The sequence below is a fragment of the Aulonocara sp. 'chitande type north' Nkhata Bay genome, linkage group LG8 (assembly GCF_057382095.1).
Source record: "Aulonocara sp. 'chitande type north' Nkhata Bay isolate Kocher_YH1m ecotype deep benthic linkage group LG8, A_spYH_male_GT1.1, whole genome shotgun sequence".
NCBI lineage: Eukaryota > Metazoa > Chordata > Actinopteri > Cichliformes > Cichlidae > Aulonocara > Aulonocara sp. 'chitande type north' Nkhata Bay.
Window position 1 is genome coordinate 8766723 of NC_141351.1, and position 560839 is coordinate 9327561.

The 560839-nt window shown below is 40.9% G+C and overlaps 50 protein-coding genes, 9 long non-coding RNA genes and 3 pseudogenes across 108 annotated transcripts in view; 30 read left to right on the forward strand and 32 right to left on the reverse strand.

Moving 5' to 3' along the window:
• Window positions 1–3447: 3447 nt before the first annotated feature.
• LOC147323087 (protein kinase C and casein kinase II substrate protein 3-like) lies at window positions 3448–27831 on the forward strand. 2 transcript variants are annotated; one of them, XM_086303237.1, is made up of 10 exons: window positions 3448–3641; window positions 5117–5187; window positions 5282–5438; window positions 5690–5925; window positions 8068–8223; window positions 8580–8755; window positions 8846–8966; window positions 25266–25333; window positions 26168–26247; window positions 27071–27830. In XM_086303237.1, the coding sequence occupies exons 2-10, from the start codon at window positions 5131–5133 to the stop codon at window positions 27181–27183; spliced, it is 1164 nt and encodes a 387-aa protein (XP_086159363.1). In that variant the 5' UTR covers window positions 3448–3641; window positions 5117–5130; the 3' UTR covers window positions 27184–27830. The 2 variants fall into 2 exon arrangements, with proteins under 2 accessions (XP_086159363.1, XP_086159365.1); XM_086303239.1 differs by lacking the exon at window positions 3448–3641 and adding an exon at window positions 3682–3968 and having other exon boundaries at window positions 27071–27831.
• Window positions 9021–24810, forward strand: LOC147323088 (uncharacterized). Its single transcript, XR_015130699.1, has 2 exons — window positions 9021–9745; window positions 9875–24810. It is a non-coding gene; the product is annotated as an uncharacterized LOC147323088 (long non-coding RNA).
• Window positions 27832–28859: 1028 nt separating the features above from the next.
• Window positions 28860–40654, forward strand: LOC147323089 (circularly permutated Ras protein 1-like). 3 transcript variants are annotated; one of them, XM_086303245.1, is made up of 21 exons: window positions 28860–28874; window positions 31155–31250; window positions 32208–32417; window positions 33038–33265; window positions 33359–33481; window positions 33569–33640; window positions 33779–33852; window positions 34037–34222; window positions 34315–34356; window positions 34516–34605; window positions 35046–35197; window positions 35299–35380; window positions 35767–35897; window positions 36416–36500; window positions 36592–36698; window positions 36803–36915; window positions 37828–37945; window positions 38434–38574; window positions 40122–40206; window positions 40292–40318; window positions 40414–40654. In XM_086303245.1, the coding sequence occupies exons 2-21, from the start codon at window positions 31166–31168 to the stop codon at window positions 40483–40485; spliced, it is 2223 nt and encodes a 740-aa protein (XP_086159371.1). In that variant the 5' UTR covers window positions 28860–28874; window positions 31155–31165; the 3' UTR covers window positions 40486–40654. The 3 variants fall into 3 exon arrangements, 2 of the variants coding, with proteins under 2 accessions (XP_086159371.1, XP_086159370.1); XM_086303244.1 differs by lacking the exon at window positions 28860–28874 and adding an exon at window positions 30845–30949; XR_015130700.1 differs by lacking the exons at window positions 28860–28874; window positions 40292–40318; window positions 40414–40654 and adding exons at window positions 30845–30949; window positions 39782–40030.
• Window positions 40655–40920: 266 nt separating this feature from the next.
• Window positions 40921–45919, reverse strand: gjz1 (gap junction protein zeta 1). Its single transcript, XM_086303250.1, has 2 exons — window positions 45852–45919; window positions 40921–41768 (listed from the first exon to the last, which is right to left on the reverse strand). Exon 2 carries the CDS (start codon window positions 41755–41757, stop codon window positions 41062–41064), a length of 696 nt encoding a protein of 231 aa, XP_086159376.1. The 5' UTR covers window positions 41758–41768; window positions 45852–45919; the 3' UTR covers window positions 40921–41061.
• znf668 (zinc finger protein 668) lies at window positions 42332–45929 on the reverse strand. Of its 3 annotated transcripts, XM_086303247.1 has the most exons (3): window positions 45852–45926; window positions 45422–45538; window positions 42332–44827 (listed from the first exon to the last, which is right to left on the reverse strand). In XM_086303247.1, exon 3 carries the CDS (start codon window positions 44817–44819, stop codon window positions 42858–42860), a length of 1962 nt encoding a protein of 653 aa, XP_086159373.1. In that variant the 5' UTR covers window positions 44820–44827; window positions 45422–45538; window positions 45852–45926; the 3' UTR covers window positions 42332–42857. The 3 variants fall into 3 exon arrangements, with proteins under 3 accessions (XP_086159373.1, XP_086159375.1, XP_086159374.1); XM_086303249.1 differs by lacking the exon at window positions 45422–45538 and having other exon boundaries at window positions 45852–45929; XM_086303248.1 differs by lacking the exon at window positions 45852–45926 and having other exon boundaries at window positions 45422–45710.
• Window positions 45151–57254, forward strand: znf646 (zinc finger protein 646). Of its 3 annotated transcripts, none has more exons than XM_086303243.1 (4): window positions 45151–45237; window positions 46626–49434; window positions 49663–50739; window positions 52500–57254. In XM_086303243.1, exons 2-4 carry the CDS (start codon window positions 46832–46834, stop codon window positions 53392–53394), a joined length of 4575 nt encoding a protein of 1524 aa, XP_086159369.1. In that variant the 5' UTR covers window positions 45151–45237; window positions 46626–46831; the 3' UTR covers window positions 53395–57254. The 3 variants fall into 3 exon arrangements, with proteins under 3 accessions (XP_086159369.1, XP_086159368.1, XP_086159367.1); XM_086303242.1 differs by lacking the exon at window positions 45151–45237 and adding an exon at window positions 45406–45555; XM_086303241.1 differs by lacking the exon at window positions 45151–45237 and adding an exon at window positions 45932–46087.
• A 469-nt stretch (window positions 57255–57723) lies between these two features.
• LOC147323093 (uncharacterized) lies at window positions 57724–65214 on the reverse strand. Its single transcript, XM_086303267.1, has 5 exons — window positions 65004–65214; window positions 60573–60671; window positions 58922–59065; window positions 58286–58334; window positions 57724–58063 (listed from the first exon to the last, which is right to left on the reverse strand). The coding sequence occupies exons 1-4, from the start codon at window positions 65083–65085 to the stop codon at window positions 58294–58296; spliced, it is 366 nt and encodes a 121-aa protein (XP_086159393.1). The 5' UTR covers window positions 65086–65214; the 3' UTR covers window positions 57724–58063; window positions 58286–58293.
• Window positions 65215–66718: 1504 nt separating this feature from the next.
• Window positions 66719–84910, reverse strand: rnf40 (ring finger protein 40). Its single transcript, XM_086303251.1, has 20 exons — window positions 84292–84910; window positions 83739–83886; window positions 83450–83617; window positions 82161–82455; window positions 79363–79563; window positions 77430–77551; window positions 77142–77288; window positions 76007–76081; window positions 75764–75883; window positions 75462–75641; window positions 74929–75064; window positions 74447–74568; window positions 74071–74342; window positions 73682–73799; window positions 73422–73571; window positions 69396–69608; window positions 69155–69280; window positions 68461–68601; window positions 68272–68373; window positions 66719–67966 (listed from the first exon to the last, which is right to left on the reverse strand). Exons 2-20 carry the CDS (start codon window positions 83874–83876, stop codon window positions 67790–67792), a joined length of 3003 nt encoding a protein of 1000 aa, XP_086159377.1. The 5' UTR covers window positions 83877–83886; window positions 84292–84910; the 3' UTR covers window positions 66719–67789.
• phkg2 (phosphorylase kinase, gamma 2 (testis)) lies at window positions 84447–90161 on the forward strand. Its single transcript, XM_086303256.1, has 10 exons — window positions 84447–84837; window positions 85080–85191; window positions 86333–86508; window positions 86608–86662; window positions 86771–86836; window positions 87726–87889; window positions 87972–88062; window positions 88149–88302; window positions 88447–88572; window positions 88667–90161. Exons 2-10 carry the CDS (start codon window positions 85097–85099, stop codon window positions 88910–88912), a joined length of 1173 nt encoding a protein of 390 aa, XP_086159382.1. The 5' UTR covers window positions 84447–84837; window positions 85080–85096; the 3' UTR covers window positions 88913–90161.
• Window positions 90151–94454, reverse strand: cfap119 (cilia and flagella associated protein 119). 6 transcript variants are annotated; one of them, XM_086303263.1, is made up of 9 exons: window positions 94135–94454; window positions 93426–93460; window positions 93252–93312; window positions 92999–93162; window positions 92602–92672; window positions 92374–92490; window positions 91593–91671; window positions 90488–90562; window positions 90151–90381 (listed from the first exon to the last, which is right to left on the reverse strand). In XM_086303263.1, exons 3-9 carry the CDS (start codon window positions 93293–93295, stop codon window positions 90227–90229), a joined length of 705 nt encoding a protein of 234 aa, XP_086159389.1. In that variant the 5' UTR covers window positions 93296–93312; window positions 93426–93460; window positions 94135–94454; the 3' UTR covers window positions 90151–90226. The 6 variants fall into 6 exon arrangements, with proteins under 6 accessions (XP_086159389.1, XP_086159386.1, XP_086159387.1 ...); XM_086303260.1 differs by having other exon boundaries at window positions 93252–93317; XM_086303261.1 differs by having other exon boundaries at window positions 94120–94454.
• Window positions 94455–94571: 117 nt separating this feature from the next.
• Window positions 94572–100284, forward strand: LOC147323097 (uncharacterized). Of its 3 annotated transcripts, none has more exons than XM_086303252.1 (14): window positions 94572–94676; window positions 94879–94947; window positions 95032–95130; window positions 95975–96134; window positions 96271–96501; window positions 96591–96719; window positions 96840–97013; window positions 97291–97451; window positions 97542–97703; window positions 97803–97915; window positions 99198–99312; window positions 99430–99528; window positions 99623–99794; window positions 99880–100284. In XM_086303252.1, exons 3-14 carry the CDS (start codon window positions 95089–95091, stop codon window positions 100011–100013), a joined length of 1692 nt encoding a protein of 563 aa, XP_086159378.1. In that variant the 5' UTR covers window positions 94572–94676; window positions 94879–94947; window positions 95032–95088; the 3' UTR covers window positions 100014–100284. The 3 variants fall into 3 exon arrangements, with proteins under 3 accessions (XP_086159378.1, XP_086159379.1, XP_086159380.1); XM_086303253.1 differs by having other exon boundaries at window positions 94879–94940; XM_086303254.1 differs by lacking the exon at window positions 94879–94947 and having other exon boundaries at window positions 94576–94676.
• A 141-nt stretch (window positions 100285–100425) lies between these two features.
• Window positions 100426–107573, forward strand: LOC147323098 (interleukin-21 receptor). Its single transcript, XM_086303255.1, has 8 exons — window positions 100426–102302; window positions 103218–103344; window positions 103431–103612; window positions 103699–103853; window positions 105640–105817; window positions 105930–106035; window positions 106128–106206; window positions 106292–107573. Exons 1-8 carry the CDS (start codon window positions 102203–102205, stop codon window positions 106709–106711), a joined length of 1347 nt encoding a protein of 448 aa, XP_086159381.1. The 5' UTR covers window positions 100426–102202; the 3' UTR covers window positions 106712–107573.
• Window positions 107225–114224, reverse strand: ube2ib (ubiquitin-conjugating enzyme E2Ib). Of its 3 annotated transcripts, none has more exons than XM_086303265.1 (7): window positions 114090–114224; window positions 112110–112188; window positions 111919–112002; window positions 111559–111631; window positions 110129–110238; window positions 109266–109345; window positions 107225–107996 (listed from the first exon to the last, which is right to left on the reverse strand). In XM_086303265.1, the coding sequence occupies exons 2-7, from the start codon at window positions 112173–112175 to the stop codon at window positions 107933–107935; spliced, it is 477 nt and encodes a 158-aa protein (XP_086159391.1). In that variant the 5' UTR covers window positions 112176–112188; window positions 114090–114224; the 3' UTR covers window positions 107225–107932. The 3 variants fall into 3 exon arrangements, with proteins under 3 accessions (XP_086159391.1, XP_086159390.1, XP_086159392.1); XM_086303264.1 differs by lacking the exon at window positions 114090–114224 and adding an exon at window positions 113542–113836; XM_086303266.1 differs by lacking the exon at window positions 114090–114224 and adding an exon at window positions 112439–112565.
• Window positions 114225–118252: 4028 nt separating this feature from the next.
• On the reverse strand, window positions 118253–135028 carry kctd5b (potassium channel tetramerization domain containing 5b). Of its 4 annotated transcripts, XM_086303268.1 has the most exons (8): window positions 134586–135028; window positions 125276–125384; window positions 124504–124595; window positions 124309–124404; window positions 123966–124070; window positions 121442–121567; window positions 120423–120490; window positions 118253–118605 (listed from the first exon to the last, which is right to left on the reverse strand). In XM_086303268.1, the coding sequence occupies exons 1-7, from the start codon at window positions 134907–134909 to the stop codon at window positions 120446–120448; spliced, it is 897 nt and encodes a 298-aa protein (XP_086159394.1). In that variant the 5' UTR covers window positions 134910–135028; the 3' UTR covers window positions 118253–118605; window positions 120423–120445. The 4 variants fall into 4 exon arrangements, with proteins under 4 accessions (XP_086159394.1, XP_086159395.1, XP_086159396.1 ...); XM_086303269.1 differs by lacking the exon at window positions 120423–120490 and having other exon boundaries at window positions 134586–135024; XM_086303270.1 differs by lacking the exon at window positions 123966–124070 and having other exon boundaries at window positions 134586–135022.
• A 207-nt stretch (window positions 135029–135235) lies between these two features.
• On the reverse strand, window positions 135236–143559 carry pdpk1b (3-phosphoinositide dependent protein kinase 1b). Of its 3 annotated transcripts, XR_015130701.1 has the most exons (15): window positions 143372–143559; window positions 140953–141243; window positions 140697–140739; window positions 140474–140611; window positions 140234–140378; window positions 140029–140126; window positions 139498–139573; window positions 139346–139414; window positions 139125–139221; window positions 138836–139009; window positions 138413–138630; window positions 138110–138167; window positions 137664–137816; window positions 136546–137550; window positions 135236–135329 (listed from the first exon to the last, which is right to left on the reverse strand). XR_015130701.1 is itself a non-coding variant. In XM_086303272.1 (14 exons), exons 1-14 carry the CDS (start codon window positions 143393–143395, stop codon window positions 137437–137439), a joined length of 1698 nt encoding a protein of 565 aa, XP_086159398.1. In that variant the 5' UTR covers window positions 143396–143559; the 3' UTR covers window positions 135357–137436. The 3 variants fall into 3 exon arrangements, 2 of the variants coding, with proteins under 2 accessions (XP_086159398.1, XP_086159400.1); XM_086303272.1 differs by lacking the exon at window positions 135236–135329 and having other exon boundaries at window positions 135357–137550; XM_086303274.1 differs by lacking the exons at window positions 135236–135329; window positions 143372–143559 and adding an exon at window positions 142688–142906 and having other exon boundaries at window positions 135357–137550.
• A 242-nt stretch (window positions 143560–143801) lies between these two features.
• On the reverse strand, window positions 143802–151335 carry tsr3 (TSR3 ribosome maturation factor). The gene is made up of 6 exons (XM_086303276.1): window positions 150917–151335; window positions 150518–150728; window positions 149212–149405; window positions 148936–149106; window positions 144471–144525; window positions 143802–144251 (listed from the first exon to the last, which is right to left on the reverse strand). The coding sequence occupies exons 1-6, from the start codon at window positions 151035–151037 to the stop codon at window positions 144113–144115; spliced, it is 891 nt and encodes a 296-aa protein (XP_086159402.1). The 5' UTR covers window positions 151038–151335; the 3' UTR covers window positions 143802–144112.
• Window positions 151336–151355: 20 nt separating this feature from the next.
• Window positions 151356–154809, forward strand: gnptg (N-acetylglucosamine-1-phosphate transferase subunit gamma). The gene is made up of 11 exons (XM_086303275.1): window positions 151356–151515; window positions 151604–151658; window positions 151738–151805; window positions 152278–152332; window positions 152467–152550; window positions 152648–152741; window positions 153159–153273; window positions 153345–153427; window positions 154103–154231; window positions 154326–154407; window positions 154484–154809. The coding sequence occupies exons 1-11, from the start codon at window positions 151449–151451 to the stop codon at window positions 154561–154563; spliced, it is 912 nt and encodes a 303-aa protein (XP_086159401.1). The 5' UTR covers window positions 151356–151448; the 3' UTR covers window positions 154564–154809.
• chlsn (cholesin) lies at window positions 154477–166200 on the reverse strand. 2 transcript variants are annotated; one of them, XM_086303277.1, is made up of 6 exons: window positions 166050–166200; window positions 165723–165859; window positions 165532–165645; window positions 158936–159147; window positions 156672–156753; window positions 154477–156305 (listed from the first exon to the last, which is right to left on the reverse strand). In XM_086303277.1, the coding sequence occupies exons 1-6, from the start codon at window positions 166183–166185 to the stop codon at window positions 156126–156128; spliced, it is 861 nt and encodes a 286-aa protein (XP_086159403.1). In that variant the 5' UTR covers window positions 166186–166200; the 3' UTR covers window positions 154477–156125. The 2 variants fall into 2 exon arrangements, with proteins under 2 accessions (XP_086159403.1, XP_086159404.1); XM_086303278.1 differs by having other exon boundaries at window positions 154482–156305; window positions 165532–165642.
• LOC147323105 (uncharacterized) lies at window positions 159712–161861 on the forward strand. The gene is made up of 2 exons (XM_086304754.1): window positions 159712–159910; window positions 160248–161861. The coding sequence occupies exons 1-2, from the start codon at window positions 159908–159910 to the stop codon at window positions 161325–161327; spliced, it is 1083 nt and encodes a 360-aa protein (XP_086160880.1). The 5' UTR covers window positions 159712–159907; the 3' UTR covers window positions 161328–161861.
• On the forward strand, window positions 164033–165127 carry LOC147323106 (G protein-coupled estrogen receptor 1 pseudogene; annotated as a pseudogene).
• Window positions 166201–166585: 385 nt separating the features above from the next.
• Window positions 166586–168429, forward strand: uqcc4 (ubiquinol-cytochrome c reductase complex assembly factor 4). Its single transcript, XM_086303280.1, has 2 exons — window positions 166586–166772; window positions 167662–168429. Exons 1-2 carry the CDS (start codon window positions 166687–166689, stop codon window positions 167984–167986), a joined length of 411 nt encoding a protein of 136 aa, XP_086159406.1. The 5' UTR covers window positions 166586–166686; the 3' UTR covers window positions 167987–168429.
• Window positions 168430–168596: 167 nt separating this feature from the next.
• Window positions 168597–170498, reverse strand: h3f3d (H3 histone, family 3D). The gene is made up of 4 exons (XM_086303279.1): window positions 170340–170498; window positions 169455–169597; window positions 169151–169304; window positions 168597–169059 (listed from the first exon to the last, which is right to left on the reverse strand). The coding sequence occupies exons 2-4, from the start codon at window positions 169580–169582 to the stop codon at window positions 168931–168933; spliced, it is 411 nt and encodes a 136-aa protein (XP_086159405.1). The 5' UTR covers window positions 169583–169597; window positions 170340–170498; the 3' UTR covers window positions 168597–168930.
• An 831-nt stretch (window positions 170499–171329) lies between these two features.
• lg8h8orf33 (linkage group 8 C8orf33 homolog) lies at window positions 171330–173536 on the forward strand. Of its 2 annotated transcripts, none has more exons than XM_086304755.1 (5): window positions 171330–171396; window positions 171807–172243; window positions 172329–172419; window positions 172613–172759; window positions 172841–173536. In XM_086304755.1, the coding sequence occupies exons 1-5, from the start codon at window positions 171330–171332 to the stop codon at window positions 173053–173055; spliced, it is 957 nt and encodes a 318-aa protein (XP_086160881.1). In that variant the 3' UTR covers window positions 173056–173536. The 2 variants fall into 2 exon arrangements, with proteins under 2 accessions (XP_086160881.1, XP_086160882.1); XM_086304756.1 differs by lacking the exon at window positions 171330–171396 and adding an exon at window positions 171403–171597.
• Window positions 173537–174357: 821 nt separating this feature from the next.
• Window positions 174358–184139, forward strand: anks3 (ankyrin repeat and sterile alpha motif domain containing 3). The gene is made up of 16 exons (XM_086303289.1): window positions 174358–174438; window positions 174793–174974; window positions 175055–175253; window positions 176113–176234; window positions 176331–176412; window positions 176615–176732; window positions 176859–177008; window positions 177751–177876; window positions 178462–178577; window positions 178659–178811; window positions 178898–179022; window positions 179450–179591; window positions 179685–179943; window positions 180013–180084; window positions 180173–180264; window positions 180355–184139. Exons 2-15 carry the CDS (start codon window positions 174808–174810, stop codon window positions 180253–180255), a joined length of 1914 nt encoding a protein of 637 aa, XP_086159415.1. The 5' UTR covers window positions 174358–174438; window positions 174793–174807; the 3' UTR covers window positions 180256–180264; window positions 180355–184139.
• wdr24 (WD repeat domain 24) lies at window positions 182635–192325 on the reverse strand. Of its 2 annotated transcripts, XM_086303288.1 has the most exons (10): window positions 192271–192325; window positions 190083–190567; window positions 189466–189643; window positions 188650–189322; window positions 187169–187281; window positions 186956–187080; window positions 186499–186603; window positions 186043–186380; window positions 185684–185868; window positions 182635–183253 (listed from the first exon to the last, which is right to left on the reverse strand). In XM_086303288.1, exons 2-10 carry the CDS (start codon window positions 190561–190563, stop codon window positions 183085–183087), a joined length of 2367 nt encoding a protein of 788 aa, XP_086159414.1. In that variant the 5' UTR covers window positions 190564–190567; window positions 192271–192325; the 3' UTR covers window positions 182635–183084. The 2 variants fall into 2 exon arrangements, with proteins under 2 accessions (XP_086159414.1, XP_086159413.1); XM_086303287.1 differs by lacking the exon at window positions 192271–192325 and having other exon boundaries at window positions 190083–192248.
• LOC147323112 (uncharacterized) lies at window positions 192293–195111 on the forward strand. Of its 2 annotated transcripts, none has more exons than XM_086303299.1 (6): window positions 192293–192409; window positions 192557–192706; window positions 192957–193050; window positions 194159–194318; window positions 194506–194658; window positions 194832–195110. In XM_086303299.1, exons 2-6 carry the CDS (start codon window positions 192582–192584, stop codon window positions 195011–195013), a joined length of 714 nt encoding a protein of 237 aa, XP_086159425.1. In that variant the 5' UTR covers window positions 192293–192409; window positions 192557–192581; the 3' UTR covers window positions 195014–195110. The 2 variants fall into 2 exon arrangements, with proteins under 2 accessions (XP_086159425.1, XP_086159426.1); XM_086303300.1 differs by having other exon boundaries at window positions 192344–192448; window positions 194832–195111.
• A 57-nt stretch (window positions 195112–195168) lies between these two features.
• rhbdl1 (rhomboid, veinlet-like 1 (Drosophila)) lies at window positions 195169–262939 on the reverse strand. Of its 7 annotated transcripts, XM_086303292.1 has the most exons (10): window positions 262730–262939; window positions 262544–262641; window positions 253803–253950; window positions 239823–239981; window positions 230953–231177; window positions 229847–229995; window positions 229614–229726; window positions 204908–205008; window positions 202030–202090; window positions 195169–200066 (listed from the first exon to the last, which is right to left on the reverse strand). In XM_086303292.1, exons 2-10 carry the CDS (start codon window positions 262561–262563, stop codon window positions 199795–199797), a joined length of 1248 nt encoding a protein of 415 aa, XP_086159418.1. In that variant the 5' UTR covers window positions 262564–262641; window positions 262730–262939; the 3' UTR covers window positions 195169–199794. The 7 variants fall into 7 exon arrangements, with proteins under 7 accessions (XP_086159418.1, XP_086159417.1, XP_086159424.1 ...); XM_086303291.1 differs by having other exon boundaries at window positions 262544–262939; XM_086303298.1 differs by lacking the exon at window positions 253803–253950 and having other exon boundaries at window positions 262730–262835.
• LOC147323114 (uncharacterized) lies at window positions 232802–282399 on the forward strand. The gene is made up of 3 exons (XR_015130702.1): window positions 232802–232938; window positions 279884–280057; window positions 281868–282399. It is a non-coding gene; the product is annotated as an uncharacterized LOC147323114 (long non-coding RNA).
• On the forward strand, window positions 260427–261860 carry h1-0 (H1.0 linker histone). Its single transcript, XM_086303281.1, has one exon. It carries the CDS (start codon window positions 260685–260687, stop codon window positions 261276–261278), a length of 594 nt encoding a protein of 197 aa, XP_086159407.1. The 5' UTR covers window positions 260427–260684; the 3' UTR covers window positions 261279–261860.
• On the reverse strand, window positions 263088–272991 carry rhot2 (ras homolog family member T2). Its single transcript, XM_086303290.1, has 19 exons — window positions 272786–272991; window positions 272057–272115; window positions 271081–271162; window positions 270904–270947; window positions 270533–270586; window positions 270393–270445; window positions 269958–270066; window positions 269679–269780; window positions 269437–269535; window positions 269238–269346; window positions 269001–269121; window positions 268699–268783; window positions 267875–268020; window positions 267668–267768; window positions 266214–266344; window positions 266009–266089; window positions 265796–265918; window positions 265077–265279; window positions 263088–264418 (listed from the first exon to the last, which is right to left on the reverse strand). The coding sequence occupies exons 1-19, from the start codon at window positions 272820–272822 to the stop codon at window positions 264301–264303; spliced, it is 1857 nt and encodes a 618-aa protein (XP_086159416.1). The 5' UTR covers window positions 272823–272991; the 3' UTR covers window positions 263088–264300.
• Window positions 273599–292939, reverse strand: wdr90 (WD repeat domain 90). Of its 4 annotated transcripts, none has more exons than XM_086303286.1 (43): window positions 292647–292939; window positions 292413–292504; window positions 292086–292262; window positions 291844–291982; window positions 291330–291500; window positions 290921–291047; window positions 290519–290586; window positions 290184–290257; window positions 289389–289589; window positions 289165–289227; window positions 289007–289075; window positions 288806–288916; window positions 288566–288711; window positions 288406–288463; window positions 288059–288177; window positions 287363–287524; window positions 287130–287260; window positions 286858–286974; window positions 286115–286350; window positions 285882–286018; window positions 285671–285801; window positions 285047–285177; window positions 284783–284944; window positions 284402–284530; window positions 283023–283156; window positions 282905–282939; window positions 282665–282814; window positions 282278–282412; window positions 282057–282139; window positions 281882–281984; window positions 281505–281626; window positions 280540–280693; window positions 280203–280393; window positions 279858–280026; window positions 279576–279699; window positions 278339–278510; window positions 277120–277242; window positions 276763–276931; window positions 276423–276553; window positions 275598–275741; window positions 274501–274617; window positions 274271–274355; window positions 273599–274128 (listed from the first exon to the last, which is right to left on the reverse strand). In XM_086303286.1, exons 1-43 carry the CDS (start codon window positions 292657–292659, stop codon window positions 273971–273973), a joined length of 5463 nt encoding a protein of 1820 aa, XP_086159412.1. In that variant the 5' UTR covers window positions 292660–292939; the 3' UTR covers window positions 273599–273970. The 4 variants fall into 4 exon arrangements, with proteins under 4 accessions (XP_086159412.1, XP_086159408.1, XP_086159410.1 ...); XM_086303284.1 differs by having other exon boundaries at window positions 273600–274128; window positions 282245–282412; window positions 282665–282781; XM_086303283.1 differs by having other exon boundaries at window positions 273600–274128; window positions 282245–282412.
• Window positions 292940–294494: 1555 nt separating this feature from the next.
• On the reverse strand, window positions 294495–303396 carry LOC147323118 (glucagon receptor-like). Its single transcript, XM_086304757.1, has 14 exons — window positions 303322–303396; window positions 300613–300696; window positions 300225–300327; window positions 299995–300105; window positions 299259–299380; window positions 297984–298090; window positions 297530–297686; window positions 297111–297270; window positions 296729–296789; window positions 296580–296649; window positions 296369–296460; window positions 296127–296265; window positions 295099–295140; window positions 294495–294748 (listed from the first exon to the last, which is right to left on the reverse strand). Exons 2-14 carry the CDS (start codon window positions 300670–300672, stop codon window positions 294677–294679), a joined length of 1296 nt encoding a protein of 431 aa, XP_086160883.1. The 5' UTR covers window positions 300673–300696; window positions 303322–303396; the 3' UTR covers window positions 294495–294676.
• An 8395-nt stretch (window positions 303397–311791) lies between these two features.
• On the reverse strand, window positions 311792–316562 carry LOC147323119 (uncharacterized; annotated as a pseudogene). Its single transcript, XR_015130849.1, has 8 exons — window positions 316351–316562; window positions 315968–316121; window positions 315696–315768; window positions 315107–315449; window positions 314528–314623; window positions 313685–313995; window positions 312377–312557; window positions 311792–311971 (listed from the first exon to the last, which is right to left on the reverse strand). The product of XR_015130849.1 is annotated as an uncharacterized LOC147323119 (transcript).
• A 393-nt stretch (window positions 316563–316955) lies between these two features.
• Window positions 316956–320873, forward strand: LOC147323120 (XK-related protein 8-like; annotated as a pseudogene). The gene is made up of 3 exons (XR_015130703.1): window positions 316956–317580; window positions 318563–318750; window positions 318835–320873. The product of XR_015130703.1 is annotated as an XK-related protein 8-like (transcript).
• Window positions 320874–321248: 375 nt separating this feature from the next.
• Window positions 321249–325870, forward strand: LOC147323121 (XK-related protein 8-like). The gene is made up of 3 exons (XM_086303301.1): window positions 321249–321683; window positions 322066–322256; window positions 323930–325870. The coding sequence occupies exons 1-3, from the start codon at window positions 321376–321378 to the stop codon at window positions 324652–324654; spliced, it is 1224 nt and encodes a 407-aa protein (XP_086159427.1). The 5' UTR covers window positions 321249–321375; the 3' UTR covers window positions 324655–325870.
• Window positions 325871–334145: 8275 nt separating this feature from the next.
• Window positions 334146–337430, reverse strand: LOC147323122 (uncharacterized). Its single transcript, XM_086303303.1, has one exon. The coding sequence runs from the start codon at window positions 336014–336016 to the stop codon at window positions 334493–334495; it is 1524 nt and encodes a 507-aa protein (XP_086159429.1). The 5' UTR covers window positions 336017–337430; the 3' UTR covers window positions 334146–334492.
• A 544-nt stretch (window positions 337431–337974) lies between these two features.
• On the reverse strand, window positions 337975–340458 carry LOC147323123 (uncharacterized). Its single transcript, XM_086303304.1, has one exon. It carries the CDS (start codon window positions 339824–339826, stop codon window positions 338303–338305), a length of 1524 nt encoding a protein of 507 aa, XP_086159430.1. The 5' UTR covers window positions 339827–340458; the 3' UTR covers window positions 337975–338302.
• A 1276-nt stretch (window positions 340459–341734) lies between these two features.
• LOC147323124 (uncharacterized) lies at window positions 341735–344231 on the reverse strand. The gene has a single exon (XM_086303305.1). It carries the CDS (start codon window positions 343615–343617, stop codon window positions 342094–342096), a length of 1524 nt encoding a protein of 507 aa, XP_086159431.1. The 5' UTR covers window positions 343618–344231; the 3' UTR covers window positions 341735–342093.
• A 1293-nt stretch (window positions 344232–345524) lies between these two features.
• LOC147323125 (uncharacterized) lies at window positions 345525–349169 on the reverse strand. Its single transcript, XM_086303307.1, has one exon. The coding sequence runs from the start codon at window positions 347406–347408 to the stop codon at window positions 345885–345887; it is 1524 nt and encodes a 507-aa protein (XP_086159433.1). The 5' UTR covers window positions 347409–349169; the 3' UTR covers window positions 345525–345884.
• Window positions 349170–349376: 207 nt separating this feature from the next.
• LOC147323126 (uncharacterized) lies at window positions 349377–352133 on the reverse strand. The gene has a single exon (XM_086303306.1). The coding sequence runs from the start codon at window positions 351198–351200 to the stop codon at window positions 349677–349679; it is 1524 nt and encodes a 507-aa protein (XP_086159432.1). The 5' UTR covers window positions 351201–352133; the 3' UTR covers window positions 349377–349676.
• A 992-nt stretch (window positions 352134–353125) lies between these two features.
• On the reverse strand, window positions 353126–355364 carry LOC147323127 (uncharacterized). Its single transcript, XM_086303308.1, has one exon. It carries the CDS (start codon window positions 354990–354992, stop codon window positions 353469–353471), a length of 1524 nt encoding a protein of 507 aa, XP_086159434.1. The 5' UTR covers window positions 354993–355364; the 3' UTR covers window positions 353126–353468.
• A 1544-nt stretch (window positions 355365–356908) lies between these two features.
• LOC147323128 (uncharacterized) lies at window positions 356909–359157 on the reverse strand. Its single transcript, XM_086303309.1, has one exon. It carries the CDS (start codon window positions 358782–358784, stop codon window positions 357261–357263), a length of 1524 nt encoding a protein of 507 aa, XP_086159435.1. The 5' UTR covers window positions 358785–359157; the 3' UTR covers window positions 356909–357260.
• Window positions 359158–360713: 1556 nt separating this feature from the next.
• LOC147323129 (uncharacterized) lies at window positions 360714–364458 on the reverse strand. The gene has a single exon (XM_086303310.1). The coding sequence runs from the start codon at window positions 362574–362576 to the stop codon at window positions 361053–361055; it is 1524 nt and encodes a 507-aa protein (XP_086159436.1). The 5' UTR covers window positions 362577–364458; the 3' UTR covers window positions 360714–361052.
• Window positions 364459–366576: 2118 nt separating this feature from the next.
• nlrc3 (NLR family, CARD domain containing 3) lies at window positions 366577–386352 on the reverse strand. Of its 2 annotated transcripts, XM_086303311.1 has the most exons (19): window positions 386104–386352; window positions 383745–383900; window positions 378940–379203; window positions 376557–378303; window positions 376399–376485; window positions 376074–376157; window positions 375140–375223; window positions 374957–375040; window positions 374801–374884; window positions 374444–374527; window positions 374210–374293; window positions 372719–372802; window positions 372249–372332; window positions 371620–371703; window positions 371303–371386; window positions 371134–371217; window positions 367723–367806; window positions 367289–367372; window positions 366577–367213 (listed from the first exon to the last, which is right to left on the reverse strand). In XM_086303311.1, the coding sequence occupies exons 2-19, from the start codon at window positions 383854–383856 to the stop codon at window positions 367123–367125; spliced, it is 3393 nt and encodes a 1130-aa protein (XP_086159437.1). In that variant the 5' UTR covers window positions 383857–383900; window positions 386104–386352; the 3' UTR covers window positions 366577–367122. The 2 variants fall into 2 exon arrangements, 1 of the variants encoding a protein (XP_086159437.1); XR_015130704.1 differs by lacking the exon at window positions 366577–367213 and having other exon boundaries at window positions 367323–367372; window positions 367723–368458.
• A 425-nt stretch (window positions 386353–386777) lies between these two features.
• Window positions 386778–406513, reverse strand: LOC147323131 (uncharacterized). Its single transcript, XM_086303313.1, has 12 exons — window positions 406071–406513; window positions 404522–405378; window positions 404206–404386; window positions 403437–403576; window positions 396035–396600; window positions 395637–395910; window positions 395330–395525; window positions 393940–394124; window positions 393446–393541; window positions 392953–393117; window positions 390824–390917; window positions 386778–389168 (listed from the first exon to the last, which is right to left on the reverse strand). The coding sequence occupies exons 2-12, from the start codon at window positions 405342–405344 to the stop codon at window positions 389105–389107; spliced, it is 2784 nt and encodes a 927-aa protein (XP_086159439.1). The 5' UTR covers window positions 405345–405378; window positions 406071–406513; the 3' UTR covers window positions 386778–389104.
• A 43879-nt stretch (window positions 406514–450392) lies between these two features.
• sbk1 (SH3 domain binding kinase 1) lies at window positions 450393–463734 on the reverse strand. The gene is made up of 4 exons (XM_086303314.1): window positions 463044–463734; window positions 456258–456499; window positions 455350–455552; window positions 450393–454922 (listed from the first exon to the last, which is right to left on the reverse strand). Exons 1-4 carry the CDS (start codon window positions 463079–463081, stop codon window positions 454098–454100), a joined length of 1308 nt encoding a protein of 435 aa, XP_086159440.1. The 5' UTR covers window positions 463082–463734; the 3' UTR covers window positions 450393–454097.
• Window positions 463735–468477: 4743 nt separating this feature from the next.
• Window positions 468478–473578, forward strand: LOC147323133 (retinol dehydrogenase 13-like). The gene is made up of 7 exons (XM_086303315.1): window positions 468478–468645; window positions 470103–470221; window positions 470341–470496; window positions 470570–470674; window positions 470777–470989; window positions 471118–471219; window positions 472958–473578. Exons 1-7 carry the CDS (start codon window positions 468581–468583, stop codon window positions 473278–473280), a joined length of 1083 nt encoding a protein of 360 aa, XP_086159441.1. The 5' UTR covers window positions 468478–468580; the 3' UTR covers window positions 473281–473578.
• Window positions 473579–475147: 1569 nt separating this feature from the next.
• Window positions 475148–479589, forward strand: decr2 (2,4-dienoyl CoA reductase 2, peroxisomal). Of its 2 annotated transcripts, none has more exons than XM_086303319.1 (10): window positions 475148–475331; window positions 475835–475944; window positions 476030–476098; window positions 477009–477060; window positions 477145–477280; window positions 477667–477791; window positions 477982–478075; window positions 478244–478348; window positions 478987–479248; window positions 479362–479589. In XM_086303319.1, exons 2-9 carry the CDS (start codon window positions 475844–475846, stop codon window positions 479205–479207), a joined length of 903 nt encoding a protein of 300 aa, XP_086159445.1. In that variant the 5' UTR covers window positions 475148–475331; window positions 475835–475843; the 3' UTR covers window positions 479208–479248; window positions 479362–479589. The 2 variants fall into 2 exon arrangements, with proteins under 2 accessions (XP_086159445.1, XP_086159444.1); XM_086303318.1 differs by having other exon boundaries at window positions 478987–479175.
• A 962-nt stretch (window positions 479590–480551) lies between these two features.
• On the forward strand, window positions 480552–508212 carry rab11fip3 (RAB11 family interacting protein 3 (class II)). 2 transcript variants are annotated; one of them, XM_086303316.1, is made up of 14 exons: window positions 480552–483452; window positions 489438–489531; window positions 491938–492014; window positions 495291–495463; window positions 498862–499062; window positions 500916–501053; window positions 501871–501906; window positions 502049–502142; window positions 502316–502560; window positions 502951–503032; window positions 503755–503892; window positions 504052–504207; window positions 504318–504458; window positions 504534–508212. In XM_086303316.1, the coding sequence occupies exons 1-14, from the start codon at window positions 481857–481859 to the stop codon at window positions 504645–504647; spliced, it is 3285 nt and encodes a 1094-aa protein (XP_086159442.1). In that variant the 5' UTR covers window positions 480552–481856; the 3' UTR covers window positions 504648–508212. The 2 variants fall into 2 exon arrangements, with proteins under 2 accessions (XP_086159442.1, XP_086159443.1); XM_086303317.1 differs by lacking the exon at window positions 500916–501053.
• Window positions 508213–509216: 1004 nt separating this feature from the next.
• telo2 (TEL2, telomere maintenance 2, homolog (S. cerevisiae)) lies at window positions 509217–516048 on the forward strand. Its single transcript, XM_086303320.1, has 20 exons — window positions 509217–509919; window positions 509998–510275; window positions 510378–510446; window positions 510868–511015; window positions 511121–511223; window positions 511299–511367; window positions 511485–511626; window positions 511973–512109; window positions 512223–512308; window positions 512516–512617; window positions 512741–512829; window positions 512924–513015; window positions 513121–513237; window positions 513323–513394; window positions 513488–513658; window positions 513738–513829; window positions 513910–514009; window positions 514086–514150; window positions 514250–514365; window positions 514718–516048. Exons 1-20 carry the CDS (start codon window positions 509579–509581, stop codon window positions 514837–514839), a joined length of 2511 nt encoding a protein of 836 aa, XP_086159446.1. The 5' UTR covers window positions 509217–509578; the 3' UTR covers window positions 514840–516048.
• Window positions 516049–519145: 3097 nt separating this feature from the next.
• LOC147323137 (uncharacterized) lies at window positions 519146–522672 on the forward strand. Of its 2 annotated transcripts, none has more exons than XM_086303323.1 (3): window positions 519146–519295; window positions 520511–520555; window positions 520648–522670. In XM_086303323.1, the coding sequence occupies exons 2-3, from the start codon at window positions 520516–520518 to the stop codon at window positions 521379–521381; spliced, it is 774 nt and encodes a 257-aa protein (XP_086159449.1). In that variant the 5' UTR covers window positions 519146–519295; window positions 520511–520515; the 3' UTR covers window positions 521382–522670. The 2 variants fall into 2 exon arrangements, with proteins under 2 accessions (XP_086159449.1, XP_086159451.1); XM_086303325.1 differs by lacking the exon at window positions 519146–519295 and adding an exon at window positions 520141–520410 and having other exon boundaries at window positions 520648–522672.
• A 1110-nt stretch (window positions 522673–523782) lies between these two features.
• On the reverse strand, window positions 523783–524521 carry LOC147323138 (uncharacterized). 2 transcript variants are annotated; one of them, XR_015130714.1, is made up of 3 exons: window positions 524339–524521; window positions 524022–524124; window positions 523783–523868 (listed from the first exon to the last, which is right to left on the reverse strand). It is a non-coding gene; the product is annotated as an uncharacterized LOC147323138 (long non-coding RNA). The 2 variants fall into 2 exon arrangements; XR_015130715.1 differs by having other exon boundaries at window positions 523792–523868; window positions 524003–524124.
• Window positions 524522–525241: 720 nt separating this feature from the next.
• On the forward strand, window positions 525242–526130 carry LOC147323139 (uncharacterized). Its single transcript, XR_015130706.1, has 3 exons — window positions 525242–525365; window positions 525449–525579; window positions 526074–526130. It is a non-coding gene; the product is annotated as an uncharacterized LOC147323139 (long non-coding RNA).
• Window positions 526131–527493: 1363 nt separating this feature from the next.
• On the reverse strand, window positions 527494–533498 carry LOC147323140 (uncharacterized). Of its 4 annotated transcripts, none has more exons than XR_015130708.1 (4): window positions 533067–533498; window positions 532822–532913; window positions 531421–531654; window positions 527494–531345 (listed from the first exon to the last, which is right to left on the reverse strand). It is a non-coding gene; the product is annotated as an uncharacterized LOC147323140 (long non-coding RNA). The 4 variants fall into 4 exon arrangements; XR_015130709.1 differs by having other exon boundaries at window positions 527494–531654; window positions 533067–533169; window positions 533384–533494; XR_015130707.1 differs by having other exon boundaries at window positions 527494–531654.
• LOC147323141 (uncharacterized) lies at window positions 528187–531715 on the forward strand. The gene is made up of 3 exons (XM_086303321.1): window positions 528187–528321; window positions 529535–529579; window positions 529672–531715. Exons 2-3 carry the CDS (start codon window positions 529540–529542, stop codon window positions 530424–530426), a joined length of 795 nt encoding a protein of 264 aa, XP_086159447.1. The 5' UTR covers window positions 528187–528321; window positions 529535–529539; the 3' UTR covers window positions 530427–531715.
• Window positions 533499–534286: 788 nt separating the features above from the next.
• On the forward strand, window positions 534287–535198 carry LOC147323142 (uncharacterized). Its single transcript, XR_015130705.1, has 3 exons — window positions 534287–534410; window positions 534494–534624; window positions 535119–535198. It is a non-coding gene; the product is annotated as an uncharacterized LOC147323142 (long non-coding RNA).
• Window positions 535199–537220: 2022 nt separating this feature from the next.
• LOC147323143 (uncharacterized) lies at window positions 537221–540738 on the forward strand. Its single transcript, XM_086303322.1, has 3 exons — window positions 537221–537355; window positions 538570–538614; window positions 538707–540738. Exons 2-3 carry the CDS (start codon window positions 538575–538577, stop codon window positions 539447–539449), a joined length of 783 nt encoding a protein of 260 aa, XP_086159448.1. The 5' UTR covers window positions 537221–537355; window positions 538570–538574; the 3' UTR covers window positions 539450–540738.
• On the reverse strand, window positions 540321–542517 carry LOC147323144 (uncharacterized). 3 transcript variants are annotated; one of them, XR_015130712.1, is made up of 5 exons: window positions 542407–542517; window positions 542090–542192; window positions 541845–541936; window positions 540444–540677; window positions 540339–540368 (listed from the first exon to the last, which is right to left on the reverse strand). It is a non-coding gene; the product is annotated as an uncharacterized LOC147323144 (long non-coding RNA). The 3 variants fall into 3 exon arrangements; XR_015130711.1 differs by having other exon boundaries at window positions 540321–540677; XR_015130713.1 differs by having other exon boundaries at window positions 540321–540677; window positions 542071–542192.
• Window positions 542518–543356: 839 nt separating this feature from the next.
• LOC147323145 (uncharacterized) lies at window positions 543357–544225 on the forward strand. Its single transcript, XR_015130832.1, has 3 exons — window positions 543357–543437; window positions 543521–543651; window positions 544146–544225. It is a non-coding gene; the product is annotated as an uncharacterized LOC147323145 (long non-coding RNA).
• A 2031-nt stretch (window positions 544226–546256) lies between these two features.
• Window positions 546257–549767, forward strand: LOC147323146 (uncharacterized). 2 transcript variants are annotated; one of them, XR_015130716.1, is made up of 4 exons: window positions 546257–546393; window positions 547609–547653; window positions 547746–549362; window positions 549561–549766. XR_015130716.1 is itself a non-coding variant. In XM_086303328.1 (3 exons), exons 2-3 carry the CDS (start codon window positions 547614–547616, stop codon window positions 548483–548485), a joined length of 780 nt encoding a protein of 259 aa, XP_086159454.1. In that variant the 5' UTR covers window positions 546257–546393; window positions 547609–547613; the 3' UTR covers window positions 548486–549767. The 2 variants fall into 2 exon arrangements, 1 of the variants encoding a protein (XP_086159454.1); XM_086303328.1 differs by having other exon boundaries at window positions 547746–549767.
• Window positions 548657–551627, reverse strand: LOC147323147 (uncharacterized). 3 transcript variants are annotated; one of them, XR_015130723.1, is made up of 5 exons: window positions 551445–551627; window positions 551128–551230; window positions 550883–550974; window positions 549482–549715; window positions 548657–549406 (listed from the first exon to the last, which is right to left on the reverse strand). It is a non-coding gene; the product is annotated as an uncharacterized LOC147323147 (long non-coding RNA). The 3 variants fall into 3 exon arrangements; XR_015130722.1 differs by having other exon boundaries at window positions 551128–551627; XR_015130724.1 differs by having other exon boundaries at window positions 551109–551627.
• Window positions 551628–554283: 2656 nt separating this feature from the next.
• LOC147323148 (uncharacterized) overlaps window positions 554284–560839 on the forward strand; it is an 11335-nt gene continuing 4779 nt past the window's right edge. The window contains exons 1-3 of the mRNA XM_086304876.1: window positions 554284–554433; window positions 555648–555692; window positions 555785–556528. Coding sequence (XP_086161002.1) covers window positions 555653–555692; window positions 555785–556528 — 784 coding nt within the window. The 5' untranslated portion in view covers window positions 554284–554433; window positions 555648–555652. The remainder of the gene's footprint in view (window positions 554434–555647; window positions 555693–555784; window positions 556529–560839) is intronic.

The window sequence follows — 560839 nt, forward strand, 5'->3', positions numbered from 1 at the left end:
GTAATCATGCTGATTTTTTCGTGCCGGTTTTCCCATTTATTTTCTTTTTTTGCATTTCTTTTTGTTGAGTTTTGCACACAATTAGGAAAACTACCAAGAATCGGTTTTCTTTGTGTCATAAAGCCACAACTGTTTTCTTCTCATGGGGATACTTTTAATCAAACTTATTCAATTTAATTTATTTTTTTACAGCACCAAAGACGCTCCAAAAATATAAAGCAAAGACCAATAATCAGACGACCCTCTTGAGCAAGAACATGGTGACAGTGGGAAAGAAAAACTCCCTTTTACAGGAAGAAATCTTCCATCAGAACCAGGCTCAGGGAGGCTCAGCAGGTCTTACCAACAGAAAAATTCAGGATATCCTCAACAACTCACCTCTGTTATCAGCTTCACTGATTCATCAACTCATACTGACTCCTTTTATAGCCTCCTCCAGAGTAAATTGCCATGGACACCCAGTATATTGACAGCTAAGGTAAACAGTGGACTGACACCGCATACTCACTACACATAAATGGTGGCCAGAGTCATTTATCCTGCAGTGGTCACCACAGTTGGATTTTGCACTTGAATTGAGAGAGTAAGTAAGAAGACAAAATTCAGTTGATTGCAATCTACTGACATCTAGTGGTGAGGTGTTACACACTGTTAGCATCGCGAGATCTGGGACTGGAGGGAAAACAACGAAAATGGCTATGTCCATCTTTTATATGCAGTCTTTGGTTTTCAGGTGTTTTTCATGGGAGGTCTTGCGGCTTTACAAACAGAGGAAACCAATTTTTAAAGGACTATATAAGTTATACTAATAAAAACTATTTTTGTACCAGGCTGTAAATATGCTTTATTCTAATGTAGATTTTAACATGGATACTTATTAAAACTGATTCAGTTTTAGAGACAGCTTCAAATAGCCCATCCAGGAATTACAGTTTCTGACAGGTCCTTGTTGGCTTCATGTTTCGGTCCCAGAGGCTACCACTTACTCACAACATGTGTAGTTTTAATAAGGGTTTTTCAAAGTTACTTTTCTTTACTGATATCTTCAAGTTCATTTTGCATAAGGACTGCATATCTGGTACAAATTAAAAGAGTAACCATCACATAACTGGGCAATCTGACTGGTGAAACAAGTCTTTAAACTTGTACTTAAAGCATGTAGAACACTGTTTCTGTTCTTCCTACAGATATTTTCTTCTTTACACTTGTTCTTTTTTTCACTTGAATAACAGGATTGTTTGTTGAATTTGTCACCAATCTCTATTTTAATTTAAACTCTGTTTCTCCAAGGTCTGAAAAGTAATAGTAAGTAGCATTCAGGTCTGTGATTTGGAAAATATATAATGGTCTTTAAATATTAAAATGTAATTTTCCATTGCTATGAGCACAATTACTATTCGCTTGGCTTGCATTGTCTCGAGGATGCAGCAGAAATCTTAGATGCTTACTCGGAAACCAGGACACACAAAGTCACAAACTCTATTACTAGAGACATCTACCAAGTGAGAAAACAAACGCTTTCACAGTTTGGACACATTGACCCCTAAATGTTACTTATATACCCTGGATTTTTTTCTCAAAAAGACTTTAATGGAAGTCTCGTTCTAACCATGTACACGTGCATATCTGTGCTTTCACCATGGATTTCAAACCTGTCCAGAAAGTCGCCATCCAATTCTGTGTCAGACTGACTTGTATGTCATGGGTGATGCTGATAACAGATGGGTCTCTGACTACAACCCAGAGACCAGACAGCAGTTATCAGTGTAAAAAGAAAGCACATGTGCATGCCTGAAGGAGGCAGATCAGGTCAGGAGCATGACCAGGAGTGTGCTCATTGTTTTTGTTTGTTTGCTTGCTTGCTTTTTGTTTTTCAACTGTCAACACTGTGTTCTACTGTAATGTCTTGCGATCTTCCAAGAAAAACCTCTGATGCAAAATGTGATACCTGCCATTGTGCATCAACTCAATTTACATGGAGAAGGCAGGAGGCTTTCGGCCATGTCTACACAGCTATCCCCCCCCCCCCCATACAAACTTGAATTCATACAGTGTTATCCTCTTCCCCAAAACAAAACTGAAGTGATGCTGTTTTGTTTGTTTGAAAAAATAGGATGCATCCCAAATGTGGAAATGCAAATGATAAAAACTGGAATTCCACAGAGCGATCCAAGTGTAGCAGGAGGCTTAGATATTTTCATTATACCTCATTAATCTCTGTCAGGACATACTGTGACTTTACTTGCTAGTTTAGTGAAGTTGTCAGAATTGAATAATTTTAGCAAAGACCCTTAAAGTTAAAAGAATGCTGTTATTTTCTTTCATCCATCTTCTTATCCTTATGGTCGGAGGGGGGTTGGAGCCCAGCACGGCTGTCATGGGGTGAGAAATGTGGTACACTCTGGACCGGTCAAAAGTTCTATCACAGGGCAAACACAAAAACAGACAAACCTTCACTACTGTGGTCAATGTGGAATCATGATTTACCCTAACATGTCTTTCGACTGTGCAGAGAACCCACGCATCTACATGGAGAACATGCAAGCATATGCACACAGAAAGGCTTAGATTCAAACCCCTCTTTGCAGCGCGACAACAGCTGCTATTGTTACAGTGGTTATTTCCATCTGCAGCAATTTATATTTGATGTCATGGATCTGTTCTGAGACCTCCTCCTGCCTTCCAATGTGCATCTCTTCTGCAGCAGCTTGAGAAAGACCCCAGCACAGAACAGAGCAGGCATCAGTGTACATAAGGCACAAAAGGCATCTTTTGTACAGTCCAATACCTGCTGTGCACCAAAAAGCATACAGGCAATATTAATGGCAAGGAGTTAAAGAGACAGAAATTTCCCAAACTGACCAAATAGAGCTAAAAAAAGAACAAAATGAGCACTGGAATAAGAATAACTGGACTACCATAGGCTCCAAATCAATCACAATATTGTTTTATAACTTATTTAAAACTGCCAAAACGTAGCTGTGTTTGAAAATGTAACATGCCAATGTTGTGTTCACAACAGTTTCCACTGTTTCCAGCAAGCCTCAGCAAATCAATGAGACCAGCTAGAGACAGCAGTGAATAGAGTGTAAGTCTGGATGACACTGGTGCTCTCCTTTCACTCCTGGCTCGCATCCAAAAGAGTGCAGGGCAGAATAAACAGTGAGTAGGTGAACATGCTGCATGCTGTACTCTCTTTCTAGGCCCGACCAGAGAGAAGGGCAGGTCACGGTGGAGCATAGGGCTAATGTGGCAGTTCACGGGAGCCCCCCTCTGCCTAGCCCCCCTCCTGCTGTCACACTCTCACTAATAGGCTCACATGACTGTGTGCCACACTGACATGATTCTGTGACCAGTGAACAGTCAAAATGAAGGTTCAGCATCTCATTAGCACCATATTGAGAGAGACAGAGGGAGGGCCAGGCAGGGCAGAAAGAAGGAGGGGAGTTTCTTCCAGCTGTTTTTCTAATAACAGAGTGGAAAGAAAGTGAGACGGGGATAGTCACAGAGGGGGAGAAGAGCTAAACAAGCTGAAAAAGGATGGGGCTAAAGTAAAGGATCAGAAGAAAAAGAGGAAGAATAGTTTGTCGTAGCATGACTGCAAACTAGAAGCACAGCTGACGGGTAGGAGAGCGAGAAAGGTAAGTTTCGTCCTCCTCATTTGTTTGCCCTGAAGCTGTTTAGCATAGAATCAGCTACCATGCAAATGTTCTGATTTGTTTAACATTATTTTTCTCTTCCTACTGGCTTCTCTGCGTTTCACACCCACTTTGCGATCAACAACGTGTATGTGTAACTTTAAATGCCAAGGGAAAATTGGGTCAGTGAGAGAGGGAGAGGAGCATGTGTTAGAGGAGGAGAGGCACACTGGGAGAGGGGGAGATAGTCATGGAGAGAAATCCTCAGCAGCCCTTGAACTACAGTAACAAGTGGTCACTTGAGTAATCACTGGTGATTCAGAGAGAAATGTAAGTGCTGGTTGCTCCCTGGCATGAGTGCTCTGCTGCCACTTTTAATGCTTTCTTGGCTTGCGAATGCGAGTTTTTAAGAGTTAAAATACTTGAATGCATATGTCTGACAAACTATTTAAAACTTGTTCACATTTGTTCGCTTGTTGCTTCTCTTCCTTTCCTCTGCATGAACAGTAGAGTCAAGATGAAGCAAGTCTAGGTTGCGCCTGGGGGGACTTTTTTTAACCTTGTAGGAGCTCATAGAAAGTGAGAAAAATTAAGTCTAAACAAGATAATACAAGTACGGATACCAGCTATCTATAGAAAAGAAGCTATGAGTCTGACTCTCAGTCATGCTGAGTCTTGTGATGAGGTGTGGTTAGTCACTTTCATATTACTCAGCCAGCCATGTGTCAACGCGCTACCCAGACAGACAGAAGCCAGATTGTGACAAATTTGTGGATACATCTGCCTTCTTCTGTTCAGTTTCTCTTCTTCTGTCTGCCCAATGGGTCATACATAACATGCGGTGCAAATATGGCTGCTATGTGGACACTTTATTTCATTAAAATCACACTTTTTGTTGCCAGATCAGAAATCTGCCTCTGCACTCTTGCAGACATGATCTCTGAACTGAATGGCAACAAGAGTCAGAGTGGGAGACTGTTGGTACTAACAGGGCCTGTATTAGTCAGAGCAAATGGGAAAGATGACCTTTCCGCACTGTTTATTTTGGGAAGGCAACAGGAAGAATGTTAGAGCAGCTGTTCTATTCCTGCTGGCAGATCCCCACCCCTGTGAATTCCAGTCTGCCACTGGAACGGCACTCCCCTTAATAGTGCAGGAAGACTCCAAGTAGGGGTTATCTGGGCATTGTACAGTATAAATTACACAAAACTGTACAAGTTGTGATGACAATGACATAAGCAAACACACAACTACAAAGCTTTGTCAGTTTTTGTTTCTGTCAGATGCACTTCCCATACAGGGGGAGCGGTTTTGTTTACTAGGAAACTGTACACATCACACAGTGCAGACGTCCAACCTGTTGCAATGATAATCAACGTCTTCTGCCTGCCAATAAAAACTCTCTTTCTCTGCCTGCTATGTATCCAAACCAGTCTAGCAACTATCTTCTATAACAAATCTTTTGCTTTATGAGACAGACGTGCTCCCAATAATGGCAAGCCTTCCCAAAGAGCCTCCCGAGGATGCCAGGAAACAGAGTTTCTGGATGGTGAGGATTATATTTATGGTTAAGAGTAGGTGTGCCTACTCGAAAAAATTGTTATTCTCACATATCATCAACATCTTTCCTGCTTTCCTACCAGCCAGGGAATTATGTACGCACAGTGCATCGAACTGAACGGTCCTTCCAGGCATGCAACGACATAGTGGCCTGCTTCATGGAGAGAGCAAAGGTAGAAAAACAGTACGCCCAGCAGCTCAGCCAGTGGAGCAGCAAGTGGAAGTCCATAGTGGATTCTCGTAAGTATAAGAAGCTATGTCATGGGAAGACATGTTGGCTTAAAAACAGACACTCCCAGGCCTTTTCTCACCATCTCTGTTCTCACAAAGTCAAAATTAGTACTGATTTTTATTTTATGAGCACATCTGTGCTTGCCTGAAATTTCAGTGTAAAAATTAAGGTCATTATTTCTTTATTAGTACCATGACTCATCACTGCACCCTGTGTTGTTTCATTCCTCATCCCCTCTATTTTTTTCCTGCTTCCTCAGGGCCACTTTATGGCTCCCTCATGAGAGCATGGCAGTGTTTCTTCACCTCCACTGAGCGTTTGTCCGCGCTCCATTCTTCCATTTCGCAGTCGCTAACTTCAGAGGAGGGAGTCCGGGTGAAGACCTGGCAAAAGGAGACCTTTCCAAAGAAAATCTTCTGCGGGTTCAGGGAGAGCTACGACACCAATACGAGTTTTTCACGTGCGCAGAAACCCTGGTCCAAGAAGCTTATGAAGGTGCAGCACACATACATCCACCACTGTGAACTTATAATGATGGTCTAGCAATACCAAACAGGCTGAATGTCCTCTTAGCTTTTGGCAATGTCATTTTCTTAATCAGCAAATGAAAGATATATCTAAGAAATAAACACAAGATATATCAGACACGCAGATGAAGACTGCCCAAGAAGACCTGAAATGTTTCTTTTTCCTAGCAGCCTGTTAGCTTCACTTAGCAGAAAAATAGAAAAAAAGAGATTTGGCTTCATTTTCAAGGTAGTAACCCAGCAAACATGCCAGTGTACGCCCTGTCCAGCAAACCCACACTTGTCCCACACAGGCCCCAAGGGACAATGTTTGCTGGGAAAATATTACAGCAAGAGGTTCTAGGTCCAAATCTGCCAGCCGGCTGCATCTTTTATGTTCTTGCTGTGCTTGCATGGGTTCTCTGCAGGTACTTTGGGTTCCTCCAAAAGTCCAAAGACAGGTTTATTGGTGATCCTAAATTGGCTGTAACCATACATTTAAGTATAAATGGTTGGCTAGCTCTCAGCTCCATGTGATGGACTGGAAGCCCATCCAGGCTACCCAGTAATAGTGAGGATAGGCTCCATGGCCCTCCCTCCTTGATAAGAAATAAAAGAAACACATTATACCACATTTGTTGATGATGTGGTTTTATGAGGAACTCCATATCAGATGTTAGACCAAAGCTGCTGACTAGCTGCTTGTTTTATTTAAAGAAATGAGAGGGCCGGTCGTAGATCGGCTCAGCTAGAGGGTTGCTCTGCTATGATTGGTTATTATGCTAATAACCATTTGAATAAACACTATGACAAATCATTTTAATATGTATTTAGTAAGTTTGATTGAAATTAACATTATAAGTAGCAATATACCACTTTGACTAGTTACATGACGTGATATCAGGATATCTATGATGTCGTTCTGACCAGTCTAAATAACAACTGTGTGCTAGGTTAGCATCTCAGGCTGAGATGGTATGCTGCAAGTAAATTACAGAGTCCTGGGTTTGAATTCGCCCTGAGCCCTTTGTCTCTGTCATCACTCAACTGCCCTGTTGTCCTGTACCCCCCTTGAAAAAACGGATTTTTACAGCTTTCTGATGATACTAGCTAAGTGTTGAAGAAATTATAACTGAAAAAGGCATGAAATAGATCGATCTTATCATCAGCTCATCAACAAATCTGTAGCTGTAGCTTTGTTGTAGTAGAATGTTAATATGTACTCGCTGACTCCCAGTCCTCAGAGGTTTTGGTCCACATTGACACGATAGCATCACACAGTGGCTGCAGATTTTTGGGCTACACATACATGATGCCCATTCAATCACATCACAAAGGTGCTCTATTGGACTGAAATTGGGTGACTGTGGAGGCCGTCTGAGTACAGTAAACACATTCTTATGTTCATGAAACCAGATGGCAATGTTGTGGTTATAAAGAGATGAACATAGTCACTAACAGTATATTCAGGTATGCTGCGGTGTTTGAACATCGCTCAAATGGCACGAGAGGCACAAAAAGAGATGAGAAAATATCCCCCTTCATCGTTACACCACCTGCAGCTTGAACGGTTGATAAGAGATGGATCCATGCTTTTATGTTATTGATGTTTTATGTTATTCAAATTCTGACCCTTGAATTTCACAGCAGAGAATTCAAATTTATAAGCAGCTCTGTCATATAAGGCAGGCAGGTACACAACAACAAAGCGCCTTGAGGCGACTTTTGTTGTGATTTGGCGCTATATAAATAAAATTGAATTGAATTGAATTGAAGAGTCACCGAAACCTTTTGGACACAGACTATTTCCTGGTGAAATCTGAGTATTGACTTATCTGACTTTCCTGTATATAAAAATGATGTAATGCAACTAACTAGCTATAGTGGATGGACCTTATTATTTACTTTTTAGCAGATCAACAGTAGTTAAGCTCAGTTTAGTTCCAGTACAAAGATAAACTAATCGTGGCAAAAGCTTTGTACTTAAATGATAGATGTAAGTGGCCTTAACCTTTTTAATCTAACTCTCAGCAAAAAATGAAGAAGAAAGAATCTGGCTAAAAACTGCATATTTACTAAATCTGTTTTCCATCAAATAAATAATATTTACATGCAAATGTATATTCAACAGCTGGAGAAGGTTCGAGTTGCATACCACAAGGTCTGTCAGAGGGAGCAAGCAGCTCTGGAGAAAGAAAAGCAAGCAAACGAAAACTCTGAGATGAGCCAAGAGAAAAAGCAGAAGATGACTGAGGCCAGAGAGAAGGCCACGGAGGAGAAGGAAATGGTGAGGAGAGATGTTTAATCATTGCAACATTTCACTCAGTCACGCATGTTTAATTAGGGATGCATTGATAGGACTTCTAATTTCACCATTTCTTATTCACGACTCATATCTGCTGATATTTACTCAGTTGAAAAATTCTAAACACGAGCCCCAGCCTTCAGTTTTTGTTCCAAGCAATTTCCTTCTATGGAGATGTGTTATTGTTACTCTGCTCAGTGTTTATGGAGCACAGCATGGGAACAGCAGAGAGCATCAGATGATTTATACGTATTAGATTCTCTGTTAAAGCCACACAGCGGAGGTTCTTCCTGGGGAGGATACTCAACTTTGCATCATGCAGCTGTTTCTGCCTGCAGGCTAGAGATAAATATGAGAAAATCCTGGAGGACGTGTCGACCTACACACCTCGATATATGGAGGAGATGGAAGCCATTTTTGAAGAGTCGCAGGAAGAGGAGAGGAAGAGGATCAGCTTTCTCAAGCAAGTCTTCCTGTCCATCCATAGACACTTGGATGTCACCAACAATGAAAGGTGAGCAACTTGAATCCTTGAATGCTTATGTGTACAAATTACTTATTAGCATAAGTGGTAGCGTTGACTGTCTTTTCATCTTTGTGCCAGTGTCAAGGCAGTTTACAGTGAGCTCCACCAAACTTTAATGGCCATTGATGAGCAAGATGATCTCAAATGGTGGAAGAACAATCACGGTCCAGGCATGCCCACCGACTGGCCAAAGATTGAGGTACACAGACATGTAAACAGCTGTATTATTCTATGTGTGACATAAACACTATATACTAATTGAGTCTATTGTGTTTATGTCGATATTTTGTATACATATACTATACATATAAACAAATTTCATAACCTTAAGTGTATCCACAATAAATATCCACTTATGAAACGTTTTGGCTGTTGCAGTTTTTTATATTAGAAAGGTCTTATATTTAGTTTAATAGCAAGAGTGCTAAGCTATCAGCTAATGCTACCTAGTTTAGCTGAATCACAGACACGGTATGTTAGCGCTAAAATACAAATAAAATAACTTTTACTCACCAGAACTTGAGGGCAAACCTGTTGTAGATGGCAGAGCAATACTATTTGTCAGATAATTAAATTAACGTGAAAACCCCACGAAAATAGCAGAGCAGTCTAGTTCATGAAGAAAATATAATCTGAACCAAACATTATTCAGCTTTAAATATTGTTCAGCTTTAAAGTTACTGTGCAACTGTGTAATAAAAATGTGTGCTCACGACTTTGGCCTTGAGAGCGATAAGAAGCGAAGAGACTAGAACACCCAAGGCCGCTTTCCTTTTATGGAGTTGTTTTTCTGCTAATGCAGCACTTTCCTCACAACCCCCTCCTGTAAGTTTTAGAGAATATATACCCATCCTCACAGCAAATATTTGGAATCTCTTGATGTGAGCTGTTTTTGAGAGGTTGTCTCTGTCTCAATAAAAGTTCACTGATTCCCCATCTGCAGCAGGTGTCCGGTTGTCTTCATTCTCCGCCAGCCTGGTTAAGTCTATTCCTCCTTAACATCTAAAAGAACCTATTTAATGAAGGAAGACGGGTTCACTTTGTGTTTAATATTATTCTATTGCTGTTGTTGTTTTTTTTATATCCTTCAATTGGCGTCACGAACAGGATCCGCTCCAGGTCAAACTGGAACGGGAGGGAGGACATCGGCCGTGGTCTGAGTGAACGGAGTTTGGACAAAAGCTGTGTACACACAAAAAACAAGGTAAGCAGACCTTTTATTTCTGCTATATTGAACATTATAAAAATACTTAGTGTCCAAACTCCTAGTAATTCATAACCAAAATTGTCTGGCTTACTTAAGGCTTGTTGAGAATCAGACAAGTGAATAAGAGATAAGTGAATAAGAAATAAGTGAATAAGTGAATAAAGATAAGAGTGAACTGAGGTCTGACCACGGTTGCAGCCGACGGGTTTGCTCTCCGGTGTCGGATACATACCTCAGCAGGTCTGGGACCTTGAAAGGGTTTATTAGTAACGCCTTTCTAAACAAATTAAAAGGTTAAAGGCCTTGAGAATATTTTTTAGTAATATTCTCTAAACTACAGAAGGGTTAGGAAGGCCCAGAGGACTTTATTAGAAAAGATCCTCTAAAACTTAAAAAAGAGAAGTACTGGTTGGAGTCCATAGGAGGGGTCCCTTTGATCAATAGGAGAAAACGGATCTCTTCTTAAAACCCCGATGATTTTAGTGTTTTAAATGTTTTGATGTTCTGTTTGATATTGGACACACATAAATACACGCTGAATGCTTGCTGTGGAACACTGGGCAGGACAGTTTGGTTCTCCGTTGTTCACAGATTACACAATTAAAGGAACTAGGTTCCTCTTTTGGTTAAAATAATACACCACACATAGAATTTTTTTACACATTTATTACATACATAAGGAGGGTAATGAGTGACTGCAGGTAATGTATGAAGTGTGAATGAGACGTGTGAACAAGGTGACAACCAACTAGCACCCCTATCAGGAAGCTCTAGGCAAGGTTACCCGCCAGACTCCGGTTTGGTAGAAGCTTGGTAACACCTGAAGGGATATTTCAGTGCTGACTCACCTTTAAAGCAGCGCCCCAGCTGATTAGTGCCTAACAGAGGCAGAAACCCAGCTGGCCCAAATTCTCCTTTAAAAGCAATAAAAGAACACTCCTCCATTGACAGTAAAATGGATGGAGAATTAGATCGAGAAACTAATGATGATGGTTGGGGTCCCGGTGTTATTCTTAGCACATTGGGAGAACAATTAACATGTGTTGAGACAGTCATCAACTCCACACACCAGCCTAAAGAAGCAAAAAAGCAGAAAGAGTCATTGAGGAAAACAGCTGAAAGATGCTTTTAAATTAGTCAAAAATTTAGCAACACCAGCAGAGAAATAGAGAAGTGAGATAAAGTTGTTCTGGCATATGGTGTTTTCTTAGGAATTCGAGTGCTATCGGGAGGGCGTTCCCGAGGTATGTATTGATCAGCAAGGCTAGGCCTGGGATATAGGTGCTTTTAAATTAGTCAAAAAGTTAGGGGTAACCTCTTCTGGCATATGTCTATGCGGGCCCGTGTGTAAATAGAACATAAATTACCGGTGTGTGTAAATAAAGTGTAAAATAGTGGTATAAACTGTCTGTTGAATTTCTCCTGAGTGTTGAAAAAAGGAAAAACTCTTTTCTGCTCTCTCTGAGAGAGGGGCTGTGTGTGTGAGACAGGAAGTGTGCATGCCCATAGAAGGAAAGAGATGAGGTAAACTCTGTGCAGATAGACCGAAGTAAAAAAAAAAAAAAAAGGAAAAGGGTCTCTCTCTGTCTCTGTGAGAGAAAAAAGGTGGGGGCCGAGTGAGCCCGCGGGGCCGAGCGGGTCCGCGGGAGCGAGCGTGTATGCTGTATGAGGAAGAAGGGAGTGAGAGGGAGCGAGTGGAAAGAGTAATCGAGTATTTGGTGATTTTTTTATTATTTCAGAGGCACTGGGTAAGAGTTTTGACTTTAGCTGTGAGAGTTGTGAAAAGAGCAGGTTTTTCTTTTGTTGTAGACTGTGAGTAATCGGTGTTTTTCTGCCTATTGTGCTGCGTGGAAGACACAGAAGTGTAGAAATGTTTGTGGTTTATCTTTGTTTGACGTTTTATATAGAGTTGGTTGATTCAGGGTGATTTCTCCCGTTTAAGGGAGGAGTTGCATTGTGGTTATGTTAAAGCTTTGCTGTAGGGGTATGTGTGTGATTTTGTGCTGGCTTCGCATGTTTAAATGGATGCATAGAAGTTTGTCAGTGAGAAATTGTTATGGTGGGGTTTTAAAGTTAGTAAAGAGTCAAACAACGCCCGCTGTTTTAAAAAGGCCCAAAACATCATAAAAGACACCTCACATCCTGGCCACTCCCTGTTCGAACTGTTGCCCTAAGGCAGACGGTACAGGGCAATCAGAGCAAGGACTAATAGACTCAAACACAGCTGTTATCCAACTGCAATAACACATCTGAATACTACAAAAATGTCCACCATGCCACTCTTGTGTTAATCTATGCACGGTCTGAAGCATGACGGTGGGAATACTTAGTATTTTAAGTATTCTATCTATTTTATTGATTGAATTTTATTGTTTTTTTATATTTGATATTACTAGGGATGATGCAATGATCGGGGACCATTCTTAATGTCGTCGGTCTCATGACAATGACAATAAAGTTTTTGATTTTGATTCTGATTCTGAAATACACCCTCCTCAAGAGTTCAATGATTTAGGCAGTTATGTTTATACAAATACTAAATGTATGTTTAGTGTCTTCATACAGGTGTTTTTTCTTAACCTGGAAGCCTGAGTACGGCAGCAGAAGACAGGCCAAGCTTTGGCTAAAATTCACGGCTGGACACCAGAGTTGTCCTCACCCCTCCCGGTAAAACAAAAAAGAGAGAATGTAGTTTGAGGCGGGTTTTTCTCGCTGAACTGCTCTGGGTGCTGTGTCCCTGAATCTCACCAGTGTTAACCTCTGGCGGAAGACATGGAGAAAAGGAAAAGATGTTCCTGGTAAATCACTGAAACAAATAAAACCACACACAACCAGAGAAAGATATGAGAAGGGTGAGGAACAGACACATGTGCGTGTTAGAGAAATGCCTCGTTTGAGAAAAAGTTAAAGTAACCCATATACAGACGCACCCATACATGCAATGAAGAAACAGCTTACATACATGTGCACGTACATGCAAGGTTAAAGTAGCGACACTTAACATACACCTGTTTTTAAATGATATAGTTTATACATTACTGACAATTAAACGCTTTGGGTTGCAGGACAACAACGTAACGTCAAAAGACAAAGACACTGGTCTGAGGATTAAGTGAGGACTGAAGAAAATATAATCTGAATCAAACATTATTCAGCTTTAAATATTGTTCAGCTTTAAAGTTACTGTGCAACTGTGTAATAAAAATGTGTGCTCACGACTTTGGCCTTGAGAGCGATAAGAAGCGAAGAGACTAGAACACCCAAGGCCGCTTTCCTTTTATGGAGTTGTTTTTCTGCTAATGCAGCACTTTCCTCACAACCCCCTCCTGTAAGTTTTAGAGAATATATACCCATCCTCACAGCAAATATTTGGAATCTCTTGATGTGAGCTGTTTTTGAGAGGTTGTCTCTGTCTCAATAAAAGTTCACTGATTCCCCATCTGCAGCAGGTGTCCGGTTGTCTTCATTCTCCGCCAGCCTGGTTAAGTCTATTCCTCCTTAACATCTAAAAGAACCTATTTAATGAAGGAAGACGGGTTCACTTTGTGTTTAATATTATTCTATTGCTGTTGTTGTTTTTTTTATATCCTTCAATTGGCGTCACGAACAGGATCCGCTCCAGGTCAAACTGGAACGGGAGGGAGGACATCGGCCGTGGTCTGAGTGAACGGAGTTTGGACAAAAGCTGTGTACACACAAAAAACAAGGTAAGCAGACCTTTTATTTCTGCTATATTGAACATTATAAAAATACTTAGTGTCCAAACTCCTAGTAATTCATAACCAAAATTGTCTGGCTTACTTAAGGCTTGTTGAGAATCAGACAAGTGAATAAGAGATAAGTGAATAAGAAATAAGTGAATAAGTGAATAAAGATAAGAGTGAACTGAGGTCTGACCACGGTTGCAGCCGACGGGTTTGCTCTCCGGTGTCGGATACATACCTCAGCAGGTCTGGGACCTTGAAAGGGTTTATTAGTAACGCCTTTCTAAACAAATTAAAAGGTTAAAGGCCTTGAGAATATTTTTTAGTAATATTCTCTAAACTACAGAAGGGTTAGGAAGGCCCAGAGGACTTTATTAGAAAAGATCCTCTAAAACTTAAAAAAGAGAAGTACTGGTTGGAGTCCATAGGAGGGGTCCCTTTGATCAATAGGAGAAAACGGATCTCTTCTTAAAACCCCGATGATTTTAGTGTTTTAAATGTTTTGATGTTCTGTTTGATATTGGACACACATAAATACACGCTGAATGCTTGCTGTGGAACACTGGGCAGGACAGTTTGGTTCTCCGTTGTTCACAGATTACACAATTAAAGGAACTAGGTTCCTCTTTTGGTTAAAATAATACACCACACATAGAATTTTTTTACACATTTATTACATACATAAGGAGGGTAATGAGTGACTGCAGGTAATGTATGAAGTGTGAATGAGACGTGTGAACAAGGTGACAACCAACTAGCACCCCTATCAGGAAGCTCTAGGCAAGGTTACCCGCCAGACTCCGGTTTGGTAGAAGCTTGGTAACACCTGAAGGGATATTTCAGTGCTGACTCACCTTTAAAGCAGCGCCCCAGCTGATTAGTGCCTAACAGAGGCAGAAACCCAGCTGGCCCAAATTCTCCTTTAAAAGCAATAAAAGAACACTCCTCCATTGACAGTAAAATGGATGGAGAATTAGATCGAGAAACTAATGATGATGGTTGGGGTCCCGGTGTTATTCTTAGCACATTGGGAGAACAATTAACATGTGTTGAGACAGTCATCAACTCCACACACCAGCCTAAAGAAGCAAAAAAGCAGAAAGAGTCATTGAGGAAAACAGCTGAAAGATGCTTTTAAATTAGTCAAAAATTTAGCAACACCAGCAGAGAAATAGAGAAGTGAGATAAAGTTGTTCTGGCATATGGTGTTTTCTTAGGAATTCGAGTGCTATCGGGAGGGCGTTCCCGAGGTATGTATTGATCAGCAAGGCTAGGCCTGGGATATAGGTGCTTTTAAATTAGTCAAAAAGTTAGGGGTAACCTCTTCTGGCATATGTCTATGCGGGCCCGTGTGTAAATAGAACATAAATTACCGGTGTGTGTAAATAAAGTGTAAAATAGTGGTATAAACTGTCTGTTGAATTTCTCCTGAGTGTTGAAAAAAGGAAAAACTCTTTTCTGCTCTCTCTGAGAGAGGGGCTGTGTGTGTGAGACAGGAAGTGTGCATGCCCATAGAAGGAAAGAGATGAGGTAAACTCTGTGCAGATAGACCGAAGTAAAAAAAAAAAAAAAAGGAAAAGGGTCTCTCTCTGTCTCTGTGAGAGAAAAAAGGTGGGGGCCGAGTGAGCCCGCGGGGCCGAGCGGGTCCGCGGGAGCGAGCGTGTATGCTGTATGAGGAAGAAGGGAGTGAGAGGGAGCGAGTGGAAAGAGTAATCGAGTATTTGGTGATTTTTTTATTATTTCAGAGGCACTGGGTAAGAGTTTTGACTTTAGCTGTGAGAGTTGTGAAAAGAGCAGGTTTTTCTTTTGTTGTAGACTGTGAGTAATCGGTGTTTTTCTGCCTATTGTGCTGCGTGGAAGACACAGAAGTGTAGAAATGTTTGTGGTTTATCTTTGTTTGACGTTTTATATAGAGTTGGTTGATTCAGGGTGATTTCTCCCGTTTAAGGGAGGAGTTGCATTGTGGTTATGTTAAAGCTTTGCTGTAGGGGTATGTGTGTGATTTTGTGCTGGCTTCGCATGTTTAAATGGATGCATAGAAGTTTGTCAGTGAGAAATTGTTATGGTGGGGTTTTAAAGTTAGTAAAGAGTCAAACAACGCCCGCTGTTTTAAAAAGGCCCAAAACATCATAAAAGACACCTCACATCCTGGCCACTCCCTGTTCGAACTGTTGCCCTAAGGCAGACGGTACAGGGCAATCAGAGCAAGGACTAATAGACTCAAACACAGCTGTTATCCAACTGCAATAACACATCTGAATACTACAAAAATGTCCACCATGCCACTCTTGTGTTAATCTATGCACGGTCTGAAGCATGACGGTGGGAATACTTAGTATTTTAAGTATTCTATCTATTTTATTGATTGAATTTTATTGTTTTTTTATATTTGATATTACTAGGGATGATGCAATGATCGGGGACCATTCTTAATGTCGTCGGTCTCATGACAATGACAATAAAGTTTTTGATTTTGATTCTGATTCTGAAATACACCCTCCTCAAGAGTTCAATGATTTAGGCAGTTATGTTTATACAAATACTAAATGTATGTTTAGTGTCTTCATACAGGTGTTTTTTCTTAACCTGGAAGCCTGAGTACGGCAGCAGAAGACAGGCCAAGCTTTGGCTAAAATTCACGGCTGGACACCAGAGTTGTCCTCACCCCTCCCGGTAAAACAAAAAAGAGAGAATGTAGTTTGAGGCGGGTTTTTCTCGCTGAACTGCTCTGGGTGCTGTGTCCCTGAATCTCACCAGTGTTAACCTCTGGCGGAAGACATGGAGAAAAGGAAAAGATGTTCCTGGTAAATCACTGAAACAAATAAAACCACACACAACCAGAGAAAGATATGAGAAGGGTGAGGAACAGACACATGTGCGTGTTAGAGAAATGCCTCGTTTGAGAAAAAGTTAAAGTAACCCATATACAGACGCACCCATACATGCAATGAAGAAACAGCTTACATACATGTGCACGTACATGCAAGGTTAAAGTAGCGACACTTAACATACACCTGTTTTTAAATGATATAGTTTATACATTACTGACAATTAAACGCTTTGGGTTGCAGGACAACAACGTAACGTCAAAAGACAAAGACACTGGTCTGAGGATTAAGTGAGGACACGACAAATTTAGTGGTTAAAAGGGTCGACTTGGGACATGTTTTTGTTGATTGTTTAAGACAAATGACTACTGAATGATAGGAAATTCCTTTTTAGGTTTCTAAACAGGATCTTAAGAATTTTAACACGTACCTGTGTTGTCCTGTCAACTTGAGGGGTTATGAGTTGATTATATGGTGAAAAAAAAAAAAAACAAAAACAAAAAAGGGGGGAGACGAGATCTCGTTGTTTCTCCCCTCTCGGGATAACACAGCCAACACAGCACAGCCAACACAACATCATTTTCCTGTTCGCCTGTTTTGTTTTGTTTTTGTTTTTTCTGAAAGCCGAAGCTGACCTGGACTCCTACCCTCCCCTCTACCATCGTTGCCCTCTCCGCGACCATCTTTGACCCTTTGACCCCTGAAGGCCACAGCAGCTGGACTCACAACAACAACTTGAGGATGTCAACAGTGCTGCAAAAGAGTGATCTCATGCAGCAGAGACGGAGAGCACTAAACCTAAAGCCCGTTTCATTACACGGGGGAAATTCCCAGGCTGCGTCAGCTGACAGAGCTGTGACGAGACGCGCATTAAGCCCGGAGGAAAAGGGACGGTGAGCAGAAGGATGCTGACCTCTGAGAAGAGCCGAACAGCAGAGCTGCAGAAGGCCGTGGAGCAAAGTAAGGACAACATAAACAGACCCAAAGAGGAGGGGAGGACCCTAGGCCATGCGTCAGGCCGCTGGTTTACCTAAACTACAGAACAGGAAGGTGATGAACACAAACATATACCAACACACGAACACACACTTCTGCATGCGCCTACTTAGAATGAAGGGAAACACACACATGAACACTTATGCACTTGTTGAGGGAGTAAAAACTGATACATACCCATGCACTAAAATCAAAATGTTGATTTAATTTACTAAGAAGTGACACACAATGCTCCAGCTGCTGCAATGAAGAATGCTTTACTGACAAAGGCTCAATGCTGCACACAACAAAGTCAAATACAGAATTTGCTATAATAATAAGCCCAGAGGGCATTTGTGTGGTCTGGGGAGCAGAGTCCGGAGCGGTTTGGTTATGAAAATGATGCCCGTGCGAGATATCTGGGGCTTAAGGCCTCGACTTAATTGTTTACTCTACACTAAAAAGAAAAGAAAACACTCTGAGCAGTGGTGCAGAGTGAAAACGAGGAATTAACAGTGTGAGTTTTATTTCAGAGCGCCACGTCATTGTGATGGAGATTTAATAAAGGAGGAACACACGGACAAAGAAGAAGAGAAGGGGGGGCAGCCCTTGAACGCGATTGCCTGAGGCATTAAAGTTCTGTGCTAAATTCTGGTTTCCAGTGTGAGAAAAGTCACGCAGTGCCAGTAGTAGAGCTAGGTTGAGTGATGATTCTAAATTACTGTAAGTAAATCATCGTACACCGTTCAAGTTTCATGAAAACGGGGATCTAGACTTTGTTGAACCCTAGGCAATTTGAACAGGTAAAAGTCGAGTGACCAAGTAGCAGTTGAATAAAAGTCATTGAATAAGTCTTGAAATAAACTGTCAGAATTAAGAGAATTAAAACATTTCAAGAGCTCAACTTACTTAATGGTTCAATTTTGTTTCACGAACGCAAAACATATAGGTTTATGAATATGAAAAGGTTGAGGTGGTGTTGATTTGACTCTGTGTAGGTTTAGGTTGGTATTTTTATTGATGGGAAGAATATTCAGTGACAAGTCCTAAGACCCGGGCGTCTGCATTTTGTTTTTGTTATTTTTCATTTTATTTTGTTTTATGTTTACTGATTTTTGTTTGTGAATCTTTTCTTTAAGCAGATCTGCACATCGGAAATTACAAGCATTACACGTCGGCGAGAAAATTGTTGTAAGTGAGTTTCTCCGCATTGAAATGGGTTCTGGAGGAAACACTTGTGGGGACAATTAGAAACGAGAGTCCCTGTTTAAAAAAGGATTCGGCGAGGTAATCCAAACTCAAGTTCTTGTTTCTTTTTGAGATGACGTCATTTTGCTGAGTGTGGAAACTAGATGCGACAACAGGTTTCACTATCAGCAAAGAACGGATGAATGGATGAAAGACTGGGAATAAAAACAAACGGACTGACTGGTAAAAGATGACAAGACTTGACCATGACTCAAGGTTAACCACCTCCACCTAGATAGGATAAAAGGGTGGATGAATTTATGTGGGTTTCTTTTACAGGAGTAGAAGGATGACAAAATATTCGAGGATGAGTGAACCTGTAAATGCCATTTTTGTGTCTTGTGTTGCTTACAGAGGTAACTGCGCAGCGTTACCATTTACATTTTCTTCCCTACAGGGTTACAGTTTTAATGTTTTTCTATTACAGGATTTCTGGGCGGATGTGTGAAGAAACGGTGTTTATGGGTTAGGAGTTGGGGATGCTATTACACTGTATTCTGGTGAGAGTGTTGGGGGAGACACACCCTGTCTTGAAAACTGTGATTCTTTTACAGGAAATGTTTTATAGCACCTATGGAATGAGGATGTCTGACTACGGTCAATGTGCTGCTAATGTTTGCTTTGCTTTGGTGAGAGGGGTGCAGTAGAAAACAGACAAGTGACATGACAACAAGTAATAATAACAGATAACAAATTTGGGGACAGTTTGACCTAGAGCCCACTAACTGGCCATTAGGGGCTCTCTCTCTCTCATTGCCCAAAGGGTGAATAAAGCAAATTGTGGCAATAATAGTGATTTAATGATTGGAGAAACCTGAACATGATACTTGTCTGTTGAGCTGAATCGTTTATTACTCTTATGATTTTCCGGTGGGACTATGAAGATTTTTTGGTACAGCTTGCAGGTTGTTGCTCTTTAACTCCTAGAACACGCCCTTGGCGAGGTGGGGGGAACTGGACCACCTTTCTGTGCCCCATCATCCTCTATTAGACGACATCCAAGCTAAGTAAACATGTCTTGGCCCTTTCCCCCTGAAATGACAGGCAGGCAAAGATGTTGCGTCTTTGTTTGCTTCCTGGCCCTGGGTCTCATTCCCATTGGCATAATCCTGATCTGTGAAGGGCCCCCGACACTTCTGACACCTTCAAGTTCAAAAGCTTCGCCCCCTTCTGACAGTCCCAATCTGACAAATGTAGCCCCTAGGGTCTTGCCCACCACTTCCTCTCCAGTTTTACCATATTCACTTTTGAATGTCCTTAGCAGTTACCGTTCTGAGTTTATTTTACGGTTGATTTATTCTTTCACATTTTCACGTTTATATCTCTCATTATTATAGTATACTCTGTACTCTCCACATTTTTATCATTACTTATGCTTTTTGGTTGCTGAGTTACAGGAACTGTTAATTTTGTGTCACTACCCTGGTTGCACTAACTCGTTGTACCCTTGTGTGCAGGACAGCTGTTACTGCTTTCATCGGGAACCGAGACTGCTTGCAGCCGACCCCTGGGCAGGGTGGTGCCTGGACTCTTTTCTCCTCATCTGCAATGACAGATAAAGACAAATGAAAAGACCCGAGGAGTTTTTCGAGCCAGGCTTCGACACGTCTCTGTGTTCCTTTGATTGTTACTTATTTTTGTGTGTTGACCCATTTAAGATGGGTCAAAAGGGGGATTTGAAGAAAATATAATCTGAATCAAACATTATTCAGCTTTAAATATTGTTCAGCTTTAAAGTTACTGTGCAACTGTGTAATAAAAATGTGTGCTCACGACTTTGGCCTTGAGAGCGATAAGAAGCGAAGAGACTAGAACACCCAAGGCCGCTTTCCTTTTATGGAGTTGTTTTTCTGCTAATGCAGCACTTTCCTCACAACCCCCTCCTGTAAGTTTTAGAGAATATATACCCATCCTCACAGCAAATATTTGGAATCTCTTGATGTGAGCTGTTTTTGAGAGGTTGTCTCTGTCTCAATAAAAGTTCACTGATTCCCCATCTGCAGCAGGTGTCCGGTTGTCTTCATTCTCCGCCAGCCTGGTTAAGTCTATTCCTCCTTAACATCTAAAAGAACCTATTTAATGAAGGAAGACGGGTTCACTTTGTGTTTAATATTATTCTATTGCTGTTGTTGTTTTTTTTATATCCTTCAGGACACGACAAATTTAGTGGTTAAAAGGGTCGACTTGGGACATGTTTTTGTTGATTGTTTAAGACAAATGACTACTGAATGATAGGAAATTCCTTTTTAGGTTTCTAAACAGGATCTTAAGAATTTTAACACGTACCTGTGTTGTCCTGTCAACTTGAGGGGTTATGAGTTGATTATATGGTGAAAAAAAAAAAAAACAAAAACAAAAAAGGGGGGAGACGAGATCTCGTTGTTTCTCCCCTCTCGGGATAACACAGCCAACACAGCACAGCCAACACAACATCATTTTCCTGTTCGCCTGTTTTGTTTTGTTTTTGTTTTTTCTGAAAGCCGAAGCTGACCTGGACTCCTACCCTCCCCTCTACCATCGTTGCCCTCTCCGCGACCATCTTTGACCCTTTGACCCCTGAAGGCCACAGCAGCTGGACTCACAACAACAACTTGAGGATGTCAACAGTGCTGCAAAAGAGTGATCTCATGCAGCAGAGACGGAGAGCACTAAACCTAAAGCCCGTTTCATTACACGGGGGAAATTCCCAGGCTGCGTCAGCTGACAGAGCTGTGACGAGACGCGCATTAAGCCCGGAGGAAAAGGGACGGTGAGCAGAAGGATGCTGACCTCTGAGAAGAGCCGAACAGCAGAGCTGCAGAAGGCCGTGGAGCAAAGTAAGGACAACATAAACAGACCCAAAGAGGAGGGGAGGACCCTAGGCCATGCGTCAGGCCGCTGGTTTACCTAAACTACAGAACAGGAAGGTGATGAACACAAACATATACCAACACACGAACACACACTTCTGCATGCGCCTACTTAGAATGAAGGGAAACACACACATGAACACTTATGCACTTGTTGAGGGAGTAAAAACTGATACATACCCATGCACTAAAATCAAAATGTTGATTTAATTTACTAAGAAGTGACACACAATGCTCCAGCTGCTGCAATGAAGAATGCTTTACTGACAAAGGCTCAATGCTGCACACAACAAAGTCAAATACAGAATTTGCTATAATAATAAGCCCAGAGGGCATTTGTGTGGTCTGGGGAGCAGAGTCCGGAGCGGTTTGGTTATGAAAATGATGCCCGTGCGAGATATCTGGGGCTTAAGGCCTCGACTTAATTGTTTACTCTACACTAAAAAGAAAAGAAAACACTCTGAGCAGTGGTGCAGAGTGAAAACGAGGAATTAACAGTGTGAGTTTTATTTCAGAGCGCCACGTCATTGTGATGGAGATTTAATAAAGGAGGAACACACGGACAAAGAAGAAGAGAAGGGGGGGCAGCCCTTGAACGCGATTGCCTGAGGCATTAAAGTTCTGTGCTAAATTCTGGTTTCCAGTGTGAGAAAAGTCACGCAGTGCCAGTAGTAGAGCTAGGTTGAGTGATGATTCTAAATTACTGTAAGTAAATCATCGTACACCGTTCAAGTTTCATGAAAACGGGGATCTAGACTTTGTTGAACCCTAGGCAATTTGAACAGGTAAAAGTCGAGTGACCAAGTAGCAGTTGAATAAAAGTCATTGAATAAGTCTTGAAATAAACTGTCAGAATTAAGAGAATTAAAACATTTCAAGAGCTCAACTTACTTAATGGTTCAATTTTGTTTCACGAACGCAAAACATATAGGTTTATGAATATGAAAAGGTTGAGGTGGTGTTGATTTGACTCTGTGTAGGTTTAGGTTGGTATTTTTATTGATGGGAAGAATATTCAGTGACAAGTCCTAAGACCCGGGCGTCTGCATTTTGTTTTTGTTATTTTTCATTTTATTTTGTTTTATGTTTACTGATTTTTGTTTGTGAATCTTTTCTTTAAGCAGATCTGCACATCGGAAATTACAAGCATTACACGTCGGCGAGAAAATTGTTGTAAGTGAGTTTCTCCGCATTGAAATGGGTTCTGGAGGAAACACTTGTGGGGACAATTAGAAACGAGAGTCCCTGTTTAAAAAAGGATTCGGCGAGGTAATCCAAACTCAAGTTCTTGTTTCTTTTTGAGATGACGTCATTTTGCTGAGTGTGGAAACTAGATGCGACAACAGGTTTCACTATCAGCAAAGAACGGATGAATGGATGAAAGACTGGGAATAAAAACAAACGGACTGACTGGTAAAAGATGACAAGACTTGACCATGACTCAAGGTTAACCACCTCCACCTAGATAGGATAAAAGGGTGGATGAATTTATGTGGGTTTCTTTTACAGGAGTAGAAGGATGACAAAATATTCGAGGATGAGTGAACCTGTAAATGCCATTTTTGTGTCTTGTGTTGCTTACAGAGGTAACTGCGCAGCGTTACCATTTACATTTTCTTCCCTACAGGGTTACAGTTTTAATGTTTTTCTATTACAGGATTTCTGGGCGGATGTGTGAAGAAACGGTGTTTATGGGTTAGGAGTTGGGGATGCTATTACACTGTATTCTGGTGAGAGTGTTGGGGGAGACACACCCTGTCTTGAAAACTGTGATTCTTTTACAGGAAATGTTTTATAGCACCTATGGAATGAGGATGTCTGACTACGGTCAATGTGCTGCTAATGTTTGCTTTGCTTTGGTGAGAGGGGTGCAGTAGAAAACAGACAAGTGACATGACAACAAGTAATAATAACAGATAACAAATTTGGGGACAGTTTGACCTAGAGCCCACTAACTGGCCATTAGGGGCTCTCTCTCTCTCATTGCCCAAAGGGTGAATAAAGCAAATTGTGGCAATAATAGTGATTTAATGATTGGAGAAACCTGAACATGATACTTGTCTGTTGAGCTGAATCGTTTATTACTCTTATGATTTTCCGGTGGGACTATGAAGATTTTTTGGTACAGCTTGCAGGTTGTTGCTCTTTAACTCCTAGAACACGCCCTTGGCGAGGTGGGGGGAACTGGACCACCTTTCTGTGCCCCATCATCCTCTAATAGACGACATCCAAGCTAAGTAAACATGTCTTGGCCCTTTCCCCCTGAAATGACAGGCAGGCAAAGATGTTGCGTCTTTGTTTGCTTCCTGGCCCTGGGTCTCATTCCCATTGGCATAATCCTGATCTGTGAAGGGCCCCCGACACTTCTGACACCTTCAAGTTCAAAAGCTTCGCCCCCTTCTGACAGTCCCAATCTGACAAATGTAGCCCCTAGGGTCTTGCCCACCACTTCCTCTCCAGTTTTACCATATTCACTTTTGAATGTCCTTAGCAGTTACCGTTCTGAGTTTATTTTACGGTTGATTTATTCTTTCACATTTTCACGTTTATATCTCTCATTATTATAGTATACTCTGTACTCTCCACATTTTTATCATTACTTATGCTTTTTGGTTGCTGAGTTACAGGAACTGTTAATTTTGTGTCACTACCCTGGTTGCACTAACTCGTTGTACCCTTGTGTGCAGGACAGCTGTTACTGCTTTCATCGGGAACCGAGACTGCTTGCAGCCGACCCCTGGGCAGGGTGGTGCCTGGACTCTTTTCTCCTCATCTGCAATGACAGATAAAGACAAATGAAAAGACCCGAGGAGTTTTTCGAGCCAGGCTTCGACACGTCTCTGTGTTCCTTTGATTGTTACTTATTTTTGTGTGTTGACCCATTTAAGATGGGTCAAAAGGGGGATTTGAAGAAAATATAATCTGAACCAAACATTATTCAGCTTTAAATATTGTTCAGCTTTAAAGTTACTGTGCAACTGTGTAATAAAAATGTGTGCTCACGACTTTGGCCTTGAGAGCGATAAGAAGCGAAGAGACTAGAACACCCAAGGCCGCTTTCCTTTTATGGAGTTGTTTTTCTGCTAATGCAGCACTTTCCTCACAACCCCCTCCTGTAAGTTTTAGAGAATATATACCCATCCTCACAGCAAATATTTGGAATCTCTTGATGTGAGCTGTTTTTGAGAGGTTGTCTCTGTCTCAATAAAAGTTCACTGATTCCCCATCTGCAGCAGGTGTCCGGTTGTCTTCATTCTCCGCCAGCCTGGTTAAGTCTATTCCTCCTTAACATCTAAAAGAACCTATTTAATGAAGGAAGACGGGTTCACTTTGTGTTTAATATTATTCTATTGCTGTTGTTGTTTTTTTTATATCCTTCATTCAGTGAGATGAAGCCTAGCAGACAGTTAGCTGCCTAGTTATCACCAACCGTCACTGCTAATAATGCGCAACTTTAAGCCTTCTTTTAAAAACATCATCTCGGCAATTATAATTAAAGGGGAAATTAGCTGATAAAAACAATAATACTAGGTGGTAAACATGTTAATTTCTACTGTAAATTTGGGAATTTTAATATGCAAGGTGTTTTGAATTCAGAGCCATGAATTGTGTTTTTGCAGCTCTTTTTTGCAGTTTTTGTCAGGGAGCTACATGTTAACCTATATATTCTTTTTCATGTTACATCAGGAATGGGTCCCACCAGTAAAAAAGCTCAAGCGAAAGAAGAGAGACCAAAAAGGAAAGGAAAGCCGACCGTAAGTTACCCCAAGTGGTGTGTGTGCTTTTATACAGTTCTGTAAAAAACTATCTACACCATCCATAGGAATTAAGAACATAATTAGCAGCCAAAAACCATCAAGTAACCAAATCAAGTAACCATTTGCTTAATTTTTCATCAGTAAGTTTATCACCTGCAAAAATCAAAAAGCTACAGGACTTAACGTGTTAAATGTTAAAGTTTATGACTGAACAATTGGAAAAGTATGGCTTGTTTGGAAGGATTGCCATCTCATATCAACTGTCACCGCTGGTGGAGGTGTGCTTTTTTGGGTTTGTTTTCAGCCAAAGGACCTGAACAGTTTGCAGACATTGAGTTGACCATGAACTAGAATACCAAAGTATTCTAGAGTAAAATGTAAGGACATCTGTCTGATAGCTGGATCAAGCAACAGGACAACGATCCTACGCACAGCAGTGAATCTACAACAATGGCGGAAAAGGAAAAGAATCAAAGGTGTTGCGATGGTCCAGTCAAAATCTGACTGAAACGTTGTGGCAGATCTTTACAGGAGCTGGATATAAATGAATACTCTCAAACCTCAATGAGATGAAGCAAGGTTGTAAAAAAGATTAAGTCAAAATTCCTCTGCAATAATGTGAGTCACACAGAAAATGATTACTTTGAGTTATTGCTGCTGAAGGTAATTCTACAAGTTGCTGAATCATAGGGTATAGTTAGTTATTCACGCTATGCAGTCCTGTGAAAACTTTCTTTTTCACGTCTGAATAAATAATAATGATCCAGAGGTGGACAATACATTTTTCCGCCTGATTCATATTCGTCGTTTTTACTTTTCCTCTCCTCCTAGTGTGATGATTGGGGGTGTGAAGGTGCGAGCTTTGTACGACTACGTGGGAGAGGAGGGTGATGAGCTGTCCTTTAAAGCAGGTGACACATACAGTGTGACGCAACAACGCCATTTTATTCTCGGTGTAAAGGCAAGATGTTTATGCCAAATTACAACCGCCACATCAACATAAATACGCGTAGGAGGACAGAATTGTAATCAGTCCTTCTAAAATGATGATAGACGGGCTGGTGAACACAAGTGTGCTGCGTGGAATTACTAATGTGATATTTTATGGTTTATGCTGCTGTAGTTTCATTTTAATAACTTGTAAATGGCCACGGGAAAAGTATGGAGTAAAATTAAGCTGAATTAATATGATTTGTGCATAAAAATGTAAACAAACAAGAGCTTGTTAATGCTTTTATGCTGATCATTATTTCACTAAATTCAACTTGGATCTTTTTTTATTATCTCTTGAATGATACACCAAAAAAGCATGCAATGTGGATCATGAAATTAATAGACTGTGTGCATGTGGCTTACCAGAAAAAGGTTAGGACCCACTGCCCTAGGGTGCCGAAATCAGAAAAACACAAGACAGCATTTGCAAGGTTGCCTGGAAACCCATATCTGAACCGCAGGATGACACATGGAGCAAAAAACAACTGTTACTGTCAGTTAAGCCAACATGAAACCTAAACAGATGTGTGTTTTTATTCCCTGCACACTTCCACGCTTGTTTATTTTAGTGCTGTGTAACAGCAAGATGTCCAAACTCTAATATTCTTTTATATATATGACTCCAATCTCCTTTTGAAATATGTCTTTACAACATCAGTTGAATTTTTTGCCTTAATTAACATTAATTTCACCGTGTTGTATGCCCATAACTGAACTGAGTTTTGTTCTGTTTGATGCCAGGTGAGGTATTCCTGAAGGTCGAGGAAGAGGACGATCAAGGCTGGTGCCGAGGAGCACTGAGCGGTGGGAAGGAGGGGTTCTACCCAGCTAATTATGTTGAAGTTGCAGAGTGATATTAACACTGTTCAACATATTATGCCCTGAACCTTTTTCTTACAAAGACTTGGTTTTTAAATTCTTTATAAATACCACTTATTTATCGTCTAAGATGTTGTCACACTGATGTTGAGCTTGTGTCATATAGTATCTGTTCTCAGACATTTTTTTAATGTTTAAGGCCTTAATATCGAAACCCACTTGATTAAAGTACATCTTCAATATGAATTAACTTATGAGAGAATAGAATGTACTGTTTCTGCTGGATGTGCATATGTGTGAGTGTGTTTGCATGTTAAGAGAAAACACAAGAAAATAAGAGAAGATATTTATTTACTGCCTCAGTAAATAAATATCTTCAGTCATTAGATCACTGTAATACAGATGAAGCTGATAGTGATTGTTGGGGTTTACACAAGTGCAAGTTTACAATGATGTGTGCATGCAATGTTAATGCCTATTTCAATATTAAGCGCAGAAAATTGCTTGATTGCAGGAGGAATTATCAAAATAAAAGTAATCTCTTCCTCTGTTCTATTTTGTTGCCGCCTACTTTTTGTTGCTTGTGGTTCTTACTTGACTGAGCAGAATAATCTCTGTGCAGATTTTGAAATACAGAAAATACAGTACCGGTATATATGGTAAAAACCAAGCCTATACCTCTAATTATCTTGAAAAAAAGCAATAATAATAAAGAAATAAATGTTTGTACAACTCTAACAAGCTCAAGGTCAATACTTGATGTGACTACCTTTATTCTTCAACATTGCCTAAACTCTCAGGAAAACCTTCGTGTTAAGTAGTCATCTGGAAGATTTCTCCAGGCTTCTTGAAGAACATTCAAATCTCTTCTTTGGATGTTTTTTCCTTTTGTTCCATTCTCTGTCAAGATGATCCCACACTGCTTCAATATTGTTGAGGGCTTAGTTCTAGGGAGATTCTGCTGTCTGTTTTCTACCCAGATATGCTTTCACCTGGGTGGCTGTAGCTAGGTAGGACAGGTCATCTACTAATCGTGAAGGCTGGTGGTTCAATCGCTGACTACTCTGCATGCCAAATATCCTAAACCCGAGTTGCTCTCTGATGCATCCATTGGAGCGTGAATTTTGGATAGAAAACACTTAAGTAGGAAAAAGTATAGAAAAAAGTGCTTGAGTGAATGAGGCATGTTGTGTAAAGTACTTTGAGTGCACAGGTAGTGTTTTTTATTGCACTGGCAGTGGGTTTGGGATCATTGCCAGATGGTATTGCATGGTGAAATAAAATCTGACTATACTTTTCTGCATTCATGATTTCAACAGTTTGACAAAACGACACTGGGGAGGCCGATCCATAACTAGATAGTCTTCCATTGTGTGTTTTTACAGGCTCGTACATATATAGCAGAGCTTCTGAGACCTATTAGCTGTCATATCATAATTAAGAAGAACGCCGACTCAAATGCAGGACTCTATGCTGGCAGTGGTTTACAGATTTTATTTACTGGTAATGTGGGAATAGAAATAATTAACTCCAGTAAGTGTAGCTCAATGGGAACGAGACAGGAGTTCAACTGCAATTTTAATTTGGGTGGAATAGAATTTAATTCTTACTTTCACAGATTGGTGACTACATGTGAAGGTTTACAGCCAGAAGAATCCAGGAGGAGATGGAGAACATTTTCGGGGAAATCTTTTCCAAACCAAGAATACCAGTCAGAGAGAAACAGGTAAGCGTGATGAATCAGGACCAGAGACGTCTTTTTGAATAATCCAGCTTCAGTTATAAAACTACAAAAAGAAATAATGAAAGGGCAAAAAAGTTGATCAAATTACTAATAACCAGCCAGTCCTTAAATAATGCACTGCCTGATTATGTGAATTGACTGAAGGTGTGAACCCCAGGAATCCCAGCACCATCCAAAGGGTGGGTCAGACAGAAAATCAAGTCCATCCCTCCAACTGAGTTTATAGAAACACACTGAGAAAGACAAAAAAAGAAAAAGAAAAGAAGAGAAAAACCCTCCTGGCCAGTTGGGACCATGACAGTTAGCCTGTCAGATAATCTGATTATAATCTGACACCATTATTTTAAAACCAGAGGTGATTATGCTTTTGAGGTTCTAGTACATAAACTCTGGAACACATTCAGGTACTTAAGGTCAGCTGAATCAGTGGTTTGTTTTAAATGGTCACTTTTTAGTTAACCATGTGATTGACCGTGTGTCTGTGTGCTGCAATATGTATTATTGTTTTGAATGTGTGGTTTTATTCAAACTGTGAAGCACTTTGTAACTGTTTGTCACTGTAAAACAAAAGTGCTATACAAATATAGTTATCATATCATTTCTTTTTCCAGATCTAGTGAATGCTTTTGTCATTGTCAAGCTGGAAAATGAAGCTGTTGCCAATCACTTACCAGATGGTATTGCATGGTGAATCAAAATCTGACAGCACTTTTCTGTGTTCGTAATTCTGTCAATTTTGACAAAATCTCCAACACCCATGGCTGAAATGCAATCCTAAACCATGACTGAGCCTCTACCATGTTTTACAGACACTCACTGCTGTACCTCTCGCCTGACCGCCTTTGTACAATCTGACAGTTTAAACCAAAAATGTAAATATTGGATTGTCACTTCATGAGATGAGTTGCCATTGATTTAAGTGCAGTTCTTCCGTAATTTGGTACATTTGAGCCTTTTCTCACAGTTTCCTTCCCTAAGAATGGCTTCTTTGCAGCCACCCTTCCACTGAGAGCATTTCTGATGAGGCTTCAGTGAACAGTAGATGGATCAACTGAAGACTCAGATGCCTCTGTCGGATCTTGTGTCAGATCTTTGCTGGATTTTTTCCCGTTTCTTAGCGCATGATGACAGAAAAAGATACTGTTCATCTGCTGTAGGTTTTTTAGTAGATCTGCCACTAGTTTTTTGGGGTTTTTTTAGAGCACATTGCACAACATGCTGATATAGTCCAGGTTTCTGGCCAGTAGCCAAATGGTTTGGCAATTGGCCATGATTTTGGAAACAAATCATCTGTTTTACAACAGGCTGCTAGTAACAAAGTGCCTAAAGATACAATTTACAACTGCTTTGTAAATTTCTTTTTCTGTAATTTTTTTGTTATTTATGTTTGTTATGTTTTAGTTATGTAGTTGGCACCTTTTTTATGTTTGAAAGATTCATAGGTCAGTGTTAGCTGGCTTAACAAACAAAACCCCTCCTCTAATAATGATCAGGTACAAGGACTGAAATGAAAATGGGTGTTTGTCCAGAGAGGATTGTGATATACTGAAGTAAGAAAAAAAGAAAATTTAAAAAACCCACAAAAAACTAAAAAATTCATAGTTGAATTTTGTGCCAACATTTTGGATGACAGCGTAAATGTTGTACCCCACTTCTCCACCTATGACAGCTGGAATAGGCTCCAGCCATCCCTCTGTGACCATGAATTAGATGGATGGATGGATGGATTGTTATGGTTGGAATAACCAGTAGGTGAAGTAGAAAATAAGTTTAAAACTGGAGGTTTAAAAAAGACACAAATGTTCCTGTTTCCCAGCACATTCATCCATTTTGCCAACACTCGGGATATTTTTTAAGCACAGTTGGGTAAACACCCTCACAGCAAACTATGAGTGAAGTCTCTTGAGGAAAGAAACCTGTTGGATGAGATGTCTGAGACATAACTCAATGAAAGACACGACGCAGAACAGCAACTGAAACATTTCTGAGACCAGACGGAGTTGAAAGTATATTTTTCGCTGTACTGTACGGATTGAATTCAAAGAACTTTCTATGTTGTAAGTACTTTTACTTACTTGTGTTTAAAGAATCCGTTCATGTCACCTAATTTTGTTTTCCTTTTTTTTTTTCTTTTTTTTTTACAGTAGTTGCAACTCAGGGACATCTGTGCTAACAGTTATTTAAATACTTTGGGTGGGACTGCGTCCTGATTTAAATGTCACTCATTGTCTTGTTTAATCGCGTCATTTCTGTCACTGGCAGGTAGAGTCACGATGGAATTTGCTTGTGGGTTTGTTTATGTGCCGCCATCATTGAGTCAGAAGGAGAGACGCTATCCAAACATCACTAAACGTTCAGGTATGATCTCAGTCAAACACCGGCATGCGTTACCACAGGGGAAATTTAAGTTATGGAAGTCATACTAATTTTTTAAAATTCAGATGTTACATTCCTGTGTCAACTTGTTTTTTGCTTCTGTCCCACTGGCTGCTAAATAGACACAGACACTTTACAGTTGGTCAACTCTGACAAAAGAAAGTATTTCAGCTATGCGTAACAAGAACAGGAAACATCAGATTCTGCAGTTGCAGGTTTAAATAGACACTGCTGATGGTGAAATCCTTCTAATAGACACAAAGCTGATACTTTCAGCTACATTTGTAACCTGTTTACCGTCTCTGCCAAAGGAAATGTTTGAAGTTGTTAGCTAGTATAAAACTATGAAAACAGATTAAAGAACATATAAGCACAAAATAACAACTTTCATATGAGTTCATTTTATTTTTTATTTCAAACATATACATTCACCATCATTACATAATATCATTGTTTGAAAAGGAGTAGGCAGAAGTATACACTTATTTGACCCTACCCCCTCAAATTTTACCTCTAATTCATTTAAATTTATTTTAGTCTTAAATTAAACAAACAAACAAATGAAACAAAAGCAAAGCAAAGCAAAACAAAAAAACATCATGATATAGTTTCTTTCATATAAATAAAAACAGACTATTTAAATTTGCAGACTTTAGATATTTGCTTTGAATATCACACGCTGATGATGCATAACTACGTAAAAGTATCTGTAGGGGGATTTTTCTTTCATCTGAGCTTTCTGGACGACTGTTTGGTCGTCCCATTATTCAAGCAGTTGCACACATCCTCTCCTGTGTGTATTAGAGTAGAGCTTACTTTTACGTAGTTTACTCAGTAAAAGCCACCTGAGTCACAGCACAAAGGTCAACACTGCACAGATTTTTCTTTTTATTCTATTCTATTAATTTGTATTTTCATTGTTTGTTTGTTTTTTATTAGCTCTTCTTCCTCCTAATCCTCGGCTTCGTCCTCAGTCTCCTCCTCCTCCGCCGCCTGTCCCACCAAGAAAGCACCTTGAGACAGAGTCAGAAAATAGCAAGGATGTGAAGAAAGTCCTGGAGAACTCTGTTTTCTATGAAAATACTATACTGGCAGCAGCTTCTTTGAACAGTGTAAAACCTGAGCAGCCAACACCACCTAAAAAGACAGGTACAGTGAATGTAGCACTGATATTGTCATTTGAATGTATTATTTTAAACTGCTCACACTACATTTAGCATCCAACCACACAGAAACCACACATAAAGGTTGGATGCTATTTTATCAGTTACTTAGACTAATGCAGCCATTTTTAAGAGTTCTTTTTGTGGTCATTGCTGTTGTGGTTGTTTAAAAAAAACAAACACACACACATATACACACACAACAGGGTTGCACTGTGGTGCAGTGGTTATTACTTGATCTCACAGCAAGAAGCTCCTGGGTTCAAACTCCTTGTAGGGTCGGAACTTTCTACATTTCCTGTTTTATTTTGTAGTTTTTTTTCATCCTTTGTGTCTTGTGTTTAGTTTTACTTCCTCTCTGTTCCCTGATTATGTCCAGCTGTGTGCCATCACCCTCCTGTTTCCCATTCCCCTGATTACCCTCCTTGTGTATAAATAAGCATGTCTCCTTCCTGCTATGTTGGCTTTGTTGTAATAAACCTTCATCTTTTGCGCCTTCATGTCAGCCTTTGAGTCTTAGGTTTGGGTTCTTACTGTGCCTCATTAGCACAATCTGCAGTTTAGTAGATTTATGATCAACACTCTGTTTCTGCTTGTTTTTACCAGCTCTTCTTCCACCTCCCCTGAAAACCAGATCAGAGCCATGTTCTTACGACCAGCCGCTCATTTGCCCTCAATCAAGTATCATCAACCAAGAACTTGCCTATGATGTCCCAAAATCTGAGCCGGATTTAAATGCACAACCCCAGGACCCAAACTACTCTAACAGTGTACCAGAAGGCACTGGTGGCGAAGTGAACCTGCCAGCTGATTCTGGCATTGTGTCATCACAAGGTAAAAGGCAACATTCTTTATCTTATTAACACAGTTTAATTTGATTGGACATCCTCATCCAGATCATCCTCCTTTCTTCTCCTCTCATCTTAGCCCGAGTCATCCCTCCAAGACCTGAATTCATGAATTTAGTCCCCGAGTACATAATGCCGTTACCTTCGTCCCACTCACTTCCTTCAACCTCTCCGAACACTCCTCTATCCCCTAGTGCTAAAGGTGATTACAGCAGTCCCTGCTGAGCCATTACAAAACTGATGTAGTATGAAATGCATATTTTTAATGCTTAATTTATTCCAAACCCAGAATCAGCAGATCTGCCAGGAAATCCTAATGTTGTTCTTGTAAGTTTAGGAAAATTACTCTCAGAGGAAAAAGGTAAGTAAACCTTTATCACCACATCAACATCATACCAATAAAAATTAATCTGATTGGCTGTGATTCTGTTTTTGAAAAAATCTAGTTTGATTTCAGTTCATACTTCATGGTGGCAATGACCTTTTTGTTCTTTTCCAGTTGACCCCATACAGGGAGTACACAGCCTCTGCTCCCAATGTGGCTCCGTGGTGGACACTTGCTATGACAATACGGTAATTGCATCGTATTAAACCTGAAAACCGATAACTATTAATTCACATTTCAGAGGCGCTGATCTCAGAAATGGATAACCTGAAAGAAGCGTGCACATTGTTGATCACATCATAAGGAAACATGGACAACTTGTCTGGTTTAAATGATCCTGAGTTTGTGTTCTCTTCTTTTGCTGCATTTCAGGTTGATGAGTGTTATTTCTGTAAATCCTCCAGTTTTTCCAACACGCCCAGTTTACTGCAGAGTCCTCTAAATGGTTACCAGGACGAACTCTTTTTACTCAATCCTAATGAAAAGCCTTTGTGCGATACGGATCCTCTGCTGCTCTTCTGCATTGATGTATCAGGCTCAATGAAAATCACCTCCGAGGTACAACAACACTACAGACACTTGGCATCACGAGGCTGTTTGTGACAGCAGGTGTTCATGAATACAACCTGTGGCGTCTCTACTGTTTTTAGGTGTCAGAGGGAGAGCATACTGTGAATAAATCCCGTCTCCAGGTGAGTTGTCTTTCTTTTTTTCTCCTTATTTTGAAGTTACCTTGAAGGACTCGGGATATTTGCCAGTTGAAATCTGTGGCTGAGAATTTTTGTGTGATATTATTTTTGACAATTATGTGAAGAGACGCTACAAATCAAAGATTGTTCTATTCTAACCAGTTTGTCCAAGAAGCTGTGTCACTGTGCGTTGAGAGATTAAACGATCAACAACCTGGCACAAGAGTGGGGCTCATCTCCTTCAACCATGAGGTACATACGTGACGCTGTTTGCATCTCCACTGCCTGCTCCTGAGCAGAGTCATGCTGACCTTACATTTTGTGTTAGGAGGAAGAAGAACAAGCACAAACTAGGCTAGCTGTTGTCACAAACTATGATCATAATACTATTTACTGCAAACTACCTGCTGTGACGAGGCTAATGGTCTCTGTCACTAGGCAGGTAACCTTCTGTACCTTGTTCTTCTCTCTGATAGGAGGAGTAGTGAGGTGAGGTGGAAGCTGTAAAATTATTATAAGTTTTCACTTCAGTGTACAAAACAGCTGCTTCACTGGAATTTTCCTTGTCTAAAATCATTAAATGCTGTTTTTTACGGTGGATTTTATTTGATTCTCCTCACTGTTTTCTTTATTATCTGGTATAAACTTATTTATTACTACTTTTTTTCATCTTTCGGTGTTTGCATCTTCAGGTGACAATGCACGGATATGAGAATTTCAAATCACGTTGTCTGAGTGGGGCTCAGTTGATTGAAAGCCTTTATTTGAAAGAGATTGCGGCCAGTTTTCCTAGTCCACCTCCACTTTCACAGACAAAGGAGTATTTAGAAAGACAAGTTGTGGGGTATGGAAAAAAAATTCTTTTTTTAAAAAATTAGATGTTTTGTTTTAATTAGATTATTGCATTATATGTATTGATCTTCCTATTGCTGATTTATTTTAAAGACTGTCTGCAAGTGGAGCCACCGCTCTGGGTCCAGCTGCTCTGCTTGCAATTGCAATTGCCTCCAGACAACCAGGCTCAAAGGTAAGTTTGGCCAACAAATCAGTTTTTATCCAGTTTATGCGTCCTGCTTACCTGCTTGAATCTTATGTCACAACACTAATGAGAATTTGGGCCTTTGGCTGATGGAGCTTCTTTAGGATTTTGTAATTTTACGGGTAAGTGAGCAGGATAAAGGCAGGCAGGAAACAAAGAGTGAGAGCAAGGTGGAAAATATGCAACAAATCTCTCCAGCTAGACTCAAACTGCTTTTTATTTTACCTACCAAAAGTGGATTGAACCATATAGTTAGCTGGGCTATATAAATATTTACTGCATGAAAATGTTTTAAGACCTCCTTGTGGTAATCAATTACAGTTCAGCTTTCTAAACAGTGCATTCCCGATTCTCTTTCCCTGTTGATCTTGAAGGTGATTATCTGTACAGACGGGAAAGCCAACACAGAGTTAGGAAATCTAGAAGTGGAAGACACCGATGCTCTTACTCCCGTCTCATCCACCATCTTCTACCAGGAGCTGGGAGAGTTTGCTGCTGATAACGGGTGAGCACATACCTCTAACTAAATTTTCCACGTCAGGCATGTCTAATTCACTTAAGTTTGAACTTGAGTGGGCCAGACATGATTGATTGATTGGTAATTTATTTCAACATGTGAACAATATACAAGTACATTTAGAAAAGAAAATGATAAATGTGTAAAATTACAGAAAATATCTTTACTCTGGACCCACTGAAAAAACATGAATTTAAATAATAGATCATGTAAAAACAGGAAATTTTCTGTCATTTAACAGTTTATCACATACTGCTGTAAAACTTGAATACAGTGAAAAGTCCCCCTTCATCCAGTGGGCCAGAGTGGAGTCTTTGGTGGGCCTGTTCTGGCTCCGCGAGCCCTATGTTTGACACCGCTGCTCTACGCTAACGTAAAAAGAGACAGTGAATGAACTTGTTGAGGCAGTTATGTATTTAAGTCTCTATTAAAAGCACTAGTACTCATATTACCCAATGAAAGGTCTTGATGCACTGTGATGATCCTCAGATTTCTTCTTTTTTTAGCGTCACAGTGTCTGTGCTGTCCATAGAGGGAACAGACTGTAGACTGGATGAGCTGGGGAAACTTGCTGATCGTACTAGAGGAAAGGTAAGGCGCACTGTAACCATGGCGAAGCATATGACTCATCAAATCATGCACAATCTCATGGTGTCAATCTGTGCTTTCCCTTTGAGTCTAGGTGGTAATAGCCAGTCCCAGCAGGCTGCATCCAGAGTTTGAGCAGATCATTCAAAACCGGACCATTGCCACACACTGTACTGTAATTATACTGCTGCCAAAATCAATGTGAGAGCTGCACTGCACATAATTACTTAAAATGAGCTCATTGAATTGGTCCTCTAGAGATTTAAATGACCCTAAGCACTGAGTCATGTTCTCCTTGGGTAAAGGTGCATGAAGGGAGAGAAGGAGGCAGGACACAAAGGGACCAGACAGGTGGGGAATGTGGACCCAGATACAGACATCACCTTCCAGTTTAGAGCAAATGAAAAGGTCTCAGAAGGTGAGGAAAATAAACACTCTTATAGACTGACGCCACTGGCTCGTTTATTTTCTCAGTTTCAGCTGCAGTTGTGCTGAATTTCTCAATATCGCAGCTGCCGCGTGTTGCCAGGTCTTTGAGGAAAGTGCGACATGTGGTGATTTCTGTTGTTGCCAACCATGAAAAACAGAAATTTCAGTTTGAGATCATTGCAACACTGCAAAGTGAGATGCAGCCAGAGTCACAGCATCTGAACATAAACTAACAAAGCAAACATAACAAAGTGGACCCAGACATGTTACACTGATAACTGGGACTTGGAAAAACAAGACAATAACAGCTAAGAAACAGGGGAAAAAATACAGCAGAGGAAAAAAAAGATTTCAGTAAATTAAGTCATGGTTCCCTGACTTCTACTCTGATCCCACCATGGCTGTGCATTTTCTTTAGTGTGTCCAGCTGTATTTTATAGAGACGAAATCCCTGTGGCAAAACACATTGGTAAAAGGCTCTTCCATCTAGTGTTGGTAAATTACCATCTGAATTTATTCAACATAAACAGATTCACTTACAGGCCAAATTCAACTCGGGATCACTGAACACTTGCCTTGAGGGATTTAGCCTGAATTCTGAGATATGTGCATCAGATGGGCGAAAAATGCTTCATTTGATCCAAACTGACCAGGGACTGATCATGCAGGCCAGAGCAACATTTAACTCATTTACCCACCACAGATAGTCTCAGCCGGGAGGGCAGGGAGAGAGAGTCAGGGGAATGACACGCAGGAAACAGTGTGGCGCAGATTCACACGCAGGGGTAATTGCAGATTTTACTCATACCTCTTGAGTTAAAATATTCATACAGCTCGTTTTGTTTTGTTTTTAAACTGTCAAATCACTCTTTTTTTTTCTTTTTTTTTTTCTTCTTTATAGTGCCGCCACCATCTCCTAATAGCCGTGTATCCATCCAGCTGCAGATCAAGTACAGGCAGAGGAATGGGCGGACCATGCTCAGACTGATAACTGCAGACCGGGAAGTTACTGATGACGGGTGATAATGCCAAATCTTTAATTACAATGCTTTATTTACTTTTTAGTTTTGAATTCTCCTCCACTTGCAGCTTTACTACACAGAGATATTTGCATGTCTATGGATGGCTTAAACAAGCCATTATCTTCTGACATCTTTAATCAGCGAGACGTTCTGCCCCTCAGGACAACAAGTGATTAGATGTATTATTTTATGGCAATTTCAGTGAACCTTTAGGCAAAGCAGGTTTCGATAATCCAAGGAGACTGACTGTTGCTGAGATACCAGAGCTTTCGTGCAGAAATAATGCCTCATCCATTCTAACATTTAGTTACACAGTAAATGAAGCGCTCAGCCCAGTCTTCACACGCTCAGTGAAGGTCATGCAATTCATCGTCTGAGCAGATCCAGAGAGGGGCCTGTGTGTTTTTCCACATTAACATAATGGCAATGCCGATGCAGTAAATGTTGAGAAGCACTCTTGTGAACACATTGTGCCCCCTCCCCAGCTCGGCAGTGCTGTCCTCACTGTGTCTGGCCATCATTCAGCTCAACTCGTCACAAGCCAGCGCCGCTCTGGCTGTCAGAGGTCGCTTGCTCTACGCCAGGAGGGAAGGAGACATGCAGAAGCAGCTTATTGAGAGAGCGATGTGAGTAGCAGCAGGGACCTCTGACTGAAGGCCATTGTTTTATGCTGAATTCTGACATTTAATAAGGCTGAATCGACAGACAAAATGACACAAGTATGAAAATAAGAAGGTGAAAAAATGAGTTTAAGCACATTTGGCATTATGTGGTATTTAGATGAGAAATATGACTGCGTTGAGAAGCAGAAGCTCAGGCGCTTCCTGTGCTTTTAAGACCATTATTATCCCAGACTTTCTGATTCAAAGGTTACCCTGCAGCTTGGTTTTTCACTTTTTCCTTTTAAATTGTATTAAAAGTTCTCATGTTGACTTTATTTACAGTGCTGTGCAAAAGTCTTGAGTCACCAAAAATGCTTTATTTGATGGAAATATAGTTTATCAAGCAAAAACAGTTTGTGCAATTTTAACAAGGTTGAATCACATATTTAATCATATCACATTAGTAATAGTAATATCACTTTCTCACTTAGTTGTATGCATGTGTGCTACAAATGGGCCTTATGGTCTCACACTGTAACAGATATTGAGGCTCCATCTGCTTAAATCACTTCAAAACGCTCACTGTGTGCGTTGCAGGTTATTGTTAAAGTTTCCACAACAAAGGTCGATATTTGGTGTGGAAACCTTTATTCTTAAACACAGCCTGAAGTCTCGTAGTTGAGCTTTCTTGTCATTTCTTTTAAGCAGTCCTCAGGAATAGTTCTCCAGGGTTCTTGAAGAACACTCAAAGTTCTTCTTTGGATGTTGGCTGTCTTTTGTTCTGTTTTCTGCCCACACTGGTTCAATAATGTTCATGTTGGGGCTCTGGGGAGGCCAATTCATGACTGATGGTGTTCCACTCTGTGCTTGGGATCATTGTCATACTGAAAAATAAAGCCACTGCCAATCAGATGCTTTCCAGATTGTAATGCATGGTGAAACAAAATCTCGCTGGTATATTTTGCATTCATATTTCCAGCAATTTTGACAAAATCTCCAACACCACTGCCTGAAATGCAACCCCAAACTTTGACAGAGCCGCCATCGTGTTTTACAGATGGCGTTAGACAATCACTGCTGTGTTCCTCTCGCCTGACCGCATCCATATATTTTGAGAATTCAACCTAAAAATGTAACATTTATGGGCTCATCGCTCCATAAAACCTGTTCAGTGCAGTTCTTGTGTAATTTGGCACACATCAGCCTTTTTCTCCTGTTTCTCTTCCTTAAGAATGGCTTCTTCATAGCCACCTTTCCACTGAGGCCATTTCTGATGAGGCTTCAGTGAACAGCAGATGCATCAACTGAAGGGTCAGATGCATCTCTCAGGTCCTGTGTCAGATCATTTCTAAAAATAAATGAATAAATAAATGAAAGAAGGAAAAGCAGCCAATGTCCAAAGGCATCAAGAAATCCAGAACCTATTGCTCAAGACCACTATGAAGAAATGAAGATTGGGTCAAGGCTTTTGCACAGAACTGTATGTCTTATATTCCTTATCTTGGTAATATCAAGATGATGTGTTGTGATTAATAGATAATGATTTATGCATAATGTTTGGCTGTTTTCAGAAAGCATAACCACAGTGCAGAGGCAGAACAAACATACAACGAATGGGTTAAAACCATGGAGCCGATTTACACCAACTGCACACAGGTGAGCTTTTACTGTGTGTTTTTATTATTAGATTGAATGCATCACATTAGACTTCTTTTACACTTAATTCCTTTCCCCTCCCCAGAAAAACACCGTCAGCTCAGACTCACAGGTAATTCATTCTCTTATACTGCTTCTCATTAGAATACTTACTATGCTGTCCAGATTCCTTTTTCTATAAATCCTCCTTTCTTCTCTTCCCGCCAGTCTATCACAGACGCTGCTGCAGCGCTGTTCTACACCATGAAGCAGAGAAACAAGAAATCTATCTCAGAATAAACACAAGCCCAGCCAACTGTCCTCCTTCCCCTTTTACCTCGTTGGAAAGCAACTCGAGTCTGAATGCCGAGGCCAAATGCTGCACTTAGACTTTGATTATTTGGCTGGATGGATATCCCTCAAATATTTCACATTGTAAATAATGCATTACAGTATATCTCACACCTCATTTCTCATGCTTGATTTTTTTTTTTTATGTTACACAAGAAAACTACTGATGCAGTTTTACAGTTAGAACTGCTTTTGTGTTTGACAGTGTTGCTTGCGCCTGAGTTTGTGCACTGACCAAGTAAAGACATGATTCAGAAACACCACCATGAAGCCAACACCCAGATCCTTTATGTCAGCAAAATAGATCTCATAGCACTTTTTTTTTAACAACTCTAAAACAAAAGTTAACATAACGAAATGCAACAAAGCAGTTTTTGAGATTTTTATTTCAGTAGTACTATACATGTATAATATTCCTAATTATAACCATAAAGCTCTGTTTATAGAAATATAAGACACAAAATTAACAGGATATGTATGTATGCACATTTCATACCCACGGAATATGTACATGGAGTCTGATATTTAAGCGTTGCAGAGGTAGTGGACAATAGAGTAAACGCAAAACAAAACTGAGCAAATAATGATTATGCCTGAGATAGAAGCTAAAGCATAAATAGACATGCGCTTCTCCGGGGCAGCCCTCAAAATGCAAACATATTTGCAGCCTTCTTTTGTACACGTGTGTTCATCACGGAGTGCGTGCAGGTTCCAATAAAGCAGCAAAAATAAAAAGCAGGCTTCAACCAGAATCCGCAGAGCTATGCTGAGCAGGTAGAAGCCTACGGTGCTCCTGTCTTTGTGGAGATCTATGATCATCTTGCCCCTGCCTACCACCGTCTGAGCTTCCTCTGCCCCCTGAGTCTCCGGCTTCTCATCCGCCTTCATCCTGAAGCTCCTCTTCTGCGCCATTGTGCGGAGGTGGGAGGTGAACAACTCCATGAGCAGGACAGAGATGACAACCACGACAAACATGAAGTTCCAAGCCACTATCATGGGCTTGTCGAATCGTTCATTAAAACAGAATTTCGTGCAGACATCGGGGGTGCTGCTATTGCAGGTGAAGTCAGCATCCAGTTTGCTGAAGGGCAGCTCAGCAAAGAAGAGGACCACAAGTCGGACACACAGCAGGCCGAACCACAGGGAGCGGCACTTGTAGGTGGCGGTGGTATCCACTGCTGTTCTCAGGATTGGGATGAGGCCCGTTACTATTGCTGCCATTGTCACTTTTCCTGGTAATATAAAAGAGGAAGCTGGTGAAACATATAAACAATTAGGTGACATATTAGGTCATGATGAGAGATCATTTTGCTTTTGTGCTAAATTATGGTAGTTAAGTTGTAGATCTCATCTCCAAAGTTGGGTTTTCCATCTTCAAATGTGCAAACACAGACAAAACCAACAAACTGCTACAACTGGACACAGATTATAGTGCATCAAACATTTTTTTTTTTTAAAAACACTAATTTTATACACATTTACAAATGTCACAGCAAATGCATACAGCTCTGTTTGTGTCTGAGCATCTTAGTGTATAATAGGAGTCAAGTAAAGCAGACAAGAGATATTACCTTGCAGGGTCACAGCGCACTAATAGAACACAATCACTGTGGCTTTGCCTTCAATCTTTTATGGGTTCAAGAAACGTCACGCTCATCAATATATGTGTTAGTTTCTCACCAAACGATCTGCTGACACTGTCTCAGTTTTTTCTGTACATCTTCATCCTCAACAGTAACAGAAACACTACACGGACTCACAAACCCCCCCCCCCCAAAAAACAGGACCACAACACAGTGAATCTCCGATTATTACTGATTGTTGCACACACGTTTTTATTGGCATAAAAATGTGATTCCTCTTGGCATTTCTGAATGCCAGCGACCTTTTGCAGCTTGACAAGTTGTTTTAGCGACACAGTGAAGCAGTTACAAATTGTTCAGACAAAAGAGATTCAAAAAAACATTTAAAAATGTTTTATAAAAACATGTCGGCCATAAAGCCAAGGATTTAATTGTTGGTTTCGTTTGTTTTCTTTATGGTGGATTTTTATGACGAGATTACAACAGATACGACAATTTTATAGTAAGGTACTTATAGTACAGTATACTGTATATTTTAATACATTAACATATAATACACATAACTGTTTTTAAAAATACTGCAGCAATACAAAACAAAGACCAAATGTCGACCGTTTACATAAGGATAATGCGTTTTTGATGTTTCTTAAGGAAGTTATTTTGAAAAGTCAGACCCATCTAAAAAACAGCTTTAAGGCCACGGGGTAAATATGTGTGGAATTAAAATGACAGAGAAGCTTAAATCCCCTCTTCTTTGACTAAGTACTCTCGAAGAGACTGGAAAGCGGTGACGGGGACAGTCACGGTCGGGACAGTCAGTGACATGGTGCCGGGCTCGACCGACGAGGGAGAAACCTCACTGGGGGTCGGAGGAGAAGGCAGGGGGTCTGTGTGAATGATGTTTATGTCGGCGAGCTGCGTGGCAACCGGTGCGGCGTCCGCGTGAGTCCGTAAGTGCTTGCGAAGGTACGCGGCGAACAGGAAGGCTTTGCCGCAGTGGGGACAGCTGTGGGGTTTGCTGTTGGAGTGGATCTTCTGGTGCTTGCGCAGTCCCGATTTGTTGAGGAAACCCTTGCCGCAGCTGTCGCAGACGTGCGGCCTCGGCTTGGGATGCTGCTTTTCGTGCTCCTGCAAGTCTGCAAGCTGTGCAAACTCCTCGTGGCAGGTTTTACAGATGTGCGAGCCCAGCGACACGATTTTGGCAACGGACTGGGTAGAGTCAATGGGGTGAAGGTTTTCATGGGTCTGAACTTCTTCCCAGGTACCAAATGTAGCATCACAGTGAGTACAAGAGAACTGAGGGAGAGTTGTGTGGGCAGTGAAGCCTGAGGGTGACCCAGCCTCTGTCTCCTGCTGCTGCTGCTGTTGCTCAGACTGCTCAGCGAGGTGAGTTCTTTCGTGTTTGCGCAGGCTTGAGGACACCACAAATGACTTCAAACACTCCTCGCATTTGAAAGGCCTCTCTCCAGAGTGCACACGCCGGTGCTTGTTGAGGCTGGAGCGCTCAGCAAATGACTTGTCGCACTCTGTGCACATAAATGGCTTCAGACCTGTGTGGACGAGCATGTGGCGCCGCAGATCCCAGGAAGCTACGAAGGCCTTGTCGCAGCTCTGGCATTTGTACGGGCGCTCTCCAGAGTGAACGCGCTCGTGTACGGCCAGGTCGGCCGGCTGCCGGAACCTCTTGGAGCATTTATCGCAGGGGTAGGGCTTGAATCCCATGTGGGCTCGCTGGTGCCGACGGAAGCTGGAGGGGTCTGAAAACATCTTGCCGCACTGTGGGCAGAGGAACGGCTTCTCACCAGAGTGAGTGCGGAGATGGGACTGATAGGAAGAAAGCTGGGTGAAGCCTTTAGTGCATTGCTCGCACTTATAGGGTTTATTCTGCGAGTGGATGCGCTGATGGCAGGCCAGGGAGGAGGAGCGGGAGAAGGCCTTGCCGCAGTCCGAACACAGGTAGGGTTTTTCCCCAGTGTGGGAACGCTCGTGGTTTTTGAGGTCCTTCAGCTCAGTGTATGTTTTGCCGCATTCGTCACAAGCATACGGTCGATGGCCCTGGTGGTTCCTTCTGTGCTTTCGGAACACTGAGGGGTCAGCAAAGCTCTTCCCACACTCGGCACACAAGTATGGCTTCTCTCCCGTGTGAGAGCGCATGTGCACCTTCAGTTTGGACAGGGTTGGGTAGCTCTTAGAGCACTGACGGCAGGAGTACGGGCGCTCTCCACTGTGCTGTGTCATATGGATCCTGAGGCATATCGCCTGCATGAAGGCCTTGCCACATTCTGTGCATACAAAAGGTTTCTCCCCAGTGTGAGAGCGGCTGTGGTTACGCAGCTCTGTGGGCGTCTTGTACGCTTTGTGACAGCTGGGACACTGGAAGGGGCGCTGGGCTGAGTGAGTGCGCTCGTGCTTTGAGAGCTGAGCCTTGCTCGAGAATGTTTTGGCACACTCGGGACATGGGTGCTGCTGCCGTTCCTTCACATGTGCCGACTGCTTGTGGCTCTGCAGAGCTGACAGACTCTTAAAGGCCTCTGTGCATGCAGTGCATTTGAAAAGGGGTTTGGCTTTCGGAGGCCTGCCTCTGCCACGTTTTTTTGCAGGCTGATCCCTCTCCACCTCTTCCTCTTGGCCCTCTTCATCCTGCACAGGAGGGGTGTACTCCGCAGCAAGAGGTGGACTTGCAGGCTGAGCAGAGGCCATCTTTACATCTACAAAAAAAGATGATGGCAAAAAAATGTACCGTTTAATAACAATGTAAAAAATAAAAACACACCATTGGCAGCTTGGGATAAAAATTCTTCCACAGACATGAGGGTGTTAAGTCCTATGACTTTTATGGATTTGAAGAGTACAACTTTAATGAAAGTGGGTTTTGAGGGATAAGAAATAATCAGTCAGATAATAAAAGAAATATGTGGGTGTGCAGTTAATAACAAAATGGCTGGCATTAGGACCTCAGGGACAATAAGCTAGCCGCTTTAATGCCAAAGGAAGTTGGCGAGGTAATGTCAGAGATCATAGTGCATGAAGATGAACAAGTGGCATGTGCACGACCAGAGAAAAACACCAGAGATCGCAGCTTAGGGTGATGGTACTACGAGCAGCCCGGGCGTGTTATGTACGTATACCCCTCCGCTAGCTTTAGCTTGCTAGATATTTTCACTAACTCAAAATGGCTGGCTTTAGGACCGGCTGTACCGATTCATTCCACAGTGCCATCATCATCATTACTGTACATGTACAGCATGTATTTAGCTAAGTTAGTTGCTTGCGTGTATTAGAAAAACAAAAGTCGATCTTACCGGAATCAGGGCATTAATCGCCGTTCGGTAAAGGGCTTCGTTTACTGTGAGACACGGTGGCTGCCGTTGACTGGCTGTGCGAGAGCGGACGGCTCTAGGACCATGATGACGACAGCTCTTGGAAAGCCAAGCGTGTAATACGTTTAATTATAAAATTTTATTTTATAACACACATCATAAATGTACAATAAGCCCTCTAGTAAGATACTACAGTCCCAATAAAGTTCGACAATTGTGTGTTAAAATGGAAAGATGCTTGCCCAACTGCTCAACTTAAATGCAAATCTAGCTATTTTAGCTAACCAGTATGTTTTGGGGCGGATTATGTAAGATATTTTGAGAATGAACTAAAAATGAACATTCACCTCCTGCTTTTTATTTGCTTAAAAACAACGTATTATATATATATATGTATAATTATTTTTTTTACCGGTTTATCGATTAGCTGCTGCATCTTGAGCTAGTAGAGTTACTTTTGAGAGGGAATTATTTCTCTGTTGCACATTTCCTGTTTCCTAGCAACAAGCGCAATGTGGAAATGGGGATGGAAGAAAAAAGACAATTGGAAAAAGGGGGGCTGCCCTTTACACAAAAGTGATTTTTTTTTTAAAAAAAAGCGAGTGAATATAGGTCTTTGGGGCTCGCTTGGAATAACTACTCCCGCAGGTATTAAACTCCGTGCAGTCGCTGGTCTTTGGAGTTTCGCGTTTAAAAACGCTTTCTGCTGCAGTAGGTGCAATGTTTGTTTAGCTAGCCAAGATGATGCTAGCTCACACTCCGCTAATGTTAGCTCACTGCATTTTGAAACCATTCATATTTAAGTTTCTTCCTCTTCCTAAAAACTCAACGACAGCGTGCATAATCCGCTCCGCTTTTGATCACGATGTGGAGAGTGATGCGGATTTACAGTGTCAGTACATTTGCATTGACAGGCGTTGTTTTCCTGGTGTATTGACATAGCTAGTTCAGTTAGCCTGTTGGTGCAGAGGTATAGCAAAACCTGTCAGACTGTTTACACTCCGCTATTACGTCTTCCCTCATGCATGTTGACTACTGGTGGTAACACATTAACTCTGTAATATAGTTATCTAAAAGTTTGTACTTTTCATTTGTATGAGTTTAATAGTAATGAGTTATCTGCGGCGTCCTAAAGTGTCTAATTTGACGTGCTTTATAAAACTAATACTGTTTCTGTTCTCCACAGCTCCATTTCTCTGGATTCTTCAAATTCAACTCACTTCAGTGATCTGATGGGACCTGTTTTTGACGTATTTCTGTGGCTATATCCCATAGAGAGTCCTTGCATCATATTATAAAGAACTGCCTTCTTTTTATATGGATAAGAAAGGCATCTAATGCATTTCCGCCCTATTTTGTGTCTGGCGCACTTAATTCAGTCCATATCTTGTGATGGCTTTGCAAGACCATGGCAGGACAACAGGTTTTCCTTGCAAACAGTGTGGTATGGTGTGTCCCAGTATGCCCAGTCTAGTCGAACATATGGAGTGCCATCAGGAGCGAGATGAAGAACGCAAGTTTAAATGTGATGAATGTGGACGTGGTTATAGGCATGCTGGTAGCCTAACTAACCACAAAAAGACTCACGAAGTAGGTTCTTTTCAGTGTAATATATGTGGAAAAGAAAACTCTAATGCCTCGGCCCTGAAGAGTCATCTCCGGAGCCACACTTCCCTTAAAAAGTATTCCTGTGCGGAATGTGGAAAAGCTTTTCGCCTGGCAACGCAGCTGGCTACACATCAGAGGGTTCATTTTGCCAGACAAGCAAAAGAGCAGTCATATCGGAAGGTGGACATGGAATATTCCTCATATAAAAACAGACATGAACTTGAAAACGATCACCCACATCATCTTAGTGAGCACTTGGCCAGCGTTGGGATTTCCACAGTAAATGGCCCATCTGAGGACAAGGCTGAGATTGTTTATAATGTGCAATCGGAGACCTCAGAGGATGCAGTAAATCGACCATTCAGGTGTGATTTATGTGACAAGTCATACATACACCATCGAAGCCTGACCAACCATAAAAAGACTCACCAAGTGGGAACATTTGAGTGCACAGTATGTTTCAAACTGTTCAGTAACATGGCTGCCCTTTACAGCCATCAGCGAACACACAAGGCGAGAGGCGGGACTGACCTCACTTCGACAGGTGGGTCATACGCAGGCACACTTCTTGACCAGTTTTCACCTCAGAGCCAAGATGCTCCAGTAAACTTTTGTCATTTATGTCAGGTACTTTTCCCAAACAATGAGGAGTTCCAGGAACACATCCAAATGCATAACTCTTCATCTCTGTCATTTGGTCTTCAAGATCCATTGTCAGAGAGCCACAGTGTATCATATGAAAACAGTATTGCTTCACCCGAGTCCAACTTTTATGCTTCTCCTATAAACAATATTCCTCCGGTGTCATCAATGGATAGTCATGGAGACTTTGATACACAAGAGAAGATTAGAAGTAACGCTCACATGTACTCTGACTGCTCCAGTAATCAAACCCCATCGTCCAATAGCACTCAGGGAGATCCCCCAATCATGGACACAAACACTCTCAGTCCTACCCTGATGCCCACACAAAATAATTGCAATGCACCTGACATTGAAGAGACTTCAACTGTAGATTCTGATGAGCGTCCCTTCAAGTGTCAGATCTGCGGTAAAAGCTACCGGCACTCTGGGAGCCTCATCAACCACAAAAGGTCACATCAGGTTGGGATTTACCAGTGTTCCATCTGCAGGAAGAATTACCCTCACCTGGCAGCCCTCAAAAGTCATCTTCGCCTCCACAAAGCTCAGCCGTCTTCTCTTAATCTCAGTGCTGAGGGAGACTGGCTCTCCTCAGAGCCTCTGACTTTGGATAACCAGCAGGGCTGCTTCTCCTCCCAGGATGAAGAAGAGAACAGTGCTCATCCTGTGCTTTGTATGGATCAGGAGAATGGAATTGATGGCAGGAATGGAGCACTGTACCACGAGCAGTTTAATCAGGACTTCTCCCAGGATATGACTGTGCATCTACCTCACAATGAACACCTGATGCAGAGGCACATGTGTGCAGACTGTGGTGAGACATTTGCAGATATTGCAGGGATTAAGTCTCACAGCTGCCCATTGCTGAATCAGCAACATAACACTACTAATGGTGACTATCACAACAGTTTAAACTTCCAGGTCAGTAATGGCCATTGTGAAGTTGGAAATCCAGGAATTAATGTTGAGTTCCAGGGTCTGAATGCTAGCCACAACCAAAGTCACTTTGAACAAAATTTCCAAGAAAATGTTGGAAGTGAACGGCTGAACAGTGGCCAAGAAGATGTTAACACAGATGAGGAAGATGATGGTGACCTTTATCAGTGCTCCATATGTGGCAACAGCTACACAACCATGAGGGCTCTCAGGAGCCATCTCCGAGGGCACACACAATCCCACGGCACTCCTACAAGCTCAGGTCCTTCTTCCACATCCTCTCATGAAGATTTGAAAGATGGGGAGTTAGGAGAAATGATGATCTGTAGTACATGTGGGGAAAGTTTTGCCAATCAGCAAGACTTGATTGCTCATCAGCTTGTGCACAATCAGGACCAGGTAGATAATGTTAAACCTTTCCACATTAATAATGATGTTTCTGAAAGCAAGGAGGAAGCGCAAAACATCATCTGTGGAAGCTGTGGCATCTTTTGCACCAGCTACCATCATCTTGAGAACCACAACTGCACAGCTGAGAGGAAACAGGAGTTAGTGGACAGCAAGGAGGAAGTGAAAGTAAACAAGGTTGCCCAGCACCAAGACACGGGTGCTGACAAAGACATGGTCAATACTGAGAAACGTCAATACAAGTGTGATCAGTGTGGCCGGTCATACAGGCACGCTGGCTCCCTCCTCAACCACAAAAAGTCACACAAAACGGGTGTCTTCAGATGTCTCGTCTGCCAGAAACGCTTCTACAACCTGCTGGCCCTTAAAAATCATCAGAGATCCCATTTTGATATTAAGAGGTTAGTTTGGCATGAATGCACACTATTAATACTATTAATTAATTTTATAGATGATCTGTGCTTGTTGGAAAGAAGGGATTAAAAACAAAGCTTTGCTTATAGGGTCGGATTTGTGTTTTTGTCTGTCACGGAGTCAAAGTGTTCTGTCATTGTGGCTTTACTTGTTGTGGAGATTGTGCCCAGTTTTTCAAACATAGAATTAACTATAACCCTTGTCTCCTTCCTTAGGCATACGTGTCACGAGTGTGGGAAAGCTTTCAAAATTCAGAAGCAGCTACTGAATCACCTGAGAAGGCACAAAGAGAACCAAGCCAAAATCCAGGAACTCAATAGCCAGATCCAGGCCCTTATGCAGATGAATGGGACCAGGTCAGATGGAGGAATGCAGCCCTTAGCTTCAGATGCCAATCAGGATTGTAATTCTGCTCTGCGCTGCAAGGAGCCAACTGAAGAAAGAGAAACGCAGACAAAGTCGGAGATGTCAGTGAAATCGGAGGATGCAGGTGACCGACGACCTTTTGCCTGTGACCAGTGTGGTCGCACGTATCGCCATGCAGGAAGTTTGGTTAACCATAGAAACTCTCATAAAACGGGTCAATATTCCTGTGCAGTTTGCAACAACACTTACACCAACCAGCTAGCAATGAAGAACCACTTACGCACCCACTTTGCATATAAAAGGCACTCTTGCCAAAACTGTGGAAAGGGCTTTAGAGGAAGGAAGCAGCTTTTAGCTCATGTCTGTGGAGACCTCAGAAAAGATAGGTCTGGAGTCAGAAGGGGTCTAAAATCTAAAGCCTTTAAGTGTAAGGAATGTAAACAGGCCTTTTTCTCTGCAGACCAGCTGGCAGCCCACACCTGTGATCAACCTTCGGGTAGCAGGGAAGCAGATTTAAATACGTTTCCAAATAAAGAGGAGCGACCTTTCAGGTGCAACATATGTAATCGCAGCTATCGCCATGCAGGCTCACTGTTGAATCACAAAAATACCCACAAGACGGGGCACTACTGTTGCAACTTCTGTTCTAAGCCCTTCACTAACCCCATGGCTTTGCGCAATCACACACGCATCCACACGCAAAAGAAGAAATACGTGTGTCTGACCTGCGGAAAGGCCTTCCGTCTCGCCAGCATTCTGCACAATCACCAGAGGGTCCACAATCGGGCGGTGAATCACTTTAGCTGCTCTTCATGTGGGAAAAGCTTCCAGGGCAGGTCTGGCTTGAAGAGGCATCGCTGCCGCAGAGGTCAGGAGAACGCAGGATCTGGAGTCCAGCAGTCAGAGAGAGGAGACAAGTGTTTCATGTAAGTATTTTCTATTAATTATTATTGGAGTGGTTTTCTAATTCTTTCACTTGTTGATTATTTTTTTGTGTGTGTGTGTCATTTTGATAAAGCCTGACTTTGGCCAGACTGATACGTTATCCCCTGCTAAACTGACGCAGACAAAGCTGGGATTTTTTTCATGCATATTAAGCAACTTGTGTTTGCATAAGAAACAATATCACTACAACAAATTTTGCTAGAGAGTACTGACAGCTTCATTTTTAAGTATGAGTGCTAACAGCAGCCATGGTTTAAAGCATTTTGTTTTAAAGTTGTGCATAAATTTAATTGTAAAACCTTCTATCCCATTCTTGTTAACCTGATATCATTTGAGTTTGAATGTGAGGATGAAGTGGTAATAATTTGGAGGTCAGATGTCATTGTGACCTTGTTTAGCTACAACTAGAGAATTCTTTCAATAATTATGATCAGAAATATACAAAAATGTTTAAAATGATAAATGTTCATATCCAAAAGGTCAATGGACAATCTCTTTTTTTTGGTTTGTTTGTTTGTTTGTTTGTTTTTTGAAAGCATCAGTGACCTTATTGTCACAACACTCCTCTCAAACACTCTTTGACCTATGGCTGTGAGTATCATTCACAGAGTTGGGGAATGGCTGCAATCACAGCGTTGCGAAATGGTGAAAGATGTACCCTTATGCCTCCTTGATTTAGAGATGGTCTTTCCTTTTTCACATAAATGGCCTCCTTGACTCCTCGCTCAAACCAGAGTTCCTCCCTGTCCAGGATGTGTACATCCCCATCATTGAAAGAGTGGCTACTGGCCTATAGGTGTTAATAGATGGCAGAGTGCTTGCCTGATGAGTTAGCTCTTCTGTGATGTGCCATCCAAGGTCAGAGGTTGTTTGGTTTCCCTGATGAGGAATGGATCACAGCAACCCTCCTGACACTTAACAGCATGCACTACATTATTCTGTGTGTGTCAGGGGACCCGATCCTTGAGATGGACCAGTTTTTGGCGCAGCGCGTTTTGGGGTTTAAAAGCCACAGAGACGCGGTGTTTTGAGAAAATGCATCTAAGCTGTTCAGATACTCCTGACACATAAGGGATCACTAAGGGTGTTTGTTTAGGCAGCAGCTGATCTCTCCTGGATCGCCTTGGAGAATACTTTAGGTGGCTTACCACATTTACTCAGGGCCTTCTTGATATGATGTTCTTCTGCTTCCCTGGCCGCTGTATCTGTGGGGGTGATTTCAGTCATTATGCAAATGTCTTGTTTAAAAAGGTTGGGGAAACCTGCAGTCAGCTGAGACTGAAGAAGCCACTTTGATGACTGACTAAAGATTTCTCACACTGAAAATGCTACGTCCAAATGAACAGAATCAACTTTTGGGGATTTCCTTACCTGGATGATTGAGTGTGCATCAAGGTTAAAGTTGATTTATGTGATGTTCGACAAGTTTTGGACTGAAAGTACGGTGAGACCAGTGGGAGAGGGGGGGAAAAGCTGAGCACTGAGAGCTTTTTTGCAACACTTTGCTTCATAGGATTTGTGTGAAAAATACAAAAACTGCTGCCTGTGGGCTTCGGCTATAACTTGTCTGGTTAATAAGGGTATGAGGTTATGAGACAGTAATTCTAGTTTGATTCTGCAATGTACCGAACATTAACTGTAATGTCACAAATAGTTTTATAAATCATTCACTGTTGGTTAACATATTTTGAGTTGCAGTGTCCTGTTGTTGTTTGTTAATTTTATTTATTTCTTGCCACAGGTGTGACTTGTGTGGGCGCTCCTATCGCCATGCGGGCTCCCTTCTCAATCATAAAAAGACACACTCCGAAAGCCTCCACCACTGCACCTTGTGTCTCCAAACATTTCCCGATCCCGTCACTCTGCAGATACATTCCCAGATGAGGCGTCAATGCTGCCCCGAGTGTGGCAAGACCTTCTGTCTGGTCACCCACCTACAGAGCCACATGGAGGTGCACTCAAAGGACCAGGTTGTGGTCTGCAGCTTGTGCCAGCAGAGCTTTCCCGACGCAGCCAGCTATCAGGAGCACCATAACATGCACCACGTGGCTCAGGACCACTACCAACAAGACCAGGATGACGCTATAGATAACAACCTCTGCTGGGACTCAGGAGTCAGTCAGTCCATGGGAATGGGAGGGATGCACAGTGAAGTTCCACCACCTTTGTCCCATATTCCAGGAAGCATTCCTAATTCAGAGAAGAACAACAACACTTCTGCGACAGAGGAGAAGAGCCACGTCTGCGAGCACTGTGGGCGTACTTACCGTCACGCCGGCTCCCTCCTCAACCACAAGAACAGCCACAAGACGGGCTCCTTCTTCTGCTCAGTGTGCCAGAAGGAGTTCACCAACCTGATGGCCCTGAAGAACCACCGACGGATTCACACAGAGCCCAAGCGCTACCAGTGCCTGGAGTGTGGGAAGGCGTTCCGGGTGTCCACTCAGCTCATATGTCACCGAAGGATACACACCAAAGAGAAGCCTTTTGCCTGCCTGCTGTGCGACAAGAGCTTTTCCAGCAAGTCCAACCTGCGGCACCATCAGAAGATGCACCAGAACACCCAGACCTTCGACTCCTCATTTAACATGGACGCTAATGCATTTATGGACCTTGACATGGGGTCTTTTCTTTAAAGAAGTACTAAATGGCATATAAAAGAAGAGGACATATGGTCCTCATATGCTTGTGTTATTTATCCCTCGATCAGTAATTGTAAAACAGTATTTATTTTTTTTCAGAAAGTGCTCCTTGGTTCTAACAGATGCTCCTTTGAAGATACGCACTTTTCATCACTGACTTCCAGTCTTACCTCCAAAAAAAAAAAAAAAAAAAAACAGATGGTGACATCAATGGGACATCTCCAGAGGGATTGTTAGTCAGCTTTTAATAAGGCCTGAATGTTTCCCATGGATACACTGGATCCCTTAAAACCGGGCAGGTGATGAAAAGATTAGTATTCACTCATCATTCCTCAATGATGAACCAGCCAACCAAAGTGAACAGAGAAGGTTCATGTAAGAACATAAAGCCGATGACACATTTTTGTACAACAGTACTGTTATAACTCTCGCTATGTATAATTGTGTTCAGTGCCTCTGTGAGTTCCCTGGGAAACTAAATATACAAACTGTATATAACTCTGAATCTTTTTGTTAGCTCTGCCATCAGTGTTGAGGGACTGCTCGCCTTCCTCATATCAGGCAGGCCGGTTAATTTTAAGTCAAATACCTCTGGGTGTGTTGAAAGGTCAAAGTGATTAACTGAAACCATATTACGAAATAAATAGTCGTACTGCTAATAATATTCAATATTGACATTCACGTCGAGTGACATCGTATGCTAAATTGGATGTATTTATTAATTTATTCTTATTTTTATTCGCATATTTTATTAGGAAAAACTTTCTGAATGTTGTAAAAGCTGTCTTCTAAAACTCATGTAGCCTTTGAGGGATTTCTCATCAGTCGATTGGTTACTCATTAATTTTCAGAATAGGCAGGACCGAGCGAGCCAAGGATGGTGTGTTATTGTTAGCACTCAGGGTTAACCTTTAAAAGGAACGTACCTGATGTGTAATACATTCTAGAAAATCTGTTCTCAAACTGAGCATAGTTGTTTTTGGGTTGTGTTTTGTTTTTTTTTCTTTCATCTTTGAAAAGCATCAGTCACATTTCAGTGCCAGTGCCTAAAACGTACATTGATTGTAGCAGTTTGATGTTAACAAACCTCATTTCTCTCTGAGCGTTATACTCTAAATGTTTTTTTCTTTTTCTAATGGTAAATTTAATTGTAAATTTGTTTAATGTATCGTTGGACCTGGATCTCCTCAGTTCTAGTTACACTTTCATTAAAACAGTCAACACTAGCATTGCACCCATGCTTATGGAAACAGGCAACAAATTAAAGGAGAAACCAACATGATTGCTCAAGGCCCTAAAGTGAGAGCCCTGACACCATCGTTTTTATCCTCATCAAACCATTCAGTGACCCCCACCCACCCACCCACCCCTCTTGGGGCAGTATAACGCGTCACCTCTAAAGGAACAAGAAGACCTAAACATACCAGAAACATTGCCCACCACTTTATATGAATGAGACTGGATCCCTCTGCTGCAGGGATATTTTATTTTTCCTTTTTTTCGCCTGTCTGTCCACGGCCATAATGCCTCATTTCTACTAAGCACAATTATTAAAATACAAACTTACCAGAGCTTTATTTATAGTGAAAACCGGTTTCATATTTACTGTTCATAAACCTGTTATTGTTGCAAGATGTGCAATTATTTTATTTTTTTTATTATTTTTGGTCAAGTTGTGTAATGTGCCTGTTTTATTTTTGTTGTTTTGTTTTGTTTTTTTCTTACACTTTAGGCGTCTATCAAAAGTAGACACGCAGGAATTGTTTTTCTAACGTTTTTTTTTTTTCTTTTTTGTTTGGCACTGGTCATAAAAGCATGAAATACCTCGAATGCCCTGCCTTCCTGACAGACTGCTACTTAAATGCCTCATACAGCTTATCAGTAGAGAATACACTGTAATCGCACGGATGAAGCATCAGACTTAGGGCTTTTAGTTTGTGCAGACAGTTTCCTCCTCACCGCGGTCGTCTGTTTGCAGTTTGTGGTTTTCAGATTTATATTTGCACATGTGTAGACGACACTTGTAGCCTAAGGAGGGCCGTGTTGACAAGCGACAAGTCGGCTGCTTGATGAATCACCTCAGCTAGTGTGCGGGTCGTAACGTTTTAAGCAATATGCTGAAAGTATTGTTTCAGTGCACGAGTCGAGTGCGTCTCATTTGTCTTAACCATTGTATGGAGTCGAGCGGGATCGGATTCAGTATACTGATTCTAATATCACAGCTTGCCTTGTGCCATGTTGTTACATTTTTTAAAGTCATTGTGTAACAATCGTAATAATTTAACTGACCTCACTGTCAGATTTAATTTTTAATTTTTTTATTTTTTGTATGCCACAGTAGCCTGTAAGATGTCAAACGATACATGCACACTTGAGTTAAACTGACTTGTTTTTGCACCGCATTCTCGGTCTCACCTCATTTGGCACTTAACCTTTCGCACTGATCTGTCATTGATCACTATCACAGTCTGCTGTTGTGGTTCGTGTTTAATTTCAGTGCGCTGTATATATTAGAACGAAGATGATGATTGGATCTCTGTAAATTTATTTAATGGTTTTTTGTTTTTTTGCATTTTCTTCAACAGAAGAAAACTGCTAGATTAGCTATTGTGTAATAAAAATACATATACCACATGTTCTCATTTATTGGATTTCAGTGTTAAAATATATATCTGCTTAGTATTTAATTAATATTTATATAACTATTTTGTCACTCTAAAGCGTAGATTTTTACTTCTTTGTTAGAACTTAGTTTAGAAAAAAATGAGAAAATTATTTAAATTTAGATGAAATAAATTAAAAGACTTGGGGAAAAATGTGTTTGTTGTCCAAGTTTTTACACTGCTGAAGGTTGAAGTATTTTTCCGATGGCCGCCCCTCCCTGAGCCTGGTTCTGCCAGGTTTCTTCCTGTTAAAAGGGAGTTTTTCCTCCCCACTGTTGCCAAAGTGCTTGCTCATAGGGGTTCATGAGATATAAAGCTCCTTTAGGCGGCCATTGTTGTGATTTGGCGCTATATAAATAAAGTTGAATTGAATTCAAAGAAAAACACTTGCAGCAGTGATGGAAATTGTCAGTTTTATTGTGAAAATACATTTGCTACACAAAAAGCAGTTTATAAAGATTGCATTAAGTAAAAGCCAGTGCATTTACATTATATACAAGAAGAACTAGAAGGCAACAGAAACAAGTAGAAAATGTTAAGATATTGTTCAGTAATAGCTGGCCTGGTGGACGTTTTGAAAAGATCTTCACTGGTGTCTCTTTAAAACTGTGCTTGTCTGTCACATTTGTTGCATTACAACAGCTCAACATACTAAAATAAATAATATAGACCTCTTTTAAAAAATAAGAAAAGAAATAAACAATAAAACAGACAATATAAATGGTTCCCCAATTTTGTTGCTAGAGGGTTCACCCACAAGCAGACAGATCCGTGACCTGAAACATTGTCGGTGTCGAATTATCGCAAGGAAAAAAAACTTTAAAAAAAAAAGCTGAAGACAACAACCCTGTCCGCTGTGGTTCGTGTTGGCTTCAGCGGCAACAAAATTACAGACCACTGCAGTTGCAACCATCCTTTCTTTTTTCTTTTTTGCCTTGCTGCAGATCTGAAAAGCGCTGTGATTGCTGAAGCTCTGTTTAAAACACTGTAGGTGTAGTTAGTTTTCCTCTCTGCAGTACATTCCTCACAACATTCTCACATGTTAGCAGTTTGGGGCTGTACGTCTAGTGTTTCAAGCATCCTGGGTTACACAGCGCTGCTGCAACAGTCATGTGAAGTCAGGGTTTGTTTTAGGCTAAAATGATATCTAAACTCTAAATGAAATAAAAGGAAAAAAACCAGACAAGACAATATTTTAGAGACCTGCAATAAATGGTCTGTGTTGGTCTCAGGAGACCCAGTAACAGTGCATGAGTACAGTTTGCTCCTTTACTCAACAGCGTTCTCACTGCGTCAGGCAACTACAAGAACAGGTACTGGCAGGAACAAAGGTTGGAGTACAATTCACCTAAAAAGATTTTTAAAAAGGTAGCTACATTCATATGGCCTTAATGTGCCAAACAGTATGTGTTACTCACATGTGATCTATCTTTCAGAGGCTGTTGTGGTAAATGACCAGCAGAGAGGCCCTGTGTTACCCCGCTGAACGGCAGGGGGGATCAAACTGTGGCCCAGCTGGCGGATGTAGCTGTGTTACATTCACTGGAGTCCTGCGGAAAACAGCACAACGCAATGCAGGCGTACAGACTCTAGTTTTACGGTTAATTCTCAGTCAAACCTGCCTAACCCCCCCCCCCCCCCCCCCCCCCCCCCCCCCCCCCAATGATCCAGATCAAAATCTCAACGGAGTGGAATATGAAGGCACACAAGTTCTAAAAGATGATACCACTAGTATAATGCTGTTAATATACCTACAGAGGTGTGAGATTTGCTCATGGCAAGTCCCGTCTTAACCACTGGACCTACACCAAGCATGAGAACTGAGCTTATCTCTTCACCAACCAGTCTAATAAATAAAAAAAAAATAAAAAGGGTCCATTTCTGGTCGAGGTATACCCTGCAGTCAGAGTACACGGTTCGTCGTTCAGAGGTTTCCTCCTCCCGGCTGGTAACCAGTGGCTCCTTGGTTCTGTTACATCAGTTTTCAGAGGACGATGAGGCTGTGGGGGCAGTGACAGCAGTTTAGTCCACCTCGCTTTACAGTCACATTTTCAAAGGTGGACCCATTATTATGGTTTCCCACTCTGTGATTTTTATTTTTCACATTAGCATTGAAGGAGTCGCAGTTCTTTGTGTACGCCGTCTGAAATAACACTTGTGCCTCTTTCTACCTTTCTTATGATTGGCTGCACCACACAGCGAGAGAGTCATGTGATACTTACTGAGTGGTTTAAGCTTGATAAAGTGGCCCCGCAGTTTCTTCGATAGGTTCTGTAATAAGTGAAGATTAAAAAAAATGAATGAGCATTTTAAAACAATGTTTTTGACGCTCCTCCAAAACAGCTGTGACAACACAAAGGGCATCAAGAATTTAGTTATCCTTTTCCTGCTGTTAGAAAGGCCCCGGTGAATCTGAATACAATAAAATACATCCTGAGCCTTTTGTGACTCAGCTGCAGAGTCTTCACACCAAAAAACAAAAAAACAAAACAGGAGCAGCACACACTGTTCTCGCGTTTACCAAGAACTGCTTTACACCAGAGACGCCAAACAATTTTTAAGAGGATTACCTAACCCCGTCCAAGAAATCATAATTGCATGCGCAAATGCTGCTCTTACCACTGATACTCAGTAGCTGACGGAAACTACGAAACTACGTTTAATTCATAATTACAAGATAATGCACAGCAGACTATTGGCCTTCCCTAAGCATCCTCCAGTTTTTCAGATTTCTCCAGGATCAAAATACAGTTGTTTTCCCACACAGCGGGAAAACAACTGTAAGCAGTGAACTTCATTTCCCTTCATTTTACACTAAAATAATGCATCAAAGGAAACACCTTTCTCCTGCGTCTTACCACGTAAAGGCCGTTTGTGCGACTTGCGTCGATGCACCATGACCCCGATGATCAGTGCAGCGCTGACCAGCACCACAGCCAGTACTGAGAAGCTGGTGATTGCTGCCAGTTTCCACACGTCAGGTGTCTCATCCACTGATTTGCCTATTTAAAAAAAAAAAAACACCATTAGAATTCCACTTTAACACCAACACTTTTGTGTTAAACACAGCTAAAAGAAGCCATTTGGGTTTTTTTATTGGCAATTAATGTCAAAACTCACCAATATAAATGACAAGAAACTGAAAATTTGGTTCACATCTTTTCTACGACAGATTGCTTTACTAACAGGCTGAAGAAGAGGGCATTCTTTGGGTAAGTGCAAACTAGTTTTTAATAATAATTTCACTTATTAAGGGGAAACCTCTCCAAACCTACATGGCTCCGTGTGAAAAGGTATTGACCTCCTAAACCTAATAACTGGTCCTGCCACCTTATCTGGCAATGAGTCTTCTCATCGCTGTGAAGGAATTTTGGCCCACTTTGTGGAATCATTTTAATTCACACTGGAGAGTTGTCCATTACCAACAGCCTGATTAAGGTCATGCCAAAGCATGTCGATCTAATTTAAGTCCTGACTTTGATGAGGCCACTCCAAAATGTTGCTGTCTCCGGGTCATTCGGAGGTGGACTTGAGCTTGAGTGTGCTTGAGCTTCAGGGTACAAGCTGATGGCTGCACATCCTCCTTCTGGATTTTCTGGCACAGAGCAGAATTCATGGTTCCATCAATTACAGCAGGTTGTCCTAAAGCAGCAAAGCAGCCCCAGACCACCATATAACCATCACCATGTTTGACTGTTGGTATGATGTTTTACACCAGCTGTAACGGGACTCAAACCTTCAGCTTTTGTGTCGTCAGTTCCACAGATTATTTTTCAAACGGCTTGAGGATCATCAAGATGTGCAGTCTCTTTCTTATTGTTGAATCGTGAACTCTGACCTTAACTGAGGCAAGTGAGCCCTGCAGTTCTTTAGATGTTGTTCTGGGGTCTCCTGGGTGAGTCATTGATGTGCTCTTGGGGTAATTTTGGTAGGTTCCATGTTTTCTCCATTTGTAGATAATAATGGCTCTCACTGTGGTGCACTGGAGTCCCAAAGCCTTAGAAAAGTCTTTGTAACTCTTTCAGTCTGATAGATGTCGGAGACTTTGTTTCTGAGCTGTTTCTTCAGATCCTGCAGGATGTGTTACTTTTTGAGATCTTTTAGCCTGCTTCACTTTGTCAGAAAGGTTCTGTTTAAGTAACTTCTTGATTCAGCAGGTCTGGCAGTAATCAGGTCTGTGTCTGGCTCATGAAATGGAGCAGAACCTTCCAAAAAATTGTTTAATCACAGTTAATTATTGATTTAACAAGACAGGGCAGTTAGTTTTTCACACAGGGGCAGGTTGGTTGCGATAGCTTTTTCCCCTTTAATAAATGAAACCTTCACCAAAATACTTCATTTTGTATTTTCTCAGCTCATCTTTGTCCAATATTAGAATGTGTTTGATGATCTGAAACATGTAAGTGTGACCAGAAATCAGGAAGGGGGCAAATAATTTTTCATGGTAGCTCTAACACTCGACAAGCAAGTTTTAACAGATGTTTTAACAGATGCGACTCAGTGGCTCACATGTGTTGCAGGACGGGGTTTTCGGGTACTGCTTGCATGATTCACAGGGCAAGCAACCATCATAGTCTGAGCTCCAAAACTCCGAGCTCCGACACGGACCTGCACACACAGAGAAGCAGGTTAGTCGTGACATTTCATTTCCGGTCATTATCTCAAACCTTACACTGTAATCCTAGAAGGTAACCAAATAAACCATAATCAGGTGGTTTGAAGGAGAAATTAGGTTTCCATCCACTTATTACAGTAAAAACATGTGACCTGAACAGGACATCAAATGATTTCTCTTCTCATAAAGTGAAACTGGGAAATTCCTTTGTGGAGAATCTGTCGGTGCATCTCATCTGCACGACAGACAAGTAGTCGGTTTGGCGTGCGTGAACATTCGGGCCATGTGTGTGAAGAGCAGGATGTGCTTTCACAGAGTGCTTCCGTCGAATTGTCTTATGCGCGTTTATGTGAGACTTCCAGAGAATAAATTTGCATCTGTGAGAAAAAGAAGTGGCAGTTTGGTTTAGCGAGACAGAAAACGTCTACCTCCGCAGCCACGATGGACAGCTTCGTTTCTTTTTCCTGGCAGCCAGCCAGGCGGACAATTAAAGCCATGCACTTCCTAGATGATAAGGAAAGGACAAGGCTAAAGATGTGAGACAGGCTGAGAGCAGAGGCCGTTTTATTGTTTTAAAAGTGTGCGGTTTTCTCTCCAGCTTTAACATCCTGCATTTGGTTAAGAAACACATATGCACTAATGCCCTGAAGACATGCATGAAGTACGATCTCTGCAAAAACAATATTACAACACAAAGTCAACCTAATGAGGTCAAACAATACCAGACATGACAGCATTACAGATAACAACAAGGAAACCACCCAGAGACACTTGATAAATGATGATAATCATTCCTCATCAAATGTGTAAGACACGCATTTGCATAGAATTAAAAAAAAACATATTTTATGCTCAACAATTTTAACAAGAAACTACCCGAGTCATGATTTGTGGTAACATTTCATAACTGCTGGCTTTAACCACCGCTGACAGCAATAGCAAAACTCACAGAGGTGAACCTGACGCATATCAAAGTAGGGAAATGAAGGCATAGGAAACTGCGGCAGTAACATGTAACAAATATATTGCTACACCGAGCTCAGGAGACGATGCACCGCCTCATCAGTGCTGGAGCAGACAAAGGGGAAAGTAGAAACTACAACAGATCAGGTAGGCTTGGAGAAAAACGAAACAAAGAAGTGATGAATACCAATATGAAGTAAATCTCTTTAGTACTGTGCTATGGCTGAAGTATTCAAATCCTTTACTCCTGATCACAAGACCTACTCTGTGGTTCAAAAGCCTGACTTAAAAAGTAACATAAAAGTATTATCAGCAAAGTGTGAAACAAAGTTGCAGCAAATGAAGTAAAATAGATCCCACATTTAATAATGTGTCAATTTAACGAGCATCAAGCAGTTTACATAATAAAGACTCTTGAAGTGATAATTCACTCTAGTTGAGGAGGAGTAATTAATAGGCTTTGAAACAAAAGCGTAGTATCTATGGTTCAGCCCTAATAATGTCACCGTGACATTATTAGGCTTATCTCGGCTTTGCCTCAGAGGTGTGTTTTTTTTTTTCTTTTTTCTTCATAAATATTTTACCAGAAGTCGTCATAGCAAACTGGAAGCGTGACATTAAAATATTCTTAGTATTTAGGATGCACTTCAGGTCAAACCAGAGCTTGCTACCTAAGAACTCGTCACATTACTGATGCTTGGTTTCAACATTTTTTCCAACATTCAGGGGTAGTGCTCCAGAGCAGCACCTTCTTGGCTGAAAAGATATTGAAAACAAAACAAAAAAAAAAGTCTGCATGAAGAGGCTGAAGCCGGCTGGAGGACTTCCACCCAGGAGACAGATCTTGCCCTCCATTCTGGGAATGCTATTTTTTGATGGGTGTTGTTGTTTTTTACTTTTGTCAGTTGCCGTGTGGTTGGGTTTACGCATCAAACCTACTTTGTTAGGCTTATGAAAAGGTCATGGTTTCAGTTAAAATACATTGTTTCACAATTCTAACCACAGGTTGGAAGACAAACTAGCTATGGTGACGAATCACTCAACAATGACGACACCAGCAGGGAACATTCGGGTTCAGTCTCTGGACATCTGTTTTCAGATGATGAGTTAATTCAGTTCAGTTCAACTTTATTTATATAGCTGCAAATCACAGCAACAGTTGCCTCAAGCTGCTTTATGTTGTAAAGTAACAATAAACATTAATACAGAAGCCTGTATGAGCAAACACTTAGCAACAGTGGGAAGGAAAAACTCCCTTTTAACAGGAATAAACTTCCAGCAGAACCAGGCTCAGGGAGAGGCAGCCGTCTCCATCATGGAGACAGGACAAAAGACAGAGGGACATCTGTTGAAGGCTATCAGAGCTTGCACATTGAAAATCTGTGCTTAAGGGGTAAAATGCAAGGGGCCCTGACCATAGCCTGTAGATAAAAGATGGCCACAGCCACTGCGACATCACTGATGGGGATTTATCTCTTGAAGTCTCAAATTTAGTATTTCAGACTCAACATCTTAATTTTTTTTTAAATAAAGATGCCATCATATGAATATTCAGACCATAGCAGCTTAAATTCATAAGCGAGCCGCACAGTGACGCATCCACGGCTTTGGTGTCGGTTTTATTTTTAATGGCAACCATAGTTTACAAAATGAACATCAGGTTGTATTACACATAAGTTGAAACTAGCAAATCGGACAATGAACACATCAGAAACATGGTGTTGAGGTATTAAAGAAAGTAAGAGGTATGGTCATTTTTACTGTTTTTCTGACCACACGAGTTGCCCCCTACTGGCCATTAGAAAAAATGAAGGTTACAGAAAGTATAAGAAGCTACCAAATGAGAATGAAGGAGGAACTCTGGGCTAAAAAGCTGTCACATCTATGCTGCTGATTAATGAAAGCTAAATATTAAAGAAGACAAATGTTTCTGTGTTGCGGGATGTGGAGAGCACTGGGCCAAATCCACCAGTCCAAACTGAACCTTACTTGGGAAACATTTTACATTCACTTCATTTGTCTCATCAGTCACAGCTTGAAGAAATCCAGAGTTAACTCTGAGACCTGCATGAGTATGCCGCTGTATGGTTTTTGAGTACAGGTCATTGTTAGACCATCTGTAGTCAAAAGCCACCTGCTCACACACTCATGTTTGAAACATTTTGACCTCCTTTGACTTTGACTCTCTGGTTATATTACAGCCACATGCTCAGGCCCTCAGAGACTCTCCATCCTCCACAGCCAGTCTCCCTCCAGGGTTTGACTGACTCATTTTATAGCTCTGGTCACAGTAAAAAAATGTGTCACAGTCCTTGTAAAGCATTTCTCCTCATGATTTCAGCACTACATCATGCAGCTGGACTTCAGCACAAGAGTTCAAAAGGTAACTGGAAGGAACTGAAGCCTGACTGCTGGGTGACCTCTGCAACCCGAAACTTGATGGGACTGATAACATTTCAAGCATTAAGCTAAAAGGTTAAGGAGCTGAATCATTCATCTCTACATCTCTTTAATACCACAGGTGTTTCTTGTGGTTAAGTTTTTCAAATCAGTGTGGAGTGGGAGAGAAAAACCAAAATGTTAGGTTTTTTTGTTTGTTTTGTTTTTTGACTAAGAGACCTTGGCAAGTCTCAACACCTAGTCTGACAAAGGGTGTTTTGGGTGTGGGGGTGTTGTATTTTGTCATGAACTGGAAGGGGTGGGTGGATCAACAGCTGATGTCCAGATGTAGAGAAGATTTCCCACAGATAGAATCAAGATTAAAGCACAGGGTTTGCTGTTAGTTCTTTGGAAACGCATTTGGCACTTTAATGCCTGAGGAAATGGCCCTAACCCATTTAATTATTCAGAGTTTTATGTTCTTGGTGCACTCTGCGCCTGGTGTTCTCCGGTGGGATTAAGACTTAAAACTTCAGAGCGCTGTGGAAACAAAGTTAAAAAGCTGGGTTTTCTGTTTTTTCGGGTTTTGTTTTTTTCGAGGCCCTATAAACGTGTCTTTGTCCAAAATGGACACAGGCGGTAGAGCATTTCCATGTGGCTTGTCCTTCTCACCGAGAGGCTCGGATGGATGAGGTGAAATAAGGCGATCGGAATGCGGAACCGGTGAGAAATGCAGCTGGTAAAGGAAGCGGCTCTGTAAGCAGACCCCACTATCTGACTCCATTATAAGCAGAGCAAACCACCAGACTCTGACCAGTGGTCACGCAAAAACACGCCAGCACTTATGAATTAAAATTTAGGAATAAGAATAAAAAATGGGAACATTTAACGCACACGAGGTATTCCCCTGCTCTTTCTTTCTTTTAGTAAAGATTGTTTTCCCAAAAAAAAGGTGAGGGAGGGGAAAAACGTATTTCACTTACTTTTCTGCGCGCTCACACCATGGAAAGTGGTCACCGCCGCAATAATAAGTCCGCAGAGCGCGCAAAGAGCGTTTAAAGCCATGATGTCTGCGGAGGGAAAGCTGCTCGCTGTCGGCCACACAATTCCCGAAAGTTCATCTGATTAACAGTCCGTGCTGGTTTTCAGCATGGAAAAGCGAGCATCAGAGTGAGTCATACGGAGGAGTCTGCGCCTTGTTTTAATAGCGCGCACACACCCACGCTAACAGCTCCACTCCTATGAGTCATTTCCTATGTACTGTACTGCTCGGATTCTCTGTGCGCACTCCCCGACTCACAGGAAACTCCAGTGCCATAAAGTGTGGTTGCATTTGTTTCAGTTCGAGTGAAAGTTTTTTACCACCTCAGGTATGAGTTTCAATACATAAATGTCATATTTTAAGGGCACACCCTACATTTTTTTCTCCCCTTCTCTCTCTTTCTCCGAGACCCCGCGTAGTCTGGACTTAATAGTGTTCTCATTGTTATTACCACGCCTGTCGACGTCACCCCGTCCTCCCTGCCAAAAAACACAACTCTCTGGCATGAGTCTGGGTCCCATACACAGAAAAAGGGGGGAAACAGCAACCGAGGCAAAAACAGATGACACTCAGATGTTTTTCTTTCTTCTACTATGTTTTTTTAAAGACATTTGGAAATTCTGCTTAAAATTCAAGTAAGATGAGGTTTATCTGTGTCCACTCTTCAGCCCTCTGCTAAAACACAACAGCTCTGTGATGGTCTGGAGACTGCGTTTGAATAGGAAGAGTCCCTGTTATTAATGCCTGGAGCTGGGTGTAGCCTGCTGCTGCTGCTGGAGCACAAATATGCAATAACAAAGCCAGTGGACGCACGCTCGGAGAGCCATCAGGCTGGCCTCCGTCACAGCATTATCTCATCATACATTAATAAAAACCACATCGGTTGAAGCACACGGACATACAAGTCTGCTGATTTATTCATGGCATCCATATGTATATACTCACATGAATTCAAACAGCCAGTGCCCAGGTATTCAAGTATCTAATTATTTTGGCGCACTTGGAGCCAATTCTCAGGGAAGGCTGGGATAACACTTCCCAAATGCCCTATAAAGCCTCTTTTTCACATATTCACTCTTCTTCTATGCAGCCTGGAAGTTTTTTTATGTGTTTGTAACATGGTGCAAACTGCCTTTCCCACACAAGCTAACGTCAAACAGACGCTAACCAACCTCCCACTAAATAGCTCACATCATCAGATCAGAGAGAGAGAGGAAAAAAAGTCGTTTTCATTGGCTCAATTATGTTCGAAGCATGTTGTTGCACAGATGTTTTTCTACTTGATTGTCACGGCTAACCTTTAGGAAAGCGGTCTAAAGAGGACCTGGAGCAGCAGAGCCCACTAAGGACACCCATATGAGCCGACTTTCCACTGCAGTGATTTCATCGGTAATGAGGCACTATAAGCTGCAGATGTTGTGTCAAACTCTCAGGCAGGAACCATGGCAACAGGATGAACACACACAGAGGGCCTTGCCCAAGGTGATCCAAACACTCCTGCATGTGCTGAGTGGGAGCCAAACTAGCTGATGTCTCTCAGGCATTGTTAATACTATAGCATAACTAAAGACGTAAGGCAGCTCTGGCTGTTTTACTTTATATATTAGAAACATATTTAGTTGTAACCATGCGAGCCTGGGGGATGTAAAGAACGACTTCTTTTAATTTGTGAGTTTAAACTTCAGCTTCAATGACTTTATGGGACCTCCAAAAAACCAGCAGGACTTAAACAATTCAAAGCAATATTTCAAGATGATCGAACACAGTTCACTGCAGTTCCAAGTTTTTAAAACGATACATTAAAAGATAAAAGAGAGAGAGAGACTGCAAAAGTGGGTCCGGTATGTGAAAAAGAGACCATTTTAACACAGTAAAGAACAGCAAAGACAGGAGAACAGTGCCGAGCAGCTCAACTTGTAAGAGAAAAATCACTGTGCACGAAAAAAAAACTGTTTATTAACTACAAAACAAACACTCAGTCCGATGTGTCACTAAAACCCTTTTCAGACATGCACTCATGAGCAGGCCTGCTTTCAGTCTGACTCAGCACCCTGATCACTTTTTCACAGCAGCAAACTCACTAATTTGGACCTAACAACCTTGATCACTCACTAAAGTCTTATGAATTTACATTGCAAGTTGCTCAGCTCACTGCAATGCTTTTGACACCAACAGCATGTGCTTAAGAACGTTTTTTTTCTTCCATTTAAAATAAGATTAAAAACACTCCTCCATGATGCTTTTTCCCCCCATTCCCAATTCAGAAGAGTGATTGCTCTCGGAGTGGGCGTGATAGGGGTGGGAGGATTTTGTTATCATTTGCTGCAGCGCGTGCTGACTCAGAAACCCTGCTCTGGGTGACAGCAGGTAAGACGACTAAACGTTAGGGAAGTGTGGAGCGTACAGTGGCTCTCTGCGTCACTGTAAAGCCGTTAGGAGCATTAACAATGACCCGTGTTTGACTGACAGGATGTCGTGCATTTAATGTCTGAAAAGGGCTTTTCTGTTTGGTCACCAACTTAATGAAAAAAAATAACCAAGATGGATTAAAACAAGTCCTTCCAAAGAGATTAAAAACAGGGGACACACTCATCTGTGATCCCAGAAATGTCTGCCTCTTTGAATAAATCTCCAGTTCCTTTATCACTTTTCTATTTATTTCTCTCCTTTGGTTCTGTCTACTATTTTCTGTAGTCACGCCTCGTTTTCTTCTTCTTCCAGAGTGACTTAAGTGATGTAGATGCGGTGGAAGTCGTTGGCTCCGAACGCACAGTTGCACTTGGGGCACTTCCTCTGTCGGGTGTCGTAACGCATCTTCAGACATTCGTAGCAGAAAACGTGGAAACACTTGGTGAGCACCGTCTCCTTGTCTCGGGTGTTACAACAGGGGCAACGCAGCTTGGCCTGAAAACAGACAAACACACATGTGTATGGGCCATATGTGAGCTCAGTCATTACCTAATTTTCCTGAGTAATATAACTACTACTCAAGGGTATAACAAACAAGTTTCATGTCCCTGAAGCGCAGACAAATCACTGAATGGCCCGTGCTCACAACTGAAACACAGCCAGTAAAGCAAATTCCAAAGCCGGAGCATTTGCATTAATTTTACTAGACAGTTATGTTTTATGTAGCTATCCAACTTCAGACTGTGCCTGGGAGCTATTGGTGTGTTTGTGTTCTCTGCACACAGCCTCCTCTTTCTCACCTTGTACTGATTGATCTCCTCCTGCAGAATCTCGTCTGCATCCGAGTACATCTCCACCTTCTTCTGTTTCTCCAGCTTCCTTCTGAGCCTGGACAGATCCTCCTGTAAGGACAGAATCCCCAAGATGTTAGACCTGCATCCTCCAATCAGAGCTTTAGATTTGGAGTGACACTCGCAGTGCATGCATACCTGTGCTCGCTTCAGGTTGCTGCTCTCCCTCTCCCGGGCAGTGCGGTTCTCAGCCACAGAGACTTGGATCTCCTTCAGCTTGGCCTGCGTGTGCTCCAGCTGCACCTTTAGGTCCTCTGCCAGCTGTGCGGCCTCCACTGCCTGCAGCGAGGGAGGAAACAGGCGCACTCAATAAAAACACCTAACGATGACAACTTTCAGATGTAATGTGGCGGTGGTATGGTGAGCATTATGAGTTTTTAGGCTATTCTTCAACTCTGTTTCGATTACGTAAGCAGTCCCTTTGTCGTGTTTTGGGACTCATTTTAATGTTATTGGTGACTGTTCTTATTTGTGGGCAAAAAAATAAAAAAAATAAATAAATAAATAAAAATCCTTATATGTGACAAGATGACCTCAATAACTTTGTCTCAGTGTCTGCAGTGTTTCCCATCAATTACCAGAAACATCGAAACCAAAACTACTTGAGAAAAAAAAAAGGCAAATGTGGCCACAGGGACAAATTCTGGGTCTAATATTTGAACTTTTTACATGCTTAAATGCTTAAATGACAATGAGAGCCTGTGCTTTTGGCCTGCAGCCCCAGTGTTAGTGTGGAGTGATTACACTGGCTTGTTTTGGGTCAACATAAACAGGGGTCTTCTAAAGTGGATTCTCTATATAAAACATCCTTCTGATTGATGGTCCTCCTCACCTTCCTCTTGTTCAGCTCTAGTGCTTGTGTTCTGACAGCCAGTTCCTTTTCCAGAGCTGCCAGGGTGCTCTGTAGGACTCCCTCTTTTTCTTCCAATTTCTGCACAACCAGCAGCTGGGCATCCACCTAAAAGAGGGAGCAAAAAGTAGCCAGCGAGTGCTTCACTGCCCTGACCCAATTTTTTATTTTTTATTTTTTAAACACACAAGTGCTGCCTTGTCAGGTTAAAGTTGTACCTCACCTGGGTTTTGAAAGCAAGAACTTGGTCAGCCAGCTCCTCCTTCTCCTCTTTCAGCAGCTTGTAGATCTGGTTAGATTTAATTCGCTCGCTCATTAGCTTAAAATTGGCATCGTCCTTCTCGCGCAACTGCTGCAACAGCCGGCTGTTCTGCTCCTGCATGTCTTCAAAGGCCTGGCCTGTTACATCCATCTCACTCAACAGGGCTTCCTCCTCCTGAAAAACACATGCGTCAGATATTAAAAACAGTGAAAAGAGTGACAGTCAGCTGTGCTGCTTCTGCCCTCCAGTTTATGAAACAGGCGGGGCTCGATTTCAACAGCAGTTTTCAGTCTTTAAGATAAGAATGTGACGAGGACACGCAGGTTTGACCTCCAAAAGTACCACTTCTAAATAACTGTAAAAGAATCACAAGGATTTAATTTTCCAAACTACTTTCTTACGACTCAAAGACATAAACAGAGACTCTTTTCTTTTTTCCCCCCAGTTCTGAAAACCTGTGCATCCTTGATCAATGTGCCATCAAGAATGAGCAACTTGCTGAGCTCTTTTCATTTGGGGATGCCATCCTATCTTACATTAAACTTATAGTCACCCATCACTAGTTCATGATATCAAACTAGCACCGAATTTGGACATCCAACTCATTTTACATGGCCTACCACACACAACCTGTTTTGATCTGAAGTCGAATGAATCAAACTCCACTTTCTGTCAGTGTAAAGACATTTACCTACACAGTTAACCCTTGAGATGTCTTAATATAAGAAAAAGTGCAATTTCTATAGATGGTGAAAAACAGAAACCTTTCTGTCTTTTAGCTGTTTATCTGTTACTACATTGCTACTGTATGAATGGCTGAGGGTAGGTCTTGATTAATAGGAAAAGCTGTAAAAAATTAAGAAAACCGTTAAAATTCCAAAAATGTATTTTCCAATACTTTCCAGGGGCTGGACTGGAGTCGTTGCCGGGCCGATTCTGGCCCCCGGGCCTCGTTTTTGACAGCCCCTGGTCTACAGCTCGGAAATGCTTCCCTTGTCGCCTTATTAATTTTCACTAAAAGCAGTTGTTAGGCTGTATTTTGATTTTATGATTGTATAATATACTCTAGAGAACAACTCATTTCATAAAGCTTTTACTAACATTATGACAAGCTCCAGCACTAAAACAAAGTTGTTTTTGGGATAAAGATGGCTTTTCCCCAGCATTAGCAGTGCTGCTCAACAGCTGTTCAACACTACTGACAAAAGAGAAGCATTTAGTTAAATGCATAAGTTATGCATCAAAAAATAAAGGGGGGAAAAGCCTTATACTTGTACACAATTATCTGCTTCTTCTCTTGAGACTATGTTGCACATTAAGATCAATTAGCTGAATTTTCATGTAGGTGGTGTTTGCAGCTCAGTGGGCAAAAAGCAGAAGTTTGACACAGTACACTGGACTAAGAGCCACGATTTTGTGCCACTCTCCCTCTCTTTTTAATGAGTCAGTCAGTTCTGAATTGAATCAAGATACTGCCAAAGATTCCCACCCTACTATTCAAGACTGCGGACGTCTCAATACAGACACACCTGGTTTGTTTTTAGGTAAAAAATTAGCTTTGCTTTATTTGTAAATTTTGGTTCAAGCTGTTTTTTTTTTATGAACCAGCTAGGGCCTATAAACAAAAGTCAGATGAACTCATAAGTAGCCTGTTTATTGGATAGTTTTGGCAGTTAAATTCTGGCAGCCGAGGACTGAGGGGAACAAATCAAACACATCTGACACCACTGGAGTTTTAGTTGCTGCGCTTTAACTTTATACCAGATATTAAGGCAAAAGTGAAAAGCTGAATAAATATTTCACTGCAGGCTGTGTTTTACCTCCTGTTAATTATGTTCTGCAAGACCTCCCAAGCATGAGGACATACAGACCATCAGAGCTCAACATCTGTTTTCTTAATGTTCAGTTATTTGCACCAGAATTCATCATTTCTTGGCTGACATAGGTGAAGATAGTGATTAACATTTATTCATAAACCTCTCCTACTCTCAGCAAAATTAATATCATGACAAGAAAAAGAAAAAAAGCATCCCATTATCTAATATGGGTGTAGCCACCATCTATGCAGAATAACAGTGACATGACTTGAACAGCGTTTAACCCAAGGCTGATAAAGATTTGAATGTCATGAGTATCTGCCCTCTTATTTTCTGCATTTTCTTACAAATGAAATTCCTTAAGTGTTTCAACATTTGCATGACAGCACAGCCAAGTGAGTGAGCTCAGAGTGCTTTGCATACTGAAGATATATCACATTGGATCAACCCAAAAAAAAAAATAATAATAATATGTCCCCACCCAAAATGAATTCTCACACTCTGGTCTAAAACTGTTCCCCTTAAACTGTCAGGATAATCGTGGCACAGTGTTGCTGCGAGACAAGAGGGTGAATATTTCTGCTAGATAGCATAAAGTTTAAGTTGCTTTTCAAAGTGACCAGAACATCAGTGGCATAGCAGCTCACCTGGCTCACAATTCACCGGTTAGTATAAAGTGTTGAGTACAAAAAGAAAGTGATAAGACTTTATTGCACAAACAGCCATATCCAGGACACAATAACCTTGCTCTATTAAAGCATTTAAGTTCAGGAGTCTGGTGACCACATGATCATTAGTAACCATAGCCACACAAAGCATGCACATGCACATGCCCAAGCGCTGACCATACTACTTATGTTAACACAATGGTGATAGGAAGGCACAAAACATCATGGGAGTCAGCCAGCAGGACCAAGGTCATGATCATCACCATACAACACAGGATATTGTATATTTAGTGATCTTTCAAGCTATTTCAGGAAATTCACTCTTTATCAATGTGTGCATGCAAAATGTATCAACATCGAGATTTTGTTCGGAAAACATTCGATTCAGTCAACATCCAGTGAGAATCTGATGAAGTTGTAAGCAGTGTGCCTGAAGGCTTTGCTAAAAACAACAATTATGACCCTGATCCTGATCATTAGTAAAATTAGAGTGAAGAGCAACCAACACTCTAAGAATAACAATTCTTGTGAAATATGGACAGACTAATCATGACATAAGCTTATGTTATGCAAAATGAACAACAAATTTAGACTGTATTGTGCAAGAAAACCTTTGCACATTTACGACGAAGAGGAAGAAAGAGAGAAATGACGGTGCTAAAAAAAAGAAAATCTGTTTATCTTTGTTTCATTAGAAACTTTTACCATTTGGGAACTTTAACCCGCCAGCTTTCTAGTACAAAATCTGTAGTTTACATCCCAGTGAAAACACTTTGTCCTATCTCCAGTGAACCAGGTCAAAACAGACAAATACAGACAATGTGCTGACATTTCAGCATTTCAGGTGTTAAGAGAGCTGTTGGTACTCCAGCAAAGACAAATGCTTTTAAGTGCCACTAGACACGTATCTCCTAACACTGAAATTGGGAGTGCCTACTAAAAAAGGGCAAAAAAATAAAAAAGTAAAAATTGCAAAAGAAATTCAAATTTGAGCGCATGGATTATCAAAGGGCTGGTGCCAGTAACAATAATCGTGACAGCTCAAAACATTACCAGCAGGTTAGCATTAGCATACTCAGCTGATCAGAGCCAGGCCACAGCGTAAGCTTTCAGTTCCTCTTTGGTCGTCTAAGATTAGTAGAACTCCTTCCTTAGGCAAATGCAATACTCACTGCACTACTTTCAATCTTAACACCGCTGATTGTTTATATTCAACGCCGGTGGAAACCCCAAAAGCTTAAATATGGCATTTTTATAAGGTTTATGGTTCAAATATTTTATTAGGTACAAAACTCGTCACATGGAAGACAAAGAGCTTAGGACGAGCTTCTTAGGCATCACGTTTTGCCGACATTAACTTTTTATAAACTGGAAAGTAAAAGAGAAATAACGAGGAGGTAAAAACACAGGTTAAGGTGAAGTGCTCTGAGAAGATTACCACTGCACTGCACTGCACTGCACTGCGCGCACACACACACACACACACACACACACACACACACCTGTTTAGTGGCAGCGAGTTTCTTCTGCAGGTGCTCAATGGTCTCTTCTGCCACTCGTATTTTCCTGAGGGCGTCTTCATCAGCCAGTTTTTTGCTCTCCTTCCTCTCCCTCTCCTCGAGCTCTCGCACTCGCATCCTCAGCTCATCCACCTGGACCATAAGAGACAGAGAGCTTACTTTGTTTTGTTAAATATCTAACCTACCAGTTGCTCTAAAAAGCAAGTGAAAGAGTACAAACGGAAAGGAAAAACAAAACAAACCTCAGCTTTAGATTTGCGTTCGGCCGCCATCAGCTGCACTTTATCTCTTTGCTCCTTTGGCGCTGACTTATACATGTCCAGCAGAAGTTTCATCTCTTTCTGGGACTCTTGGGCTTTCCTGATTGATTAGAGATTACATTAAAATAAACAGTCATGGCATTTTAATTAGCAGAGTGCTTCTAATTATGAAAACAAAACACTGGCAGACTTTGCAGTTCTTAGAGTAACACTATGACTAGACTTCCTACAATCTGCAAGATTTCCTATTTGTTTTATAATAAAGATAATTTGAAAATATTCATCATGAGAGTAACAACATTTTAGGAAATGTGTGTTTATCGCATTTAGTTACTACATATGAATGTGGAGTTAAATAGAGGGCAGTGTACTTGAGTTCTACTCTGAGCATCTTCAGTGTGTCTGAGTCTTTCCTCTTCAGCTCGTCGCTGCGCTGCCTCTCCCTCTCCCGCTCCCTCTCTCGTTCTCGCTCGGCCTCCCTCTCCCTCTCCCGCTCCCTCTCTCGGGCTCGCTGTCTCTCCAGCTCCCTCCTCCTCTCCTCTTCTTCCTCCTGGTCTTCATCCTCCTCCTTTTTCACGTCAATGCTGTCGCTCGTCGTCTCCTCCAAAATCAGAACTCCAGTGTCGCCACTCTGACAGCGTAACTGTTGATGGCACAACGGTTTTACTGAGAATCATCATCAGACAACTCAGAACAGACACCTCAATTAGATAATGTAAGCGCATGTTAGTAAATGACGTAACCTACCTTGTTGATCTCCAGCTGCGTTTCCCGCAATTTCCTCTTGTAGCGTTGCACGTCGCCTTTCAACTGCAGGTTGTGGTTCTGGAGGCTGCTGATCAAATGTCGCATCTCCCTGTTGATCGGTCCTGAGAAAAAGATGAAAGCCCGACAGTCAGTGGGTGTTTTTGAGTTTGACTCATTCAGCACTCTCAGCTAGCATCACCAAGCTGTAAATGATGAGTTTAATCACATAGTGCACAGAACTGACAGCTTGATACGGATGATATGCAATATTCTCTGCAGAGCTGAGAGAGGATTAGTTTGCTGACTGATATCTTCCTTAATATCCACTCGAGTACCACCCACAAAATATGGTACATTTCTTTCTTCTACTGAGCTTTGAAGCACATTAAAAAATATAACAAATACAATTTCATTCTCGACAGACGAATATACACGCAAAACAATGTCCCTGACTGAAGTGTGAGAGTGTTTTGAAAAGGTACCTGCTTGCTCGTTGGCTGCCAGGTTCTGCTCAAATTCAATACGCAGCATCTCATATTCTTTGCGCACCTGGGCCAGAGTATCTTCCAGCTGGATGACCTCAGTCCGCAGCTTCTTCTGAAGAGACAGCTCATCACTCTGAAAGGTTAAAAACAGTGAGACATTATTCTCCATGTTTCTGAGCGTTAACAACAACTAGTGCTGTCAGCGTTAATCTCGTCTAAGTGACGTTAACGCCATAACTGCATTAACACAGCAAATGTCTGTTAACGAGTCACCGCGGATCGACCCGCGGTGAGTTGACCACGCAACTCGTTAATGGAGATTTGCCGGATTAATGCGGTTATGGCGTTAACGTCATTTTAATGAGATTAACGCTGACAGCACTAATAACAACACATACAAGTTTAAACTGTAAAAAATATACTGCAATGCACTGCAAGCTTAGGCTGAAGGAGCTGCTCCGGAGTCTCATCTTTTCTCTGAATCATATTAATGTTGACACAAACACACAAAGAAATGCTCTGAGAGTCACCTCCATGTGCTCAATCTGTCGGAGATGGGCGTTCTTCGCCGTGAGCAGGAGAGCCCGTGCCTCATCCAGCTGGGTTTTCACTCCTAGAGACTCGTTGTACAGGAGGGAGAACTGAGACTGCAGACATTTGTACTCTAACGTTTCCTTCACAACCTCCTCTGGAATATTACGCAGGTCCATCTGAAAAGCCCAGATGTGGAGTGAGATGACATGCAGGGCTAAACCATGAAAATCATTCAAATAAAGAAGGAAAATGAAATTAGCCTCCCGTCTCACAGGTATGCAGATTCAAATACATTTACCTTGAGCTTCTCACTCTCCCTCACAGCCTCCTGGAGCTCCACCTGTAGTTTTTCTAATTCTGCCATGCGACTATTTGCCAGCTCCTGGTTGTGCTCCAGCTCTGCATTGAGACTCTCAAACTATTAAAAAAAGGGAAAAGAAGACCACATTGTAAAAGAAATGTGGACTTTTGGAGGCAAGTTGCATATAAAAACGTGTTACACAACACTAAGTAAAGATTTAAACATGTACTTTCGTCTAACCTTTTGAATGTTCAGTGTAATCTGGCCTCCAGCCAGCCCACCTGAGCTGCCAGTGCTGCTGTATCCTGACTTGAGCTGCAGACAGAAAACACAGAAAATGTGTCAGGAAGTAACAACATAAAGTAAATGATTGTTATTGTGTGCGTTTAAAAAAAAAGAAGAAAAAAGTGTCACATCTGCACATGCAGTTATGGACAAACAAGCTATTTTAACTAAAAACACTTGTGTGCATATCCACATAGTTTGCATCAAAGTCTTACAGTGTACATTTAAAAGGAAAAAAGAAAAAGACAAACAAATCTTGCCGACCCGGGCTAGAGATCAAATCCATGAAGCAAGATTGGAAGTTTGGGGTTAGAGCTACTTTAACTCACAAAGGGAGAAATATTTAGTTTGAAGAAACATCTGCTGAGGTGACTTCAGCAGGTCCCTGCACTTTCTAACTAAAACTGATGATTTGCATAGAGATGGAAATTCACAAATTAGACCTGCAATCAGCCTACAGAGAGAAAAAAAATCTGTGGTGTTAGATGATCCAGCAGGATACATTTGTCAAACTTCAAAGTAAAGCTTACTACAAAAAAGGGCAGTCTGCCTTTCAAAACAACCACTCTGAACTTAGATCTTAATCCAATCCACCTCAAGTGCACACCAGACTTTCTAAGAATATGCCAGACCTGAAGCAGCTCTGTAAGGAAGCATGGACTAACAACCAGCCAAAATAAACTAATTCCAATTTGCACTATGATGAAAATATGTAAGTAATGTGTTCAACAAAGACTCAAAAGAATACATTTGGCTTATTAGTTAAAGCAGATTGTGTTTGTCTGTACTTGTGAACAAAAGCATACAACTCTACTCTGTAATTCTTCTGACATCCAATTTTCATGATCAGAAAACTGCTGTGCTTCTACTGATGCACAGCCCACCTTTGAGCTGTGCACCAGTAGAAGCAGCTGTTTTGACATGCATTGATGCTTAGAGCCTTATCAATGTCAACTCATGTATTAGAGGGAAAACGACAGAGCCTACGCCTAGTGGAAAGATTTAAAAATAAATATGCACACTATAAAAAGAAAAAGAAAAAAAAAGGGGGCTGATGCAAAAGTTGCAAAGGGACATTAAACAAACACACCTGCTCCATGGCCTCTGCTAGGTGTTTGTTAAGCTTTTGTTCCCTATTGCGCAGTTTCTCAATGTCCCACTGCAGGTCCTCCACCGTTGTCTCCATCTCAGTCACCTTGGTCTCTGAGCTGGTCACCTTGTCCACGAGCTCATTATACTGCAGGAGAGTGGGACATGTGAATAGTTGCTGCATCACTAGTTTTCCTCATTCATTCACCCTGAAACACTCGAAATAACTACACTTGCAAACAGTCAACGTGTATGGTGAGTCACTTAAACAATACTAAGGACTTTGTACCTCCATGGACATCTTATGGTGTCTTCCCTGCAGGAGAGTGGCTAAGTCTCGCAGTCGAGTGTTCTCGTCCAGCAGAGTGCAGTTCAGATTGATGATGTCAGACTGGCTGTCATCTTCAAATCCTGCCAAACCAAACCAAAAAAAACCAAAACCCCCAATACTGTCATTCTAATTTGGCCAAACTAACAAGTATCAAAGGAAGCACTCCAACAACTCAGTTATGATGCATTAAACTCAAAAATCTAGTAATTAGTTTAATGTAAATGATGTAAGATACAGTGCTCAGAGGTTTACTTACACTCATGCACATGAATGTCAGGGTAATTTGGACTTGATTTATTTGAACTGTTCTTTTTTTCAGGATAGAGGGATTTTGAATTTATTTTTGATTTTTTCAAAACCACACAGGGTCAAACGTATCCATATCCAAACACACACACGCCCACTAATATTTGATCAAACATCCCTTAGCAAATTGCTCCCCAATCAAATGTTTTTCATATCCATCAACATGCTTCTTGCTGAATATTTTACCACTCCTCTTAGCAGAATTGTTACGTTTAAATTGGTTGGTTTCCAGGCACAGATTGGGCTTTTTAACATGGTCCACAAATTCTCAACTGGGGTAAGAGCGATGCTTTGGAAAGGCCATTCCAGCAGCTTAACATTAGCCTGCTTTATCCTTTTCAAAACCATTTTGGATGTGTTTGGCATCAGTGTCCCAATGGAACACCTGTGTCACACTGTCAAACTTTGTGTGTGATTTGAGATGAAATTTGAAGAATTTGGAGGTAGTCCTCTTCCGCCGTCATTATTCCATCCACTTTGTGCAATGTACAAGCACCACAGGCAGCAAAACAGCCCCAAAGCATGACCATGTTTGACAACTCAACTCTTAGATTTGAAAGCCTCATCTCTACTACTCCAAACATACCTCCTTTCATTGTGTCCAAACGGCTCAAAGAGGTTTCAACTCTCATCCGAGAAGCTTCTTCACTTCTAAGAGCAACTGGTGGAGAGTCCCAGATTTTTAAGCCCCATTTGTCACGCCTTCAAGAAACTTAAAGTCCAGACACTTTTCTTTCCAAGCTCCTTAGACTACAATGACCTGGATGACAGAGCCTTCTACAACACACTTTTCTCCTGAAGGTATTTGGCTTGTGAAATTTGGGCTGATCCAAATTTCATTTGAGCCTGAAGGTGTCAACTTCGGTTCAGAGACTTCCTTCTTGGTCGGCGCCCTCTCAGTCCATGGCGATGTGAAACTCCCTTCACTCTGGCCATTGATCCTGGTGTTTCAGCAGCTTCCAGTTCCTGGGATGTTCCTGAACATCCTAACCAACATCCTCTCATCTGAGAGTGAAAATTTGGGTCTTCTTACAATATTTTGCAAATTTGTGACACATCTGAATAATTTGTATTTATGCACATTTGTTTAAGTTCTTCACAAATAACTGCAGGAGACATTCCCAGCTTTTGTAAATACAGTTCTCCTTCACAGATCTTCACTGAGTTCTTTGGACTTTCCTATTTTTCTGAGTATTGGTAGTCCACAGAGTGCTGTCAAACAAATATTTTTTATGCTGACAGAGAGAAACCACTAGTTGTAGTCCATCATGATCACAAAGAGAAGTTAACAAACCTGAACCTTGTCAAGTTAAAAGAAACTGTAGAACCTTCAACATATTTACAGATTTAAATGAGTTCATGTATATATTTGATTCTGTATAAATTAATTTAACCCTGTGTAAATTAGAAAAAATCCAAATGAAATTCAAACTTGTGCACCTAATTTTTGACTTTTAAATGTCACTGAAGATTAAAAAAAAATGGAAAAAGAACAGTTCAAAGAAATCACTATGATGAACGTATGTAAACTTCTGACTATAACTGTACATTTAAGTGTCAATAACAAACATTTCTCCACAGTTACCTGCAGCTTGGACCACCTTGCACATGTCACTGATGTGACTGTGCAGCCTATCAAAGACGCAGACCAAGCAGGCGATGGCTTCTTTGCTGAATTGCATGCGGTCCTGGAGGTGCAGAGTTAGTTCCTCCTCACTGCTCTGCTCCAGAGTCGACAAGAAACCCTTGGCATTTTCACTCAGGGGAGGAGGTGGTGGTGATGTATCTGCACATATGTAAAAATGATAAAGTCAGCAAGTAACAATTTGATAGAATTCTTAAATATCAATTTAAAAAAAAATTACAATTAAAACAGTAATCTATTGCTGGCACAGTCCAATGTGGTAAAGTCTGGTATAAACAAGTATTTTCCGAGTAATTTGTTATTTAAATACAAAGCAAAGAAAAAAGAAATCTGCCAAATACAGACTGTGTAGATTGGGACTAAAGTCTTGATAATACTCTAGATTTCTGCAGTTTGTAGCCAGCAGTACATGCTAACAGATGGAAGAAATACTGCAACAGTTGCCTTCTTTAGCCCACTATCATTCCCTTTTGCCTCACTATAATTCAGGGGTCAGCAACCCTGGGCATGCTTGCAACAGCTGGCACGCGAAGGGTTAACTGATGGCACGACCATAGCTGGACTGGCCATCGGCCGTTGGTGATTTTTCGTTTTTATGGGCCGAAGATTTTTTTTTAATTTTCTTTTTTAGTAACGGTAATAAACAATGAGAGGTGGTGGACTGGTCAGGTGCTGGCCGATGTGTAAAAATAACTCCGTTGTTTGGTGGTGGCAATGGCGGAGATTCCACAGAGGCCAGCAGGTGGATGAGGGAAAGGGGAGGCAGGAGGAGAGACCCGAGGCGGGCGCCGAGTGTCAGGTGAACTGAACTTAAGGTAAGAAGTTATGACCTGCAGTCTATCTGGGTTAGATATAAACCAAGTTTAGGTGGAGTTTATTTTCGTTGTGCTGACTTTTTACAGTCAGTTACAATAACTCGTACGATGTTACTGATAGTGAACTTTATTTTTATTCATAAGGTACGTTAGTAGAGTTGCCAACCGTCCCGTAAAAAATGGAATCGTCCCACATTCAGAGAAAATATTACGCGTTTCGTATTGAGCCAAAAAGGAACACAGTTTGTCCCGTACTTCAGCTAGAATGAAACAAAGACACAAAGCTGGATTTATTCTGTCTTTATGCTGCACAGCTGCCTCTTCTCCTCTCATTCTCTCCCCCTCCCTCTCCTGTTGTTACTTCAATCATGAAACTGATCAATGATCAGCTGATCGGCTTTTCTCTCTTGTTTGTTTATCTCCTACTTTGCACCAGAAAGAAGAAACCAGCGGATGTCGCACTAAACAACAGCAGCACGTTTAAGCTTGATCAGCTGTTGTTTAAATTTATTTAATATTAATTTATTTGTAATTAATTTTTTGTCCCAGTCCAGCCCTGGGCAAGACACGTAGTGAATTAATCTGAGAAGGTGCATTAAAACATAAATAGCCAGGCCAGCAGTGCACATCGCAAATCAGCTCGCATAGACACATTAGTCGTGCCGCTTCTTAATGAGAGTATCTTAGCCAACAACCCCAACTACCAGATTCAACTTGTAATTGGCTAAAAATCACTTAGCCTACCGGTGAGAGGGATGTTGCTAGCTGGCAGTTTTTTCAAGCGATGTTGAAATTTCCACATTCCAACACTTCAAATGCTTCAGGAGCTTTCCGCTCAGCGCAGCATCAGCACCACGGAAATACACAGATACATCCGTAGGCTCGAGACAGAATTCACAATGTGTTTTTAGGACTTTCAGGTGTATGGACCAATGTTTTCTTTTCTGATCAAACCAGAAAGGTTTAATGAGCAGCTGGATTTGTCTCGCATTAACTGGCTGGACACAGAGGACATCAAAATGCAGCTGATTGAACTGAAAAGCTCGACTCTGTGGGGGGGTCAAAGTTTGCAGAACTACAAACGCAGTTGGAATCCATAGCTGTGCATGTTCATGGAGCTTGCATTTTCACCTGCTGGACATCACTACCTGACAATTTTAACTGTCTTCAGAACATTGCAGAGGCCTTATTGACAGTATTTGGCTCTACATGTCTGTGTGAGCAGATTTTCTCTCACATGAAGAGTGTCCTCAGGTAGCCGTCTGAATTCTGGACACTCGGAGACCTGTGTCTCTGAGTGGGAGACCAGAGATCACATTAACATGCGTATCTCTGTATTAACAAACATGCCACATTGGCCCAGTTTATTATTTCTTATCATTGTTGTGAGGAGACCATAAATAGCACTTGCGTTTTCTGTTGTACAGTTCATTTGCTGTTATGGAGTTTTTGTTATGGATAAAAAGTGTCTTTTTTTGTTTCAAAATAGCTGATAACTATTTACTGATAGCTGCCAACATCTGCAAACAAATACAATTGTATAAAGTTGTTCTATGTAGTGTGTAACTGTTCATATAGAGCGTTATTAAATTTATTGCTAATGCAATTATATGGCACACTGACTTCTGAGGAAACTAGATGGCACTCATCAGAAAGGTTGCCTACCCCTGCTATAATTTAATACGCATCTTGAATAATGGTCAACACACAATAAACAAGAATATCCTTAAATTACAAGGCCTGAAGTTCAGTCTTGTTGCATAAAATTAGCTATCAATATAAATAGTAGTGACTCAGACTGATGTAACTTCATGAGTAATGAAAGTCATAAAGATGCACTAAGTTAAATTGAGAATGAATGAATAAAGCAGATTACAATAGTCTATGACAGACGATTTGTCATAAAAAAAAAAAATTGCTAACCTGTTTTTGTATCCGATTGCGGCTCTGTTGGTGTCAGTAAATCGTCTCCAGTGGGAGGAGGGGGCTGCTGCTGCTCCTCTTCCTGACACTCCTCTTGTTGCTGCTCTGGCCGCTCACCCTCGTTCTGGGCCTCTGGCACAGGAGGGGGAGGCACGCCAGAAGGCAAAGCCAGGTTGACACCATCTTCCTCCATTGGTGTTTGATCGGGGATGGTTGCTGAGGGTGGGGCGGGGGTAGAAACAACTGGAGGATCTGGCTCAATACGTTTGCGCAGAATGCGCACGTTTTCTTCCAACTGCAAGTCAGATAGACATAGAAAAAGGTGTTAATTCTCTTTGCAAGTTATTACCATGAGTTTAAGCCTTAGTACAGCTAAGTATATGTATAGCGACACTGCTTTGTGATCCTTCGATGTAAGCTCTTCCTATCATTGTGACGCAGAATTCACCAAGCGTTGGATTGTTCACGTACCAATAGGGAACGTGAGCTGGGATTAGACCACCTGATGATGTGTTGTTGCAATAGTAATCCTGCTCAGTACAAGAGGAACCGCAGGTTCAGACATTTGGTGTCTAGTGCTTGGCTGAGGAGCCAAAGGTGCAAAGCTACCATCTGTGGGATTATGACTGAACAGCCCGCCGGTGTAGGAGAGCTGTTTGTGACTGAACTGGGGGACGGCCGAACAACAGTCGCCCCTCTCCAATTGTGCACCCATGTTTGTGGAGAACGTGTTGCTAAATAACTTCTAAACATCCTGATAACCAACCAATACCTGTCACTATGTGTACAATCAGGTTAAGGCAGACAGGTGGAAAACATGTACAGGATACATAGGACGTGGAGCCTGGACCTATGTATATAACAACTATCCTCCTAGACATGCTGATCAATCTGGATGAAACCTACTATATAACCTGCCTAAGGTACCATGATTATCTATAACACCTATATAGCTTTTGGGAGTTATTTTTATAACACTCAGATCCTTACAAATTACAAAAAGATGACAATCCATCAGATGGAAGAGCTGGGAAATGCTTTCTTAATTTATACATGCACATGTGCCTGCTATAATTGGTAACAGGAAAAAACATTAAGATCTGCAATTACCAGATATAAGCCAAATTGGTTTGCCTCACACAAATGCAAGCGTGCTAAAAAAACAGATTCATCTGACCGCTGCGTTTAAATGAGGTTTTTATAAAATGTGCCAGTTCTTAAATCAGGTTAGAGTGGAAACTAAAATTCAAGAATGGATTCTAACAATATAATGAAATGCACAGAATTACTTGTGACCAGTAGCGATTAACAATCAGCAAGGTAGTGTCATCAGTGGCTTGTCTCTTCTCCAGCTTCTCAATTTTCTCTCTCAGCTCATCCTCCATTGCCTGTCTCTGCTCCAAGCGTTCACATAGCTTCTTATTCTTGAACTGGAGAACCTTCATGTCCATTTCCTCCTGAATTAACAAACACATACAAACAGAGAAACAAAATAATGAGTGTTAGGGATTGTAGATGTTGTCTGGCAAAAATAGATGACAGATTGTGCCTTGAGAGTGTGAGGACCATATAACTCACCGTAGAGGAGACTCCAGCTATGCGTATTGGCTCAATTAGCGTGGTGGTGGTCTTCTCTTCTTTCTTGCTTTTCTTTTCAGGTGGGCCAGGGGGGCTGTCCCCGCCTGGGGGACGCTTTCCTCCCCCAGCACCTGACATCTTTCCTTCCCTGCATTACATCAAGCAAGGCATGAAGAATTATAATTCATTCATTTTGTGACAGCAAAGGGACGGCGTTAGCCTTAAATCAAAAATGCAATTTTAAATTTTAAAAGGTTCACTTTTCTGGTCCACTAGCATTTACATGCCGACTTATTACTGTATAAAAGGTATGCCTGCAGAATTACCAACCATCTTAATTCCATATTGCTACAAAGATTAAAGATCTTTTGCAAGCTTGCAGCTTGCTACTGCTAACCATGCTAATGCTACGCTAAGGCTAACGGACGGCGTTATTGGTTCAAGATTCCGAGGTGGTCGGGGTTTTTATTCATTATCCATCCCTACATACACAAAATGTTCTTAAACAGGCATATGTGTGTCTTTTCACAAGAGAAATGTTATCATTACAAACCTTAACAACCAGTAGCTGAAACGTAAGTCAGGACATCAGAGAAGCAACAGGAAATATGCAGCTAACGCTTCTTCTTCGTTGGTTTTAAATGTTCCTTACAATAACGGGAGAGCATTAGCGCCGCCTATTGCTTGCAATTCACATAATGTAAAGATTAAGTATTCCCGTTGGTAACAACAAGTAAAATTAAGAAAATCACTCAAAACACGGACTACTTCCTTGGGATACGGTGCTTTGAAGTGCAGCTACTCGAATTTATCTGGAGAGTGTATTCGAGACCTCAAAAATGCAAACCATGCTGTCACGTCCCCTCCGGCCTCTCGGGGGCGCTCCTGCGGCACACTGTAATAATAACTTCCAGGACTGTGACCAGAATGTAAACAGTGCTCAGGTGATAGCTAACTGCTGTTAACATTAACGGTAGCTAATTTCGTTACTGTAGCCGCTTAATCGCACACGTTATGGCTTCACTATAGATTCCTCGACCTGAGAGGGCTTCCTGATTCCTCGTTTCCCTCTCTGTCTTGTCGTTTGATTGCATAAATGGTGAGTAGCTTCCTGTTCGGTCAGTGAACCTGCTGCTGTATCAAGGCCATAGCAAAGACAGTTACCTAACCGTTTTGATGGACTTCTAAATAACAATAGGTCGAGGAGGAGATGTGTGTATACACGTTTGACCTGCTAACTAGATTTAAACTAAAGCTAAGGGCACAAGAGTTAGGTAACTAGTTCCTGTTTATTCAGAACCACTGGTACAAACTAAGACACGTGACTATTTTTTTTAACAGCTCCATAAGCTGTAAACATGACCAAAGACATCGTTGTTGGGGACGAACTACCAGACTGGGTGGGGGCCAAGGAGTTTTATCAGAAGTATGATCCTAAAGAGGTGATTGGCAGGTAAGTCAACCAAAATAGATATACAATGCTGTTAAAAAGCATCCATCGTGATTTGTTTGTTGCTGTCGTTGCTTTTCATATTTGTTACACTGTATGTTTCATATCATCAATAAATTTTAAATATTAGACAAAGATAACCCAAATAAATTCGAAAGGAGGAGAGAGGGAGGGGAGAGGGAGGGGAAACAGGAGGACAAAGGAGGGAACAACTAAGCTGTAGTGCCTCTTCACCTCACTGTACAATACCTTTTGTGCAATACTTTTGTAAATAGTCAACGGTGCAATAGACTCAATACTTGAAATGTGCAATTCACTTGTATTTTTATTTTTATTCCTATTTATTCTATTTATCCCCTTCGTATATTTTATTTATATTGTCTCTGTATTTATATATATGTGTGTGTGTATAACTCTGTAACTTCTGTCGGTGCTGTGCTTTTTTGGAAATCGAATTTCCCAGAGGAACCCACCCGAGGGATTAATAAAGTTCTATCTTATCTTATCTTATCTTATCTTAAATGCAGTTTTTGTTTATTAAAGGTGGAAAAAAAAGTTACTGACATCTATCAATCTTGAAAGAGTTACAAAAACAAGCCTTTGGAACTCCATGGAGAAATGGAGAAAACCTGAAAATGCGGTGAACCTTCCTAGGAGTGGCCGGCCTTAAAATGACTCCAAGATGCCACCGACAACATCCAGGACGTCACAAAAGAACCCAGAGCTACATCTAAAGAACTGTGGGCCTAACTTGCCCCAGGAGCTGCTTTACTGCCTCAGAACCTCAATAACTTGCTATAATTGATGAAACAATGAATTCTGCGCTCTACCAGAAGATCCAGAAGGAGAATGTACAGCAGTCTGTTAAGCCACTGACACTCAAGCCCACACGGGTTATGCAGCAGAACAATGATCCAAAACACACCAGCAAGTCCACATCTGAATTCTAAGAAGAGTGGAACAAAAGTGTGTTCAGGTTATCGTTGTCTAATATTAAAATGAGTATAATGATCTGAAACATGTAAGTGGAATGGGGCAAATACTGTGCACAAATACTGTACACAGAGCTACTGTGTACATTTTTAAAACCGTGTCATTTCTTTAATAATGTTGAAAATGCACTGTATTGTATGCTCATTGTCAGGGGTGTGAGCAGTGTGGTGCGCAGGTGTGTGCACAGACACACGGGCCAGGAGCTGGCGGTGAAGATTATCGAGATCACAGCTGAGAAGATGACAATCCAGCAGTTGGAGGAGGTGAAAATTTCCACGCTGAAAGAGATCCAAGTGCTCAACATGGTGAAGGGACACCCCTCCATCAGTACGTTGCTGTTCTCTCTCCTTTTGTTAAGGAATCATAAAATTTCTTTCCATAAAGTTTGGTAAGTGTTAAAGTTTTCTTCTGTTTCATTCCCTTTAGTCACCCTCATTGATTCCTATGAGTCTGCTACATTCATATTTTTGGTGTTTGATCTGTGAGTATGAGGACAAAAAACTATTAAACTAAATACTTTTTACACTCCCAACCTGAAATTCAATTTTTTTTCAACAACATTTGTCAATTTGCTGTCTTTTGTTGACAGCATGAGACGTGGAGAGCTGTTTGACTACCTCACAGAAAAAGTTACCTTAAGTGAGAAGGAAACCAGGTGAGCCGCAGCATGACTGCACTATATCTGTATTAATTAATACTAGCAGCATTTTGCATTGGGCACATCATAAAGTTCTGTTTCTGCAGACCATATTGCAAAATATGCCGCCTTTCAAGATTTTATTTAAAAGTTATCCAGCGAGCAGCTCTGCGTTAAAGAGCTGCTGAATATCTAAATATAATCACACGTTTGGTGTCGACTCCCACTTTTAATCTCGTGTCACGCAGCCCAACTTAATCTCACATCAAAAAAGCCGAAGCCTCAAAGCTGCAGCTTTAAAAAAGAAAAACACTCATGTTTTTGGGGTGGTTGTTGTAGTTTTGTAGTGTTTGTTATTAGCATTGTCCTGCTGAAAAATGCAAGGCCTTCCCAGAAAAAATGTCTGGATGGGAGCACATGTTGCTCTAAAACTTGTATATACATTTCATCACAGATGTTGCCTTTCCAGATGTGCAAGATCACAGTCGCAGTGCTGCTTTTTAGCTTTGTTGCTTGCGTACAGAGATTTCTCCAGATTCTCTGAGTTGAGGTTATGGGAGTTCATATTATGTATAGTAGATAATGAGGTATTCAAAGTCTTTGCAACTCATTGAGGAACATTATTCTAAAATTGCTTCACAATTTTTAGATGCAGGTTTTTGCAGATTGTTGACTCTCTACCCATCTTTATTTCTGAGAAGCTCTGATTCTCTAAGATTTTCATTTTATACCCAATCATTTTAATCACTTGGTGAAGCCAGCAATGTTGTGTATCCCATGAATAATCAAGCCAAAGATATGATTAAAATTACACAAACATATTACACAGTGTTTACTCTGAACCTTAGACACGCTCGGACGAAATCTATTTTACACGGATCAAATGTGTGTATTCGGTTCTTTACAGGAGCATGATGCGAGCTCTGCTGGAGGCCGTGCAATACCTTCATTCCCTCAACATCGTACACCGGGATCTGAAACCGGAGAACATTCTCCTGGACGATTATGGCCATATCAAACTCTCTGACTTTGGTTTTTCCGTGCAGCTACAACCTGGGGAGAAGCTTCGAGGTATGGCTGTGGATCATGAGCATATCCTGTGACAAGTGTTCATCCATTATTAGTTTAAAACAATCTTTTCTGTTATAATCAGAGCTCTGTGGGACACCTGGTTATTTGGCGCCCGAAATACTAAAGTGTTCCATGGATGAAATGCACCCAGGCTACGGCAAGGAGGTCGATCTGTGAGTCTGTCTTTGTTCGGCGGAGATTTACAAACGTGCTACTTCTCACTGCCGTTTCTAACATTTGCATGGTGTGTGTTTCTAAGCTGGGCCTGTGGAGTCATCCTCTTCACCTTACTAGCTGGCTCGCCTCCATTCTGGCACCGTAAGCAGATGCTGATGCTGAGGATGATAATGGAGGGTCGCTATCAGTTCAGCTCCCCAGAGTGGGACGACCGGTCTGACACTGTGAAGGATCTGGTAAGCTCATACAGTCAGCTTATTCTGTACTGCAGCAACCCTAATATTGACATTTTCAGTGCAAAGAATAAATCATATTGCAGTATTTGCATCTCTTAAATCATTCGTGTGTACTTCTGTAATCTTTGTGCTTGTGATACTCAGATATCCAGGCTGCTGGTGGTGGACCCAGCTAACCGTCTCACTGCTGAGCAAGCCTTGGCCCATTCCTTCTTCAGGCAGTACCAGCGGGAGGATGTGAGGCTCTTCAGCCCCAGAAAGACGTTTAGGGTGAGCCGCTGTGTTAGCCCAGCATTGTTATTGCCGCTGATTTAAACTGTCTGTGGAAAAAGGAAATAACTTCCACATGCTTCCATGCATCCAGGTTCTGATAGTGAGCGTGCTCGCCTGCATCAGGATGTACAGCCGCTACCGCAGGGTGCGGCCGCTAACCCGAGAGGTGCTGGCGAGGGATCCTTACTCCATCCGCGGCGTGCGCAAGCTCATCGACGGCTGCGCCTTCCGGATCTACGGGCACTGGGTCAAGAAAGGGGAGCAGCAGAACCGAGCAGCCCTCTTTCAGAACACTGCTAAGATCATGCTGCTAGAGCTGGAGGAGTTTGAAACATAAAAGGTCAACCTCGTCGCTCAAAAACGCTTTTATGTATCCGTTTGCATGTGCTGTCATTGCGGTGTTTGCTCCATCGAGTTACTGTTTCAAGATAAGGAATGCATGGACGGGGGATCTTTGTGTGCCTTAATGCGCATCGTGGCTCTGAAAGTTCAAGATAAGCATGCACCACTTAATATTCCTTATCTGTTGTTGTCTGAAACTCCCTGTCAGGTCATCCGGTTTGCAGTGCAATTTGCCGTTGAGGACACCTTGCACGATCTCTTTAGTAAAACTCATCATAATATATATTTAGGATTTTATGTGTTAATCGTCCGTTATAACTGAGTAGGCCAGTGGCGTCAAACTCATTTTAATTCATGGGCCACATGCAGCCCAATTTGATCGCAAGTAAAAGTGTTTCATAATAAAAATCTATTTTAAAAAAATCTTAAAAATGTTCCTTTTCTTTTAGCGGCGAGTACAATTATGTATTTAATAAATCCTACATTTACTAAACAGATGATGGTGAAATTAAGTGTCGCTCTTAACGACTTACAAGACGAGTGGCCCACAGTGTGTGTGTTTGACCCCTCTGATGTAGAGAAAGCACTGTGTAGGTTCAGTGGAAATCAAAGCACTGAGATTAGTTATTAGTTATATACCTAGTATGCTCATATTGACTCTACTTGAGTAGCTTTGCATGATTCACGGTTCATAAAAACACTTGTATGTCTTTTACTGCGCATTAGTGCAGACCTTCAGGCCACACGACCATTAAGCCAACTTTCTTCCTTATTACCTGAAACTTTAATATAACACGTAACATTGTAATACTACAAAAACAGCAGAAAATAAGGAAAAAGCATAATAAGTCTCCTTTATTAGACACATACAGGTACATAGAAGTGCTGCGTTAAAGCTCAGATTTACATATATGCCAGTATTACGAGTCAGCACTGGGGCACATGTGTGAAATATTCAAGTTAAATATTTGGAGTGTTTGTCGTGTTTCATGCATGCAAGCATTCCTCAACAGGAAACCCACTCAAGACTAACTGTGAACATCGTTTGCGACTGTAAAACTAACAAGCACCATTCCTAACTCAGTTCATTCTTTCATCTAGAGAGAATTACGTTCTTTTGATTTCCTGGAAGTGCCTGTTTGGGGAAAAAAACATGTAATTATATAAATGCAGGTATAAAGTATGTTGTGCTGTACATGGAGAAAAATGGTTTTATTGACAATAAAACAAATGTTTTAATCGTGCTGCTTTGTAGGAGTGCTTTATTTGAAATCTACCACCTATCTAGATGGGGTAAAAAAAAAGTGTGTTATTTTTTGGCTTTGTGGCTGTTCTGTGAGTAATCTAAAGCACTGTTTTGCTGAGATGCTTTTTCTTTAATCCGCTGATCTAGTTGCCCAGACACAAGCATCATCTGCTCTCTGACTTGTTGCTCTATCAGCGCCTTCAGCTCAGATGTGGCTCCTGAAAGAGAGGAAATGAAGCCGTTCCTTGCATGACTTTGCTTGGGCTGTGTTGGACTGTAAAAGTTATGCCTGCAGCATAACTGCTGCGCTGCCGTGATTTTTACCTGCTGGGGCCGCGATGGAGGCTTGCTGTGTTTCAGAAGACGTCCCATCTTCCGCCTCTGTCTCATTCTCAACACCTGGTCGGATAAAAGTAATAATAAATATAGCTCAGTACTTTTTTTTTTTTACTTTTTTTTTCTAAATATCCCATTTTTAATGCAACACATAACAAGGCAGGTGCTGGATTGGAGGAGTTTTTTTTTTTTTCTTTTAATATTCATTTCCACAGGAAGTGAAAAGGAGATTAAGAATGTTTTGCAAGAGTACATCTGATCCAATTTCACTCTAACCACAACTGTGCAAGATTGGATCACACATGTAGTCACTGCAAAGAGGTAGAAGACGATTTTTATACACTACATGAACTGAATTTCTGAGCCAGCTATACAAAGAAATCCATGCCATGAAGCACCCGGCATACTGTTTCTGTACTGGTGATAATTCCAGAGAAGGGTCGGAGCTCTGCAGTTAAGTGAGCCAGCAGAACATTGGCTGGGTTTCTACAGTTCCTAAAAGCGTCTACTTTGCAATAATCTCACTTACAGGTGATGGTAGAATATGTATGAGAGAAAAATTTTTACAAAATGAGTTGTTGCAATGGCGACATCCTATTACAGCGCCACGCTCAAATTCAGTGAGCTCTTTAGAGCGACCCATTCTTTCACAAATGTTTGTAAAGGCAGACTGCGTAGCTTGTTGCTTCATTTTATGCATCTGTGGCAATGCGACTGAAAACATCTGAATTTACTTTCTTTCTTATCTTAACACTGTATGATTTCAGATTGCTTTTCCTTTTTTTGTCTTCATTGTCTGACAGCTTTGTTTGTGCCAAACACGTTTGCTTTTCCAAGATGAACTCTGTAAATTCTCTATATGCTCTTCTTCGTGTGTTACTTTTATCTGTTTTTGTTTATTCATTTCTATTCGTGTTATTTCTGTTAATACAGTATATGTGTGATATGGCATTGTCTAAACTGACAGGCAGGAGGGTAAAAGAAAGAGGGAGAAAGAAAAAAGGGAACAGGGGAGAATAAAGGCGAGAATAAAATATAATTGCTCTCCCCCGCTATATGTAACTTTAATGCTACTAAAAACTTTGCTTTTTACCTGGCGCAGAAGAATCCTCCACGGTAGGGGATCCAATATCCGGCATCCCAGAGTATCTCAAAGACAGATCAAGATTCACCTGTTGGTGGAAAAAAAACTTACTTAAAATGTATTTGGTACACAGGGGGCACTACTGAGAACAGGAAAGCTGCACAGAGGGTAACTAACATGGCCCAAAAAAATCATTGGCTGCCCACTGCCACCCCTGGAGGCCATCACCAGATCCTCCTGTCTCAGGAAAAACCAGGGCCATCACAGGTGACCCCTGGTAGGCACCTCCAGACTCACTAACAGCTTCTTGCCCTGGGCCATTCAGACTGTTAACACTATCCCCCCACAACACACCCACCCACCTCTAGCCACTCAGAATCTATTCAGACCAAGTCTTTTCTTTGCACTATCTCCAAGCACTTTGCTCTCCATTGTGTGCCTTTCTATTGCTTTGTACATACATATATACATATTCCTCTAGTTTGTATATATCTCTTCTGTTCCTATATATTCCTGATGTCTTTACTATTTTTTTTTTTTTTACTCCTGCACAGCTGTCGTGGAGCACCCATAATTTCCTTGTATGACAATGACAATAAAGGGTTATTCTATTCTATTCTATTCTATTCTATTCTATTCTATATTTGTTTGTTTGTATATTTGTGATATAATTTATTATTTCACAAACAAGCATGTAGCACTAAATACAATCTATGTGCTTTAGAAATACATTTTACTTTACCTAATGACAAATACTGAAAACTCAAGTCAGTTAATTCATGACATTTACCTGTGTGGTAAAGATATATTTATATAGCTTGTAGTGTTTCATGTAGTTGTTGAGGATGTATGTTAAGACACGGTTAACCTCATCAGCATTGAAGAGGCTGATGCTGAACGGAGGCCGCTGTAGAGGGGAGACACACACGCACACACAAACACACTATGAATCAGCATTACAGTCGTGGATCTGTATGAGTTTGAAAATGAAACAGTGACTGCCAAATTTTGCACACACCCTGACTGAGTGGCATAACAGAAGCTCTCTGCAGTACTTGAAACACTGCTCCGAGTTATTGAGTGGAGTTTCTGCAAGAAAGGAGATTCAGACACATGTCATGTAAAGTTAAAGGATACTTTGGCATTTAATGGTGGTGATGCAAGTCACGTGACACTAGGTCAACAATCTTACTGAGTTAATCACTGACTCATAAGATTGTACAGTATTTCCTTCAATTGCCTAAATACTGTATTTTTTTTACAGACTTAACAGAAGAGTTGAGTCTGCGCTAAACAAATGTTGTGAGGAGAAGAGATCATTTGTACTGTTTTGATTTTAAACACATCATTTTCAAAGCCACATAGACCCCCGCCTTGCTGACTACACATAGTTAAGATAAAGCTACTTTGCTTACCCACGTTGGCTTCATGAATTGACTTGATAATGGACAAGAGAGTAGACGTTTGTTCTTTGTTGAAGCTGTGCTCTCTGCAGAAAAGCACCGTCTGAACGTACAGCTCCAGAAGAACTCCCTTTCTGGGTTCAGGGAGGTCAACTCGAAGCACACTGCACAGAGCACTGTCACAGAGGAGAACAAGTAACCCCCCCTAAATAACGTCTGTGCCCTATAATTGAGTGATTATTGTTTATAAATGAGTGACAGAAACCTCTCCAGATCGGGAATGGATTGCATTTTGTTGATCTCTTCCATATCATGGTAGCTTACATCTGTCCTGAGGGAAATAGATTCATGGATAAATATTACAATCAGGCAGGCAAAGTGTAAATAAAATGGAAGCTAACGAAAATGATCTGCACCGTGTGTGTGACCCAGCTCTCACCATAGCATCACTTTAGCTTTCAGGTCATGTGGTAGCTACAAAAGAAAACGATGCTTTTTATACATTGTAATCCATTACAAATAATAATAAAAGCTCTGTCAATTGTAAGATGTAACATGAATATTTATGCCAAAATTGTTTTTTTTTTTAATTAACAGAGGCTAAATGAGTAGGAAGTAAAGAGAACCGAACACAGAAGCAGCGAATAAAACTTGAAGAGCATACCTTAATTGTCCCATCCATTTTTAAAAGTTATTATTTCTTTAGGTGAAATAACTAGCTATAGTTAAAATGGACAGACTTCAAAACATGTTTTACAGTTTAAAGAAAATATATCAGAAATAAATCTGCCTGGAGTATGCTCCGTTTTGTTAGCCACCTGTATCCTAGCAACAGGCCACTTTTTTCTTTTTCCGGTTCAGTGTCCTACAAAATAAAACAACTAAATAAACATTTCTTTACTGTTTATCACATTATTATACATCATGTTATATAATTTAATAGATCTTATTTATGCAGCAATGCTCTTAAAGGTAACGGCATGAGCCGCACTGATTTGTTATTATCTTATAATTTAATGTAAAGTGAAGTGCCCCCCCCCCCCCCACACACACACACACACACACACACACACGCACACAACGAAACAAAACAAAAAGAAAACCAAAACAATAATAATGAATTAATTAAAAACCTCATCACTTGGTACATTTGCAAGTCCTCGGTTAAACCCATGATGATGAGATCAGCGCTCTGTGGGAGTCATCCATCTGCTGTTGGATTTCTTGTTCTTGTGGCTGAAAATAGGAGGCTAACGACCTTTGGCTGTATGTTTTCGGATCGTTATGCCAAACGTAGTGCCAACATAATGCAGGATGAAGAGTCGAAAGTTAAATCTAAAAATAAACAGAGAGAAAAAAAATTGCAGGCGAAAGATGTAATGAGCCAGGCTGTTGTGTGATAAATAAAAGAAAATTAAAGATGCTGGGTTTGGAACTCTTTTTAAGCTCTCCATCGCTGCGTGAAGCTGTAACCATGGCAACGCCATAAACCTGCCTGAGTTTTCTGTCAACAGCTGTGTGCTTTTGTTTTTTTGTTTTTTGTTTATGTTTATGTTTTGGGGTTTTTTTTGGGGGGGGGGGGGGGGGGGGTGTCATTAACTGAATCCAAAGCGATGCATAGCAAACCTAATAGCGAGAAGCTTTGGGGGCTATCTGTGCGACTGCTGTGGCTTCCGTGTTTGTTTACGGGGTAAGTGATGGAGGAGCTGGGAGTGGATGGGGGCACCACATTCCTGTTTCTCTTGCCTCACGTTTCTGCTGCAGGCCTTAACATCTTCATGAAGTAGTATGGAAAGCCTGTTCAACAGGCTGCTCGTCACCCTGACTGAGCTGCCGCTGCAGTTTAAGAACATTATCCCCATTTAATCTACTTTGCCTTCTGCTGCACGCAGGTGGACAGACTGGCAGATGGAGCTGGGCGGCACAATCAAACACCCGCTTTCCGTCCTTAATTGCACGTAGTGGGTTTTTCTCTGGACACAGTCGACATTTTTTAATTGTTCTCACCTTGAGCGTTGATGGTGGACTTCATCTTTTGTTTGCAGATACTCTGATTCATCTAGTGACTGCTTCATCAGTTAATAGGGAGGTTTTACCCGGACATGGAGGAGCCCGACATACGACAACAGAAGCTGGACAACCAGGTGAAGATACAATGATTATAATTTAAATATATCTTTTATATATTCTAGTTTCCACTGGTACAAGAATCGTAATTGCAAACATTACATAGGTTTTACCATTTTGTAAAAAGCATGCAAGACTGTCACAGTGAGACTGGAGCAAACACTAAAATTTTGTCAATTGTTGCTCACAAGTACTAACATTTAAGCATAGCTTTACAAAAATAGATACATTTAAAAAAAAATCTTTCTCCAGTTGGAAAAGGTCACAGTCTGTGTCAGAACCACCTGCTGTTTCCTGAGCTGCTAAACTTCAAGTCCCAGACACGTTTATGCTATACAGTATGCGGTTTTGATCTATTTAAGCTTTACATATATGCCCTATAGTAGTCACGTCAGCACGTAACCCATAGTAGTAAAGTACTAATCCTAAATTAAGAACTAGCAGTATTAGTGTAGTAAACTGTGAAAATGAAAATGCAGGTGCATGAGCAATCATTTAGGCTGTCCAGAATTAAAACCACTACAACTCACTATCTAACTTCCCAGAGCCCTTCCCTTAGCCTGGTTCTCCTGGAGCTTTCTTCCTGGTAAAGGGGAGTTTTTCCTTCCCACTGTTGCCAAGTGCTCGTCCTCTGACTGTTGGGTCTTTACCTTAAATATAAGCACTTTTAGGTGACTGTTGTTGTGATTTGGCAATACATAAATAAAATTGAATTCAACTGAATTCAGTTGCATGAGAGAGAAAGCAGAACATTGTTTTATTAATGACTCTCAAGAGCCCATTTGGACCATATCTATGTAAATATATTTCCATGTGTGAACACTGTGTAGAGACTGAGTTTGTCTGATGTGTGACCCACAGCGAACCCTTTTGATGAAGAAGCAGCAGAAGAAGAGAGCTGATTCTCAAATGGTGTTGACCAACCGGGACACTCGAGAGAAGAATCGAAAGCACAAAGCTGTCCACTCTGATGAGACGCCTCTGTTGATCAGCCAATCACTGAGTAGCACTTCTCTTAGTGGTTGGTGTTAGAATAATTAATTAGAATAAATCATTAAAAAAAAACTAAACATGTCTTTACAATGTGTGATTTAATTTTTTATTTTTTCATCATTTATAAATCTTTTTTGTTTGTTTGTTTTTTGCTTATTTTGAAGATCAAGTTGAGCATGCCCATGATAACCCACTGGATGTGATTACACTTGGTGAAGGTGACACAACAGCAAATGTGGAGTTAGATGAGATGCCTGCAGAGAAGCCAGTCGTTCCCAAGAAAATGAACTTGGAGATTGACAGAGAGCCTGAGGTGAAATACGAAGGGGCCAACGAAGCCCAAGCGGAAGGGAAAAAGACAAAGAAGAAAGATGTGAAAAAGGACAAAGCCAAACGTAAGCGGTCATGTAAGAAACTGTCCCGTGCTTTGATGAACGCTGTTCGTTACAGACGCCTATTGATCAGCAACTAACTGCTTTTTCAGAGGTGGAAGAGACAGAGGAAAAGAAGAAAGAAAAAGACACGGAGAAGAAGGAGAAAAAAACAAAGAAGAAGAGCAAAGACTCTGTCGACGCACCGAAGACAAATAAGACAACCAAACAAGAGCGCAAAAGTAATAAAACAAATTCACACTTCCACTCTAAGAGCTTTGCATCTAACAAGAAAAAACCCACTTCCATTAAATTAAAGGAGCTTCACATCAAGCTTTATGCAAATGTCTGCTCTTTTACAGAGAAGAACCTACAGGAGGCTTTAACGTCTGAAGCAGGGTCAGCAGAGGTAAGCCCAGAGAAGACTAAACAAGATCAAAGTGAAGCTGAACAAGAAGAAGAAGAAGAAGAAGAAGAAGATGGGCTTCAGAGGAATGCTTCTCAAACACCTAAAAGGAAAAAAGACCTGGACACATGTGAGAGAAAAATCTGTTCTGCATGATGTCTTGATGCATTCTCAATCATCCAGGAAAGTAAATCTCCAAAAGTTGATTCTGTTCATCTGGACATAGCGTTTTGTGGGAGAAATGTTTCGTCACTCATCCAAGTGACTTCTTCAGTCTCGACTGACGAAACGTTTCTCCCACAAAACGCCACGTCCAGATGAACAGAATCAACATCTGGAGGTATTCTGTATGATCCCCGGTTCTTTAAAGTTTTATAAAAGAACATTGTCATTGTTTATCTCCATAGCCAGATGCCAAATAAGTGACGAGAGCAAAGACGAGGAGGTCCAAGAGAAAGAGAAAAAAGAGAAAAAGTCACACAAAGCAGAGAAAACTACACGAAGTCTAGCGTCCCTGAACTCCAACTACAGGGAGAGTTCATCTACAGCCAGTGAATCTAATGAAAGAGTAAGACGTTACAGGCGCAAGAAGCAAAAACAAACAAAAAAACAAATGGAAAAGATCTCAAAAAATCATTTACATCCTTTTTCTTTTCAGCCAACTTCTCCAATATCAGTGGAAGATCTTGAGAAGTTTGCCTTACGTCCTGCTCCTAGAGATGTGACGATCCAGTGCAGGGTCACGAGGGACAGGAGAGGCATGGAGAAGGGCATTTACCCAACTTACTACCTCCACATGGAGAAAGAGGATGGAAAGAGGGTTGGTGCACTGATTTTAGCTACAGTAATTTCATTTTGCTGTCGTATTTGTGTCAAAGCATCATTCTCTCCCTCTGTTTAACCACTGTGCCACCTCTAGGTGTTTCTAATGGCGGGCCGAAAGAGAAAGAAGTGCAAAACATCCAACTATCTCATCTCTACTGACCCCACAAATCTATCCAGAGATACAAACTCCTACATAGGAAAACTAAGGTGATTTCACCATTTAAAATGAAAAAATGTAGTATGATCTGGTCTTTTGGTCTTGTGCCACAGCTCTGATCGGTTGTAACCTCGGTCATTTTCATCCCAAAATTCCTTGGAGATCTTTGGACAGCTGAACTCACTTTTTAAACCTTTTTATTTACATAGAAAATTCAGGTTTTTCATAAAAATTAATTCAGCGAGTTATAGTAAAAGTAAAGCAAAGTAAAAGTTGTGATTTTTACTTTGCTTTCTTTAAAGAATTGTCTTATCTGCAGCATTCACAGCCATGCCGACCTTTGCCACTCTCGCTGTACGTTTGTTAAGGTAATCTGGAGGCGTTTCACACCTCCAAAGCACCTCCAGTAAGATGGATTGGCACTTCTTACATGCCATATGGTCAAACTGTTCTCATGACAGCTGAACAGAGCAGGAAAGGGTCTGCTTTATTATACCAGCTGACTGCTTCTTTGAGAGGTATGAAATATCTGCGTGGTTTTAAAGTAAACTGGCTTCAGTCGAGCAGCGTCCGTCATATATCTTGCACAGATCTCCCACTTCACCACTACCAAAGTACACACTCCTTCACATTTCCTTTATGATACTCAGAACTCGTGTCAGGCACGTGCCCAGTTGCCTTATGTCTAACAACTGTTCCTTAGAACTGTTGGTCGCCCCATGATCGGAAGGTCGGCGGTTCGAATCCACTTAACGGCTACCCTGAGGTACCCCTGAGCAAGGTACCGTCCCTACACACTGCTCCCCGGGCGCCTGCTTAGTGGGCTGCCCACTGCTTCACTGAGTGAATGGGTCAAATGCAGAGAAAAACAAGTAATTTCCCCATGGGGATCAATAAAGTATCCATTATTATTATTATTATTAACACTTCAAATGCACAGTAACCTGTCTGGCTTAGCCAGAAATCATTTGCCCTGCAATAGAATCTATGACACATGGGAGGCTCCAGCTACAGACATAAAGAACTCAAGAAAAAGCACCATAAGATTAGTGTGAGAGCACCACGAATGTGTAAAAAAAAAAAAGCCACTGCACTCCATCTGTGATTGCTGATGTTCCAATCTGGACCAAAGTGAACTGACAGCCATCTGAAGAGTGAGCCCGGCTAATAGTTGGGGTTTAAAAGCACTTGTCACCACTCTGGCCTTTTCCCTAACAAAGATCTGCAATGCTGACTTACCGGAAAAAATAAGTGAGCATCAAAGCATCTGTGGTGTGTGTGCTAGCTCAAATTGTTTTAGATCATGATTGTGATAGGACTCATTTGTTTCAGGTCAAATGTGCTAGGTACAAAGTTCACAGTCTATGATGGAGGTGAAAACCCGGAGAAAAAACCTTTCATAAAAGAGTGTGAATCAGCGAGGCAAGAGCTAGCAGCAATTTGCTACGTAGGTACCACACACACACACACACACACACACACACACACACACACACACATGCATGCTATTTGCAGAACAGACAAAGCTTTCCAACATGCATCACAACCATTTATCACATTCCAGGAGACAAATGTGCTGGGTTTCAAGGGTCCAAGGAAGATGACGGTGCTCATCCCTGGCATGCTGGAGAATGATGAAAGAGTGGTCATCCGGCCCAAAAATGTATAAGTAAAACATAAAACTCATTCACAGTGTTATTAAACCTGTGATAGGAGTGAATTATTTCAGATCAACTTATCTTATCCTCTTATTCCAGGACCTGGAGACTCTGTTGACCCGCCATGCAAATGGCAACACGGACAAACTGGTCACCTTGGTGAACAAATCCCCAAGCTGGAACGAACAGACTCAGTCGTACGTGCTCAACTTTCACGGACGTGTCACCCAGGCCTCTGTCAAAAACTTCCAGATCATCCACCCTGACAATGGTAGGGCGACTTATTGTCCGTCTCTGAATAACCACTGGAGAAACGATTTGGCTCATTAACTTCAATGCCCTCCTGTTTTTTCCAGAGGACTACATCGTGATGCAGTTTGGCCGCGTAGCTGAGGACGTCTTCTCGATGGACTACAGTTTCCCTATGTGTGCCCTGCAAGCTTTTGCCATCACCCTCTCATCCTTTGATGGCAAGCTGGCCTGCGAGTGAGCGATGCTGGTGTGCCTCAAGTGCTTAAAGAGATCCCCACACAGGATCAGTTTTCATGTTCTGTATCCTGCCGGACTGTAACACTAACATATACATTTAATATGCCACAGACATCAGAGGAGACTTATTTTATAGGGCTGTTTACTATTTTATCACCACTGTTAAAATAAGGGTTTACTTTTCATATTTCTCAGATGTGCAAAGAACTTTTCAAATGTGAAAGATTACCATGTGAAAACTACCCATTAAATATTGATTAACAGCATTAACAGTATTAAAAGTGTGCGAAGAGTCATATTTAAAATATTTAATCGTTCTCTATATTTACTTAATGAATTTTATTATTTAAACATTACATTGCTGATATTTTCCGTGACAAAAAAAGCCCACAGTGTTATCAGCCTGTGGACTTTTCCATTAACTTGATTAGTACAACTTTTGCAGCTTCAATCAGCCTCTCAGATTTGTATCAGTGTGATTACATGTGACATCTCTAGCTATTTGCTATCATCTCAGAGTGTTTATCACGAAAAGGAAACTTTTTTTTTTATCAAAGTACTAAAAACAGAGGAAAAAAACTGTATCAGATGTAGAAGAACTGCAGCACGTTGCAGATTTCTCTTCTTGCACAATATAAAGATTCGAACACTAGTTCCATCCCAGGACCATCACCATTGCTGATCTCAAGCAAGTTTTAATGCTGCTTAACAGGAAAAAGGGGGGGACAGAAGTCATTTGGGTTTCAGTTAGTAAAAATAAGCCTCAGTTTCGTTCTGTGGTAAAGTAAGACGATCGGAGGTAAACAGGTATTTTTGAAACCTAACCTCTGCAATCGCATTTATACATTGCCATTCTGTGTTTATTCATTTCCTGTTGAAATGGTATTATAGCGCAAAAAAATGTTTGCGGGTATTCCCATCACAATATCTACTAATACTTGCTGCAGCATACTTCACAAGTAAAGCAGGCGATGCATTATGTAACTGGGCCCTCAGGCCGTAAAAAAAAAACACGAGTGCATGATGAACGAGACACATCCAGCTAAAGTGAGATTCAGTCTGCTAGAGTGTGTTTACACATTTGTAAATAAACAAAATCATGAACCCTAGAGGAAGCCGTGAAACTCACCATCAGCTCTTATCTTTTGTAACATCTTTCACCAAAGGCGTACACAACCCCAATTTCAGCTAATCTGCTCTCAGTGCATGTTGCACAACACCCTTGCAGGTTGCACAATAATTAGCATACTCTAATATCAGGTTACTTGTTAAATTGAAGTAATAATAATAATGATATAGAAAGTGCTGTGGTGGCTTAAAGGTAGATTAAGGCATGCAAACTTGGACTGCGTGGCTTTTTGCTGTCTAGATTCCACAGGAAGAGCACGTAAATGTACTGTTTTCTGTAAATATGAATAAAACAACTCAGGAATAAATAGCAAAGAAAACCTACTTTTAAAAAAATATTATATGAAAGTCAAAAGATGTTGATGTGCAGTATACAAAAGGTAAAAATCTTAATCCTGTTTAGACATTTACAGCCAATGTGCAGAAAATGTTAACACACAAATATGTGTTTAGAGGTGTGTTTTAAATCTGTGTCCCTAAAGCAGATGAATGTCTGACAGAAATGAGTGGATATCTTACGCTGTAGGTTTAGAGCTCAGTGAAAGGTGTTTATATAGTCATTTCTGTCACATGGCATCTCAGGCTTCATCGTTTTTGCAGCTTATCAGCTCATCAGTCATTCAAACTGAGTTTGGATGATAAGACGGCTGTGTCTTCCAGCTTTGTGCCCATTCAGAAAGTTACTACATGAAGTAACCTTAAAACTGTAGATGCACCTCAGCAGGTGGGCTGTGGAGCATCTCGGCCCAAAGCACTTCACCTTATGCTTCCTCTAAACAAGCTAAACGGGCTCTGGTAAAGATTTCATGACAATTGCAAACAAGTGCACAGTCAGACAGACTGTAATATGAAACACTGCTAGGTTAAACTCTTTTCACACGCTTTCATAAACAGCTGCTCTCTTTAAAAAGCACATCCTCTCCCACCAGTGACAATGATAGTGACAGCTATCTGTGTGAGAAGCCTGAGCGGTTACGCCTCTCAGTCTGCGTTTAAAACCCGCTTTACAAAAGAGTCAGGACAGTATGACTCAATCTTTGGGCTGAGCTGGCGTCTGGTGCGATGGATTGGCATCCACCCCTGAGGATGAAGGCGACGCTGCTGATTGTGTTCCTGCTCAAATCTACCAACATCGTCAGGCTACATGGAAGTCCATTAGCAGGTTATAATTCTTACTTTGTTTTTTTGTTTTTCCGTCAGATAAAAGACAATTGTACAGCTGTAAAATGTAAGTGTAAGAGCTTTAAAGCACTAGATGTAACAACACTAACGCAATAACGGCTAGATTAAATGGCTAAATGAGCTTAAGCTCTCAAATGAGGTTCTTCATTATACAATAAAGTGACAAACTATTTACTGTTTTTGTGCATTTCACCCTAGTTGCTAATCTACAACAACCATGATACATCAAAAGCAGCACTTAAATGATGTTTTGAGATGCCTGGATCTATGTCGTTGTACAGGTTGTCCATTATTTTGCTAAGTCCATCTCCTGGTGCTCATGTCAAATTGCCCTTGAGAAAGACACTGAACCCCAAAACGTTGATCAGCCAGCAGCTCAAGTCATGAATTGTGTGCACTCAAAAAGATAGAAAAGTATTATCAAAGTGCAAATCATCATGATTCAGTTGCTTCAAGCAATAGGGATTGTGTAAAAATGCTTTCTGAATAATTCTGAAACTTCCTGTTGGTTCTTCGCTTCTAATTGTTTGCTTTCTTGGCAGAGGCAGAGAAGGTAGCGCAAAGGGGGAAAAAATAGCACTAGTATTAATGCACGTTTGTAAGAGCTGCACTTGACTTGTTGATCTGATACTGACACCTGATCTATGGTTTTAGCTCTCTTTAGATTAGAACATTAATCACACTGCAGATCTCATTGTCTCTCATATAAACACAATTTCAGTGTATATATAGGCCAGTCATGAGTGTTTTAAGCTATTACAATATAATTCTATTCTGGACTGGCTAGCACATGCTTATTCACTAACAGTCTTGAGTTAAACATGGACTTGAAATGTTTCTACTTCATTTTGTTTTGCTCTGTAATCATAACTATCTTTTCTATGGGGTTTCCTAGGAGCGGACTACAATCTTCACTGTGTCAATGATTACCTAACCACCGTCTACTGCTCCCTGAACATCACTCCATCAGAAAACACCTCAAACAGCAACAGCTCCTACTGGCTCATTTTTACAGACTTCGAGTGAGACTCTTTTTACTAACGCATTTAAGAATGATGGGTCACCTTTAACGCCATGCACCTTATTGCTGCTTCTCTTTTTCTCACAGAACGTACAAGTGCATGCTGACACACACCAAAGAGAACTATTTCTGCACATTTACAACATCGCCCGATAATGACGATACGTTTGCAGATTTAGAAGTATACAAAATCTCACTTTGCCACGACCCAAATGAGGAGTCTGAAACCTGTGACGTGCTAGATGAACAGTACCTACCTGTGCACAACAGTAAGCAGCGTAATGATCATCTGTGTTGGCAGGACTCATAAATGTATGAATTATTGTTTTTTAACAGTCACACATCTTCTTATCAGTTAAACCAAACGCACCGTGCTGCCTCTCAGTCAGCCACAGCTCAAGTCACCACCACTTTGGTTGGAAAAGCACTTACGAGAATTATACCAGCTTCACTGCTCTGCCCAACAACCTGGAGTATCAGCTCCATTACTACAAGAGGGGAGAACATAAGGTATGCTTCAGCTAATCAGCAGGAATGACAAAGGGTAAAACTGAATGGTAAAAATCTACAAATGAAAACCTGTTTTTTATGTTGTGAGGTAAAAAAACCCCCCACAGTTTTCCAAATGTAATAATATAAATAAGAATAAAAAATTGAAATCTTCTATACTTTCTGGTAAATATCTAGTTCTAAACTGAGATGTCAAACAGCTGCAGTGTTTTTATCTGCTAGTGCTGTGGGTGTTAGCTCAGTGTGGCGACAGTTTGCGGCAGAAACTGTGAATTTATTCAAGCTGAAGGCATTTTACACCGCTTGTTGATCTGATTCTGTCTCTGTGAGCACAAAGATTCAGGTTATACCTGTTGGCAAGTAGAGGTTTGTATTAAATAGAGCATTGCACGAGTTTTCACACTTCCACAGTTCCTCTACATGCTGGGACTTGCTCGAGTAAAAACTCTAAAAGTGAATTAAAACAGGGCATTTAACCATCTGACACAATCAAACAGAGGTTTTACACATTTTATATGCAAACAGCTCCATCGAGTAGTGCAGTCATGTCAAACACATCTTACAACATTAGGCAGAGTAGTGAAATTCCCCTTTCTGTTGGTGTAAAGTTTAACTGTACGTTTCATCTCGGCGATATCTCAATGTAAGATAAAGAAGTGCAGTTTCAAGTGTTTGTCTCGGTTTTTCTACATGATAAAGAAATGCTGCTGGAGTAAGTGAAAAATCTGTCAGCACGACTACAGAAAAAGTTCTGGTAGTTCATTGCCCAAACTGTCCTGTAATTTTAATAGAACAATTTTGTTATTTCAAATGAAATAAGAAATAATTTAAAGAGAAAAAGAAATGAGAAAAGAAACAGTCGTCTTTATAGTAGTTAGCAGAAAAAACAGGAAAGTGAAGGAAAGTTTCTCTTATTTAATTGCTTATCTGTTACTAACAGCTATAATAATACAATTAAAAGTTCAAAAATTATCCCCTCCTTTACAAGTTCCAAAACCATCTACTGGGCCAGATTTGAGTTTTTGCCGACCGGACTCCAGCACGCAGGGTCTTTTTTTTTTTTTACACCCTATTTTTCACCCTCTCTTGCATATAAAAGATCTCTGGTTCAAATCTACATTCAGGGTGTTGCATGCTGATGTGCTCCAAATGATGGTCCCTAGGCCTGGATAAATGTGTGTCAGAGATAAATCTGGGAGACAGAAAGCAGCCAAAAATTTTGTCTTCAGTTTTTTTTTTCTTCTATTAAAGTAAAATGTGTCAAAATCTGCTATTAAAAAACTTACACCATTCAAGGCAGACCATAAGTACTGGGACACTTAAGTTTAGTAAATGAATGGGTAAACAGGTCCCTGAATGGGAGCATGTGTTACCAATTTTCGGCCTTTTTCTCTAAATTCTCGGAGTCTTCTTGTATTATGTTCTGTAGATGATCACATATTTAAAGGTTTTACGACTTCTTTTTATTAGGCCGAAATTGTTCCAAAATTTGGGGCATGAAATAATATAAAGGCTAATTTACACCATTGAGGCCTGCTCTCAAAAACTAAACTAGTGTTTAAAGTTAGTTTTGAGAACGTGCAGGGCCAGTAAGGAGCGTGACGTCATGTGGTTGGTAGGTTGCGGCTCGTAGACTTACATTAGTTTATCTAACTAGTGACAGAATCGATACTCTTGTGGAAAATGATGACACTAAACCTGCAAATAAGTTTATAAAGAAGAACAGAACAGGGCATTTCTGTCTTCTGAAAATTAATGGGATGCTTTTATGTTTTATTTCTTTCAGGTAAAAATTCGTGAAATTAGCACACAAAGTACGGGTATTTCTTTGGAAGATCAGAACTTCGAACCAGACACCGAGTATAGTGCTAGAGTACGGTCCATTCCCAATAAGGCTACGTACCAAGGCGAGTGGAGTCACTGGTCTGATGAGGCTCACTGGAGGACTAACCCTGCTGCGGATGGTGAGTCTCAATAAAAAAGAAAGCAGCTAGATTTAGATAAAACAATCATAAGCAGAAATTGATTTCTTGGATTTCTTCTGCTTCAGTATTTTCTATTGTGTTCCCCACACAGGTTTGTCAACGCGCATGTTCATTTCTGAAATGTGTAAGAAGGTGCTCATTCCCATCTGTGGGCTGGTGCTATTCGTCATACTGATCTGCTACGCTCCTGTTAAAAAGTAACGTTATATCATGTAAAGCCTCACTTCACAAAACATTAAGTTTCATATAAAGTCATTTTTGTACTATATTGCACTTTCTATGCTCACAGGTGGAAGCAAAATGTATTTATCCCAACTCCGGCTCCCTATTTCCACACCCTGTACAGTGACTGCCAGGGAGATTTCAAGGTAAGTTCAGCTTTTCATGTAAAAAACAGAAAAAAAAAGTCCCAAACTTAATGTCATTAGGATGTAACTGACCTTGTGATTGCAGAGCTGGGTGGTTACGCAAGAAAACACAGCAGACACGCTAGAAAAAGAGGAAACGCTTCAGATCGACACCTTGACAAAGTGTGCAGAAGTCCAGGAGGATGACTGTCGTCCACCCCACTTTGACCAGCACGTGATGGAGGGCAGCTCCTACAGCAACATAACTCCTTCGGTCTGTGATACCACTCTCCTGGGCGTCCCGTACGCTGTGAGCACCATGATTCCACTCTCAGCTCAGGGGAGCCCAATGAACAGCCTGGTTCTAGACTCCCAATTAGGGAGTCCTTCTGGAGACTCGGGCTGCTGGCTCTGCAGTGACACGTCCCTAGAAAGGGAGCCTCCCTGGTACTGCAATGAGTACTGCACCCTGAGTGCTTTCCAGCAGTCCAGTTCTATCCTGGCAGAGCACCATGGGAGCTTGTAAAAACAAGTCTTGCCCAACAGGGATCAACTCAAGAAAGCTTGAAAGTTGTCATGAAAAGGAACATTTTTCCACTGGACGGAGTAGTCCACGTTACGATTCAGTAGCTAATAGAACCTGTAGCAGAAATAACTCATTTTATCAGTCCTTCTCGTTGTGGGGTAATTTTGACATGCTCTTCTTTATAATGTTACTTCAGTTTGTTAATTCTGCGCATTAAGCTATAAATAGTCCTCTTGAGGGCCCACCACAGGATTTCAATCAGGCTGTGGTCTAAACTTCTGGGCCATTGCGGCACCTTGAATTTTTTTTTCCTTTTTTTACAGATTTTATGTAGCATTTAGTTACATGTTGTCCATGTACTACTTCACTGATGTTTTTATCTTTTATGCACAGTCCAAACCTGTCTGGAAACAGGGTGAAAGTCTTATTTTGTGACTCATCCGTTTTGTTTCTGCATCACTGAAATGCAAGATGAACTTCTGTGTATATTCTGCTCTTAATAAAGAAAATACATTATGTAGAAAGGTTTATTAAGCCAACACATACATGAACAAAGCACCATATAACCTTAAAGTCTGATACAGAAGTAAGCCTACCTGCCTCAGTCACTGTGGCCATTTTTATTTATAGCAAACACTCTGAATAACAAAAAGACAGCCAAGGCAGCAGAATCTATTGTATATTACAGCATGCTGAATAGAAAACCTGGGAAAGAGAATTAGACAGAGCCATCTAGAGACACTAGTGAGATACAACAGTATAAAAGTGCCATTCATTATACAGCAGTTGAAATACTGACAATGAAGTAAGCTAAATTTTACATTAAATTTATGGAAAATAAAGGAGGAAACAAAAAGAAAAAGACCCTGTGAAAGAGCAAAATAAAACAAAACGACATTTTCTTCCTTGAAATATTGATGACAGTCAGCTTGCATGGGAGTTGATGAAACCGGTACCAAGCTGTGTCCCTTGCACGACATAAGACAATTATTGTTTAAAAAGAAATTACCAGGGTGCTGACGCACCCATTCCCTCCCAGCATTATGCGCCAACCGGCAATTAAGAACAAAAAAAACTGATAGGTCAGAGGAGAACGGATGGCACAGAATGTGGAGTTTAAATAGAAGTCTTTAAGCAAGTCCCGATGTGAGAGGAGCACATTCATAGAGAGACTGAGCCGGGAGGTGATTCTTGTTAAACCCATTCCTTCCGTCTTCGCCCTTACGAGGGGGAGAATTTTTTGGCTTGTGCTCGAACTCTTTTTTCATATTCTACTCTGTTTTGGCTGAAAAGACATTAAAAACAAAACAAACAGAAACAACAGTTATTACGACTGCTTACTCAAAACAGGCACAGCATGCTGCTCAAAAAGTAAACATCTTTAATCAGTCAGTGGAAAACCCTAGAAGTTCATGTGTGATACAGGAGTTTTTGAGACCTCTACATCAATGAGATTTCTTTTTAAACCCTTAAACTCCTCTTATGTGTTTTAAATCGTCAGAGGGTTCAATAAAAACTCCTGCTTCAAAAACATTGAATTTTTAGGGTTCAGGTTTTACAGGGTTAAGATCTCATGTGTACTTTAAAATAGGTAGACGCTTCACAAGCTTAGTCCCCAGAGACACACCCAATAAATAAATGAATAAATAAATAGTTTCCTGTGCTAGTTATAAACTTAAAATAATATGAGGTGCAATCTGAAAATTCTTATTTAAATTTGGCCTTTGTCCACTCTGCATTCCTGTGTTGCTCTATACTGCTCAGACCGCTTTGACCCCACTGTGGAATTCCCCATTTTGACCACCTGCAGGTGCAAATCTATGACGTGTGCTGGATCATCTCCAGGACAACCTTTAAAAGTTCATTCTCATGAGAAAGTTGTTACAGTGCCAAATCTGGCAAGTGGTGCAGGTGGCTATGATTGTGTTGGCGTAGTTAAAAAACACAACTGACACACATATCAGACCGTGTGCACTAAATGTTCTCCCTCAGATGCCTCGAGACATTAAAGTAGAACTCCGTATTAAGAGTCTGACCCAAGGGGGCAAATTCACTGTGGATGTTGGGTGAAAAACGAGGGGAATGATGAAGCCAGAGAAAAAGTTGTCATCAAGTCTGAGGTTCACTGAGTGGATTTAAAAAAAAAAAAAAAAAAAGAAGTGAAACACCATATTATAAAAAGCCCTCCAGTGCACACAGAAAAAGTCTGATCCCTCTATATTTCTGCATGAAGATGTACATATTTAAAGATTTGTATGAATGCTATTTTTTTTTTTTAAGAACCCCGTCTTAGTTATCACTAATAATAATTCTGCTCTTGTGGGCATATAAATTAGTAAATAAACAGCCATGGTCTACATTGCTTTCCTTTCTAAAACCATGTTGGTTTCAAATTCAAGTAAATCTAATCAACAGTTATTTGGTTTAAATAATTATTCATTTATTGTAAAACAAGACCTCCAACTCCCACTTAATTAATAATTTGCCCTAAGATGTCAGTGGCCTTACATTTGTGAATAAATTGCTGGTTTCATGTGAATTAATCGTCACTCACCAGTAGATCGTGTAAGCCTCTGCTTGGGCTGGATCCTGGATATTTGGCTCATTTAGCAGTTCCTGGATACCTAATAAGATCTACAAGATAAAAATGAAACATTTCAGAAATTCACCAGGTTGGGATGCTTCTCTGAAGGCTCCTTAATATCAGTCAACTTAATACTGAGTGCACACACTTTATGCAACACTGCTCGCTCCACATAATAGTCATGATTGACTATTGCTAAACACTGAATACAAATTGTGATGCAAATATTTTAAGCTTATGGTTTGACTCTCGATTTAGCGTTGTGCTTCTCTGCCTCTCAGACACAATAGAAACAGGCGTACATCACACTTCACTGCCCATCGAGACTCGTCTGCTTTATAAGTGTGTTTGTTAATCTGGAGGACTGTCATGTCGCCAATTTACAGCTGAGCTTTTCTTCCCTTAAAAATTTTTTTAAAAAAAAACCAATTTGGTGACAAATGTAGCCACTTTGTGTACAATCCTTGGTTAGGAGATAGGCATTCAGTAGACAGGTGTGAGGAGTTACAAAACAAACTTACTGTGTGATTATTTTACATGTAAACGTGGCTTAAAATGACAGCACGGCCACCGTCTGTGCTTCATGACCAACATTATTAAAATATCACCCAGCCTGAAAGCTAAGCGAGGGATTCAAAAGCCTACGCGTCTCGTTTTCCTATCAGCATCAAAAAATTTGACTGATTACCTGATAAACTTAGATAAGGTTCCAGTTTAGAAATGTCATCTTAAAATCAGAAAACATCTGGAACTTTAAGAGACCATGTGAACACACTCACGCTCTTAGGCTTTAAGGTCATTACTGTAGATGAAATTCACTTTACAACACAAACCTGCTTTATTGTGATGGCTGGTCTCCAGTCCTTGTCCTCCTCTAGTATCGATAGGCAAACTGTGCCTGATGGATACACGTTTGGATGGAAGAGTGGAGGCTCAAATTTACCTGAAAGATGGCAAAATGTTAAGTGGGCTTTATGTTTCAGGTATATTATACATACCAAACAAAAGGGGTTAGACTACTAAAGTCACTGCGTGCCCAGACTGAACTGTTCCACTGAAGACAGCAGCGTCTGTTGTTTACACAAACAGTGCCTTTAGGTCATTTTAATTTGACATTCAGACAACGTGGAGCTCGTGCTGCAGGATTAGAGCCGGTGTAAGCCACGGTGCTCTGGCCTTGTGTGGCAGGTAAGTACGGTAGTGTTTTGAGACACACAACAGGAATCTGCTACTTGTTTGTAAGCAGTTTTTTACCATCAATTTACAACAATATCAGGTCTAAAAATCAATCAACTGGCAAAAATCTTGCACAACCCGTTTAAAAGGAACAGCAAATGACGCATGCATGAAAGCATCTATTGGCCGTGACCCTGAATTAACACCAAAATTGCAGCAACATTGTTATATCGCCAAGCTTCCTCAGCTCCAACATGCTTGCTGCACTACTTAAATGGCTTTAATAGCGCTGCCAAATTAAAATAATTAGAAGAGAAAGTCTGTATTTGCTCTGCTGCGTAAAGGTCAAGCAAAGGTTATTCTGGAGTTTTTCCTAAAGAGCAGAATTTTTCATGTAACCCAAAGAGATTAATCACAGCCACTGGAATAAAGACACTTTAACCAGTTTCCACTGCTGTTTATATAATAACAACAAAAACATGAAGCTGCTTAGATTTCTATCATTAAAGTTGAAAACTCAACATTTGTAATTATCCCACAAAGACCAGAAAACAGTCATGTATTCAACCAATCACAGCCGAGGTGTCGAACATCCCCAGCACTGCTAAGCTTCAGTTTGACAGCTTAAACACAGGTTTCCAAAGGATTACTGCACTAACCTTAAATTAAAACCTTTGGCTTTAAATCAGCCTCTTTCTCATTACCATAATAAACTAACATGTCTGAAGAGATTCATCATTCAGTGCTGCCAAATGTTGATGAGAGGAAGCCTTAATTAGCTTTTAAAGACAGTTTACAGATGTGCCGAGTAGGCTGGAGGATGCCCATGAGCCTGCACTTTTCTGTTCCATTTCAAACCATCAAAACTTAAAAAAATAAATAATTAACTTGATCTGACTGTAGATAAACATAACCAAGTTTGTACTGGCATACAAATTGTATCTGATAATGCTAAAGGCTCTTGAAAATATGGGAACTCTACTATGCTCCAGGTTTTACTTCCAAATAGATTTCCCAAAGCATCTGCAGGCCAAAATGATAGCTAGTGTATTTGTCATATTTACAGGCTGAATGCACAGCAACTCACATTTTGGAGGTGAAGACGGATAGTCGTCCTTGAACAACATGCGCAGCTTGAACAGGCCTCCTTCCCACGGAGTCTGAGGAGAGACGATCATTAGATCAATTTAGAAACAGAAGGCTACATCACTGACTCTTAAAAGTTACTACTACTACTACTACTACTACTGCCAGTCAAACTGTAAAATTATTTTTAAAACTTATCATGGTTCAATTTGTTTTGGGTTGTTTTTGCAGAGCAATTACTCATACAGTATGCTTTACATCCACTACAGTATTCTCATTGTCCTAGAAAGACCATTGAGTCTTTTTTAATTATGTAAAACAAATCTACTCGGCATGCAAACAAATCTATGAAACACATTACCCCCTTTTTGCCAGGAATAGCACATTCCCAATTCATGAGATTCATGGTTCCATCCGGGTTTTTTGTCGGTACCGCAACAAATCCCTGGGAAGAGTAAGAGTTGAAATTTGAAAGTTTGTTAGAAAGCAAACACTTTCTAACCAACACTCAGGCAGGCTTTCATCGCACGGATCTCGTGAGCCAATACTTACAAAAGGATGGTCCTTCCGCCATGCCTTGCGCTCCTGGGCAAGCCGGCTCAATGCAATGCCTGACATGATTTGTGGACTCCTGCAAAGAAAGAGGGTCAGGTTGATTAGAAACCCAAACATCTGGCTGTCCTGTCTTCTGAAACGAATAGCTCTTTAGCTTTCCTTTGTTTTAAAGATAATAACAATAATAAAAAAGAAACAATTTCCTTAGTATTCTAATTCGACATGTTTAAAGTTTTAGGCAGCTAGTCGAAACAATTTAACCTAAATCATACTCTAGAATGACCATTAGCTGCAGCCAAGTTTTGAAAAACTGAAAGTTTCCATACTGTAAAGAAACCAAGAGGGCATCCAGTGTTATTACAGAGCAGCATCAGTTCAGGTCCTTTTCCAACTGGTTTAAGTTATGAGCCCCCTCCCTACCCTACTCCAAAAAAACAAAGTATTGTGATATTAACATTTCTCGTGTGTGAAATCACACGGACACGACGTACAACATTCAACCTGTTTATGGCGCATATTAATTTTGGTACTTTTCTGACTTGCATCGAGTCACATACCCAACCGTGTTGCCAACTAGCGTCGGTGGCAATTAGGATGCTGCATAGGAATGTCTATAAACGCTAAACACTGAAGCTAATGACAACGAGGTAAAGCAACAAAACAATGCTAGTGATTAAAGACCACCGCAATTTATCAGTACGAGACAAACGGACTTCATCATAAACTGATGTTCTAGTATGCAAGCTAAACTGTTTTTATTGGCCTCGGGGCGTGTGTGTGTGTAAAAGTACAGCTTATTTCGACAAGTCTGCGACGCTAAAAGGCTAGCCAAGTTAGCCGGTGGAGATAACCGCTCCAGAGGAAGAAAAAAAAAATATTCTACCATTTTCTACCGTTTCCGCGACCAGGGTTTTAAAGCTAAAAAGGGGATCCATGAAGATCTTACTCATTATATGTTTGCTGAACTTCGGCGTGACGTTGCCGTCAACAGACACTTTGACAAACTGACAATCAAAGCTATTTGATTAGCACGCTAGCCGGTTAGCTTCACAAGCTAACTCATGTGCGCCAGAATGGAGCTACATCCCAACAGGCGCTGGCGCTGTTAGCGTCTGACACGGCCTGATGCAGCACAAAACTGCGCAATTGCACTTGATTTCGAAGACAATTTTTGGATGGGAGAAGAACGATCACTTGCTCTCTTCTAACGCATAATAATAGCAACTGCCTTGTAGAAACAGGGGTGTGAGATTTTCCACCGGGATGAACCACATCATTATCTTTTAAAGAATAGGGACAAAGAACGCCAGAGCTAAAATGCGCACATTTATGCATTACCAAACTAGCGAAAATGGCGCAAACTGAAGCGGGTAAAATGTAATAATACACGACAAAAATGAACGTTTCCGCGTTCAGGGTGTACTCCTACCTTTCAGTATGGCTGCACTGGCTCTAGTAATTAAGCGAAATGAATTAATCGTGCTCAAATCCCGTTAAACCTTGTAAAGTTTCCCTCCTGAAAAACCACCCGCTCCGTCTCGAGCCAGAGACAGTGATGCGAAACACTCATCCGTCCTTTACTTCCGTCTTTGCTTAAATACCTCTTGGAAAATCGGACTGCGCATTTCTCTTTCGGGGGTTTAATATTTTGAATGTATTTCTTCACCTGCCCTGGGTTTAGCCGAAAGAGTTTCCCGAACTAGTCGTTTATTAGCTTTCATTTAATTCGAGCAGCCTAGCTGCCGTTGTTAGAGCGCAGTGCGTTAGAAAAACTGTTATTTAAGTTTATGTCGATGGGGAAATTCTACCTTTGCGGTTCGTACTCTTCGTTCAAGCGCCGTTTATGTTATCAAAAAAAAAATGACAAAGGTTCAAGTGAAAATATGATACATTATTGCAAAGTATAGAAGATTACCTGGGATTTTTTTTAAACACTTTATAGAAAATACAAATCAAAAATCTTTTCTAATTTCATACCCAAGTAAGCCGCGTGGTCTTAAACCCAGACGGATTTCTCTCTTCTGTAATATATAATCTTTGGGTGCCTTAGACTAAAGCCCATTAAACCTACGACTGTCAACGAGATTAAAATATTTTATGCGCAGTTACCAAAGAGTTAAGATGAGCGATACGTCTAAAAGACCAATTTCGGATAATTTAATTTTAGGTATAAACGAAAACTTTTCCCCCCCGTCGTCTATATTTATACAGGCATATTTTTCGACTACTCAACGACAACTATTCCTTTCGTGACTCGACTCAAGAGGTCGCCATTATCACATATTACGATTTGTTGTCGCCACTTTATCCATTCATTGCTATAGTTTGCAAAAGTTTAAGAGCACGGTGCTTTTAAAAAAAAAAAATTTTTTTATATATATATATATATATATATATATATATTTTTTTTTTTTTTCTTCTTTTTATTTTTTCCTTTAAATTATAGTAACTTCGAAGAGCCAGAAGATAAATAATAAAAAAAGACAGATATGAATGACAACATTTTATTGGGTTTACCCTATGCAAGACCATATAGATCTATCCCCTTAACCGTCATACTCAGTTTGTATATTTTTAACATTGCATAAGATCATATAGAAGTGATCTATGTAGTGATATGAGAACCTTATTAATGTAACTGTTAAGATCGAGGAAAAATGACACATTCATTCCCTCTGATTACAAGTGTGATCATCATCATCAATCATGCATTACAGTGATTTGTGGTTTATGACTTGAATGCAAAACAAACTGGGCACTTAAAAGGATCAGGCTACACATTTGATAAGTTTGTCCATCACATAAAAGATTATCCCAGATTCTAAACCAGACAACCTGTCTGAAGGGCATTCAATGTAATGTAGCTGCTCAAGTAGAGGGGGCGTTGAACACTTCTGAACAGAGCATTTTAAATGAGATTACAACCAAACCAAGCAAATCAAACACAAAAACACTTAAAAAAAAAGGTCTCAAAAGAGACTTGTATAAACCTTAGCTCTTAGCCTACGCAGATACATTTCATCAAATTTAAGAAGAAAGGGGGCAAAAGCAAGATTGTCTGCAACGCTCAAGCACTGGCTGTTAAAAATGGATGGAGTATCTCAACATTTGTCAGCATGTCAGAGTGAATATTAGCTTATGGGGAGTGCTAGTTGCCATTGGTGCGGTCACACAAGTAGGTGTGTGAGGGAGTGCAAGACGGTAAATAATCGGAAGGCTTCAGAATACTATAGCAAATGTAAACATAGCCTAGCTCTGGCAGGAAATCCAGTCTACTCTGATTGAACCTCTTTGCAGATCTCAAATTTTGCACTTTAAAAGCCCTTGTGTGTGTGTGTGTGTGTATATATTTCTATATTTAAAAACATGCATCCATACTCGTTTCCTCCCGACAATATAAAAACGGTCTTAAGTCGAGTGTATACGTGTGAGTAAATGGAGGTTTGTGTGTCGTTAACAAGTCTATATGTACAAAGTGTGCCAGCATTAAGAAAAGTTACTCATCCCTGACACTAAGATCGATGTGTTCAATACACATAAGACATTGGATTTTGGTCACCGGGAGAAGAGGGGAAAAAAAGGCAACACTAAATGATAACATGTGAATGAAATATCCAACCTATCAAAACCACACATCAAAACCTGAAAACAACTTTCTATTTAAAAAAAAAAAGTGTTCTAAAAGGCAGTATTTACATTACCAGCATTACAGGCTGTAAGCAGTGTGCACAGTGTTTCCCACTGTAGTGCTTGTAATGCTGTGTATGAAAATCTACACAATTAAAAATAAAAATAACAGCTAAGAAATCTTATCACACTGCAAGAAAAAAAAAATACATTTTTGTTTTTGTTTTTCTGAAACGTAACAGTCAACTTCATAGCCAGCCAAGTATAGCTTTGTTATTGGTTATCAAAACATGTTCCAGGCATGTTGTCAGTGAAAGACGCCTTACAGAGTATCTTTTTTTTCCTTGTTTAGTTTTTTTAAACCCCAACTCCGAAATCTCTAGTCCTGTACAAACGATGCAAAAAACAGAAGCCAAGGTTTTCTCGTTTTTTTTGTTTTGTTTTTTTAAAGATCCAGTATAAACAACTTCCACCTGAAGCTGTGTTTTCTATACAGTGTACAAAACGTGCAGTTTTCCTAAGAGTTAAATATTAATATTGAATTTGGATTATTTACATGAAAACAAAATCTTGATATGAACAAAGTCCTTCACCGCTGCCTTCAAACAGTTCCAGTCCCCAAACGCCGCAAATACTTCCCCTCAAAAAAACAAACAAACCCAAAACAAAAAATGAAACAAAACCCAAAACCAAAAAAAAAAAAAAAAACAACCCTTAAAAAACGATCTCAAACGATGTTCCCTCAAACATATGAAATAAACGATCTAAGGATAACTCAGACAACAGCGGGGAAGGGGGAGTCACCATTGTCCTGAGGACTTTACCAGTTAACTTTAGATTTATGAACATGAGGTCTCAAATAGTTTAAAACTTCAGACATTTCTAAGAAAATTCTAATTAATGCAAACTTACGCTTAAGAGCCTTTCAAAGTCTTTATATTACTACAGGTCCACATTAACAGAAAACAGAGCAACTGTAATCACTCTTAATCTTTAAAAAGGCAAGAGGACTTCCTGAATGTATAATAACTTAAATAAAAAATAAATAAATAAAAACAAAAAAAGGGGGACAGTTCAGCTTAAAAATCAAATGATACATCCAAAACTGTTCCACAGTCTGAGATACATCAAGTCTGCAACCTCTTGAATATAATTATAACTAAATGGAACTCATGACGTGGTACTCAGAAATAGAAGTCAGCGTTAATGCGACTCGGGTATTAAAAAATTTAAAACTTTTTTTTTTTTAAAAATTACACAAACCATGTTTTTTGCAGGAACTATTTTCTTTGACTGAACTACATCCGCCAGCTGGAGGAAGTGTGTGCCTATCCATCATGTAAGGCTGTGACAGGACGTAAACAACTGTGTTTGCCTCTGCTCACCCATAATGTCAACTAGCCACATGATTTCTAAACCTTTCTAAACCTGCTCACAATTTCAGTGGATTTTTTGGAGCAATGATTTAAAAAAAAAAAAAAAAAAAAAAAAAAAAAAAGTTTTTGGGCACTGTGAGAACCAGAAGGCGACTAGCATCTAGAGCCCGACCAATAGTTAAAAAAACTAAATCAAAAAAATATATCAACATTTCAATTAATCAGACAATTTGTTTCCCCTTTCAGATCCATGAAACTTATGCAATCACTCTTACGCTCAAATCAGCTGGTTGCAGCTATGTTGCCTCCAGCGAAGTTGCAGTGCCCTCTGGTGGACAAAGTATGCAACATCAAAACTGCTAACATGGCTGAAGGGTGCTTCTCTGGTCTCTTCTTTAATTTTCAGGTATTAGTTGTCATAAATGCAGATATATCTGTCAGACTCACGCTACATATAGTTCTATTAAATTCATGGGAATATTTGGATTATTTTAAACTCCCTAGAAAAGCAAACTATATAAACTAAAAGCAGTAGAGGGTCAGAGTTCAAATATGAATAGTTGACTTTCAAGCAAAGAGTCAATTTGACCTAACAGCACAAAAAAAAAAAAAAAAAAAAAAAAAAAAAAAAAAAAGCACCTCAATCTAACTGGGTTACTAAAGATGGAAGCTACAGTACACTAGTAGTATACTTTTACCTGAAGTATATATTTTTATAAAGTACATTGCTTTGCAACATGTTTATTATAGGTCATTTCCTACCTCTGATTACCTAATGCCCCTTTATCTACAGTCAAGATTTCTTGTACTCTAAGGTGATCATTCCTTTTTTTTTTTTTAATTACTACTGGGAAATTTAAAAGAAAAAAAAAAGTGCATTTGAGGTCCTCATGATCACAAATCTCAGTGAAACTGAAGTCTTTGGGTAAACATTTTTAACCAGTTTGCTTTTGGGCTCAATTTTATGTTATTAGCCTGACTCACAGCCGTTGAGCAAATACGACAATTCCCTTCTTTAAAATCTCTGAAACAATGATTTTTGTGTTTGATACTCGGAGTTATAAAGACCATACTGATCCCTTACCAGACCCTTGAGTTGGAGGATATAAGAATTAACTCAACAGATGACCCTGAGTGAATCGTTGGCCTTATATGATGGCGGCCATTTGTTATAGCATAAAACATTTGTAGATTACAATTCTTTACTTTCAGTTAGAAACAAAAAAAACTTGCCGCTAATTTAATAAAAAGGTCCAGTTTAAATGTACAGGCACAAATTGTCAGTAAACAGACTTATTTACATCAAAAAACTTAAAAAAAAAGAAAAAAAAAAGAAAGAAATTGGAGGGAAAACAAAATAAATGCACACCCCACTTTAAATCTCCATTGTGCCACACGTTCTTCCACATAGATGATATGTTTGCATCATAACACCTGGAGCTCATAATACTGAGTCCTTCTCACATCCGGGAACCCCTTTCCTGAAGAATCTGCAAAGACAGAAACATTAGATAATCAGCAAAAATGCTCAACACTACACAATCTGCAGCAGTTCAGTCACTTTTAGTGTCCCCCAGCACCAATCTACCTCTTTATTAATGTCACAGTGTCTGTCACACTTAAAGCACAAGATGGTTGAAACAAACACACCGATTAGGGTGCAAAGAAAAAGGAAACGCTTGCACGAGTAAAAGTAGTAAAGAGTCTTTATCTTCTACTTTCAAGTCTTCTCACTCATTCTGGTTTTAAATTTTTTTGACATTAACCACTTCCATCCCCCTATTTCCCCCCTTTTTCTGTTAATGTAACAACCCCACAACACTAGAAAAGCAGCAGTTGCTCAAAATGTTAATTGTAAATGATAGGGTCGGCCTCAGAAAGACTTTGGGCTTCTGTAGAATAATGTCACTGTATCGAATGAAGCCACAGTTTTCCTTTCATACTGTGAGACTTTTCAGAGACCCTAAGAGATTTGTGATCTGTGACACATGCTCATACTTTGAGGATTTTAAGGATTTCTTCAAGACCTAAAGAACACATGTAAACACCCGTGTTTTTAAAACGAAGAATCTCTGACATTTCCTTCAGTGAATTTTGAGAAAATGGACTAAACATCGAGGGTACCTCATTTACTGTTGATGCAGTAATATCCTGTGATATTGATGCCCAAAGTTGGTCAGAGAAAAACTAATGCTGAGCAAAAATGAGATTTTGGCTTGAAACTGTGACACCATGAGTGGGAGTGAAGTTGATTTTTCAAGTTTTTTAAGAGCTTAAATGTGTTTCAGCTCTGATTTCACGCGGCTATCGACTGAGCTGTATTAGAAAGGTTACGAGGGCTCAAAAATACTGTGAAAATACAGGAAATTAAAAAGTGTAAAACGTCAACCTTCTTTTACATATTTTGAACTGTATTTTTTTTAACATTTTACAAAATTTTAAAAAAGGTTAAAAAAAAATGTACATCCTTTTTAAAATATATTAAAGTTTAAAAGAAGTGCTGATTTTGACAGGCAGGTGGGAACTTTTTCCCTCCTAATTTCAGAGGACAGATCAAACCTTTGAGTCATTTCTCCTGAGTTAAAATTTATGTAATTCAATGTGAGGCACATTAAGAAGAAAATACCTGCTGTTTAACTGGTTTCATTTCTTAAGTATTTTGGGAAGAAAATATATTTTGCAAGGACAAATCATTACTGGAATTATTTCCTTGTGAAATGTGATTTTTACTTTTCTTTTGATGCATAAAAATGTGCCAGTAATATCGAAATTCCCACCTTTAATTATTAAAAACCAGCATAGCACAGACACACGAGTGGTCTGACTTAAAAACAAATAAAACCATTGTAACCTACAGCTATTTATGACAAAGAAAGGGCAGAGGGTGCACACCAGCCCACCCATCTCTTTCAATGTCATTCTCAGGGAGAATGAGTCAAAATGCAGCAGTTGATGATTCAGCATTAACCAATGCTGTGAGCATGTCAATAATTACAGGGGTCTGAAACCAGATGGGAAGAGCTCCATTTGTTTCAAAGAGAGCTTCACCTGCAATAAAGTCTCCTGCCTCAGCAGGAGCAGTGAGGCTTTTGATCCAGCTTTGGCCTGCAGACTCCAATGTCCAAAGCTGATTTGTAACCTTGATTCTATCATTGGACTTTTGTCTCTTATAAGAGCTCAGCTCTCGCCGTCTTTGAAAACAAATGTGAAACATTTTGAGGAGCGTTAAAAAGGCATCTTGGAAAAAGGGAGGAAGGAAAAACTAAGGAGGTGTGCTGGGAAGGACTACGAGCAGTTGAGCGCTCACCAGTGAGTCATAAGTGCTCAACCCTAATCAGAGTCATTCATTTCATAATCCGTCTCTTCGTCCTCGCTCTGAGCAACATGCAGCATGCAGACAGCACAGAAGAAGACAAGAAAGGCATGTTGTAAAAGAAATGAAAATGAATGAAGGTGAAAAAGGAGAACAAGGTGAAAAGTAAAACTAACAACGGATCAAAGGGGATTATCATTAAATCAACAATGTGAAGTGCGTCAGAGTGACACAAAAACATAATCCAAGGACACCTTCCCAACCAAGGTCAGTTCCCTTGTTTTGGATGTTAAATCTAGATATTATGTCCCAAACAAAAAAATAGCTACATAACAAAATGGACTGAGAAATAATGAACAGAATATAAAACCAGTAATAAGATCTTGATTTGGATAGGATGCCCCTGGAGAGACTAAATGAATAGAGCACAGTAAAATCTCTACAGTCTACATTTGCTTCAAATATGCTCTGACAGCCTCTAATCAGTAAATACAGGCGTAACAATATTAGTCTTCATGTGCTGCTTCCTCTAAGGAGTGGGCCACTATTACCCCAATTAAAAATAATAATAATAATAAAAAAAGAAAATTTAAAAGACACTTTGCCAGTAGCAGCACAAACCTGTGCCATCTTAATGCCCAGAGCTGGATTACACAGTTTAGACTTCAGGTCAAATTTAACAGAAATTTCAACAGCAGGTTAAATTTAGTTTGTCTACGTGATGTGAAGACAAAGTTCTGCTTATGCCTCAACTGAAATAATTACTCTCTGTAATATTTTTCCATTATTAGTTCTTTTTCTACGGTTGCTTGTGGTTTTTCTGTTCGTCAATTTTCTGGTTAGTCAACAAAATAAAAAAAAAAGCAGCACAATGCATTCCTTTACAGGGAGTTTTCATCAAGAAAGTAGTAGATGTGCTCTCAGCTCCCTGGAGGAATGTACATGCATCCAGCACAGGCCATCTTTCACCGATGTTTGCTATGGACTCATAACAAGTCCTTTCACGCACTTACCTTAGCCTTCTCACTGGGCTCACTGTTTGTCCCGTATGATTGATTGTGCAACTCCTTGGAGACTACACACAGGAACTCAGCTTGGTCTTCGTTTCCGTAGTTGTAGGAGGAGCCGATGCTGACGAGCTAGAGAGATGAGAGCAGAGCAAAGACGAAGAATTAGAATTAGACTGATAAAAGGCAAAAATCTGGGTTACTCGTGGTGGGAAAACACAAGGAGGGATACCTTATACTAATGTAAAACAGGTGGAAAACCAAACAGGGAGCACAGAGAGTCCTTAAATTTAAGCTGCCTCAGTTCTTAGTAAAACCCTAAAGCCTAACCCGGAGTTAGTTACATCACATTTAGCGCCTTTACTAGGTAGACAGCAATGTAGGACAGGCTTGGGAGTGACACAACAGATCCGTGGTCAGATTTAATCTCAATATGGCAAAGCTGCACAATTATATGGTGCACTGAGGGCAACAGGGTGTGCCATTTCAAATGTTAAAGCTAGCCATTTTGAAAAAGGCTACACTGAAAATCTGAGAGTTGTTATAAAAAAATATTTAAAAAGAATTCGTGATCTCAGGACCTGCAGACATGCCAGCACTGATTTCAACATAAAACATGGGAAAGCTCAAAGGAAACTAAAGAAAATATAATCTGTGGTTCACAAATTAAGACTGTAGAAATAAAAAAAAAAAAACAAAGAAAAGGATGAACAGCAGATAGTTACTGACAGAATACGAGTGCAAGGGACGGATCACAGGAAGCAACATGCTGATTGAGGGTGAAAAAATGAATAAATAAATTTAAAATAAAAATCACTGGGGAATGGTGGACTGACAGGACCAGGCTTAGCATCTCCTACAAAGAGAAAACCGCAGACTCACTTCCATCCAACAATTCAGATCCATTTTAAAGCTCTTTGACACAAGATTTGACCCTTGCCCCATTGAGCGTTTCTATAATGCGAATGGCAAATGTTTGGAGTTTTCACTAATGCTGCAATCGTCACACTGTTGCTGTTGTTGGGCTGTACTCTCATTAAAGCAGACCTATTATGCTTTTCTTTTACTTCCATCTTAATAAACATATCAAGCTTCAACTACAAAGGCTCAAGCAAAGGCAACATTGTTAAAAGGGTCATATCAGGCTTAACCGAGCCCCATCAAAACCTTCAGTTTGTGAGAGGCAGCCAATCAGAAGAAAGCTGGCTTAAAGGGAGGGTATAAGCAAACATAATGGGTCCACTTTAATGGTTTGTTTTTTGGTCTTGTTTTGTCTCAAGGGCTTACTCAACACTTGATAGTTGAAGTAGGCCAGTACAATTTGAACCAAATGAAAACCTCAACGAAACCACAGCACCTTGGTTTAAGCAAAAGAGCCTACAAATAAAACCTTTCTACAGCAGTCTTAAAAAACATGGCAATAATTTCTGCTCTTTCCCAGTCACATCAGTCTAAACAAAAACCAAAAGGACACAAGGGGACAAATAAAGGAATGACCAAGTGAGATTTAAAAAAAACCAAATACATAAAAAATAAAATAAACAACAAAAAGAAGAAACAGCTACTTCTGGATTTGATTTCGTGTTCATCCGCTTTTGCTGTTGAACATTAAGAGTGTGTACTGCAGGCTGCATGTATACAGTCTGTACCCAGGTGTGCATGTTCAGACATGCATCGCCTCATTAGCCCTGCTGCCACAGACTTGTTGTTGTTAGCGAGCTCTCCAACATTATCACAGCAAAAAAAACAAAGCACCCCTCAAATAATCTCAACTAGTTATCTTGGATTCCACTTGGCACACAGCTCAGTGAACCATCAGTTAAACAACAAATTAGATTTATATAATTGGAGCGTGTCCTAGAAGACTCTCCTCGTCTGATGGTGGAGCTTTAAGCTTTGCATTGGGAGTGTTTGTTTTTTTGGAGTTTCCCCATCTGACGGGTATAAGGAGATTAGTGGGTTTTCAGCTCTGATGGGAGAGCCAATGATCCCACATTGCAGAGAGATTCAGTCACACATTACACGGACTCCAAACACCCAAACATGCGGTTTCTCTTTGAAGAAAAAAATAAAAAATTTCAATATTCCATCTGGATTCCCTTGTAATGCTCGACAAAATCAGTTACAAAGAAGATTACCTAAACGGCAGATAAAAGCAACACTGCACTTCTAAACAACCAGTACTAGATTCCAGCGCCCACCTCCCTCAGTTCCTCCAAAAGTGACTACATCAAAGCAAAACAGATAAAGCTGCTGACATACTGAATACAGAACGACAAAAACTAAAGTAAAGCAAAACTAAACAAAACAAGACAAGACAAGACAAAAAAGGACAAAAAACAAAAAGGTGTCAGGGTCTCTTAGCCTCACTGGTGAGCAAGCAGTATACATGAAAACGGAAAATTATCAACTGAAAAATTAACCGATGGCTACGTGTCTACTTGGGACAAACAATGGCCAACGGGGTGTGTACGGACAACATGGGGATCATGCAGTGACCAGCCCGTGGACAGAGATTCGTGGGACACACCTCTCCGCTGTTGTTTGGCAAAGCAGACTCCTCTCCCTTCACCTCCCTTGACACAATCAGCAGAAACTCTGACTGGTGGGCCCGCCCGTAACCTATACTGACAAGCTGCAACAACCAATCAGAGCACAGAAGGGATGCCCGGATCATGTATGCGGACATTGAGAAAGATGTGATTTGCTGTTTGGCTTTTTTCTTTTCTTTTTTTTTTAATCATTTATTTATTTATATATTTTTAAACCATTTCCAATGTGGACAATTGCCCTTTCTGGGTCAACGTGAGCATAGCGGGGTGGGTGAAGCACATGGAAGGACGATTGTCGCTGGGACACTGTGGGAGATTTACCTGTTCAAACTTCCAGCCGTCAGACATGGTGGACACCATTTGAGTGAGCTCCTCCTCCTGGCACTGCAGCACCCGGTAAACATGCTTTACTGGAACCTGAGAGCAAGGATGAGCACATAATGTATTCATTTTTTTAAAAAGGCGGGCATTACAATTATTGAGAAATCCATTGAAACGTCACATAAATCCATGTACCTGTGATGTTTTGCAATCGCGTTCCCTGATCTTGTCCTTGATGAGCTTTATTAATGATGTGATGTTGTAGAATTCGGCTTCTTCTAAAACTCCTAAAACAAGAAATAAGGCAAAGGATCTCAGACAGACATTCTACTGGACAACAAACACTCCAAAGCATCCTTTGAAGCAAACCAGCAAAGGAAAATGTTTGTGCCTTAGCTCTACAACCAGCACATCTCAAAAAGTGCAACTTTTACTTTGACAGCAAATATTCAGTTTCCACTTTACTTTTTCCAAGCTTCACAACTGCTTGGCGACAAGTTTGCCAGTGTTTGCAGACAAGTCAGCATCTTCCAAACTAGGAGCAGTCGAGGCAGTGTGCCATTATCTAAAGCAATCACAAGGTTTTCAGCATAGCACAAAATATTTATTTGCGATCAGCTACACCTAGTGAGTGCTGCAATGCAAAAACAAATATTTGGGAGACAAACAGGCAACGACTAATGAAGCTTTTGCAAGTTTACTAATTGAAACCTTATAAATCTTGTTATCCAAATGCTCTCTTTGGGTCATCTTCATGTGCTGAACATTGAGTGAGTTTGGGTTTTTACAAGAGGGGCAAAAGTGCACCACTGTAATCACTTTCTAAGGGAATTATTATCCCAAAATTAGCCTTACATATAGTAATTCCCATGGGGTGCTTAGCGTAATGATCATCACTATTGTTTAAAATATTTGGCACGAGTTTGATTAAATTGAAGCATTCCTTCATGTTCCACAGAGACATTACCTTCCTCTGCCAAGTCCCTGTTGAGCACCAGTTTGCCATGCCTTAAGTAGTTAAGCACTGGCCCGAAGTACGTGGGGTCTCTGTCTATGAGATAGGCACCAGTTTCATCCTGCAAAAAAATCAAAGAGACAAAAAGGTACAGTTATTAGAAAAAACAGAAACTGCAATCACTGTTTTGTATTTTTTTAAAAATCCAAACAAGCATTTTAGGTAAATTTAGGATTGTTTTAATACATTTAAAAACTCTCCCATAGATATGACACAACTTCATTAAATGACATTTGTCCATTGAAAGGATTTTTTGTTTTTCATGAGCCAGTGTGTACTTTCAAGTGAAACATAATCTGAGCACAAACAACACCCACTGCACATCAGTGAACAAAACTCATGGGATGAGATTGTAAACGCAGGAGTGTTTACAATCGCCACATTGGTTGAGAAGACATGCACACACAGAGCCACACATACAAGCACTCTGGGATATCACTGTGCTATTCCCACAGGCCTTGGGTTTGATCCCGATTCCTTCACAACTACTGGGTATTCCCCTATTTCTGTGATTAGACTGTCTTCGTCTCATGAGGGAAGAAGCGGCTAAAACAATTAGAGCAGAACAGAAAAAGATTTGGAACCGCAGGGCTAACCCACCACAGGGACCAGGAGAAAGCACCTTGGCTTAAAACCAGAAATTAGCCTAGTCTGGGCCGTTACACAGTTGGCCTCACACATAATATAAAAGACAGTCTGTACAGCTGTCCAATAGCCAGACTGAATCTACAAGCTGTTCAATACAATGCCATATTTAGTGAGTAAAATGTGCTGTAACATTCAATGAAATACTCAGCACAGAGGAAAGGCCTTGAGCATATTTTGAGCTCGTCTTCAAACGCTTCTGAGACACAGTTGCTCATGTGTCTTCAGGGGACAATCCGAGCAAATTACTGGTTTATGCTGCTTCTGACATTATTTGCCCAAGAACACACCGGCAATAAGTCATAAATTTCAGGACACTACATGAATCAGAGATAGTTCATCGTGCAGAGAGGAATTCATTTTGTAACCCATTAATATTTTCAATAATGAGAAAATGTCCCAGTGCAGTTTCTTTTGTAATGAATCTTTAAGCCCTCTTGGCTGGATGACCCCTTTTCCATGGCAAAAAATACTCCACCACAGCCCAGTGGAGCTCTATTCTGGTCTCAGTGCTCCGTGTCAGATTCTTACAAGTCCACAGTCACTGATTAAGCACGTATAGAGGTACGCCTTTATGGAGGACGCAACTCATCACAGCCATCCACATAACTCTGTACGCGATGGTTTGGCTTTCATAGTGAAGCTTAAGCTCCATCTATCTATTCAGTTGCACAAATGTCCCACTGCAGATCTTCATTGGAGTTTCATAGAAATAACAACGACAACAAAAAAAAAACATGTTTTTCCACTTTCTCCTTCAGATTATCATTGCTATTCTGCAAAAGGAAAAAAAGTGATAAAAACACCTTCAACCTGTTCTTTTAAGTTGTGCATCACTCAAGTTTGAAACGCAGTTTAAGATCAGTCAGAAATGACAGGAAAGTATAATGTCAGTCTTTGTCTAAACTACATGCAAACACCCCCAATTTGCCAAGAAAACCTTTTACTACAATGGTTCACTGTTAAATTTAAAAGGGGAAACTATGGTTCAGCGTGTGGGTGCGTGGGTAGCTACAGACGACCGCCTACCAGAGGCAGCGAGTTGGTTGTCAGATGGGGACAGTGACAAAAATATGTAGTACAACCGGTTTGTGAGCCAAACCGTGGAGAAGAGCAAAGTTATAGACATACACAAAGCTCCAGTGAAACCAAGTGTTTAAAAAAACAAAACAAAAAACACACAACAACAACAACAAAACCCAGCAGCCACTCTTTGTAACTTTCATACTTAAAATTTTTTTTATCTTTTCATTAAAATTATCTTTTGATTTCCCCACCGTTTTCTTCTCACTTCTTTCATTTCTGGTGAACTCCTTTCCTGTTGTGACCCACTCACCAATTAGCACTCAATGAAAGCACAGTATCTCGAGGTCTTGTTCGCGAGTGATGGGAGAAGGGAGCTGGAGATTGACAGACGGATTGGTGCTGCGGCCGCAGTGATGCAGACGCTGCACCGGTCCGTCGTGGTGAAGAGGGAGCTGAGTGTAAAAGCGAAGCTCTCAATTTACGGGTCGATCTACGTCCCTACCCTCACATATGGCCACGAGCTGTGGGTAGTGACTGAAAGAACGAGATCGCGGATACAAGCGGCGGAAATGAGCTGGCCTCTCCCTTAGAGATAGGGTGAGAAGCTAATCCATCCGGGAGGGGCTCAGAGTAGAGCCGCTGCTCCTCCACATATAAAGGAGCCAGCTGAGGTGGTTCGGGCATCTGACAAGGATGCCTCCTGGGCGCGGTGTTCCAGGCATGTCCCACGGTTAGGAGGAGGCCCCGGGGCAGGCCCAGGACACGCTGGAGAGATTATATCTCTCGGCTGGCCTGGGAACGCCTTGGTGTTCCCCCGGATAAGCTGGAGGTGGTGGCTGGGGAGAGGGAGGTCTGGGCTTCTCTGCTTAGGCTGCTGCCCCCGCGACCTGGCCCTGGATGAAGTGGAAGAAGATGGATGGATGGATGAAAGCACAGTATAACCCACATTGACCAACGTTCGGATTTTGCAGGAATGCAAAGGAGCATGTTTTCATTGGTTGAAAACCTCTCTCTGTAGGCTCTTCATAGGAAAATTAGCCCAGTTTCATATCACATTGTTCCCAATAATACTGGTATAAAGTTTTAGGGGATATAAAAACATCACTATGTCATTGTTATAGCAATGCCATGTATTTATGCTCACCAGTGCACGCAACAACAAGAAAAGCCTGGGTATGTCAGAGAACCGCAAGAGCTGCCATGTCAGCCTTCAAGCATGATTTAGTATATCATCCTATAAAGCAGAACACTCTGCAAAACGTGCATGAAAACTGTTCATGCTGAAGGCAGAAAAAACAAACTTGAGGCAAAAGACACACCGTTTAGTATAAATCAGGCTATGATAGAGGAGATGCTAGCAGGTGGTGATGCACAAACCCATGATACAAATTCCCAGGTAGAAAACATTGTTCAGTTTTATTGTGCAGCTCCCGAAGAGTTAAAATACTTTAGTTACTACTAAACGAAAAAATAAACTTGTTTGTTTGTTTGTACGGACATACTGCAACTCAATTTCCCATTACGGACAATAAAGTTACCATTGACATTGACCATTAAACGATATTTTAGGCAATTCTTTTATGCTTGTAGTTAAAATTTAGAGGCTCATTTTGTGCTTATATTTGATGTATGCTGCCACTGGATATAATGTGTCCAACAATGTTACATGATAATGCTGCTGCCACCTTAATTTAAATTAGGAAGCTGTCATCAATGACAGCAGCTGACTGGAGATGAAGGATGGAAAATACCCTACATTTACTTACACTTCTAAATGTTGCCGTCTGCAAATGTCTTCAGTTCCCCCCCCCCTTCTATTGTGACATAATATTGAGGCTATATCACCTGCATTCGAATGTGACACATTCGCAATACCATAAATAAAGTATAAGCTGCATCTATACAGGAAGTGTTTTACAGAAATGCAGTGACCAGAGACCAAAGAACATCAAAGATATTTAGCGACTTCAAGTGGCTACAGCAGTGACTAAAAGAAAAACAAGAAAAAAAATTATTGGTGACATGAAGCTGGCAGGTCCTAAAAAAAGACCGGAATGTCCGTTAGCGACTCATCGTTAGCTTTCAAGCAGTGAACGATGAGTGAACTGTTTCCTGTGTGGACGCACCTTTGTTAGAGCCACAAAAGTGTTTCAACATTTATGATTTAACTGAGCTGTTTTTTCCTTTTTCTTTCCCATCCACAATCATGCAATTTTTCATGTCAGATCTTTGCAAGCAACAAAACAACTATTCTTGCTTTTTGAACCACACCTGTGGGGTCATTATGTCACAGTAACTACTTTGACTTTTTGTAGTTGGAAAAACTACTGGTTTAACACAGTGACCGGTGCTTTGACCAGCTGCGTACCAGCAGAAAGTGTGCTACCGCTTGCTGAAGACAGAGGAGGAGGAGAGGGGGGGATGCACGTTTGAAGGGATTAAGAGTGAAGGTAGGAGTGCACAGAACACAGTGGAGACTTTAAATGATGGTTGGTGTGACAGAGAAGGGTTAGATGGAGGTAGATGATCCGCTGTGACAACCGCTAAAGGGAGGAGCTGAAAGAAGACAACTGCAACACTTACGGTCAACTACCATTTCAGTGATTACACCTGTGTTTGACTGGTCAACATGTCGGCACTGAGATGAGGTATATTCAACATTAGTTTCACTTTGACTGCAGTGACTCTATGACAACACATCTCAACAAGAATTTTGGAGAACTGTGTAGAAAATGGGTGAAGAGGGAGATTCACTGCTGCCTACCACAGCCAGGACACTTGCAAAAAAGGGTTATATAAAAAAACAAAACAAAAAAAATAGTCCAAAAGTTACGGTGTGTGTCATACCACCACCAACACCCACAGCAGGTTGTTTTTGTGAACGTTCACGTGTATGGTACAACTGAACTGAAGAGAGCTGAAAAGCATTATGAAACTACATGTGTGCAGCATCCCCCAGCCCACCCCCCATTCCTCAGATCATCATCACATTACCCAATAAACAAAAAGATGGCTTGGTTCCATTTAGCTGATTTGGTTTCAGGGTTCCTGGTATTGTGTAAATTGGCTCATTGAGTGACTTGAAAAACATGGCTATTGTTTGTGTTATTAGTAACACCTGTGCTCACCTACTATGAAAGTCAACATTATGTTGTATGCACTATACAAATAAGCCTGGTGTTGACACACATACCAAAAGTTATCAGCAGCTTTAACTGAAAAATTGCATACTCCTGAAACACGAGGGCACGAGCATACACTTCTGTAAACTTGCTGCATATTTGTAAGCTCCACTATGAGGCCGCATGAAACCCCTGAGCTCGGTGGGGTTGGCCCTGTGGGTATGCATACATTTATGGGGAGATTGGAGGTGGTCACAGTGACCCGCTTCGTATGGTTAAGGGGGTTCTGATATGAGCCTGTGTGCACAAAGAGGAGCGTGTTTTTAATTAAAAACAAAAGACTGTCTCCGGGGGCCCAGGCTGGGGAGCACTGGGCAACAAACAAAGGGGTGTGGACAGTGAGTGAAACAGAGGACGGCTGCTGCTAGGATGCACAGCAGACGGGCAGAAATGAGAAATCAAGAAGAAAGTTGAAAAAGACGCTGAAATTGCAGAATGAAAAAGTCAAACCTCAATTATACATTCTTGATGTTTCTTCAATTAAATGAAAATGCAAGACCAATAAGGAACCAATTAAACCACATTTAAGAAATATTGAAACCGCATACTTTTTTTTTCATTATTATTTTTGGTCTGACAATGACCTCAGACAAGTAAACATTTAGGTAAACAAAAGTCAATTAGAAGGGCGGGCTTCACAGAAGAGGGAAGTGTATTGTATGAACCTTATCATTCTTTCTACACACAGTACATATCCTTCAACAGGAAATACCACAGTGACCCAACCCTTCGTACACATGATGCCAAATAAGGTTTTCTGCAGACACATTAACACTGAAAATCAATCCTTCATTCAACTGAAAAAAAAATAAATAAATAAAAATTGCAAGTCGCTGCACGTTTGCTTCTGAGAAAAAAAATTAGGTGTGCGTGAAAACACTGCATCATCACTTCAGGAACAGCAGCGCATATTATACATAGTGGTAAATTTCATACAGACTTATGCTAGTGAACAGGAACGAACAAACACATAGGTGGGGGGGGGAGCAATTTCCACCTTCACCTGAGCCACTTTATATTGCAGACATAAAAATAAATAAATAGAGCTGCAAACAGTGTGCAGGCGCCACATCCATTGATCTGATCACTTTAAAAAGCACAAATGTAAACACTCATAGTAATAATGTGTTCATGTGTATTGCAGGGCCCCCACTGGCCAGACGACAATTTTTTCCTAATGAACTGTTGCAAAGTTAAAAACAAAAGAGTCATGAATAAAAGGACCAAGTCTGATTTTGTTAGACAGGGTCGTTACTATGATGCTGCCTTATTTTGCCACCAGTGTTAATTTGCTCTGATGGATTTAAAAAATTAAAAATGACATTTAGGCTGTTTTTATGTTTTGTTTTTTTGAATAGACCCTGGAGCTTGGGGTAAAAAAAGCAAGACTCCCCCCCCTCCATATAAATCACCATAGGTTGCTTCAGCTCTGTGTGATTTAATTTTTTTTTTCCAAATAATGAGTGGATAAATTTTACTATACTGTTCTATGGGCTGTCACAGATTCCAAGAATACATGTTGGACAGGTAGAAGCAGCGCAGGTGGTCAGGCAATTCTGAGGGAATGTAAAGACATCTCTGCCTGAATTAGAGTACAAACGCCTGGCAGAAACAGAGCTCAAATATGTTGCAGCAGATACCCAAGTCACATGACCATAGCTACTTAGCCAAGTGGAAGTCTGATCCTTGTAAAGTAAGAGTCAGGAATCCCTCTGGAGTACAAGCAGTAATGGCATAGTCAAATAGGCCTTCGTCTTTTAAATAATACACGCTTCGCATCACGGCTATATTATGCGAAACCATCTCATATTTCACATTATTTGATGCTGATAATCTGAACACGAGTAATAACCCTTTGCTAAGCATAGGAGAAATTTCACACCTTTTTACCATCTTCAAATCTGAAAGGCAGAACCAACTTATGACTGAGGAGTGCTTTTGGCATTAAATGAAAAGCTCCTTTTAGGCCACTAAAAGCTTTGCTGGTCCAGGGCACGCTAGGAAAACTAGGAAATCACTGCGACGTGGACTTTTTCCCCCCCCTCCTCCCGAATAGACAACCATGAAAGGTGCATCATAACTGAAGAAGAAGTGAAAAACTGACCATGCTGACCGATTTTGTTACAGAATCTTTAAACCCTCTGCAGTACAATGCAAAAAGTAATGGCGAGTTCCCGGATTACGTGCATTACTTCAGTGAAGGCGATGAAATCCGACTGGAGTCACACCTGAAATTGTCAATAGCACTCTGCAGCTTCCTGCTGAGCACTTACTGCAAGAAGACAGTGCGGGAGCAGACGATATCTCGCCGTTAAATATTTACATCGTCTCCCACAGTGTGCTCAGGCATGATACACAACCTGAATCCAGCCATATTTTTCTCTCTCACATGCTGCAGGGAGAATTTCTTAAGGCTGCAAATGGATATGAATATGAAAAGAATAAGACACTGAAAGAACAAGAATCCTTTGTGATGGGTGGCTTGAAAAATTGATGTGGTACTCAAAGCTGGGCCCTTACTCAAGAGGTTCAGAGCAGATTAAAAGAAGTTTGCCAGTGAGACAGTTGCCCACTAAAGTGCATCACTCAGCTTGTTGACTGGACAATTTTTACATGCCCGCTCATGACTGAGCAGCAAATCAAACAACCTAATATCTACATCACTCCAGCATGACAGCTAGGACTAAAATTACATAAAACAAGATTTAGAAATGCGTGATTGTCAGCTGTTGTGGCTGTACACATGACAGTACTTCCTTCACTTTCTCCCTGGTCCACCCCGCTGTGCAAAACAAGCTACAGTCAACAACATGAATAATGCAGTTCTCCTCAAGAGTCCTGCTGAAGCACGTCAGCCTGCGTGACTGAGAACTGAACCACTCATTTCCTTGGCTGGGAGAAACAACACTGCATTCGTCCAAAAACAGAGCTCTTCACTGCTCTGTCGCTTTGCCGAGCTCTCTCTCTATCTATCTATCTATCGATCTATCGATCGATAGATATAGCCACACACCCCTTTTCTGGGTCACTTGTAAATTAGTTGGCGGTGCCAAGTGAAGTAATACCTAGGTATAATCTGCCCTGCAGTGGGAGTTACCTTAAACTAGATAGTCTGCAAGGAGTGAGGTCCAGAGATGGCTCAAGAGTGCGATACACACTTAAGACAAGGGCTTGAGACAGACTGATTTGTTGCTCATGAAGGATAGAGACCAAAAAAGCAAGCTGATTATTCAGAGATTAAGATATTTGCATGAAAATACGAGATGAGCCATTGTCTCGTCTTAGCATAAAGGGGGCAGGGGCAAAGCTAAAAGTGTTCCAGTGGATGAAAACAGTGAACAATGGAGCTGTAAAATAGAGCACAATACACTATGTATGTGGACAGTAATACATTGTGGTTGACAGTGCTGGGGAGCCTTTAAACACACATGCACTACTGTTATAAGTGGGCAGATGGACCAACAGCCGCCTTCTGGAGCACTGGGGTCATTCAGGGAGATAAGTGACTTCATCCCAGTTGTCAGCAGCACTGCACCCCACCTGACAATGACTTATGTACTAATTAGGGGAGCTTCACCAAGTGTACAGAAGCAGACTACTGCAGAGCAAACAAAGCTGTGAAGCAGATAAACCTCAAGAGACGGAGAGGAAAAAGAAAAGAAAAAAATACAACAGTAGTTTTACAATCACTGAAAGGCTAGAAATGGGACACAGACAGAAATGGGACATTCAAAGCACGTCAATATATCATTAAAATAAATTTCGAATATTATATGAACATTAGACTACAGCCAATCAAACTTAAAACTTACTCCTGTAGTTACACTAATTTATATACAACCACAATAAAAGCATTTGTTTTCAGTACTGAAAACTGACTAGGAAATAAGAAGCTTGCTGTAAACTGTTACTGTTTGACATCTGACACCTCGCTGAGTGCAGCGCAATGCAACGGCCTCATATGGGGAAAAGTTTCCAACTACTGTGGCGACTTATTAGATTCACTGCGAAGCCTATGTATTTAAAAAAGAAAAAAAAACCCACTGCAGTGTCCCACACCTTCAACAGCATAGCGGTGTAACCGCTTTATCTGATAACTTATTGTGCTAAATGACACAACAAAGAGATACACGCAAGCTAGCAGCAAGATCGTATGTCATGGGTTGACTGTCGGAATCTAGCTAGCTTAGCTGGCTAATGCTAGCGAGCCACAAAAATTTGAGTTAACACCAAGAACCTAGATAAACACTGATTTTCACAATGCCGCAGATCCGAATAAACAAGATGATATATGCTGTAATTAATCATCCTAATGACGCTAGTAAATATAAGCATATTCAGTAGAAAATAACTTAAAGTTTGGAAACTGCTCTTAACTAGAGTGCTAGCACGGCTAGCTTAGCATTTACCTTGTCAGAGTCGAGCTCGGGGTCAGCTTGGCTCAGTCTGTACAGAAATGATTTTGGGTCTCGACACAGCGTCTGTCTCGTAGTTAAAAAATAGGTTCCCCCGACATTTAGTCGAATCCATTTTGAAGCCCCGACCCCAGCTGAAACGTTTCGCTCCGCCGAAGAATGGCCCAAACATCTCCGGTGAACGGAGCCGCTTGTCTCGGAGCTGTTCTCTGCCATTCCTCTCCTCGCCTCCTCCGCCCTCGGCTCGGCACGGCTCTGTCTGTGCGGCTCACAGGAAATATCGGAGGTGCAGCCACAAACTTCGAGTCCGCGATTCATGCAAAGCAAACTGCCAGCTCCTCAGTTCAGCCACTCCTACTAACCCACTCCACCAGCACTAACAGACACTTGCATAAATTATTCCAGAGAAAAGAGGCCCTCCCCGGCTTGATCTCTGACGCGTCAGCATGGAGAACAAAATCTCTTGATACGGAGAGCCTGTAAATATCATTGTGAGTGAAAATGCACATCTTTGGAACTGAGGTGGAAAAAATAAATCTTAGATTTCGTGTACTCCTATGGTTGTCACTGAATACTTAAAGTATTTACACAAGCTTGTCAAGTTAGCACTAAAGCGCGTTAAAGTAATTTTCAGGACACAAAAACAGTGATAATGAGCCGGTACTTTATTTACATGCTGCAAAATGTGAGATGCCATTGCCACTGAATGATGCGGTTTCTTGACTGTCATGACCCAGGCTGTTGACAGAAGACAGGACACATGGCTTTATTGGTATGCCTAAATCCCTACATGCTTTAATTACTGGACTACCAAGCATTAAGTGGAAAATTCATCATTCAACATCTACTGACCTAGCGCACAAATAATCAGAGAGAATGAACAGATTCATTAAATTATCAGAATATGATTAAATCACTGAGCAAATAGAAAATGTATGATATAGTAAGAAAAAAGCTGTAAAATATTATAGTTTACAATAATTATTCACATTCAAAGGCTTTACATCTCAATACATACACAACATGGCCCCTGAACATGACTTCAATCCAAATATGATTCATATATTAGAATTTAAATAACACAGAATGAACTATAGGCTAAACAATAGCCATCAAATAACCTTATACAAGAATAAAAATACAAAAACTGTATCCTAATATCATTGCATTACTTGCTTCAGATTTTAATAATACATCATCTGTACATCACAGTTCTAGTCAGTTACAAGCCAGGTAGAGCTTCTACATACAATGTAACCGACTGCCATCGACTTGATTCAAACAATTTTTCTAACTAGAAGGGAAAACACTTCTCGTGCTTCCTCAACTTTATAGACAGATACAGCAATTTCATCGGTTATTTGGATGAGATAGATATTCTTTGACTGACATCCAACCACATCTGGCCCTGGGCCAGAGGGTCCCCAGTCACACACTGCACATACAGACTCAGCTGAAGGAAGAGGACCTTTGGAAAGACCGTAAGGTACTATGACAAAAAAAATTAAAAGCATTATGATAATACATATTTCTAAAACAAGAGCACAAGTTAAATCAATCGGTTTAATTTCTATTGGGCCAAACATCAGAATGAAAAAAAAAAATTAAAAAAAAAAAAATTAAAAATAGGCCAATGAGCCCAATGAGGCAGTTTTGCCATATTGTCCAGGGACAACAGCTTTACTGTGATTGCTTCTGAAAATGATAGTATGTGTATGCATCTCTGTTGATGATGGTGGTTTTCTGTTCAGCATGGGGTGGTCAGCACATAAGATTTTGTTTTGAATAGGGCATACTGAAGATGAGTGAACTATTCCACCAAATAAAAAAACCCAAAGAAAAATAAAAAAATTAAGAACTCACACCACAAAAGAAATAGCCAGTGAATGGTACAGAACAACCAAATCATTCAACAATAGTCTCTATGGTTTCCAATGCAGTCAAAAATACCCACCTTTACTTGAATAAACTTTATCTCCAGTGCCCTAGGAGAGAAGCGGACAAGGCTGAGCTACAAAAACTGGCCATGCAGGAAAGATAAGCAAGTTATGATTAGGAAGTACAAGCTAGTGGCATGTTTACCCACCCCCCTGTTAGCAAAACATCCTCGGCTATGGAAGGCTCATACTTATACAGAGACTGGTTCAGACCCACGTCTCACTGCAGACCGGCACTCTGCATTATTATATAGAGACCTTAACTGCAATAAGCAAAGTACCGAGAGACTAAAAAAAAACAACTCAAATACCGAGGGAAATATTTGGGTTCTGACAAAAATAGAGAGGATCTGAGTTTGGTAAACGTGTGAGACTGAACCATTTTACAGTATCTATAGAGTATATGCACTAAAAGTGGGGCTTGACTACAGCTTGCACATACAATGTAGGATTAGGATATGGTTTAATAAAGATATCATGAGAGGCGCTGGTCCACAAAAGCAAGATTTTGTGTCATCATCGAAGCAGGAAACCAGTCCTTGCGTTTGAGATAGTCGCAGCGGTACCCAACTTGTCACTCTACAAGACAAAGCTTGTCCTCCTCCCCCCCTTGCCCACCCCCGCAGAATGTACAAAAAGCAGATGTGCATGGTGGAAGTCTTATCATCCATACATGGAAAAATGCAATAGAAGCCTCACAGAGAGCACAAAGAACAAGCAAAGCAACCCTAAATCCAAAGTTGTATTTTTCCCATGGTTCTACTCAGGAAAACAAACAAGGTCTAGATGCCAGCGTCTCTAAGAGTTTGTTTACATTGCGGTGATGAAGGGCACTAAAGAGGGTGTTACTCTGCTCAGTGATTGGCCTCAGAGCTAAAGAGGAGTGGGCACAGGGTGAACCTGTGCTCCTATAGGCCAGGGTTTTGGTGCCTTTGATAGATCTTTCTCCACACTTCCTGGATCTTCTTACACCATCTGTCTGCATTCCCGCTGGGGTCCATCAAATAGTATGTCCGGTTAGGCTGCAAACATCATAGGAAAAACATTTACATATTTTTTTAAATTTATTTTATATAAAACTGAAGGAAAATATTAAGATCTGTCAAAAAGGCATCACAAATCAATAATTGTGTACCGTGTGAACAAAGAAGGTTTTGAAGTTCTTGGCCTCGGGGCGTAACTCTAAGGACCAAGGAATCTCCCCCTTCAGGACCCTGTTGACAGGATCCACGTAGTACAGGTGTGGTCCTTCAGTGAGAAGCAGCTGTCTCCGTCGGGCGAACAGACCCTGCAAAGGAATGCAAACATCTCATTGCTTCACCAACAGAGGGGGCTACGAGGCCAGTGACACTTTTGCACAGTACAACAGGGAATTCCCCTTTACTTCCCATTTGACAGCAGTGAAAAGCAAAGGGAAGTGACTTCACTGATCTGTAGCCAACTCAAACTGGAAAACTCCACAGAGTCTAGCTGGCAGAATAGTGTAAAGTACTAAAATATGTCTTTTTTTAAATACTGAAACAATGCAATAAAGTAATATTAAGGATTCAAATATATGCTGTAGAATTCACACACACACACCTTTCGTTTATCCACTGGGCCCATTTTCAGGATTAGGTTATTCTCCACAAACTGGTGCCTGTGTTGATACACAAAAACGCAAATGGTAACTACACAATTTTTTAAAAACAAAGTAACATAACTAACTGTTAATCCACATTTCTAAATCATTCACCAAAAATCTCTTACGGTTTCCAGTGCAGTGAAAAATATTTCCAGGATACAAGAAAGACATTGATTCAAAATTGGTTTTGATATACATCCAACAAAGAACAGCACATGACACAGACATTTTAACAGGGATGGAGAGATGGAAGGGGTTACCAGGGGTTTCCAGTGGTCTGTTTATCCAGCAATAACTGCTTCTCTTCTTCAGTGAACTGCAGGTCCAGCTCAAAGGAGTTGTTGTCCAGGTCGTGGATATACTGCTCAATGTTGCTGCTGGACCTCTGCGGCGGCGTCGAGTCATGTGGCGACAGGGAGTGTGATGAGCTGGACGGGGCCACCTGCATGTTGCTGAACTGGCTCAGGAGGTCATCGTACTGAGAGTCATAAAGAGACAGTGTCTCGTTATGAAAGGTGCATTGATGTTATGCTGATAATTTATGACTTGTTTACAGTTTGGATGAATCTCTAAGCTTCAACAAGGTCTCAAACCTGATGCTCTCTTTGAATGAGCAAACAACAGACCAAAACAAACAAAAAAACATACCAAGACTGTTACCATAGTAAAGTAAAATATCTTACATTTCCATAGCAGTCCTCATCATCTTCAGACATTGCTGGCAGGTAGGGTGTGAGCTTGGGAGGTGTCTGTAGGTGAAGGTCACTCCAGGAGATGGTGTCAAAGAAGGGGTGCTGCTTCAGTGGTTCGTACCCTCCCATCTCTTCACAGCCAAGCCGCTTGGTTGGGTCCAATGACTGAAATTTAAATAAAACGTAAATAGCCAACTTCTAAACAGGTAACTGATTAACTTATTTCCAAATTATTACCAAAGGAGGTTGAAATGTGTTATTGTGATATGCAATGACATACCAAAAGCCGTTCAACAAGATCCTTAGCTTTGGGGAAGAATTTCTCTGGGAATTCATACTCCAGCTTTATTATTTTCTGGAATATCAGGTACTCATTTCTACAGCAATTAAAGAGAAAAGAAAAAGTGTAACTAGTGAACATTGGTGTGTTTGGTTCAGATTTTTTGCACTTGAAAAAAACAATTAAGAAAAATTGAGTTTTGTAAACACAGTAGTTCTTACCCAGCTCTGAATGGTGGTAAACCAGCCACCAGCTGATAGATAATACATCCCAAGGCCCACAGGTCAGAGCTAAAAATTAAAAAGTAAACAGTTATAAAATAGCAGGAATGATGCCCACCCTGAGCTGAAAAACCTAATAAAAATCTCATTACCTCTTGCAGGCTGATTTCTCTGTTAGTAGCTCTGGAGACACATACTGCGCTGTTCCAACAAACGAGTTTGCTCTCGCTGCCAAAAAACCCCCCCAAACAAACAAACAAACAAAAGGGTAAAAAGACAAGTTCTCCTTTCTTAAACATGTTCTATGCAGCATGTATTAAATGCTTTTCTACTGTGCAAAAAGATTGTAATCTAACATAGGTGACAAGCTTGCAAGTTACTTCACCAGCTACAAAGATTGCATTGCTTTCAGCCATAATCAAACCACAGAACAAAGCTGATGTGTAACCGTCAACTGCTTTCTACAGTCAAAGCAAAAGCAGGGGCAGTTACCCAAGTTAGCTATAAGTCTGTTAGTAGCATGAACAAGTGAACTTTGTCAATATATTGGATTCACTCAGTGATATTAATAACAGCAGATTTCTGAAACTTATGCTCAGTCCCTTGAGGTCAGTTAAGACTATATTTATGCTAGTCATACTTTGCCACAAGGAGCATAAAGAAAATCAGCACTGTGATTATACCTTGTTTACTGTCTGATGGTAACTGTTTTGCTGTTCCAAAATCTGTTATCTGAATGTGCATCTCTTCACTCAGAAGAATATTTTCTGGTTTCAGATCTCTGAAATTAAAACAATAAAAATTGTGAGCAAAAACAAACGCTTAACAGCAAGTGAAATTTTTATAGCAAAACTTGCAAAAAGGACAAAACAAAGGGTGTTGTCTTACCTGTGTATTATCCCCTTATTGTGTAGGTATTCTAGAGAACAAACTATTTCAGCTGAGTAGAATCTAGTGCAGGTCTCATCAAATGAACCAATTTTGCGAATGTATTTCAGGAGCTCGCCGTTCTTAGCATAACTAAGACCAAAATCTAAGACAGACTGGTTAAGGAAAACTTCTTAAACAAAACAGTAAAACACATGTTAGGAAATAGGCCTTGATAGACTGAATTTGTTAAAAGGATACACAGCTTCTCATCATCTTGAAATGTGAAGTAGAGTTTGACAAAGAACGGGTGATCAAGACTTGACATCAAATCCCTCTCTCGTTTCACATACTGGGTTTTGTTCTCCTTCACAATATGGCGTTTCTCTAAAATCTTAACTAAAGGAGAGAAAAGAGAATATTAGTAGACGTAAACCCAGCAACTTTTTCATTTTAGTCCAACTCATTATACGTTATTACTTACTTGCATATTCTTTCCCTGTTGCCTGCTCTCTTGCCAGGACAACCTAAGCATAAGAAACAACAGTGAGATGATATGGCATGTAACCAACCAGTCAGATGTTGAGAGAAAATAATAATATTTCCTTGGGCTTACTTGTCACTTCACCTAAAATTAACTCAGCATGACTCATCCAAGTACATTAATCAAAATAACGCTAGCATGTAGCAACATCTTCCTCGGCACATTTCAAAAGCTAAGTGGAATGTAAGTTACATACCGTTGAGAAGGAGCCCTCTCCCAGTATCTTGCCAAATTTAAAGTCCTCTGGCCTCTTTTTGCGTGGCTGAGAAGCCTGGACGGCTGGCTGTGTGCAGAGCTGTGGGGCCTGGCTGCTAGCAGATGCTCCTACAGCACAAGCCTGTGAGGCTGCGCCCTCCATGCTGGGGCCGTGGCTGCTGCTTGCGCCTGGGATTGCAATTGGCGAGCAGGAGTCAGGGTGGTTTCTTACCATTGATGGATGCGAGCAGGAACAGATGACAACGCTGGGCTGAATGGGCACAACATCATACTGTAAGAAAAAGAGAGACCATAAAGAATTTGTTATTAAGCAGGGTGACACAGGTAAATAACAATTCACATGTGGAAAGGCTCTTTACTTGAGAAAGCTAAGGGACTGTATATCCATCTGAACTATTACTGGATTGAACATAACAGTGACGACAAAAATATAAGGATAAAATAGTAACAATTTAACTTTTCAATAACGTTTTCAATAAAAATGAATGCATAAAGAAAATGTGTTTTGTTATTCAGCACTTTAAACTATCACTTAAATGAGGAATTTCAGGTTTTTCCATCAGTCTGCGATGGATTTAGTAATTGATGCGGTTATTAGTTGTCAAAATACAGATTAGATGGCCCAAAGAACACACGACAAAAGCAGCTAAACTTAATTACTGAAAAACATGAGCTTCCTAGAACATCACCGGCACCAGTGACAAAGGTGAGTTGAGATGTTTACATAGATGAAACTAAAAGAAGTTACCCACCACAACCACAGTCTTCTCACTCTACTGACACCTGAAAGTTCCCACTGGTGTAAACAACACTTTGAAGAATTTTCTTTCATATGCTTTGAAATCTCTGAACTTTCTCATTGCACTCCATCATGAAAATTAACTAAATTAATTAATTATTTTTTTAATGATAGCTATATCTACATTGCTATGCAGTTCTTTATTAGCATGAAGGAACTCCATGTAGAATTTTGTTGTGCAACCTTGCGTTGTGTTATGATAATAATTAATCCTGAATCTTAAATCTCTTTCACAAAGTATACATATGACACATGAAGAGAAAGCAATGTACTCACATATTACACGAAGCACTTTACAGGCTGCTGGCTTAAAATTATTGTTGCTTATAGTTCTGTAAATTACAATAACCTAAACATACTACTACAAGTGAGACCACTTGTAGACCAAAGTCTAACAGTGATAAGAAGGAACTGCTTAAGGAGCCACTTCTGAGCCTGGTGGTCCCACCCACCTGTGTTCAGGCTGTAAAAACTATGTCAAAGTTAATTTTTCATATGACAGTGATACTTGAGACAAACTGCGCTGAACTCACACCATCTATGTGTACATAATCAAACTGACATGGCAGATGAGGCACACAAACTGCCTGTTTAAAACTTAAAGATAGTGCTTCCTAAAAATTCCCGGTACCGGTGTCATTTATATAGAAACACATTGAATTACCCGAACAATGAGTGTGTAGTTTATCTGGCAGTTCAGTTTACGTTTAATTAGTTCAGTTGGCCTAGCTTTTTCTCATTCAAAACCAAGGTGTGGCCATTATTTTAGCTGCCTATTCCGGCCTATTTCAGCTAGCCATATAACTACCTACTGAGTCACTGCTATTGGTCAGGCATGTAATGGTTGGAGGAAAACGCCGAATAACGTTTTCCTAACTCTGGGAAGTCGTGAAACAACCGCCCTGTGCGAACTTACCTTGCTAACAAGCTAATGTTAGCTCCTGCTGGCTTGTCAAATAATGCCGGCCATCGCTGACAGTGAGTTACAAACTTAACGCCAACAGTCAATTAGCTAACGTTAGCAAATCAGGCAACACAAGCAACTTCAAAACCGTGTGGCATTTTCAAGAAACGTCACTTAATCGTGTTCAAAGTTAGTTTCCTGCCGTTTATATGAAGATTTGAAAGTTGACACTCGAATAGCACAACGCTTTCCTTCAAAATATATGCTAACCAATGGAAGAACGCAATAATGCTAATGCTAGCCTGCTAGCAAACGGGGATATCGAAAGCGCGAACCTGTTAAGCTATCAATAGCCAATAGTTACTGGTAGAGGAAAACGCTCATGTGTCCCGTGTAACTATTATCGTGTACTGGTAAGCGTTTCAAAAGGCCCAAATAAGTCGAGAAAGTGTGACTCATGAATACTGTGTGAGATTTGACGATCCAAATTAACAAGGCAAACACTGCGTGTTGCGATAGCCAACATTAGCAAACTAGCAAGCTGCTAGTGAGTCGTAAGGCTAAGCGATCTCCTGCAGCTAGCACTGCTCTTCAAATGAAGGCCCGACGTAACTATTTATCCCCACAAAGCCTCTACACTGACCATTTTGAGCACCGGCTTCGAGCTGGTATTCACGGCAAAGTTGTAACACTTACCACCTGACTTGTAGCTCTTGCCATGAGAGTTTTCAGCGAGTATTTATTTGGAATAAAATAATTAGAGAAGCTCCAGTAATGGCTGCCTCTGCGCCTTCATTTTCGAGCTGTGACGTCGTTCCACAACAATGTTACCGCAGGACAGCAGAGGAGAGTCCCGCTGTGTCCGCCCCCTCGCCACATTAACAACCTACTGAACTTCATCTTACTGATAGGGCCGGAGTCAGGCGGTAGCAGTTGTGGATATTCAAATACCGCAGTAGACGTGGCCTACAAACTCCCGTTTTAGACTAACTTTGAATATATGGCAGTAAGAAGGATCTACAGGTCTTTTTTTATTCAAGTGTAACTAAACTTAAGTGAAGAAGCACTCCTAAATACCCAAACTGACAAAAATGACCAATATCCATAAAACGCTTTGTGTGAAACTGAAACTGTGGCAACCAAGTATATTTCAACAAACAAGTTTAATCCAATAAATGTTTTGTCAATAAACCAAGAATATAATGTGTAAATGTCAGTAATAATAATAATAATAATAATAATAATAATAATAAACACCCTTATTTTATTTCTATTTAGTTGACATGCATCAAAGTTCATTAATTTACGTAGACATATAAGCAAACAAAACAAAACATAACCATTCATATGTGCCAAAATATTTTTTGAGCATTTTAAAACAGTCGTGTATTAAAAAGAACCCAAGGTTGAAATATAATTTAGTGTAAAGTCTTTGATTCAATCCTCCTCTTCATCATGGTCATGTGAGCTTGTTTTTGTCTCCTCATTGCTTTCCGTTTCTTCATCTTCTGCCTCATCTTCGTCATCTTCCTCTGTGGAGTCTGTGTCCTCACTGGAGTCATCTTCTACAGGTGCACTAAACACAAAAATGAACCCAGTAAACATAGGAAACAAATCGTTAAAGCCTATTTTAAGAGAATTCTTGCCATTTTTAAAATTATGCTGGTAATTTTTATGCCATATAAACATCACCACTAAGAGAACTAACTTATATAAAGTCAAATATAACCAAAGTTTTCTTGGTACATTTATTCAATTATTGTAATAGATACGTGAATGCTAGATGAATACTTACCACTGACGTCTGTTGAGATTCATGCATTCTACTCCAGAGTTAACATCAAATGGATCTATGAACAAAACAGATGTGTAGCTTTCATTACGAGGGCAGTTAATTCAGCACTACAGGTCACTCAGCAACAAAAATACACATCCAGATTCTAGACATTTCCAGACAATCAGCCTGGATACTGACTTCCTAATCACAGCCAGATGTGTTCAGAGATGCAAGCAAAATTAAATGAGTCAAAATCCAATAAGGAAAGGAAAAAGAAACAACAAGGCAGCCTGATTACAAGGCAAGGAAACAATGCAAGGAACAGTTATATCAATGTCCACAGAATAATCAATCAGATAAAACAGTTCGTAATGACATTTATTTCCCCTTGGAATATTCATTACTAAGTGTCTTTAAAGTCTTAAGAATAATACGAGTTTTATATCTTATAAACAAATATGAGAACACTGGTTTCCCCGTGACAATTTAGCAAATGTGAGTCACAACAAGAAACTATAAAAATTATTCTAATTATTCATTAGCAATTACTCAGATTAAGCCATTTCTAAAGTGAACCTTTCCAAAATAAAAATACATTTGAATCAAACAGTTGATTATGACCAACAATACTGTGCAAAAATCCCTAATTTCTTAATATTTGCTTCCAAAGTGGTTTCAAGCAATAGTTCTCCAGGCTCTCTGAACCTCTTTCAAAGTTTGTCTTTGGATAGTGGCTGCTTTTTCACTCATTTTCAATCCAGTCCAATACCTGACCACCAAGCCACTTAACACAGACTCGTGAATTAATCAAGCACACAAAGGGACCCAACTCAAGAGATGACCTTTGTTGTTTCTACACTGCAGAAAATTAAGCCAAGAACCAACTTTAATTTGTATCTTTAGGCACTTTCTTGTTACAAAAACACATCATTTGTTCTCATTTATTTTGTTGAATTTATGAAAATCCCAAAGATAACAGCTTAACAAGCATGAAATAGTATTTTTACACCAACAAGGTGATTCCCAAAGAGCTTTTAGCTAAAACCTTGGCACATCTCGAAATGGTCTTCATATGTCCTTAAAGAATTTGAAGAAACTAGACAAATGGAAGACAAGAGAAAGTGGCAGGCCTAAAGATACTACCTACAGTAAACAGAAACATCTGGAAGTCATGTTTTAAAGAAAGATCCTTCTACTGCTTCATCAGCAATGCTGTCAGATGAATGGAATCCATGTCAAGAATCCATTTTTAAAGAAGGAAAACAAGAAGTACTGGACTGAAAAAAATGGAGTATTAAAATATTTTACATTTTTGATTCAAATCATCATCATTATATACAGAGAAGTTCAGGAGGTGCTGGGAAAATGTATCTCGCCAAAATTTACACACTTAAGAATGTACATTCAAATTTTCATCCACTATCTGGTGATACCACCATGTGGAAAGCATCTAACTGGCAACGCCTTCAATTTTTCAGCAAACACACTGCCAATGCAGTAATAGCATAACTGGATAGAAAAACAGACAGTTGAACACTATCAGTCATGGATCGGCCTCCCCAGAGCCTGGGCCTCAACATTACTGAAGCAGTATGGGATCTTCTTGACAGAGAACAGAACTAAAGGCAGCCAACATCCAAGAATGAATGTCCTTCAAGAAGCCTGGAGAACCATTTATGAAGACTACTTAAAGAAAAGGACCAGAAATCTAGTCAGAAATAGTTCAGGCTGTGTTGATGAATAAATGTGGTCACATCAAATATTCAATTTCAACCTCATTAGAATAGTATTAGCCTTATACGCTATATTTCCATATTTGTTTGCATGTGTCTGAATAAATCACTGCACCTACGTTGCATTTTCTACGCAAAATATGAAACACTCATGAGTGGCTCAAGATTTTTGCACTCAGGAGGTCCTTCAAGAACTAATTACCTTCGAAGTCATTTTTTTTCTAGTTTGTATTTGTTATTAGGAAATCTAAAGTGATGCAACAGCTAGCCACTTCAACACAACTTCCTGCTTTAGTCTTATTTTCTTGTTTCAGCCTCTTTGTTTTCTTTCTTTTCTGCTTTGCTGCTGTGTGATTTCTGCGTTCTGTTTTAGTGTTTTAGGGTTAACACTAGGGGTGCAACGATACACAAAATTCACGGTTCGGTTCGATACTTTGGTGTCACGGTTTGATATTTTTTCGATACAAAAAAATGTTCATGCATTTTTAATTTGTCATTTATTAAAATTATAAATATATATTTTAACTCAAAAGTACAGTTTTTAAATTTAACCCTAACCCTTGTGCGTGTTTTTTATTTTGACAGCGAATGCGCACCTGCGGACCACTTATGTGCAGCCCTGGTTATTTAGCTCATCATATCGCAGCCACAGAAATTCTTTTGTCCATGAAACCATAAAGCTGCACTTTCTTTTTGCCTTATAGTCTGATTTGTCATAACTTCTCCGTTTTGTGGTAAGCTTTTCTTTGGCTGTCACTTCTTCACCCTGACCTGTCTTATTTGGCTCAGCAGAACTGAAATGCTTTTACACGCTCACTCACATAAGCTCAGCGATTCTCTGCGCGATCAACCTCTCACATGTTTAAGCTGCGGGAGATTTCACTTGTCATGTTTGCATAGTAAGCTAACGATTAATAAGACGATGTCAGAGGAATTGGTGCACAAATTATCATCACTCACAGATCAGTGCTGTCGCTCTCTATACACAGTTCGCACGATTGCAAAGTGAAAGCAAAAAAACAAGCGCAAATTCAAACGCGACTTCAATATGTCACATATTGACAGTGGCTCACCGATGCCAATGACATAATTACCCAGCTACATTTCTGAAAGAATGCAAAAGCATTGACATATATTTTTCCTACAATAGCCCGACGGGCAGGGAAGAGATAGATTTTGGTAGCCCGACTGAAAAAAATCGCTAGCTCCGGGACGTCGGGCTAGCGATATTGCGAGCCCTGTATCTGATTGAGGAATCACTCATCTTTGGAAAAGAGAGTTTATTACAGAGAAATGTCTCTTTCCAAAATAAAAGCTATACTATCCGCTTCTTCTGGGCTATATTCTCAGCAGCATAAGGAGAATCATGTGCTAACAGCTGTCTAAATGACTCGGCTAAAGTTAGTAGCATGCTTGCTTTTTTTTGTCTGCTTCCACTTGTCTTTGCACTAGGATGATGTCGGCGTAAATGTGCAGTCATATTCGTTGTGTTCCCACTAGTGCTTTCAGGTTAATCTCGTTGAAATGACCTTAACGCCACAACACGGCAAATCTCCGTTAACGAGCTACCGCCGATCACTCCGTGCATGGGGCTAGACGGCCAACACGTTAACGAGCTAACTGCGCTAACACACTAGTTCACACCAATGTAATTGAGCATTGCATGGCACATCCAACATACTGTTTTACTTTAGTCCATGACTCGCTTACCTTCAGGGTCATACGTCACATGAAAACCAAAATAATTCCAAACGCCAGATCTGAATGAGGTTCAATTTGCCTGTTGCAAGTAGAGCTTAACTTCTGTCTCGCTAGCTTGCCCTGCGCTCTTCCTTCTGACTATGCTGTCTGTGTGGAGCGCTCAGTGGATCTGCGCTCGACAGTGCAGCCTAGGCGGAGTAGTCGAACGCAGATTCACTGAGCGCTCAACACAGACAGCATCGTCAGAAGGAAAATTTATAAAAGAAATTACAAATGTTGTATTGTTCATACATATGCGTACCGAACCGAAAGCACTGTATCGAACGGTTCAATATCGATACGAATATCGTTGCACCCCTAGTTAACACAGCTAATGTTTTACCAGTAACCCCAAAAGCCAATCAAAAGTTTCTTTGCCAGAAAAAAATCACTACTTTGTAGTAGGAGCTAATGCAAACACTGATGATCCATGCCCACTTTTAACTGCACTACAGCAGGTCTCATTTTGCACTAAATCATTTACATATTTTTTCCAAATTGTTATATTGTTATTTATTGTTATATTGTTTATTAGTTTCAGGTTGGCCATTTTTGTATTTTGCTCGTTTGTGTTGTTGTGTTTGCACATCTCTGTTGCTTGTGGGGCTCGCACACAAGAATTTCACTCGCATGTGCTGTGCCAGTGTGCCTGCACATGTGATGTGACAATAAAAAGTGATTTGATTTGATTTGATTTGATTTGTTGCTATCGCAACACCCAGTGTTTGCCTTGTTATTGTATGTTTCATATGCTATATGTTTTTTTTTTATTGTTCTTGCAACAGTTACAAAGATACAAAAATGCGACTAAAACTTAACAGTTACTAAAACTGGAAACTGTCATCTGAAAGCTCTTAAAGTCCAATAAATGTGATTTATTTAAGAGCCACTACTTGTACGTGAAGCCAAACTACAGCTAAAATAAGAAAGAGGTTGAACCAAAACACAGTGACCCTCTACCTCCACTGCTACACAAACCCAGACACTGCGTAGAACCCCAGGTTATTTACCAAACTCCTCCTCTTCCTCTGGTTTAGAAGTGAGAAACTCTTTCTCTACACCAAGGAGCTCTTCTTCCGACTGACAAGCAGCGTAGCGGCCAAGCAGGACTTTATTGAGCTCCAGAAACGTTGTCCCCCATTTAAATTTCTTCAATAAGAGCAATGCCAGTTCCTCAAAACCTGCAATATCAGAAACAATATGTCACAGTTTAACTGCCATAACCAAAACAAGACACAAAAAGCAGTTGCTGCGGTATTCCTGAATAACTAAACCTAAACCCTTACCTACGATGCAGAACGTGGCAGCAAAAGCTTCAACGCAGGACAACTTGCAAGGCTTGCCATAATTTACAGGGTTCGCAGCTACGAGGTATGGCAGTAACCTGGGATGACTTCCAACCATCTTATTGAAGGGTGTCTCCTCCAGTTTGGCCCAGGAGCAATCAATCACTGCGAGCCCATTGTTGGCCACAATCTCTCTGTGCAGACAAAACATGGAGAGAAAAAAATCGCTTTGGATTGCATCACAACAGTGACACAAATTATAGAATTTATTTAATTTTCATAACCAACAAAACACTTTGATATAGTAACATTTGTTTTAATATAACAATGCATTGGAATGTCTCAAGTTTTTAATATGCCTTATCTTTAAGATCAAGCTCTACATGGAGTAAATAATCAAGTAATAAACCTAAAAGGAGGGCCTTTACACTCAGGGGACACTTTATTAAGTACACTTTGCTAGTCCTGGGTTGTACCCCTTTTGCCTTCCCAACTAGCTTAATTCTTCATGGAATAGATTCAACAAGGAGTTTGAAACCTTGTTCCTCAGAGATTTTGGTCCATATCGACATGACAGAATATAACAGTTGTTGTAGATATACATCCATGATTCAAAACTTCTGGATTGAGATCTGGCAATTGAAGCTGTCATTTTACTACAGTCAAGAAACCAGGCTTAGATGATGGAAGCAGCTACCATGAGATGGGTACACTGTGGCCATAAAGGGATGGAAATCATCAGAAACAAAACTCAAGTAGTCTGTGGTGCTAAAACACTACTCTGTTGGTACTCTAGGGTCCAAAGTGTGCCGACAAAATATTTCCACACATTTACACCAGCAGCAGCAGCTGGACTTGCTGATACAAGGCAGGATGGATCCATGTTTTTGTGTTGTTTACCATCCAAATGTGTCAGCAGAAATCGAGACTCATCAGAGCAGGCAACATTTTTCCAAAAACTTTTGTTCAGTTTTGATGAACTTGTGTGAATTGTTGCCTCAGTTTCCTGTTCTTAGCTGACCCAGTGTGGTCTTCTGCTGCCGTATCTAATTTACTTCAAGAGTCCACATTGTATTTTAATAGATGTTCTTTTGTATTTCATGGTCCTAACGCGTGTTTATTTCACCTACTGTTGTTACTCTGAACACTGGCATCAAAAAAACATTTTCACCCTGAGAACACTTGTTAATGAGTAACTAAACAGGTGTGCATCAAAATGTGTATATAAATAGTTATATGAGGTGGTCTATGGCTACAGATTCTTTGATTTCATTGGCTGAAGTACAGAGGAAACAGCTGAACAAACCTGTCTGCTGGCGTCACATACTTCGTGCCCATTGGACTCAGTATGAGCCCGTTGAATCTCTGATTGAGTCTCAGGTTGCGTACAAAGCCCTTCCTCACCAACTTTCTGCCAGTACAACGTTTGGGATCGCAGTGACCCAACTCCCACATGGCAAGTGGGCAAGGAAGCTTCACCTGAGGGGCCTCTGCTCCTTCCTCCCTGTGAAGACTTGCTGAGGAGAGAAAGTTCACAATCTCAGATCTCTCAAGAGTTTACACCATATCGAGTGTTATCAGTCCTGAGCAATGGGCACTTTTTCCTAGTGTAAACAGCATTTCATGATGCTGACGCTAATGTAAATAGCATGCCTTACAGCCAACATGTTAAACATTTTTGCATTAGAAATAATCAATACACTACCTTCCAAAGCAGTGTGCATTTCTTCTGTAAAGGCCTCTAAAGATTTCCCTTTCATTTTGTGACGTTTGTCTTTGCCCTTGTTGTCAGGACGGACAAACTTTCCCTGCTTTTTTCGTCCCATGCTGCTAGTTAGTTAACTGTCACTGTCAGACTGTCACTGCAATGAACTGACCAAGAAGTATGACTTAAGCTATCTGGCTATCCTGCTGACAACAGTTTCGTCTAACAAAGAGAACTGCCCAAAAAAAGAGACGCAAAAACTTCTTATTTGCAATAGGAATTAGACATAAGCAACTTTCAAGACTTTATCACAAACTAGTAGTAGTCTCCTTTCATCCGGAAACACTTTCATATGAAGTATAACCTAGCTTGATTGGCTTCGTATCGTGGTAAGCACGTCGCAGTCCCATATGAAAAACACGCATGCTCACGGCTTATTTTGATCACGTGGCGTGTCACCTGACCGGAACGAGCAAAAGAGGAAATGTAGACAGAAAAGTAACACTTTAACGCCTTCATAACGTAAATAATAATGCGTTGTTTCAGTTACCGAGTAGCTCATTTAATAAGTTTGTGTTTTGTCTGCGTGTATCTGTTCAGTAAGTACAGCTTTACTGCGCAGCTTCATTCAGAGATTTTAATCTAAACAGAGCTCGTGTGTCTGATCTCGGCTTGTTTTTAATGCAGTTAACTATGGATCCGCCGGTAAAATGAAGATAGTCGAAGAGCCAAACACATTTGGGTACGTGAAGCAAAATAAGTTCACATTGTGCAGTTTTGTTGACTTTGGCCTGCTGCTAATGGATCTACTTTGTGTCCAGGCTGAACAACCCTTTTGTGGCTCAGGGCAGCAGACTGCAACCTAAAGTGACCCCAGCTCCAGTGTCTGGTAAAACAAACTCATCATTTAAATATTTAAACATAAAGAGGAAAGGAGGCGTAGATTTCTGACTTATAAGTGTATTTCATGAGTTTTCCTCCATTCATACCATAGCAAAACCTTTGTCTTATAGTTGTAGTACACTCAAGGTGATGAACTACCAGAACTTTTTTCTGGCATTTCTGACATTTATTTCTCACAATTTAAGCCCAAAGAGTCACGCTGACAGATTTCTTTTGTTTGCTACAGCAGCATTTCTTTATCTTTGCACTTCTTTTTTCTTATATTGTGACATTTCAGGGATTAAATGTTTTATTAGATTTCTTTACACTGACAAAAGAGGGAGTTTCACTGCTTCAGCCCACTTAATCCTGATGTAAAGCCTCAATTCATTAAATTATATGTAAAATGTTCTAAATGTTGACTAAAGGGTCCTTTAGATTTTCTGTCTCATCATATGAGCAATGATTTCCTCCTTAAGGCCCAGTGCACCTTCATCAGCTTGCTGGAAAGTGCTTCAGTCTCACGGAGTCGACGTATGTATTTAACCTGTCACACAGTAGTATATTCCACCATATCTCCACAGTGCAGACCATTAGCTTATTACATGTTGGATCTGAGCGTCTGGAAAATACAAAACAAACAATAGCATGTTGTCCTCACTTTGCAGGTATAAATATGAATTCTGTCCATTTCACAACGTCACTCAGCATGAGCAAACATTTAGGTGGAATGCCTACAGTGGGATCTTGGGGTAAGAAGCTCCAGAAACAAAACACAAACTAGATGTAAATGTGTGAAGCAAGCTGTTGGCTTCTTGTGGGAGTCAGGTTTGTGTTTGGTCCTTGCAGGATCTGGCAAGAGTGGGAAATGGCAAACAACACTTTCACCAGCATGTGGATGAGAGACGGCGACACTTGTGGAAACAGAAACAGAGAAACAAAGGTATCTAAACCTTTAAAATCCTCCTGGTAATCCACTGACAAGATTTTGGGCCCCGTCTTGAATATGAGGCCAACACTTTGCAATGCTAATTACTGCTTGAATGTATTGTGCATGTAAACATAACAACTAGTGCCAAACCGAGTCAAAGACAACTAGCAAATCATCCCATCAGCCCTTAAAGTTATGCTTTTCCTTGTTTTCTGCCATATATTAACTTGCTGTTCAGACCTGCCTTTTACGGGGGTCAATCAATTGGAACAAAAGTGGCTTAGAGTGAGTGGGGGAAGGGAGCTGTTTCAGTCAGTGGAGATCTCGACTAGAGTCTAAGAATAAATATGTGGAACTGGGAATTACTTTCTTACTCAGCAACATGAATAAGAAATTGTGTTTTCTTTCTTTCTTGTCGTGGATCTGCAGGTGATTCTGGTCTGCAGCACAAGAAGCAAGCTCGCTCAAGTCTCAGAGCCCAGTACCTGTGTGTACTCACTAACCTTTGAGACCCCCCTTGTTTGCCATCCACATTCTCTTTTAGGTAAGTTAAGCAGGACTTACTTTCATGCCAATGGGGATAGGGTTACTTATAAATTCTGTGCTCTTTTAAAGTGTATCCAACTCTGAAAGAGGAGCTACAGAAGGAATGGGATGAAGCGGAGCAGGCTCGCTATGAAGGACTTATAACTGAACAGGTGAGGGCCAGTTTGGTAGGTAAACAAATACTGCAGAATGACTTGCTTCCTCTATGCTTTTCATCTATGTCAGTTTATGCCACCTGTGAGATGATGAAATGTAGATGCAGAAAATATAGTGGATATAAACAATAGACTTAGTGAAGCTAAAATTCAAGCGCTTTAAAGCTGCATTCTTTTTAATGGCCACCAGGGGGCGAGTCACCTGTTTGCAAAAAGACGTCCAGTTGTACAGACGTCTAGGAGAAAATAAGTCTACTGCTCACTTGATTTACATTATCAGTAAACACCTTCCAGATTAGTTCATCTTCTCAGCTGCTTAACACATACTGTACTCAAATTTTGTTGAGTACAGTATGTGTTAGCATGTCTATTAGAGTGAAAATGAACATAAAACAGCATACTTGTGATTCACAAGTGCACCCATATTATCATGCAGCATCCTTCAGTTTCCTCATTCATCACATGAGTTTTCAAAACGTCAAAAATATGACAACACCGAAAACGGTCTGTTTACAGCTTTGTGTCCATCTTTTATGTACAGTTATTGTAGCTGAAAATCAGACACCTCTGATTGAGCTCTGTTATGGTACACACATTTCAAGGTGTCCTTTGTTATGTACATTTTAATTATTCGTGGAATGGTTATGTTTACACTTTGTACATGTGCTCCAGGGATACAACAATCTCTTAAAGGATATTTTTGAGGACGCCGGACTGCTGAAGAGTCGGAAAGTAAAAGTCAAGGTTCAAGAGGCAGCAGCTGATTCAGCAAGGCAAAACTCTTTAGAGAAATGTAAAGCGGTATGTAACCTTTCAAAGTAGTATCTCTTCTAACATTACAACAAAATCACAATACAAGCTCAATAGTGTTTTTTTTGGTATATTTTTTCTACAGGACTACCAAAAACTGAGAGAAGAGACTGAGAGATTGCGAGCTCTTCTTACTCAACATAACATTCCTTTTACTTCTGAGACAAGTGAGTGAAGTCAGTCTTCACTCATTTAAGTCTCGTACAGTTTATATGAATGATTTTTTCCCCCTATATGTGACAGATGACGCAAAAGGTACAGTGAGCGTGACGGTTAAGGATCAACACTTAAGAGGAGACAACGGACTCATTGATGTTCAGTGAAGATTACCTGGAGCAAAAACGAGCCAAAGCACCTGAGCGGAGTTTGTTGATCAGCATCAGAGAGACGCATAAAGTAACCGGACAACACTGGTAGAGCTCAGGCTGTTGGTACTGCAGAATAAAATTTTGCAAGCGTAGCTGAGAGTGGGTAATTTCTTTTTTTTGTCGAGGATTCATCACTGAGCTCTCCAAGACTATGAAAAGGCACCATCGTGCATGAGAAATAAAATGAGCTTTGAAAATGTTTACAGTCCAGTTTTGTTTGTCTGTTAAGCCTAAAACAATAAATCGACAGCAGAACGTCATGTCCGTAAGACATGAGGGGAAAATATCCAGCCAACCTGACATAGAATCTAAGAAGCACCTACTGTTCACTGAAGCCTCAACAGAAATGGACAAAGGTAGAAGGGTGGCTGTCAGACAGCTACTTTTCAAAAAGGCAGTCTGGAGAACTATTCCTGAACACTACTTAACACACAGACTTAAGGAGTTCAGATTGTGTTGAAGAGTAAAGGTAGTCACACAAAATATTGATTTTCAAGCTCAGACTGTTTTTGCCTTTTACTCTGCATTTCCATGTTTGCATATTTCAATATCCTGACAAGATATAATAAAATGAGGAGTAAATTTTTTTGTTCATGCATATGCAAGTAACCGAAAAACATCGTCCATATATATATAAAGTGGCTGAAAAGCATTTATGTCTTTGTGTTGTATTTGAGTGCATTTGTATAGGAAATGAAGTCATCACAGCTAGGCTAGATATTGACTTTGTTTCCTTCCTCTGTGTTTGTGTCCTATATTAAGACTCAAACACATGTTCCTGTCATACTGCACTCAAAGAAGTAACAGCCGGTCATTTCCGACTTCACTTTTGCCCGATTGAGATACGCACAACACAGCTATATTAATAGTCTGTGAAAGATGCGGATAAAATTAATCACCCGCACACTTACTGAGTTAGTCACAAAAACCAGATGATAAGCAAATATAAAATGTATGTAGAGAACATAACCCAGCGGTCTGGTATGTGTTTGCTACTGTGATTACAAGGAGAGTGCAAAAGAAAAGTTATTCAGTTCAGTGGCTTCACTGATTATGGGCCTTGACGTGCACAAACATGTCTTAGCTACAAACATTCCTGAGATGTTACTCAAAAGGTCTTCCAGCTATCTGTTTGACTTTGAGGGATTCACATCTCTCCGAAGTGATCTGCCCATACTGGCAAAGTTGAACAGTAACCTCTGAGTTACTTGCTGGAGTTGAAAAAAAGATTTACAAACAGCTTCTGTACATTTGAATAAAACATTAATCTGCCTTCATAATGTATGACATGGCTTTCCTGACTGATAACTACCAACCAACATAACACACAAGTAATGTAAAGAAACAGAGGTGATAAAGTAACACTTTTAATTATTAAAACAGGTGAATAATACTGGCAACACAAACAGGGACCGTTTATTTAAAACCTCTTTAGCCCAAGCCTTAGATCAGGCCGATCCTTCAGTCCTGTGAACAGAGTTTAGTCTTTTTGCGAGTCTCTCTGTAATATTTGTGGCTCAGGATAATAGCTGGATAACTTCTCTGGCTCTGTGTGCCCTCTGCTGGATGACTGTGTCTTCTGGTGCTTTTCCAGATTCCTCCACCAGGGATAAGGCCTTCTGCACGGTTGTGTCCTTCCCACTTCCACGAAGCCCCTCCAGGTACTGAAGCAGCACCGAAAACGTGTCGTCTGGAATCTGAGAAGAACCTACTTTAATCTTGTTGATTCTCTGTATACATATTATACAGGGTGACAAATCATTACGATACTAGTGACGCTAATGCGGAGCATCTCCTGTCAGTGTTCTCTTCAGACAGATTCAAAAATGAGGATAACATGAATTACATGAAAATGTTTGTAAACATTTCAACTTCTTATAGCTTTACCATTTTTACTTATTCTCTTCTGCTTAAAAATGACAAATAGTTTTGGATTGAGAATAGAGAGTGTTATTTAATAACAGAAAGAGGAAGAAAGAGCGTAGCGGTTGACCAGTCTAAAACAAAGCTGAGAAAACCCCCTGTCACCCCCATCGTTCAGGAGGAATGTTGGGTAATTTTACCTTTTCAGAATCAAAGACGTGCTGCAGTAACCACGTCTGCCTCGTCTTCTGGAACTTCCACCGTGAACGGTTTTCAGCCCAGCTGCAAAGGCAAAAACCACTGTGGGCTGCAGTGTAACTATTGCAGAAAGTACATACTTCCACCCCCATGATTCACTACAACAACAACTTATCAAATGCTAGAATTATGAATCATTTCTGAGAAAGTCTTCCCGTGTATGTTATGTTAAGAGAATCCAGTGATCGAACTATTTATCTGCTGTGCTGGAAAGATTTGGGTTCGGTTCAAATTTCATCTCATGGATCAAGTACATATATTTGACTCCTGTTGCTTCAGTTTGTACTAATAGCCAGAAATCGAAACCATTCCAACTTAAACGAGGCACACGACAGGGTTGCACCCTTAGCCCGTTGATATTCAATCTAGCTATTGTCATGTCTCTGGTTATAAATTAAATATGTTCAATAGTGAACTTTGTCTGTTCAATGAAGAAGTGTTTCAAATAGATTTGTCTGGTTTCCCTTTTAAAGTGGTCAAAGAGCAGTTTACCTGTTTGGGTATTACAATTACAAGAAAGTATAAACAACTTCTCAAAGCCAACTTTTTTACGCTATTGAAGAATGTCAAACAAAGCCTTCAACAGTGGTCACCCCTGAACAAAACTCTAGTCGGTCGAATTAATTCGATTATAAAATGAATATTCCTCCTAAGTTTTTATATTTATTTCAATCTTTACCAGTCTTTATCCCTAAGTCCTTCTTTACAGACCTCAATTCTATAATTTCCTCCAACCTTTGGAAGGGTAAACGACCTCAAGTAGCTAAGGTGCATTTACAGAAGCCTAACCTTGAAGGGGGTCTGGCACTCCCCAACTTTCGCTTTCACTATTGGACTGCCAATATTTGCTCCCTGACCTACTAGTTAAAATCATGGCCAGCCAAGCGGGCCCTACCACTTGGCTGGCCATGGAGTTAGAATCAACTCAGGGTATTTCTCTTGCCTCCTTTCTCGGTTCTTCTCTCCCTTTATCCATTGACAACTTCAATGGCCAATGGACTTCACATATAATCCGATAATTCAGCACTCCCTCAGGGTGTGGGCTCAGTTCAGGTGACATTTAAATCTTAAAAATGTCTCACTTCAAAGCCCCATCTTATCAAATCACCTATTCCTCCCTCCCACTTTGGACAATTTGTTTCAGGTCTGGTTTCGAGCAGGTATTATTTACTTTAAAGGTCTCTTTATACACAATAGCTGTCAGCAAAATACACTCTTCCCAAAACTCACTTTTTTTTTTTAGATATTTACAACTCAGGCATTTTTTGCAATCCCACCTCTCAAATTTTCCAGAAGCTCCAGCTGCTAACTTACTGGACGAGCTCCTTAGTTTGCAACTCTCAGGCAAAGGTATAATCTCTCACATCTATAACAAACTGTGCAGTGTAACTTCAGCTCCCTTTGAACGCCTCAAACACACATGGGAGAAGGAGTTAGGTATATCTATGTCAGATGACGTTTGGGATTCAGTCCTCTGGTAAATTCCACATCACTCTGTGCACGCCCCTCCCTATTACAATTCAAAGTAGTTCATAGGGCCCACTTATCTAAATCCAGATGAGTTTTCTGCACCGTGAACAAGGCTGCCGGCCTGAAACTGGCTCTCAACCCCCTACTTGCTCTCTTTGGTACAGTGGGTAAGGATGATAAGTATATCACCGGGGCAAAACATCGGGTGCTGTCTTTTGGTTCCCTCCTGGCTAGACGTGCCATTTTGACGAGGTGGAAGGCTGCTGCCCCGCCCACCCATGTTCAGCGGCTTGCTCATCTCATGACGTGTCTCAGTCTTGAAAAGGTCCAGTGCTCCAGCCAGAATAAAAACTTCTCTAACCTTCAATTTAAGGATCTTCCTGCTGACTATCACATTTGCTTATTCCATAGAGGTCAGACGACCTACCATTCTGTATGTTTTACTGTGTTAATGGGAATGTGAAGCTCAGTTGTGTTGCAGCTAACTTCTGTGTGGTTTGCAAGGAAAGGTTTTGTTGGTATCAATCGCCCCTCTTTTTTGTTAACAGTATTCATAATTGTTCAATAAAAATATTTTGAGTAAAAAAGAGGATCCAGTAATCTAGTGGTGAGCTTTTACAACATAAAAAAAAGAATAATTATACGATATCCTGGGTTTTAATTCATAAATCAGCTGCTACACATCCCATAATGCATTTTGATTGCATCCTGGTAATCCTCTGGACCCTATTCTTACCACGTGAGGTAGTCTAAGGCCTGCTGTTGTGCACTGGGTCCAGATGGTTTTGTTTGCTCCAAAGTCACTCCCTCCGCTTTGAGCCTTTTCTTCTCCTCCTTTTTCCGAATCTTCTTCAGCTTCCTCTCCAGGACCCTCTTCTCATCGGGACTCAAGTCCTCGAGCCCCTCTGCCTCAGCTGTCCTGAGGGGACAGCTGGGTGGATCAAGAACCTGTCACAACAAAGCAAAGCAAACACACAAATAAGTCGCAGCGAAAATGAAATCATTTGATCGCAAACTGCTCCTTATGCACATGCCAATTTTAACTAAATGCAAACTAAATGTGACATTTTACTGTGTTTTTGCAGACAGATGAGTCAAAAGTCAAAAGCAGTTTTCAGGTTTAGATCACTTCCTCTTGCTCTGCAGCTCTGGGCAACGTTTCCTGTGCATACAGTATTACGAGTTCACCATAGCACGCTTTTTTTGTGCAGTACCCAGACAGTTTCAGCAGTGCGTTCGCAGAGCACACACCACTGTACATGCACTTGGATGGTTTATAAATAGCCAACAAAAAAAAAAAAAAAGACAATGAAACAATTCAGCTTCACAGAACTGCTGAAGAAGTTTTTAAATAATAATAATTTGAAAAACATTTCCTTGTTATAGGATGTAAACACAGCACAACTTAAAGACTTTTATGCCAGAGGAAGTTGAACAAGGGACACACTATGCTCTCCGATTTAGCCGACCTCTGGTGGTGATGAAAAGAAGAAAAAAAAAAGGGAGGGGAAGAAGAGATTTTGGTCACATGGCCAAAAAGTCATTCTGAAAGTATGCTGCCTGGGCATTGCCCACAGAAATAGAAAAGCCTTTTGTATGATGAGCACTTGTGTCCATGCGAACAGCATCGTTTTCGGAGCTTTGACTCAGGCGGTAGCAGCGTCGGGCCGGTGGATACAAAACAGACGAGCGGGTGACGGAAGCAAAAATGGTAAGTGGAAACATGTGTTTCTACTGAACGGGCAGGTCCTCAAAGGGAAGCAAACAAAGACTCAGAGAAAATCCTCACAGAAAACAAAACTACAACTTTTTACTTGATACGTCTTCATACACGGTGTATTTTTAAAGTTCTTTGCATACAGTTAAGATTTTAGCTCAACTTTGAGTTCATTTAGGAAGGAACTGTGTGTTGTAATTTCTGTGTTCCTGTGGAAAGTCTTCATAGTGATTCATGCACGTATATTCAAGTGTTTTCAAATCACTGGACTTCTGTTTTTGAGGAAATCTTCTGATTCTCATCAGTGGCTGTTTTTTGCTTTGATTTTCAGTCTGATTACAGCACAGGCTCGCCTTCCACGCCGACGAGCCCCACATCTCAATTTTCCATCTCTTCTGCCATCACACAGAGCAGCGTCAACATCACAGAGAGCAGCGTCAAGACCACGGACAACTCTGTTTTAGTCAAGATTGCAGCCAATGACTTAATCAGCAATGCAAACTACGTCTACAGTTTGCTTGCTACCTTCGGTCTCTTAGCAGGCTGCTTCCTGCTTTACAGTTTCATTCAGACTTATCGCGCCCACAAGAGGCTGGCTTGGCTCGGCTGCCTCCTCTGGGTGTTTTGTGGCTTCCAGCTGCTGCTCCTGCTCCTCTCTTTGCACACGGTGGCCCACAGACCTGCCTACCTAAACACCACAGCTTTAGGCTGTGCCGCACTCTCCTTTACCATCAACATAGCCTCTCTGTGTGGCCTGCTGGTCTTAGTGCTCATGGCATCCGTCGTCACCTTTGATCCTCCATCCAATCACCTGCTGAGAAAGTCTCGTGTCTGTGCGGCACTAGTGGGCATCACTTCTGTACTCATTTCTCTGGTGCTGGCTGGCATTCGTGGACCCAGAGGAGATTTGCAGAAAGAGGGCAACTGTTTGATGGATCCCACCACAGATGGTGTTTCATACGCAGTTGCTAGGCTGTGTTTGGTCTTCCTGATTCCCTACATCCTCCAAGTGGGACTTCTGATAGGTGGCTGTATCCGCCAGAGGGAGTCGAATGGACGTTTCCTCTCCGGCTCTGAGGAAGGCCCTGTGTTCCTGGCGGTCACCGGTTTTACGCTCATCTGCCAGCTCTTCTACAGCGTGGCGCTGCTTAGAGGGGCTCTGATTAATAGTGAAAGACAGCTGACGTTCCACCAGCAAGCATTTTTGAGTGTGTCTGAGTTTGTGCTGTTCTCAGGGAGCAGCGTGAGCCTGCTGCTCGTCCTGTTCATGCACAGGCCATGTCGGGAAAGCCTCTATGGAGTGATCAGGCGGCTGCGGGACTGCTGCCGACGTCCAGGGCCACAGCCCAACAGGAACATCATAGCACCGCACATTGAGATCACAGACACTCTGGAGGACATCGAGTCTTAAGAAATGTGTCTGTTTGCTAGGACAGAGCTCTTCCCATGCATCATATTTAATGTCTTACCTGTTATGGACCACCTCACTATCTATCCAGTCACTGAAAGCTTGCAGAACTCTCATCAAATGTATTTTTTTTAACATTTCATTTACAAAATGTACAAAAAGAGGAGAAAAAAAATGCTTTATATCTTGGTACTGTGCATCATCTTGCCATGTTATGTCAATTCAAATGATTTATTCCTTTAATCAGGGAATTAAAAAGGAGCTATTATTACATGAGATTCTGTATGAATTTTTAACCTGTTCCCAGGAAAATGTCTTTTCTTGGAAACTCTGTTTGCATAAGCCTGATTTACACAAAAGTCCATTAAGACAAATGCTTGGAAAAACCTCTGCAGCTCCCTGAAAGCCACATAGGAAAAATTAAGTCTAGGAAAACCAAAGTCAGAGTCTATATTTATGCCAACAGTGTCAACGAGCCCTCATGTAATTATGCTTGAATAAAAATTTTTTAAAAAAAGTTACTGAATCAGATGAACACTTTTCAAGAAATTCATGGGCACCAGTTCTAGGAATAAGCGATCCGCGTGGATAACGTTTTGCATCGGTGGCAACACGGAGCGACACAAACCCAGGAACCAGGAAAGTGAATGCAGGAGCAGAGTTCATTAAGAAGCTGGTCTTAACTTAACTGTCACAACAGTGATTGCTGAAATCGGGGCTCTTATGAATGCTACTTACAGTTTTAAAATCATCACATATAAAGTGATAAAAGATTCAGACACCACCCTACAAACCAGAACAAAGCGCACAGTTTGTGTTCCTGCACAAACCGTCTTTCTGGGGCTTTCAAGTAATGTGAAACAAGGAGACACTAAGTGAAATTATGCATGTCTGCATGTCCACCTTGTTTAGTGTAAATGTGCTGTCCAGAGACAGATCGACTCCCATGTTTACATATTTTAACATTACACAATCATGACCGTGTTTGCGTGCTTTCGTGCCAGTGTTGACAAGACGACCTCATGTCTCAAATTGATATAATCATAAGCAATAAAATTATACCCACACACTGATAAAAATAGGGGATGATCAAACTGCCAAGTGACAGTACTGCCAATAAAAAGTAGTAAAGGTTTAATTTTAAAAACACTTTTACACATTTGGCTCAACAGCTGCGATATGAAGAAGCGCCTGCATTGTGTGTTTGTGTTTCTTGTTGCAAGTGGTGGGTGGCTGTAAACATTTCTCCGCATTCATACTGAAACCACTTTTTACTGCCAGCGTTAACGGAGAGGGAGGACAATACACGCAGACCGAGAAATCACAGGTGAGTCCAAGCTCTTTTATATGACGCCTTAATTTGTTTATCACCAGTTTAGCTTTCCTTATAGTTTCCAAGTATCTCCTCAGCATGTTATGGCTTACCTGTTTGATATTAAACGCTTTGAACTAACATACAACGAATCCTACAGCCTGGAGGTGCTTCTGGTTGGGAGTTTAAATTTCTAAACGCTCGTAAGCATCTTTAAGATCTGATAAGTTAGATGAAGGATCTCGGAAAGTATTCTTTTTGACTGTATGAATATATTCAAAGCGGCTGCACTTCAAACAGATACACATCCACTTAAAAGTCGCATCAATAATGAATTTTTATGGGATATCTCTTCAAGGGTACGGTCAACTAGACAGTATGAGTGCTCGTTTCAGCTCTGCTAACATGACAAGTTAGCTTTGCTCATCTTACATGAGGCAACATAATGTGTCACTGCAGTACCTCTGCTTCTGTTTCCATTAAAAACGAATCAGTGATTAATGGTTTAATTAATCATTCTTTGTCATTTGTTAAAGGCGAGAAAATTCTGTGATGCTCCCAATGTTTGGGCAATAACTAGAGCTGAAGTAAAACACAGTGAACTATCACATAGTTTTGTAATTTGTCACATTAAAATGATGATTCAGACGGCTGCTATCTAGACAGCACGACCTGCCCGCCACAGCGAGCAAAACAATCTGTGTCACCTCTTAGAAGCAAGCCAGTGACAGCCAGTCACATTTCACTCAGTTTTATTTGGTTCAGTTCAATACAGCAATGCTCTCAGTGCACGTAACTTTCTTTTGAGCAAGCCCTTGGCAACAGTGGAGAGAAAAAACTGCATTGGAAAAAAACGGGGAATTAATGTATTTATTGATGTTGTGTACAGAATTATTACGTCCTGGACGTCTACTTTTCGGCGCCCAGTCCCCAACCGGTTGTGGCAGATGGCTGCCCCTCCTTTAGTCTTAAGGCTGCTTCCTGTTAAAAGGAAGTTTTTCCTTCTCCCTGTTCCCAAGGGCTTGCTCACACGGGTCGTCTGATTGTTGGGGTTTGCTCTCTAACATTGTAGAGTCTGTACCTTACAATATAAAGCCCTTTGAGCTGACTGTTCTTTGATTTTTTGCTATATAAATGCAACTGTATTGATGTGAATTGAAATTAATTGATGTTTTAAGAAAGTGAAACAGGCTGTTGACTTCATTTCGCTTCTTCTTTCTGTCTAGGGGAAACAGTGGCATCAGCACCTCACTCTATCCAAAAGCTACCGCTCACACAAAGAGGGAACTGATGGTACCGCAGGCTCCTCAGCAACTACTTAGTCTTCAAAAATCTAGGAACTATGGCAACTTAGTGTTTGGATGCTGCTAACAACAGCTAAAGACAAAAGGGGAACATGAACATGACCATAAATGTGGACTACAAAGTCATTGCTGACAATAACTTCAGTGCACATCCAAATGACACACAGGCAGTCGCCTCCGATTGTCCGGAGGCAGCTTCGGATGATTATTATTTTATCAGCCTCATCCTCTCCAGCCTCTACACCATATTCCTGTTTCCTGTCGGTCTTGTTGGGAATATCCTTATTATAGTGGTAAACCTTAACCACAGGGGCCGCATGACACCTCCAGATTGCTACTTCGTGAATTTGGCCATGGCTGACCTCTTTCTGGTAGCTGACTCTCTGATTGAGGTGTTCAATCTTAAGAAGGGCTACTACGACAAGGCCGGCCTCTGCACTTTCATGAACCTCTTCCAACAGGCCAACATGTACAGCAGCGTCTTCTTTCTGACCTGGATGAGCCTCGACCGCTTCGTCGCGCTGACCAACTCCATGGGTCGCAGCATACCACACGCACGGCTCACCTGCTGCCTCATCTGGACGTCTTCGTCCCTGCTCACCTTGCTGCCTTTCGCTGTAGCTCAAGTGCAACACGCCGGAGAGCTTCATTTCTGCTTCGCCAACGTGACTCAGATTCAGTGGCTGGAGGTGATGCTGGGATTCTTGCTGCCCTTCTGCATCCTGGGGGTGTGCTACTGGAGAATAGCACGGGTGCTCAAATGCAGCCTCTGGGAACTAACCAGCCCCCTGCAGAGGCCTCGCAGGCAGAAAGCCCTGCGACTCATCTCAGCCGCTGTGGTCGTCTTCTTCCTCTGCTGGCTGCCAGAGAACGTGTTTATAAGTGTGCACCTCGTGAGGGGCGACACGAACGGGGGCACGCTGTGGCAGGATTACCCCTTGACAGGTCACGCCGTCAGGCTGGCGGCTTTCTCCAACAGCTGCCTGAATCCTCTCATCTACGGCTTCCTCGGGGAGGCCTTTAGGGAAAAGTTGAGGCTTTTTTTCCAGGATAAAAGCCGATGGTCCAAGCTGAACAGGACCCCCTCGAGAAAACCCATCAACGAACCAGCAGCAAAGGACGACAGTATGAGCAACTCATCACATCCAAACTGTGACATCCTCCTGCCAACTGAGTACCCTCCTTGAATAAACTGTATATACATGGTTTCACCAAAACACATGAAAATCATCTGTGCTGTGGGGTAAAAGCGCCATTCAGTGCTAAATATCAAAACATGGATCCTAATTTTTGTACAGATCTGACTGTTTTTAATGTAAAATTGAGACACATCAGTGTTATTTAAATGAATCATGCAAGCATAAAAGTCTCTCTGAACTGAATGACAGCATGTCTCAGTGCCAAAAATTTAAATTTATTACCTGTCAGTTCATTATCTGTGTTATTACATGTTTGCCACGCTGCTCTATGCTTTACCATGATTATGTCACAAAAAAGATTTTTTCACGGTAAAACACTGTAAACTAGCTGACTACCTACAAAGAGCCAAATAAAGTCTTTAAGTCACATTTTCAGCAGTGAACATTCTCACCTCTGCTTGCTCTACGGTTTGGTTCACTTGTTCCTTTTTGCTCTTCTTGTTCTTTTTCCGTTTTTTATCATCTGCTGTGTTTGTTAGCTGAGACATGTGAGCAGGAGCCTCCTGCTTTAAAAACAAAGTGTTAATGATACTGTGACTGATTTCAGGTAGTGCTGTAAAATACCATTCTCTGTGCTACTCACATCTGCATCCATCTTTTTCCTCTTCGTATTTACTTCAGTGTCCATTATTTCTGTACGGTCATCAGATGGACCCAGATCCTTCCTCTTAAGAGGTTTTGATTTCAACGATTTGTCCTTGGCCATGAGATAAATTACTCCTGCAAACCAACACAAGCGTGTATATTACTGAAGACCAGCACACACGTTTACTGAATGAAGTACACGGACAGACAAGGTTTAAGGTCAAAAGAAACACATTATCCACTTTATGACATAACAACAAGCAGCAGGTATATGGGCTAAACACTACTTTGACCACGTTGTTTTTACTAAAAACCTTAAACCAACCTGAGCTGCGTTGCGTGCCGAACTCTGGAAAGCACACAGGCGCGTGGAAAGTCAACCAGGAAGCGGTGCCGCTCAAGTGAAGCCTGATTGGACGATTGGCTACCCGTGTTTTGTGATTGGTCGGTGGGTGTAACATGTTTAAAAACTCGAAGAACAAACTACTGAAAGAAATCTCAAAATATTAAATGAAGTGGGAACCTGGAGACTATTTAAAATCAATAAATAATAAATAAATACATAAACACAAACCATAATAAAACAAACAAAAAACAATTCACTAATAAAAAAGAAAGAATATTATAAATAAGACAATACGCTGTAGCTCAAAAGTACTTAAAATGCTCAAAAATAAAATAAAATGCAGACTGGTGGTACGGTGTAAAATCGAAGTAATTATACTTTCAAGCCTAAATGTGCCATTATCTTTAGATATAGTCATACTACTGCTAATAATAATAATAGAATAATAAATTATTCTATGGGTTAGAGACAGCCGGTCATAACCAGCGTCTCTCGCTGTTTCTGGCCGGAGAGAATTGAAGGTTGCACAATGGTGTGTTACATGACCTGACTGAAAAGGTTTTGCTGGGCAAACCTTCAGTTTCGTAGTGTTGAGTAAGATGACCGGTTGTCCATCATGTCTATAGCAGCAGTCTTTGCCCGTCTGACACGAGTGGCTTTGAGTCGAGGAACATTTATTCATAGCGGTGCAGCGACCGTGAGGTGAGTGTCAGTATGTGTTTCCCCGGCTCATGGAAAGCATGTATTCAATGTGTAATGGTGGTTCAATGACAGTGTAGTATCTTTAATTGTTGGTCAGCTTTTCTTAATTTTTCCTAGAAGACACACCTTGGTCCTTTGACGTTAATCTAGTTACTAGGCTTTGGATGGATAGCAGGAGTTTTCCTTTCATGAGGACGTATGACTAACTAAAGTACAGTCACCGTCCGTGTGTTGCCGTTGTGTCAGAGGTTAGATTTATCATTTTCAATAGAGCAGCTTCAGGAATTGTCTCTAGGTGGCATCATCACTGTGTTTTGAGCAACAATTTACAGATGGACACACTCCTCAAGTTTTTTAAAGGCTAATTCAAAGGTAAAATGTTATACATAAACTCATTTTTTGCATTGGAATAATTCAGAAATGTTTTTTTCTACTGCTTTATTTATTTATTATGTAAGGAGCTATCTACCTCCTGAACCTATGATCATCTGTATGGTTGATCTTGAACATCAGTTTCTATAAAACATCTATTGCATATTATGTGCGTCTATGGATATTTGACCTCTGGAAATGTATCATAAATCCAGTGTATAAATGAAAATGATGATCGGATTAATATTTTTAGTGCCCATTAAGGACTATAATCTCCAGCTGTGGATGTTTCAGCTTCTTAAAAACAAAACAGCAGTTTTAAAAAAGTGTTTTCAGTTTCATAAATATATTTCACTTCTAATCTTAAGCAGAAGTCCACAAGTATTAATATCCAAGTAAATATTGTAGTATACTATCTAAGGTGAAGTAGCGTTTAAGTGCACCAAGTGTACTTTCAAACCACTAAGTCTTTCAACCTAAACTAATTTCTTATCTTCTCTGTTTTTCTTGCTGGAAGACTCCACAGTGTGCGGTCTCTAGCTCTGAGCTCTCAGCTGTCGTCCAAGTCCAAACAATCTGCTGATGATGAGGAGGTGAAGAGCGAGCCCATTAAGTTCACAACCAGCAAAGCCAGCCACAGGACCTGGAGAGTCGACCGCTCAATGGGGAGCCAGTACGAGCGTCCTATGTGGAAAGTTGTGCCCATCAGCCTGCTTGCCACCGCCTTCCTGTTGTGGTGCGCTTTCAGGGATGAGACAGACATTGACGCAGCTTTGGAGAAGCAGCTGCATGAGCATGTACCCAGCGTGCTTTCAAATGAAGAGGATACAACTAAAAAATAAAGGCGCTTATTGGAATATGTGGACATATGTTGTATCAGGTTGTATTTATTGTGAATTGTACTGTGTGGACCTGGAACACAAAGTCAATGCTTTGTGTGGAAATAAGGCTGTCCATTGATACATGAATGTCATAAATATTCCAATAACTACAGGTTATTAGTTCAAACCTGGACTAAGAGGCCTCAGTTAAACTCATTCATCCTGGAGTCTAGTTTAACTGTTTTCATCAGGGTCTGGTTTACTCTACAGCTGTTGCAGGCTTTTCTATTTCACATTTGCAGACTGTATCGTTTCAAAATACTGTTCACATTTGGCTTTATTTACTTGTGATGCAGGTTATTACATGATGCTGTACGTCTTAAGTTTAAGAGGTAACATTAATTGGGAAATACTCCTTTTAGCCAGTCATGGCTTACAATGTCAATAAACTTGAACAACAGGCATTTGCCAGTCTGTTCTGAATCACTGTTTCAGAGTGCACATGATCACTTGATGAACATCCAACTTGTTAGATCGAAGTTATAGTGCAAAGAAGCCCTGGCATTGAGCCAATGGGTCTCTTAAATTTGTACTTGTACCCAAGGTTGTCTGCAGTAAACTTGAGTCAGGGTGAGGTAGCAGAAAGTTTATTTACAGCACAATGAGAAATCCTATGACATGCACACACAGGATTAAAAAGATACAGACCCTAAAATACATTTGCAGACCTGAGGAAGGAAGTGAGATATTCTGCTTTAGGAGTTACAGATATCAAGCACTACTCTACAGCAAACAGGACAGCTGAAGGAAGAGTGTGTGAAATGGAAATACAAAAAACATGCCTCAAACTACAAATCACTTAAGGTGGCACACATGCTGGTAAATAGTTCAAGATTTACAAAACAAACCCCAGTCAGTCCCCCACCCACCCCCAACCCAATAAAAAGATAAAAATCCAAAAGCATTTATGCTCTCTCCCCTCTAATTCGCCTGGCAAGCTGAATGTCCTTGGGCATGATGGTGACCCTCTTTGCGTGAATGGCACACAGGTTGGTGTCCTCAAACAGGCCGACCAAGTAGGCCTCGCTGGCTTCCTATAAGAAAGAGCAAAGAAAACATTAAATACTAGAACAAATTAGAACTTGAACTTGTTGTTCATATTTTAAAACAGATGCATTTTCTGACCTGGAGAGCACCAATGGCTGCACTCTGGAAACGAAGATCCGTCTTGAAGTCTTGAGCGATTTCCCTGACCAGACGCTGGAAAGGCAGCTTCCTGATGAGCAGCTCAGTGGACTTCTGGTACCGACGGATCTCACGCAGAGCAACAGTACCGGGCCTATGAAACAAGCCATATTCTGAATTAGTGCCCAGAAACAAAAACATTGTAGCAACTACACAGTTTTAGAAAACAAAAGTAAAGTTAGTTTCCACAGCCAGTGTAACCACTTATGCCTATAACAGCAATACAGAGGTATGATTGTTGTACCTGTATCTGTGGGGTTTCTTCACTCCACCAGTAGATGGCGCGCTTTTCCTGGCTGCTTTAGTGGCCAGCTGCTTCCTAGGAGCCTTTCCTCCTGTGGATTTACGAGCGGTCTGCTTTGTACGAGCCATTTCTCACCTGCAAGTCTGAAAAACAAATAAACGTGGATATTTAAACAAAGTGAATTAAAAAAACTTAACAAAAACCCGTTATTTACGTTATAAATCACCGAACGAGAGTCTGTTCCCTTTATGCGGCTCTACCTATGACATGACTCACGTCGTTTAAAAAAAAAAAAAAAAAAAAAGGTGGCGAAACAACCGTCCTACCTTTTACTTCTGTTTACAGTGAAAATAAACTACCATAAAGGGTGCCAACGCCTCATTCATCGGTGGTGTTACCATTATCAGTGACGACAAGTTACAGTTACCACTTTCATGGTTTTATTCAAATATCGTACACAAACCTCTAAGCACCGCCACCATTAAGCTAAAGGAGACACACACGTTTCTTTGCTTGCCTGTCGAGCATTTTTAAAGCTAGCATGGACGGTTGCAAAATGGCGCCAGCTAGTTACCGCGAACATTTACAATACAATTAACCATTTAATGTCACCAAAAACAACTTGGCACTCAGTCGTATAAGTGAACATTAAGATTAGTTTCTAATTATGTAGTCATACCTTAAGAGCAGTCAAATCGGCTAAATTTAAGCCATCAGCTAGCTCTTAGCTACAAAGCGCGCCGTTTTGTTGTCAGTTTTTCGATTAACGATAGTCCCACCGCTTTTCAAAGCTTCTCATCAACACCAAAATTCAAATAGATAATATATGTAATTCACATACTGATGATTTTAAATAAAACCAATAAACAAACATAACAGCCATACCTCGGATTACTTTCGTTGTTCAGGGAAATTCAATGCCTCCTCCTTGTTAGTCACTTCTCTATGTTGCCCCGAGGGCTGAGGAGGTGGTATTTATAGATTAAGCGGAGCAGCGCTCAAAGCCCTCCCCTGAACGTATCCAATTGGTCCAAACGGAAATCCCTAACGGAATATGATTAGTTCAGGAAAAAGGAGGCTGTCTGCCTCTGCGTGTGAAGTTAGAGCGGATCGTCAGATGTACCTTATTTTAAAAAGAAGCATGTCGTTAGGTTGATTTTAATTATTCACCCACAGCTTTTCTCTCTTACTCCACACAGTTATACATATAATTTTGTCTGTGTAATCATAGAACCTGGGAATTCCTTTCTGGAAATATGGTGGTCACTGAACGCCCCCGTCTTTTAACTAACTAAGACAAGCGGGAACAATGCTGCCATACTTTTGTTATAGCCTGCACTATGTGAAAAGGCAAATGAAGTACACAGAAGACGTGCTGAAAAAGCACATGTGTACCTCACAAATCGACATACACGCTCCATACATAAACCTCTTTATATATAAATGGGAAGCTTTAGTGTGATACATAATTCTGGAGCTGACAGAAACTCGTCCAACAGACCATTTCCTCCAACTCTTTGTGCCTGCTGTGAAAAAAAAACGGAGAAGCGGGAGCGGACCAAGTTATCCTCATCACCATCATAAACGAAAAAGGCTCGGTTATTTGTATTTGAAATAATCTAATAATGACGCACTCGAATAAAGCCCTATCAGCACAGTGATATGATTGTACACTATTTATTTACTTATTTAATTATATATATATAAAATAAGCCTTTTTGTTATCTCAGGTAAAAGTGGTTTTAAAAGCTTACATAAATAGACAGTGGTCTTATTTTAAGGATTTTTCCATGAAAATGTAAAATAAAATAAAATAAAATAAAATAAATAGACAAATAAGCGCGAGAGCACAGAACAAGCGCGAGAGCACAGAACATGCGCGGAACGAAGCGGGCGTTGAGGAAGTGTAAGTACACGGACCTCTTCTCGAGTAACACCGGTGGTAAGTGTCTGGTTTGGGGACTGGACATGTTTTTAAAGAGACCGAAGAGCTAAAGAAATTTAAAAAATGTTTACAAACGTATGCGGGGTTCACTGAATATGTTTGCATCGAGTTTAAAAAAAAAAACGGAAAATCGCGTTTCGACCTAAAAACTACAGCTCTGAAGACTCAGCATGGCCGACCAGAGGCTGTTGTACTTCGGTATATTATAACGATATAACACACATGCATGTGTTCGACCTGTTATTACTGGACTGAACGTGGGTTTTAAATCTTTTAAGTGAACTCATAAAAGCAACTGAAACGCACATGAGGGTTTTATGTCGGTGTTATCATTTCTCACAGTTAAAGTGTTGCTCTCAAAAGTGAGATAAACTAATGTTTTTGTGTCCTTTGTTTTCATTCAACAGATATCAAAGCTGAATCGAACAGCTCCACACCTGCTGCAGCCGAGGAGCCCCTCTGGTCTCGCAGCAATAACGTCTTCAGGTTTAACTTCTTCCCTGACAGTTCTCCAGCAGCTTCAGAGAAAGCACCTGCATCGGACAGGACTGAGCCAACAAGCCAGATTTCCTTCACTGAACAGGGCTCTGCTTTTGCCTTCAACTTTCAAATCCCTCCTGCAGAAGACATGGACACAACAGACACTCCAAATACTTCTCAAGGTGACCGACAGTGCGTCCCAGAGGAGAAGCCTCCCCTTTCGCAGGAGGTTGAGTCTCCACCTGAACAATCTGAGCAATCAAAAACAAAGAAGAAGAAAAAGAAGTCAGGGAAGAAAAACTCCTCGAGTATTGAGCCACTGCAGAAGCCAGCTGAGGAGAGTGAAGGTGCTGCAGAGGAGCTGGTCAGTGTGCAGTGCTTTAAAGTAATTACAGTGTGTTTGAGGTGAGCAGTTTGATTGGTTGATTTTATGTCTGAATGTGTTTTAGGGTCAAGAAGAGCAGCTGAAAAGGGAGCTGGACTGGTGCATCGAGCAGCTGGAGCTGGGCCTGAAGTGTCAGAAGGGCACACCGAAGCAGAGTTAGTGAGATTTGTACCTCAGTAGTACTATGATGTGGTTGGAAGGGACATACAGTGAATCCAAGTGTGAACGTAGCCTAGATTAAACTGATATTCAGGATTCTTTAATGTTTAATCTATGATCTAAACAAGGTCATACAAAAAAGTAAACTTCTAAGCATGGTGTCACCTATTGAATATGTTCTCCCTTCAGAGGACGAGGCCTCGCGTGCCCTAAAGACTCTGCGCAGCTCCAAAGCTCCTCTGCCCAAGAAGAGGCAGGTGATGAGAGCTGTAACTGGAGATTACAGAAAGAAGATGGAAGAGGAGAAGACCAAGCAATTCAAACTAATTCAGAGCGGTGAGTGAATTTTGTACCAGCGAATTCATTAAAATGGTTAAAAACTGCCACCGGCTAATGGGTTTCTCCGTGCCCCGACAGAAATCGCATCAGCCCAGGTCAAACTTGTGTCAGAGTCCCCAAAGAAGTCTGTTTTCCACCGGAGAGCTGAAGACAAAACTCAGACATCACTCGCTGAGGAGAAGCTGCAGCGCACTGAAGCTCACTGTGCAGAGCTGACGCCGCAGACTCAAGAGGCGACGCCGGTTTTTGTTCTTATCCCATCGAAGGAGGAGTTTCACTTCAATTTTCTCTGACTTGTCTGTCCTGATGCCAAATCCTTCACAATGCAGCATGCTGGAGATAAAGTGCTACGTAGGCTGGCAGAACGGCACCGTCAGAGATCTGTGGACAACCTTCTGGTGAACGCTGAAGATATGAGGAGAGAAGACGTCAAAATCTCTGTGTTTACAGACAAAACCTTTAACTAATACATTTTTACAAAGCGTGATGCATTCACTGAATTAATGTGATTGCTCAAATCTCAAGGGAAACGTATTCAAGTCCATTCAGGCTGACAGCATGGCGCCTCGAACCATGTTACCATAAATACTGGATTGCTGTCGATTACACCTGAGGTGCCAAAATATCTTGTATATTTAGAAAAACAGACAAATATGTTTTTGTTGGACTTCTAAGATAATAATCATGTTAATTCAGAAAAAATGGTTCAAAGCATTTGAGGTTTTTTGTTTTATATTGCTATATTGCTAAATAAATAAAAAAATTTGTATTTTTGCTTGTAGTGGCTTCATTAAATGCAATGATAAAATGAAATAAACATTTCTAAGTAAAATTGTACAGTTTACAGTTAATAATCCAAATCGATAAATAGATTTTTTTTTCTTCACTAAGGCTAACATATATCTAACATATATTCCACAAAGACTTTATACATTCATGTGAAAAACAAAATGCACCTCATGATTCAGTAACTTGTAGAACCACTTTTAGGTGCAACAACTTGAGCATTAATTGTTTCTTGGGATTAATGTCCTCTCCTGGGGAAGATTATAGCATTATTGCTACAGCAAACTGAAAACCTTCCTTTTCATGTGACTGTATGTACCGCTTTTTATTAAAATGGAAACTAGTTGAGTTGGCTCTGATTTAATCAAGGATATTGTGAAAGTTTAGTCACTAATCTCACTTTATGTTCAATCTTCACTTTATACAAATATTAAAATGTCATTGTTAATGACTGAGTTAAGGTTGATTCTTAAATTGTCCCTTTTTGTGACGTTTTTACAAAGCTACACTCACAAACACAGTTGAACTGTCTCTAAAATACAATACAATTAAAAAAAAACAAAAAAAATTACGATGAATGAAAATGTATACACAAATAAAACAGACAATAACACTGGATGTGTTGTAAGTGGTTCATAGACTTTTAAATTCAGCCTGTGTGTGTATAACAGAGAAGTTGACCTTGAGAGCAAACATGAATCAAGAGTTTGTGTAAAGAACATACATTCCTGTGTTTATTTCCCGTTTAAGGAAGCGTGAGTCCTCATATTTTCCCTTTAAAGTGTCTCTCAGACAGGATAGGGTGGTGCAAGGCTCAGCGCGGACACATTAGAGTGTGACACACATTTAGAAAAGTTTCGGCTGCTGAGAGAACAAACTACCTGCTGACTGTAAGTTTGAACTCGTTATGTTTTTCTGCACTCTGAAATACTCTTTTGCTTCTGTTTTCTTCTGTGCATTTAATTAGTTTAGCTCACTGTGTTGGTTTTATTATTGAGACCAAAAGTTTAGACGCTCACCTCGCTAAGCTAAATTAGCCAGAGGAGTGAGCCCTGTGAAATTACCGTTAGCTTTAAAGTAGCCGCTATTCGTGAGCTTGTATAAGTCAGCATTGTTTATATTTTCCATCATCTGAAGCTACAGCATTTAGGGCTGCTTGCAGGCTCGTAAGCCCCTGGTTTTAAAGTGTGAAACCAGGGCGTTGCGGTTTGTTTAGAGCAGTTTATGGTGTCTCTGTTTCCCAGGAGAAAAGAGTGAAGATGTCCGAGTTAAGCGATGACGCCAGTGAGTCAGAACAGCTGGGTGCCAGCCTCTCCCTGTGGCTGGGTGACTCCCTGCTGCGAGCTGAGGAGCTGGATGTCCCTCTGGACCTTCACACCGCCTGCTCCATCGGCCAGTACGACGTGGTGGCTGAGTGCATTAAAAAGTGAGGGCCTCTTAATACCAATATTTCCACACGGGCTAATATATTCCACAGCTTATTCACATAACTGTGTGTGCTTTCAGGCGTGAAGTGGACCTGGATGGCAAGAACATTGGAGGATGGACCCCACTTATGTATGCGTCCTACATTGGTCACGACAACATTGCAAATTTGCTGCTGGAGGCCCGTGTGAATGTAAATTCCACCACCGCCAAAGGACTCACACCCCTCATGTTGGCCGCAAGCTGTGGGAACGAAAGTATCGCATACTTTCTGCTTCAGGTACAGAATCACCCTGAATGGGGGGTGGGGGGGTGGTAAGGAGACAAAACAATGGCACAGAGATTTGTGATGATGAAACATCAGAATGACAAAAAGAGTTTGAAAAGAGACAGAGGGCCACAGGGGGTTATGTGTTCTCACAGCCTACCCACGTGTAACCTTTGTCTTAGAGGTTAAACTAACATACAGCAGCTTCTTTTTGCCACTGTGGATTTCCAGTGCATTTGATCCAAAGGCTTAAGACCTCTACAAATCAAGCACGTTGCAAAAAAACGACATGAAATTAAGAATTCAAATTCCGAATGTTGCCAAGTGAGGTGGTCTGATTGGTCAGATGTGTTAATTTGCAAATTTGCCCAGTGAAACTACAGTCTGTGTGAACGACTGCATTACGAAAAGATGAAAATATTTTTAAAGGACTAATTTTACACTGCCAGTGTGTAAAAGCTCTTTATTTTTACCCCTCAGCCATAAAAGGATGACAGGGCGTTGTCTTGGATGAGTTTGAATCTCAGTGACCTCAACCTCAAGGTCAAGGGTTAGAGGTCGAATTTTCTTGTGAATGCAATAACTCAAGGATGTCACTTGAAGCAGGAGGCTGAGGGGTAGCAATGTCAATGTTTTTTCTGTATGATATTGAAAATAACTGCCTGTGTTTTGAAGACGTGTTTTAAAAATCGGCTCTAAAACGAACCACACCTATCATCAATACTGCTCGTGTGTAATTTTGCCCGGTTTAGTAAATCTGGCCTTGGGTTTAGATTCAGCACTCTTTTTGAGCTTTAAATTTTATTGTGAACATTCAGCATTTTTTTTTTTCTTTTCTTCTTCTTTTTTTTCCATTTTAAAACCCAAAAAGCAAGGGGCCGATTTGGAGTTGAAGGACTCTGTAGGCTGGACCGCTCTGTTCCACTGCACAAGCACAGGCCACCAACAGATGGTCAAGTTCCTGCTAGATAACAATGCTGACGCCAATGTCAAGTGAGTGTCTTTATTTGCTCTAAAAAGACCATCAAAAAAAAAAACAACGATCTGTTCACACTTTTGAGATTTTCATGACTCTTCCCTCATACACAGGGAGCCAGGTTCTGGCTTCACGCCACTGATGGAGGCTGCTGCTTCTGGGCATGAAATCATTGTTCAGTACTTACTTGATCATGTGAGTAGGTTACTGTGCTGGAACATACTCGTGTGTGAGTGCAAGTGGTTATGAGCCAGACCATGTCATTCTCCTTTTTTTTTTTTGCCACATCTACATCTCCTGTACCTCTTCAACATCTAAAAAGATGGAGCCACATCACTGGAAAATGTAACTGACATGACTCGCACACTCACAATTTGGTAATCCTTTGAATTTTCAGAAAGTTAAAGTGGATGAACGCAACGCCAAAGGTGAGACAGCGCGTGCTCTGGCTATGATGTACGGCTATACCAAAATTGTCAGCCTCATTGACTCACGTTCTCCAAGAATGAAACCAGGTACTTGTTTAAATCTAAAATTTCTGTCTTTACTACGTCTTTCATTGTCTTTTAATTTCTAATGTTTTTTGGGGATATTTTTTTTTGGGTGGGGGGGGGGTTGGTACGTGTGTTCTGATTTGTCAGGACACTTTGAAGATCTGAGCTCCTCCGAGGACTCGGACAGCGCACCACCGAGGATACGGTCCAGCCGAAACCGAGCTAAAGGCATCAGCATCCACGATGGGCCTCAGGCCATCGCCAAGTTTCGAGTAGGAGGCACCAGCAAACTGTGTGGTACAGTGTCATGTAAAACATCCGGTCTTCAACCCGTATCTGTGCTGAGCCACACTTTAAACACCACATTTGTTCTAGTTATGAAGTTAAATTGCATTTAAAAAAAAAAAAAAAAAAAAAGCTGTTTCTAAGGGTTCCCACAGGTCCTTAGAAAGTCTAAAATTAAAGTATAAGAAATAAAGGTCTTAAAGTGCCTTACATTTCAGGTAAATCTGCTCTAGGTGGTTATTTTTAAGATTGGTAGAAAAAAATTAGATTCATTTTTATTACGTTTTTAAAAATTGCTGTGCTTTAATGTGATTTGTTTTGAGTTACAATCTCTTTATTATCACAGGTATTTACGCATACACATTTAAAATTGTAGCTACATGAATTCACCACTAGGGGTCACTTGCACTTACAGCAGATACAATGTAGATGTTTTACATTCAACTTTTCAAAATTGGTCTTTTAGGTCATTATATTTCATCTGACTCTTATTATGTTTATTACATTGGTAAACAAAAAAAACAGTGACAGCAGGTGTGACATCCTTCCAAAGTAATGAGGGCAAGCTTTAAGTGATCATGTGTTCCTGCATTACTGTGCTCAGCAAAATGCTTGCTGAAACCAAAAAGGTTAAAAATTAAAATTATAAATGTGAGGGTGGAAAGCATTTTTTCCCTGTAAAGTAGAGCACATTATTCATGCTTCCGTTTATAATAATAGCTGTGTGTCGTTAATGTCACATTTGCCCTCACAGATCCTCCTGCCGCCCTGCCAGGGTACATGATGTTTCGTGGCATTGGGGAACAGAGCGAGGGTCTCTGCTACCGTGATGTGACTTCGCCTATCAATGAACTGGATGGCCAGAGCAACAGCAGCAGAGGTGTGTCTGTGTGGGTGATTTAAAAAAAACAAAAACAAAAAAACAAACCCAAAAATAACCTCTGAGACTCTGATTTTTTACAAACCTGATGGGAGTTAGTTAAATCAACTCTGGATGCATGTGTGTGGGGGTCTGAGTCACCATGGCAACCGGTAAATACGGAGAAGAGCGTCTAGTTGACTGTGAAATATGAATGTGTGTCAAAGCAAACTTTCTTTAAAAAAACAAAACCAAAAAAAAAACCAGAAGAAGAAAAAGTAATTTCAGCAGCGTCCACACAGTCATTATGTATCCAACTTAATTTCAAATAATACAGGAATTCTACCAGAAATGTGAACTTGTGTTTTAGGTCTTATTTTTTTTTTCAGCTGTCACCTGAAAAAATACAACAAAAACTGTGTGGTTTGATACATCTGTATGAATAAGGAATATAATTGGAGCGTCAGACAGCTGTTTCAGATGCAGCAGGAGGGGGGAGGTCTGAGAGAACTTCTGTGTTTGTTGGAGAAAACTTACCAGTTTTCTCCCAAAAAATACGAAACTTGAGTGCAAACTTTGTTTGTGTTTTTCTCAACATGACTGAAGATGACAGTCCATTCTTTGACCATGACATGCCCACCATGAGGAGCAGCAGCAGCAGCAGCGAAGGCCTGCCTCATGTGATCGGCCTCAACTGGGAAGGCTCTGTTGAGAGTAACGAGGTGAACAGAAGAGCCTGCAGTTTGGACGCAAACTGTGTTCGTCAGTGTCTCGTGATAAATAGTTGCATCTTTCTCCATCAGGACTCTGACCAGTGTAAAAAGAGCAGCATTCGCAGAGTAAATAAGGGTCATCACTCAAAAGGCAAGACTCGCCACGGGAACAGCGATGGAGCTCACTCCAGCAGGACATCAAACTGTGGCGCTGGTCTTCCGCCTTCCTACACTGGCCCAAAGGCATGTTTGTGTTTGTTCAGGTTTCAGTACGTTTATTCAGATTTCCTTGAGTTCCTGGCAAGGACTAAAATCTCATCTTCATGTAGGATCTGGCAGAGTTCTTGGAGCAAATCGGCTTCTCGAAGTATCTTCCGTTACTTGAAGAGCAAGACATAGACCTGCGGATCTTTCTCACCCTGACAGAAAATGATCTCAAAGAAATAGGGATTACGTAAGATGCCGCTTCTTCCTCTTTGTGCTGTTCCCTATAGGGGTTGCCATAGCGGACCATCTGCCTCTGTCTCACCCTATCCCTAACATCATCTTCTGCCTTCTGTTTATTTTTTCCTCCTGCCTGGCAGCTTCGTCGTTTGCATCCTTTGTCAGTATATCCACTCAGGCTCCTCTGCTCATGTCCAAACCATATCAGCCTTTGTGTCCAAAACTCTCACTCTGACCTTTTCCTTTGATGTACTCTCTAATCCTGACCCTCACTCCCAATCATAATCTTAGCATCTTCAGCTCGGCCTCTTGTCTTATTGTCACCGTCTCCAAACCATACATCATAACACGTCTCAGTACCATCTTGTAAACCTTCCCTCATTTCAGATGATCCATGTTTGTGGTCTCATGTTTTGAAACTCTGTTCTGTCCTCCAGTCTGTTTGGACCCAAACGCAAAATGACTTCAGCCATTGCGAGGTGGCACAGCAACGCTCGACCACCCAGCGATGCTCTGGAACAGGCTTACGCCGACCAGCTCGAGGCTGAGATGCAAGAGATGGCCATTCAGCTACACAAGGTAAACATGAAACACTGCAAGTGTGAGATTTGTGACTTGGGTTGTTCTCACCTTGCTGAAAAGCTTTTGCATATGTTTTTCTCACCTTCGCAGCGCTGTGAGGAGGTTGAGAGCCTGCAGAGCCAGGTGTCTCAGGAGAAGGAGCTGCGCACAGTAATGGAGGGATGTCTAATGGAGGACAAAATGGCATGGAAGAAGGTCCATGCTGAGTTGGTGGAGAACCACAGGCTGGCTCAAAACATGAGTGCCATGCTGGGGAAGGAAAGGGCATGCCGCGGTGAACTGATCTCCTGTTTGAACACAGATGGGATCAGCAGCTCTGCCACTGCTGGGGAAGGAACAGGTGTTAAAGGTGAGTTGAGGTGGACTGTGCTAATTTTTGGGTTTACAAACGGTGACTTTTTTAATTTCTTTTTTGTAGCTGGGGAGGGAGCGACGTGTTCCAGTATTCAAGAGCTGATGAAGAAGATGGATTTGTATGAAGAAGAACTGGGTAAGAAGGTTTAATACTCAGTGATTTTAAGAGGTTTAGTGCAGTGACTCAAGTATAATGGCGTTGCCCGCGTGTTACATCATTACAGCTGGAAGTCTGCAAACGCTGCTTCAGAATCTGAGGCGACTGAGTGCCCCAGAAAAAGTCTCAGATAGCTGGGAACGACCCTAAGCTTTTCAGGTGACACAAGCTCGCATGCACAGAAGATTTGAGGAGCTTTTTAGCATCTGAAATAGCTGAACATAATTTGCTATTGTCATATTTTTAAAGGACCTTTTTGGAGCACTTGACGGAGGGTGATTCGCCACCCTGAACAATGTCACTGAAATGGGAGAAGGCCAAATACGAGGCCAGCCACGCCAGGGCCAGAGCGGCTCGGGGGAGCGAAGCCTCTCTGCGGATCATCTGGGATTGGCTGATGGGCCAGAGCTCGCCAGATGTGGACGAGGCTAACAAGGGTGGCGCAGCTGCTGCAGGAAAATGACAAGCAGGCACAAGGGTACCTGACCCTGACTTGCCTGTGCTGGTGTTTGTGGACTGCTGTAGATGGGCTGTGAAAATGCGGTGATGGAGGGGACAGAGGTGATGGAGGAAATTGTGGATCAGGGGTTGTAATACTGTGATATTTCTACGCAACTGTACTCAAAAGTATGAAATGTGGTTGAAGTGATGTTTATACCACCAGATGGAGAGTTAGATTATAAAAGCAGGTTAGTAGTCAAACTTAAAATGAGCTCTGCAGTTTATTTGAATGAAATCTTGTCATTTGTTATGTTTTTGAAAATAATGTCCTGCCGAATGCCTTTTAAAGAACAGAGAAGATATTAAAGTGGGTCTATTATGCACATTTCAAACTGCATATTTTGGTTATGCAGGAGTTGGAATAATTTTTGTATATACTGGACCGCTTTAGCCTATACTTTTGAGGACACCATCCAAGGTTTAAACATGAGGCGTGAGGCTGCTGTACTCACACGCAGGTCTTTGTATCAACAGAAAGACCCAAGACTGAAAGATGTGAGCACCCCCTGTGGTAATAGTATGATAGCACACACAAGGAAAAGCATTATAGGTCCTTCAGTGTTACAGCGACGCATTATTACTCTGCATATGTAGACACTGAGCTACGGAGACTGATAAATCCCCAAAACTAAAAAGAATTTCTGTATTTGAATATCAGTTAAAACCTGCCTACCTGTACAGATATTTTAGGATGTAATCATAAACCAAACTTGAAGGACTTTGTCCACAGCAGTTTTAATTATGTGATAAATTATTTGGCAAAAAAAAGTAAATTTGGAGTAAAGGTGCCCAAATTTAATTTTTATTTCATTCTAACACTCTTATTGGGATTTGCGGTGCTCGTTGGGAGTTTGTGTTCTGGGATGTATGCAAAGGTCTTCAGAGTCTTCCTCTTAAACCCTGAATCACTCTCGTCACTTCTGTATTTGATGTATGACTCACACACTCCAGGCTTTCTTACACTATAAAGTGCCTTGAGATGATTTATAAGTATAAGATTTGGTGCTAAAATGACATTTATGTGGTGGTTAAAACGAGTCTATTTGTGTGGTCAATATTTAATCTGTCAACACTACAGGGCGCTTCTGCACAGGCTGCGCCTCGGGGTCAGGGAATACCCGTCTGATTATCAAATGTCTCATCTGAAAATCCACTACTGTGCCTGAGGCCTTGGCGCTAGTTCAGGAATAGTGACACTTACTGCTTAGCTGCAATTCTGGCACATTGTGGATGTTGGCCGATTTTTAGCCTGCAGGTTTTTCAATAAGCACAGCCTTCACACATCACTGCTCTCCTCTCACAGCAGGACAGCTCCTGTTACTTCAGATGGAAAAATGTGACATAAGCAAACTTTAAACACCTGGCTAAAGTCCCAGTCTTAATTTTTTTTTTTTTGGCAGAACTGCCAGTCGAGTATCTACGTCACTATTAAAATGTGCATCTTAGCTGAGGTAAAACTATACTTTAAGTGTAGAAAAAGATGACGTTCAGGTATGTCTGATCTGAAATTATGTCGTATTCCCTGTTTAAACACTAATGTGTGAGGCTCCCTACATCACTAGTTTGTTTATTAAATGTACAGTAGACAAGATCAGTGAGCGGAGGACTATCATCTATAACACCTGAAGTCACAGGGGTGTCCAAAATGATGTACAGTTACTTAGGACTGGGCTGATAAAAATCTCTGAGATGTACATGAGCAAACAGCTGCCTTCGGGCTAAACCTTTAAAACTGACCCAAGAAAAAGCAGTTTTGTTGAGGTTCATCAGTGCAGAAGCAGTCTCTCTGCTGGCTCCAACTCTGATCCGTTTTCAATCTCACCAAATGTGAGGCACAAACGACATCATGCACTCCAGCGCACTGTGTGTTTAGCTGCTGGACTAGCGACTAGACATGCTGGCAGGCAGCCAGTTGGGATTTCTGGCCCCATGGGAGTAATGTGTGGTCAGGTTACCTCGAATGTGAGCTTATTCAGGCCGACTCGTTGAGATTGGATGTTCTATATAATGAGCACTTCAGAATCAACGTGTCAATTTAGTATTTATTGCTTTAACATACTGCTAGAACAGAGAGGTTTCCTCTCCAGTATAAATTAATGCACCAATATCTACAGTACTTCAAAATAAACATTATGTACAAAGAGGAAGAAGAGCAAACAATTCTTCCTGTGCAGTATTTCGGGTTAAAAACTGTAAAAAGCAGCATCCACGTATATAAACTTCTGCTCATACAAACAGAATCAAACGTCATTTGCGAACACGTGATTGTATTTGTTCTTGCGTAGCCGTCCAGGAGACACATGTAAACCTCTGATTCTTTCTGGTCTAAGCTCACTTCAAAGCCGTCCTCCTTTTTCCTGGTGAGCAAACACTCCAGGTCCACGTAGAAGGATAAAGACATCTTGTCTGGCTGTTTGTGTGTGTGTTTTCCCGCACTCCCACAGAGGACCAGCTGTGTTAACAGTAGTTGTGAGCAGCTCAGGTGTACTCGCACAGGTGACCGCAGCCGGCAGGGCAGTGAGCGCTGCTTTTGAGCCAGTTCATCATGTGCTCCAGATGTCCACCGTGGCTGCAGCCCTGACACCACACGAACAGTCCCTTCACCACATGGTGACACACGGCGCATACACTGGCACACTGGTGGCACCTGAAGGAGAGACACACGGCAGCTGTCAGAGCTCATTCCTGTCAGTCCGTGAGAAACCAACACTCACGCAGCACATACAAGCTGCAACTCTGGAACCCACCCAGTATACTCACTGGTCCATACTGCCCTATCACTTATAGGTGTTTGGGTTTTTTAGTGGTCTTTATTAAATCAGAATGATGATGATAATAACAGACTTAGGCCAAGCAGGTATTCTTCCTAACCAAAGGAGAAAAAAGAAGCAGTTTTGTTGCTTTAAGACAAGTTTGTAAAACCTTTATTTATACAGATAATATCACTGAAACTCAATGTCTCATTTAAAAGAAAGCCCTGTTCCAGACAAGCATAAGAAAATTACAATTTAAAATAATGAAAATGGTGTTCTTGTTTTTAATATAAATAATAACTTCCAAATTCAGAGGAGCTTGTAGACAAAGGCTTGATATTTACTCCCATTTCCACCTTAACCATTTGATCCCCCAAATATCATACAGGCTGCCTGGACTTATTTTGTAATCTGTAAAATTACAAAATAATTCATCTTTCATGAACCATTCAAATTTTCTCACAATTTGCTCTGCACACAGGGCAAAATCTAGGTGGATTTTTCTGTCTGTGTTCAGACAGTGATACATGGTGAATGTTTTATGTTACCACGATGCACCGAATACCCTGTAAATATCGTCTTTCTAAAACCATTTTCATTTTAATAAACGGTAAGGGAATTATGGTCACTTTAAGACTTCTCCAGGTTGGACACCCCCCGAACACTTATCTGGAAGCGTCCAGGAAGCATCCTTATTAGGTGCTCGAACTTTAAGTCACTCCTTTCAGTGTGGAGGAGTATCAGCTCAACATCCCCTTCTGACCCCACCTTTAAGGATCAAGCTCAGCCACCCTTTGGAGAAAACTGATTTACATCGCTTCTGTCCCCAATGTCATTCTTTCAGTCACCACGCTGAGCTTGTAGCCACAGGTTAAAGTAGCAACAGAGATCTAAAGCTTCACTCTTCACCACAACTGATGCAGCAGATGCGGCACTACACTTGGAAGTCGCTGCACCACTCTCCCCTCACTCATGAACAAGACACTGAGGTATTTAAACCGAGGCCTTAGACTTTGAAGCGCCAATTCTTATTCACACTAGGGCTGCCACGATTAGTCGACTAGTCACGATTACGTCGACTATCAAAATCGTCGACGACTGATTTAATAGTCGACGCGTCGTTTGAAGCTTTGTAAGATCCCAAAAGACGCAGGAATGAGTAGTAGGATTTAAGAGTGTAATAACGGACTGAAACAGAAGATGGCAGCACTGCATGTACAAGGATGCCAGCTGCCGTTAAACCCCGAAGAAGAAGAAGCTGTGTCCCAGAATTCATAGCGCAGCCCAGCTCAGTTTCCAACAATGGCGGCAGCTAGTTAGTTTTAATATTACTCTTATTATTCTTTCTGGGTCACAAAATAAACGGTTAACATATTTTCAGGCGAGAATGTAGCTGTGTAAACCTCAAATATCTGCTCAGTTTATCAAGACACCACATATTTTCAAAAGCGCGCCGACGTTTTCAGAGACGTTTGTTACCCACTAGCTCAATAGTGAGCCGGGGGCTAGGCTCACTAGCGCCGTGAGAACACCGGACTCCTGGCAAATCGTTTTCAAACCCACCGCTGTCTTTCGCTACTCAGGTTAAACATGATATATAAGTCACTTAGATAACTTAACAATGTTATTGTTTGGCTTTTTTTTTGTATTTTATTTGTTCCTGAGTAAATCGGTTTGGCTGAGATTAAAGTTATAGTTTTTACACAGCTGAATAAACGTCAAGCAGACAGCTGATTATCAGAAGTGTGAGATGCTCCAGAATTTACTCCGGTGTCCTGTTATATTTTAGATAGCAAGGAGTTTATTAAACTTCACCGAAACAATCTGCAAATTTCATTCAAATTTAATAAACTATCATCTTGTCTTTATTTTTAGTTAGCACAGACCTTAAACACTTAAAACTGTAAGCTAATGATAGTTATATTAGAGCAGATGCTGCTGGTGCAATAAGCTGTACTTTTACATCCAATGGATGATGATCTGATTAGTCGACTAATCGCAAAAATAATCGGTGACTAGTCGACTATCCAAATAATCGTTTGTGGCAGCCCTAATTCACACCGTTTCACATTTTTCTGCAAAGAGAGCTGGAGGTCATCGTCTGATAAAACCAGAAGAACCACATCATCTGCAAAAAGCAGAGATGGAGGCACCAAAGTGGACAGCAACTAAAAATTCTATTGATGAACTGAATCGGTAACCAGCCAGAGTCCAGTGCTCACTGGGAACAGGTCCAATTAATCCTGACCATACGAACCCAAAACACCATCCCAGAACTATTTCAGCACATACACCTTAATGAAACGGTGCCACAGTGTTCATACCTGTCACAAATCCAGCCCTTGTTGCTCATTGGTCGCTTGCAGTTGCTGCAGTTGATGTGAAGTGTAGTTGATGTCTGGTTCAGGCAAGTGATGGCGCTGCACGTGCTCAGTTTGATGACCTCATTGGACACGTTCCACAACTCGAATCGCTGCAGCAGGTCTATGTAGGACATGTACCAGTGCTCCTGAAACGGAAAAATAAAAGTAACTGCTCAGACTGAAATCCGTGCTGTCACTGTATCGCTAACCTTGGATGTTTTTTAAGCTACAAATACAATTTAAAGTCATATAAAAGGCCTAAATTTCACTTGTTTCTAACATTTAACAAAACAGAGTTGTTTTTTGTTTCACTAACTGACCTGGGTGAGGTCATCGATCTCTTTGCGAATCCGATCCCCCAGAACAATAAGCACCGACACGGCCATCTGCACATCGCCCTGCTCAGCGTAGTAACTCAGCATCTCCCGCACAATGGGGCAGAAGAAGCTGGCGGGCAGATGTGGACTGAAGAGCGGCTGGGAGATGGAGATGAGAGAGAAAGATTCGATGGGTGTCAAACAGGTGACTTCGGCCTCGTTGCCGCTGACGTGCGGGGAGTCGGCCTTGTCCTGCTGAAGGTGCTCCGGAGCGGATAGGTTATCCACGATCTCGTGGCGCAGCTGGAAGGCCTCCTGGGGCAGCGTGTACTCCTGCTCCTCTGTTGAAACGATAGAGGCGCAGATAAGAGACAAAAGGACGCCGAGCAGGAAGACTGTTATAAATAGCAGGCGCTGACATCGGCAACCCCTTACTGAGCAGGCGACGCTGTGACTGACCTGTTTGGTTGTCGTGCTCCATGGAATAGAGGTCATCGTCATCCAACTCGGCATCGCCGAACATATACTCAGGATGGCCCTCGCTGCCTTCCGTCTCCTCGTTTTCTGGAAGAAAATGGAATTGAATGTGATGAGTGTTGGTGTTTATAAGAACTACTAAGAAACCACTTGCCTACATCCTTTGGGTTTGGACCGTACTTCAGACGTGACAAGAATGCTTTGACAGATCATATAATGATGGTCAAAGTCAAACAATACAGAATAATCCTCACTAATAACCTTATTTTTTAATATTCTGTAAATACTGCACCATCATCGCTACAGTGATTTCTTTTGCGTGCCATCGCCACAGACGGCTGTTCAGTGACAAGTCCGGTTGACACAGACACATGCGAACATAACTTTGGTGCCAATTAAACCCACACAGATCTGCCTCTCAAGCGTTCTTAAAGCTCACCTTCATTATTGCTGATGTATGAGTTCCCAGGCTCCAGGTGGATGTTGTCCTGCCTGCTCTCACCTTTACTGCGCTCCAGTCTGCTCTCCGCACCCATCCCTGAACCCAGCTCCTTCAAACTGAAACTAAAATAAACAAAAAAGCAACAGACACAAACTTTACCTTTCAGTCTATAATCGTACGCATGAATGGAGCACAAAAAACTCTGTTTACCTGTTCATTAAAGGCAAGGTGCCGAGTTTACCGAGGTTGTGGTTGGGACCGGGTGTAGCGAGGTTTGCAGGGTCAGAGAACATTATTCTCAGCATTGTCCATGTAGTGGAAACCTTTGGTTTAAATACAAAAAAAAAGTGATTATTCACGGCAAATATACTACAAATGAGAGTTACTGCAGTAGTATTTCCTAAAGGGGAACACAGCAACAATTTCAGCGTTATGTTACAGATCCAACAGGTTCATTTGTGTTACTTACAGTGTGCTAATATGGCCTAACTTTAAATAATGCAGACAATATGTTCATAAAAGAATGAATGAAACACGACTCAATTACTCTAAGCCAGGAATCGCAAACTCATTTACAAGGCCAGTGAAACTCGCCTTTCCATCAGCATGAAGTTTAACTACATAGTTAAACTCTAAGATAGCTGAATATAAGAAAAGAGGAGAAATTTGTACAATATTTTTACATGACAAAAAAATTCTGCTGTGGTAAATGAAGGAAATGTTAGGATGATTTATAATTGGAAGATATAAATGTGTAAAATTACAGAAAAAGAAAAAAATTAGTTTCTTTTAAGAGAGAAAATATCCAGTTTTTTTGTTTTACTTTTTTTTTTTTTTTTTTTTTTTTTACTGCAGAAATTTTGCAGTAGATCATTAAAAAAAAAGAAAAAAATCATCTATTACTTAATTACTTTGGTAAAGCTGAGCTGAAAAGCGTATTAAAAGACAAGTCCAAAATTTATGCCTTCCTCCTTATTTTCCAAAGCTGTCCAGTGTACCGGATTGGAATCTTTCGCGGGTTGATTCTGGCCTCTGAGCCTTATGTTTGACACTCCTGCTCTAACCCCCGTTCTTAAATTATAATCTACTCTGTATTTAATGATGCAGTGAGTGACTGGAACAGTCAGTCTGATCTGAGCTCAAAGGATTAATCTTTAAAAGTCTCAGTGATTAACAACCTTTGGTTCCAGTTTTTTAGATGTAAAAATACAAACGTTTTCTGAATATTCTATGATATTATGAATATTTTTAACAGGAGACTGCTAATCCAATTGTTCAAAATTTAGCATAATCCGCTCTCTTCCAGAGTCATAGTGGGACTGGAGTGAGAGGTGGGGTTACCAGTCCATTGCAGGGTTAACACATGCACACCTATGGCCAACTGGGAACCTTGATGTAACCTCACCTGCATGTTTTCAGTCTGAAAGGGGAGAATATGCAAACTCCACACAGCCAGCTACTCTATCGCCCAATTTACTATGATCTAAAATATTATTTAAAAGGACCAAAGTCTTTTTCACAATGTCGTCCAATACAAGCCGAAGAAAAAAAATCTGTTTTTTCAACACTGATGTTGTTACTGAACAGAAAACATTCAATAGCTTAATATATAAATCTCTTGCATTACACGTCTCATATCACTAACAAACAGCAGTACATAACAGATTTGTTCCTGTGCCGATCGGTCTGACCTGAGGTCTTTTAAGCTCCTGGGCCACCTTGGCGTTGTGATCACATAACTCAGCAAACGGCTTCCCGCTCAGGAGGTAGAGTTGTGCCGTCTTGACAAACCAGTCCATGCGGTGACTGTCCAAGTCCGTCTCAAAGACGCTGAGAGCACTGGACACATGTGCAAACTGTTCTGTCGGGTCGGGTTTCTTGAAGAAAAACATGGGGTAGCGGCGGTCGCCTCCGGGGTACGGCTTTCTGTTGGCATCACTGGTGATTAGACTCTCCTTGGCTGCAAAAGCCAAGTCACCCAGCAGTCCAAAGCACAGGCCCTCTGGGTTAGCCTTGTCCACAGGACGTGTGGCATCCTTGAACATATGCTGGTAGAGCGTACTGTCTTTAGAGCCAGAGAGCAGAAAATGAGGGTCATGCTGGTGTCGCCACACAATTCCAGTAGTCACATCCTTATGTTCCTCAAAGGTAGCAAAGGGAATAAAAGGTCTGCGGATGTCCCACACATAGATGTTATGGTCCACCATCATGGAACAGGTGGCCAAATGAAACTTTCTCTCAGGTCGCCATTTAACTCGTGCCACTGAAGCAATCGTCTGGACGCAGTAGATCTCCTTGGCTCTGTTAGTGGTCATGTCCCAAACCTTCACCATCTTGTCCCTGCCCCCCGTTGCCAGCCAACCCCTAAAATGAAATGAGGTGAACGGCGACAACTGTGTTAATTCAGGCTTCAAAAAATGGGTCTACTGCTCTACAAGGTTACAAGAAACATGTTAGCAAGGAAAAGCTGAAAATTTTTATTTTGTGTCTCATATTTCTTTTCTTACCTGTCATCAGGATGCCAGTCACAGCAAAACACCGGACCGGTGTGAGCAGTGAACATTCTTTCATAGCGGTCCGGTCGTCTAATGTCCCACAGCTGCACGTTGCCATTTTCAAAGGATGCGGCAAATGTGAAATAATCCTTCATGCTGAACTGGACGTCCCTTACACTCTCTGACTGACCTAGAAGAAACAGGGGAAGTTAAGGGATGACATCATTACTTCTGATAAGTGAGAAAGACTTCATTACATTAGGTGAACCATAAAAGTGTTATTAGTTCAGTGTCATTAGTCTAAAACTGGAGTTAACTCCTTCTTCATTAAATCACTCTTTTCCTGTAAAGAAAAAAAAAAGTATTTCTTTAATTACATGATTTTATTTTCACCGTTTAGTGAGAAATTCTACATTTTGTATCTCTCTACCACAACTACAGCAATCCAACCCTTTACAGCTCTGAACCACAGACATCAAAGGTGTCAGTATAGAGGGAGTTCTGTAGTGTACGCATTGTAAAGTTCTCACTTCACATATTCTTAACATATTAAGAAGAAACAGCGCTACTGTTTCATGCAAAGACTTACGTTACATTACACATGAAAGAGTTGTTGCAAACTAAATTACCTGAGAAAGTGCTCACAGACTCCTTCTTGCGCAAGTCGAAGCACTTCATGAAGCCATCCTGTGAACCACTTAGCAGCATGTAAACCTCTGTTGGGTGGAAGCACACTTTGTTGACGGTGCGCTTGTGCTCAGTAAATAGCTGGTCCTGCTTGTTGCGAGAGGGTTTCCCCAGATTCCACGTCACCACCGCCCCGTTGGTGGCCGCCGTGGCCAGCAGGTTCTCCTCCATCTGATGCCACATGACATCGGCGCAGCTGAAGTTCAGCGACGGTTTGCGGCCGACGCGGAGATTCAGTTTTTCCACGAACTGCTCCTCCTCGAGTGCGTAGATCTTAAAAATGTTCCGTCCTGCTACAACCACCTGCGTGGCATCACGGCACACGCTGATCGCGTTAGCCGGTGCGTCCAAGTGGCAGAACATGGTTCTGCCACTGATCGCATTGCTGCCAAGAGCTGTGGTGACCCTTGACATTTTTTCCATGTTTCTGTTGCAAAAAATAATAACAATAATAGTAAAGACAATATACTTTGTCCCTGCTATCAGGTCAAACCCAGTTAATGTGACATGAGGCATTAGGTATAGAGCTACAAATACAAACTTACAATAAGGCTGTTAGACTCCACCAGCAGGTGGCACTCAAGCAAAATAATAAGTTAGAGTCATTCAGCACTTTCTAGACTGGGTGGCAGCATGTCACAAATCAATAATAACCTGTGTCATATGTATGTCATCTGTTAGTTAAACATGTGTAACAGCTTATTAATGCAAATATCTAATCAGCCAATGGCAGCAACTCAGTGAACTGAGGCATGTTGTTTTCTTGGAGATGACCAGCTGCAGTTCAAACGGAGCATGAGAATAGGACAGAAAGTGGATTTAAATGACTTTAAATGTGGCATTGTTGGTGGTGCCAGACAGGCTGGTCTGAGCATTTCTGAAACTGCTGACCAGCTGGGATTTTCTAGGGTTTAAAGAGAATGGTCTGAAAAAGAAAAACTACCAAGTGAGTGACTCTCTGGGTGAAAATTACTTGTTGATGTCAGAGGATAATAATCAGAGTGGTCTGAGCTCATAGGAAGGAAACAGTATATGAAATAACAGCCCAACACAACTAGACCATGCGGAAGAGCATCTCTGAATGTACAACACATCGAACCTTGAAGCAGCAGAAGACCACTAACTGTGAGTACCACTGCTGTCATAAAAGAACAGGAAACTGAGGATACAATTCAAATTCAACCAGGTTCACAAAATCAGTCTCAATTTCTGCTTTTACATTTAGATGGTAGGGTCAGAATTTGGCATGGATACACCCTGCCTTGTATCAAAGCTTTAGCCTGGTGATGGAGGTCTAATCGGCGTGGGGGATTTTTTTTGGCACACTTTGTCTCCACAGTCACCAAATCTCAGTGTACTAGAGCACCTGTTCAATCCGCAGTGACTCTGTGATGCTATCATGTCAATATGGACCAACATCTCTGAGAAATGTTTTCAGCACCTTCTGACTCTATGCCACTTTTAATTAAAGCACCTCTGAAGTAGAAACGGGTTCCAACCCGATAATAACAAGGTGCACCTAATAAAGTGGCCGGTGAATGTTTATAGAATGCAATGACATTCTGAAATGTTGCAGTGTAGTTACACTACCCGACACGTTATTGCTTTAAGTGCATGCAGTTTCTAAATACTCTTACGTATCCTGCTTTTAGTACAAGCTCACCCTGTGAGTTTGTTTGATCTACTCATCCTCTTACGACTTGTAGCCGCTTGGTGCTCACGTGATTTACTTCACCAAGTAACATAAACACACACTAGCTGGCAATGTGGCTAGTGTTTATGCATACTAACACTTTAACCGTTCACCTTCTTAATGCCACGTGTTGTTGGTGTTTATAGTTACTTCTAAACTTGTCTTTACACATCTATTTGTGACTAGTAATTGGCTTATAGTTTACGCGTCTCCTGCTAAGTTGGCCACAAGCTGCAGAACTCTCTGTACTTTGACCATAAACATGACTGGAATGACATGCTAGTGCTAGCTGGCTAGCACCAGTCGCCGAGCAGGTCTGTAAAGACAAAGCGCAAACGCTACAAGTATTTAAACAGTCTGACAGATAATTTAAAAAGCTATCAGATTAAGAAAATTCACGCGCATAAAGTAAAATACAACAACTTCTAAGAACAAACCTTGTGCTGTGAAGCTCGCCTTCTTGCAGCACCGGAAGTAGTATTTTGTTATCATCTCGCGGGATTTCCGTCTGAAATAACAGAAGCGACCATCACGCGGCAAAAACTTACTACTGAGCAGACGTTAGAAACGATCTGGGTGGGTTTGTTTTTGTGTCATGTGTACTTCAAAATAAAGGTGATATTTTCTGAATCACCGCAATACATTAGGGCGAAAGCAACATTTGTTAAGCTCAATGTTATTTATTTATTTGGCTGTGTGAAATAAATGCTTCTGTGTTTGCAGGTGATGGTGTGAGCTTTCTGCTGTCATGAGCGCTCTGTTTGCGTGTGAGGAGCCAGGCGCATGGAGGAAAGTGTATGAGAAATACTGGGATGTAGTGGAGGCCAAGGCCAAAGTCAAGAAACCTGGGAAGCTGCTGGACCTTGAGCGGTGGTAATCCCCTATTCCACCTTTTTATCCATGTCAGTTGCGATTTAAAGGTCTCCAGAAAGTTGCGAGCGGACCTGAAGTTGGGGTTGTATAGTGGATACCTTCTGACCTGGTTTTACCACCATTTCCTCTTGATGACTGTTAATTTAAAATTGAATGTGCTTTTTTAATTGAATTGAACTTGGATGAGTTGGCTTTGCTTTGACTGTAGGATGAAAGGTACACAGATCCTAATCAGTGTCTGTGTGATCAGGTACCAACAGGAGCTGCCCTCACTGATTTCAAGTCGGCCTGACAAACACGTCTCTCTATCAGAGCTAAAGAAACTGATGGAGTGGAAGCTCACTGTGAGTTATTATTTCTGGACTCCAAATCAAAAATGAAAACTTGACATTCAGGTGTGATTAGAGGTTTACGTCCCTTTATTGTGGGCTTGAATGTCATGGTGATTTGGGGCTTTTAATGATTTCTTTGGACTGTTCTTTTTTCCAGGGTGGAATGATTGCACATAGTACATCATCGTTTATTGACTTAAAAAAAAAAAGAACATTGTGTACAAGTTTGAAATTATTTTGGATTTTCACTTGCCCACACAGGGTCAGGGTTATACACACACCCCCACTAATATTTGGTTAAATGTCAACCTCAACAAGATGCTTCTGGCATAATTCTGGCTGAATATGTAATCACTCTTCGTGGCAGAATTGGTAGAGTTCATTTAAATTAGTTGGCTTCCTGGCACAGTCCCTGCTTTTTAATTCAGTTTTATTTATAGAGCGCCAAATCACAACAACATTCGCCTTAATGCACTTTATATTGTAAACTAAAGACTCTACAATAATACAAAGAAAACAGAGAGAGCCCCAACCATCATATGATGGTTGGGGCTCTCTCTCTCATCTCCCACTGTTGCATTTTGGCAACAGTGGGAAACAAAAAATTCCTTTTAACAGGAAGAAATCTCTAGCATAAGATAACCTCACCTTTACATACCTCTTGTGCTCTTGTCATTGTCATCAAATAGCTCAATCTTTGCCTTGACTGACCGTAAAACTTTTCTTTAAAAGGCATTTGGCTGGTCCATGTGGGTGGCTACAAATTTCAGTTGAGTTTGAAAGTGCTGACTTTGAGGCAGATCTTGTTTTTTAAAATCATTAAAGATGTATGCTGTACAATCATTATATCCTGGGAAAACAACAGTTCAAAGTAATCATTAAAAATCCAAAATCACCATGACATTTATGCCCATAGTGAGTGTGTGTAAAAGTCTGAGTAGTTCTGTATGTTTCCTTAGCACTTGCTTCCTTAACAAGTGCATCTGTTTCACACATTTCACCACATGCACCAGTAATTACTCCTTCAAACACGTAGTATAGCTTTGAAATAGCATGAAGAGTGTTAAAGCACTCTCTTCATCAGATGTGTCCTTGAGTGGCCCTGTGGGCTTGTCTGCAGAGAGGGAAGTTCAGGCCGAGGCTGCAGCAGCTGGTGGCTTCCAACAGCGAGGACGAAGTGGAGAAATGTTCCAGAAAGGCCTTCACCCTTCTGCCTGACGTGCAGGCCGCCATCGCAGAGCTCAGCTCCCTGAAAGGAGTCGGTCCAGCCACTGCTTCAGGTCGGCACACTATCTTTTCTGGGATATGAAGACAAACGTATGAAAATTTCTCTGTGATCCTCTCCAAGTTTACAGAACAGTGCTTGGATTGAGTAGGCTGTAACTCTCTGTACTCTGTGTAGAAAAGTATATGCACTCGATGGGTGCGTTCAGCGTAGCTTGAGGCTGACTGTCCATCTTGTTCCAGCTGTGTTAGCAGCGGGAGCTCCAGAACAGGCTGCGTTCATGTCTGATGAAGCCATGGAGAGCGTACCGGGACTGAAGCCCATCCAGTACACCGCCAAGCACTACACAGTGTACCTGGAAAAGATGACTGAGAGGACCGAAAAACTAAACAGAGGTAATGACACCAAGCTGGTTACGTCGTCATCTGCAGTATACACACTACTCATTAAAATACCACATTGGCCTGTGTTTAATGTGCCGTTTTAATGCCTTTATTATATATTTGAATGGTCGTGTTATGTAAAAGTGTTTTACCAAAAAGCTTTTGTATTGCCTCTCGCCCCTCAGTGGATCCGCTGCAGGACTGGACGCCCCACAGGCTGGAGCTGTGTTTGTGGGCGATGAGCATTGCCACACAGCTGCAGCTCCAACTTCTAAAGGACATCGATGTGAGGGGGAGCGCAGTGGGGAAGAAGTGCTCCGACAGTGAAGCTGACCAGAGACCAACAAAGAAACTCAAATCTGCATAAAACCGAACATTTTACATGAATGCCGATTTAAAATTTGTAGTTTTTTCCTTTTTCCAAAATGATAATAAAACCTTTTTGTGGTAAAGTGTTGCAGATCGACTAATCCATCACGTGTCTCGGTTAAATAACGTCAAAAGCAGTAGGATGTTGCCACAGTATTGTTCTTTATTTATATTGTTTCTAAATTAAAGCAAAGTACAATGAACAGTACAAAATAAAACAAAATATATTCATATATATACACAATAGAAAATGGTTCCGTTCAGAACATTTAAAAAGTACAATAGATTGTGAAATCATTAATGAGGACTTTGATATAAATTATCCATAGGTAAATTTAGCTGTCCTTCAATTTCCTCTTGACAGAGAGGAAAAAAAATAGCTTCTTCTTGCTTGTTCTTTTTGTAAACGCTGTGTTGGTACAACCTCTTGTCTGGGTCTGAGAGGCTGAACCTCGTAAGCTTGGCACCATTTTATAGATACGAGTAAGCAGCTCATGAGAAACTACCAGAGCAGCACAGGTACGACTTTTGTCATCCTAAACTGTGGGAGGGGTTCAACTCTTGCTTTATGAAATGACATGTTTGCATGATATCGTGTGGCTCAGCATTTGCGATCATACTAAAGCTAGAAAATGAGGTTTCAGCAGTGTTCCCTCCTCTCCACCTTTTGTTCCATCTGTACTCTAAGACAGACTTCACTAATGACTGTGTGGTTTGCAAGTGTATCTTAAATTTTAGCAGCTAGGTGGGCGCTGACTATCATTTTCTTTTGTATCAATATTGAGATTAATGTGAGAAATCCAAACTAAATATCTTCTGGGGCCCTTTAAGAACCTTTACTAAGTCTCCTAAAGGTTTAAATATAAATGTCCACTCACTCTTGTTTGTAGATCAGCTACAGTGCTATATCTAAGCAGAACTAAACACACAGAAAAGGCGACCTGGCCGGCCTGTTGTGGCACACAGCAGTTCAGAGGAGCTACTGGACACACGGATATTTGCACTGTGGTTTCCGTCTCTTATGGATTCTCTGCATCGTCGTGTAGATGGCTGTCGGCGAAGCAGCCTTTCTGCCTGGTGCTTTGCTTTGAGCTCATATATGTAACAAGGCATTGGGCGTACAGCACGATGGATTGGCATAAGAAGGTTAAAGGAAAAAAGCTTCAGAAGAATGATTATGTCAAATGAGACTATGGCACACAGCAACGTGTCAGTTAAGTACATTATAAGAAGTGCAAAAACAAGAAACAAAACACATGTGACAAAAACCAAGAAGTCAGAAACAGCCAGTGTCGAGTATGAAGCTATAAAGTTGCATTTTGAATGAGGCGAGTAGAAACTTTTAGCCTGATCTCATAACGCAGTCATCGTGACCATTTTGAGACAATTCGGGGGAGGACGTGGATCATCTGTAGTGATGGATTATTGGCTGCTCGCGCCATCCCTCACAGAGACTTCCTGTCGACTGTCAAAAACAACTACGTCACCTAACGACAGCAATTAAATTAACATCATGCCGCCTTGTCAGATCCACTTATTAAAGGAAGACATCCTGTTTAGGGTCTGGCTTTGGGCTCTCGTCGTCGTAGCAACCATGTATCAGCCCTACTCTGCACAGGGAGGGGGGTCAGGATGGGGGAAGCTTCAGGTGTCTCTCACAAACTGTCACATGCTGTCAGAGCTAGAGTGTCCTCTCCTTTAAGATGAGCTGGAGGATGTAAAGCAGGGGCATCTAAGGAGGCGAATCCAGGTGTGTTGTTGCTGCGGTTGGCTCAGGCTCAGGGGCCAGGAGAGTTGGCTTACAGGAAACTGGTAAATTAATCCTAAAAACTTCTCTCCTACTTGGTTTTTTCTTTTCCTGCCAATGCTATCGAACGCTTTGCTCTTAAAATAAATAAATTCAAACACTAGCCGTTTCACTTTGTACAGCCTTTCACTTTGTTCCTGCATCTAGTTCTGGGAGTGGTTATATTCACAGTTGACGTGTTCTACAAAAACATAGCCATTGACTAGCCCTTTTTACAACCCTTTCGGGTTCCTATGAATCTTAAGTTAAAGAGGCACATTAACCTCCTCTCAGGCATCCGCTTTATCTTCATTATAGGCTAACAGGGTATGTATGCATTATTCATCAACACATCTTTGCTATCTCAAGCAGTAATATTTCCTAGTCAACACAAGAGTTTCCATCAGGGATACATCGCTATCAACTACTGGCTGACCTTGTCTTGTTTAAATGTATCTGAAAATGGCTTATTATGGCTATTTAACACCCATTCCCTCATTTAACATGGAGTCCTCTGTCACTACTGACAGTTTCATGTGGAAGCAAACGCTGAGGACGGCAAGACTGGCAAATGCTAAAAAAAATTTTTTCCTCCCTCAGGCAGCCAGTGGACATCCAAATGAATTATTGATTGAAAGACTGAAAAATGGAACGTAGCATTGAGTAAATATAATTGCCATCCTCGCCTCCACTTTCCAAAAAGCCAGAATCACTCAGAAGATAAAATATATGACAGGAGCCCTGTCCATAATTTGTTATTTGCAGAAGAGGAACTACGGAGAAGCGTCCGCACGCCGCAGGGGGAAGAGAGTCTGGGAGATGTGGGCACTTGCAGAATTAAGCTGCATTGGCTGCAAACGAATTGGCGAACAAGTCATAAATAAAAAGGAAAAAGAAAATGAGTCTAGCTACATGAAAATATCTCAAACAGTCCAAGGTATCACAGGAGTGTCTTCTTTTCATTTCACCTGCTGAATATTCACAAAGAGGATATCATTTTTCATCACTCTCCCTCTCTCACACACACACACACACACACACACACACACACACACACACACACACACACACACACACACACACACGAAGTCTAAACAGAAGCTACCAGTCAGCGCATTTCAAACCAACAAATGTGTTTTTTTTCTCTCGTTTTTTTTCTTCCTCTACTTCTGCCGTCTCCTTTTAGTTCTTTCTATGGCTTATTTTGTAAAGCACTGAAGATTTATAAAACCAGGTGAGCTCGACTTGTTGGTGGTCGCCTAACAAACCCGGGGGATTCTGCCTCTCTGTGTTTCAGAGGATCAAAGCCATACAGGAGTCATCAGAAGGACAACAATCATAGCATTAGTTTTGTTTGCACCATTTTTCTCTTTTCCCCTTTAAAGAGGGGGGAAAATACAAATAAATATACTCTTGGTTATGAACATACAATATACACATCCACGATCAAATGAAAAACGGGGACAACTTATAACACTTTTTTTTCTTTATAGGTACATTCCTTTACAAATGTATACAGTCCCTAAGAATGAGAAACTGAGGTATCGACCGGGCCTGACATAGAGACCCCAATGCCCTCTGGGAAACAAAGGTCAGAGGTCAGGTGATGACACATTCGTGCCCTCCCCAGTTCAGTTTGTCAGCGAGAACAGGCCAGTGTGTGTGTTTGTGTTGTTTTTCTCCTCAGTTTGCCCACAATGACCTGCAGAATCAGGCCGCGGCTACTCTCAAAGACAAAGAGGAGAAGATTGTGTGTTTGTGTGTGTGTGTGTCTTTGTCTCGCTGAGCGCCACAGAGCATGACATGGCATATTTTACATGGTGCGTTTAGCAAGTTGGTGGCTGAAGTCCGAGTTCGCTCGCCGAAGTGATGACCATCCAGGAAACTTCAGCTCTCGTTTTCTCATCTTTTTCTTTCCCTTCCTGTCACGCGGTCACTTTAATCTCCCACCTCCACGTGTTGATGTCATTGTGTGTTTTTGTATCCACAGTGTAGGTATATTAGCAAGGAAATAATACAGAAATAGTGACGTCCGTCTTTGTTTTTAGGATTCCGTGAAGCGAAAAATGACAGAAATTTTTCTAACCTTGAAAATGACAGACGTTAGGTAAGAAATCATGAATCTAAAACCTCCTCCTTCCTTTTTTCTTTCTTCCTGTAACAAATTTCTTTCATCACTTTTAACTGGTTTCTTTTTGTCCTACATGGCAGCTCAGTTCGAGGGAAAAGCTCTGCTAGTTGTAACATTTCTCAGCTGAAAATGAAACGAAAACATTATCTTGACGCTTAGATTTAACTGCTTTTGTGGGCTTTTATTGCTGCCTTTAAAAAACAAAAGAAAAAACAAAACAAGCATTTCCTGAAATTTCTCCTAAAATCCTCTCTGGCGGGTCTGATTTGTGGCACAGATTGAGGCGTTTCTAAGCGAAAAACACCGACACCTTATTAGCTTAAAGCGTCACTGCTGCGGCTGATCCCGATCTCTCACCTCTCATCCTTTTTTAATTCATCTTCCTTTCCGCCCCAGGCACATGTCATGAGCTCAGATTCTTCTAATTTGGTTTTTACATGAATGAGAGATGCACTCAAAGAAATAAGTGACGAAAACTGCTTTTCAAAAAAAAAGCTTCTGATAGTAAAAGAGCACAATGGTTAAATGCTCATTGAAAGGTTAGTGCTGGTAATGTGGATGAGCTTTTTTTGTATATATATTTATATATATATATATATATATATAAAAATGATATTAGGCTCCTCAAAATGGATCTGAGGACCTTTCACCTGTACGTCTTGCTACTGTAATCCCTCTTTAATAAAAGAGACATATTTCTTTGATTTGCAAAGTATTTGTAAAAAGGATTCTTGGTCGATTTTTAGTTTAGATGATTTCATTTGGGTCGAACTTGAGAGGAAATGTAAAGTTAACTATGGTCGAAGGGGAACCTCTGAAGTCACCGTGTATATGACTGCAGGGGGGAGGGTGGGGCCCATCATCAGGGGGGAGGTGGTATCTGTACCCCCAGGAGCTCATACGCAAAGATGTTCCAAAAGATGGCGAAGAGAAGGAAGGTGATGAAGGAGAAGACGATGACCCACCAGGAGCACTGTTTCTGCAGACTCTCCTCGTAGCTGCGCAGGATCAGCAGGCCCATGCTGATGCCGACCACAGCCCCCGACAGGTGTGCCATAAAGCTGGGCTGCGGTCCGGAGGAGGGCAACGGCGGCGAGAAACGGAGCCAGACTGCACGACCCACCTCTGAACTCACTGCAGAGGGAAGAGGGGAGAAGACATATTTGTCACATTGGTGTCTGCTCATTACTGCAGCTGTGAGGAAATCATCTCCACATCAAAGTCCACATTTTGGGAAACATACTTGTGAAGGAGAGCGAGTTAGATGGGAAGACTGATACCAGTCTCTGATTGATCTGTTGATAAATATGCAAGGTGCAGGCAGCAGCTGATGAGCTTATCTAAGCAAAAAGACTGGAAACATGAGGGAAACAGCTGGCCTGGCTCTTTTCAAAGGTCACAAACTCCAGCTATCAGCAACACTGAATAACACATTATATCTAATTTATTCAATTCATAAAAGATGTTTAAAAAACAACAACAATTCAAAGTCAAAAAAGGAAGTCATTTAATGAGCATTTCTTAGGTGGGACCAGTAACATCCTGAGTTTGACATGATAGCATTTATATGACCGGGCATTCTACTAGTCTGCTAGGACTGGGTTGTACTTTCAGATCTGCTACAACACTTCATGGCATAGATTCAACAAGAGGTTGCAAACATTCCTCAGAAATTTTGGTCCACATTGATGTGACAGCATCACGGAGTCACTGCACATTTGCCAGCTGCACATCCATGATACCAGTCTCCTGCTGAAGTTGGCTGTGGCGTTAAAACAATACTCAGCAGGTACTAAGGGGGTCAAAGTCTACCATCCAAATGGTGCAGTAGAAATCAAGACTTGTCACACCACAATGTTTTTTTCAAATCATACAATTTTTTAGCTGACAGAAGCTCCACCTGCACTCCTTAGACGTTGGAGGCTGTTATTTGAGTTACTGTTATCTTACTATCAGTTTGAAGTTGTCCAACTAATGTGGCATCAACAAAGCATTGTGACCCAGAGCAGTGAGAGAAATGTCTAGTTTCTCTTTTTCAGACCTTTCTTGTAAATACTAGAGATGGCTGTGTGGGGAAAATCCCTGCAGATCAGCAGTTTCTGAAATACTCAGACCAGCCCGTCTGGCACCAACAACCACAGTCAAAGTCGCTTAAATCACCTTTTTATCCTCATTCTGATGCTCAGTTTGAACTGTGGCAGGTAGTGTTCACAAAGTGGTTGGTAAATATATGAAACTCTGAAAATTATTCATTATGTTTGAGTGTTTTAATGCCAAATCTTTCAGGGATCTGTAACTTTAAGTCTATTCAGATTTCCACACACAGATTCTGAAAGAAGAACTTTTTATTGTCCTTAAGCACAAGACGCCACGTGCATCACTCACTTTGCATCATATAAAGATCAGACGCTAGGTCTGAGCTGGGCTAATGTGACTGCTTAAAGATGATCTGTGTGGGGGATTGTGCTAAAGTGTTTTATCAAAGTCTGCTTCTGCAGACAAAGGTCTCGGGAGGATTTAAATGGAACTTTATTCGAAAAAATTGCTTTCAAAATATTATTCGCCTGTGGTCGTTGGGGCTATTCCAAAGTCTCTTTAGCTGAACAAACACTCAGCACTGATCCTATAAACACAGAGCAAATTATAATTTGGTTTTCACAGCTGCACACACAAATAACTTGTCGCGTTTTATTTTGAAATATCCGTCCCCTGTTTGGAAAACACTGAGGAGAAATATGAAATTCCAGCAGAGACTCGCCGCTCTCTCGGTTCGGGGGCGGCAGGCTTTGGACAGATGGAGGGAACATATTGCTCACTAATGAAAGTCAGAGTGTATCGGCCCTCGTGTGGAGAAAAGGGACAAGTAGTATGACTCAAATGCTACGAAAACAAAGCAGCATGTTCAACCAGGGAGCCTCTCGCTCTGAGCCACTATGGATGATAGCTTAAGCGGCACATATGTTGATCGGCCTTACGTGTTTTTAACCCCACTCAGAACATGTATGAGCTATACTGAAGTGTCAGCATGTCTGCTTACGTTAAACATATGCTGAAAAAGAGCAGAAATAGAAACGAGAGTAAAATCTAGAAAACTTACTGCAAACTAGCGCCAGGATCATGCGGAGCAGCTTGTATGGACAGCGCATCCCGGCCCAGTTCTGCAACACAGAAGTGTCCTGTCAGCACAAACAACCACGGAATATCTGACCATGTTATAACAGCCCGTCAGGGAACACCTCGCTTTCTCTCCTCAGGCCATATTTAGCCTATGAAGAAAGACAATCCACATCCACGACAGAGAGAAACGGCGGCGCTTACACGAGACAGAGGCGCGATTATGCACCTGGCTGCTCTCCACTTACTGGTTCCAATCCAGTTGCACTCTATTAATTAGGACGAAGATAATTTAAGGGAATGGCAGAATGGACCAATAAGTAGCCTTTGTAAATCCCTGCGGGGGGAAAGAACAATGGCATCCTGTCTTAAAATAACACATTTACTTTCCAGGATGAATAATTGCACCAGTCACATCCTTCCTCAGGTCCCCAGCTGTTGGGAATATGACCCAGCGCTTCTCTTTTTCTCTCACGGCACAAAAAGAAATGGAGAATACCATGTAAAATTCAGGAGGGGTGTATAAATAAAACCTGCTGTGACCGTAGGTTTAAAACAAGCCAAGAGCAGGAATGCAGGTAAAGTTAAAGCAGGTCTTTTTTAAAAATATAAATGATTAATGTCGAGGAGGGGAGAGGTCAGCACAGCAGAGCGGGAGAGGAGGTCTGAGCTGGGAGTGATGTGATGTTGCTTCTGTCTGATGGGACACATTTCGCTTTGATGCTTCCACTCTTGTAGGAGGTGAAGAGCAATCTGTAGCCGGAGCACGGCCACTGCATTTTGTCTGTTACAGGTCGTGTTATAATACTCAGGGGGCTGAAATGGAGAGAGACAAAACTTAAGAGTTGCTCACTAACTATAAGAAGAAAGTTTAATATGGCTCCAAGACGGATTGCAAAGATTTTATCCAGAGCTGTACGTCTTCTAGGCAGTGAGGTACAGAGCCTGAAACCTTTCTGAACCTGAAAATGTCTTGGTTTCTTGAAATTTAAGAAGTCAAGATCGTAAAAGGTTTCAGAATTTCTTAACCCCTCCCCACCAAACTAGACAAAAACTCATCAGTGCAGAACTAAGAGGCGCCTTAAAGGATTTCCCAACAACAAACCGGCATGAAGCGTAACAGACCAAACAAACTGTAAGCTGCTGTGAGCACACAGTTACAGTTACAGAGGCTTTGCTTTGGGCCCGTCAGCACGTTTTAATTTCCATTTCTGCTGGCGTCCTCGCTGCCCACAGTCAACAGCGATTAGTTAAAGCCAGTCGTCAGATGTAACACCGCCTTGAGTTTAGAGGAGCATGAAGAAGCCGCCTTGTGCCAAATACACATCATTGAATGCTGGGGAAAAGAAAGAAGGCTCTCAAAGCAGCATTGTGGGAATTCACTTCCTGTTTCTTCAGCGGACACAAATAAAAACAGTAAAATACTTGCTCACTTGAGAGTTAATAATACAGATGACAAAAAAGAAAAAAGGAAGGGTCTAGTGTCTGAAGTACACCAGCCTTATACAACCTAAAGAATTAACCTTATTTTGTTAATAAGATGATAACAGATAACGAATATTGTGTGCTCGTGTGTACACGTGGATCACGTGCAGCAGAAAAACTACTGGGTACACTTTACAACCAGTAGTTTTTCCTGATTAATGTCGTAATTTCCTTGTAAATACACGGGATTTCATCTTTTTTTTATTTAAAATGTAGATATGTTTACCTACAAATACTTAAAGGTGGGTACACTAGCAGGTAACAGGTCAGGTTTTACAGGAAACAACAAAGTAATTATACTGTAAGTAAATTTAACTAGTGTCTAATTAATTTTACATAGTCCATGAGTAATTTTAAGTATTGGATAATTTAGTGGAAAAACAAAGGATATTTCCTCATCTTAAGTTGTAACACTGTACATTTCGAGGCACAGGACATAATATAGAGTGGCTTAACTTTGCCTAACTTTCAAGGAATTTTACAGTATAGTTACTTACAATATCATTTATTTCTCTCTTCTTTCCAGTCTAAATGTGGTTTGCTAAATTCTTTACACACAACTTAAAATAAATAAAACTACATTTACCTACAAATACTTAGACACTACTTCAAATTACCTTTATACTTATTATTACTACTTATTTCCTTGTTTTCACTAAAACACAACTTGTTACTCACTTATTCTAGTGTACCTCTAACTTCTGGGTATTTTACAAGAAAGAAGAGAAATAATACTGTAAATAATTTTAAAAGCTGCACAAGTTTGTGATTTTAAGCATTTCTTAATGTTTCCACTTACAGGTATTTTACAGGAATGCAAACACAAATTATACTGTAAATAATTTGAAGCACATTGTGTCTCCTTTCCTGTAAAATATCTGGAAGTTAGGCAAGGTTGAGCCACTATATTAGAGAGCCCACTCCCTGAAAAGTACAACATAAGTTTGGGAAATATTGTTTGTCTTTCCAGTAAATTACCAGGAAATGATGCAGTACTGCAAATCACTTACAGAACAATTTGTGTCTCCATTCCTTAATTACGCACTACTTAAAATTCCTTACACGCGACTTAACTTTACAGTATAATTATTCCTTTGTTTCCTGTAAAAAACAGACTTGTTACCTCCTTATTCTAGTGTACCTACCTTTAAGTAAGTCAAGATAAATATGATTAGAATGTAATTTCAAGTAAAATACGTTGAAATTCCATTTAATTAGAGAAGAATCATACCCTTGTTCACGGGCTAGTAAAGTAAAAACAAACTAACAAAACAGTGAAGTCCACGCTGTTGGTCTGTTCTGACATTTTGTCCCTACCAAAAAACGTTTTCAGACATAACAATGGAAGCGACGATGATGATGATGATTGCAGTTACCATGACGACATTGGCCAGATGCGCTGAGCACAGAGCGTAGACCCCCCCGGAGCCCCCCACCACTGGAGCACGCATGTCGGTGATGGACACTGTCAGCGAGCCTGCACAGACAGAAAGAGAGAAGTATATTAGGAGTGTAGGTGTGAGAGAGCGCACACGATGCAGACAGAGAGTGCGTTTTGTGTGTTTTAGTGAAAGAGAAACAGACAGCATTTTAGAGCAGAGGGGAAAAAAAAAACCAAAGGCAGCGTCAGTTTGCTCATCACGCAGCAGCACAAGTCACCTTCCTCACAGCATTTTTCCAACAGTCTCAGTGTTAAAATCACAACGCTCACAGGGGCTGTGCTACATCAGCCGACCTTCACGTGCCCGTTTATATTAAATCCATGGCCCACTCCTAAATATGTACACACACACACTCAGGCAGGTTTGCGTGGAGTCTGCTAAAACTGATTACATAAAAACGTAGAGGGCTGAAAAGTAATGTTTCCTAATTGGACTTTCCTTCGGAGGCTGATGTCTGATCAAAGCAGGGCCTGAAGAACATAGCGAAACCTTGCCGAGGAGGATAATGTCCAGTTTGTGTGCTCTAAATGCTTTGTGTTAAATTCATGAGCGACGTCTAATCTGGGACGTGCAGATATGGAAAGAAGCCAAATGGGTCTAAAATGATAGTTTAAACATAAAAAAGAGTGGTAGTGACAGAGGGAAGAGCATAATGGCCCAACACCGAGTGACTGCACTCTTACGTAACGGTCACAGAATACGTTTTGACTTGTAACAGCAGGTGTAAATGATAAAATTAACAATGGCTGAGTGCCATTTGCTGGCTCACGGTCACGCTGCTGTGGCTTAGTGGGACAAAAACGGGATTATTTACACCTGCGCTTTTCCTACTATGACACGTCTAAACGCCTGCTATGAAGAGGCTCATTTACCAACAAGCCGGGATCCAGCAGCAGTTATTTGATGCCTTGTGATTTACTCCTTTGGAGTGGCGTGCTTAAAGCCACTGTGTGCACAGGTGTCTTCAATTACTGTGAACCTCGGGTCAGGTTTGGCAGAGCAGCGTTTAAAAAGATGTGATGTCGTCTGAGTGTATGGCCTTATAACAATTACGGTGATGTAACCTGTCCCATCCTTACAGGTGCATTTCAAGGAGCTGTCACTCATGCCCACCCCGGATCCATGTTTAGAAGAGGTCTGATCAGGCAACAGTGGGTGAGCTAGAGCTGTGTGGAAGCTTTAACCTTCACCCTGCCTCATGATCTGTTCAAGCGAGAGCATTTTTCTACAGTAATTAAATGGAAAAAAAGCGGCACTTACATAAAACACGACATGTTAAATTAAATTACATAATTCTCTTGGCCTCTCACTTGCCCTATGAAATAAGGATTTGCACCTACTGAGGCTTTATTTTGGTGCGCAACATGCAACAGTTAAAAAAAATGTAAAGAAATTTATAACGAGACCAAAGGGTCACTGAAATTACAAACATTTACATCAAGTGCGTGTCAGTCAATCAAGCAATTCTGAGATCAATCAACGTTTCTGTACATGAAAGATGAAGATATAGTCTGTAGCGAATTAGCAGACATATTCTGCACTAATAGAGGTTGTTCTGGCTCGCACCACAACTAGGGAACCTTGCAGCTGCTATTATTGTTACTTTTCAAGTATATGAGAAACTTTGAGTGTTTATGACGTACAATCACAGGCTAACTTATTAGAAACACCTGTTTAACTGCGCATTAACACACAGATATATACAATCAACCAATCACGTAGTAGCAGCTTGTTTAGGCATGTATTAAGGCATGTAGAAATGATACTGAACATGGCGCAGGATGGTCTGAGTATTTTGGAAACTCCTGATCTACTGGAACTTTCCCAGACAACCGTCTCCATAGTTTTCAGAGAATGGGTTGAAAAAGAGAAAATATCCATCGAGCAGCTGTACTCTGTGTTGTTATGCAGCCGAGCATCTTTGAAACTTGAAGCAGATGAGCTACAGCAGCAGGAGACCACAAAGGCTTGCTATTCCTGTCAGCTACGAACAGGAAACTGTGGCTGCCATTCAGATGCTAGAAGACTGGAAACATCATTGCTTGGTCTGATGATTCTGGACTTTTGCTGAAAGATCTTGTTTTCTGGGGTCAGAATTTGGAGCAAACAACATGGTCTGAAACACCCTGCCTTGCTTTGCATTGTAATGGTGTTTGGGAAGTAATTTCTTACCAATCTGAAGCAATTGTGTGATGCTTTAATGTCAATATGGAACAAAATCTGAGCAATGTTTCCAGCACCTTGTTGAATCTGTGCAAAGAAGAATTATGGCAGTTTTGAAGGCAAAAAGGGGGTCCAACATCATGCTAGCGAGTTGTACCTAACAAAAGGTCCAGTTAGTGTAAGTTAACAGTTATTCTATTAAATGTAGCACTGGCAGCTGGCATTTAAAAAACAAAGAAACAAACAATAATCTGTAAATACTGGCAAGGCATTAGTCATGTAAACACAGCTCCTAAAATTAGCCTTACAACAAGCAAAACCCAGAGAATCAAGTGACAGGAAATACGATGAAATAAATCCCACGGTTTGTGTTTAGTCCTGTTCCTTTGTCATCTGTCTCTTTCCTCCTCTCTTCTGTCATCTCTTTCCCCTCACCAGCCGGTGTTGGAAAATGGCTGCCCCTCACTGAGCCTGGCTCTAACAAAGGTCTGAAAACGGGATTCTTCCTACCCAAACATCGCCAAGTGTTTGATCAAAGGGGACCATCTTTTCATTGCTTTTCATCTGCTTCTAATATTGTAGGAGCTTCCCCTTAGAACATAAAATGCCTTGCTGACTGTTGCTCTGACAAGTGAGACACATTTCTCGACACCAGAAAAAGTTGAGCTCATTCTGCATCGCTATCCGAGCTCAAATGCTTGTGGGCTGCGTCGCATGTTCACACTGTCCCTAAGGATGCCGATTGAGAGCCGTGCCTTCAAACAATGTGACAGCGAACTTGACAGCGCAACATTTTGCTATACGAGTTGAATGTCGAGGCGAATAAATGTTTGTTCACAAAAAAAGTAAGAACAAAAGCAGCCAAAACACAACACAAAATCACATTTACAGTGTTACGGTGTTTAAAAGGTATAACCATGTAATTGTTGTGAGAAAAAAGGATTGCTGTGACGCTATGAAGTAGGACAGAATTCCAGGCTGGAGAAATCACTGTGGCGGTTTGCTCGCGAGGACGACGTTAGCCCTTGTTAATTATGCAAATGAGCTGATAAGGGAAGCGGAGAGGGCTGATAAAACAACACAGCTTCTTTTTAATCACAGCTGGGATTTGCTGGAGTTGTGATCTCAGATCTATAATGCATGTTGGAAGATTCACATTCTGTATGTGTGTGTATGCACGCACACTGGGACCGCACAGAGTAAACACGGTCTTAAAGAACGACTTGTCAGCCCGCGGTGCTGGTGATGATCGTGGAAAGACAGATGGTAATCAGAATGTGTTCCTGAGCCATTCATCTCTCTTCGCTCTGACACCTATGGGCTATTTCATGTGGATTTATGGTGCATATGAAGGTTGGTGCTTCAGAAAAAGATTTGAGAAGATTCACAGTGGCCCATTTTTTGTAGCTCCACCAAATTGCAATTACACAGTGTAGCATACAGTATGTGGTCTCTGATCTCTTCAAAGTAAAGAAAAAAAATTGATTTGGAGCAACTTCAGCAGCATCAACTTCTGAGTTCCCCTTTTCCGCTTCTTCTGGGACTTTCCTGCAGTTAATTTATTACTTCCATGCATTAGAGCCGGGTGATATATTGATATGAGAGATATCATCTGGGATTTTAGTTATGCTAATGCAATTGTTGTTAAATATAGTCTTTTATTGGCCTTTGAATTTCAGTTTAGTTAACAGTTTCTAATCCATTTCCATGCCTGCCTGCAATTATAGCTGGAAGCATTATATTTTCCAGTTGCTCCATTATCCATCCCATTTTTTAAGGAATTCTGAGGAAATGTTTTTTTTTGTTTGTTTTTTGTTTTTAAAACACATTTGTACCCAATGTCGACTATAGAGTGGGTTAAAATCGTTAACTAAAACTAACACAGAGGAAAAGTCAGAAAACCAACTCAAACTAAACTGAATTAAAAAGAAAACTTCAAAATTAAACAAAAATAAAATAGTGCTGGTCAGATCTTGTGCACCTGTCAAGCTTACTGCTCATCCTCAGCTAATTCTTTGCTAGCAATCTGGTTGACACGCTCTGTTCAACCGACTTTAATACAGGAAAAATCAAATATGCAGCGGCCAGAATTAGTATTCAGATTGTTGGTATCAGTGCACCTTACTCAAAGACCTTTTCCTCCACATAGTTGTCATTTATAAACTGCTTGCTACAAACCTTAGCATTGCAGCTAGCTAGTGGAATCTTCCTTTCAGTGCAGCTAGTTAGCGATGAAGAACCACTTGCTACTTAAGAGGGAGATTACGTGGATAGTGCACATGCCCTTTAGACTGTTCTTTAGTTTCAGTTTGGCTATTTTCCAACTACTGATATACTGTTACTAGTTAGCTAAATTGAACTAACGTATGATTATTGGGCAACCAAACAAACCATCATGTACTTGCACAAGATGGCACTACATATGCTCCAAAAAGTTGAAGTCTAAACACTCTTTTCTTAAATCCAGCTTCACAGACAGTGTTAAATCTGTGACAGTGTTATATAATGTATTTTCTAATGTCTTAAAGTGGTTGCTCAACTTTAAGTTGCATTGCTTTTGAGAAATCACTTTACCTTATAGAAAATATTGTTTACATATCCAACAGAAAATATGAATTTGGGTCATATTTCTGTCACCTAACAGATGTAAAGTACAATGTTCACTCTCTCTTACAGGGAACTATTGGCCCTTTAACATCTAAGTGCTTAGTTACTTTAGCCAAATATGACTGGTTGCAGTTTACTGCTAGGCTGATATCAGGCCGGTTAGCGTCAGCGCTTTTATGATTTGCATGCAGTAAAACCCAAAAGTTAAAAGTAATAAGTTACATCTCCTCATAGTTGTAGGGACTGCAGAGAGGGTATTCTCAGTGGGTTCATTACTATCAGTAAAGCCTAATATATGTGACCTCAAAGGATCCAAAATGAATGTCAAAATACAGCTGGGAACAGCTTTATGAGCAGAGAGGTTTGCTGACTTGCTGACTCCAGTACAGATCACCTCATTTGAGGAGACATTCAGGGATGTGACACCACCATCTGCAGGTGAGGAAGAGGAAACAACCTGGGACCTCCGGCTCGGAGGAAGAGCGGAGCCCCACAGGGAGGATACGAATTGCTATCTCCTCCTGCTCACCTGACTTTGGTGAGAGGCTTCTGAATACAGTATGAATACTGAACAAGCGCATCATGTGGGCTCTTCTGCCTCAGGGGATTTAAGATTTAGGATTCTCGCACTCAGCAGGAGCTGAGACGTGAGGAGTGCGATTACTTCAGCAGTGAGCCGACACTTTCCATCTCAAGCACATGATATTTATTGGCGCCGTCATCATCATCAACATCCTCAAATCTTTTTGTGAGCTTGCAACATCCTCAAGTCAACTGCAATGTAGACAGTAAAAATGATGCATTTTATAGAGTGTATAGGTCAACTACACACTCGGGGCTATACTCTGTCTGCTGCAGTAAAGTCAATGCTGCTCACAGAACTGAGCCTCTCTGTCAAACCACACATGGATACTCCAGGCTGCCCTTAAGCAATGGGTCAAATTGGGATTTCCAGTCTCTATGGGACAAGTGGTGGTAAGGTGATCGCAGGCCAGAGTTTGACAGTGCCTGAGGCTGCGCTGCTGTGTAGCCAGTAAAATACAGGCTGTGCCCGAGTACAGTAAATGTTCTAACCTTGAAAAATACGGAGAAACATGACACGAGGCTCTTCAGTGTCTGCAGCTATGTGGCCAACTATCAACTGTAGCTACTTCAACGATTTATTTCATAGCTAATGCACTTAAGGAGAACATTTTATTAAATGGATGTTTAAAAGGCAGGTTAATGGTTGTAGATAGTTTGGATTAAAACTATGATAGTGAGGGTTCAAGAGGGAACAGCACGATAAATTTAGCAAACGCTTTCTGAAAAAAAAAAAAAACGAGTTTCTGACTGTTTTTTTTTCAGATAGTCTGTTTTAACTGATTTTTTTTCATCACCTATGAAGTGGAACAAGATGATTAGCATATACACCCTATGCTCGCCTGGGCAGCTGATAGTGGAAGCATTTTACAGTCCTGTGAAAAAGAACGGACTTTATACACTCCTGTTAATACCCAAATGCACCCTTACTGTTTCAACAGAAATTAAGAGGGTAATTCAGAGGGTTGTACCCAGGCAATCCTAATCATAAACATTTGAATAACTGATCATCAGTAAGTATGAGCACCTCTATAAATCAAACGCTTTGGCAGTTTGCTGGTCTGCAGCTTTAATACTACAATTTTGCCAGGAGTGGACGTCCCAGTAAACTCAGTGCAATGCTCAGAGAAACTGCAAAAATCTTTCGAGACTCTATGTTATTTAGCATGTGAAATGTTAAAGTTTGTAAAAGTACAATTCAAAAAAGAAGTCAGGCGTGTTTAGAAAGGGTTTTGCAAAGTTGCATCTGAACAAACCACAAGACTCCCGGAAGAACATCCATCATAGCATATCAGCACAAACACAGCATATAATCTGACAAGCACAGTGGTGGAGGGGTGATGATTTGGGTTCGTTTTTCCTTGGATTCATTGACTTGAGCATGAACTCCTCTGTATGCCAAAGTATTCCAGAGTCAAATGCGATCCTGAGATTGGAGATGCAACAGGACAATGATCTCAAGCATAGCAGCAAAACTACAACAGAATGACTGAAAAAGAAAGAAATCAGAGGGTTGCAATGATCCAGTCAAAGTCTAGATCTTAACCTGACTGAAATGATGTGGTGGAACTTCGATGAACTCAAAATAACTGATATGTTGTGTTTAGTTTCAGCACAACTAGTGAAAAGCAAACACAGCACATCAGCACATTGTAAAGAAGAGTGGGTCAAAATTCCTCCACAACAATGTGAGAGACTGACAAAGTGATGCAGAAAACAGTTTCCTCAAGTTGTTGCTAAAGGTGGTTCTACAAACTCCTGAATTATGAGGTGCACTCTCTTTTTCACATAACTGTAACTATTCATCCAGCAAATACTAAAGACTCGATGTTCCAAAAACCCAACAAATGTCCAGTATTGTATTTTCTTTTCATCTTTGTTTGGATTTCATCAACTCTTGAGGGAAATATCTGGTTTTTCAACTGCTTTAAGCTCCATGTTTACCGGATAATCACTCTGGGTGTTATAGCTGTTGGGTCAGGTACATTACAGTCAGGCCTTAGCAATTTTTCCACTGGAAACTGTATCGATGAGAGTGGACCAGACCAGCAAAGCTTCAGGCCATGGGACCAAAATAATGAGCTAAAAGACTCTAAAGCACCGAGGAGAAGCGCAGAGTTTGGCGATTTATCTGTGGGTGTTTCAGTATGTGTCACAACTGTCACTTTAAGGTTGGTCATCTGAGTCATTGGTAATACAAAAATATTGACTACTGCAGATTAAAAAAATAAAACAAAACGAAAAGAAAAAAAAAGAAAAACAGATGCCGCATTAAAGATTCCATTCAGGAATGTAAAGTACAGCTGAAAACATTAAAATGGATTGAGATGCATTTCTAGGTTGGTCAGCCAATAAATTACTCAGGAGAGGACAATTAAAGGATAATGAGTGTTTATTTATTCAGGTGGTTGAGTCAGTAAAGAGCACAGAGAAATCTGTTTCTATTCGCTGTTCCAATCTGCCGGTTTAAGTTCAAAAGAAAGACGACCTGAAATATATTTTCAATACATTTCACTGTGAGACATTAAAGAATTTGAGAGAAACGGTTAACTTGATAAAAAGGTTCAATTACTTAAAATGGAAAGAAGCTTCCACTTAAACTATCGGGCAGGAAAACACCTCCTCACTGATACTGTTAGACTGTTAGCTTTTAGGTTTGCTGTATGTGTACACAGTCACCTCAGACATCCTGTATGCATTAAATCTTGTGGCTCTGCACAGAGATGTGCTGTAGTCAGCATCTCTGCATCACAGGGCTGCCTGTGTTGGCTAATAAACTGAAGAAATGCCAGATCAGATTTATTTACTAAGCACAAATAAGAAGAGGGGTAGATTGATGGAAAGAATGAGTGCATGAGGAATGGTGACACAGTCAGGCTGCAATCATGCAATCAGATCTGCAGGTTTTACCTCAGTGTGCTGCCATTTAAATTTTCTGCTGTCCATTTAGAAGAGTTCCTGTTAAACAAGCTAATCACGATGCCGCTGCTTGTACCTGCTGTTTTAATAGGAATCAGATTAAGTAACAAATACATAGGAGCGCACTGTGAAATTTGCGTGGATTCTTTTGTTTCTTTGGGTTTAAAAAAATTTATCGTGTAAATATGAATGCAATTGTAAACAAAAAACACCAACATACATAGACAAAGCTGCACATATGGTGATGGTGTTAGATCTTTTAGGATGACATTATTTCACACCATACTGAATGAACTCATGTGAAAGAATAAAACTGCCAAAAATGTCATGTCTGTAATTAATAGGCCTCAAATAATAATGTTCAAAATCTGCTCAAGTTACTGGTATAGTAAAAAGAAAGTACATAAATTCTAATCTCTGCAGGTCTTAAAATGGGTTTAACATAACATCACATGACCAACAACATGTGACATATTATAACATCATTATTTATTAAACAACAGTTAAGCATCAGCTTAACTGATAATCAGCAAGTGTGAGCACTTCTATAAAAGCAGCATGTTTGGCAGTTTGCTGCTTTGGAGCATTCAGGTTTGTGTTAACACAATGCCAAGGATGAAAGACAGTGATTTCAGAGAAGTAACTGTTGCTGCCCAGTAGTCTTGGAAGGGTTACAAGGCCATTGGCGAACAATTTGAAGCCCATCATTCTAGAGTGAGACAGATTATTTACAAGTGGAAACCATTCAAGACAGTTGCCAGTCTTCCCAGGAGTGGAAATCTTAGCAAATTCATTCAAAGGTCAGACGTTGCAATGTTCAGCTTTTGTCTAAAAAGAACATGGCAGCATTGCTCAGGTTTGCAAAGCTGCATCTAAACAAATTCCAGAACTGTTTCCTTTGGGCAGATGAGACCAGAAACAGCACATTGGCCCAAACGCCTCATTCCAAATGTCAGGCACGGTGGTAGAGGAGTTATGATTTGGGCTTCTTTTCAGCCATAGGCACCTTATATTCATTGAGTCAATCATGAACTTCTCTGTATACCAAAGTATTCTAGTGTCAAATGTGAGGCTAAAACTGGGCTCAATGATCAATGAATCAATGGCCAAATGGATATGGCGCAGTCAAAATTCTCTGGCAGGACTTTAAGAGAGCTGTGCATAAACAAATGCCTGCAAACATCAATGAACTGAAGCAATGATGCAAAGAACAGCGGGCCAAAATGCCTTCAAAATGATGCGAGAGACTGATAAGAAATCATGCAGAAAATAAATAGTGCTCAAGTTAGTGCTGCTAAAGGTGCTTCTACAGGCTACTGAATCATGATACAGTAGTGTCAAAAAATGTTTGTCCCCTTGCTGTTTCCCTACTGTTTTGGATATTTGTCACACTTATGTTTCAGATCATCAAACAGATGTTAATATTGGACAAAGATAACCTGAGTAAATACAAAATGCAGTTTTTTAAATGATGATTTCATTGATTAAGGGAGAACAGTTATCCAAACCTACCTGGTCCTGTGTGAAAAAGTAATTGCCCCTTTTGTTAAATCATGAACTGTGCTCAACCACAATTACTGTAATCACTAAACACACCCAGGTCTGATTACTGGCAGACCTGTTGAAATCACTTAAATATAAGCTGTCTGTCAAAGCGAAGCAGGCTAAAAGAGCTCAAAAAGCAATACAACATGTCACCATCTACAGAAAACACCTAAGAAACAAAGTCACTGACATCTATCAGCCTGGAAAGAGTTACAATGCCATTTCTAAGGCTTTGGGACTCCAGTAAACCACAGTGAGACCACCATTATACCCAAATGGAAGAAACTTGGAACAGTGGTTAACCTTCCCACGAGTGGCTGGCCGACCAAAATTACTCCAAGAGTACATTGACAACTCATCCAGGAGGTCACAAAAGACCAGAGAACAACATCTAAAGAATTGCAGGCCTCCTTTACATCAGTTAAGGTCAGAGTTCACAACTCAACAATAAGAAAGAGACTGAGCAAAAATGGCATCCATAGAGAGATCAAGGACAAAACCTATGCTGCCCAAAAGGAACACAAAGGCTCTTCTCACATATGCCAAAAAACATCTTGATGATCCCCAAGACATCTGGGAAAATATTCTGTGGACTGATGAGACAACAAGTTAAACCTTTTTTAAGGTTTGAGTCCCGTTACATCTGACGTAAAACTAACACAGGAATGTCATGTACTGTGATGAACGCAACCATGAATTCTGTCTATCAAACCATCCTGAAGGAGAATGTCAGCCTATCTGTTTGTGACCTCCAGCTGAAGGTCACTTGGGTTCTGCAGCAGGACAATGATCCAAAACACACCAGCAAGTCCACGTCTGAATGCCCTAAGAAAAATAAAATAAAGACTTTGGAGTGGCCTAGTCAATGTCGTGACCTGAATCTGATTGAGATGCTGTGGCATGACCTTAAAAAGGCAGTTCATGCTTGAAAATAGAGCAGGGCGATATGGCCAAAAATATTTATCACGATATATATTTGAAAATTTGCGATAACGATATAAATAACGAGACAAAATACAACTCCACAACATTACTAGCGCAAAAAGACAACCTTCCATTTATTTTCACTTAAACAAGAAGCTGGTTTTTATGTACATTAAAGCTTTATAAAAATGTAACAGTGCAAATGCAAATTCCTTGCTGAACGTTTAACCAAAAGGCATTTCCAGTAGAAATGGGCTGACATATCCTGAGCATAACCATGTATAATATCCACTGAAGTTAAAAAGAGGTGCTTTGCAACCTTAAACTGCAGTGTGCAGTACGCATTTTTCGGACCATAAGGTGCACGGGATTATAAGGCACATTAAGCGAAACAAAGCAGTCAGAATCAAACTTTATTAAACTCATTTTTCTTGCTTCCTCCACTTCTGTACCATTGATTTATTAATGAATGAATTCTACTCTATTCCCATGTTGCTGCAGTATATTAATGACTAACCTTGTATTGTGGATGGATTATCTCAGTTGTTCTCCTGACTGAAGTTTGGTCCGTTTACAGCACCCTGCCATGCGACTGCATTTGTCTCTAACTATCAGGAACCTTCACGTTAACTTTTATAAGTGGAAAAGTGTTAGTGTTCGTCCTCCAGCTTCACTGTTTATGTTATGCTAACATAGCTGTGTCGCTAGCGATCACGTAGCACATCATTATATACCAGCTAGCCCAACTTCAGTAACCCTACAAACGTCACTGCTGTTTAGTTTCCTGTCTTCATTTATGTTGGACGTGATAGCAGAGCTGTACGTTTGAATTTTTCCAGAAATCTCTCAGTCAGAACATGCTATATCATGCTTACGTAACTAGCGAAACTAAGCGAGCTAACTTCCGCTAGCTTCCTGCTAACTTCTAACTCCGTTAAATGTAATAAATTTTGTTTTCATGGATGCCTGGAAGTTAAACTTCATAGTTTCACCTGGTTAAGCAGCAATGCTGATCGTTTCATTAAAGATGAAAGAATTTAGACAGTTTTTAACTCCCAGTGATGCTGCAGTGTTCGTTTGATCTGAAGCTTACGGAGTTTAGGACCCAGATTACTCCCAGATTTAAGAGCATCTTAGTCCGACAAATACGACAATCCGGTTGTTCAGTGATGACGCGACGAATCCTACTTCCGGGTCTAAAGTAGTCTGCGTTTAATATGGCTTTTGTGTTGTTAACATGTTTAATGTTATGTATTTTCTTCTATTTGATCTCAAAAAGCTCCTAAAACAGTCAGTGATCACCGTTGACCTCCCTCGGCTTGTATTACCACTAATCATTTATTTAAGCTCAGTTTTTAAAACCTTAGGATGAAACTACAGCCCAGCCCATGCAGCAGTATATGAATGACTAACCTCGTATTGTGGATGGATTATCTCAGTTGTTCTCCTGGTTGAAGTTTGGTCCTTTTACAGCATCCTGCCATGCGATTACATTTGTTCCTGACCACCGACAACACTCACGTTAACTTATCGAGTGGAAAAAAAAGTTAGCTTGTTTATAACAGCCCAAATGACTACAGGCCTGTTGCACTTACGCCTGTAGTGATGAAGTGCTTTGAGAGACTGGTCTGTCAGCACATCAGGGCCGGTCTGCCTCCCACTCTGGACCCCCACCAATTTGCCTACAGGACAAATCGTTCCACCGAGGACGCTATCACCATAGCGCTCCACACTGCGCTGAGTCACCTGGAGCACAGAGGAAGCTATGTGAGAATGCTCTTTCTGGACTTCAGCTCAGCATTCAATCATATCATCCCGGAGATCCTGGTCCAGAAACTGTCTCACCTGGGACTCTCCACCCCCATCTGCCTCTGGATCAAGGACTTCCTGACAAATAGACCACAGTCTGTCAGACTCGGCCCCCACCGGTCCAGCACCATCACACTCAGCACCGGGTCTCCACAAGGATGTGTTTTGAGTCCCCTCCTGTTTACGCTCTACACATCCGACTGCTCCCCTACCCATCTCTCAAACACCATCATAAAGTTCGCGGATGACACCACAGTGGTTGGACTCATCTCAAGGGGGGATGAGTCGGACTACAGAGATGAGGTCAACAGACTGACTGAGTGGTGTTCAGTTAACAACCTCCAACTGAACACCACGAAAACTAAAGAACTTATCTTGGACTTCAGGAAGGGCAGAGCAGACCCGGCCCCACTTTACATTCACGGGAGCTGTGTGGAGAGGGTACACTCCATGAGGTTTCTGGGCGTGCAGATATCTGATGACCTCTCCTGGACTGCAAATACTACAGCGGTGGTTAAAAAGGCCCAGCAGCGTCTCCACTTTCTGAGAGTGCTCAGGAGGAACAACCTGGAGGAGAGGCTGCTGGTGACATTTTACAGAGCCACCATAGAGAGCATCCTAACGTACGGCATAACAACATGGTATGCAGGGTGCTCAGCTGCGGACAGGAAAGTACTGCAGAGGGTCATCAACACAGCCCAGAAGATCACTGGCTGCTCTCTGCCCAGCCTGGAGGTCACTGCAAACTCTCGGTACCTCAGCAGAGCTGGCAATATCATCAAGGACCACTCTCACCCCAGCAACCAACTGTTTGAACTATTACCGTCAGGCCGACGGTACAGGTCACATAAAACCAGGACAAACAGATTCCGGGATAGCTTCTTTCCCAGAGCTATCACCGTAGTAAATAAGCACAAAAACAATTGAACCTATTCCATATCGTCACTGTCATTATATTATGCTGCTATTCATACTGTCATTATATTAATGCTGCTATCCTGTATATATTGTACATACTATTGTTTGAGTACTTACGATTGTTTTTTTTTGTACTTTTTATATTTTACATTTATATTTATTATTGAAACTTGCACCAAGGGAGTGGCACTCCAATTTCGTTGTACTCTGTACAATGACAATAAAGGCTATTCTATTCTATTCTATTCTATTCTATATTAAGCTAACATAGCTGTGTCGCTAGCGGTCACGTAGCACATCATTATATACCAGGTAGCTCAACTTCAGTAACCCTACAAACGTCACTGCTGTTTAGTTTTCTGTCTTCATTTATGCTGGAAGTGATAACAGAGCTGTACGTTTTAATTTGTTTCCAAAACCCCGCAGTCAGGACATGCTATATTGTATTTAGATAGAAGCTAGCGAGCTAACTCCCTGCTAACTTCTAACTCCGTTAAATGTCATAAATTCCGTTTTCATGGATGCCTGGATGTTAAACTCAATTGTTACACCTGGTAGAGCAGAACGCTGATCATTTTATTAAAGATGAAAGACTTTAGACAGTTTTTCAACTCTCAGTAATGCCATAGTGATCGTTTGATATATGGACCTGCAGCGGAGTTTAGACCCAGACACAGCTAGTGACGTCAGACTGAACAATCGGATAACGACGGCCGCTTGCATGTTCTGCAAAAAAATGTGCTTTGTCGTGTATCTGACGGACAAACACCAAACCAGTTCCACATCACTGAAGTTGCACCATTTTTACAAACCAATTCTGGTTCATCTGTTTCACTCAACAATCGGCCATGTGCGTATGAAAACAAAGGCACTGCGCATGCGCGTTTTACTCATATTCTATCGCGATAATTCATTTTCCTATCGTTGCCTAACATTATACCGGTATTACCGTGAACGGTATAATATGGCCCAGCCCTACTTGAAAACCCTCCAATGTAGTTGAATTACAACATTTCTGCAAAGATGAATGGGCCAAAATTCCTCCACAGCGCTGTAAAAGACTCCTTGCCGCAAACATTATCGCAAACACTTGAGTGAAGTTGTTGCTACTAAGGGTGGCCCAGCCAGTTATTAGGTTTAGGGGGCAATCACTTTTTCACCGAGGGCGCGATTTTTCTCCCCTTAATAATAAACACTTTCATTTAGAAACTGTTTTTGTTTTCACTAGTGATATCTTTGTCTAATTTTTACATTTACTTGATAATCTAAAACATTTAAGTCTGAAAACATAAAAAATAAATAAATCAGGAAGTAGGCAAACACTTTTTCACATCACTCTATACCTAGTGTCCCACGCTGCTTCTGCATTTAGGCTTTTTTAAAGTAAAATGTATTACATCAGGAGTTGTTGCTTATCTGAGGTTTTATTTACCTGCCTTTAAAAACAAGTAAGGAACAGATGATATATAATGTGCTGATATATAAAAACTGTAAAACCTGAGAGAGTCATACTGATCTGTGTAAGGGCCGAAAAAGAAATTTCTTTGTAATCATTTTAGAATGAACTGATCACTTCATCTATTACTGGTGAGAAAATATTGACCAGTACATCAGCATATACATCAATGCTCAATTCTATAGCCAACAGCCCAATATACACTTTAAAAATATATAAAAATACTAATTAAGCATGAACTCTATAAAGGCATTTGATAAGTAAAAATGCTTTCAGCATAAAAAACAAAAGCAAACATCCTCATTAATGAAAAGACTTTAACAGAGATTACAACAAAGTATAAATTATATAAATAGTTGTGAAATGGATCTGTAGTAACAGCTCAACTGATTAACTATGCATTAGCTTTATCCATAATGCACAGGACATATCTGATTCAGTTTGATTGTAAGACGTCTTTCTATAGGTCTGATACATGAGCACAGAGTTTGATAGTGGCTGGACAAAAAATAAGTAAATGTCTGGGTGACTAAGCTAGAGGCAGGCTGTATGTCACACGGCCTTTTGTCTACTTTACAGTCTGAAAAGCTCATAGCTTCAAATGCCATCTGCCATAGTTGCGACCATTTCTGAGCCTCATTTCAACTATAATAGTGCTGTCAGGCTGGTGGAGCTCCATTAAAGATATTTTCCACCCGGGGAAGGAGATGGACACTTCTGTGTCATCCACACAAAAAAGAGATAAGGGAAATATCACCTATGCCGCCGATACGCTCCTTGAAGTCGAGCAGCGTGGCTTGCAATCAGTCCTCATCCAATCTAACATCTTCATCCATCTTTGCGTGCCCTGGTGAAACGTGGGCGTGAAAGGATGAAAACCCTAAGATGATGTGCACGTAGAGACGGAGTCTGCAAAGTTTTTTTTTTTTTTTTTTTACTTATCTGCAGTGTCAAGCTGTGGCGGAGCAGCCACGCTGTCAGTTTCCTCAAAGTGACAAAACACTACACACCTGCGCTCCTGCACGCTAGTCAAAGCAGATCTTTAGAGGAACAACTTCAGTAACAGAAACACAGATCCAAAGTTAAAACAGAACATAAATCGGGATGGCTCCTGTCAAAATGTACAAAAGCCAGAATCCAGCGCTGCTGACGCCACGCTCAGGCCTGCAGGAACAGAAACGATTCATCAGCCTCACCGTGAGATAACAGGGTCAGTGTGAAAGCACTCGCACCACGGTTTCCTCAGAGAATTTGCATTTCTCTACCCTGTCCAAAATTTACACATGGGGAAAAAAATATACACGATAATATATGAGACCAGGGGGCATCGAGAAAAATCAATAGCATCCACTCGAAACGTCCTCAGAGCTGCTGAGAGGAAACAGCTCAGCACAGCAGTGCACCAATAGTCAGGGTAAAGTACAATTAAATCTGATCTGGGAGAGTGTGTGGGCATATGAGAATGCCTGAAATGGAAGAAACAGATGCACAATGTTCAGAAATGAACAGAGTGAACAAACAAATGCTCTGACTATAAGAATAGCTGGAAAAAAAACTCGCTGCTTGCTCAATTATAAATCAAATCTACTTTTCAAATAAAGATCACAATAGCTGACCTTGGTGGGAAATTACTTAAATTCTTCCAACATCCCAGAGCAAAAAAAAAAAAAACAGAAAAGAGAAAAAAAAAGCATAAAATGACTTCCAGTGCTCAAGGATATTACACCACAGTGATGGCTACAGGGAGCGTGATGTGCTGCTTCATCGGAAAAACCTTGAAACTAACCACTGAAGTAAAGGGAATACAGAGCGAGCGGAGAAACGGCGTCCTCTGTGCCTCCATCACAGTGCCTGACAAATGCTGCTTTCACACAGGAGATGCACACGGACAGCTATGAACACAGGCAGCTCGCTCCATACAAATGGGCTAAACTAATTGAGGCTGCGTTACAGTAAAAATATTCACCACCCTTCACGTTTTTATCAGTGGGGCTGGAGGAAGTGAGCTTGGTGTCACCTAGGAAGAGTTCACTATGGGGTGGAATTCAGGGACTGGGAATTACCATAATCACACTGGCGGTCTCTGCACAGCTCCAAGGTCACCCTGCTTCCTCAGTCTCAGCAGCAGCGGGGGGAGTATATCAGAAACATAGGACCAGGCTCTTCATTCGCACCACTGTACACACACACACACACTGCAGCTCTGCCAAGGTTGACTATAAAGACAGAAATCTCACCTTGCAAACTACACACACTGCAACAATGCATTGTCACAGTAACACAACTTCTCAGAGAGGCAAATCAGTGATGCTGTTAAATATCTCTACACCAGTGAGTCAGAGCCAGAGCCAGAGTCAGACAACGAGTCACATCCCTCCGGCAATAAGGGTGATTAATTCGGCCCTTTGCTCTGTAATGCTTCCTCTCTCCTGTCCCGGCCCATCTTGTCTTTTTATCTGCTCCCCCTGCTCATTAAACGTGCTCGGCTGCAGATGCTGCTGATGCAGTGTGACGTCGGCGTGGCAGCTATTTACTATTTTAACCCTGAATCCCACAGTCGGTTTGTCTGTACTGAAGTCCATCGACTGAGTGAATCCATCTTTTACATACATTTGAGTGCTGCATTCGATGTGTAACCCTGCATGTCAAACCCCAAAGGAAGTAGGATCCATAATCTGTTTAAAATAACATTTCATGTCATTGCTTCTTGGACATCTGCGCTGGAATATACAAACAGTGAGTTTCATTTGCAGTTTAACTAAAAGCCATCTGAAAAAAGATAAACTAAACACTCAGGAAACGCTAGCAAATAAGCTTAAATTACACTTACACTCTCCAATCATATTATTTTTAAATAGTAAAGTAAAATACAGTCAAATTGCTTGTGGCGTAGTACTGCATATTTATCAGAGATGAAGAACGAGCTGAAACAAATACACTGGAAATGTTGAAGTAATAAAGCTCTAGTTTTGACTGTAAGAATATTTTCAATGACAAAATTAAATATCCTTATTTAATTTTAACCCCGAAATACAATATTAGGCCTTGGGAGGCATCCATAACTCTTAGCTTGTGTGCCTGAGCTAAACATCAAACATCAGCAAAGTAGATGATAGACAAAGCCACTCTTGGCCATGCACCAAGGCCCTGTATTCACTGGCAGCAGATATAATCAATTTACCCTGCCTTAATATGTGCAGCATGCTTTCATAAAGCATCAATCAGATTGTGAATGTGAACACAGTACTATAACAGGTGGAAAAAAAAAGTCAGAAGACCTTCAGTCATTTGGAGACGGAACGGGCTTTTATTACCTTGAGCGAACGCAGAAACAATCATTAGACTAAATTAGGGCCGACAATAGAGCGCGTCTCATGGCTGCGGAAGAAATCTGACACTCCTGCAGTCCTGCCCAATTTCAGAGCTACATTAATCAACTGCTGAAGGATTAAACATTACATGTAACCTGGTGAGATGCTTTTTAAGTAATGACAACATTAACTAGCTTGCAACAATGAGGTTATACTAACATGCAGCCATTTATCACATTTCCATTACCATTTCCCATCAGGCCACACGTCTCTCAATAAGTGGGGTGAGCATGGACCTTTTTCTCATGGTCTGGCCAGCAAATTCAAAGGTTCCTGTTCTCTCTCATATACTGCTGATAAATATGGAGCTACTATTTTGCAAACACTCAAGCATTTTACATTCAAATATTTACTTAAACTTTCTAAAATCATATACATCAAAAATATAGATGTACAAATGTTAAATGGTCATATTCAGTTTGAATGATCTTTAAATGAAAAGTAGCTTATAAAGAAAGACCACATGGTCAATCTCAAGAGGCAATTATGGAATTGCAATGTCCATCTCGACCAGTGTACTCACGGGGCAACGTGGCGCCCACTCCTATGTATTTTTAACGGGTTAATTCTAAGTTTATGAGAAGACATCGCTGTATATATATGAGTGCAACATTTTTTTTCCTATTACATAACCTAAAGAAATTACTTACTAGTACCTTTACGTCAAAAGATGACCAATATCTCTAAACGTTCAACAGAAATGTACTGTGAAAATAACGATCTCTCATTGTCTTTACCATCTAATTGAATAGGTTTAGGTGTGGGACTTTTAGTTGGCCAAAATATAATAAAAAAGTAGTGTTTAGTGTCTAAAGTAGTGTGAAGACGTCTTCTTGGGATTTGCAAAGTAAAGTGTGACCAAAACAGCAGCTCTGTCTGGTAGCTCAGGAACAAACCTCCAAAGTCCAGTCGGTGCTCTGCATGAGATAATAATGAGGAGGGAGAGTCGAGCACCCGTTTGTCAGACCTCGTTTGGAAAGACAAATTGCATCAGTTTTGTGTATGATGGATGTGTGCGTCTTCTGATTTTGTCGTAGTAAATAATGGCGTGCGGCCTGTCACCTTTACCGTTTAATTCATTTGTTTATAAATTGTGTTATAAATATTCGGTGAGTCAGGAGTCGGCTGTCAGACCGGGCAAATTCTACTCTAAGCAGATTATATATGTATCATCTTCTCCCCCAGTGGAAGCAACTTAGCAGCAACCTCCTATCTGAAGCTTTTTGAATTATATTACATTCAATAAAACCAAAAATTACTTGCCGTCTCATGGATGTAGCCTCACTGGACTGCTGCCTCCAATCAGATGGTATAATGCTAACTATCAATATGTTGATTCTAACAATTACTTTGGTAGTAGGATTACAGCAGGTCCTCGTGATGCTAGCTCAGATGTGTCAGACTCACTTATCATACAACAAGGCTTCTGTAGAACTTCAGAAAATGCTTGATCCCAGATTTCTTGGGGTCCATTATGCAATAAGGTAAATGGTCTGCTCCTATGCAGTGCTGTTCCAACTTGGCAGTACCCATAGGCGTATTTCAGCACACCAGTGGGGATGCCATACAAGGTGCTCACCTCCTGCTTTGGGATCAGTATCTTTACAAAGGGGTCTCTGGCAATGGGGGGACCAGATCGAACTGCCAACCCTGATATTAATCCACAACACCTGAGCCTCAGCTGCCCGTGTGTGTTATTCATGTGTGCACAGAGCAGCATATCACTGAAGTCTTTGTGCATAAAATTGCACCTTCTGCAAGTCACTTTAAGTATCGTTGTATTGCCTTTGTTTGATTTCCAGATCAATTTTCTTTCAGTTTTATTGTGTTTATACAGCATTCGTTATCAAAGCCCATCTGAGAATAAACATAGCAAACCAATTATACGTGGTATTTTTTTCTGCTCAATACTTCAGCGCACACGAAAATAAAACTGGAACAAAGCTGAGTGAAACATCTTTCTTAAAAAACAAGCAAAATGTATTTCTTGCAACAGCAAACAGAAAAGAGAATGCATTTTACAGGATGTGCACTAACGCCTTGGCTTTCTCTGAATAAGTGGTTTAATCTTGTTCCTCTCATAACCTTTTCTTTACGACATAATGTGAAGTTTCGAGTCTGTATTGCTATTACAACAAATTCGCTTTACTTTCCAAAGTAAATCTTGTACCCCAGCTATTTGCAGAATAAACTGTAGCAAAAGGCAAGGAGGTAAAAAAAAACAGCACAGAATGTCAACACTACAACCTCATCATCACACTGATATGTAGGTTGAGCGGGACATACCTCCAGCAGCCGTCTCGCTCGTATGAGAGGCTGCTGGAAGATTTGGACCGTCTCGAACGGTAGGTGTTACAGGCGGCAGACACCCTGAGGCTCACACCGCGCTACGAGGAAAAACATGGTGTTCTGGCACCTGTTGATGTCCTGATCACCACAAGTGAGCTATCAGCCCGAGGGAAGGAGAAGCAAAAGAGAGAGTGGAGAAAAAAAAGAAAGTAGATGGAAAAAAAAGGACTCCCTGCTGCTTCTCTTTAATGTGGAGACAGACTGAAAAGTTGGAACACGGCATGAGATTCTACATTCATCTCGCCAACATAGTCTGAAATTCTGACTGACATTATTCAAATTTCTCCACATGAAACCCAAGTGGAGCTCTTCATCCAGTCTTTGTGCAGCAGAACCATAAAGAATTACTGAGAGGATGCAAAATGAGCAAGGACAGGTACCGGGGTCTGAACAGCACTGTGGAAACACCATTAGAGAATCGATACTTTTGTAGGCACATATCTAACGACAGTGCCTAATTTTTTACTGTAATTTAGTACCAACACAACATAGTCGCGAACGGGCCCACATCAAAGATTTATATACTGTCTGCATATACGCATCAGCAGCCCAAACCAAAATCTTTGTGACCTCATTTTTAAGATAACTGGAGAGAAGAAGCATCGGTATTTTTTCCCAACATTTAAAGGCATCCAAGAAAAAATCCCAACAGGAAGCAGACATTTCTTCTTGGCTTTGAGAGCGAGCCCTGCAGTGCAGAAATTCATGTAGTGTATTAAGGCGAACATAAAGGCACAATACCTGCAGCACTTTGCTCCATAAATGCATCCATTCAGTGTAACTATAAACTCAAATTTCTGCTGCCTTACAAAAAACAACAAGCAACATGATTGAACTCATAAGCTAGAATACGACTGCATGAATATAAACATGAGATAGCCATGGGCAAGAAATATGCAAAGGAAGAAAGAAAAAATCAAGAGTTTCACAGTGCAATCTAGCACAGGGTAACTTCTAACAAGTTCAGGTAATAAAGAACTGTGGGAGGGAGACAGCATTTAAACTAAAGTTTGCACACATCAAGGCCCATGCATATTTTGCATATCTGTGAAATGAACATGAACATGTGTGTGGCTCCTCACCTCCTTATGACATGACCTGCTGAGTGGTACAAACCAGATCCAAGATGTTTGTGCTCTAGTTTTACTGAGCAAAGTTCTGCTTTATTGCTGTGTTACCTCTGTTACTTAGAACTAAGTAGCAGCTATTTGTGGATGGACCCAACTTTTACGGAATTGGGGTTGTGCAGTTCCCAATTTCTAACTTTGCTTTTACTCTTTAGTCCAAAACGCTGATCCCAAATTAACCCATTAGCTAAATGATTAATGGCAAATCCTCTCCTTATAGAAACAGTCAAAATGATTTGACAGTTCACCCACAGACACACCCTCACACACAAAACTGGCTGGGTAGCTGACATAGTGTGACATCTCGCTCTGTCACCTGAGCAGCACTGATGATGATCATGATTACATGTCTTTGGGTAAAAGCAATAAAATTTAAGATAAATGTGTGTAAGATTTACTGGCATCTACAGATGACCTCACCTTCTCCCGTCCTTACAAACAGGTAGGTGAATCAGTGGTATAGAGCAATGTTAGGCTAGTCTGTTTTGGACATAGCGAACTCTTCTTCATGGTGGAAAAGGAGCCACTCCTTCTGCAGATATAAAGATACAAACATATTTATAGATTCCTGATCGTAAACTATTGACCTTTAGAGTTAATTCAACAGAGGCACATCTCTGATTTCAATATGTTATACACAAATTCAAAGCATTTCTGACTCCGTGCTCTGGAGGTACGGATGTCACCTCGCCTGCTGCTTTATCCTCCCTTTGGATTCAGGCTGCAGCTTAAATCTCCAAACAGCATTTCAAACTGCACTTAGGCTAATTCTCCAGAGAGAGACCCTGCATTACCCATATTTCCTCCTCTAAGTCCCACGCTTGCTTGCTCTCTCTCTCTGTCATCATTGCTAAAATAAATCAAAGCTACAATAATTCATGAGTGTTAAGAGTGTGCGTGCATGCAAGCGCATGGAGGAATGGGGTTGTCTTTTTTGGACTTTTTTCTGCAGAGTACCGGGATTTTTTTGATAAGCTTTAACTCCATCTTACTGTGTGCAGAGAGCTGCCAGGAAAGGCAAGAAATGGAGCGTTTTAATTTGTAGTCACGCAGAAAGAGGAGCCTAAGAAAAAAAAACAGGTTACTGAAAATAATAGATGATTAACTCAGTATGAATTAGACTTCTCCTCTCAACAGTAATTAAATAATTGTTAGCAAGTCTTATGAAACCCAATGATAAAAACTGTTGAAGTGAAGCTGAGTGAAACAGGAATTTAATGCAGCAGTGTTGATATGAGGTCTCGCAAATGCAATGCTGTTAATGCAAATGCTTTACTCAGAAAGTGAATCCACTTTTCACAATCAGTGTGGATTTAAAATTTCCAATCTCCGAACCGGCTCGATGAAAGTTAATGAGGTTCCCCGTCAACAAAGACTTGAGCGCTGCAGCTCGACCTCTGGGCGATGTGAGTCACTCTGCTGCGTTCACTTTGGCATATTTTGTATTTACATTCTGCACTTTTTTTTCTTCCCCAGAAGGGCCAGGCCGGGTCAAATTTATCAGAAGTATCAAATCGGGCAGCCACACATGTTAGCTCGAGGACAAGAAGCTAAAAAAATTCAGTCTGACTCGCTGGGAGTAGATGGGAGCGGATAGTTGTGGGTATTTTATACAGCAAACATGAAGAGAAATATAACATATTTAACTTGATAAATGATAAACCACCAACAAAACCACACAAAAAACCAAAAAACCCAAAGCTTTTCTGAGGCGTCGACTGTACAAACAGTAATAAAAGAATAAACAAAGTAGGTCAGTACGATGTGCTGCAGACCGGCAGAAACACATGAATAAAGAGCAGAGCGGAGAAGAAACAGCCTTCTTCTGTTTATGTTATTGTTTTAAGGGAAGCACGGTCCCTATCGCTCTCCAAATCATCTCCACTCGTCTCGCCATTTGCTTAGAAATCCTAAACCACACACACTCACACATACTCACACACACGGAGTGTATAAACCAGCCTAAACACACAATTTGATGTGTCTCTAAACATAAGAAGGCATTTATGACCATTTGGAGATAAACATTAAACATGAAAAATTAGATGTGCCATTTCATCATTAATTTTAAAAAAGCCATTATGTCACCACATTTAGCAGTAGTCTTGTTATTGTTTTTGTTTTGTTTTATTTTTAATGCTTGCAATTGTTAAGCAAAAATGTTTTTCTGTGGATGTCAAAAATGTACGTAACAAAAATATAATCAAAGTTTATTTTTACGTGGTGATTTTCAAGAACAAAAGTCACAAAATGCTTTACAATATAGAATAAGATACAACAACTGAAATGTTATAAAGGGATAAAACAAAATAAAGGCAAACCTGCACAGGTGGGTCTTAAATCCACAGATCTAAGTTGCAGTGGAAGTGAGTTTAACTTGGATTTAGGTGCAGACAACAAGCGTTGATCAGCTCAAAGATTCAGATGTTTTGCGTGATTGTAGTAGCTCACTGATAAATGGAGGCACATTGACCACGAAGGGCTCTGCAAGTGATTGTACCGTGAACTTTATATGAAGCCAGTGAAAGAAAGACAGAATCTGTGTCACATGGGACGTTTTAGAGGACCCGGTGACCTTCGAACCACATTCTGAAGTGATCCAGGGAAGATTTGCTGAGGCAGAGGAATAATGAATTACAATAATCAAGGGATGTTTAATCATCGGGATGTGAGCAAGTGATAAACCTCCTAAACATTAAGAATAAATGATATAAATCATGAGAACTGAGTGAAAGGCAAGAACGTAGACCTTCGATAGTGAATAGTTCATCCAATATGGCTTCTCAAGCAATTTGTGTATGACACCATGTAAGAAACCTGAATAATGCTCCTTGCTTTACTTACAATAAAACACTTAATGAAAAACTCACCGGCCAGCACTCCTGCCATGTAAAGCAGACTTATTCGTAGGATGCCATGGACCATCTCTAAGGGAACGCCGATCATCAGCTGTAATAAAGCGTTGAATCCCAGCTGCTCCAAACTGAGGACAGAGCACACAATGAAAGTAAGATTAAAACTGCCAGCATTGGCCTTCGTGTGCCATCAGCAGCAGCTAACCTGAATTTTCTCTAAACCAGTACTGCAGGAGTCAAGAGCTTACCCGACGTGCATGAACATGTAGCTGAAGAAACGCCACACTTGTGCACGGTGGCCGGGGTGGTAGACCAGGGGGCTCTTCATGAAGTCAGGCTGATAGGTCTGCAGGACCCACTTGTTTAGCATGATGCCGTAGCACATGAAGACAATAATCTGCAACAAAGACACAAAGATGACACCAAACTGTCAATCTGTGCCGAGTACACGCACTCTCTGCAGAGTGCTTGTACAGAAGGTGAAAAGTGCCCCGCAAAACAAAACCCATTGTGCTTTATGAACGGCGCATGAGGTTCTCTTCTTCTTTGTATTCTTCAGCTGATGCTCATTAGAGTCTTGCAGACAATTACTGCCCACAGAAGAAAAAAAATGGCACATCTGGTTCAATTCCATTAATTTCTTTTCATAAAATAATGACTCATTGTTTCTGTGAATTAAAATGAATGCAAACTGTTATTATCACATTCTCATTGTCATTACAGACCATTCAGTGCCATTTGGAGGCATTATAAGAGCACTTAGCTTTCTTTCCCAAAGAATTAAGATGATTTCAGGGAAAATGATGAAGTTTTGTTAAGAAGCTGTAGGTTATTTCCGCCGCTTAATCTGCAACCATTCAGCTGTAGTCTCGGAGGGCGTTTGTGCTGGTGCTTTTCTTTTTTCAAAATTAACATAATAGGTCAATTAAAGCCACTGTGGTGGTGGCCAGGGTGCTTACTGACCTGGTTTCCAAGTTCCAACACCAGTGTTTGAAAGAAAAAAAGAAAAAAATCCTACACGCAGGCTGGCTCAAGGACTCTGCTTGGAGGAATGACATTAAATGCACCCACTAAGCCTCCGACTCCCAAATGGGTTACCAGCTCATATCAAGCTCACAGTAAAAGTGTGTGATCAAAGGCAGAAAATCTTTTCAGGCCGTCTAAGGCGAACAACTGAGCTAACAGAACAGTGTGAAGTCATATTTAGGGGATTGGATGCTGACTTTGTGGATCTTAAATAAAATGCTGGGGGCCAAAAGCTCTAGGAATGCCCAGATCACTGTGGATGAATCAGGAGAATAACCTCCATCACTTTATAACACTCTGAAACCAGCTGATAATGTTTCCCTCTAACCTGGACGATGGTGACGATGGCGATGAAGACGGGCGGGGGACACAGGCGGTTTTGGTGGAAATACCAGCGCCGGTCAGTTTCGCAGGGCAGGATCTCGTAGGCCACATAACGGACGAAACGTTTATAAAGACCCAACCCCGTCTCGTCCAGAAGGATCTCCCGTTGCAGTGTGCGGCGGCCATTGGCGATGGCTCGTCGGAAACTGCTGGAGCGTTTGCTGCTCATCTGAGGAAAAGAATAAAAAGAAAACAAAAAGATGCATAAACTCAGTGTGTGCAACATCTTGTTGGTAAATGTTTGAATGTTAATTTAGGCTAATGGCATATAAAAACATCTGTTTACTGTTTATTGTGAAGTTTTAATGATCACGTGAAGGTTTTTCTTCAGTTTATTTTGTTTGATTTCAGGGGGAAAACACCAGATAAGAAGCTCAATAACATTCTCTCGCCTGTATGCGAAATACAAAGACTGTACATAAATGATGGACATAGCCACAGCTGATTAGTAAAGTGCTGTTGAACTGAATGTGCCCATTGCTGTCCTCCAGCTGTCTTGAAACCAGAGTGGACTGCATGCTCATAGCAAACTCTGCTTTATCCCACATTGTGACTCAAAATTGTGCTGTAACTTTCAATAAGCATTATGTTGTATTGAATAAGACTTTAAACTCATATAGTATTTACATAGAGGACAGATCCAATTCAGCAGGTTTTCATTATACTTCTATAGACCGATTTCTTTGTGCAAGTGTAAAATTCAAGCAACTGCTGGCAGTTCGACAGAATAAGAGAACATGCTTCACTTTTCAGGCTACATCCATCTTTCATATACAGTCTATGGTTAAATATAAACGATATCCACAGGAAAATGGAGGAAAGACTAAGCCTGGGTTTGTCCAAAGAGAGCAAGTTTGTGTACCAGCACCTTTAGAGCTTACTATACAACACTCCACATCTCATGCAACTTCCTGAAATCTTGACATAAACATGTGGTTGTCAGGCCGCCAGTGTCTTTTCTCCACCAAGTAGTATTGGTAAAGTTTAAACACAGGACAGCAGAAAAGCCAAGTTGTCTTTTTTAAAGCTAAGTTTTAGTACGGTTCCAACAAGATGATTCATAACATGTTGGGAGTTTGTTATTTTTGGATGTAGCTAGGCTATTTTTTTCAGTCATTATGCTAAGTAAGCTAAATGAGCTGCAAGGCTGGCATGAGAGCGGTATCAGCCTTTCAACAAGAGAACACAAAAGCTTATTATCCAAAATTCCGCCTAATTATTGTATTCAGAAAGGATTAAAGACTTTAAGGAATCAGCACCTTGCATCCTTTATTCATTTGCTGCTTTTGATTTATTTATTTATTTTTAGCTATATGATGATATCATGGTTTTTTTTTTTTGAGGGGGTTTTTTGCAAACAAGAGAACCTTAGAAGCATTACTGTCAACAGCTGGAAAACACCTTGCCAGAATAAACAGATCTCATCTCGCCTGCTGGTCTCATTTCAGCAATTAAATCCATAACTTTCCTCACACTAAGTGGATCAAACAAAAACAAAGGAGGGTTTGTTCTCACATAATCTGAGAGAAGCTCATCAGTGTGACTAATCACCCTGGATCAGAACAAACTAACAGTCATAAACTTCTGCTTTCACAAAGGCAAGACTAGGGACACTGTAGTTTTCTTAACTTCTTACCTGTTATTACATTATTCTTCATTTATGGATGATTTCTATATGTTTAGTTAATGTTTTTGCAAACTTAGACTAAGTGGAATGGCTTACGCAGGACAAAGTCAAGTTATAAATATTGAGTTTATTAGTTTGTCACTTTGACAGCCAGTCTGTATGTCGGGAATGATAGACAAACGCTGGTACAGAAGGGATTTGGTAAAACAAATACACTGCAGTTTAAAAAGACTGGATATTTTTAAAGGAATGCATTATTATTTGTGAATATTGTCAATTCTGTCCAATGACAGCAATACTGAGGTGAGTTGCTGATGATATTATGAACTTTTCTATTAGTGAGCACTGCTGTTAGCCCATGTTAGCTTCTGTTAGCTTCTGTTAGCCCATATTAGCTGCCGTTAGCCCATGTTAGCTGCTGTTAACCCATGTTAGCTGCTGTTAGTTGATGCTACTAAAATGTTCTTTGAAGTGGATCTAACACTGTTGGACTTGGAAATTGGCAAACAAAACCCCCAAAGCTCTAACACAATGTGAGAATGCAATCAAACCGTTTATCAGAGGGAAGGTGCGATTTTTAGGACACTAGCATAACATTAGCTGGCATAATGTTAGCCCATCACCAGCTGCTCTTATTGTTTAGCCCACTTCTTATCAGTTGTCTGGAAATCTGCTGACAATAAGCGATTGCGACAATATCATGCCTAAATATGAGCATGTTTAGGCATGTTTTTCTGTTTTAGAGCACTGACTTCAGTTAGGGAGATGAAGCTTGTGAGGAAGAAGAAATGAGGAGGATATTTTATTCAGATGCTTACTTACTGTTCCTTTGATAGTGAATTACTGTATACATTTACTGATTGAATACAAATATCTTGCTTATCGTTTTTATTTTGTGTTTCAACCTTTATTGTTCGTGCGCCCAAGAACATTGTTACAGTTTTGTTCATAAGGCCGGCATGACTGAGTATAATGTCAGTGTAATGGCAACCAGCAATATTCTGTTGTGAAGCTTTTATTCCATACAGCACAAGGCAGTAATATTTTTACAATGCAGAATGTTGCAGATTACATTAGGTACACTGTAAAACAACAGTTTAATGATGGCAAATCTATCTGCCAGCTCTTAATTTAACTACAAAGCTTCTTTCAGAAACTACACAGTATATGTTCATGACGAGCTTTAGATGTTATTCTAACTAAAGCAGAAGTTGAGAGGTATTTAGTGCTTAATGAATTTGTGAGAGCATGTGAATTTTTATTTTTCCTCCTACAAAAGCTATGTTACATGTTTAAAAACATGTGATTGGTTTTTAGCACACAACAGATTTTTAAAAAAGAGATAAGAAAGTTATTCAATGAGTAGGGTCTTTTTTTTTTAATTTAGACAAATGTAAGCCTGACTGCTGGCTAGATCAATTACTCCTCAGGCATTGTAATAATATGTTGTTGAAGTGTGTCCGCTCTTGAAAAGCAAATCTTAGTTGAAAGGAACTATTGCATGGAAAGAAAGAGGGCATTTGTACATGTGTGTTTGTATGTCTTCATTTTAATCATGGGCTCTAGGTTTGCTTAGTGAGCAGGGCCTGTGCAGAAGCTTGCAGGCTGACAGCACCAGCTCTTGATAAGTTATTTAATAGAGGCTTAGGATGAAAACTATCCTAATGCCACGATTTTGACAGCCGAGCCAGAGAACTGCTAGGATAACAACACAGAGTTCTTTTCCACCAGAGTTACCACTGAAAATACTGCCTGACCGGCTATCCACAGCAGGGGCACTTTAGATTCAATATCTGTATTTCCTAATAGAAAATGAGCACGCATAAGTCACAGCTATGATGATGGTGGAAATCTCTGGTGTAGCTAAAACATATGAGGCGAGCTGGCAGACTCGCCTCATAATGTATGACGAAACGAGACTCTAGAGAGAGTAAGAAGGCAGCAGCTACAACAGAAAACCTTACTGTACGTACAGGTTTCACGTAACAGTAACTTTAGACAAACATGGCAGCTTCATGTGAAGTGTAACAGAACCTCTTCAGGGGACCTGCAGGAAGTACAACCCACCATTAAAGGTACAACATCAGTAATTCATTAGCCAGGCCCTGCTGCTTGTACACTCATTATACATAGACACAGCAGGAGCCACAGTGGAAGAAATTGTGGGTCAATATCTATAAAAGCTAATGAGCTAAACATGCTAGAAGACAAAATCTGTAAATGTAGATGAACAAATAATGAAGAAATGCAAATAGCGGCGACTGTTTCTTCCCTCCTCTTCAAGAAATTGCTCAGGCAAAAATCGGGGGGTAAAAAAAGTGCTAATCCCTTTTGGAAGCTAACAGAGCAGGATGTGGTAACTATCCTAACTGTGGGTAATTATGATACTGGTGGTTGTACAGCGAGGGTGTAAGGGCCTGTTGCAAAGCGATAACCAGAACGATGTCGAGCTGGGCTGCTGGCTCTCCCACAGACGGAGGGTTGCATATTTAGTATGGAAATCAGGCCTGGAAAATGCAATTATACAATACTTGAGGCAGGAAGTGGAAGCGGAGCAAAAGGAGCATGGGGACATTAGAAGGCAGAGATGGGAAACATAAGACGGGGAGATCAGATGCCTGTCTGCATGAGTTTGATTAACACATTTTTCTGAGGCCACCAGTGGACAGCGAAAGGTGAGATGTCTTAATATAACTGAATGTACAGTTTAAACAAAGAAAATGGGACTGGCTTCTTTTCCAAATAAGATCACAGCTTATTTAATCTGGCTCAGTGACAGCACCTACTGCCTCTTTCTGCATTGCTACTGTATTCTCTCCCATTCATATTGCCTGAGTGAAAAGTTGTTCCCTGAAGGCACGGTTAAGCACGGCTGTCACTCTGCCTCACCTTCTCTGACATGCAGGACTGCCAACACTAAAGTGAGCATTAGCAGTCTTTTGATGTGACGACAGGAGAGAGACGGCAACCAGACAATAACACACACACACATAAACGTCAAAAGTCAAAACTTGAGGAGTGAAAAAGCAAAGTGCACAGGGAGGAAAAAATTAATTCACATGACATCAGTATAGTGCTGTAAGGGAAAATCTCTGAGGTGTGCATCAGTTCCCTGATGGGGCACAGTCTGCTAGGAAATAAGTGATGGAGAGGCAAAGAGCACAAACACATATAAAGGCAGTATTCTCCTTTAGGGATGGCTGATTGGAGCAGACTGACAGCAGTGTGTGCCTCATGGTGGCTGCAGGTTGTACGTGCTGCTCTCAGCTCGAGTCAATCGTTCTTGATGGATTAATTAGCCACACCACATGGTCAATACCATGCAGCTCAATACTAATTAGCAATAACAATTTGGGGGGGAAAAAGCATCTTAATGGCCATCCAGATGTCTGCATTGCAGCTGCAAAACAATCCATAAATGATTCTGATTATGCCCACTTTCCTTCCTCCTGCGATAAATCAGTTATCGATGCCGAAAGAATCGAAGGCTGTGCCAGTTAACAGTGCTACAGATTCACCATCACCAGGCTAACAGCGTCACTGTTTGCATTTACCATCTAATTTGCGAGTCATCCAAAGGGCCAAAAGCACCCTTCTCCTTTACTCTCTCTCACTCTGTCGTGCTCTCTCGCAGCAGCCTCTAAATCACTGCGGATCTCAGCCTCGCTGATTCTACCCTGACCCAGATACTCAGGTTCTTTCTTACTCAAATCCTTTTAAAAAAATCAGAGTCCACCTTTTTTCTTTTTTCCCCCTTTCCCTCTCAGCAGTTTGCGGCCACAACCCTCCTTCATGGCTTAATAGTTGCAGCGCTAAAACTCCAAAAAGAAAAAAAGCCTTTACTCCAGGACACTTAGGCAAAGTGCATTACTTTTAGTTGGGAACCCATCTCCAACACAAAGCTTCAACTGGAGTTCAGCGTGCAGTGGGATGCTGATAGGTAGCATCTGTGTCCCAGGAGAGAGATGCCCCGTGAGCACTGTGACTTGGGAGACCTTGGAAACTTTAAAAATGCTGTAATCGCCTACTTCCAGAATGAAACTTTAACTAGACTTTTGACTCTCAAACGCTCAGTTTAAGACATTTAATATTTATTCAAATTCAAAAGTGTTTCCCCAACATCACCTCCTGAGGGACCGGAGAATATTAGCGCAACATCTGGGCAAAAGGATAAAAATGAAAACAGGAAAAGGCGAAGTCCTAAAAATCCTTCAACCTGAACACAGAGAAACCCCTGCTATAATCTCTGAAGCACACACTTCACCCATGTAATTAACCATGGCTGCCATTTTGTATCTCTTTCGAACATTAGCCAAATTACCACCCGAAGGAGAGCGGTGACACACTTCTTCAGCTACATAGCTGGAACATGATAGCATCAGAGGGCTCAATAGGTGAAATTAAACATAGGATAGGAATACATCAGACTTCCCGGTGAAATCCTTTTTCCCCGAGTTCTTAAACCCATGCTCATCTTTCACACTTTCATCCCCTCCAAACCCCTAATGTATGACCTTTGAAACCTCAGGTGTCTTTTAGCCTTCTGAATTGATCAAATGTCTGCGTTTTACTGTGGAGCTGCTTGAAAATATCTATTGGTTTCCTTGTGCAGAAGTCTGCACTGATTAGCAGTCAGACACAGACCACTAGTCTTTCGTGTATGTACGAGTGTGTGTGTGCAGGCGTGCGTGAGTGTATGCACAGTTCCCCAAGAGAGGCTTTAGCAGAGCGTTACTTATTCACCCCTCTGGCTGAACTGATGGAGTTCTCTGGCTCGGATCGCCCTGCATGAAAGATGACTCGAACGTGAACGACGCGCGAGGCTTGTCTTGTACTTGTGCGAGCGCGCACGGTCTCGCGCAGACACCAGAGAAGCTGTTGCCTAACGGTGTGATTCAAAACACATTTACACCCACTGAGGTCGAGCGAGGCAGTGTGAATTCACGGCTGCAAAACTCACGGAGCGAATGTAGAACAACAAATCAGGAAAAAAAAGAAAAATGTTGAACACAGCCGCTAAGAGACACAACAGAGAGAAATCTCACCAGCTTGTGAGCTGAAAAGGCACAGATTGAGAATACACACACACACACACACACACACACAGACACACAATGCATCTTGCTATGTCCATTTTAATAATGTGCAGGGGTGTTACATTTTCCACAGAGGCCAGACCACAAAATCAATACAGACACCAGACTTCAGGCAGCGGCTATAACACTGTAGCAGCACTGAACCTTCCAAATGACAACACGACTGTCATCTGTTATACACTGTGGAGTATCACTTACAAATCTGCTTCAGATACAGTTATGTGAAAAGAAGCAAGCAAAATAAATAAATAAGCTAAGGGAGAACTGGACTAAATCCAATCTTCAGAGAGCGAAGAAGCCAATGAGGTGAGAGCCACGCATAGCGAGGAGGGGACAGAAGGCCCAAGGTATTCGCCCATGATCCGGATGAAAATGTCATATTACGCTCTGCACTCTGTCTGCAGAGCTCACGCGTCACGTGCTGCACGATGAGAGGCCAGATTCGCATCAACATTCAAATATCCTCTAAATTACTCAGCAAAGCTGCACACACAGGGCTCATGTGTATGAATGAGAGTCTGCCTGCAGTGTGTCTGTGTGTGTCTGTGCACATCAGGGAGAGGGGAGGCGGTGAGACAGACAGCAAGGAAGTGGGAGGCTGCATCAATTAATAATAAACTTCTTGAAAATGTTTGCATATATGCAAATTGCACGCATGTGCACAACAGCGTGGGTATTGTTCGCGTTCACATGTGCGAATCAGACGAATCTTTAAAAAACAGACCTGGGGGTCGATATCTGTGTGAGACATGGGCGCTCTCAAATTACCTTTGATTGCTGCCGACTACTACCAATGCCGGCTACTAATCGAATGCAATTTGCATTTGGCTGATGGGCAATTTTAAAAGTGTCTCCCTGATGATGTTGGAGGCGAGGCTGTGTGTGTTTTTTTTTTTTTTTAACCTCTTTCCTTTGCAGAACATATGTTCACAAGAAAAAGAGAAGGAAATGAGATCCGAGTGCTCAAGGAGACAGGTTCATAATGAAGGGGAGGCAATATTGCATGGACTCAGAAGGGGAGGATTCAGATGAGATGCAACAAGATGAGAAGGATACGGAAAAAAAACAACCCACACTTCAACAATGGTTGCGAAAGAGAGGCTGTTCTGTGGGAGCAGCACCTCTACAGTCTGTAGTGGCACAGACCTCAGAAATGGGACCAGCTCCAAATTGAATGGCCTCATGTGGCCTTTGCTACAAATCATAGGGAGCACAACATGCAAACACAGAAGCATGCATAGAGGCACACACACACAGAAAAAGAGATAAACAGAAAAAGAAAGCAGGAGCGGGGGAAAATGAGCTTAAGGAAGAGAAAACATCCCAGGAATTGCACTGCCTTGAATTAATCACTATGCTTACACCCTACAGCACCAGGAGCCAAAAGCAGGTGCTCATCTGTGGGCTTGGAGAGACTCAGGCTTTCAGATATAAAGCTCTACATGAATTTGTAACTGCAAAAAGAAGAGCAGGGAATGAATTAAAAGGAATGCATGCTTCACATTAAGTCATCTGTGGCTGTGGTTAAGAGATGACTGCACACAGACTGTCCTCACATCAGCTTATAGAACACTTTCTGGCACATAATCACTCATCAGGGAGTCAAACATTAGAAAACGGTTCAAATTAAACCATGAGATGTATCTGGAATATTGGAAAAACAACACTATTCAGCCATATTGCGTTTAATATGTTACTCCTTACAGTATTAGTGTGTTTCAGTATATATGTGTTATAATAAACAGAATCTATTGCTTCGACACGGTGCTCTGCCAGCTCGGTGTGGGTGTTTCCCGCACTTGCTGTTGCCGGCTTGTGAGGTTAAGTGTCTGGATTTACCGACACATTAACTGGAAAGATTGATCCTTCTTTTGGAGGACAACGACCTAAATGGTCGAGTCAATTTTCGCCACTGCAGAGCTCGCCGGCTCTGTCTGAATCAATTCTGTAACCTTTCTGAAATCCAACAAAAAGAGGAAAAAAAAGGTGGGATGTTTGTGTGCGTGTTGTTGTGCGCAGCGGGATACAAAGCAACTCCCAACTCGCATCGCTATTTGCGCCCGTGCACGTGCGCTCGCGGTTTCCACTCACCAACTCGATGAGCTCCTGGTAGCACACCTGCCCGTCTTCATTGCTCTGGACGAGGGCTAACAGCATGTCCAGCTTGGATGGGTCCAGCTGCAGCTCATGGTGCTCCACCAAACTGGTAAAGTTCTCCACTGCAATGAAACCGGTGTTCTCTGGGTCCAGCTGAAAATAAATAAAAAGACAAAAACAAAGCCCTTGGAGTAAAAACCGCAAGGCAGCCGCTACAATGCACTATTATGCATCTTTATTTTTTAATAAGCAGGTGTCAGTCTGCCCTCTGGGAGAACACATCAAGTAATAGACAGCTGGGGTGTACCAGTATTTACAGACACAACAGAGTCTATTCGGGGCTTGACACCAGATTTCATTAAGCTGATGCTTATATGATGTCTTTAAAAGACACTTTAAACCTCATAAAAGGAGCAAATCCATTGAAACCCAACATGTTAGGCTGTTGAAAGCAGCAACAAGAGAAGGGTGAGTTTGTCATTCTAGGTTTCCTAAAAACACGAAAAACAAATCAAAACCAAAAAAAATCCTGACCAACTTTTCAGTCTTTATTCCTGTGTGGGTGCCTCCACACGAGTCTGTTTTTGGCCACATTTGCGACTCACAGTCAGTGTGTTTTTTTTTATAATCGCCACTCACAAAGACCCACAGCCCCGTGGGTTATTACTGCTGATGTCTGTATGCCCGAGCTGCTCCTTGTAATTGATTTAAGCAGGAGAATCTCATAAAATCATCTGAGTGTTTTTGTTTGAAATAGCACCAGGTTAAAAATGGCTTGTAAAGTATAGGGTGTGTGTCTATGCTTGGTTTATGTAATGTGGGGTCTCCCCCCCCCGCCCCTTTTTTTTCTCCAGCATAACATACAGCACTACTTCATTTTCTTCTCTTTTTAGTGATGGAGCGTTAATTTCTCATGCCCGCTCTCCTTAGTGCATCTGTGTTTGTGAGACTGTGCCCGAGGACAAACCGAAGCAGCACAAAGAGACCGCATGGGAAGAGTCCTTGCTGCTTCTCTTTTGACTGTTTCCTGAATGCTAACAGTGCCTCATTAGGTTCTGGAGAGCATACCGACGGCCTTTTGTCGCCCCAGGAAGGGAGGGGGGGTGAGGTGAGCTTTTCAGATGTTGCGTCAGGATGTAGTCAGTCATGCTGGATCATTGTTGGTCGTATCACAAGTCCATGAGAAGGATCTGATCTAAAAGCTGCCTTAGTCTGGACGTGATCTGCACCGACACTGTGTCGGTCTCTACTGCAGGAAGTTCAAAGCTAAAGGCTTTACTGCTCAACGAAGGAGCAAAGAACATGAATCAGGGAATGCATTGGTGTGAGAGTGTGCATTTCAGATTTTCACTCCCTGGACACTTTTTAGTCATCTGGGAGAGCGTTAGTGAAAGCAGGAAGTTCATAGTAAGTTTTAATGATTTAATTAGGATGAGTGTTTTCTACTGCTACGTGATGTAGTGAAGGGATATTGTTAATACTCTACAACCACTAAATAACTCATCACCAGGAAAAAATAAATCTTATACCCTCAACAAAGTGTTTGTACTCACATAAACTTACTAAATTTACATTTATGTTTGACTGATGACTGTTTACACATCACATATTGACTGTGAATGTGATAGCCAGCACTCCCATGGCAGACTGGAATGAACATATTACCAAATTTGTGGACACAAATGAACCAAAATAGGAACAACACAGCCCCCCTGTTTATTTTTAGGTAATCTCCTTAACTCTGCGTTCCACGGATGTTTGTTAAAACAGAAGAACCGAGCGCAGCAGCACAGTTCTCTTCAGTGTTGATGTGTAGTGTACCGAGATATAGAGGGGGGAGGGGGTGACAGCAAGGAGGCAAGAGGTGAAAAATGGAAGAGGTAGGTGGGTGGTTGGCGGGTTGATGAAATGAAAGAAAATGGAAAATGGCGAGATTAAAGTTGAAGGACGAGAAGGTATGAAACAAGAGGGGGGAGAGCGCCAGAAAGGAGACGGGACTGAAAGTAAAAATGCCTCACTGCCGTCTGTGCACGTCTGGCTAACCCAGCGGTCTGGCAGTGAGTCCTCTACTTCTCTTTCCTATAAGAAGGCTGTGACACACTCCAGTGCTCTGCATCCTTTTGCCACAGAGGAGAGATAGATCAGATTCTAATGTGCTCCCGGCTCAGCCCGGGCTGACAGGGGGAACAGAGAGCCACACTGGGGACGTCTGATTACTGTCAGCCTCCATATGTCAGCACATCACTACCCTACACATACAGCAGAAGTGCACAGGCACGCTGTATATGGCTGTGCACATTTACACAAACCACAAGTGTTGACACTGAGCTGTCATACTGCACAGGTACTTCTCCCTCCATGGTATGACCTTATTCAGGAAGAACGTCACATAGGGGAGACTGTCTGCAGAGGATAAACGAAGGTGGAGGACTGGTTCTTGTAGCCAATTAGGGTTATCAATTACCAAGATGAGGCACAGTGAGATAAATGAGTGTTGGCAAGAGGGAGGGCCTGATTTTTTTCTTTTTCCCCCCTCCCTTGGACAGGCTGTTGACGTGCATGAACAAGGGAGCGGGGCAGAGAAACAGAGGGAAGAAAGGGTTTGGAAGAAGGAGGGAAAAGCACTGAGAGGGAAGCAGTTATTGAAGCGATCCAACACTGGTGAGGGCGACACTGGTGAGGGCGACACTTTGACAAGCTGCATGCGTTGCCATGGTTACGTGGTTTGCCTGCGTGTCATCCCTTTCTTGCATTTACCCCTACAAACATATTGGCATTCGAGAGGCAAAGGAAAGACACAACAGGGAGGGGGCGAGAGAGAAAAAGGCTGTAAAAAAGGGAAAAGACGGCAGGAAGTGAAAATAAAAATGAAGATGGATAAGAAAGAGACCAACGAGATAAGAATGAGGCGGTGCTACGATGAACTCTGGGTGTAGATGTAAAGGGAGGCGGAGCGGGAAATTATGATGGTGTCGAGGCAGACGGATCAACCGAATCGAGCTGCCTCAAGAGCAAGTGTGAGGAGGTGGACAAGACACAGGATGAAAATGTATACATGCGGAGGGTAGAGAGGAGAAGAGTGCTGACTGCAGGGAAATGATCTCAGTGTTAACCCCTGGGACCTCCATTACCTTCAGCACAGCGACTGACTGACCCCAGCCAAAGACTGATTTATCTGTCTGTTCCACAGGAACTCGAGGGCAAACCCTCGAGAACAGGGACAAACCACAAACCCCCAGCTGTGACACGGATACAGACGGCAGTGCTGAAACATGGTTCGGCCATAACATTAAAACCACTGACAGATGACGTGAATTAACATTGATCATTTTGTTGTGAAAACCTCGAGACCTGGCATTCACGTGGACGTTACTTTGTCACGTTCAGAGCCTGATTCATGGATGCTCATCTTCACAACCCAGAGGATCTTCTATTAACGTCCCAGTGTCAGACACTGAAGGACACCCTCCAGAGGGTCTGCATCCAGAGCTGTTTAGGGGTTACAAGAGGGACGAATACAATAGGGCAGCCGGTTTAAATGCTGTGTAAAACTGGTGTATAATCTTACATGCGGAACTGACACTGACAGTTGCTCTGTAGCACTAATGGAGCTGTAGCTAACACTGCAGTGACATTATCAAGGGCAGAAAGCAGAGATGATTAAACTGTCTACAGCTTGTATCCATCCACTTTAATCTTTACTGCTTTTTGGGCTCTTTGATCTAAAGAAAATTATTCAACAACAATACTGATGACTGATTGATTAAAGTACACAAAAGCTCTTAATTTTGGACTGTGGATCTGACAATGAAAAGCACAACAAGGATTCTATTTCCTGATGAATACCGCTTTTAGTTTTCAAAATGTGTTCAGTAGTATAAACTTTAAGAGAAAACAACCCCTTGCTCCCCTGGTCTGTGACCTAAGAAGACACTTTCCTGATGAGTTTGTTGTCTCAAGTTTTACAAAATACTGCATGATCTTCATTTTATAAATTATTGTCAAAAAGCAGGATAAAGAAAAACACTTTCAAGAGTGGATTTACAAGTCTCTATCGAGCAGATTTGAACAAATTAGTTTCTAAGTCTAATTAGCCCCACACTAGTCATATTTGTAGTTTCATAATGTGACTTAAGTAACCAGTGTCTTTATGGACGTGTCCATCTTTTACATACAGGCTATGCACAGTAGCTACAAGTACTAAATGAATGGTTGCTTGATAAATAGCATTTAGTCATTGGAAGGATAGTGGTTTCAGTAACGCCTAACTAACAGGAACGTAGCAGCACTGCTGGCGTGGCTCCCTGGTACACACTCAGTGACACAATGCTAACCCTGTGGCACGGAGCCAAAAAAAAGACAGTCCACTTTGGTGTCTGTGAACAAGAGCACCAAGCTTGAACGCTGCTGTGGCATTTACAGGGCAAAGCGTATTTGCATGACATCAGATTAAAAAAACAACAAAACCCTCTGAATTGTCTCTGCTGCCCTCGGGATGCACTGGTGTTCACCAACAACTGGGCCACCGACTCCGTAATTATCACAATGCTTGTTCTGCTGTGCTATTAATATCAGCGTGTTGTTAAACTTTACCGCTCTAGTGCTGCGACGTCACAGGCCTAAGATCTAAATCGCGCCCAAACGGTCATCGGACTCCACTTTCTCATGTTAAGACAATGCAAACACAGGGAATTTCAATTTCAAATACAGCTGAATACAAAGAAGAAGAAAAAAAGAGTGGTGGACAGAAATGTGTCAGAAAAGCATTCAGAACCCCAAGGCCTTATGGGTGAGATCTAAATACGATTAGACCTGAATGCTTTCGCGGCTGAATGCTGCCAACCATCAAGTTACCTTATCAGGGACACTAGAATAGAAAGGCCACCGTAAGCATGCGTTTATGTGTGAGGCTGCATAGGCCAAAAATAGCCCACGCTCAGCACTACAACCTCCTGCAGACAAAGACTAATAAACTCATGTTTCTACGGTTTCGCTCGCCTTCTTCTCCCCCTGCAGCATTTTCACGTGGTTCAGTCTGACAGACCCGCAACAACCCCTCTCTTCAGACCTGCAGTCCTCACATATGCATAAGACGTCAAGTCTCCACCTATAGTGGTTTCGGAAGACTTCACTGAAACTCCCAAATGCTTAAACTCTACAACAACTAAAAGATGCTCGATCTGAGGATCTATCAGGCCAAGTTTGCCTCAGTTTTCCAGCAGCAGTGAAATGAATGATGCATAATTACAACATTCCTGGTTTGGACCTATCCCTCCAACATATACCTTTTATTTGCCCGTTGACTTGATTGTCTGATAAATGCATCACTCTAAAACGAAGGGAAATAGCATTCAAATTATATCCAAATCTATTTTTCTTTAAAAGTAAAAGACGGCAGATTCGGCATGCTAGACAGCGGAAAAACTAAGAGGCGACAGTGACTGCATGATCATCTCCCTTTACATCCGACTACAGTTAAAATACCCTTGAGAGAAGCACTTGATCTCCAGGTGCACTTGTAGATTTGCTTAGAAGCTGGCAGGATATTGCTGTTGTTGTGGAAAGCCTCCAGTGAATGTGACAAGAGAAATCTGGAGGGCAGAGCTGCATCAACATGAGGCATGTTCAGCAAAACATTTTCCTGGATAAAGATGAGGGAGGAAAGTGCTCGATGTTTAGGCAGGCAGAAGGCTTTGTAAAAAAACAAAAAAAACCAAGCTTTCCTGCTCTCCGTCCAAATGCTGTTGGCAGATTTCACCTCATTTTAGTTTAATTAGAGAGACCTTTTCCAAATCAAAGGCCGCCGCATGGAGTCCCAAAGGTGGAGAAAGCCTGTCGTCAGCCAGTGTGAATGATTTTGGTCTAGACTTGAGCTTAACAGAACTGCTCAGCTGTGGCCTTGCAAACTGACTGTATGCAAATACTGGTCCAAGCAAAAACAAAAAACATAAACCACCCAATCAATAAAACAACTAGTAATTTACAGTGTGGAAATATTGGCTTTGTCCCCCGGCTAAAGACCTGTTACACTGAAAATGGATATTGACAGAGATTAGTCAGCCTCACACTGCAAAGTATCTGTGAAGGAATATGAACTGTGGCTAAATCACTAATGTATTTAATCTTAAATCGCGTATACAGCGCATGACTCACCGGTGCCACCACACTGCATCTTTTCAAATAACCCACACGGGCTTTTTCCAATTACTTTAAAAACCACACGCATTCATAAAAAACGCAATCACAAACGCACACGCATCCTAAGTACAAAGTCTAGATGTGTGTGTCTGCGAGGCAGTTTACTGTGTAAGCACTTTAATGTGAACATGTTTGCAGTCCCTTGAGTCAATATGTTGCAGATGAGCCACTCGTGACCCGCCTAGACTCTGCAGCACACAATCAATTTCTTCCTTCTTGGACATAATGACTGTCCATACACCCTGACAATCAGTGAACGCCCCCAGTGGGCCGGGTTCTCATTAAAAACAGAAGACATGCTAGTTAAAAAACAGACATCAAAATCCAGTTGAACGTCTGCCTTCAAGCAGCCCAACCCAAGCGTGCACACGATTTTTTTGGTTTAAACCATTTTGGTTTTGGTAAATTTGGAGATGGCAGACCAAAGATAAATATGACTGAAGAGTAAATATGGCAGCTTGGCTTGAAGACAGATGTCAAGAGGCACATTTTTCACTAGCCTAAATATAGTCACAAACCCTGTGTTTCAACTTGGCAAGAACCTCCAACATGGCTGGGGACAAAAAAAAAAAGAAAGATGGAAAAGTTTAAAAACAGACACTGTTATTTGGCCTTAAAGGGGAAAAAAATGACATATATATTTATATAAAACCAGGGCTTCAGGGAAACTGTCTCACTGTCTCAGAAATAAAATGTTAAATAATCCTGCAAACTCAAAACCCTCGGGTGTTAATATCGGGTGTGTGGCAAGTGCAGCAACTCAACCTAAACTGCAGGAAAAACAAACACAACCATAGACATGCAGAAGGATTGCTGCAGCATTTACAGTTGACCAAAAGACTAAAAACCATCCTTCATTTAGAGAACACAGCGATCTGTCTATCCAAGCATCCATGCATTCAGTATATTCAGTATCCATCCATCAGCACACACATCTCCTTCAGAATTCCTTCTATAGACCGTGACACGATGGTCTGCCTCCTGCTGTGGCTCAAGATCTGACCTCACATTCTTGTGGCCAACATCGCTCCGAGATGCTTTCATTTGTGCCCGTGCACGCACAGTCCCTGCTATCAATCCCAACATCAGTTCTCAGCACAGCCTCCATGTCTCAGTCCCTGGGTAGACGGCGAGGTGGCCGGGATCCTGTAACCATAGAAACCTCTGCCGCTGCTTCCTTGCTTACCTGCTCTTGTATGAGCTGAAACAGGGAGCTTCTATCCATATACTGGCCAGGGAGGTGAGAGGAGCCGCCGAGGACAAGGGCATAGGGAGGAGCGAGAGAGAGGAGTGGTGGTCTGGTTGGAAAAGATGGGAGAAGGTGGAGGGGGGAGATACGGTTAGGTAGCCGCTGGTGCCTAAATAGTAGCGTCAGGCCGTTTCGTTACTGCCGTGTTTCCCCCCCCCTTTTCCTGTTAATGGTCCCTGGGTTTTCTTGCTAGTGGCGTCGCCGGGGTGATAAACGGGGGTGCTGAGTGCTCGTCGGGTGGTGCAAATGGACTGTGACTCTGCTCCGTGTCAGTACAGCGTGGCGCGGTGGTAAACCCAGCTTCAGCAGACGACAGGCAGGCACGCAAGGCAAGGCAGATCCAGCAGCTCTCATTCACTCTCCTCCTCCTTCTTGCTCTCCTCTATCCCATTGCACTGACTGCTACCTCTCTCTCCTGCTCTCCCTCTCTCTCTCATCCCTCTCCTCTCTCTCTCTCTCTCACACACACACACACACACACACACACACACACACTGCACCGCCTGCATACCAATGAGGCAGAGGAGGGAGGCGGCCTCTCGCTTCCAATTGCAGGAGGGGAAGGAGTGGCCAGGGGCTGCGGCTCCTCTCCTCACTACAAGTAAGGCGTCTCGGGGAAGGAGGAGAGGATGGGTTCCACTGCGGCTTTGCGCTTACTACTGCTACAGACACCCCCACCCACACACATGCACACACACAGACACATGTCTGGTCTGTTACATTCATACATACACAAAACCACACAGTGTAAACAAGACAAAAGCTACTAATACACAGACATATGGTAAAATACTATCCATGTTGTGTCTGTCAATTTCAGCCACACACGAGATGTGTTGCATAAAGGATCACAAGGAAAAAGAACTACTGATACCACTGATCAAACCTTAGCTGTTCTGCAGCCCTTTACGTTCTAATTATAATCTCTGACACATTAGCTCGTTGTAAGGACTGCTCTAATGATCAAACGGACTCCCACCTCCAACGCACACAAACATGAAATTGAATCAGACAGCTTGGCTGGCTCACTGATCGTCCACTGAGCTCAGACGAATACCACAACAACAATAACACCGACCCAGAACCCATAACTGTTCATTAAGTAATATCAGAACAATGGTTCAATCTACAACACCTGACAGGTAATAAAGAGACTGGTTGCGGGGAGGAGAACATAAAAATAGCTGAAGTTGTTAGCGCTCAGGTGGGCGTCAGTCCTTTCTTGAGATTGTTTAAAAGGTGTTTTCTTCCTGCACAAATCCACAGTGACCCCTCCTCCTCAGGACAATGGTGATAATGGCAGTGTAATGTAAATCTTAGTTTTATTTTATTTTTTTAAACCCTCTCCAGTGGAGCACAGTGTCAAGGCTGTGACTCAGGGACCGCTTCAGCTAACAGATAATGGGTGAGGCGGCGATGTTTAATGTCTTCTGTGTAACTCACAGTCCCTCTGCTTGCTGAAACGATTGCAGTGATTGCACCACATGTTTGGACCTTTCTCTTCATATAGATGCAAAGTGGTTTATAAGTTCTCTTCAATGTGAGAAAGGAATAAATAAAATATATATATACACCTCATTACAAGGACAGTATTGTCTTGTGCTTTATTGGGTCAGATGGAGCCTGCGAGCTATACAAAGCCATAAGTAACTGCCGTATTTATTCTAATGGTTTTGGCCTGGGCCACAGTGAATATGGCATAGCTCCCAGACCTTCCCTTTGTCACCTCCCATTATGCCAGTCTGACACTCCTGTTTGAACAAAACCTTAATAATTACCCTCCAAGTCTTTGGAGATGACAGGATTCCATTTTTTTCCTCCCTGCGTGGAAAGACTGAAGTCACGCCATGACGTTCTTTGTTCGACTACTAATCAATGTTAAGAATTAATTTGTCTCCAATACTCGGTAGTTGTGAGCCTGAATACGACCGAGCTAATTACGAGGTCACTGCTGGAGGATCTGCAAACTGCAATGAGCGAGACAGATTGAAAAAGCTGCCAAAGTGAACCTGGATTCAACTGTTGCCTTGGTAACCTCAAAGGACTTCCATCAAACAATGATAGACAAGTAAAAAAATACATATCCGGTGCAGTAAGAAAAACAGCAGAGAACCCTCCTAAGAGAAACGCCCAGACTTTGGAAAACTGAACACAAAAGATGAATTTAATGTAGTCTTCATGAGATTTCTTAGCATAGAAATCCAAAATTAAACACATACCGCTCTATTGAGCCACACTACGTCAAGTCAAATGCCCTCTATGGAACAAAATGGCACTTGATGCAAGTAAACAGCATTTTCAGCGGTGTAAATAACATGCCAACAAAGCTCACGGCCCCACCAAAGGTCAAACAAGCATCATTGTTGCCATTAAACCGAAACCAAGTGACATTAGTCGACCCAAAGAAAGTCCAGTCTTCGGCTGCCTGAAGCATCGCCAACTGAACGAGCCCGACTAAACCCTTCACCTCTGGTGGATGGATGCAGACGGCAGGATGAGCCCAGGCAGACCTGCTCCTCTTTAACAAGCCCTGAGAGCTGCAGACAAAACACTGGTGTAGCCTCTGCGTGAGAATGGGAAGAGAATAACAAGGCCGTTCAGGGAGTGCAGAAATGCACGTTAATTAGACCACCAGTCTACACTCTTCCTCACCAGCTTAACGACCTGCAGGTCCATAAGGCAGGTGTTTGTGAGAATAGCTGTCCTTCACTGAAAGTGCGGTAAGATGAAGCTATAAATGAATGCCTTAAAAGGTCTGAATTCAGTGTGCTTAATTGTACACAGCCTGCACTAGCATTATTAGCACGAGAGTTGGATACGTCTGTTTACAAAGCAGAGACTCCAAACTATGGATTCATTTTAAACAGGGTGGGGGAAAAAATCATTGTTTATCTTAAACAATCTTTAAAAGACTTTTGTTAATTCTTTTGTTCCAATCTTTATTAAATCTAATTGATATTCAGACCTGCTGCTCAGTCTGGACTGAAAATAAGGCTCTGTTAACGATGCAGTTTTGATTGTTGCAGCAATGTGAGGTTCTACACAGATTTTATATATATATTTTTAAAGCATTTGGCTTTAATAACACAGCATCTGGGAAGAGGCAGCTGTCACATGTCTGCTGTGGAGTAAATTCTTTTACAACACAACCGAGCAAGGTTTGATTGGCTAAATCTAGAGTTTTCATAACTGAAGACGAAGTTATTGGAGATCAGATCCTTAGGTTTAAATTTAACTTCATATGTAAGGAATCTACAACCAGTTTGAAAGTTACACTTCACCCTGTAAACACACTGTGTTAAAAGCTGGAGTACACGCAGTCATGCTGTTTTTGTATTTGTTTCATTACTCTAAGGAGCCACTATTTCACAAAATAACGCTTAAACCCCCCAAAACAAACAACTTGCCATCTCAGTGTTTGAAAGACGTCCGTTAAACAAAAGAGGCAGAAAAATCCGTTTTGCCTTTTGTTTTGTTCCCTTTGTGGAGATGTTTGTTATGATGTGTCATGTGTCATGCCTAGTATACCATTTCACACAAAACGCTTAAACACTCCAGTCAATCAAAAGCCCCGTGAATGCCCCGATATTGCATACTGCTTCAAGATGATACACTATACCTCTTGAGCCTTTGTTTACCTCGCTGTACCTCATAATCAGTAAAGTAAAACATCTCAGCCAGACTCATCGATTCCTGGCCCCGTCTATGAAGAGTATAAACCGCGCTGCAGAAAGCAATAACAAGAAATTACCTCGTGAAATCTTATTTGTCTGGTTTGTTGAAAGGGGAGTAGTGGGAAGGAGACACATCGACACCTGAGGATGTTTCTGTGTGGACGCTCAGCTGGAGCGCTGTCTGGTGTGCGCTGGGAAACATTGCTGGAAAACAACCAGGGGGAAGAGAAAGTTTGTGAATTCACTGAGAGAAAAGAGACAATAAACTCAGGGAGAGTGGCTGGTCTGAAAGTTGTTTTGGAGTGCAAATATAATCCAGTCTGCACAATATAATGAACGCTCAGCATGCTGCCAATGTGCTTGATCTCAGCATTTAAGTGTTGCTCTATTGTTTTCTAATCTAATCTTCTGTAAATTAAGGACACGGCTTGTTCCAGGAGGGGGTTTTCTAATAACCCGTTAGCCTCCGCTAATCACAAGGATTAAAATAGATGAGGGGCTTCACACTCAAGCCACTGAATATCAAGCAGCAGGTATTGTGCAATAGAGGGAATCACCCACATGATAAAAAAAATAAAGAAAAATGGCAGAAAAATGAATCAGGTCATTGAATGACACAGTTTTAATCCAAACTGCTCTACTTAGAAGATTTCTTGGGGACATAAAACAGAAGAGGAGGGGAAGAGGAAGGAGAGAGTCAGAGGAAGGAGGCAGAAATTGGAGGGAAATGAGGAGGGGGGAAGGAAAAGCAGAGGGGAAAATTACTAAAAAGAGGACTGTATTATATATTCTATGATCTCTGCCAACTCTAAGCTTCACAATATTCTCTTTCTCTCTCTCCCACACACACACACGAAAACATGAAGTGCAGATTAGACCCAAATTTTGTTTTCAGTGCTACAAATGTGGTGTAAAAATCAGATTTTCCGAGGATCTTCTCATTGATAGGATTGGGAGTCATGGAGAGACCTCTGCTGTTTAAGGCTGCAGTTGCATCATCTGAATCCAAGCTTGTCCTCCACGTGCTTTCATGTGTTTTACACATGAAGTACAGCGATTAAAGTTTTAGGCCCTACAGATGTAAATATTTCTATTCAATGTGCTGCACCGCTCTGACCATCAGTCATAAAGAGCCGTCTTCAGCGAACAAGAAGAAGAGGGGGGTCATAAAGATGCCCCACAAAGCCGTATCCTCCGTAACCGTAACCACCAGTGATCAGACTAAATACTGATTATTATTGGTGGTATAAAACAAAACATCTGGGCAGAACTGCAAATGAACAAAACAACCCAAGTGTCTCTACTGCCTGCATTTATTTTTTCTTTTTCAACCATTTACTTTCATCATCATCATCTGACACAAGCAGAAATTTCTGACACGGTTTTTGTAATTTGAATTCCCCTCAAGTCAGTGATTATGTTGATAGATGTCAAATAACACAATTTCTAACCTGTGTTTAAAATGCTGCTGCCCTCTGTTGGTAAAACTCAGCACCGCAAGACACCAGAACTGCACTATGTGCAAAAGTATTCTCCCAGATTTTTTGAAAAACAGTTTGCAAAATATTTTGGTAGCACGGGAAAAGCGAAAAACAATCAATCAAATTTTAGTTTTTATAGGAGATGTTGAAATAAAACCATGAAACTAATGGGGGAAAGACCAAAACGCAAAAACAAAAACAACCCCAGACGAACCAAAGAAAGGTTGAATTAAAATGAAGCTGGCACACATTACACAGCTCAGAGTTAGTGTCTGACTGCTGCTGCAGCTTGTTTTGCTCATGTTCTCTACCTACTGTAAGTCCCAGTGTATTAAAGGGGCAAAGGCTAAAGTCAGGATTAGAGCTAAATTCAGCATTCTTTACGAGTGCCAGTGTCAATCAGATGTGACAGCATATAACCAAAATATCACTATAAGTGTTTGATTACAAACTAAATGCTGCTCTGGTTTAGTTTTATTGCTACTGAGAAAGAGAGAGAGAGACACTGCAGACGAATTACATTTTTAATAACAGTTATCACTTTGGCTCTTCCCTAGTTAAGAATCATTTCCTGTTATATTGTAAGTTCTTTGAATGTTTTGTTGCAAATTAGCAACTGCTCAAAATTCTTGTTTCAGATTTCCACAAATGGGAAAAGCCAGAAAAAGCACATTTTTGCCATTTTTAAGGGGAAAAAAGTTCTGTTAGTCGAGCTCTGGGTGACATAAAAACAAACCCGACTGTAAAACATTCACAGCCAGAAATTAGATTTTTAAATGCAAGTTGCCAATGCTGCATTTGTATATTTGACAAAGTCTGTGTACACTCGTGGGCCACTTTATTAAGTACACCTTGCTAGTACCTGATTGTACCTATAGAACTGCTTTAATTCTTCATGGTGTAGTTTGAACAAGGTGCTGTGATGTTTAAATGATGCTCAGCTTGTTGTAAGGGGCACGAAAATATCCCCCACACCATTACAGCACCACCAGCCTGAACTGTTGATACAACTGCAAATTTGCAAAGTGCCCAAACGACCCATTCACTGCAGATAAAGACTTAAACTTATTATTGGAACTATTTCTTTCAGGTAGCATGGGACAGGATTTTGCCTGTGCCATCTCACCTTAATACGATAACTTTAGTTTACTGAAAGAACTCCAGATGGCTGCTTGACATCATGACTCAGCACTTCAGTTAAAAAACCCCAAAACAATCTTTCAACTGTCAGCTGACAATCCCTCACCAAAGCTTCTGCTGGTGTGACTGACAGCTCGCAGGTGCTCTGACACACTGTGTCCAGTGAGCAGCCTGTTATACGAGAGGTGGTTTGACAGCTGACATTGTGGAAATAGTTAACTACTCTACATACCAAAATGACAGAGGGCGTTTTTGAAGAGACGCTCACAAAGAACCTCTTGGTGCGATGCGAACTGACGGCCTCTGTTGATTCGGATGCGCAGCAGTCAGCGCAGCACTTGGCCGTTGACACCTGCTCCGACATCGAAGCGATGACACAGCTGTCAAAACCAGAACACACACTTAGACTTCGACGGAGAGCACACACACCCAGCTGGCCTGAAGACAACAATATTAAAACCACTGCAGTGTCAAAAAGCTGTTCTCACTTTCTCAGCAAGGCCTAGCGTCACCGTGGTAAAGGTCTAATCTCACAGAAAGCTGTGACAGCGTAAATGACAGTTGAACTAAACAATGTCCACCTCAGATCCATAACTGGCATTTTGAGCCTGAACAGGGATAAAATGATGATATACAGTCCAGACAGTAACAATTTGGGCAGTTGCACATTTTTGTCACTCTTCGGGCCCTCTACTGCATCACAATTCAAATCAACCTGAGAGATTTGACTCTCAGCACAAACTGAAGGACAGACAAGTTGTCATACAGACAGTGCCAAAGGTTTCTAAAGTAGTGAGACACATCATAAACAGCATAAACAGAATCATCTTATGCATGCACCAAGCTGACACACGCTAGAGGTGGTCATATATTGATTGGAGATTTGTGGGTGTATCCCTGGCTCCTCCAGCCTGAATGCCAAAAGTATCCTTGGGCAAGATACTGAACCCTGATCTGCTCTCCGATGTGTTCATCAGAGTGTGAATGCTGGATAGATAGGTGTGGAAAACAGTGTGTGTGAATGGGTGCATGCATAAAGAGCTCAGGTAGAGTAGAAAAGAACTCTATAAGTCCATTTCCCTTAAGTGAGCAAAAACAAACTACTTTCGGCTGCTCCACAGAAGGTCGATCTGCATGTTTGATTTGGCAGATTTTTGCTCCGGATAGACTTCCTGATGTAACCAGATTAAGCAAAAATGACCAAATATTTCACAATTTCATCCTAAAAACCTCTTTGGTTGCTTTGGCTGTGAGTGGGGGAGTTTAGATTAATCTAAGAATTCATCTTGTTGCTTCCATCAGCTGTGAAATCGCAGGCAGATGCCACTGGGCCACTTCTATTGTCAGCTTTATTAACCCAACCCAGGAAAGAAGCACCACCATGTTTGACAGAACAGCTTCATATGAACTCTTCTCATTTCTTTGTGGATGTTTGTGATTTACGCTCAGTTTTTTTTGCTTCTAAGGCTTACCAGGGGCTTACATTTTATAGATCCACAGAGGATCTGATAATCAGTACAGCAGTTGTGATCCACAGCAGCGTGAACCAACACAGAAATGACACACAGCGAACCAAACGCACATTTGTCAGCCAAGTGTCCGATTACTTCTGGAGACTTGCCATATTGCCACTATGTGCTGAAACATGGCACAAATGGTTCTTTCAAATAAAACCAGCCAGACTAAAGCCCAGACTTGGCAGTTTGAAAGATTTAACTGGTGAACTTTTAAAGAAGCTGAAGCACAAAGCCTGCAGAAGAACAAAAATGTGCTGCTGGGTGCTGCTGGTTAAATGGCTGGCCTGCATTCAAGTCTATCATAAAGCAATGCAAAACAGCAGATTTTAAGTAAAGTGGATTTATTGGAAGGTGCAAGTGTTAAAAGATTAACACGCTTCATTTCGTATCAGCCTCGATTTGCCCTTTTCTAGCATGGATAAATTATACAGTGTACAAGGATCTGTGTTTAATATTTAGGTTATTCTGGAAGCAATGTTACACTAGCTCACATGCAGATCATGGTACAGACCATCAATTGACATACTGTGTGGAAAAGATGATCTTGACAGGTAACAGCTCTGGTTTTTGTTCAGTGTTTAGCAGGAATGGGGAAAAAATATTCACAAAACTTTTGAAATTTTGTTTGTCAGTACTATATCGATACAAGGACACCAAATATCAATATTTTATTAAATATATTAAAATACAACCAAGTCAGCTCATACTGCCCGATGGGAGGGGAGCTTTCTGCACTAGTCTGACTTGGACTGACTGCAATCACTCAGAGAGAGACTGTCAAAGGTTTGCAAATAATAAATAATTTGTCTAATTTATAAATGCAGACAAATTGCCGACATGTTGGCATTAGTCTGAATGAGTCCCCGTCAATGAGCACAACTAGAGGGGACAGGCTGCCAGCTGATTCTGGCATATTCTGGTTATGTTCCTTTTTTAAAAAAAATTATCATTATTTAGAATTTACCAAAAATATACATTTTTTTAATAGGGAGCCAGACTCAAAATGCCACATAATAGCTTGGTCACTTTATCCACGTTTACTGAGTATAAACAACCAAACAAGAGTTCATCCCAAACCCAGTTCCCTTATCATAAAACATACAGTATACTGTTAAGCCCTGTCCTGCCCAGTTTTCATAACTTGCATCTACCTTATTAAGTAAAAAAAAAATCAAGCTCATAAGCGCACCATCTTGAGGTCCTAGCCTCTTCATTCCAATCATTCTTGTTAAGAAATTGTAACCAGAGTTTTAGAGGCAACCAACTGGTTATATTCCTGTGGTACAGGAAGACCGCTGAGCACAAATGGAACAGTTAAATGTAAATTTCAGTCTGTGTGGACAACAACAGATGTGTGATTTTGACGATTTAACACAGTTAACTGCTGTATTATCAGAAACCGATTGCATGTCATTTCCAACTTGACCGCATTCATGCAAAGACTAATAGACTGACTCAGTCTTATGGCAACATTTACGGCCAATTTTAATGACAATGTTGATTTACTTAACAATCTCATTTTGCTAAAATAAATAAGTGATAACTGAATTGAGAGAAATTGATTTTATTGGATAAGACATATACTGACAGAGTTTAACTTTGCGGACATAATTTGCAATATTATTTTTATAATTGTTGCAATACTCGTTTCTAATTATTGCAAAATGTTAAAAACTGCCGTATCATATGATGAGTGTTGTGATATTTTGTATCATGGGATGTCTGGCGATTCCCACCTTCCCGTTTAAGAGGTGGTGTAGTCATCCGTTTTATTATCATAGTTGTAGATATGGATTCTGAGACTAACTGTTGGCAGCTAAACAAATTTGGAGCCTTTTACATCCCTCTCGCTTCCAAAATGTATTCATAGAGAGATGTTCCCGTCACACATTTTAGTTTAAAACAGTCCTTTTACTGTAACTGACTGGAAACTCTTCCACATAGGATAATCTCACTAGATATACATGAGGTAAAATATGACAAATTACTCAAACAATGCTCAATGCTGCTCAAACAATGAGGGAAATTGTTTGTGTGGTGTATTTACGAGACCGTAATAAAACCAGTTTTACAAATACTGAATTTAAAGCAGTGCTCTTTTAAACGTAACACAGTGTAATTGTCTGCTGGGCAGTTCTGGACCCTCTGACATCCGATCAACTTCTCTGATAGGCAGCACAATGAGGCCTTCAGAAGCAAAATGGTGGCTGATGTTACCCAGAATGCTTTGGACCAGCGACAGGACGAGACTTGAGATTGTTTACTTCAGCTAAAATTACAAACTGGCATCAGATAAATTTAGAGTGGGAACGCTAACACACGTGACGCGATGGTGTAGCTGTCTTCTGTAAATACATATGTAACATAACTCCGACTCCACTCTCTCCAACTTTAGACAACTACACCAGCACTGGGTCAAACATTATGTAAGGCGAATCTCAGACACACATGACCCATAAATGCACAGTCAACACCAAAGTGGCATCAGGATCTTTTAAGGTCACAGGCAGCATGTATGGACTGTTTTTTTTCTCTTTACTCTATTTGAACACTCTAAACACTAACATATCTCTCTTTTTTAACCTAATGTACACATACTCACACTCTAATAAATACATTGAAGCATCTTGCCAATAATACTGTGATGTAGAGGATCCAGGAATCAAACCACCAACCTTCTGATTAGTGTACAACCCGCTCTACCATCTCAGCGCCGCCTACATAAGGCTGCAACTATTACAAAACTGAGAAGTAATTAAGCGACAGAGTCCAAAGCCACCTCAACAGCTTCTTTTGTTTAGTTTATTGTAATGTGAAACACAAAAAGAAGCAGATACCGGGGAACCAACCCATGTTTGCATAAAATACTAATCAATCAAAAATTATTTCCTTTCGAGCAACTAATTGATTAATCGACTTAATCACTTGTCCCACACCACTGAGACTCTAATGCTTGAGGGGAGGGGTGGGGGGAAGGGGCCACAGCAGGCTATAATTGTGGCAGGGATTCAGACAATCAGCGGATAATTGTTAATTATGAGTCGCCTGTGAAACAGAAACGCCTCCGCGACGGTCCTAATAAAAGTGCCACGTTCGTCAAGTTACATATCATTACCCCGATAATTACTTCGATGCTGCGCGCTGAGCGGGGCTCGGGAGGTCCAGCCTGTGTGAAGGACATCCCTCTGCCGGTGAACGCAGGGAGTGGTCTAACTGGACTACAACTCCGTGTTTGGCTGCTGTTTTTCAGCACCGCTTCCTAAACGGGGCACAAGCGGCCAAAAACAATGACGCGTCACTGCGAGCAACCGGTGACAAAAACAACGGCCCCGGAGTCAGCCCTCCACTCCAATCAAACAAGCCGAAACGCGAACGCTGTTCTTGTTACTCCTGACCCCGAAAAGGAGCCACAAACAATAGAGATGTTGTCCATATTATCATAAAACCAACAGTGAGTATTTATACAGTCAAACGCGTACACGCGCAACGCACAGCCCAATTATTCTCCTCCATTCACTTACACCACATTCATATTTTTGTTCCCTCCAGCTCGCCTGAGCTCAATTATTCACTCCTTCACCTACCTACACCACCAACGCCACCCGTGCACTTGTGCTATATGAGTATAAATACTATTTCATATGGACCCTCCTACACACACACACTCATCCATTCATAACTCATCCTTTCATCTTTTCCGTCCCTCTTAAGCTCCATGTGTACCACATGAAAGGGGGGGAAAAACACACACACACACACACACATTCATTCACTCTACGCCCCCTCCCCTCTCTGATCGTTTTCACCCATTCAATCCCTCCTCACTCACTAACCCACTAACTCACCCAGACTGTGGTTAACAGAGAAACACACACGCCAGAAGCCCCCCAAAACAAAACCCACTCAGTCCTTAAACTCACTATAAACACACAGGTGGATAAACAAGGGAGAGAAATAATTTATATGTCATTCATATATATTTATATAGAAACAGGCACGCGAGATATTATTGCAATCTAGCTAAATGTAATTTTATAATAGTGGGTACTTTAGTGGGTACTCCAAAATGGGCAGAATCCTGCAGTAGCCTACAGTGGAGGACCTCCTCTGTGAAAAGCTGCCTAGTTGTCGGCGTGGTTTTTGTGTGTGTATGTGTGCAAGATTTAGTGTGATGCGCAGGAGGACAGAAACTGGTATCCATCCAAAAATTAGTCCCCAATAACTTGGATAAGCACGTCACAAAAGTCGAGTGAGAGCACTACTCCTGTGGCTGTGAGTTTCATATAGGAATCAAAATGGCGTTGCAGGGAGGGACAGTAAACCTGATATTAAAATGAGAAATAATGTAGCAGAATTGTTGCAAAGTTCATTATCTGGGATCTATTTTTTGCTGCTTTGCATCGGCACCCCAGACCCTCACTATCATGAGCAAAACCACACGTCCAACCTGTTATTGACTGTGGTCTGATGCGCCAGTTCCTGAACAAAAGAAAGCCATCACTGCGCCCTATACTGAAGGACTTTGGTTTCGGCTGCGGTCCCCCGTGTGCAGCTGGACTCACACCTGGTCATACAGCGACCACTCATCCGTGACCCCTGTCAGAAACGGTGTGATCAATTTTAAGACCCGCTATCAGAATCCCTAATCTTTGAAGGTGTTGGCAACTTTCCTGACAATGAAGCTCGAGTGGAGACTGCCATAGTGACAGTTATAACCAATTCTGCCTCAATATGAGCAAACACGGGGAACCCACGAAGCGTGTCACGATCCGAATAAACCCACATTACCGTCCCGAGTGTCACCTGCAACTTGGATACCGTGACATTTAATTTATACGTGGTTTAACAGTAAATAATCTCGACCACGTCACTCAAAGTCAATGGCCGGACTGTGTTAGTTGTGAAAATGTATCCATGTATTAAAAGGAAAAACGGACTCCTGCATTGCACGAACAGCGTGCATCAGCACGAGCATAGATGCAGTTTCGATGTGCGTTGGGTGATTTTGTCCCAGGTTCCGCGTGTTTGGGTCAATTTAATGCGAATTGTGCAAAATTGTTCACGGCACGCGTTACTTCCAGCGGGTTTTCCTGGAATAAAAGTTGTTGGCCGGCGCGGATGGAGGACAACGAGTGTGCCGGCGTGAAGCCCAATGTCTCTGCTATCAGCCCGTGATGTTCCGCTCGGTAGTATTCATCGGGAGTTTTTATATTTGTCAGGAGTTGGAGGATGAAGAAACACAAACGGGACGGCGCCAGTTCCATGGAGTCCGCTAGATCAGCTGCTGGCAGTTGGTGTTCTCAATCACGTCCGCAGATAGGCTTCATAGGCTCACTAACGCGCCTGTGGAATAAGACACTTAAACTGATCCCGGGTATTAAAGCGTGACTTTGTGTGGATGAGATTTTTTATTATTTATAAGCAGAAATAAAGTAGCGCATTGTCCGATAACCTGGACTTAGAGGAAAAGCTTCATTTCTGACTGCGCGTTTATTTCGCTCTTCTCGACGTTCCTGTGCACAGAGCAGGGTGACACTTACACCTTCCAGGACTTGCTGGTTAACTTACTCAAAACAAAGAAGAACAAAAAAGTCATCATGACGGAGACATCCACGGCTCCAGCCAAAGCCAAGAAGGCATCCAAGCCCAAGAAGCTCGCTTCTCATCCCAAGTACTCGGACATGATTAAAGCGGCTATTGTTCACGACGCGAGCCGGAGCGGAGCGTCCCGTCAGTCCATCCAGAAGTACGTGAGGAAAAACTACAAGGTGGGCGACAACGCCGATGTCCAGATTAAAATGGCCTTGAAGAGACTGGTGGCGGCTGGGACGCTGCGACACACCAAGGGAATCGGCGCGTCCGGATCCTTCAGGCTCACCAAACCGGAGGACTCCAAAAAGTCCACCAAGGCGGTAGCGGTGACGGCCGCCAAGCCAAAGAAAGCGGCTAAGCCCGCCAAACCCAAGAAGGTGGCCAAGCCCAAGAAGGTGGCCAAGACACCGGAGAAACCCAAGAAAGCAGCTGCGAAGAAAGTGAAGAAGGTCGCGAAGAAGGCGACGCCAGTAAAAGCCAAAAAGGCACCGGCGAAGAAACCCAAGGCAGCCAAGCCCAAAGCAAAACCAGCAAAGAAAGCAGCCAAGCCCAAGGCAAAGACACCCAAAAAGGCAGCCAAGACATCAAAAAAGAAGTGAATGGACAATAGCGGAGGCAAAATCACTGTAAATACTTAAGGAAATGTTTTCGTATATGTATTATTTTTGTAAGGTGTCATGCAAACTTATACTGTTTTTACCAGTAGTTTTCTGTCCATTTGCACTATAGCCTAAAAAAGCTGTAGAAATAATTGTGAGCATTGTTTTTTTGTTTTTTTAATTATTGCGTTAATAATAATATTAATAATACTGTTAATTCCCGTCTGATCCTCGGTTACTTATGGGCTAGAGTGAGATCTTGCTGATAAGGAAAACTTGTATATACAGTGGAAGTCATGAATAGTTGTTGTTAGTGCACGAGGTCATGCTGAAAATACAAATGTTTCAATGTTGAGCATTGTTGAGCCTTCACAATGTACAGACCATGGGAGGCGAGCGTCAGCAAGAATTTCCTAAAGCCTCTATAGTGGTCATTCAGACTCCATCCTGTATATATTTTTTTCCATGTTCAGACGACTCATGATGTACAAGCACCACTCTGTATTCAGTCACTTTTAAAGACTGCTTACACTGCGACCCAATAAACCTTTGTGTCATCTTCTAAAAAACAAAAAAGTGTTTTCAACTTATTGCGCGCATGTGCGTAATTCGCTCCGTGAAGCGGATGGATAAAATACTGTGCACAGCAAAACTCTAAAGGCTTATATGTCATTTATTTGGCTGCAAGGACAAAGAACACAGTGTTCTCAATTTTGGATGTGTGGATATTTGGGATGACATATAAACCCTCTTTTCCATAGTATTAGTTATGCGCTGGGATTTAACAAAGCCCACCTACGGAAGCCTTAATGACATATTTTAATCGCATAAGAGCTGATTAAATATAGTGAAACTTGAGATGACTTCAAGTTATAACGTGGCAATTTACACTATGAAGCAATACTTCAACTTATCAAGTGCAACCTGTTCTCCGTGGGTGCAGACAATAGGTTTGATTTATAATCCGAGTGACATAAAGCACGAAGCCTGCACACAACAGAGCGGGAAATGTGCACAGGAATAAAGCACTTTAATACAATGAAAATGCAGTTGTATACAATGGCAGGGGCATTAAATAACTGGGGGTTAACGCTTTTTAGTGAAACCCACAATTCAAACGCTCCTACATAGCGTTAAGCTAGGCGATTGTTAACCTGTAACAATCATTCGCACATCAAACTCAACATCTATCATGTAGAGGGGCTGCAGATCCCCGAGGAGGTGCCTTTGCAGACACACCCATCGTTTGCCGTCCTCCTCCTTACCTGAGGAGCAACTCTGCCATCTTGTGGCGTCCTGAAGGAACAAACGGGCTCCTCTTCACTGCAGTCGGCACAAAGGCGGCAGCAGACTGGATTCCCAACTGATGATGAGAGTCAGGAATCAGGATTACATGTAAATAACTCCCCTCTCGTTATCTTTATATAGGGATGTAAGATTGCTGCACTAACCTTGTTTAAAAGCTCCCTGCTGAGCAATCAATGTGCAGCGGGCAGACCAACCAAAGCATGCCACTGTTGAAACCGCATCAATGAGGAGTAATCTAATTTTCAGTATTTTAACTCTTTACGCATATAAATAAATAAATAAGGTTTTGTGATTAAGTTTACAGAGAATCCATTCCTCCTGTGACTCATATACACTCGGATGCCAGATATTAAAAACATCTGCTCTCGCTTGAGCGCTAAAAACAAAAAACTTCAGTAACGACAGAAACTTGGTCCAAAGATAAAAGTGCCAACTATTAAACATCAATAATAATTACAGTTTCACAACATCTCTTTCAACAGTCATGACGTCTCCACCCAGTCTGGTCTGGTCTTTTATTAAGCAACTAAAATCAGTAAGAAAACTGTTTTAAAAGTCAAAGAAACGTCCGGGGAAAACAGTGGGTTCAGAGCTAAATCAGTCAACAAAACAGGTATAATAATCAAAGAGTCATAGTGGGAAAACAATACAATGGTGGACTCTGTGACATAGGAAAATCATTGGAAGGGTGTTAGGGGGGAGAAAAAAAAAAAAAAGCACAAATCAAACAGTTAAAATCGATTAAAATTAATTTAACTTCAAAGTGAAATTGACAAACCTAGCAGAAGCAAAGATAAATGACCACATTTTTCATTTAAAATGTAAAATTTTGTAGGTGTGCCTGGTCTCCTTTTAGAGCAGAAAATATTTCCTACATTCCGGCAAATGCAAAACCACCATCTTCCACATGAAAGGAAAGTTTCTTTCTGCACAAAGAGAAATCTCTCCCTGCCACAGCATTCCCCATTAACACTTTGCTACTAAAAAAGAAAAGAAAAACAATACTTCATCAGTCCAAACAGCATGCCTAAGAGGAAAGTAGCATGCTACAACTACCCACTGCCACTGGATTAATTTGGCAAATCGTATACGATTAATTTGTATCTCCGGTATCTCAGTCAGAAGAAACAGCGATTCTCATGTGTGGGTTTCAGCAGCAGCCAATCAGCAAGTAGTCTTTGCCAAAATGCTTCACATGCTGCCCTTTGGTTCGTGTTTCAATTTGGCATATTTTGCTTTATGCACGTATATAAAAATCTCTCATCATTAGCACTATATTGACACTGAGGGGGAAAGCAGTGGGCTTGACACTGCTTTCTTCCTGCATTTCCTCCCCTCTGATAAAGCACCTTTTTGGATATTAACAGTAGCAGTTCTTGGAGTGTCAAGCACAGAAAGGCTACCCACTACTTAGCCTGGACGAACAATGTAAGGCGGAAAAAGCTGGGCCCGGCAGCATGGGGAATAATACGATCATCAGCTTGCTGCTGGTGTGATGTGATCAACTGACTTCAAAGTGGAGAAGAGATCAGATGATGGAAATGGCAGAGATATGGAAAGTGTCCTGGAAGCCTTCAGGGTATTAAAAAAAAAAAGTAAGATGACATGGACTTTGTCTAGTTCAAGCTGTGGCGGTTCTGCATCTGGTCACAGAGGTTTGGTCTTGATGGATGGAGCATCAGGCTGGGGGGGGAAAGCCTTTCCAGCTTGTCAGTTATTTCAGTCTGGCAACAGCTCTGTAGATAGCAAAACCCAGAACTGCAACCACAGCCGAGCCCAAAGCCACTCTCAGCCAGAATGTTGTGTTGCTCATGTCTGAACCATTCAGGTGCCTGGAGATTGAAAGGGAAAAAGAGCAATCACAGAGGGTCAGCAATAAAAAAAAAAAAAACCATGAACAAGCATTAATATTACAAACATCTAGCTTACTTTACACCTTCACCTAGCACCTTTTATTCATTCAGCTTTATAGTTTCTACAGTTTTAATGAAACTTTCTCCTGAATACACCCCTAGAAACTCTGTATATCAAAATGATTTTTAATGATAATAAAATGTGGTAGATATAACTCTACACTTTATTTAGTATGTGCAGAGCCATAAATATGCAATTAACCCCTGCCTCGGCTTTCTGCTGCCTGCCTGCCATCATCTCCCTCTGCACGTGCAAACCAAAGTGACTGTCAGAATCTGTGTGTATGATGTTTATGAAACTGTCATTGGTACTATACAGTTACAGGTAACAGTGTTATCTAATGTCTGACAGCACTTAGGATATTTTTAATCTGTGCGCAGTTTACCTAAAACAATATACGGTTCCTATAGGTGGATATATATAATATATAGAGACATTTACCTCACATATACTTCTCTATTAATAAATCTAACATGGGCTCAACCTGGGATGTTCTCCCTGTACCAAAGAACCTAAATGGTGACTGAAAACAGGAGGTGGTGACTGAGTGCAGCAGGCTGTCTAACTGAAACATACGGGTACATGGCTGCCCAGGCAAGTCTTGTGTAGATGTTCTTGCTGGTGGAGTCAAGGGACAGCGTGGAGAAGGGCATCGGTGGAGGCAGTCTGTGCTTATAACAGAACTCTGCTGGGGTCATCCCGTGGAACTGCTTCACTTCAGGAAGGTCCACCTTGCAGGCGACCAGCACGCATGGGATGTTGCTTTCCATGTAATGTTGCTAAATTAAAAAAAATTAACAAGTTCAAACAGTGAAAAGCTGAGTTGAGAGAGGAGCAAATTTATATAAAAGGGTGTCCTAATGTAATTCAGATAACACATAACTATGGGGTTGTCAACTAATTACAGCCAGTGGGTCCAAATACAAGCAAATTAAATCACAGTTTATGTTTATGTGTTGCTTAGTAACTGCAGAGTAATTGTAACTGAATCTTTCTTTAGTCAAACAAATATTAAAAAACTAATAATGATGCTGGAAGGATGTCTGTCTCAAGTCTATTTAATATGTTGGACCGTCTAACCTCTGCAATCTTCAGCTCTCCAAACTTATCTTTCTGTAATTACATATACGAACGGTAAAGACTGGGAGAGGCTGCAAAGTGAGCTGTGCTGGATTATCAGATAGGGTAACTGTGGGCAAACAGCAGCAAAACACACAGTAAAAGTAGAACTGATCTCAAAATTAAAAAATAAATAGAAATTGACACTTTGTCCTTCAAATGGTCCTGCAACTGACCTTGTATATGCTGGCACAATAGTTGAAGGAATGGGGGTCACTGATGTCGTACATGAGACAAGCAACATCACAGGAGGCGTCTGACTTCTTCAAGAACTCTGTCTCCACATCTACCTCGTTAAGCTGCAGAGAAGAGAAGGTTGCTCAGGTTATAGTCAGGGTCAGATAGAGAGAGACGGTGATTTAAAAAAAATCCCCATGGGAGCTACTTACGATAAGGTACTTTTCCTGGTTACTGACTTGTACAGTATTTATGACATAAGGGCAGAAGGCACTGCTGGAATCGCCTTTATTCTATTAAAGCAAAAAAAGACACTTTAGCATGATCAGAGTTAATAGTAAAGAGTGGTATTTGTCTATCACTACCTAAGAATGCAACATATGACATTCAGCTCCGGACTAGGTGATGGGGACATACCACAGTGTGGCGATCCAAAAAGGCCTGGAGGAAGGCCGACTTGCCTGTCCCTCTTGGTCCAATCACTTTGCAGAGAAATACTGATCTCTGGGTCTGTCGCTTTTCTAGGTCCACCTTTTTCTCTCGTGTCACTTCACATATGAACATTTAAACAAACAAACAAACAAATAAATCACAAAACGGGCAAAAACACTGATATGCTATTTTTTTCCTATGAAGCTGGTTAGACTTCAACTAGCTTAGCTGTAAGAGCACCACCGATGCTCATCAAAAGAAAAACGTTAAACATTTCAGATGTTAAAATTCTGGAAAAAAACATAAAACACCAAAACATAAGATGCCAAAAGATCAGCCTGTAAAAACAGTGTAGAAATTACCCAAAGATAAACTGGTCAACACATGTATTTGCTACTGCCCCATCTAATAAGCCACTTTAGTTATCTTAAAATGTTTTGCCGTATTTCACATTTGACATGAAAGTTGCTGGTGAACATAAACCTTGAGTAAAGTGACCTCTAGTGGTTGTCAATACCCGTACACATAAACACTGCATTAGTTTTAAATGAAGTGTAAAGTTTAAAGTTTGTGCTCAAAGCAACCAATAGAAATAGAGCTAAGAATTTAAACTTTAAAATAAATCTATCAGAAAAGATAAAAAGAAGAGCAAAACACTGGCTTCTACTCACTGATGTTACTTAAGTGCAATCTTTAGCCTGAATGTAGTTCTCAATGACACTAAAATGAGGAGGTTTTATCCTGCGCACAGTACAAAAACCCCTGATGACAGGCAGTTATTAAGCAGACTTTCCCTGAATGATTCTGCTAACATGGCTAAAACCAAAGTACACAAAGAGGTTAATTTATTTATTTAAAAGAAAATCAAAGTAAGATCAGGTTTTCTTGCACAAAAAAGGCTGACTCACCAATGGACATCAAACTACCTAAAAGAAAACTAAAACCAGCACGCACATGCACAAAAAGTCTCTTTGAAAAAATGAAAGACTTTTGATGTTTTCCTGACAAATGTGTAACATTACATCACACATCCTTACAAAACTGTTCTCAAACTGCCCACAATGTGTCTGCAGATATCTTTAAGTCACATCCTGTCATATACTGTCAATCACAAAATACAAACTTCATCACTCATTGAGTTAATACCCAGTTACTTTGCCATGCAGAGAGTGCACTGTGCTTCAACGCATGCATCCATAAATGTATTGAAACACATGCAATTTATAAACTTCCATTTCAAGGGGAACTATTAGATCAGATCACCGTGCACAAGCTAAACTTATTCAACAGCATTAAGACTAATCTTCCAATATAGAGCTTAACATATGAGAATTACATTTAAGAAGTACTGATATCTCCTATGTGTCACAGTAATAATGCCTTTTATTCACCATCCATGTTAAACACACACACAAACACACACACACACACACACACACCTGTGACTCCAGCAGTCTGTGAGTCCTGTTCAGTGAGAATAGGGTAGCCTAGATATCCTAGGTGCTCCAGGCAACGGTGGATGTCAAGGTATGCAGAAAGCCTGTGAAGGTCATACGTGTGCAGACAATAAACTCCTGGACGTGCATTAAAGTGTAAACCCAGAGCTTACTTAACACATAATGTCAATAATTTACAAAGAAACTTACGTCCACTGACAGAGGTAGCCGTGATTTGAGATGTAGCCCTTATTTGTGGTTGGGACAGTCATGTAGACTTCAGGACCCCATGGCATGTAAGGACATACGCAAAACAGGTTTCTAAGCTCTTTCGGTGACAAGGCGGAGTCCTTATCCTAAGAGGGAAAGCAATGCACTTCTTCAAAACCAGAATGTCAGTAATGTAACTGCTCATCTGGCTCACAATCCATCGCAGTTCACTGTTTATTATGACAAATGTTGTGAGACCCTATAGATGATCACTGTGTGTAACTTTGATTAAATTCTTATCAATACCATAGGAGTAGTGAATCCTGTGAATTGTGGATGAATGGATGGATAGACTCAACATGGTATGAGCTACCATTTAACAGGGAGATCATGTTTACACTAATTTTACTGTGCAGCATGACACGAGACCCTTTCAAACACTCACTGCATTCTATTAATCGATCTGGCTTTATGTGTTAGCGGCACCCTGTTTATTTTTCATAACAAAGCTGAGACAGCAGTCATTACAAAAATCTATGTACCTCCTTTAACACAGAACTGAATTCATACTGTCACATTAACAGCACACATAAAATTACAAGCAGAGAGAACAAGAGCCAGTTTGTGCACTTTTTGTTGTCAGAGGCATATAAACATTCAGTTTACTAAACCTAAGTGTGTACGGACACTTTCCTTGACTACATACATCAAATCTTGTGCATAATAGACAAAATTGCACAAGTACTGAGGTACCTTCCAGCATCAAGGTCAAGGAAACTTTTTAAATAGAGCTCATGACTCAAACAACTGAACTTGCTACTTACTTCATCGTACTTGTCAAACAACTGCTGGATGAACTGGTAACCCTGATGATTGAGCTCTGTGGTGCAGCCAACAGGAACTCTGAGTCTGACAACAGAAGAACATTTAGATATTTCAGTATTTCTCTGACTAATGCAGAAAAACCAAACAAAGTCAAAACCACCTGGATGAACAGGATGACAGATTACTGTAACTGTACAGGAGCAATGACGTTTTCAGTGTAATTATATGCCCCACTGGTTTACTGTGGCCTTCAGCAATGTTATGTTTTTGGACTGAGACAGGATGCAGGCACTACACATACTCAGGGTAAAGGTAATCATCAGTCAGCTCAAGGTTGTCATCGTAGCCAAACTTTCTGAGGATAGTCCACGTGGTTTCATGTCGACCCCTCTGAATAAATAATGTATTAAGGAACAAGAAACCTGAAAAAAGAAGAAGAAAAAGAAACGTGACACCATTAGTTGAATATGGCCCTCAAACAACCTGGTTTAAGGTTACACGCTGACATTCATAACTTTGTATTTAATTATTTTTTAACCATTTAGGGTCAGGCCATTGTCCTGGACTCCATCGCTGGTGTTCTTCCAAACTACAGTCTTTACATCTTCTAAGGCTTGAGGTGCCAGAGGATTCCCAAAACAGGATTTCTACATGAAGACATGTGTTTTTAGTAAACAAATCAGATGTTTGTCTGAAGTAAAAGCTGAGAAAACATTTGATTTGTTTAAAATGAGCACCTGAAAGCTGTTGAGTTCAGCATCACTGAGGATGCGATCGTTGTCCTGGTCGGAAATGTAGAATATTCGGGTGAGGGCTCGGACACACGACGGTTTTAGCTAGAGATAAACATTAGATATAAAATTAATTAATTTGAATGTATGCTTGTATACAAGTGAAGTGTTTCAGACAGGAAGAACCACACCTGGCATGCAGCTCCAAAATAAATAAATAAATAAATAAATAAAAAATAATGGCTGACCTGTTTGTCCTCAGGGTCATAAAGAGGAGCAGTGGGGTGTAGCACTGCCTTCTGTGCATAATAGAACAGCTCTGAAATGTTTTTTAGGTTCTTTGCAGAGCACTTGGAAAAAAGAGACAAAGTGCAAAGAATGGTTCAGATATCATTGTCACAGAAATCCCAAAGGCAGATAAGGTGTTCATGTGTAAATATTTTTATGAATCCAGGCGAGTCCAGGTAAAATAAGCAGGTGTGTACAGACAGGAGAGATTAGATCTGTGTGTGTGAGTTAAGTTTCACCTCAACACATGTCTCAATCTCAGAGAACTGGTTCATGATGGGTAGAATGGTTTCCATGGAACTCCCACAGCGCAGATCAGATTTGTTTCCCACGAGGATGATGGGAACCCTGATGTAGCAAACGGAGACAGAAGAACTTTCAGCACAACACCGTCAGGACTTATTAAACACATACATCACAACCTAAGCTCCTGGCCACTTGTGGGATTCAAATACTAATACTCGTTCCACATTTTGAGAATTTCACTGATGCGCTAAGGTCCACTTTATAAAATGTCACAAGAAGCTCTAGTTCCCAGATTACAATGTTTGCCAACATCATATGCAAACAAACACTGTAAAAGAGTGCAAAGTTCAACAGATTAGAGGACACCTAGCCGCACACACACACACACACACACACACACACACACACACACACACTCTAATACATACTTGTTTCCCTTCTCTGCATCTCCGTTGACTAAAGGTATCCATTTGGTTTTAATCTGAAAAAAGAAAAGGCGGCATGTAACACATGTGCGTGGGATCACTGTACAGTATGACACAATATAAGACAAACAGTAGTTTACTACCTTGTCTATTGTGTCCTCATTGGTGACATCATACACTACACACACCACATTAGCCTGTAAGGGGTGTAAAAAGAAAGTTGGATCTTAATCCTAAAAACTGAGAGCAGACTCAGTTTAAACGGTTTAAATGATTGCTACTTTACACTCATTTCAAAGACAAACAAAACAAAAACTAGAACAATAAAAGAACTTTAAGTACTGATTACATTTCGCAAGAGTGCATATATGTAACTGGACTCAGAGAAAGGAAAAGGATCAGTCTGAAGTTTTATGGCCCCAGCTTTCATATTTTTATTTACAAGTATGCAAAGGTGCACTCCAGCTGGAAATAATAACATTTATTATGTTCTCTTGCTGCTTGCTGCATTTACCTTGATGATCTCATCTCTAAGGACCTCGTCACTCTGCTCTTTTTCTGTTAAAGTTGAAGATAAACATTAATCTCAAACTCATGCCATTCAGACACATGTGCACAATTTGCAACTTCGACAAACTGCACACACAGTGTACAACAAGAACAAATCAATGGTGTAATAATGATGTGCTACCTGAATAGTCCACTATGTGTGTGGGAACCTTCTCTGGAGTCACATCAGCAGGGATGGTTATCTCTTCAGCTCTGGGGGGAACCTGTTAGAAATTAAACATCATTAACTGAATTAATAATCACAAACTACTGTTGGATGCAGTCATAATAAGACTCTGGTCATAAAAAGACAGATATGGTCAGCAACAATAAGTAGGCTGTGGTGTTTAACCCATGCTCAATTTGTGTCAAGCAGTACGTCAGTAAAATATCCCCCACATCATTACACCACTGCTAACCTGAGCTGTTGATACAGGGCAGGCTGGTTACATGCTTTCATGTTGCTTACACAAAAATGCGACTGCCATCCAAATGTCACAGCAGAAGTCGTCACTCAAAAAATTGCGATTATCCAATTGTTGTTAGTCTGTGCTAACTATAACTTCATTTTGACAGCTGACAGGATGGTATCTACTTTAGTGTTGTACATAATGTGCTTTTAGCTTTAATTTTCTGCATACTCCAATAACCTCTTTTTACTATCAAGGTAACTGTTGCTTTCTATCAGCTTGAACCCATCTAGCTATTCTGAACTCTTGCATGAACAGGATGCCTAACCTGAGAACTGCTGCTCAGTGGATATTTTTTGGTTTTCAGACCAACTCCCAGAGATGCTTGCATGGGAAGATCAGATCAGTGGTTTCTGAAGTACTCAGACCAGCCTGTCTGGCACCAACCATAATGCCACGTTCAAAGTCACTTTAATCACGTCTTTTGGCAATTGTGATGCTCGGTTTGAACTTCAGCTTGTCATCTAGAACATGTCTACGTGCCTAACTGCACTGAGTTGCTGCCATTTGATTGGCTGCTTAGATATTTGTGTTAGTAGGCAGTTCAAAAGGTGCACCCAAAAAAGTGAAGGAGTGTACATAGCAAGAAAAGGCAAATGTTTAGATGCTTAGAAAGGCACAGCAGTGGTGAGCTGTGCTTACAGTTACCTGTTCAGGAAACTCCTCTCCAACCAGAGACATGATGAGAGATGTCTTCCCCACTTTGGCTGTCAGAGAAGAAAATGAGAGGATGAAAGGCGCTAATCTAGCTCGTATTTTGATAGCACCTAGTTATAAAGTAGTTATTATGCGGAGTGACCGCTTCATAGCCCACTTAATTGAAACGTGTTCACTCAGAAGAAAGCATGATTATATAAAAGACATACTATTGTTTGGCAGCTAACTGTTACTCTGTTTACCTTTAGTTAGTTTATATGGCTCCTTGATGACTGTATCGACCGTTAGAGAGTACTGATGTGTTAGCTTACCTAACTCAAAGCAAACTTTCCAAACTAACAATAAACGATCAATGAAATATACTTATGTTTTGCACAGTATGGCTTAAAACTGTTCAGTCAATAAGATAAAAATACATAAAATGATAACGTTATTGCGATTACTCCGCGCTAGAATCCAGCAGCGCATTATTAACTGTAACTTTCCAGTCAAATATTTTAAGCTAGCGAAATATAAACGACAGACAGGAGTATATTGTACCAGCATAAAACATATATTTTTATATGAGTAACTTCTTTCCTTTTAAAGACACTTATCGCCTCTTGGCATCAGCAGTAACCCAGAACATATTCAACTAGAAGTCAAAAAGTTAGTTAGCTACGGCAGCTAATGGCTGCTAGTTGCTTAGCTTGTGCTCGGCTGTCAGTGTGAATGACTTACGTTCCCCCAGTAAAAGTATCCTGACGTCTTGCTTCATGTTTCCTCTCTCTCTGGAGAACAGTCAGACACGTCGCGGCACTAAAGTGACATCCACCATTCATTTGAATGTCAAATTTCTAGCTTAAAACAAACGTGTGCCACTCCACAGCGATATGCAGCCAAGGTGAAATCATATCTTTCCGGTTCACAGAGGAGACTGTGAAACCACGCCCTCTGCTGGGCACAGGCCAGGCGTTACTCACTGCACTGTTGTCTTTGGATTTACTGCACTGGATCAGGGTTTGTTTGCTCAACTACACACTGAAATCACAGGGAATACACAACAAGTGCAAACAAGAAAAAAATAATATCAAACATGATATGTGGTTTCACATCAATCTGTGTTCATCACTCCCAGTTTAGCATTTTTAAATCACATTTCATCCTCGCAAATATAAATACATGGAGCACATCATCGGGGTCTATATTTTAACATTTGTCCCATTTATTGCCAGTCAATACTATAATTAGAGAGTTTGCTTTTCATTAATTAGAATCTTATTTTTGTAAACAGAATAATTTGGGTGTATAGATGATTGGATTTTTTTTTTTTTCCAGAAAAAACTGTTGAAAAGCCCCTGACAGAAGTGGTGACTAGTATTGGTAATTAGTGAGACTGTCATTGACTGGGAAGCCAGACTTCAAGACTTTGTCACAGAATATCACTTGTGTGTGTCCTTTTATAGAAGGAACGCGGGGACAATGAGTACAACATATTCTGAGGAGGGCACCTGTCCACCTGTCATTCTGGTCCACAGCCTTAGTAAAAACATGTTGTAATTTTACACTTGCCTTTTATTTTCACACCAATGGAAAAATAGTAAATGCCAAGAGCTGTTTATCACTCATTTACACTAACACACATTCATACACTCTGTATGAAAACTCTCAATATATACATCTCTATATATAGAAATAACTAGACGCACACAAAAGATCTTGAATTTAAAAAACATTATATTTCAAAAACATACATATAAAAAATGATTCAGTCGATAAACTTATGTGACAAATCTTTCAACAAGTCTTCCACAAACAACACCAGTTCCACCAAAAATATTCAACTGATTGAACGATCTAAGAAACAGTAGGGTTACATAAAAAAATAAAACCTAGGTGAAAAATAATGAGCCTGCACAGATCAGGTCAGAGGCCTCGCACTTCCCACAGCAGGATCTCATTATAAGCCACAGAGAAAAGAAGTGTCCCAGAGGGAGAGAACTGGCACGTCTGCAGTGAGTCGCTGTGCTGCAAGAAGTCCTGAAACCTGCCACTTGTTGACTTGATCAGCTTCAGCACTCGCTCTGATAAGACACGAGATACACAGCGAATAATTCATCACTGGCCAGAAGCCAACCAATGCAGCTTTAATGTTTTTACTGGAACCATGTGACACATTTAAAATATAAGCAAACAAATGAAAAAGAAAAAAACCTCAGCATTTACCATGTGATCCCACAGCTACAAGATGACTCTTAGAAGACAGGCTAATGCATGTGGCCCAGTGGGGGAAGGAAATCTTCTTGATTATCTGCAAATAGGAATAAAAACAGGCTTCACACACTGTCTGTGTGCAACATTTGCTAGTATACGTTCATAAAAAAAAAGAATAAAAAAAAAAAAGAATAATTCGAAGCACTAATGCAGTGAAGCAAAGAGAAAATGTACAGTGGTACCTGTTTTTTAGTGAGGCTATAAAAAGACAGCTCTTTCTCTACTCCGTAGCCGGTGTAAACCACCAGGCTGTGGTCTGCTGGGCAGAAGGAAGCCATGCTGGGGGGCAGGCTGTCACCCTACAACATATGGAAGGAACAAAAAATATTAGATGGAGACGGGTAAAAAAACCCCTGTTTCTTTAAAATGGAAAATGTTTATTAATTAACAAGAGAACTTAAACTCATCATATAAATATGCCTGATGTAGCCACACAGACTCATTTTCATCTGCAGTCGTTGGCTAGTTGATAGCATATTAAATTCGTCAACAAAACAGAGCCATGTGAGCAGAATTAAAGACAGAAACACATGTAACGCAAAGCACATACCCAACATTTCTCTGGTTACCGAATTAGAAGCTCGACTGCAAAAAACTTGTTTTCTTGAGGCATATTTTACAGTCACCTCTGGAAAGCGCTCTGAATGTACATTACCTTTGTTTAATGTACTCATTAAGAGGAGGTGGAGGGGCAGAAGAATCCTGCTTCTTGGTTTTAACATACAGATACATCCTCGTATCATCAGCATATTATTAGCTCATCATTGTGTCATCTGGCAAGTTACTGTAGGAGGGCAGTTTTTTTTTTTAAACAGGTTACAACTAATATTTTTTCCCTTTCACTGTACAGAGCAACACAATCTTTTGTTTACAGTACATTACTCACTAAAACTCTGTGCATATTTAAAGTCTAAATGTACTTTAGTCCTGTGCTGGTAGGATTTATGCTCAAGCATAAAATGAGGATGAGCAAAAGAAATACAGCCCTTCAATCCTACATTGGGGTTGAAGGGCTCTCGCTATGCTGTTGGAATGTTTTTGCAGACACTGCAAGCCAATATAGAGTTCTATATAGTTCTGTGTGACCCTGTTTATGCCAGTCCAGCTGTAGCAGCAGTTTCTATTTATGCACTTATCAAAAATTGACTTCATATATTAGCTGCATCAGAAACTTGACATCCCCCCCAAAAAAACCAAAACCCCCCAAACAAAACAAAAAGCCATTGAAGTGACATTTCAACTCATTACTATGCACTGTTACTTAAAATACCGATTGTACCGTGAAATGGGCGGGAGCAGGAAATGACAGCCAGTCTAGCAGATTACACTTGTCCTTCATCCAGTCGGCAGCCCACACACTGACGCGCCTGTCAGCGCTCGTGGCCAACCACAGGTCATTTCCTTCCAGCCCAAAATTTTCACACTGGGGTCGAGAAGATAAAACAGTGTCAGAAAGGTACTGATGAAAGAAAAATGGTTTTAAGTATCACTAAAGTTAGACGTCTTGCTTTTAAATAGTTTCACACAGGATCATTAACTCTAGCTAATATATTTCTGTGTATAAGAAGCAGGGTTCACTGAGGAATTTTAGTGTTTTTCTCACTGATTAATACTGACCATAGAGTTTATTACCAGTTCACATTTACATCTTCAGCTTCATTTTCACACATGCAGTGGGATTTGCAGACATTACCCAGAGGAGTGACAATGCACATACCCAAATGAATCAGACTTCGCTTTAGCACAGTCTATGTGATGTCCAGTTAGGCCCAGTTAGGTGTCAACAGTGCAGGTAATTAAAGAAAGTGTGTGGGTTATGTGTCCTGCCTGCACGTTGTACCTACATCAGTGTCGCGCAGGTGTGAGAACGTGTGCTGTGGGGTCTATGAGCAACATGTGAGTCTCTGCAGAACTTTAAACTTAAGGATGAAAATATCCAAAAAGGAATGATTCAGAACACTGTTTTGATTCTGTGACTGGTTCTATCGAAACGACCTCAGCTGCAGGTTGTTTATATATCATTTTCATATATATTGCTTAATCTCTTGTGGTTGGTTTCCAACATCTGCCACGGTTTCTGTTGTTCTGACTTCAGAGAGCTGACCTGTTCAATCACACACTGGATTGTGGTGATCATCGCTCCTTTGTGGTCCTTTATGACTCGAATAGTTGCTCCATTTACCGGGCTGCTGACGGCTACCAGACCATTCTTCCCAGCTGAAAGGATCACATGACCTGTACAGTGGGGGACAAAAAAAAGTTCCAAAGCTACAACTGGATGAAACATTAAATTTTACTTCCAGAACAGTAATGCACAAAAGAGCAAGTCCTTCCTGTGAGTATTTTCACTGAACAAAGTGACGTAGCTGAAATATATTATCACACTCTTATTCCTGCAAAGCAGATAAAATGTAAATACACTACATTCAGCTCTCCTCTCTCACCATTAGCTGAGTACTGGATGGCAGAGATAGCCACGTGATGGGGATGCAGCTTCATCTCCATCTCTGTTGAGGCGAGCCGAAAGATCCTTACAGTCCCGTCACTGTATCCCCCAGCCACGTACGTGCTGTCTGCACTGGAAAAAGGGCTCCAGCACACACAGTCACAAGCCTGATGAAGACATGAAACAAATGCATGAGCTGCTTATTAATTTTCAGCTTCAATAATTCTGTGATATTACTGAGATTAGCATCGATGCCAATGTGTTCATTACAGTTTTGCTTTGATGCTTTCAGTTGGTGTAGAAACTATCCAACATGATTCTTGTGGCAAAATCCCCTTTGAGTGTACTCACTCACCTGGTTGAGCACCTGGAACTGCACCACCAGCTCATAGCTCGAGGTTGACCACACCCTCACGCTGCCGTCCTCGCTGCAGGTGGCAAAGTGGCTCTCGTCAAAGCTAAACGCTACGTCATTCACCTGGAGAGCAGAGAACACACAGAGACGCAAGTGTTTTCTCTAGCCTGAAGATAACATTCAACAAGCAAACACAGCATCCTCAGAGATCTTATTAAGACATTTCTGGCATTTTCTTGCTACAGGTTCTGCATATTTTTTCACAACAGCCCATTCTGTTGTATCAGGCGCAGATTATTATTGTGATTAATGCCTGCTGTGCATCTCTCTTAAGAGAGAAAAAATTCTTATAGAAAGACCAAAAAATAAACAAGAGAACAGCTGTGGGAGGTCAGATAAACAGACAAATCAATATGTAAACTGAACGTGAATAACCAAAAGCAATGTCAAAAAAGAAGCATTTAATAAAAACTGATCTGATAATGTCAGGCTTTTCACAGTCTACTCTTTGTGCTGTGGACAGATTGCACTTACTTAATGACAGGCAGCCTTTGAATTTCATAAAGAAGCCAATTAACTAATCATTAAACCCTTAATAATTTTATATTTTCCGTTCCTCTGAACTCCAGGGAGTCATTTTTATGCTTTTGTCTTAGAACTACCAGAATCTCCAAGTCTCTAATGCTTTATAATCATTTAAGTGTTAATTTTGTTGAGGTCTGTTATTTCTTTATAATTTTTCCCTGTTCAAACAGGATTATGGACTCTATCTATTAGCAGGAGAGGCAGAAAGGTTTTCTGCTGAGTATAAAAGAGATAATGGTGGGCTAATTTATTTGAAATGAAGAGGAAATGATTAATAGTCTTCAACATCTGAGCTTGAAGCACTTTCGATTCTTATCATACATGGACTGGATCTGTGAGGGGTAAAATCAGCAGCTTGGATTGATTATACCTGCAGCTATACAAATATAAAGAAACATTTTCTAAATGAAAAAGGAAAAGAGTGTCAAGTCGACATTACAGAGAGCCTTCTGTAAACAACACAGGACACATCAGCTCTATAACAAATCAGTTTTTATAATGATGCTATGTGCAGTTGTATATTTTAACAGTCACATTCATTAATACACATTTAAGGTATAACATGCAATCAGCCCACAAGAACATTATTATTTCTGTGTCACGAGCTAATGATTCCTAAATGTCACACTGGTACCTTAGTTTTGTGGCCGCTGACCAGTCGGATGTTGCTGTTATCTGACCAGTTGATGTACCAGAGGGTTCCTGCCGTGGTTCCAACAATCCCCATGTCCATTGTGTTATCGAACGATGCACTCACTGTTGCCCCATCCAGCATTATCTCTTGCGCCAACACCACTGCTGTCCCACTGAAGCACAGACAGAGGTGCTCATAAGCACTGATCCACCATTAAAGTAGAGACAGGTCTCTGTTTTATTCTTTACCTGGTTCTTAATGTTTCAAAAAACACGACAGAGCATTATGCAGAGAAAGAGGTCAGCTTATAAGTGAACCACGAAGTGAAAAAGAAATCTGCATAAATACTGTTTCTCATTTTTTGTTCTTATTCATAACACAAATAACACTGCTCACTGTTAGAGACAGACAGCCAATGACAACCATTTTATTAAGCACATTTTAAGACAACTGCCCAGATAACTTATTTTTATGAAGACAAAGGATAGAAAACAGACCTAAAGTGAAAAGGGGGGAATGAGTTGGCCCACAGTGAAGGAGAAGTAGTCATGAAATGTTCTGCAAATGTGGAAAATATTTCAAGACTATCCGATGATGACAACAAACTGGCTGAGAAAATGGCAAGTATGTGCAAAACAACTCGAATGTCAGGCAACTTGAAGAACACTAAATTTTAAACATGGTTAATTTACAAGGTTTCTCTTACTTGCACATTTCCACATGAGTTATTTTACCATGCTCACACCTTCAGAATTCTTCTCTTGACTTACAATACTGAATCAGAGGAAAACCGGCAAAATCTGTCCATAACCTGTGAACTTTTTACCTTTTACTTGGTTGTTTTGCACACACTTGACAAACATCTTTTCTTCCTAACGCTTTCCCCCTCTTCTAGAATTAAAGAGACCTCTGGGATGAGAGATGAAAGACCATTTCTCTTCTTTTCTAGAGCTCAAGTCGACCACAGACACAGACTTATGCTCTTCTACCCATTATTTACAAGTCAGTAATATAAAAATATAAAAATACAGAATTACCTGTAAATCTATGCTATGATTATGTTATTGCTCCTGCAACATACACCCAGACAGTGCAATGGATGAAAGCAGTAAAACAGTTAAACATTATTTACCTTTTGCCCTGTATTCTCGTTAGTAAACTGACTGAGGATTGTATATTTGTATTAATGAGATGATCTAATGAGACAGGAGGGATCATTCAAAATTGAGCAACAGACCTGTCTTCCACACCTCTGCCCTTTTCCTCAGCCTTCAAGCTCTGAACCGCTTCTACCTCCCACAGTCGCAGCCAGCGGGTGTTGCTGCCTGTGAGGAGGCGGTTCCCTCGACACAGCAGCACACCTACACCAAGAAAACACATCAATTCAGTTTCAAGTGGCAGAAGCTGTATATCCAAGATATCTCTATCTAAGCTGCACTAGTGATGCTGTTGTGTTTTTTTCCTGTGTGGTGAAATGTCACGCTATCATGAACACATGGAGGATTTTGCCTATTTGTACCAATTTCTCCTTCGTCGGCTTCCCAGGTCATTAAGCAGCGCTGCGTTCTAACATCCCAGGTGCAAACATGTCCTCGGTTTGTGCCGGTGAACAGGAAGTCATCCATGTGGTAGCAGAGAGCCGTCAGCTCCACATCACCCACCTCTGCTGGTGTTTTCACCCTCTGGACCTATATGGGTAAAGGAAAAGTCAATCTTCATGTAAGTAAAGTAAAATCTTCACCCACTTCAAAACTAAATGCATTTCTTTTACATTTCAATGATGGCTACATTATGTGGCCCAAAACTCCTGATCAGGTAAGAAAATCTTATTGTGTGTGTTTATGGATTTTTTGTGGTCGTTAACCTTGAGGTCTGCATCCTGGCCCTGTGTGTGGAGAAAGCAGAAGTATACCCCATCGGTGCCCACGCAGGCCATCTGACTGGCTGCTGATGGGCTGAAAGCAGCATCGTGGACTGGTCCTGACACCCTTACACTTGACAGCATCTGGAAGTTCCTACTGCTCCACAGAGCCACTTCCGGGTCAGAGAAGTCTCCTGTGTAATGGTGAAGAGTCACAAGCCAGTAGCAGTTATACGATTTGCAGCAGATGAGACGATTGCTGTCAGCTACTTTATCAAGTATAATACGGAACAAACACAAAGAAAAGAAAAGTTCAACTGCAATCGGATACGACACTGACCAACAGAGAGAAAGAAACAATCATCCCTGGAAAACGCAAGACACTGGACGGCGCCGCTGTGGTAGGAGACACTGTGACGACATGTTCCACTCTGGACGTCCCAAATGGAGATAAGGCTCCTGCTGGAGTTAGTGCCACCAGCTGATGCTATAGTCTGAGAATGAAATAAAGACACAAACAACCCAATACACAGTTGATTCATATTGCTGACAGTTACATCATATAGCTCTCTGTGATGAAAGTATTACACTCTCGGAAAAACACAACAAAAAATGACTGTCACATTGTTGTGGAGGAATTTTGACCTACTTTACTTTACAACATTGCTTCAGTTGATTGAGGTTTGTGGGCATTTGTTTGTGCACAGCTCTCCAAACGGTCTTGCTTGAGGTCAGGTTGAGGTCTGGACTTTGACTGTGCTATTGTGACGCTCTGATTGCTTTCTTTTTCAGTCATTCTGTCGTAGATTTGCTGCTGTGCTTGGGATCATTTCAGCCAGGCTGTAGCTGCTGTCCCCACATTTTACCCTAGAATACTTTGATAAATAGAGGAGTTCATGGTCGACTCAATGACTGCAGGGTTCCCAGGTTCCTCTTGCTTTTGTCAGGCCAAACAACAGTTGCCTTCTTGGATACAAAGCAAAGAAGTGTAATCTTCTAGAAACTTTTCATATAATACAACTCTAGTTCCCTATATGTGCATTCATTTTAATTAAATATAATTATCAATCACTATTTGGCTGTGGTCACTTTCCCTCTCGTTTCTCTTTGATTTTATTAGAGAAGCCTTTTCATAATGACCAGGAGTGTTTGGTTTCAGCACACAACTAAAAAATGTGGTTATTTTGTACCTTGATCATAGCAGACCACACCTAATGCTCCACCAGTCATTTCATATCAGATAATATTTCAGATAACATACCTGTAGAGTTTGAGTACTGAGTTTCGAACTAAATTTTTTTTTACCTGTGCATCATTTGTAACCGCAAGGCACGAGATCTCTTCTCTGTGGCCCTGCAAGTGTCTCTGACTTCCTGTATGAAGATCCTCCACGACCACCACACATCCGCAAGAGTATGCAAATAAACCTGCAACGGAAAATAACTGCTGGGTTTAAGCAATGCTATACTAGGTGGCTCGTTTTAAAAGCTGCTATGAGTAGAAAAGTGTTTCGTGCATTTGATTTGAAAGTTGGATTTTTACTCAAGTTTCAATAGTAGTAGCCAGTGTGCTTTAGGTTACTTTTATTTGTTTGATCAAGCTTAAGTTCATACCATAACTCTGATGTCACACAATATTTTCAGTTTTACTTTTATGTTTTTCTTTCAGAATATCATCTTAACCTTGGTCGGGGCTCCACACCATGTTGCCACGCCCATTGCCATTGTAGCCAATCACTGCTTTGAGCCTTATGCCTTCTTCTTGTGCTTCTGGAGCTACAACAGACTAGAAGAGAGAAGAAAATAAGACAGGACAGCAAATCTAAAGAAGCATATTGTGGCTGCAGTGTCTGTTTACCTGATCAAGTGATGATGTCTTGAAACGTGGGATAAAGTGCTTGTAACAGTCTGGACGTACTGGCTTCTTTTGTTTCAACTCAGCTGAAAGGCAAAATGGCACCAATTTAAAAAACAAAACAAACAAAAAAATGAGAAAGCTAAACAACAGCAATATAATACCAAAACCCCCCAAAACATTGCATTTACAAGTGTCCATATAACTGCTATTTAGGGGAGAACCGTTGATCAGATCTGTCACTTTGAGGAAGGAGACAGCAGGTCTGGGATCAGAGGAAAGACCTGAACCAGTCTCTGGTGCTGATGCAGTTGGGATTGTCTTTGCTGGGGTGTCACAAGAAAACAAGGACCCCAAATCTGAGTGAGACAGAAAAAAACTGTTGCTTTAAAAGCAAACTTGACTGTATTAAATTTACAGATTATATGACAAAAATTATCAATGGCAATAACTCTAACAACTTAAAATCTACAAGCAGATTGATTATCAGTTTCTCAGAGCAAACCATCAGTATAAGACTGTGCACAAAGTCCCAGACTGATCAGCTAATCATACAGTCCACCACAGACAGGAACTACAAGCGGAAGCAGACGAACAAAACACAAATTTACCTCGGTGTCCAACCCGGTCAATGCTGCTGATGTCCAGTCGTGGTGGTGGTGAGGAGGGGAGCGGCGCTGTCTTTCGAGGCATACCGTTGGACAATTGTATATCATCAACTTCAGTGTCTGTTAAGTTGTTATATAAAATTGCAAGACCAACTATTTATTTCAAATTGGTAAAAGCAAAAGAATGAGATGCATTTTGCATCATTAAAGCAAGACTGAACTGGAGCAAACTAAATATGTCACCTGGTTTCGGAGCGTAGCTTATTTTGAAAGGTGAGCTGTGAGTGAAGACAGAGACAAATAAATATGAACCAATATAGGTTATAAACATTTGTTAAGAAGACTCAAGAGTGATTATTACCAACTGTGAGCTGTAGAGTTTACAGGATTTGCCAGGAAGTCCCAAAGAAAAATGGCGTCCCCGACTGAGATCACTCCCAGTTGGTCAGGGGTGAAGCTAAGCTGCCGAATAGGATGACTGTGGCCTATGAACATCTGGTAGAAATGAACACATTTAACTTCACAACATTAACTCCTAAAACATCAGCCTCCTACTACTGACTGTTCTCTACAGCTGACATAATTTCTACAATCCTCATCAAAATTAGTGCAATGTGACCTGTAGCCACTCAATACTTGCAAAACTATAACTACAATCAGACAATTGTATGAAATAATATGATCCATTACAATAAAATCTTTTAGAATCCATTAAAACACTGACATAATAAGCCTTCTTTAGACTTTTTCAACATGTATGATTATGTCACCCGTACTTGTAAAATAAGGCAGCAAGCACGACTTTATCAAACATTTAGTAATACTTTATAATACAGTCCATGTCTAAGGGATCATTTCCTTTTTATCAAATGGTAAATCAATGTACCTTAGTTTGAAAGTACAGCATACACTTAAAGATAGATACACGAGAATAAGGGAATAACAAGTCAGGTTTTTACACACACACACACACACACACACACACACACACACACACACACACACACACACACACACACACACACACACACACAAGAAAAACAAAATTACTGTAAGTAATTTCAAAAAAGGCCAAACAAGTTATGCTGTAAGCAACTTTAAGCACTACATAATTTCTTGATAATTTTAGAAAAAAAAACCATATTTTACAGTTTTACAAGTACAACAGTGTACTTTTCAGGGCGCGGGCCATATGATGGCGGGGTTTAAACTTTCCTAATTTCAAGGTGTTTTACTTTTGAAATTTACATTTGAACAGTGATTGTGAAAGAAAATAAATAAGTCAGACTTGGCTCCATCACTATAAGGTCACACGGTGATGCAAATGTTGATGCTATTATTTTCTTTCTTTCCATTTCTAAGTGAGAACAGTCCTTATCACATTTATATTGGTGAAATAAAGGCACAAGTAATCCACTCCTTGATGTGACACACACAAAAGTATGGTGTGTATACAATTTAAAATGCACCTACATTCTAATTATTTTCTTGCTTTCTATAAAAACCTGGCTTGTTATCCTCTAATTCTGGTGTGTCTACCTTTAAGCACTTTTTAGGTAAAAATTATAATGTAATTTGAAATAAAATACATTTAAATTCCATGTAATTGTATTCATCATTATTATATATAATCATATTAAAATTACACCCTTTGTCATGAGCTGTATTGTAAAGTTTTACCAAGTACTTTAGTTGATAATATTTGTTCTAAAGAGTCTAAGTTACTCTTTTGTTGACTACCTGTGAGTTAATATCAAGCTGCATGTTATAATCCCACACTTTCACAGCGTTGTGTCCGGCTGTCAGCAGGAAACGACCATCGTCACTCACAGCCAGGGACGAGCAGTAGTGTTTGTGCACTTTAGACAGCTGTCAGAAAAACCGAAAAACAACACTCAGAAACAAAGAGATACAAACTGTGTTCATAAAACGATACAATAATATCTTAGTTACTATATTATGACAAACTTCTAAGCTTCTTGTCTTGTAGCACCATATATCTCTAAAGAGAAAACCAACCCCAGGCATCTCCCATGTTTCTGTCTTAAGCAAATACTCAGTCTTGGAACCACTCAACAAGTAATTCATGGATTTTACAACAAAGCTGTTGTGAACAGTTACCTCTCGGAGGAGGCGGCCTGTCTTGGTGCAAACCCAGAGGATCTTGTTACCAGATGTGGCAACCAACAAGTGTTTGGTGGAGGCCGGAGGGAAGCAGACCTTCAGGGCAGAATCCAGACGGGGACTCTCTACATCCAAAATACTCACATCTACATGTAGCAGCTACAAAAGAAGTTATGTGTCAGTGTGGACAGGGTAAGACAGAAGAACCCAGACTCTAATGCTCAAAGTGAAAAGTGCAGATTGTACGGTGTGAGAGTTGACCTCATCAAGAGTCCGTGCGTCAGCAACGGTGACAGTGTACTCTGAGGGACCGACAAAAGCCAGGCAGCGACTGTCGCTGCTTACTGTGAGCGCGTCTGGAGCGCGCTCAGTGCCTCGAGCCACCACATTACCTAACCGAAAAGGTATAGAGTGTCAAGCCAGCTTATATTTGTAATTTAAAATAGTGTAAGTAATTGACCATGTTCAACCAAATAAAAAACATTATCTACATAACACAGTTGTTCCTAGTAGAAGTGCAATGAATGAAAATCAGCACTTTTGTTGCAATAAAACAAACGTTGGAGAAAAAACTAATCCAAAGGAAAAGAAAAGAATAACAGCTTTTAAGCTTTGTGGGCAGATAAATCCAACATGTGGCTCTGCAGCAGCCTGCAGCAGAGGGTAGATAGACATAAGAGTCCAGTTTAACTACACTTTTTCTAAAACTAATAACCAAACTAAAAGTCTGGTTTACGTGTTATCTTATAGGCTTTTAAAATTAAACAGTACATGTTATGGCACAGTGAGTTATTCCCATTTGATGCTGTGTCTGCAGAAAAGTTCTACTTATGGGTAACATATGGTGTACTAAGAATAACTTGAAGTGGTTGTTTGTATACATACACACAACTTTGATGACACTGTGCTCTTCCTCAGAGGAATTATAAAGTGCCAGAGACCCCTGTGAGTCGGCGCTGTACATGAACTCGCCGTCTGGAGAAAAGGCAAGACCCACCACTTCACCTCTGTGCTGCCTGTGTAAAAATAAATACATATAAATGGAAAAAGCTTCTTCACTGCCACCGGTGCCGACTCCGGGCTAGTTAAAACGTACTTATGATCCGCCAGCAGCTTGGCACTGGAGATTGCAAAGACTCTGACCATGCCAGAGCTGAAACCACAGGAGAAGATCTGCTCCCCCGGATGGAAGGCTACTGAGCAGGGGCTGTCTTCAGATACAAAATCATACAGCTGAACACAAGACAAGAGAAACATCGCTCTGATCAATAAATGTGCTACTGGTAATGGGGACAGTTTCTGTATACTTGTTTTCTTTTTTAGTTAGACCTGGTGGAGGGAATCCATATTCCAGATTCGCACTGTGCCATCAGAAGAAGCTGTTGTGAGATGCCGATGAATGCCGTCGACGCTGAAGCCGAGCACAGTGTCTGTATGTGACCTCATCAGTGTGTTGTAACCACGGCTGCTCACATCAAGGAAGCCCAGGTTACCAGTAGAGGTGGCAGCTAGGACGCGAAGGCTATCAAATGAGATTAGCGCCGTGCTCACAGGTCCCTCGTGCTCTGGAAAAATACAAATAATGTACATAGCCAGCTATTTTTAAACAGCCCAGGATCACCAACAGTTAGCCACACTAACAGCAGAAAATGCCATAGCTGCTGTACTCCTTGATGGAGAGCCTGTAGAGGTGGCTGCTTCAAATTCAAATCCGCTCATACACCGAAACTCCTGAAGACGGAAAGTGAGTGTATCGAGTTCACAGATTTCTCATATCAGGCAAATACTGCTCATACTCTTAATTTAAACACCACTAAAACAGAGAGTACACTTAAAGCTTAGCTCAACCTCATCCATCCATCTACAATGTCATCAAAGTAGTGAGAATGTTTTAATTCAGTTATCTAATGTGTGTCTATAACATTAGTTAAATCAGAAAGGTCTGAGAAACAAAAACATAAATAAATCTTACCCATCAAAGCTCTAAATATTCATCACCTAAAGATTAAATCACTGCCTCTGGTAACTGTTAGCTACAGGTGAATGTTAGGCCATCTCATGACTGCGCCTACCAGCTTCCAGGAAGACTGTAGAAAAATCAAAGGGCCAGAGCCGCAGGAAGCCATCTTCAGAGCCTGTGGCGCAGAATGATGAGGACACACTGATGCTGTTGATAGCAATGCCTGGACCTGGGATGGGACGAACACAGTCACATTATGGTCGTTTGACTTATTTTTTCAGGTGGGGGTTAATCATGTAAATTATCAAATGTTAAATTGAAGACAAGTTAAGTTTAGATAATGTCACCTGAAGAGAATCACGACTGTGAATTCTAACAACCCACCTGTATTAAAAGTCCATTTCTCTCTGCGGTCAGCATGTTGCGTCTGTGCAGGTAACAGCCTCCTCACGTTTTTAATAACAACGCTGCTGTAGTCTATTTCAAAGATATGCCCACTCTGAGTGCTGGCGTATCTATGGGGAAGAAGTTACAGAGCGAACATGTTCAGTGGAGTCAGATTCGTTTCACACTTCTCCTGAAGTTAAGAAAACCCGCGTGCTGATTTGCTCGCTCACAGTGTTCGATCATCAAGATGCTGCTCATCAGAGTTTCCCTCCTCAAAGGCCACATCTGTGAAATCCGGTGTTTGGTATTCATCCAGGTTGACTGGACAGGAACGCAGTGTGCCATTCCGCACTCGCCACAGACGAATATTTCCCCGACCGCATGACACCATCCTAAAAGCAGCACACATGCAGATTTTCCCATTGTCTCCATTCTCAACTACAGTGCGATACACTTAATTTTTCACACATTGCTTCTGCATTTTTATTTGTTTTTAATAAATAATTAATGGCAGAGTGTACTGTTGTTCATCTGAGGTTGAATTGTTATAAATGATGAGTCGATTGGTTGAAACTGTCTTTGCGGAATATCTCACTCCACAATGAAGTCTTCATTCTTGGGCTCTTCCTCACAATCCCCACAACACTGTTTGCAGTGTGACTCTTTGCATGCCTGCATTTAAATCTGATAAACCTTCACCTGTTTGCAGTTTATGAAGAGCTTCACAAGATCCACATGATGTCAGCACTAGAGATCAAACTGATCAACCTTCAGAGGACAGTGTCCTCAAAGCTTCCAACAGCTGAGAGAGTGACAATCCATTCGTTGAAGACTAATAACATGATGCTATACAGTATGGTAGAATGTGTGATTTAACATTTACACAAGTGCAAATGGTAAAACACACATATGCAGTACGGAGGTACCTTGTATCGTCAAAGAAGGCGACCTTCATGGTGTGAATGTCCACATCTGTGTGCGTTTTGGCCAAGATGGACACCTCTCCACCTTTGCTAACATTCAGAGTGTTCCACACCACAACCATCTGTGAAATAACACACAGACGCAATCACCCGACAGCTTTGCAGAATCAGACTCCAACAAGAAGAGCCATTTATAGCCTGATAAAAATAAAGTGGGTCAGTTTGGGTTAATATTATTAAAAGCTTCTTAGAATTGTTTCATCTTGATCTAACGACCTCTGTGACTCTACATCTAGAGATAATTCTTTTCATACATGGATTTTCATAAGATTTGAATGAATGGAACTCACTGTTTTATTGTGCTTATCTTTACCAACTCCACAGAGAATGCCACCGCCGTAGGAGAAGCTTCAAAATAGGAAGAGATGAATAGAAGAAAAATCTAATTTAACAAAACAAGGTTTTTAACAAACTTACACGTTATTGTTCTGTGTGATTGCAGTCGGTTACCTAAGACAGGATAACGAATGTGCATGAGTCCTGAACATGGCCACACAGTTTGCTTTGTGATAGTTCCACACCCGAACTACACTGTTGTTGCCAGTTTGCGCTGAGGCCAGGAAGGTTGTGTTACCATTAAAAGCCAGCGCAGACACCTACAAAGACACCAAGTGTAATATTGAATTTTAAGTATCTTATTTTGGATGTTTCACATTGCTGAGTTGGAGCAGGACACCGGATCTCATTTACTTTATCGGTGTGGCCGATGAAGAATCTCTGCTGGTTAGAGGATATCTTCATAGAGACGATAATTGCATGGCACGGATACACCACTTCATCGCCAGATTTGGACCACAGGGCCTACGGTGCAATGAAGTGCAGTTATTAAAATTTTTTTCAGGATTGATGGTTATGCGTTTTATTTAGGGGTTTAATTCCAGAGAACCATACACATTTAAAAGTAGCTCCTCCAAAGCCGATGATTCGATTGAGCCTGAGAATCGGATCTGGGAGCAGCTTCTAAAAGAAAGAGCAGAAAAAAAATGCTAAGATTTTAGAAACAAACCACGTCCTGGCGGCTGTTTTCGTTTCAATCTCCACCCTTTTACCTGCTGTTTGGCTTCTCTGGACAGTGACAGATGCATAGGCCGTGGAACAGGAGTGCACACAAACTGTAACATAACAAGGTCGACAGGTTTTCTCAAGCTCACACACAACTGTACAAAGAGCACTGAAGGACAAATACAGCAGAATGTACAAAGAATAGAATGTGCTATATAACAGGGCATCCTAAGCGTGGACATTTATTTTAATAGGAGGACTGAAGCATCACCTCATCTTCACTTTCTTCCCCACGTTTGCTCAGGCCTTCCTCAGCGTGCACATACACATGAACTCCACCATCATCAGCCTCAGAAGGCGGCCTGGACGCGAGTTTGTGTGAACCGGAGGATGCCAACAGATCATTCTGGTGAGTGGAGACTACACCCAGCTCAGGTATGCTGGCCACCACAGGGGTGTTATTTCTTGATAGCTAAGAAGAAAATAACATATATAGAAAGATGTACGCTTAAAAAAAAAAAAAATCATAAGCCTCCACCTAATTATATACTTGGAGTGAAAACTGGTCCAATTGAAAGTTCTCTCTGCTTGGACCAATTTCTTCTTATTTGTGTGTCTATACTGTATGTGTAAAAATGACAACCAGTACAGCAAACGCTCTCAAAGTATTTTTACTAATGACCGTCTAAAGTGAGAAATGAGGAAAAAGGGGCTTTTAAAAGTGGTCTGGTTACATCTGGTTACAATGCAGGAGTTTAAATCTGTTTTAAAGGGTGAGAAAACAGTTCATTTGGTCAGAGTGACTGGTTTTGATGTTGCTCATGTAGTGACCTGTTACTGCACATGATTCAGATGTTTGCCTGTACTGAATGTCAGCTGTATCTCTTTCCTTCACATGTTCAATGTAATATTTATTGTAATTTATGCCGTTCTCCTGGCCTGGTCTCTCTTTAAAAAAGGATTCTTAATCTCAAAGATACATATTCCTTTATTTATCCAGGTAAAAGTATCTATACCGTACTATTCACCATGGAAGGAAAAATGTGCTAAATGTTATCAGTCTTACTAATTTTGGGTTGGTGATCTGGTGGATGAGGGACACACGATCTTGAACTGGTTTGCTGAGGCTGGGAGTAGACCCTGGAGAATACAATGGAAAATGGAAACCAGTCATCTACGATACATTACTACTGGTATTATTACCTTGATGAACACAAGCACCTCAGATTCCACATCCCATGAATCAGGCATGTAATATTGAGCCAGTAGTTTCATTTTCTTTGAGTTAAGACTTAATTTAACACCAGAAAGAAAGAACCGATTTAAGCATAATTGTGTTTTGAGGTGAGGCGAGCTCTTTCTTCAGTATATTTGGTGACGAGTGTCCTTTTCATTACTTACGATGCTCTGACTGTGGACTGCCATTCTGAATGGAGTCAAACGGTAACTTTGTACCTTCAGAGGGAAACCTGTTGGGTTAGGAAAAGTTGAATGACTTTGTAGCAGTGGTAAAGGCAGATAACATCTGTATTAAATCAATAACAATTTAGGCTGCAGATAGGTGTAAATATTTCTAAAATCATCACAAAAGGAAAAATCCACCCTTAAGACAGTATTCAAGTACATGTCCACATATTGAGAGCCTAAATGACTTTGCAAACAAAGAAGTTGTTGATATGGATTACAAATATTCAGCGTGGCTATGAGACTAATCTTTACCACTTTGCACCAAAATTTCAGTTTTTGTATCAAGAAAAGTGTTTTTTCTGGACTTTGCTTTAAACTGAATATCTATAGCTGTACCTGATGTAATCATACAGATCATGCCAGGAGCCTCCCTTGGGCACAGGAAATGACATCTCTCTGGGTATGGCACCTGTTCCCTGAGACGAGGTCAGACCCATTAACTTAGCTTGACTGAAGGAAACTCCTGTTAAAAGATAATAACAATGAATAAGCAATGACTGGGTTAAAGATTTTAAAAGCTTCAACATGTGTGTCTGTGTGCAGCTGTATTTCATCATCTTTGCTCGTTGAATTGACTGGTTTTGCAGTTTTCTGTTCAGAGACACAGAAAAACACTGTCCAGTTTTCTTTTTCATAACTTGATCTGGCCATTTTAAACGAAAAACAGCAGTTAAACAACTAACTGCACATATAAAATATATACATGTACAGTAAGACGTCCATTGTTTGAAAGTTTTGCCCTCACCTGGGTCTAGCAGTAAGTCACTGGTAAACATGTTTTTCACTGTCATGTTGGCACATAACTTGATATTCTTCAGGTGACTGTAGGAGCGGCTGAGGTAGTCAGAAAGCGTGAGCTGCAGGTCCAGCATCAGACACGTCCAGCGCACTGATGTAGGAGCTGGACCCACCAAACCTATATCAAATAAAAATGTGTGATTTTTACAAAGTAACAGTCCCTCTGTATTAAATAATACTTTTATAGGATTTCTAAGAGTCCACAAGCTCATTAAAAAAGCGTCTGAGGGCATAGCTCAAGTAAGCAGTAGGGTTGTTTTCTCATAGACTTCAATACAAAAGCAGAGATGGGGCTTCTTTATGAAACCAAACTGACACTCCTCTAAGTCAGCCCTTAGAAATAATGCTGATTTTAGGCATTTCTGCATTAGCTTCACTTTTTAGATCCTTCTTATACAATCTGTGCAATTACTGGAAATGGCTTAAGTATACCAGGCAGCGTGAGTGTGAATAGTTTTTACCCCGTCTTGCAGATTTAGCTGTGTTTTCATAAACTGAATCCTTTGCAGCTCCACACAGGAAAGGAAACTGAAGCCATGTAGCTGTGGACTTGAACTCTTTGAACGTGTTGGAAAAGGAGATACGGACAACCTGACCCTCCTATAAAACACAGCACAGAGAAAGAGGGAACGCAGTCTTGATTTCTCTGAGCAAAAATGAATGATATGCACAATGGATCATGCAGCCAAATAAGGGATGATACCCCTGCAGCGACATCTAGGTGGACCACAAAGTATTTGCCGGGGGTCGGCCTGAAGAGGAGGTAGAAGAAGCGTCCTGTCAGCCCCAGGGACTGGCTGCTGTTTTTGGGAAGCAGGATGAAGCTGTTGGCAGGAACAGGGCCCCTGATCCTGAACACCGGACACTTCAGTGTCTTATCCTGAGAGACGCAATGTTGGACAAAACATTCAAACAATTAAAATTCTATTTATCTTTAGAAAAACTAATCCTCAACCTGTGTGAGGAGACAAACTAGTCTTTACTGATTTCATAAGGGTAATTCAGGCAAGTGTAGTGTGTACAAAGTTACCGTGTATGCTGACACATCCCCCTCTTTTGCCGACCTCTTCCACTCTTCTACTCGGACATATTTGAATATGTTAACGTAGGGATGCTGCCAATCTGCACAATTAGAAAAGCTGGAGTTAGGTTTAACTAGTTAATAACAACGTTTGACTCTCGTTTAAAATCAGGGTTTCTGTCTCTCGGTCTTCGTTGTTGTATTTTATATGGATTTCATTCAAACCTTTAAAGTGCACTTTACCTTTGTAGGCCATTGATAAATGCAGCAAACAGAAAATCCACCTGTTGATATCCCAGTCTGGAAGTTAGCTAGCAAGCAGACAGTTAACTAAATAACCGGGAAAGTTCCTTCTGCCTTCTCCGGAGCTCAAAGCCAAACATAACCTTTTATTGTTCACATCATAAGATGCGGGGTTTTCCAGTTTTCCCGGTACCGTGTAAACAGCAGCTCGTTCAACATTTGATACATATCAAAGCTGTTATTTGCTTCCCGCTCCAGCCTCCGCCGTTGCCAACGACAGCACGACGGCCATGACGTCATGACGCTTACTAGCGGGTTGCTTTCTTCTTCTTCTTCTTCCCTCGGTTTCACATGGCAGTATGCACATGTGATCCCCCTTTCGGTACAGAGTTGTGTCCAGCAATGCACAATCTATATCCAAAGTAAATATACTGTATGTTCTATGAGTCTTTTCGATATCTATCGATCGCATTAATTTTTTAACAATTACTGCAACAAATTTAGCACATTTGCCGTCTTCCCATAAAGCAAAGCTGGGGTTTTCAATCCCTGTACTCCTGGGTGATAACGTTTATAGAAGAAAATTAATAATGAAAAAAGCAAACTATATTACAGGACATCTCGCAAAGATGACTCTACATCGAATTTCCGTGTATAACTGCTTTTTCTTTTAAGTTTGCGATCTAGTTTGTGACTTGACTTGATCGAACTGTTCTATTCTTTACTTCACAACAGTTTAGTTTACTCATCGGTCATATTTTACTATAAATACCTGGGGTCAGCCATCCAAAGCAAACATGAAGAAGTGAAGTAGAGAGGTGATGAAGAGAGTGCAGGCAGGGGAAAGCAGGTGGAGATGAGTGTCACAAGTGTAAAGAGTCAAAGGGAAGATTTGCAAGATGGTAATGAGACCTGAGTGAAAGCTATGATATATGATTTGAAGATGGTGGTACTTTCAAAAAGATGTGAGACAAAATTAGAGAGGCAAGGCTGAGATGGTCTGGACATGCACAAAGGATGCTGAAGATGGAGATGAAGATGAAGACCACAGACAAGGTTATAGATGGAGTGAAGGAGGACATGTAGAAGGTTGGTGTGACAGAGGAGGATGGTAGGGACAGGGTGAGATGAAGGCTGATGATCTGCTATGGCGACAACTAAAGCAACCAAAAGAAGAAGAAAGGTCTCATCAACCCATAAACAAATCTATTTGCTTGGCTGATGTATAAACTTTTTAGTAGAGCCGCTTTATTCACACATTAAAAGTGTCAGTAAAAACAAATATCCATGTAATCCTTATCCTGCTTATAACACTCATTTCTCATGTGATATCTCATGTTTTAACTCATCACTGTCACCAGTTTTTACAAAGTGCATCCTCATATTCACAGTTTTAAACATACAAACTACACTAAGTAGTGTCCAGCTGGGACTCAGGAGGTTTAGTGGATTATCTAACAGTAGGTGGTTCAATCACTGGCTCCTTAAGTGCACAAAGTGTCCTTGGGCAAAATACCGAACCCCACATTGCTCCTGATGCCGCCATCCAAGTGATATTTAGAACGTGCTGTATGAATGTGTCAGTGAGTGGGTGAATGAAGCTTGTAATATTTACTGTTCAAGTGTTATATAAGTACCAGTTCATTTACTATTCACCGAAAATGAAATGTACAATGAACGCAAGGCTGTATTCAGTCTGAATCTGTATTCACAACATGTGGGAGTAGCTCCACAGGGAATGCAGGTGTCCTCCACAGGAAGGACACCTGCATTCCCTGTGACTTGTCCAATCCAATCGCATCCTGATCCACATGGCTTTGGATGTTGTCTTTCTCTAACTCTGATGGAAAGTGCTGTAAAGAAGCATGTGGTTGTGGAGAGGTTGGTGGCTGCTGACGCCTCAAAATGCGTGCACTACCAGGACTCAGGGAACAATCAGGCACCGGTTGACTTGCTGACACAAAGGATCCATTGCGCTGTGGCACTGTGGCAATGGAAAAATTGTCTTCTCGAGGATCCAGCACAGCTAGTCACTGTCCACAGCATACAGTCTCTGTCGCCATTCTCCACCTGCCCACCTTCCTCTTTAGCTCTGCCTGCACCTGCACCCAAAGAGGATGATAACTTATTTAAGAATTAATGTTCTTTTTCATAAAGCTTCCGGCAGTTTAGACGTAAACTTAAAGCCCATTTGTTGTGATGTCATTAAAATTAGACTGTTAAGGATGCAAATCCTGCAACAGAACATTTAGAGTAAAAAAATAAAAGAATACAGAAACAATAATGCCTGTTTTTTAATTGTGATGTTGTCCCATCAGCCCTAAGAACAACGTCTCAACATTAAAAATATACACTTTTAAACTTATGGTTTAAGTATTTTGTCTGTTATTTACAAAATCACTTATAGCTAATAGTTATTAGCACCTTCTGAGAAAGAAATGAAACAACAAACCTCTTTATTGCCAAAGCAGTAGAGCACAGCCACCAGAAATCCCTGGAGACACCAGTTCATAAAAATAGTCCAGTTTAGTTTGAGCAAGATGTTCTTTGCTCAATGAATCAATTAGATCACATCTAGGCAGCTTTACTTTTCTCCCCCCCCCCAGTGACACACATAAATTGATCAGCCACAACGTTGAAGTCTCTGACATGTGTTCAGAATTACAATGATCACGTTGTCACAGCTTTGGCCCCTCAGCACCAGTGTACTCCCTGACTTCTCATGTAATGCTGTGTGGCAGAGAGAGGACTCAAAATACAGGCTTAACTCAAAACTCAGCTTTAACACAGAGCACAGCTGGAGTAAACTAACTGAACCACTAATGCTCCTGTCTGACTGACTGACTGACTGACTGACTCACACACAACATGAGAAGAAGTACGATGTCAACATGACAAGAAAGCAAGGGAGACTGAGGGCTTAAATACACAGAATAACAAGAGGATGGGCAACAGGTGGAAAGACAGCTGGAATCCAACTAATTAAACAGGAAGCAAAACTGAACATAATGCACATGAGACGAGGAACAGTCAAAGTAAAACAGGAAGTGACATACACAGTAAGACTCACAAGGATATGAGCTTGACATTAGGACAGGGGATAAACAGACATGGAAATACATGACAGACCTGGGAGACAAAACACAGACTGGACATGAAAAAGGGAACATACATGAAATAGAGCAGTAGCCAAAAGTAGAAGATAACTAAAACTCAAAGAACATCAACAAACATAACAACTAAACATAACCATCTCAAAAGTCCAAACAAACTCAAAAACCTGGGCCAAAGACTCAGGACCACGACACGGAGGCGCCTTTCTGAGGTGAACAAAGCGTCCTGTCACACCATAAAAAAACTCCACTCAAGCATCTAGGGAAGCCTGATCATCAGAGGAGGAAGTATCACGCACTTGGTTTTAACGTCATATCTGATCAGTGTGCCTGCAAAACCAGCGGTCACTCACAAGTTCTTGCCTACCTGAAAGGAACTGATAAAAAGTGTGAAGAACACTTTGATGTAGCGCAGAACGCCTGTCGTCTGCTCATCTGTAGCAAAGACGAAAATCACCTCATGAATTCCAAACAGAGGAATGAGGGTAAGAGTTGCCTTGGCGAGCCTAAAAAAATGCAAATAAAACAGATTGGTAACTTGTCCCACTGCAGAACTATGATCTGTCTATCTCTGATCCAGCTCACTAAACAAATGCTGAGAAAACTTGCCGAAGTTTGTAATCGGTGTAATGAGTTGGGTTGCTGGCTCGCAATTTGGAAAATATGACCTTCAGGATCTTCATGAAAATCAGAAAATTTATCTGTTGATCAGAAAATCATAATATGTATTGTTATTTATTCAGATGTATATCATGCAAAGTATTATGAGCCATGCAATATAAATGCAGACTTTTGGGACTATTTGCAGAAATCATCTTACAAGTGAAGCTAAAAGAACCGGGAAACGAATAATCCACCAGTAGTTCATGTTCTCATTGACAGCCCAACACCTAAGAAAAAAAGGTAGATAGATGTCACCACCCCTTCTCCACAATGATCTGTCACATGAGGACACGTCTGCACACTTACTCTTTGTTTTCTTTCAACATCTTCGCCACCACCCAGGGAACAACGAACAACAGTGGAGTTCCTAATGTGAAAGCATCAGAGATCACCGGGTTCAGTACTGCAGGTTTCAAGAATAAGTTTAAGAATCAAATAGCATGCTGTGTGTATTGTTCCATGGTATCCATATTATAAAAGCTCTCCTGCTGATGCAGAGCGTGCTTTGTCCTTTGAGTGCTAGAGTAAAGGCAGCGCTAAAGAGGAGCAGAGGCGTCGTGGTGACACATTTCTATTGTTCTGCAACATGTCAGCTTAAAGTACTGTCAAGATAAAGTGTTCTTTGACAAAAAGCAGATTTAACCCCTTGAATGTATGATTCTTTTTTTTACGAAGAGATGGAACTCACCCCAACCGAGATAGATGTAAAGTAGGTATTTGTTGCTGTCAATGAAGACTGAAGCAATAAGCACTGAGTACAGATAAATAGCCTCTCCGAAGAACCAATAATGATTGGCCAGGACACAGTACTGCATGATCACCTGTGCTATCCTGCAACCAACAGCAGCCTAAAAGAAATTGGAAAAAAACCCCATAAAAAATACAAATTGCATATCAAAGGTCTTTGCATGGCACTTGTAAAATTTCTAAAACTTGCTATTTTTCATAAAATAGTTTGCAAATTAGCCACCCATTTCCATGGGAGTGGTCTTTAAACATGCTTTACGTAATTACCTGAATGCACTAGCATCAAAGCAGTACGTCCTACACACTGATCTATTGCCAAATAATCTAAGCAAATAATTAGCAGTAAATTTCGAGACGTACCTGATGACTGAGCATCTCACTCACATCAGTCGGCTTCATGATTTCTCTTCCCCAGTGATGTTCCAACATTGTGTCTTTAACAATGACCGCTACAGCTCGCAGGATGAAGGACAGGAAGAGGTTAGCGTGAATGTAGTTTCTGGTGCAATGCAGTTTCCTGCCAAGGAACACAGAGTAATACAATTTCAAATTGCCTGGATTTAAAAACATGCTGTGGATTCTGGCGCTTTTAAAAAAATGATCTGATTCACCAAGGAACATAATTTACAACTATTGTGCTTTTAGAATCTTGGATTACGGATCTTAGCAGCGGTCACTGAGTAAGGAAATAAAAGTTTCAGCATGTTATGTGATGATCTGATGATCAGACTTTTTACAAACTTTTTATGTTTTGTGGAGTTTTGTTTGACAGTATAGTGAAAAACAAGATTTCCACATCTATCACAGAGCTTACCTAAAGCTTAGAAGAATGATGAGAGCTGTTATAAGCGTGAAGAGGGACAAGGAATAGCCAACGGTGTACAGCATCCTGAAGCTCACCATTAACTGTTTGAACCACAGCTGTAAAGACAAATTTTCACTTTTATTAACTAAAAAACTAAAATTACTTAAAGTGAAGAGTGAACAAAAGCCAAATCAGGAAGGGCCTCTGCTTTGTTTGCAGATAAAAACTTTTGGCATTATCAGATGATTGTCATTCACCATATCAGGACGAGTTGAATACACCAGTGCTCTTGGAAGCAAGCCGTCCTGGCTTCTTTTCACCGCAGGCTTATAATTTTCTTAATGGAGCTATTTTGAATGAATGATTTGCCGGTTATTTTTGAGCCATGGGAAGCTTTCACAGTGACTCACACTCTTGCAGGGTGAAAGAAATGTGGCTGAAGTTGTAGTTTGAATGGGAGTGAAGGACTTTTGTACAAGCAGCTACTCTTCAAGCTTTATAGAAACTTTCAAAAGTACAAAATAAAATGGAAATGGAGACCGTAAAAAGTAAACGTTTCGCCCTTTGAAACTTGTTGACTGCAGCACTGATATTTTACACTGTGTGTTTATTTATTACACAAACGTTAACCCAAAATGAAGCAATGTGTGAAAAATGAAGTACACAGAGTGATTGAGTAGCTTGTAGAACCACCTTTAGGAGCAATAAGTTCAAGTATTTGTTTCCTGTCTGACTTTATCGGCCCGTCTACAAAATTGGTCCAATTCACTGAGTTTTTGGCAAAACTGTGAAAAGGATACGTTGCAGTGTGTCATGTTTAGCAGGTCGTCATAGGTTGCATTTACCCAAGTTTTAAAAACAAAATTTTTAGATGCAGTTTTTTCACATTTTAGTTTTTTCCAGCACTGAATGTTTTTTTTTATATTCCTGTTTTTTCAGTGGCTAATGTGCATTTTGTAAAGGTATTTATGACTTTGGTGTATTCTTGTTTGTACAAAGAACTTGTGTAACCCCTTACGCTCTTGTACACAACTGTGTTATTATTAATATTATTAATAAAAACAAGCCTCGAGGTGACTGTTGCTGTGATTTAGTGCCATACAAATAGATACTTTATTGTTCCACAAGGCAAATTGTCAGGAATGAGTTGAGTTGTTTACTCATGGAGACCTGTGTGTGATAAGAAAGGACCACAGTTTTAACACACACTGAGCACTAAACAAAAGAAACTATGTTTCCCCACAGAGGAAAACAAAAGAAAAAAAAACTACTTTGTAGCCATACCTCCTGAGACGCAACCTCTTTTTCCTCCTCACATTGTGTCATATCCCTCCACACCTGTCCATTGTCCTCTCTCTCCCAGTGGCCATCGTATCCACATCGCCTACGCACAACACCCTGGGACACTGGACGAAACACAGTTAGTCCTTCAGTCACCACCTGCCTAGTACAAGTTAAGGGAAACTGGGGGCTCAAGCATGCAGAGGCAAGCTAAATCACTGCTCACAGGACATAAAGATGCATAATGTTCATGATTGATGAACACAGGAAAAAAAACTGACTTAAAGCTACTATATAAAAACCCATAGTTCATTCTGTCCTGGAAGTCACTGCAACTCTTCCAGAAAGAAGAAGAAGAAGGAGAAGAAGAAGAAGAAGAACCCAGATATGAACATGATCCAGAGATATATAAATCATTTTGCATATCTCATAAATATTTACTATTTACAGAGCATCCAAACATTTGGTTTGTAGATGATCAGCATAACTTCTATTTGCAGTTGGCTTAGCTCTGACAGAATGTGCACCATCTCCTGTTTTCTAGTTAAGCTCTCACTGCCAACACTTAGTGTATGCTTTACTTTCATTTTAGTGTCAGCAGTGAGGATCAAAATGTACAATTAAATGTAAGATTGGTTATCCACAGCAAAATCTCACTGACCAGTAATAAGAAGAGACTGGCAGCTACTGAAAGGGGAAAAGGACAAACTGACAGACACAGACAGTTTTTTGTTGTTACCTTTGTCATACCAGGGCAGGTAGAAAGGGCATGAGATGTTGATCATAACACCAGCAGGAGTATCTGGCCAGCAGGCATACCTGTCAAACGTCCGGTTACAGAACAAGCCCGCTGGAAGGCCAAACAAAAAGAAACTTAGGAGAAAACCCCAGGTTTGATTTAACATTTCAATAACTCCTTTGCTATTCCATCACATATTGCCATATTTCCTCTACCACGCAGTTGCTTACTTTGAGGCAGTGACTCATTTCTTATCGTGTTGAAACAGTCTTCTTTGTACTGAACCCACTTTCGATAAGTCTCCTCCAGAACTTTAGCGCTCACCTTTTCAACCTGTAATGAGATACATATAAAAACACTATTCAGAACATGATGTCAAAGAAGAGTTCTGGCTCTATCATGATTTACTCGCTCTCAGGCTCAGACCTTCACTTTAAACCTTTTGTTTATGAAGGGCAGCCAATCAGAACGAAAACTACTAAAACAGGGGATAACCTTAAAACCAGAAGAGCTAAACCGGCTTGTTTCATGAAGAGGATTAATTGAAGAGATGTATCAAAGTTAGATAATAAAAAAAACAGCCGTAGATATCCTCTTTGTCTATTTTCACTGGCTAACCTTAAGTGGGTGGAGGAACAGCAGGCAGGTCAGCACTATAAAGTTGTGAGTAAGGTCCATCGCTGCAGACTTGTTCTTCTTTATCTGCAAAATTGAGAGGAGGCAGTGAAGTACAGTATATGTGACGGATGGAAGTTGTTAGAAGTTGTTAGAAAGTGGTTAAGATCACAGAGTAAAAACATTTGAGAGAGTGATTTTTCATGAATTGAACTTCAATGGCCATATCTTTTCTAAAGCACTCCAGTAACCTCAAAATGGATCTGAGCTATTACAGCTCTAAAAGCACAGACTTTGTCCTGCAGTCCTGGACATTTTCAATTCATTCAGTTTAATTCAACCAATTTTTCTTAAGTTTAATCGTTTCTGATGGTACTAAAATACAAAAATGGGGCTGCACATGGGAGGTCTAACAAGATCTCCACTCTCTCCCACTCTTCCATCACTTCGATCTTCTCGTGTTCAAGTGTTTTCTGGACTTCCAACAATTTCTTCTTTGTATTTTTTACATTTCCATCTTTGTCTAATGAATTCCTATTTTGCTCATTTCAAGTGTTTTTGCATAATTCGCATCCTTTTTGCACTCAGCTCATCGAGTTCCTCCTTTTCGGGACCTCAGACCTTGCTGAGTTTCCCGATTGTCACCTTGTTCTTGTCTAGGTTGATGCACATATCTGCTCTTTCACCTAGCAGCCTTTGCAAGGTTTGCTTAGCTCTTTACGCGTCCTGCTTAACTGAAAATTCTCAGCCTGTTTCGCTTTAAGGGCCTTTCGCAGCTCAGTCAGCTCATGATTCATAGTTTGTGGATCAGTGCTCAACAATCTTGTTGTAGTTCTTTGATAGTTAATTTTGGCCTTTTCACCGGGAAATGAAGCTACCTCAGAAGTTCAAAGCAGTCAATACTTTTGTCCTCGGAAGTTGCCTACAGCAGAATGAGGTTTTGTTCCCAATACAAATACTTGTTCACAGATGTGTCGAGCAGATGTGTTCTGGTAGTCTGAAAAATGCTGAAACTAAGAGAGATCAGAGCTCTAACAAACATTTTAGCAGGTAATAAAAATGAAAAAAAAATCTCAATCACAAGATTACTTCATTGTTAACACCGTGCACATACTCATTTAAAATCAGACTTATATATATACTTTTATACTGTATGTATTTTTTGTTTTGTTTTTAAATCTCATTATCAGTCTTTGACCAGACAGCAGTTTAAATTGTACAATAAAATTTGGAAAAAATGCTTTTCCTCTTTTGACTTTCTTAAATAAAATAATGCTGACTGGCGACCTGTCCAGAGTATACCCGCCTCTCTACCTCTGTGCTGTGTGACATGGCTAAAGGTTAACCCACTGGTGCTACTGCACAGGAACTCCACTATTAGCAAAAGCCTCTCAGGGGCTCCATGTCCCAACCATCTGTGGGAGGTCCACCTTAGGCTGAGTGCAGCCTGCCACTGTGTACCAATAAGCTGCCAAAACACTGATTTCTGTCTCCTGGCAGGCGGCATTTCTGAATCATTCCCTGCAGCAGCGTGAAGCATCACATGGGGCTTGGTTTCTTTCTAACCTGCCCCATGTGGAGCTTCCTCTGGCCTGTCACTCACGTAGTGATAAAAAAAAAATCCAAAGACAGAAATGCGATTCTTGTAAACAACTGGAGCCAGGGACTTGCTAAGTGTGGCCATGGTTACCTCAGGCTTGACTCACGACACCTCTTTGCCCCCCCCCACCCCACCCCACTCAACCAGTGGTGAAGGCACATACTCATTGAACTGGGGTCATGTGTAGTAAAATAGCAGTGTTGTATTTCTTTCTTTCTTTGGTTAGTTAAAATATCTTTCAGTGGTGTTTGTTCCCACGCATGGCAGTTTAACTGTAATAATCCTGTGAGATGTGCTGGCTATTTATCAAGTATAACTTAGGCAAACTGAGCATCTGAGAAGATTAACAGAAAATAAAATATTTGAACTAAACAGTGGAGGGAGAAAAAAAACATTCAGGGGACATAGCTATCCTCGCTGCCCTGATATCAGCAATCATCTCTGACAGACTCCACTATTTAAAAAAAAACCTGTCTGCTTCCAGCACTGCAAAGATAAACACTGCACAGCATTTCCCTCACAAATGTTTCTTTCCAAGTGTGGGATCTCTACATGCTTGTTCCAGCTTTTTAAACCCCAATCCAAAATAAGTTTATCCTAAACTGCTCATTAAACCAGATGAAAACTAACCTTCTAATATTGTGTGGTTTCACTGAAAGGACTGCTGTGAAGGGATGCACAGTAGCTGTGGGGTCTTCCCATTAAGATTAATGCATTTTAACATAGAATAAAACTATAAGAGCAAGAAACTCAAAGCATTTTAACAAGAAGAGAATGAAGGTGTGAAGTCTTAAGCACATCACACTTTTTGTACTTGCAAAGACAATGCTTTTAAGCTGCACTAAATAGAAAATGAAGCTATTATTTTTTTTAAGAAAGCATGAACGTTTTTTTCTCTTTTTTTTCTTTTAAATCTGTCGATTTTTCAACCTCGGAAATTCCCTTAAAAATGCGACGCTACGTTAGTAAATAAATAAATTGAGTCCTGCAGCATATTTTTGTAGAGTGCTAACACTTTCCTTTTATATAAAGAAATAACAACAGTATTTGGGGACATCTGTGGAACAGCTCTAACAGGTTATGGAGAACAAAGAAAACATGTATTTACTTACAGCTTTTACGTCCTTTGGAAATGAACTGCGCTGCTCTCAGATGCGCTGTGGGCTGTGGAGATGTTTGGTCCTGAGCGTGTGTGGAAGAAACTGCAAGTTGAAGCTCCACGGAGTAATCCGTGATGCCCTGCCCACCATCTGCCTTTGAATACCGATTTCTCCTTTGGTGTTATTTTTAGAATATAGCTCTATGTTATTTTTCTCAAATTGTTTGAAATTTTTTACTTTTCTTGCTGTCAAAGCATCCATTGATTAAATGTACATTACGTGACACTATCAAATCTTTTTGAGTAGTATATTGTCTTAGTCATACGTAATTACATTTCTGTGTCCATATTTTGCTCGATGATTAAGATCGAAGCATGGAGCAGGGGTGTGTCAAGAGTAGTGGCAGGGGTGGCAGTGGCCCCAATGATGCCTCCCCTACTTGTACAATACCGCCCCTCACCAGCAAACCAGAATCTGAGATTTATTTTTTTCCAACTGGTTGATGTCAGAAAATAAACATTTTTTCCATAGTGACTCACAACTGCTGAGGGTGTCACTGACCGTGTCTCGGACTGGATGGACAAATGTTCTTTTGTTCACTTATAAATTCTGAATAATTTAGCGCCCAGCTATCTTTCTGAACTACTCCACTTATACAATCCCAACAGAGCACTTAGATGATCCAATCACAGGCTCCTAGCACAACCTAGGTCTCGAATGAAGTCGAGAGGTGACCGGGCCTTTGCAACCGTGGCACTTAGACTCTGGAATAACCTCCCTGTTCATATTCGTACTGCCGAGTCTATCCAGTCTTTTAAATCACGTCTTAAAACTTATCTTTTTACTTTGGCTTTTGATTCTAACTAGTTGGCTGTTCTAGCTTGTTGTGTTGTTACCTATTGTTTGTTTTAATTGTCTCATGCTTTTACTGACTGTGAAGCACTACGGTCAACACTGTTGTTTTAATATGTGCTGTATAAATAAATTTTGATTTTTTTTATTTATTTTGAAATGTTGAAATATTGCCATGTTATGCTGCTTTCTGCTTTATTTTTGCAAACAAATATTGAGCTTTTGCCAAACCATTTATTTAAAAGCTTTAGTTACTTAATTAAATTCTAACACAAGCCAAATCACATTACATAGTAGTAACCAATACTTAAATAAATGGTGCTTTTTTTCAAAATGAGCTATTAGCTAATGTGATTAACTATCACAATAGTAAAAAAGCATTACTTTGTTAACCACCAGTTTGCTTAGTATTAATAAGTTTCATCCCCCTAAAATCTGTTATAATTTTCCCTTTGTTGGCCTCATCAGATTGTTTAGTTTCAACCTTGTAATTAAAAACATGGTTTTAGTCCAGCAGAAGAGACTTACAAATCTTCCTCTAATGAATACCTTCACAGACATTTTGAGCACTTTGAGTGCACCTCGTTCATTGAGAACTGATTTATTACCTAAACCTCTGAACACAGAGTCACATTTGGGGTATTATATTTGTGCACCCAGATGAATGTAACCCTTCAGGCCTTTGTGAGCTGCTGCTGAGCGGTTTAACATTATTATTAAGCAGAACTTTCACAGTGCTATCTTTGCTACAAAACAGTACTTGACTGTTGAATGCTGTGTGAATTTGTTTTTTTAAACCTGGTAAAAATATGCATATGCATTTGAATAGGCTCTAGTCTTCTGTATGTACTTGGGGTTATTGTTTGTCTTGACACTTGTGCGTTTACAGATGTTGTTGTTGCAGGACGCTTCTCTATGGTTTCATAATAAATTTCCTCACCTGTGTGTGTGCCTGACATGTGCTCCCTGCCACAATGGAGAGGTTTATTGTTTATTGTGACATTTATTATTAGTCTTGCCTGCTGTGGGCAGCGGGCTCTGGTAATCACAATACTGACATACTTTGCAGAGCTATGCTAGAATGTGACAAGACAAATGAAATGCTAACACTTTATAGCTTTTTGTTGTTCTTTTAACATTACTGCTTATTATATTATCATTGCGCAGGATGTATAATGAATTTACCAAAGCTTTCTATTGCCGTATAACAACACATACTTATCCTTAGAGTTTACTTTGAACCCACATAAAGCATGCTGCACAGTAGCCATGATGGTTGTCTCTTTCAGTGAAGGTCAGTACCTTATTGGACTCTGAATGCTGGCAGATGTTGAAGTTTCTGACAAATTGAACCAGGGCTATTTTTAGGCATGGATAAGCTCTGTGGTCACCAAGGGTGGTAAGATCCCTGGTGAGGGTATGAGTAATTCTGTATGAGCATGTGTTCTGAGCTGTAGTCACTTATCAGTGAGTAAGTAACTTTACAACTTATATATAATATATATAATCAGTTTTACACTTTGTACTTCTAAATGTTAGAGTAACATTTAAATAAGGGCTTCTATTTTCTTATCAGATCATGAGTTTCACAAATCATTCAAGTGTGGGCATATTAATTGTATTATGTGTTATATAAATACATTGTCAGCTATAGAAAGCCTTCATTTGACAGCCTGACTGTTAGACCTGTCCCTCACTGGCAAAGGATTGTAGTTTGTTGTCATCTATCATCCACCTGCACTTACTCAGAGTTTTCATCTGATTTCTCAGTCTTTTTTAGCTGGTTTAGTGCTCAGTTTAGATAAAATAATAGCAGCGGACAGTTATAATATTCATCTAGATGCTGAAAGCAAGAGCCTTAACAGTGGATGTATTCTATTTTTAGACTCACTTGGTTTCTCTGAAAATGTGAATGAGCCCACACAGCACTGTGATCACACTCTGGAAATTGTTCCCACATATGGCATAGAAATGGAACATTTAACAGTATTCTCTATAAACCCTCTTTTGTATGACCATAACATTTAAATTTACAGTAATTGATGGCACAGCCCGACCTGTCCAGGGTGTACTCTGCCTCTCGCCCTAAGACAGCTGGAATAGGCTCCATCCAGTCATCCCAGAATGAATGGATGGATGGATTAATTAAGCAGGAATACATAAGCAGGAATATTTCATTACAGGAGATGTTATCTTCAACACCACGTGCCAACAGATCCGAAATGCTTGACTCACTGGTGTAACTCACCAATGTCCACCTTAAAGTAAAGCATTACCTCACAACTACATTCATTACAGTTTATGTCTTTTTGAAATTTGGGCTTAACAAGCGTTGAGAGATTTTTTGTTTGTTTTTTTTATTCTTATTTAGACGCCTCATCTTGTGTATTGCTGAGTTATGAAGATACAGTTTTGATGATGGTACAAAACATGCACTCTTTTAATTATGAAAATAAATATTAAATCACATACTGAGTCATAAATAGCCATAAGTAAGAGTTTTAGAAACACAGGTGGATAGCAATGTGCATGATGCACACAAACTCCCACACACGCACAAGAAGAAAACAAACTAGCCACTCTATCGAGACCGATGATGAGACCATGACAGCTATGAGCTTTCATGACTGTTCTCTGTTAAAAAGAAGAAGAAGAAATGATTACACTGATATGATCCCAAGAGATAAACAACACTAAAGGTTGCCTGAGCACGAACTCTCTGAGAGCATTTTGGCATCTTTTCATATCTTTGATTCTGCTGCCTGTTTTTCCCCCTTTTGATGTAATTTCGAAATGCCTGTCTGAATTGTTATCTCTGTGTTGAGGAAAGATGAAAAGAGAGTAGGCTATATATATAGAATGAAACTTGAATATATAGAATGTATGAACCTCATTTTTAGAGATGATGTGTTTCTGAATTCTCTGCCTTTACAAAATGGCATCAGCTGAACTATTTCAGTACTTTTTAGAGCTTGACAACTGTTTTGCGACAGCTGTTCAAACTGCAAATGGTAGAAATAATTTGGAATTCATACTACGTCACCTTGAAGAACACGTTTTCATTATTGCAACATTTCTAGTGCTCATGAATAATGTTCAACAAAACGTTTCTGGGAGAAGATTATGCACACTTCTTGAGGGAATTTATCAATCACTGATGGAGATGTCAACTGAGCTAACACTTCGAGCAGAAGCTGAAGCACATGTTATGGGCTCATTATATCATTCTACATCGCAAAGAGGAAGGCCAAGGTAAGTGATAAAAATGGAAACAAATTCATTCATAATGTGTATGGCACTTGAAAGAGTCAAGAGATGGCAAACAAGATAATGAATGCAAGAAATAAGAAAGAAGTTAACATATTTCTTCTTTTGTTTCTAACTCTTTTAGGTACAACATACCAGCTACTCAGCTGACTGACATGCGAGACTTGGGGTTTAGTTGGATGGCCATATCTCAAATGTTGTCAGTAAATGTTCGAACACTGTACAACCACAGGATACAACTAGGTTTAGTGGACTATGGAACTTTTAATAATACTTCAAATGTGGATCTTGATCATCTCATTACTGAGATTCTTACACATACCCCTGGCTCAGGAGAATCCTACATTAGTGGTAGTTTGAGAGGAAGAGGAATCAGAGTTCAGCGGTGGCGAGTGCGAGAACGTTTAAGAATAGTTGATCCAGTGGGAAGAGCTTTGAGAGGACGGAGAGCAATTCAGCGGAGGGTCTACAATGTCACTGTCCCAAATCAAGTGTGGTATGCCTTTTTTCACGTCTTAAATTTGATTAATGTTAATTATTACTTCCTGCATTGTAGTAATATAATATTTTGTTTGTGTTTTAATAAACAATGTTGTATAATGTCTGGGTTTAAAATATTGTTTATCTCCAGAAATAGGTTACATGACAGAAGTACAATGTCAAAGTCATAGACCTTTATTTTAATGTACATCTAGTGTCATAATAATAATATATTTCTTCTTATTCCAGGCATATTGACACAAACCATAAGTTAAATCCTTGGGGGTTTGTGTTTCATGGAGGAGTTGACGGCTACAGTCGCTGCATTACCTACATGAGATGCTGCACAGATAACAGAGCATCAACTGCTATGCAACTTTTCCAGAGTGCCGTTGATCTCTTTGGCCTCCCACAACGTGTCAGGGGTGATGCTGGCAGTGAGAATATTGATATTGCACGGTTTATGATTGAACATCGAGGGCCAAACAGAGGAAGCTTTATGGTTGGACGAAGTGTGCATAATCAAAGAATTGAAAGATTGTGGGGTGAACTAAACAGAGTTGTGTCAGCATACTTTAAAGACCTTTTCCTCTTTATGGAAAATGTTGGGATTTTAGATAGCACTGATCCATTTCATATTAGGGCTCTTCACCATGTATATCTTCCAAGAATTAACAGATCTGTGGATGAATTTGTAAATCAGTGGAACCATCACAGCTTAAGGACAATGGAAAATCACTCCCCGCTGCAGCTGTGGACTGTTGGAATGTTGCAACTTCCTCAGCATCACAGACCGCTCAGTCAAGTGCACTTCAGATGTCGTTCTTACCATCACCAGCAGTTGACGGCTGACTTGAGGCAGATCGACCCCTTGAGTGACGATGGAAATCATGGGATAGAAGTTTTTTTGACAGCATGCCGCATGCTTCAGTTAAGTTATTAGTAAATTTGTTTGTGTTAATTAAAAAATGTAATTGAGTGCCAGACACTAAAAATTGTGAAATATCATGATACTGAAAAGGGTCCAAGACTATTATTTAGGTAAAAGTAAGGTAAGATAAAAAGACTGGTTTTATCTTCATATTCACTTGTGCCATTTAAATCATAAAAGTAGACAAATAAAGTGTTTAGACTACACTTTTCTTTCATGACAAACCATACTTGTCACAGTACAAAATGTTACAGTATATGTTACATATGATTGTATGATGTACTAATGTATCTGTTAATAAACAGAAATTATGATTCATTCATTAAATAAAATGTTATACATTTTAAACTCTTTAAACTTTTTTTTTAAAGACACAAATTACATAAAAAGTAGAAACACAGAACACTTTATTTGTGTATTTCCAATACCCATAGGAAGGAAATAATATTCTGCACTAATAGGGCTGGTCTTAAAAAAACAAAATGAAAGAGGAAAAAAACAAACAAACAATCTACAATGGGCCTGTGTTATCAAGTAGTATAGTAAAATATGCAAACAAAATCCTTAAAACACTCCCTGCAAACCAGGTTATGTTTATTATCATTATTATTATTATTGTTTATAATACTTTGATAACATATAATAATTTGATAAGATTGTAACGTCATATAGTGTGATATAATGTTCATATTTCAACCTGTAACATAACCAGGTTTGACCTAACCAATGTCTGTCACATTTATAGACAACTTTGCTGCCAGTGTTGGAGATACTGTCTTTCTACCTTTTAGTATGTAGGGTTACTGTAATACTTTTCAAAACTTTACCAAAACCTAACAAAAACATTTTTTAAACCTGTGAGTTAAGCTAAAAGTTAAATGATATTAATACAAAGTTCTGTGTAAAGCATAAATGTTCAAATGGGACACTGAAATAAAGCTTAACTCATCTCATTTGAAAATTCACATCTGTGGAATAGTTGAACACAGGAAGCATTTGAGAAAACTTAATTCTATATAACAATGAGATTGTGGCATATTATTTTGCTCACTGCAGGGGTGCTAAATAATGTAATGTTACTATGGGTCATACCAGAGACAAAACATGCCATATAAGCAGGAAAACAAATTAACTACAATCAAAAAACAAAAAAATGCCTCACATGTATAAACTGAAACAAAATTATTCCATCCATTCTCTTCGGCTTATCAAATCCATGTCTGATTTGAAAGTAGTGTGCACTGCATGAACTGGTATTTAAGCTGTAATTTGAAAGACACACATGAAGCTTATTTAGGCTATACAGTCCTACTGCTGTCCAGGGTGTACTCTGATGCGGGGTTAACAACATTAACAAAAAACAAGAAAATAAAAAATGCATATGCAAAATAGAAAAAAACCCAAATCCTCATCATGTCACCAATCCTTAAGAAAGCACATCATGCTCTTCCAAATCCTGGTGAATTCCGTATTGCAAAATCCATGTCTGATTTGAAAGTAGTGTAGACTGCATGAACTGGTATACGAAGGATATTTTCACAAGTATTGGCCACTGGAAATCTGCAGTTAGTGACGAACTCAAGGCTTGGCTTTGGAGAAAAACCCAGGGCTGGTATGCTGTTACATCCAGTGCAGAAAACAAGAATATCTTCCAAAGAGACATCATTTTCAACTATAAGATAGAAAAATACAAAATGATAATGAGATTCTGACTAAGACTACTGATGTACAGATACATTAAATTACCAAAAGATTAAATCAAAAGTGAAACATGTATATTTTTTTAAAAGTAAGCTGTAATTTGAAAGACACACATGAAGCTTATTTAGGCTATACAATGAAACCACAATGTCAAAAAAATAAGTTAGTGGAGACCACAACATATTAAATGTACTTGGATGCAGCAATAGCCTATTATTTGTACTCAGTATACAGGATTGGTAATAATTTATTTATTTAGTTATCCTCCTATTTATCCTGTTATTTATTTATCCTGTTAATACACTGAAGTCAAACTGAAATCACATTTGGATACAATGTTCTTTGTAAACCCAGCACTTGCATCAGTACTATCTATCTACCTTTTTTGTTATGGCATCTATGTCTGTAATTTCATGATGCTGCTGCACAAAAGTGAGAATTTTGATTTATGGTCAAACAATGTGCCAAGTAGTAAACTCACATTCTGCCTCCTGAAGATAGTCTTGCCAGAAAGCCAGGGTCCGGCACTCATCTTGAAATGCATTACTCCCTCATTCGGAGTGAATGATCTGGAATAGATTCTCCATATCAGTTGCTCTGAGAGTCATTCCAGCTTTCACGAAAAGGCACTTCATCTGAAGAGGGTATGTCTGTAGAGCATCTAGAACACCTAGAGACCTCAAGCCATCTCTGAACCTAGCCAAAATAAAACAAAATCAAATTGTATTTTATATTACTATTATTATATTTGTATTTGATGGGATTTGGAACCTGTATCATAACAAGAGGTTTTGAGGTTTTATCAAGAGACATTTCTGAACTAATTACATTTTACTTTCCTGTGGACTGCTGTATCAGAGGTGAAGAACATTTTTCCCCTTACAGGGCCAGACTGTCTTAGACACAGATAAAGAATGCCTATACATGGAACAACTGAGCTGAAATATGATACACAGGGACCTGTCATTAATTGGAGTAAAAGTGACAAATTTCTGTCAGTCTACAGTCAACCCAAATGCTACTCAATTTGAATCTATTTTTATTTACATATTTAAACACATGCCTACATCGGCACAGATACAACGTTTTATGTGAATTTTAATTTCATGAATGAAAGATATCTGTTTTGTTATGAACTGTACTAGCATGGAGCGCTACAGACCTGTACCACCCAAATAGGGTAATACCATTGTTTCACAACACAGTGACTTTAGTTTGACAGGCTTAATTTTTTACCATTACAGTATGTGTTTAGACATACCTTTCAAAAGGTGCACGGGTCCGTTGAAGGACATACCAGTGAGCCAGATCCAAAGCAGTTTCTTGTTTGTTTTGAAGTGTTATGCAAACATTGTGACCAGCAAGACTGATCAAGCTGGCTGCCTGTGCAACTGCATCTTGCAGCTGTAGATCATTCTCGGCCTGTATGATCTAAAAACAATATGAGGAAATTATAAAATGAATTATTTGACTCTACTATTTAGTAGAACATACAAAACTAATAGCTTCAGTGTTTAATTAGTACATTAAGCCTATGAAACCCCATAACCGATCAGGAGGCTGAGGTATAAGTTATTAAGCTGGAAAACAAGTCCAATCATTCAATTCTGAAAACTGAAACTTGGAGTTTCTTGGGCAGTAACCAACAGAACCATAACCTGCCACACACATTTTTAGTTCTTCCTTCTTGTAGCCATTAAAATGTTCGATCTTTTACTAGAAAGGTGCAGGACTCGGGCAAGAAAAATTAGGAAAGTGTTAGTAAAAATGTTGGACAAGCAAAAAAAGACCTACCGGTACAATGAAATTGAAAGAACCAAAGGAAAATATGCTCACCGACTGCACTTGTGACCTTGTTTCCTCATCAGTAATATGATCAGTGCTGACTTTTACATTGTCTGGACCCTTTTGAAGACACTCATACAAGAGTTCAACAAGAAACATGGACTCTGTCCCCCGTGGGCAATTGACATTGCCATGATCTGGCCAGCATAGTAGTATCCATTATCTTTCATTGCTGTTAACAAATAAAATAAAACATCATCTCAAAAGCTTGCATCATTATTTTTGTTACTGTGGCATTTTTTATAGTACAAGTTACCAAATGTTATTTCTGAAAAAAATATTGCCCATACAGTTGTACCCATAATAGTTTGGATAATGACAAAATCATCTTAATTTTGCTGTGCACCACCACCTTGGATTTTAATACCAAACAATCAAGATGATACTAAAGTGCAATTCCTTCGAGGTATTTTATTAAAAAATGGCACCAGCTGATTAGGAATTACAGTCAATTTTATACATTATCCACCATCTTTAAAGATGGTTGCTTTAGACAAGTGATTGAAAGCTAACACCATTTTATGTATTATTTTTAATACAAGGATTAAAATTCTTTACAATTCTTTACAGCCTTACAGTCAGATCAGGTAACTGAGCTGGCTTGTTATGCTTTGGGTTATTATCAATTTACACTGTCCAATCAATTTAGCATTTGCATTTGGCTGAATCTGAACAGATTGCCCTTTACACTTCACAAATCACCGGTGATATCATTGACAACAGTAGTGGCTTGGTTCTATGGCAGCTACTCATGCTCGTGTCATAACACTGCTTCCACTATGTGTGACTTAAGCTATTCTTTTCTTTACTATGCTTTTCTCCTTCCATCATTTTGGTTAATCTTGGTGTCATCTGTCCATATCTTCATAGTAGTATAGCATAGTTCTTTTAGATGTTTTCTGGCAAAGTCCTTCCAGTTATTTACTATTGCACCTTGTTGTAAAACATCTGTGTTTCCATTCATAAGTGCATCTCTTGATTGTTGAATTACACCATATCAGTCATTTGAATAATTACTTTTGAGAAATGAGAGAGCATGTATAAAAATGTCCAGAATTTCTAAATATGTAGTACTGTTTCAAACCTTTCAACTAAAGCAGACAATCTTCCCTTCAGTCAATCTAGGTTTAATTTTTTAAAATCCTCTGTGGTGGTACAAAAATTCTGTCATTGCCAAAAAAATGTGTTTAGTTAACTGTATGAGATACTAAACTCGTACATGTAATCACAAACCAATTGATGTGTAATGTATTGATGTAAAATAAATCAAATGGCAACAATTAATTAAATCCTAAGTACCTTTAGAATTGCACGTAAGAACTTTAGCATTGGGTGGACCTTCAAAGATGCCAAGTTTGTCCTTGACTTCACAGAGGCAAAGTCGGAAGAACTCCCGAGTAGGTCCTCCATTGTCAACAGCACCCTCAGATATTCCATAGTCATCAGTAAACTTCACATCTATTTTTTTCTCTGGTGAAAAATTGGATCTGCCCATGGCTCTGGATGCTCCATCCCACACATTTCGCCTTATGATGTTGAAGCGTACAGTGCTGTCATTATTTACTCTAGTAACAATCTGCTCCAAGATTCTCTCTAAGCTCTGGACGTCACTGAAACATACACACACACAAAAAAAAAAAACCAGTAAAGAAATATACTAGTCTCAATGGCAATAACCCACCAACAGAATAATGATGTACCATCCTTAAGACTGTAATTGATATTTAACAAAAAAGAGATACAAATCAAGAATGTTTGTGATAATGGAAAAAAGATTAAGTTTAAGTTAAATTAAGTTTACATTTTTATCTTGTCATAAATACACTAGTATTTATAAATAGTATAAATACACTATATAAATACAAGCAGAACAAGAAAAACAACAAGATCCAACACTGACAACCAACCTCCATTCAAAAAAGTAAAAATAAACCAAAACATATATCAAGTAAAATATAAGTAATCTGATAGCCTTGGTAATCTTCAAATGACAACAGAAATCGCACGTTGCAGTTTGTAGTTTGCTTATTCAAACTGATCCAAAACTAGACAGTAGGTGACTCCTTTTCCGCAACAAACATAAAATAATGGTTAATATGTTGACCTTTCAACATGACATGTAAAAGTTTGTGTTGTACTGACCTTTCACTTGCACTTGAGTCTAAAGACCTTGAAATGGCTTCTTGGAGGTCGGGGTCATCTGACAGGTATTCTTCCTCAAACAGGCCAAGATATGTACTGCAAAGCCAGAATGTTTTGTAAATTATTTAGTTAAATTACATATAAATGATGTTGACATAATTACATTATCACAATACATAGATTGGCCTCAGCATTATTAAAGTTGTGTGGGATCATCTTGACAGAGAACAGAACAAAAAGCCTGGAAAACTATTCCTGAACCATGCTTAAAGAAATTCAATAAAAAGAAGACATCACCATCAAGAAAGCTTGGTTAAGAGAGTTCAAGCTATGTTGAAGACTAAAGTAGCTCATATCACATTTTGAATTTTAAGCTCATTAAAATTCTACAAGTTTTTTTCTACTCTAATATACTGCGCTTCCATGTCTGTTTCTGGACAGAATTTTGTAGACTTCAGTAAATCACTGCGCTTCTTTCCTATTTTTCCAGCAAAATACAAAGAAAGCAGGGGTGGCTCATGACTTTTGCACAATATAGCTCAAAAGATTAAAAGATACAAACATGTACAAAACACATACCTGTAGGATGTGCTGGATAAACTTGGCTGGGTAGGTCCATTGGAACCACTGGAGGTGTTACTAGAGAAGACATGTGTGTCACCAGTAACACTGGCAGAAGAACCCGCTGATAAGCCAGGTGTGTTGTAACTGACAAAGGCAGATGTTCCACTGGAGTAAGGCTCATCCTCATCAGTAGCAACGACAGCAGGATTGGTGGACATTGTGAGGGTGTCAGCAGAGATGGAAGATTCAACAGTACAAACATCTTGGGTTGCAACGCACCAGATGACCTCATCATCAACAGACATGGACTGTGCGTTAACAATGGGAATGGCTGAGGGAACTTCTTTAGAAATTTCAACTGTGAGAACACAAAGAACAGGAGTTTAACTTTTGAATAACATCTAATCACATTTATAGCTTTTGCTTTTCATGTATTTAGGGGTACATTTCTTCCTGCTCAAAATATTAAACTAAATTTAAATATGATTTTAACAAAGACTTGACACTTAACTAAAGACACAATGGCTGAGATGACTAAGTAACAGACACTGAACCAACTTAATTTACAGTTTATTTGGAGCGACTTTTAGATAGGAATATTTACCGCATTTGTTAGAATTCAACGTTTCTGTGAAATCCTGCCTGCTTGTATGGCTACTCTCTCCATCAGAATATGTCTGTAAATTAAAACAGAGAATACATTTCATTATACTGACAACAAAATGTCATAATAAATATTAGTAATATGTTTATGTATTATGTATTAAAACATAATACAAGTGACAATGTTTAAGGGAGTTTAAAATCCATCTTTGCCTTTTTCACTCTCATTTTATGAACATACATACATTTGCTGAAATGATCAGGATTACTTACTGATTCATTGTCCTCACATAAGATGACCTTGTCAGGTCTGACATAAATTGACTTCTGATGAAACAGTTTTTTCACAAGGTCTCCATTCAAAGTCTGTTTGGAAGTGAGTGATGGCTCAACTAGTTTGGTGTGGCATGCCAGCAAAATCTGTAGCCTAGGGGAGGAAGAAAACATAGTATATATGAAATTTTTGTTATGGCTAACAGACTACAATACAATACATTAAAAGGCTTAATTTTTGTTAACTCTAAAAGATATCAATCCAGTCATCCGATCGGTGCTCCCAGATCCTTTTTGGAAATACCCAAAGTTGACCTTTAATAGTATAATAATCTAAGTAACAAAAAATATTTTTTTTTTATAAAAAAGGATCTAATGCTTACCTGCATCCTTCAAGAACTGGCTGGAAGGCAGTCCTTATTGCCTGCATTACTTTGTCTGAGTCCCAGTCACAGCTAAACTCCAGTGCAGATTTTATATGTCCATTTTCAAAAAGCCAAGCTTTTTTGTTATGCCTTGGCACATGTGTAGTTAGATGGTCTGGCAAGAGAATCACTTCTTTGGTGAAAGACTGAGCCACAGAATGTGACCTGCTTAGCTGTGCTGGAAACCTAATGGAGATAAAGGCAAATTAAACATTTCTGCATGTATATACTCACTGGTATTTTTGTTTACTTAGCTTCGTCGAGCAATTGAAACCTACGGGCTATTACTAACCTTCCACTAGTAATTTCAGTGCATTTAGTTCTGTTCTTACCTCTTCTGCCTTGGGCCCTTTCGAGTAAAAGGTTCACAATGCAGGTCTTAATGCTCAATTCCGATTTTTTGATCAAATCCGATTTTTTTGTCTGCTCGTTCACACTACAAATAAAATGCGACAGCAAACGCGCTCTAGTGTGAACGCTCAAAGCGCCCCGCATGCGCAAAAGAAGATGTCACACACAACGCGCTCTGTTTAGACCCAGAGCAACAGTATTGTTTGACTGATGGCCCTTAAAACCTGCATGAGCCGCGGTGGGCGTGGCCAACAATCACACAAACACACCCGTTCTTCTCTTTGGAAGTATTTTTTAGTTTTTAAACGTAATTTATTTGTCTTGGGGCGTAACATTAATTTACTGGAGCTCAAAATGTCAAACCCTCTGCAACTTCTCTTCATCGTGGTGAAGAAGACTGTGGAGCCACTTTGGGAGGAAAATAACGGTACACGACGTTAGCTGAAGGTTAGCTTCTCAGAAACAGGTAGCTCGAGTGGACAGCTAGCTGCTGAGAGAGGGAGGCTCAGCCATGGAGCCCGGAACTTTTTCAAAGTACTCCTGGACCGACTTCGTCTTCTCCGTGATCGGAGTGTGCACTTTTCTCGTAGACTGGGGCTCCGATGTTTGGGTGGCCACTGAGTTTTACTGCCGAGGAGACTTCTTCTGGTTCGGAGTCCTGGTTGGCCTCATGGTCCTGTCGTCCGTCGTGGTCCAGATGTTCAGTTGGTTCTGGTTCAAGTACGACCGAGAGCTGCCGGGCTTCAGCGCACAGACTGGGGCGAAAAGCGTGCTCTTCGGGGACAGAGTGAAGTTGTCTTGCCTGCTGCATGTTCTACAACTGGGCTTCCTCTTTAGGTAAACCCGCAGGTGCTTTAACGCAGAGTTCCCAACTCTCAGCTGTCACCGTAAGGAGAAGACTAAATGGCAGGATTTTATGGAAGTGTGGCAAGGTTAAAGCAGTTTTATTTTAGCTTTAACACTAGGTTTTTCATGTTTGAACAGCAACAGTGCACAGTCCATAAATTTAAAACTGAAATAAATTTTTAATTTGATAAACATCGGGGTAATGCAGCTGCTTGATTGTTCGGATGCGCGTCTTCTCCTTTTGAGTTTAAGACTCGTATTAAAACATATTTATTTGCTGAAGCCTCTGGCACTTTTTGAAAGGTTGGCTCTATTTTTCTGTTTTCTCTAATTCTCTATTTTTTTTTAATGTTTGATTTTATTTTCTGTTTATGCTATTTTATATGTACAGCACTTTGTGAACCCCGGTTTATTTTAAAGTGCTTTATGAATAAAGGTGTTATGGTATAGTAGTACCTGTTTTGTACATTTTAAAGTTTGGCACTGATAAATAAACTCAGGGTGCTAATAATTTAAAACAGTAAAACATCCCGGGTTTTAGCTTTAGGAACTAAGTAAATGTAAAACACATCTGTTAAATGTTAGTAAGGTCATTTCATGTAATCACTCCGAATTCATCACTGAATCTGTTTCTCAATAAGTGTTTCAACAGCAGCTAAGGCCTCTGCCTGTTTGTTGTGAAAGTTTCCTTAGCATAGCTTTTTCACTTTCTTTATTTTCTAATCAAAAATGAAACCATATTTTTTCTTTAAAACACCTCAAGCCATGTACAAATGTCAGTGTCAGGTGTGGTAAGTTGTAAATCCAGTAAGTCTGAGCACAACTGACTGCATAAAAATGAATTAATGAGGTATGAAAAGCTCAGTCACACTGTTTTTGACCTCTCCTAATGAATCACACCCGATTATTTCCATGAGTTTGGTTTGTTCATTGCTGTGTCATTTTCTCACGCTGCTCTCCCATCCGCACTCAGACACATCTCCGCCATACGTCAGGGCTTTAGAGTCTGGTGGAGGAAAGAGGAAGGGTCAGAGTATGCTGTTTACCTGACACATGACCTGAGCATGCTCCGTCTTATCGAGACCTTCTGTGAGAGCGCACCTCAGCTCACCCTGATGATCCACGTCATACTTCGCACCAACAAGGCCAGGACAGTTCAGTGTGAGTTCTCTCTCTGTGAACAGCAAGCAAACATCACAGTTGTGCACTTGTTCACTTCCTCTTGGTTTGACTTCTGTTTTTCAGTTGTAAGTATTGCTGCTTCAACCACCTCCATAGCCTGGATGGTAGTGGATTACCACCGCTGCCTGCGTGCCTTCCTCATAGACAAAGCCAAGCAGGGATGGGGGTCCTCCTTAATCTATTTCCTGTGGAATCTGCTGCTAAGCAGAAGTGTCCTTTAGAGACTTTTCCATCCAGGACAGCACCCCGTCCTCTACACTTGTCAACAAACGCATGGCCTGCCACGCCACTAATTTTTACACAGATCAAAGAGTCCTCCGAAACCCTCACGGCACAAACGGTGCCGAGCCCCCTCATCTGTGATGTTTGGCTTTTTACTGAATGAAGCATCTGTTTCTGTTTCTCAGATTTGTGCTGCAGTTTTTTTCTGCAGGCTTAGTGCACTAAAATAGTTTTCCAATGTGCACTAAAACTCTGAAGTTTTCCCAGCCAAAGTGCACTTAAGAACATAAATGATTGACAAATTAAGATCAGACATTAGCTGGTCTCCAACTTGTAGCTTCATAGTCCAATGTGCACATAGGACAATATCCCCTCTGCAAATGCGAATATTCCCACTAGTGCAAACATGTCTGAAGTGAACCATTCCCTTCTGTGGCTTCAAAGTACAGATTCTAAAATCGTACATGAAACAAGAAACTTGCAATAATAAACTTGTATTTACACTAAGTGTACTTTTACGTTCAAGCATAAACATACAGACAGTGTTTATATTGTAATAAAGGGGATTTCTGGATACATTTTTAACTGAAGTGTCAAATGAAATACCTGATGAGCACTCAGCTCAGTCCAGTGTTTACACAAAGATGCTCCCACAGTGGCTTCTTACAACCACAAATACTGTACTGTAACTATACAAACACTAGTCAGCCACAACATTAACACCACTTGCCTAATTATGTGTACATCCTCTCATGCTGTCAAAGCCTCTCAGACCTGCTGGGTTACCAACACAGGAGCTGTGAGAGCGTTTGATGGTTGGTAGGTTTATGGGTGTTCTCAGCAAATACAAAATCTGCTAAAGGTTTTAGTGTTGTGGCTAATGTATAAATTACGTTTGAAAAAAAATTGCATACAGGTTTAATTTTTCATTCTGTTTGAAGCAGGAATCGTTTGATAAGCTCAACCAAATCTGTTTGTGTGCTTTTTAATTGTGTTTTATTACTCCAGCCTGTTAGTAGCCTAAAGATTACTGTAAAGTGTGAGCAGAAAGACAGTTTTTCTATATAGGTGTTATAGTTCAGTTCACTTTAGGATTTCTAGAAATAGATTTAGAATAGAATTGTATTTATTCAGTATGTAATTATAAAAACTAAGCTATAAATGGTTTAATAAAGAGACTTGGTTAAAGAGTAAAATAAAAACAGCAATCTTACATTTGTACATTGTTTCTAGTGGGTTTTCTTTTTTACTAAAAGTGTGGGAGATCTGGATTTTCCCTCTAAATTGGAATTTGTTTTTGAAACACTGCAAAACTTGTTTCTGAGGTTTTAAATTACCTTTGTTATCGTGTGTGTGTTTTATTTTATCTTGTTAGAGTTGCTGCTGGAACCTTTTTGAATGTAAATTTCACTGTAAGTTCGTTCGTTCATAGTTTCTTTTCAAAAGCTGGTCAAGTGTTTTAAATCCACTAGCTTGGTTTCTACTTTTTTCTTTTGTGTTGTAAAGCGAGTTCAGCTAACCTGCTGATTTGTCACAGACACGAATGTTTTAGATATTTCTCTGCATTTAGCTGCCAAATCTAGTGTTATTGTCGCTCATCCATCCACTATCTGTTTAGCTTGTTCAAATATGTCATGTGCCAAGATACTTTTACTTTAGTATACATGCAGAGCTGAAAGCACATCCTTCTCTCAGCTTTTTCAGTAAACCTGCCTCCACATCATCATTTACATCATTTACTATATGTTGAAACTCTGTTCTGTAAAAGAGTTGATAGTGTTTGGAGCCACTTTTTGGCATGCTGTCAGCTGGTATGAAAAGTTAAGGGGATTACTTCCTGTTAAACATTTACCTCATCTGTCCCGTGCAATTATTAAAGTAGTACCTAAGTTAAGTCACTTCTTTTTGTTTTTGTGTCTTTCTGCAAACCCAGATTACGAGCATCCGCACATCTTTTTACTGTAAGTCATTGGCTTACAGTAAAAAGATCTGGGCTTCCCCTTTAGGTAAACCAGCGGGTGCATTAATGCAGGGCTCCCACCTCACAGCTGTCAACCTGTGCCAGGTAAGGAGAAGACTAAAGGGCAGGAGTTCTGGATGATGCTTAAAATATCCAGAAAGGAATTTCAGTTTCAGTCTTTCTGACAGTCATCCAAAGACGATGTTTACTGTTAGCGGGATATTCGCCAGCAGGAGGTGTGTATGTGTGTGAATTAACACAATGTGCCTTTAAGATAAGTTTCAGGACACGGGCTGGTTGGTAGGAGGGGTTTTGAAACTCTCAAATCTTGAGCTTACTTTTGTTATCTGTCTATATAAGTTGTCTTTCAGCTCATGCATCACATGCAGCTGTGTTAGAGGCACGCAGAGAGACGGGTGAACATGTCAGGCACTCAGGCTAACTTTAAATACTCCTGCTGGGACTTCCTCTTCACTTGTGTGGGCCTGCCGCTGTACCTGGTTGACATAGGGCTGGATATATGGACCGCTGTGTCCTTCTATAAGGAAAAGGCCTACGTGTGCCTTGCTGTTCTGCTGTTTCTGCTCCTGGTCTCGTCACTGCTCACTCAGGCTTACAGCTGGCTTTGGTATAGCTATGACAAGTTCAGGATGAAGACAAAGGTCGAGGGCTGGCCTACCAAGAGGCTGCTCAAACTGTTGCATGTTTTCCAGCTGGGCATCTACTTCAGGTAGTATTAAATTAATAAAGCGTGTTTAAAGTGCCTGTAGTGCAAGAACTCCATCAGGTTTGTGCATTAAACCACAAGAGTACAGATTTCATCATCTGTAGTGCTGTGGTTCTGTCAGTTTCATTTTATCTTATTTTTGAACTATTATGTGAAAATCAGCATTTATAACTTCCCGAATTCCCGAGTCATGCTTTAATTTTCTCTGTTTCACAAGATAAGCTACATTTTGTTTTCTTTCCTTCACTGTGTGTCGGGCAAACTGATTTCATTTGCTCACTTGCTTCCATAACAAGAATGCTTTCAGGAAAATTCAACTAGGCGTGTTTGACATTTGGATTTGCTTTACCTGGTTGTGACTCATTTATTATATTTTGGCTCTCAGGCACGCAGGAGTCCTGGAAAAGGCTGTAGAAAGCTTCCGCACAAAGCTCCCTGACCCTGAGGGTGTAGCTGTGTTTCTGAGCCAAGATCTGAGCATGTTGCGAATCGTAGAGACGTTTTCAGAGAGCGCCCCGCAGCTCACACTCATGCTCACCATCATTCTGCAGCAGGGCCATCTGGATCCTGTTACAGGTACAGTTTATTACTCGAGTTAAAGTCATGTATGTTTTGGGCAGAAATAGTGACACTGTAAAATAAATTCTTAATGAAAAACTAAATGGGGAGGCTCATTGCTACTTTAAAGTAAGTTTAAAGTCTTCAGATTATCAAAGATCAGCTCACCCATATTCACTTCAACTAAGCCGAAAGTATTTTTATGCTAGCAGTGTACTTAGACATAGAGTATGCACTTTTTGTACACAGTACAAATACAATATGCACAATACAAAAGTATTCAGCCACAGATCTTTGATCTCAGTGCCACCGTGTACAAAATAATTAAGGTAGCTAGCCACGCTGTCAAAAACATTTTTAAAAGAATGCTTTGTTCTAAAGAGCTCACTCAATTCAAGTGTGGTGCTGTAATATCAAGCCATAGTTCAGTAACCATTCAGTTTGTGAAATGTCTCCCCTCCCAGATATTCCTTTATCATCTGTAAGTGAAATTACTCCAACCTCAGTGTTTAGGAACCTCAGCAACCTGGACAGGAAGTGGCAGACCACATAAAGTTACACAACAGGGTCACCACGCGCTGAAACATTTTCCGGCGCTCGGCTAAAAGATTCAAAAACAAAGCCATGTTTATTGTACTTACATGTTTTTGTTTAAAGTATTATTCCTGATTAATTTCTGCCACATGCACAAAAATCTGATAAGAGTGAGAGACCAAAAACATGTATTTGGCCTAGAACGATTAGCCTAATCCAAACAAATACAGACACATGTTCTTCTGTGCCACAGTTTTAATAAAAAACTTTTTAAAAAAAGTAATGTAATTTGTGTCCTTTGTAACTCCAGCTACCGATCACATGCATATCAAAAAATTTCTTGTGCAGGAAAATCCCTAACCATTAAAAGGAACAATGCTTGAAGAGGAACCCAAGACAGGTCATTGCCTTCCACATGACCCTCACAGAATCAGCTGATTTCCTTGTATAAGAACTCTGGCATATTTGTTGAAATCATGCAAAACTTTACCTTCACACTACAAATGCTTTGTGAGTTACAGGCTGGTGAAGTACACGGGAGTGGTTTTAAAGGTGATGTTGTTGATCTTCGATAACTCTTAAATACAGGCGATATCCACGTGAATTATTCAGCGCTGAAAAACATGTTTGAGCTCAAATCAATTTTACACCCACTTCAAATGTTACAAATTGAAAACAGATTTTTTAAAATAACCACTAATCTAATGGCATAAACCAGTGTTTCAATCACAAACCTGGACCAATTTAATATCGGTGATGCTTGGGATGCATGGGATCCTTGTTCTTCTTCCTGATCATTCAGTTGGGAAAACTTAACAAAGTGCTTTTCAGGTTATTTTTATGTGAGTGATGGGGCCTGATCCAAACAGTTCTACCATATCAAAGGTCTGATTTTTATCTGCATTTTGAAGCCAACATTTTCAAATGTGTTTTTTCAGACCTAAAATTTTCATATGTGACTCTGTTGAAAACTGAGGCCTATGCTAGACTTTTGCACTTTTGCACAACCTGAACCTAAAATTTCTCTAAATATACCAAAGTTATGATACATTAAAAGTTGTTGATCTGGGACCAGGTTTGCTTGTCGTTATGTGGAGTGGCACACTTCACAACATTTCGCTTTGCTTGTTCTGACGCTGCCTCTCGTTCTCCCTCAGTTCTAAAAGCCGTCGGCTCAGCCTCAGCTATCGCCTTCACTGTGACGGCCTACCATCGCTCGCTGCGCTCCTTCCTGCCTGCCAAAGAAAACCAGAAGATAACCTCATCAGTCATCTACTTCATCTGGAACCTGGTTCTCATCTCTTCTCGTCTCACTGCTCTCGCTCTTTTCACCTCCGTGCTGCCCTGCTTCATCTTTGCCCACTTCATCTGCTCTTGGTTGGTTTTATTCTTCTTCGCTTGGCGATCCAAGACGGACTTCATGGAAAGTCCTTGTGGAGAATGGCTTTATCGAGCCACTGTTGGCATCATTTGGTATTTCGACTGGTTTAATGTGGCCGAGGGGAAGACGCGGTACAGGACTGTGCTCTATCACGGGTATATACTGACTGATATTTGCATCCTCTGTGCTGTGTGGTGCTGGAAGATGAGCACAGATCCTCCTGATTTTGTGATAGAGCCCATGCACGCTTTAATCACAGGTGCCTGTGTTATTGCAGTTTACGTCCTCGGTCTAATACTTAAAATTATTTATTATAAAGTCTTCCATCCAAACCCTGACAAAGATGAGCTTAAAGGGGCCAGCACAAAGCAGCAACCTGAAGGTGAAGTGGGACTTTGTATGTTTGCAGCCGCAGCAAACGTGGCAGCTCATCATCCGCCCGCCCCATCAGCACACTGCAATAAAAGAATGAGGAAGCTGGCCGAGAACTTTTACTCCTGATGTGCACTTGATATCCATGGGACGACTGGAAAGAGACCGAGTCATGTAGAATGTTTTATTTGAGATCACTTGGCTGTGTTTTCTAGGACTCTGACCTTTTGTCTGTTTTTGCCACAGATATAATGTCTCAAGGCATTACTCATCTTAATGTGGAGATGAATTTGAATATGCACTTTCTGCTGTGCATTAAATCATTTCACTGTGTGTCAAAACATTTCAACATATCAGTCGTAAATTAAAGGGTAAACGAGGTGGAAAATGAGAGGCTTTAATTATCAAATCTGTAATAAATAATTGTTGTTTACATGTGAAGAGATCCTTTTTCAAAGGCTCTTTCACTGGATCATCTTTTCTAAAGAATGTAACAGGTTAAAATTATTGTCAGCAGTGACTGAGTCTGCCATCCCTCCTCCCAGACAAGAAGGTTTCTACGAATGTCAACGTAATCAGTCTCACTGTGCTTAGCACTGGATTAAGTTGCTTCTACCATAAACTGAGGAGGCGTGTCAACAAAAAAACAGACATTTATAGCAATTTTTCCTCTTCACACAGTTAGCTGGTAGATGGCAGGCGTCTGACTGTGGGGTAACCTGCTGTATATGTCTTGTTGCCACATCAACATGTGGACATGCAATGAAAATATTCCTTACCCATGTGAGTAAAGGGGCTCTGTAGCTTCATGATTAGTGTGCGTTTGTTCCGGTTTTTCTTACTTCACTTTGATTTGTGCACGGCTGCAGGTGAGGCTGACACAGCGGAGCTCAATGAGCTCATCACACCTCCACTGCATATGACGTGTCGGGACCTGAGGTTGTGTTGTTGTGTGTGTGTGTGTGTGTGTGTAGCCGGCAGCTGAAAAGCTCTGGCCGAGAGTTCCTGGACATCCAAGCCAAATGTTTATCACTTGAAGAATCAGACTCCTTTTGAACATTATGTTGATGCTAAGTATGTATGTAAATATGGTGTCTGTATATATACAGCAGAACTGCTGCTGATGTGTCAAGATGATAAGCGAGCATCCGGCAGTGACAGGAAGTACCTGCTGGGAAGACGAAGACAATGTTCTTTTTAAACTGTGTTAAAAGTTATTGTGGTTTTGATCTGACCTATGTATGAAATGGATCTGACGTTGAGGGGGCGTCATTAAATTTAAGCCCTGATGGTATAAAATATATGTTTATGCTTTGATTAAGTCGAAGATCATCAATTGCTGTCTGCGTACGCAGTGATCTTCCCACGCGTGCATTAAATCATTGTTTGACTTCACCCGGCCGGATCAGTGTGGTTATTCTTCGATTTACCTCTTGTACCCTTCCTCAATATTGAACCCTTAACAATGGCCTATATTTGTGACTGTGTTTCTTTTGTAGTTTATTCCTATATGAATATTAAAACTTGACTCAAAGTATTAAAAATGTATTTACATTGCTTTACAGAAAAAGGGAAAAATCATAGGACTGTGGGGGAAAGAGTGATTACCTCAGTTAAATAACTAGTGTTGACTATATTAGGTTCAGCTTTAAGGACCTCTGCATGTCTCCAAATGGCTTTGAATGTCTTTGAAATGAGAATATTACAAATAGAAAAAAAGAAAAGTGGACATCTGAACATTTCCACTAAACTTTACATTTGTGAAAACGACATTGGTTGTATTTATGAGGTTTCTACACAACACTTAAGCTTTAAATAATGTGCATTAAGTTTTTGTTGTCGTTATTGTTTTGAACCACTCGAATGCAAATCTAAACTCTGACATGAATGTTTTCTCCTTTTTTACAAAAGATGTTAGTTGTGAGTTCAGCTCACATGTTGATTAATCGAAGAAATGAATATTTTAGACATCAAATCTCTGTTTGTTGAAAACTTTTTCATCTCTTCAGTGTAATTACTAAAGTATTAAATCACTTCTTTTTCTTCTATGATGTTTTGTTCTGATTCAAGATGGCGCCGAGTATGGCAGCCTTGTCGCGAGCTCCCCCAAGCAACAGCTTTTTTCTGTGTTTAATTTTACTTTTCCTTCATTTTTTCGCGAGTAGCACATGTCTCCTTGTGTACGACCGACAAACCTTACTGGACATAAAAGACGGTCTTTCTTATAACTTTCCGGAGTTCAAGTTTTGCAACACGGACGCTCCGTTTGCAGACCCCCCATTCATCTCACCTGAGACGCCTTTGTTCTCTGGCCCTGGAGGCCGCAAACGCCGACGCAGAGGGAGAAGATCTGGCGTTCTGGTTCGACTGAGACGGCGCACAAACAGACCACCGTTACCCAGTTTATTACTGGCTAATGTGCAGTCTCTGGAGAACAAGCTGTGCGAGCTTCGGGCACGGATCTCATTCCAGCGAGAGATGCGGGACTGCTGCGTGATCTGCCTCACAGAAACCTGGCTATCGGACAAGGTACCGGACTCCGCAATACAACTACCGGGGTTCTCCGTGCATCGCGCGGACAGGTCACAGGATCTTACTGGGAAAAGCAGAGGCGGTGGTGTATGTTTCATGATCAACAACAGCTGGTGTGATTATGCGAACGTGCACCCGGTCAAATCCTTCTGCTCACCGGACCTAGAGTACCTGATGATTAAGTGCTGGCCATTCTGGCTACCGAGGGAATTTACAGCAGTGATTATTACGGCTGTTTACATTCCCCCACAAGCCGACACTGACCGTGCACTCAGGGAACTGTACAGCGCGATCAGCAGCGAGGAAACCGCACACCCAGAGGCGGCGTTTATCACAGCCGGAGACTTTAATAAGGGAAACCTGAAGAAAGTCTCACCCAAACTCCACCAACACATCCACTTTAACACTCGTGGAGATCGGCTACTCGACCACTGCTACACCTCTTTCCGGGATGCGTACAAAGCCCTCCCCCGCGCCCCATTCGGCCAATCAGATCACTGCTCCATCCTGCTCCTGCCCGCCTACAGGCAGAAGCTGAAACAGGAAGCTCCAATCCGGAGGGCGGTGCACTGTTGGACGGACCAATCGGAGTCTGCGGTGCGGGACTGTTTTGATCACGCGGACTGGGAAATGTTTCACGTGGCTGCTAGGGACATTGATGAATACACAGACTCAGTCTGCGGATTTATCAGGAAATGCGTGGAAGATGTCGTCCCATCCAGAACAGTTAAATCCTTCCCAAATCAAAAACCCTGGATTAACGGAGATGTTCGCGCGGCACTGGCGGCACGGAACACCGCTTTTGCCTCCGCGAACACATCGGACTACAAACACGCACATTACCAACTCCGGAAGACGATCAAAGCAGCCAAACGTGAGTACAGGGACAGGGTGGAGCAACAGTTTGACAACCCTCGGAGTATGTGGCAGGGACTAAACACGATCACAGACTTTAGAGGGAAAACCAGCACACCGCAGACCACGGCCTCTCTGTGTGAGGATCTAAACGTATTCTACGCTAGATTCGACACAGCGAACACCATGAGACCGGACAGTGTGCGCACCGCGGATGACGTCAGTGCGCACACTGTCTGAGGAGGATGTGTGGAAGTGCTTCAGGAAGGTGAACGCACGCAAAGCTACTGGTCCGGACGGGATTCCCGGCCGCGTCCTCAAGTCATGCGCGGCTCAGCTGGCTGGAGTGTTCACGCACATCTTCAACCTTTCCCTCTCTCTGTCTGTAGTCCCAGCCTGCTTCAAAATGGCCACCATCGTCCCTGTACCCAAATCCTCCACCATCTCCTCATTGAACGACTGGCGACCTGTAGCCCTGACCCCCATCGTAAGCAAATGCTTCGAGAAGCTGGTCAGGGACTTCATCTGCTCTGCACTACCCGACTCTCACAGGACCCTCTACAGTTCGCATACCGCCACAACAGGTCCACTGATGATGCCATAGCCCTGACACTACACACTGCCCTGTCACACCTGGAGAAGAGAGACACGTATGTGAGAATGCTGTTTGTAGATTACAGCTCAGCATTCAATACCATCGTTCCCTCGAAGCTGGACAGGAAACTGCAGGATCTAGGACTGAGCAGCTCCCTCTGCAGCTGGATCCTTAGCTTCCTGTCTGACAGACGCCAAGTGGTCAGATTGGGCAGCATCACCTCATCCCCCATCACACTGAACACTGGTGCTCCACAGGGGTGTGTACTGAGCCCTCTCCTATACTCACTCTACACCTACGACTGCACAGCCACTAACAGCTCCAACATCATTGTGAAGTTTGCGGACGACACTACAGTGGTGGGTCTTATCACCAATGGTGATGAGACGGCTTACAGGGAGGAGGTCAGCGCCCTGACCCACTGGTGTCAAGACAACCATCTCACCCTCAACGTCGCAAAGACAAAGGAGTTGATAGTAGAGATGGCACGATACCACTTTTTTATGTCCGATACCGATACCGATATCATAAATTTGGATATCTGCCGATACCGATATGAATCCGATATAGTGTTTTTTAATCAACAAAACTGTTTTTTAAAATATCTTGCTGCATTTTGCAAGTCTGCAAGTTCATACTCAAGTTTAAAACAACAACTACACTAAAGCTATTCTGTTATACCTGTATACAAAAAAAATATTTCATAGTTCAGCAATACTGATCAATCTAATAAACTTAAACCTACACCATCCTCACTATTCTGGTATTTTAAAGAGTACTTAGCGTAAATATTAAGCAACCTAACTAATAGGGTTCCAACTCCCAGCAACAACAAAAATAAATAAATAAAAAATAGGGAACCACCCCTCACGCTCCACCTCATGATGCTTAATCGGCGTAATCAACCTTAATTTGATGCAGTGTGAAAAAAAATGCACAGAAATCAATTATTTTTCAAGAAATATTAAATAGATTCAACATCTTTCTTCAACAAAATTGCAGACTGCACAGATGGTACCTTCCCAAAGGAAAAAGTACTATAGCTTACTAGGGTATATATATTAGACTTAATAGTCACTATATACAGTAATTGACTTCTATTCATTTTACATCAAATTAAAACTTTGGGTGTCAGATAATTATTTATTAAAAGCTCGACATTTTAAATGAGAATAAGAAAGAAAAGTATGTCTTTGTGCCCCCTTTTCCCTGTTAATGCCCTATCGGCCCCCCTGGCTAAACTTTGCTAGATCCGCCCCTGCACAGTTACCAGCGTCAGCTACGTAGAAAAAGATCCTGGTGTAGAAAGTAATATTAAATAAATTCTAACAACAGCTTATCAAGCTTAAACGTGCTGCTGTTGTTCAGCCGCTGGTTTCCTCTTTCTGGTGCAAAGTGGGCCAAAAACAAACAAGAGACACGGACTCGCGACAGAAAAGCCGATCAGCTGATCGTTAAGCAGTTTCACGATTGAAGTAGCAGCCGGAGAACGAGAGGCAGTCGCTTGTTAAGCTTAACGCAGGAATGCTTTACAAACATTCAGAGATGGACTTACACACTTGCTTTACTTCTCTCGGGATAACTTTGTCGGAGATGAAATGCCAGGTTGCTAGCGAAGCTCCAAATGCTATCCAGACCACCGACAGGTCCCGCATGCCACAGCCGCTCTATCACGTGATGCATACTGCTCCGACTGCTAACGTTCTGAGGTGAGTTGCGGCGTGTTGCAAGTTTTGCGAGGTGCTTTCGTGATATTTAATGGATCGGATTACATTTTTTATTTTTCTCCGATATCCGATCCAGTAATTTAGGTCAGTATCGGACCGATACCGATACGTAATATCGGATCGGTCCATCTCTAGTTGATAGTGGACTTCCGGAGGTGCAGAGAAGTACACACCCCCATCACCATCAGCGGCGCTGCTGTGGAGAGAGTGAGCAGCTTCTGGTTCCTTGGTGTACACCTGGCTGAGGATCTTACGTGGTCAGTACACACAAACAAAACAGTGAAGAAGGCGCAGCAGCGCCTCTTCTTTCTCAGGAGACTGAAAAGATTCGGCATGAGCCCCCGCATCCTCAGGACCTTCTATCACTGTGCCATTGAGAGCATCCTCACTGGATGCATCACCACCTGGTATGGCAACAGCACCGCCTACAACCGCAAAGCTCTCCAGCGAGTAGTGCGGTGCTCTGAACGGATAATTGGAGGTGAGCTTCCCTCCCTCCAAGACATCTACAGGAAGCGGTGCCTGAGGAAAGCGGGGAGGATCATCAAGGACTCCAGTCACCCCAGCCATAAACTGTTCAGACTACTTCCATCAGGAAGGAGGTTCTGCAGCATCCAGTCCCGTACCAGCAGACTGAGAGACAGCTTCTTCCACCAGGCCATCAGACTGCTGAACACTTCATAGACACCTCAGCTTCACTACTGGAACTTTAACATTATGCACTCCATACTGTACAGTAATGCCACTGTTTTGCACATGTCTCACTCTGTATATTTTATTTTATTTATTTTATATATTTTATTTATTGTTTACTCTATTTAATTTGTAAAATATGTGTACACACACACACACACGTAGAAAAATATTTAGTATACACATCCAGAAATGCATATACTATTATATATTGTACATATATTTATTAGTTTCAGATGTAGCCATTCTTGTATTTTGCTTGTTTACATTATTGTATTTTGCACAACTCTGTTGCTTGTGAAGCTCGCACACAAGAATTTCACTCACATGTGCTGTACCAATGTACCTGCACATGTGATGTGACAATAAAAGTGATTTGATTTGATTTGATTTGTGTCTTTATTTCCACATAAACTGATGAAGCAGTAGTGATGGACTGCCTGACAGATGAGGTCAGCAGGAGTCTCTGTGAACTGTGATGTTTGTTGATGACACTGTGATATGTAGTGAGAGTAGGGAGCAGGTGAGGTGGAGGTGTGCTCTGGAGAGAAGATACAGCTTCTCTCCAACTGTGAAAACTTTGACATGAAGTCAGAGGTTCAGGACCAAACCACAGTAACTCCAGCAGCTGAGTCTGCTGCAATAAACCATCTATAGATTACATCATCGGTTTCACGTCTCCTTGTTGTAAAATATGCCTGTGTGTAGACTCATTTAAGAACTGGGAAAATGTTGATGCATGAGTCAAGTCTCAGTCTCCTGACTTACAATAACAAAAGTTTTCTTTCATTTGTTGTAACTGAATTTATTTGCTTCTTCTTGTGTGTGACAAAAATGCTGTTTTCCAGAGAAGCTGGTTATGTTTCATAATCGTTTGGCTCTCAGTCACAGAGGATTCATGGAAAACAAGAGAAACACACAGAGCTTCTACACAAAGTCAGTAAGAGTGTGTCCAGATTCCTGAACCATGATGTCCGCATGTTATGAATGTTCGTGGCAGTGCTCCATGGCTTATGTCATGTGCATGCTCACCATTTTTCCTTCAGCTGGATCCTGTGACAAGAGTTTATTACTCAAGCTAGGTCATGCAGATTTAGGCAAAAATTACGAGTGACCACACGTGATGAAATCTTGGATGCAGTACTACTACGACTCTAATAATAATAATCATTATAATAATTTGGGTTTAGAGCCCTCATAAATATAAATACTGAAGTACAGGAGATGACCATGTGAATTTATACTCCGTCAGTATCAGAACAGAGCAACCAGAAGTTAACTTTGACTTCTGCACGTCAGAACGTACAACATACGTTGTGCACTGCAATGAGGAAGCTGGTTTAGAGCTATTACTCCTGATCTGCATCATTTGACATCCACAGGAGTCATGCTATACCACAAATTTAAAATTTAGATCACAGGGTTGTGTAGGATTAAGGACTTGGACTTGCATCCTGACTAACCACAGTTCCAGTCTCATATTACTCAGCCTAATGTGGACATAAAATCTCATCTGCACTGTCTGCTCTGGAGAAACATGACTGTATGAAATTGATGTTTGAGGGCTGAGAGGAAAGACTTCTTTGAAAGATATTTTAATGGATCTCTAAATAAAATAAGTGTGAAATTGGTGTAAAAAGCATGTTGACGAATGTGTTATTGTTTAAGGTAAAAGAGAAAAAGAGGAAAAAACCCGTATTATTGGTAAACCTGTTCAAAGAATATTGCACTGTTACTAGGCTGTACTTTATTGAAGCGTAATACATTCACTAAATAAAGGTTAAACGAGCTGCAAGGATACCAAGCTTCCCTTGTTTTTTCAAATGTATGTGAGCTCTGTTTATTTTCTCTGTTTCACTTTTGTAATTTTTCCTTAGAAGAGACTAATAATTAAAGAGGAAAAAAATATTCTTTGTACCCCAGGACTGATATACTGATCAAGAGCTGAGCATCAGCATAGAGCACTCAGGTGTGTGTTAACAGACTGTTACACCTCCCAGGAGAAAATTCATCCCAAAGCCAGAGAGTGCAATGCTCAGAAAAACTGCCACAGCATGTTAAATATTAATGACAGTTGAATTAGAAAAGGGCTGAACAATTATTTTTTTCAATGGTTACCAGGAGAAAACCATTGTTCTCTTTCTCTGTGTATTTGAACAGCAGTAGATCTACAACAGAATGGCTGAAAAACAATTGAATGTTTGAATTGTCCAGCCACAAAGTCCAGATTCCATTTAATTTAAATGCTGTGGCAGAACCGTGAGAGAGCTGTGCACAAGAGAAACTTAGGATGACTTGATGATCCAAAACAACATTGTGTGATGTAGAAGAGTGGGTCAAAATTCCTTCGCAATGATGTGAGAGACTGATAACGTCATATAGAAAACTCCCTCGCTGAAACACATTCAGTTTCATTTTCCCACACTTCTTACTACTTTCAGTATTGCTTTGTCATTCATGTTTGCGTGACGGAGGTCACACACATTGTGTGTAAAACAGCCACACGCTGGATGTTGCAACACAGACTTCAAAGCAGCTGACTGCTGTTTCTTATGGGCTCATCATGATTCACTCAGGTTAACAGCTGGATGTGGTACAGCTGTGACAACTGAAGCCATCCACACGACCCACCTCCCACGTGATCTTAATTCGGTCATTCCCGATCACCTTAGCTGGTGTCACCCAATGGGGCTTCCAGCCCACACATCAGCACAAATGTTGCTTTATACTATACCATGTTGCCTGTTGTATTGGGTGCAAAAAATTAGGGCTGGGCAATGTGAGGAAAATCTCAAATAAGAACATTACTGTTTTGCTGTATCACGATATATGTAAATAACCTAAAAATTCAATGTATCGCCCAGCCCTACTAGAAATACTTGTAAATATCTTCAAATACAGGAAGCTATCTGGGCAAAGTGATCTGGAACACGGAAAGTAGAATATCTAAACAAATGTAACCAGCTAACATCAAACACAGGTTATACTTTATTTATCTTCTGAGTTTTTTCACATACAGAAAGACAGTACTATGACATCCACTTCAAACTGGGAAATGATGCTATGATACATAATATTGAGACACACTATTCTAATCTACTATTACATTCTTTGTAAATTTACAGCAAATGAAACGAAGCACAAAGTCACAGTTGTTTTTTTTAATTTAATTTTTTTATTTTAATTTGTGGTTTGACGCTGTTTCTTAACTCAAAATGTCCTGTTGTAATTGGACATTTTGAGATAAGAAACAGCGCCAAGCCCCAACAACACTTCCCTCATGGTGCTTTATATTGTCAGGTGAAGACCCTACAAGAATGCACAAAAACGAACCCCCTAGAGCAAGCACATTGGCGACAGTGGGAAGGAAAAACTCACTTTTAAAAGAGAGAAACCTCCGGCAGAACCAGGCTCTGAGATGGGGGTGGCCATCTGCCTCGGCCAGTTAGTGATGAGGGAAGGAAGTTGGGGTTTTAAAATGTAATTTAGGTTGCTGAATTAAAAGAACATTTGACGCCAGTTTAAGAGTTTTGTAACAGAATCACGTGCACGTTTCAGTTCGATTTTAGCGTGCACATGAGAAAACCCTCAAGATGACATTTTGGCTCCTCAGCTTGGCATGTTTTTTGAATATGCTGACGACCGCTTCGTCAACCACTGGGTTGCTTGACCTCATTAACAGTATTGGAGAAGGCCACTTTTCACGGAGATCATTGGCTACTTTCAGGCCGAGTTGTTCAATGTTTTCCATGGACATTTTGTAGCTTTTGGACAAAATTTTGTTCCAGATCTTGTGGGAAAGCCTCTGTACAATAAACTCTGATGTTCCTGCATTCCATGTAGCTGCCTCATTTTCTCCCTTCATAGCGTGCATTACCAGATCTTTGGTGACATTTTTCACAGCCTCCTGGTACTCTTCCCTGTGTTTAGAGACACTAAGTACTCTTGTTGGTAATGCCAACAGGTGTTTGGTGAAGGTTGGGACAGTAATACTATCAAGCTGTTCCCTCAGATTGAAAATCAGATATTTTCCCTTGCAGTTGTGTCTTTTGCAAAGATCCTTGAGAATGGCCTTGTCTATGTTTTTCAGCCATTTGGGGGATAGATCCAAATGTTTCAGCTCAATTTCAGGCCAAATTTTTTCCATCAGGCGATCGCTGATGCAGTCAGCAGTGAGGCGCTCTGTGAAGAGCTTGTATTTAGTGGAGACTTGTTCTATGGCCTGTGAAACCACCAACTCAATCACTTTGTTGACACACAACTTTTCCCCACTCAGACAATCAGATGAGGACGACTCTGGGGTTGCCGTCTCCTGTGTTTCAGTCTGAGACTCTACTAATTCTTTTCTCTGCGTGTCCAGTTCTGTCTGCATTTCTGGTATGTTTGTCTCTGCCTGACTTTCTTTAATCTCGCTGGAGTCCTCACTCTGTGGCTGCAGAGCTTTCTTGTCCTCCTCCAGTTCTTTCTCTTCTTTCTCTGCATCCTGACATTTTGTGATGGCCTCTTTGACTTCTTCTTTTGTGTCCTTCACCACTTTCTGTTCTTCCAGGAGTTTCTTATTTTGTTCCTCCAGGACTTTTTTCTCCTGCTCCAGATTCTCTCTCAGTGTTTGTTCTTTCCACAGAGCATTCCACATAGTTTCTTTCAGATCTCTTTCATGTTTCTGGAGCTGCGTGAACTTGGCAGACAGAGTGTCCTTCTCCTGTTTCAGCATCAGGATTTCGTTGTCCCTCTGCTGAAGCTGCTCTTTCAGACAGTTCATCTCAAGGTCAAGGTTGCTGACCTTTTCCTGATCTGAACACGTCTGTTGCTCTTTTTCTTTGGTGGCGCTGCTCACCTGCGGTTTGCGCGACACTGATTCGTCAGTGACTCCTGCAGCTTGGTTCTCATACAGCTCCAGCTTGGTGCGCATGTTTGAAATTTGAGTCATCATCTGTTTGATTTGCTGTCTGGCTCTACTTTCACCCTCTTTTAAAAGTTTGTTTTCAGTCAGAGTGTTTTGCAAGGCTTTCCTAACCAGCATGAGGTTGTCGAGTGCACTCTTTGGCAGAGTGAAGACAAATTCTGGTTTTCCTTCCTGATTGCTCATTTTTGATATTTAACTTTGAAACAAATTTAGCGTGTTACACTAAATAAGATATTCAGATATGAGTTCGATAATCAGATGTGAATTCGATAATCAAATGTGAATCAGGGTTTGAAGTTGGCTGTAGCAGAACAAAAGTTCGTCTAGTGAATCGCTCGTGACTGTAAGTAAGAAACGTGCTTGACCAGTGTGCTGTTTCACCCCTATTTATAGAATTTTGGTGACTGTGATGTCATGGCCTCATTCTCTTTGCTTTGATGTTTGAAAATAGGTCCCGCCCATTGAAAATAGGTCCCGCCCACAGGCTCTCAGAATTTGTCAGTTAAATTCATACATTAATTTGAAATATGTTTTTGTTTATTTTTAAATTTTAATTCATCCCTCTTCTAAATTTAACCTAAGCCCATTTTCAGAGCGCTGCGTGTTCATCACAGCCATAAATATGTTAGAAATGAAGAGATTTCACTGTGTTCAAGTACCAGATTTAGTGCTAATTTTATTCAGTCATCCAGTGTTTGTTTAGCTTGTTCAAATGTTTCAGGTGCTGTAGAACATCTGATTAGTATTGTTCATTAATGCTTGTTTCCTATTCCTGTTCAAAGTAATACTCTGCGCACGCAGCCAGTGAGAAAACGTCTAACGCTAGACCCGCCCCCGGGAGTCAAGCTGCTTGCATCTAATGTCTCTCAGTTACATAGTAAACAAAGCTTGCAAGGAATCAGGAATCCAGCATCATTACTAAACATCTAACAGGTGCCAAAAAAAAGAGCAACATTGAGCTGTTAACACTTCACAGCCTGCTCGTTAAACAGACAGTAGGGATCCAGTAGGACTGGACACAACATCAAGCCTCTTGGCTTCTGGTTTGATAACTTCACTCATTTAAAAAAGAAAAATGCTGTAACACATCAGTGTGACATGTTTGCTTTCATCCTGCATCAAATTAAAACACAGAGAATATGTGTACTAGGTTTTTTTAAGGTGATCTTTTTATTTTTCAACAGCTTATTACTAATTACGGATTTTGGGGAATACTAAAAATCATGACACATCAGGAAAAAAAAATCTTATAAAGGACGTGAAGCGATGTCACTGATGTTGTCACTGCTGATGTGACGCTATACCTTGTTTATGGTAGTACCTGAACTGCCATAAAGTTATGTTAACGCTGTGCTTTAGATTACAGCCAGGAGTGTGGCAGAGGAGGAATTTTGCACTTTCATATAAAATCCACTTTTGGACTAAGTAGATCAGTTAATGGCTGGACTATGGAGGAGAAGTTTTTGCAGAAGTTCCTGTAATAACCTACCATTCCCAGGAATCTGCACAGTTCAAGTCCTTTATTTAGGTGTGGGATATTCATTAATCGCCACCACTTTGGCGCTAAGGGGCCGCACCTGACCACGTCCCACTTCCCTGCTCAAGTATGTTACAGTGGCCTTGGCAAATCCACACTTTGTCAGGTTGAGTGTCAGCGCTTATTAATCTTGAAATCTGCATGACACACTGGCAGACAGAAAAGACCATTCGGTGAAAATATCAATTCTGGGGATCTGGAACATGGAAAGTAGAATATCTAAACAACATTATTGGTGTGTTTTGCCTCAGTGTTATTGATATTTATATGCTTATATTTTCACAATTGCAAAATCTCACTGTGGATGTAAGAGCCAAATTGTGGATATTTTGCATCCACTTTATTGTGTAATATTTTAATTGATTGTATTTGATGGCTTAGGCCCCAGGAAGACTAGCAACCACTGTTGTGGAAGCTAATGGAGTTCCTTATAAATAAGCAGACAAATAAACACTATTCTAATCTTATATTACATTCTTAGCAAATTTACAGCAAATGAAACGAAGCACAAAGTCACAGTTGTTTTTTTTTATTTAATTTTTTTATTTTAATTTGTGGTTTGACGCTGTTTCTTAACTCAAAATGTCCTGTTGTAATTGGACATTTTGAGCTAAGAAACAGCGCCAAGCCCCAACAACACTTCCCTCATGGTGCTTTATATTGTCAGGTGAAGACCCTACAATAATGCACAAAAACAAACCCCCTAGAGCAAGCACATTGGCGACAGTGGGAAGGAAAAACTCACTTTTAAAAGAGAGAAACCTCCGGCAGAACCAGGCTCTGAGATGGGGGTGGCCATCTGCCTCGGCCAGTTAGTGATGAGGGAAGGAAGTTGGGGTTTTAAAATGTAATTTAGGTTGCTGAATTAAAAGAACATTTGACGCCAGTTTAAGAGTTTTGTAACAGAATCACGTGCACGTTTCAGTTCGATTTTAGCGTGCACATGAGAAAACCCTCAAGATGACATTTTGGCTCCTCAGCTTGGCATGTTTTTTGAATATGCTGACGACCGCTTCGTCAACCACTGGGTTGCTTGACCTCATTAACAGTATTGGAGAAGGCCACTTTTGACGGAGATCATTGGCTACTTTCAGGCCGAGTTGTTCAATGTTTTCCATGGACATTTTGTAGCTTTTGGACAAAATTTTGTTCCAGATCTTGTGGGAAAGCCTCTGTACAATAAACTCTGATGTTCCTGCATTCCATGTAGCTGCCTCATTTTCTCCCTTCATAGCGTGCATTACCAGATCTTTGGTGACATTTTTCACAGCCTCCTGGTACTCTTCCCTGTGTTTAGAGACACTAAGTACTCTTGTTGGTAATGCCAACAGGTGTTTGGTGAAGGTTGGGACAGTAATACTATCAAGCTGTTCCCTCAGATTGAAAATCAGATATTTTCCCTTGCAGTTGTGTGTCTTGCAAAGATCCTTGAGAATGGCCTTGTCTATGTTTTTCAGCCATTTGGGGGATAGATCCAAATGTTTCAGCTCAATTTCAGGCCAAATTTTTTCCATCAGGCGATCGCTGATGCAGTCAGCAGTGAGGCGCTCTGTGAAGAGCTTGTATTTAGTGGAGACTTGTTCTATGGCCTGTGAAACCACCAACTCAATCACTTTGTTGACACACAACTTTTCCCCACTCAGACAATCAGATGAGGACGACTCTGGGGTTGCCGTCTCCTGTGTTTCAGTCTGAGACTCTACTAATTCTTTTCTCTGCGTGTCCAGTTCTGTCTGCATTTCTGGTATGTTTGTCTCTGCCTGACTTTCTTTAATCTCGCTGGAGTCCTCACTCTGTGGCTGCAGAGCTTTCTTGTCCTCCTCCAGTTCTTTCTCTTCTTTCTCTGCATCCTGACATTTTGTGATGGCCTCTTTGACTTCTTCTTTTGTGTCCTTCACCACTTTCTGTTCTTCCAGGAGTTTCTTATTTTGTTCCTCCAGGACTTTTTTCTCCTGCTCCAGATTCTCTCTCAGTGTTTGTTCTTTCCACAGAGCATTCCACATAGTTTCTTTCAGATCTCTTTCATGTTTCTGGAGCTGCGTGAACTTGGCAGACAGAGTGTCCTTCTCCTGTTTCAGCATCAGGATTTCGTTGTCCCTCTGCTGAAGCTGCTCTTTCAGACAGTTCATCTCAAGGTCAAGGTTGCTGACCTTTTCCTGATCTGAACACGTCTGTTGCTCTTTTTCTTTGGTGGCGCTGCTCACCTGCGGTTTGCGCGACACTGATTCGTCAGTGACTCCTGCAGCTTGGTTCTCATACAGCTCCAGCTTGGTGCGCATGTTTGAAATTTGAGTCATCATCTGTTTGATTTGCTGTCTGGCTCTACTTTCACCCTCTTTTAAAAGTTTGTTTTCAGTCAGAGTGTTTTGCAAGGCTTTCCTAACCAGCATGAGGTTGTCGAGTGCACTCTTTGGCAGAGTGAAGACAAATTCTGGTTTTCCTTCCTGATTGCTCATTTTTGATATTTAACTTTGAAACAAATTTAGCGTGTTACACTAAATAAGATATTCAGATGTGAGTTCGATAATCAAATGTGAATCAGGGTTTGAAGTTGGCTGTAGCAGAACAAAAGTTCGTCTAGTGAATCGCTCGTGACTGTAAGTAAGAAACGTGCTTGACCAGTGTGCTGTTTCACCCCTATTTATAGAATTTTGGTGACTGTGATGTCATGGCCTCATTCTCTTTGCTTTGATGTTTGAAAATAGGTCCCGCCCATTGAAAATAGGTCCCGCCCACAGGCTCTCAGAATTTGTCAGTTAAATTCATACATTAATTTGAAATATGTTTTTGTTTTTTTTTTAATTTTAATTCATCCCTCTTCTAAATTTAACCTAAGCCCATTTTCAGAGCGCTGCGTGTTCATCACAGCCATAAATATGTTAGAAATGAAGAGATTTCACTGTGTTCAAGTACCAGATTTAGTGCTAATTTTATTCAGTCATCCAGTGTTTGTTTAGCTTGTTCAAATGTTTCAGGTGCTGTAGAACATCTGATTAGTATTGTTCATTAATGCTTGTTTCCTATTCCTGTTCAAAGTAATACTCTGCGCACGCAGCCAGTGAGAAAACGTCTAACGCTAGACCCGCCCCCGGGAGTCAAGCTGCTTGCACCTAATGTCTCTCAGTTACATAGTAAACAAAGCTTGCAAGGAATCAGGAATCCAGCATCATTACTAAACATCTAACAGGTGCCAAAAAAAAGAGCAACATTGAGCTGTTAACACTTCACAGCCTGCTCGTTAAACAGTCAGTAGGGATCCAGTAGGACTGGACACAACATCAAGCCTCTTGGCTTCTGGTTTGATAACTTCACTCATTTAAAAAAAGAAAAATGCTGTAACACATCAGTGTGACATGTTTGCTTTCATCCTGCATCAAATTAAAACACAGAGAATATGTGTACTAGGTTTTTTTAAGGTGATCTTTTTATTTTTCAACAGCTTATTACTAATTACGGATTTTGGGGAATACTAAAAATCATGACACATCAGGAAAAAAAAATCTTATAAAGGACGTGAAGCGATGTCACTGATGTTGTCACTGCTGATGTGACGCTATACCTTGTTTATGGTAGTACCTGAACTGCCATAAAGTTATGTTAACGCTGTGCTTTAGATTACAGCCAGGAGTGTGGCAGAGGAGGAATTTTGCACTTTCATATAAAATCCACTTTTGGACTAAGTAGATCAGTTAATGGCTGGACTATGGAGGAGAAGTTTTTGCAGAAGTTCCTGTAATAACCTACCATTCCCAGGAATCTGCACAGTTCAAGTCCTTTATTTAGGTGTGGGATATTCATTAATCGCCACCACTTTGGCGCTAAGGGGCCGCACCTGACCACGTCCCACTTCCCTGCTCAAGTATGTTACAGTGGCCTTGGCAAATTCACACTTTGTCAGGTTGAGTGTCAGCGCTTATTAATCTTGAAATCTGCATGACACACTGGCAGACAGAAAAGACCATTCGGTGAAAATATCAATTCTGGGGATCTGGAACATGGAAAGTAGAATATCTAAACAACATTATTGGTGTGTTTTGCCTCAGTGTTATTGATATTTATATGCTTATATTTTCACAATTGCAAAATCTCACTGTGGATGTAAGAGCCAAATTGTGGATATTTTGCATCCACTTTATTGTGTAATATTTTAATTGATTGTATTTGATGGCTTAGGCCCCAGGAAGACTAGCAACCACTGTTGTGGAAGCTAATGGAGTTCCTTATAAATAAGCAGACAAATAAACACTATTCTAATCTTATATTACATTCTTAGCAAATTTACAGCAAATGAAACAAAGCACAAAGTCACAGTTGTTTTTTTTAATTTAATTTTTTATTTTAATTTGTGGTTTGACGCTGTTTCTTAACTCAAAATGTCCTGTTGTAATTGGACATTTTGAGCTAAGAAACAGCGCCAAGCCCCAACAACACTTCCCTCATGGTGCTTTATATTGTCAGGTGAAGACCCTACAAGAATGCACAAAAACGAACCCCCTAGAGCAAGCACATTGGCGACAGTGGGAAGGAAAAACTCACTTTTAAAAGAGAGAAACCTCCGGCAGAACCAGGCTCTGAGATGGGGGTGGCCATCTGCCTCGGCCAGTTAGTGATGAGGGAAGGAAGTTGGGGTTTTAAAATGTAATTTAGGTTGCTGAATTAAAAGAACATTTGACGCCAGTTTAAGAGTTTTGTAACAGAATCACGTGCACGTTTCAGTTTGATTTTAGCGTGCACATGAGAAAACCCTCAAGATGACATTTTGGCTCCTCAGCTTGGCATGTTTTTTGAATATGCTGACGACCGCTTCGTCAACCACTGGGTTGCTTGACCTCATTAACAGTATTGGAGAAGGCCACTTTTCACGGAGATCATTGGCTACTTTCAGGCCGAGTTGTTCAATGTTTTCCATGGACATTTTGTAGCTTTTGGACAAAATTTTGTTCCAGATCTTGTGGGAAAGCCTCTGTACAATAAACTCTGATGTTCCTGCATTCCATGTAGCTGCCTCATTTTCTCCCTTCATAGCGTGCATTACCAGATCTTTGGTGACATTTTTCACAGCCTCCTGGTACTCTTCCCTGTGTTTAGAGACACTAAGTACTCTTGTTGGTAATGCCAACAGGTGTTTGGTGAAGGTTGGGACAGTAATACTATCAAGCTGTTCCCTCAGATTGAAAATCAGATATTTTCCCTTGCAGTTGTGTCTTTTGCAAAGATCCTTGAGAATGGCCTTGTCTATGTTTTTCAGCCATTTGGGGGATAGATCCAAATGTTTCAGCTCAATTTCAGGCCAAATTTTTTCCATCAGGCGATCGCTAATGCAGTCAGCAGTGAGGCGCTCTGTGAAGAGCTTGTATTTAGTGGAGACTTGTTCTATGGCCTGTGAAACCACCAACTCAATCACTTTGTTGACACACAACTTTTCCCCACTCAGACAATCAGATGAGGACGACTCTGGGGTTGCCGTCTCCTGTGTTTCAGTCTGAGACTCTACTAATTCTTTTCTCTGCGTGTCCAGTTCTGTCTGCATTTCTGGTATGTTTGTCTCTGCCTGACTTTCTTTAATCTCGCTGGAGTCCTCACTCTGTGGCTGCAGAGCTTTCTTGTCCTCCTCCAGTTCTTTCTCTTCTTTCTCTGCATCCTGACATTTTGTGATGGCCTCTTTGACTTCTTCTTTTGTGTCCTTCACCACTTTCTGTTCTTCCAGGAGTTTCTTATTTTGTTCCTCCAGGACTTTTTTCTCCTGCTCCAGATTCTCTCTCAGTGTTTGTTCTTTCCACAGAGCATTCCACATAGTTTCTTTCAGATCTCTTTCATGTTTCTGGAGCTGCGTGAACTTGGCAGACAGAGTGTCCTTCTCCTGTTTCAGCATCAGGATTTCGTTGTCCCTCTGCTGAAGCTGCTCTTTCAGACAGTTCATCTCAAGGTCAAGGTTGCTGACCTTTTCCTGATCTGAACACGTCTGTTGCTCTTTTTCTTTGGTGGCGCTGCTCACCTGCGGTTTGCGCGACACTGATTCGTCAGTGACTCCTGCAGCTTGGTTCTCATACAGCTCCAGCTTGGTGCGCATGTTTGAAATTTGAGTCATCATCTGTTTGATTTGCTGTCTGGCTCTACTTTCACCCTCTTTTAAAAGTTTGTTTTCAGTCAGAGTGTTTTGCAAGGCTTTCCTAACCAGCATGAGGTTGTCGAGTGCACTCTTTGGCAGAGTGAAGACAAATTCTGGTTTTCCTTCCTGATTGCTCATTTTTGATATTTAACTTTGAAACAAATTTAGCGTGTTACACTAAATAAGATATTCAGATGTGAGTTCGATAATCAAATGTGAATCAGGGTTTGAAGTTGGCTGTAGCAGAACAAAAGTTCGTCTAGTGAATCGCTCGTGACTGTAAGTAAGAAACGTGCTTGACCAGTGTGCTGTTTCACCCCTATTTATAGAATTTTGGTGACTGTGATGTCATGGCCTCATTCTCTTTGCTTTGATGTTTGAAAATAGGTCCCGCCCATTGAAAATAGGTCCCGCCCACAGGCTCTCAGAATTTGTCAGTTAAATTCATACATTAATTTGAAATATGTTTTTGTTTTTTTTTTAATTTTAATTCATCCCTCTTCTAAATTTAACCTAAGCCCATTTTCAGAGCGCTGCGTGTTCATCACAGCCATAAATATGTTAGAAATGAAGAGATTTCACTGTGTTCAAGTACCAGATTTAGTGCTAATTTTATTCAGTCATCCAGTGTTTGTTTAGCTTGTTCAAATGTTTCAGGTGCTGTAGAACATCTGATTAGTATTGTTCATTAATGCTTGTTTCCTATTCCTGTTCAAAGTAATACTCTGCGCACGCAGCCAGTGAGAAAACGTCTAACGCTAGACCCGCCCCCGGGAGTCAAGCTGCTTGCACCTAATGTCTCTCAGTTACATAGTAAACAAAGCTTGCAAGGAATCAGGAATCCAGCATCATTACTAAACATCTAACAGGTGCCAAAAAAAAGAGCAACATTGAGCTGTTAACACTTCACAGCCTGCTCGTTAAACAGTCAGTAGGGATCCAGTAGGACTGGACACAACATCAAGCCTCTTGGCTTCTGGTTTGATAACTTCACTCATTTAAAAAAAGAAAAATGCTGTAACACATCAGTGTGACATGTTTGCTTTCATCCTGCATCAAATTAAAACACAGAGAATATGTGTACTAGGTTTTTTTAAGGTGATCTTTTTATTTTTCAACAGCTTATTACTAATTACGGATTTTGGGGAATACTAAAAATCATGACACATCAGGAAAAAAAAATCTTATAAAGGACGTGAAGCGATGTCACTGATGTTGTCACTGCTGATGTGACGCTATACCTTGTTTATGGTAGTACCTGAACTGCCATAAAGTTATGTTAACGCTGTGCTTTAGATTACAGCCAGGAGTGTGGCAGAGGAGGAATTTTGCACTTTCATATAAAATCCACTTTTGGACTAAGTAGATCAGTTAATGGCTGGACTATGGAGGAGAAGTTTTTGCAGAAGTTCCTGTAATAACCTACCATTCCCAGGAATCTGCACAGTTCAAGTCCTTTATTTAGGTGTGGGATATTCATTAATCGCCACCACTTTGGCGCTAAGGGGCCGCACCTGACCACGTCCCACTTCCCTGCTCAAGTATGTTACAGTGGCCTTGGCAAATTCACACTTTGTCAGGTTGAGTGTCAGCGCTTATTAATCTTGAAATCTGCATGACACACTGGCAGACAGAAAAGACCATTCGGTGAAAATATCAATTCTGGGGATCTGGAACATGGAAAGTAGAATATCTAAACAACATTATTGGTGTGTTTTGCCTCAGTGTTATTGATATTTATATGCTTATATTTTCACAATTGCAAAATCTCACTGTGGATGTAAGAGCCAAATTGTGGATATTTTGCATCCACTTTATTGTGTAATATTTTAATTGATTGTATTTGATGGCTTAGGCCCCAGGAAGACTAGCAACCACTGTTGTGGAAGCTAATGGAGTTCCTTATAAATAAGCAGACAAATAAACACTATTCTAATCTTATATTACATTCTTAGCAAATTTACAGCAAATGAAACAAAGCACAAAGTCACAGTTGTTTTTTTTAATTTAATTTTTTATTTTAATTTGTGGTTTGACGCTGTTTCTTAACTCAAAATGTCCTGTTGTAATTGGACATTTTGAGCTAAGAAACAGCGCCAAGCCCCAACAACACTTCCCTCATGGTGCTTTATATTGTCAGGTGAAGACCCTACAAGAATGCACAAAAACGAACCCCCTAGAGCAAGCACATTGGCGACAGTGGGAAGGAAAAACTCACTTTTAAAAGAGAGAAACCTCCGGCAGAACCAGGCTCTGAGATGGGGGTGGCCATCTGCCTCGGCCAGTTAGTGATGAGGGAAGGAAGTTGGGGTTTTAAAATGTAATTTAGGTTGCTGAATTAAAAGAACATTTGACGCCAGTTTAAGAGTTTTGTAACAGAATCACGTGCACGTTTCAGTTTGATTTTAGCGTGCACATGAGAAAACCCTCAAGATGACATTTTGGCTCCTCAGCTTGGCATGTTTTTTGAATATGCTGACGACCGCTTCGTCAACCACTGGGTTGCTTGACCTCATTAACAGTATTGGAGAAGGCCACTTTTCACGGAGATCATTGGCTACTTTCAGGCCGAGTTGTTCAATGTTTTCCATGGACATTTTGTAGCTTTTGGACAAAATTTTGTTCCAGATCTTGTGGGAAAGCCTCTGTACAATAAACTCTGATGTTCCTGCATTCCATGTAGCTGCCTCATTTTCTCCCTTCATAGCGTGCATTACCAGATCTTTGGTGACATTTTTCACAGCCTCCTGGTACTCTTCCCTGTGTTTAGAGACACTAAGTACTCTTGTTGGTAATGCCAACAGGTGTTTGGTGAAGGTTGGGACAGTAATACTATCAAGCTGTTCCCTCAGATTGAAAATCAGATATTTTCCCTTGCAGTTGTGTCTTTTGCAAAGATCCTTGAGAATGGCCTTGTCTATGTTTTTCAGCCATTTGGGGGATAGATCCAAATGTTTCAGCTCAATTTCAGGCCAAATTTTTTCCATCAGGCGATCGCTAATGCAGTCAGCAGTGAGGCGCTCTGTGAAGAGCTTGTATTTAGTGGAGACTTGTTCTATGGCCTGTGAAACCACCAACTCAATCACTTTGTTGACACACAACTTTTCCCCACTCAGACAATCAGATGAGGACGACTCTGGGGTTGCCGTCTCCTGTGTTTCAGTCTGAGACTCTACTAATTCTTTTCTCTGCGTGTCCAGTTCTGTCTGCATTTCTGGTATGTTTGTCTCTGCCTGACTTTCTTTAATCTCGCTGGAGTCCTCACTCTGTGGCTGCAGAGCTTTCTTGTCCTCCTCCAGTTCTTTCTCTTCTTTCTCTGCATCCTGACATTTTGTGATGGCCTCTTTGACTTCTTCTTTTGTGTCCTTCACCACTTTCTGTTCTTCCAGGAGTTTCTTATTTTGTTCCTCCAGGACTTTTTTCTCCTGCTCCAGATTCTCTCTCAGTGTTTGTTCTTTCCACAGAGCATTCCACATAGTTTCTTCCAGATCTCTTTCATGTTTCTGGAGCTGCGTGAACTTGGCAGACAGAGTGTCCTTCTCCTGTTTCAGCATCAGGATTTCGTTGTCCCTCTGCTGAAGCTGCTCTTTCAGACAGTTCATCTCAAGGTCAAGGTTGCTGACCTTTTCCTGATCTGAACACGTCTGTTGCTCTTTTTCTTTGGTGGCGCTGCTCACCTGCGGTTTGCGCGACACTGATTCGTCAGTGACTCCTGCAGCTTGGTTCTCATACAGCTCCAGCTTGGTGCGCATGTTTGAAATTTGAGTCATCATCTGTTTGATTTGCTGTCTGGCTCTACTTTCACCCTCTTTTAAAAGTTTGTTTTCAGTCAGAGTGTTTTGCAAGGCTTTCCTAACCAGCATGAGGTTGTCGAGTGCACTCTTTGGCAGAGTGAAGACAAATTCTGGTTTTCCTTCCTGATTGCTCATTTTTGATATTTAACTTTGAAACAAATTTAGCGTGTTACACTAAATAAGATATTCAGATGTGAGTTCGATAATCAAATGTGAATCAGGGTTTGAAGTTGGCTGTAGCAGAACAAAAGTTCGTCTAGTGAATCGCTCGTGACTGTAAGTAAGAAACGTGCTTGACCAGTGTGCTGTTTCACCCCTATTTATAGAATTTTGGTGACTGTGATGTCATGGCCTCATTCTCTTTGCTTTGATGTTTGAAAATAGGTCCCGCCCATTGAAAATAGGTCCCGCCCACAGGCTCTCAGAATTTGTCAGTTAAATTCATACATTAATTTGAAATATGTTTTTGTTTTTTTTTTAATTTTAATTCATCCCTCTTCTAAATTTAACCTAAGCCCATTTTCAGAGCGCTGCGTGTTCATCACAGCCATAAATATGTTAGAAATGAAGAGATTTCACTGTGTTCAAGTACCAGATTTAGTGCTAATTTTATTCAGTCATCCAGTGTTTGTTTAGCTTGTTCAAATGTTTCAGGTGCTGTAGAACATCTGATTAGTATTGTTCATTAATGCTTGTTTCCTATTCCTGTTCAAAGTAATACTCTGCGCACGCAGCCAGTGAGAAAACGTCTAACGCTAGACCCGCCCCCGGGAGTCAAGCTGCTTGCATCTAATGTCTCTCAGTTACATAGTAAACAAAGCTTGCAAGGAATCAGGAATCCAGCATCATTACTAAACATCTAACAGGTGCCAAAAAAAAGAGCAACATTGAGCTGTTAACACTTCACAGCCTGCTCGTTAAACAGACAGTAGGGATCCAGTAGGACTGGACACAACATCAAGCCTCTTGGCTTCTGGTTTGATAACTTCACTCATTTAAAAAAAGAAAAATGCTGTAACACATCAGTGTGACATGTTTGCTTTCATCCTGCATCAAATTAAAACACAGAGAATATGTGTACTAGGTTTTTTTAAGGTGATCTTTTTATTTTTCAACAGCTTATTACTAATTACGGATTTTGGGGAATACTAAAAATCATGACACATCAGGAAAAAAAAATCTTATAAAGGACGTGAAGCGATGTCACTGATGTTGTCACTGCTGATGTGACGCTATACCTTGTTTATGGTAGTACCTGAACTGCCATAAAGTTATGTTAACGCTGTGCTTTAGATTACAGCCAGGAGTGTGGCAGAGGAGGAATTTTGCACTTTCATATAAAATCCACTTTTGGACTAAGTAGATCAGTTAATGGCTGGACTATGGAGGAGAAGTTTTTGCAGAAGTTCCTGTAATAACCTACCATTCCCAGGAATCTGCACAGTTCAAGTCCTTTATTTAGGTGTGGGATATTCATTAATCGCCACCACTTTGGCGCTAAGGGGCCGCACCTGACCACGTCCCACTTCCCTGCTCAAGTATGTTACAGTGGCCTTGGCAAATTCACACTTTGTCAGGTTGAGTGTCAGCGCTTATTAATCTTGAAATCTGCATGACACACTGGCAGACAGAAAAGACCATTCGGTGAAAATATCAATTCTGGGGATCTGGAACATGGAAAGTAGAATATCTAAACAACATTATTGGTGTGTTTTGCCTCAGTGTTATTGATATTTATATGCTTATATTTTCACAATTGCAAAATCTCACTGTGGATGTAAGAGCCAAATTGTGGATATTTTGCATCCACTTTATTGTGTAATATTTTAATTGATTGTATTTGATGGCTTAGGCCCCAGGAAGACTAGCAACCACTGTTGTGGAAGCTAATGGAGTTCCTTATAAATAAGCAGACAAATAAACACTATTCTAATCTTATATTACATTCTTAGCAAATTTACAGCAAATGAAACAAAGCACAAAGTCACAGTTGTTTTTTTTTATTTAATTTTTTTATTTTAATTTGTGGTTTGACGCTGTTTCTTAACTCAAAATGTCCTGTTGTAATTGGACATTTTGAGATAAGAAACAGCGCCAAGCCCCAACAACACTTCCCTCATGGTGCTTTATATTGTCAGGTGAAGACCCTACAATAATGCACAAAAACGAACCCCCTAGAGCAAGCACATTGGCGACAGTGGGAAGGAAAAACTCACTTTTAAAAGAGAGAAACCTCCGGCAGAACCAGGCTCTGAGATGGGGGTGGCCATCTGCCTCGGCCAGTTAGTGATGAGGGAAGGAAGTTGGGGTTTTAAAATGTAATTTAGGTTGCTGAATTAAAAGAACATTTGACGCCAGTTTAAGAGTTTTGTAACAGAATCACGTGCACGTTTCAGTTCGATTTTAGCGTGCACATGAGAAAACCCTCAAGATGACATTTTGGCTCCTCAGCTTGGCATGTTTTTTGAATATGCTGACGACCGCTTCGTCAACCACTGGGTTGCTTGACCTCATTAACAGTATTGGAGAAGGCCACTTTTCACGGAGATCATTGGCTACTTTCAGGCCGAGTTGTTCAATGTTTTCCATGGACATTTTGTAGCTTTTGGACAAAATTTTGTTCCAGATCTTGTGGGAAAGCCTCTGTACAATAAACTCTGATGTTCCTGCATTCCATGTAGCTGCCTCATTTTCTCCCTTCATAGCGTGCATTACCAGATCTTTGGTGACATTTTTCACAGCCTCCTGGTACTCTTCCCTGTGTTTAGAGACACTAAGTACTCTTGTTGGTAATGCCAACAGGTGTTTGGTGAAGGTTGGGACAGTAATACTATCAAGCTGTTCCCTCAGATTGAAAATCAGATATTTTCCCTTGCAGTTGTGTCTTTTGCAAAGATCCTTGAGAATGGCCTTGTCTATGTTTTTCAGCCATTTGGGGGATAGATCCAAATGTTTCAGCTCAATTTCAGGCCAAATTTTTTCCATCAGGCGATCGCTAATGCAGTCAGCAGTGAGGCGCTCTGTGAAGAGCTTGTATTTAGTGGAGACTTGTTCTATGGCCTGTGAAACCACCAACTCAATCACTTTGTTGACACACAACTTTTCCCCACTCAGACAATCAGATGAGGACGACTCTGGGGTTGCCGTCTCCTGTGTTTCAGTCTGAGACTCTACTAATTCTTTTCTCTGCGTGTCCAGTTCTGTCTGCATTTCTGGTATGTTTGTCTCTGCCTGACTTTCTTTAATCTCGCTGGAGTCCTCACTCTGTGGCTGCAGAGCTTTCTTGTCCTCCTCCAGTTCTTTCTCTTCTTTCTCTGCATCCTGACATTTTGTGATGGCCTCTTTGACTTCTTCTTTTGTGTCCTTCACCACTTTCTGTTCTTCCAGGAGTTTCTTATTTTGTTCCTCCAGGACTTTTTTCTCCTGCTCCAGATTCTCTCTCAGTGTTTGTTCTTTCCACAGAGCATTCCACATAGTTTCTTTCAGATCTCTTTCATGTTTCTGGAGCTGCGTGAACTTGGCAGACAGAGTGTCCTTCTCCTGTTTCAGCATCAGGATTTCGTTGTCCCTCTGCTGAAGCTGCTCTTTCAGACAGTTCATCTCAAGGTCAAGGTTGCTGACCTTTTCCTGATCTGAACACGTCTGTTGCTCTTTTTCTTTGGTGGCGCTGCTCACCTGCGGTTTGCGCGACACTGATTCGTCAGTGACTCCTGCAGCTTGGTTCTCATACAGCTCCAGCTTGGTGCGCATGTTTGAAATTTGAGTCATCATCTGTTTGATTTGCTGTCTGGCTCTACTTTCACCCTCTTTTAAAAGTTTGTTTTCAGTCAGAGTGTTTTGCAAGGCTTTCCTAACCAGCATGAGGTTGTCGAGTGCACTCTTTGGCAGAGTGAAGACAAATTCTGGTTTTCCTTCCTGATTGCTCATTTTTGATATTTAACTTTGAAACAAATTTAGCGTGTTACACTAAATAAGATATTCAGATGTGAGTTCGATAATCAAATGTGAATCAGGGTTTGAAGTTGGCTGTAGCAGAACAAAAGTTCGTCTAGTGAATCGCTCGTGACTGTAAGTAAGAAACGTGCTTGACCAGTGTGCTGTTTCACCCCTATTTATAGAATTTTGGTGACTGTGATGTCATGGCCTCATTCTCTTTGCTTTGATGTTTGAAAATAGGTCCCGCCCATTGAAAATAGGTCCCGCCCACAGGCTCTCAGAATTTGTCAGTTAAATTCATACATTAATTTGAAATATGTTTTTGTTTTTTTTTTAATTTTAATTCATCCCTCTTCTAAATTTAACCTAAGCCCATTTTCAGAGCGCTGCGTGTTCATCACAGCCATAAATATGTTAGAAATGAAGAGATTTCACTGTGTTCAAGTACCAGATTTAGTGCTAATTTTATTCAGTCATCCAGTGTTTGTTTAGCTTGTTCAAATGTTTCAGGTGCTGTAGAACATCTGATTAGTATTGTTCATTAATGCTTGTTTCCTATTCCTGTTCAAAGTAATACTCTGCGCACGCAGCCAGTGAGAAAACGTCTAACGCTAGACCCGCCCCCGGGAGTCAAGCTGCTTGCATCTAATGTCTCTCAGTTACATAGTAAACAAAGCTTGCAAGGAATCAGGAATCCAGCATCATTACTAAACATCTAACAGGTGCCAAAAAAAAGAGCAACATTGAGCTGTTAACACTTCACAGCCTGCTCGTTAAACAGACAGTAGGGATCCAGTAGGACTGGACACAACATCAAGCCTCTTGGCTTCTGGTTTGATAACTTCACTCATTTAAAAAAAGAAAAATGCTGTAACACATCAGTGTGACATGTTTGCTTTCATCCTGCATCAAATTAAAACACAGAGAATATGTGTACTAGGTTTTTTTAAGGTGATCTTTTTATTTTTCAACAGCTTATTACTAATTACGGATTTTGGGGAATACTAAAAATCATGACACATCAGGAAAAAAAAATCTTATAAAGGACGTGAAGCGATGTCACTGATGTTGTCACTGCTGATGTGACGCTATACCTTGTTTATGGTAGTACCTGAACTGCCATAAAGTTATGTTAACGCTGTGCTTTAGATTACAGCCAGGAGTGTGGCAGAGGAGGAATTTTGCACTTTCATATAAAATCCACTTTTGGACTAAGTAGATCAGTTAATGGCTGGACTATGGAGGAGAAGTTTTTGCAGAAGTTCCTGTAATAACCTACCATTCCCAGGAATCTGCACAGTTCAAGTCCTTTATTTAGGTGTGGGATATTCATTAATCGCCACCACTTTGGCGCTAAGGGGCCGCACCTGACCACGTCCCACTTCCCTGCTCAAGTATGTTACAGTGGCCTTGGCAAATTCACACTTTGTCAGGTTGAGTGTCAGCGCTTATTAATCTTGAAATCTGCATGACACACTGGCAGACAGAAAAGACCATTCGGTGAAAATATCAATTCTGGGGATCTGGAACATGGAAAGTAGAATATCTAAACAACATTATTGGTGTGTTTTGCCTCAGTGTTATTGATATTTATATGCTTATATTTTCACAATTGCAAAATCTCACTGTGGATGTAAGAGCCAAATTGTGGATATTTTGCATCCACTTTATTGTGTAATATTTTAATTGATTGTATTTGATGGCTTAGGCCCCAGGAAGACTAGCAACCACTGTTGTGGAAGCTAATGGAGTTCCTTATAAATAAGCAGACAAATAAACACTATTCTAATCTTATATTACATTCTTAGCAAATTTACAGCAAATGAAACAAAGCACAAAGTCACAGTTGTTTTTTTTAATTTAATTTTTTAATTTTAATTTGTGGTTTGACGCTGTTTCTTAACTCAAAATGTCCTGTTGTAATTGGACATTTTGAGATAAGAAACAGCGCCAAGCCCCAACAACACTTCCCTCATGGTGCTTTATATTGTCAGGTGAAGACCCTACAAGAATGCACAAAAACGAACCCCCTAGAGCAAGCACATTGGCGACAGTGGGAAGGAAAAACTCACTTTTAAAAGAGAGAAACCTCCGGCAGAACCAGGCTCTGAGATGGGGGTGGCCATCTGCCTCGGCCAGTTAGTGATGAGGGAAGGAAGTTGGGGTTTTAAAATGTAATTTAGGTTGCTGAATTAAAAGAACATTTGACGCCAGTTTAAGAGTTTTGTAACAGAATCACGTGCACGTTTCAGTTCGATTTTAGCGTGCACATGAGAAAACCCTCAAGATGACATTTTGGCTCCTCAGCTTGGCATGTTTTTTGAATATGCTGACGACCGCTTCGTCAACCACTGGGTTGCTTGACCTCATTAACAGTATTGGAGAAGGCCACTTTTCACGGAGATCATTGGCTACTTTCAGGCCGAGTTGTTCAATGTTTTCCATGGACATTTTGTAGCTTTTGGACAAAATTTTGTTCCAGATCTTGTGGGAAAGCCTCTGTACAATAAACTCTGATGTTCCTGCATTCCATGTAGCTGCCTCATTTTCTCCCTTCATAGCGTGCATTACCAGATCTTTGGTGACATTTTTCACAGCCTCCTGGTACTCTTCCCTGTGTTTAGAGACACTAAGTACTCTTGTTGGTAATGCCAACAGGTGTTTGGTGAAGGTTGGGACAGTAATACTATCAAGCTGTTCCCTCAGATTGAAAATCAGATATTTTCCCTTGCAGTTGTGTCTTTTGCAAAGATCCTTGAGAATGGCCTTGTCTATGTTTTTCAGCCATTTGGGGGATAGATCCAAATGTTTCAGCTCAATTTCAGGCCAAATTTTTTCCATCAGGCGATCGCTAATGCAGTCAGCAGTGAGGCGCTCTGTGAAGAGCTTGTATTTAGTGGAGACTTGTTCTATGGCCTGTGAAACCACCAACTCAATCACTTTGTTGACACATAACTTTTCCCCACTCAGACAATCAGATGAGGACGACTCTGGGGTTGCCGTCTCCTGTGTTTCAGTCTGAGACTCTACTAATTCTTTTCTCTGCGTGTCCAGTTCTGTCTGCATTTCTGGTATGTTTGTCTCTGCCTGACTTTCTTTAATCTCGCTGGAGTCCTCACTCTGTGGCTGCAGAGCTTTCTTGTCCTCCTCCAGTTCTTTCTCTTCTTTCTCTGCATCCTGACATTTTGTGATGGCCTCTTTGACTTCTTCTTTTGTGTCCTTCACCACTTTCTGTTCTTCCAGGAGTTTCTTATTTTGTTCCTCCAGGACTTTTTTCTCCTGCTCCAGATTCTCTCTCAGTGTTTGTTCTTTCCACAGAGCATTCCACATAGTTTCTTTCAGATCTCTTTCATGTTTCTGGAGCTGCGTGAACTTGGCAGACAGAGTGTCCTTCTCCTGTTTCAGCATCAGGATTTCGTTGTCCCTCTGCTGAAGCTGCTCTTTCAGACAGTTCATCTCAAGGTCAAGGTTGCTGACCTTTTCCTGATCTGAACACGTCTGTTGCTCTTTTTCTTTGGTGGCGCTACTCACCTGCGGTTTGCGCGACACTGATTCGTCAGTGACTCCTGCAGCTTGGTTCTCATACAGCTCCAGCTTGGTGCGCATGTTTGAAATTTGAGTCATCATCTGTTTGATTTGCTGTCTGGCTCTACTTTCACCCTCTTTTAAAAGTTTGTTTTCAGTCAGAGTGTTTTGCAAGGCTTTCCTAACCAGCATGAGGTTGTCGAGTGCACTCTTTGGCAGAGTGAAGACAAATTCTGGTTTTCCTTCCTGATTGCTCATTTTTGATATTTAACTTTGAAACAAATTTAGCGTGTTACACTAAATAAGATATTCAGATGTGAGTTCGATAATCAAATGTGAATCAGGGTTTGAAGTTGGCTGTAGCAGAACAAAAGTTCGTCTAGTGAATCGCTCGTGACTGTAAGTAAGAAACGTGCTTGACCAGTGTGCTGTTTCACCCCTATTTATAGAATTTTGGTGACTGTGATGTCATGGCCTCATTCTCTTTGCTTTGATGTTTGAAAATAGGTCCCGCCCATTGAAAATAGGTCCCGCCCACAGGCTCTCAGAATTTGTCAGTTAAATTCATACATTAATTTGAAATATGTTTTTGTTTTTTTTAAAATTTTAATTCATCCCTCTTCTAAATTTAACCTAAGCCCATTTTCAGAGCGCTGCGTGTTCATCACAGCCATAAATATGTTAGAAATGAAGAGATTTCACTGTGTTCAAGTACCAGATTTAGTGCTAATTTTATTCAGTCATCCAGTGTTTGTTTAACTTGTTCAAATGTTTCAGGTGCTGTAGAACATCTGATTAGTATTGTTCATTAATGCTTGTTTCCTATTCCTGTTCAAAGTAATACTCTGCGCACGCAGCCAGTGAGAAAACGTCTAACGCTAGACCCGCCCCCGGGAGTCAAGCTGCTTGCATCTAATGTCTCTCAGTTACATAGTAAACAAAGCTTGCAAGGAATCAGGAATCCAGCATCATTACTAAACATCTAACAGGTGCCAAAAAAAAGAGCAACATTGAGCTGTTAACACTTCACAGCCTGCTCGTTAAACAGACAGTAGGGATCCAGTAGGACTGGACACAACATCAAGCCTCTTGGCTTCTGGTTTGATAACTTCACTCATTAAAAAAAGAAAAATGCTGTAACACATCAGTGTGACATGTTTGCTTTCATCCTGCATCAAATTAAAACACAGAGAATATGTGTACTAGGTTTTTTTTAAGGTGATCTTTTTATTTTTCAACAGCTTATTACTAATTACGGATTTTGGGGAATACTAAAAATCATGACACATCAGGAAAAAAAAATCTTATAAAGGACGTGAAGCGATGTCACTGATGTTGTCACTGCTGATGTGACGCTATACCTTGTTTATGGTAGTACCTGAACTGCCATAAAGTTATGTTAACGCTGTGCTTTAGATTACAGCCAGGAGTGTGGCAGAGGAGGAATTTTGCACTTTCATATAAAATCCACTTTTGGACTAAGTAGATCAGTTAATGGCTGGACTATGGAGGAGAAGTTTTTGCAGAAGTTCCTGTAATAACCTACCATTCCCAGGAATCTGCACAGTTCAAGTCCTTTATTTAGGTGTGGGATATTCATTAATCGCCACCACTTTGGCGCTAAGGGGCCGCACCTGACCACGTCCCACTTCCCTGCTCAAGTATGTTACAGTGGCCTTGGCAAATTCACACTTTGTCAGGTTGAGTGTCAGCGCTTATTAATCTTGAAATCTGCATGACACACTGGCAGACAGAAAAGACCATTCGGTGAAAATATCAATTCTGGGGATCTGGAACATGGAAAGTAGAATATCTAAACAACATTATTGGTGTGTTTTGCCTCAGTGTTATTGATATTTATATGCTTATATTTTCACAATTGCAAAATCTCACTGTGGATGTAAGAGCCAAATTGTGGATATTTTGCATCCACTTTATTGTGTAATATTTTAATTGATTGTATTTGATGGCTTAGGCCCCAGGAAGACTAGCAACCACTGTTGTGGAAGCTAATGGAGTTCCTTATAAATAAGCAGACAAATAAACACTATTCTAATCTTATATTACATTCTTAGCAAATTTACAGCAAATGAAACAAAGCACAAAGTCACAGTTGTTTTTTTTAATTTAATTTTTTAATTTTAATTTGTGGTTTGACGCTGTTTCTTAACTCAAAATGTCCTGTTGTAATTGGACATTTTGAGCTAAGAAACAGCGCCAAGCCCCAACAACACTTCCCTCATGGTGCTTTATATTGTCAGGTGAAGACCCTACAAGAATGCACAAAAACGAACCCCCTAGAGCAAGCACATTGGCGACAGTGGGAAGGAAAAACTCACTTTTAAAAGAGAGAAACCTCCGGCAGAACCAGGCTCTGAGATGGGGGTGGCCATCTGCCTCGGCCAGTTAGTGATGAGGGAAGGAAGTTGGGGTTTTAAAATGTAATTTAGGTTGCTGAATTAAAAGAACATTTGACGCCAGTTTAAGAGTTTTGTAACAGAATCACGTGCACGTTTCAGTTTGATTTTAGCGTGCACATGAGAAAACCCTCAAGATGACATTTTGGCTCCTCAGCTTGGCATGTTTTTTGAATATGCTGACGACCGCTTCGTCAACCACTGGGTTGCTTGACCTCATTAACAGTATTGGAGAAGGCCACTTTTCACGGAGATCATTGGCTACTTTCAGGCCGAGTTGTTCAATGTTTTCCATGGACATTTTGTAGCTTTTGGACAAAATTTTGTTCCAGATCTTGTGGGAAAGCCTCTGTACAATAAACTCTGATGTTCCTGCATTCCATGTAGCTGCCTCATTTTCTCCCTTCATAGCGTGCATTACCAGATCTTTGGTGACATTTTTCACAGCCTCCTGGTACTCTTCCCTGTGTTTAGAGACACTAAGTACTCTTGTTGGTAATGCCAACAGGTGTTTGGTGAAGGTTGGGACAGTAATACTATCAAGCTGTTCCCTCAGATTGAAAATCAGATATTTTCCCTTGCAGTTGTGTCTTTTGCAAAGATCCTTGAGAATGGCCTTGTCTATGTTTTTCAGCCATTTGGGGGATAGATCCAAATGTTTCAGCTCAATTTCAGGCCAAATTTTTTCCATCAGGCGATCGCTAATGCAGTCAGCAGTGAGGCGCTCTGTGAAGAGCTTGTATTTAGTGGAGACTTGTTCTATGGCCTGTGAAACCACCAACTCAATCACTTTGTTGACACATAACTTTTCCCCACTCAGACAATCAGATGAGGACGACTCTGGGGTTGCCGTCTCCTGTGTTTCAGTCTGAGACTCTACTAATTCTTTTCTCTGCGTGTCCAGTTCTGTCTGCATTTCTGGTATGTTTGTCTCTGCCTGACTTTCTTTAATCTCGCTGGAGTCCTCACTCTGTGGCTGCAGAGCTTTCTTGTCCTCCTCCAGTTCTTTCTCTTCTTTCTCTGCATCCTGACATTTTGTGATGGCCTCTTTGACTTCTTCTTTTGTGTCCTTCACCACTTTCTGTTCTTCCAGGAGTTTCTTATTTTGTTCCTCCAGGACTTTTTTCTCCTGCTCCAGATTCTCTCTCAGTGTTTGTTCTTTCCACAGAGCATTCCACATAGTTTCTTTCAGATCTCTTTCATGTTTCTGGAGCTGCGTGAACTTGGCAGACAGAGTGTCCTTCTCCTGTTTCAGCATCAGGATTTCGTTGTCCCTCTGCTGAAGCTGCTCTTTCAGACAGTTCATCTCAAGGTCAAGGTTGCTGACCTTTTCCTGATCTGAACACGTCTGTTGCTCTTTTTCTTTGGTGGCGCTACTCACCTGCGGTTTGCGCGACACTGATTCGTCAGTGACTCCTGCAGCTTGGTTCTCATACAGCTCCAGCTTGGTGCGCATGTTTGAAATTTGAGTCATCATCTGTTTGATTTGCTGTCTGGCTCTACTTTCACCCTCTTTTAAAAGTTTGTTTTCAGTCAGAGTGTTTTGCAAGGCTTTCCTAACCAGCATGAGGTTGTCGAGTGCACTCTTTGGCAGAGTGAAGACAAATTCTGGTTTTCCTTCCTGATTGCTCATTTTTGATATTTAACTTTGAAACAAATTTAGCGTGTTACACTAAATAAGATATTCAGATGTGAGTTCGATAATCAAATGTGAATCAGGGTTTGAAGTTGGCTGTAGCAGAACAAAAGTTCGTCTAGTGAATCGCTCGTGACTGTAAGTAAGAAACGTGCTTGACCAGTGTGCTGTTTCACCCCTATTTATAGAATTTTGGTGACTGTGATGTCATGGCCTCATTCTCTTTGCTTTGATGTTTGAAAATAGGTCCCGCCCATTGAAAATAGGTCCCGCCCACAGGCTCTCAGAATTTGTCAGTTAAATTCATACATTAATTTGAAATATGTTTTTGTTTTTTTTAAAATTTTAATTCATCCCTCTTCTAAATTTAACCTAAGCCCATTTTCAGAGCGCTGCGTGTTCATCACAGCCATAAATATGTTAGAAATGAAGAGATTTCACTGTGTTCAAGTACCAGATTTAGTGCTAATTTTATTCAGTCATCCAGTGTTTGTTTAACTTGTTCAAATGTTTCAGGTGCTGTAGAACATCTGATTAGTATTGTTCATTAATGCTTGTTTCCTATTCCTGTTCAAAGTAATACTCTGCGCACGCAGCCAGTGAGAAAACGTCTAACGCTAGACCCGCCCCCGGGAGTCAAGCTGCTTGCATCTAATGTCTCTCAGTTACATAGTAAACAAAGCTTGCAAGGAATCAGGAATCCAGCATCATTACTAAACATCTAACAGGTGCCAAAAAAAAGAGCAACATTGAGCTGTTAACACTTCACAGCCTGCTCGTTAAACAGACAGTAGGGATCCAGTAGGACTGGACACAACATCAAGCCTCTTGGCTTCTGGTTTGATAACTTCACTCATTTAAAAAAAGAAAAATGCTGTAACACATCAGTGTGACATGTTTGCTTTCATCCTGCATCAAATTAAAACACAGAGAATATGTGTACTAGGTTTTTTTTAAGGTGATCTTTTTATTTTTCAACAGCTTATTACTAATTACGGATTTTGGGGAATACTAAAAATCATGACACATCAGGAAAAAAAAATCTTATAAAGGACGTGAAGCGATGTCACTGATGTTGTCACTGCTGATGTGACGCTATACCTTGTTTATGGTAGTACCTGAACTGCCATAAAGTTATGTTAACGCTGTGCTTTAGATTACAGCCAGGAGTGTGGCAGAGGAGGAATTTTGCACTTTCATATAAAATCCACTTTTGGACTAAGTAGATCAGTTAATGGCTGGACTATGGAGGAGAAGTTTTTGCAGAAGTTCCTGTAATAACCTACCATTCCCAGGAATCTGCACAGTTCAAGTCCTTTATTTAGGTGTGGGATATTCATTAATCGCCACCACTTTGGCGCTAAGGGGCCGCACCTGACCACGTCCCACTTCCCTGCTCAAGTATGTTACAGTGGCCTTGGCAAATTCACACTTTGTCAGGTTGAGTGTCAGCGCTTATTAATCTTGAAATCTGCATGACACACTGGCAGACAGAAAAGACCATTCGGTGAAAATATCAATTCTGGGGATCTGGAACATGGAAAGTAGAATATCTAAACAACATTATTGGTGTGTTTTGCCTCAGTGTTATTGATATTTATATGCTTATATTTTCACAATTGCAAAATCTCACTGTGGATGTAAGAGCCAAATTGTGGATATTTTGCATCCACTTTATTGTGTAATATTTTAATTGATTGTATTTGATGGCTTAGGCCCCAGGAAGACTAGCAACCACTGTTGTGGAAGCTAATGGAGTTCCTTATAAATAAGCAGACAAATAAACACTATTCTAATCTTATATTACATTCTTAGCAAATTTACAGCAAATGAAACAAAGCACAAAGTCACAGTTGTTTTTTTTCATTTAATTTTTTATTTTAATTTGTGGTTTGACGCTGTTTCTTAACTCAAAATGTCCTGTTGTAATTGGACATTTTGAGCTAAGAAACAGCGCCAAGCCCCAACAACACTTCCCTCATGGTGCTTTATATTGTCAGGTGAAGACCCTACAATAATGCACAAAAACTAACCCCCTAGAGCAAGCACATTGGCGACAGTGGGAAGGAAAAACTCACTTTTAAAAGAGAGAAACCTCCGGCAGAACCAGGCTCTGAGATGGGGGTGGCCATCTGCCTCGGCCAGTTAGTGATGAGGGAAGGAAGTTGGGGTTTTAAAATGTAATTTAGGTTGCTGAATTAAAAGAACATTTGACGCCAGTTTAAGAGTTTTGTAACAGAATCACGTGCACGTTTCAGTTCGATTTTAGCGTGCACATGAGAAAACCCTCAAGATGACATTTTGGCTCCTCAGCTTGGCATGTTTTTTGAATATGCTGACGACCGCTTCGTCAACCACTGGGTTGCTTGACCTCATTAACAGTATTGGAGAAGGCCACTTTTCACGGAGATCATTGGCTACTTTCAGGCCGAGTTGTTCAATGTTTTCCATGGACATTTTGTAGCTTTTGGACAAAATTTTGTTCCAGATCTTGTGGGAAAGCCTCTGTACAATAAACTCTGATGTTCCTGCATTCCATGTAGCTGCCTCATTTTCTCCCTTCATAGCGTGCATTACCAGATCTTTGGTGACATTTTTCACAGCCTCCTGGTACTCTTCCCTGTGTTTAGAGACACTAAGTACTCTTGTTGGTAATGCCAACAGGTGTTTGGTGAAGGTTGGGACAGTAATACTATCAAGCTGTTCCCTCAGATTGAAAATCAGATATTTTCCCTTGCAGTTGTGTCTTTTGCAAAGATCCTTGAGAATGGCCTTGTCTATGTTTTTCAGCCATTTGGGGGATAGATCCAAATGTTTCAGCTCAATTTCAGGCCAAATTTTTTCCATCAGGCGATCGCTAATGCAGTCAGCAGTGAGGCGCTCTGTGAAGAGCTTGTATTTAGTGGAGACTTGTTCTATGGCCTGTGAAACCACCAACTCAATCACTTTGTTGACACACAACTTTTCCCCACTCAGACAATCAGATGAGGACGACTCTGGGGTTGCCGTCTCCTGTGTTTCAGTCTGAGACTCTACTAATTCTTTTCTCTGCGTGTCCAGTTCTGTCTGCATTTCTGGTATGTTTGTCTCTGCCTGACTTTCTTTAATCTCGCTGGAGTCCTCACTCTGTGGCTGCAGAGCTTTCTTGTCCTCCTCCAGTTCTTTCTCTTCTTTCTCTGCATCCTGACATTTTGTGATGGCCTCTTTGACTTCTTCTTTTGTGTCATTCACCACTTTCTGTTCTTCCAGGAGTTTCTTATTTTGTTCCTCCAGGACTTTTTTCTCCTGCTCCAGATTCTCTCTCAGTGTTTGTTCTTTCCACAGAGCATTCCACATAGTTTCTTTCAGATCTCTTTCATGTTTCTGGAGCTGCGTGAACTTGGCAGACAGAGTGTCCTTCTCCTGTTTCAGCATCAGGATTTCGTTGTCCCTCTGCTGAAGCTGCTCTTTCAGACAGTTCATCTCAAGGTCAAGGTTGCTGACCTTTTCCTGATCTGAACACGTCTGTTGCTCTTTTTCTTTGGTGGCGCTGCTCACCTGCGGTTTGCGCGACACTGATTCGTCAGTGACTCCTGCAGCTTGGTTCTCATACAGCTCCAGCTTGGTGCGCATGTTTGAAATTTGAGTCATCATCTGTTTGATTTGCTGTCTGGCTCTACTTTCACCCTCTTTTAAAAGTTTGTTTTCAGTCAGAGTGTTTTGCAAGGCTTTCCTAACCAGCATGAGGTTGTCGAGTGCACTCTTTGGCAGAGTGAAGACAAATTCTGGTTTTCCTTCCTGATTGCTCATTTTTGATATTTAACTTTGAAACAAATTTAGCGTGTTACACTAAATAAGATATTCAGATGTGAGTTCGATAATCAAATGTGAATCAGGGTTTGAAGTTGGCTGTAGCAGAACAAAAGTTCGTCTAGTGAATCGCTCGTGACTGTAAGTAAGAAACGTGCTTGACCAGTGTGCTGTTTCACCCCTATTTATAGAATTTTGGTGACTGTGATGTCATGGCCTCATTCTCTTTGCTTTGATGTTTGAAAATAGGTCCCGCCCATTGAAAATAGGTCCCGCCCACAGGCTCTCAGAATTTGTCAGTTAAATTCATACATTAATTTGAAATATGTTTTTGTTTATTTTTAAATTTTAATTCATCCCTCTTCTAAATTTAACCTAAGCCCATTTTCAGAGCGCTGCGTGTTCATCACAGCCATAAATATGTTAGAAATGAAGAGATTTCACTGTGTTCAAGTACCAGATTTAGTGCTAATTTTATTCAGTCATCCAGTGTTTGTTTAGCTTGTTCAAATGTTTCAGGTGCTGTAGAACATCTGATTAGTATTGTTCATTAATGCTTGTTTCCTATTCCTGTTCAAAGTAATACTCTGCGCACGCAGCCAGTGAGAAAACGTCTAACGCTAGACCCGCCCCCGGGAGTCAAGCTGCTTGCATCTAATGTCTCTCAGTTACATAGTAAACAAAGCTTGCAAGGAATCAGGAATCCAGCATCATTACTAAACATCTAACAGGTGCCAAAAAAAAGAGCAACATTGAGCTGTTAACACTTCACAGCCTGCTCGTTAAACAGACAGTAGGGATCCAGTAGGACTGGACACAACATCAAGCCTCTTGGCTTCTGGTTTGATAACTTCACTCATTTAAAAAAGAAAAATGCTGTAACACATCAGTGTGACATGTTTGCTTTCATCCTGCATCAAATTAAAACACAGAGAATATGTGTACTAGGTTTTTTTAAGGTGATCTTTTTATTTTTCAACAGCTTATTACTAATTACGGATTTTGGGGAATACTAAAAATCATGACACATCAGGAAAAAAAAATCTTATAAAGGACGTGAAGCGATGTCACTGATGTTGTCACTGCTGATGTGACGCTATACCTTGTTTATGGTAGTACCTGAACTGCCATAAAGTTATGTTAACGCTGTGCTTTAGATTACAGCCAGGAGTGTGGCAGAGGAGGAATTTTGCACTTTCATATAAAATCCACTTTTGGACTAAGTAGATCAGTTAATGGCTGGACTATGGAGGAGAAGTTTTTGCAGAAGTTCCTGTAATAACCTACCATTCCCAGGAATCTGCACAGTTCAAGTCCTTTATTTAGGTGTGGGATATTCATTAATCGCCACCACTTTGGCGCTAAGGGGCCGCACCTGACCACGTCCCACTTCCCTGCTCAAGTATGTTACAGTGGCCTTGGCAAATTCACACTTTGTCAGGTTGAGTGTCAGCGCTTATTAATCTTGAAATCTGCATGACACACTGGCAGACAGAAAAGACCATTCGGTGAAAATATCAATTCTGGGGATCTGGAACATGGAAAGTAGAATATCTAAACAACATTATTGGTGTGTTTTGCCTCAGTGTTATTGATATTTATATGCTTATATTTTCACAATTGCAAAATCTCACTGTGGATGTAAGAGCCAAATTGTGGATATTTTGCATCCACTTTATTGTGTAATATTTTAATTGATTGTATTTGATGGCTTAGGCCCCAGGAAGACTAGCAACCACTGTTGTGGAAGCTAATGGAGTTCCTTATAAATAAGCAGACAAATAAACACTATTCTAATCTTATATTACATTCTTAGCAAATTTACAGCAAATGAAACAAAGCACAAAGTCACAGTTGTTTTTTTTCATTTAATTTTTTATTTTAATTTGTGGTTTGACGCTGTTTCTTAACTCAAAATGTCCTGTTGTAATTGGACATTTTGAGATAAGAAACAGCGCCAAGCCCCAACAACACTTCCCTCATGGTGCTTTATATTGTCAGGTGAAGACCCTACAATAATGCACAAAAACTAACCCCCTAGAGCAAGCACATTGGCGACAGTGGGAAGGAAAAACTCACTTTTAAAAGAGAGAAACCTCCGGCAGAACCAGGCTCTGAGATGGGGGTGGCCATCTGCCTCGGCCAGTTAGTGATGAGGGAAGGAAGTTGGGGTTTTAAAATGTAATTTAGGTTGCTGAATTAAAAGAACATTTGACGCCAGTTTAATATAAAGACTTCGGACTTCACGTTTCCCAATTTTTGCTTTAAGTTATTTTGTTATTTACATAATAATGTAAATAACCTAATAATGATCCTTATTGCTGTTTTAGAGAGGAGCGGTGCTTCAAAGGATAGTTGCAGATTTCTGTCAGATTCTGCAGATTACAGTACAAATAAAATGTTTACGTTGTCTTCCCAACATTTTCACTGACATCTACACTGGATGGCCAGGAAGCGTTCGCGATGTCTTCTCTGGCGCTGATAATTGGCTTCAGTCTTGTGTCGGTGACGTAAAAGGCGGATTTAATGCGACTTGACCGTTCACACAGCAGTCGCTTTCTAAAACATCGGATATGTATCGGATTCAGTACCACATACGAAAGGCTACGTTCACACTGCAGGCGAAAGCGCACCAAATCCGATTTTTTTGACCCTATGCGACCCATATCCGATCATGGTATGACAGTGTGAACGTCGCAAATCCGATATTTTCAAATCCGATCTGGGTCACTTTCGTATGTGGTACTGAATCCGATACATATCCGATGTTTTAGAAAGCGACTGCTGTTTGAACGGTCAAGTCGCATTAAATCCGCCTTTTACGTCACCGACACAAGACTGAAGCCAATTATCAGCGCCCGAGAAGACATCGCGAACGCTTCCTAGCCATCCAGTGTAGATGTCAGTGAAACTGTTGGGAAGACAACGTAAACATTTTATTTGTACTGTATAATCTGCAGATTCTGACAGAAATCTGCAGCTATCCTTTGAAGCACCGCTCCTCTCTTAAACAGCAATAAGGATCATTATTAGGTTATTTACATTATTATGTAAATAACAAAATAACTTAAAGCAAAAATTGGGAAACGTAAAGTCCGAAGTCTTTATATTAACGGCCATCAGTCAAACAATACTGTTTGTTCTTGGTCTAAACAGAGCGCGTTGTGTGTGACATCTTCTTTTGCGCATGCGGGCCGCTTTGAGCGTTCACACTAGAGCGCGTTTGCTGTCGCATTTTATTTGTAGTGTGAACGAGGAGACAAAAAAATCGGATTTGATCAAAAAATCGGAATTGAGCATTAAGACCTGCAGTGTGAACGTAGCCAAAGTGACCCAGATCGGATTTGAAAATATCGGATTTGCGCCGTTCACACTGTCATAGCATGATCGGATATGGGTCGCATAGGGTCAAAAAAATCGGATTTGATGCGCTTTCGCCTGCAGTGTGAACGTAGCCCAAGATTGTAGATGGGACCTGTTGTGGGGCACTCCTGTGATGTGGAAGGCACGTTCTCCATAACGTTAGCTGGATAACCAGGGGTTATCTGACCGGAGAGGTTCACTGCATTTGGTCTTCCACGATGAAAAAGTGAATAAATTTCTTCATCAGTAGTACGATGCGGTACACTAGTACAAATATTAGGTTGGCCAGAACATGCATTTGCCAGGGTGTTAATTAGCTCCTCATTCCTTAGAATTTGAGCCACAAAATTCCGTGCGGACTGGCTCATAGTGCCATTCCTCGCAGGTATATATATATATATATATATATATATATATATATATATATATATATATATATATATATATATATATATGCTGTTATTGGCACACTGAGGTGCTAGCTAAACAAGCCACGATCTGGGTCAAAGGACACAGATCATTTTCTTCTTACAATTTTAAATACATGTTCTCCTTCTCAGTTCATTGTCTTCAGAGGCTCCAAACATCATAATAACTGCATCTATAACATGCAGGCTTAAAATAGCCAAAAGCCTCATTTCCAATAAGGTCGACTGCAACAAGAAACATTGGAATAAATAAAAGGTTTTACTCAGTTCTGCTCAGTTGGAGTGTATTTGTGTCATGTCAGTATTTCTGGTATTTAACACTTGTAAGACAGGCATAATAAACCAAATAGAACAACAAAGGTTATAAAACCAGTTTGGTCCTCCTGAAGTAACTTACTTTTTTTTTTTTTGCCACATTTAATTGTGCAAACTGAGCAAATGTACAAAATGGCACCTTAATGGAGGAATTCTGCTCTACTTTAACTTCCTGAGCTTAATGTGTGTTTATTACATTACATATTGTGCTTCTCAAGTGTTTGTCTAAAGCTGAACTGCAGCTTCAAAACAGCTGTTTAGTCATCTAATAAATATTACAGAATCTATATAAAAATGCAATGCACCAAATAACTTGTCAGAACTATTATACAGAATGAGTTAAATTACATAGTTTACATCTGCTTTGTATAACAACAGCAGCTGTTATCCCCGTGCTGGTAGCATGACCCTCCTCAGTGACGGCTGCTCTCTCTGGTGGGCTAGATGTCCACCACGCAGCCAGAGGCACTGGCTCTTATAGCATCAGATATGACTTTAGCTCCAGATTCTCCAATGCCATTTCCCTGCAAACTGAAGGAACAGTTTTAATACGACAAATCGATAAACAGGTAAATAACAATAAATAAACGGTAAAAGAAAACTTACTTGATGTATGTCAGTTGGTGGTTTCCCTTCAAAGCTGTTGCAATGAATATGGCTCCGTCCATGCCCAGAGAGTTCTCCTGCAGACTGATGAATCACACACAGAAGATTTATTTTTTGATCAAATGTAGCGATATCTGTGAGTAACTCTCTAAATTTCAAATGTAAAGGTCTGGATATTGATGACTGTTGGATTCCAGAAGAAAACAAAAACAAAATCAGGGAGTTCAGCACACATGCATCTCTGTAGCTGGGGTTATTTGCAGCTAACCAAATAATGGATGAACAGCGGAGGAGAGTGTGGGAGAATAAACTTCAGCCCTGATTGAACAGATAAATCAGGCAGCATGAAATCAGCAGCTGCATTTACTTTTCTACCACAGGTTTAATATACGAATGTAGTTTATGTCATGAAATGAAGTTCCAGTTGTGCTTACTTCAGCGCCTTGAGGCTTCTGTTGGATTTCAAGGCGTTGGCCAGGGCCTTGGCTCCCTCCATTCCTACAGTGTTCCCACGCAGACTGAAAAACATAGTGGAAAATGAGCTGCCGAGCTCCACCCAGGTGAGCGTCTCATCAAACTAGAGCCTTCTATCATTTTTCTCACTTTTCTCTTGTGTCGTCCAATGACAGGTGAAATTGGTTGTTTACCAGGACTAAAAACGACAATTTGCAATGAGCTGCTGGAGGCAATTGTATTTTAATTGTCTCTTTTGTTGCTTCAAAAAAAAAAATTAATTATCCTTTTAGTGAAGTTCCTGAAAGGTTATGACAAACCCATCAAGAAAATCTTGAGATAAAAAGTCACTAATGAAGAAAGTTTGTATTGGTTACTTCAGCAAATAAGAAGCAGTCCAACTCATTCTAAAATCCGCTGACCAATCTTTGTTCACTGCTGCAAAAAAAGCCATTTGAATAAACAAAGAGATTTTACATTTTAAATTTACAATAAGATCAATAAAAATGCCAAATTACTGATGAAAAACGAACTACATTGCATGTTTCAGTAGCTTGTAGAGTCACCTCTAGCAGGAATAATCATTTCAGCATGTTTTTATCAGTGTCTCACATCACTGTGGAAGCATTTTGGTCCCCATATTTGATTCCAAAATTATTCCAGGTACAGAGGAGGTCATGGTTGACCTAAGGACTGCAAGGTGTCCAGATCCTGTGGCTGCAAAACAAGGCCAAATCACCATCCCTCCAACACAGTGATTGACAGTTGTTATGAAGTGTTTGTGCTGTGTTCAAATTTCCCCAAATGTTACTCTGTGCATTGTGGCCAAACATTTCCACTTTGGTCTTTTCTGTTTAAAGGACAATGGGCTTCATTTAATGTGCGTGGAGTTCTTACTCTATTCAAACAAACAAGTGGCTATGCAAAATTACTCTTAGATTTAAGAAACACGTGCACCAGCTTGTTTTTATTCTTACCACAGTTTATATGTTGATAAATCAGACTCTTTATGAACAAAGAGCCCTTTGTAATCGCCATAAAATCTGGATATTGTCACGTCTCCATGTCATTCAGGCGTACGTGCTTGACTTGTAGTCAAGACTGCCTAAACCAAGACAATACCAAGATCAGAGGGTATCGAGACCAAGACAAGACCAAGACCAAGACAGACCAAGTCAAGACCAAGACAAAGTTGAGACGAGACAAAGACCGAGACGAAAAAGTCTTTAAACTGCAGCCAGATGCTGATTCGTTTACGGGTGTCGGGCATATTTATGTGTTTTTGTGATGCACTCGCACAGCCCTCCTCACCACTGTCTACTGTCTCACTCACTTACTGGGAAGACAGACTCCACTTGACTGCCGCGTCTCTCACCCTCTCTGTTTTTCACATAATGATATTATCCTATATCCTCGCATGTGATTGGCCACAATATGGAGGGATTGGAGCATAGCTGAGCCACTGTGTGAGAGCTGAGCAGTGAAAGGAAATTAAGTGAGGAGCCGGCTCTCGCTTACTGGGAGTCGACTCTTGTGATTCACTACAAAGCACTCTCTAAGCACGGCTCTTAGAGCTGATGCTTTTGCGCATGACACATTAGACAGCAAGATCAAGACAGTGAGACCAAGACAAGACCAAAGTCCGTCGAGACCGAGACAAGATCAAGACCACGTAAAAGTGGTCTTGAGACCAGTCAAGACATCCAACTCTAGTACTTCCAGGTAAAGCAGAGAAAGCAGTTACTATCTTGCAAGAGAGAACCGTGCACCACTAAAAGAGGAAAACAGGAGAAAATCCAACTGAAGAAACTTAAACAATTGTCCAAAGAGGAAAAGGCACAGCTTTCCAGAGTGTTTTCAACAGTTTAAAAGAAAAATGAAAAGTGGGGCTCCTACTGACAAAATAGTAGCTCTGTATATCACATCCCCTGAGACTTGCTTGGAACTCAAAGTTGATATAAAAAAGTCTAACTGAATGAGAGAAAAAGAACAAAGAGGACCATATCTGTCAATCTGTGATAATAAACTCACTGAATTCTATTTTTCAGCATCCATTAGAGAGGGCCAAGAAATTAGACTGAAAGACATCCAGCACTAATATCAAGGCTTTTTTTTAAAATAAAAAATAACTGTAATTCTAAACATCCTGTAGAAATTTCCTACGACAGCCAGATTTTAATTTGTCTGTATTTTTGATTGCACATTGTTAGTAAATGAGGTCCAAAGTCCCAGAAATCTTGTGGTTTGTTCAAATACAACTTTACTATCCTAACCTGTGCAACTTCTTAAAGAGAAGAGGTGTCGTCCTGGCAACCCTTTCGAACAAGCCACACTGGTTCAATCTTGTTATCATTGCGCCATCATGAAATTTAATGCTTAGGCCTGTAGAGTCTGTGATGTAGCTCTTGGTTTGTTTTGCAGTTTCCTTGAGCACTGCATGGTCTGACCTCAGGGAAAACTGGTGGGCTGTTCACTCTTGGGAAGACTGTGACATTGTGTTAACACACCTGAATTCTCCAAACCAGCAAAATGCCAAAACCTTTGCTTTCACAGAGGTGCTCGCACTTGCTGATGATCAGTTAATCAAGTGTATTTGATTAGCAGCACCTGCCTTCTTAAGTCTTATAGAAGCAGTTTGGTGTTTTTCACATTACTGGGATTGTTGCATTTCTTTTTCACATGGCTGTATGTATTGTAATATTGTTATGGTATGTTTAAATTTAACTCTATAAAATCAGAGTGAATGTAAATCAACAATAATATAGACAAGTCATTACATGTGAAAAAAAGTAAAGAAAAGTAAAGTTGCCATTAAAACACACTGAGTCATTTAATCATCAAGCAGCACGAGAGCTTAAATAGTCTCAATCTGGTTGAGGATTAGTTGGTGAATTTTCTCACATTATTCACAAAGAGAAGGTCTGGAGGTATTCTGATGAATCATCACTTTTATTGTTTAACATTTGGAAATAACGAACGTTTCCAGGGAGGCGCACTCATTTGATCTAGTGATCGCAATCGTGACTTGTCAGTGATCTGTTAGAGACAACTAACTGCCTTCTTAAAATAATATCTACCTCAAGCAGACACAACATTGACAGACTGCAATCAGTAAATTCAAATTGCATGCTGGGATTCTCAAATGAAGATAAACAAAGTTCATAACAGGAACCAATCAAAAGCTATTAATCTTTAGAAGCAGACAGATAAGAGACTAGCAGTTAGTTTAGATAGACAGTTAGTTTCAGATAGAAGTTAACGAGTGCTGCTTGGTTTCACTCTGCTGTTGATTAGGCCAACTTTAACTGACAAAGCTGAACTGCCGAAGAGCGTGTCAATGATATGCAGCTAAAACAAAGGAAAGGTTGACACAAGGTAAAATTTGTACTCACTCTAATGTTTGGAGGGTCTGGTTGGTCATCAGAGCTTCTGCCATTTTAATGGCGCCACTCATCCCTGCTGAGACTCCCTGAAGACTGAAGAGACGTCACACAAAAGGGTCACAACCACCACAACCACAAAAATGATTGATCTGTCAATGGACATGATCGTTATGCCAACCATAAAGTGCGCAGTGACGTGTTGGTTTTCAGAGCCTCAGCAAGATAAGTGACTCCTTCATTCCCGATAGCATTTTCTTGAAGACTGTAGAATGGAGATAGAAGCACACACAGAAACTGCTATGAATAACAATAAAGCCTTGCGAATAAAGTTTTACATAATTGCATGGTTGCTGATGAAATATGTTCACTCAAAGCCTGGAGCGAGTCATTTTCTCAAAGTAATATCAGCGCAGGCTTTGAGGAAAGAGTTTTGAAATTTTGGTTGAGATCGATATATTTACAAACAAAGGAGTGAAAAAGGTTTATTGGTCTTACTCCAGGAGTTGCATTGTGGAATTGGAGAGGAGTGCATGGGCCAGAGCTTTAGTGGCCGTGGACTTGATGAAATTCCACTGCAGACTGTGAAAAGAGAGGAAAAGAAGAGACCCAGTATGAAGCAAATACACTTGAATTCATTAAAGATCTATTAAACAGGTTGCTGGTTCAATCCCTGGATGCTCTACTCTGCATGCCGAAGTATACTTGAACCTTAAAGTTGCTCTCCATGTGTCCATCAACGTGTGAATCTTAGAAAGCATTTAGGTGTCGAAAAAATATGGTTGAATGAGGGGTGTTGAATGAGGCGCTTTAAAAGCTCAAGTAGAAAAGTGCTACATAAGAACCAAATCGTTTACTTTACTATTTTGATTTAGCTCAAATTTCTGCTCAACCACATTTCAGAATCAAAGACTCTAACCATTCATTCTCTTCCACTTGTCCTTATCAGGGTTATGGGTAGAGTGTGTGCTTAAAGATGTAGGTATAAATATCCTGCTTTGTTCACTAGAACTTTATTACATCACTGAGAATGCATCGGTTGCTGTGCAGTGCAGACTCCCACTTCTACTCTCAGACTTGTGTGTATCTGTTTGGATGTGTTTATTTCCGATTCAAGCTCCACTTACTGCAAGGAGGTCAGGCCTCGATTAAACTTGATTGCACCAGCGATAGCTTGAACTCCGTCATCATGCAAAAGGTTGGCTGTGAGACTGGAAAACACACAAATATGCAAACAAAAACACAAATATGAGCACTGTTGTATGTAATGCAAAGACTGTCAGAGCGTTTTCAACATGTCTGCTTTCACAGAAGCTTCAAGTTTTGAAAATAACACTGGAAAAAGGTGTTTACAGGAAGTATTATAACACTAGAATATGGCTGCTGCTCTCAGTGTTGCAGTAGGTTGGAAATGTCCCCACATTACCTCAAAGAGCTACACAATACAAACAGTTATCTCACAGTTTTTGTGCTTTTCATCATGCAGCAGTATTGTATGACAGGGCATGATCTGGGGGAATGACATTTACTGAACAGTTGGGTATTCCTGCAGTTCTGTGAGGGATGATACTGTACTACTATTAACGAGCTGACTCACTCGAGGTCCTGCAGAGTGTTGTTCTCGTGGAGGGCATGGGCCATGTTCTTTGCTCCCTCTACCCCAATGGAGTTCTCCCTCAGACTAAATAGACAGAAAAACACATGAAAAGTGACATAAGACACAAGCATGACAACTTTACAGCCACTAAAATGCCAAGATACTGCCAATTTAGCAAACCTTTTCCAAAGAGAGGCTTTTTTTGCTCCCTTTTTTGAGACACAAAATATGAATACTGATCACATGTGTCTAACAGATAAGATATACTGCACATATGATACAATTAGTTTTATAGGTTTTTGAACAGCGAGACAATATTTGTCATTTTGCCTCCGCACACCACATCAGTGGATTTTATATCAAATAATCAAGTGTGAATGATGTGCAGACTTTCAGTTTTCTTTTAAGGTGTTTAACAAAAGTTGTGCCTTAAATAATCAGGAATTACAGCCATCTTTACGCAAAGCCCCCCTGCTCCACAACAAAAAAAACCAGAAAAACCACAGAAGACAACTAAAGTGGATGATGACAGAATTATTTCCATGGTTAAAGGAAAAAAAACCCAAACACCTTTAAAACATCTAACCAAGTCAAAACTGTTTTTCAAGGAGGTAGGCGTATAAATATCAGTCTGCAGTAAACACATGCCTTGATGAATGGAAATAGAGAGGGTTTAAAATGAAGGTGCAAATAACTACATTCAAGAATAACAACGCTAACGTAGCCTTCGCCAGGAAACTTCTAAAAGAAACTGCACAGTTCTGAAAAAGTAAAAATAAAAAGGGAAGAAACAGCATTTGGTGATGCCTGCAGGTACTCATTGACTGCAAATGATTTTCCTCCAAGTATTAAAAACAATCTTTTTATTTAATTTTTTTAGTTTAGTCCAATTAATTTTGAGCTTCTTAAAATGGTAGACTATATATAAAATGGCTATAATCCCTAAATAGTAAATAAAATTAAATCAATTGAATTAAAGTCTAAACTGTAATCACATCTTGACTGATTTAAAATTCACTGTAGTGGTGTACAGAGGCAAAATAATGTGAAAAAACTGTAATTGTCCAAAACATGTGCACTTCTGTAACTGTAAAATCATTTAAACTTTATTCTGTTGAACCAAAGTCTGCAGCTAATTAGCCATACATAAAGAGTCGGAGGTGCAGAGGGAAACAACATACTAACTTTCTTCAGTGCTAATAAAATTAATCTGCACAGAAAGAAAAGCTTGAGGAAAAGCTTGCATGGACTTCAAGATGCCTACTGATGCTAAGTAAGACAAATAACTGACCCTGATCACTGATTGGTCTCCTAAAGCTCAAAATAACATCAGCGTTTTAAATAATTTCTTAGCTAAAGTAACTCTCTTCTGAGTTTAACTGACAGCTGCTTGTTGGAAAATCACGTTCTCCCAAAAAAGACAAAATATTCTTGGGTTAATGCACAAATACAAACAGGGAAACAGAGTGAAACTTTAAGCTTGGTCCTTACTTCAAGGAGACAAGGCCATGGTTCAGCCTCAGTGCTTTGGTTAAGGCTGTCATGCCCTTGTTGCTGATCGAGTTACTCTGAAGTCTATGAAAAGAGATGAAAAGTTAAATGCAGCTGTAATGAATAGCATTCAAAGCAAACACCATTTCCCCTTCTGTGGTGCATGAATTGAAATGTCACTTCCCACACTATTAAAATGCATTTGCATTGCACTCATGGGCAGAAGATACTAACTGGAGTGAGAGAAGAGTGTGGTTGACCGCCAAAGCCTCGGCCAGAGCTACCGTCCCTTTATCCCCAAGCTGATTACCACAAAGACTGCAGACAAGAACACAAATACACCCGACACATTAGGAGAAAGAAAACCTGAGTTATCAGTATGTGAACCAGGTTCAGGTGTGGTGGTAAACAAGATCAAATGAAGCCTAGTAACAAACAAGTGTGTCAATGAGCTATCATAACTGTACACCTCATCATCAATCTGCAAAAATGTGAAGAAGTAATGATTAACTTTTAGTCTTTAAATGTTCTGGCCTAGAAGTTCAGTACATTATCTCCAAGATCACTGAATGAATATTAATTCTGCATTACATCAACTTTGTGAGAGTCCGGTTGGTCTTCAGTGCTTCTGCAATCCTTTTGGCTCCACCTGCTGCGATTGTATTCTTCCGTATACTAAAAAAAAAGATGCACATTAATCTACAGAACATTCATTAAAACAACATCTGTAAACAAGACCAAACTCACTTCAGAGACACCAGTTTGCGGTTGCACTGCAGCACTTCTGCAAGCGACTGAGCACCCTCCTCCTCGATGGCGTTGTTCTGAAAGCTGATGAGAAGTCGGGGAAATTGAGCAAATACACCAACTAGAGTAAATAAACTGGAATTCTGGGTGTGTCGGTTAAGCTGTAGAGCAATTATACTCAACTTGATTGATGTCAGGACTTGGTTCATTTTCAGAGCCTCTGCTAGGAACTTTGCACCTTTGGAGCCGATGTTGTTATTCCGAAGACTAAAACAACATAAACAGGTCATTAGATGATTTACTAAAACTCTACTTAGCAATAATAAGATGTAAATTATAAGATGCAGGTTTAGCATTATTATTATGTAGTATTATGATCAACTCTTGAATGACTATACTACATCAAAACTAAAAGCCTTTTCCCCATTTCAGATTACTCATTTTTATTACAAGGTTCTGTTTTTGGAAAACATTATATACTGTATATAAAAGATGGAAGTAGCCCCCATGTTGTCATGGTTACTCATCTTTTAAAGCTTTAGTGTGAGCAATTTATCCACTGCCATCTTAGTTTTTGAATCTAGACACAAGAGAAACTGAGACCCTGCACACTAACAGCTAGCCAAGCTCTAGAGCAGTGATTCCCAAGAAATTGAGTTTGAAATGACTCATAATAATGTACAGTTACTTATTTATATTAATTGATTTAAATAAAAAGTGAATTAAAACTGGTACTTGGAGGTGGTTATTAGTGATATTACTCTGACCTAAATTCACTGCTCTTTTATTGACGCTTGTGTCCCAGTGGCAGGTGGATCACCTATTGGCCTTAATACTCCCACTCCTGTATTTTGATTAGAGTGAAGATTTAAGATTGGGGGGGCTCCATGGGATTTCCTGTTTTATTAAATGGGTCACAGCACTCTTGACTGGGAATAGCTCCTCTAGAGCATACTTGGCTTTGAGTGTCTGTAATAAATGAATTAAAACTAGCTACTGACACCATAAAATATACTTTCCAGACCTGGGGGCAGCAGCTTTATATACAGATAATTGGAAATACTGAACTCAAAAGGTTTTATTTGTTCATTCAGACATCAAACACTGCAGATCTCACTTGAGAGAAGTCAGCGTGCGGTTCACCAAGAGGGCTCGACTCAGGGCTTTGGCTCCTTTGTTGCTGATGGCATTGTCCGCCAGACTGATGGAGGGATAAAAGAAATTGTATTTATGTTGTTCGAGTATTAATAATAATTACAACCACAATTATACTTTCACCAATCATACAATCACACAACCACTGAGAGTAATCAGCAAGGTCAATCATAACTTCATTTAAAAGCTCCGCTGTTTGTCTGAGTTTATAAAGCAGCTTGATGTGATACAGTTGTTCAGAACAACAATTGTTCCTCGTATGATGCTTTACCACAAAAAAGGCTCACCTTATTTTTTGGATATGGCAGTCTTTGGCACTCAGGAGACTTCCCAGCAACTCCATGACATCATCTTTAAAGTGATTATTCTCCAACCTGATGAGCAGATAAAACCACTGAATCTGGAGTTTTCCTTTTATTGGATGTATTTGGGTTGAGAAGCTCACCTTAGATGCCTACAGTACAGCAGCTGCGGGAGCAAACATTTCACTGTCGAGGCGTTCAGAGAGGCTGTCAGGTTGGTTTGTTCGCTGCACTCCGGAGACACGTGGAGCAGGTAACCCAGCACCACACAGTGAGGCCGCGTTAACTTTCCCGCTAGACTGCTGAGCCGTAAATCCTCCTCTACGCTCCGCAGCATCTCTGTGTGCTGCAGCTCCTGTAAACAGTAAGCTAGGTTGACTGCACGCAGGGAGACCACAGCACCCCCGCTGACCAACAGACCCTGCAAAAACCCTGCTGCCCATGCCTTGTTGTTGCCATCGTCTTTCCCGAGGGCCAGAAGTCCAGCAAGAGGTTTGATTGCAGCTGAGCACAGCAGGCCTGTTAGGAAGCGTACGAACACATCCAGGTGACCATCCTCAGCTTGTTGTGAGTGCTGAAAGGCACTTCTGAAGTGGTTCTGGAAACCAATCTTGGGCCAGGACATGGAGCTCTCAGAGAACAAGTCAAAGATTGCCCGCTTTGAGGAAACATGGTAGAAGGTAGCTGCAAGAAACTCCTGCAGAGTCAAATGTGTGAAGCGGAACGTCGTGTTGATGGTTGACTCCTCTCGAACAAGAACTCCAGAACCGAGACTGCTTTGAGTCAGCAGTAGCTCAATCCCATAGTTCTTGAGGTCTTGTTCACTGAAGACATACTTGTGTTTAAGAAGCCCATAGAAAGCCAGTCGTCCGAGATTCCCCAGCAGTTTCCGATTGCTCCCGTGAAGTTGCTCCGTTTTTACAGGCTCTCTGCCTCTTGGTTCGCCCAATTCTGCTTTCATTGAACAGAAATTGGCATACAGCTCAGTGCAAGTCCTCGGAAGACTCTCCTGTGCTTCATTCTGCATGATGTATAACAAAGTATCAGCTACTATCCAGCAAATGCAGGGTATGTAGCACATCACCATCAAGATCTTATTGGATTCCAAGTGTGACCATATTTTCCTGGCAAAATCCTTCTCAGAGAAATGGTGATTCAGAAAGATCTCTATATCCTTAGGACTAAATCCTGGGATCTCAGTCACCCTGTCAACCAGACCTCCGGGGATAAGGGAAGCTACTCTTGGCCTGGAAGTCACCCAGACTGCTATATCGGGAAGCAGATTCCCTCGAATGATGTTGGTAACTAAGTCGTCAATAGGCACTTCTTTTTTTGGGTCGCTGCAAGAAGCTGCGTCGGAAAAATTTAATTTGCAGCGGAATTCGTCCAAACCATCAAGTATGAGCAGAGTCCGACAGGAGCTGTTCAGGACCAGACTGGGATCAGATATATGAGGAAAAGCCATTTTCACCAGCCTCTCAGCAGAAAGCTTGTCCAGCAAGTTCAGCTCGGCAAATGTGAACGGTAGCACAAAGTTTATGTCTGTACAGATGATCCCTTGGCACCACTGCCGGACAAAGTGTCTCACCCAGGTTGTTTTGCCGATACCAGCTACTCCAACTGTGAGGGAGACCCTAGGGGGCATACTGACTCGGGTAAGGGGCTCAAACAATTTTGCTAACCCCAGCTGCCTAAGATGATTTCTTTTCTCTCCTCGAGTCACTCCCACCTGCATCAGGTCATGCTCCTTTTGTTGGAGGTCAGAAAGTCCATCGACAAGTAGTAAGGTTCTTGATGAGATGTTAAGTCTGGGGCAGCTGATTGAGTCTCTGTCTCTGTACTGTTCATATCGGCGTAAGAGGACCTCCTTGTGCTCTTTTACCATGGCATCTACAGACAAAAACAAAAGAAATTCACATCGGTTATTCTCTGGAAAAAGGACACTAATATGGAAGAGTAACTTTGTACTAAGCTTTGATCCCAGTGAGTGAAAAGTGCTTTGCATTTAAACTTACACAATCATACACTAAACACTATAGAAACACTTGTAAAAGCCGCACGTCTATGGAGGAACCAAACTGGCAGAAAAAGTATTAATATCTACATTTCATATACATATTTCCATATGCAAGCAAGTAAACAAATAAACATTTTAAAAATTATTAATTAGTAAACAAAAATGGGAAATAATTCAATTCCATTCAAATTTATTTATACAGCGCTAAATCACAACAGCAGTAACCTCTAGGCGCTTTATATTGTAAGGTAGACCCTACAATAAAACATACAGAGAAAAACCCAACAATCATATGGCGCCCTGTGAGCAAGCACTTTGGGGACAGTGGGAAGGAAAAACTCCCTTTTAACAGGAAGAAACATCCGGCAGAGCCAGACAGAACTTACAGAATATTATTTTATTGATTTATTTTCTTTGCAGTTTCGTTCCTCCAGACTCGTTGCCTGAGCTACTTACCCCCCATGACCATTTTAAAGAATTACACAGGACAGAGAGAAGCAGCCTCTTACCGTGGTTAATGATGAGCTGGGCAACCTGAGAATCTGAGCTCTCTATAAAACCCTGAAGGACGTCAGAGGCTTGACTGTCCTTGGCAGTGACAATAGTGGTGAGCATGTTAATCTGATCCTGCAGTCGGCCTGCTTCCTTGACCTTGGTCTCCTCAGCTGAACTGAGCACATCCAGGTTTCTCATGTGGTTTAAGATCTCCCCCAGGAAGGAGGGCGTAATAAAGCTCTGCAGCTGGTCTTGATGCTTTTGGATCCAACCGAGATCTAAAGAATAACAGAACACTTTTAGGAATTTTATGATTGATGAGATTATTGTGGTGTTAACTCATGAGCAAAGATACTTCCTTAAGCTGGGACAATGCAGGATTATTTGTGTTTTTGTCGGATATTTATTCTCATTAAAAAGTCTGATGATGGTAAATGACTTTGCACACAAGAGGACACCATATTTTTAAAGAAATAACATGCCTTTGCCTCATTTATTTTTTCCCCCTAATCTTTATAAGTGTGTGTGTGTGTGTACACACACTCAAAATTACAGACACGTCAGCTTCTTCTTTTTTGTGTAATACACAAAGAGACAGATAAATATTTTCACATTCCTCTTGGAAAGTAGAAATCACCACATCACAATCGGAGCCTGTGGTGTCCTTAAAACCACTTCAATAATACATCAAAACCAACAAGCTGTCATTTAGAAACGGTGTAAATGTTTCCTAACAAAGAGGGGGGAAATAACAGGAAAGAATAAAGAGCATCAGCGAGTTTACAGGAAAGCTTGAAATACAAACCTGAAAACTGAGGATCTGCGATGATCGCACATTTTTTTTGATCTTGCTTAAAAATCCTAAGTCAGAAAATCTTCTGCTTAAAAATTGGCGAATGTCCAAGCAAGTGTTTACCTAATGAACTCCCAGGATTGACAGGTTTGTTTAATCTTTCAAAGTCAATCAAAGTCTCTGCTCAGACTGCTGCTCGGAGCCGACATACGGCTGGATGGTTGGATGGAGATCAAAGTGATTTTTTAAAAACCTGCAAACTTACTGAGAAGTATTAGGGTTTGCCCCTACAGGAAATTTTCGAGCGGACGTGGTGAGCACTGTTTCAAAGTTTTGTTAATGGTTACTAGGTGACAGGCTAAACACACTAACCATAAACAGCACCTGTGACTGCACACAGTATGAACATCGCCACACTTTAACGCTTTTTCAGGTATAAAGCTGCCAGACTGAGGTAAACCTAGAACATTTTTGCATATTTGTAAAAGAACAATTCTGTTTTCTGTAATGCAATTCTACTTATTCTCTTCTCCAACAGCAGAAGTCGGCATCTTGAATCGTGATAACATTGTTGTCTTGTTTGCGAACCATATGGTGAAACAAAGACTTGAAAGCTAAACCACAGAGATCAGATTGTCCTACAGATGACACCTCTGCAGCTCAACACTGCTGATAATAGCAGAATACGATGTGCACCGCTAATGTTAAAATAACTACTTCATTTAAAGTCAATTTTATGATCCTGCCATTATCACTGACACACTACGTCCTTTTTTGTCAATTCATAAATTTTATTTTTTTAAAAAGAACAGCAGCGCAGGACGAGGACAGACAACAAGAAAAACACGGCAAGCTGAAACAGATAGACAGGGAGAGATCGAGGGTACTGAGATATAAATGGAATCAAATAAAAAAGAAGCAATATCAGTGCTGATAACCTTGATATATGTGTTCATACCACAAAGATGTATATGTATATATATATATATATGTATATATGTGTGTATATGTGTATATATATATATATATATATATATATATATATATATACTGTATGTATGTTAAAAAAAAAAACACCCAGCACGCCCCTGCGGGCGGTTTATCCTTCAAGCTCGGGTCCTCTACCAGAGGCCTGGGAGCTTGAGGGTCCTGCGCAGTATCTTAGCTGTTCCCAGGACTGCGCTCTTCTGGACAGAGATCTCCGATGTTGTTCCTGGGATCTGCTGGAGCCACTCGCCTAGCTTGGGAGTCACCGCACCTAGTGCTCCGATTACTACGGGGACCACCGTTACCTTCACCCTCCACATCCTCTCGAGCTCTTCTCCGAGCCCTTGGTATTTCTCCAGCTTCTCGTGTTCCTTCTTCCTGATATTGCTGTCATTCGGAACCGCTACATCGATCACTACGGCCATCTTCTTCTGTTTGTCTACCACCACTATGTCCGGTTGGTTAGCCACCACCATTTTGTCCGTCTGTATCTGGAAGTCCCACAGGATCTTAGCTCGGTCATTCTCCACCACCCTTGGGGGCATCTCCCATTTTGACCTCGGGACTTCCAGGTTATACTCGGCACAGATGTTCCTGTACACTATGCCGGCCACTTGGTTATGGCGTTCCATGTATGCCTTGCCTGCTAGCATCTTGCACCCTGCTGTTATGTGCTGGATTGTCTCTGGGGCATCTTTACACAGCCTGCACCTGGGGTCTTGCCTGGTGTGATAGACCCCAGCCTCTATGGATCTTGTGCTCAGAGCTTGTTCTTGTGCTGCCATGATTAGTGCCTCTGTGCTGTCTTTCAGTCCAGCTTTGTCCAGCCACTGGTAGGATTTCTGGATATCAGCCACCTCCTCTATCTGCCGGTGGTACATACCGTGCAGGGGCCTGTCCTTCCATGATGGTTCCTCGTCTCCCTCCTCTTTCTTGGGTTTCTGCTGCCTGAGGTATTCACTGAGCACTCGGTCAGTTGGGGCCATCTTCCCAATGTATTCTTGGATGTTCGTTGTCTCATCCTGGACTGTGGTGCTGACACTCACCAGTCCCCGGCCCCCTTCCTTCCGCTTAGCGTACAGCCTCAGGGTGCTGGATTTGGGGTGAAACCCTCCATGCATGGTAAGGAGCTTTCTTGTCTTTATGTCAGTGGCTTCTATCTCCTCCTTTGGCCAGCCTATTACCCCAGCAGGGTACCTGATCACGGGCAGGGCGTACGTGTTGATGGCCCGGATCTTGTTCTTACCATTCAGCTGACTCCTCAGGACTTGCCTGACCCTCTGCAGGTACTTGGTGGTTGCAGCTTTTCTAGCGGCCTCTTCATGGTTCCCATTCGCCTGTGGGATCCCCAGGTACTTGTAACTGTCCTCTATGTCTGCAATGTTGCCTTCTGGTAGTTCAATCCCCTCAGTTCTGACTACCTTCCCTTTCTTTGTTACCATCCGACTACACTTCTCCAGTCCGAACGACATTCCAATGTCATTGCTGTATAGCCTGGTGGTGTGGATCAGTGAATCGATGTCTCGTTCACTCTTGGCATACAGCTTGATGTCATCCATGTACAGGAGGTGGCTGACAACTGCTCCGTTCCGTAGTCGGTATCCGTAGCCAGTCTTGTTAATGATCTCACTGAGGGGGTTCAGGCCTATGCAGAACAGCAGTGGGGACAGAGCATCTCCTTGGTAGATCCCGCACTTGATGGTGACTTGTGCTATGGGCTTGGAGTTGGCCTCTAGTGTTGTGCGCCACATCCCCATTGAGTTCCTGATGAAGGCTCTCAGGGTCCCATTGATCTTGTACAATTCTAGGCATTCCAGTATCCAGCTGTGGGGCATTGAGTCATAGGCCTTCTTGTAATCAATCCAGGCAGTGCACAGGTTGGTCAGTCTGGTCTTGCAGTCTCGGCTGATTGTTCTGTCTACCAGTAGCTGGTGTTTTGCGCCTCTGGTATTCTTGCCAATTCCTTTCTGTGTCCCGCTCATGTATTGACCCATGTGCCTGTTCATCTTAGCCGATATGATGCCTGACAGGAGCTTCCATGTAGTACTGAGGCAGGTTATTGGTCGGTATATACTGTATGTATATATATATATATATATATACATGTATATACATATATATATATATATATATATACATATATACATATATATATATATATACATATATACATATATATATATATACATATATATATATATATATATATTGTTACGAACTTGTATGTCCATGTGTTTGTTTGTGCAGGTGTTGTGCAGGTGTTGTGTTTTTTCTATGTTAATTTAGCTGTGCCAGGCCCCTGTTCCGATTGGTGCGTGGATATACTGCCCCGGCGTGATTGGATCCAGCTGGAGGACCCGCCCTTTAAAAGGAGGCTGGAGTGCTACAGCGGGAGAGGTCCTCGCGTTTCTCCTCATCACCCAGCAGTAGTCCTGTGGTAGCCGCTGGCTGCAGTATACGCTTGAAAGTTGTGGAAGTGGAGTGGGTAGGGGTGAGCTGCCGTTTCTTTTGATCACCCGTTTTGTCCTGTTTTGAGTTAGTTAAGGAGGTTAGACTCTGTCTTTATTTTTGACTTTGTTTTGGTAAGGTCAGGGGTGCGGGATTTGTGTAGGTTTGTTTTGTTTATTGTTTTGGCCTTGGCTCACCCTGAAGTATTGACACTCCCGTTTTGGTTCTCTTTATTCACATTGTAAATAAATCACCTCACATCTAACGGATTTGTTTCGTGTGACTGCTGGGTTCTTGGGGGGGGAAGCGAGTGCCTCGCTCATGTTATGGCCTGGCCCTAGATGGGTCGTAACAATATATATACATAGAAGAACAGGGACAGGATTATAGAGGTCGCACAGAGATGAATGAAGAGCCACTGAGGACTGGAGACCTCAGTCTGACCCTGAAAGATCTCCATTATTCATATATATATATAAATAAACCTGTATGTATGTAGATGCCAGTATTTGTACACTTTAGTTCCACTGATGATGACTTATTTTGAAAGGCTAAATAAACCGTTACAGACACAGTGGCTTCGACTCTTACCCTCCGTTTCTGCTTGCGATGAGGTCGTAGACTGAAGATCCACATAGCAGTCGTCCTGCCACGTAATGCGTTTGCTTCGGTCCAGGATAGAATCGTAATGTGTCTTCTCCATGAGAAACTCTGATATATGTCTACCGCTGATGCTCCTGCTTTTATCTATGTGACACACACACACACACACATTACTTACTGCATGCAACCGAACATTATGGGCTGTGATCAATGGGGGTTAAGCCAATCAAACAAGTTTCGCCTTCAGTCATCCTGCTGAAGCTCTGAAGAAGAGTTTGCTGTATAATACTGCTACTACTAACCCTAATACATATTTATTATGTATTAGCCAAGGCCATTTATAATAAAAGTGAGAAATTAAACTGCTAATTAGAGTTTAATAAAAACTTTTTGCACATTAACGATGAATTTTCGCCTTTAACTCAAAGTCTAAAGCATCATTATTATCATTTTGACCAGTTCCTTTAGAAATATGTGTGCAGAGCATCATTATTATTTACTTAATCACCTCCAATTAATCAGTGTGTTTATTAAAAAGGTACACCTGCATTCACCTCAGTAACACATGCTTATGAGAGCTTATGAGAACACAAGCACAAGTTGAACACTGTGTTTGTTGTTGTTTGTGTTGATATTGTATGAAGACTTCACCACATGCAGATTTTGTGACTCTGAACACAGCAGGAGACAAACACCACCTCCACCCCCTTAAGGCCTTTCTCAGGGCAGAAGGATGTGCTAACTGGCTTGGGATACACAAGTCTGCAGGGCCCTGTAGGAGAGTTATGAGCAATGGATCTACATGAGAGATGAGGAATAGGTAGAGAACCAGAAGAATCAGACTTTTTGATCTTTTTCTTTTGCCAGGATAGACCACGGAGTGGAACTTACTGATTAAGTTATCTTGAAAGACCCTTCTCAATAAATTCAGGTTGCCCGCCCCCCAAGGACCCAAGTCGCTGGTGCTGCTCGATTATATTAAAGTCTGTTTATCCCCCGGGGGTGCTCGTTGTCGGTTTTGTCTATATCTTATTGAAACTGTATTTCAATAAGCTATTTTTCCAGTGGTCTTTGTATCTATTTTTGACACGACAACATGGACTAAGAATCTATTATCCCTTTACTAGACATTGTCGGTGATCCTGTGCAGTGTTTGCCTCTTAAGTTGATGCAGCTTTGCTGGGGAGTTACATATTATCCCCAAACTTCAACAACCAAGAAGATTTTATAAATTAATGACAAATGAAATGAGCACAATGTGCCCAGGTCTTTCAAGTTTAGTCCTCTGGAAACACCCACTGGTTTAACCATGAGTGTGCACAGCCTTTCAAATAACCAGATTTACGGTCATGTTGTGCTTGGTGCACATCCTGCACTTTGCAGAAGACAAACATACTATTAAACAGGCAAATATGTAAACTATACACATGAAAAAGTATCTGCCCCCTTCCTGTATTCTTAGTTTTTTTGCATGTTACACTTAAATGGCCTCAGATCAGGAAAGAAATCTAAATAATAGACAACGATAACCCAAGTAAATACAAAATGCTTTTAAACAGCCGTTTCTTTTGTTAAAGGAAAGAAGTACCCATATCTACCTTGCCTTGTGTGATAAAAGTAAATATCTTCTCCCTGCACTGTGCGCAGTTTATTAAACATTATTAAGCTGACAGTTTGTTGCATGAACATGAAAAGTGTGAAAGGAGCTTCTTCTTGTTTCCGCTGCGATTTTACTAAAGCGGAGTGAAAGTAGTGCAAACAAAAATTCAAGTTTTGTTTGAGGTTGTGCCGAGAAAACGGGAAACTGCAAATGTTTTCCTGTGTGGTTTGTTGCTCATTGCATCATGTCTCTAAAAGGAAGACACAGTTTTAGTAGCCAGAGTAAAATTTATATCCTTAGCAGCCTCATAAGAAGGTCCTACATGTGATATTTCGGAACTATGTCGTATACAAAATAAAGTACACGTTACTGTTAAAAGGCCATCCAGCACAGATAAGTCAGTAAAGATCATTAGGAGACTCACAGCATGAAATCTTCCAAACTACAGTATTTGGTAGCAGCAGCAAAAACACACATTACAGTAGCACAATGTGCTGATTCAAGAATGCCAGCATTACACAGCAAGAATTAAAACCCAGGAATATGAGTTTGCTGGAAATGTATCATATTTTATAGTAAAAGTAAGTGAAAGCCTGTTAAGATTATGCATACTTTATTTTCACTAGCAGGAGCTGATGCTGACTCAAAGCCATGATGGAAAAGTAACGTTTACGACTCTTTAAGCTGCTGAAGGCATGAAGTCAGACGCTCTGTAGCAAAAAAAGTAGGAAAACTCGAGTGACTCACCATGGGTTAGAGGAGGTTGTCTGAACGTTTCAAAGGATGAAAGATGCTTCCTTTACCACGGTCTCATAAAGTAGCCACATGATTATCACAGAAAACACATATCTGAAGAGTAGAAGTGCAAATTTGACGGATCTTTAAAGATTATAATACAACTTTGAGTTGGCAGGCAAGTGAAGTGAGCCTCAAACACACAGCGGCTGAAGTAGGTCTAAAGTCTGCTGCTGGAGATTCGCTTCGTGCTGCACCTCCTTTCCGGTGTCGTGCCTCATCTGCATTTTTGCACTGTGGTTGGCAGGTTGAACAGTGACAATAAGAGAGAGAGAAAAAGTAACTGCTTCCTGTGTGTGCAGACGAAGTCACGCTCTCCAAAACCTGAAAACCGCACTGTAGGCCTCGTCTCTTCATCGACTGTGCAGATGCTGTCAAACCACAGGCAGAGGGCTGACACGACATATCAAGGGTCAATAGGAGGAAGTACAAAGAGCTTCAGGTCGCTAACATGTCAGGCAGTAATAGAGCAAGGTGATAAACAGTAAACATGCTGTAAATATGAGTAATTAACAGCACCTGCTGTGTTCATACATAAGTGTAGGAACATCTGCAATCAAGATTATATTAATTCATGTTATTTCAGGCTGTCACATTGTACTAAAAAAAGACTGCCGAAACACAACTGCACATATTTCAAATTTATTGACTTCTTTTTTCAAATAAATGTGCAAAACATTTGAGGAAAAACATGAAAAATAAACCATTAAAAAAAATGGAAAAAAAGAGAAACATATTGTAATTCATGACTTGTGCATGCAGATGATACAAAGTTGTTTTTTTTTTTTAACTTTTCCAGTGTTTTTTTGTGACATGTTGTTTGTTGTGTAAAGTTCTGAGAGTACTTGCTGCATGTACACACCGTTTTAGTGCTCAGTCACATTCGCACGCTTCTGTTTTCACTCCTAGTTTTGTTAGACTTTGAATACTGCAAAAACCCGACTCTGTGAATGAGTCAGCTCAGATTTGTAAAGCAAGAAGCCGACACGCAGTAGTGTTGCATGAGCCATTTTCTCACAATAGTTTATTTTAGGTTAGAGACATCAAAGTTGCACTCGGCGGCGAGCTCATTTGCATGTCCGTGTATAATCTGTAATCTTGAAGAGCAGCTTCTTCATCCTGTCTTTTCATTTTCTAACCTATCAACATGCACTGCGTTTCACAAAAACCTAAAATATACCAGAAAAGACATTTAACGGGCATTAAAAGGTGGAAAGCCACACCACTAAATCACTGCGAACGCTTAAAAAAAACAAAAACAAACAAAAAACCTTAAATTGCCTTGACTTGGCTAAATTGATGTAAAAGAAAAGAAGTTGCACGAAAGCAGCAGCGCATCTCTAAAATAAATCAAGCACAGTAGCCCACGAAGTCTAGCTCGGCCTCACATCTGATCTCAGTGCGAGCCCACGTCACATCAGCTGATGGCACAGCTGATACCGTTCTGTGCATCCAGCCTCACTTAGGCCACGCTACTCAAGCTGCTTTAGCCTTCATACACTTGCCGTTGCATGTGCAAACCTCCACCCACAGCTCCTCCTTCTTCATGCTGTTTCTGACGCAGATCTTGCTGCTGCTCTCCCCAGCTCTGGCTTTCCACTTATTTACAAGCTTATCTAGAGCTACGTAAAAAAAAAAAAGGTTTTCTTTTAACTATAGTGGCCCTGACTGAAATCCTATTTGACAGGACTGATGTAGCTTTACATGGTTGTATTAAGAAATGTTACTGTGAGATTAGAGTTGACGAGAAAGGTACAGGGAGGTGGGGGTGGGGTCATTTCATTGATGAGAAAAGCAACACAAAGAGGCAAACAGCACTTCAACGCTATCAAAAACAGCATACACATGCTCAATTTTGACTATTTTAGGTCTGATATTTATAATCTATTAAAAGTGAACTCAAACTAACTCAACTGATAAAATTCTCTCTGCATCCCTGCAATAACTTATCATTTCAGACTGCTAAGAATGTCTTCCCCCCCTGAGAATATCAACGTCATATTTGTAGTACTGACACTTATCTCTAACTTGTGCTGTCCCCTCTATTAAGTGGAGAAACAACTGATCAAACGAAACACCGGGCAAAGGCACAAGAGCGGTTTCCGAGCCACTAAGAACACAAGCGAAACACAGAATAAGCAATATTTCATCTCTTATAAACAAATTCTCCCCATTTAAGGAATTACTTCATACGTCTCGCACAATCCCTTCTTCTAATTTTCAAAAACGAGACACTGTAAACAGTTTTCTTTGACCAAGAGTACAAAAGTGGTTACAGACACTCATTACAGGTTAGAGACATTCACATTTAAAGGGCAATCAGGCCCTTTGACTACAGTTCAAAGTCATCTATCAAAATATAGAGCAGAAAAACAAGGCAGGAAGTCAAAAACATAAGACATGAACAGAATGTAATCTTGTTATACAGCCTGGTGTTAAAAACACTTTAGTGCCAGCAGGCATTCCTGCAGAAATCAGAAGCATTGTTGTTTTAAATGTCTTAATTTAAAAGCTTCATTCATAGCAAAAGAAAAACAATTTAGGACTCAAGTACTTAAAAATAAATCCCTTTCTTATATCTTCCTTTCTTTTAAAAGTAGAAACCAGCACTGTTCACAGGCAAAGGTTGCACATCGATTCTTAGGAAAAAGAAGAAGAAGAAGAAGAATGTTATGACTTTTAAAACGCAGCACACTGGTTGCCTAATTTCATGTCACTGAAGCTATAAAATGTCACGTCATGCACACACTGGATGCAACCACATAGTTAACAATTACAAGTCATTTTGACAGAAGGACACTTTGTGGCGTTTGTTTCACAACAGCCGCACATTTAGTTACCCACAGGTCAAATTAACCCTTTGATTACCCACAGTAGCTCTCTCTCTCTGCTGAAGTCCTCCCCTGCACGTGGCCACTACCACATGCAAAAAGCCGCTGGCCCAAAGCCTGGATTATAGATCAGACAGTCCCTCCCCGTGCTCACTCAGCTCCATGGTGTAATAGTCCAGAGGACGCCTGGGAAAGCACACAGCAGCGTTACAAAATGTAAAACTTTTATTTTTTAAACAGCTGACAAAAAGTGTCTTTTAGATGTAGCTGAAGAAATATAAGACATACTGAAGGGTTTTCACCTAAATTCTGCAATCCATAAACCTGAAAATGTGGATGTTTGAACCTTAAATCTGCTCTTGTGTTGTTTCACTCTTTGATACACTTAATATACCTCTAATAATGCATAAAAATGTGTGATCAGAAAGTTCTAGGACTCCAGCACTCCTGCTAGTCCCAACGGTGACCCCTTAGCTCGTGAATTTCATTTAGAGGAGAAAGTCGCAGAGTAATGGATTTCTGTGAAGTCATTTCCTGACATTTTTTTTTTTTTTAAATCACTGGTCTTTATATAGTCCTGTGAGTTTTACTTCCTCCCTGTGGTAGTTATTCATCCTGAATAATCAGTTCATCTTCCTCCATGCGGGAACCCAGTTCTGGTAAGCAGGGTGGGAAGTGACTGAATGAAGGTTTCACAAAAAAGATGAGGATATGTCAGGTACCATAACTCAAAGGAACTGTATCCTGATCGATATTATTACAGAGACACACACACACACCAAAAAACAAAGCATGCTCCTGGCTTAGACACTGCTATCTGGTGTCTGACTTGTAGCTCTCGTTACGAACTGTAATCCTCAAAATGAAACTCAGGTCAGCTCATCAGGCAACGTTGTGCAAACTCTGTGCAAGTTTGAGGTCTGCAACTAAATTGAAACACATGCATGCAAGTGGCTAAAAAGAGTTCAATGTAATCTAATCAGTAGGAGTCCTACAGCAGTCATGGAACTTCACAAGTAGTGCTGACAGGAAGAAGGTCAGTTTTTATAAATAGTTACAGAAGACGTTTACAGACACTCAGATGAGCAGGAACTTCATGGTAATTTGGGGCTTTAATGATTTCTTTAAATTGCTCTTTCTCCATGGTGCAGTGGTTGTGTTTAATTACTTTAATAAACAAGAAGTGGAAGCACAAGTTTGAATTTATTTTGGATTTTCTCTAATCCGCCTCTAATACATAGAGGCTCAAAGATAAACACAGACACCAACTAATATTTTGTTAAATGTCTCTTAGCACTTCGGCCAGATGCCTCTCTTATAATTCTGGCTGGATATTTACCAATTCTGCCAAGAAGTGTGGTCAAAGTTCATTTAAATTGGTTGGTTGGTTTCCTGGCACAGACCCGGCTTGTAAGAGTAGTCCACAGACTTTCAACAGGTTTGAGGTCAGGACTTTGGGAAGGCCGTTCCAGCAGCTTAATGTTAGCCTGCTTTATCTGTTCCAAAACCAGTCAGTACATGTAAACTTCTGACTACAACTGTTATTTACTCAATCTTTCACAGCTGGAAGCGTACACCCAAAAGTCAGAGCTCAAGGCTGGATTATAACTTGGACACGTGGTCTTGGCTAAATGAGCAGTGCCCATTGTGGTGTAGTGAACTCTGACACACATATTTTAAATCACAGGAATCACTACAAATCAAACGATTACACAAATTTCTGAAAAGATTTATATAGCAAATACATCCATAAAAGGCTTTTGCCATATTGTGATAAGATATTTAAAAATGTCTACATTCATATGTAGTATGAAAGGGGGAGATGATGCAGGAGATCTTACCTCCTCCTGTAGAAATACGTGACCAGAGCAGCTCCTAGTCCCAGCACCAGGATCACAGCTACTATCAGCCCTATCTGTAACCCCAGGGCAGATGCTAAAAAGAAGAGCAAAGGTAAGTTACACTGTCCTGGTCGTGATTGGTGTTGTAACATTCAACCTCCTACACGCAGCAAAAAGCCAACGCAGCCATCGCCCTGGACAGGTGGTTCATTCGCCTTTCCCATGTTCCAACCAGCCACACCTGTGTCCACCTGCAGCTCTTGCCAGTCTGAAGGTGTTTGAGGGGGTGAGCTGCTATTTGCTATGACAAGGTTTTCTCATGCTTATGTTAGATAAGGAGGCAATTTGTTCGATTTGTTTGGTGCTCTTTGGTTAGCTGATAATACTTTACAGATTCATTTGTTTTGCCCACTGCTAGCCCCGATTCTCATTCCAACTCCTACACTTCTATAAATCTCTAAAGCAAACAAAATATTTGAACATTTCTAACAAGTTGTTTCTGTGGCTGTTTGGAACCTTGGGAAGGTGGATGTTATGGTCCTGCTGTGTTTCGGCCAGACCTAAAAGGCTATAACATACAATTTCTGAAAACGTAAGCGAAGAATAACAGCAATTTAAACATTAGGAAGGAAATTTAAAAGTGCAACAGAATTTGTTTTATTTAGATATTTTGATGCATAGAAACCTCATCTCTTTTTGCAAAACACAGCTTTCTGGGTCACAGAACACAATACAAAGCAGAAGGAGTCCAAGCAACACTGAGCCGAGAAATACTTCATACGGCAGCGAAACAGAAACTCCAACTGTCTCTTGTGGAGAGTTTTTAATTAACAGCAAATTATTTTCTCCTCAGTCTATTTTCACTTTGTACTATTAGTCATGTATTTGTATTTGTATGTGGGATCAGTTCTTTATAAATCGTTCCTTACCCTGCCAAAATTCACAGGCACAAGACCCTTTACTTGTTTGATAATTACATTTTTGGGCTTAAATGTTGCTGTGTTGAATCTAAACCAGGGTCTTTCACTTCTTATGTTGAACTTTTTAAAATACTCTAGTTTAAACCACTGTAAAGTGTGCACCTACTATAAAAAAATATGCATAATGTTCCAACATTTAAACTAACAGAAGAACTTATTATTAATATAAACATAACATAATAAGAAGTTACTTTCTCGTTTCCTTTTTGTTACTAAGGGTAAGAGCAGGTCAGATTTCATTCTAATTAGGGAGGTCCTTCACCTTTCACCTTTATAAATCATGCATGAAACACAATGATCTAATTATATGATCTAATAATTTCCCGCAGAGAGCAAGACATAGTAAAGATAAAGGTAATCAGCCTGCTGCAGCATTTCTAATCTAAAAATGACCATTTCCACTTTTTTTTAGATAACTTTCTGATGAGCAATCACCAGCTGTCACATTTCCTGCGACTGGTTCACAATAAAAGCCAGGATGTAAAGTGTGGCAGCACAGTACTTTAAAAATGAACTGTATGTAATTAAACATAGTATCATGATGGCAGTTAACACTTAGGATCATAATGATTACTTTAAGTACTTTCAGACTGGCAGGCTGGTTGCTCTCCAGATTTTACATGTTCCACTATTTTACATTTGACAGATTTACACTTGCTTGCTTTATTTTTGTTTTCAAAGAGGCAAATTCTGTCTTACATGAGCCTTTTGAACCAGAGGTCAAAAGGCTACAACAAATTCCTGTGTGCCAAAATCAGACAGGCCACGATTACCTTTTAAAACAAGTGGAGACACAAGAAATTTCTTTGATTTCATGCAGTGAAATTTGGGATCCAAAGAACCAAATTTAGAAGTTTAGACTTATGCCTGATTAAGGCTTCGTATTTCTTACATAGCCTACTAGAGTAGTCAATGACGTTTATGCTTATGTGTGCTGCATTACATGCTAATTACCATGTGGTATGTGCCAGCCAGCCAGTTCCATTTCTCGGGAGGCGGACGTCAGGCAACTAGGTGGGTTATGATGCAGATTTCCTGCTGATTTCCTGCTAAATTGGGCACTTCACTGCAGACTACAGGGTCCTGACTGATTGCTGTAGCTAATCTTTTTGAAACAATGATGCTGAACTGCTACAAGGTCATTCTTACATGTGCTTGTGTAACGACCGGTAGTGGGGGAGGAGCAGACATCTCCCTGGGTGGACGACAGGTTCATATGCGATGTCTGGATGATCAGGGCCCTCTGATGGGCCGACAGAGCCTGAATGCTCCCCCAAACTCGCAGCCAGCCAGACACACAAGAAAAGTTTGCCCCTTAAACAAGAACAGACAGACAAATTTTTCACCTTCTACAAAAAATTGCTCAGGTTGTGCATTTTTTTGTATACATATAGACTCTGTAAACCTGGGAGGTTGGAGCTTATATTGAACAGCAGCATTTGTGGCAGTTTTTCAGTGTTTATGAGGGACATAGGGCATGATGATGAAAGGAAACAAGCCACACCTGAGCCCGCCTATCTCCTAATGATTTCATTCTCCAACTATAAGTTTCTAGAGCTGTTTCAAAGACCAGGGATGAGCTACTGTAGTCTTTCATTGAATATGAGCCTAATGTGGTTGGTTTTGTGGAAAAGTGGCTCACCTTGGAGATACAGAGCAGAAATGCCACAATGACATCGCTGCTCTAAGTAGTCTGCCACCTCAGAGACCCCCTTCCCCTGGATAAGACCACTGCAGTCTGTGAAAAACAGAGTGTGAGCTCTTAGTTACTGCGTTATAATGAGACCATCTTGATTTTATTAATTTATTTATTTATTTTTAAGCCGGACGCCACGAGCAAGGGATGAATCTGACAAACAAAATAAAATGGGCATTAAATTGTGTTCAATGAAGCTAAAAATGAGCACAAACTAACATAAAATTTACCACGAAAATAATGTCTGATTATGTCAAAAATGAGAAATCAGACTGTTTTTCCATTTCTTCATAAATTTTGACTTCTTTTTGCAAACACAGGAGTTGCCTTCTGCTGGCAGTCAGAAAGAATGCAGGTATAAGGCACTTCATGTAAGCTTCCATATCCCGTAACATTATTTTTTTTTTACTTTTATAAACGTTCATTTTAAGATGCCTTACCTCCCACCTGCTCTTGCCAGTCAGTGGACAGCGGTCCGAGGCAAAGATCAATCTGACTTGAGAAGGTGGAGCTAGGACAGAGGTTGGTGCTGTGAGGTGTGGCAGACGAGGTGGTCCAGGATGAGGGGCTCCTCACCTCACAGCATGAACACCGGCTAAGTGTGACGGGACCATCTTCCACTGACCTGCACGTACAGCGCATGTTTGAGTACAGTGATTTTGAATGGTACACATACTGACAGTAATTTGAACAAACATTCCTCAAAATGCCAAAGGTGCAATTAGGTACATTTTTAAATGCTTGTCTGACTCAGTCAGTGTTAAACAGCTAAACAAAAAACAGTTTCTTAGAAAATAGTCAGTTTTATTGACTTGGCTGAAAGTGAGTGAAAAAGCAGCCAAGCAAAGAAAAACTTTGGAAAACATTCGGAGAGCCACTGCTCAAGTGCACTTGGAAAAAAATTATATTTAGATATGTGGGGTGGCTCAAGACTTGCACTGTGTGCATTACTTCAGACGCTTATCAATCTTTTCATCAATCTTCTTGTCTCAGAGACACTCTGCTAGGCCTCTTGGACCCTGACCTCTGTTGATCTCTGCACTTGTCCATCAGGCCAATCTTTTCCAGAAAGTGTAAAAAAAAAAAATCTTAATAAAAACAACTATTACTTTGCTGTATGGTCGAATGGTGTAGCCTTTAAACACAGACAGTATAGTCTCAAATGTCTGATTGCATTTGGCAGTCATTCCTCTTGTTCTCCAAATTTGTGCTGATAGAATATGAGCCGAACTTCACAGTTCAGCACAAACACACACACACACGCACGCACACACACACACACACACGCACACATACACACACACACACACGCACACACACATACACACACGCACACATACACACGCACACACACGCCTCCAGCTGTTTGTTCCTGATTGAACCTTTTACCACCACCTGGAGAAAATTGGGTTTCTACTTTCACTTTCTATTTTCACAGCTCCAATTACCTGAAGTGACGCATGTTTGAAATGTGTTTTTCTGATCAAATCATAGACAAGTCTGACAGACTTTGATTAATCAAATATGGCATTTGCTGTGATTAGGAAACATTTTTGCTACAGGTTTCTATGGTTATATTTCACTGAGTTATATTTGTATAGTAAGTAATGGAGGCAGCTATGCCTACTTAAAACGTATGAAAAGGCTAAATAAATGGTTACTTTCTGTGTTTAAATGTGTTGTTTTATGTTCTTTGGATCTTTTTTTCCTGTGAATAAGGACATCTTTTGTCTTAATGACAAAGTCTTGAAATATCTCTACAAAGCTGTGGTTTTGAGCGCCATCATTAATTATAAAGTGTGTGATTCATGTGTTGAGTCATGTGTGTACCTGAGAGCTGGGATTACTTGTCTCCCCCTGGTGGTGGACAGAGAGGACAGCAGTTGCCGGTTCTCACTGAACACAAGCACATCTCTGAGGCTGGAGTTGGTCAGAGCAGTTCCAGCTCTGCAGATGCTGAATAGGTCGTAGCACAGGACTACAGCTCCTCGCCCGGGAATCGTGGAGCCCTCTGGGAAGGTCTGATCTATGCAGAGAGAGAAGGTGAACCGGTTACAGACAAAAAAAAAGTGAGGCGAGTCAAAGAGGCAAATAGATTTGGTTGGTTTTAAGAAAGAAAATCTTCAATTGCTCTCACCTGCACCGGTGACATTTCCAATGATGTAAAATCCGTCCCGGTTAATAGATCCGGTCAAGGGAAGGGCAATGACGGTCCCACTACGCTCCTGGTCAAACACAGAGAGCACCAGGCCCTGCAGGTCTGTCATAGGTGGCCCGTGAAGCTCCACAAAGGCCCGCTGCTGGCTGTGATTGGTCCAGTGGTTGCTAGCCACCTCACTGATAACCACACCGTCAGGGGCAGGAGGAGGGCGAGGGCAGCTGTTTTCCCTCAGAGGGGTTGGTGGAGCCACCTACACGGGATGACACAAGACGCAGACCTATATTAACTTCAAAAATGTCTGTGACAAAACAGAAAAGATAATAAACCACCCAATCCTGACTTAGTGCTTTATTGTCTGAAATGTTAATACTCACTGAAAAAGCAGACAGGTCATAGGGGTAAAGGCCTCTACAACGGCTAAGGGCCTCATCACCAGGCAGAACCTCCGGGTCCTCCAGCAGTGGCAGCTGTCCTGGAGTCAGAGCTTTACTCAGCTCCTGTGCCTCCCTGTCTGACCCTCTCTGTCGATAAACCACAGCATCCAGCAGGCCTTTAGTAGGAATTCCCCTCTGCGCGGCCGACGGTGGGCCGAAGGGGCTGCGATAGAGCGCCACAGCATCTGGTCCGTTCTGGATGGTGTTGGGAGGCAGGCGCAGCGATGGGGCTGGCACCAACCTGTCGCTGCCCAGCAGAAAATACCCTTTGGAGGTGGTGAAGTGTCCGCTCAGGCTGATCTCCCTGTACGGTTTGTTATTGTGCGCACTGAAGAGCAGTATCCAGATGTCCTGCAAGGAGACTCGGCGGCCTGATGGGTGCCACAGCTCGATGTACTCCCCGTCCTCAGCTGCGCCGGGTGTATCAGTGTTCAGCTCGTTGATCAGGAAGTCAGTGTTGCCCCAGGGTGGGAGGTGAGGCGGCGAGTCTGTGCCTCCTGGAACCACTGGAGCATAAAAGGAGGAATTTATTAGGGATTTATTAGGCCACTGCAGCTCAGCAACAAGGTGATGTTTTCCTACAGCTGACGACGTCCCCTCTTAAACTCCCACATACAGCGCAATCATGAAACATAACACCGTGATAAAAGTATGATGTCACCTCTACTACTAGTGATCTCATGATCACGTTTGTCATCATATTCAAGATGGTTTGATTTGTCATAGGGCTGAACAACCTTAATGGAAACATAAACTGATCACATAGCTGCTTCAGAAGGAAAATACTACGGAACTGTGAGAGACAGAATGTGAAAAAAAAATCCATGAATCCACATGGTAGGATTTGTAAAGAATTTATTCGTAAATCAGGGTGGAAAATAAGTATTTGGTCAATAACAAAAATACAACTCAATACTTTGTAACATAACCTTTGTTGGCAATTACAGAGGTCAAACGTTTACTATAGGTCTTTACCAGGTTTGCACACACAGTAGCTGGTATTTTGGCCCATTCCTCCATGCAGATCTTCTCGAGAGCAGTGATGTTTTGGGGCTGTCGCCGAGCAACACGGACTTTCAACTCCCGCCACAGATTTTCTATGGGGTTGAGGTCTGGAGACTGGCTAGGCCACTCCAGGACTTTCAAATGCTTCTTACGGAGCCACTCCTTTGTTGCCCGGGCGGTGTGTTTTGGATCATTGTCATGTTGGAAGACCCAGCCTCGTTTCATCTTCAAAGTTCTCACTGATGGAAGGAGGTTTTGGCTCAAAATCTCACGATACATGGCCCCATTCATTCTGTCCTTAACACGGATCAGTCGTCCTGTCCCCTTGGCAGAAAAACAGCCCCATAGCATGATGTTTCCACCCCCATGCTTCACAGTAGGTATGGTGTTCTTGGGATGCAACTCAGTATTCTTCTTCCTCCAAACACGACGAGTTGAGTTTATACCAAAAAGTTCTACTTTGGTTTCATCTGACCACATGACATTCTCCCAATCCTCTGCTGTATCATCCATGTGCTCTCTGGCAAACTTCAGACGGGCCTGGACGTGCACTGGCTTCAGCAGCGGAACACGTCTGGCACTGCGGGATTTGATTCCCTGCCGTTGTAGTGTGTTACTGATGGTGACCTTTGTTACTTTGGTCCCAGCTCTCTGCAGGTCATTCACCAGGTCCCCCCGTGTGGTTCTGGGATCTTTGCTCACCGTTCTCATGATCATTTTGACCCCACGGGATGAGATCTTGCGTGGAGCCCCAGATCGAGGGAGATTATCAGTGGTCTTGTATGTCTTCCATTTTCTGATGATTGCTCCCACAGTTGATTTTTTCACACCAAGCTGCTTGCCTATTGTAGATTCACTCTTCCCAGTCTGGTGCAGGTCTACAATCCTGTTCCTGGTGTCCTTCGAAAGCTCTTTGGTCTTGGCCATGGCGGAGTTTGGAGTCTGACTGTTTGAGGCTGTGGACAGGTGTCTTTTATACAGATGATGAGTTCAAACAGGTGCCATTCATACAGGTAACGAGTGGGGGACAGAAAAGCTTCTTACAGAAGACGTTACAGGTCTGTGAGAGCCAGAGATTTTCCTTGTTTGAGGTGACCAAATACTTATTTTCCACCCTAATTTACGAATAAATTCTTTACAAATCCTACCATGTGAATTCATGGATTTTTTTTTTCACATTCTGTCTCTCACAGTTGAAGTGTACCTCTGGTGCAAATTACTGACCTCTGTCATCATTTTAAGTGGGGGAACTTGCACAATCGGTGGCTGACTAAATACTTTTTTGCCCCACTGTATTAGGATACTGAATTATAAAAATTCTATTCAAAACACAAACATTTCTTTTTTAATGACTATTATATAACAGTCGCAAGATTCATAGTCACTATTTTCTACACCACTTACTGCAGCAGTCGCTAATAAGACCTAACCTACAATCTATTAATACCTAAATGACAGCCAGTGTTACATAATACACACAAATGGTTTCCAACATGATAAAATAGGTTGTGCAGTCTGAAAATATTTGATTGTTTTGAGATGAGAGATTCTATTGATATTTTTTACATGAGCAGCGAAAGATGATTCTGATGTGATGTAGAGGAGAGACAAGCTTTGGGTTTAACACGTTTGTATGTAAACTTAAAAACAAGTATATTAGCTGATCGTGTGTGTGTGTGTGTGTGTTTGTGTGTCGCATGCAATATTTATGCAGTGGGTTATCATTTAGGGATGCAGCAGAACACCGAAAGTGAAAATATCTGCATTTGTCCCAAACTGTGACTTCTGCAATGAAGTACCAAAACATGAATTTTTGTAGCACTACATGCTTAATAAGACTGACAGAGTATCATTTATTAATGAGGACCATATTTCCCCAAACACCGGGATAGCTGCCTGTTTTAGGAAAGCTCTACTTTAGCCCGGAGATGCACATGGATAGGCTCAAGAGAAGCTTCTTCCCAATGGCCATCTGGGTGCTCAATGAGAACACTGCTCGGGGCTACAAAACCCTCCATCCATCAGCTCCACCACTATAGAATAAACAGCCATATCCCATAAAACCAACTCATATCTTCATTGCCTTATTAATCATCATATGTAAACACCTAATTTACCCTAAAACCAACTTAAAGACCTTCACTGAGAAGGTTGGAAGTTCACAATGCAGAAATACAAACACCTCACTGAACTCTGACCAATGACAGCCAACAATGGAAAAAGCACAAGGTTGCTGATCATTATAACCGTCATGACTTTCCTGCAAAGTCTGATTACGTGTGTACATCTAATTAAACTTCTTGGATGTGTCACTTTCTGATTTGTTGTGGTTTACAGTTTAGTGATATGTTATTGTGGAAAAATATTCATGCACTACATTTACAGCTCATGGACCCAGTCTTCATGACATTACCTACTAGTTTCTGAAATTTGGATTTTTAAGCCTCAATGTTTTGTTGCCACCATGACAGGGCTTTTTGTTGTTTGTTTTTAAGCCAGAATTGACCATATTTGGATGAGGACACGCACTGCTAAGTTATTAGCTAATGCTAGCACGTTCCATGTGGATGTACCGCACAGCGAGCCATAATATTTGACAGGCAAGTACATAAAAACGCTATAAAAGGCAGCAACAGCACAATAGAGATGATCAGTTCAGTGACTCATGAGGTGAGGTCACATGGCCACATGGCTATGATTGCATGCCTGTCAATCAAACTGGCTACAGTTCTAACTTTAACTCTTAACAGGAAACAAATTGACCACTTATCCCCCCCCCCAAAAAAAGAAAAAAAAAAATCATCCACCATACATAGTGTGACTGCTTTCATATTCACTTGGTAATTTGAGTACTTCAGCAACTTTTCTGTCTTTTTTTTTAGCAGCGATTAACTGAAATTATTTTGGGGCCTTAAAGAAATGGATTTGATTTTTTATCATTATTGCGACCTCACTAATTACAAACTCCTTGAAAGCTCTTTCTTATTTGTCTGATCCTAACGGTTGTGAAGGCATGCCTAGACAATGCATTTGTTAGGCAGCCACCACCACACAGAGCATGTGCAAAGTGGCGGGCGTTGTACGGTTCCCACACACTGTCACAGAGGATAAACAACCCAAATCTCTGCCTGAGGAAGAATCACCATGGTCATAATTAAGTAAATACATAACAGCTGCACAGACAAAACTCTTGCATTGTTTTCTTTGTGAGCAGTAACCTTTTTTTATTAAAGGATTCTCTCCTATAAATAGTGGGACATTTAGTTTTTTTGGTTTTATGTATAACCTGTGAAGCAGACATTCAATTTTCCATTTTCTTATAACCTTTATTTAACAAAAATATTTAATAATAAAAAATAACTGAAAATACAAATAAAGCTAAACTAAAATAACAATAAAATATTAAAATAAAACAAAATAATAATTAAAAAATAATTAAAACATTTAAATAAATGATAGACAGACCGATAGATTTTTTTTTTTTTTTTTTTTTTTTAAATCAACCCTGCTGCAAAAACATGCATAACGGCTAATCAAAGGCACATGTTGGCATGACAAAACATGAGAATCAGAAATGATTGAGCCACATATGCTCAACAATCCCACTTCGAGCTTTAGGTTATTGTCTTGGGACATAAGACAAGATAATAAACCTCCAGCTTCTCCTGAGCTTTCCCTCTAATCACATGATCTACATAAAATCTTTCATTTCCAGTTTTATCTAAACAACATAATATTTCAACGTTTGCATCAACGTCTGGTCACAACTCTAACGGCACGCAAATTCTGAATAACCAAATTCATCGTCTCCTTGGGAAAATTCCTGCGACGAGATGAAAAAGAAAAAAAAAAATCAATTTGAAAGCATCCCTGATTGCATGCCTATGCATGTAGTGCCTTATGTTACACGTGCCAAAGAATTCAACAATCAAAAACTGTCTTTCCCTGCAAACAGCTCACACAGATTTTCCCACGGACACTCATTGGATGTTTTTTTATTATGGCAATGCGTCTTCTTGCTGCACTCCCATCTGTTGGAGTCAAAGCTGCTAACCGATATCCTTCCTGCCAGTTGTGTTGGGATGGTGCATGTGACGACTCGTCGCGTGAAGAGACTGGCAAATCCTCACGATACCACACACCAAGGCACCACAAAAACTTGGTGGGTGAGCAGCAGGATGAAGCATTTTTAGCCAGCTGCATTATTTACTACACAGAAAAGTCTTCTCTCATAAATACATTCACATGTCTGTTCTACTATTTATGACTCGTGGATTTTCATACACCATGAATCCAACCTTGTTTCTTTTGTCATGTTATTGTTTCACGACGCACTAAGGTCTGGACTCCAACCAGCGCAGTTTAGCAACTGGAGTCATGTTGTTGGAATATGTGCAAAATGTGGTTTGGTGGCATCAGGCCTTTACCTGAAAATAAGTCTTTTTAGTTTGGCAGTTTAAAACCTGCAGGCTATAAACGATGGGGAAAATAATTATTCCATGTTATGATGAATTTGTAAGTTTGCTCATTCAAAGAAATGAACTAAAATTTTTATGGCCTGTTTAATCATAATGGACAGAAAGAGAATATCAACCAAATATAAAGAAAAAAATTGATTTCCATGTCACTGAGTGAAATAAATACTTGATCCACAAGCAAAGCATGACTAAGTACTTGGTGGAGAAATCCTTGTTGGCAGCACAGCGCTAAGACATTTCCTGTAGTTCGTCACTCCTCTTCAGAGAAACTCTAAATCCTTTAGGTTTTTTTGGTTGCCACTCGGAAACTCAAAGTTTCAGCTCCCTCCACAGATTTTCTAAAGGACTGAGGCTTGAAGACTGGCCAAGTCACTAACCTTAATGTGCTTCTTCTTTAGCCAATCCTTTGGTGCTGCAGTGGTATATTTTGGGTCTGGAAGGCCCATCCATGACCCATCTTCCACGTTCTGATTGAGGGAAGGAGCTTATTGTCTAAGATTTTATTGCACATGGTCCATTGTGAAAAACAGCCCCAACCATAACTGTGGGGCGTTGACTGTGGTGCTCTTTGGGTCATATTTAGCATTTATCTTCCTCCAATCACGGCGGATGGAGTTGATGCTTGATTTTGGCTTCATCTGACCACAGCACTTTCTGCCAAGACTTCAGTGAACCATATAGATGTTAACTGGTAAACTTAACACGGGCCTGTACATCTGCCTACTTGAGCAGGGGAACCTCGCAGGTGCTGAAAGATTTCAATTCATTTCAGCGTGATGGATTGCATTTGTGTTCTTGGTGGCTGTGGTCCCAGCTGCCTTCAAGATCTCTAACTAAGCTCCTCCCTTGTTGTTTTAGGATGATCCACCAACTTTCTAACAGTCATCATCACCCAATGAGGCAAAATCTTGCATTGAGCTCCAGACTGAGGGCGACTGATGGACATTTCATCCATTTCTGAATAATCGCACCAACAGTTCTTCTTACAAAGCTTCTTCCTGATGGTCTTGTAGCTCATTCCAGCCTTGTGCAAGTTGACAGTATTGTCCCTGACATCCTTTGGTTCTTACCCATGGTGGAAGAAATTGATTCTGTGGACAGGTGTCCTTTATACACATAAGGAGCTTAGATCGGGAGTATCTGTAATTGATTGACTGATTGTAATAAATCTGTACGAGCCAGAATTCTGGCTGGGTTTTAGGGGATTAAATACTTATGTCACTCAACAACATGCAAATCTATTTATAAGTTTTATCTAATGTGTTTTTTCTGGATTTTTGGTTGATATTCTGTTTCTCTCCATTAAAATGAAACAACCATAAAAAATGAAACTGGTCATTTCTTGGAAAGCGAGGAAACTTGCAAATTCAGCAGGGGATCAAATGCTTATTTACCCTATTGTATCACTCAGCATTAATGGTGCCATGTGCTCTGATGCACCCAGATACCATCACACAGGCTGGCCTTTGAACTGTGTACTGACAACAACCAGGATACTCCTCTTCCTTTTCTTTAACTAAGAGGATGCGGTATGTGTGATTTCCAAAACCAGTCTCAGGACAGTTTTCAATTTTTCCTTAGTCCAGCTTAAATGGGAGCTGTGTTTTCTAGATTTTGTTCACCTTCTTTTACATAGTTTTATTTTGAATTAGTAGACCCAGCAACAATACACCAAATATGCACACGCCACAGGTGGCAGACCTAAAGTGGACTTTGAAGAAGTATAACAGGAACTGCTACATCGCCATCGGGACTCCAGCTATGTGTGTCTGCAATGGAGTATAATCGACACTTAAGATTTTCCATTAGAATAATCCAAAAACATGCATGCATGCCTGGAAGGCATTCAAAACACTTACCATTGCTGTGAGGGCAGATTTTTGGCCAGGGGCACTGGTTGGGCAGCCCAGGAGTTTGTGGAGCCTCCCAGAAGATGCCAGGGTCTCTGGCCCAGGTAGCCACACCACAGCGACTGAGATAGAAGCCGCCCTCCCTCAAACTGACAAAATAAAGAAATCATATGAAGAGCAATCATAGTTAACTATGGGCAAACACATTTAACTCTTGATGCTACCCAATAATAAAACCTTAAATTTTAAATGCACTTTTTCCATCAGGCTAAGACATTTTTGGCTTTAGAAAAATGTCATTTGGAATTTGGAACTAATTAATCCCATAAAGTTTGATAACTGTGATTGTAGGTCAGAATTCCCACGTAAACCATACATTCATCCGCTCAGAGCACTTAAGTACATCCACACAGAGCTAAAACAGCTCTAAAACACGGTCATATTTTTATCAGGGACGTGTTAATGAAATGCAGTGTTCAAATTCAAATGCAAATATCAGCACAAGTCAAAGGCTACTTTTCACTACAGCTCTGCTGTGACCACACAGTGGAGAAAAGAGGAACACTGGTCACAAGCTGACCCTCTTCCCTCCATTGAGTGACTCAGCCTCATGTTGCACAACAAAACTACTGGCTCAAAAATAACCACAGAATATTGCTGACAGTCAAAATATCCACACACACACACACGCAAATATATTTATATTTTTTCTTTTTTTAAGAGTTTTACTTTTGAGCTTAAAATCGAGAAAAAACACTAAACTGTCAACAAGTCTTGCCTGTTGCTGAGCTGGTACGGCTGCCTGCCCGGTATGAGAGTCTCTGTGAGGTTGGCACTAGGCTTGTTTCCGGGTCCGGCATACACAAATGCATCTAGAGGCTGTATCTGGCTCAGTGGACTGCCTACAGGAAAGTCTGTAGCTTTTCCATTGTAAATGGCCACTGCCCCAGACTCATCTCCTGAGAAGCCATAAGAAAAGACGAATGAAAAATGACCAACGCACATGACAAACCTACAAAAGCAGAAGAAACCTAGACCCACAAACAATAAGCTTAAACTACAATAAAAAAGCCACTGGATCAGTACACACTGACCTTTCATGTAGCTCTTCTCTATGGTTACAGAGATCAACCCGTTCCTGGAGGTGTCCACATCCACGTCCACGCTGACACTGACCCGGTCTGTTTTCCCATCCCACACTACCAGTACCAGAGAACCTGCAGACGGAGCCTCCGTCAGCTCCACCAGCCCTTCCACCTGCCCTCCGCCTAGCTTCAGCTCAGTAATTAAAGGGATGGTCAACGGAGCAGTAGGAGGGGTGCAGTTGTTTCGCTGACCAGGGGAGGGTGAGGACACCTGAAAGCCCCACCGATCTTCAGACAGCAGGCACCTTTCGATTGATTCGTCCCCCTCGAGCGCCATTTCATCCTCGACGAAAGCCGGCTCCCCGGGCGTGAGCATCTCCGCGAGGAACTCTGCACCTCCAGTACGGCGGGTCATGTAGACGACGGCATCCACTAACCCAACAGCCGTGACGTTCATCTTCTCATTATAGCGAGCGGCAGGTGTGCGGTAGAGGACAATGGCGTCCGGGCCGTTCTGGACTGTGTTTGGCGGCAGGAGGATGGCCGGTTTGGGGAGCATGTCCACCGAGCCCACCAAGAAGAAACCTCTGTCATCCGTGCTGTGGCCCTTGAGGTCCAGCACCTTGTAGGCTATATTTCCGTTTCCATTATAGAACACGAGGGTGTACCCGTCCAGCGGAGCCCGCTGTCCGCTGGTGTGATACAACTCCACGAACTCAGTGGTGTCCAGTCTTGGGTTGTCAGCATTGATCTCGCTGATGATGAGGCAGGGGTCACCTCCAACCATCACCACCAGACAGAGACAGGCAACGCAGGCTAGACCGACCGCCATGGTTCACAGCTTCACTGAAGCAGCTCGGAAGCTTCTGCAAAGACAAAAAAAAGAGGGGGGGAGACCACCAGTTGCATTCCTCAGTGAAATAAACTTAGTTAAGGAGTATTAATAAGCCTGAGTGACATTTCACAGTTGTTCACCACTTGAGGAGAAGCCTCATAACATCATGAATGAGTCCTCTATGAGTGTATTTTTTTTTTTTCGTTCATGGTGACAGTGGGAATGCACGTCTTCTGAATGAGTCATGAATTGTTGCGAAACGCAGAGGCAAGCAGAGGGAAACTTTGCGTGAAACGATGAAATGCCACACAAGTGAATAAATGGGATTAAGAAACTAAACAGCCACATATACTTTGAACTATACGAGAGAGGCATCAGCCTTCCCAGCCTTTCTTATTTACTTATCCCATTTCTGAGTCAATCTAAAGCTTAATCTTCACAGTATTTAACATTAGCTTTTAGTTTTTTTTTTTTAAATGTGTGTTAGGGAGACTACATTAGATTGCACGGCAGTCACTCTTCTTGGTTGGAGAGAGGAGGGGAAAAACGCCTGTGGAGTTAAATTCTTTCACCAAATTATCTCGCATCTCACTGCAGTTATTCCGGTCACGGTTAGGCTGCTATGCATGCATCTTTCCGTCGAAAAGAAGAAGAAGAAAAAAAAGGCTGTCAATCTGATTTCTATCATTGCCACACAAGGTCCTAAAAAGCGTCGCGACTTACAGATTTTTCTCGGTCCTCTTCGTCCAGGTGTCGCTGGTTCGGCAGCTCAAACTTCTCGAGTGGATGTAAAATCACCTCCCCGTCGGAAATATTATTGCTAAAGTTTGTTTTCTGTGCTCTGCCGCTCCCGTCATTCACAAAGCAGCACTTTCTCCCCCCACCTCCGACACCACCGTGCTGTGGGCGGTCAGACTGACTGAGGGGGATGATGCCTGCCAGGGAGGCTCAGGCCAGTCGCAGCTGAGGACAAAACGCCAGTAAAAAAACAGAAATAAAGAAAGAAACAGAGAGACGCAGTGCTAGCAGGAAGGAAAAAACAAGAAACAAAATTAGTCCGCAGCTGTGTGTGAATGCTGTAAATATGTCTGTCTGACTGACTGTCTGCAGCCTAATAATCTTCCGCGAAAGACGCCTTCAAAGACCTGAAGGGGGCCCCTGACCCCGCTCTGTGAACTAGGGGAGAGTGGCTTCAGTAACACTTCAATGAAAGCACAAGTCCCTCCCAGCGCCAGGTTTACTGTTTACTGCTGGTTTGTCTTTTAAAGAGAAGTTCATTAAAAAGCACAACTTCACAAGCATTTCTGTGGACTAGAAAGCCGAGCAGGTATATCTAGTTATATACGCCTCATGCACAACAATAAAGCTCCTATTTGTTTTTGGGCATAGGCATAACAAAAACTCACGGGGAGATGAATACAAAGCTGGATCACCAACTGGGCCAAGCAGACCACTGACATGGGGCCCCTGACCCCCACAACAAAAGCCCCGGCTTAATAATGTGCCAGGTTGCTTCATTTTTCAAATAATATAAATCATTATATTCATATATAGCCAGTGCCCTCCAAATGTAAATAAACAACATAATTTGTATAAAATTAAACACCAACTTGGATCTATCTATCTATTGATTTTCTATTATATTTTATTGCAGTTATTCATAGTTTGTATTATTACTACATATCTGTGAAAAGTGCTTTATAAATAAACTTTACTTAACTTTCAAGAAAAGTAACAGAGAAGTTACTAAAATAAAATCGGTCTAAATGATAGTAATCTTAATGATTATTTCAGGATATTTCTTTAACTTTAAATTTCCTCTGTACAAGTTTTCTTCCCCTTTCTTTCAATGCTACTCAGGGTGTCTGAAGAGGGTTAACATTTGTGGAAATGAAAGTCCCCAAACACCAAAGTTACTGTGGTACTTTCACCCTCGCTACTCCCGCAGCCTTCTGCTGGGATTTGAGCTCCCAGAGGAATCATCTGATACAAAACTGACCACACCAACCGAGTCCAAGGACACTGTTTGTGTAATACAGAGAGTGAATGAGACAGTTTCATTTCTGCTCTCTAGAAATTGCACAATTACTGCAGTTGGGTGTTTTTGTTATGATGAAAGTGCGTATTCTTTTCCCCCCTTTTTTTCCCTTTCCTAATATATATTTTTATTAGGGCGACTGGTTTAGCAGTAAGTGTTAAGCAATAGGTTTCTTTTTATCTTTTACAAATTTCTCTTAATTTAAATTTAAAACTAAATATGGAAGTATGATTGAACTTTTTCTTTTTTTTAGTTTGAATCTCATGTTTATATGCCACCCTTATATGACTCATTTTTTCCCAGCCACACCTACAATAGTTTCACTTTATGAACATCAGCATCTGTTGTAGCAAACGTTGTCCCAGTGTGACTGTAATAAATTTGAAATACAGTTGGATTTGGGGTTGTTGCACCTTGAGCTCAGGTGAATGAGATTACATCATTAAAGACACATTTATGAGTAAAAAGGGAGATTATTGTTGTGTATGTGGCGATGTTAGAGGCAGGAAAAAGAGAAAAAACTGAGAAAATTCTTTTCTAATGATATTTCCTATGCAGGTAGTCATATGACGGCATTATTTGGGAGGTGGGAGGATGGGGAAAGATGAAGGTGTCAGGAAGATCACGCAACCTAATCTAAAAATATGAGCTGCCAAAAGGGGAGTGGAGATGATGCATATCACACATTAGATATGTGGCAAGCTTGGATGTTCAACATGAAATGAAGACTTAACTTGGAGCAACTCCCGTGATTTTTGCTCATCATCATTAAAAGCGCACTCTTCGTCCTGTTTTTAAGACTTTAGAGGTGTTTTTGAAGTGCTTGGTGACTGGGTTTATTGCCTATGAGCACCACAAGATGGCCCTATAATCATTGGAGTGTGTCTGATGGGTTGCACCGAAGATGAAATGAGACTGTCAGCTGGGGGGAAATAAGCAAAAGTGTCTTTAATAACTGTGGCTCCCTGAAGTGAAGCCTTTTAAACGTGACTCTGATTCAAGGGTGGGTGGTATTTCCTGGTGTTTGTGTGCCTCTGTGTGTGTGTGATGCTATTTGACATCACCGGGTGTATTTTGACACAGAAAAAGGTCAGTTGAAATGTTAATGATGTACGCGTTTTGTTTGTGGTGTGCACACGGTGTGTTTTTTTAAAGTTTTTTTTTTTACCACAGAGCAAGCATTTGAATTGCTGTCAAAAGGGGTGCTCTCTTTTCAGGAGTCAGCCCATTGACAAGGTACATCTAATTCATTTGGCTGGTTTGTTTTGATGACTCACGATTTAGATGTCATCGCCTCTGATTCATCACCGGGCCCCTGCCTGTGGTGGAAAATGCTCTTCCTCACAGATAATATGGAAAGACAGTATGCTATGCTGGGATGCATACCACTGGAGATGGATTTAATTAACATGAAGATTTAATGCCGGGCTCATTTGTCCAGAAGAGTCTTTAAGTGAGATAATTGGGTTTCAGTTAATTCTTAGAGGTAACCAATCTAGTAAACTATTAATTATGTATAGCTTTAAAATACCCGTTCAGTGTAATACGAAGTCTTCTTACTCATAGACCTTGACCCCTGTGTTTCCTTGAATCTGGTGTATTTACTCATCAGAGAAACAAAAACTAGTGGTGTAAAAGTGTACAGCAGGACAGCACATTTTTATTTCAGACGAGTGTGCTGTCGTGTCACTTTCCGATCACAGCAAAGACTGTGACATCGACTGGATGTGAGTGTTGGATCTGAGCACAGCCATCAGATGAATGTGAGGGCCAGCAAAAGCAAAAGCATGCTTGGTAGGATATTTTCATCCACTGGGAGTGTGGTGCAAATGCCAGAGCGAGCACGGTCTAATAAAACCACAGAGCATCCTAGCCCGGACTCAACACAGAGGGCCACCTGCAGCTCAAAGCAAGGCACGTTGCAGTATTGCATTATTAGAATTACTCCTCACACCGAAGCTCAAAGCTGTGCTCGGATGCAGAGTGATTAACCTGAGGGAACTTCAGAGCAGAATATAACCTGCTGAAGTCAATCTAAGAGCATTTCCTTCGTGGGGATTTCTTTAAACTTTCTAAACCACAATTCTTATGAAATCCTTTCACCAGATAAATGAATAGTGGTGGAGTAGTTAATTACTCTAACATTTAAGACAGCCCCAGGATTATATGTGACAGTCAAACCTCAAGGGTACTGTATATTTATTACAATTGTTGAGTCTTCAACTAACACCTGACGGCAGGAATTAAAGAATAAAGATTAATTTTATTGCAAATAAATACTACTGATGATTTCTGATGTCTGTCAGTTGTGCACTGTTAGTGTTTAAAGATGGCATTACTGTCACGGCTGGGGCAGCAGTCGTGTGGTGGAATGAACGAGGACCCAAGATGCAGATGGCAGTGGAGGTGCAGGTGGAGATTTATTTACAGTGAAAAACCCAAGGTGAGGGCAGAACTGAACAGAAACCTAAACTGGGAAAACTAACACAAACAGAGGACACGAGGCGAGGACCAGAGCGCCACGGCGATATACCAAAAGGATGCAGAGAAATGCAGACGACGCAACGAGGAGCACAGGCAGACACATACTATAAATACACACACCAGGTAATCAGGAAATAGCACACAAGAGGGGACACAGCTGGAACTAATGGGCATAACGAGACACAGACCTACAAAGTAAAACAGGAAACGCACAGACTGTTTTACAACACAAAACTCAGGCACCCAAACAGAGCACAGAGGGAAGACACAGGTAGGGATAATAAATGTGACAACCAAACCCAAAGAACTAATACAAAATCAGAATAAACTAGAAAATGATAATAAACTCCAGTTCCAAATAATTTGAGGTGCTGGGTAAAATGTAAATAAGAACAGAATGCAATGATTTGCTTATCTCATAAACCCCTCACAACAGAACACAGAAGGTTAACAAACAAACGAGTTTAAGAAAACTGTTGACTCAGCTTGAATTTGATGGAAGTAACATATCTCTAAAAAACAACAAGAAGAACAAAAAACTGGAGCACCTGCTCTTCTTTAACAATAGTCCATAAACCTCTGAGAACTAAGACCAGTAGCTTCACAACAGTCCTGGGACTTCTTAGTCATAGTTCTTGTTTCTTGATGGACAAATGTTTTCAGGTCCTGACTGCAGGCAGGGCAGTTCACCATCCAGACTCTATTACTGCAAAACCACGGTGTTGTTATACATGCAGTATGGAGTTTAGCATTGTTTTGGTGAAATTTACAAGACCTACCCTGAAAAAGTAATCATCTGAATGGGAACATATGTTGTTCTAAAACCTGTATATGATGTCAACTTTACAGACACAAGTGCCATCAGAAATGCAGGCTTTAAAAACGGAGCACTGACTATAAGCTGCAGGCTCTGTCTCCTTGTTACTCCAGAGGTCTGACCACAGTTTTTCATTTTGTCTCAGTCCTTTTTAAACGAGCTTTGGCTCAGAGAAGACGACGGGTCGACATATTGTTTCTTCTTTGCAACACTAAAGCTTTAAGCTGTATTTGTAGATGGCATGGTGAACAAACAGACAGTAATTTCTGGAAGTGTTCATGATTGATAGAGCCCAATTATAATGCAGTGTTGCCTGAGGGCCCACAGATCAGACATCAAGACTGATTTTCAACTTTGTCCTTGCACGTACAGAGATTTCACCAAATTTTTGTAATCGGTTGATGAGATTTAAGTCTTCACAATTTTGCTTCTCTAAGATCTGTAGCTGTAAAATGTTCCTCCAGCTTAGTACTCCTTATTTTTCAAGCTTTTGTCTTTTGTCCAAACAGTGTTTTAAGATGTATTGCCGCCACCAAATTCAAAATGATATAATATTTCTCATGAAACAATAAAACGTGTCAATTTTATCGCTTGATATACCCTCTGTGTTGGGTTTTTCCTGTTTTTTTTTAATATTTTACACAGCATCCCAAATTTCACAGATTTGGATTTGTAGAAGTAAATAAAAAAAATAGAAATTTTCAGGTCATTATGCAAGTTTAAACTGCAGTGTGTGGAATTTATGTCTTCTTCCACTACCCTTGCCATGGACATCAGCTGCTTCAAAAACAGCTGGTGGCATTAATTGTTCAGTCACGTGGCATTAAGTCATGGCAGAAAACGAGGGCACCATAAAGTGATGCCATTAACAGTCTGGCAGTCCAACAATTTAGAAAACACGTTGGAAATATGGTATTTATGTTTGATTTTCTTGTCATTAATTTCACTAAATCTATGAGTATTGCACATTCCTTAGAAACAGATGCATGTAAAAGATTTAATGGTGTGCATTTTAATCATTTAAAGACGACGGTGGAGGAAAAATTGCTACTTCAGACCTTGACCTAAATAACCTGACCTGACACGGTGGTCTTATTGATGATTGGTTGTTAATCCTGTGTATTAACTCTCAATGTCCATATATGCAGCTGTCTCACACCAGAAAGTGCTTTGCATGCCGCTGACCCGAAAACCTTCCCTGGTGTGCCTCAAGCTAATTTTTCACCACATTAGCCTGGGCAGACATAAAAACTGGGCCACCGTGAGGACAAAGCCAGTTTGTGTATACATCCACAGCAGGAAGGCATGGGACAACGCAGCGGAGAAAGAGCTGGAGTGTTCTGAATACTTCACTTCTCAGAGGCATAAAGACAAAGAATTAGGTGATGAGAAAAAAATCCCCAAAACATCAGAGTGACACGTGAGTGCGAGAAAGCATTTCCTGCCTGTGTGTGTGGATATGTGGCGGTACACAGAGACACACACCAGTACAGGCTAACCAGGAGGTGAGAGCAGGGTTTGACATTGATGAATGCCACCCTCTCCTTTCCGTCCTCTCTGTCTTAGAGGCACAGAGGAAGCTTTCTACCGCTTTCCTTTTTTCAAGAAAGAACCTCATCAGCATTCAGCATGCATCACCAGCTCACTGCATCCAATCACGTGCTCTCACCATACAGAGCGAACATTTGTGACTGTGTGTGTGTGTGTAAAGTCTGTGTGTGATGATGGGAGACTGGCATAGACAGGCAGGGAGAAGGTCATGTATGAACACATCTGAGACGGGCACCAAGAGGAAATAATAACATTCCAGGTCAAAGTGTGTGATTTGTTTGTTTGCTTGCAGTTCGTTAGGGTTAGTGGAAGCAAAGGGAAGATAAAAGGGTGCTTCTCGTTGGCTAGATTTGCCTTAGATTATTAATCTAAAGTGATGCTTCATCTCCCTTCTCTCCAAGAAAACCCTCCAAAGCTCATACATTTAAATTTATATTCAATCATAATCTTAGGATAATCCAAAATGGTTAAGTGCTAAAAGGGGGATTAGAGGTGTGGGAGCGAGAGCTCGGCCACAAGTCGATTTCTCCGAGAGATTGCACTCATGTTTGATACCCAGTTCCCATGGCAACCAGTTACTGTGGCGTACCTGACCTATATATGTGCTGTATGTACACAAACATGTGCTAACCATCTGTTACTGTTGCTTCGTACAGTGGCTCATGGGGACTTTGAGGAGCTGCTTAATGAGTTTTGGTAATTACAAGAACAAACACAGGAGCCATAAGCTGCTTTTCACCATTTCTCATGAGCTGTGCAAACAGAAACCGCCACTCACACGGATGCATGTTATGTGTTTGTAATTAGCACTGTAAACGTAAGAGGACACGATTTTAGATATGGTGACACCTGACATGTTGTACCAGCAAAGCGCTCCAAAACGTACCACTAATAATAAACCGCCATAACTGCTGCAATGCTGGAAAGTAAAGTTACTCAAGAAACTTAATTACAGTTTTAAGGTAGATTTTACCTAATAACATTTCAGTTCAATTTTATCTATGTAGCACCAAATCATAACAACAGTCACCTCAATACTGTAAGTTACTTATTCTTCAATAATAAAGAGGAAAAACAATTAGATGACCGCCTATAACCAGGTCATCTAACTGTTGACCTGGCCTATGAGCAAGAACTTGGTGACACTGGGAAGGAAAAACTCCGTTTTGACAGGAAGAACCAGGCTCAGGGAGTGGCAGCCATCTGACTCAACAGGGGGGGACAGGACAAAGACCTGCTGTGGAAGAGAGCCAGAGATGATAATAACCAGAGCTGGCAAAAGTACAAACAATCTGTACTTATGTAGTACAAATCCTACTGTTAAAAAAATACTCCAGTAAAAGCTGAAGTACTGATTCAACTTCTCGACTCAAGTAAAAGTAAAAAAGTACAGACTCTGAAATGTATTCAAAGTAAGAAAGTAAAAAGTTTGGAGGATGTTTCCATTTTGTACGAAGCTAGCTGAACCTTGTGCTATATTAACATAATGATAAAATAATATCAGTAGAATAAAAACCTTAGTCTTTTTAAAAATTCGAATCATATTCAGCTTGAATCAGAGGGAAAAGAAGGAAAATAAAAAAATATATATCTATTTTCTGTTTCCTACATTGTAGAGGGCATCTTTGCCTCTAAACAGGAAAATGTGCACAGTCAGGGGGTTAAAGTGGATTCAGCAGGTGGAAGAACCCTAAAATTTGCTGTAATGGTTCAGTGTGGGGAAAAGAATCATAACTCATGGTAATTTCTATTGAGAGCTCCAGTAGATTTTCATAGTGTGCAGGCTGTGATCAGCTGACCTGCTGCGCTTTGTGGATGTACACAACTGAATTCAACAACATGTCAGCAGATGTTTCATGAGTTGTCCTGGCTGATTTCCATCCTCTACACTGACAGTACACTGTTTATGTTGTCTTTTTTCCTAGACGGTATAAAGTTGGAATTTAGTGAATGGATCTCAGCATCATCAGCTAAAATCATATGAATCTCTGTTGCACTTTATGTAACCTAACTCTGAAAGCACAGGATCGCTACTTTCACGTCATTGCAGCTACTAGAATAAGCAGCTACCCATTATTAAGATATTTCGCCTTTTAATCACGTGTAAATATAAAATAAGTAGCATTAAAATGAATAAAACAAACCTCAGAGCCTATTTTCATTTGTCTCCAGCACCAATCCACATAAACGTACACACTCCGCTTGTCACCAGATGAACCTTTTGATGTATTTTTCCACTTCCTGGTTGTAAATTGCTTTTCTAACACCATCCATCACTCCAGTTCAGAACAGCACAAAGTGGAGCCTGCTGATAGATTATCAATAGCCAGTGAATGACAGGGTGGAGAGAACCAGACAGGTCGGTAATTTGCTTTAGCTGACATGATGAGAATAAATTACGATCTGTGGTTCATATATATTAATAAAAATGTAACTAATGTAAATTAATTATTTTGATTTTCTGTTTTATTATAACAGAAATGGCACGGCTAACATCAGCCCTATGAGTTGATAAATGAAAGTCGGCACACAAGTTTTTAATTTGCTCACAGACGAAACAAACTGTGACACTGAGTTAATATGACTCACAGCTATCTGTTGCCATAGAAAGAAACCAAACTACCCCGACACTTATTTGGACACGTTTCCAGGTGTCTGATGAATTTGGGTCCAATATGCCCTCTGTATTTAGCTCTGTTTTGCTCTCCTCCTTGGCAACAAAATGCTTCACTGTGTTCACCAGCTAATTTTTGCTTCATAACTTTTGCACTGTCCACTTCTTGCTGTGGCAAAACAAATTTCCCACACGTGGGACTAATAAAGGTGATCTTATCTTATCTTATCTGATCACTAAAAGCATTTTCAGACATGTAACATTCCTAGAATTATCGTTTTATTCAGGCGACAGTGTTCTGTCATTTAGAACTAAAGTAAAATTCATGCTGTCATTGGAATCATGACTATAAGGTGACAATAGATAAAACATCAACAATGAGGACAAAACAAGGTATTGGTGCTTGTTTCTGCATCATAGACATTAAATTGTTCCTTTTTTTAGATTAGGTGTCCTTTATTATTTTTTTAGTTTGTTTCTTTTGTGTTCTTTTTTTCATATTTTTGTTTGCATGTACTATAAAATTGGAAAAAGTACAAAATAAAAAGTTAAAAAAAATTGTTCCTTTTTAGACATTGAGTCTACGTTAAAGGCCAGTAACAACGCGTGAAATTGATTTGGTTGTCATTTTTGCTTTTTTCAGCTCTGACTTCCTGTAACTAGGTTCTGCAGTTATGAAGTTATGAGGAAATGATGAAAATACTTGCACGTTCTTTTAATACATTGATTCTGATGTGGCCGAGGGAGAATTTCTTAAATAGATTTTATGTGGAATAGCCCATAGCTAACTCTTACATTAAAGTTTTTACTTAATGAGAGTGTAAGGGATATCCATACAAAATGTTTTACAATTGTGGCAATAATCACTGTCAGCATCTTTATGCCATTAGGAATAGCTAGTTATCCTTAAACAAAGGCTCTGAGAGAAATTTAAAACAAATGATTTAACATGTGATGATATTTTCCTCCATGTATTTTATTGTGGTCAATAGGCAGGCTGGACTCAAATGCAGGACTCAGAAAGCAGGTTAAATTAATTTATTTACAGTGGTTGCTGCAAATGAAGTATTTACAAAATCGTCTAGCAGGAAATAATCCACAGTCTCCATTTACAAAGCGGTCTTCAGGTAGTGCGTCCATTAGTAAATCCAAGTCTGCAGAGTTTCCTTTACAATTGTGTCTCTCACATGAACACCGTAGCAGGGAAACATCCAGGATCCTGCACAGAGGAAATGAGAGACTAGAAATCTTTAGATAAACAACTGAAAACAGACTTGCAGGCCAGCAGGCTCACTAACGCAGTGCGACACTCAGATAAGCAGTAAAGGGTTGCCTCCAGCTTAGGTACGCTGCCAGCAGATTAGCTGATGACAAACAGGGCGGAAATCCAGGAAGACCCCACCCCTTTAAGGTAAGGTGTGGTTATCCAGACACACACACACATCATGAGAGACAGAGAGGAAGAAAGACAAACAGCAGGCAGAGATGCCCATGAGAACTGGAGGACCATGACATATTTAGGTTGAGGTGGAGGCAGATGACCCAATGTGGCATCTCCTTAAGAGAAGCATCAGAAGAAGATAATGCAGAAGAAGTTGGATTGCTATGCCATGAGGATGCCCATCACTTAGTGTAACAGCATGCCATACAGACTTGTGCTGTGTTGGAAATTAGAACCCACAAGGACCCTTATATCTGCAGGGTCGATATACCAGACTAAGCTGTTGCATAGTCTGACCTAGAAAGACTGTTCTCACTATTGTTCAGAGAACAGTGACCATGCAGGGCGCTCACACCAACATGAAGCCAAAAAGGAGTGCATGTCAAATAAGGGGCTTAACTGTGTCTGTCTGCTGTTTGGTGAGAGTAGAAAATGTACAGCAGGAGTTCAAGAGATTTTTGCTGAAAACAGCTGTCAGCTGTGACCGTAAATGGTGCAGTCACAGTGGCGATTTGGGTCACCATGCAAACCTACAATGTTGCATTAGAGCCATTTGTCGGAAAAACTAAAATAACTGATTAAATAGTGTTTTTATTCACTCAACAAGCATTTTAGTTGAGAATCATATCACCACAACCATCTGGACTTGGAAGAGAAACTGCAGTGAATTCACTGATTCAGAAGCGAACAAGATATGCTGTAGAAATGAATCAGTTAATAAGTTTTGTTGATGAGAAACGCAGACAGATGGACGGCTGTCAGTGAGGATGGTTGCTGTTGCACGGAACGATTGATTGTAGCTGCTTTAAATCTGTTGGGGTTATGTGAGCTTCATTTTCATATTCTGAATTAAAAAGTTTTAAAAGCTGAGAACGACTGACATGTTTCCTCCTAAAAACAAGTAGAGCTTCTCTGCCCTTCATGTCTTATCTGTATAAAAGAACTCACCGATCATCTTGCTTCTGCACTATGTGCTCCTTTTTTCTTTTTCTGAATTTTAATTTCTTTTCAAGATGCTCTCGCTGTCTCTCTCTCCAAAATAGCTGTAACTTCATCTCTTTTTCTCTTTTCTATGTTTCATCGATTCTGTGTAGACAGGTCATGGGACAGTGTTCCCCTGTGGAGCACTCTGGGTAATAAATCTAATTCCTGTCTACATGTGGAGGCTCATGGGAAGGTTCTGGCCCACTTTTCATCCAGACAAATATATCCTCAAATTGGAAGAAAGTGGGCCAAAAAAAAGTAGCATAGAGTAACACCTAAATTTTTTGCTAAAATCCAGCAGAGTCACCAGCTGAACTAACTATGATAACTTTAACATTTCATATAATCCAGATTTCTTTAATGGATCATTAAAGATTTAATTTTATTGCTTTCAGCACAGTTTCCTTAAATAGTGTTTTACATATCAACTATCAATGTCCTATCTTCTAGCTTACTAAAATTATTCACATTAATATATAGAACGTCATAAATAATGGAGCTTTTCATTAATGCCAGGATTCATAAAAGCAGTGGTCATTATTAACCTAAAGGTCATAGGGCTGGGGATGTGCCATGTATGACTCACGTTTCCTGAGACCTCAGTCCCCTCTCTGCCTCATTTCTATTCATAATTTAAAAAAGGTGGGAAAGAGTGAGCACCGTGCACGTCTCCTGGGACAAAATACATGAAAATATAGGACTGGAATCAATGTCTATTCGCAGCTGTTGTGCTGATAACTAGGTCAGGAGAATCAAGCCATGTAATAAACGTGTCTAGTCACAGTTTTGTAAGAGAAAACTGCAGTGTTTGCATGATCCCATGCAGTGAGTCACTGTGATTTTGTACAGACAAAGTTTCATGTAAGAAAATCAGAGCAAAGATGGAAATGCTCTTTGGGAGAGTAAACTGAAATGAGCATGTCACTTTCAGTTATATGAAGCTGAGCATGCTATGAAGCCCCAACAGGAGAACTGTGAATCCTTTTAGCAAAAATGTATGACATCTTTTTTTTCTGCCATGCACAAAGACTGCACATTTTTTACTAAGACTTTTTATTTAAAGACAAGAAATGACCAAAAAGGAAGAAAAAACCCAAACGAAATCTAAACACAGTATTTTTATGTCTTAAAATGATTTATTATTTAATACTTTTGTTTATTTTTTTTGCACTGTAAATTCACTCCAAAATACACTTCTTCTATTTTCATTGCTGGTTTAGACATTTGAATTATACATAAATAAAGAGCATAAATTTCTGCGTTTTCAAACACATAGTAGCACTTCTTCTGCCTTTATCCACATTTTCACATCTTCACCTATAGCTGTCTCCTGATCCAGGAAAGGGTTTGACATCTTCAGTCGCTCAGCTGACTGCAGCCATGAGAAACTTTCTGCTTGAATGCATGATAATAATTAAAAATGGAATTTATAGTCTAGAGACCGACCATTTCCGTGGGTTCATTAAATTTTAATGGTTTTCCAGAATGGGAATAGGGGGGAAATTATGTAAGATAATACATCACACTTCAGACGTCACAAGCCACAAACAATGGCAAGTGACGCTGTAGCCACTTCAGACCACTTTAGTTATTTTAAATTTTTAAAAGCTTCCTGTGGAAGTGCATCAGATGCTTGTGAATAATTGCGTGTTGCCGCGTCTCGTTAAAAAGACACAAAAGTTGACTGCAGCATAACGGCTACATTTCTTACAGTTGTGTGATTACTCTGCACCTTAGCCTCAAGATGCAAAAACAACTTAGTTGCAGTTTCTGATCTTTCTTCCATGTTACTTCTGCAAGGAACACTGAGCACAGATGCTCCCATGCTTCCATTCTGAACACAGTTCATTTCCTCACAGCTTCCCACAGAGACTGTATCTGCTGGCACAAAGTCTACCGACACAGCACTGTGCCTGCTGACACACTATGTATGAGAAGGTACCACAATTAGCCTGCAAAACCTTCCTTCTCCCCAAAGTGCCTCCCCCTCCCCTTTCCTCTTTCATCTCCCCATTTGCAACATGAGCACGCTATTTTTTGACTGCCTCACACATGATGAATATTTCTGCAAAAAAACAAAAGAGGACAACCTTCTCTGTCGGGGGCTATTGTGTTTTCACGCTAAGCTGAAGGCGAGCTGGTTGACTTGGCACCCGGATTAATCACACTTGAATGTTCCTTCCATTTAGCGATTCCTCCATGCCTAGTCATATTATTTCCCTCCACAGTCACATTATTTTCATCGGGGAAATCTCGGCAGACGAGGCCACCTCACTTAAAAATGCGATGGCATCAACAGATGTCATCTAGAGAGAAGTGCGACTCCAAATTCAAAGTGTAGTGATCTAAAGTCACAAAAGGACTTAAATATGTATTCCAAAATGTAATTTAGAATGCTCCAAATATCTTGTCTAGTCCTTTTTATTTACATCCCTGTTTGTTATGAGGAAAAAAACTTTTATAAAGGTGAAGAGGAGGCTTTTATTTGTTTATTTGGTACTGAATCCTGTGAAATATAAGGATATCAAACACCATACTTTCTGCTCCCTGCTGATAATCAGCAGGGTTCCCTTATCTTGCAGGGGCTCGCTACAATGACTGGATCCACATGTTTGATTTGCACAGATTTTACAACAGATGCACTTCCTGATGCAGCCGTCCCATTTATCCGGGCTTGGGACGGACACCGGGAGAACACTAGCTTGCAAATCCCTGAGGATGAGCTTTGGTTTCAAACTAAGGATCTTTCATCTGGGTGTGATTTTGTAGCTCGAGGGTGCTCATCCTGTTCCTAATTTCACAAAGGAGCAGATACCCGACCTGTTGATGGGTTAAGAGCCTTCAACGGCCTGTCCAGCTCTCCTACAGTAACTGTCTGTGTACCGGAATCTCCTCCATGCTCTTGAGACTGTTTCAGAAACGCAGCGAACCTTATGACAATTTCACATATTGATGTGTCATCCTGGAGGAGTTGGAATATATGTAGGGTTCAGGTATTGCCTCATGCTAGAAGTAGTGAAACTGATCCAAAGGATGAAAAACCGTAAAAACTGTCAAAAAAGATGAGGATGGATGGGAACACTCATTTAAAAATGTTTTTTTAACCGGTGTAAAAAAAAAAAAAATTACTAAATTCTTTCTCTTTTCTTCCCTGAACTTGCTGTTCTCTGACTCTTTGCACTGGCCCTAACCCTTCCAGTGTTTAACATAAAATAACTGAAATATGCATCACAACACTTCTACGTTAATGCTTTGAACATCGAAATCTGTATTCCCATGAGTCTTTTGCAAGAGGAGAAATAACATGTTATGCTGTAACATTTACAGTAACTAGCTGTTAGCATTTTTTCCCCTGAAACACACAGGCTTTTACAGTTTTCAGCTGTAACACACATAATGAAACAATTGATGTTGCCGTCATTTGTGCAGAGGACAACACTAACTGATGAAGGAGTTATGTGTCGCTTTATTCTTAGAAAAAGAGTGCAGTCTCTTTTTAAAACTGCATTTAAAACTATGAGTCATAACAAACAGGCTGCAAAGGTGCAATTCTATTTCAGAATCTTCAGTCACCCACGTTTATAAAAAGTATCCTGTTTTAAATGGAAACCTGAAGGTTACACGGCTGTACATTTAACAAGTCTCTGGCTCCAGGCTCCAGGCTGTCACCAGAAATGAATCTATTGTTAAGTCTAGGTCTACTGCTCTGATGACAGAAGTCCTGATTGGTCACCACCCTGGGAATATTATTCACAGTTACAGCCGGGATTGGCTGCCGCTGGCTGTGCTGAAAATGATCACAGCAGGTTTAAGGATGCTTTCCCCATGCATAAAGCTCCGGTGCTTCCCCAGCCTGCAAGGTCATGGGCTCATAAGCCTCACCATTTACACGCCTGCATATTCAATCACTGCCGCCTAATGAGTTGTACAAATTTAATCATGTGGAAGGTTATTTAGTACTCCACCAGGTCCTCATTAGAGTTTGAGAAGGACAGAGTTTTCTCAGTGAAAACTGTAACCCGGCTAAAACAAAATTGATTACCAAGTGAATTATTAATGATTTCACTGGTGCGTGTTGTTGTTGTTAACCACACAGGTACACACAAGCCTGGATGTTTTTTGTATTAGTCACACTGATCACACAGCCATAATTGTTATTCACTTTTGGTTTGGTTTGCATGTGTGATCAGGTAGAAAAATCCAGTGTTTACTGCGATCAGGAAGTGCACAGATCCTTAGCTTCATTACTGGAGATCCATCATCTGGATGCTTCGGGATCATCATAACTTTTTTAGGAACTTTCTGTTGGCGTAGGGAGTAACACTGAAAACGAGAGCAGCTTCTCTCTTTGTCATCTTTGGTTCCTACCCACCTCTAAAGTCCCCTCCTCCTAAAGCTATATTGGGGTCTGCATGGCATAGAGACGTGCACAGTCCCGATGCCACTGTCAAACTGGCCATGTGACTTTGTTATGTTCTGTTAAAGATCACCACCATAAATTTGACTTCCTGTTCTTAACCTTTTTTCTGTTTTATTCCTATACGCTAACCATTTTGTATGTTAATCTAACACATATGTACATTGATCTTCTTGATTTTAAGCCCCAGAACAAGCTGACATGATGACTGTGTGCATCTAATTCAATGTCCAGAATAAAAGTTGTCCCTTCATGTCGTTCGTGTTTTGTTAAGCAAGCCTGTCATCACCCAAACTTTTCACACTCCTTGCTGCATGCTGTTTATTTATTTAAAGGTTAGCTAAAAAGGCAAAGGTCCCGGGTGAACACGGAGCTCCGCTCGTCTCTCTGCACGTACAGCTGCTTGTTTGAGTAAGTGTTTATGTGGATGAGTACCGGCGTCCTGAGAGAGGACAGGTGTAATATGCCTATTCAAATATGTACTTTTGCATGCCAAAGCCAAAAGAGATTTTAATTCATCGATGCTTGGCATTTTGCTGGGCTTTTATTTCCATGTTCTTGCGTTGCATTATATAATCTGTAGTCCCAAACTTATTCCCTTCAAGGAAAAAAATCCTGCACGCTAAAACGTCCCACGCCTAATCCTACCCATCCACTGATTTCTTCACCATTTATCTAATACTGGGTTGCCATGGCAACGGAGCATTAGAGTCACCCAGGCATCCGTCTCCTCGGTGTCCTTCAGCTCCTCCTATGGGATCCCAAATGTTCCAAGGCCACCTGAGGTACATCGTCGGAGCTGTATGCACTAAAGTCTTTCAGCCGTTTCAAAGGTAGACGTTAGCAGGTGAAGTTTGGTTTGTGCTTTGTGACTCAGTTGTCACTTCAGTGTTACAGGCCAATAAGATGACATCATCTGCAAACAAAACAGATACCAGCGTTATGTCATCAAAAAAAGACTCCATTCAGACTTGGACTCCCCTCGTTCTTCAGGCTGTTTTCATTTTTTAAGTTTGTTGGTGCTTTGGCAGGTTTTGTCACTGCTATAGCATTAAAACTGTTCGAGATTCAGTTACACAACTACAAAATACAAATAAACAACAAAACAAGGACTTCAAAGTGGGGTTGTAGTTCAACCTGCAGGTAAAGGGCCCTAGAAGTACCTCAAGAAGTATCTTCAGAGTTTATCATCATGTTAATCTTTTTGCATTGTCAATGCATTTCACTAGCTGGGCCCACGTCCTCATTTTAGTTTTGACAGCATTTTAGTAGGTAAAGGTGAATGCTTTGACATGAATTGAGCTGCGGTTTGGGGAAGGCCTCGAAGGGGACTGGCGATGGCTCCCGGGCCTGGCAGATCCCTGTGCACTAAATAGAAATGAAGAAGTTAAAGAATTGAGAACAAGGAGGCAGGGAGGGTGGGGCACGTAAACGAGAATGAACAGTTTGCAGAACTGGAGGAATCTATATAGATGACAACCGGAAGGAGCGTGTTTGGAGGCGTGGTCCTGCTCCTGAAATTCCGATAGATAATCTCCAATAGAAATTTACCATATGGGATATCCAGTGTTTTAACAGAGGTTTGTATTATTTTCTGTTGGACTTGTGACTCAAGAAAATTAGAATCACTGCTAATGTGATGCCATTACATAATCTTTAGATAAAATCAGCTCTTGTTTAAGAAACAGCCCCTGTTCCCTTGTGCTCAATCCAGCGAAACTAATCCTGCCAAGCCGCCTCTTCTTTGCAAAATCTTCTGCCTCATTCTGGTGCACTAAGCCATTATAAGCTAATTGCTGCCCCCGATGCTAACAGGCAGTGAACAGTCACTCTCGCTAAGCCTGGTGAAAGATTTGAGCTTTAAAAATGTTTTTCCAACGCTATATTTTGCTTTGACAAGACTGAAAGCTTCAAGGTCAAGGTGCTTGTTTTGCTTTCTAGTTAATGTGTTAACTTCTAGTAAAAGCAGTGCACAGCTGCTCTTTTTAAGTAAGGGGAAGTATCCTGTATTATCTTTAGAACTGCAACAGAAGTGTTGCATATAATGATGAATGCATAGTCAACCTTTCTATCCGAACCTTAATCTCACCACAGATCTTCACTCGGCTTAATCCACTCCTGTTCACACGTTGTTTGTTTCCTGTCCCAGTGGCCTAAGTGTGCTAAAGAAAATAGGTCAGAGATGGTGAAGTAGGAAAGAGACGCTGAATGACGCAGCTGGCCTCAGCCTGGTGCTCCAGCATGCAACTACAGATGCGCACAGTCCGTGCGAGGCTGCATGGTGCATCAGCGAAATCAAATGTCCAGAAGAATAACAGCAAGATGCTGATGGAGGTCTGATCCTGAGAGAGGAGCAGTGTGCCGGGGGGACTACACATTTAATATGTCTATTTTGCAGGGAAACAGTGTCCATCAATGCTCACTCATTATCTGGATTCCTTCACATGAATTCAAAGGAAATTCACACCAGCTGTATTTGCACACAGACTTAAAAACGTGCAGTCAATAACAGTGTTAGCGCATTTGGAATGACACTTACCACCGTCGCGTCATCCTATTTAATCTGTGTTTCCTTCACATATGTCAGGATAATATTTATAGAAGCTCATCAGAGTCAATGCCAGGATAGATGTCTGCCAATGGCAGATGGCGCTTCCTCTGGAAGCCGCAGCTTTTTAATAATGAGCTTGACGTAAAGAGCTCAGACTGAGGGAGAAAGAAACAAGGTTTGAAAAAACAAACAAAAGATAAAGATAATATATATATAATATACGGAGACAAATAAATCAGAAAATTGTAAAACATAACAGACTAAATGTTTCAGTGGAGGTTTTTTAATGCATCTGAAGCTCAGAGAGTCATATTTGCTGACACATTTACCTCACTGGGTCCTTTTTTATTTAACCACAGCTACCTGAATTTCCGACTCCCTCTTTAGATTTCCTGGCAAGTGCGTGGGGTAGTGTATTTTTGGTCTTCTTTTATTAACTGCCAGTTTAGATGTGATCCATCTTTAGAGATCCAGACTGGGGCATCTGTGATGCTGATGATGATGTAAGAGCTTCTGTGGGCCAAGACTGTGGGAGACCCACCATCTTGGCATTTTTGCAGAGACAGGAAGCCAAACACTTCATTCAAGTTTCTGACTGTCGGTAAAAGACTTCCAGGAAACAGATTTCGAGCATCATTAAAACAGATTTTGCCAGCATGATAGCACTGCTATCGCATAAGATACAGGCCTACAACTTTGCAGTGCTCCTTTCCGTGGGGTGAGGAGTGTTGCTTATAAGCCAGTGACCTACAGTTGTGGGACAGAAGTTTATGTCCAGTCAGCATGGGCACAGATGTCATGGTCATTTTGGGCTTTTAGTTACTTCTTTGAACTATTCTTTTTCCAGGTTGGAGTGCACATCATTAATGACTTTAAAAAACAAGAATTGAGTGCAAAGGTTTGGATTTACTTTGTTTATCTAAGCCTGACAGGATCAGAAGTATACATACAGGCTCAAATATTGTAGCCAGGTGGAATAATCGGGGGGAGGGAGACATTTCTCCTTTCCACTAGTGGGATTGTGAGATATTGTGAGCATCTTCTCTGCTTTTGGTAAACAGTGGGTGAAGGGGAATGAAAACTACAAATGTCTGGACAAGAATCAGTCAGGCCAAGGAAGAGGGCCACAGCTAACACTTTTGGAACAAGGCATTCAGTTAACTGAGGTGAAATACTATGAAATATGCTTCTATCTATCTCCAGATTAATGCTTCGTGTGGATGAGCTGTTCAGCATTGTATTTACCAAGGAGTTACAGCTTTTTGCTAAATCCGCAAGCTTGTTGGTGTGGTTGAAGGTTGAATGACCTTGCAGGCCTGAGGGGATGAATGCCACTGGTTTTCCTTACTGTTTGCAGTGTATTTTGGGGTGTTATTTCATGATTTACTGTTCTATTTTCTTATATCTGTTGATGCACTCAAAGAATACATTTCACCTTTAAATCATTCAGTTTGTTCAGAATAAAGGACCTTTATTTATTTGTCCAGACAGGACATATATGCATACACTCAAATCTTTTAATAAGTTCTACAATGTCTTTTAATTTCACAAGGTAGTTTCTCGTAGTTTCTCTTAGCTAGCATAAAAACGATTCATTTGACAGCACTCGTCGGATTGATAAAACAGTTAAAAAACTCCTGGGAACTCAGTGAAGATCAAGACGGAGGACTGTAGATTCACACAAAAAAGATCCAAACTCCTTCAAACAGTAATTTTAACTGTCACCTTGGCCTACTCTAACTTGTCCTCTTCTCTTTGGCAGAAATCCCAGCAAACTTCCTGTAAGGAAGCTACTCACCTGTTCCAGTATCCGGATTCTGTGAGTCTTGTTCAGGCCGGATGCAAATGTAGACTCAGAATGCAGTTCTGTGAATTTATTTACAGTGATGTGAAAAAACTATTTACAGTGTCCTTCAAAAAAGGTAAAGCATCCACAGTCTCTATGTAATGTATCCATACCAATGGTCCCGAAGAGTCCACTCAGTCTTTACACGCAATAGTAAAACAGAGTTCTCTCTCCAAACACACAAATCCTCCTCGAGGGAAACAGGCTAGGCTCTGCAACTGTGTTAACACTATGACAGGTTTCAGAGTTTTCTGTAAATAAACCAGAAAACTTAAATTATTTCTGGTCTGAGTCCTGAGTTTGGATCCATATTTTCTTGTTGCGTTGAGGTGTTTTATTAGTGTGTTGGTTCGAACTTTCTGTCAGTGTGATGAAGCGATGTAGTTTATTACAGTTTCGCAATCATTTCATTCCAAAAATCTGTTCAAAATCAAATGAAAAGAGAGCGTGGCTTTAGGTCTGAGCACCGCGACAAGTTCAATCATCTCAACATTTGAAGGCTGTGGCTCCCTTTTTTTTCTCCGCTGCTTCCACTCTCCTTTGAAGATAAGAGAGAAGCAATTAATGAGAGGTAATCCCAGAGCAATAATAACCAACCAGCTTTCAGTGTCAGGGTTGAGCTTCCCATCTGCCATTACTCAAAAGGCTGCCTATTTGATGTCCTTCTAATGCCATCAACTTCTAGGATTTGTGTAATGTTTGGCAGCCTATTCATGAAAGCATACAGGCTCATGAAGAGGATTTGGATGATTAAGCCGAGAGAGAGCCACATAGTATTATATTAAAGGGGAATTTTTCATGCGGGCTGTCGCGCAACTGCAATGTGAAAGAGCAAAAGTCTCGGTCTTTTGTGTTAGACTTGTATGTCTGCCTTCAAGTTAGAAGTAAAAACATGCACCTAAAAAATGTTCTTACAAGAAACTCCAGTAAAAAACTTTGTATCTTGCACCCCGTTACTTTTATCTTTTCCTCTTCTTTATTCTCCCTAATTTCCTTCTTGCTTGCATTCTCTAAAGATCCTTCCAGCCCCCCTTTTTTCCTTCCCCACCTATACCCGTCTGTATGCATGAGCATGCATTACAAAAAACCCCGTTTGCCCCCAGGATTCTTAAGCAGGTCTGACGTAGTTGCATGGGAAGAATGACGCAGATGCCTTATTGGGAGTAGGTGGTGTAGTTCTCAGGAGAGAAACACAGGGGGGGAAAGTGGCAAAAGGGAAACAGGGCACCGTGCAGAAAGGCACGGAGAGGAGCGAGAAATGAAAGGAGACGAGGGAGCGGGGCTAAAAAGGGAGGTGACTGAGGGAGACAGATGAAGAGGGGGAATGTGAGAGGGGACAGATGGATGAATGAATGTTTGTGCGTGCCACGGCGAGGCAAATGCCAATTTACTACACCAAGCAAGTGTTTCAAATTGAAGTGATGTTTAGAAAGTGGCTGGAGGGAGATCCACTCAGATTCAAAGCACCCCCTTTTTATTCAACTTCAAATCCTGCCTGAGTGGAGTCTGGAAAACAGCTAAATGAACTCAACCAATTATTCAACCATTAGGGAGTGATATTTTACTTCTTTTTTTTAAACATGAAAATACCTGCAAGTATGCACCAGCAGACATTTGATGTTAACGGCATCTTGGTTCTGCATAAGAAAGTAACTCCAGAAGCACCTATAAGATGGACTTAACTGTTAGTTTTCAGGGATATTCTTAAATACAGTCATTTAAGTTTATCTAACGAGTATGTGCCATCAAGCTCTGAAAGCTTTTTTGTGTCCTCAGTAGCAGCATGAGCCCAGTGAGTATAAAAACATTTATTCGAGAAAATACATTCTTGTGCTTTTCTTCAGATATCGACAGCCTTCCCATATCTCTTGATTTGTGTGTATGTGTCTTTTTTCCTTTCCTTTTTCTTTCTGTTACTGTGTTTGTTTGCAGTCGTTTTAGGTTTACTCACCTTTGTCAGCCCTGCTACCTAATCAGTTCCAGGTCTATTTATAGTCCATTTTAATGAATTTTTTATGATACAAAGTTAAAGAAGTGCTCAGTTGGGTTGAGATCTGGTGGTTGTGCAGGCCGTTTGAGTGCAACTCATTGTCATGTTCGAGAAATCAGTTCGCGAGCCTTCGAGCTTTGTGACATGGTGTGTTATCCTGCTGTGAGCAGCCATCAGGAGACAGGTTCACTGTAGGCATAAAAGAGTGGTCGTGGTACTCAGGTAGACTAAATCCCTCACACCAGTACGCCACCGTTGCCGGCATGGACTGCTCATACAAGGCAGGATGGATTTCGTGGTTTCTGACCCTACCATCCAAATGTTGCAACAGAAATCAATTGAATTGTAATGTCTGCTTCCTGTTTCTTAGCTGATGGCAATGGCAACAAACGTGGTCTGCTTCTTTAGCTTATCTGATTCAAGTTGAAGAGATGCTCTTCTGCAAAACTTAGTTGTAATGAGTCATTATTTGAGTATCTTCCTGTCAACTTGGAGCAGTCTGGCCATTTTCTCTTTTTTTACCATCAACTAGGGATTTTTCTACAGTGAAGTGCTGCTCACAGATATTTTCTCCATTTGATACCATTCTCTAAACTGACACGCAATCTTGAAATGGTTCTCGGAGAAAATCTCAGTAGATCTGCATAGATCTCCATTACTCAGATCAGCCCATCTGGCTCTAACTGCCACGCCAAGCTCAAAGCCATTCATTCTGATGTTCAGTCTGACTTTCACAGGTCATCTTGATCATGTCTAATAGCTAAATGCATTAAGTTGCTGCGAAGCGATTGGCTAGTTAGATTTTTGCTTTAGCAAGCAAACAGGTGTGCGTAATAAAATGGCCAGTGAAATACACATTCCTCTGCTTTTTTCCAGTGTTAAAGAATTTTTGCTCCTTTCTTTGGTTTGTTTTGACTTGAAATGTTTTCACTTGTCTCTTTGTAGCCTTTTCATTCTCTTTACTCAATGTTTCATTACACAAAGCCAAAGAAATACCTACACTTAAAGAACAAACTAAAACTGTCATCATAAGCTTCACCATTGTTCTTAAATAAAACAAGTATAAATAAAAGAGGTAAATTAGTAGTCATTACTACCTTTATCCAAACCAGATTTTTATGTGTGTACACATACATATGCATATACACAATTATACACAAGTACACACACCATATCGCTTTAAATACCTATGAACGCTGTATATTTATGTAAAAATGTAGGTATATTTTTTTAATTTGTCATTTATACAAGCACAAAAATGCTTTTGTCTCTGTCTTTAATCTATTAAAACTTCCTTTTGAAAACTTCCTGTGTAATATCCGCACATGAACATGAATACATAAAACGTCAGTTAGGCTTTGTTATTTCATTGACAGTTTTCAACAAAGCTCAAAGAGTTTTCCTTTTCAAAGAGCCGACTCTTAACATAATGCATTTGTGTTATTACACATTTGATCTTAATCATAAATAACAAAGTGTATTCATTTCTTAAATGTTGCATAATGTAAATACGTATTCAATTCTTTCAAAAGCAGAGCAGACTTCAATCATCGCCATTCAGTGAGATTTTATTCAAAACTATTTATTTATTATTTCTGCTTCTCCTTGCAAGCTCTTGTGTTACTTCCTGTGTCTCTCCACTTTTCTCTTCTTCTTACTTTTAACTGATTGCGGCAAAGCGCAGCACGAGAGCGCAGACTCTCATCAGGACAGCATGAAAACACAATTACCGCATTTTCTGAAGTGATCCAACTGTCCGGGGCTAATCGGTGGAGTGTGAAGTGACAAACGTTTTGGATGTGCACGAGTCATTTTTTATACTTGCTGCATTTCGTGGCTTTTTTACACTGCCAAATGAGAGAAAAAACTTCGTGCCCGCTCCAAGGAAAGAAGGAGACAGAGTAAAACACATGAAAAAGTAAAGTATGCTAATATGTTCTTGGGTAACTTCCTTTAGCTTTCTTTTCTTGAAAGCTCATATTTATCAAAAGAACAACATTATCATATGCAGAAAAACCGAGACGATGTATATAAGGCGAGAAAAACAGCGGATCTGAAGGTACAGTGAATTAATGTGTGGGTAAAAAAAAAATTCAGTTCAATGACTAATGCAACATGCTAATTAAATTCATCTGGTATGCACAGTGCTCATTTGTAATCACCAGCATGATTTCTTTGGCCGAAAAACTGCAACATTAATCTCATACACTGGGGTTGTGTTGGCCGAGCATCCTGAATGGACAGGATTTTTATGTTATACACTACAAAACTTTAATGAAGGCCATGGTGAAGATTTCCTGTTGCATAAAAAGCTGTTATTGTGATGAACATCTTCTACCTTGCACTCTCAGTATCTCGGTGTTTTCTCTGGATCATTGTCACTACATTGAAATGAAGAGATTTGTACAGAGAAACATGAACACGGCAGACAATGCCTCTGATTCCATTCATCAAACTCATTTTTTCAAAAGAAAGCAGGAGGAGGGTTTCATAAGGACAGCAGAGAGGACGCGTGTATGCTACTTTTTGTTTGCTGGAAGGAGATTTCAGCGTCAAAGCTGCTGATTGACTTGTGAGCGTGTGCGGGTGCGCACCAAAGCTACACTTCATTTCCTGGGGTTTCATAATGCCGAACACTGGCTTGAAAAACAAGGTCTGCCCGAGCCATTTCTCAAATGAGAAACATCCTAAATGTTTACAGTGGCGCATGCTTTTAACTTCCAAGTTGTCCCCCCTCCTGCGTGCCTCCATCTGTTCTGATTTGGGCCAAGACTCAGTCGGTTCAGTCAAACAGGCCAAAGTACTTTTAAGAATGATTAAATTTTAAACTCTTATTCTGGTGCCAGCCATTGTACGACGTCTGCAAAAACAGCTTTCAAGAAATGCTTATGCAATGTGGCAAAATTTAATCAAGCACTGAGTTGCGTAACCAGCTTAAACCAGAACATATTGTAATTATATCTGGACCTGATTCCTATACACAGGGCATAAAGGCTTATTTGATACTTAATAAAAGTGCTTGTATTCTGTTAGGCTTAAACGTATTCCCAGGTTAAGGTCTGATTACAGATAGCTCAGGTCTGATTGCTGTAGGTGGAGCTGCAGAGATGAATTTTCATGTGAATCCAGCCCAGTGAAACTTATGTAATCAATAGGTGAAGACTGAGGTTCTCATTGTTCTTCAACACTGGAGGAAAATGACACCAGGGGATTATATAACACAGAGCATTATGCTGAAATTGACTGCAATGTAACAAAGGCTGACAAGCTGTCATTAACAATGTCATCAGTTATCTTAGCTTTACGGCTGAATGGTAAGCTGATAGCTTGTACCTTCCTGCAAGGAATTGCAGCTTCATGTTGTCATGGTTGTTTTGACCCAATGTTTTGAGTTTGTTGTTTGAGATTTTCTACATTCTTTTAATTGTGTTTTTTCATTATGTGATTAAGGTTATTTTTTCATGTTCCTTCCAGGTTATATTTAATTCCTTGAGTTTTCAGCTTATCCCGTCTCCCCTGTGTTTACTGTGTCTAGTTGTAAAGTCTCCATCTGTGTAAGGCATCTCATATTTTAGTTATTTCCTGTTTTATTTTGATCGTTCCTTGTCTGATGTGTTGTACTTAGTTTCACTTCCCCCGTCTTGTTTGATCTGATTAGTTTTGATCAGGTTTCTCCTTATACAGCTGAGTTGGAAAAATCAAAGTCAGGAAAAAGTAATGCTTTTACTTTTCATTTAAACATATTTATTGTAGTAATTTTAAATATATTACAGAAAAGTCTCAGGTTGAAATTTGAAAGTGTTAATGGCATCCATTCATGAAGGCTTTGTGCAGATCCATCCAGAACTAAAACTGCCTTTAAACAATTTTATAAATCCAAACAAAAACCTGCACACAGATCACCATCTGCAACAATGACATATTTCTCTTTCAATTAGTTTTTGGCAACACGGGGATACCAGAACAAGTTGAACAACACTAACATATTTCATTTCAAGTATTGGCAAACGGATTTTCCTTTTCTTTTCTTTAAACTTGATTTCTGATGAACGGATGAATCATTTCTCTCCCTTTTATTCCCGTCTTTCGTCTGTACAAACTTTTCACCAGCTTCTTGACTTTGACTGTTTGCTACGCGCTGCTGATGGGTTGGCATATGTTTTGTTTTTGTCTTCTTTTTTTCTTCATCTCGGCGAAGATCTTTCTGCTGTTGCTGAAAACAACTACATTTCAATACAGTCTCAGAGAAGTTTGTGAAATACTCCTGAAATTTTATCTACAGATTTTCCCGGATCGTTTCGTTCCCTTTATTTCATACTGTTCAACAAAAAGGTTGCTGGAGGTGTGATGTCGTCCTTGATGTTGCTTTTACACTTACATTGCATTTTCCTTCATGAATTAGTTAGCTTTAGGCAATAAAACTGCTCAGTTGTGTTTAGGAACCAAAAGTAATTGGTCAGGGTTTAAAAGTTCAGTTTTCTTAACTGGCATTCTTTTTGCTGCCTTGTAAACCAAGGCAAGACCAACAATCGGATTTAAGTCTGGACTCTGACTAGGCCACTCCTAAACCTTTATTTTGTGTTTGAGACATTCAGAGGTGGATTTGCTGGTGAGTTTCAGATAATTGTCTTGCTGCATAGCCTGAGTGCCCTTGAGCTTCAGGTCAGAACTGATGGCCGGACCTTCTCCTTTCTTCTCTTCCAAGATTTTCTGGTAGAGAGCAGAATTCATGGTTCCATCATCTACAGCTGCTGAAAGAGCAAAACAACCCCAGACCATCACACTACTTCCACCATGGTGGATTGTTGGTATGATGTTCTTTTTATGAAATGCTGTATTAGTTTAACACCAGCTGGACTCAAACGTTCCAACAAGTTCCGCTTTTGTGTTGTGAGTCCACAGAATATTTTCCCAAAAGTCTTGGGGATAACCAAAATGTTTTTTTGGCAAATGTGAGATTAAGATTTGTGATTTAGTTTTTTGAGGGTTTCACCTTGGAACTCTCCCATGGAGGTCGTTTTTGGTCGGTTTCTTTCTAATTGTTGAATCATGAACTCTGATCTTAACTGAGGCAAATGAGCCCTGCAGTTCTTTAGATATTGTGATTCTTTTGTGACCAAAAGCGCATTGATGCGCTTTTGGAGTAATTTTGGTTGGCCAGCCACTTCTGGGAAACTTCACCGCTGTTCCATTTGTGGATAAGGGCTCTCATTGTGGTTTATTGGAGTCCCAAAGCCTTAGAAATGGCTTTTTAACTCTTTCAGACTGATAGATGACAACGACTTTGTTTCTCACCTTTTCTTCAGTTTCTTTACATCATCTCACAAGCTCATCAGCCTGCTCCACAGTCAGGTTCTACTACAGGTGTGGTAGTAATCAAGCCTGAGTATGGCTACTGAAACTGAACAAAAAAGAAAAACAAGTGGCAAATCATAGTTGATTAATTATTCAACAAAGGGCCAATTACTTTTCACATAGGTCCGGGTGGGTTTGGGTAGCTTTTTTCCCTTTGATAAATGAAACGTCATGGTTCTGTACTGCTCTGGGGCTCCTGCATCACACTTTTTACTGGCCTCAGACCCCAAACCAGTCGCTTGAGCCGCTGAGCTTCCCTCGGAAGGAGAAAGTAAGCACATTCCTCAGTCTCTCTGATAAATTACTCACCTCACTCCACACTTGGACTAACCTACTTCTCTCTCCCAGAGCAACTTACCTGCAGTGCAAGTCCCAGTTCCTGAGAATGCCCTTGCCTTCTTCAAAGTTTCATTTGTGTCTGATTCAGTAAACCATTTGAACTGTGCTCATCTGTTCCTCGGGTGCTGCTTTAGAGTCTCCCAAAACCTTGTACGTCTTATATTTGTCGCACCAAGTCATCATATAAAAACTGCCTTTTGTATTTACTCGGGTTATCTTTGTATGTTAAAATCTGATGTTAAAATTTGATGATCTGAAACATTTAAGTGTGACAAACTTGAAATCGGGAAGTGGGCAAATACTTTCCAGTTCTGTACATGCACAGAATTTCTTCCAACTGAAATATATGCATTTCAAGGTCCTGCTGACTTAGATTGAAAATGGGACGTTTCGTGTCCATGCAAACGGGCAAATAGATCCAGATAGATCTTGATAACTATTTAATGTTTTGACAGGATATACATTCCTACTGCAGACATAAATGGCACAAATCTGATTTTATTTTATTTCTATTGTCCATATGAAACTCAGAGCTGTGAACAGAAAAAAAAATGGTGTATTTTGCTTTAAGCCACAGAGGTAGTAAAAAGCAGCCCTGGAGATTCAGAAAAACTGTTTTAGTAAAGACATTCATGGCACAATGCTACCACTCCCGACTGCCACTTATCCACAAAAAAACCCATGCTGAGGAGCTGGCTCCCTTTCTCTTAAACCTCACTGTCATCTGTTCAAGAAAAGGAAAAAGAAAAAGAAACTGATGTTTGTGATGTCTTTGTTTTTGTTCTTTTGTGTGAATCAGTTCAGGCTCTATTACAGAATACTCTGTTCCCTTTGAGGGTGACCAAAACAAATCACCCACCTCCCTACCATCCTCTTCCCCCACACTGACCCTCTGCATTTCCCCCTTCACTACATCCATGAACCCTCTTTGTTCTTGCTTGGCAGATCCATCTTTAATATCTTTTGTCCAATATATCCACTATCCCTCCTCTGCACAGCTGAAAAATTATATGATCAAAATAGGAAAAAAGTGACTCGATCAATAAATTGACTACTAACCTTGAAGAGTGAAGGCACAAAGCACGGAGAGAAAAAAACACAAGAACAAAGCTGTAGAGCTGCAGCTCACCCTAACTTAATGGTGGCAAAGACCCACTGAGAGACAGAACCTATAACTAATTTAGAATCAGCAATTAAACACAACATGAATGAGTCTGACTGGAAACACTGGGGGAGCAACAGTTATAGCATTAATTAAATTGTTTCAGAAAGGTCATGATTACACATGAAAAGATTGGCGAATATTTTAAGAATGTGTGCACACAGTATCCAGAGGTGCACATCTGTCACTGGATGCTGCGTGGTTATAGAGTTTAAAGCATCAAAGATGCAGAATATAGGCACGTATATAATCATCTCCAAAAATCAGAAGTTTAAAGGGAAAATCAAAAGTCCACAAGCATAAGGAGCAAAAGTAATCCAAGGCACAGGAAGACTGAACACAGCAGCATAAGGAGAGGAAGTGACAACGACAAGACACACAAGCTGAAGGCTGACTGGGGATGGGACACAGCTGGAAGAAATGAGACACATGTGCAATCAATCAAGGCAATCAGGAGGAAGTAAAACCGGCACTGGATGTGAAAATAAACAAGCCTTGAGACCGATACCAGCATGAATACTAACACCAAACAAGGTGTCCAGGACAAAGAACGGGCACAGGGACCTGACATGAAGCACAAGTTCAGAAAACACCAAGAAAATGAAAGCAGGGATCCAAAACCTCAAACAAGAGAACAATAAAACCAAACACCTTATTACTAATTATGGAAATAAATGTGCTGGATGCTAATAAGAAACGACTTACTTTACCATTCAGATCTGGATCAGTAAGGTGATCAAAATACCCTTAAATTAAAAGTCAATTCTTCTTCTTCTTCTTGTGCTTCTTCTGTCCGGTCACAGCCATGGTGGTGGTTATATATACAGTGCATCGTCATGGCTAATACAAAGGACCATAGAGATTATGGAGATTAATAGTTTTCCTCAGACAGTAGTAGTTTATAAATAATATATATACAGTCATGAACTTGATCTGTGAAATGTGAAACATTAAAATATTACTTATTGAATACAAAAACTAAATTGCAAGTCTGTAACAATGATTTCTTATTCTAAAACAGTACCATACATGTAAATATTAAATTGGCCATTCAATTAGGCATTCGCTTTCTTTCTATTATTCTTTCCTGACGCTGTACGTGAAGCGAAGTAATTAACTGAACACCCTCTCACTTTCCTAGGTATGATTTCTTTGTGTTGAAGACTGATATTCCTCCTCCTTCCAAGAACTCGCTTCACTCTTACCCAAATTATTGATGTCTTTCCAAATCAATTGTAGCAACAGCGTCCGAGGCTTTTCTCAACACGTTCGAAAAAAGGGGAAGAAAAATTGCTTTTCAGCCTCAGTGTGAATATAACAGATATGACAAGGAGAGAGGGGCATTTTTCTAGCAAACACAATAAATCTGCCGCTCTGCGTGCAGCAGTCACTTTCTCTCTTTACCTTTGAGTTTTTAGTTATTTTTTGTTTAATGTCTCTGTGAAATGAGTTTGCAGTGATCTTGACCCTTTTCCCCCGTGACCTCATCGTTAGCAGACCCCTGACTCGCTTTAATGATGTGTTAAAACTGAAGAGCGAGTAGAACTACCCTAATTGCATTATATACAATGGGATAATTAATGAGGCAATCTGTGCTGCCTTGTATTTTGGGGCGTTAGTGCAATTAATGAGACAGAGCTGTTGTTTCTGTCTTCCTCTGCTTTGAGAAGAGTGAATCACTTTTCTTTTGCAAACTCAAAGCACTCAGATTGGCACTCCCGGAGTCAAATCCAAAAAAGAAAGAAAAAAAGACCTCAAAGCTGCTAGTTTTCAAAGCATCTCATCTTTTTTCATGATGTATTATCTTTGACAAGGAGTGGATGGCTCTCTCAGTGGGCTTCCTGTTTGCTTCATAAAAGCTGTTTCTCTCCTCAGCCGTTTTAATGACAAACAACATGCATCCAGTCATATCCTGTTACCAGCCACGCTGATTATTCGAGATTACCCTGGCAACATAGGCGTGTGTATTTACACCAGATGCAAAGCAACCACTTCAGTCTGCGTGGAACACGTTTTAATCACCTCTTGGAAAACAGCGCTGTGTGTTTTGCACCCCAATCAAACTTTGTCTCTGCTTTACAGAAATGAGAACGGGCTCACAGTTTGTGATAAGAAATCCAGAGCCGGGCGCTGTCGGTAGTATAAGCGGTGACCGTGATTCACTTCTTCATTTCATTCACAGGGGTGCGCAGTATGACTCACTCGGGTCTCGACTCGTGTTACATATGTCTAAGATTTTCAGTTCATTTCTATTTTCAGCCTATATCTCTGCCTGCCTCCTCGCTCAGTCAGTGCAGCAACCAGTGGATGCAGTGGTGGAGCAAATCATAATATCATGTATTATGGATTGTTTTCTGTTGCTGTGTGATTTTAAACACTTCATTATACCACTGAGCACTGAATAAATAGAGTACTAGTACTGGAAGAATTAAAAGAAAATACTCCCCTTACCTGATACAAAACATGACTATTAATATTGATATATTTATTAAATTTAAATCCTCATTTCTAATCTAGCTAATGATTTTATGTATGTGTGTCGCAAAGTAACTCAACTGTACTTACAGACCTTTGTAGTAGTTGTGTAGTAATTTTGTACTCCCAGAACCTCTTAGGTGCCTCCATGGCTGATGGCAATGCCAAGGGTGCTCAGGTGAGAAAAAGCTCAGGCACTGACTTTATCTGTCAGTGCAGCGAGGCACAAAGTTTCAAAAATCTTCCAGTGGTGGAGACAGTATAAAGGATGTCACCAGTTGGTTTTGGGATGTGCATTTTGAAGCCTCAACTTTAGTGTTTTGTCTACCAACATTCAGTTTTTTGTTTTTGGAGCAAAAAGTCACCGCATGCTAAGTCACCAGCTAACCCTAGGAAGCTACATTCATGAACTGTATGAGAGCAGTACACAGAGAAAGACATATGCAAATTATGGCTTAATAATGACTGATAAATGCTACAAAAGGCACTACTGGGAAGAGGTCCAGTTCCAGAGAAGACCGGTTCAGGTCCAGTTAGCCAAGGTGAGGGCTAGCAGACACTGAAATGCTACAGCTGCCTGGAAGGACTCCTGTCAGTCAAAATTAATGGCCCTAACACCAGAGGTGGAAGTTGACAGTATCAATACCAGCGCTGGTATTGGTATCGGTATCGGATCAAATAAAGTTTAACATTCAGCATCCATGAAAACAAGGATTTACAAGGCTGAACAGAGTTAGCAGGAAGTTAGCTTGAAAGTTAAGATGCTATACCATGTTCTGACTGAGGGATTTCTAAATGTCAGAAAACTAAACAACAGCAATGTTTTTGTGGTTATTGAAATTTGGCTAGCAGGCTTATTATGGTTTTAGCTGGTGGCTACCTACAGAGCTATAGTTAAGATAATATAAACACATTAGCGCAGTGAAGAAAGAGGATGAGGGTTAACTTTCTTTCCCTCAATAAAAGTTAACATGAGGGTCCCCGATGGACAGAGACAAATGCAAGAATGTGGCAAGAAAACGACGCTGAAAACGAAGCAAAGTTCAGTGAAAAGAACATCTGAGGTGATCCCTCCACATCACAAGGTTACTCACTGATATAATGTTCAGCACTGCAGCCAACACATTAAAGCCAAACACTCTCCCTATCCGGTGTTGTGTTTTCATAGCTTCACTACCACAAGCAGAGTAGTTGGAGTGTTTGCAGACAAGTTGTAAGAAAGGATATCATACCGTGGTCAGCTGTGTTACACCACTTTTCTATTGTACCATAAAGATGCTTTTAAATGCTTTAAAGCACCCCTGCTTTAAAGCATTTTAACATGGGCCTCCACGTTGGAGCCAGCCCCTTTGTTAATACTATATTGGTGAGCAAGACAATTTTCAAATGATTTTCCAGACTGAAACCACAACTTACATTGTTGTGACAGACCAACCAATGTCTTGTTTTCAGTTATATTTTGTTTCCAGTACCTCGTTTATTTGGAGGCTCATTCTTAAAGCATGCTTATGTATGCATGACAGACACTTTGAGGATCCATATCGGATAAACATTTTTTTATGTAAACATAAACCAAATAAAAGCATCTGGAAGCACTGCTAAACTGATTCTTTTTAATTGCTTATAAAGCCCACAAAGTAAATACAATTTAAAATGGTTGGTTGCACTTTTATAACGTGACTGATGTTTGTTGTGTGGTTGTGTGGTTGTGTGGGGTGGCAGGAAGCATTGCTTTGTCTCCACCCTACTACAGCAAGCCACTACTGTATAGGCTCAACCCTCTAGTGACAGGGTATACTGTAGCTGACAGTTATAAAAGAAGGAGGCCAACAAAACAAATTGAAATCGCTAACCTCCTGTGTGGTCTGAGATCACTGCAGCTTCAGACAGCACAAAGACTAAGGTAAAGAAAATGTGTGCTATTTGTAGAAAAGCCTGTTTTGCATACTGGACACTTCAGGTTAAAAAAATAAGTTAAAATACACATTCAATACATATGTCAATATGTACAGATGTCATATCTACAGATGTCAATCACGTAGGTGCTCAGAAGTCAAGTGCAAGCTGTAAGTGTTTGTCCATAACTCTTCTTGGTGTCATCTTCCACCCACTCCCATCCAATAATATGAAATAAATACATTTTCATAAGACCACATTTTGCCTGCAGGTTAAAAAGAAGAAAACATAACACGAGAAAAACTAAAACAAGCAGATGTTTGTTACTCAAGAAGAAGAAAAACAGCTGAAAGAATAATATACTAATAGAATACAATTTGTTTCTTGCTTGTTTTTTAATTAAGTAATGCATAATTTAGTTATAATTTAGTTTCTCCCAGATTTGCAGCTAAAAGTGAGGGTATCTCAGTTTCACCCACTCCTTATGTAATCTACTGCCTGTGAGTCTAAACTGCTGAAGGGCCTCACTTGACACAAAGTAAACGGTCGTTGCTACAAAAGACGGCGTTGTGGCTCCAAATAAAACTGATTTATCGACATTACAAAAGAAAAGAAAAGTAACAAAACAAAGAACTGCAATGGATGAAAGGACCGAGGCTGGTTCTTTAATCGCGGCGTGGAGTGAGGGGACTTAGTGACGGGACAGGCTGTTTTGTCAATAATATAAAATCTATGCCCCAGCAGGTGTCTTAAATACCCTTCACACACATGCTGACTGGAGGGTGCTCACCGAGCAGGGCTGTAAACGAAAGCATTGATGGGAGCTGTTTCCTACGATATTGTTGGTTGGTTGTTAAATGTCACGGCTATTAGGTGGGCAGCTTACGGCTTCCTGAAAGAAAGGAGAGCATTGCACTGTTCTGTTTGTGATCTCAGAGAAGAAAATTATCTTTGCTCGTCTTACCCAAATAAGGAACTATTAAAATGTTGCATTCAAGACAATGCAGGAAATCATCTCCCATGTCCACCTTGCAATGCTGATTTTGCTGCCTTCCTCTGTCAGCGAGTTTGCGGTGAACATGAATCATCTTTACAGAGCCGGTAGCTGTAATTCCTCTGTCACAGCTGCACCTCTTGTTTCCCCACTTATTACAGAAACTCATTAGCAGATAATTGAAAGTAACGACACTGATTATGAGAAGCGCTTGAACAGCATCCCCGGGGTCTTTGCAATTTACAAGCTGGCAATGACATGTACATGATTGCTGCCACAATCCAAAAGGGAGCACTGCTGTTTACAGGCAAGAGGAAAAAAATATGTTGGTTGTGATTAATAATTGTGTTTTGTTTCAGCATGTCTATCTCCATATCACCTCCCAAGACGAACCATGGACTTTGCTTTTCCCTTGTTGATTAATAAACAAAAATACTGAGTGGCTGAGGAATTTAAATAAATAAAACTTCAATATTACAAAAGAAAAATCCCTCCAAAGGAGTTTAAATCAATTTAGTAAACAAATATCCCAGGTAATTTCAATGTCAATAAAGTTCAGAGCAGTAATATTCGAAGGAATATTATGATCTTTAGTAAATAAACTTTCTGTAGCAATTTGCCTTGATAGTTCCTAAAGACCAAAATAACAAAATAAAACCTTCCTACTGGGCAACCAGCAGAGATTTCTTGCATTCAAGAAATTTTAATAACTAAGACCAATCTGTAAAATTGAAATGTTAACACAATTACTGGCACAGCCCATAAAATCTTGCATTCTGCTAATGCATGTTGATTGGGTGGCTTATGAAGGACATAGTCCCTTGATGGCACGCTATTGTCACCCTTTGACAGATGGCAAGAATGCAATTCCAAAACACAAACTTAGCTGTGAGTATGAGAAGCAGCTGGTTCTAGTGGTTCAAAGTGATTGCTATCAGATGGCTGCCACTAGAAATTCTGTGCTGCTGCTTGCCTGATGTATGAAATCAAAACGGCAAATGTCATGAAGTATCTCACAGTGCTGTGCATAAACAGTAAAAGACACTAATGTGGCTCCCAGGTCTGAAAGCTGAAGCCAATATTTAAGTGCCTTAAGCCTCCATTCTATTTAATGGCCACCAGTGCACCACCCCTGGTTTTTCTGTTTATATAGAAGTCAATGGGAAAACATTCCTTGGCTCTTTTGTTCTGTGACCACCTCTGCAAACACTTTCTTAAGGAATTTTCGATTATAATTATTATATGAGTCAAAAAGGAGGATCCAAGGATCCAAGGTATGCTCATTGGCTGACAACTTGCCACCCACGTGTCCTTAGCCAATAAGAATGCAGTTTCACAGTGATGTTCACCCCTCTCTTGTCACATCTTGTTTCTAAAGATCAAGAATGGTGATGATAAAAAGGCTTAATATGTCGCTGTGACATCACTTATACTTATATTTAAATGGACCCAAATGCAGGACTCTGGAGACTAAAGGGAAGCTTTATTGCTAATAATCAAAAACTAAAAAATACTAAATTCTCAGTCACAGATAAAACCAGGAACGTGGAAACTAAGAAACACACAAGACAGCACCCAACATGAGACTATATGTTAACAAAGAACAGGGGGAAACTGAATGGAGACACCCGGGAAACACAGCTGAACAGAATCCAACTAATGAACCACGGGAAGCAAAACTGAAAACAATGGACACAAGACGAGGGACTATCAAAGTAAAACAGGGGGGGGGGGGAAACAGACTTAGATTAAAAAAAAAAAAAACCAAAAAAACATGAGGGCAAACGGACAGGGACCACAAGTAACACCTAAATATTATAAAATATTTATAAATATTATATAAATATATAATGTAACTAAATATTATATATTATATATTTATTTTGATATATCATTTATATCATAAATTTTTCACAAGTTTCATAACTTATTTATCTTAGCAAAGTGTATGTTGCAGTTATTATGTCATGTTTCTATTTATCTTGATTTTGAACATTTGTATTGTTTCCAATTATACCTATTGTGATTTTGTAACCCCTTTCCTATGGCGCACTATAGAGAGCTAGAAGGTTTCTGAAAAACAAGTGCACAAGTGAGTTTAGCAGCAGAAGGTTTGTTAAAATTCAATGGTCAGGCTTAAGTTAAATTTTTGAAAGTAAAATGTTTAATTCAACAACTAATAAACTTATAATTGTAATTAAAATGAACGTATCAAAAGCTGGACATAGAGGGTTTTCCACCTACACTCTCAATCCACCCTTTTGAAAAATAGTAAAAGCTGGCAAAGACAGAAAAATACGATAACGCCACCGACCCCCTTTTTTTAACTTCTCTATCTTACAAGCACCACCTATGAAAACAAACTCTTTGAGAAAATGAGCTCTTCTTTTAATTCTCTAACATTATACTTTTACAGTTTAAAATTCTGAAGTCATTAATAAATATGTTCTGACATTTGGTTAAGACACCGACATATCCATCAAAATCCTGGTCCACACTCTTGGATGATGTACTGAGTCTGTAAGACTGCCAACAGATAACAGAAAAAACAGCAGTTAGTCAATTAATGATTGCATCTGCAAGGTCGTGGAGACATTATCCCTTTAAAAAAACAGTATTAAAAACCTGTGGTTTTTAATATTGAGAACAAAAAAGTCATGTTTTTCCTAGAGAAGGGACTGAGCGCCATGCATAGGAAGTATGGGAATGCTATAACTGTGTAAAGTGTACGGACAACATCAATTTAAAGTCACTGCAAATAGCACTTTATAAATAAATGTTACTTACTTAGGGAATAAGTCTTATTTTACATGAGAGCAGATATAGAAAATATATTCAGTCTATCATGACAGATCAAAGCATCAAGTAACAATGCCACAGGCTCAGCAATACAAATCATTTAAATCAGACCTTCTAAAAATATAAGCCACACTAGAGCTATATGTAATTTTACTGGCTTTAGGGGGGATGAAACAAAGTCGGGGAAGCAAAGCACTGGTAAACAGTGACACTGTTTGTGCACTGGGCAACTTTAAATCAGTCTCACATCATAATATCAGAGCTTATATGAGGTAATGCTAATATATTAATGTGGGTTCATATAGGCAATAATAAGAGAAAAAGGCTGGCCATGCAAACTGCTAAAAAAGGAGAGACAAAGTGAGAAAGTAGATATTAATATCAAATTCTCTATATCAGAGGCTAAAGGTAGCTGTGTGGAATCTAATTAATAAAAGCTAACATTAATACTGGGCTCAGCAGACAAAGGGAAGCAGTAGAAAAGAGACAAGACTAATAATATGTCAGCTACCTTAACAGTACCTCTATACTATAGGAAATTATGATTATGTGAAACAATAGAGCGTGTTCTCATACTTGCAAAAGAAATATGTGGTAGAGAGTATAGTAATGCTAACAGGAACTGGAAGTTTTATTTTCTTCATATAAGTGGTCTTCTAAGGATAACTGGGGGGTTTCAGTCTGTGACTAAATCCAGAAAAATTGCAGTGATTCAGCTCCATGGATGCAAACAGCTATGTAAAACAAAGAAGCTGAACCGTTAACTTCAGTCAGGCTACTCGGCTTGGTTGTCGAGCTAAGCTAAGATAGGATAAGCTAAGCTAACAGGTTAGCTGTAACCTTATATTTAGCAAGAGTAGCATCAATCTTCTCATCAATCTCTTTGGTCAGAAAAATCAGCGGTTTTTCCTCAAAAACAACTATTATTTCTTTAAAACAAGTCCTAACCAAGCACATTAGTACTTTTACATATGAGCAGCTTAAAACGCTATGCTGCTAATTAGCACTGCAGAACTGATCAAATTTTAAACTCAATCTTGAGGTTGCCAGTGCACAATTAAATAGATATGATCAAATGATCTTGAAATAGCATGCTTCACAAAAAATAAAATCAAATTAAATCAAGCACTCCCTAAATCAACACCTGCCCTTACCTGCATTACCTTAATCACAGCAGTCCCTATATTAATCTGGAGGAAGAACCAGACATTAAATTAGATGTACAACAAAATTCAGTAGAAGGTGGTTCTCCCTCAAAGCAGATAATCATCTGTTGTTTAGAAGTACTGTAGATTTAGGGTAGGTGATGTTAACCAAGAAGAAATCATATGGAAAGAGAGCTATGTAAATGGCCTGTATTTGTATAGCGCTTTACTAGTCCCTAAGGACCCCAAAGTGCTTTACACATCCAGTCATCCACCCATTCACACACTGGTGATGGCAAGCTACGTTGTAGCCACAGCCACCCTGGGGCGCACTGACAGAGGCGAGGCTGCCGGACACTGGCGCCACCAGGCTCTCTGACCACCACCAGCAGGCAACAGGTGAAGTGTCTTGCCCAAGGACAAGACTTGGACACAAGACTGTCCAAGCCGGGGCTCGAACCGGCAACCTTCCGATTACAAGGCAAACTCCCAACTCTTGAGCCATGATCGCCCGGCTATGTGCCTACACTGCAAAGCAACTCAATTTATTCAACCACATTGAAACACACTACAAACTGCAACATAATTATTGAATGGAAGCCAAGAAACACAAATTAATGATTGCTAACAGGAAGCATCTGTGACAGTGAACCTGTATGGCACATCAGCATATCCATCCAACTCACTGAAACCAATGCAATCACATTCCAATGGGCCAAAGATATGTGCTCGTTAAACACAGTGGGTAACAAATGCTTTAGGGAAGTAGTGATAGGTTATTCCCTTGCACAGTTACATTCCCAAAGTGGCAATACCTGCACTGTATGCAAAATATGGCAGCAAGCACCTAGATATGCAGTTTACATCCATCATCCAGCTACAATGAATAGGGTGCTTCTAAGAGGTGAATTAGCACCTAATTGCCTGCAAAGGCTTTTAATTAAGAGGAATATAGCACAACTTAAAAGTGAGAACTGTGCTGTGGTGACTGTGAGTGCCAAATATCCTCAACACATATGTTAATTTTCAAGTAGGGTCATGTTTTAAATCTTGCTACACAAGCTGACATAACCTCCTTTTAGTTTCAAAGAGTCATGAAGGGGAATTCCCAAAGTCTGGGTCGACCCATCCACTCAGTGTCCTCTTCAGTCAAGCTGCTCACTATAATTGCTGGAAACTCACTAAGGTACTTTGAACCAAATAATGAAACTGAGCTCGCCCTGCAATAATGGGTGTTTTAGATTTTCATTACCAAATTGTATGAATTAGTGTAACTTATAGTTGAAGTGCATCAGTAGAATTCATCTGGACCCCCGAGGTCCATTCACAATTAAGTCATTTATTAACATTTATGTGACTTTCAGGCAATATTCTGAAACCTGGAATTAATCATGCATTATTTAAGGTCTTATTATTATTCTAGGGAGCATAGAAAGAAAGCGACTGGACTTCTCTAAGTTTCTGGAAGACATTGCACCTCTCATCCGAGAAGCTTCTTTGGTTCTAAGACCAAATGATGGAGAGTCCCGTGCATATAAATCCTAGTGGGGGTTATTCCTTAAGAAGGTCACTGACTCACTATTAATCCCGTGCATCATCACATGGCCCAAAGTGTGAAAAAAGGCATGTGTCATTATCACCAGAGGTTTCAGGTAAAACCATTGAGACCTTGCCTCACCCTATCACGTGACCCATTGAGGTCACCTGACGCAAGACCACCCCCTCTGTTTAAGATGGTCATTCACAGTAAGCATACATGGACCTCACAACCCTCTTAAGGGACAACCCCCACTATGGGAGACACCATTCGGTTTTTGAACTGAAGAAGCTTCTCGGATGAGAGATGGTGAAACGTCTTCACAAAACTTAAAGAAATTCTTTCCAAGCTCCTTAGACTACCATGACCTGAATGACTGAGAACCTGTATAGTCTTATTATTATGACAATCGTACCACTTTTTTCCAGTTTATTCATAATAACAGGCATTATAGAAATAAAATGTCACAAAACTTATGATTACTGCTTCTCAAAGTAGAGGTGAGGGAGGCAAAAGTCTGGAGGCATTTTTGAACTTAAAGTTTTATAAGTGTGATTGCCTGATATTCATAAAACTAACAGTAAATTTCTCCGTTGTAAGCATGCGTGGTGGTATTTATCCTCTGGGCTGGGTGTGAAGAGATGGAAGAATCGAAGCGTGGAAGATGACAGATGTTGGTGGGTGGCACACTCAGGTCTCGTGGCAACTGACAGTACACATTCAGGCTTCAAAATGCAGGGAGAATTTCTGCCCTGAGAGTTGACAGCATGAATATGAATGAAAATATGCAGCTTATGAGGTTCTTCGACAAAGTGGAATGTTTAAAAAAAAAAAACAGGACTCATTAATGAGTGGCAATATTTGAATTCAGACAATTTGTGGCCATCTGGGCCCAGATGTGAGCACTTCACGTGATGATTTCATTGAACACACCAGCCTTCTTATCATTATGTTTACATCTTACCGTGGTTTGTCCCTGGGCTCACATAAACACCAGCTGTTGTGCAACTTTTCTGCCCTTTGATTTTGAGCTGTGTTTATTTTAGGATTTAATTAAATTACATTGTATTAGACTTCCACAGTGCATGTAAGATGAATCTAAAAAGCTATTAAACAAACACAAATTGCAATCTGACTGTTAGAATGTGATGGATTGTGTTGTGTTTGGAGATCTGAGGGTGCCGTGCAGACTTAATAACTGATGATAGAGTGTGCAATGTTTTTAGCTTCGGGGTGAGCATGGATGATTAATTTTATGGCAACCTTTCAATTAGATTAAGTCTGATAGTGCCACTGAGGGAAGATCAGGAGGTAGAGTCGGATTAAAATCTAGATGGAAAGTCAAAGGGTCACTAGATTCATTATGTTTCATACTTCCTTAGAAGTTTGTGAGATATTTGATTCACGACATACTGTATAGGATATACCGAGACAGCATTGGATGCTTGCCTGCACCAAGGAAGCTAGTTGTGTATATGGGAAAATGCAGCACCAGCAGAAGCCCTCCAGCTTAACGATCCATCTGAGTGGGAGACAATACACTAACATAAATAAACAAGATTTTTCAGTATGATAAACCGAGATAAAAATACACAATGAAAAGCGCCTTAAGTGTTCGCAGCACCTCCACAAGAAGAAATGTGCTGCGGGTTTCTAAAACAAGGAGACAATTTCAGAGCTCTTCTAAAACGGGATCATCTCAGTTGCTATAGCAATGGTGGCAGACGACCACACACTGAGAATTTATGTCTGGCACAAACAAAATTTAGTAGCACACTGCAATCAAAGCACAAACCATACTCACAAATGGAAATATCCAAAAACATCTGACAAATTTAAGATAAAAGTGGTGGTTACGCTTTATATTATTGGGCGGAAACTCCACTTTGTCCTCTAGCACACAAACACATTTCCTTTTTTTTTTTTCCTCACACACTTGACACATCTCTTCCTGCTTGTAGCTCTCTGTCTTCTCTGCACTCTGACATTCTTTTCCTCCGCTGTCCTTTTTCATCCTGCTGTGATCAGACACTATTTCCACATCATGTTTGAGTGTAGATCTGAGGGAGTGGGTATCATCCCTTCGCGCTCAACCCCTGCTGAGATCACTATCACAATCAGAGTTTTCCGACTTTCAAATCTACAGCTGCTTCTCCGGTGCGATGCCCGTGGCTGTTTTGCAAAATGCATCACGGGACGAAAGGAATAGGTAGCGGTGCAGCTGACAGTTTCAAAGTGAATCGTCTGTAAGGTGCAGAGGCAGGATGCTGAGGAGATACGGGAGGTTCAGCTCTGTACAGTGTGTTCCTCGTGGTGTTAAAATGAGAAGAAAACAATACTACTCTGCAGCCTTCAATATGGAAAACTAAAAAAACAGAATACCTCCCCTCATTGTTTACTATGCATTTAATATGCAGAGTGCTTCTCCTGTACTTGTTTGCAAACAGCTGAATTGAAGGAAATGGTGGCTTATGTAAAAATTTAACAGCTGAAGCAGAGAGTAATTATTCTTTGTACCTAAAGCCTCTGTCTGCACAATTGTTTATCTTTTTTGAAACCAAGCACTATAAGTCACTGTCCCATCTCAGCTGTCACGGGGCAAGAGGTAGTGCCGTGCAATACTCCAGATTTTGGTATGATCCAATACCAAGTAAATATAGGTATACCAATGCTTTAACCTATGAGGTTTACAGTAGGGTACAGCAGTAGAGGTGATGGGATCAATCCAAATATTGATAGTACACTTTTTCTACTCTCTAAGTTCAGTATGTAGGCCACTGAATTTTGTTAAATAAATAATTTTTTGGGGGGGGGAAATAGAATAATATCGATAGAATCGATATTTGGATCAATCTGCTCACTTTGAGCGATAGATGGTACAACCTGGACAGGTCAGCAATCTAGTTGCATCCACCCACATGCAACTTTTAGGATTAACTTGTGCCGTGTTTTCTTTTTTTATGTTAAGCCATTCAGCTGCACCTGGTATACATGCTGCAAGTGCACCTGTCCAGCGCTTTGATTCAATGAAACTGCAAGGTTCTGCCAGCCTCTTTTTTTCTGAGAACCATTTCACGCTGTGATAACATAAAGCTGCCAACACTTTGAAATCTTGCCACGTCTGCTTGAGCGGTGTATAGAGGAGGTGAAACCTGGTAGTTAGTGGTTGAGATCCAGTATTCTGACACGAATCTGTGAATGGTCTCCTTGTCAGTCAGCCGCACAGGCCCCTCACGCTGAGGAAGCATAACCAAAGAGGATTTAACACTTGATCTCACAGAGACAGCTGCATCCAGGGAAGATCGCTTTCCTTTGTGAACTATCTACTGAAGGCTTAACATCCAGCCATCTCCAGCCCTGGGATTCAATTTAGTTTAGCTGGCAGTCTTTAAAAAGGCTACAGTTAAGGAATAATCTGGAAAGAAAAAAATGCTTTTGGTATTTAGCCTCTCAGATTGTTGTGGAGACAGCTAATAATGAAAAAGTGCATGTCCTCAGAAAGCCCGGCAGGTCGCTGTGAGGGATAATGTCCTGTCTTGTACATTACATTCTTCAACTTTGAGTCAGTTTGACTGTTGCAGGTAACACAATTACCACACCACCACTAGGGCGGCTGTAGCCTTTTACAGGTGGATAATAGGCCATCACAAAGGACAACCTTCCCCCTACTACACAGGCCCAGTGTGCCAAGGCTGACCTTTCCTTTTTCTTGCAGTGTCTGAAGTGATTAGCTTCACTCTGTGGCAGATATGCCACCCCACTGTCTAAAGTCAGCCTGATAACAACTTGAGCCATCTCCTCCACTCTGACAACAGTTGAGATGCAGCATGGACGGCTGGTGGGCTGATAATGGTTCCCATCTTCATATTCTAACCGTCCTTGAACTCACTTGCTCTTTGAGGGCCGTAGATAGCTCCTATCTACAGATGTGTTAATTGAGCTTTTTCAGAATGAAGTCAGCATATTCAAGTAGTCTGGGGGCTCGCTGGCAAACCAGACGAAAGCCAGAGCCTTGGGAAATCACATGATTGTAGCTGACCTTCATCTAATGGTCTTGGGACAACACAAAACTGCGGTGAATAAGCTTTGCCTGCAGTGACAGAAAAAAAAATCCCACAGTATTTTAAATTACCCTCAGAAATATCCAGCAGCCATTGCATGTGGTGCATAAATTTATTTCAACATATATTAACATTTTGTATATTCCTTTTTAAATTTTGTTAAAGACACAGTACATACAGTATTTACATGAGCTTCTACGATTTTTCAACAAAAAAACAAAAAACAGGCTAAGACGAAGGCTACTCTCTCTAGAGCTAAAATAAAACTCGATAGATTTTGACACCTCATCATTAAACTTGACAATTCCTGTCATAACAGTCCATGAGAAACAACAGTACACATTAGAACAATAGATAGCAGTTTGATGATGCTAATGGCTCTGATTTAAAACAAAGCAGCAGCTGCTCACATCTGTAATTCGCCCCAGTTTACGCACCGTAATGCCATGTTGAACTTTGCAATACACCTTACTCGGTGTTATGCTGTATTAAGTTAGACTACTACTTTACATTTCCTAATGCACACTGAAGGTCAGTCTAATCCCTGTCTTTTTCTTTTATGTAGATCCTACATAGAGTAAACAACAAGTTCTAAGGCAGAGCTAATTCACATTTCACTACCATCTACTCTAGGATTACCCTTTGATTAATTCTTTGAGGCAGCCAACATCTCAGTATACAGTACATCCTTCTGAGAGGCCTTGATATGGTCAACTCTACAGAACCACAAGTAAAGATGGAAAGAGACAAGGAAACTGATAGGGACCATCATCAGCTTTGATTATTTGCTGGAGGAAAATGTGTCATTCAGTACAATAAGTTAAGTCAGTGGTTCCCAACCCTGTTTCATATGACGTGATCCTATAGCCTCTGAAAAACACTTCAAATCCATAGCTTTCAAAATCAGTCCGCTTTTATATTTAAAGGTATTCACCTGAAATAACTGAAACTGGACAACTTTAGCTTGCTGTACGCTCAGCTAGTCAGTTAGATATTTTGGCCATCCATTACTACTATCGTCGTACTTTAATCCTACATTTCAGTACATTCATTTGCTACTTGTTTACTACTTTTAGCAAAATGATTTAAATGCTATTATCTACCAGTTTCACAAATTATCCATTATGTTTAGGTAACAATTTTGTTGCTACTTTTAGCTAACAGATTCAACTGTGAATTATACTTTTATTATGCTATTCCAGTTGATACTCAGTGCTGTTATCTAACAATATAACTGCTAGTAACAATTTTAGCATTGACAGTTTAAAAAATTGGCACAGCTTCTAAAACCCTGCATTTTATCGGAACACCAGCAGGTGGCGCTAGCCGTGGCTGCAAAAAGGCTACCAGTCGTGTAGAAGTCTATTTACCTGCTGAGTTAAGGGACTCCATCATTTACTTTGGTTTATGCTGAACAAAAAATTAAGTCTGTTTTGTAAATCTTCCTCATACTATGTTTCAAAATGAAGATTAAGTTTGCCGTGAAATCAAAAACTCATTAGCTAGCGACCCGGCAATCACAAGTCGCATCTGTTACTTTGCAACCAAGATGACAGCAGCTCAACTCGAGGCTTCAAAAAGGACTTCAGCAACCAGGAGGTGATGTAGCAATAACCACATCCATCATACACAGTTTTTAGTAATTTTTTTTAGAAGGTACTTTTTTGTTGTAATCTTGCTAGCTGCTGTATTCATTAGCTAACTGATAAATTGTTATCCAATATACTTGGCAACATATTTTTGTCTTTTTTTAGTTCTCTTAACTAATAATTCATCCATTAGCTATTTAAACAATCTATTTTAATCATTTACTTTTCTATTTTTAGCTTATCTGGCCCAAGAACCACTGAGCTTATGTAATCCCCCAGGCCCTCCATAATTAACCAAAATTACTACTCCTCTTAAAGTATTGGTCAGGTTATAGTTAAACTTGTACACTGATGTGTTTTAACCCAAATTGTGCTCAAGACTAAATTAACAATTGTTGTTTGACAGTCACTTATCCAGTTTAGTAGGAATTGCGACTCCTCCTAGAGTAGTGGCCAGATTTTGTCCAGGATACGATTAATCGTGAGCCTCCTTGACTTTTCAGATTATTTTAATTCATAGTGTGTGAAACACAACCAGCAGATTAATTTAGTGCATGATTTGTGATGGGTCATGGGCCGGATGAGCTACTATATCAATGATAATCTGGTGATAATTTATACATTCTGTTTGGTTGCCATTTACTTCTCAGTCCTCTTCAGCTTCTTCACCTAATATTTCTATGTACCCTGTGACTACCGCAGAAGTAGCCAGGGTTCATGAACTCAAGGTTGGGACTCACTGAGCTAAATCATTGTCATGAGGAGCTGTGGATGAGCACTTTTTTCTCTTTTCTTTTTTGTTCACTGGAGCTCAATTAGTCTTCGAGAAGCGGGCAGAAGCTATTAAACCTGAGGAGCGCTGGTACCGACAGTACAGGGACAGAGGTGATGAGCTGTCACAAGAGGAGTCGTTACATGAAACGAGAACACATTCGCACAAAGCTGAGGTGGACACACACACCTGACTGACATAAGAGTGAAGCAGTTCAAGCAGAGAGAAAAAAAAAAAAGGTAATTAGCACGCAGTGAAGCGTAGAACACACTGCTCCGGTTAGATGCATTCCTAATAAGCAGTATCTCGATGGAAGCTGAAGCCGGGGCTCTGCTCCGGTCGGGAACAATCAACAGCTCGCTCATTGTTAATGGCTGAGACTTAGGTCATCCTTCCAGACAATGTTTAAGTAATAGAGGGGCTGCGGCGACATATACCGAGTAACAATTGCAAGGTGTCGACCTGCACAGGGGCTCTCGTTAGCCTTAACTGATCAAATTAAGACAGTCTGCTGCTGCAATTGACAAACAGGAAGCATAATGATATTTTTTTTTATGCAGGGAATGTGTGTTGCCCGTGATTAGGCTGGGGTGAAAGGACATGGCAGGAATTAATTAATTTGTGTGTCTGGCCAGGGTTAAGACCCAGTCAAATTAAAACCCAAAACAGTCAAAGAAGAAAAACGAAAAAGGGGACCAGCAGCTGCTACGATGATAGAGAAAGTGATATTTCTACATAGCACATCTATTTTTTTAATGATAGACTCTACACTCTGTCATGTTTTGATGCTACATATGATGCATTGACCCCGGCAGTAACCGTAAAACCCTTTCCTGTTGTAGAAAATTAATACAGCTACATCATTGAACTACCTGATATTACGGTGCCCTCCTATCAAATTATGTACAATATCGACCTTTTCTCCAAGAGTTCATTTACAAAAAAATCTTGTGCTTTTTTTCCTGTTGTTGTATTCCTCCGAAACACACATACACGTCCAAAAACGCACACGGCTGGTAGAAAAGAAACAATAAAAAGCCTTTTCTCCTCCTCGCCTCCTGTGTTCCTCCTCCATTTTCACTCAGAAAATGCACAATCCCTGCATTCAGTTGCGTTTAATTGGAAATGAATCTCACTGAGAGCAGTTCAAGATGTGGCAGATGTGTCTTCCAGCCACTCAAAAGGATTCACGTTAATAATAAAACAGGAAGTGACCCACTGAAGTGTCCTGAGCTGATGCCTTTTCGCTGAGAGTCTGCCTCTCAGTCTAGACACCTACATGAAAAGATGCTTCATACAGACTGCTACATTTTTTTTTTCATTTTTATCTTTGTAAAACTTTATCTTGAAAACATCTATGAGTTTTATCCACTGGAAGTTTGCAGGAAGTCCGAGAAATGGCAGTTGAATGTAATTGCGTAGATTGCCTTCTGATAACAAGCTTCCGTCTGAAAAGGTCGCCTGTTCAGAAGAATTTGGGGGATCTCCTGGACATAAATAAACACTAAAGTAAAGAGACACGAAGTAAATCTAAATATAATATCATAAGCACCACCACAGTGTATGGGCAGGAGAGCACAAATGTTAGGGTGGCAATAATGAGCTGCCTTGAGGAGTGACAACAGACTCTTAAACACGGCTTCTCAGCTTGGGAAGCAGTCTTTGGTCACAAATCAAAAGCTGAATAGTATTGAATGTCAGTGATAAGCTGTCCCAGTGTGCATCACTGACTGATGATGTCCATTTCCACTGCTTGGGATTGGATCCTGAGCTTCTCTTTCATGTCTAAATTCTCCTTTTTCACTGGGCTCTCTGTGCTAGTTATTAACACCTCTTCACAGCTTGTTATTACTGTGAAAAGCCCTCTAGTCTCCAGTGCTAGCGCTAGTGTGATCACACACAGATTTCTATGGCCGTCGCCATCACCATCTGGCTTTTGTTCTTGTCTCTTCCCGGAGACTGGTGCTGTCCGGACTCCTCTCTGGGAGACAACGGGTCGGAGAGGACGCTCCTTTTGAGGGGAGCCGGGCGCAGGCAGGATGTTCCCGGAGGCGTGGAAGGCTCGGGGTGTCTGTGGGAGGAACGCGAAGAAGTGGACGTCGAAGAGGTGCAGCTGCCGGTGCACACTCCAGAGCTTGACCTCTCACCTCTCTTGGCTCGACAAGACGCTCTGCGCCTGAGCTCGCTGACCAGCTCGTACTTGACAAAACAGAAGACATCCTTGACGCCGCAGCGTTTTTCCGGCTCAGCGGCGAGCAGCCTCTGAAACATGCGCAGAGCATCGTCGGTGAAGCGGCGCCACTGAGACGGGTAAGTTCCCACGGGACACCCCGCTTTCTGCCAGCGTCGGAACTCCTCGTAGAAGGCGTCGGCGGGCATAGCTGCCTCCCAGGGGAAGTTGCCCGTCAGCATACAGAACACCAGCACGCCAAACGCCCACACATCCAGGCTGGTGGTCACCAAAAAACCCTCTGACCGGTTAGCGCGGCAAACCTCCGGAGCCGTGTAGGGGATGGTGCCACTCACCCGTTTCACACGGCAGCCCACACGTCGGGTCATACCAAAGTCAGCCAGCTTGATGCGGCGGCACTCGCGGTCAAACAGGAGCACGTTCTCGGGTTTGACGTCGCGGTGCACCAGGTTTTTACTGTGCATAAAGTCCAGGGCCAACCCCAGCTGCTGCATGCAGCGTTTGACCATTTCTTCTGGAAGACCCACCTAAGAGACACATACAGAAAAGAAAATCAGGCAACGTCGATTAATACAATCTGACGGGTACATTACATGGAGGAGGTGAGAGGTGACACAGAGAAAAGAGCCTTATGGTGAGAATACAGTACCAATAAAACATCGATGTTATATAAAGAAAAACTGAAACACGCAGAACCTCAGTTCTAAGTCCCGGTCCAGCCATTTTTAATGAGTCTTCAGAAGAACCTTGAAGTCGAGCATTCCCTGCACATCAGCCGGAATAGCACTAAAGGAAAGTGAAACGCTTTGCACAGAGAGGAAACCGGGACAAAGACGAGGCTCCTACCCCAAGAGAGCTTGTTAAAACTGCCGTGACTGAACATCATGACTGATTGGAGCAGCTCAGGCTGACTGTGAGGCCGGTGATTGGTGGAAGGATGAATGATGGCGTTACCTGTGGGGGTATGATGTCGAAAAGGTCCCCGGCGGGGGCATACTCTTGTCCAAACACGTAGCTGTCCTCCGTTTCAAAAAGCACGTCCAGGACTTTGATGATAAAAGGACTGCAGCTAAGTGAGCCTGTTAGGCTGTATTCCCGCAGGAAACTTTTCAGCTTTGTCTTGTTCTTGGTAACAAACTTCAGGGCCATTTTGGTGCCTAAATAAATAAATGAAAAAAACAAAATCACACATTAACACAGAGAGCACACAAACACAGTTAAGCTCTGGTGTACTAAACCTGTGTCTCACATAAGTACTGCCAACATTTTGCTGTCCAACACTGTCCATGTGTTACCCAAAAAGCACTTAATGTGAATTTGGAACTATTTCCCGATACTCTCGGCGACTAGAAAGATTTCTGACTACTCAACCCTTTCTTTGTGACAGCTGCTGTGTTCATTCATCATTTACGCAAACGGTGCACGGTGAATGAAACTCACCTCCGTCACACACATAACCAGCTGTTCACAATCACAGCTGGAGGATCTCGTTAATGCTCGCACAGCTCGATAAATCTCCGACACATTGTCATTCTGCTCCACGCCGCTTTAAACACTCCCTTATACTGCGCTTATACTGAGCCAACTCTCTAATCTTGGGTTTCTTACAACAAAAGATTAAAAACTAAACCTGAGAAATCCTCAACCAACCCTTCTAACTCTGCCAAAATTAATTCCCAGCAAAGTGCCTCGAGACTTTGCGGCGTGCTGATCAGCCTTAAGTGGTTATGCTCAACTGTGAGGCCCGCTGGCACACCGTAGATGCTGAGATTATAACAATCTGCTATCCTAAATTTCAGTTTTTACGCTTGATTAGTTTGGAGACGGGAATGGCGGCTGGAAGAGCTTTTGCACCAACTCACCCTGCGTCCTGTGCACCACCAGGTCCACCTTCCCGTAGGTGCCCTTCCCCAGCTCGCGGATGTGCTCGTACTGTTTGGCTACGTCTGCGGCTGATAGAGAAGTGATGGCCAGGGCCTGCATATCCTCCACGGGCACCCCTCCGCAGTAGCCCATTTTTGACGTAGGGGAGCCTCCGCCGCTGCCCACCCGCCCCGGTCCAGACGGAGAAAGAGACAGGCTCGCCTTGACGCTGTGGGGCAGACTGATGGGAGAGGAGAAATCCGATTAGAATCAGATTACTATGATGATGCCTAGCACTTTATACATGTGCTATACTGCACGTGTTTATCCTTCTTGAGTGTCACATCCATGCATTACCCATCTAGACCGCCCATCCCAGGGGATGGTTAAATCAGGAACGCCTTAATGGACCTTAATTTCCATACAATCAATGCAGGGAAGGCATCTACAGGGGGAAAACTTTCAGTAAATGTGTCGTACTTCCTGCTGTCTCTCTGGATCACTCTGTCCAGCTATCAAATGTGGCTGTACTCAGACAGCACTTACTGGCAGACAGCAATGGGAAAATCAATAACAACAGGTAGAAGGAAAAGGAAACATATCGAGAGGGCTGACAGCTTTAAGGTGTAAACATGCTGGTACGACATGCATGCCTATCTGAGACGGCTCTGAACTGATCGTCGTCCGTATAAGTAATTAGCTTCGCCTCGACAACACATCTTACTTTTGCGCCACAGTCGCCCTGAGCATTTCTGTCAAACTGCTCAAAGTGAGGAATAAATGACTGCAACGGCAAAGTTTTGGCCGCTTTTCAAAAGCGCTAAGTTTGAAATAGGTCAATGCGATCCTGCGAGAATTTAAAAAAATATAGGCGGTTTAATTGAGTGTTCAGACACACATCGCTGGTAACAAATTAAATATCAGGGATGAGTGGATGCACGCGTATTGGTTACAAGGTTGAGCGAATCAAAGGAAAGTGAAAGAAAACCGAAGCTATCAAATAAAGTACACAAAATTGAGCTTTTGGTGAAATGAAGCAGAACACCCTAATGATCCCATCCATTGTCTCAGTCTCTCCTCCCGACACACACAATCAAATTTAATCATCCAATCATGCACAGTGAGCACACACACACACGCACACAAACACTAGTAGGAACCAAATCAGCACAAACAATTTTTGCTGATGGCCTTTTTCATCCGTCATTCAAAGCCAGCTGCCTTGCTCTTTGTTCTTTTTTCCCCTGGAGCCTGGTTTCTCAGCGCCGCTGCTTTAAAACCAGGCTCAGAATAAAGAGCATCAACTCTGTGTTTCCATTAACATTTTGGTACACCTTTGGTGAGAAACAAAAAAAAAAGGACTCTGACTTATTGCACAGTACTAGATGTTCAGCTGAAAATATGGCATGGGGTATATTTTCGAGGCATTTGGTTGGTGCTGCTCTTGTGGGTAGAATGTGATAAATATAGCTATTAGACAGTGAAGCCTAAAATAAGATACAGCCATTTGCAGCTTTGTGTTCTTGGCTCAACACCCTTTCTAAAAAGAAGAAGAAGAAAAAAAAAAACAAGACTGCAAATAGAACGAGTGCCCTGTGTACCCCATGTACTGTGCAGATAACACTTGTTTCTTGATTTTATCATAACCGTGGAGATGGTTATATAAGAAGCTATGAATATTGTAGCCATCTCGTGCTGAGCGTCCTCGCCGCATGTAGCCTTCAGCGAGTCGACACACGAGGCGATGACTTCCAGATCAGAGTGCAGTCCGGGTTTGGTGATACACAACACAGAACATTTCCTCTGACCGCCCACCCCGCGTGGCCCCCACAGCCCTCGATCGGGGCTTGTTTACCGGCACCTTCCAGTCAGCTCCACAGGCCGAATGTGGAGCATTTCAGCATGGATCCATAATCGCGTTACTCAGCAGCTCCCACAAAGACATCTTCCCCCACCCTGCATTTCCCTTTGCAGTAGTGAATTAAGAGGCCTAAAAATGCGACGGTGGATGGTTGGAAGATGCCCCCCCAACTGCACCCTGCAGAGATGTTGTAAATGTGAACAACAGGAAAAAGGCAGTGCAGTGAAGGTGGAGGTGAGGTGTGGGGCTGTGTGTTTTTTTCCATGTGAGTGTTTGCACGCGAGTGTCTGGGAGGGGAGGCAGGTGTATCAGTCCCACAGTGACACTCTATTAAAGGCTCTTTGTGTTCCTACCTCTGAGAGGGAGCAGCTGTCAGCCTCAGCACGACTCAGCGTTTGTGCCCGACCTACTGATCTGCCCCGCCGCCCTCTGCTCCCTCCTCGTCCTCTCAGGCGGCCACAGACAAGGTAACGCGCACATGCTCCACATACAGATGAAGATTGGGCTCGAGACTAATTTGCATATCTGGGGATTTTTGGAGCCAGTCTTATTCATTTCAATCAAAATAAAACAGCTCCCTAGATTGGCTGCTTCTTCTCATATTTGTGTTTCCGTTTTGTGAGAGGCCTAAAAACAACTGCAAAAAACTAATGATTTTTTTTATGTATAAGAAAGAAACAATCTGTTTTCCAGATTTATTCTTATTCTGTTTGGGAGATAATGCACTATAACAAGCTGTTTCCCCTTCTTACTGTTTTACTTCATTATCACCACAGCGATGGACTGACATTTCGTGTTTCCTCATCCAAGCTTAAAAAGGGAGCTGTTCACCTTTTGTTCTAGCTGGAGACAAACATAGTTGAACCCTGTGACAGATGCTCCTAGCTTTTTCTTCCACTGTCAAATGCTCAGAGGGTGTAGCCCTAAAAGCCAGGGTTGGCACTGTTAGTCCATCTGTAGGCCCACTGCATCAGATTAGACTGAAGTCTCTCCTGTGTGCAATAATAGTGTACGGAGAATAAATCCTACTGGGGTGATCCTTTGATTTTAGCTTTTAGCTCTCATATAGTACCTTCAGTAGGTCTTAAATCTTACCAGTCATCCCAAAGGAAGTGCAGCTAGCTAACATTACAGCTCAGCTAAGGTGTCACACACAGGTAGATGCAGGCAATTTTTTTTTCTTGGAGTATCCAAGTCGCAGCTCCTGACATTGATAAACACTGCTGGAGAGCTTTTCAAATATATTTTATGGCACTTTGAGCACCGTCACACAAGCAGGAAAGCAGACATCTCTACTCAGACGGAGTGACAAATTTCATATTAGGTTAAATCCCTGCAAAACTGAACTCCATCCTCTGCCTGCGTTTGTGTTTAGTGTCACCGTGCACACAGGGTACGCCAGCAGGTCAACAGGGCAAACGTTCTGTTCGTGTTGATCTGAGCATTTCAGCGTTTGCTTCTTCAAGTGCAGCTTCACAGAGATGTCTGGAGACTCTTAACGGAGCGATTTGTCCTCCAAAGATAAACTGTAATAATGTCAACAATTCATTACCATAAGAAATCAGAGCTCGGAAGCAGACAAATCCTATCTGTCACATTAACATGGGGCTCATTAGGGAGAATTATTGTGTATTCAGTGAGCTACTGGATCTCCTGGTGTGATGAGTGTGAACGGCACAGCTGCAATGAACTGTGGCCTGACTTTGATCAGGACATGAAGACTTTATGAAGGTACGATTCAGATATAAATCGATATAACTAAACATAATAGATTATATATAATAATAATAATATTTTTTAAGATGAAAATGTATTAATCAATCTCCAATTAATATGTTAATGTGCATAAAGCGTATATATTATGGAAAGCGGAAACAAATCCAGCAGCTTTACACACACACACACGCACACACACACACACAGAGTTTGTGCTTTTAAGTCCGTCCCTGCTTCCTCCCTCCTCTCCTTCATCTCTTTTGTCTATTGCTGAAAATGTAAACAAGGGGCTAATGAAAGAAATAAATAGATTGCAGCTTTACCTCTCTGTGTTACTAATGGACTAGTTGCTTGGCTCTCGGCAGAAGAGTCATTATGGGTGAGGACTGATCTCTTGTGTCCAATTTACTGTCAAAATGCCCAACGTGCCTCGCCTGTGGGTCAAAGTGAAACCAGCGAGTGAAACGCGACGTGACTAATGCTGTCTGTCTGGGAAAAAAAGCAACTGCACGCAGCGAACAACATGTACAGTATCTGTTGGTCTGTCTGTCTGCATTTCCTTCCTTCTTGTCTCGCTATAGGTGGGCAGAATAAAAACACTGATCATTCAATCTAAACTAAATTGCTTCCTCCTGACAGCCACTTGCAGGGAGGACACTCTGTTCTTTGCCCAGAATTTTTAAAAAAAAGAAGCTGAATCTCCTTCGTCAGCAAAACAAAACTTCATGCCCAGTGAGTTGGTGGGTTTAGTGCCTCCGTCCTGCTGTGCTGTGATAGGTGAACCAGTATCCACAGACTGCAGACGCTCACTTTGACAAATCACCTGCTCTCAGCCCTGCACAGCTGCCCATATGGACGAACCCCTGCTGGGACCGAGCCTGCCGTAACCTGCTCCTGGCTTGCCTCGCTTCTGCCCTCTTTCCCCCATCATCCCTCCCTCCCTCTGCTGTATGTCACACAGCCTGGAACAAAAGCTGCCTCCTGCTGGAAAGACCAAAGACTCTGTATGGGATAACCCAAGGTTAAACCTTCCCTAACAAGGACTGAGAGCGGTGGTTAGCTGTGAGGGGTGACACTGCAAAGGACATGTCGTTCAAAGACGACAACCAAGGCCTATCTGTGACATAAAAGGGCAAAAAATATGAAAAAAAAAACAACCTTAAGAATAGCAGCTATCATTATTGTAGTTTACGATTAAGGTCTGAGGTATAAGAACTTGTAAACATCTGATTATAAACGCCAATCAAAAATCAACGTCACCCTCACTGTGATGTCTGTCAGCGGTGCAATAAGCTGCCTATGGGAGAAGCTGTAAGCTACCCTCACTCTCTTACAGCCTCACAATCCAGTAACCAAAATGATGAGAATGAGAGAGAGATGGTGTGGAAATCCAGTGAGAGAACTGAAGCATTGCCTCCTCAGTAACCACACAGCTCGTGTCCCTGTGATGTCACAAAGATGGGGGAATGTGACTTTAATTTGAGCTCGGTAAAATGGGGTTTAAACGGGGGTGTAGATAAATGATGTAACAGCTCCGTTAAGGAGCATGTTGCTTTTTTTTTTTCTCCCCCAACCCTGAAAAAAAACAACCTCTACTTCAAGGCAAGCTAACAGTATATGGTGCTTTGTTATCTTGCACAAACACAATAGCCTCTAAGCACAATTACTAATGCTGATTGCTCAGGCTGCATTCACTAACTCTGCTTTATCTCTCTCTAAATACATCGGTGACAGATTATTCGTTTAAATCTGAAGCTGAAGACAAGAACAGACACAATTCAAGAATTGACTGACCAGTTACTAGAATAACGCCATATTAACGCAAACTGAAAAAAGGCCTTAAATAACAGAGTCTATACAGTGTTATTCGCACAGGACGAAGAAGGAAAAGAAGCCAACAGAGAAAACACAAGCACATGTGTCACAATATGTACACTAATTGGGTGTCATTAGATGTTCTAGGATGTAATCTGCACGTAATTGTTTTGTTTGTGTATTTTTTATACCCAGCAGGGGCCAGACATCTGAGCAAGGGGAGTAAAGAGCTTCGTGTCTTCTATGCATTTTAATTGACAAACCATTTGCATTCTTTGTGTCCTCTGGGCAGCCATGTTTTACCGTGACAGCCACTGCACAGGCAAACCATGCCTGCTTAAATGGGATCTTTTGATAAAGAGATCTAAATCGGGCAAAACTTTGTTAAAGACGGCGTATTAGTCACGTGCACGTGGGTGTCAATGGGCGGAGATGGGTTTAGTAGGAGCTGGAGCTGGTTATTGCCCATTATAGCCTACTGTAGCTATCTGTGGAAGCTGGAGAAGTTCTGCAGGGTTTGTTTGGAACATTTTGGGTAACTTCACGCTGCTTTTTCTGTCATAAACAGTTAAGAATTTCAGCTGAAAGCGTAGAGCCCAACTTTAAGATCACATCATCTCTGGGGTGTTTTGTTTTCACACCGTTCAGGTCAATAATGTGCGTCTCCTACTTCACCAGAAAAAATTTAATAAATCTGCCAAAGCAGAAAGAAATGTCAGCCACTGCAGCTCCTTTATATACAACCGTTGGCTGCTGTTGTGTTTCAGTTAGAGTCCATTACCAGCCTCCAGCTTGTGCTTTTTATGGGATTTTCAAGTCAGCTTCTCATTTAAATGCATTAGACAGCATTAGGGATGAGATATCACCTGTCTGCTCTGGACAAAGTCTGAAAGGGCCATTAAAGACCAGGATGCCCTCACATCCACAGTGCGGACTGAATAACAAAAACAAGGAGGGGGGGGGGGGGGGGGGTGATATATGCAGGTATCACAAATAATGTGGATGAAAACACAGATCGGGTCTTTTCTCAACCATTAATACCAGTTAGAATGACTCATAGCCTGGTGGTGGGGAAAAGATAAAGCTGCTGTGCTGTATAATAAGTGCTGACACCGGGATATTTTTATGTGCTCCTGTATTATTCATGCACGGATATGTTGTGAGTGGGTCAAAGTTGAAAGTCGCTCAGAGTGGGGAGCACCAGATTTTAATTGCAAGAGCGTTTTATTACATTTAAAGTATCGCAAATAAAAATTGGGACACTAAAAGGAAAAATAAAGATTTTCTACTTCAGCTGTTTCTTTCCTTCCTCTCTCATTTGCAGTGTCATGCATCATGCAGGCTGACCCGGTTTCAGGCACCTCGGGGTGCATGTGAGGTGTTACTCACTCACCTGCTGGCGACCTGTCTCTCTCCTCCATGGTCCTGCATCCGCTCGGCGAGCAGAGCCTCTGCGCTCTGCTCTGCTCAGCGCCGATCCGTTTGATCCGGTTCTCCTCGTTATTATCGATCACTCAGAAACGCCACAGAGTTCTTAAAAAACAACAACAACAACAAAAACACCTTAAAGCCTTCGCAGTTTCACAGCGGGCAGCCTGCTGCCCCCCTGTTTTCTGGAGATGCTCTTCAGTTTGAGACTTTCTTTGGAGGCGGGTGGAATCAAAGCAGCATCTGATGCTCAGTGCTGAGATGGGGACACATGCTGGGATCCCTCCTCTGTGCGCCCACCATCTGAACCTGCCGTGCAGCGGGAGGATGAGGACGAGGAGAAGGATGAGGAGGGTGCGTGTTTATCTTTCGCTCCTCCAGCGGTCCGCATGACCCAGTTCAGCACCACACACACATACACACTCAGAGGCGAACCCATTCATTCGCATCCACGCAGGAACCTCAGCGCAGCTCCGCTCTGCACGCACGGACGCGTTTGCGTGTTTCCTGCGCTCCTCTCTGAACTCAGCCCAGCGGCCCCGCTGTTACTGACGGCCGGTCAGTCCGTACTGTCTTTCGCTCTAGAGTTGGACAGTGGGTGTAGGGGAGGGGAGGGGGTGTCTCAGACGTTTCTCCTGTGCAGGTCCTACCAGTCAGTTTCTTCATTGTTCGCCGTCTCCACCCCTCCGGCAAACTAATACGCTCACGTGTCCTAGGTCCTAGCGCCGGACGCGTCCACCCAACGAGCCTAAAATGCCTCCAGGGGCTTCTTTAACTTTTGATTCATGCTTTGAACGAGCAGGCTTCTCCGCTCTTGCGTAATTCAACAGCTTATGGCCCCAATTGCGTGTACTTCACACGGTGACTTTGCCAACTGTCCTTATTAGGTAACAGCGAGGCAAGACTTTCGATTAATTCACTGCCTGGCAGCTCCCCCTTTACTGTACATGTTAATCAACAGGCCTCCCGCCACACTTGTTTGCCAACCACAACAGATTGGACTGAGGAAAACGCCGTGATGTAATGGCTGGGTTTGTTTGGAGAATGCAATGCTTTCACACGTTTATGATTTTTTAGTGACATCCACTATTGATCCATGGGGTTTAATAAGATGTTGGTCCACCTTTGGCTTTCCACAAGGTTTAGGAGTGTGTTTATTGGAACTTTTGACCACTCTTCCACAAATGCATTTGTGAGGTCAGGCACTGATCTTGGATGCGAAGGCCTGCCTCACAGTCTCCACTCCGATTCACCCCAAAGGTGTTCTCTCAGGTTTAGGTCAAGACTCTCAAGTCAAGTTCTTCCAAACCAAATTAGCTCATCCATGTCTTTGTGGACCTTGCTTTGGGCACTGGTGCGTAGTCATGTTGGAACATGAAGGGGCCATCGGCAAACTGTTCCCACAAAGTTGGGAGCTTGAAATTGTCCAAAAGTTCTTGATATGCGGAGGCATTAAGAGTTCCTTTCGCTGGAATGAAGGGGCTGAGCCCAACCTCTAAAAAACAACCCGACACCAAACTTTACACATGACACAGTGCAGTCAGAAAACTGCCATTCTATTGGCAACTGCCAAACCTAGACTCATCCATCGGATTGGCAGACAGGAAAGTGTTATTCATCACTCCATAGAACACATCGTCACCGCTCCAGAGTCCAGTGGTCATGTACTTTGCCACACTTCAACCAACACTTTGCATTGGTGATGTAAGGTTTTCATGAAGCTGCTTGGCCATGGAAACATATTCCATGAAGCTCTCTATGTGCTGTTCTTAATCTAATCTGAAGGCCACATGAAGTTTGGAGGTCTGTAGCCAAAGACTGCAGAAAGTTGTTGACCTCTGGGCATTATGTTCCTCAGCACACTGTGGCTGAGTTACTGTCATTCCCAATCACTTCCACTTGAGTGTATCCTTCTCTCATCCTCCCCCTCTTCTGATGAAGAACAGGACACTGATACCCAGCGTGTCAGTAAAGGTGAGTATGGTGAGTATATCCTTCTCTCATCCTCCACCTCTTCTCACGAAGCTTCTCCTTCAACCCCAGTTCTCACCTCCTCAGCAAAGAGAAGCAGAGAAGACATCTGCACTGAAGAGGTAAGTGCAAAGAGGTGCAAGGTAAGTGATGACACGTTCTGTGGCCCTTCAACATCATCAGGTTCTTTTGGTCTCAGACGCCTCTGGGACAGGCCTTTTAACCTTTCACTTGATGACAGTGACCCTGACTAGGTGATGTTAGAACTTGTTCTTAAACTTTAAAAGTTTAAGTTGGCCTTTGCGTCTTGCAGTGTTTGTAAGACACTTTCTTGCTTTGAGGACAGCTTCTTGTAAATATCCTTTACTTTTTAATTAACTTTGTAATGTTTAAGTTAAGCCTTTGTGTCTTGTGATGTTTGTAACACAGCTAACTAAGAATATCTGACTTTTAAAGAATATTAACTAACACATGTGAAATGTATTGTTTTTTTCTTAATATGTGACATTGCCTGTGTGACTGTAAGGTAGTGTTTTAGGTGTTGTTACTTCTATTTTTGTTAATATCACAGGTAACTGTTTAAATGACTTACATATTTTTTCTCACGCTCTAGCTCACCATGCAGGACAAAGGTAAGTCCGTACTTAATGTCAACACAAATAAGTAGAAATGGTTTAAAAATGATGTCGTGAACTGACTGTAGTCTCTTGTTTTTACATAAGATATAGCCTGTGGCTAAGGGATCACAGGTAAGGTGAAAACACATAACAGAAGAAAAGTAAATTGAACAAATCAGTGATCTGTGAATTCATCCTTTTCTCTTTGTCTTTTTGTCTTCAGGTGCTTTACGCTTGTCCTCTCCCAGCATTCCAGACGGCGCTAACACAGAGAGATGCTCCACCCAGAAGACAGCCTTACCCCAACCCGATGAGAAGGATGGATGACCAAGTGACAAACTGGAGAGTGGTGCTGTGTTAAGTTATCACCTCATATTGGCTACAAACTGTCTTGAAGACTAAATGCTTCCAATAGCTGGTATAAATCATCGCCCTACAGTACTGTAGGTCTAAGTTTATTTATAGTTATTGTGTATATATGTTGAGTTTAAAATAGCATTTTAACAACATGCTGCAGCTACCTACTATGGAAATGCTGTTTTGTGTTAAAATTAAGTCTTTCTTGTGTTATTGCTTTGCAGGGCAGCTGAGAGTGGACAGAGTCATACCTGACTGGCCACAGCACCACTCCTCTTCACCCAGGGTGAGGAGGGTCCTGACTCCGCCTGCACAGAGGGAGTTGTGAACATGCACTTCTGTGTCGGTGGGTTTAGGAGCCTCCTCAAACACACACGGATAAAGACTGTCACTGGAAGATGTCTCCATTGCATCAGCAGGACAGGACGTAAGCATTTGTATAATGTTACAGTTTGTGATGTTTTATACATGTTTTTATTGCTTCATTTCAAACTAGGAGATATAAAATAAACCAGTTTTCATAATAGTTTCTGTCTCTTTAGTTGTTTTCTTAAAGCGATCCATTCTTTCACAAATGTTTGTAGAAGCAGTCTGCACGTCTAGGTGTTTGGTTTTATACATCCTCTTGTTTTTATACGTGGAAGTGATTGGACTGCTAATTTATATCAGACCAGCAAACTGTGCTCCTTATACTTTTCCTTATTTTCCCTTTTCACCCAGCATCGAAATAACAAAGAGAGGCAAGTTAGACTCAGATTACATATTGACAGTGAAAAATAAGCTGTTATGGCAGCTAAGGTTTTAGGAAAAAGAAGAATGACTCGTATAAAAAGGGGCAGCACAGGGGAATGTGATCTTTAGTTTCCTGAAAGTGAAAAAATCTGACCCATGTTGTTTTAATCCTTGTTGGGGAAGTGCTGGGTATTGAATAGCTGCATCTTCAGCAGCTCTCGGAGGCATTCAGGTGTCTCACAGTGCGCTGCACCATTAGGCCAACAGGCAGCGAGGCGAAGACTTTCCTCGAGGTTATCGTGGGAACGGAGCTGTCATAAATCATCGTGAAGGTCAAGAACTGTGCGCCGACAGCAGAGAGCATGAAGGGTCAAATACACTGAGGACACAAACACACACACCTCCAAGCTGTGAACAACTAGGGCTGCTACTCCTCTCCTCCCCTCCTCACTCCTTTTTTTTTCCAGGCACAAAACTCACGTCCCAGTTTTCACTTTTTTGTGTGTCACCTAAAGTTTTCCGCCTCTTGAAAGATGATGGCCTTGTTTTTTTTTTTCCATGTTCTCAAATTCATCTTCATGTAGTGTTTACTGCATTACTTTGTATCCTAGCTTCACTTCGAACCGCAGTGTCCTAAGAGGAATTTACACAAGGCCTCAAGAACCAGAAAAGCCTTCTTCCACCCACAGTCCAAAAACAGTTGGTTAGGTTAACTGGTGATTCTAAACTGATCATAGGTGTGGCCGCAAATGGGTTTTTTTTTTTGCCTCTCTCTGTCTCTCTGTCCAGGATGTACTCTCTCACCCAACAGCTAGAATAGGCTCCAGCCCCCCGTGACCCATATTGGGTAATTGGATCAGCCAAGAAGAAGGAAAAGTACAAAAGCAGAAAGTTCCCTCAGAGATGGGACAAACCCTTCTGTTTCCACATTAATATGAAGACTAGTTAGCGACCTTAACAACCCTTTCCATCAACTAAATATCTGGGAACTGTTGCAACATTTGCTTTGAGTGGTAAAAAAGTATTTTAAAGAAGAAGATTTTCTTATTTAATGTCATACCCTATTAAAACGTTAGATGCTCATATATAAAAAATGGACGTTTTAAACAATGACATCAGCATATGTCTTCTTAGGCAAAAGCACAGGTTTTAGACTCCTGCAAACATGTAATTTCAGATCTTTTTTTTCTACTTTTGGTCCTGTGTGATGTCAAAGAAGTACAGCTGTTTGTGAGGAGCAGCCAATCAGAAGAAAGCTGGCTTAAAGGGAGTGTGGCCTTAAAATAAGAGAAACCAAAGTGAGTAGCTGAAGACAGAAGACAAACTACTTTTTGGCTTCGTGTAGGTTAAAAGGGGATTATTTTGAACTGTGGAAAACCAAAACGTGTGGAAACTTGACCTTTAAATAAATACTGGAGAAAAGTACCCTACTGAATTGAAACTTAGGCTGGTGGATTCTTGCTGTCTACTGACTCTTATTCCTTATATTCCCACTTTATGCCATTTCCCCAGTCTTTTATTTTGTCATTAGAAAGTACTATTTTATTTTTAAGCGAAATAAAAGCGATCAATGTTGACTATTGATGCGTTCACAGACATTAAGAAAATTTTAATGTCATAATCAAAGTGACACAAACCAGACTGTCCAAGTTTCAAGCTGTTTCCTTGTCTCAGAAACTACAGTTCCCACATTGCAATGGGCCCGTCACAGGGCGATGACGCAAAATTTACGCGCGTGTAACCTTGTCTTCCTACTCAGTAGTGTTTCTAAATCAGGCGTGGATACGTTAGTTCGTTTTTGATTGTTTTTTTTTATTCCGAAGTTATGAGCAGATATATTTTACCCGTGTCTGTCTTTGGAACAGTGTTTGGATGCGCTGTTTTACTGAAGTGAGTAACTAATCATCATCATGAGTACACTGCGATGTTTCTGGGTGCTTAATTTACACTGGAAATGTGTCATTTCTCAAGTGCATTCAATTCAGTGACAGAGAGTCGTCATACTGGGTATTGTCACGTTATTTAGTAGTTTTTGGAGTAACTGAAAGGGAAACACTTCACTCTTACACAACCCCACAAGGTACAGCCTTCTTGGCTAAATGGTATAGCTGAATAGAGCAGATTTTACAGATTCAAAAGGTGTTAATGAAATTCTGTTCGCACATTAAAGAGCGTGAAGGCAGGGTGATTTTTGATTTTCTGCCTTACTTAGTCAGAACAAAAACAAGAACATTTTGGGTAGTGCTGTGCAATACTTTTAACCTATAAAGGAAGCTTATTATAAGCAATTTATTTATCCAACACAATTCATCGGGCTATATGCTGAACTTAGAGCGGGCAATACAATATCAAGTCGATACCGGATCAGGTTTTTTTCTGGTAATGTGATGAAACACAAATAAAACCGGCAGAATGAACATTTCAGACACTGTGTTAATGCAGGCTCCCTTCTCAGACTGACACACTGTAAAGCCTCTCTGATTTCATTTCATTAACCTAACCCATGCATGTGTTTGGACTGTGGGAGGAAGCCGGAGAGCTTGCAAACTCCCCATTTGAACCCAGGACCTTCTCACTGTGATGAACGTCCTGTTAAATAAGTACGAAGCACTTTACAGGCAATAATCCTGTGTGGTGGCATGTTCTCCCTGGGTACCCTGCCCTCCCACGACCCTGACTTGCCCAGTGGTTAAGAAAATCGATGGCTGGATAGAAAAACAACAGTAATGCTGAGTTATAAAAGCAGCTATGTAGATTAGCTGCTGCAGGCCAATTAAGCTGTGAACTGAGATCTGAGGGTGGTTATGTAATGTTCACAGGTGTGACGACCTCTGGTTGTTTGCTCGAGTGAAATAAATCTTGCCGCTCTTCTCATATCTTACTTTCTGCATGCCCTCGCCTCCTCTCCTTGTGTTTTAGGCTTACGATGTTGATTTATTCGCCTGAACTGAAGAAAAACCCACTTTAGGTCAAGTCTTGTTGTTTTTAAACGTGGCGTATCAATAAAATTGACTTGACCTAACCTCCCACCTGAGATGCAAGCAGAGCAGGCGAGAAAGGAGTCAGGGCCTTTAACAAACTTAGATGTTGCTTCAGAGCTGTCATTCTAAAGCAGTCCCAGCATAATGTGAGATGCACCTGAATCATCTGCTCACTGTTTTGCTGATGCTGCCAGATGAGTTTGCAGAAAGTTTTGACACTCAGTGATCTGTGTGTCATGCTCACGGCTTCTTTTTGCTCCTTCTCGAGGTACATTTAAAGAACTGAGACATCCTTCAGGAGGGTGAGTGGCAGTCTCCAGTGTTTGAATAAGATACCAATAAACCTTTGTTTAATTATTTTCATAGAGACCGTATGACTGGAGGCCGGTGTCCTAGTAAGGCTACCATTAATGAAAAGACTGTGGTTATAACAGGAGCTAACACAGGCATTGGAAAAGAGACTGCCCGAGAACTGGCTAGAAGAGGTATGGAGAACCTGATTCCCCTCTGATTTGGTGCAAAAAGGTGCAACTACTTCTCTCTCACTGACACACCTTGCCTTTTAAAAAAAAAAAAAAAAAAAAAAAATTCTCAACATCATCAGGTGGTCGGATTATTATGGGATGTCGCGATATGGAGAAGTGTGAAGCAGCTGCAAAGGAAATTCGGGGGAAAACCCTGAATCCTCACATTTATGCACGTCGCCTCGACCTGGCCTCCATGAAGTCAATCCGAGAGTTTGCAGAGAGGATCAAACAAGGTGATGAACCCAGAACAGTTCAGTTTAAGGTACGGGAGTAAAGCCTGCTTCTGTAACACTGTTTCTACTGTAGAGGAGCCGCATGTGGACATACTGATAAACAATGCTGGGGTCATGAGGTGTCCACAGTGGAAGACAGAGGACGGCTTTGACATGCAGTTTGGAGTGAATCACTTAGGTACACACTAACCTCTAAAAATCACAAGCTAGACTGACTATGCATTCCAGTGAAATTTCCCTTCGTCCGTCACGAGCTGATTCTGAGTTTGTCTCCCACCAGGCCACTTCTTACTGACGAATCTTCTGCTGGATAAGTTGAAAGAGTCCGCCCCCAGCAGAGTGATCAACCTGGCCTCTCTCGCCCACATTGTTGGAAAGCTTGACTTTGAGGACTTGAACTGGGAGAAAAAGAAGTTTGATACCAAGCAGGCGTACTGTCAGAGCAAGCTTGCCAATGTTCTGTTCACCAGAGAGCTCGCCAAGCGATTACAAGGCAAGTCTACTGGCTGCTGTATATGTGGGCATGTGTGGGAGAGAGTACGGCCTGTGTTCTTGTTTGTAATTGGCCAGTGGACACGTATATGTGCGGTATGTATTTTTAAACAATGCTGTGTGCAACAGGCACAGGAGTCACAGTGAATGCGGTGCACCCGGGAGTTGTTGCCACGGAGCTCGGGAGGCACACTGGCCTTCACCAATCACAGTTCTCGAGCTCTCTGCTCAGTGAGTATCCCGTTTCCTTACTGGATCCCGAATCAATAAAAGCTCACCACACTTAGCCCAGTCTGTGTAGACGCTAACACATCGGGAGAGGAACTGTTCTTTTTTTCTTATTAATTGGGGGGGAAATTTAAAATAACGTAACACACATCTAAAATAAGTTCTATTTAATTTTAGTTGCATAGCTCAACACTGTGACAAATGAATTTTAACTGTAACTCATGTTACCGCTCAAAGTCATGTAGTTTTTAATAGCACAATTACAGACAGTGTAAAACATGGTTGTAGCTTCTGGGTTGGAAAAATAAAGCTGATGCAATCTGTCTGAACACCACCAGATGGCGATAGATGTAGTTGCAAAAAGACATCTGAGGGAAATCTGCTTTCTGTCTTCACCTATGTAAATGCTTTCCTGCTAAATTCATGGGTTTAGTTATACTGAATACAAACTTAAATCTATTTTGTAAACGTTGGTCATGCCATGTTTCAAAAAGTAGGATTATCTGTGGTATTTTCCACTCGCTTATTGACTAACGACATATTCATCATAAGCTGTTACCCAAAATGGGACTTTTGGATGTCACAGTAGCTACGTTCATCCTTTATACTGTTTAAAACTAAAATGCAGGTGCTGCACATTTATTTCTCTGGTTCTCGACTTACAGTGCTGTGCAAAAGTCTTGAGCCACTTCCCATTTCTTTATATTTTGCTTTCAATGAGCCAGACTTGCTCTTTTATTATGGTGGTCTTGAGAAATACTTCCCCAGGATTTCTAAAAGACTTCTTTGAACACAGAAAAGTGCCATCAGATTTCAATCCACCACGCAATACCATCTGGAAAACATCTGAGTGGTAATGGCTTTGTTTTTCAGCACAACAATGATCCTGAACACACTGCCAATGCAGTAAAAGCATAGCTGGATAGAAAACCACACAGGGGAACACAATCGGTCATGGATTGGCCTCAGCAGAGCCCGGACCTCGACGTTATTGAGCTAGTGTGGGATCATCTTGACAGAGAACAGAACAAAAGCAGCCAACATCCAAGAAAATTATTTTTGCAGGTGTTTCAATAAGTCGCTGCACATATTTCACATTTTCCAGCAAAATATAAAGAAGTGAAGGCTTGCTAAAGACTTTTTCACAGTACTGTAAAATAATCTAAAATATTAATCAGCAAAGAAATGACATCCCAGTTCTATTAAAGCCTCTTAAATCAAATACCAGCAGTGTGGCAATGTTGTTCACTTACACTGTATATAAAACACTGATGCAGCCCCCTCCCTGCCTCTAACCTATATTCTTTCTAAGTGTATAGTGTTACCCTGGCAACTCCAACACAGGAGATGAGGATTTCAACGACAACTTCCTTCTATATTTTTTAAAGCTGTGAATGTACTTTACTGCTAAGGGAATGCAAATTCCAGGGTTTATACTTAATAATTAAAGCCCTTATCTGTGGATAAGGGTTAGGCTATAATACTAATACTTCAAAAATAAATAAATAAAAATAAAAACACCTTAAAACCTAAGAAAAAGGGCCTGCAAGTTCCCAGTTGCATCTAATAGAGGATGATGTTGTAGGAGGATAAAGCGGGGTGTGTTTAAAGCTAATGTTACTCAGTCAGATCCACCTCCTGCTTTTTTACATCTGGTTTGAATCCCCTTGGCTACATAAACATTTTCTACTGTGGAAAGCAAAGTTTTTGGTGTTGAATTAAAATGAACCTTTCCTCCCAGGTCCCTTTTTCTCATTGTTGGTGAAAAGCCCAGAGCACGGGGCCCAGCCCAGCGTCTACCTGGCCGTGTCTGAGGAGCTGGAGGGGGTGACGGGGCGGTACTATGATGTTATGACCGAAAAGGAACCAGCGCCCCAGGCCCTGGACGATGAGGCAGCTTGTAGGCTGTGGGAAGTCAGCAGCAGGCTGGTGGGTCTGGAGCACGAAGGACAGCCCAGCGTGTCAAACCCATCAGCGGAAGGCCAGAACAAAGCTGCACAGACAAACTCAGCGCAGACACTCGGGCAGAATGTAGGAGCAGCTGTCAGCACTGTAGGCCTATAGGTCCTCTGAGCCAGCAGGAAATAATGGACCTTTATCACTTGAGCTGTGCCAGACACAGGAACAATTCTCTGTCTCAGACTTTGAGTCTGAGTGTCTCTATAATAGCAGTCTTTTGTATGTTCATTTATGTTCCTGCCTCAGGATGTTCTCTCTTTTAAAGAGAATCTGTAACATTGAAACACACTTATGGATTCAAAGTTACATCCAGTTTGTATTTCTGACTTTTCTCTGCTTGTTCTAGTGATAAAATGCAAGAAGTTTTAAAATAAAGTGCTACCATGTCATTATGAGCAAAAAAGTGAAAGAGGGTTTTCAACATACTCCTAAAAACCTACCATAAAACATTAATGTTGTTTTGTTTTTTATGTCAAAATCACACCAACGTCCTGCTTTCTGTGGAGTTGAAACCTTGCACATTAAAATACACACCAGCAGAGGCTGTGTATGGTATGCTTTCTTTCACAGAGCACAAAATCAAATCTCCTTTGGTTGAATCATGTCTGTAATTGGAGAAGAAAGCATTGTTATGCAGTCTTACTGGAGGACTGGAGCTTTGAAACTTTTTTTGTGAATTCCGTCATGAAAAGTTGAAATAAAGCGCCACCTGCCTGCTTAAGATTAAAATACATGTGCTGAAAACCACATGAAACCCTATTTAAGAATTTGTGTTTTTTTTTTTTTATTCATACATGCAGATTTGGCAATAATTTCTTCAGCTGTACAGCGGTGTTAATTAGTTTTCCTTCAAATTAATTTGGCTTAGAAAGCATTTTTTTTGTGCACTGAAACTATATATTAAAACAACTTTACAAACGTAACTGACGAATTTACACACTAACCTTAAATTGTTCCAATTTATTATTGGAAGTATTAGAAAATATCTAAAAATACAAAGTATGACACTAAAGTTAAATGCAGGATCGCTTATGTTATTGCACACTCTTATGAGTTCTGCTTCATCGTCCTCACAAAAACAAATCAAGTTACCAAAGAACTCACAGTGCAGGTCTGATCCTCTCAGACATGCAGCCTGAGTGCAAAGAAAAACATCCATCCCTTAAGTATTTAGAGGATCCATTGCACGGGGTCCTCTCCAACAGTGTTTTCCAAAGTAAAGATCAATAGGGGGTGAGGGAGGAGGACACTGCACTAATGCACACTGATCAGCATCAGCCGTGAAACCGTAAACCCTCAATCGTTTAATTCGGGGTTGGTTTACAGATGGAGACCCTCGCTGGTGCCATCCTAGAAGCTGATGGCGATTGTAGACGAGCAGCAGAATAATAACAGGGTTTTCCTTTGCTGGGGAGGAGACTGCCTCCAGAGGATGGTGCCGTCTGAATCAAACCAGCTTTGACCTCTAAAGTTTAGGACTCACAGCACCTTTTGAATTTTAACTTTGCTTTATTTGTATATTCATATATATATATATATATATATATATATATATGTATGTATGTATATATATATATATATATATATATATGTATGTATGTATGTATATATATATATATATATATATGTATGTATGTATATATATATATATATATATATATATGTATGTATGTATATATATATATATATATATATATATGTATGTATGTATGTATATATATATATATATATATATATATATATATATATATATATATATATATGTATGTATGTATATATATATATATATATATATATGTATGTATATATATATATATATATATATATATATATATATATATATATATATATATATATATATATATATATATATATGTATGTATATATATATATATCTGCCGTTTTTAACGTGTTTCGACCGGGATGTATTCGTTGTCTTGAATGCACCCTTGTCGGACTTCATTGCCCACAATGCACCACTAAATACGAAAAGTAAACGTCCAAGGTACAAATCGTTCCTACCAGAAAAAAAGGTGCTAATGAGTGAACTATAAATACAGATACGGGTGGGCCTGGTCGTGTGTTAGTGTTTCGTGTTCAGCACAGAGGCATTGGACTGTCAGCGCTACTAACCAGCTCGTCGTCGTCTTCTTCAGGTAACACGACGAAGTGCTGCAAGTACACGGAGCCATACTGTTAATTAAAGGTGTTGGCAAAAACAACAACAATAGTAATAGTAAACTCTATTTTAAAGAGACGAACAGCTCACAGTACTCTGGAGCAGAGGTAGACCACTGCTTTGAGTGAGGCATGTTATTTTGCAAGTCCTCGGCTTGCCGTTTTTATTTTTTTAAATGACAGTATTTTATTAAAAACGTTTATTAGTGACTATAAATGAGAGCCTGCTTCACAATTTTCACTGTTCCGCTTTGGTAATGCAGTTTTCTTGTAGTATGACCTCTCACCTTGCCAGGAATTACGCAAACGTGTGTTTAAATATGCTGCTAACTTGCATTAAAGTCTCTGCACTCTGCAAAGATTTCAAAATAAGAGCGTCATACTGGATAAAACTTGTTTGAATACATGACAGTCCCAATTTAAAAAAAAAATCGTATTATTTGTTTTTATTTTGCATTTCTTTTCGCTATTTTTCTTACAGACAATCAACATGGCAGAGTCGAAAACAAAGGCAGAGCTGCTGCCTGAAGATGTTGACAGGGATGACTGTCTGACTTCATACACTTACATCTACAGTCCGGATTTACTGAAGTAAGCATGAAAATATGCGTTTCCATCAGCACGTGTGATTTAGTCTCTTTCCTGACCGTTTCATGGGGTGTACTGTATTTTACAGAGACCAGGTTGCTTTTATCACAGGTGGAGGATCTGGAATCGGTCTGCGCATAGCTGAAATCTTCATGAGGTGAGAAGATCTGCCTGCTCATCTCCGTAACAGCCAATCCTGTTGCAGTCAGTAAAATATCACATTGAACTCTAACAACATTTTAATTATTGATCTGTGCATGGTAATGTGCCGAGGTCTCGCGCAAACCCTCAATTTGTTATATTTTACTTAGTTTAATCACAGTTCTCTGGGCTTTCTGAAGGTCTTTGAAAGGTTTTCTTTGGACATTGGCTCCTGTCTCACTCATTTTCAGTTCACTTCTCGCACCAGACCATTTTCTGAAGGATGTTTTTAAGTGTTTAAGCCACTTAACACTAACCAAAGGTGGTGATGTTTGTTTGTTTTTTGTTTTTTTTTTTACTTTAATGATTCAGACTAAAGCAATGAAAGTTGTTTATACATAACATAAAACTTTGCAAAGAAGCAACTTTAAATTGCATCTTTAAGGATGAAGTGGTAGACAAAAACCCTGTCTACAGCAGATGAACGGTATCTAAAAATCCAGCAAAGAACTGACAAAGGACCAGAGAGATGACCCTTCATTTCATTCTTCTACTGTTTACTTTAGCCTCAGTTGAAGGTTCAGTGGTCTCAGTGAAAGGGTGACTTTCAAGAAACCATTTATAAGGAAGGGCAACTGGGTGAAAACGCCAAGGTATTCCTGATTACACAAGAATTAGACTGAAAATCAGGTGCATTTTCATAGCAAAATACACAGAAATGAGAGAGGGCTCAAGTGAGGCTCACTCCATGATGAAGCTACATTTGCCTAACCTTGTGCTGTTCTACCCTTTGTTACCTTACTTTCCATCCTGCCTGCCTCATATCTACCTTCTTTATTTATGGGTTGATGATCTTTTCCGGTTCTGATCAGCACAATGCAGCATGTGTTCTCTCTGCAGTGTTATACATTTTCTCTGTCTTCCAGGCATGGCTGTGACACAGTGATTGCCAGCAGGAACTTAGACAAGCTCAATGAGGTTCACTCTTCCCACTCTTTCCGCAATCATAGAAGATCATTATATAACACGAAGATGCCAGTGTTAATGAATATTTATCCCTAGGCTGCTAAAAAGCTGTCAGCTGTGTCAGGGCGGCGCTGTCTTCCACTGTGTATCGACGTGAGGCAGCCCGACAGCATCATGGCTGCTGTGGATGAGATCCTGAAAGAGTTTGGCCGTGTGGACATCCTTGTTAACAGTATGTGATGCCTCGTGCACAAAGACCAGCTTTATATATCTCATGCATCTTATGGAAAAAACAAACAAAAAAAAGGCAGGGCACCCCGCCACAAACAATTCCTGACCTTTGCAATCCAACCACTGAAGGTCCAAATGATTTTTAAAGCCAAAATAAGTGCAAATGTACTCTGTTCAAAGGTCAAGTGTGAAAGGTTTTGGTTTAATCATCAACCTTCCTGATACTTCATCTTTTTATCTTGTATTTTTACCCTGTTGCATCACTGTAGCATGATTAAGTGTTAGATACAGGTCATCTGTGCAAACTGATCTTTATGTCAGCAATTAGGCACTGCAGAGTTCTTTGCCTTGGAGTTGTCATAATTACTGTGCTGGTTTCAATCACAGATGCTGCTGGGAACTTCCTCTGCCCTGCTACCGCACTCTCCTTCAATGCCTTCAAGACCGTTCTGGATATAGACACGTTGGGTACATTCAACACCAGCAAGGTGGTTTATGAGAAGTGGTTCAAGGTACGGCGCTCGTTCTGTTTGTGTGATGCAGTGTTTCTGAGCTGTGCTGAAAGAGCCACAAGTACAGTTGTTAATGCTTTATCTGCCACAACATCAAAGTCTTCAATAAGATTGTTTTCCTGCAATACATGCTAGTCACCAGAAGAGGGCAGTGCACATTAAATTACTTATTGCATTACGATTCACTCAGGATCATGGTGGCAGCATAGTCAACATCTCTGCAACGCTTGGATACAGAGGACAGGCCCTGCAGGTGCACGCTGGCTCTGCCAAAGCAGCAAATGGTGAGGTAGGTGTGTGTGTGTGTGTGTGTGTGTGTGTGTGTGTGTGTGTGTGTGTGTGTGTGTGTGTGTGTGTGTGTGTGTGTGTGTGTGTGTGTGTGTGTGTGTGTGTGTGTGTGGTGATATTAAAATGCAAATCTAATATCTCCATGCTGTCTTTCTTGTACCCAGATGCCATGACCAAGCACCTGGCTGTGGAGTGGGGGCCCAGTGGAGTGAGAGTCAATGCTGTGGCTCCAGGTCCCATCTCTGGGACAGAGGGCTACCGCAGGCTGGGTAAACACTGAGCTTAAATAATGATCCGTCAGTTTAAGGGATCTGTATTTGATCTTATAAAGTCTAAAACAACTTCAGGCAAAGCATTGATACTGTTGCCACTGTGCAGGCTTCTGCTGGAAACGAGCATTTATTCCTGATTTTGTCAATTTTCCAATATAGAAAGTTTTTGTACAAAGCCACTGTTTGGGATGAGCTGCCTCTGCAGTGTTAAATCTACAGCATTGATTCTCATGGGTACTTCAGATTAAAAGCCCTGAAGAATGTCATTTGGCTAGAAACACTCTGTGAATCACGTGCATCAGCATGATAAATTAAATTTTTGGTTAAGGGAGTATGATGTTTATTATGGTGTGATGCTATGTTTGCTGTATCCAGTTAAAGGAATTCTAGGAAGTGTCAGAAATTGCCAATTAGGTAAAGCATGTTCAGGCACATTTTTATAACACATTTTATCTTAGAATTCTTTAAAGAAATCACTACCTCATGATGATGATGATATCAATCTTTACAAAATTATTTAAAAGCATGAGCTCTTGAAGTCACCTAAGGGCTGTTGGGTCAAAAATACTGTAATCATGGTGTATACGTGTAGCTTACATCATCTGAGGATGCTCGTTTCTTCTTAAAACTTTCAGGTGGTCTTAGAGTGGAAGCTGCTGGTGCTTTCCAGTCCATTCCTTTGCAGCGAGCTGGCAACAAGACAGAAATGGCCCACTGCACTCTCTTCCTGGCCAGCCGGGCGTCGTCTTACACGACTGGAGCCATCCTGGTGGCGGATGGTGGGGCCTGGCTGACCTCAGCCAACGATGTCTCCATGCTGTTGGGTATAGCTTCCTCTAAATCTGCTAGACTCTGAACGGGGCTCTCCTTTCCTCCTCCTGACGCCTCCCTCCCCAGGTGTGTGGGAGGAGGTGAAGAGAGAGTACAACTAGGAATGTGATTGTGCTGTTTTATGTTGCAGGAATGCAGTGAAACCTGTAATAATTGATGTGTATGTTATTGTCTTTCAGGTTATTGGTCAGCTGAACACAAAAGAGACAAGTAATTGCTGAAACAAAGAAATATTGCAGCCATCTGTAGTACTGAAATGCCACGTGTACAGTATTTGTAGTTCATGTAATCTACTGGTGCCTTAAGTCAGTATTGAGACTCATGGAGTTGAACACTAATGTACTATATTTGCTGTACTATAGTAGTTTACAGTCTTAGAAATTAAAGAAATACTTTATTACAAATAACCAACTTTGTTTCTCTCCATTCCACTGCTGTAAGTGTGCATTTAATGAAATAATGTTAAATAAAATATTTACCTAATATCTAAGGGTGCTGTTTGTATTTGTGGTCAAAAATCAGGTAACTGTTTCACTCTGTCAGATTGTGCCTGCAGCATGGAGCAAACTTTTAATTTTAAGTTACAACTGTTTAAGTTTGGGTCTTCGTGGCTGATTCAAGGGGGGGAAAAAAACTATGCTCATACAATGATTTTTATTTTTTAAAGTCTTACATGGCTCTAAAGGCTTATCCAACAGGTGCCCAACGCAAGAGTGAACACAAGGTCAGTAGGTGGGGAAAGTTTCTGAAGCACTCTGTTTAGTAAGATTTTTTATTTATTATTATTATTATTATTATTAATGTTATTATTATTGCTGGAGCAATTCTGCAAGTAAAACTGACCAATGTGTAGTGACTTAAAGTCTTCATCAAGGCCTGACAAATGCACCACACCAGCTCTGGGACGTTATTAGTGTGTGTGCGTGAATGTATATTTCATACACAAATTTAACAACCAGTTCGACAGGGATTCACAGTACCGCTGAGAGTCAGATGGGGGCGCCAAAACATTACTTTACATCCAATAAACAATTCTCCACAATCGTTTGTAATTTATAAACATAATTATATGGGTTAATATGTTATATGAGGAATATTTGTTTTACCCAGACAACCGTGCAGCCTGCTGACTCTCGCTGATCACGGCACTCTGATCTCTGTATAATGTGGAAGCTCCTCTGCTGAACCTTAACTTTGACCTCTGTGTAAATAAACATGAGTGCGGACCAGTGTTTTGAAAATTGTCTGTGGGCTTTCCAAGCAACGAGAAGACAGATAAATAAATCCCAGTTGGTGGCTGCTCATGATGCCAGTGATACTGCGGGGTGTTTAGTACGCGTGCGTGAAACGTCAGTGGTGTGTATGCGGCTGGAGGAGGAGGATGGGACACTGCTGATGCTGATGCGAGAGCTTTCGGCGTCTGTAATCAACATCGATGGTCTGACTGCCAAAACGATGGAGTTTCTTGGCCTCATTTGACACCCTGTTGGTTTCACTGTGGTCATCAGCGGGGGACGCTAGCGCAGGTGTGCTTTTGAGGACAGCGGAGGGATTTGATGAGGGAAAGAAAACGGTTTCGTCTCGTCACTCGTCTGGCCTGGCTTCTGAGGGACACAGGTGGACCGCCGCTGGAAAACGGCATCAAAATTAGGCAGTGATATTTTACTGCGAAGAGGACGATACTTCACGTAATTACCCTTTGAACCCCGAAGCTAGCATTTTGGTATTGTTTTATCAAGAGAGGACGAAAGTTAAGCTTGAGGGTTTTTTTGGTGTGTTAGCCAGCTAATAGGCTAATTTCGTTAGCAAGCCTGTTAGCAGCTTCCCCGACCAATGGCACGGGAGAAGTGGGATGCTCGAAGGAGGAGTTAACGGTAGTTGCTGGCTTAAATTCATTCGAAGGAAAGACGGTCGGTGACACATGTGGGAAGCCGCTTTGCAACAACAGATTTGGCGTTAACGTTTTACAGCTTGGTGTTAATTCAGCTTCGAGTAACGCTGCTTACGTCGCTTCCCTCCGAGGCGATTGATAAGATTAGATAATCGGCTAATAAGGCTAATGTTGACAAACACTCTTGACCTAACGCGTTAATTCGTAACTCTAGTGTTTCATATCACCTCGCTGTCAGAGATGCTGTAAAGTCGTGTGCTTGTCGGTTCAGTTTCGAGACGTTATTGAGCAACTTTCAGGCCGCAAGTGAAGCATGCTGAAGCTGGAACATCTGACAACTACCAGGAGCGGACCTGTCATGGCAGAAAGGGATATAGTGAGTCCAGACGCATTTCCATCAGCACCATATTCAGTATGGCCAGGAAATCAGTATGATTTCTAGATTTAGGTAATGCTGTTCTCGAGATGTGGGGGGCAACCACTGAATTAAAAGTCAGAAATAGAGTCTTAGGCGTTTTTTCTAAACCTGCATATCTTCTTAAAACTATTGTAGTTTGTACTTCGTAAAATCACAATATCTGATAGCATCTTTTAAATGATAGCGGTGGAGAGCGCTTGTGGGGGCTCTCCACACTTGACTCACAATTTCACTAGAGATGTGCTGTGCCATATAGAAGCATGGCATTAAAATTGAAGGATTGGCTCTTGACAGTAGTGAGATAAAAATAAATAGATACAAATCAGCAGCTTTCATAGGTTTCCAAAGGTGAACAGCCAGCATAAATGGAGCCGACAGTTGTGTCTGGCCCTTTGGGGCACACGCAGTGGGAGCCAGAGCAGCCATTTCCTCTTGGATTTGAGACACTGGATTCAGACAATGCAGGTGTGCCCTGTCAAAACAAGAGTGAACAGACGGGTTTGGACTTCAGGAATGGCGACCAGAACAACATATCCCAACAGACTCAGAAGGAAAAGGATTTAGTGGACAACCACCTGAATGTCTCAAATCTTTCTTTTGGAGATTTGCAGTTTGAGGGAGATCACACCACTATCTCCCAAACTTTTCTCCACAGTACTCACATTAAGGATTTGTCTTGCACAGAAAAAACAGAGGGACTTGATGAAATTAGTGACTGCACATTGTCCTGGCTATTTTCTCCCAACTTTGCTGATGTGATTGGAAAAAACTCTGCTCAAAAGGAGCTGACTCTTAAACGGGATTCCCCTCTGGAGGACTTAGAAGTCCTCAGTAGTCGGGTTGCGCTAATAACCCTCAGCGTGCCATCATCTCCAGTGAAGACCGATACAGGGGATCCATTTTTGCTAGTAGATCTCTCCAATGAACATCCTGCTCCCAACTCAGAGTCTTCAGGCGAGTTAAACCCACAGGGTGTCAGTGAGGAGCTGGTAAAGGTGCCATGTAAGGAGCAGGTCGACCTCCCTCCCTTACAGAGCAGGGAGACTTTGTCACCTGAAATTGGAGACAAAGGTTTATTCCCTGATCAAGTGACCGATCTACCTGTAACCAGTAGCGCTACCCTACAAGGTTTACCTGAGAACTGCCTCCTTCATAACACACACAGCACACCGCTGGAGTGTTTTGAAGGATCTGTGCCTTTGTTGGATTTAGACGTTCCAGATTTTGACAGCAGCCTAAGCCTGTGGCCTGCCAGTGCTGCCTCTGTTATCTACACAGGAACTCCATTAGATGTATCATCAGAGGAGTCAGAAGTGGTACATGAAGAAGCTGCTGTTATTAGGAATCTTACTTTGGAGCAACAAGGTGAGAACGACCTGCTTGCTCTGGGTTTATTAAACGAACCTTCATCACTGACACTGCCTCTGGTTGAAGATGCCCTCATCCAGGGTGATCTCAGCAGTCAGAGTTCCTCTGTGGAAAACACGCCTAAGGATTTGATGGAAGACAACATCTGTTCTGAAGTCAAAAATCAGGGAAATGAGGCAATGGCTTTGGATCCGTGCTTGACTGTTGAAGAGGTCCACGATGACGAATCTTGGGACTTGAAACCCCAGGAGGGAGTGCGGAATGAAAACAGTCCAGCAGCTGAGGAGAGGCCGGCCGACACTACACAGCTCCAGGGTTCAGGCTGTGATGAAGTGGCCTCTTTTGATTTTTCAGTTCAGGATTTAAATACAACTTCTTCTGAGCCTGAGTGGACTAGTGAGCAGGCCGTGGAGACGGTCTCCCTCTCCAACATGGTGGTAGATGACTCACTGCCGATGGTCTCAGCTGTGAGTGCAGGGGAGGAAGAAGTCTCCCCTCTGAAAGCTGTGTTCGATGCTTTAGACCAAGATGGTGATGGCTTCGTCCGCATTGAGGAGTTCATGGAGTTCGCCACTGCCTATGGGGCCGATCAGGTGAGAAGCTTGGTTTTTTGTTTTTTTTTTTAGGTTTTTTTTAAAAAAATTTTTTTTTTAGTCTTGCCATTTTTGAGCAGGCAGCTTCTTTGTACCGTATGTTGGGTAAGATTCAGTGTAACACAATAAACTGCTCCATATGTGTAAAATCTTTAGTATTGATTTTTAGCAGGAACTTGGAGTGCTTCCTGTAAAACACTGGTAATTAAATAAACTAAAATCCATCTACGTCTCATGTCTGTGTTTTAGAATGTGTATGATCCAGATTTATTTCAGATAAAACAAGTCAACTGTCAAAATGTGGTCATTTATCTGATAGGTTTTTGGGTGAATGTTTAAAACCTTCATACAGACATGAAAGCTGGCTCAGGTGATGTTACAGTGTCACGTAATGGAGTGGTAACTTAACCCCTGCTGAGGTGCTGGTATGTTTCTCTGCAGTTTCCAATGCTTAGTGTAACAGACAATACTGAAAGTGCAACTTATTATGAAAACCATGCCTGGATTAGTTTGTCATCTATCTTCAGTGAGTGTTGAAAGGCCAGGACTTGTTTTTCTCTCTGATAAATCTGTTAAACATGCTGTCTGTAATGAGTTATGTCAGGCCTGAAACTCCATATGTCAAATGACAGAATGCTCACTTCTTCATTTGTACACTCTGTGGCTAGGGGATTACCCCTTGTGGTATAGCTGCTGTGTGTCTCTGTACCCATTAGCCTCACTGGTTTGATGTTATCTTCCCCTTTACATCAGGTATTCAGTTTTATTTCCACAAAAATAGGCCTGTCTGTCAGGGGTACCTAAGTGAGTATACATTAATATTAGAATTTTAACATGATCTTCTTTAGCAGTTTTTGATATGTATATATCAGCATGAAACTAGCCAGCTCAAAAGATGTAGGTCAAAAAATTTGGGCAATAAGTTAATTTCTGCTACTTTAACCAGCTTGTTTTTAACACTGTGAACCTTTGGTACACACACACTCACTCACACACACACACAAAACGTAATGCGTGCTCGCTAATGCTTTTTAATCTCTTCTTTCTCAGTTCAAAGCACCTCTATTGCTGCTGCTCTGTCCCGTGTCTAGCCATAGGCATCTGCAGCTCTCCAGGCAGGGAATTGTGAAGGATTAAGAATTAAATGTATTTTCCTGAGTCGGAGGGACTTCGTGCTTTGCGTGCAGTTCACCAGCTGCCGATGACCTTGTTTCGAGTGACACAGGAGCACAACGTCTCATGTTTGGTGTAATTAAAATAAGTTGCACCTGCTGATTGAGAGAGTGCTAAAGTTGACACATCTATGACACTGAGAGTTATTATTTTTTTTCCCAGAGGTGTGGTCTGTTTGACTATTATTTCCTGCCAAAAGGTGCTATCCAGATTGTGCAGGTGGCTTACTTGTTTGTTTGTTTGTTTGTTTGTTTTTCATTGTGTTAGCTATCCAATATCTGGTTTGCAAGAGCTCCATGAGCTAAATGTGCCCTCAGAGGAGGCTCCTCTCAGATTTCTGTCCTTTCCTGAGACCAAGGAGGCAAACGTTTAGGCGCGCTTGTTATTTCTAACCTTATTTTTTTCATTTGCAGTTGTCGAGCAGTCAGCAGACAGACTTATCTATAGAATTTGTGGAATGTTTTAAGCATGTTACCTTTAGGTGAGTTCATCATTCAGTAGCTCACACAAGGATCTGTAGAAAAGTCAGCTCTGCTTCAACAGGGCAAACATATTCACTTTATAATTGTTTCTTTGCTGAGTGTTGAAAGTGTTTTTCTCCTCCCATATCAGTGCGAACCACATATAAATGTGCTTTTGATATTTGACTAAGCCTTTCCCTGATATGTCATTGTATTTCAGCTATCTGGAGATAAAAGCAGTTTGAATAAGCTCTATGCCTGACCGAGTCCAAATGGGGAAATTATGACCTGGGCCTTGGTGGTAACACAAGTGTTTAAATATGTTGGTTCAAAAACCACAAGGCAAAAAGTAATACAGATCCATAAAAAAATGCCCATTGAGAATTTATGATAAGCTCATCGTGTCATGTTTGTTATGTCATAGTTTAGCTGGCAGCTAGGACTGTAACTTGGGTTTCTCTTTGCAAATACCCCCAACACCTGATAAACACCAGGAAGGTATTCATAAGACATTTGCATGAATGTTCAGATGGCGTTCGTATGCTAAGCATGCAAATGTTTCCTCTAGAATTATTCCAGGATGTGATACAGACTATAACTGCACACAAATGTAGTGTATTGCGAATAACATGGCAGGGAAACACTGAGCACCAAATGTCTCTCTGCAGTAGTGAATCCACTCTATGAAACCTTTTTGACTATTTAAAAAAATTAAAAATAAATGTCCTGTCTGGCAGGTCTTAGTATGGCGCTATTGAAAAGACTTTCTAACTCCCACTCACTCTCTGGTTTTGACCCTGATTCTGCACAAAAGCCACACTGAACTTCATTGAGTTTGGGACTCTCTTCTGAGTCGACATCACCAAACCTACTTTGGTCAGCCTCCCTCCCATCACCCACTGCTGTTATGCACCACCCCTCTAATCCTCAGTGGAATGCCCCAAGCCCTGAAACATCCCCTCTCTTTAGTTCCCTTTTGTTTTCATCTGTGTTTTATTTACAAAGACTACTTATTTATTTTCATCCGAACCTGCCAAACTTATGATTATGGCTATCAAAGTTTCGTTTGGCAACTGACTATTGCGAAATGCCCTTTAGGAAACACTCTCACCAAAGGGTATTCTTCTCATCGGGGTTATGCACAAAAGTGGTCTGTGTGGAGGCAGTCAGGCGTGCCCCGGCACTGATTAGACACAAATGGAGGAAAGCGAAAAACCACAGTGCTTTGCTCCGCTGAGCAGTGGAACCGTTGAGCTGCATCTGACTTTTTATCTCAGTCTTTCCTCTAGGTCTCAGGGCTGTACATCTGTCTAAAAAAAGACACTGTAAAAGCTAAAAATGTAAGTTACCTTTTAGAAATGGAAGAAAGGATTAACACAGACACAAATAAACATGAAAAGTGCTTAAATCTATTTAATATAAAATCTTTCTGGAAAATAAGTGTTTAAAGAAATTACTTTTCAGAGATTTTGTATTAAATAGATTTATCAAGTTGTATGAAATACTTGTTCCATGTAAATAAACTATGTTATTGTTTAATATGTTATTGTATCAGGCTTAAAATAGAAAAACAGGTCATATAGAGAACAGCAACAGTCAAAACAAGGACAATGATAAAAGTTATGTGAGTCTTAGAAGAGGATAATCTGATTTCTTTGCCCGGTTAATAGGTTGATGCAAAAATGAAATCACATTCACCTTTCAGTTTTTAGGTTAGACCTAGGAATAGCCAGCAGGCTCCACTAACAAGACCTGAGGGGCCTGGCACTGCTGTACAGCTGAAATGTAGGCCATGGACACTTTCCACAGGATAGTAGCTTAAAACTGATCTGGGAGCTTTGGCACTGGAGGTTTTTACAGTAGCGTATCCTACTCGGCTCAGTGGTGCATTTTTTTTTTTTTTTTTTCTAATGCCACAGAAACGATACCCAAAAGCTGTTCTTTGCTTTTTATATCAGACGTGCACAAAAACGTCACTGAAACCACTGATGCTCGTTAACTCCCCGCTCACACCTCAGTTTTCTCGCCTTGCCCAGAAAGAGGTGTTTGTGAAGAGCTGCGTGGAATAAAAGCGTTTCCTCTGAGCTGTGATGTTCTGTGATGTTGGGATGTGGAAAAAGCTTCAGTAAAACACCTTACGCTGACCTAAAGCACACTTTGTTTTTCTTCTTCCGTGGACTTGCATACATGAAATCACTTGCTGTTTTGTGTAGTGTTTTTACACTACACCTGTCACCGTCTTGGTTTTGTTTAGTTAGAAGTGTTCGAGAGTGTGTAGAGTGTCAATTTATCAGGTGATTCAGATAACTTCTAATTTAAGCCCGATAGCATGCAAATAAAATGCTAGAATTTCTACCATCAAAGGAGTATTTTTGCATGGTCTGTTAGAACAACCAGCGGGCATTACAACCTACAGCCTTTCTGTCAGTTAAAGCAGTCACTACTGTAAAATGTGTAAATGGATACAATGTAAATGGATGAAGTTATTAAACAAGTTCACCCTTATGAAAGGAGTAATAACCTATGGAACCTAAAAGCAGCAGGCTGGTTATTTATGCTGTAGAGATGGGAAAGTTAATCTCATGCATTGTAGGTACTTTGTCCATGTTGTTTTGTTTTTTTTAAATGCACAAAGCCACTGTGCCTGAGGTTTTGGATTCTACATTTTGAAGTGTCAATGTTAGCATTTTAGCTGTTGTAGCGCATAGACGTTACTATATATGGATTAAAGGTTGCTAAGCTATCAGCTATCTCTAGCAGTCGTGGTTAGCAAGCTGTATTCATTAACTGTGCAGGGTGCAGTGAAGAGAGTCTGTGTGGATTGACTTTTGGTCATTTAAGGAACGGCAGTTTTTCGCACTTATGCTTCGGCCCTTGGGGTCCTACTATTGATCAACATTTCTGACAAAAAATACTTTGCTGTATTTAGTGAGGATTGGCCCTGCTTTCATGTGACTGCATAGTTGTAGCACACATGTGTTATGCTAGCTATACCCAGTATTTTTTGCTGGATGTAGTTTTTGTTTATTTTAGAAGCGAGCTGTAGTACCCTTTGCATGTTTGTCTTGTTTGAACAGAGCATTTAGTTGGTAATCTATCCTTCCGTTTTTTTGTTGTTATTGTCCAATAACTTTTTAGTGCATGAGAACCAAAGAGGCACGGATGATTAAACAAAACAAAAAAAAAAACCAAAACTTTATTTAAAAAAAAAAAAAAAAAAAAAAATGTAAGGGGGGAAAACCTAATGATTCCTAGTTGCTAGGGTTCAGTACAAAAAAACTGTCTTCATCTGTGCTCTTTTTTTAAACCTAGAAAATGGTGAGCGTATCAAATCTGCTGTAAGAAAAAGGGTTCACCATTGCAGACAAGCTTGCTGGATGCTTGAACTCAACATTGCTGCATGAACTCTTATTTAGCGATACCACTCACTCCCCTTCTCTCACCCAGTACAGCTGGATTTAATTAATCAAACCCAGATCATAAGCCACAGGCTTGACAGAGTCAGTTTGAGTAGTTTCAACCTTCTCAGCCTCTTGAGTAGGAGCTCAGTATTGCTAAGAAGATCAAGTTATTTTTATGTGTAACTGATATAAAAAATGTTCCAGAGACGCCACGCACAGAACAGCAATCCCTTTAACATGTTCACACTGTGCTGACGTTCTCAGAGAAGAAGTGATCCCAAACCACAGAAACCTCACGTCGCTGGTGCTCCCACCCAGCTGCTCTAATTCTGTTACATGCTTGAAAGTATGCTGCAATCATGTGTTAGTCTTTTTTTCCCCCATGTGTGACATTTTATGCTCAGAGGGTGAGGTACTTTTGCTGATAGCTAGTTCCCAAGTTAAATCTCTGGAAGCCAGATAACCTATCCAAACAAGCCCTCTTGGTAAATTAAAAAGATTTATTAAAAAAAAAAAAAAGCTATAAAGCTAACATCCTTATAAACTTGTCCAGAATTCAATAAAGTGAAACTCTTTACATCTGCAAAAGTTGATTTTTCTTCTCAAGCTCTAAAGTGTTTTATTGGTGACTTTCTGCTCCTGTAATCAAAAATGGAGCTTGTGTAATTGTGCAGTTAAACTGTCAAATGAGTTGAATGATCCTGAGTATGACTTCTTAACAGTTTTATGAAGCCCAAAGCAATTTTGAATGCAGTGTGCTTCCCCCCCCCACTGAAGTCAGTATGCAAACATTGCAGCTAAGTAGTTTGTCGTTCTTTGTGGAAAACTTCCCCTTATGTCAGTCATTACATCTCCCTGAAGCATCCATGCTGAACATATGGTAGGTTTATGAAAGGGAGCTTTTATGATGTCAGTGTAGTGAAATCTTTCTTGTTTGTGTCCCTCTTTAGGTGAAGGATCTGACAAAGTTTTTGGATCCAAGTGGGCTCGGTGTCATCAGCTTTGAAGATTTCCACCGTGGAATCTCTGCCATTAGCAATGGAGGTGAGTCATCGCGCATCTCCTTTTGTTTTCCTTGTAAACTTGTTCCTTAGTACCCTCTTTTTGTGGACCCACTACGTCTGCTTGTTTCAGACACTTGTACAAAAAATCTCTTGAGCTACCCCTTGCCCCAATTTCTTTACATTTTGTTTCCAAAGAGCCAGACTTGTCCATTTCAGTCCAGTCTGACCTTTATTTTGTGTGTATGTGTGAAGCCACTTAACAATAATCTATGAATTATTCAAGCATTAAAAAAAAACCCTGCTTCATACCTGAGCACACATCATTAGAGATGGCATGTTGCATCCTGAGTTTCTCATTCAGATCAGACACAACTCCTAGACTTTCTAGGTTGCATATATCCAGTTTCTCAAACCATTAATAAGTCATGCACTGGAAAGTGTTAGATGCACAGACACATGGGCTGACTGGTGAGGTTTCAGAGCGGGATTGGCAGAGGGAGAGATGAGGTTTGGGCAGAGCGTCCTGTTCATCTTAATTATTTACAGTCTTCTCTCTCTGCCCTGTCCTCTCAGTTTTCCCCACTATATTTTTCTCCCACTAGTCACTACTGTTGATGCAGAGTACAGTGATGAAAACACAAAGAAAGGACAGATACTGCCTATATTTGCATCCAAGGATAAATATCTCAATGTAAACTCTGCTTTTGTGTACATTTTCTTACTAGATGCTCTTATTTCACTGCTCAAGCAGTCTCAAGTAACTGGTTTAATAGGCAGTTTTTGTGCTCCTGTCATTTGAGCAGAGTCGTTCTGGTTTGTTTTGGTGTTTTTGTTTGATTAGTGCACATACCGTATTCAAGGAACAAGGATGATATTGTTGAAACTGGCCACTAGTATTGTCCTGTGTTTCCCTTACTGCCTCTCCATTACTTTAGGTGCGTCTAGCTCTGTGGTTAATGAATCAGTTTTTTCCTCCTAGGAGAAAGTTTCTCATTGGTGTGTGAAGATCTAACTTCCCAAGTTGCTCACACACTGCTAACAAAATCACAGTGTGCTTGTCACTTTTCAGCTAAACTATTCCTATTTAGAGCCACTGCATCCATGTCATATTCATTACCCCAGCAGTGACCTCCTCTTGTTGTAAACGGAGGCCAAAATCTGCTCCCTCGGGTCCCAGCCTGGCGTATACGTTCATCATAAGCTTCACTCAACTTTCTTCTTTTGTTTCCATTTTTGGATCACTCCTCACGGAAAATTGTACCTTTTTAATAAAGGGAAGTCTGCAGGCTATGGAAATGCCTTGTATCCCATAGTGGCTGTGGCATGTCTGGAACAACAAAACATTGCCTTGAAATATTTGTGCTCTGAAATTTTTACATGATGCCAAGAGACTACAGGTGGGCAGCCTGCTTCTCAGGCCCATTCTTTGTGCACTCCTTTCGCTTCAATAGCCCACAATGTCTGAGTCTCCAAGAGCAAAGGGTTGCATAAAAACCCTTGGGTCTACTGCCAGGACACTGTTTGTGTTCTGTTCTCCCAGCAGGGCGCTATTCATTCCTCTGTTTACTAGATACGGAGCCGCAATGGCTGATGGGACTGTCGTTGGTCCGTCTCAGGTTGCACTGTTGGTGCTTTCAGTGGAGGGTTTTATTGACAAATATAAAGTGGATATGGTTGCTTGTTGCCCTTTTTACAGTTTTATTGTACCAGTCGCTTGACATTCTGTAGCCCCTCAAACGTCTGTAAAAGTTACATAATGTTTGCTGTCAAATCACTCTTAGATTGCTGACTGTAAATATACAAGTAGGGCAGCTCAGGTGTAGACTCTGAAATGTGCTGATTAAAATGCTTAAGTCTGTTTTTCTCCCCCCTCTAAAAGTCAACATTTAAAATGAATCTTTGTTAACGGTGACACCTTTACTCATTTGCAAATTGAGGCTAATAATTTAATTAAATGGAGGTTTGTTCTTTTTACCACTGTAGGGAGAAGCAGGTTTCATGGTTTATTTATAAAACAAAAAAAATAGAGAAATGTTAATGTAAACCGAAGACTGACATTTTAATAGAACCAAAGTAAGGCACGAATAGATTAAATAAATGCAGTTTTGTTATTGTGCTGTGCATGTAAGGGGAAACAAAAGCTGACAGGCTCTTCAATTTTAATCCCAAATTGTGCACAACATTTACATAAACACCTGAATCCATTGGTGATAATTTACCTGCACACTTGCAGGTGTGTTTTTTTTTTTTTTTTTTTTTTCTTTAATTGTATTTTCCTTCAGTTGTTTCATTCACCTGCAGAGACATAATCCTGCATCCTGGCTCTCTGCTTTCTCATGGACATTGTACTGTGCAGACCAGTCTCGTGTTTGTTGAGCCTTCTTTTCTGTTTGGCTTTGTTTGTTCTGTACACATTAAACCTGTCTTCCTCCTGTCACATCTGCAGGCCCGGAGCCACAGCTATACAGTGTAAACTACAGTCCAGGGGATGGAGCTGTCGGCTGTCAAGAGGAGTACGATGAGGTGAGGAGCCATACAGGGAGGCTTAGTCGCTCTCAAGTTGTGCATGCGGTCCAGCTGTTGTGCTGTCAGTTCCTGGTGGTGCATGCAGCAGCACAGTGTGAAGCTTGCAGGCTGAACTCCCTGTGTACTCTCACTCTTCCCACTGTAATTCACCGAGTGGCTTGCAGAGCTATCATTACTGCTCTATGAATGCTCCACGGGTTGAACACCCTGGTTTGGCTGACACTAAATAGCATCTGGCAGGCGAGGCTTTTGAGTATTCTTTGACAAATATTGAATTAGCTGGAATGTGAGCTTGTTTTCATGTCTCTGGACTTTTTTTTCTTCTTTTTTTTTTCTTTACTGTTGTGGGCAGCATATCTAGAATTCCTGTCTTCTCTGGTGTATGAAACTTGTATATTTAACAATCATTTTTGCTGGCCTCTGCAGAATTGAAAGGTTTCTGCTATTATGTGTGCCTCGAGCTGTGCTGGAGGACGACTGTTGTTTTAGTGGCTTTACAATGCATGGTATCGGCGCCCTCTCTTGATGTTGTGTAGAAGTGCAGTCACGTATGTGAGAGACTGATTGAATAAATATTTAAGCATTCTTCACAAATACTAGGATATAAAAATAAATAAATAATAAAAACAGAATTGATCTTTGTGTACTTTTTATTTTGGCTAATCTAATTTGAGCACAATAACTGTTATAGAGCTTCACTTGATTGACAGCTGAGGCTTAAAATTACAGTCATGGCCTTGTTGCAAACTAAATTTAAATGCATTAAATGAATCCACTAGGTTGACAAGTTGCTCTGCACAGTAAGGGCTTTACATGTGAAAGCTTGGTTTTCACCTGAGTTGCTTAAGGTTTATTTTCAGATGAGGTCTTGCTTTTCGTAGATGTGAGACTTCTCTATAGATGACAAGACATGCCAGCCAGTCAAAGGGAAGGAAGCGAGAGGGCTCTACATGTTTGCAAAGAGGGGGGGGAAAAAAGATAAGAGATACTGCTGGTGGGAGCAGTGTTTTATTGTCTGGCCATCTGTGAGTCTAGATGGATTCACACTTGTTGGAAAGCTTTTAGTTGTAGTTAAGAAAGCAACTTGTTATATTCTTTAAGGAAATGAGTGCACATAAACTGGGTAGATGACATACTTGCATGGGAATCATACTTCTGCATCAGGTCTACACTGTGACTTAAGCCATAACCAGAACCGCATTTTAATCCCACACCACAACCTTCTCTAAACCTGATGTGCACATCCTGAGAAATGCAACTACACGTCGGGTCGACGTATACCAGAACAACTTGAGTAAAAGGTTGCAGTGTAAGGATAAGAGGAGTTTCTGGTTGCTACATTAGTTATGACATAGATTTCCAACAGAAGTCTTATCAAGCTTCAAAGTACTTTTTTAACAGGGACAAAGCCTGTTATGAATTGTATTATTTCTCAGTGTTTTTGTCTTGTCATATCTGTTGATTCCTTGGATGTTTATGGGTGATTTCTTTTTACTATTTTCCAAAAAATAGCCATTTGAATTACTTACTACCTAATTACTACTAATTACTACCAATAGATGCGGCTATTTGAAAGTAACTGTAAATTATCATCACCGAGGTGAATATACCCTAGCTGTAGCAGTCCACGCAGTGTTAACTGTTTTTGTTTTATTCTCTTTAGACTTTGGTTCCTTGTTTTTATCCTTGATGCAATTATCTATAATATTTTTTCTACTTAAAATATCCCAGCCGCTTTGGCTGCAAGTTTTTGGAACCCATAAGCAGAGTCCGGGGGTTTATTCTGTGAATGTTTGAAGGCGACGCCACACCTGTGTCCGTGGCCTTCTTTTTTTTCCTCGAGTTTCTGGCAGGAAAAAGTTCCCCTTGCTCTCGCTCTCTGTCAATGGCCGTGCTGTTCTGTCCCTGTTTGCTTTCAAAACAAGCAAGGTGAGGCTGTTCAGCTCGAGCCTGGCATGAGAGAGAAATGCAACACCCAGTCCACCACATTTTTCCTTTATTAAATAACTTCTGCCCTTGCTGATGTTCACATTTCCACCTCAGCTTTAATTGCTTTACAGGGACAATGACAGGTGTTGTTGAGCTGAAACTTTGTTAAACACTGCCCCCTCAGTGTTTGCACACAGACTGTTTAATTTAGGTGGTTGTAATGTGGAGACCTCGTTCGCTGTACAGTCTTAGACATGCAGAACGTGGCGTGATCATTTAAATGTTAACACTGTGGCACTAAGTGAAGTTCTGAGGGGCGAGCCGGGAATGATTAAATTGTTAATCTTAACTGTTAGCTGATTGTGTGGCATTTTCACTCAGAGCTGTTAGCAGCTGATTGAGCATTACAGCTGACTTCTGTTGCTCTTTGGACTTTGTCACTGTCTCCACCCCTCTGACCACCCAGTGTGCAACAGTATTATTATTTTTTTCCCTTCCCTGACGCTCTCTGCACTCTCTCTGAGAGTGAAGGTGAGGAAGGAATAGTAGGAGTTATAAGTGGGCTCTTATGGCAGGCCAGCTTTTCCGTGAGTGAGCCTGGGCAGGAAAAATGGTTTTTGGCATGGTGGATACCCCTCAGGGTCCCTCATCTTCTGATACTCCATGTAGACTGGTATGTTAAATTTTCCAACATGACTCACCTTTGCCTTATTATCGCTTCACAGCTCTGACACCTGATGAGTCTCTGGTTGCTGATGACTTCAGATGTCTATTTTCTGGCGTGTATCAGTTTTAAGCAGTTGGTATTTGTTGTTTGCAAAGCATTTTGTTTGAACATGTTGCTTAGAGGTGTTGATGCAGCAGGTTTTGCTTGGAACTGCCATCAGAAGCAGTCTCTGAAGTCTGTTTGTGCTGAGATTTATTTGCTCGCTGCTTTAATTGGCATCAGTACCTGCTGGCTAGACAGGAATATTCAAGATTAGCTCATCTTTGAAATGACTGCCTTGTTGACAGCTGTAGTTTGTGTGTGTGTCAAATAAACAACAACTGACAATCTTATTTATCTTCCCCAAAACAACCAAAGCACCATGGTGGTTAGTCTCATTCAAATTCATAATCATAAGAAATGTGTAGAGCACTGTGAGTACTTTGTATTGGGGCAGTGTTTGCTCGATGTTAATACTTACATTCGGCCAACTAAAATAATATTTGCGCATATTAAATTCCACCCATAAATATGCCCAGCTAGTACTCCAGTAAATTATTAAAATTGTGATGGATGTGGAAGTTTACCGCCTGAGTGCTTTCCTGTAATGCAACCTTATTCTGTTTTTGTGACTGCAGCAAAATGAGGTGACAGACAGTGCATACCTGGGCTCCGAGAGCACTTACAGTGAGTGCGAGACCTTCACTGATGAGGACACGGGGGCCCTTGTACCTCCTGAGATGCACGAGGATGTGGAGACGGACAGCGGCATCGAGGCCACGCTACACGACCCTGAAGATGGCAGCAACAGGTTGGTATATAAATTTCATGTCAGTGTTGGCTGCTATGCCTTTATTTCCTGGAAAAAAAAAAAGAACTTGTGTGTTTGTTCAAGGCTGAGAAAATTGGATTGTAAACTTCAGTGTCTTGAGTCATACATCATCCCTTTATTCCACTTGTCATGAGATGCAGAAATCATGTTTGTAATGGCTCCTAGGTACAGAAATCTCCCCCAAAAATGTGTGTTAAATCTCTAGCTGAGGGTTAGCCCTGGAGCTGCCCTGCACTGCCCTTTTACACAGATCATGTGGTTTATGGGTCTTTCGTGTGTGACACTGGATCACTTGGGTTCTATGTGGGTCAGCAGACAGGCAGATTAAAGAGAGGCAATAGACTAACTTAATGCCTTCAGTTCCCCTGAGGTCATCCATGCGTTACTGTGTTGTCCTTAATGGAGACACCTGTATTTCATATCTAAGTATAGATGTCAGTGGTTGATTTACCTGCTATCACTTAAATTATGTGCTGGTAAATTTCAAAAATGGTTTCATCCATACAGGAGACAAAAGGTTAGTTAGTAACTCTCTGTAATAAAGACTTTTGTTGTTTTGGCCAAATTGTTGTTCTAAGCTTCAGTATTGCCTCAAAACTTCGCCGGCAGAACATCAGTAATGTTCTTTAGCTTTTTTCTTTCTTACTTTTATTTTTCTTAGTGAAATCATACATGCTATAGAGTATTTGGGGCGAAGGTTCATAATCAGTGAGAACATTCACTGTTAGTGTTTTTAGTATGACTGAACCGGAAAGCTTATTCAGAGATAACTTGGAATCTGCACAGTGTAAGCACAAGAAACCTTGAACACAGAAAGCCCTTCTACTATTCTTTACCTACGGTGGTCGGAGTGAAGGAGTCTTTTTACTGACCTGAAAAGAGGCTGAGATCTACTCATCTTCTTTGGTTATTTAGTAAAGCTGTTTCTAATAACAGCAGGTGAGTTGTTTTAAAAGTTCTCTTTGCTAAAATTGGTCATTGTGTGTTTTCAAAAATAGGTTTTTTTGTTTTGTTTTTTTTTTAAAAATCCATTCATGGTGAATGTGGGTTTAATTGTTTTGCTCTGGACTTTCTTTTAATTGGTTTTACTGTTAAATTTGAGGTTGTGCTCTGTAAAGCGTTCAGTTATCTCAGCACCAGTGCAGCCCACTCACAGTTGACAAAATTAGTAAAGTCTGCATTCCAGATCTACAGACTAGCGGGAGGTGAGGGTTGGTGTCTGATTCTCACATTAATATTTTCGTCAGTAGTCCTCGTTTAATCGAATTAAAGACTGTAAGATCTTTTTTTTTTTTTTTTTTTTTTTTTTTTTGTCGTCTCAAACAGTCGGACACTTCAAATGACGGCCCACATAAATAACAGTGCCGGTTGCTGTGGCAGATGAGAGATTCATGTCAGCATGCAAGCGTTCTTGTTGATACAGTTTTTAGGGTAAACACGAGAGAGGAAGTGCACAGCTATGTGGCTTCATCTGCTGACTGTGTGACCTGTCTGTCCGGCTTGGTGACGGATCGGAGTGGACTGCCTGACATGGATGTGTTTGCACTTCCCATTCCATGTGTGAACCTTGAATTCCAGGAAGTGTTGAGTTGGCTCTTTTTTTGTGTTGTTTCCCCCCATATTTTTTTTTTTTTTTTTTTTTTGCAAGGCTAATCTGATTCTGCCTCTCCATTTACTCAAGTCATCACCCACACCTCTAAGTCTGACTCAAAGTTACATTTTAAAGTGTTTATATTTACTCACCTGCTTACTAAAAACTGGAAATGCATTAATTGCCAAAAAAAAGGACCCTTCCGTAATACCAGTGATATCATCAATCCTGTGAAAGGAGATTAGGTCCTATTTAAAATGTTATTACTGTCCAACACTGTCTATATAAGTTTTTTTTTTTTTTTTTTTTTTAATACAGCTTCCTTGTCAAATACAATCTTTGGCTTACTGTGAGCATTACTGATGAAATGAAACTAAGTGGACGCTACGTCAGCTGAGGTTTTGCCATGTAGCATGGTTAGCTGAGCGAACCCTAGCTCGAGTCTGCATTCAAAAGAGATTTTAGGATAGGAGTATATGCACTGAAGTGGGGGATTAAGAATCTAACAGGATTAGCCACCTCCTCCCTTCTCTGTCCTACCCCTGTGTCCCCCACACACATTTGGCCCTTGGACAGTCAGCAGGGCTGTCTGTTGGTCATTGCTTAGCTTCAAATCTGATTAAGCCACTCACAGTCAGCCTTTACCAGTACACGGCCTTAAGTCTTTGCGGCAGCAGCATCCGTCATGTAGCGCTGGCAACTTGCAGCTCCGCAGGATTTGTTTTCTCCACACTGGAGAGTGGTGGTTTTTGTTTTTAGATTGAGGTAAACTGTGAAAATTCAGGATTCCACTCTGGTTGTCAGGGGTTTTAACTCCAGTTGCTCCGAGGCTTTCACGCCAGGGCAGCGGAGGGCGCTTAAAAATGCGTTCTCTCTCGTCACCGTCTCTCTGTGCGAGGGACCTCAATATGGGGCCAAGTAGCAAGAGCCTGAATAAAGGGTGAGTAACAATAACATTGGTTTTGTTCAATTTAATCCGTTCAGCTCGATGCGTTTTTGTTTTGGTGTTTTTTCGCTAAAACTGAATTATTACTTCTTAAGAGTGCTTAGGAGTGTTGGCTTTGAATTAGACAATAAGCAAAACAAATCATGTCACAATGCGCTGAAAAAGCAGAGATTTCTGCTGATTTAGGCATCCTCTTCCTGTAAGAGTGTGTTTGTGCACATTTAAGACCTCCAACATCCTGCTGGACTACAGGAAAGCTCTTCTCTGAACCTTTCCTGGTACATGAAAGTAAATCTTGTTTTGTAACTCAAATTTACTATAAAGTCCTTAAGACCAGCCCTCCACCTGAATTATGTTTTGCTGCACACAACAGCCAGAGCAGTCATGTGGGTGAAAGTCTCAGGTTTTTCAGTAAGCTTGACCCACATTAAACACCACAAAGACTCCAGTCACATGTCTCAGGTGTTGCCCTTGAGGTTTTGCATTAACAGAGTACAAGACATGTTGTTTCAGCCAAAAGCAGGCCTCGGGATTAATGTGAATTAACAGATTACCTTTGAAGACGAGCGATCAAACTTGTCCAGACTGTTGCTCTTCTCGGGGAAAGATTAATTGTGCTTGTTTTGATCTGGTTAGATCCAAGATTCTGAGCTTTAGAGATTAAGGTTTGTTAAGTTTATGGAAGTGTGGCTATTTATGCTCAGACAGATGTTACTTCTGTCTTAACCTGGCACTTTTTTTTTTTTTCCTCTTTTCTTTTTTTAACTCGGACTTGACATTAACAGTGTTGTTGTTTACGCCTGTGGGCACGCTCAGCAACTCTTCCACTGTGTGTTTCAGGTTTTCCCTGAACTCAGAGCTCCATAACCACTCCCTGGTGACGGTCATTGGTGGAGAGGAGGAGCACTTTGAGGACTTTGGGGAAAGTAACACTTCAGAGTTGCTGCTGGAGAGCACCACAGAAGGGCCCGAGGGAGAGGGTGACTCCCATCTCACACAGACGCCTGAGCAAGTCAATGGCTCAGCATTGCGCTCCCCCAGGTATGAGCTTGTCTTCCCTACACAACTCAACTCAGGCTTCCCGAAATTTAAGTTATTTGTAGTGCAAGTTATTTCAAATTTTAACCCAAAGTCTGTAGATCTGAGAAGCCATTAATAAGTGTAACCTGCACAAAGGTTATTTCTAAACGACATGAATCTATGAGAATTTAGGCTGTGAAATCATGGCTTTATTTTTATCAGCCCTTCCTGATAAGAGGTGTGAGACTGTCACATTCTCAGATGTGCTGTCCAGGCCCTGATGCGTATCTTTACATTCTTCAGAGAAAATGTTTCTCTTTTAACAAAGACACTGAGGTCAAGCATTGATAAGACATATCTGGAGACATCCTTGCCACCACTGTCTGCCTTCTTTTCTTGCCAAGGGAAAGATAAGATGGCCTGAACACAAAGTTCATTCTGGTTTAACTCTGCTTGTTGTAACAAAACTGAAAATGTGGATTTATTTCTCTTTTGGATGCTTCTTGGTATCCTTGGACTAAATGTGTTTTCAGTCAGTGTGTCTTAAAGGTGGCATCTGTTAGTGCAGGTCAGACAAAGATGGATGTTTTTGTTGCACTGAGTTTAGACGTCTTTAAGAGGCTCCAGCTGTGTAAAGTGCCCATTTAAAAACAGAAACGGCACGAGACACAAACGTATTCACGCTCTGCACCTTTATGTTGAATAAAGCTCCTGTTTTAGCCTTTTCCCGCTCATTTGTTCCCTTCCCCCCTCCTCTTTTTCTCATCAGAGACTCTAAGCCGGATAATGTGTAATATCCGCTTGGGTGATATTTCAGTGACTTGACTTGCCAGGAAGCTCTTAACAGCTAACTGCCTAGTTGTTGTAGCCTACTGACAATGCAGAAATAAGATGGGGTAACTGGATTGGCACTAATAATACCATTTCAGTTATCACTATTAAAAACGTCAAGTACAGCCTCACTCAGTTCCTGCTGTTTTAGTAAAGCCTTTGTTAACATTAGAGGAAGGCTACATCACTATAGATGTATTATAATTCTTAGATTTTTGTTAATATTTCTTTAGAGCTTATATACTTATGTAATATTTTTAAACAGAAAGTGCATCTTTTCCCATACAAGTTGAGTAAAAATCTGTTTAGTGGATAGACTCGAATCTCATACACAGAAAATAACCGCATCCCACAAGCTTCACCCACTCGGTGTGAATGCGTCACCGTGTTTTGAGCAAATCATGCTCATTGTTGGCGCATGTATCACTGCTGCCTACACACACACACGCCCCCACATTTATCTACATATTACCGTACTGAGTACATGTGCACACTCTGTCGGGTTAGTCCTGTTCTGCACAAACACACATCGCTGTGGGCATCGTTTAACACGCTGTCAGGATAAAATTGCTCAGTATGATGCTGCATATGGCCATCGAGTGACTCTCAGTCTGTCGTGTAACGCAGCCTCTCTGCCTCCAGGAACCGAAACGGGTGCCAGTTTATTAGGTAATTCAGGTCTGACTCTCCCTGAATAAACAGCAGCTGGTAGACGTGATGTGCAGAGAGCAGCAAGGAAATAAAATTCAGGCAGGCAAATTAATGGAAATGGGTCTAATCACTCAATAAAGATAAGCACAGTCTTTATCTAAGAGATGTTTTGTTTCCTTACACTATCCAGAGCACGAGTCACAGCCACACTGCCGTCTGTCTCACGTCTCCTCTCAGCACTGCAGCCTTCACTTGTCACTCTTTTCAAACTCTTCTGTGGATTTCTCTGATACCCCAGTGGTGTCCCTTCCCACCTGTGTTCACCCCCTTACTTGTCCAGCACTCACCACATCCTCCCTTTCCTTTTCTTCCTCCTTGTTTCCTCTTTCCAGTGCACCCACTTCTCCCCCTGGCTGCTTTCAGAGCTTCCTCAGGGAGGAGGCGCTGGACTTTTTCTGTAGCCAGTGTCACAAACAAATAAGTCGTCTCGAGGACCTCTCCACTCGCCTCAGTTTCCTAGAGATGACTAGGTAACACGTCATTCACAACCTCATCTGGGTATAAGCTGTGTGACTGTGTGTGCAGTGCCGATTAGATGCAGTGTCACGCATGTTGTCATGATGATTGCATGACATTGGCATGATGGATAGCAGCATTAGCATGTAGTATATATTAATAGAATAACATTGCTGATTTTCTTTTTTTCCCATCGTTGCCATCTTAACAAATGATTTGTGAGTCTTAAAGAATGCTCATTTGAAAATAAGCATCATAGTCTGATTTTCACGTTTCATTCATTTGAGACATTAGCAGTATGAAATAATCACAGCTGAGTGGTGTCCGAGTTTCTTTTCGTTCCTCACATCATTGACTTCATGCTTCATTTGACTTTGACTGAATCCTTCTGCTAGTCAAGTGAAGGATCCTGCTTTTATTCCGACTTACTCGGATCCATATTACAGACACCCAGTAATTCCCAAACTTGGTTTATTTACAAACTGTAAATTCACAAGTATGTAATTCATTTTTGCCAAGTGCTGAAATTGCTATTTTATTTTAAAGGTTTCTGTAATACTCACATGGGTGTGTGTTAATCTGTTTGATCCTACATCAGCACCTGTTGGGTACGATTGATACATGCTGGTTTGTTGGTGTTCAGAGTGCTGTGGTGTGTGAATCCCTTGTAGCTTTAGTTATTATTCATCAACATGTTTTGTTTTGCTAGTAGATCTGCTAGTAGACAGAGGGATGAGGGGTTGGATAGGGATACCAAGCTGCGGTGTCTCTTTCCTTTTCATCGTTTTCTCTTCCTGACCATTTTTCCTGTTGTTCTGTCTCCCCATCCAGCGCTGGCAAGCGGCTATCCAGCAAGAAAGTGGCGCGGTAAGCCAAACTTTAGCTCTGTATTCTGTAGATATCAGCTCCCTTTTCTAGTATTATTGTAATTAATGGTTGTTTTTGGAAGCAGTTGTTTATCAAATATGAGTGGATAAGATGGAGTGATGTTTTTGCTCTTTACATGCAGACACCTCCTCCAGAACAGCTCAATGACTCTGGACACCATGAGCGACTTGACGCGGGACATCCTGGAGCTGGCTGACAACGACATCACAGACAAGGTGACAGTTGTGGTTACGCCGAGTGAGCTGCAACAGTTTTCACCTGTTACAGTTGTTGTGAAAGAAAGGAGGAAAACATTTATTGGCAGCCAGATCGATCGGTATAATTGTTAATAAGTCAAAACAAGTGTTTTTTTAATTTTTAATAACTGTGAAATGTGTATACTGTCCAGGTGCTCCTCCTTGAGCGCAGAGTGGCAGAGCTGGAGAAGGAGTCCGAGGCTTCAGGGGAGCAGCACGCACGCTTGCGCCAGGAGAACCTTCAGCTGGTGCATCGGGCCAATGCCTTTGAGGAGCAGCTTAAGGAGCAGGAGCTCCAAGCTGACGAGGAACTGCAGCAGGAAACCCGGCGTCACAAGGAGGCCCTCAGCAAGCTGGAGAGAGAGAGAGGGTTGGAGATCGAAAACATGCAGGCGAGGTGAGGAGACTGCGAGGGGGGGAAATGGGTGTTTTTACACCTTTGTGGCTCCACGAAATATCAAAATATAGATTTTTACTGTATTTAATTTACTGCTTGTAATTATAATTATAAATGCACTTTGATCCCTTGTGCCTGCAACAGATGGGTTTTTGCGTCGTTTATATTTAATGGTGTTTTATAACATTGTGAGAAGAGGTTGTTGTTTTTTTTTTTATTGGAGGACTCATGGCTCTGCACTGCCACCATATGGCAATAATCTTCCACTGATGCTATTTTTTTTTTTCTCTTCCCCTTGTGCAGTCAGATTGTTAAATATTAATCAACTGAGCTGTTGTGGAGTTTTTGGTTTTGGTGTGTACTTTTGACAGATCTGTGCTTGTTCCTCAGGCTTCAGCAGCTGGACGAGGAGAACAGTGAGCTGAGGTCCTGCGTTCCTTGTCTTCGAGCAAACATCGAGAGACTAGAGGAGGTGATGACATCATTGTCACGTTGCTTTGTCTTTTCTCTTTTGTGGTCCTATCATAATATCTCCCTTGCATTCACTTGTAGGGACTGTAGCTCCGAAATGACAACACAGGCACGGCTTCCTCAAGACGGGCGCTTTGCTTCTATTTATTGAACGCCGTGAAAACTATAAACATAAAACACAAAGGCTGTAGGCATTTCAGTCACTTAAAAGTAACACATGTGCTTTAACAAAAATTACCTTGTGGCCGCCTGTCACTTCAGAGGTACTAGACGAATAACCTTATAGTCTTGTGCATTCTAAATTAAATAATTAGAACACCATACATTACAAATTTGCACAATATTACACTTACAACAAATACCTTGTACAGCTAGTACACAAACCAGACTTCTGCAGATGGCTCACTAAAATCCTTTGTGTGATTATCAAACACAGGCCTCACAGCCATCACACCCAAACCTCGTGATAATAGCGGTGCAACATAAAAATTGTTCTTTGTGCCAAGACGAAATCATCTCATACACCAGATAAAACACACCTTCACAATATGTTCCACAGAAATTTACAAGCAAAAACATTTTAACTGCTGGAACGAACCATTAACCTCTTTTATGCAGAAGCCATTTCTGTGACACTTGCAAGGAATCATTTTATAATTGTTTTTGTCTCTTCTTGCTAACACTTCCCCACGTCTTTATTTTTTATTTTATTTCCTTCTCCAGGAGAAGCGGAAGCTGCAAGATGAGGCTGAAGCCATGGCCGACAGGCTGATGGAGGAGACAGAGTCTCGCAGGAAGATGGCCGACAAGCTGAGCCATGAGCGCCACCAGAACCAGAAGGAGAAGGAGTCCACGCAGGAGGTCAGACATGTTTTGTTTCTTTTCTCCGTTTGAAATGCGTAGCACAAAAATATAAAAAACAGAATACAGCTAGATCCCATCATATTAAAATTTTACATCATCTCGTTTTTTGTCATTAACATGATTTTTCCTCACATCCTTGATCTGTTTGTGCCACAGCTGATTGAAGATCTGCGAAAACAGCTTGAGCACCTACAGCTGTACAAATTGGAGGCTGAGGCAAAGAGAGGACGTTCACCTGGAGCAGGGCTGCAGGAGTACCAGACCCGCACCCGTGAAGCCGAGCTGGAGCAGGAAATAAAACGACTCAAACAGGTACCAAAAGAATCCTCATTCTGCTGTTTTTGTTGTCTTTGCGGTTTTGAGATGGAGAGGGGAATAATTTAGCAGCTGCATGGATTCAGTGTCTGACTTAATCTCTGCAGGACAACCGTACTCTTAAGGAGCAGAATGACGAATTAAACGGCCAGATTATCAACCTGAGCATCCAAGGAGCAAAGAATTTGATGTCTGCATCCTTCTCTGACTCCCTGGCTGCAGAGATCAACTCTGTGTCTCGCACAGAGGTAGGTTGAGGAAAGAAGTCGTGAACCGCATTCGCTGTCGGCTTTTCCCTCACTTCTGCTTCTCTCTGTTTCCAGCTGATGGAGGCCATTCACAAGCAGGAGGAGATCAACTACAGGCTCCAGGACTATATTGACAAAATCATCGTGGCCATCATGGAGTCCAACCCCTCCATCCTCGAGGTCAAATAAACAGCCAGAGGGACTCTACGGATTGCAATTAAGAAAATTGGAGATATTTCTAATAGAGGATATAAAAATATTCTGGAAGGAGAAAATAAACAGTAACGCCCAACTCCCCCCATCAGAGAGGATTTAACAAACAGTTCATGGCTGTCGTTGACAAATAAGCTAGTTTATTTTTGGTTAAGTACCCATCGAGTCTGTGCTTTGTGTGAGCGTCTGTGTCGGCCTTCCTGATAACACTTGGGTTCTGATGACGTCCATGTTGGTGGCTAGAGGGACCCAAGATTCCCCGTTTGAGTGAATGAATGTGTAAATGTGTGTGAGAGGGAAATATCCTACAAAGTAGAAACCCCTTTTCCAAACGATGCTAGAGCTAAAACCTGATCAGTTGTACCTAAAGGCCTTAAGTAAAAGGTGATCAGTCTTCATTAGTTATGCTACACATGCCTCAGTTCAGTCAGCGAAGGCTTGCTGGGATGGTGGCAGCATGATGGCTCAGATCATCTGAGCCGCGCTGAATCGTGTTTTTAAACAAAAGCCGTATGAAGCGCCGCTCAGGAGCCGAGTAGAATCTGTCCTTAACATTTTAAAAGTTTGCAGTGCTACGTAGCACCGCGCGCTTCTCTCCTTTAACAGAGCTCAGCCGTCTTTTCCAGGGAACTTCTGCTGGGTCGCAGACAAGGAATGCCTCAAGGGGGGGGGGGGTGTTTTTGATGTGTTCAACATTCCCCTTTTTTGCTCTGGTTTTGGAAGAAGCTTGGCAACGCTAGGAGTGGAAAACATTCTTGAAACCTTCAAGTGATCTGTGTGCTTTATATCATTTATTTTTACAATGAAACAGGGTCCTGCAGGTCTTCAGGTGGGCTGGAAACACTACGCTTCCCATCACTCACTGGCACAAACATTTAGATATCTCCCATTTATTGCACAAAGTATAGGCTGGGTATACTGACTTTAACTCTCCAGACACTTGAACTGAACTTGAAGGGAAGCTGGCGAGTGATGGTGGAAACTGTAGTTTGGCTTCAGTGAAGTCCAGCCCACCTGACCTCTGCGTTCTCTTGCTGAGTGAAAGCGACAGGGAAGCTTATCAGTTTTTGTTTTTCCTTCACGAGCGATTTGTTGTCAGTGGAAATGTCGTTGTGACTGAAACGCTTACAAATGACAACTGAGAAGAATCCAGACTTTGTCTTTTGCACTACATTTTGATTTAAATATTGTTTTTGTTGATGGAATAGAAAAAAATGTTTATTGTAAAGGGATGAAATCATAAATGAAGATTGTCAAGTGTGGGATTTGTTCCTGAAGGAATCCCACTCATGCTGTATTGGGGGAGGGTGTTACATTGCTCTAATATAATTACATCAAATTGAGTTTATTTAGGAAAAAAATCCTGCAGCCATGACTTCAGATTAGTTTGTCATTGAGAGCTCAGATGAGCTTTCTGCTGACTGTCAGCCAGACCTAATCTGCATATAACATTGAGGAGAAGTGGCAGACCTTGGTAGCAATAATGCTGGCCCATGAAGTGGACATTGATGGGTGGGTTGAAGGGACAGGATAAAGAAAAGCTGCTCTCCATTTCCTCTGCTTAAAACGTTTCTCCTTATTGCTGTAATTGAGGACGGCAAGAAGGAACAAGGACTGATTCTGTGCTCATCGGTACTCTGCAGCCATCTTCAAACACATGGACATTTTTTTCCCCCTCTGACCTGAAAGTGGATGTTTAAGTTGGATTTACATGCCAGGCATCTTGTTGGACTCGTATCATGAAGACTGGGGGGAGGGGGGTATTTTTGTCCAAACAGCATGGCGTTCCGCACACACACACGCTAAAATGAATTCCTGTTTTTCATACGTTCACCTCTGAAGTCTATCTCACCGCTCCTCTTCTTCACCTGCCACTCCATGAAAAATGGCCTTGGATGTAAATGACTTGTACATGTAAAGTTTTTTCTACACTCATTCTAGATTCTAGGTATTTTTATAGTCAGGAGAAAAAAAAAAAATAAGAGCGTTTCTTTTCGTCTTATGCTGAGAGACGGCTGCCTGTACTCTTCTCTAGCATGTAGCGTGTACAGTATCGTTTGGGTTTCTCTTTTCTCTCATTTTAAATCACATGCAGATATTTATTCGACTTACACTCTGATCTGTGATCTGTTCTGCTGAAAATATATTTGTACATTTTTTGAATTCATGAGGGGAGGTGATTAATTCACAGTGAATGAATCTATGGGCGAATTTACCGAATTCTGAGAGTTTAAAGCAAAGTTATATAATGTTTGGGGCAGTCAGCAAACACAAAAAGCTTGAATGTGACCTGCTCAGTGCGGTGATCTGTTGAGGTCTGGGCTCTCTTCCATTGTGCTGATGCTGCTCTGACCTCTTGGGTGTTGTGATTTAGATACGGCTGAGTCTGCAGTTTTCTAATGTCGTCTTCCCAGATGGAGTCAGGTACTGCATGGAAACACAGATTTCTTAATGTATATTTTACTTGTTTGACTTGTTCTCACTGAAGAATCATACGCTGAAACATCGGACGGCAGAGCTGTAGGTTGAGACCTCGATGTGACACACAAAACCTCGTATCCAGGCTCTATGTTCAGCTTCCTGCCCTTTTTTTTTCTTTTTTTTTTTTTTTTCTGTGGTTCTGGGGGTTCTTTGGGGGGGGGTTTCCACGACAGATTCTTTATAATACTGAACCATTATTATGCTATAATGTAGAAACAGGACGACACCTGCGCACAGTGGGATACATGACACTCGATTGGTGTTTTGTCTTTCTGACAGACGGTTTGATGACTGGCGACAGTTTGATTAGTCGGTGAAGCCACAGAGCTGACAAAATCTTTTCTTTCAGCAGAGCTGAAGGTGATTGCACTTTAACCAGATCTCTCTTCATTTTACTCCTGCCTTTTAAAAATGACCAAAGACATATTTAAACATTGACGGATCAAGTTATCCATTAGATTCACTTTTATTAACACTTCTCCTGTTCTAGTAAAAGATAAAAACACGCTTTCGGCTTGGAAAGGAAAGAAGAAGAAACTGGCCTGCTAGTCTAAACACTGTGCCTCTGTCTCAAACTCCTCTAAACTAACCTGATCATGAGCCCTGGGGAAAGCACTGACCACGTGACTGTCAGTTTGTTAAATTATAATGATGAAATCTAAACTGTAAATATGAATTGTCTTTTTTTTTCTCCTTTTTTTTTTTGTGGATTTCTTTTGTTTTTGTTTCTTTCATCTCACGCTCACTTCCAGTGTCCAAAGAAAGTTTGCTCAAGGCACAAACGTCACTACTGGAGTAGTGCATGGCTTACCATTATGTGACATGGGAAGATTAAAAGAGAATATTGTAGAGGAAAAAAATAAACTGTAAAACTATTTTCGAAGATAAATGTATAAATTATAACAGTATTGGTTACAGCTGTATTTTTTTTTTTTTTCTGAGATCCCCAAAATGATCTAATCCTAATTGTTCTTGGGGAGCTATAATTCAGTCATTGTAAACAGAGAAAATTTAAAGGTAAAGGTGAAAGTAAGATTAGAAAATAAAGGAATAAAATGATCTGTGTGGTATTGGCTCGTTTTGTTCGCGGACTCGATGCCTTGTCTGATCAACAAACCACAGACGCCTCCAACCGGCCATTCAGCACCATCTGCTGGTTATGCTCAAAACAACACAAATCTCTCATGCTCAGTGTTTACAAACTGCCCAAACTCGGTGTGTCTGTTTTATTGTATTTTACACTGCTCAGAAATATTAGAGGAGTACTTGATCACCACAGTACAGCATAAATCAGTTAAACTCCATGTAGGTGGTATGAGGTGCCAATGTCCTGTGCTGACACCCCAACACCATTTCTGTCGGCATTTCCCAGAACACACCAAAATTGGAGCGGCTGTCTCCTTATTCCCCCGAGTAGCGACCAAGACACCAACAAAGAGACCTGTACAAACATAAAATTGTCCAGTTCTAATGAGTCTGTATTTGACATGACCACCTTTACTCTTCTGCACAGCGAAAGGTCACTCTTAGCTTAATTTGTCGTTTCTTTAAGTAGTCTTCAGAAATGGTTCCCCAGGCTTCTTGAGACCATTTCTGAAGATGTGATGAACCGTAATGATCAACTGAAAGTCCAGATGCTTGGTTTAACTACAGATACAATTTAAAACTCGTTTGCTGACCACAAATCTTTTGCAGTTTTCAATACTTGTGTACTATTACTTATGTAGCATAAAGACTTTTACCTAAATAAAGTACGTGAAGATTCGTCAGTTTGCTACACTATTTATCTCTGATCAGATACTCCAGTTACCAGCTGCTGAAACGTCAGTAATGTTGAAATGTACTTTTATATCTTCGCCTTTTGATGTTGGCATTAAGGCACGAAGTCATTATTTTATTTCTTGTTATATTTACAATAAGTTATGCGTATACAAGTGTGTTGTTAATCGATATGAGGGAGGTTATCCACTGATTAGACAATCTGCAACGTTACCAAAATAGATTAAATAAATCGTAGGTTTCTTGAACGCCACATCGGACCGATTATACCCGGAACCAATTCTATCCTGCTCACCACGAGCGTATTTTGGTGCTGCACTCTCGGAATCGCAAACAGCTACGGCGGCATGATTCTCTCGCTGAATCCACAGCTGTCCGTGGGGACGGATAATTTCCCCTGAAAATAAAGTCCTCATTTTACTGTGAGTGTAAATCGTGCTCATGAAAGCTCGTGTCGTTATAAAAATGTGCGGCTGCACATCAGCTTGACAGGCTAACAGCTGAAGCTAACCCATTCAACATATGGGACTCTACTAGACTTCATACTTTGTAGCACAAGTTTTTATTTCTCTACTTTTCTTAGTAAGTTGGAGGCTAGACCTTGGTAGAAACACTGCTGCTTGTCGTTATAATACCGTTATAAAAAAATGGAGTCGCTAACTACAAATACTGACGTGCGACTAACGGTGACCCGGTGTTTCCGCACACTCAAGTCATCCACGGACAGCTCAGACATCATTACGGCTCTTCGGACACTCCACTCCTACTTGGATGAAGGACCGGACAGCACAGCCACCTCAGCTGAGCGTGCAGAGTTCAGGAGAGCTCACTACTCTTCCGCTCTGCAGCTGCTGGTCAGCAACATTCAGGCTGACTGGTTACACCAGCTGACAGCAGCCCAGCGCGCAGAGCTGTGGGACGGCCTCTTCCTCGCAGGACCTCCAGAGCAGGCGCTCCTGGTGCTGATGGATGCAATAGGAGAGCTGAGGTGGGTGGTGCTGGGTGTGACGTGCTTATCATCATCATCTTCTTTAATAACCTTAATACCCGTGTCTCGCCCCTGCAGACCCACCTCAAATCTGGACCACGTGGTCAGCATCACTGAGAAGTTCCTTCAGCGTGGTCGCCTGGCTGAGCTGCTCTGGTCCTACTGTCTGGAGGCAGCGCCCTCTGACTCGCAGCAGCTCAGAGAGACGCTGCTGGGGCGTATTAGCGCGTTGCCAGACATTACCGCGAACAAGCTACAGCTAAACAACAGAGCTCTTTTCCGTCCTCAGCAGTACTACCCACTGCTGGCCACAGAAATGCTCACTGCCCTGGAGCACACCTGCCAGGCACTCAGAGGTGAAGGGCATCTGTAAAGCAATGATGACACATTATTAGGAATACTACAGTATGTGCCAGGAGACATTGTAATCTCTCATTCTGTGTGTTTGTAATTTGTAGCTGGAACGGACTGTAATTTGACTTTTGTGGCTCAAACACTTGGAAAAGTGTGTATCCAGGGGCACGGCGGTGAGTTTAAGGATGTATTTGGTTATAGTTGTTTGTCTCTGTACTGCAGGAGTCCTTAAGCTTTTTCAGGTTGAAAGCCAGCCTTCAGAACCTGAAAAAAATTCATACTCACGCTAAATTAAATAAAGATCAGCGCATTAGAAAACTTATTTTTCCTAAAATAAAAATATCAGTTTATTTTTCACCTAGTTTTCCAGTGGCTCTGCTCCCCACACTTTGCAAACCTCTGCAGTGTGTCCTCCCATTGTGCCACAACCTCCTGCATGTCTTTTGCTGTCAGAACATCCTGTTATTACTTATACTCCCCAGCTACTTTATTAAATGCATTTTGCTACTACTAGCTTTGCTCTCTTTTGCCATCAGAACTTGTATAAATTCAGACCATTCTCATTTTTTTTTCTTCACTTTTGTCCTGCTGCAGGTTCGGTCTTGGCTGTGATGGCTCCTCGTCTGTCCGCGTGCACGCGCTCAGACATGGTGTGGCAGAGGGTTTGCTGGAAGCTGCTGGAAAACGTTCCCCAGCGATGGATGGAGAGCGTGCTCACTGGGCTGGTGCAGGCTGTTAGTGGGTGAGACTGTTGCAGATTCAGAGAATCTGGGAAAGTCTTTTTATTTTATCCAGCTGTCAGATCTGTGTTTAATGGCGCACGTTTGTTGTGTTTTTGTTTCTTCAGGCCGGACGCACTGGGCAGGATCATCGGAAACCTAGTGCTGACAAATAAAAAGGCTCAGTTTGTCATCACTCATAAACTTCTGTTACTGCAATATAAGTATGAGGTACTACAGTAACTTCCTCCCTGACAGTTATATGTGTTATGAATATCGTGCTTTAATCTGCGGCTCTTTTCCTAGACTCGTGTTCTGAGAATTATTCTTGGTTACCTCGCAGCAGACAGGGATCGCAGACCTCTTCTTATCCAGGTGGGTGGACGTGAAGTTAAGCAGCCTAATATTATAAACATATTAGAATATAAATAACCACTTCACACCCTCACTCAGCTGTGCTAATGTGTTAGTTAATGATTTTGGTGTTTTCAGGTTTTACGGTCTGTGTCCCAGGCCTGGGCTAACTCCAGCGCAGTGAAACACACGCCTCTGGAGCAGCAGTTATACGTCAGCAAAGCCCTCCTGCTGAGTGTGAGCCTGCTGAAAGACTCTGAGATACAGGAGCTGCGCTCAGGTATAACAAAGCCTTCTGCTTTGTGCCCCTGAGGATGAAATAAACCCTGACTGTTGGTCTGTTTTTGTTTGTTTTTTAATTAAGAAAGACCTCACGGAGCATAAGATCACTTCAAACTCCATTATTAACTATTCTGGAGCTTCTGCATGACCCTTACTAGATGATTTATTAGTTATATATTTTTACATCTTCATATTTGTGCACATTAAATAAAAATCAGTCAGAGTTTTCAGCAGTAAAATTACTACTGATACTAATCAGATACTACAAAACAGCTACTGAAGTAATAAAATACTTGATTAAACTGAAGTCAGTTACACTGACCGGTTGAATCCGTCTCTCTCAGAGTTACTTCAGTGTATGCTTGGCGGCATGCAGACCCACCTTGACAGCAACGTGGTGCGGATCAGGCATATGGGGATGGTGATTGGAGAGTACCTGAGCTCCCGCATGGATATCAATGGAACCAAGCTTAAATTTGAGGTACGGTTCATTTATAGCAGGAGCAAATATAACAAGCCACCACGAGGCAGCCTGTCATTGTTTGTACTGGACTGTGAGGCTCGTGTGTGAGGTGATGCTGTGTCGTGTTCTAGTACGATCAGGACGAAGAGACTCGTGAGCTGCTGTCTCTGTTGGCTCCCGGCGCCTGTGACGAACCAGAGGCTGAGCCCGTAAATAGGTAGGTCGTACTCCCTGTCACTTCTGCTTAAAGATGTAAAAAGATGAAACTGCCAATCAGCTGACTTGCTAAGTGATGAGAATATTATTTTTTTAAGGATCCTGAAATGTTTTACCTAAAATTTTAAAAATGATCTGATTCATCTTAAATGTATGCAATATGTATTAAATACAAATACAAAAATATTGTGTCATCTGTCATCTCCAGAGCTGACGGTCCTCAAGAGACAGCTGAGTCAGCTCAGAATGCATCGCAAACTACATCAGGAGCTCAGGCATTAAAAACGGATCCAGACTCTGATCTCGATAGGTATGTCAAGCATTCAGTAAGAATGACATCCTTTAAAGATTTTTTTTTTTTTTTTTTAAAAACCCAACTTTTACATGTTTAGAGCATATATAAAAGTGCACGATTAACCTTTTATCACTCCAGTGACGATGAGCTCACTCCGTACGATATGTCTGGAGATCAGGAGATCAGTAAGGCGTCCCCGCCTCGCTACCTACGAGACTGCCTGGAAAGTATGACTTCACCCATCTCATCCCTGTTTGCCTTATGTGATCACCTGTGTCGTATTCTCACTCCAGCATGTCCTCATGTTTCAAACTTATCTAGTTTTAATATCCTCTGAGGACCCAGTGCGCGTGGAGCTTGCTTTGAAAGCTGCTGAGAGTTTGGTGCGGAAGAACAGTTTTGCAGCCAGAGAGGTACGACGGGAATAAGAGAGGCTCTAAGATTTGAATATTTCCTCTGGAAGATAGGGGTAAAATGAATTGATGTTATAATGTAGGTGTTTTCATTCTTGTTTTCAGATCAGTGTCCAGATGTCCAAAGTCCTCCTTCATATGGACGACAAATACAACATTAACGGCTTCCTGTACCTCAGGCAGGCGACGATGGTGGCTCTCACTGTCACTGACTGTATTCCTGTATGTTTGCCTTCTCTTAACAAACTACACACAGCTCCACAAACTTTCACTCATAACCAAACTGTATTTCTGTGTCCTTTGGTAGGTGGCTCACTATTTAACCACAGAGTTTTACTCCTTGAACTACAGTCTGCGCCAGAGACTTGATATCTTGGAGGTAAAACGAGAGGTCATAGTGGTTATCTGCGTGATGGTCTTTGATCATTGCTACATATCATGTAATTATGGCCTCCATTATTTGATATCACAGGTTCTTGCCTTAGCAGCTCAGGAGCTCTCTAAACCAGTCACTGAAAAGAAAGCTGCATCCATAAGCTCTGCTACAACAGCTGAGTCGACTCCATACCTCGGTGACAACCCTGTTCACTGGCAACAGGTGGTAGAAAAGCGAATCCAAAGCAAGACAAAACGCCTCACTAAGGTACTTCCAGTCTCTCTTGTGATTTGGAATTTGAGTGCAAGCTCACTCTGAAAAGTAATTTTGTGTGTTTTTGCCACAGAAAGTCAACCAACCTGTTACTAAGGCAACACCAAACCGCTACGCCCCTGTTGCCGGGCACTTCTTTTTCCCTCTGCTTAAAAACTATGACAAGTAAGCATGATCCTTGTTTTCAAATCCATGACCTCAGCTGTAAGAGAACATTTGTTTAATACATGATACCTTCCTGCTAGGCCTCAGGTGACCTTTGACCTGTTGGGCAGTGACCACCTGGTACTGGGCAGGCTGATCCACACTTTGGGCCTCTTTATGCATCTAGCAGTCAATGCACCGGTACATGAATTTCTCCTTCTCTGGCCTATTATAGATGCTGTATTTGTTTTACAATGCCTCTGTTATTTTGCTTCAGATAGCCGCACAGATGGGCTGCGCTTTGCTGGACTTTGTGTGGGCAGTGCGGTACCATGCTGACCAGTATGTGTGATTCATTATCTCTGTTTGTCTCTGTAGTGTAACACAGAATAATATCTGTGGACCTTTGTTGTCATCTAACCTGAATTCTGTGTGTTAAAGGATGGTGAGACGAGGCGTCCTCTTCGCTGTTTGCTCTGTGTTTCTGAGCATGCCCAGTCAGAACCTGCTGGTGGACATCAGTGATCAGCTGTTTGAGACCAGGTCTTGGCTGGCAGGTATTAAAAAAAATGTGGTGTGACATTTTAATGACAGAAAAGAAAAAGCCCGATGCCACACCTGCACCTGATAACTGTCAGCAATCTGTCTTTACAAACACACAAAAAGATAGTGCACAGTCATTCACAGCTGGACTGGACATTTCTGGGAAGCTGATGAGGAACCAGGATGTCCTGTAATACAGGGGTGTCCGTGATTTGATTGGCTTTTCTTTTTTTCTTTTTTTTTTATCCCAATGGGAATAAAACTCAGAGCTGAGTGATACAGGTCAGAGGGGTCACAACTTCCGTTTTACAGGTTGCAAATTGTCAATACTACTACTACTAATAATAATAATGTTACTGTCCACAGATGTTGCTGAAGGAGACCCGGATGCAGATTGCAGGAGTCTGGCGGTGCAGAGCCTGGTGCTGCTGGATAAGAGCTTGAAGAAGCAGCTACAGGATCCACAAGCGCCGACTGTGGAGACGTGACACAACGTCAGCAATGCACAATGACATTCTGGGTGTGTGAAAACCCACACATGAAGAGAAATGCGTCTTTAATGTAGATGTTCCTTTAGCTCAGGCATGAATCCTACTTACTGCAGGTGCTGCTTTTTTAAAAAAATATCCTGCAGCATAGTGCCAACCAGAAAACATCTTCTCACACATGCACTAATGGCACATACGCTGGTTTGTGTATTCAGTGTCCGATTTACAAACCAAATGAAATATTAGATGGAAGATGAAGTTTTCCTTAAATAAAAAAAATGTTTAAAATGTATTATAATATTTTGCTATGAGGATATCCTTTCTCTGCTTCTTTCCTGTATGGGTACTCTCTGTACTTTGGTTGTTTGTTTGCAGAGGACATCCTGTGAACATTCACATGAATATCACTCTGACAAATAATGGAAATACTATTAGTACTTCCTGTTGTCATGGTCAGAGGAAAGTCCACCACTGCATTGTCTGATAAAATGAAACTACAACGTCTTTTTTATTAGTCTGTTTGAATTCATATGGTTAATTACATTAATTATTTTCATTGTTAAAAAGTTAAAATGTTTTATAATTCAGACAACTGTATTCCTTGTTCTATCTAAAGGTCACACTGACAGTTTTGTACATTAAAAAGATTCTAAATTTATTTTTATTGAGAGAAAGTGTAGGGTTTTTCAAATAATAAAATCTGATGACGATGGGAAATGATTGGGATTTCAGTGTTTTGCCATGTATAAATATACTAGTGCTAAACAAGGAAATAAAAATTAAATATGCCTAGGTTTTGACAAAAACTAACAATATGTAGTTTGGTCTTTAAGTTTTTGAATAGAGGCATTTGTTATTTTGTGGGTTTACCTGTGCACACCACTACTCAGTAGATTCAATTCAAACTATATGACTGAAGTGCAGACTTTCAGCTTTAATTCAAATGAATATGACATTAGCTGGCTTTTATATAAGTAACCAGACAAACTAACGATTTAAGATATAAGGACTGTTTTTAATACTTGGATGAAAATCCTTTCCCCGATTTCATTGCCAAACAGCTGCTGCTTATTTGTGGGTTACTCTCTGTTTTGTCTTCAGCAACTAAAAAGCAGCTCTGTTAAGTTGAGATCAGAGCTTTGGGGGTGCTGAGCACCCAGAGAGCTGCCCATCCAGGCAAGGTAAACTGTACTCTTCCCTGTCTCTGTCGGTCCCTGCATCCTTAAATGTCTCCAGATGTCCCAAGTTCCCTCTGACTGTCTCCTTGGTGCATTTAAACCCCTGTTCCTCCCTGTCCTCGTCGTCTGTTGTATTCATCTCCATTATCAGTCATAATTTTACCATCTCTGTGCAAGTCTGCAAATTTCTTTATTAAATCATAAGATTCTTAAATTCATCAAGTCTCTCTGTGCCTGGGTCCTCGTCACAAAACATGACATCACTGTTTTGTACATTTTAACAATTTAATCCCACATTTTTTGAAAAGATGTAAGAAAACCATCAAATGTGATAAAGGTTATTTAAATGCTGCTAAAGAAGAATGGATTGGAAATTTAAAAAAAAAAAAAAAAACATATCCTAACCTTAATTACTGCGGGAGAATAATGAATGATGCTCATAGTGAGTAAAAAGTAAACTGAGTGCATTTTTTGGACAGAGATTCACTTTTAAAGTGTGTGTTTAATATAATACAGATACATAAAAAACACTCCAAACTGTACAAAATATTATTTAAAAAATTACAAAAATGGAGACACCTTGGCCTTTGGTACAATGTATGAAAAGATGTTTACTGCAGATACTACTATGGCTCTGCAGATTTGTTCTTTTCTTTTATCCTATGTCGCCTCACCTTGAGGTTGGTAAATCCGTCTATCACATTTTGGTGGTCAAGTCTCTCAAGCATCTCTTTCTCAACTGACATCACAGCCAGGTGCTGGAGTCTGCTTTGACCCATGGTCCTTCTCAGCCAGGTATGGAGCTGACTCAAGTCACTAAAAGACCTCTCACAGCTACAGCTGCTAACTGGGTTTGTTAGGGCAACCTGAATAACAGTTTTCAGTGTGGGGAAGATCTGATTATCCAGAAGATTGTACAATGTTAACATATCTGGAATGGCACCAGCCTCACTCTTGAGCTTCAAAAAGTTTTTGGCAACTGTGACTTCCTCTGACTGAAGTTCAACGTGGTAATGCAGTGCCAGGCCAGGGCTGACAACCCACTTTGTTTTGCAGATTCTGTACAGCAGAACACAACTTCCAGATTGTACGAGTAAAATTAGTTGGTTTTTTCTTTGCCAGTTTAACAGTTTGTGTTGTGCCTGTTAGTACTCCCTGTCTGTTTTCTTACCTGGTTCTTCCTGACCTTGTACTTTCTCCTCATGTTCTCCTCTTTCCTCTCTCCCTCTTTTGACTGACTATCATACACAAATAGATTGTATTCAATTAGATTAAAAAATACCATTAAGATCACTAATAAAAAAAGTCCTCTCTCAGTTTCCTTTTAACCAAAAGGCAAATAACCAAACCACATGTACATCTAATAAAGGACATAAATATTGAAACACTGATCCAACATTATCCTTTATTGATGGATCATTTGATTTCACACTTTTACCTGAATGTGGCTACTTTAAAAAAAAAAGAAGAAAGAAAACACTTCCTCATATCCATTATGAACCTGGCTGCCTCTCTGTACACACACACACACACACACACACACGCACACACACACGCACGCACACACACACCATATAGTGCTACATAGGGGGTATGCTGAAAATAGAGGGTGATAAACTGGGAAGGTGAAAACTAGTGAGTGAGTGACAATGAAAAGGCAGTTTTCATACCGCTGTAGCTATAATGGAGCAGACTAACAGCACTAATGTTTCTATTGTTGTCCTCTTCTATTTCATATTGTGCTGAGTGAGCGTGCCATCAGCCTGACCAATAAGAGCCAAGAGTTGCAGTGATAGGCAGGCTGAACCAGCAAATAGCCAGAAACAACTGGTCAGTGCAGCACCGCCTCAGGTACCACATACAGATTTTAACTGGCTTCTGACTTTGTGTGGTGTGGAGTATGCTAGATTTTATATAAATATGGATGAGATTAGCTGGGGATGAACAAAATCTCCTTCAGCAACTATTAAATAGCCAGAAGGGGCCAGACAGTCAATATATTAATTCAGCGTTCCTACAGAACAGACCGTAAAGCATTCCCAAAAAGTCAAAACAATTATTTTAGCAGCTGATTTCTGTACTTAAAAAAACCCCAAACAAACATTTATTATAGCTCTATTATGTAGGTAATGTAGGAGACGTGGACACAAATACACAGAGGGTTAACGAGGGAAGTGGGAGCACACGGGGAACACAGGCGACACTGATAATCATAACGAGACACGGCAGGAGTAACACAACACTGACGGGAGACTATCAAAGTAAAACAGGAAGCACACAGAGACGCAGACCAGATTGGAAGAGAACACAGACATAGCGGGCTGGGAAAACATGGAATAAAACACAAGGAGGAGAAACGAGGCATGGGGGCTGGCAGATACACAGAGGGGGCACACAGGGGGTAAAGTCACGAGGGGAAATCAAATAAGCAACATCTTAACAGAACAACCGAGGGACCCTAAAGCTGACATCAAACAACAACAATACAAGACACACAAAAAACCAGGTAGAAGTCCCAGGACCATGACATGCAGGTGGTTACATATGGTTAAAATGATTCAAATGCACTAAGTATGCATGTTTTTCATATCAATATAGTCCATAACTTGATTACTGTCTGTAGCCCACATGATTAAACACTTTAGTTACATAAAACATGTGAGTTTAGATTTTATCTACTGTATAGCCTGTATAGTAAATTAATATGTAGCCCAATAAGTATAAAATCCAGAAAGCTACACAACATGGGACGGTTCATTTACAAACACAGTTCTAACTTGAGTTTCACACAGTTTTTATTAGAAAACAATCAAATTGTTAAATGCTTCAAGTACACAAAATGTCAGAAATCTGCACCGTCATGAACAGAAATTTAAACCTAATTTTTCGTGATTTGTTGATTAACCCTCCGAGGTCTAAATCCCACGTTGTGCACATCAACATCACAGATTTGTACAAATAAAATTTATAACAAAGACATGTTAAATATTAAGCACTGGAAACAGCTTGTTGTTTTGTTGCCATAGCGTTTTGTTTTGTCTCCATTTAAAAGATATCAAAATCTGAGCAAACAACTTGATGTCAAAAGAATCTCTGCACATTCCGCAGTCTTTGCTGCTAAAGTGACATCACAGCATTTAAGCATGTTTGAATGAAAACATCAGCATATGAACACAAAACTGAAGAGACACTGCAACCGAATGAAAGCAGACCACTATTTAGTGACATTTGGACGTTTCCCTGAGGATTAACTGCTGTGTAATCTACCAAGAACTAAAGTAAGCTCAAATTTCAGTTTATAAACTCAAGATCATTTACTTAAATATATAAAGCCTGATTTCCCTGCTTGCCAGGACAGTATTTATGTACTTTACATTGTGCAAGACTAGACTATATTTTCCATCATAGAGAGGATGATGTGGATCTATTATTCAGGAAAACAAATGAAGACTTAACTATTTGTCAGCTGATGTAATATTTGACAAATGATACATAAATTAGAAAATGTTCTTAATCATATCTTAGAGTGACAGAAGCTCTTTTTAACACGATTATTTCTCAGATTATTTTGTTCATTTAGGAAAATAGAGAAGACGTAAGTTTTGTTCTCAAACAAACTATTAGAATTTCTGAGAAACTGAGCCTACGTGCACATGTACACGGCTATTTTTGAAAGCGCAGCTTTGTCTCTGCATTTGGGCCTTTCGTCCACACCTAAACAGCAGATTGAGTCACTGAAAGGTGAGATTTTTAAAAAGGACGTTTTTGTGTTCAGGTGTGGACGAGGAAAACGGACATTTACTCAGGCAATGTCAAAAGTGTGCGCCGCTGTTGAAGTCACGCTGTGGCCACGTTATTGTTTACGTGAGATCAATTTCTACAATGGCAGATGTAGACAACATACTGTGTCTGTTAATCTTAGTATCTGCAGTTTTTACACGCTTACATCAGACGTGGATTCTACATTCAACACAGACGCTCTCCCAACCCAAATCCTGACGTCGGTTTGGAAGAAATGTAATTTAAAAAAATGACATTTATGTATGCTGTATGCATTTAGTCCATTCCAAAGTTGTGAGTCTGTCTTTAGTTATTAACATTTGAAACGATGAAGGCACGTGAAAGTGACACAAAATTAGCTGCTTTTCCAGAAAAAGACAAAAACTTCTCAGAAGTACGTAAGGTTTTATGAGGTTTTCCCACCCAGGCTTCTAGACTTCTGATTGGCCAACATTTCTACACGGTTAAGATTTGGCGTGTTCTTGACAGCGTTTCACTTTGTTTTTAGTGTTTAGATGTGGAAGGAGATATTTTTTCAAAACTGCACATGTGGACTGGATTTTTTTTTTTTTTAAACGAAAAAGGAAAATTGTCCGTTTTCAAACATAGCCGTGTACGTTTGGACGCAGCCTAAAGTCATCACAAAAAAAGCAAATTCTCTGAACATTCTGGGTTGAGGTTTAGTGATCATTGTTGTTTTGTGTTCCTTGTAGTCAAAATGAGTGCAAGTGGAGACGGACCACAAAATAACCAAAACGGTAAGCACATGTACTCAGTCTTGAAATTGATGAAAAACAGATTTTCAGCAGATAGTTATGGATGTTAATTAAAAGATTTAATGATCTTGCAGGCCAACAGGTTAACCCACGAATGTTGGCAAATGGAGATCAGGAACCTGCTAATGGCTTCCTGAACGATCTGTATCTCGCTCTCTGTGATTGTTGTTGCTTTCTACATGAGCTAATAGCTTCAGTACTGGCACAATATGACAATTACCTTTATGGGGACGAAGACGATGACGACGACGACGACGACGATGACGACGACGACGACGACGATGACGACGACAACGACGATGACGGCGACGACGATGACGGCGACAACGATGACGACGACGACGATGACGGCGGCGACGGCGACGGCAACGATGACGATGACGACGACGACGACGATGTTCAAAATATTCATGTGAGGGACAATAATGCCAATGGTGACAACGATGAACAGCACGGGGATCACAATGATGTGGTTGTGATCATTTTCAATGTTGGTGGCATTGAAAATGAGGAGGCATTTGAAGGCCGCATGGATGGTCGCCAGTACATCCCAGAAGAGGACCCTCAGCCAGGTGTTTCCAGGAAGAGGTCTAGAGAGAGGGATGAAGAAGATTTAGGAGCAAACAAAAGAATGAGATGGAGCGATGATGACTCTGAAGTATTTGAAGATGCGCACGAAGAGCTTGAACACGAAACTGGAGGCTCGAGGAAGCGTTCCCGAGAGGATTTTGAGCAAGAAGAGGAATACTTGCCTGTGTGCAAACTTCAGAGGTGTTCAATTGAGTCGACCAGCAGCAATGAAGACTAAGACTACTTCGACGGGTTTTTTCAGTATCCTTTCAGTAATCTGATGGCCTACTCAGGTGATCCTGAATCCTCTATGCTGCAATAAGCTGGGCATACACTGTGCTGCGATTTTTCAGTCGCGTTATTCGGCTCCTGATCAAACTGTAGGATTGACTCGCAGGGGTGAGAAGTTTGATCAAGGCCAAACTCGGGACGATCCCCAAAACGATCGCACGACTGAAAAATCGGCTCAAAATGGGCCAAAAATCGCACAGTGTATGCCCAGCATTAGGCTGCCGGGGGATTCCCATGATGCACTGGGTGTTTCTTCTTCACCCACTATGTTTAATAGACCTCTGCACTGAATGGTACTTGTTATTAACCTCTGTCTCTGTTCCATGTCTTTATACTATTTTCCTTGCCCCTCCCCAACCGGTCGCAGCAGATGGCCGCCCCTCCCTGAGCCTGGTTCTGCTGGAGGTTTCTTCCTGTTAAAAGGGAGTTTTTCCTTCCCACTGTCGCCAAAGTGCTTGCTCATAGGGGGTCATATGATTGTTGGGGTTTTCTTTGTAAGTATATCTTACAATATAAAGCGCCTTCAGGTGACTGTTGCTGTCATTTGGCGCTCTTTAAATAAAATTGAATTGAAAATTAAATAGATGTCACTGTGATGATTTCTTCCCTGCATAGAAAGCTTAGACCCAAATGCAGATTCAATGCACATGGTTAAACTATTTATGAGACTTTAGAGAGGGAATGGAGAACGTGGCTCGAGCTAGGAGTGTCAGCAGACAGCAGGAACCAGAGGAAAAGCTATCGAGAGACTGAACACCTGGCTCCTGATGGGAACAATCCAACGGGAATTCTGCAACAGAGGGAGAAGAAGTTGCTGGACGGGTAAGGGAGTTTGAGGGTAGGATGAGTATGTTGGCAGAGGAGACCTAAACACAGGGAAAACAAGGTTAAACACAGGGAAGGAGCACGCCAGAACTGGAGCAGAGGGGAAGCCTAGTTACCACTGGAGATGGCAGAACAAACTGGCGAGGAGTAGCAGGCAGCGCTGGTTTAAGAAGCCCTCCTGCTGATTGTTTGCAGATGAGGCCCAGGTGAGATGCTGGAAACTCCACCTCTGAAGTGTGGACACAGTATCCCCATTCCAAGTGGAAAAGCCCCTCAGACACTTCCATGGTGCATGACAAGAAGGATGAGAAAGCATTCATGGTCCATCCATCCCTCCGTCAGCGTAATGCCTAAAAGTTTATTCAGATGTAAATGTATTACATTTTTAAATAAAGATCATCAGTGTTTTTAATGACGCTGCAGTTCATTCATGTGTCTCTATTGGACAGTGTTGTAGAAGTTACAGAAGACAGGAATCAGTTCCAGCTTGGCCTGACATTTGATCACTAGTGATGTGTGATACCACTGATTTCCTTTCCGATCCCATACCAAGTAAAATTCAGGGTGGTATCGACGATACTGCTCCGATACTTTGTACAAAAACTTTACTCTTTTATTGTATCTCAAATTATAGCGTCATAATCATTACAGGACATCAGATTACTTGTTCTTATCACTTAATAATGCAGAATTCATCATATAGAAATCAAAAACCTGAAGTTGTGCACTATGTGAACACCTTGCCTGCCTGCAGCACTAAAGGACTCCCTGAGAGACGTCTGTCTCACCCTAGCAGCACCCGTCCTTCTCCTCCTCTTCAGTTTGCCTCAACATAAGCTCGTCATATTCTGTGATATGATTTACTTTGAGGTGTTTGACAAGGTTAGTGGTGTTGCCACAACACCTCACTTTCTTGCCACATGTATCGCAAACCACGTCTGGGCTGTTTGTGGATGTAAAATACGTGCGCACATGACTCCAGTTACGCTCAGCCATTGTTGTGAGTGCGCACGCCACAGGCTGCCACACATTTATACAGCCGTATTTCACACATGACTATAAAAGGCGGAAGAGGGAGTAGTTCTTTCCAATGTAGACAATCTGAATGATAGTTTCTTTCCACTGTGTTCCTGTTAATGAAAAACTACAATTTACCCCAAAATGATTCAAATATCGATATTTTAATGTGGAAACCTTCTGTTTCCACATCTGGACTTTCTGTTGCTGCCCACGCGGGTGAAACTTTCTTTGAAGTGGCTCATTGAAGTTGTAATTGATAATCAATTCCCACACAATGAGAGAATCCAATCAATTTGTTTATCAGGGGAAAGGTGTGATTTCTTAGGACACTGGAGCCTAACATTAACTGGTTTAAAATTAGCTTATTTCCATAAGAAGAAAAACATACTGAGAAAGAGATCACCAAAATATACATGTACAAATGTGAAATAGTCATATGTAGTGTGAAAGAGCTATTTGACATCTTTAAATTCAAAGTAATGTATAAATCCACTTACATAACACATGAAAAGGCGGCGCAGCGATGCCCATCTCAGCCAGTGTATGATGGTGGGGCAAGATGGCAGCTTCCACAACATGACGCCAGCTCCTATGTATTTTTAGTAGATAAATGATACGTTTATGTATCAATTTGTTGGAAGATGTAATTACACCTTAATTATGTAATTAGAAGCAAAAATGATTTTTTTTAATCAAATCACCTCAAAAAATTACTGTACTTACTTTCTAAATCATTCTTTACCTCTGAAAGGGGTGGCTGTGGCTCAGGAGGTGGAGCAGGTCATCTACTAATCAGATGGTTTTTGGGTCGATCCCTGGCTGCTCCAGACTGCATGCTAACTGTCCTTGGGCAAGACATTAACCCCAAGTCACTCTCTGATGCATTCATCAGAGTATGAATGTGTGTGAATGTTAGGTAGAAAGCACAGAAAAAGGGCTTCTATGAACAGGTGTGAATGAGGCAACCTGTATAGAGCGCTTTGAATGTTCAGGTAGAGTAGAAAAGCACTGTAAAAATTTCTCTGTGTTGATTTCTTTTGGACCTCAAACATTACTCACCTTGTTGCAGGTTTCTTTATTAATGCTGAAAACCCAGAATGGAAACTGACCTTACTGCTTCCTTCCTTTCCAAACTATTGCGGCTCCTCCAACCAACGGCCGCGGCAGGCTAAACATGAGGACACAGATGACGTGCAACAGTAAACACATGAGATACACCTCTGTACTATTTGCTACTTTTATTCCACATACAACTGTCCACTGTACAAATCGGCACACGGCCTCAAACCATTAAACAAATGCACAGACTGCACAAATAACTGCACCATTTACTATGCCAAATTTCAACATTGGCCTATTGCATAACTTAGTGCAGAAGTATACATAAACCAAAAGATGCATCAAAATGATTCAAGCTGCGCTCAAGCTGCAGTCAACAGAAGGTTTCGCCTCATGCTCACCCTACCTTTCTGCTCATTAACATCAGGTGCCGTGAACAGGTGAGTGCAACCACATTTATCACACCCATTAAATCCTTTTATCTCATTGTGTTTGAATAATTGTAATTCCTTCTACTGGGATCTCAGCCAGAAGTCCATCTTTCACCTCCAGCTCATTTAAATCTCAGCTGCCAGACTTATAACAAATTCAAAGAAATAAATCATCATTCTCCTCCTCACAACCTTTTGGGTATACGATACATGGGTACAAGCCTTGTTACAGATTTGGTCACTTTTTATGAACCAAGTCACTGCCTGCATTCTGCACATCAGACACTCTTAGCTGTCTGTGCAGCCTGGCTCAATGCAAAAAGAAAACAAACCGTTTCGTGTTTTAACTCTTTGAACTTTTCTTTTGTGTTTTTAACTAAGATTTTATTGTGTTCTTTAACACACTTTGTAACTGTTTTGAAAGTGCTAGGCAAATTAACTGTTAACTATTACTGTTATTATTGTTATTGACAGTCTGGAGCTTTGGCAGTATGGAAGGTGGATGCGAGAGGGAGACTTCATGGAAACCACCTTGTAAAACATGAATACAAGAAACCTTTAACTTGCTGCATCTTCAGACCGTCCACACCTGGAGAGTAAGCAGCCTTCGAAGTCCCATATCAAGTGGAAGAGTATGACATTTTTTTAATCAAATACTATTTTTTGTATTTTATTATAGTGATGTGGCAATGCTAGCTCGAGCATCTGTGAGAGGAGATGAGCGTGCGCTGGACAAGTTTAGCTGGAAGGGGGCACCTCTGAAGATGGGGCCACAGGAGGGACTTGGATTCTTTATCTGCACTGCAGATGGTAGGAGTTTGTGATTCCTGTTGGAGTTTGGAAAATTAAATCATTTGTTATTTTCAATGCATTTGACCATACTTTCTTTAAGACACAATTTGTTTTTTCATTGCCTTGTATAATTTTGTCTGAGGCCAGCAGTCTTCTGCAGTCACAGCCCTCAATGTATAAAGGCTGTTTATTTTATTTGTTTGTTCTGTAAATTGCATTGATGATACTTTGCTTTATTTTTGAACAGTTACGAAGAACAGTATGAGAAAAGTATTCATGGTTTTAGAAAGTCTGATTAATCCAGCAGACTTGTTGAAAATTATATCAAAAGTGTATTTTGCCTCTGTGAAGCAGTAATCCTGTGGGAGTCTCCAGAAAGGGGAAAATACAACAAGCTATAATGCTATTGATCCAGAATCCAGTCTGATCTTTAATAAATATGAACACTTTGTGGTTTGAGCTGTCAGATATTCCACTTATTTCATCTTTAATCCCATGTCTTATGCATATAGGTAAAGTCCATAGTGTGGATGAGTATTGTAAGACGAGTGTCCTTCTCAGTGTGGAGGTCTCCATCAAGAAACTTCTCTACATGCTACGTGCTACATAACTATGTTTTGTCTCTTGATGAGACTCTGGGATATGAGAGGGGAGAGATGATCAACTGTGTTTCATACTGTGCAGGCAAAGGCAAAAGTTTGCACAGAATTGTAAATGAAAAGAAGCTTTTTCTTTCCCATCACCATATTCCTGAATGTTTGCAAATGCATAGGTTAAAAAAACAAAACTCGTTGCTTTTTTAAAAATTCTGCAACACTCAGAAATCCTAGCAGCTGGCACCACCAATGGACGCATAGCAATGTGGAGGATGGTGGTGCAGTCGGGTAGCAGTAGACACTAAGCCCCAGTGGAAACTGCAGACACCAACAGAAATTGGAGGAAATGTCACTCAGCTACAGGTAATGTCTTGACCAGCATTAGTACATTACTTTCGTTTGGTTTAATTACACTTTTATTTTAACTGGAGATTGACAGTAACAACACTGTTTTTCTTTGAGCCAAAATTTCATTGAAGGAAATTTCAATGCAGCTTTGATGCTGGATGGAGACAGCAACGCATTTTAAAACCCTGACTTGGACTGTGGGAATCAAGTCTTTACAATACGCACACACACACACACACACACACACACACACACACACACACACACACACACACACACACACACACACACACACACCAGCCTGACCAATAAGAGCCAAGAGTTGCAGTGATAGGCAGGCTGAACCAGCAAATAGCCAGAAACAACTGGTCAGTGCAGCACCGCCTCAGGTACCACATACAGATTTTAACTGGCTTCTGACTTTGTGTGGTGTGGAGTATGCTAGATTTTATATAAATATGGATGAGATTAGCTGGGGATGAACAAAATCTCCTTCAGCAACTATTAAATAGCCAGAAGGGGCCAGACAGTCAATATATTAATTCAGCGTTCCTACAGAACAGACCGTAAAGCATTCCCAAAAAGTCAAAACAATTATTTTAGCAGCTGATTTCTGTACTTAAAAAAACCCCAAACAAACATTTATTATAGCTCTATTATGTAGGTAATGTAGGAGACGTGGACACAAATACACAGAGGGTTAACGAGGGAAGTGGGAGCACACGGGGAACACAGGCGACACTGATAATCATAACGAGACACGGCAGGAGTAACACAACACTGACGGGAGACTATCAAAGTAAAACAGGAAGCACACAGAGACGCAGACCAGATTGGAAGAGAACACAGACATAGCGGGCTGGGAAAACATGGAATAAAACACAAGGAGGAGAAACGAGGCATGGGGGCTGGCAGATACACAGAGGGGGCACACAGGGGGTAAAGTCACGAGGGGAAATCAAATAAGCAACATCTTAACAGAACAACCGAGGGACCCTAAAGCTGACATCAAACAACAACAATACAAGACACACAAAAAACCAGGTAGAAGTCCCAGGACCATGACATGCAGGTGGTTACATATGGTTAAAATGATTCAAATGCACTAAGTATGCATGTTTTTCATATCAATACAGTCCATAACTTGATTACTGTCTGTAGCCCACATGATTAAACACTTTAGTTACATAAAACATGTGAGTTTAGATTTTATCTACTGTATAGCCTGTATAGTAAATTAATATGTAGCCCAATAAGTATAAAATCCAGAAAGCTACACAACATGGGACGGTTCATTTACAAACACAGTTCTAACTTGAGTTTCACACAGTTTTTATTAGAAAACAATCAAATTGTTAAATGCTTCAAGTACACAAAATGTCAGAAATCTGCACCGTCATGAACAGAAATTTAAACCTAATTTTTCGTGATTTGTTGATTAACCCTCCGAGGTCTAAATCCCACGTTGTGCACATCAACATCACAGATTTGTACAAATAAAATTTATAACAAAGACATGTTAAATATTAAGCACTGGAAACAGCTTGTTGTTTTGTTGCCATAGCGTTTTGTTTTGTCTCCATTTAAAAGATATCAAAATCTGAGCAAACAACTTGATGTCAAAAGAATCTCTGCACATTCCGCAGTCTTTGCTGCTAAAGTGACATCACAGCATTTAAGCATGTTTGAATGAAAACATCAGCATATGAACACAAAACGGAAGAGACACTGCAACCGAATGAAAGCAGACCACTATTTAGTGACATTTGGACGTTTCCCTGAGGATTAACTGCTGTGTAATCTACCAAGAACTAAAGTAAGCTCAAATTTCAGTTTATAAACTCAAGATCATTTACTTAAATATATAAAGCCTGATTTCCCTGCTTGCCAGGACAGTATTTATGTACTTTACATTGTGCAAGACTAGACTATATTTTCCATCATAGAGAGGATGATGTGGATCTATTATTCAGGAAAACAAATGAAGACTTAACTATTTGTCAGCTGATGTAATATTTGACAAATGATACATAAATTAGAAAATGTTCTTAATCATATCTTAGAGTGACAGAAGCTCTTTTTAACACGATTATTTCTCAGATTATTTTGTTCATTTAGGAAAATAGAGAAGACGTAAGTTTTGTTCTCAAACAAACTATTAGAATTTCTGAGAAACTGAGCCTACGTGCACATGTACACGGCTATTTTTGAAAGCGCAGCTTTGTCTCTGCATTTGGGCCTTTCGTCCACACCTAAACAGCAGATTGAGTCACTGAAAGGTGAGATTTTTAAAAAGCACGTTTTTGTGTTTAGGTGTGGACGAGGAAAACGGACATTTACTCAGGCAATGTCAAAAGTGTGCGCCGCTGTTGAAGTCACGCTGTGGCCACGTTATTGTTTACATGAGATCAATTTCTACAATGGCAGATGTAGACAACATACTGTGTCTGTTAATCTTAGTATCTGCAGTTTTTACACGCTTACATCAGACGTGGATTCTACATTCAACACAGACGCTCTCCCAACCCAAATCCTGACGTCGGTTTGGAAGAAATGTAATTTAAAAAAATGACATTTATGTATGCTGTATGCATTTAGTCCATTCCAAAGTTGTGAGTCTGTCTTTAGTTATTAACATTTGAAACGATGAAGGCACGTGAAAGTAACACAAAATTAGCTGCTTTTCCAGAAAAAGACAAAAACTTCTCAGAAGTACGTAAGGTTTTATGAGGTTTTCCCACCCAGGCTTCTAGACTTCTGATTGGCCAACATTTCTACACGGTTAAGATTTGGCGTGTTCTTGACAGCGTTTCACTTTGTTTTTAGTGTTTAGATGTGGAAGGAGATATTTTTTCAAAACTGCACATGTGGACTGGATTTTTTTTTTTTAAACGAAAAAGGAAAATTGTCCGTTTTCAAACATAGCCGTGTACGTTTGGACGCAGCCTAAAGTCATCACAAAAAAAGCAAATTCTCTGAACATTCTGGGTTGAGGTTTAGTGATCATTGTTGTTTTGTGTTCCTTGTAGTCAAAATGAGTGCAAGTGGAGACGGACCACAAAATAACCAAAACGGTAAGCACATGTACTCAGTCTTGAAATTGATGAAAAACAGATTTTCAGCAGATAGTTATGGATGTTAATTAAAAGATTTAATGATCTTGCAGGCCAACAGGTTAACCCACGAATGTTGGCAAATGGAGATCAGGAACCTGCTAATGGCTTCCTGAACGATCTGTATCTCGCTCTCTGTGATTGTTGTTGCTTTCTACATGAGCTAATAGCTTCAGTACTGGCACAATATGACAATTACCTTTATGGGGACGAAGACGATGACGACGACGACGACGACGACGACGATGACGACGACGACGACGACGATGACGACGACAACGACGATGACGGCGACGACGATGACGGCGACAACGATGACGACGACGACGATGACGGCGGCGACGGCGACGGCAACGATGACGATGACGACGACGACGACGACGACGACGACAACGATGTTCAAAATATTCATGTGAGGGACAATAATGCCAATGGTGACAACGATGAACAGCACGGGGATCACAATGATGTGGTTGTGATCATTTTCAATGTTGGTGGCATTGAAAATGAGGAGGCATTTGAAGGCCGCATGGATGGTCGCCAGTACATCCCAGAAGAGGACCCTCAGCCAGGTGTTTCCAGGAAGAGGTCTAGAGAGAGGGATGAAGAAGATTTAGGAGCAAACAAAAGAATGAGATGGAGCGATGATGACTCTGAAGTATTTGAAGATGCGCACGAAGAGCTTGAACACGAAACTGGAGGCTCGAGGAAGCGTTCCCGAGAGGATTTTGAGCAAGAAGAGGAATACTTGCCTGTGTGCAAACTTCAGAGGTGTTCAATTGAGTCGACCAGCAGCAATGAAGACTAAGACTACTTCGACGGGTTTTTTCAGTATCCTTTCAGTAATCTGATGGCCTACTCAGGTGATCCTGAATCCTCTATGCTGCAATAAGCTGGGCATACACTGTGCTGCGATTTTTCAGTCGCGTTATTCGGCTCCTGATCAAACTGTAGGATTGACTCGCAGGGGTGAGAAGTTTGATCAAGGCCAAACTCGGGACGATCCCCAAAACGATCGCACGACTGAAAAATCGGCTCAAAATGGGCCAAAAATCGCACAGTGTATGCCCAGCATTAGGCTGCCGGGGGATTCCCATGATGCACTGGGTGTTTCTTCTTCACCCACTATGTTTAATAGACCTCTGCACTGAATGGTACTTGTTATTAACCTCTGTCTCTGTTCCATGTCTTTATACTATTTTCCTTGCCCCTCCCCAACCGGTCGCAGCAGATGGCCGCCCCTCCCTGAGCCTGGTTCTGCTGGAGGTTTCTTCCTGTTAAAAGGGAGTTTTTCCTTCCCACTGTCGCCAAAGTGCTTGCTCATAGGGGGTCATATGATTGTTGGGGTTTTCTTTGTAAGTATATCTTACAATATAAAGCGCCTTCAGGTGACTGTTGCTGTCATTTGGCGCTCTTTAAATAAAATTGAATTGAAAATTAAATAGATGTCACTGTGATGATTTCTTCCCTGCGTAGAAAGCTTAGACCCAAATGCAGATTCAATGCACATGGTTAAACTATTTATGAGACTTTAGAGAGGGAATGGAGAACGTGGCTCGAGCTAGGAGTGTCAGCAGACAGCAGGAACCAGAGGAAAAGCTATCGAGAGACTGAACACCTGGCTCCTGATGGGAACAATCCAACGGGAATTCTGCAACAGAGGGAGAAGAAGTTGCTGGACGGGTAAGGGAGTTTGAGGGTAGGATGAGTATGTTGGCAGAGGAGACCTAAACACAGGGAAAACAAGGTTAAACACAGGGAAGGAGCACGCCAGAACTGGAGCAGAGGGGAAGCCTAGTTACCACTGGAGATGGCAGAACAAACTGGCGAGGAGTAGCAGGCAGCGCTGGTTTAAGAAGCCCTCCTGCTGATTGTTTGCAGATGAGGCCCAGGTGAGATGCTGGAAACTCCACCTCTGAAGTGTGGACACAGTATCCCCATTCCAAGTGGAAAAGCCCCTCAGACACTTCCATGGTGCATGACAAGAAGGATGAGAAAGCATTCATGGTCCATCCATCCCTCCGTCAGCGTAATGCCTAAAAGTTTATTCAGATGTAAATGTATTACATTTTTAAATAAAGATCATCAGTGTTTTTAATGACGCTGCAGTTCATTCATGTGTCTCTATTGGACAGTGTTGTAGAAGTTACAGAAGACAGGAATCAGTTCCAGCTTGGCCTGACATTTGATCACTAGTGATGTGTGATACCACTGATTTCCTTTCCGATCCCATACCAAGTAAAATTCAGGGTGGTATCGACGATACTGCTCCGATACTTTGTACAAAAACTTTACTCTTTTATTGTATCTCAAATTATAGCGTCATAATCATTACAGGACATCAGATTACTTGTTCTTATCACTTAATAATGCAGAATTCATCATATAGAAATCAAAAACCTGAAGTTGTGCACTATGTGAACACCTTGCCTGCCTGCAGCACTAAAGGACTCCCTGAGAGACGTCTGTCTCACCCTAGCAGCACCCGTCCTTCTCCTCCTCTTCAGTTTGCCTCAACATAAGCTCGTCATATTCTGTGATATGATTTACTTTGAGGTGTTTGACAAGGTTAGTGGTGTTGCCACAACACCTCACTTTCTTGCCACATGTATCGCAAACCACGTCTGGGCTGTTTGTGGATGTAAAATACGTGCGCACATGACTCCAGTTACGCTCAGCCATTGTTGTGAGTGCGCACGCCACAGGCTGCCACACATTTATACAGCCGTATTTCACACATGACTATAAAAGGCGGAAGAGGGAGTAGTTCTTTCCAATGTAGACAATCTGAATGATAGTTTCTTTCCACTGTGTTCCTGTTAATGAAAAACTACAATTTACCCCAAAATGATTCAAATATCGATATTTTAATGTGGAAACCTTCTGTTTCCACATCTGGACTTTCTGTTGCTGCCCACGCGGGTGAAACTTTCTTTGAAGTGGCTCATTGAAGTTGTAATTGATAATCAATTCCCACACAATGAGAGAATCCAATCAATTTGTTTATCAGGGGAAAGGTGTGATTTCTTAGGACACTGGAGCCTAACATTAACTGGTTTAAAATTAGCTTATTTCCATAAGAAGAAAAACATACTGAGAAAGAGATCACCAAAATATACATGTACAAATGTGAAATAGTCATATGTAGTGTGAAAGAGCTATTTGACATCTTTAAATTCAAAGTAATGTATAAATCCACTTACATAAAACATGAAAAGGCGGCGCAGCGATGCCCATCTCAGCCAGTGTATGATGGTGGGGCAAGATGGCAGCTTCCACAACATGACGCCAGCTCCTATGTATTTTTAGTAGATAAATGATACGTTTATGTATCAATTTGTTGGAAGATGTAATTACACCTTAATTATGTAATTAGAAGCAAAAATGATTTTTTTTAATCAAATCACCTCAAAAAATTACTGTACTTACTTTCTAAATCATTCTTTACCTCTGAAAGGGGTGGCTGTGGCTCAGGAGGTGGAGCAGGTCATCTACTAATCAGATGGTTTTTGGATCGATCCCTGGCTGCTCCAGACTGCATGCTAACTGTCCTTGGGCAAGACATTAACCCCAAGTCACTCTCTGATGCATTCATCAGAGTATGAATGTGTGTGAATGTTAGGTAGAAAGCACAGAAAAAGGGCTTCTATGAACAGGTGTGAATGAGGCAACCTGTATAGAGCGCTTTGAATGTTCAGGTAGAGTAGAAAAGCACTGTAAAAATTTCTCTGTGTTGATTTCTTTTGGACCTCAAACATTACTCACCTTGTTGCAGGTTTCTTTATTAATGCTGAAAACCCAGAATGGAAACTGACCTTACTGCTTCCTTCCTTTCCAAACTATTGCGGCTCCTCCAACCAACGGCCGCGGCAGGCTAAACATGAGGACACAGATGACGTGCAACAGTAAACACATGAGATACACCTCTGTACTATTTGCTACTTTTATTCCACATACAACTGTCCACTGTACAAATCGGCACACGGGCTCAAACCATTAAACAAATGCACAGACTGCACAAATAACTGCACCATTTACTATGCCAAATTTCAACATTGGCCTATTGCATAACTTAGTGCAGAAGTATACATAAACCAAAAGATGCATCAAAATGATTCAAGCTGCGCTCAAGCTGCAGTCAACAGAAGGTTTCGCCTCATGCTCACCCTACCTTTCTGCTCATTAACATCAGGTGCCGTGAACAGGTGAGTGCAACCACATTTATCACACCCATTAAATCCTTTTATCTCATTGTGTTTGAATAATTGTAATTCCTTCTACTGGGATCTCAGCCAGAAGTCCATCTTTCACCTCCAGCTCATTTAAATCTCAGCTGCCAGACTTATAACAAATTCAAAGAAATAAATCATCATTCTCCTCCTCACAACCTTTTGGGTATACGATACATGGGTACAAGCCTTGTTACAGATTTGGTCACTTTTTATGAACCAAGTCACTGCCTGCATTCTGCACATCAGACACTCTTAGCTGTCTGTGCAGCCTGGCTCAATGCAAAAAGAAAACAAACCGTTTCGTGTTTTAACTCTTTGAACTTTTCTTTTGTGTTTTTAACTAAGATTTTATTGTGTTCTTTAACACACTTTGTAACTGTTTTGAAAGTGCTAGGCAAATTAACTGTTAACTATTACTGTTATTATTGTTATTGACAGTCTGGAGCTTTGGCAGTATGGAAGGTGGATGCGAGAGGGAGACTTCATGGAAACCACCTTGTAAAACATGAATACAAGAAACCTTTAACTTGCTGCATCTTCAGACCGTCCACACCTGGAGAGTAAGCAGCCTTCGAAGTCCCATATCAAGTGGAAGAGTATGACATTTTTTTAATCAAATACTATTTTTTGTATTTTATTATAGTGATGTGGCAATGCTAGCTCGAGCATCTGTGAGAGGAGATGAGCGTGCGCTGGACAAGTTTAGCTGGAAGGGGGCACCTCTGAAGATGGGGCCACAGGAGGGACTTGGATTCTTTATCTGCACTGCAGATGGTAGGAGTTTGTGATTCCTGTTGGAGTTTGGAAAATTAAATCATTTGTTATTTTCAATGCATTTGACCATACTTTCTTTAAGACACAATTTGTTTTTTCATTGCCTTGTATAATTTTGTCTGAGGCCAGCAGTCTTCTGCAGTCACAGCCCTCAATGTATAAAGGCTGTTTATTTTATTTGTTTGTTCTGTAAATTGCATTGATGATACTTTGCTTTATTTTTGAACAGTTACGAAGAACAGTATGAGAAAAGTATTCATGGTTTTAGAAAGTCTGATTAATCCAGCAGACTTGTTGAAAATTATATCAAAAGTGTATTTTGCCTCTGTGAAGCAGTAATCCTGTGGGAGTCTCCAGAAAGGGGAAAATACAACAAGCTATAATGCTATTGATCCAGAATCCAGTCTGATCTTTAATAAATATGAACACTTTGTGGTTTGAGCTGTCAGATATTCCACTTATTTCATCTTTAATCCCATGTCTTATGCATATAGGTAAAGTCCATAGTGTGGATGAGTATTGTAAGACGAGTGTCCTTCTCAGTGTGGAGGGCTCCATCAAGAAACTTCTCTACATGCTACGTGCTACATAACTATGTTTTGTCTCTTGATGAGACTCTGGGATATGAGAGGGGAGAGATGATCAACTGTGTTTCATACTGTGCAGGCAAAGGCAAAAGTTTGCACAGAATTGTAAATGAAAAGAAGCTTTTTCTTTCCCATCACCATATTCCTGAATGTTTCCAAATGCATAGGTTAAAAAAAAAAAACTCGTTGCTTTTTTAAAAATTCTGCAACACTCAGAAATCCTAGCAGCTGGCACCACCAATGGACGCATAGCAATGTGGAGGATGGTGGTGCAGTCGGGTAGCAGTAGAGGTGACACTAAGCCCCAGTGGAAACTGCAGACACCAACAGAAATTGGAGGAAATGTCACTCAGCTACAGGTAATGTCTTGACCAGCATTAGTACATTACTTTCGTTTGGTTTAATTACACTTTTATTTTAACTGGAGATTGACAGTAACAACACTGTTTTTCTTTGAGCCAAAATTTCATTGAAGGAAATTTCAATGCAGCTTTGATGCTGGATGGAGACAGCAACGCATTTTAAAACCCTGACTTGGACTGTGGGAATCAAGTCTTTACAATACGCACACACACACACACACACACACACACACACACACACACACACACACACACACACACACCAGCCTGACCAATAAGAGCCAAGAGTTGCAGTGATAGGCAGGCTGAACCAGCAAATAGCCAGAAACAACTGGTCAGTGCAGCACCGCCTCAGGTACCACATACAGATTTTAACTGGCTTCTGACTTTGTGTGGTGTGGAGTATGCTAGATTTTATATAAATATGGATGAGATTAGCTGGGGATGAACAAAATCTCCTTCAGCAACTATTAAATAGCCAGAAGGGGCCAGACAGTCAATATATTAATTCAGCGTTCCTACAGAACAGACCGTAAAGCATTCCCAAAAAGTCAAAACAATTATTTTAGCAGCTGATTTCTGTACTTAAAAAAACCCCAAACAAACATTTATTATAGCTCTATTATGTAGGTAATGTAGGAGACGTGGACACAAATACACAGAGGGTTAACGAGGGAAGTGGGAGCACACGGGGAACACAGGCGACACTGATAATCATAACGAGACACGGCAGGAGTAACACAACACTGACGGGAGACTATCAAAGTAAAACAGGAAGCACACAGAGACGCAGACCAGATTGGAAGAGAACACAGACATAGCGGGCTGGGAAAACATGGAATAAAACACAAGGAGGAGAAACGAGGCATGGGGGCTGGCAGATACACAGAGGGGGCACACAGGGGGTAAAGTCACGAGGGGAAATCAAATAAGCAACATCTTAACAGAACAACCGAGGGACCCTAAAGCTGACATCAAACAACAACAATACAAGACACACAAAAAACCAGGTAGAAGTCCCAGGACCATGACATGCAGGTGGTTACATATGGTTAAAATGATTCAAATGCACTAAGTATGCATGTTTTTCATATCAATATAGTCCATAACTTGATTACTGTCTGTAGCCCACATGATTAAACACTTTAGTTACATAAAACATGTGAGTTTAGATTTTTTCTACTGTATAGCCTGTATAGTAAATTAATATGTAGCCCAATAAGTATAAAATCCAGAAAGCTACACAACATGGGACGGTTCATTTACAAACACAGTTCTAACTTGAGTTTCACACAGTTTTTATTAGAAAACAATCAAATTGTTAAATGCTTCAAGTACACAAAATGTCAGAAATCTGCACCGTCATGAACAGAAATTTAAACCTAATTTTTCGTGATTTGTTGATTAACCCTCCGAGGTCTAAATCCCACGTTGTGCACATCAACATCACAGATTTGTACAAATAAAATTTATAACAAAGACATGTTAAATATTAAGCACTGGAAACAGCTTGTTGTTTTGTTGCCATAGCGTTTTGTTTTGTCTCCATTTAAAAGATATCAAAATCTGAGCAAACAACTTGATGTCAAAAGAATCTCTGCACATTCCGCAGTCTTTGCTGCTAAAGTGACATCACAGCATTTAAGCATGTTTGAATGAAAACATCAGCATATGAACACAAAACGGAAGAGACACTGCAACCGAATGAAAGCAGACCACTATTTAGTGACATTTGGACGTTTCCCTGAGGATTAACTGCTGTGTAATCTACCAAGAACTAAAGTAAGCTCAAATTTCAGTTTATAAACTCAAGATCATTTACTTAAATATATAAAGCCTGATTTCCCTGCTTGCCAGGACAGTATTTATGTACTTTACATTGTGCAAGACTAGACTATATTTTCCATCATAGAGAGGATGATGTGGATCTATTATTCAGGAAAACAAATGAAGACTTAACTATTTGTCAGCTGATGTAATATTTGACAAATGATACATAAATTAGAAAATGTTCTTAATCATATCTTAGAGTGACAGAAGCTCTTTTTAACACGATTATTTCTCAGATTATTTTGTTCATTTAGGAAAATAGAGAAGACGTAAGTTTTGTTCTCAAACAAACTATTAGAATTTCTGAGAAACTGAGCCTACGTGCACATGTACACGGCTATTTTTGAAAGCGCAGCTTTGTCTCTGCATTTGGGCCTTTCGTCCACACCTAAACAGCAGATTGAGTCACTGAAAGGTGAGATTTTTAAAAAGCACGTTTTTGTGTTTAGGTGTGGACGAGGAAAACGGACATTTACTCAGGCAATGTCAAAAGTGTGCGCCGCTGTTGAAGTCACGCTGTGGCCACGTTATTGTTTACATGAGATCAATTTCTACAATGGCAGATGTAGACAACATACTGTGTCTGTTAATCTTAGTATCTGCAGTTTTTACACGCTTACATCAGACGTGGATTCTACATTCAACACAGACGCTCTCCCAACCCAAATCCTGACGTCGGTTTGGAAGAAATGTAATTTAAAAAAATGACATTTATGTATGCTGTATGCATTTAGTCCATTCCAAAGTTGTGAGTCTGTCTTTAGTTATTAACATTTGAAACGATGAAGGCACGTGAAAGTGACACAAAATTAGCTGCTTTTCCAGAAAAAGACAAAAACTTCTCAGAAGTACGTAAGGTTTTATGAGGTTTTCCCACCCAGGCTTCTAGACTTCTGATTGGCCAACATTTCTACACGGTTAAGATTTGGTGTGTTCTTGACAGCGTTTCACTTTGTTTTTAGTGTTTAGATGTGGAAGGAGATATTTTTTCAAAACTGCACATGTGGACTGGATTTTTTTTTTTTTAAACGAAAAAGGAAAAACGTCCGTTTTCAAACATAGCCGTGTACGTTTGGACGCAGCCTAAAGTCATCACAAAAAAAGCAAATTCTCTGAACATTCTGGGTTGAGGTTTAGTGATCATTGTTGTTTTGTGTTCCTTGTAGTCAAAATGAGTGCAAGTGGAGACGGACCACAAAATAACCAAAACGGTAAGCACATGTACTCAGTCTTGAAATTGATGAAAAACAGATTTTCAGCAGATAGTTATGGATGTTAATTAAAAGATTTAATGATCTTGCAGGCCAACAGGTTAACCCACGAATGTTGGCAAATGGAGATCAGGAACCTGCTAATGGCTTCCTGAACGATCTGTATCTCGCTCTCTGTGATTGTTGTTGCTTTCTACATGAGCTAATAGCTTCAGTACTGGCACAATATGACAATTACCTTTATGGGGACGAAGACGATGACGACGACGACGACGACGATGACGACGACGACGACGACGATGACGACGACAACGACGATGACGGCGACGACGATGACGGCGACAATGATGACGACGACGACGATGACGGCGGCGACGGCGACGGCAACGATGACGATGACGACGACGACGACGACGACGACGACAACGATGTTCAAAATATTCATGTGAGGGACAATAATGCCAATGGTGACAACGATGAACAGCACGGGGATGCTGTGGTTGTGATCATTTTCAATGTTGGTGGCATTGAAAATGAGGAGGCATTTGAAGGCCGCATGGATGGTCGCCAGTACATCCCAGAAGAGGACCCTCAGCCAGGTGTTTCCAGGAAGAGGTCTAGAGAGAGGGATGAAGAAGATTTAGGAGCAAACAAAAGAATGAGATGGAGCGATGATGACTCTGAAGTATTTGAAGATGCGCACGAAGAGCTTGAACACGAAACTGGAGGCTCGAGGAAGCGTTCCCGAGAGGATTTTGAGCAAGAAGAGGAATACTTGCCTGTGTGCAAACTTCAGAGGTGTTCAATTGAGTCGACCAGCAGCAATGAAGACTAAGACTACTTCGACGGGTTTTTTCAGTATCCTTTCAGTAATCTGATGGCCTACTCAGGTGATCCTGAATCCTCTATGCTGCAATAAGCTGGGCATACACTGTGCTGCGATTTTTCAGTCGCGTTATTCGGCTCCTGATCAAACTGTAGGATTGACTCGCAGGGGTGAGAAGTTTGATCAAGGCCAAACTCGGGACGATCCCCAAAACGATCGCACGACTGAAAAATCGGCTCAAAATGGGCCAAAAATCGCACAGTGTATGCCCAGCATTAGGCTGCCGGGGGATTCCCATGATGCACTGGGTGTTTCTTCTTCACCCACTATGTTTAATAGACCTCTGCACTGAATGGTACTTGTTATTAACCTCTGTCTCTGTTCCATGTCTTTATACTATTTTCCTTGCCCCTCCCCAACCGGTCGCAGCAGATGGCCGCCCCTCCCTGAGCCTGGTTCTGCTGGAGGTTTCTTCCTGTTAAAAGGGAGTTTTTCCTTCCCACTGTCGCCAAAGTGCTTGCTCATAGGGGGTCATATGATTGTTGGGGTTTTCTTTGTAAGTATATCTTACAATATAAAGCGCCTTCAGGTGACTGTTGCTGTCATTTGGCGCTCTTTAAATAAAATTGAATTGAAAATTAAATAGATGTCACTGTGATGATTTCTTCCCTGCATAGAAAGCTTAGACCCAAATGCAGATTCAATGCACATGGTTAAACTATTTATGAGACTTTAGAGAGGGAATGGAGAACGTGGCTCGAGCTAGGAGTGTCAGCAGACAGCAGGAACCAGAGGAAAAGCTATCGAGAGACTGAACACCTGGCTCCTGATGGGAACAATCCAACGGGAATTCTGCAACAGAGGGAGAAGAAGTTGCTGGACAGGTAAGGGAGTTTGAGGGTAGGATGAGTATGTTGGCAGAGGAGACCTAAACACAGGGAAAACAAGGTTAAACACAGGGAAGGAGCACGCCAGAACTGGAGCAGAGGGGAAGCCTAGTTACCACTGGAGATGGCAGAACAAACTGGCGAGGAGTAGCAGGCAGCGCTGGTTTAAGAAGCCCTCCTGCTGATTGTTTGCAGATGAGGCCCAGGTGAGATGCTGGAAACTCCACCTCTGAAGTGTGGACACAGTATCCCCATTCCAAGTGGAAAAGCCCCTCAGACACTTCCATGGTGCATGACAAGAAGGATGAGAAAGCATTCATGGTCCATCCATCCCTCCGTCAGCGTAATGCCTAAAAGTTTATTCAGATGTAAATGTATTACATTTTTAAATAAAGATCATCAGTGTTTTTAATGACGCTGCAGTTCATTCATGTGTCTCTATTGGACAGTGTTGTAGAAGTTACAGAAGACAGGAATCAGTTCCAGCTTGGCCTGACATTTGATCACTAGTGATGTGTGATACCACTGATTTCCTTTCCGATCCCATACCAAGTAAAATTCAGGGTGGTATCGACGATACTGCTCCGATACTTTGTACAAAAACTTTACTCTTTTATTGTATCTCAAATTATAGCGTCATAATCATTACAGGACATCAGATTACTTGTTCTTATCACTTAATAATGCAGAATTCATCATATAGAAATCAAAAACCTGAAGTTGTGCACTATGTGAACACCTTGCCTGCCTGCAGCACTAAAGGACTCCCTGAGAGACGTCTGTCTCACCCTAGCAGCACCCGTCCTTCTCCTCCTCTTCAGTTTGCCTCAACATAAGCTCGTCATATTCTGTGATATGATTTACTTTGAGGTGTTTGACAAGGTTAGTGGTGTTGCCACAACACCTCACTTTCTTGCCACATGTATCGCAAACCACGTCTGGGCTGTTTGTGGATGTAAAATACGTGCGCACATGACTCCAGTTACGCTCAGCCATTGTTGTGAGTGCGCACGCCACAGGCTGCCACACATTTATACAGCCGTATTTCACACATGACTATAAAAGGCGGAAGAGGGAGTAGTTCTTTCCAATGTAGACAATCTGAATGATAGTTTCTTTCCACTGTGTTCCTGTTAATGAAAAACTACAATTTACCCCAAAATGATTCAAATATCGATATTTTAATGTGGAAACCTTCTGTTTCCACATCTGGACTTTCTGTTGCTGCCCACGCGGGTGAAACTTTCTTTGAAGTGGCTCATTGAAGTTGTAATTGATAATCAATTCCCACACAATGAGAGAATCCAATCAATTTGTTTATCAGGGGAAAGGTGTGATTTCTTAGGACACTGGAGCCTAACATTAACTGGTTTAAAATTAGCTTATTTCCATAAGAAGAAAAACATACTGAGAAAGAGATCACCAAAATATACATGTACAAATGTGAAATAGTCATATGTAGTGTGAAAGAGCTATTTGACATCTTTAAATTCAAAGTAATGTATAAATCCACTTACATAAAACATGAAAAGGCGGCGCAGCGATGCCCATCTCAGCCAGTGTATGATGGTGGGGCAAGATGGCAGCTTCCACAACATGACGCCAGCTCCTATGTATTTTTAGTAGATAAATGATACGTTTATGTATCAATTTGTTGGAAGATGTAATTACACCTTAATTATGTAATTAGAAGCAAAAATGATTTTTTTTAATCAAATCACCTCAAAAAATTACTGTACTTACTTTCTAAATCATTCTTTACCTCTGAAAGGGGTGGCTGTGGCTCAGGAGGTGGAGCAGGTCATCTACTAATCAGATGGTTTTTGGATCGATCCCTGGCTGCTCCAGACTGCATGCTAACTGTCCTTGGGCAAGACATTAACCCCAAGTCACTCTCTGATGCATTCATCAGAGTATGAATGTGTGTGAATGTTAGGTAGAAAGCACAGAAAAAGGGCTTCTATGAACAGGTGTGAATGAGGCAACCTGTATAGAGCGCTTTGAATGTTCAGGTAGAGTAGAAGAGCACTGTAAAAATTTCTCTGTGTTGATTTCTTTTGGACCTCAAACATTACTCACCTTGTTGCAGGTTTCTTTATTAATGCTGAAAACCCAGAATGGAAACTGACCTTACTGCTTCCTTCCTTTCCAAACTATTGCGGCTCCTCCAACCAACGGCCGCGGCAGGCTAAACATGAGGACACAGATGACGTGCAACAGTAAACACATGAGATACACCTCTGTACTATTTGCTACTTTTATTCCACATACAACTGTCCACTGTACAAATCGGCACACGGGCTCAAACCATTAAACAAATGCACAGACTGCACAAATAACTGCACCATTTACTATGCCAAATTTCAACATTGGCCTATTGCATAACTTAGTGCAGAAGTATACATAAACCAAAAGATGCATCAAAATGATTCAAGCTGCGCTCAAGCTGCAGTCAACAGAAGGTTTCGCCTCATGCTCACCCTACCTTTCTGCTCATTAACATCAGGTGCCGTGAACAGGTGAGTGCAACCACATTTATCACACCCATTAAATCCTTTTATCTCATTGTGTTTGAATAATTGTAATTCCTTCTACTGGGATCTCAGCCAGAAGTCCATCTTTCACCTCCAGCTCATTTAAATCTCAGCTGCCAGACTTATAACAAATTCAAAGAAATAAATCATCATTCTCCTCCTCACAACCTTTTGGGTATACGATACATGGGTACAAGCCTTACATGTTACAGATTTGGTCACTTTTTATGAACCAAGTCACTGCCTGCATTCTGCACATCAGACACTCTTAGCTGTCCGTGCAGCCTGGCTCAATGCAAAAAGAAAACAAACCGTTTCGTGTTTTAAATCTTTGAACTTTTCTTTTGTGTTTTTAACTAAGATTTTATTGTGTTCTTTAACACACTTTGTAACTGTTTTGAAAGTGCTAGGTAAATTAACTGTTAACTATTACTGTTATTATTGTTATTGACAGTCTGGAGCTTTGGCAGTATGTAAGGTGGATGCGAGAGGAAGACTTCATGGAAACCACCTTGTAAAACATGAATACAAGAAACCTTTAACTTGCTGCATCTTCAGACCGTCCACACCTGGAGAGTAAGCAGCCTTCGAAGTCCCATATCAAGTGGAAGAGTATGACATTTTTTTAATCAAATACTATTTTTTGTATTTTATTATAGTGATGTGGCAATGCTAGCTCGAGCATCTGTGAGAGGAGATGAGCGTGCGCTGGACAAGTTTAGCTGGAAGGGGGCACCTCTGAAGATGGGGCCACAGGAGGGACTTGGATTCTTTATCTGCACTGCAGATGGTAGGAGTTTGTGATTCCTGTTGGAGTTTGGAAAATTAAATCATTTGTTATTTTCAATGCATTTGACCATACTTTCTTTAAGACACAATTTGTTTTTTCATTGCCTTGTATAATTTTGTCTGAGGCCAGCAGTCTTCTGCAGTCACAGCCCTCAATGTATAAAGGCTGTTTATTTTATTTGTTTGTTCTGTAAATTGCATTGATGATACTTTGCTTTATTTTTGAACAGTTACGAAGAACAGTATGAGAAAAGTATTCATGGTTTTAGAAAGTCTGATTAATCCAGCAGACTTGTTGAAAATTATATCAAAAGTGTATTTTGCCTCTGTGAAGCAGTAATCCTGTGGGAGTCTCCAGAAAGGGGAAAATACAACAAGCTATAATGCTATTGATCCAGAATCCAGTCTGATCTTTAATAAATATGAACACTTTGTGGTTTGAGCTGTCAGATATTCCACTTATTTCATCTTTAATCCCATGTCTTATGCATATAGGTAAAGTCCATAGTGTGGATGAGTATTGTAAGACGAGTGTCCTTCTCAGTGTGGAGGGCTCCATCAAGAAACTTCTCTACATGCTACGTGCTACATAACTATGTTTTGTCTCTTGATGAGACTCTGGGATATGAGAGGGGAGAGATGATCAACTGTGTTTCATACTGTGCAGGCAAAGGCAAAAGTTTGCACAGAATTGTAAATGAAAAGAAGCTTTTTCTTTCCCATCACCATATTCCTGAATGTTTGCAAATGCATAGGTTAAAAAAAAAAAACTCGTTGCTTTTTTAAAAATTCTGCAACACTCAGAAATCCTAGCAGCTGGCACCACCAATGGACGCATAGCAATGTGGAGGATGGTGGTGCAGTCGGGTAGCAGTAGACACTAAGCCCCAGTGGAAACTGCAGACACCAACAGAAATTGGAGGAAATGTCACTCAGCTACAGGTAATGTCTTGACCAGCATTAGTACATTACTTTCGTTTGGTTTAATTACACTTTTATTTTAACTGGAGATTGACAGTAACAACACTGTTTTTCTTTGAGCCAAAATTTCATTGAAGGAAATTTCAATGCAGCTTTGATGCTGGATGGAGACAGCAACGCATTTTAAAACCCTGACTTGGACTGTGGGAATCAAGTCTTTACAATACGCACACACACACACACACACACACACACACACACACACACACACACACACACACACACACACACACACACACACACCAGCCTGACCAATAAGAGCCAAGAGTTGCAGTGATAGGCAGGCTGAACCAGCAAATAGCCAGAAACAACTGGTCAGTGCAGCACCGCCTCAGGTACCACATACAGATTTTAACTGGCTTCTGACTTTGTGTGGTGTGGAGTATGCTAGATTTTATATAAATATGGATGAGATTAGCTGGGGATGAACAAAATCTCCTTCAGCAACTATTAAATAGCCAGAAGGGGCCAGACAGTCAATATATTAATTCAGCGTTCCTACAGAACAGACCGTAAAGCATTCCCAAAAAGTCAAAACAATTATTTTAGCAGCTGATTTCTGTACTTAAAAAAACCCCAAACAAACATTTATTATAGCTCTATTATGTAGGTAATGTAGGAGACGTGGACACAAATACACAGAGGGTTAACGAGGGAAGTGGGAGCACACGGGGAACACAGGCGACACTGATAATCATAACGAGACACGGCAGGAGTAACACAACACTGACGGGAGACTATCAAAGTAAAACAGGAAGCACACAGAGACGCAGACCAGATTGGAAGAGAACACAGACATAGCGGGCTGGGAAAACATGGAATAAAACACAAGGAGGAGAAACGAGGCATGGGGGCTGGCAGATACACAGAGGGGGCACACAGGGGGTAAAGTCACGAGGGGAAATCAAATAAGCAACATCTTAACAGAACAACCGAGGGACCCTAAAGCTGACATCAAACAACAACAATACAAGACACACAAAAAACCAGGTAGAAGTCCCAGGACCATGACATGCAGGTGGTTACATATGGTTAAAATGATTCAAATGCACTAAGTATGCATGTTTTTCATATCAATATAGTCCATAACTTGATTACTGTCTGTAGCCCACATGATTAAACACTTTAGTTACATAAAACATGTGAGTTTAGATTTTATCTACTGTATAGCCTGTATAGTAAATTAATATGTAGCCCAATAAGTATAAAATCCAGAAAGCTACACAACATGGGGCGGTTCATTTACAAACACAGTTCTAACTTGAGTTTCACACAGTTTTTATTAGAAAACAATCAAATTGTTAAATGCTTCAAGTACACAAAATGTCAGAAATCTGCACCGTCATGAACAGAAATTTAAACCTAATTTTTCGTGATTTGTTGATTAACCCTCCGAGGTCTAAATCCCACGTTGTGCACATCAACATCACAGATTTGTACAAATAAAATTTATAACAAAGACATGTTAAATATTAAGCACTGGAAACAGCTTGTTGTTTTGTTGCCATAGCGTTTTGTTTTGTCTCCATTTAAAAGATATCAAAATCTGAGCAAACAACTTGATGTCAAAAGAATCTCTGCACATTCCGCAGTCTTTGCTGCTAAAGTGACATCACAGCATTTAAGCATGTTTGAATGAAAACATCAGCATATGAACACAAAACGGAAGAGACACTGCAACCGAATGAAAGCAGACCACTATTTAGTGACATTTGGACGTTTCCCTGAGGATTAACTGCTGTGTAATCTACCAAGAACTAAAGTAAGCTCAAATTTCAGTTTATAAACTCAAGATCATTTACTTAAATATATAAAGCCTGATTTCCCTGCTTGCCAGGACAGTATTTATGTACTTTACATTGTGCAAGACTAGACTATATTTTCCATCATAGAGAGGATGATGTGGATCTATTATTCAGGAAAACAAATGAAGACTTAACTATTTGTCAGCTGATGTAATATTTGACAAATGATACATAAATTAGAAAATGTTCTTAATCATATCTTAGAGTGACAGAAGCTCTTTTTAACACGATTATTTCTCAGATTATTTTGTTCATTTAGGAAAATAGAGAAGACGTAAGTTTTGTTCTCAAACAAACTATTAGAATTTCTGAGAAACTGAGCCTACGTGCACATGTACACGGCTATTTTTGAAAGCGCAGCTTTGTCTCTGCATTTGGGCCTTTCGTCCACACCTAAACAGCAGATTGAGTCACTGAAAGGTGAGATTTTTAAAAAGGACGTTTTTGTGTTCAGGTGTGGACGAGGAAAACGGACATTTACTCAGGCAATGTCAAAAGTGTGCGCCGCTGTTGAAGTCACGCTGTGGCCACGTTATTGTTTACATGAGATCAATTTCTACAATGGCAGATGTAGACAACATACTGTGTCTGTTAATCTTAGTATCTGCAGTTTTTACACGCTTACATCAGACGTGGATTCTACATTCAACACAGACGCTCTCCCAACCCAAATCCTGACGTCGGTTTGGAAGAAATGTAATTTAAAAAAATGACATTTATGTATGCTGTATGCATTTAGTCCATTCCAAAGTTGTGAGTCTGTCTTTAGTTATTAACATTTGAAACGATGAAGGCACGTGAAAGTAACACAAAATTAGCTGCTTTTCCAGAAAAAGACAAAAACTTCTCAGAAGTACGTAAGGTTTTATGAGGTTTTCCCACCCAGGCTTCTAGACTTCTGATTGGCCAACATTTCTACACGGTTAAGATTTGGCGTGTTCTTGACAGCGTTTCACTTTGTTTTTAGTGTTTAGATGTGGAAGGAGATATTTTTTCAAAACTGCACATGTGGACTGGATTTTTATTTTTTTTAAACGAAAAAGGAAAAACGTCCGGTTTCAAACATAGCCGTGTACGTTTGGACGCAGCCTAAAGTCATCACAAAAAAAGCAAATTCTCTGAACATTCTGGGTTGAGGTTTAGTGATCATTGTTGTTTTGTGTTCCTTGTAGTCAAAATGAGTGCAAGTGGAGACGGACCACAAAATAACCAAAACGGTAAGCACATGTACTCAGTCTTGAAATTGATGAAAAACAGATTTTCAGCAGATAGTTATGGATGTTAATTAAAAGATTTAATGATCTTGCAGGCCAACAGGTTAACCCACGAATGTTGGCAAATGGAGATCAGGAACCTGCTAATGGCTTCCTGCACGATCTGTATCTCGCTCTCTGTGATTGTTGTTGCTTTCTACATGAGCTAATAGCTTCAGTACTGGCACAATATGACAATTACCTTTATGGGGACGAAGACGATGACGACGACGACGATGACGACGACGACGATGACGACGATGACGACGACAACGACGATGACGGCGACGACGATGACGGCGACAATGATGACGACGACGACGATGACGGCGGCGACGGCGACGGCAACGATGACGATGACGACGACGACGACGACGACGACGATGTTCAAAATATTCATGTGAGGGACAATAATGCCAATGGTGACAACGATGAACAGCACGGGGATCACAATGATGTGGTTGTGATCATTTTCAATGTTGGTGGCATTGAAAATGAGGAGGCATTTGAAGGCCGCATGGATGGTCGCCAGTACATCCCAGAAGAGGACCCTCAGCCAGGTGTTTCCAGGAAGAGGTCTAGAGAGAGGGATGAAGAAGATTTAGGAGCAAACAAAAGAATGAGATGGAGCGATGATGACTCTGAAGTATTTGAAGATGCGCACGAAGAGCTTGAACACGAAACTGGAGGCTCGAGGAAGCGTTCCCGAGAGGATTTTGAGCAAGAAGAGCAATACTTGCCTGTGTGCAAACTTCAGAGGTGTTCAATTGAGTCGACCAGCAGCAATGAAGACTAAGACTACTTCGACGGGTTTTTTCAGTATCCTTTCAGTAATCTGATGGCCTACTCAGGTGATCCTGAATCCTCTATGCTGCAATAAGCTGGGCATACACTGTGCTGCGATTTTTCAGTCGCGTTATTCGGCTCCTGATCAAACTGTAGGATTGACTCGCAGGGGTGAGAAGTTTGATCAAGGCCAAACTTGGGACGATCCCCAAAACGATCGCACGACTGAAAAATCGGCTCAAAATGGGCCAAAAATCGCACAGTGTATGCCCAGCATTAGGCTGCCGGGGGATTCCCATGATGCACTGGGTGTTTCTTCTTCACCCACTATGTTTAATAGACCTCTCTGCACTGAATGGTACTTGTTATTAACCTCTGTCTCTGTTCCATGTCTTTATACTATTTTCCTTGCCCCTCCCCAACCGGTCGCAGCAGATGGCCGCCCCTCCCTGAGCCTGGTTCTGCTGGAGGTTTCTTCCTGTTAAAAGGGAGTTTTTCCTTCCCACTGTCGCCAAAGTGCTTGCTCATAGGGGGTCATATGATTGTTGGGGTTTTCTTTGTAAGTATATCTTACAATATAAAGCGCCTTCAGGTGACTGTTGCTGTCATTTGGCGCTCTTTAAATAAAATTGAATTGAAAATTAAATAGATGTCACTGTGATGATTTCTTCCCTGCATAGAAAGCTTAGACCCAAATGCAGATTCAATGCACATGGTTAAACTATTTATGAGACTTTAGAGAGGGAATGGAGAACGTGGCTCGAGCTAGGAGTGTCAGCAGACAGCAGGAACCAGAGGAAAAGCTATCGAGAGACTGAACACCTGGCTCCTGATGGGAACAATCCAACGGGAATTCTGCAACAGAGGGAGAAGAAGTTGCTGGACGGGTAAGGGAGTTTGAGGGTAGGATGAGTACGTTGGCAGAGGAGACCTAAACACAGGGAAAACAAGGTTAAACACAGGGAAGGAGCACGCCAGAACTGGAGCAGAGGGGAAGCCTAGTTACCACTGGAGATGGCAGAACAAACTGGCGAGGAGTAGCAGGCAGCGCTGGTTTAAGAAGCCCTCCTGCTGATTGTTTGCAGATGAGGCCCAGGTGAGATGCTGGAAACTCCACCTCTGAAGTGTGGACACAGTATCCCCATTCCAAGTGGAAAAGCCCCTCAGACACTTCCATGGTGCATGACAAGAAGGATGAGAAAGCATTCATGGTCCATCCATCCCTCCGTCAGCGTAATGCCTAAAAGTTTATTCAGATGTAAATGTATTACATTTTTAAATAAAGATCATCAGTGTTTTTAATGACGCTGCAGTTCATTCACGTGTCTCTATTGGACAGTGTTGTAGAAGTTACAGAAGACAGGAATCAGTTCCAGCTTGGCCTGACATTTGATCACTAGTGATGTGTGATACCACTGATTTCCTTTCCGATCCCATACCACGTAAAATTCAGGGTGGTATCGACGATACTGCTCCGATACTTTGTACAAAAACTTTACTCTTTTATTGTATCTCAAATTATAGCGTCATAATCATTACAGGACATCAGATTACTTGTTCTTATCACTTAATAATGCAGAATTCATCATATAGAAATCAAAAACCTGAAGTTGTGCACTATGTGAACACCTTGCCTGCCTGCAGCACTAAAGGACTCCCTGAGAGACGTCTGTCTCACCCTAGCAGCACCCGTCCTTCTCCTCCTCTTCAGTTTGCCTCAACATAAGCTCGTCATATTCTGTGATATGATTTACTTTGAGGTGTTTGACAAGGTTAGTGGTGTTGCCACAACACCTCACTTTCTTGCCACATGTATCGCAAACCACGTCTGGGCTATTTGTGGATGTAAAATACGTGCGCACATGACTCCAGTTACGCTCAGCCATTGTTGTGAGTGCGCACGCCACAGGCTGCCACACATTTATACAGCCGTATTTCACACATGACTATAAAAGGCGGAAGAGGGAGTAGTTCTTTCCAATGTAGACAATCTGAATGATAGTTTCTTTCCACTGTGTTCCTGTTAATGAAAAACTACAATTTACCCCAAAATGATTCAAATATCGATATTTTAATGTGGAAACCTTCTGTTTCCACATCTGGACTTTCTGTTGCTGCCCACGCGGGTGAAACTTTCTTTGAAGTGGCTCATTGAAGTTGTAATTGATAATCAATTCCCACACAATGAGAGAATCCAATCAATTTGTTTATCAGGGGAAAGGTGTGATTTCTTAGGACACTGGAGCCTAACATTAACTGGTTTAAAATTAGCTTATTTCCATAAGAAGAAAAACATACTGAGAAAGAGATCACCAAAATATACATGTACAAATGTGAAATAGTCATATGTAGTGTGAAATAGCTATTTGACATCTTTAAATTCAAAGTAATGTATAAATCCACTTACATAAAACATGAAAAGGCGGCGCAGCGATGCCCATCTCAGCCAGTGTATGATGGTGGGGCAAGATGGCAGCTTCCACAACATGACGCCAGCTCCTATGTATTTTTAGTAGATAAATGATACGTTTATGTATCAATTTGTTAGAAGATGTAATTACACCTTAATTATGTAATTAGAAGCAAAAATGATTTTTTTTAATCAAATCACCTCAAAAAATTACTGTACTTACTTTCTAAATCATTCTTTACCTCTGAAAGGGGTGGCTGTGGCTCAGGAGGTGGAGCAGGTCATCTACTAATCAGATGGTTTTTGGATCGATCCCTGGCTGCTCCAGACTGCATGCTAACTGTCCTTGGGCAAGACATTAACCCCAAGTCACTCTCTGATGCATTCATCAGAGTATGAATGTGTGTGAATGTTAGGTAGAAAGCACAGAAAAAGGGCTTCTATGAACAGGTGTGAATGAGGCAACCTGTATAGAGCGCTTTGAATGTTCAGGTAGAGTAGAAAAGCACTGTAAAAATTTCTCTGTGTTGATTTCTTTTGGACCTCAAACATTACTCACCTTGTTGCAGGTTTCTTTATTAATGCTGAAAACCCAGAATGGAAACTGACCTTACTGCTTCCTTCCTTTCCAAACTATTGCGGCTCCTCCAACCAACGGCCGCGGCAGGCTAAACATGAGGACACAGATGACGTGCAACAGTAAACACATGAGATACACCTCTGTACTATTTGCTACTTTTATTCCACATACAACTGTCCACTGTACAAATCGGCACACGGCCTCAAACCATTAAACAAATGCACAGACTGCACAAATAACTGCACCATTTACTATGCCAAATTTCAACATTGGCCTATTGCATAACTTAGTGCAGAAGTATACATAAACCAAAAAATGCATCAAAATGATTCAAGCTGCGCTCAAGCTGCAGTCAACAGAAGGTTTCGCCTCATGCTCACCCTACCTTTCTGCTCATTAACATCAGGTGCCGTGAACAGGTGAGTGCAACCACATTTATCACACCCATTAAATCCTTTTATCTCATTGTGTTTGAATAATTGTAATTCCTTCTACTGGGATCTCAGCCAGAAGTCCATCTTTCACCTCCAGCTCATTTAAATCTCAGCTGCCAGACTTATAACAAATTCAAAGAAATAAATCATCATTCTCCTCCTCACAACCTTTTGGGTATACGATACATGGGTACAAGCCTTGTTACAGATTTGGTCACTTTTTATGAACCAAGTCACTGCCTGCATTCTGCACATCAGACACTCTTAGCTGTCTGTGCAGCCTGGCTCAATGCAAAAAGAAAACAAACCGTTTCATGTTTTAACTCTTTGAACTTTTCTTTTGTGTTTTTAACTAAGATTTTATTGTGTTCTTTAACACACTTTGTAACTGTTTTGAAAGTGCTAGGCAAATTAACTGTTAACTATTACTGTTATTATTGTTATTGACAGTCTGGAGCTTTGGCAGTATGGAAGGTGGATGCGAGAGGGAGACTTCATGGAAACCACCTTTTTCTTTCCCATCACCATATTCCTGAATGTTTGCAAATGCATAGGTTAAAAAAAAAAAACTCGTTGCTTTTTTAAAAATTCTGCAACACTCAGAAATCCTAGCAGCTGGCACCACCAATGGACGCATAGCAATGTGGAGGATGGTGGTGCAGTCGGGTAGCAGTAGACACTAAGCCCCAGTGGAAACTGCAGACACCAACAGAAATTGGAGGAAATGTCACTCAGCTACAGGTAATGTCTTGACCAGCATTAGTACATTACTTTCGTTTGGTTTAATTACACTTTTATTTTAACTGGAGATTGACAGTAACAACACTGTTTTTCTTTGAGCCAAAATTTCATTGAAGGAAATTTCAATGCAGCTTTGATGCTGGATGGAGACAGCAACGCATTTTAAAACCCTGACTTGGACTGTGGGAATCAAGTCTTTACAATACGCACACACACACACACACACACACACACACACACACACACACACACACACACACACACACACACACACACCAGCCTGACCAATAAGAGCCAAGAGTTGCAGTGATAGGCAGGCTGAACCAGCAAATAGCCAGAAACAACTGGTCAGTGCAGCACCGCCTCAGGTACCACATACAGATTTTAACTGGCTTCTGACTTTGTGTGGTGTGGAGTATGCTAGATTTTATATAAATATGGATGAGATTAGCTGGGGATGAACAAAATCTCCTTCAGCAACTATTAAATAGCCAGAAGGGGCCAGACAGTCAATATATTAATTCAGCGTTCCTACAGAACAGACCGTAAAGCATTCCCAAAAAGTCAAAACAATTATTTTAGCAGCTGATTTCTGTACTTAAAAAAACCCCAAACAAACATTTATTATAGCTCTATTATGTAGGTAATGTAGGAGACGTGGACACAAATACACAGAGGGTTAACGAGGGAAGTGGGAGCACACGGGGAACACAGGCGACACTGATAATCATAACGAGACACGGCAGGAGTAACACAACACTGACGGGAGACTATCAAAGTAAAACAGGAAGCACACAGAGACGCAGACCAGATTGGAAGAGAACACAGACATAGCGGGCTGGGAAAACATGGAATAAAACACAAGGAGGAGAAACGAGGCATGGGGGCTGGCAGATACACAGAGGGGGCACACAGGGGGTAAAGTCACGAGGGGAAATCAAATAAGCAACATCTTAACAGAACAACCGAGGGACCCTAAAGCTGACATCAAACAACAACAATACAAGACACACAAAAAACCAGGTAGAAGTCCCAGGACCATGACATGCAGGTGGTTACATATGGTTAAAATGATTCAAATGCACTAAGTATGCATGTTTTTCATATCAATACAGTCCATAACTTGATTACTGTCTGTAGCCCACATGATTAAACACTTTAGTTACATAAAACATGTGAGTTTAGATTTTATCTACTGTATAGCCTGTATAGTAAATTAATATGTAGCCCAATAAGTATAAAATCCAGAAAGCTACACAACATGGGGCGGTTCATTTACAAACACAGTTCTAACTTGTTTCACACAGTTTTTATTAGAAAACAATCAAATTGTTAAATGCTTCAAGTACACAAAATGTCAGAAATCTGCACCGTCATGAACAGAAATTTAAACCTAATTTTTCGTGATTTGTTGATTAACCCTCCGAGGTCTAAATCCCACGTTGTGCACATCAACATCACAGATTTGTACAAATAAAATTTATAACAAAGACATGTTAAATATTAAGCACTGGAAACAGCTTGTTGTTTTGTTGCCATAGCGTTTTGTTTTGTCTCCATTTAAAAGATATCAAAATCTGAGCAAACAACTTGATGTCAAAAGAATCTCTGCACATTCCGCAGTCTTTGCTGCTAAAGTGACATCACAGCATTTAAGCATGTTTGAATGAAAACATCAGCATATGAACACAAAACTGAAGAGACACTGCAACCGAATGAAAGCAGACCACTATTTAGTGACATTTGGACGTTTCCCTGAGGATTAACTGCTGTGTAATCTACCAAGAACTAAAGTAAGCTCAAATTTCAGTTTATAAACTCAAGATCATTTACTTAAATATATAAAGCCTGATTTCCCTGCTTGCCAGGACAGTATTTATGTACTTTACATTGTGCAAGACTAGACTATATTTTCCATCATAGAGAGGATGATGTGGATCTATTATTCAGGAAAACAAATGAAGACTTAACTATTTGTCAGCTGATGTAATATTTGACAAATGATACATAAATTAGAAAATGTTCTTAATCATATCTTAGAGTGACAGAAGCTCTTTTTAACACGATTATTTCTCAGATTATTTTGTTCATTTAGGAAAATAGAGAAGACGTAAGTTTTGTTCTCAAACAAACTATTAGAATTTCTGAGAAACTGAGCCTACGTGCACATGTACACGGCTATTTTTGAAAGCGCAGCTTTGTCTCTGCATTTGGGCCTTTCGTCCACACCTAAACAGCAGATTGAGTCACTGAAAGGTGAGATTTTTAAAAAGCACGTTTTTGTGTTCAGGTGTGGACGAGGAAAACGGACATTTACTCAGGCAATGTCAAAAGTGTGCGCCGCTGTTGAAGTCACGCTGTGGCCACGTTATTGTTTACGTGAGATCAATTTCTACAATGGCAGATGTAGACAACATACTGTGTCTGTTAATCTTAGTATCTGCAGTTTTTACACGCTTACATCAGACGTGGATTCTACATTCAACACAGACGCTCTCCCAACCCAAATCCTGACGTCGGTTTGGAAGAAATGTAATTTAAAAAAATGACATTTATGTATGCTGTATGCATTTAGTCCATTCCAAAGTTGTGAGTCTGTCTTTAGTTATTAACATTTGAAACGATGAAGGCACGTGAAAGTAACACAAAATTAGCTGCTTTTCCAGAAAAAGACAAAAACTTCTCAGAAGTACGTAAGGTTTTATGAGGTTTTCCCACCCAGGCTTCTAGACTTCTGATTGGCCAACATTTCTACACGGTTAAGATTTGGCGTGTTCTTGACAGCGTTTCACTTTGTTTTTAGTGTTTAGATGTGGAAGGAGATATTTTTTCAAAACTGCACATGTGGACTGGATTTTTTTTTTTTTAAACGAAAAAGGAAAATTGTCCGTTTTCAAACATAGCCGTGTACGTTTGGACGCAGCCTAAAGTCATCACAAAAAAAGCAAATTCTCTGAACATTCTGGGTTGAGGTTTAGTGATCATTGTTGTTTTGTGTTCCTTGTAGTCAAAATGAGTGCAAGTGGAGACGGACCACAAAATAACCAAAACGGTAAGCACATGTACTCAGTCTTGAAATTGATGAAAAACAGATTTTCAGCAGATAGTTATGGATGTTAATTAAAAGATTTAATGATCTTGCAGGCCAACAGGTTAACCCACGAATGTTGGCAAATGGAGATCAGGAACCTGCTAATGGCTTCCTGAACGATCTGTATCTCGCTCTCTGTGATTGTTGTTGCTTTCTACATGAGCTAATAGCTTCAGTACTGGCACAATATGACAATTACCTTTACGGGGACGAAGACGATGACGACGACGACGACGACGATGACGACGACGACGACGACGATGACGACGACAACGACGATGACGGCGACGACGATGACGGCGACGACGATGACGACAACGATGACGACGACGACGATGACGGCGGCGACGGCGACGGCAACGATGACGATGACGACGACGACGACGACAACGATGTTCAAAATATTCATGTGAGGGACAATAATGCCAATGGTGACAACGATGAACAGCACGGGGATGCTGTGGTTGTGATCATTTTCAATGTTGGTGGCATTGAAAATGAGGAGGCATTTGAAGGCCGCATGGATGGTCGCCAGTACATCCCAGAAGAGGACCCTCAGCCAGGTGTTTCCAGGAAGAGGTCTAGAGAGAGGGATGAAGAAGATTTAGGAGCAAACAAAAGAATGAGATGGAGCGATGATGACTCTGAAGTATTTGAAGATGCGCACGAAGAGCTTGAACACGAAACTGGAGGCTCGAGGAAGCGTTCCCGAGAGGATTTTGAGCAAGAAGAGGAATACTTGCCTGTGTGCAAACTTCAGAGGTGTTCAATTGAGTCGACCAGCAGCAATGAAGACTAAGACTACTTCGACGGGTTTTTTCAGTATCCTTTCAGTAATCTGATGGCCTACTCAGGTGATCCTGAATCCTCTATGCTGCAATAAGCTGGGCATACACTGTGCTGCGATTTTTCAGTCGCGTTATTCGGCTCCTGATCAAACTGTAGGATTGACTCGCAGGGGTGAGAAGTTTGATCAAGGCCAAACTCGGGACGATCCCCAAAACGATCGCACGACTGAAAAATCGGCTCAAAATGGGCCAAAAATCGCACAGTGTATGCCCAGCATTAGGCTGCCGGGGGATTCCCATGATGCACTGGGTGTTTCTTCTTCACCCACTATGTTTAATAGACCTCTCTGCACTGAATGGTACTTGTTATTAACCTCTGTCTCTGTTCCATGTCTTTATACTATTTTCCTTGCCCCTCCCCAACCGGTCGCAGCAGATGGCCGCCCCTCCCTGAGCCTGGTTCTGCTGGAGGTTTCTTCCTGTTAAAAGGGAGTTTTTCCTTCCCACTGTCGCCAAAGTGCTTGCTCATAGGGGGTCATATGATTGTTGGGGTTTTCTTTGTAAGTATATCTTACAATATAAAGCGCCTTCAGGTGACTGTTGCTGTCATTTGGCGCTCTTTAAATAAAATTGAATTGAAAATTAAATAGATGTCACTGTGATGATTTCTTCCCTGCATAGAAAGCTTAGACCCAAATGCAGATTCAATGCACATGGTTAAACTATTTATGAGACTTTAGAGAGGGAATGGAGAACGTGGCTCGAGCTAGGAGTGTCAGCAGACAGCAGGAACCAGAGGAAAAGCTATCGAGAGACTGAACACCTGGCTCCTGATGGGAACAATCCAACGGGAATTCTGCAACAGAGGGAGAAGAAGTTGCTGGACGGGTAAGGGAGTTTGAGGGTAGGATGAGTATGTTGGCAGAGGAGACCTAAACACAGGGAAAACAAGGTTAAACACAGGGAAGGAGCACGCCAGAACTGGAGCAGAGGGGAAGCCTAGTTACCACTGGAGATGGCAGAACAAACTGGCGAGGAGTAGCAGGCAGCGCTGGTTTAAGAAGCCTTCCTGCTGATTGTTTGCAGATGAGGCCCAGGTGAGATGCTGGAAACTCCACCTCTGAAGTGTGGACACAGTATCCCCATTCCAAGTGGAAAAGCCCCTCAGACACTTCCATGGTGCATGACAAGAAGGATGAGAAAGCATTCATGGTCCATCCATCCCTCCGTCAGCGTAATGCCTAAAAGTTTATTCAGATGTAAATGTATTACATTTTTAAATAAAGATCATCAGTGTTTTTAATGACGCTGCAGTTCATTCACGTGTCTCTATTGGACAGTGTTGTAGAAGTTACAGAAGACAGGAATCAGTTCCAGCTTGGCCTGACATTTGATCACTAGTGATGTGTGATACCACTGATTTCCTTTCCGATCCCATACCACGTAAAATTCAGGGTGGTATCGACGATACTGCTCCGATACTTTGTACAAAAACTTTACTCTTTTATTGTATCTCAAATTATAGCGTCATAATCATTACAGGACATCAGATTACTTGTTCTTATCACTTAATAATGCAGAATTCATCATATAGAAATCAAAAACCTGAAGTTGTGCACTATGTGAACACCTTGCCTGCCTGCAGCACTAAAGGACTCCCTGAGAGACGTCTGTCTCACCCTAGCAGCACCCGTCCTTCTCCTCCTCTTCAGTTTGCCTCAACATAAGCTCGTCATATTCTGTGATATGATTTACTTTGAGGTGTTTGACAAGGTTAGTGGTGTTGCCACAACACCTCACTTTCTTGCCACATGTATCGCAAACCACGTCTGGGCTGTTTGTGGATGTAAAATACGTGCGCACATGACTCCAGTTACGCTCAGCCATTGTTGTGAGTGCGCACGCCACAGGCTGCCACACATTTATACAGCCGTATTTCACACATGACTATAAAAGGCGGAAGAGGGAGTAGTTCTTTCCAATGTAGACAATCTGAATGATAGTTTCTTTCCACTGTGTTCCTGTTAATGAAAAACTACAATTTACCCCAAAATGATTCAAATATCGATATTTTAATGTGGAAACCTTCTGTTTCCACATCTGGACTTTCTGTTGCTGCCCACGCGGGTGAAACTTTCTTTGAAGTGGCTCATTGAAGTTGTAATTGATAATCAATTCCCACACAATGAGAGAATCCAATCAATTTGTTTATCAGGGGAAAGGTGTGATTTCTTAGGACACTGGAGCCTAACATTAACTGGTTTAAAATTAGCTTATTTCCATAAGAAGAAAAACATACTGAGAAAGAGATCACCAAAATATACATGTACAAATGTGAAATAGTCATATGTAGTGTGAAATAGCTATTTGACATCTTTAAATTCAAAGTAATGTATAAATCCACTTACATAAAACATGAAAAGGCGGCGCAGCGATGCCCATCTCAGCCAGTGTATGATGGTGGGGCAAGATGGCAGCTTCCACAACATGACGCCAGCTCCTATGTATTTTTAGTAGATAAATGATACGTTTATGTATCAATTTGTTGGAAGATGTAATTACACCTTAATTATGTAATTAGAAGCAAAAATGATTTTTTTTAATCAAATCACCTCAAAAAATTACTGTACTTACTTTCTAAATCATTCTTTACCTCTGAAAGGGGTGGCTGTGGCTCAGGAGGTGGAGCAGGTCATCTACTAATCAGATGGTTTTTGGATCGATCCCTGGCTGCTCCAGACTGCATGCTAACTGTCCTTGGGCAAGACATTAACCCCAAGTCACTCTCTGATGCATTCATCAGAGTATGAATGTGTGTGAATGTTAGGTAGAAAGCACAGAAAAAGGGCTTCTATGAACAGGTGTGAATGAGGCAACCTGTATAGAGCGCTTTGAATGTTCAGGTAGAGTAGAAAAGCACTGTAAAAATTTCTCTGTGTTGATTTCTTTTGGACCTCAAACATTACTCACCTTGTTGCAGGTTTCTTTATTAATGCTGAAAACCCAGAATGGAAACTGACCTTACTGCTTCCTTCCTTTCCAAACTATTGCGGCTCCTCCAACCAACGGCCGCGGCAGGCTAAACATGAGGACACAGATGACGTGCAACAGTAAACACATGAGATACACCTCTGTACTATTTGCTACTTTTATTCCACATACAACTGTCCACTGTACAAATCGGCACACGGCCTCAAACCATTAAACAAATGCACAGACTGCACAAATAACTGCACCATTTACTATGCCAAATTTCAACATTGGCCTATTGCATAACTTAGTGCAGAAGTATACATAAACCAAAAAATGCATCAAAATGATTCAAGCTGCGCTCAAGCTGCAGTCAACAGAAGGTTTCGCCTCATGCTCACCCTACCTTTCTGCTCATTAACATCAGGTGCCGTGAACAGGTGAGTGCAACCACATTTATCACACCCATTAAATCCTTTTATCTCATTGTGTTTGAATAATTGTAATTCCTTCTACTGGGATCTCAGCCAGAAGTCCATCTTTCACCTCCAGCTCATTTAAATCTCAGCTGCCAGACTTATAACAAATTCAAAGAAATAAATCATCATTCTCCTCCTCACAACCTTTTGGGTATACGATACATGGGTACAAGCCTTGTTACAGATTTGGTCACTTTTTATGAACCAAGTCACTGCCTGCATTCTGCACATCAGACACTCTTAGCTGTCTGTGCAGCCTGGCTCAATGCAAAAAGAAAACAAACCGTTTCATGTTTTAACTCTTTGAACTTTTCTTTTGTGTTTTTAACTAAGATTTTATTGTGTTCTTTAACACACTTTGTAACTGTTTTGAAAGTGCTAGGCAAATTAACTGTTAACTATTACTGTTATTATTGTTATTGACAGTCTGGAGCTTTGGCAGTATGGAAGGTGGATGCGAGAGGGAGACTTCATGGAAACCACCTTTTTCTTTCCCATCACCATATTCCTGAATGTTTGCAAATGCATAGGTTAAAAAAAAAAAACTCGTTGCTTTTTTAAAAATTCTGCAACACTCAGAAATCCTAGCAGCTGGCACCACCAATGGACGCATAGCAATGTGGAGGATGGTGGTGCAGTCGGGTAGCAGTAGACACTAAGCCCCAGTGGAAACTGCAGACACCAACAGAAATTGGAGGAAATGTCACTCAGCTACAGGTAATGTCTTGACCAGCATTAGTACATTACTTTCGTTTGGTTTAATTACACTTTTATTTTAACTGGAGATTGACAGTAACAACACTGTTTTTCTTTGAGCCAAAATTTCATTGAAGGAAATTTCAATGCAGCTTTGATGCTGGATGGAGACAGC

Excerpts from the sequence above, each read along its gene's own strand:
- LOC147323089 (XM_086303245.1), top strand. The coding sequence starts at position 31,166 with ATGGAATTTGCTTGTGGGTTTGTTTATGTGCCGCCATCATTGAGTCAG. Across the intron at positions 33,482-33,568 it reads TCTATCCCCTAGTGCTAAAG|AATCAGCAGATCTGCCAGGA; the intron begins GTGATTACAGCA and ends TTCCAAACCCAG. Across the intron at positions 34,223-34,314 it reads CAATGAAAATCACCTCCGAG|GTGTCAGAGGGAGAGCATAC; the intron begins GTACAACAACAC and ends TACTGTTTTTAG.
- pdpk1b (XM_086303272.1), bottom strand. The coding sequence starts at position 143,395 with ATGGCAAGAGCTACAAGTCAGGTG. Across the intron at positions 139,415-139,497 it reads GAGAAATCAGCCTGCAAGAG|CTCTGACCTGTGGGCCTTGG; the intron begins GTAATGAGATTT and ends TTTAATTTTTAG. Across the intron at positions 139,010-139,124 it reads ATCTTGTTGAACGGCTTTTG|TCATTGGACCCAACCAAGCG; the intron begins GTATGTCATTGC and ends TTTAAATTTCAG.
- rnf40 (XM_086303251.1), bottom strand. The coding sequence starts at position 83,876 with ATGTCAGGTGCTGGGGGAGGAAAGCGTCCCCCAGGCGGGGACAGCCCC. Across the intron at positions 75,642-75,763 it reads GGGAGAGTGAGAAGCTCAAG|ATGGACCTGCGTAATATTCC; the intron begins GTAAATGTATTT and ends TGGGCTTTTCAG. Across the intron at positions 73,572-73,681 it reads AACGCAAATCTAAAGCTGAG|GTGGATGAGCTGAGGATGCG; the intron begins GTTTGTTTTGTT and ends CTTATGGTCCAG.
- tsr3 (XM_086303276.1), bottom strand. The coding sequence starts at position 151,037 with ATGGGACGAAAAAAGCAGGGAAAGTTTGTCCGTCCTGACAACAAGGGC. Across the intron at positions 144,526-148,935 it reads AGAGGAAGAGGAGGAGTTTG|ATCCATTTGATGTTAACTCT; the intron begins GTAAATAACCTG and ends TTTTGTTCATAG. Across the intron at positions 144,252-144,470 it reads AATCTCAACAGACGTCAGTG|TGCACCTGTAGAAGATGACT; the intron begins GTAAGTATTCAT and ends TTTTGTGTTTAG.
- LOC147323126 (XM_086303306.1), bottom strand. The coding sequence starts at position 351,200 with ATGAGCAATCAGGAAGGAAAACCAGAATTTGTCTTCACTCTGCCAAAG.
- cfap119 (XM_086303257.1), bottom strand. Across the intron at positions 92,491-92,601 it reads TGTTATGCCACTCAGTCAGG|CGGCCTCCGTTCAGCATCAG; the intron begins GTGTGTGCAAAA and ends TCCCCTCTACAG. Across the intron at positions 91,672-92,373 it reads AATATATCTTTACCACACAG|GTGAATCTTGATCTGTCTTT; the intron begins GTAAATGTCATG and ends TTCCACCAACAG.
- LOC147323128 (XM_086303309.1), bottom strand. The coding sequence starts at position 358,784 with ATGAGCAATCAGGAAGGAAAACCAGAATTTGTCTTCACTCTGCCAAAG.
- znf668 (XM_086303249.1), bottom strand. The coding sequence starts at position 44,819 with ATGGCCTCTGCTCAGCCTGCAAGTCCACCTCTTGCTGCGGAGTACACC.
- sbk1 (XM_086303314.1), bottom strand. The coding sequence starts at position 463,081 with ATGCAGGACCATGGAGGAGAGAGACAGGTCGCCAGCAG. Across the intron at positions 456,500-463,043 it reads GAGAGACAGGTCGCCAGCAG|TCTGCCCCACAGCGTCAAGG; the intron begins GTGAGTGAGTAA and ends CTCTCCCATCAG. Across the intron at positions 455,553-456,257 it reads GGTGGTGCACAGGACGCAGG|GCACCAAAATGGCCCTGAAG; the intron begins GTGAGTTGGTGC and ends TTATTTATTTAG.
- LOC147323123 (XM_086303304.1), bottom strand. The coding sequence starts at position 339,826 with ATGAGCAATCAGGAAGGAAAACCAGAATTTGTCTTCACTCTGCCAAAG.
- kctd5b (XM_086303268.1), bottom strand. The coding sequence starts at position 134,909 with ATGAATCGCGGACTCGAAGTTTGTGGCTGCACCTCCGATATTTCCTGT. Across the intron at positions 125,385-134,585 it reads CCGAGCTCGACTCTGACAAG|GATGAAACTGGTGCCTATCT; the intron begins GTAAATGCTAAG and ends ATTTTTTTGCAG. Across the intron at positions 121,568-123,965 it reads TGCCAAACAACAGCGGAGAG|CTCGTCAGCATCGGCTCCTC; the intron begins GTGTGTCCCACG and ends TCATCTCTCTAG.
- LOC147323121 (XM_086303301.1), top strand. The coding sequence starts at position 321,376 with ATGTCAGGCACTCAGGCTAACTTTAAATACTCCTGCTGGGACTTCCTC. Across the intron at positions 321,684-322,065 it reads CAGCTGGGCATCTACTTCAG|GCACGCAGGAGTCCTGGAAA; the intron begins GTAGTATTAAAT and ends TTTGGCTCTCAG. Across the intron at positions 322,257-323,929 it reads CCATCTGGATCCTGTTACAG|TTCTAAAAGCCGTCGGCTCA; the intron begins GTACAGTTTATT and ends GTTCTCCCTCAG.
- wdr24 (XM_086303287.1), bottom strand. The coding sequence starts at position 190,656 with ATGCCTCATGTCACATTAACTGGGTTTGACCTGATAGCAGGGACAAAG. Across the intron at positions 186,381-186,498 it reads GGAGCACGACAACCAAACAG|AGGAGCAGGAGTACACGCTG; the intron begins GTCAGTCACAGC and ends TCGTTTCAACAG. Across the intron at positions 183,254-185,683 it reads AAGGGCTGGATTTGTGACAG|GTGCCACCAGTGTGCCAGTG; the intron begins GTATGAACACTG and ends TCTCTCCTTCAG.
- LOC147323122 (XM_086303303.1), bottom strand. The coding sequence starts at position 336,016 with ATGAGCAATCAGGAAGGAAAACCAGAATTTGTCTTCACTCTGCCAAAG.
- anks3 (XM_086303289.1), top strand. The coding sequence starts at position 174,808 with ATGTCCGAGTTAAGCGATGACGCCAGTGAGTCAGAACAGCTGGGTGCC. Across the intron at positions 174,975-175,054 it reads GTGGCTGAGTGCATTAAAAA|GCGTGAAGTGGACCTGGATG; the intron begins GTGAGGGCCTCT and ends GTGTGCTTTCAG. Across the intron at positions 176,413-176,614 it reads TTCAGTACTTACTTGATCAT|AAAGTTAAAGTGGATGAACG; the intron begins GTGAGTAGGTTA and ends TTGAATTTTCAG.
- LOC147323112 (XM_086303299.1), top strand. The coding sequence starts at position 192,582 with ATGAGCGCTCTGTTTGCGTGTGAGGAGCCAGGCGCATGGAGGAAAGTG. Across the intron at positions 192,707-192,956 it reads CTGCTGGACCTTGAGCGGTG|GTACCAACAGGAGCTGCCCT; the intron begins GTAATCCCCTAT and ends CTGTGTGATCAG. Across the intron at positions 193,051-194,158 it reads TGATGGAGTGGAAGCTCACT|AGAGGGAAGTTCAGGCCGAG; the intron begins GTGAGTTATTAT and ends GCTTGTCTGCAG.
- LOC147323098 (XM_086303255.1), top strand. The coding sequence starts at position 102,203 with ATGGATTGGCATCCACCCCTGAGGATGAAGGCGACGCTGCTGATTGTG. Across the intron at positions 103,613-103,698 it reads GTACCTACCTGTGCACAACA|TTAAACCAAACGCACCGTGC; the intron begins GTAAGCAGCGTA and ends TCTTCTTATCAG. Across the intron at positions 106,207-106,291 it reads ACTGCCAGGGAGATTTCAAG|AGCTGGGTGGTTACGCAAGA; the intron begins GTAAGTTCAGCT and ends TTGTGATTGCAG.
- LOC147323125 (XM_086303307.1), bottom strand. The coding sequence starts at position 347,408 with ATGAGCAATCAGGAAGGAAAACCAGAATTTGTCTTCACTCTGCCAAAG.
- znf646 (XM_086303243.1), top strand. The coding sequence starts at position 46,832 with ATGGCTTTGCAAGACCATGGCAGGACAACAGGTTTTCCTTGCAAACAG. Across the intron at positions 49,435-49,662 it reads TCCCATTTTGATATTAAGAG|GCATACGTGTCACGAGTGTG; the intron begins GTTAGTTTGGCA and ends CTCCTTCCTTAG. Across the intron at positions 50,740-52,499 it reads AGAGGAGACAAGTGTTTCAT|GTGTGACTTGTGTGGGCGCT; the intron begins GTAAGTATTTTC and ends TTCTTGCCACAG.
- LOC147323093 (XM_086303267.1), bottom strand. The coding sequence starts at position 65,085 with ATGGCTTTAAACGCTCTTTGCGCGCTCTGCGGACTTATTATTGCGGCG. Across the intron at positions 59,066-60,572 it reads AACCCCGTCCTGCAACACAT|GCAAATCAGTGGATGAGACA; the intron begins GTGAGCCACTGA and ends TTTTTTAAATAG. Across the intron at positions 58,335-58,921 it reads GCACAAACGGCCTTTACGTG|AACCTATCGAAGAAACTGCG; the intron begins GTAAGACGCAGG and ends CACTTATTACAG.
- gnptg (XM_086303275.1), top strand. The coding sequence starts at position 151,449 with ATGCGTTGTTTCAGTTACCGAGTAGCTCATTTAATAAGTTTGTGTTTT. Across the intron at positions 152,742-153,158 it reads ACAGAAACAGAGAAACAAAG|GTGATTCTGGTCTGCAGCAC; the intron begins GTATCTAAACCT and ends GTGGATCTGCAG. Across the intron at positions 154,232-154,325 it reads CTTTAGAGAAATGTAAAGCG|GACTACCAAAAACTGAGAGA; the intron begins GTATGTAACCTT and ends TTTTTTCTACAG.
- LOC147323137 (XM_086303323.1), top strand. The coding sequence starts at position 520,516 with ATGAGTGCAAGTGGAGACGGACCACAAAATAACCAAAACG. Across the intron at positions 520,556-520,647 it reads ACCACAAAATAACCAAAACG|GCCAACAGGTTAACCCACGA; the intron begins GTAAGCACATGT and ends ATGATCTTGCAG.
- uqcc4 (XM_086303280.1), top strand. The coding sequence starts at position 166,687 with ATGTCTATAGCAGCAGTCTTTGCCCGTCTGACACGAGTGGCTTTGAGT. Across the intron at positions 166,773-167,661 it reads AGCGGTGCAGCGACCGTGAG|ACTCCACAGTGTGCGGTCTC; the intron begins GTGAGTGTCAGT and ends TCTTGCTGGAAG.
- telo2 (XM_086303320.1), top strand. The coding sequence starts at position 509,579 with ATGGAGTCGCTAACTACAAATACTGACGTGCGACTAACGGTGACCCGG. Across the intron at positions 511,016-511,120 it reads CTGGTGCAGGCTGTTAGTGG|GCCGGACGCACTGGGCAGGA; the intron begins GTGAGACTGTTG and ends TTGTTTCTTCAG. Across the intron at positions 513,238-513,322 it reads CTGTCACTGACTGTATTCCT|GTGGCTCACTATTTAACCAC; the intron begins GTATGTTTGCCT and ends GTCCTTTGGTAG.
- h1-0 (XM_086303281.1), top strand. The coding sequence starts at position 260,685 with ATGACGGAGACATCCACGGCTCCAGCCAAAGCCAAGAAGGCATCCAAG.
- phkg2 (XM_086303256.1), top strand. The coding sequence starts at position 85,097 with ATGACCAAAGACATCGTTGTTGGGGACGAACTACCAGACTGGGTGGGG. Across the intron at positions 85,192-86,332 it reads CCTAAAGAGGTGATTGGCAG|GGGTGTGAGCAGTGTGGTGC; the intron begins GTAAGTCAACCA and ends GCTCATTGTCAG. Across the intron at positions 86,663-86,770 it reads ATATTTTTGGTGTTTGATCT|CATGAGACGTGGAGAGCTGT; the intron begins GTGAGTATGAGG and ends TTTTGTTGACAG.
- LOC147323124 (XM_086303305.1), bottom strand. The coding sequence starts at position 343,617 with ATGAGCAATCAGGAAGGAAAACCAGAATTTGTCTTCACTCTGCCAAAG.
- LOC147323129 (XM_086303310.1), bottom strand. The coding sequence starts at position 362,576 with ATGAGCAATCAGGAAGGAAAACCAGAATTTGTCTTCACTCTGCCAAAG.
- chlsn (XM_086303277.1), bottom strand. The coding sequence starts at position 166,185 with ATGTTACACCCACCGACCAATCACAAAACACGGGTAGCCAATCGTCCA. Across the intron at positions 165,646-165,722 it reads GGAAAAAGATGGATGCAGAT|CAGGAGGCTCCTGCTCACAT; the intron begins GTGAGTAGCACA and ends TTGTTTTTAAAG. Across the intron at positions 156,754-158,935 it reads GCCTTAGACTACCTCACGTG|CTGGGCTGAAAACCGTTCAC; the intron begins GTAAGAATAGGG and ends TTGCCTTTGCAG.
- ube2ib (XM_086303265.1), bottom strand. The coding sequence starts at position 112,175 with ATGTCAGGCATTGCATTGAGCCGGCTTGCCCAGGAGCGCAAGGCATGG. Across the intron at positions 112,003-112,109 it reads GGCGGAAGGACCATCCTTTT|GGATTTGTTGCGGTACCGAC; the intron begins GTAAGTATTGGC and ends TACTCTTCCCAG. Across the intron at positions 111,632-111,918 it reads CTATTCCTGGCAAAAAGGGG|ACTCCGTGGGAAGGAGGCCT; the intron begins GTAATGTGTTTC and ends GTCTCTCCTCAG.
- nlrc3 (XM_086303311.1), bottom strand. The coding sequence starts at position 383,856 with ATGGAGAAGACACATTACGATTCTATCCTGGACCGAAGCAAACGCATT. Across the intron at positions 379,204-383,744 it reads ATCGCAAGCAGAAACGGAGG|ATCTCGGTTGGATCCAAAAG; the intron begins GTAAGAGTCGAA and ends GTTATTCTTTAG. Across the intron at positions 374,294-374,443 it reads CACACTCTTCTCTCACTCCA|ACTTCAGAGTAACTCGATCA; the intron begins GTTAGTATCTTC and ends CTCTTTTCATAG.
- LOC147323118 (XM_086304757.1), bottom strand. The coding sequence starts at position 300,672 with ATGGACCTTACTCACAACTTTATAGTGCTGACCTGCCTGCTGTTCCTC. Across the intron at positions 296,461-296,579 it reads CGGTTCTTTTAGCTTCACTT|ATAAATTTTCTGATTTTCAT; the intron begins GTAAGATGATTT and ends TCTGATCAACAG. Across the intron at positions 294,749-295,098 it reads ACTGCTTTGGCAATAAAGAG|GTGCAGGCAGAGCTAAAGAG; the intron begins GTTTGTTGTTTC and ends CTTTGGGTGCAG.
- LOC147323127 (XM_086303308.1), bottom strand. The coding sequence starts at position 354,992 with ATGAGCAATCAGGAAGGAAAACCAGAATTTGTCTTCACTCTGCCAAAG.
- LOC147323133 (XM_086303315.1), top strand. The coding sequence starts at position 468,581 with ATGAGCAGATATATTTTACCCGTGTCTGTCTTTGGAACAGTGTTTGGA. Across the intron at positions 470,675-470,776 it reads GTTTGGAGTGAATCACTTAG|GCCACTTCTTACTGACGAAT; the intron begins GTACACACTAAC and ends GTCTCCCACCAG. Across the intron at positions 471,220-472,957 it reads GTTCTCGAGCTCTCTGCTCA|GTCCCTTTTTCTCATTGTTG; the intron begins GTGAGTATCCCG and ends CTTTCCTCCCAG.
- LOC147323141 (XM_086303321.1), top strand. The coding sequence starts at position 529,540 with ATGAGTGCAAGTGGAGACGGACCACAAAATAACCAAAACG. Across the intron at positions 529,580-529,671 it reads ACCACAAAATAACCAAAACG|GCCAACAGGTTAACCCACGA; the intron begins GTAAGCACATGT and ends ATGATCTTGCAG.
- LOC147323131 (XM_086303313.1), bottom strand. The coding sequence starts at position 405,344 with ATGGCGGTCGGTCTAGCCTGCGTTGCCTGTCTCTGTCTGGTGGTGATG. Across the intron at positions 395,526-395,636 it reads TGGAAATGTCACCGGTGCAG|ATCAGACCTTCCCAGAGGGC; the intron begins GTGAGAGCAATT and ends CTCTCTGCATAG. Across the intron at positions 390,918-392,952 it reads CGGTCGTTACACAAGCACAT|CATCTGCCCTGGGGTTACAG; the intron begins GTAAGAATGACC and ends TCTTCTTTTTAG.
- LOC147323087 (XM_086303237.1), top strand. The coding sequence starts at position 5,131 with ATGGCAAGCCTTCCCAAAGAGCCTCCCGAGGATGCCAGGAAACAGAGT. Across the intron at positions 5,188-5,281 it reads GGAAACAGAGTTTCTGGATG|CCAGGGAATTATGTACGCAC; the intron begins GTGAGGATTATA and ends CTTTCCTACCAG. Across the intron at positions 5,926-8,067 it reads GGTCCAAGAAGCTTATGAAG|CTGGAGAAGGTTCGAGTTGC; the intron begins GTGCAGCACACA and ends TATATTCAACAG.
- rhot2 (XM_086303290.1), bottom strand. The coding sequence starts at position 272,822 with ATGAAGCAAGACGTCAGGATACTTTTACTGGGGGAAC. Across the intron at positions 269,347-269,436 it reads CTGAACTCAACAGCTTTCAG|AAATCCTGTTTTGGGAATCC; the intron begins GTGCTCATTTTA and ends GTCTTCATGTAG. Across the intron at positions 267,769-267,874 it reads GGCTACCTCTGTCAGTGGAC|GCTTTCTGCATACCTTGACA; the intron begins GTAAGTTTCTTT and ends TGACCTTCACAG.
- LOC147323097 (XM_086303252.1), top strand. The coding sequence starts at position 95,089 with ATGGAGGAGCCCGACATACGACAACAGAAGCTGGACAACCAG. Across the intron at positions 95,131-95,974 it reads AACAGAAGCTGGACAACCAG|CGAACCCTTTTGATGAAGAA; the intron begins GTGAAGATACAA and ends TGTGACCCACAG. Across the intron at positions 96,135-96,270 it reads GAGTAGCACTTCTCTTAGTG|ATCAAGTTGAGCATGCCCAT; the intron begins GTTGGTGTTAGA and ends CTTATTTTGAAG.
- h3f3d (XM_086303279.1), bottom strand. The coding sequence starts at position 169,582 with ATGGCTCGTACAAAGCAGACCGCTCGTAAATCCACAGGAGGAAAGGCT. Across the intron at positions 169,305-169,454 it reads AAGAAACCCCACAGATACAG|GCCCGGTACTGTTGCTCTGC; the intron begins GTACAACAATCA and ends CTTGTTTCATAG. Across the intron at positions 169,060-169,150 it reads CAGCCATTGGTGCTCTCCAG|GAAGCCAGCGAGGCCTACTT; the intron begins GTCAGAAAATGC and ends TCTTTCTTATAG.
- LOC147323143 (XM_086303322.1), top strand. The coding sequence starts at position 538,575 with ATGAGTGCAAGTGGAGACGGACCACAAAATAACCAAAACG. Across the intron at positions 538,615-538,706 it reads ACCACAAAATAACCAAAACG|GCCAACAGGTTAACCCACGA; the intron begins GTAAGCACATGT and ends ATGATCTTGCAG.
- LOC147323146 (XM_086303328.1), top strand. The coding sequence starts at position 547,614 with ATGAGTGCAAGTGGAGACGGACCACAAAATAACCAAAACG. Across the intron at positions 547,654-547,745 it reads ACCACAAAATAACCAAAACG|GCCAACAGGTTAACCCACGA; the intron begins GTAAGCACATGT and ends ATGATCTTGCAG.
- lg8h8orf33 (XM_086304755.1), top strand. The coding sequence starts at position 171,330 with ATGCGCGGAACGAAGCGGGCGTTGAGGAAGTGTAAGTACACGGACCTC. Across the intron at positions 171,397-171,806 it reads CTTCTCGAGTAACACCGGTG|ATATCAAAGCTGAATCGAAC; the intron begins GTAAGTGTCTGG and ends TTCATTCAACAG. Across the intron at positions 172,244-172,328 it reads AAGGTGCTGCAGAGGAGCTG|GGTCAAGAAGAGCAGCTGAA; the intron begins GTCAGTGTGCAG and ends AATGTGTTTTAG.
- gjz1 (XM_086303250.1), bottom strand. The coding sequence starts at position 41,757 with ATGGCAGCAATAGTAACGGGCCTCATCCCAATCCTGAGAACAGCAGTG.
- wdr90 (XM_086303282.1), bottom strand. Across the intron at positions 289,076-289,164 it reads CCAGAGAAGCCAAACAGCAG|AAGCTGCTCCCAGATCCGAT; the intron begins GTAAAAGGGTGG and ends TCTTTCTTTTAG. Across the intron at positions 284,945-285,046 it reads ACGCACGGACTCTTGATGAG|CTGCTACATGTAGATGTGAG; the intron begins GTCAACTCTCAC and ends CTTCTTTTGTAG.
- rhbdl1 (XM_086303292.1), bottom strand. The coding sequence starts at position 262,563 with ATGGCAGAGTTGCTCCTCAG. Across the intron at positions 253,951-262,543 it reads ATGGCAGAGTTGCTCCTCAG|CTGTGTCATCGCTTCGATGT; the intron begins GTAAGGAGGAGG and ends TGGTTTTGACAG. Across the intron at positions 229,727-229,846 it reads TACATGTTCATGCACGTCGG|TTTGGAGCAGCTGGGATTCA; the intron begins GTAAGCTCTTGA and ends CTCTGTCCTCAG.
- decr2 (XM_086303318.1), top strand. The coding sequence starts at position 475,844 with ATGGCAGAGTCGAAAACAAAGGCAGAGCTGCTGCCTGAAGATGTTGAC. Across the intron at positions 477,061-477,144 it reads ACTTAGACAAGCTCAATGAG|GCTGCTAAAAAGCTGTCAGC; the intron begins GTTCACTCTTCC and ends ATTTATCCCTAG. Across the intron at positions 478,076-478,243 it reads CTCTGCCAAAGCAGCAAATG|ATGCCATGACCAAGCACCTG; the intron begins GTGAGGTAGGTG and ends TCTTGTACCCAG.
- rab11fip3 (XM_086303316.1), top strand. The coding sequence starts at position 481,857 with ATGGAGCCGACAGTTGTGTCTGGCCCTTTGGGGCACACGCAGTGGGAG. Across the intron at positions 489,532-491,937 it reads CTCTGCCATTAGCAATGGAG|GCCCGGAGCCACAGCTATAC; the intron begins GTGAGTCATCGC and ends TCACATCTGCAG. Across the intron at positions 501,907-502,048 it reads TCCAGCAAGAAAGTGGCGCG|ACACCTCCTCCAGAACAGCT; the intron begins GTAAGCCAAACT and ends CTTTACATGCAG.